General features: G+C 43.9%; 4 protein-coding genes across 11 annotated transcripts; 3 read left to right on the top strand and 1 right to left on the bottom strand.

Annotated features, from left to right (window-relative positions):
- Positions 1-15,845: 15,845 nt before the first annotated feature.
- Positions 15,846-20,149, top strand: LOC120988684. Its single transcript, XM_040416322.1, has 2 exons — positions 15,846-16,762; positions 19,865-20,149. Exons 1-2 carry the CDS (start codon positions 15,895-15,897, stop codon positions 19,867-19,869), a joined length of 873 nt encoding a protein of 290 aa, XP_040272256.1. The 5' UTR covers positions 15,846-15,894; the 3' UTR covers positions 19,870-20,149.
- A 32,673-nt stretch (positions 20,150-52,822) lies between these two features.
- On the top strand, positions 52,823-125,639 carry LOC120988682 (catechol O-methyltransferase-like). Of its 2 annotated transcripts, none has more exons than XM_040416320.1 (5): positions 52,823-53,012; positions 80,046-80,202; positions 106,993-107,186; positions 110,829-110,960; positions 125,352-125,638. In XM_040416320.1, exons 2-5 carry the CDS (start codon positions 80,064-80,066, stop codon positions 125,532-125,534), a joined length of 648 nt encoding a protein of 215 aa, XP_040272254.1. In that variant the 5' UTR covers positions 52,823-53,012; positions 80,046-80,063; the 3' UTR covers positions 125,535-125,638. The 2 variants fall into 2 exon arrangements, with proteins under 2 accessions (XP_040272254.1, XP_040272255.1); XM_040416321.1 differs by lacking the exon at positions 52,823-53,012 and adding an exon at positions 79,696-79,878 and having other exon boundaries at positions 125,352-125,639.
- A 17,617-nt stretch (positions 125,640-143,256) lies between these two features.
- Positions 143,257-179,088, top strand: LOC120988681 (catechol O-methyltransferase-like). 4 transcript variants are annotated; one of them, XM_040416317.1, is made up of 6 exons: positions 143,274-143,298; positions 143,368-143,481; positions 161,016-161,164; positions 170,814-171,007; positions 172,678-172,809; positions 178,645-179,088. In XM_040416317.1, the coding sequence occupies exons 3-6, from the start codon at positions 161,026-161,028 to the stop codon at positions 178,825-178,827; spliced, it is 648 nt and encodes a 215-aa protein (XP_040272251.1). In that variant the 5' UTR covers positions 143,274-143,298; positions 143,368-143,481; positions 161,016-161,025; the 3' UTR covers positions 178,828-179,088. The 4 variants fall into 4 exon arrangements, with proteins under 4 accessions (XP_040272253.1, XP_040272251.1, XP_040272252.1 ...); XM_040416319.1 differs by lacking the exon at positions 143,368-143,481 and having other exon boundaries at positions 143,257-143,298; XM_040416318.1 differs by lacking the exon at positions 143,274-143,298 and having other exon boundaries at positions 143,305-143,477.
- Positions 179,089-212,147: 33,059 nt separating this feature from the next.
- ARVCF (ARVCF delta catenin family member) lies at positions 212,148-569,393 on the bottom strand. Of its 4 annotated transcripts, XM_040416314.1 has the most exons (18): positions 569,379-569,393; positions 544,186-544,250; positions 294,899-295,057; positions 289,950-290,560; positions 284,267-284,766; positions 280,445-280,628; positions 263,615-263,732; positions 262,079-262,250; positions 249,137-249,208; positions 226,339-226,466; positions 223,746-223,896; positions 222,866-223,058; positions 221,437-221,548; positions 219,403-219,493; positions 218,204-218,257; positions 217,177-217,268; positions 212,823-213,770; positions 212,148-212,784 (listed from the first exon to the last, which is right to left on the bottom strand). In XM_040416314.1, the coding sequence occupies exons 3-17, from the start codon at positions 295,028-295,030 to the stop codon at positions 213,765-213,767; spliced, it is 2,616 nt and encodes an 871-aa protein (XP_040272248.1). In that variant the 5' UTR covers positions 295,031-295,057; positions 544,186-544,250; positions 569,379-569,393; the 3' UTR covers positions 212,148-212,784; positions 212,823-213,764. The 4 variants fall into 4 exon arrangements, with proteins under 4 accessions (XP_040272248.1, XP_040272249.1, XP_040272245.1 ...); XM_040416315.1 differs by lacking the exons at positions 544,186-544,250; positions 569,379-569,393 and adding an exon at positions 421,769-421,876; XM_040416311.1 differs by lacking the exons at positions 544,186-544,250; positions 569,379-569,393 and adding an exon at positions 373,589-373,902.
- Between the last annotated feature and the right edge of the window lie 7,323 nt (positions 569,394-576,716).

The following is a 576,716-nucleotide window of genomic DNA, read 5'->3' as shown; positions in this document are numbered from 1 at the left end:
CTTGAAGGTAAATTGTGTACGATGGTTTCGGTTTATGCACCAAATGTCAGACAGATCTCCTTTTTCAACAGATTACATAAGAAAATCTTAAAGGTGGCGAAAGGTGCTATCATAATGGGGGGGGACTTTAACGTCCCAATTGATGTGGGGATAGACTGCCTCACCCATGCTGAGCCCCGCCGGAAGGGCCTAAAAGAAGCTCTAAAAAACACTTCCTTGCATGACATCTGGCGGTACCAGCATGGGGGAGAGAGAGATTATACGCATATTTCTTCCGCACATCACACACAGTCCCGGATCGATTACTTCCTGGTCTCTAGGGATATTTTGCAAGGGGTACTTAGGACGGACATTCTGCTAGCCACTTGGTCGGATCATGCCCCTATAGCAATGGAACTCAATATGGGCTTGCCCTCCCAATCACCCCCAAATTGGAGGCTGAATCAGTACTTGCTCAAAAGTTCTAAGAGATTAGAAGAATTCCGCGCTAGTCTGAAGGAGTTCTTCCTTCTGAATAGCACCCCTGATATTTCGTCATCTACCCTGTGGTTGGCTCACAAGGCCTATATGAGGGGTATATTCTTGCAGGCAGCCTCTCGTTTGAAAAAAGCTAGAGATCGGCAGCTTAATGAGGCGTTATCAGAGCTGGAGTCAGCACACCAACGATACAAGGATAATCCCTCTTCAGATCCCCTTTTGGAATTGCAAAATGTCCGTTTTAAGCTGAGGGCGTATCTCTTATATGATCATGAGCGAGTAATCAGCAGATTTAAGATGTCTCACTATCATATGGGAGATAGGGCAGGTTCCCTGTTAGCTAACAGACTTAAGAAAAGGGCGGCTAACTCCAGAATAGAGAAAATGCATTATAATGGGTCTGTTCTCACGCATCCGCAAGAAATCACTAATGCCATAGCTTCATATTATGTGAAACTTTATAATTTGAAGGAAGATGCTGCAACCCCTCAACCAACAGAAGCGTCCATTGCAGATTTTCTAGGGCACCTAAAACTTCCCACGCTGTCAGATGCACAATTAACTACTCTCAACTTGCCAATTGCGGAAGCAGAGGTACAAGCAGCTCTAAAAACTACCCCTGCGGGGAAAGCACCAGTGCCGGACGGTTTTATTGTGGCATATTACAAAGAGTTTCTGCCCCAGCTCCTCCCCAATTTGTGCTCGATATATAATACTTTTTTCGAAACAGGGGTTATTCCAGCAGAGATGCTTTCGGCCACGGTAATAACCATCCCGAAGCCGGGCAAGACCCCAGATGCGCCTGCCAATTTCCGCCCCATATCCCTGCTTAATGCGGATTTAAAATTATACGCAAAAATATTGCCCACTAGGATTAATCAGTTTTTGCCAGAACTAGTAAACCCAGACCAGGTTGGGTTTGTGCCTGGAAGGCAGTGCAGGGACGGCACTAGACGCCAGTGGCGTAGGGATCGCCATAGCAACCATAGCAGTGGCTATGGGGCCCTACGCCACTAGGGGGCCCGTCCGACCGCATTCAAATTTTTTTTTATTTTTTTATTTTTTATTAACACACACAGACACTACACACAGGCAGCCAGGAGGTGGCGTAACTACCGGGGAAGCAGCTGCTTCGGGGCCCGACAGTTTATTTTCAAGTTAGTTAAATATTGATGTCTTACTGTTCAGGGCCCCTTCACAGCAGCGGTCTTAATGTTCCCTCGCTAATGTGCTCTAATCTTACTGTATATACTAAAGTCTCCTGATGTGTCTGGGATTCGAACCCACAACCTCCAATGTGCGCATTAGAGGAATCCCGGCTACGCCCCTGCTAGACGCATGCTTGATCTTATCCAGATTGCAGGGAAGTCCAGGTCCCCCACAATGTTTATTTCCCTAGATGCTGAAAAAGCATTTGATAGGGTGCATTGGGGGTACCTGGACCGGGTGCTTCAGACCTTTGGTTTCCATGGTAATATTAGGGCTGGTGTAATGGGGCTATATACAACCCCCTCGGCTACTGTTCTTGCCTCAGGTTATATGTCTAGATCTTTTAAGATAACCAATGGGACCAGACAGGGGTGTCCATTGTCGCTGTTGATTTTTGCGCTGATAATGGAACCTCTGGCTGCTAGGATTCGGGCATGTCACAGCATACAGGGAATTACAGCGGGAGATGCTTCTCATGTGATTGGATTATATGCTGATGACGTTGTATTAACAATATCGAACCCTGAAAGCTCCTTAATAGCACTACATCAAATATTGCAGCAATTTTCAAATTGTTCTTATTATAAACTAAATGAGAGCAAAACCAAGGTTTTGGATTTCCACTTACCTGTAGCCACAATGGATAGGTTAAAGCAAATATACCCCTTTCAATAGTCAGATCGGTCCATTCCATATTTAGGGATAGAGTTAGCACGAAGCTCGGCTGAGAAGGTTTCCATTAATTTTAATCGCCTAAGAAAAGACCTACAAGGTGACTATACACTTTATTATTTCAGATGTCTCCCACTGCAAGTTCCTAAAAAATTGATAACCATGCTCCAAAAAGACCTCTTGGCGTTTATTTGGCAGAATAAGCACCCTAGAATCCCGAAGGCTTCCTTGTATCCTTCGGTTAGAGCTGGGGGACTTGGGGTACCAGATTTGTATAAGTATTATTTGGCCTCCTTGGCGGAACAGGCGCTGGAGTGGTGGTCTCCATCCGCTGCCCACAAGTGGCTTGAGATAGAAAGTGCGTTTGTTAAAAAGCATTCACTCCCAGCCATCCTAGCAGCTCATGAATTGGGGAGACTTTGCTATGAGGTTCCTCTCCCTACAATGCGAGCGTCTCTTTTCATATGGTCGTATTTGAGAAATATAAAGAAGTGGTTCACGGTGCCAAAAGACAGCATTCCTCTCATAGCACTTGAATACCATATTTCTGATATGAACCTAAAAGCGTGGGTGGATAAAGGATTGGATAAGCTGGGGGGTCTTTATACAACCTCTGGCCTAAAAGATTTTCAGTCACTGCATGACACCTACTTCATCCCTAATACCCTTTTTTACCAGTTTCTACAGATACGTCACTTGTTAAATAACTCCCCATTAACCCAACCTCACTCTTGTAAGAGTCCTTTGCAGCCCTATGTCGCATCACCCCTGCAATTTAGAGCGAAGATTTCTGATGTATACTTAAACTTATTATTAGACCAAGATAGTGGGAAAAAATCTTTTATGTTAAGATGGGAACAAGAGCTGGGTGCCGTGTTTTCCATGAGCCAGTGGAGGGAAGCAATGTCATGGTCCTTCAGGTGTACTAAATGTCGAAATCATATAGAGCAGGCCAGGAAAATACAACTCAGGTGGTACTTGACCCCAAATAGACTAGCCCACTGTTCACCTGGCTACTCCCCATTATGTTGGAGGAAGTGTGGGTCAGTTGGTACTCCCTTACATATGTGGTGGGAATGCCCTTACACCCGAAAATTCTGGCACGCGATGGAAGCTTTAGTCCGGCAGGTCACGGATTCAACAATCAATTTGACCCCTGCTCTTTCCATTCTGGGAATAGGCTTAGAAGTCATTCCTTTCAAGATGAGATGGGTAACGGCCCATCTGATAAGCGCAGCACGGAATGTAATAGCGCGGAGGTGGAAATTACCTTGTACTCCGTCAACATCGGAAGTGGTTGAGTCCGTTAATCATCACATGCATTGCGAACTAATGTTTGCTTCCTCTTCTTCCGTACGCATACGATGTCCTAATAACTGGATGCTGTGGTTATCTAGTCCCTATGCTGAACCTTTGCCGGAATGTCTTTGGTGACTCGGGTACATTTGGCGGTTCCGGGGCAGGTATGAGGAGGGCGAGTTTTGAGTCAAAGGTGGGGATTTACATATAATGTTACAACACTTACCTCAGCATGGGCAAGATTAATGTGAGATTTGTTGGGACCTTTTTTGTTTTTTTTGTTTTCTGTTATATACTTTATGTATGTTTTCTTTCTGAAAAATGTACTTTGATATGCTTCACACTGTGATACTATGCCGTGATGGGCATGCATTTACTGTATTATGCAAAGTACTCAATAAAAATTATTGAAGATAAACTACAGAATCAGGGCAATAAATATTGAGTTTTGTTTGGCTGTTAACCCTTGCTTTGTTACTCGAAAAAATGGATTAAAATTGATAATTTGTCAAAAAATTTAAATTCTGAAATTTCATCTCTATTTGCCAATAACTCCTGTGGAACACCTAAAGGGTTAACAAAGTTTGTAAAATCAGTTTTGAATACCTTGAGGCGTGTAGTTTTCCAAAATGGGGTCGCTTTTGTGTAGTTTCTACTCGAGGGGTGCATCAGGGGGGCTTCAAATGGGAGTAAACAGTCCAGCAAAATCTGCCTTCCAGAAACCATATGTTGTTCCTTTCCTTCCGCGCCCTGCTGTGTGCCCGTACTGTAGTTTCCAAAATGGGGTCATTTTTGGGTGGTTTCTATTATGTAAGCCTTACAAAGTGACTTCAGACCTGAACTGGTTCTTAAAAGGTGGGTTTTGGAAAATTTCTGAAAAATTTTAAGATTTGCTTTTAAACTTCTAAGCCTTGTAACGTCCCCAAAAAATAAAATGCCATTCCCAAAATGATCCAAACAAAGTAGACATATGGGGAATGTAAATTAATGACTATTTTTGGAGGTATTACTATGTAATGACCTCGACTAAGGGTCTCTCTGTTTACATCCCTATCTGCATCTAGTACTTGCTTTTTACTATATATGTTGGATTACAGGTAGCAGCACCTACCATCAAAATAGGGGCTAGCGCGATTACCCAGCCCTCATCTGATAAGGTCTGTTGTACCATTTTTTGTTTATGACGTCTGTAATACCTATTTGAGACGACGAATGGGATAATGTATATATGGTGATTGTACCATCTACCTAGACACTGCAAAAAGTGTTACTGTATATATCTTGGGATAAACACTTTAATAGGTGTCATTATACTATCTGTATCATTGGAACCGAGACCCCCCGAGGAGCCCCTGAGTGGGCGAAACGCGTTGGGGCATTGCTTTGTACAACAATTATCTATGTTGTGGCAGTATTGTATATATGTTATTTGTTTACACTACACTATCACTGTTAGGGTGTTATAGAGAAAGGAGGGAAGGTACGCGGACAGGGAACCCCACCATCAGGGGCGACCCCTGGGCAAAGGTTAGAAAGAGTGTGTACTAGGGAAAGATTCCCCATACCAACCATCTACCTTCCAATTCACATTGTATCGAAGCTGAATTAAATGCGTAAAGGGTAGTTGTACATAGAAAAGCGAATCACAGGAGCCAACTACCTAAAATATAACTTTTAATGTCACGTTTAAAATATAACACAATCCCTCACCTGGGGACTAATAAACATACAACACTCACAAACAGACACTGGAGGCCAGATGAAAGTGACAGAAAGGGTGGCTAGTATTGATAGTACAACCACATGACAAACCATCCGGGTCTCTGGTGTATCCCTAAGGTGTCCCTGGACTTCTCTCAGCCCAGAGATGCACCCTGATGGTGGGAACACTCCGTCCCCGTGCCTAGTCTGTCTGTCCTTAGAAGGCCCTTGTAGCAAAAAGACCCATATGGATGTCCGGGTCATGCATCAAAAATAGTTTAAACGAGCAGACGTAACGGTTATTCTACAGCGGTCAAGATAAAGATATTTCTCACAGCATGTATCCAAATCATACATCAACATTGGTTGAACAAGAAAATGAAGGATAACGGTTATTCCAAGGCAAGAGCAACGACCAAACAGCGGTCCGTGGATGAAAATCACACCAGGGCTGATTGTCGCGTCAATTGCCGAAAATCAATGTACGCACACTTTATCAAGATGGATGGCAATGCGTTAACATTGGTGGAGAAAGACATGTAGTAACAACGGTTATTCTACAGCAGTCAATTTCAAAATCTCAGAAATGATGGTCACAGTGGTGTAAATTGATAATCAACCATGTCAGAAAATGCTGAATGTGCAATGGAATGATAAAGAAGTATTATACCAATGGGTAAATCTCTACCAAAAATTTATTTGCTACACTCAGTTAAGATCTCATGACATGGAGTATTACACTCCGTACAAAGTCTCAACGCGTTTCCCCTTAAATCAAAAGGTTCATCAGGAGACTATATTAAGAGGTGAAAAGAAAATAAGTTGCTGCTAGAATGAAGCGGCTACATGGCCCTTTTCATAAAAAGATGAAAGAAAAGAACCAAAATAGCTGGAGCACCCCGAGGCAGTGTTCCACTTTAAAAGACCATAACAATGGTACAGGAATGGACAGAGTAATGACGATAGAACTCATGTATATGTTGTACTTATCCCATCCTGAGATCTCTCCATATAGTGGTCCGCAGTCAGGGGTACTCCAGGGGGCAGAAAAATGATGCTCCAAGTTGCAGATTCACACACTGACTATTTATACCCTGCAGGTGAGGGCGGTCCCCCAAAGGTCCAGGACCAATCACATCATCCCCATTACCCCATGTGATACAAACATCCAGGTAAATTAAGCAGAATCAGATGGTACCACTCTGTAGGTGGTGGTGTATTGTAAGTGACCCCAATCATCATACTCAACCCACTACCGGTATCTGGATCATGCTCACCTACTTGCTTCTCTCATAACTGTATATCCCTGATCGCTGCTGGAACGCACGCCAAGATTGCCAATATGGCCGTGCGTTCCACCTCCGGCATCCAATCAGACGCCGCCTGCATCATCAGTATGCAGCCGGCTCCGACTCATGCGTTCCACAACGATTCAAAAAGGGGCATGGTTATGCGTTCCACCATCCGCAACCAATCATACGCCGCCTGCATCATCGATAACCGCAGGTAAAAGCTCATGCGTTCCACAGTGATAGGAAAGGGGCGTGGTTATGCGTTCCACTGTCCGATCATTTCCACCACTGCCCCAAATCGGCGGTATTTTATTCATTCCTTCTAGATGGAACAAGAAGTGGGTACAGGAAGACAAAAACAGCCCACTGTGGGAGGGGGGGGGAACCCAGATGGAAACAATAGGGAAGACATTGGGAGATGGCCAGTAAGCAGGTAGAGGTTGAATTGACAGGTGTAAAAACACCGATGGATATATTGGAGCCAATATTCAACTAAATACGTCAGGTGTGAAACCACATACAATTTGCAAATGAAATATGGTTTATAAAATGTGTATTAATAAATAGATACAATACTTGTAAATGATAGAGGGGCCTTACTGATGTAGAAAGGACCTACTGTACACTCGAAATGACACTTCACGTGTCGATAAGCTTTTAGTCAATTGTCAGATGAGGATGAAGTAGCGGGTCAAACAGAGACAGGAATACCAGGAACCTAAACTCACAAAAAACAAGTAAAGGTTAGCTGTTCATTCAAACCCGCTGGAGATTGCGACTGGAACCGGGAAGATCCACCCAGACTCCGTCTGGAGGATCCTGCGGTCCCAGTCGCCCCTCCTGGGTGAGGGTCTGACCAATTCCAGACCGGAGAAGCGAAGTAATCTCGAATCTCCGTGATGTGCTTCCCACATATGATTCGCAAGAGGGGTGTCTTTTTTGTTTTTTTTATATCATTCAGATGTTCCAGTATGCGTTTACGAAATTCTCTGAAAGTTTTGCCCACATAGTCCTTAGGGCATGCACATTGAGCTAAGTAGACCACCCCCTCGCTACGACAGTTAATAAAGTCGCGAATGTCATATGTTTTGCCCGTCACTGAGCATACGTTCATTTTGGTGTTATTAATATTTTTGCACGCCAGACAGGATCCACAACGGAAGGTACCAAGTGGTTTCCGGTCCAGCCATGTTCCCTTGGGGGCAGGCCCCAGATAGTGACTATGCACCAATCTATCGCGGAGGCATCTGCCTCTCCTGAACGTGATGCTGGGGCGGGAAGGAAGTTTATCCGATACATCAGGGTCCATTAATAGAATGGGCCAGTACTTGGTGATAATATCCCTCACCTCCTGACTCATGGTATCAAACGTCGAGATAATTCTAATGATCTCGTCACTCCCCCCTGACTGTCTTGGTATCAAGAGGGTATTGCGCTCACAAAGAGATGCGTTTTGGAAGGCCGTCCCAAGAATGTGATGGGGGTAGCCCCTAGTGGAAAATCTCTTTTGTAATTTTTTAGACTCATAATAGAAGCTCTCACGGTCAGAACAATTCCTTCTCATCCGCAGATACTGTCCGCGGGGGATACCCTTCTTGAGACTCACTGGATGGTGACTGTCCCAATGTAACAGGCTATTGGTGGCCGTAGATTTCCTGAACGTGGAGGTGACAAGACCGTCCCCGGTTTTGGTGACCCTTACATCAAGGAAAGTCAGCGATTCTGGGCTAAACTCAGATGTAAAAGATAATCCCACATCGTTGACATTCAGGGCCTTGATGAACAGGTCAAATTCATCCGAGCTGCCATTCCAGATGATAAATACATCGTCGATGTACCTGGTCCAGAAGACGATCTTGTCACCCCACCAAGATGGTGTATCAGGAAAGACCACTTGGTCCTCCCACCAGCCCAGGAGGAGATTCGCGTAAGTGGGGGCACAAGGACTGCCCATCGCGGTCCCCCTGAGCTGGTGGAAGAACTGCCCATCAAAGAGAAAAAAATTGTGTGTAAGCACAAACTCAAGAAGGGTTATCACAAAGGAATTGTGTACCCATGGCTAACTGCCCTTGTCCTGAGGTACGCAGATGTAGCCATGAGGCCCTTCTCATGGGGAATCGAACTATAAAGCGACTCCACATCCACACTACCAAGAGACCACGATGGATCGATGCTCAATGCCTCAATTTTACGCAGAAAGTCCATCGTGTCTCTTGTGTAGGATGGAAGGGAAGACACAAAGCTTTTGAGTACACTATCGATGTATATACCACTGTTCTGAATAATAGAGTCAACCCCCGACACAATGGGGCGGCCTTTAAGGGGGGATGTTCCTTTGTGAATTTTCGGTAACCCATAAAACGTGGCAGTCTGGGGTTTCGTTGGAGTAAGAAACGATATTCGGCATCACTGATCACCCGATTTGTTAGACCGTCCTGAAGAATAAGTGACAGATCTCCCAAGAAAGATTCCGTTGGGTCAGAGGGTAATACCCGGTAACAGCTCTTATCATTCAGCAGTTGTTTACACAAAAGTTTATATTGTATGTGTCCCATCACTACCATATTTCCCCGTTTATCCGCCGGTTTGACTATAATTGAGGTATCCTTTTCAAGATTACGCAATGCTTCCATCTCTTCCCCAGACAGGTTATGGAAATGGGGTTTCTTAGGGGGTAATCTATTGATTTCATCAGTGGTCATCTGTAAAAAAAATTCTATATGATCGTAGTTCATGGGAGGGGGCTGTCTCTTACTCTTAGGACAGAGATCAGTGAATGGACCAAAACCCGGTGTACGTGAACCCTCTTCCTGGAGATCACAGAGTGTTCTCAGGTCTGCAAAGTCACTCTCCTGCAAGCCCAACTGTTCACAGGTCCTGCGATCGTTGTTTTTCATGAACTTGTGCCATTTAAGTTTCCTGGCGAATAGATGAAGATCCTTGGTCCAGACAAAAGGGTCAAACCTCGTGGTGGGAACAAAGGAAAGCCCCCGCCGAAGTAACGATTCTTCTACTGCACTAAAGACTCGAGGAGAAAGATTTACAATCTGTAATTGGTCGTGGGTCCCCGGGTGCGTCCGAATTACGGACGATCCCGCAGCTGATACGGGCCACCCTTTCCTAAAAAACCGCCCTGTGTAGCTGGTGCCGGAATAGATGAAGAGGATGAGGAGGAGGGTCCAGATGGTGGGGGATACTCTCCCTCTCTACCTCTCTGACCACTGGTTTTTGGTCATTTTTTATTCTTATTGGAATATCCTCGACCCCTTCCCCTCTGTCCCTGTCTTGTGCTCTATCTCCCCCTATTACTTGGTGCCTCACTGTCCGAGAACTCCTGTTCGGAAGACGAAATGTCAGTTTCAAGTTGATTCTGCGGTTTTTCAAACTGATAAGCTCTATTTTCCCTGAATTCTCTCAGGTCCCTATTGAACTGTCTGTGCTTTCTCTCCTTAATCTGCCCTTGGAATCTCTCCACTGCCGTCTGTAGGGAGGACTCCCGTCGATTAAATTCAGGGTCAGTCTTAAGGGTCACAGCCAGTTCAATAGAGCCCCTGAGTTTCTCTGATGATTTTTCAAAATAGATGCGTTCCTCGGACAGGAGTAAGTTCATAAGTCTTAGTGAGCTACTGGTTAGCTCCTGTTCCCATTGGGACAGGAGACCAGGGGAGCGTATACGTTCGGCGGGGGTGATTCCAATGCGTAATCCCCGCGGTATGATTTTATGTTCAAGATAACTCTCAAGGGACTTGATTTCCCACCAGGATTTCATATTATTTTTGTACTCTTCGTAGAGATCAGTGAAAGTGAGCTTGCAGGTGAGCGAGTTTGAGATGCCTGGAAGTTCCTTGTCTGAAAAGATATCCCTTGCTTCCTTAATGAGGTCCTCAGTGAACAGTGTTCCTGACAAAAAACTAGCCATAAGGACAATTAATCGAAGCTGAATTAAATGCGTAAAGGGTAGTTGTACATAGAAAAGCGAATCACAGGAGCCAACTACCTAAAATATAACTTTTAATGTCACGTTTAAAATATAACACAATCCCTCACCTGGGGACTAATAAACATACAACACTCACAAACAGACACTGGAGGCCAGATGAAAGTGACAGACAGGGTGGCTAGTATTGATAGTACAACCACATGACAAACCATCCGGGTCTCTGGTGTATCCCTAAGGTGTCCCTGGACTTCTCTCAGCCCGGAGATGCACCCTGATGGTGGGAACACTCCGTCCCCGTGCCTAGTCTGTCTGTCCTTAGAAGGCCCTTGTAGCAAAAAGACCCATATGGATGTCCGGGTCATGCATCAAAAATAGTTTAAACGAGCAGACGTAACGGTTATTCTACAGCGGTCAAGATAAAGATATTTCTCACAGCATGTAAGTATCCAAATCATACATCAACATTGGTTGAACAAGAAAATGAAGGATAACGGTTATTCCAAGGCAAGAGCAACGACCAAACAGCGGTCCGTGGATGAAAATCACACCAGGGCTGATTGTCGCGTCAATTGCCGAAAATCAATGTACGCACACTTTATCAAGATGGATGGCAATGCGTTAACATTGGTGGAGAAAGACATGTAGTAACAACGGTTATTCTACAGCAGTCAATTTCAAAATCTCAGAAATGATGGTCACAGTGGTGTAAATTGATAATCAACCATGTCAGAAAATGCTGAATGTGCAATGGAATGATAAAGAAGTATTATACCAATGGGTAAATCTCTACCAAAAATTTATTTGCTACACTCAGTTAAGATCTCATGACATGGAGTATTACACTCCGTACAAAGTCTCAACGCGTTTCCCCTTAAATCAAAAGGTTCATCAGGAGACTATATTAAGAGGTGAAAAGCAAATAAGTTGCTGCTAGAATGAAGCGGCTACATGGCCCTTTTCATAAAAAGATGAAAGAAAAGAACCAAAATAGCTGGAGCACCCCGAGGTTGCGGATGGAGCACCCTGATTGGTTGCGGATGGTGGAACGCATAACCACGCCCCTTTTTGAATCGTTGTGGAACGCATGAGTCGGAGCCGGCTGCATACTGATGATGCAGGCGGCGTCTGATTGGATGCCGGAGGTGGAACGCACGGCCATATTGGCAATCTTGGCGTGCGTTCCAGCAGCGATCAGGGATATACAGTTATGAGAGAAGCAAGTAGGTGAGCATGATCCAGATACCGGTAGTGGGTTGAGTATGATGATTGGGGTCACTTACAATACACCACCACCTACAGAGTGGTACCATCTGATTCTGCTTAATTTACCTGGATGTTTGTATCACATGGGGTAATGGGGATGATGTGATTGGTCCTGGACCTTTGGGGGACCGCCCTCACCTGCAGGGTATAAATAGTCAGTGTGTGAATCTGCAACTTGGAGCATCATTTTTCTGCCCCCTGGAGTACCCCTGACTGCGGACCACTATATGGAGAGATCTCAGGATGGGATAAGTACAACATATACATGAGTTCTATCGTCATTACTCTGTCCATTCCTGTACCATTGTTATGGTCTTTTAAAGTGGAACACCGCCTCGGGGTGCTCCAGCTATTTTGGTTCTTTTCTTTCATCTTTTTATGAAAAGGGCCATGTAGCCGCTTCATTCTAGCAGCAACTTATTTTCTTTTCACCTCTTAATATAGTCTCCTGATGAACCTTTTGATTTAAGGGGAAACGCGTTGAGACTTTGTACGGAGTGTAATACTCCATGTCATGAGATCTTAACTGAGTGTAGCAAATAAATTTTTGGTAGAGATTTACCCATTGGTATAATACTTCTTTATCATTCCATTGCACATTCAGCATTTTCTGACATGGTTGATTATCAATTTACACCACTGTGACCATCATTTCTGAGATTTTGAAATTGACTGCTGTAGAATAACCGTTGTTACTACATGTCTTTCTCCACCAATGTTAACGCATTGCCATCCATCTTGATAAAGTGTGCGTACATTGATTTTCGGCAATTGACGCGACAATCAGCCCTGGTGTGATTTTCATCCACGGACCGCTGTTTGGTCGTTGCTCTTGCCTTGGAATAACCGTTATCCTTCATTTTCTTGTTCAACCAATGTTGATGTATGATTTGGATACTTACATGCTGTGAGAAATATCTTTATCTTGACCGCTGTAAAATAACCGTTACGTCTGCTCGTTTAAACTATTTTTGATGCATGACCCGGACATCCATATGGGTCTTTTTGCTACAAGGGCCTTCTAAGGACAGACAGACTAGGCACGGGGACGGAGTGTTCCCACCATCAGGGTGCATCTCCGGGCTGAGAGAAGTCCAGGGACACCTTAGGGATACACCAGAGACCCGGATGGTTTGTCATGTGGTTGTACTATCAATACTAGCCACCCTGTCTGTCACTTTCATCTGGCCTCCAGTGTCTGTTTGTGAGTGTTGTATGTTTATTAGTCCACAGGTGAGCGATTGTGTTATATTTTAAACGTGACATTAAAAGTTATATTTTAGGTAGTTGGCTCCTGTGATTCAATTCACATTGTACACTGTGTTGTCTGTATGTCATAAATGTGGTGGATGCTATCATACATTAAGAGTAGCCGGTTGGAGGCCTGCACTCTATGTATGACATCAAGCCACCATTAAGGGGCATTTATTTTAAGTATAAATAATAAAAGTAGATTTTAAAAGGGTCTGCAAACTGACTTTAGAGAGAAGTCTGAGAAGTCTGTGAGTGAGTCTGCACTGTGATTTTATTTCAAGACACGGAGGCTCTTATTGCATCATCTTTCTTTACTGAAAGCCACAGCAGCAAAGAAAAACTGAAAACAAATTTACATATTGCCATAGCAACCGTCCCTCCCACCTTAGTCCTGTATATAATGTCCACAAGCCCCTAACACTTCCTCTTTCTTTGCTGCTGCCACAGAGCTAAGTACTAGTGATGGGAAGTTCGGCTCTTTTAGGTGAATCGGTTCATTTGAATCAGCTCATTCAAATGAACCGATTCATGAATCGGATCTTCGGTTCACTTGGTGAGTCAGACTGCTGAGCTGACTCGTAAGTGCTAGCCCCGCCCCTCCCCGCCCACCAACCAATCACCGACCAGAGCTGAGGGGGCGAGGGCAGCACAGCACACTAGCAGCTCTGACTCGAGTCCTCTGAGCCGTCTGTACAGGGAGTCTAAAGGAATCGAATGAGTCACAAGAATCTAAAGATCCGACTCAGTCAGTGACTCATTCGATTCAAGAGCCGAGAGTCACTAGAACAGGTTACATTACACTGAGGCTGTCGGCTCTTGTTGCAGCAGAGATAAGAGAAGGGACAGATGACACAGTTTAGATTACAGGATGAATTACATTAACCCTTTAGAATCAAATTGGCTTCTCAGGAGATATATATGTTAAAGGCATCTCATGTAAACCCACCCTTAGTTATATAGCTACTGAATGAGATGCCTTTAACATATATATCTCCTGAGAAGTCAATTTGATTCTAAAGGGTTAATTTAATTCAACCTATAATCTAAACTCTGTCATCTGTCCCTTCTCTTATCTCTGCTCCTGTCCCTTAACCTTATCACTGCTGCAACAAGAGCCGACAGCCTCAGTGTAATGTAACCTGTTCTAGTGACTCTCGGCTCTTGAATCGAATGACTCAATGAATCGAATGAGTCACTGACTGAGTCGGATCTTTAGATTCTTGTGACTCATTCGATTCCTTTAGACTCCCTGTACAGACGGCTCAGAGGACTCGAGTCAGAGCTGCAGTGTGCTGTGCTGGCCTCGCCCCCTCAGCTCTGGTCGGTGATTGGTTGGTGGGCGGGGAGGGGCGGGGCTGGCAGAAGCAGCTCTTCCACTCTAAGATCATATTACTGACTCCTCCCGAGTCCCTCCCTCAGGCTCCTGCTGCCAGCGTGAGGTGGTGAGCTGAGCGTCTGCATTCATTGTCAGTGTAGAAGAGCCGTTTCAAACGGATCGGATCATTCAAATGAATCGACTCCTCCGGTTCACTGAAATGAATCGATTCAAATGAACGATTCGTTCATGAACCGGACATCACTACTAAGTACCTGTTTTGTCTAGCAGCATATTTCTGATTTATTGTATGGTATATGTATATATATTTTGTTGATCTTATTCGTTTGGGTGCCCACACTTTCTTATTGGGGCACTTAGATTTATTTGTCTACAGGCATTTCAGTATCTTTCCCCTATTTTAGGTGCCGTTATTCTGTCTCCCTTTCCCTCCCTGTGAAGGGGGGAGGGAAATATTTTGCTGTCCTGCCGCAATGGCTGGGATCTGAGGGGGCTTATTGATTGTTCTTTCTGGGACACACACTCTCTTTTCCTCTCTCCCCTTCACTTACCCGGTGGGGGGGGGGAATCCGAGCTCTCTCTCTGCTTTGCCATCCTCTTGCAGCCGCTTGCTAGCTTAGTCCCGTAGTCTTGCGGGCTCTCGGCCGGCCACGAGTTTTCGGCGGCCATTTTGTAGTAGCCTATCTCTTGTTTTTCTATCCATCTGCCTATTACCTTTTCCCTCTGGTTTTTCTTCTTGTTCCGATTTTAGCCACGCCCCCTCCCTGCTTCTCAGTCCGGTTTCTTCCTGCTCTCTCCCTGCTCCTTCTCACTGCTGGGTGACTACCCACTGTGAGTTTTTCTCTCCTTCCCTCAGGTTAGGTGTGTTATCCCCTGGGATTTACTGCCCCTCATTGTATTATAGGCCTGATAGTGAATCATTAACACTGCAATGATGTCTGATCCCTCTGGTCATACCCCTTCACAGAGCTTGGAAGCAGGCAGAGACTCCGTCTCCTCACCTAATCCTGCACCTGGTGGCTCCGCTTTTTCTGCGGATGCTTTCCAGCGTTCTGTCTCTGAGGCCATCATGGCCGCTATGGGCTCCGTTACCACGTCCCTTACCAAATCCATCTCGGATGCCCTCTATGCTCGCCCTACTGTCTTCAGTGACACGGCGCAGCCCGATTTACCTGTACCTCACGCCTCCAGAACAAACTTGATTGGTGAGTCCAATGCCACCCCTGAGAGCGCGACCTCGCGCAAGAGAGCCTCATCCCGCCAGGCAGAACGGGCGAGGAATTGGAAGTGCGCCAGAGCACAAACTGAGTTAGAGATCGACTCTGATGTCGACTCTGAGGAGGAGGTTAGATGTGAGAATATGGATTACCCTGATGGAGATCTGTCTGATTATGCCCCGGCCGATCCTATTTCGGCTCCCATCCCGACGCCTCCTGGCGTTTCATCTGCGGATGTTTTTTCAAGGACCATCTGGTGTCTTAACCGACCCTCTAGGGGATCCCCTTTTTGACCCTGAAAGTCTCCACCACCCCAGATCCGCCGAATGGCTCCCGCTTGATCACGTAGCCCAATACCTGGAGGCACGTGTACGTTGCCCTCTGTCTAAGGAGGCGCGTAACAAGCTGAAGGCCGAGTGCCCTAGACCCATTATTGCAAACAAGGTCTGCGAGACCCCAACTGTGGACCCCAAAATGGTCCAGTTTTTAGCAAAATCTGGGTGGAACCCTAGAAGGGGTTTGGAATCGGCCCTTAAAGCGTGCCAGGACAAGCTCCTGGACGTCTTTGGTCCGTTGACAAAAATTTTTGAGATGGCGGAAATCGCCAGAGAGGCTAATACGCCCATAGATCCGGAAGAACTCCGGGGATGGGCCCAGCGAGCCATATGTATTGCGGGCAATGCCAATAGTTCCCTGTCGATAGAACGGCGTAAAGCTATTCTGTTCAAAATTGAACCAAAACTAGTCAATCTTGCCCTCACTGAGGCCGCAGGTGAAGCACAGGGTCTTTTGTTTGGAGAGCCCTTCATTAAGGACATGGGCAGATTCGTGGGTGCCTTTACTGCTCTGGACAAGGCACAGTCGTCCATGAGGAGAGTGTTCCAGAGCCGTTTTTCCTCAAGGGCCGGCAGTTACAGGGGCCGTTCGGCTGGCCGCTCTTCATTCCACGCCCGTGGTTCGGGTAGAGGCTCCTACGGTCAAAAACCTTTCTCTCAGCGACCCTCCTTCCAGGACTCCAGGCAGTCGCAAAGTTTCTTCCCGTCCCGAGGTGCACCTAGCCGCAGGCCTTTCAGAGGAGGTTCCGGATTCCGTCGTCCCCTTGGTAAGTCTCCCTCATCTTCCTTTTTCTCCAGTTTGTGTAGGGGGCAGACTCCAACTTTTTTCTCATGCCTGGGAGTCGATCACATCAGACGGTTGGGTTCTATCCACAATACGGGGATTCCAGATAGAACTGGTCCAGGTCCCACATCATATCCCGTTTCCCCCTCCTATCCCATCCTCCGGGGCCACGTCTCAGGCCATAGACAAGGAACTAACAGAACTCTTTCACAAGAACGCCATCGAGCAGGTCCCATTCTCTTCAGTGGGCCTGCTCAGCAGTATCTTCCTCGTACGGAAGAAAGGGGGACAGATGCGCCCCATCATAAATCTCAAACCCTTGAACAGATTTGTGCGCTACAGGCACTTCAAGATGGAGGGTATTCACCTCCTCAGGGATCTGCTCCTCAAGGGAGATTGGATGGTGAAATTAGATCTGAAGGACGCCTATCTCACCGTACCGGTCACTGTTCCCTCCAGGGACCTTCTCTGTTTCCGTTGGAAAGGGCAGATATGGCGTTTCTCTTGCCTCCCCTTCGGCCTGTCGTCGGCCCCTTGGTGCTTCACCAAGCTTATGCGTCCGGTAGTCGCTTGGCTCCGCAGTCGCGGAATCAGGTTGATCATCTACCTGGACGATATACTTCTAATGGATCAGGATCCTTCTGTTCTTCTTTCTCAGTTGCAAGTGACGATGGATCTTCTATCTCGATTGGGTTTCCTCATCAACCACGAGAAGTCTTTATTGACTCCCTCCAGAGTTATGGAATTCCTCGGTTTCTCAGTGGATTCCGTCTCGGAGACTCTCAGCCTTCCCCAGTCAAAACTCCGGTCCATCCGCAAAGAACTACGCAAGACGTTGGTTACCCCCCGTATTACACTTTGCCATCTGGCTCGGATCATAGGACTCCTCTCCTCTTCAATTCAGGCGGTGTTTCCGGCCCCCCTCCACTACCGGGCTCTTCAGCGCCTGAAACATGCACACCTTCAATCCGGTGCCTCATACGCGGACACGATCCCGCTGGATTCGGAAACTCGGGACGAGCTGCATTGGTGGATTTCGAATCTTCAGGCTTGGAATGGGAAGGCGATTTGCGGTCCGCGCCCGGACTTCACGATAGACTCAGACGCCAGTCTGCTCGGGTGGGGGGCCCATTGCGACGGAGTCTCCACCGGAGGACGTTGGTCTCAGGAGGAAGCCTCACTCCATATCAACGCCCTGGAGCTGTTAGCCGGATCTTTCGCCATCCGCAGTTTTGCCAAGGACATCGTAAGTGCCTGCATTCGCCTTCGTATGGACAATGTGTCTGCTGTCCGGTATGTCAACTTCATGGGAGGTACCCACTCCAGCATGTTGTCTCATTTGGCCAAGGAGTTCTGGTCTTTCTGTCTCAACCAGGAAATTTCGGTAGTGGCGGAGTATCTGCCTGGTCTGCAGAATGTCCAAGCGGACTGGAACTCTCGTTACCTCAGGGATGGCAGCGATTGGAAGTTAGATGGGCTAGTGTTCTCAGAAATCTCATCCATCTGGGGTCCATTCTATATCGACCTATTTGCCTCTCGGTTGAACGCTCAGCTACCGCGCTTCTTCAGTTGGCGACCGGATCCGGATGCAGAGGCAGTGGACGCATTCCTGCAGGATTGGCGCGGACCTCTCCTCTACGCTTTTCCACCGTTCGCGATGCTTCCCCGGGTCTTGACTCAGGTGCGGTATCAACAAGCGGAGTTGGTGCTGATTGTGCCGTTTTGGACTTCCCAGTCGTGGTTTCCTCACCTGCTGGACCTACTCATCCTACCACCGATTCTTCTTCCAGACTACCCAGATCTTCTCCTAGACTCCGGAGGCGCGCGACATCCACTACTGTTAGAAGGATCTCTCCGCCTGCTGGCATGCAGAATATCGGGCGCCTCAGCCAAAGCGAGGATCTTTCGGATGCAGCTCATAGACTCTTGGAACAGTCGTGGGCTCCGGGCACCAGGAGGGCCTCTAGTGCGGCCTGGGGATCATGGTCTGGTTGGTGCGTGGCACGAGGTGTGGATCCCCTTTCAGCCCCTGTATCACACGTCCTAGAGTTTTTGACATCATTATTTGAGGAAGGTAAGGCGTATCGTACGATAAATCTCTTCCGGTCTGCGATTTCTTCCTTCCACCAGGGATTCGAAGGACGTCCTGCGGGTCAACATCCCCTGGTATGCCGTCTCCTTAAGGGATCTCATATGTCTCGGCCTCCTCGGCCTCGTTTTTCTTCTACCTGGGATGTTTCCTTGGTTTTAGATCTTTTCTCTACTTTGCCATCTAATTCTCAACTTTCCCTTCGCCAGCTCTCGGCCAAACTGGTTACCCTCTTTTGCCTTATCTCTTGCAAGAGAGTCTCAGATGTCAGGGCTTTAGATTTTGACGCCAGGTCTTTTTCGCCAGAGGGAGTCACTTTCAGTATTTCCCGTCGGACCAAGACACATATCCGTTCAGTTTCTTATCCCAGTTTTCCGTCTTTTCCGAACCTTTGCCCGGTCGATTGTCTCCGGCAGTATGAGGCTAGGACCTCCTTGCATAGATCTGCAGAGATCCCTCAGTTGTTTCTCTCATATCGACGTCCGTTTGCCCCGGTTTCTACTCCTACGCTGGCGCGTTGGGTTAAATGGACTATGTCCCTAGCAGGTGTGGATACCTCGGTCTTCACGGCTCATTCTACTAGGAGTGCTGCTTCCACCTCTATGTTGGTGTCTGGGGCTCGTCTAGAGGACATCATGAAGATCGCCGACTGGTCTCGGGCTTCTACTTTTAAGGAATTCTATTTTCGCCCGTCTCTACATGCTTTTTCTTCGGTTATTTTACAGCTTTAAACTTGCAATAAGAGCCTCCGTGTCTTGAAATAAAATTATGGGATTTTACTAGTTTATGACGTAAAGTCATGATTTTATGAAAGACACGGAGGCGAGTATTGCCCTCCCTTTTAGGTATTTTCCCCCCCTTGGGTTATTGTTTATTATGATGTACAGTTTCTTTCGTGATATTCTGTATTATTGTGTTTTTTCTTGCTGATTTGTCGTGCTTGCACGTGTCGTCCAGATGGAGCATTCTCTTTCACATATTTTCTTTTCTTTGTAGGATGAATCCGCTGATGGATTATTCCCGCTCGTTTCTGTTATGTAGCTTCGGCCTGTTCCAGTTCTAAGGTTGCGGGATCAGAGGTCTACCTTTTTTCCAGAGGTTCCGGAAGAAGACTGCTGTTGTCTCTTCTGAGATGTTTCAAGTTCGTATGGTTCCGGTTTCATGCGGTTCAGTTTGGAGTATACAGTGTCCGGTCCGGTTGGAGTGGCATCCGCCAAGAAAGAGGAAGTGTTAGGGGCTTGTGGACATTATATACAGGACTAAGGTGGGAGGGACGGTTGCTATGGCAATATGTAAATTTGTTTTCAGTTTTTCTTTGCTGCTGTGGCTTTCAGTAAAGAAAGATAATGCAATACTCGCCTCCGTGTCTTTCATAAAATCATGACTTTACGTCATAAACTAGTAAAATCCCATAATTGTCTCTTCTCTGTGGGACAGGAGGGGTGGGGGGATATCAGGGAACTCTTCAAGCTGCTGCTGGATGCCGTAGACCAGCAGCTTTATGCTATTTAGTTGTTTTACTGCCTTATTAAGCAGTTTGCCTCCATGACATCTGCCCCCCATATCCTGTCCTATCAGTGGCGTTGCTAGGGCTGGTGTCACCCGGTGCGGTAAAAAATGGTGTCACCCCCCCCCCCCCCTTGAAGCAATAATTTTTTAGCTCAGCAGACCCCCCCCCCCCCCCTAGCAGTCAGAGCCTTGTCTCGGGAGGGGCACTTCCAGATTATTTTCTGTCCGCCGCCACAAAACAATGGTGCTTATAGAACAGACTACACAGTGTAGCGGTATACTGTATATTGTGTGGCACGGTGTATGCTATATGTGTATAACATGAACATATTTCATATGAAAACTTACAATTATTTGGCTTGGCCCTTGGGGATCAACTCTGCTATATCTCTATATATGATAGCTGCCCCAGCACACACAGCTCTGCTACATCTAATACACATGACAGCTGCCCCAGCACACCCAGCTCTGCTACATCTAATACACATGACAGCTGCACCAGCACACTAAGCTCTGCTACATCTATATATCTCTAAGTATTGCTATACAGTAGATAGATATATAGAGATATAGCAGAGCTGAGTGCTGGGGCAGCTGTCATGTGTATAGATGTAGCAGAGCTGGGTGTGTTTGGGCAGCTGTCATGTGTATAGATGTAGCAGGGCTGGGTTTGCTGGGGCAGCTGTCATATATAGAGATATAGCAGAGCTGAGTGTGCTGGGACAGCTGTCATATAGAGATATAGCAGTGATGGGTGTGTTAGGGCAACTGTCATGTGTATAGATGTACACTTAGCCAGCTATAACAGTAGAAGTCTCATATTTTTTCAGTCAGCGGCAATGCAGCTCTTATGGCTGTGTGGGTAAGTGCTTTGCCTCTGATACAGAAGGTCGTGGGTTCGAATCCCCGACACATCTCTCCCTCTCCTGAGGACGGCAATACAAATGACTATGTCTGGGATTCATAAATGCCGTCCCTGCTGGTGTCACCCAGCAGGGCCGGCATTTACCGCGCACCCCCCTTCCAACGCCACTGTGTCCTATCTCATCCTCATTGAGCCCCTTCTGTCTCCTTTCCTCCCCCATGTATCCAGAGCTCCTGTTCCACCCTCCTATCTCCTATTGCTGCCCTGCACAGATCTCCTGCCACTACTTGTATGAATTCCTCTCAGAGCCCCTTCCACCTACTTGCTGTGTGCATCCCTCTTGTCCATCCATGGCTTGGGGCCCCTGTCTCAGACCTCTGCTCTCATTATGGTGGGGTCTAAACCGCATGCACCATAAGGGCCTTCTAACGTCATAGGGTCATGTGATTGTGCCCCCCACCCCATACTTAGCCACCCTTATACCCTCTGCATTGTGCCCTCTTACCATACCCTGTACAGTGCCCCTCATCATTCTATGTACTGTGCCCTCTTATACTCTTTTATCCAGTCACTGCATAGCAGTGTTATCCAGTTACTGTATGGCAGTTTTATCCGATCACTGTATGGAAGTATTCAGTCACTGTATGGTGGTGTTATCCAATAACTGTATCCCCTTCCCTGCCCACGCCGCCTTTTTTAGACCTGGCATGAGTGGGGAAATTTAATAAATGACACCCTAATTGTATTATAATATTATTACTCCAGGGTAGGGCTAATATCTTTATAGTATATAGATTCTAGTATATTATACTGTGATGTGAACCCACTGGGGGAGGGGGGGGGGATTTGTACAAAAATTTGCTGTGGGGCCCAGTCAGTTCTAGCTAGTGAGGGCCTCTTACACAGTATAATGACCTCAGTGCCCCCTCCATACAATATAACCCCAGTGTGGGGGCCACTGGGGGTCATTATTCTGAATGGAGGGCCACTGTGGGGTCATTAAACGTGTGGGAGGCCATTGGGAGCGGGTCATTATACTGTGTGTGGCGCCACTGGGGGTTATTATAGTGTATGGGGGGTCATTATACTGTGTGAAGGGCCACTAGTGGTCAGTTATACTGTATGGGGGCCACTGTGAGTCATTATACGGTGTGGGAGCCACAGGGGTACATGTAAATGAAAAAAATGCCACTAGGGGGCCCAGTGAGATTTATCGCCCAAGGGCCCACATAAACTGACACTGCACATCACCCTGAACACACCATCCCTACCGTGAAACATGGTGGTGGCAGCATTAAGCTGTGAGGAAACTTTTCTTGAGCAGGGACAGGGAACCTGGTCAGAGTTGATGAGAAGATGGATTAAGATAAATACAGAGCAATCCTGGAGGAAAACCTGGTAGAGGCTACACGGGGCCGGTGTTGGGGGGGGGGGGGGGGGCAAACAGGGCAATTGCCCAGGGCCCTCTTTCCAAAAGGGGCCCCCTGCTGTTTGAAAGTTAAATGGGCTGATGGTGGGAGTCTTTTTCCTCCACATGCTCCCTGTGACTGGCACTCTAACATGCTGCAGCAGTCCGCTGCTGTCTACCCCACACAGTCTCCCCGTCTCACCAGACCTTGGTCACTGCACAACATTAACATCCTGCTGCCACACACATCGGATGTTCTGTGTGGGCGGAGCTAACATAGCTCTGCCCCATCCATTGCCTGCACTTGCTCCAGGCTGCAAGGCCCAAACATCAGACTGGGATGACTGGGCCTTCTACTGGCTCTGACCTCAGCTGCTGGACTGCAGAAGATCCTAGGACCCTGTATTATGAAAGCACCTGGTAAGTCCATCAAAGCATGCAGCAGTGTCTGTGGAGGAGGGAGCAGGGCTGCTGGTGGTCACTCTCATTGTAACAGCCCAGCACTGCCCTCAGTTGATGGTCACTGATCTGTGAGCTCCCTGTGTGCTCCCTGTGCCCCCTGCGTGCGCTCCCTCTGTGATCTCCCTGTGCCCCGTGTGCACTCCCTGTGGCCTTTGTGCACGCTCTCTGTGTCCTTTGTGCTTCCAGTGGAAGCTCCCTGTATGAGTTGCTCCCTGTGCCTCCTGTGTCCCCCATGTGTGCTCCCTGTGTCCCCTCTGATCCTGGTGTGTGCCCCCTCTGTGAGCTGTGTGTGAGCTCCTTGACCTCACCAGACACGCCCCAAACCATGCCCACAACGCCCAAATCATGCCCACAACGCCCAATAAGATCCCCAATAAGTGTCATCCCCAGATCCTCCATAACAGTGTCATCCACAGGTCCCCTATAACAGTGTGCATTTGCAGCATTATCTCCATTCACTGCTATGGAATTGCCAGTGATCAGCTATTTTCAGAACACTATTAGCATAATGGAGGATGACTGTGCATGCACATTGTGCTCTCTCTTCACTTCAGGGGCCTGCATGGGACAACCCATTTTTGTCTGCTTATAAACTGCATCATGAAAAATATTAAGTGCCCTGGCCATTCTTCATGTGGGTTCCATGTCCAGAATTCCCTTTGAAAATGGGCTGTACAGGACACCGGGGGTGGGTCCTGGACGGGTGCTATACGGCACCACTGTTTGGACTATGGTCCATTTAAATAGAGGTAGAAGGTTCAGGGGGTCACCCAAAAAGTGGGTGAAAAGTTCCAGGCAAGCGCTAATTCAGAGAGGACTGGCTCACAGTCTTCTCTATCTTAGTAAAGTAGTTTGGGGCCTGGAATTTTGGAGGCTCCAAAGTGTTATTTGGGTGGGATGAAGCCTCCACTCCTAAACCCTGGAAGCCAGCGCACAAGGGGTTAAGATCCCACAGACAACCACCCATTAAAGCAGGAAGTGATGCTGGAGGGAGTGAGTGAGTTGGGAGAGTGCACCTGTGAGGACAAGATGGAAGTCTGCTAGCTGCTCAGAGAGGACTTTTGATCAGTTTGGAAGTGAAGCTGTGTCTGCAGGGAAGGTCTGGAGGACTTCTACTAAAAACGTATGTGTCTTTCTTTTGGTTGTTTTTCTGAAGAAAGACTTTTTTCCTAATTTATGCTGGAAACAAGCAGGACTTTTGTTGTGACGTTTTGGATGCTGAAGAAAAGCTTTATTTTGTTTTGTTTGGTCACCAATAAAGACCCTTTGCTTTACTGACACGGTTTTACGCACTTGTCTCGCGGAGCTTAAAGACCCCCAAAGTTTACAACTGGTGGAGGATGCGGGCAAAGTGCATTTGCAGGCGCAAAAAAACCGTTTAAAACTGACATTTAAAGAGACAGTATACTTATGGCATGTCTTGGGTGAAGTCAGCCCAGGCGTTACAAACAGCAGACAAAGGCATGGAGGAGGTCGTTAAGGCTTTGGCACAAGCCACTGTGACCCAGCAGCAAGCCACTGTGGCCCAGCAGCAAGCGTCAGCAGAGTCAAACCGTCGCCATGAGGAAGCGATGGCTCAGCAGCAGCAGGCCCTGGCACAGGCTATAGCTGCGCAGCAGGAAAATACACGGCTGCTATCCGCCCAGTTTACGGCCCAGCAGGAGTCCACTCAAGCACAGGTGGCTGCCTTGCAGGAGGCCGTACAGCAGCTGGCTCAGGGACAAGCGCAAGCGGTCGTTGCCGTTAGCAACCCAGTATCTGTTAGAGCCAGCCATTTTTTGCAGAAACTAACACCCAGCGATGACGTGGAAGCCTTTCTTACCACCTTTGAAAGGATAGCAGAGAGAGAAGCGTGGCCCCGGGACCAATGGGCCGGCATTATATCGCCTTTTCTCACTGGTGACCCGCAAAAGGCCTATTTTGACCTCCCAGCTGAGCACATCAAAGACTATGAACGTCTAAAAGCTGAAATCCTGGCCCGCCTGGGAGTGACCACAGCTGTCCGGGCTCAGAGGGTGCATCGCTGGCGGTACAAATCGGACCAACCACCCAGGTCCCAGATGCATGAACTAATTCAGTTAGTTAAAAAATGGCTGCAGCCAGAAAAGTTGTCAGGTCCACAAATGGTGGAACGAGTAGTGATGGACCGGTACCTACGGTCCCTACAAGATGACCTACAGCGCTGGGTAAGCCATGGAAACCCTACTAATGCTGACCAGCTGATCGAGCTGGTTGAACGGTATACCGTGGTGGAGGACCTGCTTGGGCCTGCCAAGCGTCGAGAACCCACGCCAAGGACACCCAGACCAGCCACCAACCTGAGGAGAGAAGCCTTGCCAGATGTGGGCGTCCGCAGGTTTACACCATCTGCCCTAGAACCACGGAGGTCGGTTCCTGTACCAAAGATGGGAGACATACAATGTTGGCGATGTCGGTCCTGGGGGCATACCCGGGCACAATGCCCACTGCAGGAGGAGCCTATGGAGTGCGGAACTGGTCGGAGAAGCTCCTTCTATGTGCGAAGTGTGTGTACCACTCATCTTGACCTGGCTGCAGGACGGTTTGAGTGTGAAGTGTGGGTGAACCACCTTCCTGCCAGGGCCCTACTGGACTCCGGTAGCATGGTAACATTAGTACATGCCAGGGTACTTGGGAGGCTTAGACCAGTGACTAAAACTCTTCGGGTGGTATGCATTCATGGGGATACCAAGGAGTACCCCTTGATTCCGGTGACTGTCTCTTATGGCCATGCCTCAGTTACACAGGAGGTCGGGGTGGTAAACAGTTTAATTCATGACATCATAGTGGGGCGGGACTGTCCACTATTTCTGGAACTATGGAACGAGGTGCAAATGGCACCACCAGGGGAACTGGGGGCACTGGGCCTGGAAGGGACAGGGTCCGAGGGGTCCGGAGCTGAAATACACCCCTCTGATATAGAAATACCTACCATTGATAATGAAGTCGCAGGGAATGCTAATGTGGAGGATAATGCCCCTGACCCAGGTCTTAAACCCAGGTTGATCTCTGAGGTGGGGGAGGTCTTCCCATTACAAGTCATGCTGGGGGAGGATGACGAGGAGCTCTCCCCAGTTGAGGAAGATGAAGGGGAAACATCCTCAAGGCCAGTACATCCAGATCTAGACGTGTCCAGAGGTGCATTTGGTACCGCCCAATTACGGGACCCTGCCTTGGTCAATGCTCGAGAGCAGGTTTCTGTTGTTGATGGGGTCCCACAAATGCCAGATGCAGACCAGAGGTTCCCTCACTTTGCGTTGAAGGGGGACTTACTGTATCGAGTGGCTGAGAGCCGAGGGGAAACTATAGAGCAGTTGCTGGTTCCCCAACCGTATAGGCGGATGCTCCTCGATCTAGCCCACAACGATGCACTGGGAGGACACCTGGGGGCGGAGAAAACAGAGGCCAGGATAAACGACCGGTTTTACTGGCCAGGGTTGAAGGCCGAGGTTAAAAGATACTGTGCGTCTTGTCCCATTTGCCAGTTAACCGCCCCAGTGCCACACTATAGAAACCCTCTGGTGCCCTTGCCGATTATCGAAGTCCCGTTTGAACGGATCGCTATGGATCTGGTGGGACCCCTGGTAAAGTCGGCACGGGGCCACCAATACATATTGGTCATCCTAGACTACGCAACTAGGTATCCAGAAGCTGTTCCTTTGAGGAAAGCCTCCTCTAAGGCCATCGCCAGGGAGTTGTTTCAAATGTTCTCACGAACTGGGTTCCCCAAAGAGATCCTGACAGACCAGGGTACCCCTTTTATGTCAAAGGTAATGGCGGACTTGTGCAAATTGTTTCAAATTAAGCAGTTGCGGACGTCTGTCTACCACCCACAGACCGATGGCCTAGTCGAAAGATTCAATAAAACCTTAAAATCCATGTTGAGAAGAGTAGTCCAGAAAGATGGGAAGGATTGGGATATGTTACTCCCTGCCCTGTTATTTGCTATCCGGGAGGTCCCGCAAGCATCCACAGGTTTTTCGCCATTTGAATTAGTGTATGGACGAAGGCCCCGGGGGTTACTCGATCTGGTAAAGGAGACATGGGAAAGTGAGTCCTCACCACACAAAACGGTGGTAGAGCATATCTCTCAAATGCGAGAGAGGGTGGCTAAGGTGATGCCACTGGTGAAGGAGCATATGCAGAAGGCCCAGGATGCCCAAAGAAGAGTGTATAACAGGTCGGCTAAAGTTAGACAGTTCCAAGTAGGAGACCGGGTGGCTGTTCTAATACCCACGGTAGAGAGCAAATTCTTGGCCAAATGGCAGGGCCCATTTGAGGTAGTAGAGAAATTCGGTGAGGTGGACTACAAGGTACACCAGCCAGGGAAAAGAAAACCATACCAGATCTATCACATCAATTTGTTGAAACCCTGGAGAGACAGAGAACAAGTGTCAGCGGTAGTAGGGGTACAGTCAGGGGACCATGCAGGGATCGACTTGGTGCAGGTTGCTTCTACCCTGACTAGACCTCAAACCCAGCAAACAAAAGAGTTTCTACAAAAAAATAGAGATATGTTTTCAGAGTTGCCCGGTCGCACCAACGTCATCGAGCATGACATTGTGACCGAGCCCAATGTAAAAGTCAGGTTAAAGCCTTACCGTATCCCAGAAGCTCATAGGGTGGCAGTGTCCGAAGAGGTTAAAAGAATGTTTGAGCTTGGAGTCATTGAAGAGTCGCAGAGCGAATGGTCAAGTCCAATTGTGTTGGTACCCAAGCCCAACGGCACCCTCCGCTTCTGCAACGACTTCAGAAAGCTTAATGAAGTCTCCAAGTTCGACGCATATCCCATGCCACGAGTAGATGAGCTAATTGAAAGGTTGGGGCCTGCCAGGTACATTACCACGCTAGACCTCACAAAAGGGTACTGGCAGATTCCCCTGACTAAGGAAGCCAGGGAGAAGACAGCCTTCTCTACCCCAGAAGGCCACTTCCAATATAAGAGAATGCCATTTGGTCTACACTCAGCCCCGGCCACGTTCCAAAGGGCCATGGACAAAACTCTGCGTCCACACCAACGGTACGCTTCTGTCTACCTAGATGACATAGTCATCTTCAGCACTGATTGGGAGTCCCACCTTCCCCGGGTTCAGGCAGTCGTAGACTCCTTAAGAAGAGCAGGGTTCACCATCAACCCCGAGAAGTGTGCCATTGGGTTGGAGGAAGTAAAATACCTAGGGTATATTGTGGGTAGAGGGCTGGTAAAGCCCCAAATGAGTAAGGTGGAGGCCATACAGGACTGGCCCCGTCCCCTAACCAAGAAGCAGGTCAGAGCGTTTTTGGGCATAGTTGGCTATTATAGGAGGTTTGTCCCCAACTTTGCCACTGTTGCTGCACCACTGACCGACCTGACCAGAGGCAGAAAGTCAGTGATGATAAAGTGGAACGCCGAGGCCGAGACGGCTTTTCAAATGCTTAAGACAGCTTTGTGCCAAGATCCGGTGCTTGTAGCTCCAGATTTTACAAAAGATTTTGTAGTACAGACAGATGCTTCAAGCGAAGGGTTAGGAGCGGTCCTGTCTCAGGAAATCAATGGGGAGGAGCACCCTGTTGTCTTTCTTAGTAGGAAGCTGACGGCAGCTGAAAGAAACTATGCGGTGGTGGAGCGGGAGTGTCTGGCCATCAAGTGGGCTCTAGACTCCCTGCGATATTTCCTCCTGGGCAGAAAGTTCCGCTTGGTGTCAGACCATGCTCCGCTTACCTGGATGAGACAGAATAAACACACCAATGCCAGGGTAACAAGGTGGTTCCTTTCTCTCCAGGAGTTCAATTTCATGGTAGAGCACAGACCCGGGAGACAGCATCAGAATGCCGATGCCCTCTCCCGAGTCCATTGTATGGTGTCTACTGTTGCCTCCAACACCTCCGCGTTGAGGCAGAGGGGGGGGATATGTACAGGACACCGGGGGTGGGTCCTGGACGGGTGCTATACGGCACCACTGTTTGGACTATGGTCCATTTAAATAGAGGTAGAAGGTTCAGGGGGTCACCCAAAAAGTGGGTGAAAAGTTCCAGGCAAGCGCTAATTCAGAGAGGACTGGCTCACAGTCTTCTCTATCTTAGTAAAGTAGTTTGGGGCCTGGAATTTTGGAGGCTCCAAAGTGTTATTTGGGTGGGATGAAGCCTCCACTCCTAAACCCTGGAAGCCAGCGCACAAGGGGTTAAGATCCCACAGACAACCACCCATTAAAGCAGGAAGTGATGCTGGAGGGAGTGAGTGAGTTGGGAGAGTGCACCTGTGAGGACAAGATGGAAGTCTGCTAGCTGCTCAGAGAGGACTTTTGATCAGTTTGGAAGTGAAGCTGTGTCTGCAGGGAAGGTCTGGAGGACTTCTACTAAAAACGTATGTGTCTTTCTTTTGGTTGTTTTTCTGAAGAAAGACTTTTTTCCTAATTTATGCTGGAAACAAGCAGGACTTTTGTTGTGACGTTTTGGATGCTGAAGAAAAGCTTTATTTTGTTTTGTTTGGTCACCAATAAAGACCCTTTGCTTTACTGACACGGTTTTACGCACTTGTCTCGCGGAGCTTAAAGACCCCCAAAGTTTACAGGGCATTAATGAAAATCCACAGCAAAACTGCATCAAAAGGTGTGTTATAAAATGCATCTGTGTTATAAAATGCATCAGAAAAAAACACATCCAAAAAAAACCTGATGCAGATTCTGCATTAGGGTTTTTTAAGCACAGAAAATACTCTGTGTGAACATACCCAAAGAGGCTGCAGGATCAGCAGCTTACAGTGGAAAGGCTAAAGAGAGATAATGTGGCATTCTGCAACCAGCTGCTGTGGATGCAACCTCTGTCCGTGCCTACAAAGTCCTGTCAGACTTCTGGTCCAATATTTCAGGATTTGGGGTCCCACTTTCAATTTTACCCAGGGCCTAAAAGCGACCCTGAGACTACAAAAGACTTGAGACTGGGGAGGAGGTTCACCTTCCAGCAGGACAATGACCCTAAGGCTAGGTCTATACGACAACATTTGTTGCGCAACATTTTGTCGCACCAATGCGACGTGACAATTTTTATAATGGTAGTCTATGGTGTCGCACTGCGACATGCTGCGACTGCGACACAACAGTTGCAAAAAACTCATTCAAGATGTATTTTTTCGCAGTGCGACACCATAGACTACCATTATATAAATTGTCACGCGACACATGTTGCAGTGTAATTGTGACTTATTGTCGCGCGACACGTCGTCGTGTAGCCCTAGCCAAAATATACAGCCATAGCTACAATGGAATGGTTTAGATCAACGCAAATTCATGTGTTATAATGGCCCAGTCAAAGTCTAGACCTAAATCCCATTGAAAATCTGTGGCAAGACTTGAAAATTGCTGTTCACAGACACTCTCCATCCAATCTGTCTGAGCTTCAGCTATTTTGAAAAAGAAGAATGAGCAAAAATTTCAGCCTCTAGATGTGCAAAGCTGTTAGAGACATGCCCCAAAAGACTTGAAGCTGTAATTGCAGGGAAAGGTGGTTCTACAAAGTATTAACTCAGGGGGGATTACTACAAATGCACGTCACACTTTCTAGATTTTTATTTATTAAACATTTTAAAAAAACAGATATCTTTTTCTTTTCACTTCACACATTCTTGCTACATTGTGTTGGTCTATCACAGTGATGCCCAACCTACGGCCCGCGGGCCATATCCGGCCCACGAAGCGGTGTCATGTGGCCCGTGCAGTACTATTATTAGTTTTGAGGCGCAAGTGCTTTTAATGGTTTCATGGCCAGTCGGGTCGGACCTGGCCAGCGGCTAAGCACTGCCCAGTTAGTTACGTAACCTAAATACCACCCCTGACCCCGCCCCCACCCATCCGGCGCTATTCTTGCTGTGATGATCCAGACCCGTGACCTCAGCGCCGGGTCTCGCGGGATCACGCGGGTTGACATGATGACGCGGGCCCGCGGTGCACACTGGATGACGGGATTGTGCGAGAACAAGACGGCGTGAGCGGAGAAAAGTAGGTAAGTATTTTTTTTCTTTTTGTATGTGTAAAAGTGCATACATCGCTGGCTTTATACTCACAGGGGGGAACCTGGCAGTGCGGCACAGTGGCACGCCGGCATGGCACTGGTAGCAAATCCTTCATAGGGGCCCGGCCCCGGGGGCAAAATCATGAAATATATATGGGCAAAATGAATAAAATGAAAAAAAAAAAATGAAATATATAGTGGGGGCAAAAAATTGAATATATACACAGGGGACAAATGGAATATATATATATATATATATATATATATATATATATATATATATATATATAAAGAGAGGGCAAAAATGGGAATATATACAGAGGGGGCAAAATGGATATATATACACACAGAGGGGGCAAGAAATGAACCCACCCATACAGACCCCCTCTGGACTCTCAGCAAGGCATCAGAGCACGTTGAAGGAGAAAGTGAGGACGAGTCAGATGGGAGCAGGAGGTCTATGAAGGATGTGACTGGCGAGGTGTTGGCCGCCTGGGTTGCTCTTCAGAACGCGCTTAGCAATATTAATGAGGGAGAGAGGAGAGGACTCATAATATTGCACCACAAGGCATTTCTAGAGAGAGTTTCATGCATTCCACTCCTTTGTCTTGCTATGTCCAGAGATGTGTCACCTTCACAGTAGTAATTCTCAGAGATGTGCCCCCTTCACAGTAGTAATGCCCAGATGTGCCCCCTGCACAGGGGTAATGCCCAGATGTGCCCCCTGCACAGGGATGATGCCCAGATGTGCCCCCTGCACATGGATGATGCCCAGATGTGCCCTCTGCACAGGGGTGATGCCCAGATGTGCAACCTGCACAGGGGTGATGCCCAGATGTGCAACCTGCACAGGGGTGATGCCCAGATGTGCAACCTGCACAGGGGTGATGCCCAGATGTGCAACCTGCACAGGGGTGATGCCCAGATGTGCAACCTGCACAGGGGTGATGCCCAGATGTGCAACCTGCACAGGGGTAATGCTCAGATGTGCCCCCTGCACAGGGGTAATGCCCAGATGTGTTATCTTAACAGGGGTAATGCCCAGATGTGCCCCCTTCATGGCGGTAATGCCCAGATGTGCCCCCTTCACAGCAGTAATGCTCACATGTGCCCCCTTCAGAGTAGTATTGCTCACATGTGCCCCCTTCAGAGTAGTATTGCTCACATGTGCCCCCTTCAGAGTAGTATTGCTCACATGTGCCCCCTTCAGAGTAGTATTGCTCACATGTGCCCCCTTCACAGTAGTAATGCTCACATGTGCCACCTTCACAATAGTAATGCTCACATGTGCCCCCTTCACAGTAAAAATGCCCAGATGCGCCCCCTTTACAGTAAAAATGCCCATATGTGCCCCTTCACATAAAAAATGACCAGATATTTGCCCCTTCACCGTAGTAATGCTCACACGTGCCCTCTCACAGTGTTTGCATTTCTTTCCAGCAAAGCTACCTGGTTATGGCCCGCAAAATTTATATCATGTCAAGTGCGGCCGAAAAATGGTTGGGCACCACTGGTCTATCACATAAAATCCCAATAAAATACATTTAGGTTTGTGGGTGTAAAGTGAAAAAATATGGAAAAGTTCAAGGGGTATGAATACTTTTTCGAGGCACTGTATTTAATAATATAATTATAATCCATCATTTTGTTTGCACATATTATGAGTTCCCCTGCAAAGGAACCAAACTAAGTTCACAGTTGGTTAAATAAGTGACTGTTCAGTGTAATATGATTTTCTAAACAACATAAAAGTAGCTATAAATTAAAAATGAAGAAAAGAAGCAAACATGTCTCTACAAACTCAGTGTATAGCATGCACAAATCCTAAAGATGCCTCTCATTGTGCAGTACAGACTGGGTGGTATGAGCTTCTACTACTTGTCTGTACTGTAGAACCTGTCCTGCAGGAAGTTTCAGATTATCATAAAGTATGGGCGTAGCTATAGCCATAGCGGCCTTAGTACTTGCTAAGGGGCCCAGAGGTGGGGGAAGAGGGTCAGTCTCAGTTGCAAGAACATTGTACCTTTTTGTGTGGAATAACAATATGCTGGCTTTTTGCTACAGTATGGATTTTCTGATATTTGGTGCCATTATACAGGTGAAACTCGAAAAATGAGACTATCGTGCAAAAGTCCATTTATTTCAGTAATGCAAATTTAAAGGAATTGCATTAATACAGCTTAAAATTCGAATTTTGTGAAAAGGTTCAATATTCTAGGCTCAAAGTGTCACACTCTAGTCAGCTAATTAATCCATATCCCCTGAGCAAAGGGGACCTCAAAATTGTGACTTTGGGGTTTCATAAGCTGTAAGCCATAATCATCCAAATTATAACAAATAAAGGCTTGAAATATCTCGCTTTGCATGTAACGAGTCTCTCATATGTTAGTTTCACCCTTTTAAGTTGCATCACTGAAATAAATGAACTTTGCACAATATTCAAATTTTTCGAGTTTTACCTGTACATACGTTTAATTATTGATACTTATTCTGCTGTTTGAATTTTCTTAAACTAGGTGGTGGGACTCTCCTCTTTTTTTTTTTTCTATGGGACCCTATGAAGTATAGTTACTCCTCTGCATAAAGACTTGTGGTGTCTTGAATAGTACCATGCATTCAGGAATTTTTCGCATACATCACGACTGACCATCCTGGCCCCAGGAACATTAGAGTTTGTTGGAGAAATTGGAAACTGTACATGAAACACCATAGCTAGGGGGAGTGGGGGTGGGGGATGAAGCAAGCAGTTAGGACTGAGGGGAAGGGGGAGCGTGTTTTTTCAGGAGTAGAAACAGTCCCTTGCAGATGGAGAACTTGAATGAATGAATGAAATGATTTGTACGAATTGATTCACATGTCCCCTTGCCTATCATTAGTTGTGACCTCTGCCCCCTAAGAAGTGAAAATGTGATATCTTCCTCCACTATGGGGCAGATTAAGGCCTCATGCATATACGACCGTTCAGTTTTTTGCAGTCCGCAAACTGCGGATCCGTAAAACACGGATGGTGTCCGTGTGCGTTCCACAATTTGCAGAACGGCACGGACAGCCTTTAATATAACTGCCTATTCTTGTCTTGTCCGTGTCTGCGGGGCGACGGAACGGAGTAACGGATGCGGACAGCACGCGGAGTGCTGTCCGCATCTTTTGCAGCCCCATTGAAGTGAATGGGTCCGCATCCGAGCCGCCAAAACTGCGGCATGCACTGTGTGCATGAGGCCTTACTATTGAAAATATGCCAGTTTTTGTTTTTGCAATTTGTGCCAAAACACTGGTCGACGTGCATTGCAATGCATTCATCTAGTGGGGGGAAGTGGGGTCAGAGAATTTTTTTCTCCCCTTGCCAAAAGGGTAACCTAGATACAGTGGGAAGAGGGGGGCTTTGGCACTCTGATAATTGCTGATAACAGAAAGAACAAGAAAGCTACAGACACAACAGCAGTGACTACCAACCCACCTGCTCTGTATCTGCTACACTGCAAGTACTGAAGGACCTATGATGACTTCACCATCATGTGATCAGTGCAGAGCAGTAGAGGCTGGAGCTCAACAGTGGAGAGTGGAGCTCAGCAGTGGAGGGGAGAAGTCATGTGGAAGGGCCTGTGATGATATCACTGTCCAGTGATCAAAGCAGGAGAGGGCAGAGCTCAGCAGTGGAGAGGAGAAGGGGTGGTGAAGGACCTGTGATCACATCACTGTCATGTGATCAGTGCAGAAGCGGGTTCAGAGAAGTGGGGACGATGGACTTGTGATGACATCATGCGACATTAGGAGCGGAGCTTTGTGTAGAGGAAAAGACAGTGGAGAAGCGATGGATTCAAAGCGAGCCAGAGATATACTGGGAGTTGTAGTTCTCCCCTTTTATACTTCCTTTACTGGAATGTCCTCTGATCTCTCATCTAATAAAGGCCTTGACATGCTGGGAGTTATAGTCCTTTCCTTTTATACCTCCTTCTTGTAATGTCCTTTAATATCACATAATAACAGCCTGGACACACTGGGAGTGTACAGTGCCCAGCAAAAGTATTCACCCCCTTGACTTTTTTTTCGTATTTTGGTACATTATAGCCTTAAGTTCAATGTTTTCTTAATCTGAATTTTATGTGATGGATCAGAGCACAATAGTCTAAGTTGGTGAAGCGAAATAAGAAAAATATATAAATAAAACTATTGTTTAGAAATAGAAAACAGAAAATTGGCATGTGCATATGTATTAACCCCCTTTGTTAGGAAGCCCATAAAAATCTCTGGTGCAACTAATTACCTTCAGAAGTCACATAATTAGTAAAATGATGTCCACCTGTGTGCAATCTAAGTGTCATATGATCTGTCATTACATAAACACACACCTTTTTTTGAAAGGGCCCTGAGGCTGCAACACCTAAGCAAGAGGCATCACTAACCAAACACTGCCATGAAGACCAAGGAACTCTCCAAACAAGTAAGGTACAATTTTGTTGAGAAGTCAGGGTTAGGCCCCATTCACACGTCCGCAATTCCGTTCCGCAATTCCGACCCATTCATTTCTATGGGGCCGCACGATGTGCTTCTCCGTTCCGGAAACGCGGGCCCGCACTTCCGGGTCCGCATTTCTGTTCCCGAAAAAAATAGAACATGTCCTATTCTTGTCCGCAATTGCAGACAAGAATAGGCATATTCTATTAGTGCCGGCGATGTGCGGTCCGCAAAATGCGGAACGCACATTGCCGGTGTCTGTGATCCACGGATCCGCAAAACACACGGACGTGTGAATGGACCCTTCGGTTATAAAAAAATATCCAAATCTTTGATGATCCCCAGGGGCACCATCAAATCTATCATATCCAAATGAAAAGAACATGGCACAACAGCAAACCTCCCAAGAGTCGGCCGCCCACCAAAACTTACAGACCGGGCAAGGAGGGCATTAATCAGAGAGGCAGCACAGAGACCTAAGGTAACCCTGGAGGAGCTGCAGAGTTCGGCAGAGACTGGAGTATCTGTAAATAGGACGACAATAAGCCGTACACTCCATAGAGTTGGGCTTTATGGCAGAGTTGCCAGAAGAAAGTCATGACTTTCAGCTAAAAACCAAATGGCACATTGTGAGTTTGCGAAAAGTGGGAGATTCCCAAAATGTATGGAGGAAGGTCCTCTGGTCTGATGAGACTAAAATTGAACTTTTCGGCCATCAAAGAAAACGCTATGTCTGGCGCAAACCCAACACATCACATCACCCAAAGAACACCATCCTCACAGTGAAACATGGTGGTGGCAGCATCATGCTGTGGGGATGTTTTTCAGCACCCGGGACTGGGAAACTGGTCAGAGTTCAGGGCAAAGATGGATGGTGCTAAATACAGGGATATTCTTGAGCAAAACCTGTACCACTGTGCGTGATTTGAGGCTAGGACGGAAGTTCACCTTCCAGCAGGACAATGACCCCAAACACACTGCTAAAGCAACACGAGTGGTTTAAGGGGAAACATGTAAATGTGTTGGAATGGCCTAGTCAAAGCCCAGATCTCAATCCAATAGAAAATCTGTGATCAGACTTAAAGATTGCTGTTCACAAGCGCAAACCATCCAACTTGAAGGAGCTGGAGCAGTTTTGCAAGGAGGAATGGGCAATAATACCAGTGGTAAGATGTGGCAAGCTCATAGAGACTTATCCAAAGTGACTTGGAGCTATGATTGCCGCAAAAGGTGGCTCTACAAAGTATTGACTTTAGGGGGGTGAATAGTTATGCACATTGACTTTTTGTTATTTTGTCCTACTTGTTTACTTCACAAAAAAACATCTTCAAAGTTGTGGGCATGTCGTGTAAATTAAATGTTGCAAATCCTCAAACAATCCATGTTAATTCAAGGTTGTGAGGCACCAAAATACAAAAAAAGTCAAGCGGGTGAATACTTTTGCAAGGCACTGTAGTTCTCTCCTCTTATAACTCCCACCTGTAATGTCCTCTGATATCACATAATAACAGGCTGGACATATTGGGAGTTGTAGTCCTCTCCACTTATATCTCCTCCCTGTAATGTCCAATAGCAATATCTTGGAGGCAGCGAGGAAAGGAGTTAAATATCGCAAGTAGGCATCAAGTTTGGTGTGTAAAGCAATGATTTAGGCTACATGCACACGACCGTTGTTTTGGTCCGCATCCGAGCCGCAGTTTTTGCTCCTTGGATCCGGACCCATTCACTTTTTTGTTTTGTTTTTTAAACAAAATTTTCTTTTATTTCCATCTTAAATAGAAAAAGCAACACCAATTATAATAAACAGGACAACAGTACAAAGAAAAAAATTATACAAAAAATAAATAACTATCCCATAACCGTATAGCAGAATCGTACAAAAATTATAAATCAGGTTGTAAATTCATACTTAATACACATATTATACCAATAACAACCCCTCTCTCCCCCCCCCCCTCCCCTATTGACTGTCGTCACTACCAGCTCTGGTGAAGCCAGAGCAGATTCACCAGTAACTAAATCGAAAATGTCCTACGTGCCTCTCTCCGCTTTCTTTCCATATCCTCATACACTTTAATTTGTTGATAGTACAGGATCCATTCATTTATCGAGGGTGGAGACACAGAGCTCCAATGTCTGACTAGAATAACCTTTGCCACCATCAAACCCCTCATCCAAATCTGTCTAATCCGAGCCGGGATTTCCATGTCTAAGTTATAATCTCCCAACAGCACCGTCACCTTCCCAGGACTATACATCGAAGAGGACTCCTTCTGTAAAGCTTCAAAAACTTGTTCCCAATACCTTTTTATTTTACTACAGTCCCAGAGTACATGCCCAAAATCTACATTCACGTACCCACATTTTGGACAACAGCAGTCTCGGCCTTTATTACAGGAGAATTTCACTTGGGTTTTTGGTGTGTAATACAGCCGGTGGAGGATCTTAAATTGAATTAATCTATGGGCATTCGAGGATGTTGCCTTCCTTACATTCCTGTAAATACTAGACCATTGTAGTGGAGGGCAATGCAACTCTTGCTCCCACTTAGTCGAACTTTTATATAGAGTCACCTTTGCTAATGCTGTTCGAAATTTACTATATAGGCTAGCTATCTTAACCCTCTCCTCTATCTGGACATAACAATAATCAAAAAATACGTTCTCCCGTGGATACATATAATCTTTATTCCTAGAGGCCTCATAGGCGTGTTTTAAACGTGTATACATAAACACATCTAATAGTGTATTGCTCGTGAAATTATAATCAGAGAGAGATTTAAAGTGTCCACTTACAAAAATATGTGAGATATTAACCACCCCCCTACGTGACCAGTAAACAAAATCTGTAATTTTGAAGAATTCCATCAGATTCCTATTTTCCCACAAAGGGGTAAAAGCAAATGGGTGAGAGACTTTCAAAGTCCTCTTAAGCTTATTCCAAACCCTTTGTAGGGACCAAGGAATCAATAGGGACTTCCTCACCCCCAAATAACCAGATTCCAAACTTATAAAAATATTCTCTATTGGTTTTTCCAAAGCCAGCTGCAAATACTGTGCTAATAAACTATCAGTGAATCTACAACATCGCTGAACCTGTGCACATAAATAATACCCCTGAAAGAAAGGAAGTGATAGCCCACCGTCTAATTCCGACAGCCATAGATATTTTTGTTTTATTCTCACCCTCTTTCTTCCCCATATTAGATCGTTAATAAGAGTCTCTAATCTATAAAAGAAAATATCGTCAATCCATACTGGGGAAGCACACATCGGGTACATCACAATAGGGAGGATGATCATCTTAACCAAAGCTATTCTATCCGTCTGAGCTAGGATCAATTTCTGCCAAGCGTATATTTTAGACTTAACTTTATTCAGGATCGGCACTAAATTGAGCTCATAGTATCTCTTAATAGGGAGACCAATCTTAATCCCCAGATAATCCAGGGTATCATTTGGGGCAAGAACCCCTACTCCACTCCCCTCATCTACAGCTTTGTGGTTTAGCGGGAGGAGCAATGACTTGGCCCAGTTAATCAAATATCCCGAAAGTTTACCAAAGTCTTCCATTACTGCCATCACATAAGGGAGGACCTTCCATCCCCGATCCAAAAACAAAATAACGTCATCGGCATAAAGGCTAATTTTATCGCTCACTCCTGCCACCCCAAAACCATCTATGTTATTATCTAAACGGATCTTACAGGCTAATGGTTCGATAAATAGGGCAAAAGAAGGGGAGAGAGAGGGCACCCCTGTCTCATCCCACGCCTCATCGTAATAGGGGAGGAACAGCTACCGTTGATATTTAGCCGGGCGAGCGGATGTTCATATAACATTTGAGTCATTTCTATAAATGCGGTCCCCAGTCCAAAATGAGACATGGTGGCCCACAGAAAAGGCCACTCCAGTCTACACTACCCCCGGCCGAGAGGTTCAAATAAACACTATAGAGACTCATCTGTATTTGACGGCCCGGAATGAATCCCGTCTGATTATGATGGACCAGAGAGGCGATGACCCCTTTCAAACGATTAGCCAATATTTTAGCAAAGATCTTATAATCTGTATTTAAGAGCTATATGGGTCTATATGATCCCAAATCGCATCTATCTTTATCCTTTTTCAGCACCAAGGTGATCACTGCCTCTCTGATAGATGGGGGCAAAACGGCAGATACACAGGATTCATTCAGGACCCGCAAAAGAATTGGAAGGAGGGATTTAGCATGATACCTGTAAAGTTCAAACGGCAAGCCGTCAGGACCAGGGGACGGGTTCACTTTAATGGGGCCGCAAAAGTTGTGGACAGCACTCCGTGTGCTGTCCGCATCCCTTGCTCCGCAAAAAAATATGACCTGTCCTATTCTTGTCTGTTTTACGGACAAGAATAGGCAGTTATATTAATGGCTGTCCGTGCCGTTCCGCAAATTGCGGAACGTACACAGACGCCATCCGTGTTTTGAGAATCCGCAATTTGCGGATTTGCGGACCACAAAACACACAACGGTCGTTTGTTTGGCTTGCCCCACGTGCTGGCAACCCACGCTACGCCACTGCTGTTAGTGACTTTGGAAAATCATCCAATCACATCTAGGCAATCGCCAAGCACTAGGGGATACACTAGGGGGCATTCTATTGTAATACGGCACGAAAGGGGGCATTGTACTGTAAGGGGGCACTAAAGAACGCATTCTACTATAAGGGGGCATTAAAGAGGACATTCTACTGCATGGGTGTCAAACATGCGGCCCGCAATGAATATATCAAAGATATTCATTGCTCTGGTTACCTGGAGGCGGGCGGAGATAAAATAAAAAAGTCAGAGGCGGTCCAGGAGCGGTTGAAGGATGGCGGAGCAGTTGGAGGCGGTCCAGGAGAGGATGGAGGCTGGCGAAGGCGGTCTAGGAGAGGATGGAGGTGCGCAGAGGTAAACGTCACGTCCTGATGTGACGTCATCAGGCTCCGCCTGAAGTTCTGACATGCTGCGGACGGCGCCATTGCGGCTATAGACGCAGGGTACCAGATTCACAAGGTAAGAAAAGTACCGTATTTTTCGCCCCATGAGACGCACTTTTCCCCCCCCAAAAGTGGGGGGGGGAAATGCCCCTGCGTCTTATGGGGCGAATGCTTCCATTTTACAGCGCAGTTTGCGACGCTGCAGCATCGCAGACTGCTATGTATGAGCCGGGAGAGAGGAGGGGCTGGAGTCCGTAACTAGGGGTGGGGCCCGGTGCAGTCACTGTACTCTTACACCGGGCCCCGCCGCTCACCAAAGTATTTATAAACGTGAATCCTTATCCTGTTATTAAGTTGAACTAACGCTGGCCTCTCCCATGTTCCCCTGTATCCCCATAGCACTTACTTAAGCTTCAATAGCAGGCAGAGCGGACGGCAGCAGTAACGTCACTCACTGACGTCGAGCGCCTGCTCCGCCCACTTTATGAATGAAGCAGGCGGAGCAGACGCGCGACGTCAGTGAGTGACGTTACTGCCTGCTATGGAAGCGTGTTCGTAAGTGCTGTGGGGATACAGGGGAACATGGGAACATGGGAGAGCGCAGCGTTAGTTCAACTTAATAACAGGATAAGGATTTACGTTTATAAATACTTCGGTGAGCAGAGGGCCGGTGTATTGGGGGACACTGTTATGAGGGGGATCTGTGGATGACATATAGCAGTGTCATCCACAGATCCCCCCCATAACAGTTCCATCCACAGATCCCCCCACCTCATAACAATGCCATCCACAGATATCCCACCCCATAGCAGTACCATCCACAGATATCCCACCCCATAACAGTTCCATCCACAGATCCCCCACCTCATAACAATGCCATCCACAGATCCCCCATAACAGCACCATCCACAGATCCCCCACCCCATAACAGTACCATCCACAGATCCCCATAACAGTGCCATCCACAGATCCCCCATAACAGTGCCATCCACAGATCCCCCATAACAGTGCCATCCACAGATCCCCATAACAGTGCCATCCACAGATCCCCCATAACAGCACCATCCACAGATCCCCCATAACAGCGCCATCCACAGATCCCCCATAACAGTGCCATCCACAGATCCCCCATAACAGTGCCATCCACAGATCCCCCATAACAGTGCCATCCACAGGTCCCCCATAACAGTGCCATCCACAGATCCCCCACATGACAGTGCGTCATCCACAGATCCCCCATAATAGTGTCATGCACAGACCACCATTAATTCAAAGCCCACCAAAAGCACAACTTTTGGTTAAAAATATTTTTTTCTTATTTTCCTCCTCAAAAACCTAGGTGCGTCTTATAGTGAAGTTTAATATTTGTATATATATATATATATAGATCTCACTTGTGTTATTGGGCAACGGGATGTTGGGGGTCAGCAGTCATGAAACAACAATGTTGTTCTATGAAAATGTACGATTTTTTTATTTTTTTTTTGATGCGGCCCACATAAACTTAAATTTTGTTTTTTTGGCCCATGTTAGCCTTTGAGTTTGACATGCTTGTTCTACTGTAAGTAATCTACTGTGTGGGAGCACTAAGGGGACATTTTGCACTGTGGGGGCAATAAGGGGTGTAAAAATAGACATTGGGCGGAGTTAGAGGCATGGCATAGCGTTTTAAAAAATTGCCTTTATTTGCTAATATTGTCCCTCATTGGCATTTTTTAAAGTTGGGAGGTATGGTGATGCACCAGAATTATGTGAACAATCCCATAGAAAACTATCGGATCAGTTCTGGCTTTAGTTATCACCAAGGCCAGCTTCACATATATGGGGCGAACAGGCTTTCACCACTCCATGTCTGTTTTAATAGCCACATGCATTTCCCATGTAATAACAATTCTGGAACATCTGTTCTTATGGCTCTGTGTTGTGCAATTCCTTTATTATTTATACTAGAAGTTATGAGTGAATTGCTAGCAGTCTGCAGTAAGGGTACAGAAGGGTGGTAACCAGTTGGGTGTGTACCTGCACAGTCTGATAATGGCAGCACTGATTGGATAGAGTGAGTCTTCACTTCAATGGGGCTGAGCTGCGCCTAGGCCACATGACCGATGAACATGACATCACATGGCCTAGGAAACCCTGGATAAGGCTGTGATGCTACTTCGAGCACTAGTGCCTTTTCAAATAGCTGATCAGTGTGGGTCCCAGGTGTCAGACCCCCAATGATCCAGATGATAGGTCATAAGTAAAAAAAAAGTCTTGGAAACCCCTTTAAGGGCAGGGATACACTTCAGCAGAAAAATCTGCTGCAGTTTTTTGTGCTTTTCCGCAAAAAAAACTAACTGAGCCGCACACAATACATGTGTTTTTTGCTACGGAAAAGCCAGCAAGAGAAATCTGCTGGATAAATTGATATGATGTGGATTTGAAAACCGCACTTTGTTCTACTGTTTTTTTTTTTACATTGTGTGTAGATGAGAATTCAGACATTCTCATTCACTTTGCTGGTACAGTACAACGCTGCGGATTTGCTGCACTAAAATCCACAATGGCAAATTCGCAGCTAATACGCCGTGTGTGACTCCAACCAAAGGGACCACAGCCAATTTACAGCGATAGGAAATCCAGTTCCTTTTGCAGATTTGTTTGCTCTGATCTAGGTCATCTAAAAGATTAGTTCAAAAGATTACTTCCTTCAACGTATGTTCCCCCACTTTCTATGGAGACGAGCTTGCCCTAGAATAGCTTATAATTCCCTAACATTTCTTAAAAGGATTCTGTCATTAAAGTTTCACCTTTTTAACCCTTCCCATAGCTTTCTAGCAGCCTTACAGTTAATAAAAACGTTACCTTTATGAGCAATCCTGGACTTCGGCAAAAAACAACTTAGTAGCATATGCAAATGAGGGCTCGCAAGTGCCCAGGGGCGGCGTTACCCTCGTAGGTGCCCAGCTAGCTCAGCCTTATCGTCGCTTCCCCCCGCCCATTCTTTCCCTCTGCCCGCCCATTCTTTCCCTGTGCCCGCCCATCTACTTACTTCTTGTTTCGCCGAGATCCCGCGCCTGCGCACTCAGTCTGTCGGTCGGCGCATGCGCACTGCGATGCCCATTCCTTGTACGGCATCACAGTATTTAATGCGCATGCGTCAGCTAACGGTGCGAAGCCGGTGCATGCGCATTAATTACTGTGATGCCGTACAAGGAATGGGCATCGCAGTGCACATGCGCCGGCCGACAGACTGAGTGCGCAGGCGCGGGATCTCGGCGAAACAAGAAGTAAGTAGATGGGCGGTCAGAGGGAAAGAATGGGTGGGGGGAAGCGACAATAAGGCTGAGCTAGCTGGGCACCTACGAGGGTAACACCGCCCCCTGGGCACTTGCGAGCCCTTATTTGGATATGCTACTAAGTTGTTTTTTGACGGTTTTATAAGTCCAGGATTGCTCATAAAGGTAACGTTTTTATTAACTGTAAGGCTGTTAGAAAGCTATGGGAAGGGTTAAAAAGGTGAAACTTTGATGACAGACTCCCTTTAAAGGGTCTGGTGGCATGGGTCTCCCCGAATTACAGAAGTACTATGTTGCTATTCATATGCGCAGGTGGCTGGACATTAATTAAACAACTGCCAGCTCCCCTGTGGTCGAATTAGAAAGACTGCTTCTTGATCCCTCATTAAACCAAATGATATGGACAGGGACCCTATTATAATCTCTTAATTCTATTTCTAACCCCGGATGAAATTATTACTCTGCATATGGATTAGAAAAAGGAGCTCTCCTATTTTTGCTCCTTTTCCCTCTCCTTTGATCACAACTAGTTATCTCTCTCTAATCGCCCACCTGTGTCCTGTTGACATATGGATGGTCCCATATCATCGCTCTTGCCAGGGTTGCCAACCATCCTGAAATTTCTGGACAGTCTGTAAAATAGGTGACCTTTTTCCTGTGTCCTTGAAAAAAAAAAAATGGATATGCCTGTAATTTTTTTGGTACTTGACTAGATTATTTTGGTGGAAATTATCATCATTTTACAGCTCACAATATATGCTAGTAATGAGTTTGTGAGATGGGGAAACAGCTCTCATTGTCTGAACATTTAAATGAAGTTAAATGATGTGGACTGACATTCTGCTGTTTGGCCACAAGATGCCGCTGTTTCCAAGACACAGCTAACAGACTGCATATATTTTCATATTCATGAGAGGTGTGATTTTCAGAGCATGAAGAAGAAGAGGATGCAGCCATCTTAAGAAGCAGAGAATGAGAAACTGTGTGAGCAAAGAGTCTGACGGCATCCAGGTGTGAGAGCAACCCTCAGATACCAGAGCTGCAGATGAGTAAAGCTGATCATGTCCAAGACCCTGATCCTGACCAGAGGAAGATTGCGGCCAGGAACGCTGATGAGAGCAGAGGAACAAAGCAACATACACTGTGGTACCATATGCTTGTTGGAGAGATGTTTGTTCTGTTTCAGAGTCACCAGTGGATGCAAAGCAGGACCGGGTCGGTAAGATCGTGCACGCACCTCATCCCAGTGCTAGCGCCTAGCATAGGCATCGCTATAGGGGGCAAGGGGGGACAATTGCCCCCCTAGGTTATTCCTTGCCCACCCGTGTGCCCCCCACTGATTACCCTTTAAAATGCTGCGCGCTGCCGCTAGTACAGTGGCAATCTGTCAGTTTTGTCAAACTGAAAGTACTGCCCATGCTGCCCACCCGCTTCACTATGGGCTTCCCCTGCCCACCTCAGCTGCTGTTGGCTGGGAGGGAGAGGGTAGCACTGCCATTGGCTGCCTGTGTATTTCAGCCTAGCAGGGCCTGCAGAGGCAGAAAATAATTTGGCTTGGGGATTTAACATCAGGAAACATCATTGCGCACCCTCCCCCTGCCACCACGCCTAGAGGAAGTAGGCACGAGGACAGAGCACATCAGAACTGTAGGTACCTTTTCTATCTGCGATGCACCCTTGACCGGCGCCCCCTGCATTACATGCACCCCTGACCAGCGCCCCCTTGCGTTACATGCACCCCTGACCAGGGCACACTGAGTTACACGCACCCCTGACCACCGCATTCTGCATTACAAGCAGAATAAGTAATATTAGTTGCACACACCAACAACACCCACAGAGTTATTTCACAAAAGGGTGAAGACTTTGGTGTTGGAGTTGCTTTCCTCGTTCGTGACTTCGCTGTATCCTGGGGAGCTTACCCTGGTACACGGCTTACAAGTTCTCAATGTTAAATTGAGCTATAGACATGGATTACTTGTAATCTTTATCCTTCATTATGGTTTTCCAAAATGTTGGCTAGCTGTGATTTTGGAATAAGTTGGCCAGAAAAAAAGAAAAAATCTGGTTGGTAAAATAGCCAAGTACCTGCCAAACAGGATCTGATTGACCTCATGAGCTTGTCGGATCTCCCACTTTTGCATTATTATCAGTTCTCTTCGCTTTGTCAACAATATCTGACACTCCATCCTACCTCACGTTCTCTCACATGGTTTGAGAAGGCTATGTTAGATAGCAAACCTCTCCATTAAAGTGGTTTCCAAAAATTATAAAGCTTTAGCTTCCTCTACTGGTTCTGGCTGCTTAACTTTTGTAGCAGCATACAAAAGGGAGTCGGGAAGTGATTTTTCGCCCTCGAAGGTCAATCAGAATCTTTCCAGACTCCAGCCTTACTTTTCTCCCAACATTTAAAGGTGTTCTCCTGGAATTAAGAAAATGAAAATACTTAAATATTAGTTTATTATAAATATATTCCCAAACACCTTTCATTAGTTATAATGGCTCATTTTGGGAGAAATCATTAGGAGAAATAAAATGCCCGCCGTCCTATTAGTACACACAAAACCTGTCCTAATCACACAGCAGGACAAGTTACACCCTGAGGTAAAGAGCTGCCTCATCCTTCTCTCTGCTCTACTTGTCAGGGATTATGATCCTGAATACAGATAAGAACTTCAGCTGAATATCTGTAGGAATGAAGTTCATGAGGCGACATGAAGAACAGACAGGACGGACAGGACAGACTGGTAATGTGGGGCTGTGGTAATGGAGACTGCATACAACTGCTGCTCATTAGCCAGACCCCCATCTCCTCTCTGTACTTCAAGTTTTCTCATGACCAAAGAGATTCAGCTGAAGATCATAATAAACTGTATTCAGGATCATAATTCCTGACAAGCAGAGCAGAAAGGAGGATGAGGCAGCTCTTTACCTCAGTGTTGTGATGTAACTTGTTCTCCTGTGTGATTAGGACAAGTTTTGTGTGTACTAATAGGACAGCGGCCATTTTATTGCCCATGATGATTATTCCCCAGACAAAACAAGCCATTATAACTAATGAAAGGTATTTGGGAATATATTTATAATAAAGTAATATTTAAGTATTTCCATTTTCTTAATTCCTGGAGAACCCCTTTAAGTGCTTTGGGCCTTTGCTCTAGATGAGGGTTAGAGCTGGGGACTATTTATCTTACAAGGTGGAAGTGTGACAGGATTAGGGTCTTTTTAGGAGGTGGAGCAGAGTATGCGCCAGATGTGTGGGTCTGTAACTCGCCTTTCAATGGAGACGGTCCTCTTATGGTTGGATGGTTCAACAATATAAATACTCCCTAGCGACCAATCTTCTCACAGAGGCTAAGCTGCTTATCCAAGTCAAATGGGTTAGTGTAGATCCACCCACTAAACAAAGTGGATGGACAGGGTGGATCAAATTTACAGACTAGAGGAATTCACTGCATGGATAAATCGTTACGAACAAATTTGGCAGCCTTGGGTTTCTTTCATAAGGTCCATGTCTTTTTAGAGGTCTTTGACCAGTGGTACCTTATTCTATTTTTTTCATTCAAGAAATACACTCACCTAAAGAATTATTAGGAACACCTGTTCTATTTCTCATTAATGCAATTATCTAGTCAACCAATCACATGGCAGTTGCTTCAATGCATTTAGGGGTGTGGTCCTGGTCAAGACAATCTCCTGAACTCCAAACTGAATGTCAGAATGGGAAAGAAAGGTGATTTAAGCAATTTTGAGCGTGGCATGGTTGTTGGTGCCAGACGGGCCGGTCTGAGTATTTCACAATCTGCTCAGTTACTGGGATTTTCACGCACAACCATTTCTAGGGTTTACAAAGAATGGTGTGAAAAGAGAAAAACATCCAGTATGCGGCAGTCCTGTGGGCAAAAATGCCTTGTGGATGCTAGAGGTCAGAGGAGAATGGGCCGACTGATTCAAGCTGATAGAAGAGCAACGTTGACTGAAATAACCACTCGTTATAACCGAGGTATGCAGCAAAGCATTTGTGAAGCCACAACACGCACAACCTTGAGGCGGATGGGCTACAACAGCAGAAGACCCCACCGGGTACCACTCATCTCCACTACAAATAGGAAAAAGAGGCTACAATTTGCACAAGCTCACCAAAATTGGACTGTTGAAGACTGGAAAAATGTTGCCTGGTCTGATGAGTCTCGATTTCTGTTGAGACATTCAAATGGTAGAGTCCGAATTTGGCGTAAACAGAATGAGAACATGTATCCATCCTCTGATGGCTACTTCCAGCAGGATAATGCACCATGTCACAAAGCTCGAATCATTTCAAATTGGTTTCTTGAACATGACAATGAGTTCACTGTACTAAAATGGCCCCCACAGTCACCAGATCTCAACCCAATAGAGCATCTTTGGGATGTGGTGGAACGGGAGCTTTGTTCCCTGGATGTGCATCCCTCAAATCTCCATCAACTGCAAGATGCTATCCTATCAATATGGGCCAACATTTCTAAAGAATGCTATCAGCACCTTGTTGAATCAATGCCACGTAGAATTAAGGCAGTTCTGAAGGCAAAAGGGGGTCCAACACCGTATTAGTATGGTGTTCCTAATAATTCTTTAGGTGAGTGTAGTTCATGTAGGAGCTGGATATGAGAAGTGGACAGCATTAAGGTTTCCATGAGTCCAAGTAAGCAGAATCGGGGGATTAGAGGCAGGGGCGGAATGGGAACTTAAAGTGGCCCTGGAAAGAAAACTAAAAGTGGCACCCATGTGATAAGTGGGTCCAAATTGATAGAATACAAGCCAAAACTAGTAGGGGAGGTCAGCATTACCATAGTGCAGCACAAAATACCACCCCAGAATTACCATATACAACAGTGCAGCACTAGGTATTGCCCGTGAAACTGTACCTCTGTGGTGGCCATCAATAGCTGCATGTTCTGTCCTCCTCCATTTGCCTGTAAATAATATATCGAGCCATCAGCAACCATGCTCTGCTGCATTATTCAACTGTATAACTGTCCTAAGGACAGCCATACAAGTGAATTCAGGAGGACATCTGCAGCCGTCGGCTGGGTACATGAGTACTTGATGCTCCCAGTATTAATTACCGCTGAGAGCATTAGATCATTATGTACTTGGCAGTGGCAGAGAGTAGGGCTTGGGCGGCCCGCTGGGCTTCGGCCCCCCAGTAAACTTCCCTCTAGAGTCTATGGCCAATCCGCCCCTGGTTAGAGGTACAGGAACTCCCATAAGTTAATTTAGGAATTTAATAACCTGTGCCCAATATCCCTGAATATAAGGACATTGCCAAATAAGATGTATAAAAGTAGCTGGTTCCAGATTACATTTAGGACATATATCTGGTCTGCATGGACAGTATTTAGCCATACTTGCCATAGTAAAGTAAGCCTGATGTATTATGTATAATTGTGAGACCCTTTCAGAGTACTTAGGGGAAGTTTTCCTCGGGACCAGTAGGATGTCCGTAGAAAAGTCACCTACTACTAAAACTGTTTCTACATTTAGCCAGCGGTGGGTGTGGGCTATCCTCTGACTCCCTTCCACTTCAAACCTTTTTCTTTCTTGGGAATGATTCTCTATACCTCCTTTGGGGACTCTCAGTTGCAGGGGCGTAGCTATAGGGGGTACAGAAGTAGCAGTCGCTACCTGGCCCAAAGACCTTTGTGCCACATAAGAAAACACCGGTATTATAGAAAGTGCATGCTGGTCAAGTTACACCTCTGGCTGGAGTGACTGGGTTAGTCAAGAATTTGGTATGGGGAATGCTGTTTCAATTTTTGTCTCAGGCAGCATGAAGGCTATGTGCTTCCCTGTCCCTGGCCACAAAGCACTGAGGGAAGAGGGGCCCAAGCTGAACTCTTGCACCAGGGCCCATGAGCCTTAAGCTACGCCCCTGCTCATTTTGAATTGTCATCCCACACATTATCATCTCATGATACTCTGATTGACTTGTACAGTTGTGTTCAAAATAATAGCAGTCAGACATCACTAACCTGATCAATCACTGTTTTTGGTAGAATAAAATGATATTTCTACATGGCAAATAATTTACTAGCAAGTGTAGTAGAGTAATAGAAATCCAACAGACCCAACAGTCATGACATGCATGCTGCTGATTCTGTGTAATTGAATCACTAATTGAAAGGGACATGTTCAAAATAATAGCAGTGTGGAATTCAATGAGTGAGGTCATTCATTCTTTGAAAAACAGGTGGCAATTATTGCCCTTATTTAAGGAAGGAAGGCAGCAAATGTTGTACATGCTGGTTACAGTGCATTTCTCTCTGAAATTCTGAGTAAAATAGGTTGTTCCAGACATTGTTCAGAAGAACAGCGTACCTTGATTAAAAAGTTGATTGGAGAGGGGGAAATATATAAAGAAGTACAGAAAATGTGCCATGCTGCGGTATTTTCTCTGGCCAAAAAACGTTCCGTTCCGGAACTGAAGGCATCCTGAACGGATTTCTCTCCATTCAGAATGCATGGGGATAATCCTGATCAGGATTCTCCCGGCATAGAGCCCCGACGACGGAACTCTATGCCGGAAGAAAAGAACGCAAGTGTGAAAGAGCCCTAACTTGCACTTGTCCCGCAGCCCGGCCACCCCCTTTCCCCTCAGTAACATATCGAACGGCACTCACCTGACAGGCTGTGAGCTACGAGACCCTGGTGTATTTAAATCTCATTTAGCACGTCTTTCAGAAAAGTTTCTCCTGGGATTTGAACTCACGACCTTCACACATCAGAGGCAAGGCATTTACCCACACAGCTATGAAAGCTGTATGGCAAGTTAGAAGTCTTGTATAGCTTTCATAGCTGTGTGGGTAAATGCCTTGCCTGTGATGTGTGAAGGTCGTGAGTTCAAATCCCAGGAGAAACTTTTCTGAAAAACATGCTAAATGAAATTTAAATACACCAGGGTCTTGTAGCTCACAGCCTGTCAGCTGCGTGCCGTTCGCTCTGTAAATTTTCTGAAAGACAGGCTTAATAAGAACACGAGCACCAAATCTTCAACACTAGAGGCTGGTGGGAACACAGGAGGAGGCTGCATGCATCGCTGACATGGAGGTAAGTATAAAAGTGTTTTTTTTTTAATACCGGACTGTTACTTTACTTTATTGGCGCCATGATACTGGCACATGGAGGGGGGAGGAGAGAGGCACTTGATACTGGCACATTAGGGGGCAGGGGGAGAGGATGGCACTATGATATTAGCACATGGGGGGGCAAGAAATGGACATGAATCATGAGGGGCAGAAATGTGAAATGATGGGGGGGGCAAGAAATGGACATGAATCAAGAGGGGCAGAAATGTGAAATGATGGGGGGGGCACTAAATGGACATGAATCATGAGGGGCAGAAATGTGAAATGATTGGGGGGGGCAAGAAATGGACATGAATCGTGAGGGGCAGAAATGTGAAATGATGGGGGGGGCACCAAAATGTAGATTCGCTTGTGTTGACAAAAATCCTTGCACCGGCCCTGGGTCCGACACCCAGGACCCACGCCTGGAGAAGGCACTGGCTCTCGCAGTTGCGCTTTCCCTAGGCCATGTGACATCACGTTCATTGGTCACATGACCTAGGCATAGATCAGCCCTATTGAAATGGATGGGGCTGAGCTGCAATACTAATCACAGCTGCTATACAATATACAGCGCGGCACTTGGTGAGCAGGGAGAAGGCCGCGGCGCTCACAGGAGTCCAGTGCCTTCTCAAAACAGCTGATTGGCGGCGGCCTCGGGTGTCAGACCCCCACGATCAGATACTGATGACCTATCCAGAGCATACTGTTATATTTTACTGATATATCATAAATCCTGATACAGGAAAACCTTGGAGTGTGAATGTTAACCTATAATTATTGTCCAGCAGTCTTAATAAGGTCAAGCAGATGACATTGAGTGCAGTGAATAGCCTTCCAGCCTGCCTTGCAGCACTTAGAGTAGTTCTGAGCAGACTGGTAAGTTTACAAACTAACTGAGCTGGATGAACTACTCAACTAATATGCTCCGAGAGCCAATCCTGCCATCAATCAGATGCAGAAGACAGAGCACAGCATCGCCATCTAGAGTAGTTTATAGGTATAGACTCCACATGACTGATTAAGGCCTCATGCACACGAACGTATTTTGTTTCCGTGTCCGTTCCGGTTTTTTTTGCGGATAGGATGCTGACCTATTCATTTCAATGGGTCCGCAAAAAATGTGGACAGCACACCGTGTGCTATCCGCATCCGTATGTCCGTTCCGTAGCCCCGCAAAAAAAATATAACATGTCCTATTCTTGTCCGTTTTAGGCATTGTTACAATGTATCCGCAAAAAAAAAAAAAACTATGGCATACAGATGGCATCCTGTTTTTTTTTTTTTGCGGACCACAAAACACATACAGTCGTTTGCATGTAGCCTATGAGAGCTGGAAAGCAGGACAGCAGCACCTAGCATATTTAGCATGGGGGTACAGAAGCTAGCAGCAAGATTTGACCTTTGACAAAAAACAGATGAGTTGCATGAGCATGGTGGCTGAGTAGTTAGCACTGGTGCCTTGCAGCACTGGAGTCCTAGCTTTGAATCCTACCATGGAGAACATCTGGAGTTTGTATGTTTTCAATGTTTGTGTAAGTTTCCTCCGGTTACCTCCCACACTCCAAAGACATACTGATAGGGAACTTAGATTGTGAGCTCCATTGGTGACAGCATGATGTTAATGTCTGTGAATCGCTGCGGAATATAGTAGCGCTATATAAGTGATTATCATATTCTCAGTCACTCATAGGCTATGTCTAGGCAGTGAAGTTTTTTAATACATTTGTATTTGCTGGCCTGTGTTTCTTTCTACTTTTCTTTTTCTAGCAGTAGGAACTAAAAAACAAGAGGTTGTGTAACAGTGAGTGAGCCTGCTGGAGCTGCTGTATCATTACTGTCTAAGCACCCCTCCCCACCCCCATACGACCCTCCCACTTGCTTTAATTTGCAAAGCCCTTCCCCAAGTTATCCCTCAGTATGGATTGTAAGCTCGTGCAGTAAAGCTTATATGGACTGTAGAATCTTCTATCACGTATACAGGTCACTACCGGCGAGGATACAGTCTGAAGGTAACGAAGCAGGACATCTACAGTACCTTGTCTCTACCTAGTCAGATTACAGTATTGTTCTTCCTGGTCAACAGCTTTGAGGCAGGTATGTATATTGTATTATTATTCACTTATACCACTGTGCTGTTCTTAGATACTTTCACCACAGTAAAGCCTCATTCACACTCAGTTATTTGGTCAGTGATTTCCATCAGTGATTGTGAGCCAAAACCAGGATTGGAGCCTCCACAGACATAAGGTATAAAGGAAAGATCTGCACATGTTCTGTGTTTGAGCCAAAAACCAGGTGCGGCTCTAATCACTGATGGAAATCACTGACTGTGAATGAGGCATAGCATGTTTTATGCAGTGATATAGTTATATGGGTCGCATTGGTTGCAGATGCTACCAGGCTTTGAATTTTAAGGGGGCCCAACACCACATCAGTGCAAAGATGCTGTGCAAGAAGCATAAAATCAGCATTGCCAAGAAAGCCTGCTCACCACTGAGGTCCTTGTACAGTGGATCCGTGCAGGACAGAAGGCCGGCTCACCACTGAGGTCCTTGAACAGTGGATCCGTGCAGGACAGAAGGCCGGCTCACCACTGAGGTCCTTGTGCAGGACAGAAGGCCGGCTCACCACTGAGGTCCTTGTACAGTGGATCCGTGCAGGACAGAAGGCCGGCTCACCACTGAGGTCCTTGTACAGTAGATCCGTGCAGGACAGAAGGCCGGCTCACCACTGAGGTCCTTGTACAGTGGATCCGTGCAGGACAGAAGGCCGGCTCACCACTGAGGTCCTTGTACAGTGGATCCGTGCAGGACAGAAGGCCGGCTTCTGGACCCTGCAGGCTGGTGAGTGCTTGACTTGACCCATCCTCTTTTTTTCACACATCAGTTCTTCGTTGCGTGAAAATCGCAGCATGTTCTATATTCTGCGTTTTTTTCTTTACGCAGCCCTGGCCCCATAGAAGTGAATGGGGCTTCAGTGAAAATGCAATGCATGTGGGTGCAATGCGTTTTTCACTGATGGTTGCTAAGAGATGTTGTTTGTAAACCTTCAGTTTTTTTATCACGCACGTGAAAGACGCATCAAAACGCATTGCACCGGCGCGGAAAAAACTGAACACCTGAACGCAATCTCAGGCAAAACTGACTGAACTTGCTTGCAAAATGGTGCGAGTTTCACTGAACGCATCCGGAGCCAATCCATCACGCTTATGTGAAAGGGGCCTAAGGCTGAGTTCACACGGGTGTTGCGGGAAAAGGTGCGGGTGCGTTGCGGGAACATGCGCAATTTTTCCGCGTGAGTGCAAAACATTGTAATGCGTTTTGCACGCACGTGAGAAAAATCGGCATGTTTAGTACCCAAACCCGAACTTCTTCACAGAAGTTCGGGCTTGGGATCGGTGTTCTGTAGATTGTATTATTTTCCCTTATAACATGGTTATAAGGGAAAATAATAGCATTCTGAATGCATAGTAAAATAGCGCTGGAGGGGTTAAAAAAAATAAAAAATAATTAAACTCACCTTAATCCACTTGCTCGCGCAGCCCGGCATCTCTTCTGTCTTCATCTTAGCTGTGTGATCCATCACATGATCCATGGTGATGGATCATGTGATGACCGGAATGACGTCACCACAGGTCCTTTTCCTGCACACAGCTAAGATGAAGACAGAAGAGATGCTGGCTGCGCGAGCAAGTGGATTAAGGTGAGTTAAATTATTATTATAATTTTTTTAACCCCTCCAGCGCTATTTTACTATGCATTCTATATTCAGAATGCTATTATTTTCCCTTATAACCATGTTATAAGGGAAAATAATAATAATCGGGTCTCCATCCCGATCGTCTCCTAGCAACCGTGCGTGAAAATCGCACCATATCCGCACTTGCTTGCGGATGCTTGCGATTTTCACGCAGCCCCATTCATTTCTATGGGGCCTGCGTTGCGTGGAAAACGCACAATATAGTGCATGCTGCGATTTTCACGTAACGCATAAGTGATGCGTGAAAATCACAGCTCATGTGCACAGCCCCATAGAAATGAATGCGTCCAGATTCAGTGCGGGTGCAATGCGTTCACCTCCCGCATTGCACCCGCACGGAATACTCGCCCGTTGAAACTCAGCCTAAGGCGTTCAGGGTGCGTTCAGTGAAACTCGCACCATTTTGCAAGCAAGCTCAGTCAGTTTTGTCTGCGATTGCGTTCAGTTTTTTCCGCACTGGTGCAATGTGTTTTGATGCGTTTTTCACGTGCGTGATAAAAAACTGAAGGTTTATAAACAACATCTCTTAGTAACCATCAGTGAAAAACGCATTGCATCCGCACTTGCTTGCGAATGCAATGCATTTTTCACTGAAGCCCCATTCACTTCCATGGGGCCAGGACTGCGTGAAAAACGCAGAATATAGAACATGCTGCGTTTTTCACGCAACGCAGAAATGATGCGTGAAATAAAATGCTCATGTACACAGCCCCATTGAAATGAATGGGATAGGATTAAGTGCGGGTGCTATGCGTTCACGCCACGCATTGCACCCTCGTAGAAAACTCGCTCGTGTAAAAGGGGCTTAAGGGTACTTTCACACTAGCGGCAGGACGGATCCGACAGGCTGTTCACCCTGTCGGATCCGTCCTGCCGCTATTTCGCCGTGCCGCTGTACTGCCGCTCCGTCCCCATTGACTATAATAGGGACGGGGGCAGAGCTCCGGCACAGCACGGCAGTGCACGGTGAGAGGCCGCCGGACTAAAAAATTGGACATGCAGTACTTTTAGTCCGACGGCAAAATAGCGGCAGGACGGATCCTACAGGGTGAACAGCCTGTCGGATCCGTCCTGCCGCTAGTGTGAAAGTAGCCTAAGTGTTTATGTACATGTAGTGGTTTTGTGCTGTGGCTGGCAAAAAGTATTAGCAGTTTCACAAAATCTGCAGCATTTTGCAAAGATTTTGTAGTAATAGTAGAAAAAAAAAAAAAAAGTGACGACCATTTGAATATACCCTGAGGCCACTTCAGACGTGGCAGATTTGTTTCAGATTTTCACCCAATCTACTACAAATTACAAATGTAAACTGAGTTTTCAAAACCCAAGGCACATGCTGCAGAAAAAAAACTGCAGGGAATTTAGGGCATGGTGCTAGTTTTCACAGCATTGCTATTAGGCTATCTGCACACGATGGGGCACATTTACTATAGTGTCTACCGTATGCCTATTTTTAGCCATAAAAAAACTTAATTAGACTTACCGGTAATTCTGTTTCCTTGAGTCCACCATGACGGCTTAGGCTACTTTCACACTTGCGTTCAGAGCGGATCTGTCTGGGGTCTGCCCAGACAGATCCGCTCATATAATGCAGACTTGGGATCCGTTCAGAACGGATCCGTCTGCATTATATTGTAGAAAAAATTCTAAGTGTGAAAGTAGCTTCAGACGGATCCGTCCAGACTTTACATTGAAAGTCAATGGGGGACGGATCCGTTAGAAAATTGAGCCATATAGTGTCAAATTCAAACGGATCCGTCCCCATTGACTTACATTGTAAGTCTGGACGGATCCGTTTGCCTCCGCACGGCCAGGCGGACACCCGAACGCTGCAAGCACCGTTCGGGTGTCCGCCTGCTGAGCGGAGCGGATCCGCGTCCTTTCATAATGCATTGGTAGCTGGACGGATGCGTTCGGGGCCGCTTGTGAGACTCTTCAAACGGAGCTCACAAGCGGAACCCCGACGCTAGTGTGAAAGTAGCCTTAACCATGAGATTGACCCCTTGACCTCTGTAGGGGCAGGAACACAGAATTTAAAAGGCCACCACCCACTCTCACCCTCAGTGTTTCCTGTCCTTTGGGGTCACCTCACGGAGAGACCACTGTCGCACATCTAGAGACTCTGGGTTTAATTCTGGGCTCTTTCACTCCCTATAAGAGAGGAGCAACCAGGTATCAGGAGACCATACACCTAAAGCATGTCAAAGTGATACACATTCTCCCCAGAGGGGAACTCACGGTTGGAGTAGCCAAGGGGGGATCTGTAGGATCCATCTGGCCTGCAGGGGCATCAGGAGCTGACATCCTATTCTGGAGAAGGAACACCACTCTGGAGGCAGCGGTGTCTTGTTTGAATCTGCCGCTTTTACAGCCTGGCGTCGCGTCTGACGTCATCAGCACACGCGCGCGCGCGCGCACGTGGGTTCCAAGCTCCACCCCCCCTGCAGGCCGAGAACAGAGTACAGCGCTGCGGCCTCGCACTGAGGTCGGCGTGCAGCATGTCCTGTATTGCGCGGTCAGCTTCACCGAAAAGGGGGAAGGAGGACCCTGCGCACGAGGAGAGATAACGGGCCCCCGATTTAGGCCTCCTGCACACGGACGTTTTTTTTTCCCAATTACTGGCCGTTTTTTGCGTTCCGTATACGGAACCATTCATTTCAATGGTTCCGCAAAAAAAACGGAATGTACTCCGTATGCATTCCGTTTCCGTATTTCCGTTTTTCCGTTCCGTTCTAACATAGAACATGTCCTATTATTTATTGCCCGCAAATCACGTTCCGTGGCTCCATTCAAGTCAATGGGTCCGCAAAAAAAAACGGAACACATACGGAAATGCATCCATATGTCTTCCGTTTCCATTCAGTTTTTTGCTGAACCATCTATTGAAAATGTTATGCCCAGCCCAATTTTATCTATGTAATTACTGTATACTGTATATGCCATACGGAAAAACGGAACAGAAACGGAACAATGGATCCGTGAGAAACGGACCGCAAAACACTGAAAAAGCCATACGGTCGTGTGCAATAGGCCTTAGGCTACTTTCACACTAGTGTTCGGGGCTCCGCTTGTGAGCTCCGTTTGAAGGCTCTCACAAGCGGCCCCGAACGCATCCGTACTGCCCCAATGCATTCTGAGTGGATGCGGATCCGCTCAGAATGCATCAGTCTGGCAGCGTTCAGCCTCCGCTCCGCTCAGCAAGCGGACACCTGAACGCTGCTTGCAGCGTTCGGGTGTCCCCCTGGCCGTGCGGAGGCAAACGGATCCGTCCAGACTTACAATGTAAGTCAATGGGGACGGATCCGTTTGAATTTGACACTATATGGCTCAATTTTCAAACGGATCCGTCCCCCATTGACTTTCAATGTAAAGTCTGGACGGATCCGTCTGAAGCTACTTTCACACTTAGAATTTTTTCTACAATATAATGCAGACGGATCCGTTCTGAACGGATCCCAAGTCTGCATTATATGCAGGGGCGTAACTAGAAGTGACTGGGCCCCACAGCAAATATTTGTAAGGGCCCCCCCAGCGCGCTTCGCACCTCCCTCCTCCTGTGTAAACCCCACTGCTTTGGCACAGTGTAGCGGTATACTGTATATTGTGTGGCACAGTGTAGAGGTATACTGTATATTGTGTGGCACAGTGTAGTGGTATACTGTATATTGTGGGGCACAGTGTATGCTATATGTGTATAACATAAACATATTTCACATGAAAACTTACAATTGCTTGGCCCTTGGGGATCTTGGACGCCACTTCAACACTTGGCCGGGGGCTCGGCGGAGCTGATGTTGTGCTTTATCCTAATGAGAAAGATTTCATAATAAGGATTTGGAGAAGGGGCAGAGGAATAGCAGAGCAGGGAGAGGCTGGTGCTGCTACTAGGGGGTCATACCATGGGGGAGTAATAAAGCCCACTATAATGCCCCCCCCAGTAGTAATAATTCTCCTTATAATGTGACAGTGCAAAAATACCCCCTTGTAATGCCCCCAGTTGAGCTAATGTCCCCATAGTGCCCCCATAATGTCCCAGTATAAAATACCCCTATATAGTGCCCCCAGTAAATGCCTCCATAGTGCTCCTCTCCCCCCTTCCTGCTAGTGCCCCCCATAATGTACCAGTATAAAATGCCCCATATATAGTGCCCCAGTAGATGCCCCTCAGTGTCCGGCCTAGTGTCCCCCATAATGCCCCCCCCATCATGTGCCAGTATCAAGTGCCTCTCTCCCCCCCCCCCCACATGTCCCAGTATCATAGTGCCAACCCCCCCCCACAAAAAAAGTGCCAGTATCAAGTGCCTCTCTCCCCCCCCCCCATGTGCCAGTATCAGGTGCCAACCCCCTCTCCCCCCCAGGTGCCAGTATCAGGTGCCAACCCCTCTCCCCCCCCATGTGCCAGTATCAGGTGCCTCTCTCCCCCCCCCCCATGTGCCAGTATCAGGTGCCAACCCCCCCTCCCCCCCAGGTGCCAGTATCAGGTGCCTCCCCCCCCCAGGTGCCAGTATCAGGTGCCAACCCTCCCTCCCCCCCAGGTGCCAGTATCAGGTGGCAACCCCTCTCCCCCCCCATGTGCCAGTATCAGGTGCCTCTCTCCCCCCCCCCCCCCAGGTGCCATTATCAGGTGCCTCCCCCCATGTGCCAGTATCAGGTGCCTCTCTCCCCCCCATGTGCCAGTATCAGGTGCCAACCCCCCCTCCCCCCCATGTGCCAGTATCAGGTGCCAACCCCCCCTCCCCCCCATGTGCCAGTATCAGGTGCCTCCCTCCCCCCCCAGGTGCCAGTATCAGGTGCCTCTCTCCCCCCCCCATGTGCCAGTATCAGGTGCCAACCCCCCCCCCTCCCAGGTGCCAGTATCAGGTGCCTCCCCCCATGTGCCTCCCCCCCCATGTGCCAGTATCAGGTGCCAACCCCTCTCCCCCCCAGGTGCCAGTATCATGTGCCTCTCTCCCCCCCCATGTGCCAGTATCAGGTGCCTCTCCCCCCCCCCCCCCAGGTGCCAGTATCAGGTGGCAACCCCTCTCCCCCCCCCCCATGTGCCAGTATCAGGTGCCTCTCCCCCGCCCCCCATGTGCCAGTATCAGGTGCCTCCCACCATGTGCAAGTAACAAGTGCCCCCGCTCCCCCCATGGCAGTAACAGTCGGGTATTAAAAAAATTATAATAAACACTTATACTTACCTCCATGTCAGCGATGCCTCTTCCTGTGTCCCGCCCTGTATGTCCATATATGGAGTCAGTGCTTGTATTTCAGAAAAGGTTTCTGCTGGGATTCAAACCCACGACCTTCTGTATCAGAGGCAAAGCATCTAACCACAAGACCATAGCAGCTGCCTTGCTGCTGACTGAAAAATTATGAGACTTCTTCTGTTATAGCTGGCTAAGTGTACATCTATACACATGACAGCTGCTCATATATAGAGATATAGCAGAGCTGAGTGTGCTGGGATAGCTGTCATATAGAGATATAGCAGTGCTGGGTGTGTTGGGGCAGCTGTCATATGTATAGATGTACACTTAGCCAGCTATAACAGTAGAAGTCTCTTTTTTTTTCAATCAGTTGTAATGCAGCCTTTATGGTTGTGAGGGTAAATGCTTTGCCTCTGATACACTCAGACATTGGAGGTTGTGGGTTTGAAATCCCAGACACATCAGAAGACTTTAGGAGAGACAGTAAGATTAGATCACATTAGCGAGGGGGCCTGGTCAGCTGCTGTGAAGGGGCCCTGAACAGTAAGACATCTATATTTAACGAACTTGAAAATAAACTGTCACACACGCTGCCGGGACGCCGGGCCCCCTTGGCAGCCCGGGCCCCGAAGCAGCTGCTTCCCCGGTAGTTATGCCACTGATTATATGAGCGGATCCGCTCTGAACGCTAGTGTGAAAGTAGCCTTACAGGGACGAGATCTACTCCCGTATGTCCTCCTCTGCCCAGCTTTAGAATAAACCCGCAGGAGGGCAGAGGAAAGGGAAAAAACCTTCATACAGGTATTTAAAAATAAAAAATCTTCACCTCCCACAGGAGGTCTCTCCGTGAGGTGCCCCCAAGGGACAGGAAACACTGAGGGTGAGAGTGGGTGGTGGCCTTTTAAACTCTGTGTTCCTGCCCCTAAAGAATTCAAAGGGTCAATTTCATGGTTAAGCCGTCATGGTGGACGAAATGGAAAATGCTGTTTTAGCCTACATGCACATGACCGTATGTGTTTGCGGTCCGCAAATTGTGGATATGCCATCCATTTTTTGGGGGCGGATCCATTGTAACAATGCCTTTCCTTGTCCGCAAAACGGACAAGAATAGGACATGTTCTATTTTTTTTTGTGGGGCTACGGAACGGACATTCTGATGCGGACCCTTTGAAATGAATAGGTCCGCATCCTAGCTGCAAAAAAAACTAAATGGACACGGAAACAAAATACGTTCGTGTGCATGTAGGCTTAGGCTACATGCACACGACCTGTGTGTGTTTTGCGGTCCGCAAATCGCAGATCCGCAAAACATGGATGGCGTCCGTGCGCATTCCGCAATTTGTGGAACGGCACAGACAGCCTTTATTATAACTGCCTATTCTTGTCCGCAAAGCACGGACAAGAATAGGACATGTTATATTTTTTTTGCGGGGCCACGGAGCGGAGCAACGGATGCGGACAGCACACAGAGTGCTGTCCGCATCTTTTGCGGCCCCATTGAAGTGAATGGGTCCGCGTGCCGTTTTTTTGTGGACCGCGGTTCCGCAGAAAACAGAAGCCGCCCACGTGCCTTCCGCAATTTGCGGAACTGAACGGGCGGCCCATTGTAGACATGCCTATTCTTGTCCGCAAAATGGACAAGAATAGGACATGCTATATTTTTTTTGCGGGGCCTCGGAGCGGAGCAACGGATGCGGACAGCACACGGAGTGCTGTCCGCATCTTTTGCGGCCCCATTGAAGTGAATGGGTCCGCACCCGAGCCGCAAAAACTGCGGCTCGGATGTGTACCCGAAAAACGGTCGTGTGCATGAGGCCTTAGTTTCATTGAGGCACATTTATCAAGCTCGCCTGTTTTTGGCATAAAATCAGATAGTTAATTTCAGTACAATACAGAATGTGTTGTACTGAATTAAAACGGGGATCAAACCCTGTAAAGGTGAAGTACCACAGTGGGCCTAATATGAAAAGTAAAAAAAAAAAAGTGACCGTTGAACGCCATAAAAAAAAGAGCAAAAAATGCAATTTTTTGTCACCTTACATCACAAAAAGTGTAATCCAAGCAATCAAAAAGACATATGTACCCCACAATAGTACTAATCAAACCATCATTTATTCCTGCAAAAAATTAGCCCCTACATAAGACAATTGCCGAAACGATAAAAAAATATGACTTTCAGAAAATAGAGACACTAAAACATCATTTTTCTTTCTTCAAAAATGCTTTTATAGTGTAAAACTGAAATAAATAAATAAAAAAAGTTGACACATTAGGTATTGCCACGTCCATAACAACCAGCTCAAAAAATATCACATGACCTAACTCCTCAGTTATGTCTGCAATTGCGTTCAGTTGTTCAGTTTTTTCCACGCGGGTGCAATTTTGTTTTAATGCGTTTTTCACGCGCGTGATAAAAACTGAAGGTTTAAACAACATCTCCTAGCAACCATCAGTGAAAAACGCATCACATCCGCACTTGCAGGTTTTTTTTTCCGTTACGTTTTTGCAGATTCCGTTTGCGTTCCATATGCAGAACCATTTATTTCAATGGTTCTGCAAAAAAATCGAAATGTACTCCATATGAATTCTATTTCCGTATATCCGTTCCGCTGAAGGATAAAACTTGTCCTATTATTGCCCACAAATACCTATCCGTGGCTCCATTCAAGTCAATGCGTCCACAAAAAATACGGAATGCATACGGAACACATCCGTATGCCATCTGTTTTTTGCGGATCCATGCCCACTTTGCCCATGTGTATACTGTTAAAATACGTTACTGTACATTACATTAATGATGACAAATCGCATACGGAAACCATACAGAGATTTTTTGCGGAACTACGGAATGGAAACAGAAACACAAAGGAAAAAAAACGGAGCAACAGATCTGGTAAAAACGGACCGCAAAATACTGAAAAAGCCATATGGTCGTGTGCAAGAGGCCTTAGGGCTCATTCAAACGAACGTGTGCTGCCCGTTGCCGTATTGCGGACCGGATTTGCGGATCCGCAATACACAGGCACTGTTCTGTGGCCATTCCGTATCATGGATGCGGACCCATTCATTTCAATGGGCCCGCAAATCCGGAGATGCGGAACGGAAGAACGTAACGGAACACTACGGAAGCACTACAGAGTGCTTTCTGGGGTTCCGTTCCGTGCTACCGCACCGCAAAAAGATAGAACTTGCTCTATCTTTTTGCAGAACGGAAGGATCGCGGACCCATTCATGGTTATAAGGGAAAATAATAGCATTCTGAATACAGAATGCAAAGTAAAACAGCGCTAGAGGGGTTAAAAAAAAATAATAATAATTTAACTCACCTTAGTCCACTTGATCGCGGCCCGGCATCTACTTCTGTCTCCTTTGTTGAATAGGACCTGTGGTGAGCATTAAATACAGTTACAGGACCTTTGATGACGTCACTGCGGTCATCACATGGTACATCACATGATCCATCACCATGGTAAAAGATCATGTGACGTACCATGTGATGACCGGAGTGACGTCATCAAAGGTCCTGTAACTGTATTTAATGCTCACCACAGGTCCTATTCAACAAAGGAGACACAAGGAGATGCCGGGCTACGCGATCAAGTGGATTAAGGTGAGTTACATTTTTTTTATTTTTTTTAACCCCTCCAGCCCTATTTTACTTTGCATTCTGTAACCAGAATGCTATTATTTTCCCTTATAACCATGTTATAAGGGAAAATAATAATGATCAGGTCTCCATCCCGATCGTCTCCTAGCAACCGTGCGTGAAAATCGCACCGCATCCGCACTTGCTTGCGGATGCTTGCCGATTTTAACGCAGCCCCATTCACTTCTATGGGGCCTGCGTTGCGTGAAAAACGCAGAATGTAGAGCATGCTGCAATTTTCACGCAACGCATAAGTAATGCGTGAAAATCACCGCTCATCTGAACAGCCCCATAGAAATGAATGGGTCGGTATTCAGTGCGGGTGCAATGCGTTCACCTCACGCTTCGCATCCGCGCGGAATACTTGCCCGTGTGAAAGAGGCCTTAGTCTGACCTCCCGTGGTTGTTTTTCAGTTAGACAGGTTCATATTCACTTAAACTGGTCTAATGTATTTGTGGATGAGAATAGTCACACCTTTGTGGAGAAAAGTCTCCAGGAAACTGACTTTTAACCCCTTAATGACCAGACCATTTAGCAAATTTGTGACCATGTTGATTTTTTGCAATTCTGACATGTCACTTTATGTGGTAATAACTTTTGAATGCTTTTACTTATCCAAGCCTTTCTGTGATTGTTTTCTTGTAACACACTGGGGGTCATTTATTAAGACCAACATTTTAGACTCTGGTCTTAACCCCATAAGGACCCATGACGTACATATACGTCATATCTGGCCGTGACTTAAAGACCATGCCAGCGCATTAACCCTTGATGTGCTGCGGTCAGCCTCAAAAGTTGAAGTACCAGAGTGGGACAAAAAATGAAGTTAAAAAAAGATAAAGTTTTACCAAAAAAATGTAAAGTTTCAAGTAAAAAAAAAAAAAGAAAAGTCCTTTTCCTAAAATAAAGAATTTAAAAAAAAAATAGGGAAAAAAGAAAAGTAGACATATTAGGTATCGCCACGTCTGTATCGACTGGCTCTATGAAAATATCACATGACCTAAACCTAACCCCTCAGATGAACACCGTAAAAAGAATAAAATAAAAACGCTGTCAAAAAAGCCATTTTTTGTCACCTTACATCACAAAAAGTGTAATAGCAAGCAATCAAAAAGTCATATGCACCCCAAAATAGTGCCAATCAACCGTTATCTCATCCCATGATACCCTACCTAAAACAATCGCCCAAAAAATTAAAAACTATGGCTCTCAGACACTAAAACATGATTTGTTTTGTTTTACAAATGATATTATTGTGTAAAACTTAAATAAATAAAATAAAGTATACATATTAGGTATTTTCACGTCCGTAACGACCTGTTCTATAAAAGATGAAATAAAAACGCTGTCAAAAAAGCTATTATTTTGACACCTTACATCACAAAAAGTGTAATACCATGCGATTAAAAAGTCATATGCACCCCAAAATCATACCATAGGACAATCACCCAAAAATAAAAAAAACTATGGCTCTCAGAATATGGAGACACTAAAACATGTTTTGTTTTTTTTTAAATGTAAAACTTAAAATGTATACTTTTTTTTATTTTTTTTTTATTTAGGTATCTACGCGTCCATAAGAACCTGCTGTATAAAAATATCATATGACCTAACCCCTCAGGGGAACACCGTAAAAAACATAAAATAAAAACGCTGTCAAAAAAGCCATTTTTTGACACCTTACATCACAAAAAGTGTAATACCAAGCAATCAAAAAGTCATATGCACCCCAAAATCATACCATAGGACAATCGCCCAAAAATAAAAAAAACTATGGCTCTCAGAATATGGAGACACTAAAACATGTTTTTTTTTTTGTTTCAAAAATGCTGTTATTGTGTAAAACTTAAATAAATAAAAAAAAGTATACATTTTAGGTATCTACGCGTCCATAAGAACCTGCTGTATAAAAATATCATATGACCTAACCCCTCAGGGGAACACCGGTAAAAACATTAAATAAAAAGTGTCAAAAATGCTATTTTTTTTGTCACCTTACATCACAAAAAGTGTAATACTGAGCGATCAAAAAGTCATATGCACCCTAAAATAGTACCAATTAAATCATCATCTCATACCGAAAAAAATTAGCCCCTACATAAGACAGTCGCCCACAAAAAAACTATGGCTTTCAGAATATGAAGACACTAAAAAAATTTTTTTTCAAAAATGCTTTATTATGTAAAACTGAAAGAAACAACCAAAAATAGTAGTCATATTTGGTATTGTAGCGTCCATAACAACCTGCTCTATAAAAATACCACATGATCTAACCTGTCAGATGAACATTGTAAATAACAAAAAATAAAAACCGTGCCTAAACAGCTATTGTTTGTTACCTTGCCTCACAAAAAGTGTAATATACAGCAGCAAACCAAAAATCATATGTACCCTAAAATAGTATCAACAAAACTGCCACCGTATCCCGTAGTTTCCAAAATGGGGTAATTCTTTTGGGTTTCTACTCAGGGGTGCATCAGGGGGTCTTCAAATGTGATATGGCAACTTAAAATTATTTCAGTGAAATCTGCCCTCCTTCTGTGCCCTGACGTGTGCCCGTACAGCAGTTTACGACCACATATGGGATGTTTCTCTAAACTACAAAATTAGGGCAATAAATATTGAGTTTTGTTTGTCTGTTAACCCTAGCTTTGTTACTGGAAAAAATGGATTAAAATGAAAAATCTGCCAAAAAAGTGAAATTATGAAATTTCATCTACATTTTCCTTTAATTTTTATGGAACACCTAAAAGGTTACCAAAGTTTGTTATATCAGTTTTGAATACCGCGGCCGTAATAACCTGCTCTATAAAAATATCACATGACCTAACCCCTCAGGTGAATACCATAAAATAAAAACGGTGTAAAAAAAGCAATTTTTTTGTCACCTTACATCACAAAAAGTGTAATAGCAAGCGATCAAAAAGTTCTCATCCCGCAAAAATCATACCCTACCCAAGATAATCACCTAAAAACTGAAAAAACTATGGCTCTCAGACTATGGAGACCCTAAAACATGATTTTTTTTTGGTTCAAAAATGAAATCATTGTGTAAAACTTACATAAAAAAAAAAAAAAGTATACAGATTAGGTATCGCCGCGTCCGTAATAACCTGCTCTATAAAAATATCACATGACCTAACCCCTCAGGTGAATACCATAAAAAAGAAAGAAAAAAAACGGTGTAAAAAAAGCCATTTTTTTGTCACTTTACATCACAAAAAGTGTAATAGCAAGCGATCAAAAAATCATACGCACCCCAAATTAGTGCCAATCAAACCGTCATCTCACCCCGAAAAAAATGAGACCCTACACAAGAAAGTCGCCCAAAAAATAAATAAAACTATGGTTTTCAGATTGTGGAGACACTAAAGAATAATTTTTTTATTTTTTATGCTTTGTTATGTAAAACTGAAACGAACAACCAAAAAAAGTAGTCCTATTTGGTATTGTCACATCCGTGACAACCTGCTCTATAAAAATACCACATGATCTAACCTGTCAGATGAATATTGTAAATAACAAAAAATAAAAACTGTGCCAAAACAGCTATTTCTTGTTACCTTGCCTCACAAAAAGTGTAATATAGAGAAACCAAAAATCATATGTACCCTAAAATAGTACCAACAAAACTGCCACCCTATCCTGTAGTTTCTAAAATGGGGTCACTTTTTTGGAGTTTCTACTCTAGGGGTGCATCAGGGGGGCTTCAAATGGGACATGGTGTCAAAAAAACAGTCCAGCAAAATCTGCCTTCCAAAAACCGTATGGCATTCCTTTCCTTCTGCGCCCTATTGTGTGCCCGTACAGCAGTTTACGACCACATATGGGGTGTTTCTGTAAGCTACAGAATCAGGACCATAAATATTAAGTTTTGTTTGGCTGTTAACCCTTGCTTTGTAACTGGAAAAAATTGATTCAAATGAAAAATCTGCCAAAAATTTGAAATTTTATCTCTCTTTTCCATTAATTCTTGTGGAACACCTAAAGGGTTAACACAGTTTGTAAAATCAGTTTTGAATACCTTGAGGGGTGTAGTTTGTAAAATGGGGTAATTTTGGGTGGTTTCTATTATATAAGCCTCACAAAGTGACTTCAGATCTGATCTTGTCCTGAAAAAGTGGGTTTAGAAATTTTCAGAAAAATTTCAAGATTTGCTTCTAAACTTCTAATCCTTCTAATGTCCCAAAAAAATAAAATGGCATTCACAAAATGATCCAAACATGAAGTAGATATATGGGGAATGTAAAGTCATAACTATTTTTGGAGGTATTACTATCTATTATAAAAGTAGAGAATTGAAATTTGGAAATTATCAAATGTTTCAAAATATTTGGTAAATTTAGAATTTTTTTTATAAATAATTTTTTTTTTACTCAATTTTACCACTGTCATGAAGTACAATACGTGACAAGAAAACAATCTAATAATGGCCTGGATAAATAAAAGCGTTTGAAAGTTATCACCACATAAAGAGACACATGTCAGATTTTCAAAAAATGGCCTGGTCCTTAAGGTGAAAATGAGCCCGATCCTCAAGGGGGTTAAATGGAAAATCTGCCCAAAAAGTCAAATCATGAAATTTCATCTACATTTTCCTTTAATTCTTGTGGAACACCTAAAGGGTTAACCCCTTAGGGACACATGACGTACTGGTACGGCATGTTTCCCGAGTCCTTAAGGACACATGACGTACCGGTACGTCATGTGTTGTTCCGATCACCGCCGCCCGGTGATCGGAACAAGGTGCCTGCTCAAATCATTGAGCAGGCACCTCGGCTAAATGCGTGGGGGGGGGGTCCCGTGACCCCCCCCCCCCCATTTTGGCGATCGCCGCAAACCGCAGGTCAAATCAGACCTGCGGTTTGCGGCTTTTACCTGGTGCAGCGGCGGTGCCATCGGGTCCCCATGGGGCTGTGGGGGGGACCCGATGGCATGGAAGGCAGCGCGATGCCTTCCTGAGGCATCTGCGCTGCCTTCCGATGAAGAGCCCGTGAGATCCAGCCCCCTGGATCTCACAGGCCCCGGAAGCTGTATGAGTAATACACACAGTATTACTCATACAGCCAATGCATTCCAATACAGAAGTATTGAAATGCATTGTAAAGGGGATTAGACCCCCAAAAGTTCAAGTCCCAAAGTGGGACAAAAAATAAAGTGGAAAAAAAAAAATTAAGTTTTCCCCCAAAAAACTTAAAAGTTTCAAGTAAAAATAAACAAAAACGTCATTTTCCCCAAATAAAGTTATTTACATATTAGGTATCGCCGCGTCCGTATCGACCGGCTCTATAAACATATCACATGACCTAACCCCTCAGATGAACACCATAAAAAATAAAAACTGTGCTAAATAAACCATTTTTTTTGTCACCTTACATCACAAAAAGTACAACAGCAAGCGATCAAAAAGGCGTTTACAAACCAAAATAGTACCAATCAAACCGTCATCTCATCCCACAAAAAATGAGACCCTACTTGAGATAATCGCCCAAAAACTGAAAAAACTATGGCTCTCAGAATATGGAGACACTAAAACATGATTTTTCTTGCTTCAAAAATGAAATCATTGTGTAAAACTTACATAAATAAAAAAAATGTATACATATTAGATATTGCCGCGTCCATATCGACTGGCTCTATAAAAATATCACATGACCTAACCCCTCAAATGAACACCGTAAAAAATAAAAAATAAAAACTGTGCTAAATAAACCATTTTTTGTCATCTTACATCACAAAAAGTGTAATAGCAAGCGATCAAAATAGTGCCAATAAAACCGTCATCTCATCCCGCAAAAATGAGACCCTACTTGAGATAATCGCCCAAAAACTGAAAAAACTATGGCTCTCAGAATATGGAGACACTAAAACATGATTTTTCTTGCTTCAAAAATGAAATCATTGTGTAAAACTTACATAAATAAAAAAAATGTATACATATTAGATATTGCCGCGTCCATATCGACTGGCTCTATAAAAATATCACATGACCTAACCCCTCAAATGAACACCGTAAAAAATAAAAAATAAAAACTGTGCTAAATAAACCATTTTTTGTCATCTTACATCCCAAAAAGTGTAATAGCAAGCGATGAAAATAGTGCCAATAAAACCGTCATCTCATCCCGCAAAAATCATACCCTACCTAAGGTAATCGCCCAAAAACTGAAAAAATTATGGCTCTCAGATTATGGAAACACTAAAACATGATTTTTTTTGGCTTCAAAAATGAAATCATTGTGTAAAACTTACATAAATAAAAAAAAAGTATACATATTAGGTGTCGCCGCATCCGTGACAACCTGCTCTATAAAAATATCACATGATCTAACCTGTCAGATGAATGTTGTAAATAACAAAAAATAAAAACGGTGCCAAAACAGCTATTTTTTGTGTAATATAGAGCAACCAAAAATCATATGTACCCTAAACTAGTACCAACAATACTGCCACCCTATCCCGTAGTTTCTAAAATGGGGCCACTTTTTTGGAGTTTCTACTCTAGGGGTGCATCAGGGGGGCTTCAAATGGGACATGGTGTCAAAAAAACAGTCCAGCAAAATCTGCCTTCCAAAAACCGTATGGCATTCCTTTCCTTCTGTGCCCTGCCGTGTGCCCGTTCAGCTGTTTACGACCACATATGGGGTGTTTCTGTAAACTACAGAATCAGGGCCATAAATATTGAGTTTTGTTTGGCTGTTAACCCTTGCTTTGTTACTGGGAAAAATGGGTTAAAATGGAAAATTTGCCAAAAAATTTAAATTATGAAATTTCATCTCCATTTGCCAATAACTCTTGTAGAACACCTAAAGGGTTAATGACGTTTGTAAAATCAGTTTTGAATACCTTGAGGGGTGTAGTTTCTTAGATGGGGTCACTTTTATGGAGTTTCTACTCTAGGGTTGCATCAGGGGGGCTTCAAATGGGACATGGTGTCAAAAAAACCAGTCCAGCAAAACCTGCCTTCCAAAAACAGTATGGCATTCCTTTCCTTCTGTGCCCTGCCGTGTGCCCGTACAGCTGTTTACGACCACATATGGGGTGTTTCTGTAAACCATAAATATTGAGTTTGGTTTGGCTGTTAACCCTTGCTTTGTAACTGGAAAATCTGCCAAAAAAGTTAAATTATGAAATTGTATCTCTATTTTCCATTAATTCTTGTGGAACACCTAAAGGGTTAACAAAGTTTGTAAAATCAGTTTTAAATACCTTGAGGGGTGTAGTTTATAGAATGGGGTCATTTTTGGGTGGTTTCTATTATGTAAGCCTCGCAAAGTGACTTCAGACCTGAACTGGTCCCTAAAAATTGGGTTTTTGAAAATTTCTGAAAAATTTCAAGATTTGCTTCTAAACTTCTAAGCTTTGTAACATCCCCAAAAAATAAAATATCATTTCCAAAATGATCCAAACATGAAGTAGACATATGGGGAATGTAAAGTAATAACTATTTTTGGAGGTATTACTATGTATTATAGAAGTAGAGAAATTGATGTACAATATGTGACGAAAAAACAATCTCGGAATGGCCTGGATAAGTCAAAGTGTTTTAAAGTTATCAGCACTTAAAGTGACACTGGTCAGATTTGCAAAAAATGGCCTGGTCCTTAAGGTGAAATAGGGCTGAGTCCTTAAGGGGTTAAGAAAGTTTGTAAAATAAGTTTTGAATATCTTGAGGGGTGTAGTTTCTTAAATGGGGCCATTTATCAGTGGTTTCTATTATGTAAGCCTCACAAAGTGACTTCAGATCTGAACTGTTACTTAAAAAGTGGGTTTTGGAAATTTTCAGAAAAATGTCAAGATTTGCTTCTAAATTTCTAAACCTTCTAACATCCCAAAAAAAGAAAATGTAATGTACAAAATGATCCAAACATGAAGTAGACATATGGGAAATGTAAAGTGATAACCATATTAGGAGGTATCCCTATCTGTTTTAAAAGCAGAGAAATTGAAATTTAGAAAATTGCGTATTTTTCAAAATTTTGGGTAAATTTAGATTTTTTTTATAAATAAAAATGAAATATTTTGTCTCACATTTACCACTGTCATGAAGTACAATATGTTATGAGAAAATTATCTCAGAATGGCTTGGATAAGTAAATGAATTTTAAAGTTATTACCACATGTCAGATTTGCAAAAAATGGCCTGGTCCTTAAGGTGAAAAATAGCAGGGTCCTGAAGGCTGGCGGTGGATCATTGAAGTTATCTAGAGACGCCAGCCCGTACATAACTTTGGTGCATTCAGTGACACTCTAAATGTAAGCCGGCTTCCTAGCTGTCTTACATTTAGATCATTTTCTACGTCTAAACCAGGCGCAGAAAATGATTAATGAGACGGGCCTGCCGGCCGTCCCCTTCTCCGCCCACTTTTTTAGACCTGGCATGTGCGGGGAAAAGTCGCAGATTGCGGTGCAACGCCTGAAATACGCCTAATATAGGCGTATATCAGGTTATAAATGACCACCATTGTACATGTTAGTGGTAATTTTGAGTCAATATAAACCACCTTTACTTATAAAATACAATCCTAAATTTACAGAAAACTTGGAAAAAATCATAAATTTTTTAAATCTGACTTGTCACTTTTTGTGGTAATAACTTTGGAACACTTTTACTTACAAGCCATTCTGAAATTGTTTTCTCATGAAACATGATAATTTAAAAAATTTGCATTTCTCTGCCTTCAATGCTGTCTGCCTATTACTTTACATTTCCTATTTGTCTACTTTATGTTGGAATAATTGTTTAGGACATTAGAAGGCTTAGACATTAGAAGCAATTCTTCAAATTTTTTAGAAATTTCCAAAACCCACTTTTTTAAAGACCAGTTCAGTTATGAAGTCATTTTGTGGGGCTTACATAGTAGAAACCCCCCCATAAATTACCCCATTTTAGAAATTATACCCCTTAAGTTGTTCAAAACTGATTTTACAAACTTTGTTAACCCTTTTGCTGTTCCATAAGAATGAAAGGAAAATGGAGATGAAGGGGGTCATTTATTAAACTGAAATACGCCTATATTAACCTTTAAAGGTTAGTTGTGCCGCAATCTGCGTCTTTTCCCCGCTCACGCCAGGTCTAAAGAAGTGGACGTGGCACAGACAGGGAAGGGAAGGGGATGGGCTGGTAGGACTGTCTCATTCATCATTTTCTACACCTGGTTTAGGTGTCTAAAATGCCAATCTTAATAAATGATGCCCGAAATTTCAAAATGTAACTTTTTTGGCAAATTTTCAATTTTAATAATTTTTTTTCCTGGATCACAGCAAAGGTTAACAGCCAAACTAAACTCAATATCTATGACCCTGATTCTGCAGTTTACAGAAACACCCCATATGTGGTCGTACTCTGCTGTATGGGCGCACAAGGAAAAGAGTGCCATATGGTTTTTGGAGGGCAGATTTTGCTAGAGCTTAATGACCAATCACAGTGATCGAAGGGCAGGGACCACTCTGACAGACCACTCTGACTGGTCCCCTGTCAGGTGCCCGGACAGCTCAGCATGTACTGTATACTTGCAGTGACACTTTGAATTAATGACGTACTGTGTTGTGACGTACTGTGATGCGGTAACTTAACACCCGATCATAACATACACAGTACGTCATAGGTCATTAAGGGGGTTAATGCAAAAAAAAAGAATGCAATTCACCAGTGAAAACAGGCTAAGAACAGTACACCAGCCCTGAGGAAAAGTTGCAAAAGTTAGAAATCTTCAGAATTAATTTTAAAAAATCAAAATAGTCAAACGAGGACCAAAAGCCTCCAAAACAGCATTTTTTGGACCAGAAACACTTTAGTAAACGTGCCCCATTTACTACTGAAAATGTGCCTGTTTTGGAGGCATTGGCGTCTCGTTCACCTATTTTGATTTTTTTACTACTAATTCAGAGGTTTTCTATCTTTTGTGCCTATTTTCCGACCTATTTATGTAGGGGTGCCTTATTTTGCGTCTGATTTAGGTGTAAAGATAGTGGGGCACATTTATCAAGCTTGCCTGTTTTTTAGGCTTTCAATTTGACAGGCATATTTGCTTTGGTTTTCTTTTGCCGATTATTTATCAAGCACTACATAAATTAGACTAGGTTTACTGGCATTAGTCTGACCTCTGGTGGTTCTTTTTCAGTATGACAGATTCATATTATTTCAGACTGGTCTAATTAGTATGCACATGAAAATGTGGCGCAACTGAGCTAAAATTAAGCACACGACTCCATGAAAGTAGAAAAAATGTGGTGGGACGCACCACTCAAAATGGAGGCAGAAAAGTATGCCAGATCTAGAGTAGAGTAGACTGTTTTTACAACTAAAGCAGGCACAAAATAAGGCGCCCCTACATAAGTAGGTTGGAGAATAGGCGCAAAAGTTGGAAAACTTCAGAATTAGTCTTAAAACTCAGAATAGGCGCAACAGGTGCAAATGCCTCCAAAACAGGCGCAAATCAGTTGGTAAATGAGACTGAAAAAAAATAAGACAGTTGGACACAGGTTTTTTACTCATGAAAACAGGAACAGACACTATAGTAAATGTGCCCCACTGTTTTTACAACTAAATCAGGAGAAAAATAAAGTGCATCTACATAAATAAGTCAGAAAATAGGCGCAAAAGTTAGAAAACTTCTGAATTAGTCTAAAAAATCTAAGGCACAAATGCCTTCAAAATGGTGCATTTGCACTAGTAAATGAGACAAAAAAAATAAGACACTATAGTAAATGTGCCCCAATGTACATTAAGCAATGCAATAAAGAAATTGCCAAAATGCAGTCTACAGATCCATATTGACTGCAATATTGCATACCTGTGAGCGCCTTTCACACTGTGGGGGTCATTTATCAAGGGACTTGCAACTTTTTTTTTTTTTTATCAGATAGTTTTTATAGAATAAACGTAGAACGTCCGTACAAACAGTGGAGCCATAACAGCTCATAACATACACAAAGGAAATAAGATATACATTCAGTGTACAATAACCCCCCAAACCCTCCAACTGGCAGGAGACAAAAACACAATCCATTAAGGGGGTTGTCTCATCATAGAAAATGGGGGCATATCGTTAGAATATGCCCCCATTGTCTTATAGGTGCGGGTCCCACCACGAAGACCCGCACCTATATCATAAACTGAGCCCGCAAAGTGGTGGTTGGAGGACTGCGGTTCGGCAACCATCAAGCGCTCTCCCCATATAAATTAATAGGAGCATACCGCTCATGATCGGCTACTGCTCCCATTCACTTTTATGGGCCTGACGGAAATAGCTGTATTTTCAATGTCCCCATAGAAATGAATGTAGGGCGGCTGCGCATGCACAGTGCGCCCTCCACCACTTCCAGAGCTCCGTTCTCGATATATCGGGGAATTCCCACAACCCACAGAAAGTTAGATAGACTGGGTGGCGCAACAGGCACAAATGCCTCCAAAACAGGCACAAATCAGTTGATAAATGAGACAGAAAAAAAAAAAATGACAGTTGGACATATTTCTTTTTACTAATGATAACAGGCACAGACACTATAGTAAATGTGCCCCACTGTTTTCACAACTGAATTGGGAGCAAAATAAGGTGCACCTACAGTATCTCATAAAAGTAAGTACACCCCTCACATTTTTGTAAATATTTTATTATATTTTTTCAAGGGATAACACTAAAAAATGTAACACTTTGATTCAATGTAAGGTAGTCAGTGTACAGCTTGTATAACAGTGTAAATTTGGTGTGCCCTCAAAATAGCTCAACACACAGCTATTAATGTGTAAACAGCTGTCAACAAAAGTGAGTATACCTCCAAGTGAAAATGGCCAAAATGTGCACAATTAGCAATTTTTCCTCCCCGGTGTCATGTGACTCATTAGTGTTACAAGGTCTCAGGTGTGAATGGGGAGCAGGTGTTTTAAATTTGGTGTTATCGCTCTCACGCTCTCTCATACTGGTCACTGGAAGTTCAACATGGCACCTCATGGCAAAGAACTCTCTGAGGATCTGAAAAAAAGAATAGTTGCTCTACATAAAGATGGCCTAGGCCAGTGGTGGCGAACCTATGGCACGGGTGCCAGAGGCGGCACTCGGAGCCCTCTCTGTGGGCACCCACACCCTGGAAAAAGTCTGAGTGTACCAATATGCCTTAGACCTTTCCTGCCATTCATCAGGCAGCGCACTGAATGTAGACAGGCTATTATAACTACTACATGATAAAGTACATGAAAGATATACTATATTGGACTGTAGGATTCAGGTTAACTTGCCACGTTGGCACTTTGCGATAAATAAGGGGGTTTTGGGGTTGCGGTATGGGCACTCGGTCTCTAAAAGGTTTGCCATCACTGGCCTAGGCTATAAGAAGATTGCCAACACCCTGAACCTGAGCTGCAGCACGGTGGCCAAGATCATACAGCGTTTTAACAAGACAGGTTCCACGCAGAACAGGCCTCGCCATGGTGGACCAAAGAACTTGAGTGCACATGCTCAGCATCATATCCAGAGGTTGTCTTTTCAAAATAGACGTATGAATGCTGCCAGCATTGCTGCAGAGGTTAAAAGGGTGTGTGTGGGGGGGGGGGGTTTGGGGCAGTCTGTCAGTGCTCAGACCATACGCCGCACACTGAATCAAATTGGTCTGCATGGCTGTCGTCCCAGAAGGAAGCTTCTTCTAAAGATGATGCACAAGAAAGCCTGCAAACAGTTTGCTGAAGACAAGCAGACTAAGGACATAGATTATTGTAACCATGTCCTGTGGTCTGTTGAGACCAAGATAAGTTTATTTGTTTCATTTCGTGTCAAGCATGTGTGGTGGCAACCAGGTGTGGAGTACAAAGACAAGTATGTCTTGCCTACAGTCAAGCATGGTGGAGGGAGTGTCATGGTTTGGGGATGCATTAGAGCTGCCAGTTGTGGGGAGCTACAGTTCATTGAGGGAACCATGAATGCCAACATGTACTGTGACATACTGAAGCAGAGCATGATCTCCTCCCTTAAGAAACTGGGCCGCAGGGCAGTATTCCAAAATTATAACGACCCCAAACACACCCCTAAGACCACCACTGCCTTGCTAAAGAAACTGAGGATAGAAGTGCTGGACTGGCCAGGCATGTCTTCAGACCTAAGCCCTATTGAACATCTGTGGGGCATCCTCAAACGGAAGGTGGAGGAGCACAAGGTCTCTAACATCCACCAGCTCAGTGATGTCGTCATGGAGGGGTGGAAGAGGATTCTAGTGGCAACCTGTGAAGCTCTAGTGAACTCCATGCCTAAGAGAGTTAAGGCAGTGCTGGAAAATAATGGTGGCCACACAAAATATTGACACTTTGGGGACAATTAGGCCATTTTCACTTAGGGGTGTTCTCCCTTTTATTGCCAGCTATTTAGACATTAATGGCTGAGTGATAAATGAACTGGGCACTCTCAGGATACAGGGATCACACAGATATTTATTAATATATGAGGCAATAAAAACGACAATAAAAGAGAGAATATGGCCCTCCTGTAGGAAAGCTATGTATAAAACAGCACTTGCTCACTGTAACTGGCACTCTGACTCTAGATGGGTATTATAAACTACACATGGCATATTCCTGCAATAACGACAATAAAAAGGTACATCATAAATTATTCACACAATAAAAAAATCGCACAGTTAAAACGCATACATATCACAGATGCTGAATGTTCACTGGAAAAACTACAAATGCGAGTTGTTCCCCAACTCACTGGCAAAGTTCTGAAGCTCCAAGGTAACAGTTAGAGGCACCGTGACGTGATAGTCCCACAACAAACAGGTATAGCGGCGTCCCACTCTATATTCAGCCAGTAGCGTCCCACTGGGCTAATAGCATTTAAGTCTTGTTAAATCTCCTGTCAGCAAATATTTGATGAAAAAGATAGTCTTACCGGAAAGGTTCTCCTCACCACTTCGCTGCACACCGTCGCTCTGCTGGGTCGTGTTTTTAATTACCTCCAGACTTTTTTGAGCGGTCAAGTTGTTGAAATCCCACGTAGGTAAAAGTTTGGCATGTGCAGCCCGGTCTCTGCTGTAGGCTGTCACGGATTCCTTATACTTGAACCTTATCGTGGTGTTGAGCAGTATGGTGCGAGGTTCCGGCACTATCTGTTGGTCCTCACTCCTTAAAAATTTGGGGTCCTGTTAGAGCTAGACGCGTTTCGGGGCTTAAGATTGCCCCTTCCTCAGTAGCTACTGAGGAAGGGGCAATCTTAAGAATAATTTATGATGTACCTTTTTATTGTCGTTTTATTGCAGGAATATGCCATGTGTAGTTTATAATACCCATCTAGAGTCAGAGTGCCAGTTACAGTGAGCAAGTGCTGTTTTATACATAGCTTTCCTACAGGAGGGCCATATTCTCTCTTTTATTGTCGTTTTTATTGCCTTATATATTAATAAATATCTGTGTGATCCCTGTATCCTGAGAGTGCCCAGTTCATTTATCACAAGTTGCACGTTATTTTAGTGGACTGGGTGAGTCCACTTTACTGAGTGCACCTCTGCTTGGTCCTTGTGTGTTCCTGTGCGCCTCATTTACCTTTTTTATTAATGGCTGTGTTGAGTTATTTTGAGGGCACACCAAATTTACACTGTTATACAAGCTGTACACTGACTGCTTTACATTGCATCAAAGGGTCTTATCTTCAGTGTTGTCCCATAAAAACATATAATAAAATATTTACAAAAATGTGAGAAGTTTACCTACTTTTGTGAGATACTGTACATAAAGAGGCGCAAAAGTTAGAAAACCTCTGAATCAAAATAGGCAAACAAGGCACAAATGTCTCCAAAAAGGCGCATTTTCACTAGTATAGGAGACCAAAAAAATAAGACACTATAGTAAATGTGCCCCAATGTACATTAAGCAATGCAATAAAGAAATTGCCAAAATGCAGTGCAAAGATCCATAATGACTGCAATATTGCATACCTGCGAGCGCCTTTCACAACCTACAACCCACAGAAAGCTAGATAGACTGGGTAAAAGAAGATGCACTCTGATTTGCCAACCATCTTTCCTATAAGGTTTCACATTTAAGGAGACACTTCTTCTTCAAATCCATTTCTCCAGTCTAAGCACAACATTCTTTCTGTTAATTTTATTTATATTCATTAAGACTGGTCTAAGGACTTTTTCAGATGAGCGTGCACTCAGGTTCATTTTCAATAGTCAATGTGACAGGACTCCTGCCCCGACAAATTTTCTAACATTTATGTCCGGAAACAGGTGTAAATTTTGGAGAAAAACTACTCCAGCCAAGGACTGCTATAGATGCGCCTAATTTATGACGAGCGCATGCCACATCATAAATTAGCTGAATCTTACTTCAGCATAGGAGGAACTCTAAGACCGGTAGTAAAAGATGGTCTTGGTAAATAACCCACAGTCAGTGCTTGTAAAACAAAACCAGGAGTGGGTCCAAAACATCGAAGAGACACAAATCTCATTGCACTCCACCTCTGTAGGTTCCACTCCTGGATCCACTCCTGGATCTGATCTGACAAATTGTGATGTTAAATACTTACAGTGTGTTCAAATACTGACAGTATGTTTTAATGGTCTTAAAGGGGTTCTCCGGGAAACTAAACTAAATTAAAAAAGGAAATATTATGTCATAGTAAAAACATTCATAAGTACCTTTATTTATCAAATGAAGCTCGTTTTCCCTAGGGAGTTATCATTGTGGGACCCTAAAATGGCTGCCCTCAAGTCATTGCGTCAGAAACACGTCCTAGAATGCCCAGTACACTCACTAGGACGGGCTGCGTCAACACCAGCAGCTCGAGACACTGTTCAGCCTGAGGTAACAGCTACTTCCTGGTTGAGCTGACTGCTAGTGAGACGTGAAGTTCGTGAACGCGCATATTAGAGCTTGCGCACTGTGCTTGGGCAGTTCCCAGTGAAGAGGAAGGGAGACTGTGTTTGCAATCCGTCTCGGGCCCCTGGCAGGGCTCTGAAGCGGCAATTTTAAAAGGAATCTACTCTTATCACAGTTTGTGCTGTGCCCTGTCAGCCTGACAGGAGTGCGGGAGATTGGCTACATCGTTAGGTGCTGGCTGTGTAAGCTAGTAATTTCTGTTCCCAGTAAAAATACTGTAAATATATTTAAAAAAAGCTAATCCAGGGAACAGTTTTTTTTTCTCCCTTCCTTTTCACTGGGACCTGCCTAAGCACAGAGTGCATGCTCTAATATGCTCGTTCACGTCTCACTAGCAGTCAGCTCAACCAGGAAGTAGCTGTTACCTCAGGCTGAACAGTGTCTCAAGCTGCTGGTGTTGACGCAGCCCGTCCTAGTGAGTGTACTGGGCACTGACTTGATGGCAGCCATTTTAGGGTCCCACAATGATAACACTTTTTTTTTTTTGATAAATAAAGGTACTTATGAATGTTTTTAGTATGACATAATATAATTTTTTTTTATTTAGTTTAGTTTCCCAGAAAACCCCTTTAAGCAAGTAACTAAGATATCTCCTGTGAGTACTTATTAATTTCAGTGGATACAGTATAAGCCTGCTTTAATATAAACTTCACTTGATTTGCAGAATTACAGTAGTCTACCAATGGCTCATTCGAAGGAACAGAGAATTTTGAAGTTTGTACAGGAAAATGCAGTTAATGGTGACCCCCAGAGCGTGGTGGACCACATCGATAAATACTGCAGCCAAAAAGAATGGGCTATGAATGTGGGAGATGAAAAAGGTAATATATCCAAGGGCTCATGCACATGAACGTAAGGGCTCCGCAAATGGCAGGTCCACAGTATACAGGCAGTGGCCATGTGCACTCCATTCTGCGGATGCGGACTAATTGAGTTGAATGGATCCACGATCTGCAAGAAATTTCCTATCTTTGGCCTTATGTTGCGGATTACAGAACTATTCAAGTCAATGGGTCCGCATCTGCAGCAGGGAGTGCACACGGCTGGTGCCTGTGCATTGCGGACCACAGCACGAGCACGGAGCTCTTATGTTTGTGTGCATGAGCCCTAACTCTACCATGCATGTCACTGAGCTTTTGATAGGTTATCAACTGCAGAAATTATGTATGTTCTTACCAGGCGTGCACCTAGCCTTTCTGCTGCAGGAGAAAAAATGCACCTCTGCCAAAAAATTACTCACCTCATCCACTTGATCGCACAGCCGTTATCGTCTTCTTCTTCTTCTTGCAGGACCTGCGAAAGGACCTGTGATGACGTCAGGTACTTTTGCAGGTCCTGCAAAAAGAAAGAAAGAAATGCTTTCAGACACATCCAGATCGGCGGATCCGGCAGGCAGTTCCGACGACGGAACTGCTTGCCGGATGACACTGCCGCAAGTGTGAAAATAGGCTAACCTAATACTTAAAAGACAAGCTTTCAAGAGTTTTCCTTTTTTCCTCGGTATTGCTTCAGACCTTAGAAAGAGAGAAACGCTCTTGAAAACTTTTCTTTATAGTTTAAAGCAGTTTCAGCAAACACCAGAGCTGTGTAAATAATCCCATATGTTAAACATGTCACTAAAGAAGACGCTCACGGGCTTATTTACAAAAGGGTGAAGAGTTTGGAGAGGGGAACAATCTAGGACAACATAACTGAATAGGAAAGTGAGCTGAATTGGATTTTTTTTTTCAAATCCACTATATTGTCCTATATTGTTCACTTCTGACTTCTCCAAACTCTTCACCCTTTTGTGAAATTACCCTGTGGGTGTTGTTGGTGTGTGCAACTAATACTACTTATTCTGCTTGTAACGCAGAATGCGGCGGTCAGGGGTGCATGTAACGCAGGGGGCGCTGGTCAGGGGTGCATCGTAGATAGAAAAGGTACTTACAGTTCTGATGTGCTCTGTCCTCGTGCCTTCTTCCTCTAGGCTTGGTGGCAGGGGGAGGGGCGCGCAACGATGTTTCCTGATGTTAAATCCCCAAGCCGCATTCTTTTCTGCCTCTGCAGGCCCTGCTAGGCTGAAATACACAGGCAGCCAATGGCACATCTCCCTCCCAGCCAATAGCAGCTGAGGTGGGCAGGGGAAGATTCACTTGGCTGCCGACTACCGAGGAGCCCGTAGTGAAGCGGGTGGGCAGCATAGGCAGTACTTTCAGTTTGGCAAAACTGACAGATCGCCGCTGTACTAGCGGCGGCGGCCAGCGTTTTAAAGGGGAATCAGCGGGGGGGACCCAATAACCTGGGGGGGGAATTGCCCCCCCCTTGCCCCCCTGTAGCGATGCCTATGTCTGTCGGTGACGCCCGGATTCAATGACCAGGCTGTGGGCGCTCAGTCTGTAGCGGCTCAGGATCTGTCGGACTATTGGATTGGGGAGTTTCTCCAGATATGAGGCCAGTTTGTACTCCGTCTGCAGGCTCTGGTATACTGTCAGCTTCTGTGATGTTCATATGTCGTTCCTCCAGACGCTGATATACTCCTCTTTTCCCTTGTGTATCGTCCTCTGGATTTCCCCCTTTGCCAGGCTGTATTAGTTGGTGGCTTGGGCAGGCTGGGTTTGGGTGACTTGTTGCAGGGTGCTTTGTTTTTCTGGGGCTTTTTGGTGTAGCAAGGCTTTGTGATGGTAGGAACTGGGACTGCTGCTATGCAGATGGGCTCTGAATGATATCTATCTATCTATCTATCTATCTGTCTATCTATTTTATCTATTGCCTATTTTATCTATCTATCTGTTATCTATCCAGCTATGTGTCTGTCTATCTACCTTCAAATATCTATCTATCTATCTATCTATCTATCTATCTATCTATCTATCTATCTATCTATCTGTCTATTGTGGGGACTCGCTCTGGTAGACAGGATTAGCGGACGCAGTATAGAGGCAACAACAAGTTCTTTGGATCAAACAGTTCAGTGTTTTATTCACTCTTGAGGCAAGTGACAAAACAAGCAGTCATATTCAAACAAAAAGTCACCTTGCCGTGTTGGTGGTAATTCACACCATGCAGCAATTCTGCTTAAAAGAGTCCTTGCTGATAGCAGCACCAACCTGTTTCCACGCCAAACAGGTAGCAAGCCTTTATCCAGACACAATGCTCCTAGATCCCAACACAGAGACATGGCTTATGAGCCCAGCGGCCTATTTAAGGACAGCCAGGTGCTGCTAAAACCCGGACTGACATCAGCCCAGCAGCACATGCTGGGAGGAAAATACATGTTTTCCCAGACCAAACGTCTCATTGTGTCACATACCCCCCTTCCCTTCCTTGTTCAACCCTGAGGGGGTGAACACACGCCAGACAGTGTACCCGGGACAGGGCATCCGTGTTTCCCTGTAACCGGCCTGCCCTGTGTTCCACCGAAAACTTAAAGTTTTGTAGGGAGAGGAACCATCGGGTGATCCGGGCATTTCTGTCCTTGGCCTGGCTCATCCACTTGAGAGGGGAGTGGTCAGTCACCAGGCGGAATTTTCTCCCCAATAAATAATAGCGGAGAGATTCTAGTGCCCACTTGATAGCCAGGTACTCTTTCTCCACTATACTATACCGGGTCTCGACTGGGGTGAGCTTACGGCTGAGGAAGACAACGGGATGCTCCTCCCCGTTGACTTCCTGAGACAATACTTTACTTTACTGAGAGAGTAGTGGATGCATGGAATAGCCTTCCTGCAGAAGTTGTAGCTGCAAATACAGTGAAGGAGTTTAAGCATGCATGGGATAGGCATAAGGCCATCCTTCATATAAGATAGGGCCAGGGGCTATCCATAGTATTCAGTATATTGGGCAGACTAGATGGGCCAAATGGTTCTTATCTGCCGACACATTCTTTGTTTCTATGTAATACAGCACCGAGGCCTACTTCGGAGGCATCGGTCTGTACTATAAACTCCCTTTTGAAGTCGTCACCAAAATCGGGGACCCGCACAGGGCTGACTTAAAATCGGAGAAAGCCTCTTCCGCCCGATCATCCCAGCGAACCATCATTGACTTGTGTCCCTTCAAGGCGCAGCTAGAGTAGCAAAGTGGGGAACAAACCTCATGTAATAGCTCACCGTTCCCAGGAATTACTTTATTTGCCTAGTGGTGACAGGTCGGGGCCAATTCAGGATTGCCTCTTTTTTGTTCACTTGGGGTTTGATGACTCCGCGCCCAATGACATATCCCAGGTACTTAGTTTCTTCTAACCCTATCGCACATTTTTTTGGGTTAGCGGTTAGGCCAGCTTTCCGAAGGGAGTCCACTACAGCCTGCACTTTGGGTAGGTGACTTTCCCAGTGGGTACTGTGGATGACAATATCACAAAGCACAATGTCCATTAGTTGCTGAAAAGTGGCAGGGGCACCATGCAGACCAAAGGGTAAGACCTCAGGCGTGATGAAGGCAGTTTTCTCTTTGGCAGCCTCCGTTAAAGTCACCTGGCAGTACACTTTCGTGAGGTCCAAAACAGAAAAATACCGGGCTTGTCCTAACCTCTCGATGAGCTCATCCATACAAAACCACAATGTCCCATCCGGCTTGGGTATCAATACTATAGGACTGGCCCACTCACTTTTTGACTCCTCAATGACGTCTAGCTGAAAAATTAACTGCACCTCCTCCGATATGGCTTGTCGCCGAGCCTCGGGCACCCAGTATGGTTTTAATCTGACTTTTGCCTGAGGCTCAGTGACAATGTCATGCTGGATTATGGAAGTGCGACCAGGGAGGTCCGGGAACACCTCCGTGTTCCGACTAACGAACTCTCTGGCCTCCTGAGTCTGTTTAGAGGAGAGGCTGTCAGCAATTTTTACTGTGGTAGCCGCCCCTCTTGCATCAGACAGAGGGGGGCCGGTACCTCTTCTCCTAGAAAACCCGGCCGCGGGTTAATTGCCTTAAGGGCTCACTAAACATAACACAATATACACAGAATATATATACAGTGGTCTGAGGTTACAAATACAGATGATAGGGTACAACCAGGGTTAAGCAGAACAAAAGTCAGTTTACCAGGTATAGGAGTCCTTTGGGTGGTTATGAGTTCTTAGCTGTAGTCACATGGGCACTAGTGAGGTCAGCAGTTTGCAGGTCCCTCTAAATACATGTCACGATGTGACCTCCCTTCAGAGAAAAGACACGCCCGCTTGCGGGCACGAGCCTTTTGATATGTAGCCGGCCCCTCTCCTCCTGGCCTCTGGGTGGAGTCCACTCCCCCTCTTCTGGGATGGCAGCAAATTAGCTACAAAACCGATTTTGGCTCATGGCTCCACACCAGAATGTCGCAGGGAGGTGGTTCTGGGACCAAAGGATCCGCCTGGGTTCCAGCTACCTGTAGAGTCCAAGCATGGTACCGTTATGTGGTTTCTGTGGGAAGATATTTATATCTCCCCTGCCTGGCATCCCACTACCAAACTATGACCACGGGCCTGTTCATCGTGGCCACAGGGACACAAGATGTATCTGGTTTATGTCTGTGATGGACGGGCGATTCATAATTCCTTATGAATCGCCGGTTCCATGATGTCTCATAATGTTCTTTGAACTGGGGAATGGCCTAGACCCCCTGCAGGGAAGTTTTCCTGCCGGATCCGTGCTATCTGAATGGAGGTGATAAATTGTAAACAAAGATGGCCTGCTATTGGCTGGGCTTTGAAGCAGGGCCCCCCTGTGGAGTTTACTACCTCTGCTATCTGACAGCAGATGGCTGGTGTGGTAACATGGCTGACATTAAATAATAATCTAAATTCCTCACAGATCGATAGATAGTATTTTATATTTTTGATAGCTAGATACATAGATAGTTAGATACATAGATAGATGGATAGCTAGATAACAAATTAGATAAAATAGATCGATACTAAGAAGCCCCAGAAAAACAAAGCACTCTGCAACAAGTCACCCAAATCCAGCCTGCCCAAGCCATCAACCAATACAGCCTGGCAAAGAGGGAAATCCAGAGGACGATACACAAGAGCAAAGAAGAGTATATTAGCGTCTGGAGGAATGACATACAAACATCACAGAAGCTGACAGTATACCAGAGCCTGAAGAGGGAGTACAAACTAGCCCCATAGTTGGAGAAACTCCCCAATCCAAGAGACCAACAGATCCTGAGCCGGTACAGACTGAGCGCCCACAGCCTGCTCATTGAATCCGGTCGTCACCGAAAGAGGTACATGCCCAGGGAGAGCAGACTGTGCCAGCAGTGCGACCAGGAGGCCGTGGAGGATGAGGCTCATTTCCTGCTTCGGTGCCCTAAATACTCAGCAGTGAGGGAGACTCACTTCAGGAGACTGTCTGATCTCTGCCCAGACTTCACCTCCATGGAGGAGAAAGAGAGACTCTCCATACTGCTTGGGGAAGTGGAGAGCACAGCGGCCATAGCAGCACAATATATTACTGCCTGCAATAGACTGAAGAGAGCCTGATATACCATGGACTCCTTTATCCCCACCCCCAACCCTACCCAATTATTTCCCACTTGCTTTGGCAATGCCAGTTCCCAGTAGAGATGAGCGAAGTTTTTAAAAATTCGATTCAGCAGCTTGGGTATCCACAAGATATTCAATTTGTTACAAAATAATTCTTCATAAATCTCTATAAATCAGGGATACCTAAGCCACTGTGCTTTAGGGTATGGCCACATGGAGGGGCTGTGATGCGGGTGGGTTACTGTCATGCTGTAGTGAAGAACCGCGCGGCCAATTAACCTGCATCTGCCTTTTATTTAATAACGAGGACCGCACTGTATAGTCGGCCTTCATTGTCAATGGCCGTGAGGCACCTTTAAACAGAGGTTGTTGCTGGTATAGGGTTTGGTTGGTTAGGTTGGGGGGACAATATGCATATTATTGCTGTTCTTACCTGTAATCTCCTGCAGGTTATTTGACAGTAAACACTGAATATTAATAATTTATTGCATACCCACTTCTCCAACCCCAGCGCTTTGTTGTCCTACAGGCGGGAGCCCCTCTTCTGCCATCTGCTTTTCCTCCTTTTCCACATCATCTAATATCGATGAGAATATGTCATCAGGAACATCCAGCTCCTCTTCTCTTTCCATCTTGCTGACTTTTCTAGGACATGGAGACTTGAATGATCTGGGAAAAGTAAAGCCAGCAAAAGATGAGTATGGTCATCGTTAAGTCCTGGCTCCCCTAAGAGATGCAGACTGGATGGTATTGGTTGGCACGCTGGCACTGGAATAATAAAGGCTTCCATGTTATTAGTATTGAAATTCATATCTTAGTTTATGGCTGATGTAGGAATAAATAAATGTGACGCACCTGAAGTCTCCCTGCACTCTGCTTACACTGTCTCTGCAGTCTCGCTGAACTCTTTCTTTCCAATATTTTTCTATTAATCGTTTTCAGCAACGCTGTCCCTAGATCATGAGTGCTTGCCATGTCTCTCCCTATGCCCAGCTCACAGGACAAAGGCGAAGACTGCGCGGGATGACGGTTTTATAGGGCTCTGATATTACAGGGAATAGCGATCTGCGGATTCGCTGGCTGCACAGCATTTTGGGTTATCTTGCTTCATGACGCATGCAGCCACCATTTTAGCAAAACCTGATTCGTTACCATGATGCGCAAGAAAATTCAGATTTGCCCCAGACAATAGTCAAAACTAGGAAGTATTTATATCATACTAAATATACTGGCTATATATGATTTTTCTAACCTGTTCACCATGACATGCTTCCCTGGAGGAACTCCTCAGACAGCGTGGGCGGAGTTACTGTAACGTGAAAGTAAAAATCGCAGCATGCATTGCAGCAAGCATGGCCAGAGGAGCAGTCACATGACATCCTGCCCACCTGTGTTCCCATAGAGACAAGAGCCCCTCAGACATCAGACTTCTGTACAGACATAGCAATAAGAAGTATGCCCCAGTCCCATCAGTAAAGAGAGGTCACTACCCATCCCACACAGGAATGTGATGCTAATTATATCATAGATATGTTACTGGGGGGGGGGGGGGTGCCCTGTTCATAAATTTGCTGTGGGGCCGAGTCATTTCTAGTTGCACCACTGGATGAAAGCCATAGAGAGGGAGATTTATCATTTCCCTTGTTTCTGAAAAGTGGTGAAAAAAAGTTGCAAACTATGCGTTTGCGACTTTTTAACTGCTTTTTTTCTCTTTTTTTTAAAGGGGCATGACAATGGCATTGAGGGGGCGTGACCAGTCACCCTAACAAATTTATGTAAATTTTTGCCAGTTTTCTGATTAAAATGAAGCTAGAAATCTGTGACAGTTCTGTTTAGGTGAACGGACTGCCGGAGGAGGAGGCAGATCTGTTGAGTGGGGGGACAGACCTTTGTTGCACAAGAACTCATGAATACATTTGTACAAATCGATATGCTCACATAGAGAGGAGCATCCTGTCTATTAGCACACGACTTACTGCCAGCTGACAGCCTAGAAATCATCTATGAATTTATGACTACCCTTCATCTGGGAAAAAAATGAATGTAGTCAAACATCTCTATTTACAATGTACAGGGGGGTCACACATCACTATATACAGGGGGTCAGACATCTGTATATATAGTATAAAGGGGGTCTCACACCTCTGCATACAGGGGGTCACACATCACTGTATACAGTGTAGAGGGGGTCACCGATCTCTATATGTAATGGTGGGGTCAAACCTCATTATATACAGTGTACAGGGGGTCACACATCTCTATATACAGTGGTGGGGATCACATATCACTGTATAGGAGGGTCATATATCACTATATACAGTGTGCAGGAAGGAGAAGGCACATATTTACAGATGGTGACATTAGTGACTGCTGCTGATATCACTGACCTCAGCCATACTGACAGCTCAGACGGGGTTAAAGCTCCTGAACTGTTGGTCTGGCTGTAATATCATGTTTGTGATAAGAACACAGAGCATAGGGGCCATAAACAGGACATACACTTGGATTGCTCACAGTTTATGGTCCACAGCACCTTCCTGGCTCTTCTACATCCTCACATACAGCAGGATCCTCTCAGTACGGGGGGCGGAGCCTGCAGTAAGTGCTCAGCCATCACAGCTTCTCCTCAGTCTCCCTTTCTTCTACACAAGTTTCTTTATTTCTGCTTTGAAGAATCCTCCTGCTAAGTCCCTCCAGCCCTGCACAGCTCGGAGTGCCAGAAGGCACATCTGATACAAGCAGGGTGCTTCTAGGACCCAGACAGCAGCACAGGCTTTATGCATGGACGAGGTAGCTTCTCCATGGCAGGGATGGACGAGACGGGCTGCTGTGAGAGCAGGACAGGACAGGGTGGGGGTTCCAATAGCAAGGAAAGCAGACAGATCTGCTTAAGAAGATGTATTAGTAAGTGTAATATCTCCCTACTGTCTTTACAGTTGTAATAAGTGCTAACAGAGTGGCCAACTCCTTAAATAATCTGGCAGAGTGCACATTCAGTGCTTTGCTTAATCAGTGAAATTGATGTGCATCTGCACACTTCTCTCTCCCTGTCAGCAATGATCTGTGTGATCAGTGGCAGCAGGAGAGCACATGGGGAGGAACGTCCTACACTGTACTGAAAGGAAATGAAAACTTCAAGTATAGCTTAAGGACATTTGATGATGTCATAAATGGGAGGAGCCAGTGCAGGAAACCTATGAATTAGTGTCCAAAGATAGAAGTTTTTATTAACCCCTTAAGGACCTTTCCCCGTACATGTAACGGCGCTGGTGGACGTGACTTAAGGAACAGCGTCGTACATGTACGGCGGGCTGATTAGGCGGGTGCAGGTACTGCAGCGGCAGGGGTCCGGTAGTCACTGATGCAGCGCCAGCATTGGTTAAAACACTGATGCTGGTGCATTAACCCTTGCACTGCCGCAGTCAGTGCTGACCGCGGCACGTGCGGTATCCTGCCGGGTCCAGGGTGGCTATCGGACCCCCTGCTGCTGTGACGGGGCCCCGATGGCAGGGAAGGCAGCCCTATGCCTTCCTTAGGCATCGTAGCTGCTTTCTGTGACAGCCTGTGAGATCCAGTCCCCTGGATCTCATACGCCGGAAGCTATAAGTGTATTACAGTGTGTAATACACTTACAACCTATGCATTACAGTACAGAAATCCCAGAGTGTGACAAAAATAAAAAGTAAAAAAAAACATTGTTTTCCATAATAAAAAATAAAATAAAGTTTCAAGTAAAAAAAAACGCCCCTTTCCCAAAATAAAACACATAAAATTGTAAAAAAAAAATAAAAAATAGAAACACAGACATATTTGGTATCGCCGTGTCCGTAACGACTGTCTCTATAAAAATATCACATGACCTAACCCCTCAGGTGAACACCATAAAAAAATTAATAAATATAAACTGCTAAAAAAAAAACATTTTTTGCCCCACAAATCAGTACCAATCTAACCGTCACCTCATCGTGCAAAAAATGAGCGCCTACCTAAGACAATCGCCCCCCAAAAAATAAAAAAATAAATATGGCTCTCAGACTATGAAGACACTAAAACATGATTTTTATTTGATTTAAAAATGCTTTTATTGTGTTAAATGTAATATTTTTTTTAAAAAGTAGGCATATTAGGTATCGCCACGTCCGAAACAATCTGCTCTATGAAAAATACCACATGACCTAAACCCTTTAGGTGAACAGCGTAAAAAACATAAAACGGTATCAAAAAAGCCATTTTTGTCACCTTACATCACAAAGTGATCAAAAAGTCATATGTACTCGAAAGTTGTGCCAATCAAACCGTCATCTCATCCCTCAAAAATTATACCCTACCTAAGACAATTTCCCCAAAAAAAAAAAACTATGGCTCTCAGACTTCAGAGACACTAAAACAGGATTTTTTTTTGTTTAAAAAATATTATTGTGTAAAACTTGAATAAATAAAAAAGGATACATATTAGGTATTGCTACGTTCGTAACGACCTGCTCTATAAAATTATTGCATGACCTTTACCCCTCAGATGAACACCGTAAAAAAAAAAAGTGTGTCAAAAATGTTTTTTTTTTGTCACCTTACATCACAAAAAGTGTAATACCAAGCGATCAAAAAGTCATATGCACCCTAAAATAGTACAAATCAAACAGTCATCTCATACCGAAAAAAATTAGCCCCAACATAAGACAGTCACCTCCCCCAAAAAAAATATAATAATATATGGCTTTCAGAATATGGAGAAACTAAAAAAATCATGCTTTATTATGTAAAACTAAAACAAACAGCCAAAAAAAGTCATATTTAGTATTGTCCCGTTCGTAACAACTTGCTCTATAAAAATACCACATGATCTAACCTGTCAGATGAACATTATAAATAACAAAAAATAAAAACGGTGCCAAAACAGCTATTTTTTGTTACCTTGCCTCACAAAAGGTGTAATATAGAGCAACCAAAATTCATATGTACCCTAAAATAGTACCAACAAAACTGCCACCTTATCCCGTAGTTTGCAAAATGGTGTCTTTTTTGGGAGTTTCTACTCTAGGGGTGCATCATTGGGACTTCAAATGTGACATGGCAACTTAAAATTATCCCTGTGAAATTTGCCCTCCAAAAACCATATGGTGTTCCTTTCCTTCTGAGCCCTGCCGTGTGCCCATACAGCAGTTTACGATCACAAATGGGGTGTTTCTGTAAACTACAGAATCAGGCTAATAAATATTGAGTTTTGTTTGGTTGTTAACCCCTTTTTGTTACTGGAAAAAATGGATTAAAATGGAAAATCTGCCAAAAAAGTGAAATTCTGAAATTTCATCTACATTTTCCTTTAATTCTTGTGGAACACCTAAAGGGTTAACAAAGTTTGTAAATTCAGTTTTGAATACCTTGAGGGGTGTATTTTACAAAATGGGGTCACTTTTTTGGCATTTCTACTCTAGGGATGCATCAGGGGGTCTTCAAATGTGACATGGCAACTTAAAATTATCTCAGTGAAATCTGCCCTCCAAAAACCATATGGCGCTACTTTCCTTCTGCGCCCTGCAGTGTGCAAGTACAGCAGTTTACGACCACATATGGGGTGTTTATGTAAACTACATAATTAGGGTAATAAATATAGAGTTTTCTTTGGCTGTTAACCCTTGCTTTGTTACAGAATTTTTTTTATTAAAATGGAAAATCTGCCAAAAAAGAGAGATTCTGAAATTTCATCTACATTTTCCTTTAATTCTTGTGGAACACCTAAAGGGTTAACAAAGTTTGTAAAATTAGTTTTGAATACCGTGAAGGGTGTAGTTTCTAAAATGGGGCGATTTATGGGTCGTTTCTATTATGTAAGACTCACAAAGTGACTTCAGACTTGAACTGGTCCTTAAAAAGTGGGTTTTGGAAATTTTCTGAAAAAATTTCAAGATTTGCTTCTAAACTTCTAAGCCTTCTAAACGTTCCAAAAAAAGAAAATGTCGATTACAAAAATAGTTTAGGAGGTATCACTATCTGTTTTTAAAGCAGAGAAATAAAAATTTAGAAAATTGAGAATTTTTCAAAATTTTGGGTAAATTTGGTATTTTTTATAAATAAAAAAGAAATATTTTGACTCAAATTTGTGACGCTCGTCAGTCAAGCCCGCCCATCTCCTCTAGATTGCCAGCCTCCATCTCATCCATCGGTCGAATTCTCGGGCCTGCGCCGTGTGCGTCTGTGTGCGTCTGTATTCGGCGCAGGGGCAGTGACTGTCTGACCGCTCCCTGCGCAGGACTCTCCACTGCGCCTGCGCCGATTACATCAGAGTGCTCCGAGGAACAGACGACGCCCGGCCGGTCAGACAGTCACTGTGCCTGCGCCGAATACAGACGCTCACGCCGCAGGCGCGAGAATTCGGCCGATGGATGAGATGGAGGCTGGCAATCTAGAGGAGATGGGCGGGCTTGACTGACGGGCGGAATACAGGGTGAGTAGACGGAGCCTCTAGGTGCTGAAAAGACGCCCCCATAGCACCTAGAGGCTCATTTGCATAGCAATAAAAGTTGTTTTTTTAGTGTAACTGCTGCACACAAAGGTCTTAGAATAGCATGGTTAGGTAGAGCAGACACTAGCAGATCGCTAGTGTTTGACAGCTAATTAGGTCCAAATGAGGTGGTAGAAACCCTTTAAGGTGAAAAATGGCAGGGTCCTGAAGAGGTTAAAGAAAAGTGTGTGTATGTTTGTTTATGTGTAGCAGAGCTGCATGGGTGTAGCTGAGCTGTACCTGTGTAGCAGAGCTGTATGTATAACAAAACTAGGTACATTTAATGAGGTGACAACATGCACCACTGCTGGTTGTTACAATGGTCAGCAGATGACACACTAAGGGTAACACCAAATTATTCTTACTAAAACTTTTCTTTCCCCTCAAACACCCTAAAGTTAGTGACTTTGACCCTCCACTTCAGTAAAACACTGGTAAACCATAATCTCTTCAAAGAGGACCTAGAAAATATTTTTTTATAATTTTCCGTTGTCTAAACCTGGGTGCGTCTTATAGTCCAGTGCATCTTATAAAGTGAAAAATATGGTAACATTCATTATAATTATACACTGCCCGTCCCAAAAAAAGTCACCACCAAAAATATTTTGTTGGTCCGCCTTTAGCTTTGATTATGGTATGCATTCGCTGTGGCATTGTTTCGATAAGCTTCTGCAATGTCACAAGATTTATTTCTATCCAGTGTTGCATTCATTTTTCACCAAGATTTTAAATTGATGATGGTGGAGTCTGACTGCTGCACAAAGCCTTCTCCAGCACATCCCAAAGATTCTTAATAGGGTTAAGGTCTGGACACTGAGGTGGCCAATCCATGTGTGAAAATAATGTCTTATGCTCCCTGAACCACTCTTTCACAATTTGAGCCCGATGAATCCTGGCATTGTCATCTTGGAATATGCCCGTGCCATCGGGGAAGAAAAAATCCATTGATGGAATAACCTGGTCATTCGTTATGTTCAGGTAGTCAGCTGACCTTATTCTTGGAGCACATACTGTTGCTGAACCTAGACCTGACTAACTGCAGCAACCCCAGATCATAGCACTGCCCCCACAGGCTTGTACAGTAGGCACTAGGCATGATGAGTGCATCACTTCATCTGCCTCTCTTCTTACCCTGATGCACCCATCACTCTGGAACAGGGTAAATCTGGTCTCATCAGACCACATGACCTTCTTCCATTGCTCCAGAGTCCAATCTTTATGCTCCCTAGCAAATTGAAGCCTTTTTTCTGGTTTGCCTCACTGATTAGTGGTTTTATTATGGCTACACAGCTGTTTTAGTCCCAATCCCTTGAGTTCCCTTCGCATTGTGCGTGTGGAAATGCTCTTACTTTCATTATTAAACATAGCCCTGAGTTCTACAGTTTTTTTTTCCGATTTGATTTCACCAAACATTTAAAGGGGTTCTGCACTTTCATTTAACTGATGATCTATCCTCTAGATAGATCATCAGCTTCTGATCGGCAGGGGGTCCGACACACGGGACCCCCGCCGATCAGCTGTTTGAGAAGGCAGCGGCGCTCCAGTAGCGCTGCAGCCTTCTCACTGTTTACCACCGGGCCACTGACGTCACGACTAGTATCAACTAGCGTGGGCGGGGCTAAGCTCTGTTCACTTGAATGGAGCTTAGCCGCACCCACGCTAGTTGATACTAGTCGTGACGTCAGTGGGCCGGCGGTAAATAGTGAGAAGGCCGCGGCGCCGCTGGAGCGCCGCTGCCTTCTCAAACAGCTGATCGGCGTGGGTCCCGGGTGTCGGACCCCCGCCGTTCAGAAGCTGATGATCATTAAATGAAAGTGCAGAACCCCTTTAAGTGATCGCCGATCACGATCATTCATAATTTTCTTCCTGCCATATTTCTTCCTCGAATACAATGGGTGCTCACAGTCCTTCCAGTTTTTAATAATGCGTTGGACAGTTCTTAACCCAATTTTAGTAGTTTCTGCAATCTCCTTAGATGTTTTTTCTGCTTGATGCATGCCAATGATTTGACCCTTCTCAAACAGACTAACATCTTTTCCACGACCACGAGATGTGTCTTTCGACATGGTTGATTAAGAAATAAGAAGAAGGGCGTGGCTTGTGAGTGCATGGAGTAAGACGCACGGTTCACTGCTCCTGCTAAAATCCTGTTCATTTACAGTGGAAGCGCACTCAAACTGCCTGAAACTACTTTACCTGGAGAGAGGAAGGTGTCCGGTGATTGCGGTGACAAAATCGGAGCCTGAAAATGCCGAGGAAATCGTCCAAACTGGCGAAACAAGACCGCATGGAGAAAGGCCAAGATGGCGCCGGAAGTGGAGAGGGGTCGGCGCTGCAGGAGACGGTGAGCCAGAGCGCGGCTGCTAAACTCAGTAAATATGCCAGACTGGACGGTGGAGTGGGCGATTCGGCCAGTGATAAAGGGACTGATATACCTACCTCCTCTGATCAGGAGGACGGATCCATGGACGGTGATGACCCGGTTTTTTCCGGTCAGCCGGAGCTCAAATCTGCGGTCCCTGCAATAGTTCCAGTAGACCTGCGGGTTGATTCTACAAGGGAGCCCACACTGAAAGATATAATGGTGGCAGTGGCAAGCTGCAACAGTACCCTTAAAGTGCTCGCAGTACAAGTTGGCAGCCTGAGATCAGACGTGTCCATAATCAGGCACGACCTGCACAAGATTTCTGAGCGTACTTCAGATTTGGAAAAGAGGGTGTCCTCACTGGAAGACGTTATTCAACCTCTGCAAATGGCGTCAAAAATGAATGGGAAAGATATAGCTGCCTTATACGCCAAAGCGGATGATTTAGAGAACAGATCGCGGAGAAATAATCTGCGAATTGTTGGAATGCCAGAAAAAACAGAAGGGGCCAATGCTACAGAGTTTGTGGAGAAATGGTTGCACCAGTTATTCCATGAGAAGGGCCTATCTTCCCTGTACGCGGTTGAGCGGGCGCACAGAGTCCCTTCGCGGCCGCTCCCGCCAGGCAGGCCTCCTCGCCCCATACTGGCGAAGATTTTACACTTTAAAGATCGGGACACTATCCTACGCCAGTCAAGGGACAATGATGAGATGGTCATGAATGGGGTCAGAGTGTCCATTTTTCCGGATTATTCCAATGAGGTGCATCGGAGGAGGAGCAGATTTATAGATATAAAGAAAAGGCTCAGAGTGCTACAAGTTCCGTACGCCATGTTGTTCCCGGCTAGATTGCGAGTGGTGGCATTGGGATCCACCAGATTTTTTGAGGACCCTGATGAAGCGACACAGTGGCTGGACGTCCACGAGCGGCAATTGAGAAGTGGGGCCCTGGACACTTGAAGGAAACAGTTTGCAGTTTGTGTTCACTTTATATGCATAGGACTGCACCCTAATGTCACTTTAACGTTATACCTGTTATAAAGTGTATTGAGTGTTGCTACCACATGGTAGATCCTGATGCAGGAGTAGGAAGTTGGGATAAGAAATGTATTTCCCAGTTGTGGAGAGGATTCTCTACCTGAGGGAGAGTGTTGGAATCAGAAATGATTTTTGTTCAGCACTGGGCATGGTGCTTACAGATTGCCCTCAGTTTGAGTTGGATGTTTGTGAGGGGGGGGGGGGGGGGGGGGTTGGGGTTACTGTTCAAAGTAGCCTCATCACTGGGGAGGGGGAGGGATGGGGGGGGAGGGTGACTGGTCAGAGATGGGTGAGGGGCGTGAATTATGAGAGAGTGACATTAGTATGGAGTGTGAGATTCAAACATGCTGTAATCTTTCATCATGACACAGGTGATTAAAGTGTTGAGCTGGAATGTGAGGGGAATGGCTGATGCAAGAAAAAGACAATGTATATTTCAATATTTGGGTCGATTTCAGCCGGCTATCATCTGCTTGCAGGAAACGCATTTGTCCAATGATAACGTGCAGTGGCTGAACAAAAATTGGGTAGGACATGTGGTACATGCAATCCATTCCTCTCACTCCAGGGGTGTTAGTATGATTGTGCATAAAAGTATAAGATATGAACATTTGAAGCAATGTGTGGATGCTGAGGGCAGGTATGTGTGTGTAGTGTGCAAGATTGATGGGATCCAGGTGGTGTTGGTGTCAGTGTATGTGCCTCCACCTTTTGCTTCCCCTTTAATAAGGGATATTATGACCTTTGTGGCGGACTTCCCTGGACTGCAGTGGCTGCTAGTGGGGGACTTCAATTGTACATTGGATGACTCCATAGATAGATGTCGGGTAGAAGGTGCCAGTGGATCACCGGGGAGTGTGGCTCTTAAGAATATTATGAGGGAAACTGGTTTACTTGATGCTTGGAGGCTGCGTAACCCGGATAAGCGGGTGTTTTCATGTAGATCTGCTACGCATCATTCATTATCACGTATAGATCTGGCTTTGGTTAATGATGTTATGCTACCACTGATAAGAGAGGTTATTTATCATCCTCGGTCGTTGTCTGACCATTCCTTGGTGCAGGTTGATTTGTGCCTGGGCGTGCTTAGGCAGGGACCGAGGTTGTGGAAATGTAACCCGCATTGGTTGAATGTACTTGGTGATTTGTCTGAGATTACTTTGGAGGTCAGGGAGTACTTTTCTATTAATGGAGGGACGGCTTCAATTCACGGAGTCTGGGATGCCATGAAAGCGTTTTTGAGAGGGGTACTGATCAAAGAAATAAGCAAGCATAAATCTAAATCCAGAGAGGCAGATGTTAAAGCTCATGTACAAGTAACTGAGGCTGAAAGAGCGTTTGGTAGAATCCCCACCATGGCTAATAGTGAGGCGCTGGAGGTAGCTCAGGAACAGCTGAGGTGTCACCTACTACAGGCTGCGGATAGGAAGCGTAGTTTTTATCGCCAAAGATCTTTTGAGGAAGGAGAGAAAGTTGGGCATTTGCTTTCAGTGGTTTCTCAGGCACAGAGGGGTTCTTCTTGTATACAAGAGCTGATGGATGGTAATGGGAATAGTAGCCGGGATACAAAAGGGATATTAGATATTCTAAAAGGTTTTTATGTCTCTCTCTATGCTTCCAAGGCGTCTAGCTCGGAGGAAGCCCTGTCCGCCTTTCTGGCTGAGGCTCAGTTATCAGTGTTATCAGAGGAGGATAGAGAGAGACTGGAAGAGCCGATCACGCTGGAGGAGTTGGAGGTAGCTCTTGGGGGGATGGCGAATGGTAAGGCGCCGGGGGCAGACGGCATACCAGTGGAGGTGTATAAAAAGTTGCAAGGGGTACTTCTTCCTGAATTACTTAAGGTTCTTGAATATTCTCTGGAGAAGGGTTCGCTACCACATTCTATGCCGGAGGCTATCATAGTAGTTATTCCTAAGCCTGGGAAAGATCCCAAAGTTCCTGATTCCTATAGACCAATTTCGCTATTAACAGCAGATGTGAAGCTCCTGGCGAAAGTGTTGGCAAACAGGCTGTCCAGGGTAATACTGACTATAGTGCACCCGGATCAAACGGGCTTTATGCCTGGGAAATCGACTGCTATAAATATCCGTAGAGTATATGCTAGTCTGAATATTCCAGCAGATAATGGAGGAGATAGGGCCTTACTTGCGTTAGACGCCGCCAAGGCGTTTGACAGTGTTGAATGGAACTACCTATGGGAAACCTTGAGAGTCATGGGCTTTGGTGCGCGATTTATTCAGTGGGTGAAAGTGTTGTATTCAAGTCCAAAGGCACGGATCAGAGCTAATGGGGGGTTGTCAGATAGCTTCTCTTTGGCCAGAGGCACCAGACAGGGGTGCCCATTGTCACCCTTGTTGTTTGCGTTAGCAATTGAACCACTTGCAGCCCTTATCCGCCTGTCACCTCATATTGTGGGGTTTAGATATGGTGAGACGCAAAATAAAGTGGCAATGTATGCTGATGACACTATGCTATTTCTGGGTGACACTGGGGGCTCTCTGGATGCGGCCATGGCTTTAATAGATAAATTTGGTGGCTTCTCTGGGCTTCGGATAAATTGGCAGAAGTCTGCCCTGATGCCGGTGGACGGACAGGCACTCTCTGGTGTGCAGGCAGATAGTTTGATTCCCTGGGTGGGCAAATTTAAATATTTGGGGCTATATATAACACCTAGACTGCTAGATTTTGAAGAGCTTAATTTAACTCCTTTACTAAATACCTTTAGGCTGAAGGCAAGGACATGGAGTAGACTCTTTTTGTCGCTGGTGGGCAGAGTGAATCTCCTAAAAATGGTAATGATGCCTCAGTTGCTATACATATTGAATAATGCCCCTGTATGGATCCCAGTTGAGAGATTTAGGAAAATACATTCGATATTTAGAGATCTTATCTGGAAATATGGTCAAGCTAGGATTAAGCTGGAGACGCTGCAATATCCCAAGTCTGAAGGTGGCTTGGCTGTCCCTAACGCCTGGATATATTTCTTAGCCTCTCAGTGTCAACATTTTAAGGGTTGGATGGAATTTAAGCTACCAGACGTGACGGGGAAAATACTGCAACACTGGTTGGGTAGTAGGGATCTTATGGGTATTCTGGAGGGTGCAGGGATGCATGGGGGGAGAGAGAAAGTAACGCTTATAGAGCTTATGAAAAAAGTGTGGGCAAAGGTGAAATTGATCAGGGGAGTTGGTGGGGTAGGAGAGCTTTCCCCAATATGGAACAATAACTTGATGCCAGAGTTCATTTCTCTATCAGGAGTCCGAAATTTGGAATCCCATGGAGTAATGAGGATAGGTCAATTGATTGAGACTAATGTATTTAAATCATTTCAAGGCCTACAGCAAGAATTCAACATTCCTAAAGTGTGGTTCTATCAATACCTGCAACTGAGACACGCCTACGATGTCACGATAAGGAAGGGTTGAATTATTGCAAAAACAGATGTGGTCCATAAACTGGTTCTCCCAGCTGGAGGAAAGAGAGGTCTGATTTCACAGGTGTATACTCTGCTTTTAGACAAATTCTTGATAGAATTCCCTCTTACAAGGATGAGAAAATGGGAAAAGGATCTGGGGGACATCCCTAAGGAACAGTGGGAAGATATATTGGAGGCAGTCCCGAGAGTGTCTGTAAGTGAACAGGGCAAGCTGTCACAATTGTTTATCATCCACAGAGTCTACAAAACTCCAGTGTTTTTACGAAAAATTGGGGTTAGAACTGATGACAACTGTCCAAAATGTATGGCGGAAGGTGCAGATCTGTTTCATATGCTTTGGGCTTGTCCAGTGCTAAGTAGTTTTTGGGATGAGGTGTTGACTTTGATTAATCGTAACCTGGAATTGAGGGTGCAGAAGGACCCCAAGATATGTGTGCTGGGATATGTGAAGGAGATTGGTGGGGGAGAGGCGGTCAAAGTGGCGGTTGGGAGACTATTGTATGTGGCTAGGAAGTTGATTGCTTTTAGGTGGATCCAGGGGAGTCCGCCAACGGTGGATGAATTTGTGAGAAAGGTGCATGATATGTTGACTTTAGAGAGGGGAGTGTTTGTTAGGAGAGGATGCCCTCAGAAGTTTGAAAAGTTGTGGAATGAATGGTTGTCTCACACTCATGTCGTCATCTAAGAAGGTCTTGAAAATTCATGCTCTGATTGGGGGGGGGGGGTTGGTAGTTGGGAGATGGGGGGTGGCGGATGTTGGGCTTTATAGTCAAATAACTCTGTAACTGTTTTGTCTTTTTATTGGTATATTCATTATGTACAATAACTGTGGAAGATGTATCAAATATGTGGACATATGATAATGTTTTTATACAATTCTGTGTATATGAGAAGTGGAGGGGAGAAAATTACAAAAAATTGTAGACGCAAATGTCTTGTGATATGCCAATTTTATTTGAATAATAAAAACTATTTGATTGAGATTAAGAAATAAGAAGCAACTCATTGCACCAGTTGGGGTTAAATAACTTATTGCCAGCTGAAAGACAATTGCCCATGCAGTAATTATCCAATAGGAGGCTCATAACTATTTGCTTAGTTTAATCCAGGTGGCGACTTTTTTTTTTGGACAGGCAGTGTAGTTAATTCTGGTGATGTCTGTTGATCCAGGGAGTTATTCTAATTGCAAGATTAGAGTTGAGAGGGATTTTTTTCTCCTAAAATTGGGGTTTCTACACTTTTTCCCAACATGTTAGACAAGAGCTGAGATTTAGCAGAAAGGGGTGGAGCATTATGGGGAAAGGGGCTCTAAGATGAGCAATTTTGCGGCAAAATTTAACTACTAGTCTGGTGCACCAATCTGTCTCAAAGTAAGCCAACCAGCAGTTGGTATAGAATCAGAGAAAAGTGTCTATCCCTGCCCCAGATTTATCATCCAGCCTGAACCCCTGTGATAATTTTAGCCTGTCTAAGAGCCCTATTAGACTGCATGATTTTTAGGCCAAATTATCAGGTACAAGCATTCGTAATTGGCCTGTGTAATCTAACAGCCGATAAAAGAGCAAATGCTTGTTTGTCTGCTGATAGGCTTTCTTCATCAGGCTAAAAGATGTCCGATTATCGGAAGCACATCTCAGGTGTGATCAGGGACGTGCTGCTCATAATCAACAGAACTGAATGAGGGAGGAACGACTGCAGTAGTAATCGTTCCTCCTGCATTTAGTTTGCCTTGGCCTGTGTAATCCGGCTTGTGAATGAGAAATCCACTGCCTGAACATTGGGCAGTGTAAGGCTGCGTTCACACGGGCGAGTATTTTGCGCGGTTGCAATGCGGTAGGTGAACGTAGTGCACCCGCACTGAATCCTGACCCATTCATTTCTATGGGGCTGTTCAGATGAGCGGTGATTTTCACGCATCACTTGTGCGTTGCGTGAAAATCGCAGCATGCTCTATATTCTGCGTTTTTCACGCAACGCAGGCCCCATAAAAGTGAATGGGGTTGCGTGAAAATCGCAAGCATCCGCAAGCAAGTGCGGATGCGGTGCGATTTTCACGCATGGTTGCTAGGTGACAGTCTATTCACTATATTATTTTCCCTTATAACATGGTTATAAGGGAAAATAATAGCATTCTGAAAACAGAATGCTTAGTAGGTGATCAATTGAGGGTTAAAAAAAATAAAAAAAATTAACTCACCTTCTCCTCTTGTTCGCGTAGGTCCCGGTCTCTTCTTTACTTCTCAAAAGATGAACTATGGGCTAAAGGACCTTTGGTGACGTCAGATCACATGCTCCAATCACATGGTCCATCACCGCGTTTTTTTAACCCTCAATTGATCACCTACTAAGCATTCTGTTTTCAGAATGCTATTATTTTCCCTTATAACCATGTTATAAGGGAAAATAATAACATCTACACAACACCGAACCCAAACCTGAACTTCTGTGAAGAAGTTCGGGTCTGGGTACCACAGTCGGTTTTTTATCACGCGCGTGCAAAACACATTGCACCCGCGCGATAAAAACTGAACATCGGAACGCAATCGCAGTCAAAACTGACTGCAATTGCATTCCTACTCGCGCGGGTTTGCCGCAACACACCGGGACGCATCCGGAACTAATCCGGACACGCTCGTGTGAACCCAGCCTAATACAGCTAGAAGCTTTTTCCATCTTTGGCATTAGTAAATCTGGGTATATGCATCACAACCAGCCAAAGCCCTGGCAGACACGTGTAGAAAAAAGTTTATTTTATTTTATTTACAACAATGAAGTAGAATAAACTACATGATACATTTCCCTTATGAATATTTGCAGGCATTAGAATCCATGCTGCCATGTAGCAGAATCATAGGTCATTGCAAACTTCCTATAGCATATTAGTAAACTCTATAAGTCCTTTAAAAGATGGGATTTCATGCTTTTACTTTACGGGGACGACAGTATATAGCTAGTACAGCTAAGAGTTTGATAAATATGTCACTAGTGGAGGCTAATTCTAAGGTTTTTCTACAGCAGAGCTTTGGAAAATGAAAGGATTAATCTTATTGGTTTCTATGGGCTACTAAACCAGTTTTCCTTTACACCAGTTTTGAGAAATCTCTCCCTTTACATTAATGATTGAATCAAAAAGTGGACATTTTCAATCAAAACATTGTAAAATGAAGAATGGAATTTCAGTGGATGGGAATAGTAGTGGTATAGTATTAAAAGGATTTAGAATGGGAATCGAAGCATCCGTATCCCAAAATGAAAGTTTTACCCTCTAGTATTGTATGTAACGCCTAGGGATGAGCGAATTGTATATTTTGAAGTTCAGGTGCAGGTTCGTGTTGTGGTATTTACTGAATTGCGTTATGGATTCCGTTACCACGGACAATAACGCAATTTCATGACGGAATGCATAACGGAATGCCTTTTAGAGGCATTCCGTTTTTCATTCCGTCATAATAGAAGTCTATGACCTGCATAATGGATCCGTCCGGTTTAGAGGACTCCAGCATAACAAAAAACGGATGGATCCGTTATGCAGGCATAGACTTCTATTATGACGGAATGAATAACGGAATGCCTCTAAAGGCATCCCGTTAAGCATTCCGTCATGGAATTGCGTTATGGTCCGTATTAACAGAATCCATAACGCAATTTAGTAAATACCACAACACGAACCCGCACACGAACTTCAAAATCTGAAATTCGCTCATCCCTAGTAACGCCTATAAACCAAGGCACTCCATACCAATTTAAAAGCAAGCTATAACTGCTTTAGGCCTCTTGGCAATTTGCGGTCCCCAATGCACGGGCAACGTCTGTGCGGAGGCCAAGACGGATCGAGACCCATTCATCTTGAATGGGTCTGTGATCCGTCCGCACCGCAAAAAAATAGAGCAAGTTCTATTTTTTTTGCGGTGTGGAGGCACGGACAGAAACACCACGGAAGCAATCCGTAGTGCTTCCGTGGGGTTCCGATCCGTGCTTCCGTTCCGCATCTCCGTGATTGCGGACCTATTCAAGTGATGCGGAGTGCACATGGGCCAGTGCCCGTGTATTGCTGACCCACTGTATGCGAGCCGCAATACGGCCATGGGCACACAACGTTCGTGTGCAAGAGGCCTTATTAAATTACACAACAAATGCAATGAAATTAAACAAACTATGATAGGGGAAACTAACATGCAAAGGGTGACATGTCACTAGGATCAATACATCAGAATAAAGTGACAGTGCTGATACAGTGCATAAATTATACCATAGTGGAGCAAAGAGGAATAGTAACCTGTTTCAGTAGGAAGTAGTAAATGGCATACAGACCTTAGTGGCAGTCACTAGCCCAAGTGTTTCGCTGCTGGCTTTTTCTGGACTGTGTTGGGCCGGTGACTGTCCCTATGGTCTGTATGCTATCTACTGTTCACACAAAAAAATTAACCAGTTTACTACTACTGTTTGCTCCACTATGGATTCATTATGTACTGTAGTCTTAGTGATACTGTATGTCTTGGTGCTTAGTAGTTTCCCCTATCATACTTTTTTTGATTTTCATTATATTTGTTGTGTAATTTAATAAAGTTACTACTTTTTGCTAAATTGCCATGGAGTGCCTTTTTTTTTTATATAGCAGCTGTGTATTATGTTTTGGCACATGCATCTTTGATATATGCCAGGGATTGCCAACCTGAGGCTCTCCATTTGTTGCAAAACTACATCTCCCAGCATGCCCAGACTGCCTACAGCTATCAGCCTACAGGGAATGGTGGGAGTTGTAGTTTTACAACAGCTGGAGAGCCGCAGGTTGGCCATGTCTGATATATATGCCCACTGTAGAGGGTAATTCACTAGCATTGTATATACAGTAGGTAATGGTTGATTCTGCAATCATGTGTCTGTGGTACAACATATGAATACATGTTCAGTTTTGGGAATGTCCCCTGAAGCTGGCCAAAACATTAGATAAATGCCCTCAAAAACACCTGTTGTTCCCATTCCATTGGTCATCGGAAAATATTTCTTATTTAGGTATTCATTTAACATCTCGCCTCCAAGACCTTAGACCTGGTAGGGTTTAACTTTGCCTCTCTGCGAGGTGGAACTCCTGGAGGATTACGCTAACTACTCCCAGAATTTTATGTTTTGGATAGCTAGAATAAATGCTGCCAAAATGCTTATATTGCTGAAAATACTCTATAAACTTTGATGTATTCCACTTCTTATCCTCTCCAGGACACTTCACTCTTTACAGGCGGATCTTCTCAAATTTATCTGGGGGGACAAGCCTCCTACGGTGGACTATCACACTCTATCGACGTCTGCATGACGGAGGACTGGGGGTTCCGGATATTCTCCGTTACTATAAGGCTAATCTCATAGATCAGACTAGGGAGTGGTAGTCTCCCTCCTCGAATCATAAATCGCTCAAAGTAGAATCTGCATTTGCAACAAAAAACTCCCTTAAAGGATTACTAGCTGCCCACTCCCTAGCACTTATACCTGGGGGCCCCTCTCACTTGACCATGCGAGCAGCGGTATGGACCTGGCGTCATTATATTAGAGATACAAACCGGTTTTCCCCTAATAGCTCAGAATTTCCTCTAGTTGCCCTTACTTTACTTTATTCCAGACCTTGCTATTGATGCTTGGAAGAGGATGGGTCTGCTACACCTAGATCAGATATTGGATAATTCCAATATTAAAGCTTTCGAAGCTTTGCACCAATCTCACCAGTTACCGAATTCATGTTTTTACCAATACCTGCAGATCAGACACATGCTCAGTAGCATTAAGTTCCCCCACAATCAATCATCCCGGACCACACTGATCAGCAGGTCCTTAAGTAGTCAGAGGATTTCATGGAAATGCCTTTCTACTGCATATTAAGCCCTAGGCCCAAGTTTGGATAGCAAATCTGGTTTTATGGTGAAATGGGAGGAGGAGCTAGGCTGTGAATGAACGATTAGTGAATGGCGAGATGCTTTTTACTGGGCAGTGGCTGGCTCCAATTGCATTGATCACTATGAGCAAAACTGGAAAATCTAACTCTGTTGGTACCTAAACCCTGGCCCACATAGCATATATTGATCCTACATACAGCCCCTACTGTTGGCGGGCTTGTGGAGAGAGGAGTGGAATTGCCCCATTATATTTTCTTTTTGGAAGGAAGTTTTCAAACTTTTGTCTAAGATCGATGGGGTTCCTCTCTCCCGCTCCCTGTCACTGGCTATACTCTCCATTGGGTTTAGAGGTCCTTCTGCATAGTCACCGCAAGGATCTTAACGGCGGCACGGAAACTTATTGCTACCTCTTGGAAACTGCCTGTCACCCCGAGTATCTCGGAATTAACAGCCCTAGTCAATCAATATATGCAGCATGAATGTATATACGCTATTTCACATCGAGCTAAATTTCAAGTATTGCAGAGATGGGATTTATGGTGCACGTCCCCTTATGCGTCTCATATACCGCTGACAGTTTTATAACAACTATATTATACAACTCTTACTTAATTTGAGGATTGAATGGGGGAGAGCTAGATGGGTGGCTCTGACACGATGACTGGTTTTGTCTCTTAGATTTTGTACTGTAAGGGACCATTCACACGTCCGCAATTTCATTCCGCATTTTGCGGACCTATTTATTTCTATGGGCAGCACGATGTGCTGCCCGGACACGGAATTGCGGACCCGCACACCCGCACTTCTGGGTCCGCAATTCCGTTCCAGAAAAAAATAGAACATGTCCTATTCTTGTCCGCAATTGCGGACAAGAACAGGCATATTGTATTAGTGCCGGCAATGTGCGGTCCGCAAAATGCGGAACGCACATTGCCGCTGTCCGTGTTTTGCGGATCCATGGATCCGCAAAACACGTTGCGGACGTGTGAATGGAGCCTTAAGCACATCGCACACCGCTCTTTCTTCATGGATCACTATGTTCTATTTTCTGTTAACAGGTGCTAATTGTTTAATGTAGATATAAATAATGTACAAAGATGTTTTCTCTTCTAGTCACCGTACTGTTCCAATAGCATCTTTATTGAATGATTGTATGTGTTTGTACTGGAAAACCTAATAAAAATCTGAAAGTTAAAAAAAAATAAAAACATTAGATAAATGGTGGTTGAACCAGATTAATTTAACTGGTAACTCATCACTGGCTGCCCGTACATGTTCAGATATTGATCAGCTTTTCTGATGCAGTTTTTGAAACCAAAACCAGGCATGGATCATAAGAGAAAAAAGTATGACAGATTCTACTTTTGCAAATCTACTTCTGCTTTTAGCATCAAAACTACATCACAAAACCTTAACATGGGTGGCCATACAAACAAGGCGGATATGAATTTGTAATTAAAGGGAACCTGTTACGTTTAACACTGTGTCTGAGCTGCAGGCTGTGTGTTATAGAGCAGGAGGAGCTGAGCAGATTGATACTTTGTGGGGAAAAATTCTGGATAACTTGTAATTTATACATTTATATTCCTGCTCATTCTGGGCTTTGAAGTCAAGGAGGCGGTCCTATCAGTGATTGACAGCTTCTCCTTGACTTTAAAGCCCAGAATAGGCAAAGATATAAATGTATAAATGACAGGTTTTACTGAATCTTTTTCCATAAAACTATATATCCATCTGCTCAGCTCCTTCCGCTCTGTAACATGGTGCCTGCAAATTACACTTCATTTTCATGGTGACAGGTTCCCTTTAAAGAGGTTCATACTGCTCCTTAACATTTTATTATTTACGATTTTGAGCTCGTTTTTTCCTTCTTATTTTGCCACAAATAATCTTATAATCTCATGTCAATTGACCCATTACTTATATCAAACATGTATTTCAGGCCTGATTCTGGATAAAGTGTTCAAAGAGACAAATCCAACCACGGTTCTGGAACTTGGCACTTATTGTGGGTATTCTGCCACCCGGATGGCTCGGCTACTGAAGCAGGGCGGTCGTCTGCTTACTGTGGAGATGCAACCAGAGCATGCTGCCATTGCCAAACAGATGATAGAGTTTGCTGGCGTTCAAGATAAGGTTCTTATTATATCATATAATGATCTTTCTGCAGGGAATCTTAAAGGGGTATTCCCATCATAATGATCACTGTTAAATCTGTTAATGACTTGACAGTGATCATTTTTGTAAATATATTTGATTAACAAATTCCCACCGTTTAGGATAAAATTCATCCCCACTTACCTCATTGTTGTCATTCGGTCTCCCCTGGTTACGGCCACCGCTCTTCTCCGGAATCCCGGCGGCCGCACTTGCGCAGAAGAATCCTTCTTTTCTCCCGATCAGGCCGTTTGCTGTCCTGAACGCGCACGCTGCTGCGCATGCGCGATGGTGACTTCTTCCTGGCCAGAATAGTACAGAGCCGCGAACGCGCACGCCGGCTCTGTACTATACTGGCGGCGGCGTGCGCGTTCAGTCCAGAGCGGCTCGGCCGGGAGAAGACTTCAATCAAGATGAAGCCCGCCCCCATCCAGAATCCAGGAAGTGAACGGCGCGCTGGCAGCAGGTAAGTATGAAAAGGTGAAGTGGGATAACCCCTTTAAGGCTGGGTTTACACACGCTATTTGCTCCATGGGGCTAAAACCTAACCCCCTTCCTGTGGCCAATTGAAGCATGATTTTGTGAATATCACCAAGGTAATACCTGCAAATACGTGCACCCATTTGTTGCCACAGGAGGATGGGGCTTCGGCCACATGCAGCAGTAGGAGCATGTAAACCCAGCCTCACAGATCCCATTGAATTATTAAGTTTCTTTTTAGTTTCATTTTTAAAGGGAACCTGTCATGTTTAACATTTGAGCAGCAGGCAGCATATTATAGAGCAGGAGGTGCTGAGCAGACTGATATATACCATATTTTATGCCCCATAAGACGCATTCCCCCCCCCCCCCCAAAAGTGGGGGAAAAATGCCCCTGCGTCTTATGGGGAGAATACTAATAGGCGCTTTTATTATGGAAGCGCTCATTAGTACCGGAGGACCGGGAAGCGGTGAAGGCTTTGTAATCACCGCTTCCTGGTCCTCGGCTGTCGGCTGTGAAGGCTGCGCACAGAGTGGCTGCACTCTGTGATCTCATGCTGTGTGCAAGCCTTCACAGCACAGCCAGAAGACAGAGCGCGCTCGAGGAGTGGAGCGGTTGCGTCCGGAGCAGGAGAGGTAAGTGTTTTTTTTATTTTAAACCATATGAGGCTGATGTGAGGCTACTGGCGGCTGATATGAGGCTACTGGGGGCTGAAATGAGGCTACTGGGGGCTGATGAGAGACATGGGGCTCTTATCTGAGGTCTAATTGGTGGTCATTCACATTGGGGTCTGAGCTGAGGTCTGATTGGGGGTCTGATCTGAGGTCTTATTAACATTGGGGGTCATTCTGTGCTTTACAGTCAAGGCGGCGGCCCTATCAGTGATTTCAGATTTCCCTCTATGACTGTGTATACAGACATAGCTGTCAATGATTGGTAGGACCGCCTCCTTCACTTCAAAGTCCAGAAAGAGCAGGAATTTAAAAAAATAAATTACACATTTTACTGAATCTTTTCCTATAAAACTATATATCAGTCTGCTCAGCTTCTCCTGCTCTATAACATGCTGTCTTTAGCTTATATTGTATTTTCATGGTGACAGGTTCCCTTTAACAGCAAAAAAAAACAAATGCAGCATGCTACATTTTGGACAGTAAAGAGCAGTGTAGTGCTGGAATCACACATGCAGTTTTTGTAGCATTTAAAGGCTATGTACACCTTTTCGTGTCAATTTATTTTTATTATTGTATTGTACTCATTTTGAGCTAAAAATCTATTTTTTTTTTCAATTAGTCCTTATTAAATATATGGAGTCCTTTTTTCAGTACAGAGCTGAAATGCTCTAGTAGCAGCCTCTGGATTTTCTCTTTTCCATCTTCCTCTCCTTATCTCTGCTCTCTGACATTATAAACACTCATTACAGCTCAGTTCTTATCTTACTGAAAAGAATGTGGCTTAAATAAGTGTTTATAACCTCTTAGTAGTTTAGAGGTAAGGTTTATTAGATGACTGACACAAAGTGAAAGTACTAGTCACACTTTTAGAAAAACATTTAACCCTTTGTGACAGAACAGCTCAATATTTTTTTAATAAAGGCCAATTGAAAATAGAAATTTGTAAAATGCAATCATAAACAAAAATTGTCTCCAAAGGTGAACATAGACTTTTAACTGAGAGTGGTTCCAAGAAGGATATATCCTTCCTTCCTGCTGGATACATTATGGCTTTTCCTCAAAAACTACATGTGTGTTTCCTGCCTAAACCTGACAAAAACAGAATAAGGGGCTATTCACATCTTGCTTTTGCTGTACGACATATCCATAGACTATAATTAGGCAAATGTAATTTAAACATGCATACTTTTGACTCTGTTTGTCACTGTTTATGTTTTCTGTACTTTTTTTTTTGCAGGACAGAATAATAGCATACCTCACTTTTGTGTCCTGCAAAAAAAGTATAAAGCATATAGAAACGTATACAAATTTTTACATTGCAGTGAATGTGAGACATATGGAAACGTAAAGCAGTACGTTTCCATACGTTAAACTTATTTGTTTTTATCCAGATACTTCCTATTTCCTTTGATATGCTTCCAATCTTAATTTAAAATAAAGGTTTCACAAAAATGTATCATATATGTTTTTTGTTAAAAAATGGACAAAAACATTGAAACGTATACATAAAAAAAGGATAGATATAGCCACAAAATTGCATACGTTTGTATATGTTGTTGTTTATTACTATATGTCTAGTCCTCTAGCTGAATTAAACTAGACAGGAAGAGAAGGAATAAGAACTTCTACTCTTTCCATTGGACATCTGCCTCCTGCATATGTGCTCTGGTGGTGATACTGACACCACTGCCTATTTGTATGTTTCTAACATTCCAATAACATGCAGCCACTATTTTTTAAAATAATTTATGAGTATAACTAGTTGCAATAGAAAGTGACAATTAGAACTGTGCTAAGAATACCACCAGATTGTAACTGCCTGCTGAATAGAGGAATATACTGTAATTTAAAATAAGCCAATTGACTTACAAAAACCCTGTCGTTTTCTGTCAGAATTACAAGATCTAACATCTAGTTAGGTTATGTTAATGTAATAAATGTATATATTATATACCTGAACCTTTGGATTCCTGCATATCTATTTCTGCAGAAACTAACAAAGTAGGCAGATAGATGGAATATCCATTGTGAGTGCAGTTGTTGTAAATTGGGGGGATTCGCCACACACGGCAGGTCCATAGTGGATGTTGCACTTCCACAGTGGAAAATCTGCATCTTATCTAGCTAAAATCCAGGGGCAAAACCCACACCAAACTGTACGGATTTGGCAGCAGATAATGAATGACTCGACATACTGTAGATTTAAAATCAGCACTGCATAGCAAGTTATGTGCAGCCTTCTTTGTGGAAATGATCAATGCAAAAGAGTTAGACCAGCACCTCCAAACTATTTGCTGGAAACTTACTGTACTGTACTGATAAATTTTTTTTTGTTTGTTTGCTTATTAGGTTGTCATCCTAGACTTAGATGAGTGTGTGGTAGAATTTTATATATTAATTGTGGTAAAAAGCTGTACTGTACATATAAAGCCTCACTGAAAGTAATGAAATATCTTGACTGCCCAGGTAGAGATTCTGGAGGGCTCCACAGAGACAATCATCCCGAGTCTGAAAACAAAGTATGGCGTGGATCAGGTGGACTTCGTATTTATTGACCATTTCAAAAACTTTTATACAGATGACACTAAGTTACTGGAGGTGAGTAGTGATTTGTAGCAATTGAAGAATATTAGCTATTTCATTTACTAGGTATGAGACAGGACAGAAAGCATTCCTAACGACTTTCTACAAAAAATGGGTAAAACTGCAAAATATCTTGAATATAAAAATGGAATCTTTATTGAAATATAAATATCAGGTTAAACTGAAACCCACAATGAAGAAAAGGCGGCATAACAGGGAGAACATCACCCTAATTACACTTTCCATGTGGCAAATACATAAGTGGTAGGCCTCGTTCACATTTCCATTTTTCACTGACGTGCACTGTCCATACATACCCATTCGTTTTAATGTGTCTGTTCACATATCAGTATTTTTTTACTGACACGCCCATGATAGTCTTTGGGTCTGTGAAAAAACACGGACACAACACCAATGGCATCTTCATGGATGAGACACGTACTGATTTTTTCATGGACCTCAAATGGAAACAAAAATAAGAAAGCGGTCTAATGGTACATAAATCCACAAACACCATATGGTAACACTTATGCCTCATGCACACGACCGTTTTTCCGGTCCGCATCCCAGCCGCAGTTTTTGCTGCTCGGGTGCGGACCTATTCACTTTAATGGGGCCGCAAAAGATGCGGACAGCACTCCGTGTGCTGTACGCATCCGTTTTCTCCGTTCCAAGGCCCCGCAAAAAAAATATAGCATGTCTTATTCTTGTCTGTTTTGCGGACAAGAATAGGCATGTCTACAAATGGGCCACCCGTTACGTTCCACAAATTGCGGAAGGCACACGGGCGGCTTCCGTTTTTTGCCGATCCGCAGTTTGCGGACCGCAAAAAATGGCACTGTCGTGTGCATGTAGCCTTATAATAATGATTTCATATAAATTAGCAGATTATGTAAAATGCAGTGATCAATAACAAATACAAACCACTGTCCGTGCGGTATATAATGCATACTGTATAAATAGAGACAGCAGAAGATCACAACTAGAAATGAGCAAATTTCATATTTTGAAATTTGTTCACGCTTCGTTTGTTGGTAAAAGCAGAATTGCGTTATGGATTCCGTTACCATGGACCATAACTTAATTCTATGACGGAATGCATATGAGGGATTCCATTATTCATTCTGTCATAATAGAAGTCTATGGGCTGCAAAACGGATCCGTCATGTTTCCATTATGCAGGGGAGTCCTCTCCTGCATAACGGAAATGGGACGTATCCGTTATGCAGGCCATAGACTTCTATTATGACAGAAAGAATAACGGTATGCCTCTAATGGCATTCCGTTATGCATTCCATCATAGAATTAAGTTATGGTCCGTGGTAACGGAATCCATAACGCAATTCTGCTTTTACCACCAAACGAAGCGTGAACAAATTTCATAAAATGAAATTCGCTTATCTCTAATCACAACATACCCTTCAGAGTATTGGGAGGGGGGACTCCCCTTGGTATTTTCTGATCTTCTACAGCAGCGGTGGGGAACCATTTTGCTGCCAAGGGCCATTTGGATATTTGTAACATCATTCGGGGGCCATACAAAATTCTCAATAAAAATTTTTTACTGCTGTATTTGGTCAAACATATAATTGACTTAGGGATAAGTTACAGAAATTGCACTTCAATTAAAATAATCTAGAGGGCTGTATTTTTGCAGCACAAAATAGCGCCTGCACTATATATATACAGTATATTACATACAATACAGGCGCCATATTGACCACACATAGCAGTCTAATTTTTAAGTTCAGAATGTTACTTATTTGACATTAATGGCAGGAAGCTAAACCCAGGGGGTCCAGAGAGGGGTTCACCCAGCTTTCACTCTCCCTGCCTCTTTCTTCGCAACTGTCCCTGCCTTTGTCCCTTTCTCAGCAAAATATCTGCCCCCACCTCCATCAGCCTGAAATCAGCCTCCTATCAGACCCCCCAGGCCTACATCAGCCTCAGATCAGACTCCCATCAGACCTCTAAGCCTCAGATTAGACCCCAATCAGACCCTTCCTAGCTTCAGATCAGACTCCCATCAGACCCCCAGCCTCAGACCAGATCCGGATCAGATGCCCAGCCTCAGATCAGCCCCCATCAGACCCCCCAGGGTCAGATCAGCCCCTATAAGACCCCCAGCTTCAGATCAGACCTTCATAATACCCTCCCTAGCCTCAGATCAGCCCCCATCAGACCCTCCCCAGCCTCAGATCAGCCCCCATCAGCCCCCCTAGTCTCAGATCAGACCCCTATCAAACCCCAGCCTCAGATCAGACACCCCCAGCCTCAGATCAGACCCTCCCAAGCCTCAGATCAGACCCCCATCAGACCCTCCCCACCCTCCTTTAGCCTCAGATCAGCCCCAATCAGACATCAGATCAGATACTGTATTTAAGATAAACAAATAAACTTACCTCTCCAGCTCCGTACGGCGCTGCCTCTTGGCAGATTCACTTACCCTCCCTGTTCTTCTTCCTGCCGCACTATATTGTCACCTCACACCGCACAGCGTCAGGTCATAGTGCACGTCTACGTGCACTGCGTCCTGACGCTGGATGTGTCAGGACACAGTGTGGGGCTGAAAGAAGACCAGGGAAGGTGAGGACAGCCAGTGCAGTGCTGTTCTCACCTTCCTGTGCCTCCCGTATGCTAATGACCGCTTCCATAATGGAAGGGGTCATAAGCATTTTCACATTATGTTCTGGCAGGGGGCCGGGGGCCACATGAAATGATACCGTGGGCCGCATACGGCCCTCGGGCCGGAGGTTCCCCACCCCTGTTCTACAGTCTCCATATATATGCACTTTACTTATAAGTACAGTGGTTTGTTGCACTAAACACTTTTAACACAACCTAGTAAAGTTCAGAGCAAACTACGGCCCGGCGGACCTTTTTATCCGGCCAACAGAGCTGTCTGGAGGCAGCAGGAGTGGAGATGAGCGCTTCCATTGTGGATGCGATCATCTCCATATTCATCTATATCGCCGTCCTCAGGACAGCGATACAGATGAATGGTGCGGAGGAGCAGGGGAGAGGCGTCTTCCTTGCCCGTTCCTCTGATAGGCTACAGGCCTAGTGCCTGTAGCCTATCAGAGGCCGGTGCAGGCAGCGCGATGGCGTAATCTCACCGCCGGAGCCGTACAGAGCGGGACACAGGCCGGAAGAGGCCTGCATTGCATCACTGACAGCAGCATAAGGTAAGTATATGTGTTTATTGTTTTTATTATTTATAGTATACTGTGGCAAGGGGCCCCATATACTGGCACAATATGGATTGGTACTATGGAGAAGAGGGGAAGCACTATGGGGGCCACTATGGAGAAGAGGGGAAGCACTATGGGGACCCTGTATACTGCCAAAATATGGGGGGCACTATGGCTAAGAGGGGGAAGCACTATGGGGGCCACTATGGAGAAGAGGGGAAGCACTATTGGGGCCCTATATACTGGCACAATATGGGGGGGCACTATAGAGAAGAGGGGAAGAACTATGGGGGCCCTATATACTGGCACATTATGGGGGCACTATGGGGACCCTATATATTGGCACATTATGGGGCACTATGGGGGCCCTATATACTGGCACGGTATCTATTCTGCGAATTGCAACAACAAAGCTAACTCCAGACTTTGATGCCTTAGCAAAAAAGGGAGACCAAAAACACTGTTCCCACATTTTTCCATCAACGTGACTATATAAAGGCTTGTTTTTTTGGTGTGACAAGTTTTATTTTTAATGGCACCCTAATAGGGTCTAATCTAATTTTGGGTTGACAGTGTTAAATAAACAATTTTTTTTAGATGTTTTTCTGTTTTCACTGCATGATAAAAATGACATGTTAACTCTTCTGTGGGTCTGTACAATATGAAATTTATACAGTCTTCACTACTTTAAAAAAAACACTAAAAACCTATTTTAAAAAATACGTAGCAGTGTGTCACCATATTCCGACACTGATAATTATTTTATTCTGACACAAGAGAATGCCAAGAGTGTGCAAAGCAGTAATCAAAGCAAAAGGTGGCTACTTTGAAGAACCTAGAATATGACATATTTTCAGTTGTTTCACACTTTTTTGTTATGTATATAATTCCACATGTGTTAATTCATAGTTTTGATGCCTTCAGTGTGAATATACAATTTTCATAGTCATGAAAATAAAGAAAACTCTTTAAATGAGAAGGTGTGTCCAAACTTTTGGTCTGTACTGTGTGTATATATATATATATATATATATATATATATATATATATATATATATATATATATATATATATACACTGCTCAAAAAAATAAAGGGAACACAAAAATAACACATCCTAGATCTGAATTAATTAAATATTCTTCTGAAATACTTTGTTCTTTATATAGTTGAATGTGCTGACAACAAAATCACACAAAAATTTAAAATGGAAATCAAATTTTTCAACCCATGGAGGTCTAGATTTGGAGTCACACTCAAAATTAAAGTGGAAAAACACACTACAGGCTTATCCAACTTTGATGTAATGTCCTTAAAACAAGTCAAAATGAGGCTCAGTAGTGTGTGTCGCCTCCACTTGCCTGTATGACCTCCCTACAACGCCTGTGCATGCTCCTGATGAGGTGGCGGACGGTCTCCTGAGGGATCTCCTCCCAGACCTGGACTAAAGCATCTGCCAACTCCTGGACAGTCTGTGGTGCAACGAGACGTTGGTGGATAGAGCGAGACATGATGTCCCAGATGTGCTCAATTGGATTCAGGTCTGGGGAACAGGCGGGCCAGTCCATAGCATCAATGCCTTCGTCTTGCAGGAACTGCTGACACACTTCAACCACATGAGGTCTAGCATTGTCTTGCATTAGGAGGAACCCAGGGCCAACCGCACCAGCATATGGTCTTACAAGGGGTCTGAGGATCTCATCTCGGTACCTAATGGCAGTCAGGCTACCTCTGGCGAGCACATTGAGGGCTGTGCGGCCCTCCAAAGAAATGCCACCCCACACCATTACTGACCCAATGCCAAACCGGTCATGCTGGAGGATGTTGCAGGCAGCAGAACGTTTTCCACGGCGTCTCCAGACTCTGTCACGTCTGTCACATGTGCTCAGTGTGAACCTGCTTTCATCTGTGAAGAGCACAGGGCGCCAGAGGTGAATTTGCCAATCTTGGTGTTCTCTGGCAAATGCCAAACATCCTGCACGGTGTTGGTCTGTAAGCACAACCCCCACCTGTGGACGTCGGGCCCTCATATCACCCTCATGGAGTCTGTTTCTGACCGTTTGAGCAGACACATGCACATTTGTGGCCTGCTGGAGGTCATTTTGCAGGGCTCTGGCAGTGTTCCTCCTGTTCCTCCTTGCACAAAGGCGAAGGTAGCGGTCCTGCTGCTGGGTTGTTGCCCTCCTACGGCCTCCTCCACGTCTCCTGATGTACTGGCCTGTCTCCTGGTAGCGCCTCCATGCTCTGGACACTACGCTGACAGACACAGCAAACCTTCTTGCCACAGCTCGCATTGATGTGCCATCCTGGATAAGCTGCACTACCTGAGCCACTTGTGTGGGTTGTAGACTCCGTCTCATGCTACCACTAGAGTGAAAGCACCGCCAGCATTCAAAAGTGACCAAAACATCAGCCAGGAAGCATAGGAACTGAGAAGTGGTCTGTGATCACCACCTGCAGAACCACTTCTTTATTGGGGGTGTCTTGCTAATTGCCTATATTTCCACCTGTTGTCTATCCCATTTTCACAACAGCATGTGAAATTGATTGTCACTCAGTGTTGCTTCCTAAGTGGACAGTTTGATTTCACAGAGGTGTGATTGACTTGGAGTTACATTGTGTTGTTTAAGTGTTCCCTTTATTTTTTTGAGCAGTGTATATATATATATATATATATATATATATATATATATATATATATATATATATATACACTTACCTAAAGAATTATTAGGAACACCATACTAATACGGTGTTGGACCCCCTTTTGCCTTCAGAACTGCCTTAATTCTACGTGGCATTGATTCAACAAGGTGCTGATAGCATTCTTTAGAAATGTTGGCCCATATTGATAGGATAGCATCTTGCAGTTGTTGGAGATTTGAGGGATGCACATCCATGGCACGAAGCTCCCGTTCCACCACATCCCAAAGATGCTCTATTGGGTTGAGATCTGGTGACTGTGGGGGCCATTTTAGTACAGTGAACTCATTGTCATGTTCAAGAAACCAATTTAAAAGGATTCGAGCTTTGTGACATGGTGCATTATCCTGCTGGAAGTAGCCATCAGAGGATGGGTACATGGTGGTCATGAAGGGATGGACATGGTTAGAAACAATGCTCAGGTAGCCCGTGGCATTTAAACGATGCCCAATTGGCACTAAGGGGCCTAAAGTGTGCCCAGAAAACATCCCCCACACCATTACACCACCACCACCAGCCTGCACAGTGGTAACAAGGCATGATGGATACATGTTCTCATTCTGTTTACGCCAAATTCGGACTCTACCATTTGAATGTCTCAACAGAAATCGAGACTCCTCAGACCAGGCAACATTTTTCCAGTCTTCAACAGTCCAATTTTGGTGAGCTTGTGCAAATTGTAGCCTCTTTTTCCTATTTGTAGTGGAGATGAGTGGTACCCGGTGGGGTCTTCTGCTGTTGTAGCCCATCCGCCTCATGGTTGTGCGTGTTGTGGCTTCACAAATGCTTTGCTGCATACCTCGGTTGTAACAGTGGTTATTTCAGTCAACGTTGCTCTACTATCAGCTTGAATCAGTCGGCCCATTCTCCTCTGACCTCTAGCATCAACAAGGCATTTTCGCCCACAGGACTGCCGCATACTGTATGTTTTTCCCTTTTCACACCATTCTTTGTAAACCCTAGAAATGGTTGTGCGTGAAAATCCTGTCACTCTAGGATTCTTCTTCACCTCATTGAGCAGTCTGCGCTGTGCTCTTGCAGTCATCTTTACAGGACGGCCACTCCTAGGGAGAGTAGCAGCAGTGCTGTACTTTCTCCATTTATAGACAATTTGTCTTACCGTGGACTGATGAACAGCAAGGCTTTTGAAGATACTTTTATAACCCTTTCCAGCTTTATGCAAGTCAACAATTCTTAATCGTAGGTCTTCTGAGAGCTCTTCTGTGCGAGGCATCATTCACATCAGGCAATGCTTCTTGTGAAAAGCAAACCCAGAACTGGTGTGTGTTTTTTATAGGGCAGGGCAGCTGTAACCAACACCTCCAATCTCATCTCATAGTAGAGCCGGACTGGGGGGCGGGAGCCTTTAGGGGAGGCGACCATGATGGGGGGGGGGGTTAGTGAGACCCCCCCCTTTCCTTCTCCCTGGGGTAGGGATTGGGGGGTTTGAGTTAGTGGGGGTGGCCAAGGGGTTAAAAGGAGTGAGCAGCAGCCGGTCAGGGGCCATTTTGTGGAAAAAGCGGGACGAGCGCCAGGTCCTGTCAGAGTGGCTGCAGGAGCAGGTGCAGCAGCTGTTGCGAGGGGAGGCAGAGGTTCCAGCTTTGCCTCTGCCTGTGGCATCCCAGCCCTGACATGGCGTCCCCTCAGGCTCAGCGCCGGAAACGGAGCCCCACCAGGGACCCTTCACGCCGGGGAACAGCTGACACTGATCCTCCCTGCACCCCCGGGCGTGGAAGGAATCCGAGGATGCGGCGGAGCCCACCTGCAGGCCGGGCCAGGTCTGCCCGGCGGTTGACCCGACGTTTGGATTCCGGACCGAGGTCGGCGGCCCCAGACCACGGATCGGTGGCTGGGGGCCCTCTGCAGGAGAAGGTTGGAGGTCTGAACGGGGCTGCTGTGGGTGAGGGGTCCGCTTCCAGCAGGCCTCCGGCGGGAACAGGCAGAGAGGAGGATGGTGGCTCCGCCTCCTCTGAAGACGGACAGATGCGCTCTGCAAGCTATGTCCCTGGCTCCAGCGGGGCCAGGGGACACCAGGCTGAAGAGGATTCCAGGAGGCCGGGACGTCAGGATTCATGATCTGCGGCTGGTGGGGTCACAGCACCCACACAGCCAGGTGAGGCACCCTGGGGTTCTTTAGTGCAGTTGGGGGTTGACTTAGCTGGCAGGGATGGGGGGTCCCAGTCAGACTTAGGTAGGGGATCCCAATTGGATTTGGGTAGGGGTTTGGGTCAGTTGCTGGGTGGCTTGGCGGGTTTGGTTGCGGGGTTAGGTAGGGGGGGGCTGTCCCCGTTACCTGCTTGGGGTGTTGGGGGGGCCTCGGCGGAGTGGGGGCTGCGGGGGCAGGTGCTTCAGAAGCGCGGGCGAGTTCGGTCTCGGTGAAAATGCAGGCGGGGGGGGCGGGGAGGAAGAGGTGGCAAGGTTGGATAACAGGGCTAAGAGTGAGGTGTATGTCTGTTTTGAGGGACCGTTGGGCGCCCATTTAAAACAGGAGTTGAGGTAAAAAATATGGAAAGGTGAGTATGTGGATATTTTTTCCCTGCTTCCCTTGGAAAAATTTAATCTGGATAGGGCGAAGCGGGATGAGGGCAAGAAGGAGGAGGAGGAGAGGCGGAGACACAGGCTGATTCCGCGGACGTTTGCCAATTGGTTGCAGGCGTTTGTGATTCAGTGTTATCGGGGAAAAAGAGCCGGAGTGCTGCTCCGCGCTTTTTTGTTATTTGGATGCGATAGGGGAGGCGTATAGGGTGTATGGGGGGTTTGCGTGGCTGCGGTACGACGAGCAGTTCAGGCAGCGGAAGGCAGTGCGTCCGGGGATCAAATGGGACCACAAAGATATTGCCTTGTGGTTGAAGGTGACAGCGCCAGCTAGGGCTGGGCAGTCCTTTCGGGGGGAATCTAGTGGTGGGGGGCAGTCCGGATTTGCGGTGGCATCCGCAAAGGGGCAGTGCTTCCTTTTTAACTAAGGGAGTTGCAAGTTTGGGGCAAAGTGCAAGTTTAAGCACGAATGCTCTACTTGTGGCGGGTCACACGGGGCCTCGCGTTGTTTCCGGGGAGGTAAGCAGAGAGGAGTGGATGGTTTTGGAAAAGGGTGAGACGCCAGTGCGGCTGGAAAGGATGCGACCTTACCTCGATAGGTACCCAGATAGGCATGCGGCAGCTTTGCTGGAAGCGGGTTTGCGTCAGGTTTTCGGATACCGTTTGTTCAGTCGGGCGCTCGTTTAGTTAAAAAGAATTTGCGTTCGGCGTTGGAGCACCCGGGGTGGTTACGGATAAGCTGGGGAAGGAGGTTAAGTTAGAAAGGATGGCCGGCCCCTTTTCGGTGCCGCCTCTTGCTGACCTGCGTCTGTCTCCGCTGGGGGTGGTCCCGAAGAAGGAGCCCAATAAATTCCGGCTGATTCACCACCTGTCCTTCCCTAGGGGAACGTCGGTTAACGATGGCATAGACCCGGCTTTGTGTTCCGTGGTTTATACGTCGTTTGACGCGGCAGTGGCATGGGTGAAGCGGCTTGGGAAAGGGGCGCTTATGGCCAAGACGAATATTGAAGCAGCGTTCCGTCTGTTGCCGGTGCATCCGGATTGTTTGCATTTGTTGGGGTGTTTTTGGATGGGGGGGTTTTTTGTGGACCGTTGTTTGCCAATGGGTTGCTCCCTGTCTTGTGCGTATTTCGAGGCCTTTAGTTCTTTCTTAGAATGGGCGGTTAGGGATGCGTCGGGTTGTGACTCCATCATCCATTACCTGGATGACTTCCTTTGCGTGAGCCCAGCGGGTTCGAGGGTTTGTTCAGTTTTGCTAAATACGCTGTGCGGGGTGTTTGGGTGGTTTGGAGTTCCGTTGGCAGGGGAGAAGACGGTTGGGCCTACGACTGAATTAAGTTTTTTGGGGATCGTGATTGATTCAGAGTGGATGGAGTGTAGGCTGCCATCTGATAAATTGGAGGATTTGAGGAAGGAGGTGGCTAGGGCGGGGTGGTTGGAGAAGATAAAGCTTAGGAAACTTCAGTCGCTCCTTGGTAAGCTGAACTTCGCTTGCAGGATCATGCCTATGGGCAGGATCTTTTGTAGGCGATTGGCTGGGGCAACGTCCGGGGTGCGGGCCCCGCATCATTTCATTAGGTTGATCCGGGAGTTGAAGGCGGATCTAGCGGTTTGGGGTTCGTTTTTAGATAAGTATAATGGGAGGTCTTTGTTTATGGGGGAGGTTGTTGATGCGGTAGATTTTGAGTTCTTTTCGGATGCGGCTGGGGGTTGCGGGTTCGGCGTGTACTGTGGGGGGCAATGGTGCGCAGGAGTGTGGCCGGATAGGTGGGTGCAGAGGGGATGGGTACGGAACCTGGCCCTATTGGAACTTTTCCCGATTGTGGTGGCGGTAATGTTGTGGGGCGAGTGTTTCCGGGACAAGAAAGTCCGGTTTCATTGTGACAACTTGGGGGTAGTTCAGGCGATTAACGGTTTGTCGGCCTCATCGCCATTAGTGGTTCAGTTGTTACAGAGGTTGGTGTTGGAGTGCCTGGTACTTAATGCTTGGGTGGTAGCTGTGCATGTGCCTGGGGTTGACAACTGTATTGCTGATGCTCACTCTCGTTCACGGTGGGACCGTTTTTCGTCAGCTAGCTCCTGGCACAGCGGAGGTGGGGGTGGAGTGTCCAGCCTTGCTGTGGAACATTCTGGAGTAGCAGTGGCGAGTCTGATTCGTTCATCTTTGACACCTGGTACGTGGGAGCGGTATTCAAAGGCCTGGGAGTGTTGGGAGCAGTGGAAGGGGAGTCTGGGGGTGGGCGATGAGGATTTGGAGATACCATTGTTGTTGTTCATTGGGCATTGCAGGGACGAGGGTTGGTCCGTTTCTAGGATGAATAGTTGTTTGGCAGGGTTGGTTTTTGGTTTTAGGCTCAGGAATTTTAGGGACGTGACTAAATCGTTTTTGGTGGCGCGGGCCATGAAGGGTTGGCGGCGGGAGAAGGCAGGGGTAGACTCCCGTCGGCCTGTGTCCTTTACGTTGCTGGTTAGGGTGGGGGAGCAGTTGGGGAAGGTGTGCAGGTCAGTGGAGGAAGTGAAGTTATTCAGGTTGGCTTTTTCATTGGCGTTCTTTGGGGCGTTGCGGCTTGGGGAATTGGTTAGCCCGACAGTAAATAAAAGAGGGGGGTTGTTTAGAGATGACGATGTGTGGCCGGATAGGGTTGAATTTGTGATCAGGCGATCTAAGACTGATATGGAAGGAAAAGGGCGGCGGGTGGTTTTGTTTGCAATTCCGGGTTGTTTGATGTGTGATGTGTGTGTTTGATGTGTGTTTGTTGTGTGCGGGATTTCATGGGGGACAGGGTGGGCGAGGGGTTCAGCCCGTTGTTGGTTCATGCTGATGGTTCTTTTCTTTCTCGAAATTCAGTTTGCGGCAGTTTTTAAGAGGTGTTTGGCGGGGTTGGGTGTGGGGGAGTTAGGTTTTTCCAGCCACTCGTTTAGAATTGGGGCGGCGACGGAGGCAGCTAGATGGGGGTTAGGCGAGGACATCATAAAGAGGATCGGTAAGTGGTAATCGATACGTTTTAGGTCATATGTAAGGCCAGAGGGTGTGATTGGGTGAGGGTTAAGTGGAATTGGTGGTGTGTAGTGGTGGCGTGGTTGCTTCTTGTTTTCTTGTGTTTTTCTTTGTCATTGCAGGTTCGGTCCCAGCGTTGGTTTGGCTGTTGGGTCATTCGTATGTGTGGTGGGGAGCTGCCAGGGCTGCGGTTAGGCCAGACGGTTTACAGCTCGGGTTAACTCGTGACGTGGCGGTGGTAAGGTGGATTGGCAGAAGGGGGATGATGTGGAGTGGGGTTCTTCCGGAGTTCAATAGATTTGTTAGGCAAGACAGGGAACCTGATGTTTTGGTGCTACATGTAGGAGGGAATGATTTGGGGGCTCGGCCCTTTAGGGAGTTGGTGAGAGATGTTAAATCCGATTTGTTAAGGTTATGGGCGTTGTATCCGGGAATGATCACGGTATGGTCAGATATTGTGCCGCGGTCAGTTTGGCGGGGAGCTCGGTCAGTGGAGAGTTTGAACAGAGCCCGGGTGAAGGTTAATAGGGCTATTGGGAGGTTTATGGTGAGGAATGGGGGATTAGCGGTGCGGCATAGGGATCTGGAAGGGGGTGTTGGGGGATTTTGGCGTAGTGACGGGGTGCACCTAAACGCCCTGGGTTTGGATATGTGGAGCTTGGCGATACAGGAGGGCATGGAGATTGCGGTACAGGTGTGGAGGGACGCACGGGCTTGAGGGAAGTCAAGCCTGTGCATTGGTGGCGGTGGGAGGTCCTTGGAGTCGGTGTGTTTTGAGGGTAATGAGGATGGGAGGGCCCTACAGGTGGGGCTGGACTCCCAGGATTGTTGGGTGGATGTGGTGGAACTGTCAGGGTGAGCCATCAGGGGTGCCTCCGAGCTAGTGGTCAACGGCTGGGGGTAAGTTGGCTCACCTCGGCACGGTTTTGGGTTTAGGGCTTCAAGGACCCCCCCCCCTCGGAAAAAGGGACATGTGTTTTTGGTTGGCATTTATGAGGTTACAGTGTTATAATATTTGATATAATACTTTATGTATGTTTGTAATAAATAGGCTGCTGTGGCCAAAATTAATCCAATAAAGCAGTGTCAGTGTCTTTATTGGGGTAGAGAGGGTTGAGGGAGGCAGATGGTTAGAGGTGGGTTGGAGGTATGTCTATAGGGGTCGAGTGGTATTAACCAGTACCTCTGTCATGATTGGACTCCAGTTGGCTGACACCTCACTCCAATTAGCTTTTGGAGATGTCATTAGTCTAGGGATTCACATACTTTCTCCACCAACACTGTGAATGTTTACATGGTGTGTTCAATAAAAACATGGTAACATTTAATTCTTTGTGTGTTATTAGTTTAAGCAGACTGTGATTGCCTATTGTTGTGACTTAGATGAAGATCAGATCACATTTTATGAGCAATTTGTGCAGAAATCCATATCATTCCAAAGGGTTCACATACTTTTTCTTGCAACTGTATATACCACTATATACCACACCACAACAAATGCGACCTTTTGATCATTTTTTTTATTTATTTTTTTCAGAGACAAGATGACTAAAAATAGCAATTTTGACACATATATATAATTCCAAATGTATCATCAAAATGACCTATTGTTTAAATCATGTTTTTATGTTTTACATATTTTAAAAAAATTTGTAATGATGTTATTTTTAATTTTTCATGTCAATATCTATATTGAAACAAATTCCTGCAGTTTTAGCACTGGCCACTAAGTCTAATAATAGGCACCACTTCTTGGTCTATACAGATCACTTTACTGCACTTATATACCACTCTAATCCTGGCTGTAATGATATCACCTCTATATATAGATAAGTCAGGATTCACCATTTACAATAGGTGATTGTCAGAGTTTATTTATTCTTTCCTTGTACAATGACCTCTGCACAGGGCACAGAGCATGCCCAAAAAACTCTCCCATATAAGTCAATGTGGTCCCCTCCTGTCCATTGTGTCTATGGCCAATTTTTTTAATGCTGTATAAATGATGAAGAAAGAAAATACTGATTTTGCAAGTAGATAAACTCAAAGCTGTGCAGGGAAAACGGCTCATCATTTTTAATAAAGACCATTTTTAAAAATGATTTTTAGTTCAAAATGAGTACAATGCTATCATAAAAAAGCCACCAAAGGTATATATATATAATGGGGGCATATCGCTAGGATATTCCCCCATTGTCTGATAGGTGTGGGTCCCGCACCTACAAGGAGAACGGAGCCGGGGAGAGTTGTGGCGGGAGGACCCTGGGTTTCCCGGGGTCCGTCCACCACCAGGCGCAGCTCCCCGCCTCTCCCATTGAAGTGAATGGGAGCGCACCGCGCATGCGCTGCCACCGCTCCCATTCATTTCTTTGGGGCCGACGGAAAGAGCTCGGCTCTTTTCGGCTGCTCCATAGAAATGAATGGAGGGTGGCTGCACATGTGCAGTGCGCCCTCCTCAACTTTCTCTGCTCCGTTCTCCTTGTAGGTGCGGGTCACAGAGGTCAGACCCGCACCTATCAGACAATGGGGGAACATCCTAGCAATATGCCCCTATTGTTTAAGATGGGATAACCCCTTTTAAAGGGGTTGTCTCAGGATAGGTAGTCAATATCAGATTGGTGAGAGTCCAACTCCCGGCACCCCAACGATCATATGTTTGAAGGGGCCATGGAGCTTGCGCATGCATCCCCATTAAGGTTTAACACTACAATGTAGATGGAATGCAAACATTGAAGAGGATGCAACACTTGCACAAGAGCTGCTGCCTCTTCAAACAGCTGATAGGTGAGTCGGACCCCTGCTGATATGATATTGATGACCTTTCCGGAGCATAAGTTATTAATATCTGTAGTCCATATTACCCTTTTAATATATCTTGGCATTCAACCTGTTACTTGTCATGACTCTGGACTTTACTGCAATTGATAATTTTGCAGTATTTATGAGTATTTAATTGTGGTTTATTCTTCATATGCTACAGGAATGTGGCTTACTCAAGAAGGGATCTGTGTTACTAGCAGACAACGTGGTGTATCCTGGGGTTCCAGAATTCCTTAAATATGTGAGGACAAGTGGACACTATGACTGTACTAACTACCCATCTCATGTGCAGTACTCAGGGGAGTTGGATGCCTTGGAAAAGGCAGTTTTTAAGGGCCATTAATACAGAACCAGAAGATACTCTGTAACCATATTGTAAAAAAAGATAAAAGGAGGAAAAAAGAAATTGTGAAAATAAAAAAAATTAAAAATGTACTATTAGATTTTCACTGACACTTTTGTATTGTTAAATAAACAATGTAAATCACTGGACTACTGTTATTATCTTCTTGTTGTGCCTTTTAGTAAGCAAATCAAAAGGTATGTTGGTTTGGCTGTTGGGTCATTCGTATGTGTGGTGGGGAGCTGCCAGGGCTGCGGTTAGGCCAGACGGTTTACAGCTCGGGTTGACTTGTGACGTGGCGGTGGTAAGGTGGATTGGCAGAAGGGGGATGATGTGGAGTGGGGTTCTTCCGGAGTTCAATAGATTTGTTAGGCAAGACAGGGCACCTGATGTTTTGGTGCTACATGTAGGAGGGAATTATTTGGGGGCTCGGCCCTTTAGGGAGTTGGTGAGAGATGTTAAATCCGATTTGTTAAGGTTATGGGCGTTGTATCCGGGAATGATCACGGTATGTTCAGATATTGTGCCGCGGTCGGTTTGGCGGGGAGCTCGGTCAGTGGAGAGTTTGAACAGAGCCCGGGTGAAGGTTAATAGGGCTATTGGGAGGGAGAAGATACTCTGTAACCATATTGTAAAAAAAGATAAAAGGAGGAAAAAAGAAATTGTGAAAATCAAAAAAATTAAAAATGTACTATTAGATTTTCACTGACACTTTTGTATTGTTAAATAAACAATGTAAATCACTGAGAAAAAATGTGGGGGATTGAGTCAGCACAACCTGTATGTAGGTGCACATCACTATGACGAAATACATATACAAATGTGATAGCACTCTATATCCAGCACTCTGCCCTGCCTCCATGCTGGATGACTTTGTGTGTTGGACAGATCTAAATTCCTCTCAGTAAATGAGGGGAATAGAGAAATAGGAGAGAAAAGGGGCGCACAATAGGGTAGTATGTATATACAGATAAAATGATAATATCATAGGAATTGTGAAGGCTCACCTTTTTTGGTTGTGCAAAATTTAGGCACAACTCTATTGAAGGCTTTAGAGTGATGAGACTTATCTTCCGGAACTGCAGCCGCAGATTGTGAGTTCTTTTTGATGGGATGTCCAGTCCCACAAAAGGAAAAATGGCAATAAGAGAGAAATTCTGCTTCGGCGCAAGTCCACAAATGGAAACAGTCTCACAAGTATGATAGTTCTTCTTTAATGGAAACAACGCGTTTCGGGGAGTGAAACTTCCCCTTCATCAGGTTTCATAGTATTACAATAAACAGACAAATATTTATAGGTGCAGAATAACAAAAAACAACAAAAAAAACGCCAAAAACGAGCACCTGGGGCTCGCCCCCTAGGGGCGGAGCTACATACAGGTGTCACTTCAGACATCATGTAAACTCAATCTAATCAAATCTCAGTTTCGCTGGATGAGGCATTGGTGTACATTTTGGCCAAAGCGTAATAAGCCACTCACCACGTCAAGGTCGCCTCTATTGAGTGGTCCCTAACACTAGTTCCTACCTGTTCATGGGCCATGACAGCCACACAAAATCCAGGGAATGCAGGTCAGCATACACGCCAAGCACACTCTGCTTTTAACCCCGTCCGGTGCCATTACAGCTTTCATCGGATCCAGGGATGCAAGTGCCAACATGCATACTGAGCCCACCATATACTTCTCCTGGAGCCAAATGGCTACTGGTAGGTTCTATATAAGCAGACTCAGTTTTATACTGACTTTAAAACCAGCCTCCAGGACAGATTGACTGGTCAGGTGTGCATGACTCCAAGGAGATCGCCACGCCTCCAATATATACTACAAAGAAAAAATGTGGGGGATTGAGTCAGCACAACCTGTATGTAGGTGCAAATCCAGGGATTTTGTGTGGCTGTCATGGCCCATGAACAGGTAGGAACTAGTGTTAGGGACCACTCAATAGAGGCGACCTTGACGTGGTGAGTGGCTTATTACGCTTTGGCCAAAATGTACACCAATGCCTCATCCAGAATGGAGGCAGGGCAGAGTGCTAGATATAGAGTGCTATCACATTTGTATTTTCCGAATGTAAATCACTGGACTACTGTTATTATCTTCTTGTTGTGCCTTTTAGTAAGCAAATCAAAAGGTCCATCACCGATATTACTACTGGGTCATATTACCTAGAAAAAAACTGGATAATGCTGCCTACAATAAATAAATCCTACCAAAAATACTGGAGCCAAAGAATCATAAGACTTAACCCCTTAAGGACAATGCAAATGTTTTACTTTATAAAAGTTATACTTTATACAGTACTTTACATCAACATAGCTGGATGAGGGCTTTTTTTTACAGGATGAGTTGTCATTTTTAACAGAGCCATCGAAAAGGTTTAAATAATGTATTTAGAATTTATACATTTTACCCACTTACATAGCACTGACATATTCCCCTGTCCCTAAATGGAGCTCCCAATCTAAGTTCGCTATCATTCTGTCTTTGGAGTGTGAGAGAAAACTGGAGGAAACCCATGCAAACATAGGGAGAACATACAAACTCAATGCAGATGTTGCCTTTGGTTGAATTTGAATCTAGGACCCCAGTGTGCTAATCACTGAGCCATTAAGCTGTAGAAAAGTACTTGTGGGGTAGAAATGACACCTTCCCCCCACAACACACACAATTTGTATTTTATAATTTTTTTCAATGGGTCCGTTAAAAACTCGGAAAATGCACCGTTGTTCATCCGCGGCCGTGATCCGTGTTTCCTGTCTGTCAAAAAAATATGACCTGTCCTATTTTTTTGACGGACAACGGTTCACGGACCCATTCAAGTCAATGGGTCAGTGAAAAAACACGGATGCACACAAGATTGGCATCCGCAACCGTGGTCTGTGGCCATAGGCCTGCATAAAAGCTTTTTCAGAGCTGAGTTTTCACTTTGTGAAAACTCAGATCCGACAGTATATTCTAACACAGAGGCGTTCCCATAGTGATGGGGACACTTCAAGTTATAATATACTACGAACTGTGTACATGACTGACCCCTGCTGCCTGGCAGCACCCGATCTCTTACAGGGGGCTGTGATCCGCACAATTAACCCCTCAGGTGCCTCACCTGAGGGGTTAATTGTGCGTACCATAGCCCCCTGTAAGAGATCAGGTGCTGCCAGGCAGGAGGGGGCACACCCCCCTCCCTCCCCAGTTTTAAATTCATTGGTGGCCAGTGTGTCCTCCCTCCCCTGTATTACATTCATTGGTGGCCAGTGCGGCCCCCCTCCCTCCCCTGTATTACTGTACATTCATTGGTGGCCAGTGCGGCCCCCCCTCCCTCCCCTGTATTACTGTACATTCATTGGTGGCCAGTGGGCCCCCCTCCCTCCCCTGTATTACTGTACATTCATTGGTGGCCAGTGGGCCCCCCTCCCTCCCCTGTATTACTGTTCATTCATTGGTGGCCAGTGCGGCCCCCCTCCCTCCCCCTCCTAATTAAAATCCCCCCCCCATCATTGGTGGCAGCGGAGAGTTCCGATCGGAGTCCCAGTTTAATCGCTGGGGCTCCGATCGGTAACCATGGCAACCAGGACGCTACTGCAGTCCTGGTTGCCATGGTTACTTTGCAAGTTTTAGAAGCATTATACTTACCTGCGCTATCTGTGTCCGGCCGGGCGCTCCTCCTACTGGTAAGTGACAGGTCTGTGCTATAAGCAATGAACCGCACAGACCTTTCACTTACCAGCAGGAGGAGCGCCCGGCCGGTCACAGACATCGCAGCTCGCAGGTAAGTATAATGCTTCTAAAACTTGCTAAGTAACCATGGCAACGGGGACTGCAGTAACGTCCTGGTTGCCATGGTTACCAATCGGAGTCCCAGCGATTAAACTGGGACTCCTATAGGAACTCTCCGCTGCCACCAATGATGGGGGGGGGATTTTAATTAGGAGGGGGAGCCCACTGGCAACCAATGAATGTACAGTAATACAGGGGAGGGAGGGGGGGCCCACTGGCCACCAATGAATGTACAGTAATACAGGGGAGGGAGGGGGGGCCCACTGGCCACCAATGAATGTAATACAGGGGAGGAAGGGGGGGGCAATTAACCCCTCAGGTGAGGCACCTGAGGGGTTAATTGTGCGGATCACAGCCCCCTGTAAGGGATCGGGTGCTGCCAGGCAGCAGGGGGCAGTCATGTACACAGTTCGTAGTATATTCTAGCTTGAAGCGTCCCCATCACTATGGGAACGCCTCTGTGTTAGAATATACTGTCGGATATGAGTTTTCACGATCTAACTCAAATCCGATGGTATATTCTAACATAGAGGCGTTCCCATGGTGATGGGGACGCTTTAAGTTAAAATATACCATCGGATTGGAGAAAACTCCGATCCGATGGTATAATGGGGACTCCTGACTTTACATTGAAAGTCAATGGGGGACGGATCCGTTTGCAATTGCACCATATTGTGTCAACGTCAAACGGATCCGTCCCCATTGACTTGCATTGTAAGTCAGGACAAATCCGTTTGGCTCCGCACGGCCAGGCGGACACCAAAATGACTTTTTTTTTCATGTCCGTGGATCCTTCAAAAATCAAGGAAGACCTACGGACGAAAAAACGGTCAGGGATCACGGAACAACGGAAATCCGTTATGCGGACCGCAAAAAAAAAACGTCCGTGTGCATGAGGCTTAACTCGTGAGCCCGCCCCATATTGATAACTCGTCAGTTGAATAAACATAAATCTTTACTTTTAATTTATTTATTGTTTATTTATTTTATGCACTTATATAGCGCTGTTATATTCCTCAGCGCTTTACAGACGTTACAAAAAGGTTAAAACCATGAACAAAAAGGTATACAAGTTATCGTCCAAAGTATTACTCTCCCTACAGATAAATCAGAGGGATGTTAAAAGCATAAATAGCATAAAATGTGGGTCTGCATTGACAAACGGTGGGCACATGGCCGGTGCCCATGCACTGCGGACCGTATTTGCGATCCACAGCAAGGGCATGAGCCGCACACGTTCATGTGCATGAGCCCTTACTATCTTTTTTTTTTACACAGATATTAGTACAGTCAGGTCCATAAATATTGGGACATTGACACAATTCTAACATTTTTTTACATCACCACAATGGATTTGAAATGAAACAAAATAGATGTGCTTTAACTGCAGACTGCCAGCTTCAATTTGAGGGTATTTACATCCAAATCAGGTGAACGGTGTAGGAATAACAACAGTTTGCATATGTGCCTCCCACTTGTTAAGGAACCAAAAGTAATGGGACAATTAGCTTCTCAGCTGTTCCATGGCCAGGTGTGTGTTATTCCCTCATTATCCTAATTACGATGAGCAGATAAAAGGTCCAGAGTTCATTTCAAGTGTGCTATTTGCATTTGGAATCTGTTGCTGTCAACTCTCAAGATGAGATTCGAAGAGCTGTCACCATCAGTGAAGCAAGCCATCATTGGGCTGAAAAAACAAAACAAACCCATCAGAGAGATGGCAAAAACATTAGGCGTGGCCAAAACAACTGTTTGGAACATTCTTAAAAAGAAGCAACGCACAGGTGAGCTCAGCAACACCAAAAGACCCGGAAGACCACGGAAAACAACTGTGGTGGATGACCGAAGAATTCTTTCCCTGGTGAAGAAAACACCCTTCACAACAGTTGGCCAGATCAAAAACACTCTCCAGGAGGTAGGTGTATGTGTGTCAAAGTCAACAATCAAGAGAAGACTTCACCAGAGTGAATACAGAGGGTTCACCACAAGTTGTAAACCATTGGTGAGCCTCAAAAACAGGAAGGCCAGATTAGAGTTTGCTAAACGACATCTATGGACAGATAAGACCAAGATCAACTTGTACCAGAGTGATGAGAAGAGTATGGAGCAGGAAAGGAACTGCTCATGGTCCTAAGCATGCCACCTCATCAGTGAAGCATGGTGTTGGTAGTGTCATGGCGTGGGCATATATGGCTCCCAATGGAACTGGTTCTTTTGTTTTTATTGATGATGTGACTGCTGACAAAAGCAGCAGGATGAATTCTTGAGTGTTTCGGGCAATATTATCTGCTCGTATTCAGCCAAATGCTTCCGAACACATTGGACGGCACTTCACAGTGCAGATGGACAATGACCCAAAGCATACTGCAAAAGCAACCAAAGAGGGAAAGAAGTGGAATGTTATGCAATGGCCAAGTCAATCCTCTGACCTGAATCCGATTGAGCATGCATTTCACTTGCTGAAGACAAAACTGAAGGGAAAATGCCCCAAGAACAAGCAGGAACTGAAGACAGTTGCAGTAGAGGCCTGGCAGAGCATAACCAGAGTCTGGTGATGTCTATGCGTTCCAGACTTCAGGCTGTAATTGACTGCAAAGGATTTGCAACCAAGTATTAAAAAGTGAAAAGTTTGATTTATGATTATTATTCTGTCCCATTACTTTTGGTTCCTTAACAATTGGGAGGCACATATGCAAACTGTTGTAATTCCTACACCGTTCACCTGATTTGGATGTAAAGCTGACAGTCTGCAGTTAAAGCACATCTTGTTTGTTTCATTTCAAATTCAAAATTCATTGTGGTGGTGTACAGTCGTGGCCAAAAGTTTTGAGAATGACACAAATATTAGTTTTCACAAAGTTTGCTGCTAAACTGATTTTAGATCTTTGTTTCAGTTGTTTCTGTGATGTAGTAAAATATAATTACACGCACTTCATACATTTCAAAGGCTTTTATCGACAATTACATGACATTTATGCAAAGAGTCAGTATTTGCAGTGTTGGCCCTTCTTTTTCAGGACCTCTGCAACTCGACTGGGCATGCTCTCAATCAACTTCTGGGCCAATTCCTGACTGATAGCAACCCATTCTTTCATAATCACTTCTTGGAGTTTGTCAGAATTAGTGGGTTTTTGTTTGTCCACCCGCCTCTTGAGGATTGACCACAAGTTCTCAATGGGATTAAGATCTGGGGAGTTTCCAGGCCATGGACCCAAAATGTTAACGTTTTGGTCCCCGAGCCACTTAGTTATCACTTTTGCCTTATGGCACGGAGCTCCATCGTGCTGGAAAATGCATTGTTCTTCACCAAACTTGTTGGATTGTTGGAAGAAGTTGCTGTTGGAGGGTGTTTTGGTACCATTCTTTATTCATGGCTGTGTTTTTGGGCAAAATTGTGAGTGAGCCCACTCCCTTGGATGAGAAGCAACCCCACACATGAATGGTCTCAGGATGCTTTACTGTTGGCATGACACAGGACTGATGGTAGCGCTCACCTTTTCTTCTCCGGACAAGGTTTTTTCCAGATGCCCCAAACAATCGGAAAGAGGCTTCATCGGAGAATATGATTTTGCCCCAGTCCTCAGCAGTCTATTCACCATACTTTCTGCAGAAGATCAATCTATCCCTGATGTTTTCTTTGGAGAGAAGTGGCTTCTTTGCTGCCCTTCTTGACACCAGGCCATCTTCCAAAAGTCTTCGCCTCACTGTGCGTGCAGATGAGCTCACCCCTGCCTGCTGCCATTCCTGAGCAAGCTCTGCACTGGTGGCACTCGATCCTGCAGCTGAATCCTCTTTAGGAGACGATCCTGGCGCTTGCTGGACTTTCTTGGACGCCCTGAAGCCTTCTTAACAAGAATTGAACCTCTTTCCTTGAAGTTCTTGATGATCCTATAAATTGTTGATTGAGGTGCAATCTTAGTAGCCACAATATCCTTGCCTGTGAAGCCATTTTTATGCACGGCAATGATGACTGCACGCGTTTCTTTGCAGGTCACCATGGTTAACAATGGAAGAACAATGATTTCAAGCATCACCCTCCATTTAACATGTCAAGTCTGCCATTTTAACCCAATCAGCCTGACATAATGATCTCCAGCCTTGTGCTCGTCAACATTCTCACCTGAGTTAACAAGACAATTACTGAAATGATCTCAGCAGGTCCTTTAATGACAGCAATGAAATGCAGTGGAAAGTTTTTTTTGGGATTAAGTTAATTTTCATGGCAAAGAAGGACTATGCAATTCATCTGATCGCTCTTCATAACATTCTGGAGTATATGCAAATTGCTATTATAAAAACTTAAGCAGCAACTTTTCCAATTTCCAATATTTATGTAATTCTCAAAACTTTTGGCCACGACTGTATACACTTACCTAAAGAATTATTAGGAACACCTGTTCTATTTCTCATTAATGCAATTATCTAGTTAACCAATCACATGGCAGTTGCTTCAATGCATTTAGGGGTGCGGTCCTGGTCAAGACAATCTCCTGAACTCCAAACTGAATGTCAGAATGGGAAAGAAAGGTGATTTAAGCAATTTTGAGCGTGGCATGGTTGTTGGTGCCAGATGGGCCGGTCTGAGTATTTCACAATCTGCTCAGTTACTGGGATTTTCACGCACAACCATTTCTAGGGTTTACAAAGAATGGTGTGAAAAGGGAAAAACAACCAGTATGCGGCAGTCCTGTGGGCAAAAATGCCTTGTGGATGCTAGAGGTCAGAGGAGAATGGGCCGGCTGATTCAAGCTGATAGAAGAGCAACGTTGACTGAAATAACCACTCGTTACAACCGAGGTATGCAGCAAAGCATTTGTGAAGCCACAACATGCACAACCTTGAGGCGGATGGGCTACAACAGCAGAAGACCCCACCGGGTACCACTCATCTCCACTACAAATAGGAAAAAGAGGCTACAATTTGCACGAGCTCACCAAAATTGGACTGTTAAAGACTGGAAAAATGTTGCCTGGTCTGATGAGTCTCGATTTCTGTTGAGACATTCAAATGGTAGAGTCCGAATTTGGCGTAAACAGAATGAGAACATGTATCCATCCTCTGATGGCTACTTCCAGCAGGATAATGCACCATGTCACAAAGCTTGAATCATTTCAAATTGGTTTCTTGAACATGACAATGAGTTCACTGTACTAAAATGGCCCCCACAGTCACAGATCTCAACCCAATAGAGCATCTTTGGGATGTGGTGGAACGGGAGCTTCGTGCCCTGGATGTGCATCCCTCAAATCTCCATCAACTGCAAGATGCTATCCTATCAATATGGGCCAACATTTCTAAAGAATGCTATCAGCACCTTGTTGAATCAATGCCACGTAGAATTAAGGCAGTTCTGAAGGCAAAAGGGGGTCCAACACCGTATTAGTATGGTGTTCCTAATAATTCTTTAGGTGAGTGTGTGTATATATATATATATATATATATATTTATATATATATATACACACACTGCTCAAAAAAATAAAGGGAACACTTGAACAACACAATGTAACTCCAAGTCAATCACACTTCTGTGAAATCAAACTGTCCACTTAGGAAGCAACACTGAGTGACAATCAATTTCACATGCTGTTGTGCAAATGGGATAGACAACAGGTGGAAATTATAGGCAATTAGCAAGACACCCCCAATAAAGGAGTGGTTCTGCAGGTGGTGACCACAGACCACTTCTCAGTTCCTATGCTTCCTGGCTGATGTTTTGGTCACTTTTGAATGCTGACGGTGCTTTCACTCTAGTGGTAGCATGAGACGGAGTCTACAACCCACACAAGTGGCTCAGGTAGTGCAGCTTATCCAGGATGGCACATCAATGCGAGCTGTGGCAAGAAGGTTTGCTGTGTCTGTCAGCGTAGTGTCCAGAGCATGGAGGCGCTACCAGGAGACAGGCCAATACATCAGGAGACGTGGAGGAGGCCGTAGGAGGGCAACAACCCAGCAGCAGGACCGCTACCTCCGCCTTTGTGCAAGGAGGAACAGGAGGAGCACTGCCAGAGCCCTGCAAAATGACCTCCAGCAGGCCACAAATGTGCATGTGTCTGCTCAAACGGTCAGAAACAGACTCCATGAGGGCCCGACGTCCACAGGTGGGGGTTGTGCTTACAGCCCAACACCGTGCAGGACGTTTTGGCATTTGCCAGAGAACACCAAGATTGGCAAATTCGCCACTGGCGCCCTGTGCTCTTCACAGATGAAAGCAGGTTAACACTGAGCACATGTGACAGACGTGACAGAGTCTGGAGACGCCGTGGAGAACGTTCTGCTGCCTGCAACATCCTCCAGCATGACCGGTTTGGCATTGGGTCAGTAATGGTGTGGGGTGGCATTTCTTTGGAGTGCCGCACAGCCCTCCATGTGCCCGCCAGAGGTAGCCTGACTGCCATTAGGTACCGAGATGAGATCCTCAGACCCCTTGTGAGACCATATGCTGGTGCGGTTGGCCCTGGGTTCCTCCTAATGCAAGACAATGCTAGACCTCATGTGGCTGAAGTGTGTCAGCAGTTCCTGCAAGACGAAGGCATTGATGCTATGGACTGGCCCGCCCGTTCCCCAGACCTGAATCCATTTGAGAACATCTGGGACATCATGTCTCGCTCTATCCACCAACGTCACGTTGCACCACAGACTGTCCAGGAGTTGGCAGATGCTTTTGTCCAGGTCTGGGAGGAGATCCCTCAGGAGACCGTCCGCCACCTCATCAGGAGCATGGACAGGCGTTGTAGGGAGGTCATACAGGCACGTGGAGGCCACACACACTACTGAGCCTCATTTTGACATTAGAATATCCAGCGTTGAAACAAAAACCCCTTAAAAATACAAATACTTTATTGGTATGCGTTAAAAGGATCCCATAAGGGTCCACTAGATAATTACTAGTAGGTGTACACACAAGAAAAAATTGACCAATAGCCACATCCAGAAAGGAAAATATACCTGGGTTATGGGAAGTTATATCCCTAAATCTACCCCTATCCTATAAACCTCAGCCCAGGGAGGGCTCCTGATGGTGGAGGCCCCCTGTCCGTGTACCTATACTGCTACCCCTAACTGTACCCTAAAGGGGTGTCGCAGAGATGGCAGACAGTTCAAACCAGGTATGAGATATGGATATTGAAATACCAGCTATAAAGGTAGACTGGATGGGAAAAGAAACAAAAAAGAGACACAGAACATAGTACAGACAGACACAAAAATACACTTAGTCAGGGATGACGATATAGTCATACACCTCTGTCACCTCGACGCGTTTCACCCACGTAGATACTGTGGGATCATCAGGAGGTGTAGTTATATAGTGAGTCTATACAATATTTAGTTAGTGACTCAATGAATACCGGTACAAAACCGGGTCACACAGGAACAGTGCTCCAAGATATATGCCGGCTGAAATGTCAGTTCGCAAGCACGCACACTGGAGATCAACGCTCTACACATAGATAGATAAATCAATAATGGGGATATATTTGAGAATACTTATGCCTGATTCAGACTCCATCCAGTACAGGCAATATCATCCACGTCCTATATCAGGCAAAAGACAATCATAAACCGCAATCAGTGTCGATATCCAGACATCTAGATGTATATACAATTACTAATGATTGCAAACTTACGGTTCTGTGGATGGGGTGGACCCAGTTAGTCAGTTCTCTGTCAGTCCCCTGTCATGATTACTCAACAGAACCCAAACTGTGAATAAGATATATCATCAGCTATAGGCAATGATACAGCCTCTGATCAGAGAAGAAGGATGCTATACTCACATGTTGGAGTCTCCCCCTATGTTCTATATCCCCCTGGTAGGCGATTCACATACAAGTGTGCAAGCTGTGTTTAAAAAGACCGCCGCATTCTGCCGCTGATGAGATGATTGCCTTCCACCTAGATCCAATATCCTGCCGTTGGAACGCATATGCGTTCCAACAACCGGAAGTCCCGCGTCCTTAAGGCAGAGCTAAGTGCTGAGAACGGGCCCTCCGACAAAGGGGGAAATCTGGTGATCCTGGACCAATCCATGTATGTACAGATGTGCATGGATCTGCTCAAAGATAGGGGGGGATATGGCACATTAGCATCCAACCCTACCATCTGTTTTATGGCCGACCTTAAAAGTATATTGGATGAGGGCATCTGCAAAAAAGTTATATCACCTGCGGAATATGACTTCCTCCTCCCGTCGTTTCCATGCACTGCCACATTCTATGGGCTTCCCAAGGTCCACAAGGGCACTAAACCACTAAAGGGCAGACCGATTATTTCAGGGGTCGACTCACTCAGTCAAAACAGTGGCATTTATATCGATCGTGTCCTGAGTCAGTTCGTCGTGTCCCTACCCGCGTATATTAGGGACACGATGGACTTTCTCAATAAAATTGACTCCATCAATCTGGACCCGGGATGTCTCCTTGCGAGCATTGACGTGGAGTCCCTTTACAGTTCCATACCGCATGATAAAGGGCTCCATGCTGTTGAATATTTTTTGGCAACCAGGGGGACATTCTGTAGGGAACACAGTGCCTTCGTACTCAGGGGGACGGCAATGGGGAGCCCTTGTGCCCCCTCTTATGCCAACCTCTTTCTGGGCTGGTGGGAGGACACCCATATCTTTCCAGACCAGAACACGTGGTGGACAGACAAAATCGTTGTCTGGACACGGTACATCAACGACGTGTTTCTGGTCTGGAGAGGTGGGTCGGTTGAGTTCGGCAGGTTCATCACTGAGATTAATGTAAATAATGTGGGCCTTCGGTTTACATCCGAGATTGATCCAAAAACAATTGCCTTTTTGGATGTGCGTGTTACGATTGAGGGTGACAGGCTCACTGCCAACATGTTCAGGAAGACGACCGCCACCAATTCTCTCCTGCACTGGGATAGCCACCACCCGGCTCCCCTCAAACGAGGGATACCAAGGGGGCAATATCTCAGTGCACGGAGGAATTGCTCAGATAACCATGCATTCTTTGACGAAGCTAGGAAATTACAATCAAGGTTCAAAGAGAGAGGTTATCCGCAGACATCCCTTAACCTGGCCTTTAAGCATGCAGTGGCACAGGATCGTACTACATTACTGGTCCCGAAACCGAGAGACACGGACAGAGTGCAATCACCTCGCATTGTCTCTACGTATGATTCGGCCAATCGGGAGGTGATGAGGATACTGAATAGGTACTGGCCCATTTTGCGGATGGACCAGGACCTATCGGGTATTCTAATGGAAAAACCAAGTGTCTGTTACAGACGGGGCAAAAGCCTCAAAGACCGTTTGGTCCATAGCCATCACACTTCCCCCATTAGGGAGGGCACTTGGTTGGACCGTAAACCCCGAGGCATGTTTAAATGCGGATCCTGTAAAGCATGCAAATATGTCTCTACGGCTAAAACTATAACATGCACAGCCACCGGCCAGGTTTTTGATATCAGGGACTTCTGCAGCTGCCGTAGTAAAGGGGCTTTATACATCTGCCAATGTCCTTGCCCTAAAGACTATATAGGGAAGACGATAAGGGAGCTACGCAGAAGAATCTGTGAGCATGCCAATGATGTCATCAATAAAAAAGTTACTCCAGTAGCCTCTCACATAAATGATGTGCATGGGGGGGACCCTCTTTGTCTAAAATTCTCCATCTTGGAGCTCGTACCACCGTCACCCAGAGGTGGGAACTGGGACAATAAAATCCTGCAGAAGGAATGCGTGTGGATACACCGATTTCGATCCCAAGCACCCATTGGTATCAATGAAAGGCTGACATTCAGTTGCTTTTTATGAAATTTTTATGAAATGCTACTTTGTCCGTGATATCCCTATTCCGTCTCTATAAGCCCAGTCTTCAGTGACCTTGGGAATGTACTGAAGATTAGACCACATGCGTAAAGCATGGAATATAATGTTTTATCAAATTGGACTCTAGTGATTGATCATCTGATCACTGTCCTGAGGTAACCATGTATCTTGGCTACTCTCTTCTAGGATGTATACATCAAAATTATTTGTGAAATATGCCGGCATGTATGTTTTGATAATACCCGCATTATGAGAACATCGTATTTATATGCATTCTGCTGCGGTTACTGTAAGGCACTGTATAAATCTGATGCATAGCAATTGCTCCACTCTGCCCTCCTCTATATGGCAGTAATGATGTGGATGGCTGTAATGGAGGAGAACACTATATGGAGTGTACCGCACCTTGATTGATCTGAGGGAGGCTGGATGTCGCTCTTTGGGGCGCGTTTGCGTTCCAATATCGGGAAGGGCGGCGCTGGCTTACCTCATAGGACCCTGCCCCTGGGAAGTCGCTCCTTGGAACGCATTTGCGTTCCAGCACCTGGAAGGGGCGGGAATGACCTAACCATTCAGCCCTGCCCCTGGGAAGTCGCTTCCTGGAACGCATTTGTGTGCGTGCTTGCGAACTGACATTTCAGCCGGCATATATCTTGGAGCACTGTTCCTGTGTGACCCGGTTTTGTACCGGTATTCATTGAGTCACTAACTAAATATTGTATAGACTCACTATATAACTACACCTCCTGATGATCCCACAGTATCTACGTGGGTGAAACGCGTCGAGGTGACAGAGGTGTATGACTATATCGTCATCCCTGACTAAGTTTATTTTTGTGTCTGTCTGTACTATGTTCTGTGTCTCTTTTTTGTTTCTTTTCCCATCCAGTCTACCTTTATAGCTGGTATTTCAATATCCATATCTCATACCTGGTTTGAACTGTCTGCCATCTCTGCGACACCCCTTTAGGGTACAGTTAGGGGTAGCAGTGTAGGTACGCGGACAGGGGGCCTCCACCATCAGGAGCCCTCCCTGGGCTGAGGTTTATAGGATAGGGGTAGATTTAGGGATATAACTTCCCATACCCCAGGTATATTTTCCTTTCTGGATGTGGCTATTGGTCAATTTTTTCTTGTGTGTACACCTACTAGTAATTATCTAGTGGACCCTTATGGGATCCTTTTAACGCATACCAATAAAGTATTTGTATTTTTAAGGGGTTTTTGTTTCAACGCTGGATATTCTGCTGTATACCTACCCCCATTACATCAATGTCTATTGATTTTGCTGGATTTAAATTTTTAAGGACATTACATCAAAGTTGGATCAGCCTGTAGTGTGTTTTTCCACTTTAATTTTGAGTGTGACTCCAAATCCAGACCTCCATGGGATGAAATTTTTTTTTATTTTTGTGTGATTTTGTTGTCAGCACATTCAACTATGTAAAGAACAAAGTATTTCAGAAGAATATTTAATTTATTCAGATCTAGGATGTGTTATTTTTGTGTTCCCTTTTTTTTTTTGAGCAGTGTATATAGTTAACATGTTCGTACATACCTGAATGAGCCGAAGATAACATAGCACATCAGGATCAAGCACAGTCCGTCCCCCAAGACGGCGTACAGCTAGGAGTGTTGAATACACCCAGGACTTGGACATCGAAACCAGCCACAGCAAGTATAACACAAATAAACGGTGTATTAACTATGGCGCCTTAATACATTAGACTACAGTATACAGCATAGTATATTATTTATAGCACAGTATATTATATATAGTACAGTATACAGCACAGTATATTATACATAGCACAGAATATATGTAGTACAGCATATTATACAAAGCACAGTATAATATATATAGTACATTATATTATACATAGCACGGTATACTGTTCATAGTGCAGTATATTGTTCACAGTACCGTATATTATACATACCGCAACATATTGCACAGTTCATAGTCCAGTACATTCCCCAATGTGAGGTATGCATATACAACTGTGCTCCTAATACCCGTGTAAATGAACATTCACTGTATAAATAAACTTGAGGCCCCATTTTACCCTATAGTCTTCTTAGCATGCATTCACATCACCGTTTAGCTTTCTGTTCTTCTGATCCGTCAGAAGAAGAGAGAGAGAGAGAGAAAAAACAGGATCCTGTAAAAAATAAAAATGATCCTGTTGCATCAGTTAGGGCGTTCCGTATATAGGCCGTTTTTTTAGTTCCATATACGGTCCATATACGGAACCATTCATTTCAATAGTTCCCCCCAAAAAATAGAATGTACTACGTATGCATTCCGTTTCCGTATTTCTGTTCCGTTCAAAGATAGAACATGTCATATAATTGCCCGCAAATCTCGTTCCGTGGCTCCATTCAAGTCAATGGGTCTGCAAAAAAAATTATGTCTTCCGTTTCCGTTCCATCTATTGAAAATTTTATGTCCAGCCCAATTTTTTCTATGTAATTACTGTATACTGTATATGCCATATGGAAAAACGGAACGAAAAAAACGGAAAGGAACCGGAAACACTATTGAAGCAAAAAATGAAAAACCGGATCCGTTAAAAACGGCCCGCAAAACACTGAAAAAGCCATACGGTTGTGTGAATGAGCCCTTATGCTTAGGATTGCATAGTATTTATATTTATTTTTTTACAGGATCCAGTAAAAAAACTGATCCTGTTGCATCAGTTGTCATCCATTTGAGCCATTTCCGTCCGAGATCCATTTTTTTAGAGCGAAACAAAAGTACTGCATGCTGTTTTTTCCCCGTCTAAAAAACGGAGCTCAGACGGAAATGGCTCAAGCGAATGACAACTGATGCAACAGGATCCGTTTTTTTAGGGTACTTTCACACTTGCGTTAAACTTTTACGGTATTGAGTTCCGTCCTAGGGGCTCAATAACAAACTGATCAGTTTTATCCTAATGCATTCTGAATGGAGAGCAATCCGTTCAGTATGCATCGGGATGTCTTCAGTTCAGTCACTGTACGGTTTTTGGACTGCAGTATTTTCTCCGCCAAAAATTCCAGAACACTTGCTGGCATTATTTTCCATTGAAATGCATTCCGGCCCCAAGTGTTATGGAAAACGGATCCAGTTTTGCGGTCTGCGCATGCGCAGACCTTTAAAAATGTGAAAAAGATAAATACCGGATTCGTTTTTCCAGATGACAACCGGAGACGGATCCGGTATTGCAATGCATTTGTGAGACGGATCCGCATCCGTCTACAAATGGTATCCGTTTGCATACAGATTGCTGGAATCCAACAACGCAAGTGTGAAAGATCAGAAGAACGGAAAGCTAAACGGTGACGTGAATGCACACTAAGAAGACTATAGGGTAAAATGGGGCCTCAAGTTTATTTATACAGTGAATGTTCATTTACACGGCTATTAGGAGCACAGTTGTATATGCATATTTCACATTGGGGAATGTACTGGACTATGAACTGTGCAATATATTGCGGTATGTATAATATACGGTACTGTGAACAATATACTGCACTATGAACATTATACCGTGCTATGTATAAAAGCACAAACGTGTTTTGCGTTCCGTATACGGGCCGTTTTTTGCGTTCCGCATTCGGTCCCTTAGGGCTTGTTCACACGAATGTGTTTTGCGTTCCGTATACGGGATGGTTTTTTTTGCGTTCCGTATACGGAACCATTAATTTCAGTGGTTTCGCAAAAAAACTGAATGTACTCCCTATGCATTCCGTTTCCGTATTTCCGTTTTTACGTTCTGTTCAAAGATAGAACATGTCCTATTATTGCCCGCAAATCACGTTCCATGGCTCCATTCAAGGCAATGGGTCCGCAAAAAAAACAGAACACATACGGAATGTACTCCGTACGTCTTCCGTATCCGTTCCGTTTTTGCGAAACCATCTATTGAAAATTTTATGCCCAGCCCAATTTTTTCTATGTAATTACTGTATACTGTATATGCCATACGGAAAAATGGAACGGAACCCGAAACACTACTGAAAAAAACCCGGGACAACGGATCTGGGAAAAACAGCCCGCAGAACACTGAAAAAGACATACGGTCGTGTGAACAAGCCCTTACTGGGATAATCCTCCACCCACTCTGCTTAGTCATGCTTACACCAGGCCCAGGACTACTTGGTAAATCACATGACTGCACTTCCTGGAGCTGCAGGGCTCGTTCACTGTCAGTATGGATTGTAAGCTCGTGCAGTAAAGCTTATATGGACTGTAGAATCTTCTATCACGTATACAGGTCACTACCGGCGAGGATACAGTCTGAAGGTAACGAAGCAGGACATCTACAGTACCTTGTCTCTACCTAGTCAGATTACAGTATTGTTCTTCCTGGTCAACAGCTTTGAGGCAGGTATGTATATTGTATTATTATTCACTTATACCACTGTGCTGTTCTTAGATACTTTCACCACAGTAAAGCCTCATTCACACTCAGTTATTTGGTCAGTGATTTCCAGCAGTGCTTGTGAGCCAAAACCAGGATTGGCGCCTCCACAGACATAAGGTATAAAGGAAAGATCTGCACATGTTCTGTGTTTGAGCCAAAAACCAGGTGCGGCTCTAATCACTGATGGAAATCACTGACTGTGAATGAGGCATAGCATGTTTTATGCAGTGATATAGTTATATGGGTCGCATTGGTTGCAGATGCTACCAGGCTTTGAATTTTAAGGGGGCCCAACACCACATCAGTGCAAAGATGCTGTGCAAGAAGCATAAAATCAGCATTGCCAAGAAAGCCTGCTCACCACTGAGGTCCTTGTACAGTGGATCCGTGCAGGACAGAAGGCCGGCTCACCACTGAGGTCCTTGTACAGTGGATCCGTGCAGGACAGAAGGAACGCCTCTGTGTTAGAATATACTGTCGGATATGAGTTTTCACGAAGTGAAAACTCATCTCTGAAAAAGCTTTTATGCAGAAAGTAACCTACGGCCACGGATCACGGACGCGGATGCCAATCTTGTGTGCATCCGTGTTCTTTCACGGACCCATTGACTTGAATGTGAACCGTTGTCCGTCAAAAAAATAGGACAGGTCCTATTTTTTTGACGGACAGGAAACACGGATCACGGATGCGGCTGCAAAACGGTGCATTTTTCGAAAACGGCCACGGATGCACACAACGGTCGTGTGCATGAGGCCTTAAACAAGTTGTATTTTTTATGTTTTGCAGGGCGGAGGGCTGTAGTGCTTCTGTGGGGTTCCAGCCTCTGTTCGTCACCGCACCTTCGCCTAAGTGAATGTGCATCAGATCACAGATGCGGAACCAAACGGCCAGTGCCCGCATATTGCGGACCGCAATACGGGCACCGGCCAACAACGGTCGTGTGCATGAGCCCTTAGGGGGAGATTTATCAAAAAGGTCCAAAGGAAACCTGGCTTAGTAAGGCTCCATTCACACATTCACAATTTTGCGGAACGGGTGCGGACCCATTCATTTTCTATGGGGACGGAATGGATGCGGACAGCACACAGTGTGCTGTCCGCATCCGCATTTGCGGAGCGCGGCCCCGATCTTCGGGTCCGCAGCTCCGCAAAAGATAGAACATGTCCTATTCTTGTCCGCAGCTTGCGGACAAGAATAGGCATTTCTATAGGGGTGCCGGGCGGGTGTGTTGCGGATCCGCAACACACCACGGACGTGTGAATGGAGCCTTACAGTTAGGCCTCTTGCACAGGAAGGTATTTGCTTTCCGTGTCCGTTCCGTTTTTTTTTGCGGACCGTATGTGAAACCATTCACTTCAATGGGTCCGCAAAAAAAAATGAAGTTACTCCGTGTACATTCTGTTTCCGTATGTCCGTATTTCCGTTCCGCCAAAAAATAGAACATGTCCTATTATTGTCCGCATTACGGACAAGGATAGTACTGTTCTATTAGGGACAAGCTGTTCCGTTCCGCAAAATACGGAATGCACATGGATCCGCTTTTTTGTGGACCGCAAAATACATAAGGTCGTGTGCAAGAGGCCTTAGTAGAATGTGGCACTTGTGTCCTGTTAATTGAGTGCTCCAGTTGTGGGATCCCAGAAGACAGTGAATAAAATAAACACTTTTTCAAACACTAGTTGCCATGGGAGGAAAAAAAGAGAATAGTGATTTGAGGAAGGTGAATTCCCTTTTTTCTTCCCATGGCAACTAGTGTTTGAAAAAGTGTTTATTTTATTCACTGTCTTCTGGGACCCCACAACTGGGGTCACATGTACACGTCACATGTACACGATAAAGTTGCCTTGCATATGAAAACCAAATAAAAATCCGCACAATACGGCCTTATGCACACGACCGTTGTTCTGGTCCGCATCCGAACCGCAGTTTTTGCGGCTCGGGTGCGGAACCATTCACTTCAACGGGGCCGCAAAAGATGTGGACAGCACTTCGTGTGCTGTCCGCATCTGTTGCTCCGTTACGTAGCCCCGCAAAAAAAATCTAACATGTCCTATTCTTGTCCGTTTTGCGGACAAGAATAGGCATTTCTACGATGGGCCGCCTGTTCCGTTCTGCAAATTGCGGAAAGCACACGGGCGGCTTCAGTGTTTTGCGGATCCGCAATTTGCGGACGGCAAAAAAACGGAACGGCCATGTGCATAAGGCCTACTATAAACAAATCTCAAGGAGTGCCTAAGTTTATTTTATTCACTGTTAGTTGCCTACAGCTCGCTGCATCACGGATGCGGACCCATTCACAATGGGCCCGCAATCCAGAAGGAGCCATGCAGAACGGAGGCACAGGGTTTTTCTCTGTGCCTCCGAACCGCAAAAAAAATAGAACATGGAATCCGCACGGATGTTGCCCATGCATTGGACCAAGGCACAGAACGGCTGAGCAACGGCATGAGGCACCACGTGTGCAGGCATGGGTATGGCCATGTGTAGTGATCTTCCTATGATCCGCAGTGGCAAAACCCTCAACAAATTGCGCAGATTTTAGTGCAGTATTCACAGTATTTTTCACCCTTTGCACTACAAAGGTGAAATTTATGGCAGATATTGGCAAATCTAAACTGACACACTGCAGATTTAAATCCACACTGTAAGTTATGTACAGATTTCAGCTCCTCTCAAGGAAAAAGACACATCTGTTTCTGTTTGCATTCAAAGTTTCATAGAAAAATGCATGCATGTAAATGAATACATCACAATAAACCTAAAAGTCCGTAATATCCTGCAGCTGTAATGGACTTGGTTGGCAAAGTCCAATTGTAACATGGAGCCGTCATGACATGTCTGGATAGAGGTGACGAGGGACCTCTTGGTGCACTTGCCATTTATCGTGCTGGCTGATACAAAATTAGGGTTGCAGCTTTCCCAACAAAAAATACCGGCCAAGTTAAGCCAGTGGTTGTGGGGCGTGGCTTAACACGGGGTGTTAAAGGGAACCTGTCACCGGGATTTTGGGTATAGAGCTGAGGACATGGGTTGCTAGATGGCCGCTAGAACATACGCAATACCCAGTCCCCAAAGCTCTGTGTGCTTTTATTGTGTAAAAAAACTGATTTGATACATATGCAAATGAACCAGAGATGAGTCCTGTCACTGAGATGAGTCCTGTACGTGAGATGAGTCAGGGACAGGACTAATCTCAGGTTAATTTGCATATGTATCAAATCGGTTTTTTTTACACAATAAAAGCACACAGAGCTATGGGGACTGGGTATTGCAGATGTGCTAGCGGCCATCTAGTAACCCATGTCCTCAGCTCTATACACAAAATCCAGGTGACAGGTTCCCTTTAACCACCTCAGCCCCCCTAGCTTAAACCCCCTTAATGACCAGGCCACTTTTTACACTTCTGCACTACACTACTTTCACCGTTTATTGCTCGGTCATGCAACTTACCACCCAAATGAATTTTACCTCCTTTTCTTCTCACTAATAGAGCTTTCATTTGGTGGTATTTCATTGCTGCTGACATTTTTACTTTTTTTGTTATTAATCAAAATTTAACGAAATCTTTGCAAAAAAATGAAATTTTTCACTTTCAGTTGTAATTTATTTTTTTTTAAAACGACATCCATATATAAATTTTTCTCTAAATTTATTGTTCTACATGTCTTTGATAAAAAAAAATGTTTGGGTAAAAAAAAAAATGGTTTGGGTAAAAGTTATAGCGTTTACAAACTATGGTACAAAAATGTAAATTTCCGCTTTTTGAAGCAGCTCTGACTTTCTGAGCACCTGTCATGTTTCCTGACGTTCTACAATGCCCAGACAGTACAAACACCCCACAAATGACCCCATTTCGGAAAGTAGACACGCTAAGGTATTCGCTGATGGGCATAGTGAGTTCATAGAACTTTTTATTTTTTGTCACAAGTTAGCGGAAAATGATGATTTTTTATTTTATTTTTCCTTACAAAGTCTCATATTCCACTAACTTGTGACAAAAAATAAAAACTTCCATGAACTCACTATGCCCATCACGAAATACCTTGGGGTGTCTTCTTTCCAAAATGGGGTCACTTGTGGGGTATTTATACTGCCCTGGCATTTTAGGGGCCCTAATGCATGAGAAGTAGTTTGAAAAAATGCCCTGTGAAATCCGAAAGGTGCTCTTTGGAATGTGGGCCTCTTTGCCCACCTAGGCTGCAAAAAAGTGTCACACATCTGGTATCGCCGTACTCAGAAGAAGTAGGGCAATGTGTTTTGGGGTGTCTTTTTACATATACCCATGATGGGTGAGAGAAATATCTCGGCAAAAGACAACTTTTCCCATTTTTTTTTTATACAAAGTTCGCATTTGACCAAGATATTTATCTCACCCAGCATGGGTATATGTAAAATGACACCCCAAAACACATTGCCCAACTTCTCCTGAGTACGGCGATACCAGATGTGTGACACTTTTTTGCAGCCTAGATGCGCAAAGGGGCCCAAATTCCTTTTATGAGGGCATTTTTAGACATTTGGATCCCAGACTTCTTCTCACGCTTTAGGGCCCCTAAAATGCCAGGGCAGTATAAATACCCCACATGTGACCCCATTTTGGAAAGAAGACACCCCAAGGTATTCAATGAGGGGCATAGCGAGTTCATAGGAAAAAATTTTTTTGCTACAAGTTAGCGGAAATAGTTTTTTATTTGTTTTTTTTTCTCACAAAGTCTCCCTTTCCGCTAACTTGGGACAAAAATTTCAATCTTTCATGGACTCAATATGCCCCTCAGCGAATACCTTGGGGTGTCTACTTTCCGAAATGGGGTCACATGTGGGGTATTTATACTGCCCTGGGGCCCTAAAGCGTGAGAAGAAGTCTGGAATATAAATGTCTAAAACATTTTACGCATTTGGATTCCGTGAGGGGTATGGTGAGTTCATGTGAGATTTTATTTTTTGACACAAGTTAGTGGAATATGAGAATTTGTAATAAAAAAAACAAACAAAAAAAAACAAAACAATTTCCGCTAACTTGGGCCAAAAAAATGTCTGAATGGAGCCTTACAGGGGGGTGATCAATGACAGGGGGTTGATCAGGGAGTGTATATGGGGTTATCACCCCCCTGTCATTGATCACCCCCCTGTAAGGCTCCATTCAGACGTCCGTATGTGTTTTGCGGATCCGCGGTGTCCGTGTTTTGCAGATCCACGGATCCGCAAAACACATACGGACGTCTGAATGGAGCCTTACAGGGGGGTGATCAATGACAGGGGGGTGATCAATGACAGGGTGGTGATCATGGAGTCTATATGGGGTGATCACCCCCCTGTCATTGATCACCCCCCTGTAAGGCTCCATTCAGACATCCGTATGTTTTTTACAGATCCACGGATACATGGATCGGAACCGCAAAACACATACGGACGTCTGAATGGAGCCTGACAGGGGGGTGATCAATGACAGGGGGGTGATCAGGGAGTGTATATGGGGTTATCACCTCCCTGTCATTGATCACCCCCCTGTAAGGCTCCATTCAGACGTCCGTATGTGTTTTGCGGATTCGATCCATGTATCCGTGGATCTGTAAAAAACATATGGACGTCTGAATGGAGCCTTACAGGGGGGTGATCAATGACAGGGGGGTGATCAGGGAGTCTATATGGGGTGATTACCCCCCTGTAAGGCTCCATTCAGACGTCCGTATGTGTTTTGCGGATCCGATCCATGTATCCGTGGATCTGTAAAAAACATACGGACGTCTGAATGGAGCCTTACAGGGGGGTGATCAATGACGGGGGGTGATCAGGGAGTCTATATGGGGTGATCACCCCCCTGTAAGGCTCCATTCAGATGTCCGTATGTGTTTTGCGGATCCGATCCATGTATCCGTGGATCCGTAAAAAACATACGGACGTCTGAATGGAGCCTTACAGGGGGGTGATCAATGACGGGGGGTGATCAGGGAGTCTATATGGGGTGATCACCCCCGTCATTGATCACCCCCCTGTAAGGCTCCATTCAGATGTCCGTATGTGTTTTGCGGATCCGATCCATGTATCCGTGGATCCGTAAAAAACATACGGACGTCTGAATGGAGCCTTACAAGGGGGTGATCAATGACAGGGGTGTGATCAGGGAGTCTATATGGGGTGATCAGGGGTTAATAAGGGGTTAAATAAGTGACAGGAGGGGGGTGTAGTGTAGTGGTGTTTGGTGCTACTTATTACTGAGCTGCCTGTGTCCTCTGGTGGTCAATCCAAGCAAAAGGGACCACCAGAGGACCAGGTAGCAGGTATATTAGACGCTGTTATCAAAACAGCGTCTAATCTAACTGTTAGGGATTAAAAAAATCGCATCTCCAGCCTGCCAGCGAACGATCGCCGCTGGCAGGCTGCAGATTCACTCGCTTACCTTCCGATCCTCTGAACGCGCGCGTTCACAGGTAATCTCGTGTCTCGAGAGATGACGCAAGGATGCGTCCAGGAGGAATGAATCGACCGCCTCCAGGACGCATCCGTGCGTTAGGCGGTCGGGAGGTGGTTTTAAAGGGCTTCTGTCACTCCACTAAAGTCCTTTTTTTTTTTTTTTTTTTTTGGCTACTTTTAATCCCTATACTGCGATATATCAATACATAATGTTATTAATCATTTTGGTTCAGTAGTTAATTCAAAAAACATACTTTTATAATATGCAAATTACCTGTCTACCAGCAAGTAGGACGGCTACTTGCTGGTAGCAGCAGCATCCTCCTTTCATAATGACGCCCCCTCCTCATGTTGATTGATAGGGCCAACGAATGCGCTCATCCTCTGACTGGCCCTGTCTGCGTTTTAAATCTTCAGTCGGCGCAGGCGCACTGAGAGGAGGATGCTCGCCCGGCCGCTCCTTCCTCAATGCGCCTGCGCCGATGATGTCACATCTACACCTGGCTCAGGTGCATTGAGGATGGAGCGGCCGAGCGAGCGTCCTCCTCTCAGTGCGCCTGCGCCGACTGAAGACAGGTACGGCGCAGGCGCCAGATTTTGAATGCAGACAGGGCCAGCCAGAGAACGAGCGCATTCGCTGGCCCTGTCAATCAACATGCAGAGGGGGCGTCATTATGAAAGGAGGATGCGGCGGCTACCAGCAAGTAGCAGTTTTTTTTATTAACTACTGAACCAAAATGATTAATAACATTGTGTATTGATATATTGCAGTATAGGGATTATAAGTAGCCAAAAAAAAAAAAAGGACTTTAGTGGAGTGACAGAAGCCCTTTAAGGACCACATTAGGTGGGCGTGTTGAATATTTGCATAGAGGCGTGGTTATGCCATGTAACCACGCCCAACACATTGGAGCTGCTATCAGGGGAGGGGAACCTGAGTGGTCGTGTAGAGCAGGAGGAGAGGAGCTGGGCACCCGAATTTGTGCTCTGGAACTATAAGAGCAGCAGGTCTGATGCATGGAGTCTGATCCACCCTGATGAACTGGACTGTGACCCTGAGAACCCCTCTGCTGGACAGAGCATGGTCTATATCACTTCCAGATCTGGAGATCAGGTTGCAATGACGTTGAAGGAAGATGAGCTGCGGCCAGTGGCGTAACTACCTGGAAAGCAGGGGAAGCAGCTTCGGGGCCCGGGCTGCCAAGGGGGCTCGGCGCCCCGGCAGCGTGTGTGACAGTTTATTTTCAAGTTAGTTAAATATCGATTCTTGTCTTAATGTTCAGGGCCCCTTCACAGCAGCAGCGGCTGACCAGGCCCCCTCGATGCGATGCAGCCTCTTCCTGTGTCCCGCCCTGTATGTCCATATATGGAGTCAGTGCTTGTATTTCAATGTGATCTAATCTTACTGTCTCCTGATGTGTCTGGGATTCCAACCCACAACCTCCAATGTATCAGTGTATCAGAGGCAGAGCATTTACCCACACAGCCATAAAGGCTGCATTGCAACTGATTGAAAAAATATGAGACTTCTACTGTTATAGCTGGCTAAGTGTACATCTATACACATGACAGCTGCCCCAACACACCCAGCACTGCTATATCTCTATATGACAGCTGTCCCAGCACACTCAGCTCTGCTATATCTCTATATATGAGCAGCTGTCATGTGTATAGATGTACACTTAGCCAGCTATAACAGTAGATGTCTCATATTTTTTCAATCAGCAGCAAGGCAGCTCTTATGGTCTTGTGGTTAAGTGCTTTGCCTCTGATACAGCTGCCCCAACACACCCAGCACTGCTATATCTCTATATGACAGCTGTCCCAGCACACTCAGCTCTGCTAAATCTCTATATATGAGCAGCTGTCATGTGTATAGATGTACACTTAGCCAGCTATAACAGTAGAAGTCTCATATTTTTTCAATCAGCAGCAAGGCAGCTCTTATGGTCTTGTGGTTAAGTGCTTTGCCTCTGATACCGAAGGTCGTGGGTTCGAATCCCAGCAGAAACTTTTCTGAAATATGAAATACAAGCACTGACTCCATATATGGACATACAGGGCGGGACACAGGAAGAGGCTGCATTGCATCGCTGACATGGAGGTAAGTAGAAGTGTTTTTTTTTTTGTTTTTTTTTAATACCCGACTGTTACTGCCATGGGGGGAGCGGGAGGCACTTTATACTGGCACATGGGGGGAGGGGGGGGGGTTGGCACCTGATACTGGCACATGGGGGGGAGGAAGAGAGGCACTTGATACTGGCACTTTTTTTGTGGGGGGGGAGATGGCACTATGATACTGGGACATGGGGGGAGGAGAGAGGCACTTGATACTGGCATGTGGGGGGGGGGGTTGGCACTTGATACTGGCACATGGGTGGGTTTGGCACTATGATACTGGCACATGGGGGGGAGAGAGGCACTTGATACTGGCACTTTTTTTGGGGGGGGGGGGGAGATGGCACTATGATACTGGGACATGGGGGAAGAGAGAGGCACTTGATACTGGCACATGGGGGGTTTGGCACTATGATACTGGCACATGGGGGTGGGAAGGAGAGAGGCACTTGATACTGCCACATTGGGGGGGAGATGGCACTATGATACTGGGACATGGGGGGGGTTTGGCACTTGATACTGGCATGTGGGGGGGGTTTGGCACTTGATACTGGCACATGGGGGGGGGGGGTTGGCACTATGATACTGGCACATGGGGGGTGGGAAGGAGAGAGGCACTTGATACTGGCACATTGGGGGGGGAGATGGCACTATGATACTGGGACATGTGGGGGGGAGGAGAGAGGCACTTGATACTGGCACATGATGGGGGGGGCATCTATGGGGACACTTACTGGCACATTATTGGGGGGCATTATGGGGGACACTAGGCCGGCAGCCTATCAGAGGCCGGACACTGAGGGGCATCTACTGGGGCACTATATATGGGGCATTTTATACTGGTACATTATGGGGGGCACTAGCAGGAAGGGGGAGAGGAGCACTATAGGGGAATTTACTGGGGGCACTATATAGGGGTATTTTATACTGGGACATTATGGGGGCACTATGGGGACATTAGCTCAACTGGGGGCATTACAAGGGGGTATTTTTGCACTGTCACATTATAAGGAGAATTATTACTACTGGGGGGGGGGGGGGGGGGGGCATTATAGTGGGCTTTATTACTCCCCCATGGTATGACCCCCTAGTAGCAGCACCAGCCTCTCCCTGCTCTGCTATCCCTCTGCCCCTTCTCCGAATCCTTATTATGAAATCTTTCCCATTAGGATAAAGCACAACATCAGCTCTGCCGAGCCCACGGCCAAGTGTTGAAGTGGCGTCCGAGATCCCCAAGGGACAAGTAACTGTAAGTTTTCATATGAAATATGTTTATGTTATACACATATAGCCTACACTGTGCCACACAATATACAGTATACCGCTACACTGTGCCAAAGGAGTGGGGTTTACACAGGAGGAGGGAGGTGCGAAGCACGCTGGAGGGGCCCTTACAAATATTTGCTGTGGGGCCCTTACAAATATTTGCTGTGGGGTCCAGTCACTTCTAGTTACGCCCCTGGCTGCGGCTTTCCCTGCACTTCAGCGACGATAGAATTGTTAGGGGGCCATTGGAGGAGGGGGAGGGGCATTATACTGTGTGAGTGCCCCTAACACAGTATAATGACCCCCAGTGCCCCCCTTTCCGTATAATGATCCCAATGGCCCTCCATACAGTATGATGACCCCCAGTGTCCTCCCATTCAATATAATGACCCCAGTAGCACCCCATACAGTATAATCGCCCCCTCACAGACTATAATGACCCGCAGTACACCCTTTTCTGTATAATGACCCACATACAGTATATTGTCCCCCAGTGCCCCCTCCATACAGTATTACCCCACTGCAGTTTCATTGCTGAGTAATTTGTGCAAAATACCACAAGGGGGGCCTACTGTGTCTTTATCGCCCAAGGGCCCACATAAACCTGGAGCCAGCCCTGCCCCCACTAATAATAATGCCCCAATCAGCGCCCCTATAATTAATACTGTCCACATTAGTGCCCCTAGTAATATTAATGCCCCACCAAAAGTTCTCCCCAGAATTAATGCCCCCAGTAAGAGTAATGGCCCCATTAGTGCCCCCCAAGAAGAATAATACCCCCTATTTGTGCCCCCCAGGAAGAATAATGCACCCCAGGAAGAATAATGCCCCCAGGAAGAATAATACCACCATTTGTCCCCCAGGAAGAATAATGCCCTCCATTTGTGTCCCACAGGAAGAATAATGCCCCCCATTAGTGCCCCCAGGAAGAAGAATGCCAGCCATTAGTGCCCCCAGGAAGAAGAAGGCCAGCCATTAGTGCCCCCAGGAAGAAGAAGGCCAGCCACTAGTGCCCCCAGTTTGCTTCTGCAAAAAAGAAAAGAAAGCACTAACCTCCTCCATTTGCTCTCCCTGCTGAATGGAAGCTCAGGACAGGACCTGCGCTCCAGCGTGATGACATCCAGTCGGCAGAGAGAGCAAATGGAGGAGGTGAGTGTTGTTTTTTTATTTTTATTTTTTATTAACGCGGGCGGCGCGTGTAAACGCTGCACTAATGTTCTATTTTTTGCGGAACGGAAGTGCGGATACGGGCAGCAAACACTGTGTGCTGTCAACATCTTTCGCGGCCCCATTGAAAATGAATGGCTCCTGATCCATTCCGCAACGTTGCAGAATGGATCCGGACCCATTTTGCGGACGTGTGAATGGACCCTAAGGCCTCTTGCACTTTTTTTTTCCATTCCGTATACGGAACCATTCATTTCAATGGATGCCTTCCGTTTCCATATTTCCGTTCCGTTCAAAGATAGAACATGTCCTATTATTGTCCGCATAACGGACAAGGATAGTACTGTTCTATCAGGGGCCAGCTGTTCCGTTCCGCAAAAAATGAAATGCACACGGACGTCATCCGTATTTTTTGCGGATCTGTTATTTGCGGACCGTAAAATACCGAAAAAGCCATACGGTTGTGTGCAAGAGGCCTACGGCTGGTTTCACACGGGCGTTGCGGGAAAATGTGCGGGTGCGTTGCGGGAACACCCGCGATTTTTCCGCGCGAGTGCAAAACATTGTAATGCGTTTTGCACTCGCGTGAGAAAAATCACGCATGTTTGGTACCCAAACCCGAACTTCTTCACAGAAGTTCGGGCTTGGGATTGGTGTTCTGTAGATTGTATTATTTCCCCTTATAACATGGTTATAAGGTAAAATAATAGCATTCTGAATACAGAATGCATAGTAAAATAGCGCTGGAGGGGTTAAAAAAATAAATAAATAATAATTTAACTCACCTTAATCCACTTGATCGCAGCCCGGCATCTCCTTCTGTCTCCTTTCTTCAGGACCTGGGTAAAGGACCTGTGGTGACGTCACTCCGGTCATCACATGATCCATCACATGATCCATCACCATGGTAAAAGATCATGTGACGTACCATGTGATGACCGGAGTGACGTCATCAAATGTCCTGTAACTGTACTTAATGCTCACCACAGGTCCTATTCAACAAAGGAGACAGAAGGAGATGTCGGCATCGCGATCAAGTGGATTAAGGTGAGTTAAATTTATTTTTATTTTTTTAACCCCTCCAGCGCTGTTTTACTATGTATTCTGTATTATTAACCATGTTATAAGGGAAAATAATAATGATCGGGTCTCCATCCCGATCGTCTCCTAGCAACCGTGCGTGAAAATCGCACCGCATCTGCACTTGCTTGCGATTTTCACGCAACCCCATTCACTTCTATGGGGCCTGCGTTGCGTGAAAAACGCAGAATATAGAGCATGCTGCGATTTTCACGCAACGCATAAGTGATGCGTGAAAATCACCGCTCATGTGAACAGCCCCATAGAAATGAATGGGTCTGTATTCAGTGCGGGTGCAATGCGTTTACCTCACGCATCGCATCCGCGCGGAATACTCGCCCGTGTGAAAGGGGCCTAAGAGTCAAAATGCTGGAGACTGTAGGGGAGATATATCAAACCCATAGGAGCTTTCAAAGGAGCTGTGAAAAATGAAAGGTAGAATCTGATTGGTTGCTATGGGCAACTTACCCAGTTCTACTTTACACCAGTTTTGATAAATCTGCCCCTTGAGCTGGTGGTAATCCTACTGACATTCACGCACATGTTTCCGCATAAAAACAACAGCTCTTGCACTCGAGTATATGCTCACCAAGTCTGCTATGCATCTAAACATGGTGTAGGTGGTGACCCATGGAGCTGTGCATACTGCCATATTTTCATACAGCAGTAATAATATGCAGATTTAGCATGAAAAAGAAAAACTACAGCATGCTGTATTGGAAGGCATGTATTGCGCTGTATTTTTTGTATTCTGAAAATAAGGCCTCATGCACACGGCCGTTGTGCGGCCATTCCGTGCATGGGGGACCACAATTTGCGGTCCCCAATGCACGGGCAACATCTGTGCGGCCCCCGGGACAGATCGAGACCCATTCAGCTTGAACATGTTCTATTTTTTTGCGGTGCGGAGGCCCGGACAAAAACGTCACGGAATAGGTCCGCATCCGTGATGTGGGGTGCCCATGTATTACGGACCCGCCATATGTGGGCCGTGTGCATGAGTCCTAAGGCACAATGTACAGTAACCAAAATGCAGTGCACAATCAACACAGATTGACTGCCATAGCCCTTTCACACAGTCATTGGGGGAGATTATCATACTCGTGTAGAGAAAAACTGGCTAAAGCCTTATGCACACAACTGTGCCGCGTGCATTCTGCAATTTGTGGCCTGTATGAGGAACCATTCACTTTAATGAGGCTGCAAAACAAACCCATAAATGACTGTGTGCATTCCGTTTCCAAATGGCTGTTCCGCAAAAAAAAAATAGAACATGTCCTATTATTGTCTGCATTATGGACAAGGATATGACTGTTCTATTAGGAGCCGGTTGTTCCACTCCACAAAATGCAAGCGGTCGGTATCTGTGTTTTGCGGATCTGCAATTTACGGACTGCAAAACATCCAATGGTCGTATGCATGAGCCCTTATGGTGAGCCAAAACCAGTAGTGAAGCCTACTCAGAGATAAGGTATAATGTTTTTTGCACCTGGTTTTGGCTTACAATAACTAATCGAAATAACTGATCAGATTAGGCTACTTTCACACTAGCGTTCAGAGCGGATCCGTCTGGGGTCTGCCCAGATGGATCCGCTCATATAATGCAGACTTGGGATCCGTTCAGAACGGATCCGTCTGCATTATATTGTAGAAAAAATTATAAGTGTGAAAGTAGCTTCAGACGGATCCGTCCAGACTTTACATTGAAAGTCAATGGGGGACTGATCCGTTTGAAAATTGAGCCATATAGTGTCTTACATTGTAAGTCTGGACGGATCCGTTTGTCTCCGCACGGCCAGGTGGACGTTCGGGTGAAAGTAGCCTAACTGAAGTGTGAACTCAGCCTGTGAAATTAGATTTTACCTTTCATTTTCCAAAGAAGCCCTGAATGATGAAAGGTGTAAACTGATTGGTTGCTATGGGCAACAAAGCCAGTTCTACTTTACACTAGTTTGGACAAATCTACCACTGTATTTGTAAGATAAAACCAGGAGCCGGTCCAAAACACTGAAGAGCCAGAAATCTTTCCCTTAGGCCTCTTTCACACGGGCCTCACGGGAAAATGTGCGATTTTTCTGCGCGAGTGCAAAACAATTTAATGCGTTTTGCACGCGCGTTAGAAAAATCGGCATGTTAAGCACCCAAACCGGGACTTCTTTACAGAAGTTCAGGTTTGGGTTAGGTGTTGTGTAGATTGTATTATTTTCCCTTATAACATGGTTATAAGGGAAAATAATAGCATTCTTAAAACAGAATGCATAGTAAAATAGGGCTGGAGGGGTTAATAATATTAATTTTTTAACTCGCCTTAATCCACTTGTTTGCGCAGCCTGGCTTCTCTTCTGCCTTCATCTGTGAGGAAAAGGACCTGTGGTGACGTCACTGCGCTCATCACATGGTCCATCACATGATCCAGCACCATGGTGATGGATCATGTGATGAGCGCAGTAACGTCACCACAGGTCCTTTTCCTCACAGATGAAGGCAGAAGAGATGCTGGCTGCGCAAACAAGTGGATTAAGGTGAGTTAAATTACAAACCGGATTCCAAAAAAGTTGGGACACTATACAAATCGTGAATAAAAACTGAATGCAATGATGTGGAGGTGCCAACTTCTAATATTTTATTCAGAATAGAACTAAAGTTTAAACTAAGAAAATGTACCATTTTAAGGGAAAAATATGTTGAATCAGAATTTCATGGTGTCAACAAATCCCAGAAAAGTTGGGACAAGGCCATTTTCACCACTGTGTGGCATCTCCCCTTCTTCTTACAACACTCAACAGACGTCTGGGGACCGAGGAGACCAGTTTCTCAAGTTTAGAAATAGGAATGCTCTCCCATTCTTGTCTAATACAGGCCTCTAACTGTTCAATCGTCTTGGGCCTTCTTTGTTGCACCTTCCTCTTTATGATGCGCCAAATGTTCTCTATAGGTGAAAGATCTGGACTGCAGACTGGCCATTTCAGTACCCGGATCCTTCTCCTACGCAGCCATGATGTTGTGATTGATGCAGAATGTGGTCTGGCATTATCTTGTTGAAAAATGCAGGGTCTTCCCTGAAAGAGATGACGTCTGGATGGGAGCATATGTTGTTCTAGAACCTGAATATATTTTTCTGCATTGATGGTGCCTTTCCAGACATGCAAGCTGCCCATGCCACATGCACTCATGCAACCCCATACCATCAGAGATGCAGGCTTCTGAACTGAGCGTTGATAACAACTTGGGTTGTCCTTGTCCTCTTTGGTCCGGATGACATGGCGTCCCAGATTTCCAAAAAGAACTTCGAATCGTGACTCGTCTGACCACAGAACAGTCTTCCATTTTGCCACACTGCATTTTAAATGATCCCTGGCCCAGTGAAAACGCCTGAGCTTGTGGATCTTGCTTAGAAATGGCTTCTTCTTTGCACTGTAGAGTTTCAGCTGGCAACGGCGGATGGCACGGTGGATTGTGTTCACTAACAATGGTTTCTGGAAGTATTCCTGAGCCCATTCTGTGATTTCCTTTACAGTAGCATTCCTGTTTGTGGTGCAGTGTCGTTTGAGGGCCCGGAGATCACGGGCATCCAGTATGGTTTTACGGCCTTGACCCTTACGCACAGAGATTGTTCCAGATTCTCTGAATCTTCGGATGATGTTATGCACAGTTGATGCTGATAGATGCAAAGTCTTTGCAATTTTTCGCTGGGTAACAGCTTTCTGATATTGCTCCACTATCTTTCTGCGCAACATTGTGGGAATTGGTGATCCTCTACCCATCTTGGCTTCTGAGAGACACTGCCACTCTGAGAAGCTCTTTTTATACCCAATCATGTTGCCAATTGACCTAATTAGTGTTAATTGGTCTTCCAGCTCTTCGTTATGCTCAAATTAACTTTTTCCAGCCTCTTATTGCTACTTGTCCCAACTTTTTGGGGATTTGTTGACACCGTGAAAATTGGAATCAACGTATTTTTCCTTTAAAATGATACATTTACTCGGATTAAACGTTTGATCTGTCATCTACGTTCTATTACAAATAAAATATTGACATTTGCCATCTCCACATCATTGCATTCAGTTTTTATTCACAATTTGTTTAGTGTCCCAACTTTTTTGGAATCCGGTTTGTATTATTTTTTTAACCCCTCCAGCCCTATTGTGCTATGCATTCTGTATTAAGAATGCTATTACTTTCCCTTATAATCATGTTATAAGGTAAAATAATAATGATTGGGTCCCCATCCCGATCGTCTCCTAGCAACCGTGCGTGAAAATTGCACCGCATCCGCACTTGCTTGCGATTTTCACGCAGCCCCATTCACTTCCATGGGGCCTGCGTTGGGTGAAAAATGCACAAAATAGAGCTTGATGCGATTTTCATGCAACGCACAAGTGATGCGTGAAAATCACCGCTCGTGTGTACAGCCCTATAGAAATGAATGGGCCCGGATTCAGTGCGGGTGTAATGCGTTCACCTCACGCATTGCACCCACGCAGAAAACTCTCCTGTGTGAAAGCGGCCTAAGGCCTCATGCATACGACCGTATGTATTTTTTTCATCTCTGTAGGCTTCACTCCTGGATTTGGCTTACAAATACTGCTGTAAAATACAGACATTGTGAAAATGGCCTTAAAGGGATTCTGTCACCAGGTTTCACCCCTGTCAGCTAAACATATGCTGATGTTCAGGGCCTCATCAGGATTCCTAATGTGGGCTTCTAAATGTGATCCGTAGCCTTATTTTGCTAAAAAACTGGTTTTACTAACCTGTCATTCAAAGAAATAAGGTGCCCAAGGGGATGTCAAGGGATGCAAGGTGCCCGCCGCACCCACCACCGCCTTTCCAGACTTCTGCACCGCCTCCTAATCCTCTGTGCCGCCTCTCGCTCTCCCTCACTCCCCCCTCCTCCTGCTGTAAGATATCGCGCGTGCGCACAGGGTTCTGAGATCCTGGCGCCAGAGTGCAGGTCATACCTGGGTTCAGCGAAGTGCCGGCGCACGCGCACTTCGCTTTAAGAAGCCAGATGGAGAAGTCTGCACGGGCGCATCAGGAAGAGCCCTGTGCGCACGCGCGAGATCTTACAGCAGAAGGAGGGAGGAGGGAGAGCGGCACAGAGGATTAGGAGGCGGTGCAGAAGTCTGGAAAGGCGGCGCTTGGCACGAACGGCGGTGGGTGCGGCGGGCACCTTGCATCCCTTGACATCCCCTTGGGCACCTTATTTCTTTGAGTGACAGGTTAGTAAAACCTGTTTTTTAGCAAAATAAGGCTACGGATCACATTTAGAAGCCCACATTAGGAATCCTGATGAGGCCCTGAACATCAGCATATGTTTAGCTGACAGGGGTGAAACCTGGTGACAGAATCCCTTTAAGCAAGTAACTAAGCTATCTCCTGTGAGTACTTATTAATTTTAGTGGATACAGTACAGTATAAGACTGCTTCAATATAAACTTTACTTGATTTGCAGAATTGTACCAATGGCTCAGTCAAAGGAACAGAGGATTTTGGAGTTTGTAAAGGAAAATGCAGCTAAAGGTGACCCCCAGAGCGTGGTGGACCACATCGATAAATACTGCAGCCAAAAAGAATGGGCTATGAATGTGGGAGATGAAAAAGGTAATATATCTAACTCGAATATGCGTGTCATCAACCTATATAAGTTTACATGTACGATATTCTAAAGGTGATTTTCTGTTTTTCATTCCCTGTCTTCCTGGAGCATAACTTTTTTGTTTTTCCGTTCACATAGCTGTATTTGGGAGGGGATGCTTTTTGCAGCACAAGTTGTACTTTCTAATGGCACCATTTAATATTGCATACAATGTAATGGAAAGCTGGAAAAAATATTTAGGGTGGAATTGGAAAAAATGCTATTCCACCATAGCTTTATGGGTTTCGTTCTTATGGCATTCCCTATGTGGTAAAACAGAGTTCAAGAGGGGCCTGGATGTTTTTCTTGAATATAATTTTCAATATAATACACAAGTTGTAGTAACTACAATTTTGGAGAGGGCTGTTCATCCAGGGAGTTATTCTGATTGCAAGATTGGAGCTGATAAGGAATTTGTTCCTGAAAATGCGTTTTTCTACACTTTTGCTCAACAAGAGGTGGGATTTAATGGAGAAGGGTGTAGCTTCGTGGGAGAGGGGCACTAGGAGTCACCATTTTGCACTACTATTCTGGTGCAAAAATCTGTCTCAAAGTAAGCCAACCAATAGTAGGTATAGGGGCACATTTACTACGGGACTTGCGACTATTTTAGGCGTAAAATAGTTGCAACTCTACTTTTCTAACCGGCCGTGCAACAGTATTTATTTGCATGGCTAGCTTTACGCTGTGTTCACCAGTTGGGTGTGTTGGGGCCGTGCCAGGGCCAGGACTCCAGCCTCAGCAAATTTACTAACATTTAGGCCTCATGCACACGACCGTTGTTGTGTTCCGTTCCGCAAAATGGGGTTCCGTTGTTCCGTGATCCGTTTCCGTGTGTCTTCATTTATATTTGGAGGATCACCAGACATGAAGGAAAGTAAAAAAAAAGTCTAAGTCAAGTTTGCCATGCAAATGATAGGAAAAAAAACGGACGCGGATGAGAATCTTGTGTGCCTCTGCGTTTTTTCACGGTCCCATTGACTTGAATGGGTCCGCGAACCGTTTTCCGTGAAATAAATAGGACAGGTTATATTTTTTTGACGGACTGGATACACGGATCACAGACGCGAATGACAAACGGTGCATTAGCCGAGTTTTCAACGGACCTATTGAAAGTCAATGGGTCCACAGAAAATCACGAAAAACTGAACAACGGACATGGAACACAACAACGGTCGTGTGCATGAGGCCTTACTCCTGGAAAGAGGTGTAAATGTTAGCAGAAAACTAAATGTTAGCGAAATACTTTTTACGCCATGTGCACAGGACTGCCACATGGACTGCCTCGTCATAAATTAGAAAAGTGTCTATCCCTGCACCAGATGTTTCATCCAGCCCAAGCACCTGTGATAAACCTGGTGCAAGTCTAGACAGCCTGTCTAAGAGCCCTATTAGGTCACACGATTTTCAGGCTCGTTCCTGAATAGGCCTGTACAACTGAGCAGTTGATCAGCTGATAAATGAGTAAGAACATCTCCTGAGTATCCTGTGTAATCAGGGATGTGCGCTAATAATTAACAGCACTGAATGAGGAAAGAACTGCAGCGGGAGTGATCATTCCTCCAACATTTAGTTTGCATCGGCCTGTATAATCATCCACTGGCGCTCGCACTGCCCAAACATTGGGCAGTGTAATACAACTATAAGCTTTTTCCATCTTTAGGGCTCATACACACGGCCATTGTTCAGCCGTGCCCATATTGCGGCCTGCAATCCGGAAGGAGTGCTTCCGTGGGGGTTTCTCTCCATGCCTCCGCACAGCAAAAAAACAGAACATGTTCTATTTTTTTGCGGTGCAGACAAATCACGGAACCATTCAAGTTGAATGGTTCTGGATCAGTCACGGCAGCCGCACGAATGTTGCAAATTGCGGCTCCAATGCACGGAAAGGCCAAACAACGGCCGTGTGAATAGGCCCTTAGGATTAGTAAATCTGGGTCTATATCTGTGTGATACAAGCCTAAGCCCTGCTTCATTATGGTGACAGATAAAAGTTTTTTTTTTTTTTGTGTATAGCACTAGTGTGCAACTAGCCTAAAAGTTTGATAAATAATTAGCTAGTGGAGGCCAATTATAAGGTTTTTCTACGACTGTATTTAGTACCTGCTAGATTGTCCAAACCAAAATGTTTCCATCAGCCTCTCTGCTATGTTTTAGAAATTGTGGGAATGTGGGGTCCCCCTCCATATTTTGTGGGAAGGGTCGTATTTTCTGTTGGAGGATTTATACATTGTATTCAATTACATTAATTAATATACAGTCCTGATCAAAAGTTTAAGACCACTTGAAAAATGGCAAAAAAATCATATTTAGCATGACTGGACCTTAGCAAGGTTCCAAGTAGAGCTTCAACATGCCACAAGAAGAAATGGGAGTGTACAAAACTTTTTTTGAGCATTCAATTTAATTAAAACAACGAATAAACTAAAACAGGCTGTTTTTCAGCTGTTTAAAAGTTTAGGACCACACCTCCAAAAAAAAACTATACCCCCCCCCAAAACAGAAATCCAACTTTCAAAACATGAACTCAGTAATGAGTAGCTCCGTCGTTATTGTTTATCACTCCAAAAATTCATTTCGGCATGCTTGATGCAAGCGTTTCCATGAGGTGAGTGGGAACATTTCTCCAAGTGGTGAAGATGGCCGCACGAAGGCCATCTACTATCTGGAACTGTTGTCCATTTTTGTAAAAAGGTTATCAATTGGATTTAGATCAGGGGAACACGCAGGATGGGCCAAAAGAGTGATGTTATTCTCCTGGAAGAAGTCCCTTGTCCTGCGGGCATTGTGTACTGTAGCGTTGTCCTGTTGAAAAACCCAGTCGTTACCACACAGACGAGGGCCCTCAGTCATGAGGAATGCTCTCTGCAACATCTGGACATAGCCAGCGGCTGTTTGACGCCCCTGCACTTCCTGAAGCTCCATTGTTCCACTGAAGGAAAAAGCACCCCAGACCATTATGGCGCCCCCTCCACTGTGCCGCGTAGAAAACATCTCAGGTGGGATCTGCTCGTCATGCCAGTAACGTTGGAAAGCATCAGGACCATCAAGGTTACATTTTTTCTCACCAGAGAATAAAACTTTCTTCCACCTTTGAATGTCCCATGTTTGGTGCTCTCTTGCAAAGTCCAAACGAGCAGTTCTGTGGCGTTCAAGGAGACGAGGTCTTTGAAGACGATTTTTGTTTTTGAAGCCCTTCAGTCTCAGATGCCGTGTGATGGTTATGGGGCTGCAGTCAGCACCAGTAAGGGCCTTAATTTGGGTCGAGGATTGTCCAGTGTCTTGACATACAGCCAATTGGAACCTCCGGCTCAGTGCTGATGAAATTTTTTGGAGTCTTCCACTTGACATTTTTGTTCCATAACCCTCAGGATCATTTTAGAAATTCCAAATGACTGTCTTACTGCGTCCCACCTCAGCAGCGATGGCGCGCTGTGAGAGACCCTGTTATGCAGTTCAACAACCCGACCACGTTCGAAAAGGGAGAGTTTTTTTGCCTTTGCCATCACAACGTGTGACTACCTGACAGAAAATGACAATGAATCCACATCTTTGCACAGATTTGGCCTTTTAAAGGCATGTGGTCCTAAAATTTGGATCAGCTGAAAAACAGCCTGTTAAGTTTAATTGTTATTTTCAATTAATTGAATGCTCAAAAAATGTTTTGTCTCGCTCTCATTTCTTCTTGTTGCATGTTGAAGCTCTACTTGGAACCTTGTTAAGATCCAACAATGTAAAATGTGATTTTTTGCCATTTTTCAAGTGGTCTTAAACTTTTGATCAGGACTGTACATCTGTGTCCTGGCTCACAGGCTGTGATAAATGAGACTGTTCAGTGTGTATCCAGCACCTAGTCCTCTAGATCTGGTTAAATATCAACTAAACTGGATTATAGTTAATAACAGACTGCATGGTATGGTATTCGATAATGAAGATCTGTTTAGTAAATTATGGCAACCTTGGCTGGATTATTCCGGGTCAGTCTTATAACATGATAGTACTGGGTCTTTCTCCCTTTCTGTTCTCCTTCCCCTTTTCCTTTTTGTTATTGGAGTCTTATTGTACATAATAAATATGATTCCTTGAATACTTTGGGGGACATTTATTAAGACCACACCAATCTTAAGTCCCTCTGTGGGGCCAGAGGAAGTGCTAAAGTTATGTACATAACATAAGTTTGGTGCGTCGTTCAGGAGGCCATGCGACAGACTTAACTCTACATCAGCCCCCTTGCTGGCGTAGATTTAAGCCATTTTCCACCCAAAAAACCAGCATGGAAAATAATAAATGAGCTGGGTCTGCCTTCAACTCTGCCCTTGCCACGCCCCCTTTTATCTCCACTTTAGAAAAGTGGCGTAAGCAAGAAAAAGTAGCAAATTTTACTTGACCAATGGCATGTTACAAAATTTGCGACCTATTTAGACCACAAAGTGGTGTAAATACTTTTGTAAATGTGCCCCTTTATGTTCATTATTTATTCATGTATTCTTTCTTTGGAAAAACTGGTAATTTTCAAAATGCAATCAAATCAAAACGTAGTAAAATGAATTGGATTTGAATCCAGGGATAGAGATGAGCATAGTAGTGATACAGAAAGAAAAAGTTTAGCATGGGAATCTAAGCATCCGTATCTCTACATGAAAGGTTTCCTCTCTAGCATTGTATACTACGCTAAACCAAGCCACTCCTCACCAATTTAATAAAAAGCCATAACAGCTTTATTGAATTACACAAGAAATGCAATAAAAAATCTGGCAAAGTATGATGGGGGAAACTAACATGCAAAGGGTGACATGTCTCTAGTAGTGTTGAGCGAACTTCTGTTTTAAGTTCGGCTTCTAAAGTTCGCCTTCCAGTTAGCGAAGAATCCCGATATGGATTCCGAATTCCGTTGTGGTCCGTGGTAGCAGAATCAATAATGGCCGATTATTGATTCCGCTACCACGGACCACAACGGAATTCGGAATCCATATCGGGATTCTCCGCTAACCGGAAGCCGAACTTTAGACGCCGAACTTAAAACAGAAGTTCGCTCAACACTAGTCACTAGGATCAATACATCAGAATAAAGTGACAGTGCTGATACAGTGCATAAATTATACCATAGTGGAGCAAAGAGGAATAGTAACCTGTTTCAGTAGGAAGTAGTAAATGGCATACAGACTATAGTGGCAGTCACTAGCCCAAGTGTTTCGCTGCTGGCTTTTTCTAGACTGTGTTGGGCCGGTGACTTTCCCTATGGTCTGTATGACCCTATTTACTGTTCACACTATGTACCGTACCGTATTAGCACTGGTACTTTGTTATATATTGATCCTAGCGATATGTCACCCTGTGCATAATAGTCGTTTGCCCTATCATACTTTCTTCGATTTTAACCCCTGAGTGACCACACATACGCCTTTTTACGGCGGTCACTAAGGGGCCTTAGGCTGGGCCGCCACCTTTTCATACAAGAGCCGCACTCCTGCTCTTACAGCCCGGATCAGCAGGAGTGCCAATCAGGCTGTTTAATCCCTTACATGCTGTGGGTCTATTAATCACTTACATGTCCCTTGTGGGACTATTAAGTGGTTATTAAATGAAAAACAATACAATAAAAATAAATAAATGCTTTTTTTCCATTGAAAAATAAAATCCCCCCCCCACATGTTTGATATTGCTGCGTCCATAATGACCTGCAATACACAAATATCATGTAAATTATCCCCTATGGTGAACACCGTAAAAAAAACAAAAAAAACTGCCAGAATTGATCATTTATTCTTAGTCGCCACTGAAAAAAACTTAACAAAAACTATCAAAAAGTGTTATTTACCTCAAAATGATACCAATGAAAACTACAAGTCGTCGCAAAAAAAAAAAAAATCCCCTCACACGACTCTATAGAAAGAAAAATAAAAAAGTTTTGGGATGCAGCGATGCAAAAAAGTTAAAAAAATAAACTATATGTATTTAATATCGCTATAATCATACTGATCCAAAGAATAAAGATATTATGTATGCCGAAAAATTAACGCCGCACAACGAGCTGCCTTACGCCCACTACTGGACCTCCTCAGGGACCGTGGAATTCCTTATCGTTGGGGTTACCCATTCGCCCTTTTTGCAGGTCCCAAAGGACAGGTTGCTGTTCTCCCTTAACCCTTTGGACTTGCCACACTTCCTACAACAACTAGACCTGCCACCGAGCTGGGCCCCTGACCACCCGTCATTCCTCCTGCTCCAACGATGCGGAGACAACCTCACCTCCACCAGATCGCCAGCACGGAAACAATTGGACCGACCGTTTCAACTCCTCGTGGACGATGATAACGGCGATCAGCTGGTCCCCGAAGAGGATCACCATCCAACTCTGTCACCTGAGGGACTGCCTGATGTTCCTCACTGGGACTGATGTATTGTAGCCGTAGTAGCTTTTCCTTTTTCTTCGCCTTGCACCTATCTGGTTCTCTTGCTCTCTCTCAGCAACTGGAGATATTGGCTCGTTAGTTTACTTTGACAGGGAATGTAGCGGGATCGCTTTTCTCTGGCTGTTTGGACCCTGGTGACTGTCTTCATTGACCTTTTGGTCACTGTAGTTACCTAACCCCTCTTCTCTATCCTTCTTTTTTAGTTATCTGTTTGTCCTTCCCCTCCCTCTGTTCCTTGTTTTTTCCCTTTTCACAGACATGACGTCACTCAAGATAGCGTCCTTCAATGCAAAGGGCCTCAAAACCCCTGAAAAGAGAACCCAAGTACTCCACCATTTCCATTGCCAGAAGGTATACATTCAAGAAACGCATTTCAAGGAGGGAGGAGCTCCTGACATTCGTCATCGGCACTACACCACCTGGCACCTTGCAAATAATCTGGTGAATAAGACGAAGGGAGTCGCCATAGCGATCCATAAATCTCTGCCTCACCAGGTGCTGGGTTGTACTGTCGATCCCAGGGCCAGATACCTAATTCTGTCACTTTTGATTGGTGGACATGAATTTACGTTTCTTAATGCTTACGCTCCCAATCAAAATCAGGCCTCCTTTATTTTGAACCTAGTTCATACAGCACTGCCCCTCATTCGCAGAACAGTTGTACTTTGCGGCGACTTTAATTTAACCCTGGACCCTACACTTGACAATTCAACTGGACGTGCTTCCCTCCCCTACTCGACCATTGGTTGGACACCACATAAATAGGCAACATTTTGTGGCCCGACCACTCCCCGGTATTTTGCTCTTTAAATCTCCCTTTCCTTACAAAACGTGAGCGGACTTGGCGCTTGAATGAATCTCTCCTTCTTGACCCAGTGTGCGCTGCCGATCTGACTACTACTGTAACAAACTTCTTCTCTGACCATAGCGCAGACCCCACTCATCTCCTAATACAATGGGAAGCCTTGAAATGGCTTTCATTAAACATGGCTCCCGTCTCAAGAAGGAGAGAGCACATTCCCTCAAACTTGCGTTACAAAAGGTCGCCTCTTTGGAGCTTGCCCACAAACGAGCACTCTCTTTCACGACTCTGTGATCTCCACAATGCTCTTCTAGATGCTAAACGCCTCCTGGAGACGTTTTACAAGCGTATGATTCAAATATGTCATAGTAAATTTTATGAATATGGAAACAAGAGTGGGCATTTGCTGATGAGGGCTCTCAGAGGAAAACTGTCTGCCTCCCACATTCCCGCTATCAAGAATTCTGCGGATCGCTTGGAACACACCAGCTCAGACATCCCCTCCTCCTTCCACTCTTTCTACTCTAAACTATACAATCTACCCCCCCACCCTCCCCGGTGCAACTTGACCGTGCGCCTGAATCTCTTCTTCAGCCTCCCAAACTATCTGAGTTGGAGTCTGCAAGCTTAGAAGCGCCGTTCGCGGAAGCCAACCTTCAAGCGATCCTCAAGTCCCTACCAGGGGGCAAGAGACCAGGTCCTGACAGGTTCACGGCCAGTCCTTCTCATCTTCCCTCTTCCCCTTCTTGCTCTAGGTCTTCAACGAGGTGTCTCCTGGGCTTCCCTTTCCGGCACAGACCACTGGGGCTCATATTGCAGTTATCCGCAAAACTGGCAAGGATCCGCACCTATGTGCCAGTTATCATCCTATCTCTCTTTTAAATGTAGATCTAAAAATATTTGCCAAACTACTGGCTAATAGACTGAATGCCTTTCCACCCTCTATCATCCTTCCTGACCAGGTGGGGTTCGTGCCGGGGCGGGAGGCTCTGGATAACACTGTCAAAACATTGGATATCATCCACCATGCAAAATCAAACAATACTCCTCTCATGATCCTGTACTTAGACACTGAGAAGGCGTTTGACCGCATTTCCTGGCACTCTATTCACACTGCCCTTTCTCGTTTGGGTATAGGTCAGGGATTCTTGTTGAAAGTTTTCAGTCTGTACCAACAACCCTCAGCTTGAGTTAAAATCAATGGCACTCTCTCTCCTCTCTTTTCCATCCGCAATGGGACGAGACAAGGCTGCCCATTGTCCCCCCTGCTCTACGTCCTGGTTATGGAGCATCTTATGTCCTCCATACATGCCAACCCGGACATCTCTGGAGTTAAAATTGGAGATAATGAATACAAATGTGCAGCTTCATATAACTAATCCCCACATTTCCTTACCATCTTTACTCCGTGGGATTTCCCACTTCGGTGCCTGGATCAACTTTAAGATTAACATGGCCAAGTCTGAGGCTATAAATGTCTCCCTACCTAATACCTTGGTCTCTTTGTTTAAAACATCTTTCCCTTTTGCCTGGCCATCAAATGGGATAACGTACCTAGATATAAAAATTGCTGCTGGCCTATCGCGACTCTATAGCTTAAACTGTACCCCTGTTCTCCAGCAGTTCCGGAGGGACTTGGAGTAGACGGGATTTCTCCTGGTTTGGCAGAATTCGCATACTGAAGATGAACTTGCTGCCAAAATTACGCTATCTCCTGCAGACCATGTTGTGTGGTTTACTACTTTTTGAGCATTATGTGTTATACGTGCTTTTTCATATTGCAACTTTATTATAAGCATGTAGCAGCCACGTAACAGTGGGGAGAGAGGGAGAGACTCCCTCCTCCACTGTGCTAGTGAAGAGAACATGGCACAAGCTGAGAGCGGCGCGTGCCATGTTTTCCAACTGATACTAGGCTGCGCAGTGTAGTATCGGTAAATAGTAAGACCCGGTATCGTATCGATACTTTGATACATAGTTGATTCTGCAATCATGTTTCTGTGGCACAACATGTGAATACATATGTCCCCTAAAGCTGGCCAAAACATTAGATTTCTAATTCAGCAGTGTTTTATCCATAAAACTTGGTAACTCATCACTGGCTGCCTGTACACGTTCAAGTATTGATCAGATTTCTGACGCAGTTTTTGAAGCCTAAACTAGGTGTGGATCATAAGCGAAAAAAGTATGACAGATTCGACTACTGGTTTTATTAAAACTGCATCAGAAAAATTGAACATGTATGGGAGGCCATACAAACAAGGCTGATATGAAATTGTAATTAAGGTTCATATCTGCTCTTTCACCTGTTTTATTGCTTAGGATTTTGAGCTACTTTTTTTCCTCGTCATGTTGCCACAAATCTTTTTTAATCTGATGTTTAATGATCTTTTATTTCAGGCCTGATTCTGGATAAAGTGTTCAAAGAGACAAATCCAACCACGGTTCTGGAACTTGGCACATATTGTGGGTATTCTGCCATCCGGATGGCTTGCTTACTGAAGCAAGGAGGTCGTCTGCTTACTGTGGAGTCTAAACCAGAGCATGCTGCCATTGCCAAACAGATGATAGAATTTGCTGGCGTTCAAGATAAGGTTCTTATTATGTCATATGATGGCTAAAACCGAACCCACTGGCTGCATGATTTTGTGGTTATAACCAAGGTATCAACTTCAAATTAATGCACCCATTGGATACTAGAGGAGGATGGTGTTTTGGCCACATGTAGCAGCAGGAGCATGTAAACCTAGATCCCATTGAAGTATGAAGTTTCTGTTAAATGGTCACTAACATTTCATACAATGTTGCATAAATTAATAGTACAAGTGATGACAAGAAACTGTAATGTTTTATCAGTGTGAAATGTCTAGTTCTCCTGTTGATCAGCTGTGTTCCAGTTCTGACCCCCCCCCCATCCATTTTCCTGCCAATTTGCATCTGTTTTTAACAGCCATTAAAAAACAGATGAATTGATATTTTTTTTAACATACCATACCCTCATAGTATACATAATGCCCCTTATAGTGCTCCCTGGACATGATGCGGTCTCCATAGTGCCCCCTGACGATGATTAATGGTCTCATTTATGCTCCCCAATAGGAATAATGCCCCCTCTTAGTGCTCCACCGTAGGAACAATGCTCCCCTTGTAGTGATCCCCATTCTGTTTGTCCGGCAAAAAAATACTCCCCTCATTTACTTGAACACGCGGGGACACTCGTGCTTCACTGGAGAAAGCAGGACCTGACCCCAGTAGGGTCCGTTTGGCCGTGAAAATAGCCAGAAATAGGACATGTCCTATTTTTGATGGCCGCAATTCACTGGACATGTCCTATTTCTGGCTATTTTCACGGTTTAAAAAAAATAAACACAAAACTGCCATGTAACTACCCCTATAGACTTTAAGTGTTTCTAAAATCAGCCGTGACGTGGGCGTCATGTGAATGTAGCCTAAACCTAACAAACAGGATAACACAACCTGCAGCATAGTCCTCTAACTGAATTCAAGTAGGCGTAAGGAGAAGGCATGCATACATACCAACTCCTACTCATTCCATTGGACATCTGCCTCCTGCATGTATGCTCCGATACTGACACCACTGCCCATTTGTATGTTTCTAGCATGCCAACAACATACAGCCATCATTTTTTAAATATTTTATGTTTCTAACTAGTTACATCAGAAGGTGACAATTAGAACTGTGCTAAGAATACAGTTTGTAACTGCCTGACGAACAGTGCCATAAAATTAACCAAGTCAATTTAGAAAAACCCAGTCGTTTTCGGTCATCTAGTTAGGTTATGTTCATGTAATAAATTTATATATTATGCAGTTCCCCCAGAATCTGGATTCCTGCATAAACAAAGTAGGCAGATAGAAGTATTATCCATTGTGAGTGTAGTTGTTCTATACTAAGGGGAATACCACACATGGCAGGTACATAGTGGATGTTCTCCATTGTATCTAGCCCAAAATCCACAGTGGAAAATCCCACACCAAATTGTGCAGATTTGGATGCAAATTATGAATGAATTAGCATGCTTTAGATTAAAAATCTGCATTGTATATCAAGTTATTTTCAGACTTCTTTGTGGAAGCTTTCTGTAGCACACAGATGAGATGAGATTTTTTTTAAATTTTTTGTTAGGTTGTCATCCTAGACTTAGATGAGTGTGTGGTAGAATTTTATATATTAATTGTAGTAAAAAGCTGTACTGTACATATAAAGCCTCACTGAAAGTAATAAAATATCTTGACTGCCCAGGTAGAGATTCTGGAGGGCTCCACAGAGACAATCATCCCGAGTCTAAAAACAAATTATGGCGTGGATCAGGTGGACTTCGTATTCATTGACCATTTCAAAAACTTTTATACAAGTGACACTAAGTTACTGGAGGTGAGTAGTGATTTGTAGCAATTGAAGATGATTAGCTACAGTGCCTTGCAAAAGTATTCACCCTCCCCTTGACTTTTTTTTTTGTATTTTGTTACATTACAGCCTTAAGTTCAATGTTTTGTTAATCTGAATTTTATGTGATGGATCAGAACACAATAGTCTAAGTTGGTGAAGTGAAATGAGAAAAATATATAAATAAAACTATTGTTTAGAAATAGAAAACAGAAAATTTTCATGTGCCTATCTATTCACCCACTTAGTTAGGAAGCCCATAAAAAGCTCTGGTGCAACCAATTACTTTCAGACGTCACATAATTAGGGTAATAATGTCCACCTGTGTGCAATCTAAGTGTCATATGATCTGTCATTACATTTACATATACACACACTTTTTTGAAAGGCCCTAAAGGCTGCAACACCTAAGCAAGAGGCATCACTAACGAAACACTGCCATGAAGACCAAGGAACTCTCCAAACGAGTAAGGGACAATGTTGTTGAAAAGTATAAGTCAGGGTTAGGTTATAAAAAAAAAAATCCAAATCTTTGATGATCCCCAGGAGCACCATCAAATCTATCATAACCAAATGGAAAGAACATGGCACAAAAGCAAACCTGCCAAGAGACATCTGCCCACCAAAACTCACGAACCGGACAAGGAGGGCATCAGAGAGGCAGCACAGAGACCTAAGGTAACCCTGGAGGAGCTGCAGAGTTTCACAGCAGAGACTGGAGGATCTGTACATAGGACAACAATAAGCTGTACACTCCATAGAATTGGGCTTTATGGCAGAGTGGCCAGAAGAAAGCCATTACTTTCAGCAAAAAACAAAAAGGCATGTGGGAGACTCCCAAAATGTATGGAGGAAGATGCTCTGGTCTGATAAGACTAAAATTTAACTTTTCGGCCAAAGAAACCCTATGTCTGGCGCAAACCCAACACATCGCATCACCCAAAAAACACCATCCCCACAGTGAAACATGGTGGTGGCAGCATCATGCTGTGGGAATGTTTTTCAGCAGCCGGGACTGGAAATGAGGCAAAGATGGATTGTGCTAAATACAGGGATATTGAGCATATTGAGCAAAACCTGTACCACTCTGTTCGTGATTTGAGGCTAGGATGGAGGTTCACCTTCCAGCAGGACAATGACCCCAAACACACTGCTAAAGCAACACTTGAGTGGTTTAAGGGGAAACATGTAAATGTGTTGGAATGGCCTAGTCAAAGCCCAGATCTCAATCCAATAGAAAATCTGTGGTTAGACTTAAAGATTGCTGTTCACAAGCGCAAACCATCCAACTTGAAGGAGCTGGAGCAGTTTTACAAATAGGAATGGGCAAAAATCCCAGTGGTAAGAAGTGGCAAGCTCATAGAGACTTATCCAAAGTGACTTGGAGCTGTGATTGCTGCACAAGGTGGCTCTACAAAGTATTGACTTTAGGGGGGGGGGGGGGGGGTGAATAGTTATGCACATTGACCTTTTCTGTTATTTTGTCCTATTTGTTGTTTGCTTCACAATAAAAAAAACAAAACCAAAAACTAAAACTAACATCTTCAAAGTTGTGGGCATGTTCTGTAAATTAAATGATGCAAATCCTCAAACAATCCATGTTAATTCCAGGTTGTGAGGCACCAAAATACGAAAAAAGTGAAGGGGGGTGAATACTTTTGCAAGAATGTATTTCATTTACTAGGTATGAGACAGGACAGAAAGCATTCCTAACGACTTTCTACAGAAAATGGGTAAAGCTACTTTCACATCTGTGGCAGGGTGTTCCGGAGAATGCCGGAAATTGGCTGGACAAAATCTGTTGCATGCAGCATTTTTTTGTGGCCTGCAAATTCTCTGCATATTTGCTGGGTAGCAGCCGGATCCCATTATAATCAATGGGTCCAGTGGGCAGGCAGCAGGATTCAGCAATGCTGGATCTGAAGAACTCCAGCAGGCTCTTCTATACCAGAATAGCATGCCTGAGATGATAGCTGCAGATGTGAAACTAGCCTAAAACAGCAAAATCTCTCAAATATAAAGATGGAATCTATATTGACATAAATATTGCACAATGGGAAAAAAGGCAGCATAACAGGGAGGACATCACTCTAATTACACTCTCTATATGGCAAATACAAAAATGTAATGGTACACAAATCTACACGGTAACAATTAAAATATTAATGATTTTGCAAAAATTATTATTGGACCATGTGTAAAATGCAGTGACCAATAAAATACAGTATAGATAATGGCCAAGTTAAAGTGCTTATTTCAACAAACCACTGTATGTACGCTATGTATAAATGGAGACAGCAGAAGATCACAACATACCCTTTGTCATCTCCCACTAGGCTGGTGCCATCCCAGTGGGGAGGGGAGTGGACTCTGATGGCTTTGTTGTCATCTTCTACAGGCTCTCTCTCTCTTTTTTTATACCATTTTGGAACACGTGACCTTTTGATACATTTTTATTCAAATGTTTGGGGGAAAGTTTTTCGGTCAAAATGATAACTCTTCAACAGTTTTTCTTTTGTTTTAGAAGCACAAATATCAATTACTGAATGAAGGTTGTCAGTTAAAAAATCTCCTACTTTCGGCAATATGTTATCCCCGAGTTTGTTGGTCAGTAATAAAACAAAAAGACATTGTTGAGCACCACAGGTTTTTTCAAATGTGGGAGTAGACTGTGTCTGTGTTGCGGTTTTGCACACAAAAAAAAACAATAAACACATTTATAGATGAGCGCATAGACTTTAAAGGTACCACTTGGAACCGAACCAGAGTTCGAGAAATGTTTTTTTACAGTAGAAATTAATTTATAAAGTTATTGTGCGAAGTCTCGCGGTCATTGGAGTCAATACATTCTAATACTATACGGAGCGCTCGCTCTGTACAGTATTCTAACGAAGCATTATGTGAATATTGCTCATCCCTAATCACATTTTAACCTCTTGCCGCAACTGTAACGCCCCCAGGCTACGCTAACGCCGATTGGCGTCATCTCGCGTGAGCCGAGATTTCCTGTGAACGCGCGCACACAGGCGCGCGCGCTCACAGGAACGGAAGGTAAGAGAGTGGATCTCCAGCCTGCCAGCGGCGATCGTTCGCTGGCAGGCTGGAGATGTGTTTTTTTTAACCCCTAACAGGTATATTAGACGCTGTTTTGATAACAGCGTCTAATATACCTGCTACCTGGTCCTCTGGTGGTCCCCTTTGTTTGGATCGACCACCAGAGGACACAGGTAGCTCAGTAATATGTTGCACCAAGCACCACTACACTACACCACCCCCCTGTCACTTATTAACCCCTTATTCACCCTTGATCACCCCTGATCACCCCATATAGACTCCCTGATCACCCCCCTGTCATTGATTACCCCCCTGTAAAGCTCCATTCAGATGTCCGCATGATTTTTACGGATCCACTGATAGATGGATCGGATCCGCAAACCGCATACGGACGTCTGAATGGAGCCTTACAGGGGCATGATCAATGACTGTGGTGATCACCCCATATAGACTCCCTGATCACCCCCCTGTCATTGATCACCCCCCTGTAAAGCTCCGTTCAGATGTCCGCATTATTTTTACGGATCCACTGATAGATGGATCGGATCCGCAAAACGCATACGGACGTCTGAATGGAGCCTTACAGGGGCGTGATCAATGACTGTGGTGATCACCCCATATAGACTCCCTGATTACCCCCCTGTCATTGATTACCCCCCTGTATTCAGGAGAAGTTTGGGAATGTGTTTTGGGGTGTCATTTTACATATACCCATGCTGGGTGAGAGAAATATCTTGGCAAAAGACAACTTTTCCCATTTTTTTATACAAAGTTGGCATTTGACCAAGATATTTCTCTCACCCAGCATGGGTATATGTAAAATGACACCCCAAAACACATTCCCCAACTTCTCCTGAGTACGGCGATACCACATGTGTGGCACTTTTTTGCAGCCTAGGTGGGCAAAGGGGCCCACATTCCAAAGAGCACCTTTCGGATTTCACCGGTCATTTTTTACACATTTTGATTTCAAACTACTTACCACACATTTGGGCCCCTAGAATGCCAGGGCAGTATAACTACCCCACAAGTGACCCCATTTTGGAAAGAAGACACCCCAAGGTATTCGCTGATGGGCATAGTGAGTTCATAGAAGTTTTTATTTTTTGTCACAAGTTAGTGGAATATGAGACTTTGTAAGAAAAATAAAATAAAAAAAAATCATCATTTTCCACTAACTTGTGACAAAAAATAAAAAGTTCTATGAACTCACTATGCCCATCAGCGAATACCTTAGGGTGTCTACTTTCCGAAATGGGGTCATTTGTGGGGTGTTTCTACAGTCTGGGCATTGCAGAACCTCAGGAAACATGACAGGTGCTCAGAAAGTCAGAGCTGCTTCAAAAAGCGGAAATTCACATTTTTGTACCATAGTTTGTAAACGCTATAACATTTACCCAAACCATTTTTTTTTTACCCAAACATTTTTATTTTATCAAAGACATGTAGAACAATAAATTTAGCGAAAAATTTATATATGGATGTCGTTTTTTTTGCTAAATTTTGGAACTGAAAGTGAAAAATGTCATTTTTTTGCAAAAAAATCGTTAAATTTCGATTAATAACAAAAAAAGTAAAAATGTCAGCAGCAATGAAATACCACCAAATGAAAGCTCTATTAGTGAGAAGAAAAGGAGGTAAAATTCATTTGGGTGGTAACTTGCATGACCGAGCAATAAACCGCTAAAGTTGTGGAGTGCCGATTTGTAAAAAAGGGCCTGGTCTTTAGGGGGGTATAAACCTGTGGTCCTTAAGTGGTTAAAAATAAAACAGGCAAACAATATGAAATTAATCACTTTATTAATTGCAACACTTCCCACATTGTGTATATGATTCAGTGCATACAATATAGTTTGGTATATCTGGGATGTACTACACGTCAATTAGAAGAAATAATATGTGAGCACATCTGTGACTCTAGCAACACTCTGGCACAATCCCCCAGGGGCATCAACATTTTTTTGCCAAAACCATTCAGGGAATCTATGTTCAGATATTATTGAAAAAGTCAATCATCCTGTGAGAGAGGGTGATTGGAGAAAACTCCTTTGAAATAGGGAGATCTTTTGTATTTTTATGTTAAATAGAGCATATCCAAATGGGTTAAGTAAACCCATAAATAAAAGCGGGTGATGCTAGGGCGGCTCGTCTCCCCCCCCCCCCCCCCCCTCCTTCCCGACACTGGATGTTTTTGTCCGCGCACAGGGAGAAGCTGCAGCGGCGGTGCAGGTAGGCAGGTAAGTATATTCATTGTGAGGGGCCCAGCAGATGGGGCAACTTTTTATAGCTTTGGATAAGCCCTTTAAGGCTAGGCCAACATGACAATCTTATATCATACCCAAATTGCGGTAATTGTATGTTTACTTCACCTTTCAAGGGGTTGTCTGGGACAGATATTTATGACCTATCCTCATCAATATCAGATGGTTGGGGGTCTGACTCCTGGCACTCCCACTGTTCAGCTGTTTGAAGGGGCTAAGGAGATCATCCCCAACAATGTTTAGCACTACAATGTAGAGGACATAGTAAAAAATTGAAGAGGCTGCACAAGAGCTACAACCCCTTCAAATGGTTGATAGGCAGGGGTCCAGTGAGTTGGACCACTTCTAATATGATATTGATAACTTATCCTGAGAATAGGTCATTAATATCTGTCGTTCGGACTACTTTAGACATTATATGACCTGGCATGACTTTGGACTTTACAACACTTGAGTATTTTGCAGTATTTACACATTTGAATTGAGGTTTATTCTTCATATGCTACAGGAACGTGACTTACTCAAGAAGGGATCTGTGTTACTAGCAGACAACGTTATGTATCCTGGAGCTCCAGACTTCCTTGAATACGTCAGGACAAGTGGACGCTATGACTGTACTAACTACCCATCTCATGTAGAGTACTCAGACAAGTTGGATGCCATGGAAAAGGCAGTTTTTAAGGGCAAGTAATGCTGAACCACAAGATTGTAGATTGTAAGCCTTTGTGGGCATGGTCCTCTCCCCCTCTGTACCAATCTGTTAATAGTTTCTTGTTTACTGTATTTTTATATTATGTATGTCAAATTTATAATAAAAATCTAACCTGTACAAAAATATATAGGGGGGGGGGGGGGGGGTCGAAATTCAAAAAATGAAAAATGTACTATTCGATTTTCACTGACATTTGTATTGCTAAATAAACAGTGCATATCACTGCACCACTGATACCAACCACTCGTTGTGCCTTAGTACGCCAGTCATCACCAATACTACTACTGGGTATATAAAAGAACAAAATTAAATAATACTGCCTCCAATATATAAATCCTGCAATAATACTGGAGCCAAAGATCATAATAAAACCTAACCCCTTAAAGGCAACACGTCAGCGGCAAAACCTATCCCAAACCGCCAGCAGTACCTTCAAGTAGCCGGCAGTGAGTTTCTAATTATGATTTTCCTACTGCATTCTGATGAGGCAGAAGTATGAAAAACATTTTATCCTCCGTCTGCGCTATTTTCCAGTCAGACTTGAAGTCAAGGCGGCAGCGGCCTCCTTGCTTCAAGTCAAGGTAACCACGCCCCCTTCCCTGCCCCTTCACTGTGACTGACAGCGCTTATGCCCGACAGCCAGCTAGCTTTGCCGAACAGCCGGCTGTCAGTCACAGGAGAAGAGGCAGGGAAGGGGGCGTGGTTATCTTGACTTGAAGCAAGGAGGCCGCTGCCCCCTTGACTTCAAGTCTGACTGGAAAATAGCGCGGACGGAGGATAAAAGAACGTTTTTCATACTTCATTAGAAACTCACTGCCGGCTACTTGAAGGTACTGCTGGCGGTTTGGGATGGGTTTTGCCGCTGACAGGTTACCTTTAAGGAAATAGCAAATGTATTACTTTATTTTTCCATAAACCTAACCGGATAAGGCCTTTTTTTTTTTTTTTTTAAACCATCACTTGCTGTACCCAATAGGGCTCACAATTCGAGATGAGCGAATTTCATATTTTGAAATTCATTCACACTTCGTTTACTGGTAAAAGCAGAATTGCTTTATGGATTCCATTACCACGGACCAGAACGCAACTCTATAACGGAATGCATAACGCAATGCCTTTAGAGGCATTCTGTTATTCATTCCGTCATAATAGGAGTCTATGGGCTGCAAAACTGATCCGTTTCTGTTATGCAGGGGAGTCCTCTCATGCATAACGGAAACGGGACAGAACCGTTTTGCAGCCCATAGACTTCTATTATGATGGAATGAATAACGGAATGCCTCTAAAGGCATTGCGTTATGCATTCTGTCATAGAATTGCGTTATGGTCCGTGGTAATGGAATCCATTACGCAATTAACCTTTTACCAGTAAACGAAGCGTGAACGAATTTCATAACCTACTCACAATCTAAGGTCCCTATCAGTATCTCTTTGGATTGTGGGAGGAAACCACATGCAAACACAGGAAGAACATACAGCTTGCAGTATAACGGGCTGAACTGGATGGACACATATCTTTTCAGCCATACAAACTATGTTACTATACCAGAAAAGTAGAGATTAAGAAATCACACCCACACGTTGCAAAAATAAAACTCCACCTGTACATTCACCTGCAGTGCATAAGTTAAAAAGGACCTGTCCTCACATAATGCAGTGCAATTTGCAGGCAGCATATTACAGAGCAGAAGAGGCTGAGCAGATTGATCTGCACTGTATGGAGAAAAGTATTGGGTTACTTACATATGCCACCTACAGAAGCTTTTATGACATCCCATTCTAAATCCATAGACATTAATATGGAGTTGCTGGCACACTATAGGAAAAACCAACAGGCTCTCTAGTGGCCAGGACCATGGGAGCATGCATAGGCAAGTTTGCACAGAAGCTCCCATCCCAGCCACTTCTTAGACCAGAAGTGGTCACAATCCCTGGGAACGATCAGTGTATAATGTGATGGAAAAAATTAATTAAAGCCAGCAAAGGAGACAATATGGACAATCATAATACATTAGTAGGTGCCTTGTATTAACTTTCTCTACGTGATAAATGCCTTTTGCTGAAGTGAGAGTGTATAGTGGTATGGGGGGGGGGGGGGAGTAAAAAAAAAATTTAATTTATACATTTAAAGTGTACCTAAACATTTAACTAAACTTTATAAAATCCTATTCTAAATGTACTAAAAATCATTTTTGTGTTTTTACTTTTCCATGGAAAATAGGCGCCTGAAGGTCAGGTGCTATTACATTTTAGAATCCATACTCCCCTACAGCACTGTGTATGGGAGTATGGATTCCCCTGTTGCTGTACAGGCCAGAGCATTGCTGCTCTGCTAAAGCCAATCAGCAGAGCCAGTGAAGGGCAGCAGCTCACAAAAGACATTGCTCTCCTGCTTGTGCCTGCTCTGCTAAATCCTGACATAGCCCATTTATGCCAAGCTTTAGCAGAGAGATGCTGGTACAGGCAGGAGCAGTTATGCTCCAGCCTGTACAGTGCTCAATGTGGCCACATAGGAATCCAGAATCCCATTCACAGAGCTGGAGTACAGATTCTAAAGCGAGCTTCAGGTTCAAAACATTTAGAATAGGATTTAATAATCACTAAGTTTCAACTGTTTTCAGGTTCAGCTGTAGATGGGGGCCATCTTATCACCATGACAGAGTATACACACTTAGGGTCCATTCACACGTCCGTTGTTTCTTTCCTGATCTGTTCCGTTTTTTGCGGAACAGATCTGGACCCATTTATTTTCAATGGGTCCTGAAAAAAATCGGTCAGCTCAATGTCTGATTTTTTTTCAGGACCCATTGAAAATGAATAGGTCCAGATCTGTTCCGCAAAAAACGGAACAGATCAGGAAAGAAACAATGGACGTGTGAATGGACCCTTATCAGTGATTGTTCGCACTCCTCCTCCATGTATACAGTAGCTATCAGTGACTGCCAGCTATCGCTATATTCACAGTGTGATCACTCACTAGTAACACCACCCCCATGTACAGCTATTAGTGACTGACCGCTATCTATCTATGTATACACACTTACACAGAGATTGCCATCAACCAATGGTAATACCTCCTTTGTGTACAGCTATCAGTGAGTGACGCCCATCTCGGTATACACAGGGAATGCCATCAATCACTGATTACACCTCCCCTCCTGTGTACAGCTGAGCTCAGAAAGGGCAGAGATATAAATCTAAAAATTACAAGTTTTCCTATCTTTTCCGACTAAACTATATATCAATCTGCTCAGCTCCTTCTGCTCTACAACATGCTGACTGCGGAGGGCACTGCATTTTTTAGTGACCGGTTCTTTATATCCACAGCATATAAATTCATGCAGTGGGTTTCCACAGCAGATTTCACCCTCGGCATTGTTTAGGGTGAAATATGTATCTGCACCAAAATCCAAATGTAACATATGCAGTTTAGAGGTTGCTATGGAAAATCCACCATGTGTGACGGTTCACAGGGTGGTTTTCTGCTTAGTGTTTATTGACTTTCATCAGTAAACAGCACTGAGGCCCACTAGTTCCTCATCCAGCATAGATGCTGGCCCATGCAAGACGAAGATTCCTGTGCCTGGTGGTGTGGTCAGGTACCCTTGCAGATTGTCCAGCACGCAGACCATGGTGACGTAAACGGTTTCAAATAGTCTGACGTGACACTTGGATGTCTCTCGCCTCTCTTAAATGTGCCTGGAGTTGTGTGGCATTCAGCATCCAGTTCCGCCGGGTATCGTTCATTAGTGTGGGATGTAGCCAAAAGGACTATTCTAGTCTCTGTTGCATCATGCTGATGAAACACTGACACTCTAAGCTCAGTGGCCACTTCAGTCTGAGAACATCCTGCTTGAAGCCTTGCAATGGTGAGGTACTGTTAATCAATTGTTAGGTGTCATCTTGGTCTCATGATGTCAAAATGTGAACAGCATGATGAGGAGGACTGTTTAAATACCAATTATAATTGAACCATAAAATGTATTGGGCGATTCATGGATAAAACACGTGTTGTGAATTGTGCCATTAAGCTCCTTGTTGGAGAACAGCAAGTTGTGCAAAAAGTCCTGAAACACTGAACAGTTGGACAAGTGCATTCAAAAGTTTAGAGAAGGTCACATTAAGTTCACCTGTAAAGGTTAGAGTGAATTTTAGGTTCATCCTGAAATTTCACCCACAAGCCAAATATCCCTAACTTTTTGTGAGTAGTGTATGTTCATGTGTGCAGATCTGTCTTGTCATCTAGGGCCTTTGAAGTTGCCTTCTAGCCAGTCACACATCAGCCACCACATAAGACAGGGGTGGTATCATAAGAGAGTCATGAATCTAATTAGCTATACTCAGATCCTCAAGAGGACAACTGAGGATTGAGAGAGGGGGGGGGGTCCAAAGAGGTTGATAGGGTATGAAAAAACAGGGCTGTGTGTTATTTCCTGGGGCTCACTGAAGTAATGATTTGTCCTGGATTTCTACCTGCCCTGGCACCTATGCCATCTAAGTGCGTGTTGCGTACATTGGTGACACCTTCGTTACACCGAGCTGTAAATTTGCATATAATAAAAATAAGGATTTCTATAGAATGCAGCCAACAATCTGGATGGGCAAAACCACATTTTACTGAAAGGACCAGCGCACACCTAAAAATTTATTTAGATTAATATCAAGGTATGTGGTGGCAGATTCGCTTTAAAGAGTTCTCCCAGTTAAAATACTGTATAAATTAGTAAAGGGCAGAGAAGGGGTTAAAATAAGACAAGCTATACTGACTGGTTCAAACCTCCTCCATTCCAGTGCTGACACTCCGATCCTCCCTGCCACCATGCGGTCATCCACTTGACTGCAGCAAGGACATGCTTATATACCTGCATGTAACTGCTGCAGAAAGTCATTGGCCTCAGCAGTATGCAGTACAAGTTACTACTGCAGTCATGTAAACAAAGCATAGCTGGTAGAATAGGAGTGTCTGTGCTGGAGAAAGCATACCTGGTTTTATTATTTCAACTACTTCCCTGTTATTTAACAATTTTTATTTTAAATATAGAAAAGCTCATGTCACCAGATTTATAGCAGTAAAACTGACCTGAAACATGTGCACTGCCTGGCCCTGTCAAAGTGCAGAGAGCACAGCAGTTAGAGAGAAGAGCCTCTAGGAGTAAGGGTACTTTCACACTAGCGTTATTTTTTTCCGGTATAGAGTTCCATCCTAGGGGCTCAATACCGGAAAAGAACTGATCAGTTTTATCCTAATGCATTCTGAATGGAGAGCATTCCGTTCAGTATGCATCAGGATATCTTCTTTCAGTCCATCTTACGGTATTTGGCTGGAGAAAATACCGCAGCATGCTGCAGCATTTTCTTCGGCCAAAATTCCGGAACACTTGCCGGAACCGGAATAATTTCCAGTGAAATGTATTAATGCCGATTCCGGTACCTAGTGTTCTGGTATGCACATGCGCAGATCTTTAAAAATGCGGAAAAAAACTAAATACCGGATCAGTTTTTCCGGATGACACCGGAGAGACGGATCCAAAATTTAAATGCATTTGTCAGACGGATCGGCATCCGGATCCATCTACAAATGATATCCGTTTGCATACAGATTTCCAGATCCGGCAGACCGTTCCGGCAATGGAACTGCCTGCCAGATCCTCACAACGCAAGTGTGAAAGCACCCTAAGGGCTCAGGCACACGAACAAATTTTCTTTCCGTGTATGTTCAGTTTTTAGTGCGGACCGTATGCAGAACCATTCATTTCAATGGGTCTGCAAAAAAAAAAAAAAAAAGTTACTCCGCGTGCATTCAGTTTCCGTATGTCTGTTCTGAAAAGAGATAGAACAGGTCCTATTATTGTCCGCATTACAGACAAGGATAGGACTGTTCTATTAGGGGTCAGCTGTTCCAATCCACAAAATGCACATGGACGTCATCCATATTTTTTGTGGATCCGTTTTTGCGGACCGCAAAACACATACGGTCGTGTGCATGAGCCCTAACAGCAACACCAGTGTTGCTCATTTGCATATATTAAAACTTAAAAATGTAATGTCACAATGTATAACTGATCATTTTAAAGTTTTCTTATTGGCACTGATGTGGATTGGACCAACACAGATAGCTTCTGCTGACCAGTGCACATGTCTCAGGTCAGCCTGGTTTACTGCTATATATCTGGTGACAGAAACACTTAGGCCCCTTTCACACGGGCGAGTATTCTGCGCGGATGCGATGCGTGAGTTGAACGCTTTGCACCCGCACTGAATCATGACCCATTAATTTCTATGGGGCTGTGCACACGAGCGGTGATTTTTACGCATCACTTGTGCGTTGGGTGAAAATCGTAGCATGCTCCTCTTTGTGCGTTTTTTCACGTGTTATAAAGGGAAAATAATACACTGCTCAAAAAAATAAAGGGAACACTTAAACAACACAATGTAACTCCAAGTCAATCACACTTCTGTGAAATCAAACTGTCCACTTAGGAAGCAACACTGAGTGACAATCAATTTCACATGCTGTTGTGCAAATGGGATAGACAACAGGTGGAAATTATAGGCAATTAGCAAGACACCCCCAATAAAGGAGTGGTTCTGCAGGTGGTGACCACAGACCACTTCTCAGTTCCTATGCTTCCTGGCTGATGTTTTGGTCACTTTTGAATGCTGGCGTTGCTTTCACTCTAGTGGTAGCATGAGACGGAGTCTACAACCGACACAAGTGGCTCAGGTAGTGCAGCTTATCCAGGATGGCACATCAATGCGAGCTGTGGCAAGAAGGTTTGCCGTGTCTGTCAGCGTAGTGTCCAGAGCATGGAGGCGCTACCAGGAGACAGGCCAGTACATCAGGAGACATGGAGGAGGCCGTAGGAGGGCAACAACCCAGCAGCAGGACCGCTACCTCCGCCTTTGTGCAAGGAGGAGCACTGCCAGAGCCCTGCAAAATGACCTCCAGCAGGCCACAAATGTGTATGTGTCTGCTCAAACAGTCATAAACAGACTCCATGAGGGTGATATGAGGGCCTGACGTCCACAGGTGGGGGGTTGGGCTTACAGCCCAACACCGTGCAGGACGTTTGGCATTTGCCAGAGAACACCAAGATTGGCAAATTCGCCACTGGCGCCCTGTGCTCTTCACAGATGAAAGCAGGTTCACATTGAGCACATGTGACAGACGTGACAGAGTCTGGAGACGCCGTGGAGAACGTTCTGCTGCCTGCAACATCCTCCAGCATGACCGGTTTGGCATTGGGTCAGTAATGGTGTGGGGTGGCATTTCTTTGGAGGGCCACACAGCCCTCCATGTGCTCGCCAGAGGTAGCCTGACTGCCATTAGGTACCGAGATGAGCTCCTCAGACCCCTTGTGAGACCATATGCTGGTGAGGTTGGCCCTGGGTTCCTCCTAATGCAAGACAATGCTAGACCTCATGTGGCTGGAGTGTGTCAGCAGTTCCTGCAAGACGAAGGCATTGATGCTATGGACTGGCCCACCCGTTCCCCAGACCTGAATCCAATTGAGCACATCTGGGACATCATGTCTCGCTCTATCCACCAACGTCACGTTGCACCACAGACTGTCCAGGAGTTGGCAAATGCTTTAGTCCAGGTCTGGGAGGAGATCCCTCAGGAGACCGTCCGCCACCTCATCAGGAGCATGCACAGGCGTTGTAGGGAGGTCATACAGGCAGGTGGAGGCCACACACACTACTGAGCCTCATTTTGACTTGTTTTAAGGACATTACATCAAAGTTGGATCAGCCTGTAGTGTGTTTTTCCACTTTAATTGTGAGTGTGACTCCAAATCCAGACCTCCATGGGTTGAAAAATTTGATTTCCACTTTTCATTTTTGTGTGATTTTGTTGTCAGCACATTCAACTATGTAAAGAACAAAGTATTTCAGAAGAATATTTAATTAATTCAGATCTAGGATGTGTTATTTTTGTGTTCCCTTTATTTTTTTTGAGCAGTGTACAATCTACAGAACACCGATCCCAAGCCCGAACTTCTGTGAAGAAGTTCGGGTACCAAACATGCGCAATGTTTTGCACTCACGCGGAAAAATCGTGCATGTTCCCGCAATGCACCCGCACCTTTTCCCGCAACGCCCGTGTGAAAGAGGCCTTACACTTCAAGGCAAGTCCCTTTCCGATACAGAGAATAGTCCATTATGAATTTACCATACAAGTAGTACATTTACAGGTGCACACTTATCACTTTAGGCACAGTGAAGACTTTTCTCGAGGTCTTACTTGTCATTGTGGATTTGCCATTCTGCCAATAAGGCCTCATGCACACAACCGTTGTGTGCATCCGTGGCCGTTGTGTCGTTTTCCGTTTTTTTTCGCTGACCCATTGACTTTCAATGGGTCCGTGGAAAAATCGGAAAATGCACCGTTTTGCAGCCAAGACCGTGATCCGTGTATCCTGTCCGTCCAAAAAATAAGACCTGTCCTATTTTTTTGACGGACAACGGTTCACGGACCCATTCAAGTCAATGGGTCCGTGAAAGAACACGGATGCACACAAGATTGGCATCCGTGGCTGTAGGTTACTTTAATACAGACGGATCCGACAGTATATTCGTGAAAACTCAGATCCGACAGTATATTCTAACACAGAGGCATTCCCATGGTGATGGGGACGCTTCAGGTTAGAATATACTAAAAGAACTGTGTACATGACTGCCCCCTGCTGCCTATTTGTATTTTTATTGTTAAATGTGTTTCCCAATCTTGCAGAGATTTCATCGCTATCAGAATGAAGTAACCAAAGTGCTATTTTAAAGCGGCCCTGTCACCAGGACCAACCCTATTAAACCAGACATACTGGCTGGTAGGGCTCATCATGCTGAATACAATCATACCTTTCTTTTGTCTGTATGTTAAACAGCTACAGAGAAATGTGCGTTTTATTCATATGCAAATTAGCAATTCGAGCATCAGAGGCGGGGTCTGAATATTCTGAGCACTGCTCTGCAACCCCCCCCCCCCTTGACTGACAAGGCTAGACATCAGGCTGAGGGCAATACACACTCTGTACCAGGCATCCTCAAACTGCGGCCCTCCAGCTGTTGTAAAACTACAACTCCCACAATGCCCTGCTGTAGGCTGTTCGGGCATGCTGGGAGTTGTAGTTTTGCAACAGCTGGAGGGCCGCAGTTTGAAGATGCCTGCTCTGTACTATAGCTTCACCACACTGAGATCTGCTCAGAAAGCTGATCTACATATCGCTGCTGTATTCACAGGCAGAATGTATGATAATGAAGACACCTGTGCTGTGAGTTTATAAGCATAGAAAACCATGCATCTCTATGTGGTAATGCTATAGTGATCTGCCTTGAATATACATCCCTGGTTCAAGTCCCAGGAAATTATTTTTTTCCCCCCATTTCTTTTCTTTTTTATTTAAAACCATATTAAAAGGCTATACTATAATAAATATGTAATCATACAATAATAAGGCCTTACTATATTGAGAATAGTTTTTTCTAAAACCTGTTACTTCTTTTTTCATAGACACAATACATGATTATGAAGAAACCAGTAATGTTTATTAGCTTTCTAAAAAAACATTATTCTCAATATAATAAGGACAGACTTTTCTTATAGGATAAATGTGTGAAAAAAAAAAGGAAACAAAAAATAAAAAATAAACAAAATAAAATAATTCTAAAGTCTCTACTAAGGCTACTTTCACACTAGTGGCAGGGGACTCCGGTAGGCTGTTCCGGCGGGTGAACAGCCTGTCTGATCCGTCCTGCCACTAGTTCACGTGTGCCCCCGGACTACGAGTTTTAGTCAGCATGATTAGCCCTACCAGCCAGTATACCTGGTTTAATAGGGTTGATTCTGGTGACAGAGCCGCTTAAAATTTTTTCTTTATTTAGAAACTATAAAAATTAAATGGGGGCAAATTAACAAATGGTCTAAAAACAACCCCTCTTTGTTGGCCATAGCAACTTATCACAGCACAGCCTAAATCTTTCATAAGCAAAATATAAAATCTAAGTGATTGCTGTAGGCAAGAAAGGCCATTTCTTTAAAAGGGGCTCCTCAGGGACTTTGCCTGCGAGACACCAGCATTGCCTTGTTATATCGCAACTAGTGAAAGTGAATGGGGTCATATTGAGATCTGCAAGTTGCAGCAGCCATGACACAACAATCTCTTGAAATCCAGCAGAGATTGATTTCAATTTTTCAGAAGATAGTTAGAAGATTACAACTATTAAAACACCTTCAGATGCAATTTATTTTACTCTGTTTCGGCTAAAAATCATATTTTCATTTGGCCTTTATTAAAAATATTGAGCAGTTCTGTCACAAAGGGTTAACTTTTCACATTGTGTCAAGTCATCTAATAAACCTTATCTCTAAACCACTAAGAGGTCATAAACACTTATTAGCCACATAAGAACTGAGCTACCATGACTGTTTATAATGTCAACAAAAAAATGTGGTAGGACAGCACCACTTACTTGAAAGCAATTCACTACTGGCGGTGGTGCTCGTGGCATCAGGTCCCGGCCTCAGGGACCCCCCCAAAAACGTAGACAGACTTTAGAAAGGTCACAGCACTCTCGAACTTCAATCCAAAAATCTGTGTTTTATTACACCAAAAAATTCAGCAACATACAAGTCTTTCTCAAGCTACAAAAGGTTTACAAGTGAATCCCACAACATATATAGGGGTATACATCAATACAAATTAATCAGGGGGTTGTACTCCAGAAAGGTCAAACCCTCCCCCTGTAGATTCACCCAATCCTGAAATGCAATGGCTATATACAATTACTACAACAATAAAACAGCTGTGTATTACCATTAAAACAAAGCATACCATGTGTGCAAGTAGAGATCTCATCCTGCATTGAACCTGTGTTGAGCGGCGTCTTCCGCATGTCCCTGCGGATGCGCGAGTTGTCTGGACGAGAAACCCGTAGGTCACGTGTCCGGCTTTGCGGTCACATGATCGGGAGTTCAGGAACCAGCACGGCGCCCTCAACCACATGACGCGTCATGTGATTGGGCGTCCGGCTAGTCTCCTGGCAACCACAGGTCCTGCATCCACAATACTATGCTATGCACGGACCTGTTAAACTAGCAGTGAGCTCCAAGCTTGAAACTTAACCAAATATACAGAGGCCACTCCCCACAGGCACAATGCAGGTCTAGAATATATGTACACACAGCCATAAATGTTTACCAATGACCAGCGACGCAGGAACCCGTCCATTGCAGAAATCCATATAGAATATAATATTGCTTAAACCAATGGTTATGTCCCCAGCTGGATTATGGCCTGGCTAAAAAGCTGTAGCACACCGCTGATGATTACAGAGATCCCTTTCTACACTGTAGGAGCTGCACCACATACACAGATGGAGAAATTCCAGAGGGATTTCAACAGTTATAAACCGAACAATGGCAATTGGGGTAGGCTGAATCCTATATCCACAGACAGTGGGCATCCCGCCGCACAATCCCCAAAGGTTTCCACCAACGGGATGTGCCGAGGGAACACCCCTTAGAATATACTGGGACTGGGAATACTAGGGCCACAGCCATCGCCAGCCCCGGTCAAAAGGAGGCGACAGATGCCAGCCCTTGCCTGGTCTGAGCCCAACTACAGTAGTAGAGGACCCCTACACTGCTTATCCCCATCTTGTCCTATAAGTGACTGGGAAAAAGGATCAGTCATACTCTGTATGGATAACCCCCCATGTCAACACCCCTCAGTCTAGATCCGTATGGGTTGTGCAGCTCCTCAGGGAGATAGGGTCATAAATTGGCCAAAACTGCCCACTTCTGAAAAAACTCAAACCTAGAGCATATATCCAGCACAGGGAATCAAAACCCAACATACAATTAGTATGGATAAATGATCTCGCTGGCCGGCTCCCGAGTCGCTGATGTTGAAGGCTGTATTTGATTCTCCACTTGAATATCACATGGTAGCCGGATCTATAAGTGATAAAAAGAAGAAAATAAATGACTATCACGATATTTCATCGGGTACTACAACTTAATCTATATAAAAACACCCCAATACCCCACCCCATGCGGCGATTTAGAAAAGGGAGCCCACCTTGAACTCCCGATTGAGACCCTTTGGTTCAATAGTGTCCAATTCGAAGATCCATCTGAGTGCTAATCGTTTCAGTAGTCGTTCCCGGTCACCCCCTCTCTGTAGTGGGGGAATAGTCAATGACCCTGAACCTCAACTGCGCAACCTTATGCCTGCACCTATAGAAGTGCTCTGGAACTGGGAGTTCACCCTCCACGTCCCCCGACTGACTCTGCATCTTTGTAAACAGTTTCCGGATGGAATACCTGTGCTGGTTGATCCTCAACTTGCAGGCCTGCGTGGTCTCACCCACGTAGAAGAGACCACACGGGCACTGCAGTGTATAGATTATGTAGTTGGAGGAACATGTGTAGAAGCCCCCAATCTCATACTTCCTTCCAGTATGGGGATGAAAAAAAAGTTTCGCCCTTCGGCAGGTTGTTACAATTGAGGCAGGGATAACAGCCCTTCTTGGAGATGCGTGACTTGTCAGGCCTCTGTAAGAAGGAGTGTACTAATTTGTCCCCCAAGTTTTTGGACCTCCTATAGGACATAAGCGGTGGTGCCTGGAATTCCACAATGTCTGGAAAAGATTGTGTTAGAATCTGCCAATTGCATCTAAGCGTGCCCGCTATCTGTTTACTCATGACTGAGTGGGTAGAGACAAACGGTAACCTCCTACTGTCAGACTTTGTGCTGGCCGTGGTCAGCAACTGTGCTCATGTCTGTTGAAGATGTCTCTTGACCAACTTCCTTGGATATTGCCTGGCTACAAATTTGGAACTCATCACCTGCAGTCTATTGTCCACAACACCTTCATCTGAGATAATGCGTCTTGCCCTAAGAAGCTGGCTATATGGAAGGGAAGTCAGCATATTCTTGGGGTGGGCACTGTCAAAACACAACATATTGTTTCGGTCTGTTGGTTTTACAAAAAGGTCTGTTTGCAGACCCATCTCCGTCACATATCAGTGTGTCCAAGAATTGTAGAGAGTGTGTCGAGTTCACTCTGGTGAACTTCAGTTGCGTATGTATACTGTTAAAGTCATGAAATTCCTGCAGGCCTGTCTCTGTCCCTGTGAGGAAGATGTCGTCTATATACCTCATCCACCCCCCCACATGTTGGTAGAGGGTGGATGGGTATATAAACGACTCCTCCACATATGCCATGTATATGTTGGCATACGTCGGGGCCATGTTTGACCCCCATGGCGGTCCCGCGATTTTTTATGTAAAACCTGTCTTCAAAGCAGAAGTAATTGCATGTCAACAGAATTTCTAACAGGGAACTGACAAACTCTCATAGTTCAGTAGGGTAATCAGTACGTCTCAAGGCCCAGTGAATGGCCTCCAAACCCCTTTCATGCTCAATACACATATATAGGCTGGCTTGGAGCTCACTGCTAGTTTAACAGGTCCGTGCATAGCATAGTATTGTGGATGCAGGACACTAGCCGGACGCCCAATCACATGACGCGTCATGTGGTTGAGGGCGCCGTGCTGGTTCCTGAACTCACGATCATGTGACCGCAGAGCCGGACACGTGACCTACGGGATTCTCGTCCGGACAACTCGCGCATGCGCAGGGACATGCGGAAGACGCCGCTCAACAAAGGTTCAATGCAGGATGAGATCTCTACTTGCACACATGGTATGCTTTGTTTTAATGGTAATACACAGCTGTTTTATTGTTGTAGTAATTGAATATTGCCATTGCATTTCAGGATTGGGTGAATCTACAGAGGGAGGGTTTGACCTTTCTGGAGTACAACCCCCTGATTAATTTGTATTGATGTATACCCCTATATATGTTGTGGGATTCACTTGTAAACCTTATGTAGCTTGAGAAAGACTTGTATGTCGAAATGTTGCTGAATTTTTTTTGGTGTAATAAAACACAGATTTTTGGATTGAAGTTCGAGAGTGCCCTGACCTTTCTAAAGTCTTTCTATGTTTATAATGTCAGAGAGTAGAGATAAGGAATCGGTCAGCTCCGCACCTGATTGAAAAGAGAAAATCCAGAGGCTGCTACTAGAGCATCTCAGCTATGTACAGAGAAAAGGGCTCTGTATTTTAAAGACCAACTGAAAAAATGATTTTTAGCTGAAAATGAGTACAATAATAAAATTGCCCCCACAGGTGTACATAGCCTTTAAAGCTAATGGCTTTTCATGAATGAAAAGTTTTTTTTTTTTTTAAATCGATATTTATGGCTGGCTTAGGCTACGTTCACACTTGTTCCCATTTCAGATTTAACTAATGACTAACACACACTATGCAAAAATTGGGTATAGTTGAAAAACCATTGACCTAAAATGGTTGTCTACATGCCCAAGCACAAATCCCAAAAATCATGTAGACCAATAAAAAAAAAAAAAAAGCTAAATTTTTATTGATCAATTACTATAAAAACACATGAAACACAGTTGTGTGTTTTATAGCAATAGATCAATAAATATTTTGTGCATGTGTATTTACTAGAGATGAGCGAATATCATATTTTGAAACTCATTCACACTTAGTTTACTGGTAAAAAGGTGAATTGCGTTATGGATTCCGTTACCACGGACCATAATGCAATTCAATGACTGAATGCATAACGGAATGCTTTTAGAGGCATTCCGCTATTCATTCAGTCATAATAGAAGTCTATGGGCTGCAAACAGATCAGTTTAGTTTCAGTTAGGCCTCCTGCACACCACTGTATGGTTTTGCAGTCAGTTTTAAACGGATCAGTTTTTTTTTTTTTGTTTCAGTAGTGTTTCCGTTTGGGATCTGTTTTTTTGCGGATCGGAAACGGAAGCATACAATAAAGTACATAAAAAAAATTAGGCTGGGAATAAGTTTCAATAGATTGTTCCGCAAAAATGGAACAGATACGGATGCATTCTGTTAGTTTTTTTGCGGAACCATTGACTTGAATGGAGCCACTGAACGTGATTTGCAGGCAATAATAGGACATATTCTATCTTTGAACGGAAATATGGACACTCAATGCACACAGAGTACCTTCTGTTTTCGCGGATCTATTGAAATGAATGGTTCCGTATACGGTTCGTATACAGAACGCAAAAACCGGAACGTAAACGGGAAAAAAAAACAAAAAAAACGTTTGTGTGCAGGAGGCCTTATGCAGGGAAGTCCTCTCCTGCTTAACGGAAACAGGACGGATCCGTTTTGCAGCCATAGACTTCTATTATGACAGAATGAATAACGGACTGCCTCTAAAGGCATTAGGTTATGCATTCCGTCATAGAATTGCATTATGGTCCGTGGTAATGGAATCCATAACGCAATTCACCTTTTACCACCAAAGTGTGAACGAATTTCAAAATATGAAATTCGCTCATCTCTAGTATTTACTATTGGTCTACATGATTTATTTTTGTATTTATACTATATAGTGGGAAAAGTCTGCCTTTGACTATTTAATACATTAATTGAACACTTCATAAAAAAAAAATATTAAAAGGGGTATTCCCATCATAATGATCACTGTTAATGATTTGACAGTGATCATTTTTGTAAATATATTTTATTAACCCATTCCCACCGTTTAGGAGAAAATTAATCCCCACTTACCTCATTGTTGTCATTCGGTCTCCCCTGGTCGCGCTTGCGCAGAAGACTCCTCCTTTTCTCCCGGGCGGGCCGCTAGCTGTCGTGAACGCGCACGCCGCCACGCATGCGCGATGGTGACTTCTTCCTGGCCAGAATAGTACAGAGCCGCGAACGCGCACGCCGGCTCTGTACTATACTGGCCAGGAATAAGTCACCATGGCCCGTGCGCGTTCAGTCCAGCGCGCGGCCCGGCCGGGAGAAGACTTCAATCAAGATTAAGCCCGCCCCCAGCCAGAATCCAGGAAGTGAACGGCGCGCTGGCAGCAGGCAAGTATGAAAATGCAAAGTGGGATAACCCCTTTACATCAGACTACAGTATAAAAATACTGTATAGCTCATAGCTAAACTTTGCTGTGTAGACCAGGACAAGGTACAGTATACAGGAGAAAGATTTAAAGGGATTGTGACAAAATACTGTATTCTACATTTTTCAAAACAGCACCTGGATCTGAATATTTTTGTAATTGCATGCGATTAAAAAAAATTCTATAGCCACTGAGCTATTCAATAAAACGTATCTGTATAGCACCACCTGTTTTTATTTATTTTTTGTCTATCTCATTGAGTGTTGCTCAGTTTAAATCTTCAACTGCCACCAGCAATGCATTCTGTTAGAAGCTGTGGCAGTTAGGCCTCTTTCACACGAGCAAGTTTTCCACACGGGCGCAATGCGTGACGTGAACGCATTGCACCCGCACTGAATCCAGACCCATTTATTTCTATGGGGCTGTGCACAGGAGCGGTGATTTTCATGCATCACTGCGTTGCGTGAAAATCACAGCATGTTCTATATTCTGCGTTTTTCACGCAACGCAGGCCCTATAGAAGTGAATGGGGCTGCGTGAAAATCGCAAGCATCCGCAAGCAAGTGCGGATGCGGTGCGATTTTCACGCATGGTTGCTAGGAGACGATCGGATGGGGACTCAAATCATTGCTATTATTTTCCCTTATAACATGGTTATAAGGGAAAATAATAGCATTCTTAATACAGAATGCATAGTACAATAGAGCTGGAGGGGTTAAAAAAAATTAAAAAATAATATAACTCACCTTAATCCACTTGATCGCGCAGCCCGGCTTCTCTTCTGTCTTCTTCTTTGCTGTGCACAGGAAAAGGACCTTGGATGACGTCACTGCGCTCATCACATGGTCTGTCACATGACCCATCGCCATGTTAAAATATGTGATGGACCATGTGATGAGCGCAGTGACGTCATCAAAAGGTCCTATTCCTCAAAGAAGAAGACAGAAGAGATGCCGGGCTGCGCGATCAAGTGGATTAAGGGGAGTTAAATTATTATGTTTTTTTAACCCCTCCAGCCCTATTGTACTATGCATTCTGTATTAAGAATGCTATTTCCCCTTATAACCATGTTATAAGGGAAAATAATACAATCTACACAACACCTAACCAAAACCCGAACTTCTGTGAAGAAGTCCGGGTTCAGGTCTGGGTACCAAACATGACGATTTTTCTCATGCGTGTGCAAAACGCATTAAAATGTTTTGCACCCGCGCGGAAAAACCCCACAAACATGGAACGCAATCGCAGTGAAAACTGACTTGTTTTAGTGTCAAAATCACACAATTTTCCCTGAACGCATCTGGCCCCAATCCGCAACGCCCGTGTGAAAGAGGCCTTACAGGGAGAGAGCTGCAGCAGAAAGGACATGCCCCCTGAGCAGTCAGGCTGAAGATAATGTAGCAGAGCAATTGTAACAGTCAGTCAATGTGGAGATCTCTGGACCCATGTTTGGCACAGGGCTGGTGCTAGGTATCGTCATACACCATAAGATGCCCAATTTTAATTTTTGTACATAAATCATGGCATAAATCTTTTAACAAATTCTATTTATTCTGTTGTAATATCCTTAATCACTCCCTGGTCTGGGGTTGGCTTATGTACTCCCATCACTTCCAGGAGGGTGGCAATGTATACTTCTTTATCAATCACTTCATTTTATCTACCAGAAAGCACACACCTAGACTACGGGTGCACAACCTGTGGCCCATGATGCCATTCTGTGTGACTCCCGACGACCTGTACCCAAAAATGATAGTGTGTGGAGGGGCGGAGTCTAGCAGCCGAGCCAGATGCACGCTGCAGGCCTAACTAGAGGAGGCAAATTTCAGCTTTCTTCTAAGCAGCTTTGGGCAAACTCACTAAAGAGAAAGGTAAAGAAACCCCTGGCGGCAGGTGAACCTGACTCAGAAGGAGATGGAGACAGCGAGCAAGAGGATACAGCCGCAGCAGACGACCTACCTATCTCTAGAGAATTTATGAAAGGGCTGCTTAATGCAGCTTTAGAACCAATACGGCAAGACCTGAAAGAAATAAAAGCAGGACATGCGGCAACTGGGATCCCGGGTCAAAGCTGCTCAAACCGCCACAACTGAATTCAGTGAGCAAATATCACACAACTTAGATAATGCCCAAGCCCCTATCAATTATCTCTTATTCCCTAATTAAGGACCAAGATAATAGAAGTAGACGCAATAATATAAGACTTAAAGCGGTCCCTGAATCTGTTGGCCCTGACGTGCTACACACCAGAATTACGCAGTTCTTTGAACGCCTTGTTTCAACTGAAACACCATAGTTATTTCAAGATGAAAAGAAAGACGGTCCAGCTTCACTGAAAAAACCTGAGGCTTTATTTAATCCCGTGCAGATAAAAACTTTGGGATTTGTTGTGTGCCTAAGGTTCAGGGCGAGGTCCGGGCTCCTGGCTTCCTGTGGACGAGCGCGACACTCTCCAGTGTTGTACCATAGTTATTTAGTATGGACATAGTGCCTAGAGACCTCTGACCACTGCCTAAACCTCAAGAGCCCCCCAGGGACGTGATATGCCGCCTGTCAAGCTTTTTTTCCTTCACCTCTCCCTTAGCTTTCCCTCCCCACAGCCCAGAAGGCTGCATCTCAAACATAGGTACAGGTCTGGAATTATGGCTAAAGACTATTATGTTTTTAGAAATGGCTAACCTGCAGGTATGTATCATTAATATCAGAGGACTAAATGCCCGAACAAAAACGAGCCAGGTCTGCCACTTATTACATAAAAAGAAAGTGGATGTGGCTTTGATACAGGAGTCTCACTTCCGCGTCAATCATATTCCAAAGATGTCCCACCAATGGTTTAATAATCCTTCACCCCGTACAGCAGCAAAAGGAGTCAGTATAGAGACTTTCATAGAAAGATGCACTTTGTAAATCATGCGACGATGGTTGACGAGGATGGTAGATATATCTTTGTCAAGGGTACTATAGGCCCTCATATGTTTACCTTTGCAAATGTTTAGGAAATGTTTTTACCCAACACTGCACAAGTGCCATGGCTCAATCAGGCCATTGCTAAATTTGGCTACTTCACCGAAGGGACAATTATGCTAGGAGGGGATTTTAATGTGGCTCTAGTCCCAGGTCTAGATTGTTTGACTGAGTCTTCTGCCATGTTTTTATCGTCCCTGCACAAAGTTAAAAATGCTCTCATCTCAAGGATTAGTGGACACGCGGCGGGCAATGCACGCAAATTAAAAAGATTACACTTATTTTTCAGTAGCTCACCATTCCTACCAAAGACTGGATTACATTTTCTTTCCAATACACTCTCTCCAACACTATCTCCTCGCATCTCGGAAGCATACTTCTATCTGATCACGCACCTGTTTTTTTCCACCATTGTAATTCCTGCAATGCAGAAATCAGAGTTTAGATGGCGTCTAAATGAAACTCTGATAAGCGGATCACATACTACTAAAATAGCTGGTCAACTGGAGGAATACTTCCGATTAAATGAATCCCCTGACATCTCAGACTCAGCGTTATGGGATGCTCACAAATCTGTTACGAGAGGCCACCTTATCGCTTTAGGGGGCACATGTCAAAAAGCAAAGAAGCAAAAATTCTGGATCGCTCATTGCAGATTTCATCCTTAGACTCACAACACAAAATTCTTAACAAACGATGTCCTGACATGTCTGGACACCCTGAGAGCGGAATTAAAAAATGTTAAATACTCCAACCACTAAGCTATTTTTAACTACCCAATATAAATATTATGCCCAAATAAAGAGGAAAGTATCCTCCTTTATCTCCCTTATTAAATCTCCTAGCTCACAGGAATACCGTAAAACAAACCTAATAGTGAAACAGCTTTGTGAATACTATAGTAAATTATATAATTTACAGAAACCACTGTCACCTTTGCAACAAGACAACAAAACCCAGCAAATTCAAAATTGGCTTAATACACTAAATCTCCCCTCTTTGAAACCTGAACAAGCTCAAAAACTAGAACACCAATTTTCCCTTCTAGAATTGCAAACAGCCCTAAAAGAGACACCCAAAAATAAAAGCCCTGGTCCAGATGGTTTGCCTAAACATTAACATAACTCATTTAAAACTATACTATTACCGTGTTTGTTAGCAGTCTGCAATGCAGTGCTAAAAGGTTAGACTCTCTCTAAAGATATGCTCTCAGCTCAAATCTCCATTATCCCCAAACCATATAAGGACCACTCCTTATGCTCAAATTACCGTCCAATCTCTCTCCTTAACACAGGACGAGAATGCTCGTCCTAAATCGCCGGCACTTAGCGCTAGAGGACGAGCGTGCTCGTCCTGCAGTCGTTCCCCCGCGTGCGGTGCATAACGCGGATGTCGGTAGATTAACCCCTCATATGCCGCGGTCAGCGCATATGGGAGATTTGCGCTCCCTCACCTCATCCACATCGGTCCCCGCGCTGCTGTGGCGGGGACTCGATGGTTGCCATGGCAGCCCCAAGCCAAGCATGTATGGAGGCTGGGGCTGCCATGGCTGGGTCTCCTAGGCAACTGTTAGCGTCTTACAGTGTAAGACACTAACAGTTCAAAACAGCACAATACAGATGTATCGTGCTGCATTGAAACAGGGATCAGACCCTGTAATGTTGAAGTCCCATATTGGGACAAATAATAAAGTGAAAAAAAAAAAAGTTTATAAAATTTAAGTTTTTTTAAAAAAAATTCAAAAGTTAAAAAAAAAGAAAAAAACACATCCTTTTTCAAACAAAGTAAAAAAGAATTATAAAAAATAGGGAAAAGACAGACATATTAGGTATGGCTCAGAATATGGAGACACTAAAACATGATTTTTTTTGCTTCAAAAATGAAATCATATGTTTTACATAAATAAATAAAAAAGTATACATATTAGGTATCGCCGCATCCGTGACAACCTGCTCTATAAAAATACCACATGATCTAACCTGTCAGATGAATGTTGTAAATAACAAAAAAAAAAAAAAACTGTGCCAAAACAGCTATTTGTTGTTACCTTGCCTCACAAAAAGTGTAATCTAGCAACCAAAAATCATATGTACCCTAAACTAGTACCAACAAAACTTCCACCCTATCCCGTAGTTTCTAAAATGGGGTCAGTTTTTTGGAGTTTCTACTCTAGGGGTGCATTGGGGGGCTTTAAATGGGACATGGTGTCAAAAAAACCAGTCTAGCAAAAATCTGCCTTCCAAAATACCCTATGGCATTCCTTTCCTTCTGCGCCCTGCCGTGTGCCCGTACAGCAGTTTATGACCACATATGGGGTGTTTCTGTAAACTACAGAATCAGGGACATAAATAATGAGTTTTGTTTGGCTGTTAACCCTTGCTTTGTAACTGGAAAAAAAATATTAAAATGGAAAATCTACCAAAAAAGTGAAATTTTGAAATTGTATCTCTATTTTTCATTAATTCTTGTAGAACACCTAAAGGGTTAACGACATTTGTAAAATCAGTTTTGAATACCTTGAGGGGTGTAGTTTCTAGAATGGGGTAATTTTGGGGTTGTTTCTATTATGCAAGCTTCACAAAGTGACTTCAGATCTGAACTGGTCCTTAAAAAGTTTGTTTTTGAAAATTTTTGAGAAATTTCAAGATTTACTTCTAAACCTTGTAACGTCCCCCAAAAATAAAATGTCATTCCCAAAATGATCCTAACATGAAGTTGACATATGGGAAATGTAAAGTAATAACTATTTTTGTAGGTATTAATATGTATTATAGAAGTAGAGAAATTGAAACTTTGAAATTTGCTAATTTTTCAAAATTTTTGGAAAATTTGGTATTTTTTTATAAAATGAAAACGAATTTTTTGGACTCCATTTTACCAGTGTCATGAAATACAATGTGACGAAAAAATCTCAGAATGGCCTGGATAAGTCAAAGCGTTTTAAAGTTATCACCACATAAAGTGACACTGGTCATATTTGCAAAAAAATGGCCTGGTCCTGAAGGTGAAAATGAGCCCGGTTCTTAAGGTGTTAAAGGGGGTATTCCCATCTCAATGATCATAGTTTAATAAATATGTCCCATTGAGCTTTTTTGTAAATATATCTTATTAAAAATTTTCCAGCGTTCCCCCTAAAATTTGTTGCCTTCTGCCTCATTGTATATGTTTGGTATCCCATGGATACGGCCACCTCTTGGCCGACACATCCATGGGCCGTGCTTGCGCAGAAGAAGTAGCTCCATCCAGTGCCCGGCCTCTTCAGATTATCGCAAACGAGCACAACTCCGGGTGGCCGCATATGCGCCGATGTTTTTTCCTTTGTCCACGTCTAAAACAGAGCCACGCAGGAGCGGCTCAATTTTAGGTGCGGCGCAAAAGTATATAGATCTGCGCATGCGCGGCCGCCCGAAGACTTCTGAAACTACAGAGGAGCATGAGGACGTGCCGGAAAAGGATCGGAGGAAAGTTCAAGAGAGGTAAGTATTATTTTTAAAATACTATATGCACCACCAACGATATAATAATATATGATAATAAAGGGAATCAACAGGAATTGAGGAACTCCATTATGGCATCTAGGCACATAGGGGGAATACAAATATGGAGTGGATGGAACAAAGGGGCCACATTTATGGAATTGAGTGACGATTCCCCAGCAGGGGGAGGGGCCTCACAGACACTGCAGGCTGCTGATGACTCATACAATCCACATGAATCAGCATGCAAGGACTGAGCTCTGAGTGATGTCATAAGGAGGCATGGTCGGCCTTCACTCAAACTGCCTAAGCCCGCCCAGCCTTAGCAGCAGGAAACCAAGAAGTTAACAGCAGAGCTGGCTGCAGGTAAGGGTGAAATAGCAAAATGGGAATACCCCTTTAATAATGATTCTAAGTTGTATGCTAAAATGCTGGCAAACAGATTGAAACTCTTTCTGTCAGACCTCATATCGCCAGAACAAGGGGGTTCATCCCCGGAAGGGAGGGGAAAAACTATTCGCAAGATTGGTCCAACTTGTACAAATAGCCAAAAGCTCAGCCTTGCCCTTAGCCTCATTAAGCACAGATGCTGAAAAGGCATTTAACAAAGTAGATTGGTTATTTGTCACAGGTACTGTCAAAATTTGGCATTCCTGCTCCTTTTATTGATGGAGTAATGGCCATGTACAGGAACTCAACGGCACAGGTCTTGGTAAACGGTACTCTCTCTCCCCCATTCGATATATCTAAACGGGATGCGCCATGGTTGCCCACCGTCCCCATTGCCATTTGTCCTTGTCATAGAACCTCTTATGCAGGCTTTTAGACTTTAAAGATTAAAGGAGTCCCAGTAGGTACCCATATACATCAACTAGCAGCATTCGCTGACCACATTTTATTATTTGTCACAAATCCGGAACAAGCTTTACCTGCGATTAGGTCGCTCCTCTAGGTCTTTGGCGGCCTAATTTCTCAGTAAATCTCTGCAAGTCAATAGTTCTTAATGTCTCCATAGCTCCGCGACTGCAAGATAGCCTACAACAAATAACTCCATTCCAATAGACTACACAGTCGATAGTGTTTCTGGGAATAAAAACCACCTCAGATTTCTCATCTTTATTTACAGTTAACTTTCAGGGCCTGCAAAAGACTCTGGAGGACATGCTAGGGTCCTGGGAAATACCCTTTGTTTCCTGGTTCGGACAAAAGACTCTTCTTAAAACGATTTTGTTCCCCAAGGTGCTGTATTTACAAGCTCTACCAATCCCTATCCCACGAGCGTTCTTTAAACGTTTACAAAGTGTCTTCTTGTCCTTCTTATGGGGGGGGGGGGGGGGGGGGGGGGGGAAAGCAGACCCAGGCTACCTCATAAGTATTTAATTCAACAACCTAAAGGGGAGGCTTGGGAATCCAGAATCTATATAATTTACCATAAGGCAATTATCAGCTCTAGATTCCTGGATTGGCTTCAGTCCCTGGCGGGACAAATTGACATAACTATGGAAAATGATATGTCAAATATCCCATTGCGCTCTTATTCCTAGACCGCTCTTTAGTTTGTATAATGCTACAAACCAATAATGCATTAACCCATTATGCGATAAAAATCTAGATGGAATCTAAGTTTCTAAAAAACTTAGCACCTCATTATGCAAATAATAGATGTACTTTGTGCTTCATCATCAAACTTTTGGGCAACGCTGACAACGAAATTATTGAATATCCCCCTTCTGTCCCTTTGCCCAGAAGACATCCCCTCATTAGAGCTTAAGAGAAAACGCATTCGTAAAGTCCCTCTCCACCTTTCAACTAGGTCACATTTTAAAATTTGTTAAAAGGCAACTAGTAATGCTTCCCAAAACCACAGGGTTATCAGTTTTTGAGACACTAGCTTTACAAATTAGAGACACCCCCAGCCCCCAAAAAAATATATTAAAAAAATTATATCCAAATTATATAATGCTCTAGTCTAGGGATGCTCAACCTGCGGCCCTCCAGCTGTTGTAGAACTACAACTCCCACCATGCCCTTCTGTAGGAGGATAGCTGTAGGCTGTCAGGGAATGATGGGAGTTATAGTTTTGCAACAGCTGGAGGGCCGCAGGTTGAGCATGCCTGCTCTAGTCTGTCTCATGGTCCCCAAAAAATACCCATTTATTTGCTCTTGGGAAAAGGAATTAAGTATACAGTTCACACAACAGGAATTAAATGTATTATCAAACTTCACCAGGGTGTCCAGCTGCAGGAAAACAGCTACAAAATTACTGACTCAATGGTATTACACGCCGTTGTGTCTCTATCAAATATTTCCTCATGTTAGTCCCATTTGCTGGAGATGCAATAGTGCAATTGGCACCTATTGTCATATTTGGGGCACCTGTCCTAAAATCACAGTATATTGGACCGAAATATGTGCTACGTTGTTCAATCTTTGTAAAAAGACAATCCCAATATCTCCAAAAAGGTGTTTATTTGGTTTATTTAACCGTTTCAAAGGTCCAAAACACACTCAAATACTATGTCACATATTACTAGCTACAGCTAGATTACCAATAGCTACTTCATGAAAGCAGGCAAATCCTCCCTCAATTAAACATTGGACAAATAAGGGAGACCAGCTCTACCGACTAGAACAGTTGACGCACTAGGAGAAACGTACTCCACAAAAATTTTAGGTAATTTGGCAGTCATTGCAGGAATTCCGTGTTTTTTTTTTTTAAAAAAACAACCTAATTCAACAGCTTCAAGTACAAAGCATTTTACCTTCTAGTCCTGTCATATATCCATTTGGTCTATAGAGGACACAAAACCCATTAGTTGATGGAACTGAGATGCAGCTCTCATCCCCCCCCCCTTTGTTACCCTTACTCCCCTACACAACCATATTTATGTTACTTTTCAATGTGCTTCAAGATTGTATTATGTATACTACGCCAAAGATTGCTTTATACGAATAATTGTAACTTCACTGTCGCTATATGATTCCTTATACTAATGCGAATATCCTTCTGTTAATGCAGTCTTAATTTGTTGTACATGATGTTAAATGTTCATAGAATGTAATACATTAAAATCCAATAAAACCTTTTTTTAAAATAAAAACTAAAATTATTGTGTGTGGCTGCTTCGTGTAGTTTCCCGGTCAGAGAGTATACTGTGTAGCCATCACTAGTCTTTTATATATCAGGAAGCTACTAAGATATCTTGCCCCCCCCCATTTAGCCCAGCATATGAATGTTGCATCCGATTTTTTTTTTTTTGTATAACCATTGATTTCAGAGTCCATGGAGCACATTTTGCAGCCAATCACGACATATCTTACCTTTTGCAGAACGGATATATGGAAGCTGAAAGCACACAGTTCATTAGTTTTCTGCATCCGTATACGTTTCTCAAGAAGATGAAACAGGTCTGCAAAATGGAGACCATGGACCGAGTGCAGTCAATAGGTCCGCAAACAACCGCCCCCCCCAAAAAAAATATGGTAGCCAACCTAGGCATGTGTCTCAGTTGTAGTTTATGGAAACTATGAAATGCAAGGCTATTACCACAACACCAAGGTACCACTTGGAACCAAACCAGTTTGGGAAAGGGTTTTTTACAGTATAAGGCCTCATGCACACGACAGTTTTTTTTTTTGGCGATCCGCAAAAACGGGTTCCGTTTTTCCGTGACCGTTTTTTCCATCCGTGGGTCTTCCTTGATTTTTGGAGGATCCACGGACATGAAAAAAAATGTCGTTTTGGTGTCCGCCTGGCTGTGCGGAGCCAAACGGATCCGTCCTGAATTACAATGCAAGTCAATGGGGACGGATCCGTTTGACGTTGACACAATATGGTGCAATTTCAAACGGATCCGTCCCCCATTGACTTTCAATGTAAAGTCAGGAGTTAATATACCATGGGATCGGAGTTTTCTAAGTGACAGGTCTGTGCGGCGCATTGCTTAATGACCTGTCACTTACCAGTAGGAGGAGCTCCCGGCCGGACGCAGACATCGCAGCTCAGTATAATGCTTCTACAAATTGCTAAGTAACCATGGCAACCGGGACTGCAGTAGCATCCTGGTTGCCATGGTTACCGATCGGAGCCCCAGCGATTAAACTGGGACTCCGATCGGTACTCTCCGCTGCCACCAATGATAGGGGGGGAGATTTTAATTAGGAGGGGGAGGGAGGGGAGAGGGCCCACTGGCCACCAACGAGTTAACTACAGGGGAGGGAGGGAGGGGCCCACTGGCCACCGAGTTAACTACAGGGGAGGGAGGGGGGCCGGCCGCACTGGCCACCAACGAGTTAACTACAGGGGAGGGGGGGGGGGCGGCCGCACTGGCCACCAATGTGTTAACTACAGGGGGGGGGGGGCTGCCTGGCAGCACCTGCCAGGCAGCAGGGGGCAGTCATGTACACAGTTCTTTTAGTATATTCTAACCTGAAGCGTCCCCACCACCATGGGAAGGCCTCTGTGTTCGAATATACTGTCGGTTCTGAGTTTTCACAAAGTGAAAACTCAGCTCTGAAAAAGCTTTTATGCAGACGGATCTTCGGATCCGTCTGTATAAAAGTAACCTACGGCCACGGATCACGGATGCCAATCTTGTGTGCATCCGTGTTCTTTCACGGACCCATTGACTTGAATGGGTCCGTGAACCGTTGTCCGTCCAAAAAATAGGACAGGTCATATTTTTTTGACGGACAGGAAACACGGATAACGGTCTCTGCTGCAAAACGGTGCATTTTCCGATTTTTCCACAGACCCATTGAAAGTCAATGGGTCCGCGAAAAAAAACAGAAAACGGCACAACGGCCACGGATGCACACAACGGTCGTGTGCATGAGGCCTAAATCTATTTCTGGAGTTATTATGCAAAGTCTCGCTAGACTTCACAAAGTAATAACTTCAGCTCATGGAAGCCAATACATTCCAATACTGTACAGAGCGCTCGCTCCGTACAGTATTGAAACAAAGTTTTATGCAAATCAAGGTCGGATGTTTCATCTGAAGTTGATTCGCTCATCCCTACCTATGATCTTCAGTAGAAAGAGCTCCCCTGTGCAGTGCTGGGGGAGAAGGGTACCCCCATTCTCTTGTTAATTGCGAGTCCGGAAGTGGAACCTGCACCTATCAGGTATTTAGGTCATAAATGTCTCATATGGCAATACTCCTTTAACCCCTTCCCGACCGCGCCGTACACGTATGGTGCTGCAGGACAAAACTTGCCGTCCAGCACCATACAGGTGCAGAAAATGCACCCGATCAGCAGCAGGGGTTCAGCTGTTCACACCAGCATCGGTGAATACACCAGGGCCAGCACATTAACCCCCTTCTATGCTGCAATCAGCATTGACCGCGATATGTACAGGGTTTGTGGAGGAAAGGGGCTCCGTCATTGAGCCAGATGCCTTCCACGGAAGCCTGCAAGACCCAGCACCCCCCCCATGTATTGTAATGCATTGTAGAGGGGATCAGACACAAAAGGCCAAATGACAACAAGTTCATCAGTCACGTGGCCTAGGCACAGCCACTATACAGTGTACAGCGATGTGCTTGGTAAGCACAGAAGGCCGTGGCGCTCACAGGAGTCGGCGCCTTCTCAAACAGCTGCTCGGCAGTGGTCGGACCCCAACCAGTTATATAGTTTTATGAGGATAGGTCATCAGTATATATGAATCTGCTCAGCTCCTTTTGCTCTATAACACGCAGATTGCACTGCATTTTGAAAGTTCTCTAACAGGACTTGACAACATACAGGTGAAACTCGAAAAAATTAGATCGTGCAAAGTTAATTTATTTCAGTAATGCAACTTAAAAGGTGTAACTAACATATGAGAGCCTCATTACATGCAAAGTGAGATATTTCAAGCCTTTATTTGGTATAATTTGGATGATTGGGGTTTCATAAGCTGTAAGCCATAAAGTCACAATCTCAGGAACCCTTTGCTCAGTGGGTATGGACTAATTAGCTGACTAGAGTGTGACACTTTGGGCCTAGAATATTGAACCTTTTCACAAAACTCCAATTTTAAGCTGCATTAATGCAATTGCTTTTAATTTGCATTACGGAAATAAATGGATATTCAAATTTTTCACCTGTATAACATTAGCAACTAGTGTAATAAAACAGTATTTTCAGCAATATATTTGTAGAGGTAGTGTCTTGGCTTCATAGCATCAATTCCACTGATAAATGACAGTCCTCAGAGCCTTCTTGCTGGTGCAGTCCAATGAAAATAGGACAGGGTCACATGCAACGTTTGGTCCAGGCATGGTTTATTGAAAACAGGTCAAGCTTGTCATCTTTTTTCACACCTGGCACTTAACAGGCATCAAATCTATCCAGATTAGTAAAACACCAGCATAGAATATACAATGTTATCTTAACTCTTTCTTTGATTCTGATTAATCATCACTTTGGGAGAAAATAAAATCAAAGCAATCACTTTAAAATCAGTCTTTTCCTCTTGAGAATTATTGAATTACAGTCTAAACACAGTTCAAACATTAAAGGGGTTGTCTGAGTGTTTAATACTTATGACATACCCCAGACATAGGTCATCAGTATGAAATCAGTTGGGAGGAAGAAGGGGGGGGGGTCTGACATTTGACACCCCCCACTGATCAGCTGTTTGAAGGGTCCTGAGCTCCCCAGCGAGTGCCGCAGCCTCCTCACAGCATCATCCAATGGATAGTGTCTGTGCTTGGTATCGCAGCTCAGCCATGTCTAGGCTACGTGACATCACTGACCTTGTCAGAAGCTGTGGCGCTCACAGAGCACCACGGACTCTTCACTAGCTGATCGGCCAGGGTGCTGGAAGTGGGACACCTATTGAGCAGATACTGATGAATACTTAACCAGTATTAAACACTCAGACAACTCCTTCAACATAACAGAAAATGCCAAAGAATAAAGGGAAGGTAGAAACCTTCTGCAGATTTTTTTTTTTTCCACTTTGCTTATATCTATCATGAAAGTTGGTTTAAGGCACATGATAGTTACAAACATTGTTGCTTTTAAAATATTTCTCAGTTGATTCTTCTTTAATAAAATTTAGCTGCCAAAGTTTGGTAACAGAGCAAAGTCTGGGATTTTTTCCAGCTTCTGGCTGTAATAAAAAAACAAAAAAACACAAAAAACCAAGGGGTTTACACTGCCATTAGCAAACATAATAAAGCAACATTTCCCTAATGTATATAGGCTTGGTCTCCAAGAAAATCTCTGACCCACATAATACAATGATCGTGACCAAGGTCTTGGAATAATGTATTACCAGTTATATAGCATACATTTTTTTTTTTGTTTTTAAAGGGGTATTCCAGTTTCAGCAAGAAACCAGACAACACTCGGAAATGATTGGCTGCAGTATTATTGACTTAACATCAACACTGCTGCCAGATAAATGAAGCCTGAAGTGGAGAACCAGAGCAACGGCGCTGGATCTAGAAGGTGAATATTGATGCATGTTTTATTTTATTTTAGTCCATTTCCCAGTGCTGTTTGGAGAAGAGCATGTTGGAGGGGTTGTCCAATTCCAACAAGAAACCAATCACTGATTACAATCCTGACCTCAATGTGAGGATAACTTTTTTTAATCCATGTAGCTCAGTGAAACAATTGTCGCAAAAAGTCAGGGCACTATGATGGTCTCTAACCAGAACTACTTTCATAACCGGCAAATACATGTCTAATGAGATGCACTAAATGACATACTGCCAAGGAATACCGCAGCCACACAAGCTATCAAAAAAGGCTGAGTATAAAGGATGAAAAATGTATAAAACATCTGCATTTTATATATTCCTTACCTGATGCGTTATTTTTAAAACATAGAGAAAAAAAAAAAAGTTTGGAAAATGATGTGCTGAGCCACTTAGAAACAAGCCACCTCTGAGGCCAGTCCCTGTCTTCAGTGGCACACATTAGCCCGTGGAGGAGGGGACTAGAAGTCCAAGACAGCCCAGGAGCCACAGTGCAGTGGAAAGCAGGTACAGTACTCTAAGCAGTCCCGCAGGGTGGATTATGGAGAGTTAAGACAGCCCCTTCAAGACCACTTTCACACAGCTTTATTTTGGTCAGTCATTTGCACTATTCATATTTTGGGTTACAAAACACTTAGAAAAATACTGCAGTGTGAAAGTGAACTTTGGCTCACAACTGCATGTGCAATTCCAATCTAACAGCATATAAAGTCGTATTTTTATTCCGGCAGCCTTTCGGCGTGCGCTGCTGCCGGAACTCCACCCCTCCTCCATTATAGTCAATTGGGCCGGAGCGGGGTAGTCCGGGGGCATGCGTTCACTCGCGGCAGGATGGATCCAACAGGCTGATCACCCGCTGAAACAGCCTGCAGGAGGTCCGTGCCACTAGTGTAAAAGTAAATTTCAACACTAAAGACCTTCTGTTTTTTTTTTGACTTGTTACTGCTATATTTTAATCAGTGTTCACTTGTAGAAATCAATTGTCTAAACGTCAATATGCATTGAAGCAAAATTATTCTTGTAATATTCCACTATAAAAAGGTAACAGTAACCACACACTTTCTAAAACCAGTCACAATATATCCAACTTTTTTGTGATATTAATTATGAAGGCTTCTGCAGCCAAGAGATCGTTACACACTTTTTGTAGCCTCGTGCAAATGTAAACTTAAATTGGGCTGCTCTGTCTGCATGGCAAAATTGGAGCGAATCATTTAAAAAGGGGTGTTCCTGCTGTGATAAGTTATCCCCTAGCCACAGCATATATGCACTGCGGCTCCATTCCACTCTATGGGAGTTCTAGATACAGCACAGTGCTGTACTCCTGACTCTGGAGCTCTGTAGAGATGAATAGAGTGGCAGTGCGCATGCCCAACCTGCTGCTTTGTTCATTTCGTTCTGGTTATTAGTGGAGGTCCCAGTGGTAGGACCCCCCATCGATCTAAAATAGTCATCTCCTATCCTGTGGATACTCCTTAAAATGCAAAATATTGCAACATTTTTGCACAAATAAGCACAAAAAGAGAACCCTATTTTGCAGCCAGCCTTTTGAAGCCAAAGTTTAGAGTGCAGGGCTTGGGGAGTTTTACCTCCCTGAGCCCCTTATTTTTGGCAAAAAAAAGAAGTTGTAAACCTCATGTTTGCACCTTTTTAAATGCCACTAGCAACAAACTTTGTTGCAAGTGGCATTTGTGCGCCGCCCCTGCCACTTTCCAAAAAAGGGGTGTGGTGAGGGAGGCTCAGCAGGTTCACCACATTTATTTTTATTTGCACAAATGAAGACCAACATCTAAAGCCGCTCTGAGCTCCTGTAGATTTCATTCTGGCACACAGACTCTGAGGATGCACCTATTTTAGGAGGCCTGCGCCTCAAAGACTGGTGTAAAACACCAGACACTAATACATTTACCCCCTTGTTTTTTCCAATATCCATATGTGTATTATCTTTCCAAAGGATTCTTGCAATACACAAGCAGATTTCTGCTGAGGTAACATGTTCTAATTGAACTATGCCCTTTTTTGTATGGCAGTTCTAAGAACATTGAGAATGGCACTAGTGACAACCTCAGTCCCAGCAATATGGCATTATACTCTGAGTAGACATTAAAGGAGTTGTCACACTTCAGCAAGTGCCATTTATCGTGTAGAGAAAGTTAATACAAGGCACTTACTAATGTATTGTGATTGTTCACATTGTCTCCTTTGATGACTTGAGTCATTTTTCCGTCACATTATACACTGGCTCATTTCCATGGTTACGACCTCCCTGAAATCCATCAGTGGTGGTTGTGCTTGTATATTATAGCAAAAACCACTGGCCTCTGGTGGCCAGGACCGTAGGGGCACGCATAGGCTACTACTTTTTCCTATAGTGTGCAAGCACAGCCACCGCTGATAGATTGAAGGGTGTTCGTAACAATGGAAATGAGCAGTATATAATGTAATTGAAAAATGAATCCAGCCAGCAAAGGAGGCAATATGGACAATCACAGTACATTAGTAAGTCTCTTGTATTAACTTTCTCTCCATAATAAATGCTATTTGCTGACGTGAGACAACCCTTTTAAGAATCCAGGCTACTATTGCAATGCGGCACGTGGATATCAGTAGAAAAATGTACACCAGTATGTTCCAACAAAATTGTTCAATTTAAAACAAACTCTTCAATGTGAACAAATTATGGCCAGTCCCTTTTTTAAAATTCAAATACTTTCTTATGGAGGATAGATCATGTGGCACTACAGACATACTCTGATCTATACATGGTCATGAAATCAGCATTATTCCAGTTGGCCAAGTGTCCAAGGGCAGCTTGTAAGATGACCACTTTCAGAACAGGTCAGAGATTTTTCAAGGTTATAGCCAAATGCAGATGATCTGTTGCTGCTAGGGTCCACGGGCTGAGATTATTCACATGTTTATCGTTGCGTTGACAGCACCTTAAGCAACAAGTACGTGATAAAAACTAAACTCCAAGGCAAAAGGCAGTGCAAATTCTACTGTTCACAGGAACAACATTAAGGATATTAACAGTGAACAAAAAAAAAATGAGTCCTCTTACACAGGTGTTAAAATGCGGATTTCACTCTTCAGATATACAGTTACAGTTTTGTCAGATATAGTTTCAAAGTCCTCTTGAAAGTATATTATATATCCTAAGAGAATAAACAAGGCTACAAAAATGTAATGTGCTGCCATAATCAGTTTCTACAGAATCAAATGTTTAGTTTATAGTAGGATACATGTGTGTCCGGACAGCAAACCATATAGAAGGGAGATACCTGCAGCCTTGTATAGAGGGCAACCATCCTATAATAGGTGGTGGGTTGAGCCGTGATTCGATATTCAATGGGGGTACACAAAAAATAAAATAAAAAATTGGTATATTTTTTTTTTCTTCTTCTTTCTCCATATAACCCCAAGATTGGAGGTGAATTAAATCTATTTAAGGATTACAAGGGTGCAGGTTGACCCCATACAACTCACTAACAGATGGCAACCAGTAAGATGATCTTGACTGCTTTGATTTTGTTTTTTTAACATCCAAGAAAACATCTACGCACATTAAGTTTAGTACAGCATGAAATATTACATTAATGTAAAAAATAAAACAAGTCCCACCCCTGCAAATACAAGAAAAAGAATGCACACCTCACCCTCGGTAACAGATCTGTTTGAGCACCTACTGAAAGTACATTAAAATTCCAACAGTAAACGTAATTCCTTATTTTTAATAAAAAGGATCAGAATTGCAGCAATATGTTCATGGTAAAAGGTCTTAAAACAGTTAAGATGACTGCAAGATGAGAAAGGGTAAAGAACTTCCAGACAGTTCAGAGATGGTTGGTCGGTTCTTGAAATCTTGTTGCAAAGTGATTGAAGAGAGAAAGCACAAGATAAAAGGCAGAATTATTATACAGCAGAATGTTCTGCACACAGATTGCAGGAGAGAGAAACATACTGTAGCTGCAGGCGCTAGAAAACCAGCCATAAAAGAGTGTGCGTGTGTGATGTGATATATATAGATATATCTATATCTATATATATACACATACACACACACACACACACACACACACACACACACTATATCACATGTTGTCAAATGTACAACCTACAGGACCCTTTGTAAAATCATGTATGAGCTCAAACTGCATTCCAGTTAATGACATGCACGTTTTGGAGGAAGAGTCCAGCTAAGGTATAGTATTTGGCAGAAAAATGCCAGTCTTTAATACATTCCATAGTCAGAATGCAGAGATGACCTGGGGAAGGAGCTCTATTACTGGCAAGTAAATCCTTACATCACATTCAGATACTTTCTAAAAAGGACAAAACCATCAGGGTCTACAGCACAGACGTATCTAACAAATGTTTTTTTTCCACTTTCTCATTCCATGCAGCAACATATTTCTTACTCCACAATCCTTTTGATATTTCCATCACTTTGTAGCAAGAAAATAAAATTATATCTGTACCTCAAGCCACAAAACGTTCATAGTTCACGCTGAGGCAGCTAACAGAAAACCAAAGAAAAGGAAAAGTGCTCAATTTAAAGTCAATGCCTTAAAGTCTTGTGTTTTTTTTCTTTTCTTTTTTTTTTCGTGCAGGAAATTTGCCCAATAAAAACAATTCCCTTCTTTCCATCTTCTAGTCCTACAGGCTGCACCATCCCAACTCTCCGTTAGAAAGGTAATTCTTCTTCAAATGGTGCAAGGTGCAGGAAGCCTCAAAAGGGAATGTTACTTTATGAATATATACTATACATATGTACTAAAAAAGATTCAGTTCTGAAGTAAAATTAAGCAACAGCGGTTTTTGGCGATGATCACAAGTTTGGTTCTGAATTACAGCAGATGGCAGTTTTCATTCAGTCTCTTACCAAAATGGTTCTTCATTGAAAACATTATGGCAGTGGTGGGCAATGATACCTCCAATGTGTATTAAAAATGAGTGATTCTTGGTTTGGAAAAAATTAACATAAAAAAATGTCTTCTCAAAAAGAATCACCACAAGATTATCCCTGTAACAGAAGAAAAGAGTACATTAGTGAGTGAAGAGTCATTAGGAGAACAGTTATGTCAACTGTAAACTGTTAGTTCTGGCAGCAACCAGCAGCATATAATTCTGACTTTATAGGATGAATGCATTTTGTCTAGATAAAAGGATTACAAAGTGGTAAAGAAAGTACTCTTAACTGCAGCGGTCTGCTGCCAAAGTCTTACAAATTCTTGGGTGGCTACTCAGTTGTCACATCATAGCTCAGGCTTTAGCTGTGGCCTAGCAGATGATAGTAGGCCTCAAGAATGGAGACTTATAGGGGTTGTGCCAAGTTAACTTATCCTCTATCTAGAGGACTCATTCTCTGAGTCTGCAGGAGATGGCCAAGCACTGATTCTCTGTGGGACTACTGGAAATCGAGTAAAGTTGAGCAGTAGTGGTAATATGCAGCCTGCCAACATAATTGCTCAGGGGTTTGGGACCCCTGTACTTGGGATTAGTGCAAGGACCCAGCAATCACTGTAAAATTTATAAGTTGGCACAACCCTTTTCAGTCCACATTAAAGACCTTGAAGTTTTATCTTTAGAGATGGCGCTTGCTCAGGAGTGGTGAGGGAGACATAGCTGCCAGGTGTGTGCTGTTTCACAGTGTCGAAGCACGGGGGAGTCAGTCCAGACTTGGGAGCATGTTTTTCACCTCGATCCAGTGGTCACATTAAGTCCTTTAACTTATTGTTCTGTTATCAAGGTATAAAAGTTTCAGTTTTCAGCATCCTCAAGCAGCTTTGGTCAATTTGGTAGGTCATCTGTTACAATTCCTTCAATTAAGGAAAACTTTTTTGGGGAGGGAGGGGATAACAATTTGAACTTGATATGTGTAGAATCATGCTCATCACACATTACAGTATTTGCCATCACACCAAACTAAGCAGGATAAATAAAAAGTGAGAGCAGAAATCAGACACCTCAAAGCTTTCAGAAACCAACAGAATTTCTTTTGGTCGTGCATTAAAGTAGAAACTAATCTTCTTTAGACTTGGGCTACTATCCCACTAGCGTTTTTGCTGGATCCAGCAGGGTGCAGCAACAATGCTTCCATTACTGATAATACAACCATCTGTATCAGTTATGAACGGATCCAATTGTATTATCTTTAACATAGCCAAGACGGATCAGTCGAAAGTCAATGAGTGATGGATCAGTTTTCTGTTGTGTCAGAGAAAACAGATCCGTCCCCATTTAATTGCATTGTGGGTCATGACTGATCTTGCTCCGCATACTGCATCACAGGACGGAAATGCCGCAGTTTGCTCTCCGGTATGAGAATGGAACGGAACACATTTTGGAGCATTCCGTTCCGTTTTGTCCCCACTGACAATGAATGGGGACAAAACGGAAGTGTTTATTTTCCGTTATTTAGACCCCATGACGGATCTCAATACCAGAAAATATTAACGCTAGTGTGAAAGTAGCCTTAGTAAGTTTGTAAAGAAATGATACCTTGAGTAGTGAAAAGTTACACAACCAAGATCCCACAAAGACATTAGAAAGACCTACCATGCATGCAAAGTTAGACCCAGGAGTCAACAGGCTGCGGTTTAGTGTCGCGTGCATCCACCAGACTGACAGTAGGCCTGTTACTCCGGGTAATGTGTTTCTTATTTGAGTCATTCTGCAGCAGCAGTAAAGGAATAGAGAGAGCAAAACAGATATTAATGCAAGGAGAGGTGCATCACCAGCCAAGGCTTGGAAGGAAAGGAGTTAATTACGTGACAGGATAAAGGAGCGGCAAAAAGTTAGCAAAAGAGCAAAATACAATATTCTAACTGAAAACCCGGAATTGTTAGATATCACATCAAGAGGATCATACAAAACAGAAAGATGCAGCATCACATGTCTGCATATTTACTGTACATAATTTGGGACTTATTTTTATACAAGAGCTGGGAGCTAAAATGGAGATAACGCACAATAAGGGTAGGCAATGATCAGGAATGAAAGCTCATAGGAATATTTGCTACTGATCATTGCCCATTTTTTTTTAGCTACATTGGCATTCAGCAATGATTGAGGCTTTATGGGGTTACAATCTTTGAGATTCATTGTCTGTTGATAGTACATCCCTGTTTACACCGGGAGATCCGCTACCAATGAACAAGGATTTTTAGGTGGAGCATGAAAGATGTACTCACCCAACAAAAGGTGCACTTGCTTATGCAGGAAATCAGCAGCACTTTTACATGGTGCAATTATCAGGAATGAAAGTTCGTTTGAATGCTTGCCCCAAAAAGTGCGCTGTGCCACGAAAAATATTCTACATTTTTCAAACTAGCACCTGGATCTGAATACTTTTGTAATTGCATTAAATATTTTTTTTTTTTTTTAGAATAGCCACTGAATTATTCCATATAATGTATCTGTATAGCGCCACCTGATGTTTATTTGCATATTTCTTGTCCCCCTCACTGAGGTGGTTGCATGCGCGCAGTTTAAGTCTTGTTAGAAGCTGTGGCAGTTACAGGGAAAAAAGCTATAGAAGAATGGACATGCTCCCTGTAAAAGGACATGCTCCCTGAGCTAATAGCCTGGAATAAATCTAGCAGAACAATTGAAGCAATGAATGGGGAGATCTCTGGATCCATGTGAGGTACAGGGCTGGTTCTAGCCTTGTTAGTAAGATTGACATGTACTATATGATGTCCGATTTTCATTTTTCATATCCACTATGGCATGGCTTCTTTCAGCTTTCTAACATGAAAGGTCAACAACACTCACGTATAATCTTGTACCATACACACCTCGACTGACTGCCATATAATGAATCTGGCCATAAAGTGTGATATTTTTACCAGGTATTATGCCCTAGCAGTATATGGCCAGTTGCCGAGTGCTACTAAAAACATTGGTGAAAAGTGTTGAATGTTGTCCAAAAATATTATTCAATTTTGGTTTGGTCTTTATTACTATACCTACTGCATTTCAGTCTGTATGCAGCTGGACAGTGAACATTAAAATTGCAAATTACACAGTATAAGGTCCAAAAAAAGATTTTTTCAAACATTGTGCTATACCATCATCATTTACTGTATGTTTAGCACATTTATAATATAGTAGTGACACCTAGTGGATGCCATGAAACTTACATGGCTTTCCATTTTAGATATGGGCTACATCCTGAAAGTAAAGGTAGAACTACAAAGAAAAAATATGTACAAACGCAACACAAAAAAATTGGAAATCTGTGTTAGTGAAAAGGATAAGGTCAAAAAATGTGATTGTTCCGAGAAAGACAAGTTAAAACGCAGTGACCTATTTTGACAAGAATACCAGATTTCCAAATGAATAGAATTTTACAGTGGTAAGTGATACCCTGTTATTTCTGCACAGCTTAACCCCACGCAAGCAATGGCAGCGCTGATAAACTGTACCTTTAAGGGCTCTTTTTCTGACAGATCTCCCATGTTTTCATTGGATCTGAATTTGCGCTCCTTGTCTCTGTGATCAATAGTGGAATATCCATCTAAGGATGAAAGTAAAGAAAGCTTAGATTCACGAAACTCATAAAATTGTGGAAATATGAACCATGGACAATTATTAACATGACAACCACAGGTCTACAGTAGTGTTAAACCGTCCCTAGAATGACTTACGCAATTTGATTCCTATTCAGTCCTATTAACCATATGTATTCACAGAAGGCACAGCAGCACTAATCTTACAGAGCCCTTTTTGCACCCATGACCTTCACCATCACAAATACAAAAGGCTTGGGACGCACAGGACACAAGGCTCGAGTGGCACAAGGCACCTTTAGCTTAGGGATGAGGCTATATCTAAGGGCACTTTTCAAGGCAATCTGGAGCATAGAAATAAAGTGAAACCTATAGAAAATAAATGACCAGGAACGGTTCACATCTACGTCCTGGACTCAGTTCATGAGCTGCCATTGAATTACATGCTGCATGCTGAGCTGTTTATGCCATCAAGACGGAAATGAATGCTGATGTACCTTGAACATCAGAGTGAAAGTGTCACAGGTATGACAGAAGTAATAGCAGTGGTATATTACATAATAGCCATTAATAAGAGCTGGCCATTACAGTTAGGCAAAAGCCTTTCGTTTGGATTACGGATATCACCACAGTTGTCACCAAATCTATCTCAATCTGTGACCCCCTACTAGAGACATTCTTCTAAATGCTTAGAAATGCTTTGTAACCAAATTTGCAATGTAGGTCCAGGGTTCTTTAAAATGAGCACTAATGTGCCGTAAAGCGATTGATTAACCTGCACGGCAATCCACGGAGGCTGAGAGGCTCCATACTAAGGAGCCTGCCGTATGCACGGACTCTAACAAAAAGCCAACACAAGAACAAGTAGAATTCTATATAAAGCGATGATGGGGAATTCTTCTGTGCACGGTTTCTTCACTGGTCTTTTCCATTGTTCGCTTACCAGGGCCAAGCTCCCCCATGGGGATCATGTCACGGCTTCCAGACTTCTTGTTTCCTGTAACACATGAGAAGACTATTTAAATCAACCATTACAGAATTGCAAAGATGTTTCCGCTTACAAAAAGGTGCAGACAACAAGGCATACAAGGAATATGGCATATCCATTATTACTGTAAATGTGTCTGTGCTGCCCAAGTCTTGATTAAAGGCAGAGTGACATATGGCAATGTAAAACGTACAGCAATAAGCCACAGGATCAATACTGGAAAAAGGTAATGCTACTAGTGTGCTTGCAGTAGAAGGACGATACTGCAGCACGTCTACACAGGTCACATTTTATGTAACAGTGTGTAGTCTGAGCTCAATGCTGCGACTCCAGTATAAGATCTAGTACAGAGAAGTGAAAAACTACAGATTTTTAAGGGTGTTAAATAAATAAATATATATAAGACAATATCAGAAAAGAAAAAACCCAAAAACTAAAATTGTGCAGTTTTTTTTGCACTGATCCCTAGGTCCAACAACGTAGAGACTTGTATTCTGTACAGGTATATTTTCACCACAGACAGGATTAGGATGACCAATAACAAACATTTAGAATAAAAACTTGATTTAAACAATAGGTAATTTTCTTTAAAGGAAACCTGTCACCAGGATTTTGTGCATAGAGCTGGGGACATGGGCTGCTAGCACATCTGCAATACCCAGCCCCCATAGCTCTGTGTGCTTTTATTGTGTTAAAAAACAGTTTTGATCCATATGCAAATGAACCTGATGTGTGTCCTGTGTCTGGAGATGCGCTCCAGCTCTGTGACGTCAGCCAGCAAGGAGGAGATTCGGAGGACGCGGGCGGTGCTGGGCTCCTTTCCGCTGGACTCCTCTCCGGACACAGGACACAAAATCCTGGTGACAGGTTCCCTTTAAGGAAATGTGAGACGATGGAGGACCTGTGCTGGGATCCCAACCAGGTTTCAAAACAAGGGCTCTCATTGCTCTTCTGAGCCCTACAGCTCTTTGGCTCATCGTTTAGAAATTCCTGTTTCTCCGAGCTATGCAGTCAGACTCGTCAATGATTTCAATAGAGCTCTGCTACACTCAAGACCCCTGCGGCTTTTTTTCAATACTGTGCAATTGCCAAGTCCCATAAAAACATTAAATCTGTGGCTCAGCTGTACATATTTGTTCTACCATTTCTCTCACCTTGATTTTTATCCACCAGAGGAAGTGTGCTGTCATCAAATCCAGACTTTCCATTATTCTTGGATCCTTTTGGCAGCGTTGCTGTGGCAGACTGAAAGATATACAAGAGAAGGAGTGATTAAAATACATTTAAAAATAAACTTTATTAAATGACGTACAGGCAAGTGGTACAACATATTAATGATATTAAAGATGAAAGAAAATAGATATGCTGATCTATTGTTTGCTTGGCCCACATATCTTTCTGGAATCTTCCATTAAGGCCACTTTCAGAGAGAGAAAAAGAGACGCTTCAGATCATAGTTTCGAAGTCAATTTGTTAAAAAATTTCAGGTGCTAATGCAGTTTCCTTATAGGCTCAGGGCAGCCAAACTTTGTCTCGTCCAAAAGTCGTGCAAGGCTTCGGTAAATTACTACCGTATTCCCATCCGTGTATATAAAAACATTTTAAAACAGGAATCCAAAGTGGGTTTTGGTACAGAGGTACCAGCCAGGACCAAAGCCCACTTCAGATTCCTATTTTAATATTTTTTATACGCAGATAGGCCTTTTTACCCATGACAGTAATAAGGGATGTGGGTGCAGACAGCCTATGGCACATTTTATATAGCCACCAAGCCAGCTCATGACCCATTACTTCCTTCATGAGCTCCATGCTACCAAGCCAATGTCGGAAGTGGTCATAAGTATGTGTATGTATGTATGTATGTAAGTAATACAGCAGCGCATCATGTAAAACACTGACAGGTCCCATAAACATACAAGGTAGAATAGCAATTCTGTGTTCCCTCCTCCATAGAATCACACTGGCACTGGTTTCTGCTGGGCGGGCAGAGGCCATTTACACAAGAACTTTTAAACTCTGGTACAAGCACTGGTGAGCAGGACAGGAAGCAGCAGCTCTGTAATCTACTTGTTCTGTCTGGAATGTTGTCTTTGGCTGGGAGGAGCCAACTACAAGTCCTGCTTCATACGCTCATAATAAGCCACCAGTTCAGGGCTGCTGGCAGGTTTCACTACACTTTAGAGTAGACTGGCATGTAATGGAGCCACTAATTATAGGCTTAATGTGCCACAGGCTAAACTCATCTGCAGACCCCCAGCAGCCCAGTACTTGTGGCTAAAGCCTCTTTCACACTTGCGTTGTCCGGATCTGTCGTGCACTCCACTTGCCGGAGGTGCCCGCCGGATCCGGAAAAACGCAAGTGTACTGAAAGCATTTGAAGACTGAACCGTCTTCCAAATGCTTTCAGTGTTACTATGGCACCCAGGACGCTATTAAAGTCCTGGTTGCCATAGTAGGAGCGGGGAGCGGGGGAGCGGTATACTTACAGTCCGTGCGGCTCCCCGGGCGCTCCAGAATGACGTCAGAGCGCCCCATGCGCATGGATGACGTGATCCATGCGCTTGGGGCGCCCTGACGTCACTCTGGAGCGCCCGGGGAGCCGCACGGACGGTAAGTACACTGCTCCCCCGCTCCCCACTACACTTACCATGGCTGCCAGGACTTTAGCGTCCCGGCAGCCATGGTAACCATTCAGAAAAAGCTAAATGTCGGCTCCGGCAATGCGCCGAAACGACGTTTAGCTTAAGGCCGGATCCGGATCAATGCCTTCCAATGGGCATTAATTCCGGATCCGGCCTTGCGGCAAGTGTTCCGGATTTTTGGCCGGAGCAAAAAGCGCAGCATGCTGCGGTATTTTCTCCGGCCAAAAAACGTTCCGTTCCGGAACTGAAGACATCCTGATGCATCCTGAACGGATTTCTCTCCATTCAGAATGCATTAGGATAATCCTGATCAGGATTCTTCCAGCATAGAGCCCCGACGACGGAACTCTATGCCGGAAGACAATAACGCAGGTGTGAAAGAGCCCTAAGTTGAAGCATTAAAAGAAGCTGCCCAACAATGAAGAAAAATGTGCTGGCCAGATGTTCTGGCCAATATGCTTGTAATCCAGAGCCCAGGCCTAGCAACACCCCTGAAAGATGGTGGTGATATTTAGAAATCCACCCACCATAATAAGAAGTCTTTACCTGGAAGTTTGCTTTGTTCCACCCTTCTTTTTGAAGAGCATTACGAAGTTCCTTGTAGCTCCAAATCATCTGTAGGACATGGGAGGCAGCTTTCACCTCTCTTGGAGACTGACTAAATAAAGTGTCAGAAGATTCCAGGCATCATTATCATCATCAAAATGCACAGATTGATACACCATCACATGCACAAATTTCATTTTCTCATCTGTTCGGAATGCAAACTTCTTTCTGAGTATCCAACAGCAAGTTGGTATTTGTCTGCTATGTTACAGATACAGTGGATCTGAAGTCTGGTCACCGTCTCCGTAAAAGCCTTAAGTTCACATTGACTGAAACAGTGTGTAGAAACGTGCTCACAGGAGCGGTGAGTGTAAAGGCTGCAGTAATCAACTCTGTCTGTGAGGGTATATTAGATATAGATTATACAGAGAGATTAGATAAAATAGATGTATATAATTTATATATCTATTGTATGATGTGCTGTTTAGCACGTGACCGCAGAGGCCATTGACATGCAGATGCCGACATAAGACCTCCCCATTTCCAGTCCAGTGGGGATTTAAAGAGGACCTTTCGTGGTTTTGGATTAATTGCGATAAATACCTTTACTTGGGGGGTACCCGCCGCTGATGCTGCTATCCTGCCTGATTTTTTAAAATACCACTCCTGTGCCCCGCTGTGACCCCCCCCCCCCCGTAGTTTTCACGCTCAGTATGTCAATACTGAGCATCGGTACAGGGAGGAGGAGACTAGAGGGTTTCTCAATGGGAGTCTCCTTCTTCCTGGCTGTGACGCTCTCCACTGTGATTGGAGGAGTAGACGTCCATTGAGAAACCCCAACATCTCCTCCCTGTACCGATGCTCAGTATTAGCATACTGAGCGTGAAAACTACAAGGAGGGGGGAGACAGTTGGGCGCAGGAGTGATATTTAAAAAAAAATAAAAAAAATAAAAATCAGGCAGGTTGGCAGCATCAGCATGGAATAAGCCGCAAGTATTTATTGCAATTAATACAAAACCATGAAAGGTCATCTTTAAACAGCAAAGAGCGAGTTAGAGAGAGTTAATCCTGAAATGGTTTCACTGTACAGGAAAATGGTGTTCTGGCTACAGATTAAGGCTACATGAACATGACCGTATGTTTTGCGGTCCACAAATTGCAGATCCATTGCAACAATGCCTAAAACTAACAAGAATAGGACAGGTTATATTTTTTTGCGGCGCTACGGAACGGACATTCAGATGCGGGTAGCACACTGTGCTGTCCGCATTTTTTGCGGACCCATTGAAATGAATGGGTCCACATCCTATCCGCAAATTAAAAAATAAAACGGAACAGACATGGAAACAAAATACATTCGTGTGCATGAGGCCTAAGTCTATTGCTAGGCTGCACACCCTCGATAATGTTACTATACTTTTAAATTACCTTGATTTGTTTATAGTGATAAGTTTTTCAATTCCTTGTGTTTGGACGAGAGAACGGGCATTTTCAGAGCTATCGGTGACTATTTCATGGATAGTGTTCAGCACTGCAACCACGGTGTCCTCTTCCAGATTCTTAGCAGGACGCTGTTGTCCTCCAGGCAAGTTTCGGACCAGCTGGCCCATGGCATAATTACCTGATGCACAAATAAATCAAAGCCACTTGATTGACGTCACAAGGTCATAAAATGATCAGATACGTCAAGACACTATGACAATATCTCATACAATGCACTAATAGTCATTATTTATGCACTTTACATCCCTGAAGCCCCGCTTTTCAATATCTAAATATTTGCTAGCTATAAAAATATGGCTATTCCCTTTTCCAAACTATTCTCTTCAATATTATTTCAGTACTAGCTTCCCTACCACTTTTTGAAAACCTGGCAACTACCTTTTCATCTGTTGGGAATGTAATGCACAAATATGAAAATAATATTCTGTACATTGTGCTAAAGCTGAAATCTGCCTCTTTTTAATTCAGCCACATTATGGAGAAAAATCTAAACTCTGCAGAAAGTGGAGAAATATGCTAAAGTAAACAGAATTACATAATATGTGGAAAATACATCTTCCTGTAGCTCGTGGCATTTTTATAAAGGAAAATGTATTCTCCATATATTAGAAGCATATTTAGCACAGCTCATAATGCATAATCACTTTCATGCCGAGGACACTGGCATTTTAATAGATCTGCTCCACTGAAGCTCAGAAATCCTTCAGGTACAATTTGGTTAGTTTGAGCTACAATTGTGCCATGTGTGGACAAAACAATTGTAATAAATTTGACAGACAATACTACCAACTGGAACAGCACTTACCAATCAAATCTTTGTTGCGCCGGTCCATGGAAAGATTCCGCAGAGCAATGGCAACAGCCCTGACTACTTTGTCAGAGTCTGACTGAAGCAACTCAACAAGCACCGGTAGGCCTCTCTCTTTCCGGACTGTAGCACGGATATAGGTAGACCACTAAAATGCAGATTAAGATAGTCAAGATCAGGAGAATCTCGAGGAAAACTGTAAAACTGAGCATGGTACACTGTATATGGAACCATTACTTTACACTGTAGAATGGCAACCCAAGAAACTGCATTCGTATATACCTAACTCTACAGACTATAATGTTTTCACTTATCTTCTCAGTGATGGCTATACACATCTACAATAAATGACAAAGAAAAATAGACCTAAAAGTGAAAACAGACCTCAGGATAGGTCATCAATACCATCGCTGATCAGCTATTTGTAGAGGCTAAAGCTCTCCGGTGAGCACTGAAGCCTCCTGACCGCATACCAAACCGCTGCAATATTCTTGCAGTCAAAGTTATAAAAAAACGGCCAATAGGACTGCTAATGGAGCAGCAGGCATTTCTTCATGGCAAGAACATCTACAGATAGGTGGCATCAATATTCAGCCCCTAAATCTGGCTTGCAAACCGGTTAATGTTCACTATATGGCATCTTTCTTCACAGAGAACAGCTGCATACTTAGCTGAAGGTCTCACTTTCATTGAAAAGTAAAGAATGGTCCAGAGGAACCTTCGGTGGACCAAAGTCTGACATTAATGAACCCCTTATACAGTAGGGTCCCTAAAGTCTAGCATATTGTGTACACAAAAGTGACCGGCAATATTTTACCAAGAGAACACCAATGCATCCTAATGTCTACTTCATTGAATTTAAAAGATCTATAACTATCATAGGAGTTCCAGATGGATTACAAATGGTCAGAGAAGTTGGGACACCATTAAACAACTTGCTAAAAAGGAGATCTATGACGAGCGCCTCCCTCACAACTAACTAGCTGTTACATAGACGAGGACCCCATCCTTTTCATGCACAGGGACCCTTCGCAGTCTATGTCCTATTAAACCTTACTTACAATAAGTCCTACATGTGCAGTGGTAATAGAAGTAACTGGACATGCCCACGTCCTGTATACACAGAAAGTAGGAATAGCTTCCTTTGGTGGGCCCTTTCAGAAAAAGTTCCTTCAATGATGTTTGCCTTGACAAATACAAGCTTAAAGGGCTTCTGTCACCCCACACATTTTTCATTTTTGGGCTTGTTAAAATCCTTATTGAACGACTATTCCCTATATAGGGCTCTTACCTTGGTCTGTGACTTCGTTTCATTAAAAATCTATCTTTTAAAATATGCAAATGACTTCACTACCAGCAAGTAGGGCGTCTACTTGCTGGTAGCCGGCGCAAAAAACCGCCCCCTCCTCCTGTTGATTGACAGGGCCAGCGAGCGCTCTCCTCCTCCGGCTGGCCCTGTCAGCATTTCAAATCCCGCGCCTGTCTTCTCTCAGAGCGCCTGCGCCGAATGAAGGACGCTCACCTCCTCAGCACTCCCTCAGTGCGCCTGCGCCGATGACGTCTTCTTTCGGTGAAGTCATCGGCACAGGCGCACTGAGGGAGTGCTGAGGAGGCGAGATTCCTTCTCTCAGAGTGCCTGCGCCGAATGAAGACAGGCGCTGGATTTGAAATACTGACAGGGCCAGCCGGAGGAGGAGAGCGCTCGCTGGCCCTGTCAATCAACAGGAGGAGAGGGCGGTTTTTTAAAAGGAGGATGCGGCGGCTACCAGCAAGTAGACGCCCTACTTGCTGGTAGTGAAGTAATTGGCATATTTTAAAAGATAGATTTTTAATGAAACAAAGCCACAGATCAAGGTAAGAGCCCTATATAGGGAACAGTCGTTCAATAAGGATTTTAACAAGCCCAAAAATGAAAAATGTGTTTTGGGGGTGACAGAAGCCCTTTAATCTGCAGTTTGTTTAAACCGATTATCTATCCTCTGCATAGATCAGCATCTGACCGGCGGGGGTCCGACACCCGAGACCACCGCCGATCAGCTGTTTGAGAAAGCAGTGGCTCTCCAGCAGCGCCATGGCCTTCTCACTATTTACCGCTGGCCCAGTGACGTCATGACTAGTATCAATGGCCTGGGCGAGGCTACGCTCTGTTCACTTGAACGGAGCTTAGCCCTGCCCAGGCCAGTTGATACTAGTCGTGACGTCACTGGGCCAGCGGTAAACAGTGAGAAGGCTGCGACGCTGCTGGAGCGCCGCTGCCTTCTCAAACCGCTGATCAGCGGGGGTCCCGGGGGTCAGACCCCCGCCGGTAAGATGCCGATGATCTATCCAGAGGATAGATAATCAGTTTAAACAAACTGCAGAACCCCTTTAAAAAGCAAGTGGGTTCATAATGGAAGAGACTAGGTGCCAGCATCATTCTGCAGCTGAGGTTCTTGCATATATCACAACTAACATAATACGATAATAAAAGTTTAAAAGTTATAACAGAGTATTGGAAGAGAGAACATGCATAAAGCACTCAAGACAGCTGATCATCTATGGAGGCCACTACTGGTTGCCCCTGATTTAGATGGGTTAAGTGACCACTTACAGTCCAGTTGCCAGCGCTCAGATTCTGCAATGCTCCCGCTGCTGCCTCCAAGGTGTTGTAGTTTTGGCTTTCAGTCAGTATAGATAAGTAAAGACGTACAACTTCCGGCTGGTACAAAAGTTCAAACCCTTTAAAATGAAAGAAAAATGTTACTATTATTCAACATTATAACATTTTCAGTATTCTGTTAGACAAAGTCAGCAATAACTTTCCCCAAGCTGTGGGGTAGCATTACAGCTGCTAAGAGCCACAGATGCCTGTATAGATTTTAATGGACACTGCACTTAATGGGGTACAGAAAGCACATGCAGCCATCAAATTAACATTACAAAACCTCCTTGTATTAGGTCCAGATGCAATATATCACTTGGAGACTATCAGATGTTCTGGATGAAGGATTCGCATTATCCTCCAACCTAAACGGAGAATCAGGGGGTTCAGGGAGGCTGAAATGACTAGTGGTCAACACACTATGTGCAAACTTAAAGGGGTTGTCAGTTTTTTTTTTGTTCTTTGTATGTTTCTAACTAGGCAAATGAAAGAACTTTACAATTCGCTCACTTTATCTCCAGTGGCTGCTTTCTCAGATTTCACTGAGGGTCACATGACCTGTGATGTCAGCCTCTCCCCCTGCTCTGATGATGTTTCGTGCATGTGTGATAGTTACAACTAAGAATGCTATAGTTCGAAACACGTCAATTGTGCGGTGGTGTAAGGTGGTGTCCAATTTGTTACCGAAAATAAAGACGAAGCAACAAAACTATTTACAAGTGCTGGAACTTTCTTTACATTGTTTAGTGCACAAGCCTGAGAGAGCAGGTATGTGCCTGTACATGAGATGGACACTCCCCCTGCTGCTTATTGGTATCTACCTGGATTCTTAAGGAAAAACATTCAGCCATGAGTCTGTGCAGCTGAAGGGGTTAAGGCTTTACTGAGTAGCTGCAGGCAGTGAGGAGACAAATGCTGGGCACAGAAGCTGACAGAGGAGTTCTGCAGAGCACTGCACAAGAACAGGTAGGGGGAAGATCCTGTGTGTATTAGCAGTGTCATTGTACAGCTGGGACTTGTAGTTCTACACATACAACATACTGCAGAGTCTCCCAGCAGGCAGACATGTCACTCAGGGCAGCACTTATATTCACTCCCTTTGCAGAGCAGGCGGATGGGCAGGGATTGTTATTGCAGGTAAACAAAGTGCCAGAAGAGAACCAGGGAAATTAGGAAATCTATATTTTTTGCCTAAAACTTGCTTATCTTGGTTATATATTACTGCCCATATTTACAATGCTATATATTTTTTTTCATAACTCGGACAACCCCTTTGGCCTTTAGGCTACTTTCACACTTGCGTTCAGAGCGGGTCCGTCTGGTATCTGCACAGACTGATCCGCTCCTATAATGCAAACGCTTAGATCCGTTCAGAACGGATCCGTTTGCATTACCATGAAAAAAAAAAAAAAAAAAAAAAAATTTTTTTTTTTTGTTCATGATAATGCAAACGGATCCGTTTTGACTTTACATTGAAAGTCAATGGGGGACGGATCCGTTTGAAAATTGAGCCATACTGTGTCAACTTCAAACGGATCCGTCCCCATTGACTTACATTGTAAGTCTAGACGGATCCGTTTGCCTCCGCACGGCCAGGCGGACACCCGAATGCTGCAAGCAGCGTTCAGGTGTCCGTCTGCTGAGCGGAGCGGAGGACAAACGCTGCCAGACTGATGCATTCTGAGCGGATCCGCGTCTACTCAGAATGCATTAGGGCTGGACGGATCTGTTCGGGGCTGCTTGTGAGAGCCTTCAAACGGAGCTCACAAGAGGAGCCCCGAACGCTAGTGTGAAAGTAGCTAACTGCTGCAATGTGTCTTTCTGTAAATGCTTTGTGAAGACCAATTCTATTTTACAATAACTAGAACGTAAGGCTGAACTCCATAAGGACAAAAAGCTTAGTTTTTTCACAATATTCAATAACGACTTGGCTTTTTCACCACCACATTACCCTATGTAGAATTCAGATACAAGAACATACAGCACAGTGGCCACATGAGGGCAGTAGAAGCGCTGCTAGAAACCTGCTCAAGGTCACAGCCAAGGAAACCAATGCACTCAGCCACTTTGAGATTCCAGTGTTACCACTGTTATCACATAAAGCACCGTAAATATGCCACTGCCTTACTGCTAATATTAAAATACGAACACTGAACTCTCCACAACACAATCTATTACTGAGGAGGCTCACAGGCAGGAAAAACCCACACACAACTCATTTTAGTCAAAGGACAAAGGTTTGCTAGAGCCAAACCAACTACAACCGGTCACTAATGGGAGCCATTTATCTAAGCCAGAAGACAAGCTCTTGGATTTGGCCTTTTTGCTTTAACAAATCACGAACAACCACCATAATACACAAACTGATTAAAAATACAGATGGATGGATTTATCAAGTTTCCCAATATTTATATAGCACCCGCATATTCTGCAGTGCTGTATATAAATCGCAGTTATACCAGTCAGCCCCTCTTCACACCGTCGGGGAAGTGTTGCTGTCTAACTTACTTCTAAATAATGAGGACGATTCCATAAAGTCTATTGAACCAGGATGGCGGTTGAGGGACTTTTAGGGTTTTCTCTCTATTGGTTTTTATTCAACATTTTTCTTTGATAAAGAATGATATGACAGTATGATGTGCACTAAAGTTTGTGAAACATAAGCAGTAGAAGCAGTACATTAGATATCATAGTTGTGGACTATAGCAAGATGTACATGGCAATCCCATCCGAAGAAACCTGTGTATGGGACTCAACACCGATACAGTAGTGTCCCATACAAGTCTGTCGGCGATCTAATACAGCTCCGATGGAACTGTAGATTAGGTGAAATACAAACCACTAGGGGGAAGTGAGAAACGCCTAAAGTCCCCCTTCAAGGGTGCCCATAGACGTTACATGAAAGTAGATCAAACCCATGATTTCAAAATCAGACTAGGTGACTTTTTGCATATAACTGCAGTTGTGACTTTTCCCTAACAGCAGATGTCAGGGGTAAGAAGGATCATGCATGTTAAAAAGGTTCTCAGATTTTTTTTAACTGATCGTGGGGGTTTGTCACCATGGACCCCCACCCATCAGCTCTTTGAGGAGGCGCCGGCTTTCTCACAGCTTTGACTAGCCCTGTGACAATCACATTCATCAGTCACAAAACCCAGGCGCAGCTCAGCCCCATAGAAATGAATGAGGCTGAGCTGCAATACCAAGCACTGCCACTATACTATGTACAGTGCTGTGCATGTTGAGCAGAGAAAAGACAGCGAGGCTAGTGTGGGCGCTGGTGTCTTCTCAAACAGCTGAATTGCAGGTATCCCTGATGGTCGCACCCCCACCGATAAGTTATTGATGAACTTTCCTCTGGATAGTTTTATTATACAAAACAGTGTCAGGCAGCTGCTGCCAAGGCCAATAAGATAATGGGTTGCATCAAAAGGGGCATAGATGCCCGTGATGAGAACATAGTCCTACTACTTTACAAATTATTAGTCAGACCACACATGGAGTACTGTGTACAGTTCTGGGCTCCAGTGAACAAGGCAGACAGAGCTGGAGAGGGTCCAGAGGAGGGCAACTAAAGTAATAACTGGAATGGGGCAACTACAGTACCCTGAAAGATTATCAAAATTAGGGTTATTCACGTTAGAAAAAAGACGACTGAGGGGAGATCTAATTACTATGTATAAATATATCAGGGGTCAGTACAGAGATCTATCCCATCATCTATTTATCCTCAGGACTGTGACTGACGAGGGGACATCCTCTGCGTCTGGAGGAAAGAAGGTTTGTACACAAACATAGAAAAGGATTCTTTACGGTAAGAGCAGTGAGACTATGGAACTCTCTGCCTGAGGAGGTGGTGATGGTGAGTACAATAAAGGAATTCAGGAGGGGCCTGGATGTATTTCTGGAGCGTAATATTACAGGCTACAGCTACTAGACCGGGGTCGTTGATCGAGGGAGTTATTCTGATTGCCTGATTGGAGTCGGGAAGGAATTTTTTATTCCCCTAAAGTGAGGAAAATTGGCTTCTACCTCAGTTTTTTTTTTGCCTTCCTCTGGATCAACTTGCAGGATGACAGGCCGAACTGGATGGACAAATGTCTTTTTTCAGCCTTATGTACTATGTTACACTCACAAGTATCTTGACGAAGCTTAATTGCGAAACCCGGGTCAGGCAGCGTGGAGAACTTTTATCTTGTATCTTTGTGATATGCTTGTTGCAAGTGGATACTTGTGAGTATAATAAACCATTTTATTTAAGTGGACGAGGAAGTGCTTCACTGTTTTGCAAACCCCTTGGTATCCTACAGATTATGTGGATTGAGGGAGCGAGTTCTTGTGAATTCAAGCCCTTTTCTTCCATGTCTGGGTTACCAGAAATGAGCCCTGTGGTGTAAAGATTCAGCAGCACGGTCCTATACAAGCTTTACTGAGAATTAGGCTGCATTCACACGTTCGTGGTGTGTTGCGGACCCATAGAAACACACCAGCCCGGCACCCCCATAGAAATGCCTATTCTTGTCCGCAAGATGCGGACAAGAATAGGACATGCTCTATCTTTTTGTGGAGCTGCAGACCCAAAGATCAGGGCCGTGCTGTCCACATCCATTCCGTCCCCATAGAGAATGAATGGGCACGCACCCGCTCCGCAAAATTGCGGACCCATTTTGCGGACGTGTGAATGGAGCCTTACCTGGTGACTTTGACCCACGTCACTTTTTGGGATCAGCAGCACTAAGATTCCAGGCAACGTATCAGACTTTTACTTTGTGATTTTTATAATCAATGCTAGTGGGGTGACCAATTCTAGGTACCATGTAGTGGCTTTGACGTGCAGCCTTAGTTTGTTTTCTGTATCTGAAGCAGGGAAAAAATTTACTTGGGCCCCCTGGATCCCGCCTTCCCACACCATAGCATGCAATCACGCCCTCCACCACAACACAAAAAAAAAATCCACACACCTGGTAGAGTACAGTGAATGACTGAATACTTCCAGTTCTGAAGACTCCAGCGGCTCAGGATCAATGCTCTGGGCAGCTGGGCTCAGGCTGGAAGTGGACACGGCAGGAAGGAAGGAGACCGGGGCTCGGCTCACCCTAGCATTGCAGTGCACCCCAGCACCCCACAGTATGCAGTATAGCACCCAATAGTATAACAGCACCCCACAGTATATAGTAGAGCAGTATAGCACACCGCAGTATACAGCACCTCACAGTATACAGTAGAGCAGTACAGCATCCCACAGTATACAGCACCCCACAATATACAGTAGCAGTATAGCACCCCACAGTATACAGCATCCCAAAATATACAGCACCCCAAAGTATATAGTAGAGCAGTATAGCACCCCACAGTATACAGCAGCTTACAGTATATTAGCATAACAGCCCCTGCCTTTTCCTGATGTAAAAAAGCTCCACAGTAAGGGCAAACTTCTCCTGCAGCAACACTCCTGGTAGAAAGGTCCTTTGATTACCTCATAGCCATGTGACCAGTAATATTGCTAGGTTACTGGTCACATGGTGATGATGTCATCTAAGGTCCTTTCTCCTAAGAGAATCACAGCTCTCACAGTTCGCTGCCTGGAGTGCCAGCAGGCAGGCATGGCAGCACCATCCTGTGTAGCTGACAGCCTGACACCCAGGGCAGTGGCCGGGAGAGCTCAAGAGGCAGCTGCCTTGGGCCCCCACCAGGAGCAACTGGGCCCGGGGCAGCTGCCCTTTTGCCCCTTGTTAAAGACGGCCCTGATATGAAGCTATAAAGTGGCATAGCTATAAATCACATATTCTACAATACACAAAGTTGCCCCAGGAAGGGAAAGGTGACCAAGTTTAATAGTTGTCTGTAAGACCACATGTACACAGCAGTGAACAGCATCTTGGCATGCTGCGTTTCTGTAGCAAATTTGCCGGTAACGCTTCTTCCTTTGTGCTAACGTTTCTGGATCTCTAGGGTAGACCACAAGCAATGATAATGACGTTTAACATTTATGCCATAACCCTGAATAATATACATACATTTTGACAACCCCTAGATATACTGTATTTTTCGCCCTATAAGACGCACCTAGGTTTTTGAGGAGGAAAATAAGAAAAATATTAATTTTAAACCAAAAGGTGGGCCTGTGGGTGGCACTGTTATGGGGGCATCTGTGAGTGGCACTGTTATGGGGGCATCTGTGGGTGGCACCGTCATGGGGGCATCTGTGGGTGGCACCGTCATGGGGGCATCTGTGGGTGGCAGATAAATAGCATCTTATGCCATTTGACATCCACAGACACCCCCCTCATAACCGTGTCAGCCACTGTGAATGACCCCCAATACAGGGGGTGGGGGCTGGCATCTACACTAGTTTTTAAATGGCAGCGGGGGCCCAGTGCAGTCATTGTGTTCCATTGCACCGGGCCCCGCTCAATGTACTAATGCCATCTACTGTAACTGCAGGCAGGCAATGGTTAACTATAGATATGTTCGATCCAGCACTGAGCAGCCTGTACTTACAATCATAGCAGGCTGGAGGCTGAAATCAGGGCGGGAGGGAACTGGCAGCGTAACTTCCTACGTCACGTGCCTGCACTGCTTGCTTCATTCATAAAGTGGGCGGAACAGGCACGTGACGTAGGAAGTTACACTGCCAGCCTCCTATGATCGTAAGTACAGGCAGCTAAGTGTTGTATCGAACATATCTATAGTTAACTATTGCCTGCCTGCAGTTACAGTAGATAGCATTAGTACAGTGAGCAGGGCCCAGTGCAATAGAATACAGTGACTGCACCGGGCCCCGCTGTCATTACAAAACTAAAGGCTGGCCCAAAGCTGATACACACAGCGGCCGCGCTGTGCAGCTTGCGGTCGGCGGTGTATCAGTGTAAAAATGGCAGCCTTCACCCCATAAGACGCACTGCATTTTCCTCCCACTTTGGGGGGGGTGGGGGGGAGCTGGGAAGAGTGCGTCTTATAGGGCGAAAAATACGGTAAGTGAACTTCAGTTTGCACAAAGTAATAAAATCAAGGAGTGAGTTTGGAAAGAATATATATAAGAATATACAAGAAGCGTACAAGTTCTAGGTAAGAAGATTGCTTATCTACTTAACCACAATCATGTGGAGGGGGGGGGGGGGCAGAATACATGCAAAGAGAACATATAAATGACATTTATGGAAGAATGACATGGAGACTGTAGAATGGATACAGTGTAATCACTGCACGATACAAACCTATCTCCCCTTGCAATATGTATGTCTTGTACAGGGCTGTGAAGGAGTAAGTGTTGGAGGTAGAAAGGTTTCATTTCCAACTCCAGCTTAAAAATATTAAAATTGTATAATTGATTAAATGCAGAACACCTTCCATATTTATTTTCTTAGGAATTTAGGAACGTTTAGAAATTTTAAGTTATGTTCCATTATGCCAAGACCCCAATTTATCAAAATCGGTTCTCATTACATCAAATAGGACATCATACAGTGGGGGAAATAATTATTTGACCCCTCACTGATTTTGTAAGTTTGTCCAATGACAAAGAAATGAAAAGTCTCAGAACAGTATCATTTCAATGGTAGGTTTATTGTAACAGTGGCAGATAGCACATCAAAAGGAAAATCGAAAAAATAACTTTAAATAAAAGATAGCAACTGATTTGCATTTCATTGAGTGAAATAAGTATTTGAACCCTCTAACAAAAAAAGACTTAATACTTGGTGGAAAAACCCTTGTTTGCAAGCACAGAGGTCAAACGTTTCTTGTAATTGATGACCAAGTTTGCGCACATTTTAGGAGGAATGTTGGTCCACTCCTCTTTGCAGATCATCTCTAAATCCCTAAGGTTTCGAGGCTGTCTCTGTGCAACTCTGAGCTTGAGCTCCCTCCATAGGTTTTCGATTGGATTAAGGTCCGGAGACTGACTAGGCCACTCCATGACCTTAATGTGCTTCTTCTTGAGCCACTCCTTTGTTGCCTTTGCTGTATGTTTTGGGTCATTGTCGTGCTGGAACACCCATCCACGACCCATTTTCAGTTTCCTGGCAGAGGGAAGGAGGTTGTCGCTCAGGATTTCGCGATACATGGCTCCGTCCATTTTCCCGTTTATGCGAATAAGTTGTCCTGTGCCCTTAGCAGAAAAACACCCCCAAAGCAAAATGTTTCCACCCCCATGCTTGACGGTGGGGACGGTGTTTTGGGGGTCATAGGCAGCATTTTTCTTCCTCCAAACACAGCGAGTTCAGTTAATGCCAAAGAGCTCTATTTTGGTCTCATCAGACCACAGCACCTTCTCCCAGTCACTCTCTGAATCATTATGGTGTTCATTGGCAAACTTCAGACGGGCCTGCACATGTGCCTTCCTGAGCAGGGGGACCTTGCGAGCCCTGCAGGATTTTAATCCATTGCGGTGTAATGTGTTTCCAATGGTTTTCTTGGTGACTGTGGTCCCTGCTAATTTGAGGTCATTAACTAACTCCTCCCGTGTAGTTCTAGGATGCTTTTTCACCTTTCTCAGAACCATTGACACCCCACGAGGTGAGATCTTGCGTGGAGCCCCAGAGCGAGGTCGATTGATGGTCATTTTGTGCTCCTTCCATTTTCGAACAATCGCACCAACAGTTGTCACCTTCTCTCCCAGCTTCTTGCTAATGGTTTTGTAGCCCATTCCAGCCTTGTGCAGGTCTACAATTTTGTCTCTGACATCCTTGGACAGCTCTTTGGTCTTTCCCATGTTGGAGAGTTTGGAGTCTGCTTGATTGATTGATTCTGTGGACAGGTGTCTTTTATACAGGTGACTAGTTAAGACAGGTGTCCTTAATGAGGGTGACTAATTGAGTAGAAGTGTCTAACCACTCTGTGGGAGCCAGAACTCTTAATGGTTGGTAGGGGTTCAAATACTTATTTCACTCAATGAAATGCAAATCAGTTGCTATCTTTTATTTAAAGTTTTTTTTTCGATTTTCCTTTTGATGTGCTATCTGCCACTGTTACAATAAACCTACCATTGAAATGATACTGTTCTGAGACTTTTCATTTCTTTGTCATTGGACAAACTTACAAAATCAGTGAGGGGTCAAATAATTATTTCCCCCACTGTATATTAGGCAAAACTTCAGTTTCCTGGCTATTGGCCCCAATGTTGAACATGTTTTTTTTAAAGAAATACACTGGGCAGATTTACTAATACTGTCCAATAGTAAGACAGTGCAAAGACTTCTTGAATGCACAGTGTGTCGCATATTTACAATTTAGAAAAGTTTTTTGTCCAATAAAAATACATTTTATGCTTCAAGTATTGATACATGATGCTGACAACAGTCTGATGTCGCCATCAGGGGACACTTTGAAAGGTTGTATTTGTGAGATGCTATTCAATCTCCTCCAACTTACCCTTTAAAGAAATATAAAAAATTATATGTATATTTTATTTAAAAAAATGTAAACTTTTTTTTTTTTTTTTTAAAGGCAAAATTATGCCCCGTCAGTATAATCAACCCCATTAAACCAGACAGACTAGCTGGTAGGGTTGATCATGCTGATTAAAATGATATATATTTCTTTACTCTGTACCCATCAGCGTGGGCGACACAAGTTGACTTCTCTGTATGCAAATTAGCATTTTTAGCACTGAGGGGTGTGCTGTAGCACTTCGAGCACAGCTACAGCAATGTCCCTATGCTTGCCTAACTCCCCCCCAAACACAGTTGATTGACAGGGCAAGACATCACTGTGGCTGACCAATTTGGCACCTGCTCTATAGATCTACTGCTGCTTGCCAAACAGTGCAGCTCCATAGTGTGCAGGCGCCAATGGAGTCATTGAACCAGGAAGAGGAGGTGGTGCAGCAGATGTATACTGCAGGTGCCGAGTTGAACAGCCATGGCAAAATGAGATGTCTTGCTCTGTCAATCAACTGTTTGAGAGAGTGTTCTGAGCACCAGGGCATTGCTGTGGCTGTGCTCAAAACGCTACGGCCGGCCACTCGATGCTCCAAATGCTAATTTGCATACAGATAAGAGTCCACTTGTCTCACCAACGCTTACAGGTACAGAGGTACAGAGTAAAGAAATATATTGTTTTAATCAGCATGGTCAACCCTACTAGGCAGTATGCCTGGTTTAATAGGGTTGATTATGCTAACAGGGCCACTTAAATATATAAATGTAATTTTAGTATAAAAAGCTAAAAACAACCTTGCTCCACACAATCAACCGGGGAGGTGCATGTATTTTTAGGACTGCTCTTCCCATTACAGCTGTGTCTGAAGGTAGCTCATTGCTATTGTTTGTGTACACAGTCATGGCCCCATTCCCAAGCTCCACATATTTGGGCATAGAGCCACCAAAACAATAGTTTTTACTCAGGCCTCAGTACATGAAACCTCTAGAAGTAGAAGGGTTAATGTTCTGCCTGTTGAGTCTGTTACCAAGGCTATAAATTAACAGAACTCTTTCTGTTCTCTGCCTGCCACTTACAAGCTGACAAAAATCTGCCACGGGTCTTACATGACATGCAAAATCTGAACCCTACTTGATGCAAGTCTCTACATGGCTATATGTATCTACATATTTTATGCACATATGCATGCATTTATAATTCTCACATTTCACATAGAAGACTGTAAAGAAGTGCCACATGCAGCCTTCTAAACCCAACCAAGTACTTTCCAATCAAGGACTATGTAACAACTGGGCGAGGACCTTAAATAAAAGAATCATGGAGGCATCACAAAGACTGCAATCTTATTTAAGTAATATGCACTTATTATATCATCACTTCATACATAACCATTTAAAATGTATCTAAATATTCTGTCTACGTACACTTCATGAGATTTAGGCAAAAGATGCGGTTCTGCGGCCCCGTGTATGTATTAGGGTTGTTTCGATACCATAAAAAAGTATTGAGATACTCAATACCACGCGAAAAAAATAAAACCAAAAAAGCCACGTGCATTCTGCATTTTATGGAACGTCCGGCCAAAATTATAGAACAGTCCGATCCTATTTTTTTTTGGGGGGGGGGGGGGGGGGGGGGGGGGGAAGGTGAAAAATAAATAAATAGCAGCGAATCGCACAGTTTTTATTTCTATTTTTTTTTTTTCTGTTACGGCGTTCACCGCATAGGACCTTTTTTTTAAATATTTTAATAGTTTGGACTTTTCAGACGTGGCGATATGTGATATCATTTATTTATTGTATATGAAATATTGGGAAAGGGGGTAATTTATACTTAATATTTTGAATTTGTTTTACTTTTTATTTAATAACTATTTCTCCCCTTAGGGGCTAGAACCTGGGATCTTTTCATCCCTTGTCCTATTCACCCTAAAATAACTCTCCCTGCTGCCCTGTGCTCTGTGTACACAGCAGCAGGGAGCCAGCTGACTATGGCAACCAGGGCTTTAGTAGCGTCCTGGCTGCCATGGTAACCGATCGGAGCCCCAGGATTACACTGCTGGGGCTCTGATTGGAACTGCCACTGCCACCAAGGATTTTAATACTGAAAGGGGAGGGGGGCACTGCGCCACCAATGATAATATAACTAACATTTAATACCAGCGCATATACAGAATCAGTCAGGAAGAGATTCCATATGGCTTGGTATGAAGATTTATTGCACAGTAGGGTCCAAAGACTTCGGTGGGTGTATGCTCTGTAAAATCTGGCAGCTTGAGCCCCACAGCTGCAGCTTAACCAGTAAATCAGTCATATATCCAAGTTTTTCACCTTTAAAATCTAAAACTTGCTCCCCATGTGGTATACAGAGAACTTTGTTTGCACTAATAGATGCACATCATCCACTAACACACGAGTCACACAAGATATGCCTCCATCACTCAGGATTAGCGCTGGCGCAGCATACCGAAGAGACTTCCATTTCTGTAGCCGAGCGTTGAGGCACAGGCATGATGTAAAGAATAGTGACAATGTGTTTTGTGAAAAGCAGCACGAGGGCATCATTAACATGGTTAGCACAAACCAGGGGCATCCTTACAAGCGCAGGAGTGCTGCTAGCGGCAGTCAGCAGGGGCCATGCGGCATATAGTTGCCATAGTTACCACATGACTAAACCGTACATTAGTACCATATACTGGAACTATCTACACATAACTCACCAAATAAAGCGAGAAGCTGTAGCTCTGGGAATAGTTGCGCGCCTTCATTTGGCTCATTCTAATGACAAAGTTATAGAAATAATCTTACTCTCAGCACGTAGGGCTTACATTCCCTCGTTTCACTTTCCGTAAAAAAATAGCTTCTTGTTTAGTCGAGCCAGAGTCTGGATATATGTCTAAGATCGGCCAGACATCTCTGGATGGCGTTAACTATAATAAACTTTGCAGCCACAATGTAAAATATGTAAGAATGTCTGAGCTGGGGGCAGTGTGGGGTTAGATTATCATCCCCTGCGATCGCTCCAGAAATCTATACTGCATTCTCTTCTCAGGCTGCGTAATTGCTGCAGTGCAGCAAGGGTGAGCTCCAGATATTATACCCCAAGAAGTTACATTCATCGAATACTCGGAACATGCTGAATTATAACCAGGCTCTGAAAACAGAAGCCATTAAAAATATTCTCATTGAAATAACAAGAACAGGACATCGGGGCAGCCGAGATCCAGGTACACAGCTGCATGCCTCAAACTGGATTTTTCAAGTGCCGACTTCAAAGGCAAGAATTCAGTGCTTAAAGATGCACGGGCTGACTACTTTGGTTCCCCTAGCTGGTGGTTAAACCATGCTAATGCCAGCTTGATTTAACATCTGTGGAGCATTGCATTTTAACTGTCTGACCAGGTTGTAAGTTACAGCCGACAACACGCATTCTGATTTTACAGCCACACCCAAAAGAACAATAGATTCCAGATTAAAACCTGCATGTCTTCCCTTACAAATTAAGTCTTCACGGGTCTGAAGGGTGCAACTGCAACCGGGGGAAGGGAGCACATGAGGACGAAGGGAACTGCTGCCTAAACAGAAGGCAAACGAAGTATAACTCCATATACAAATGGTCACATCTTGCTTGGGCCTTTGTTCCATTAATACAGAATTTTTCTTAAAGAGAACCTGTTGCGTCTTCACGGACCTATAACTGGCTGCTTACCTTTACAGCCATCTATACACTGGCTCCAACATTTTATTCCTTCAAGAACCCTTGCCCATCTCCCTCCCCCCATGGTTGCTACTGCCTAGTGTCAATGGCTAGAGGACACAGGCAACCTGACAATTCACTAGAACTGGTCACAGACACCAAGAGCACTGATGGAAAGTCTAGAAGGAAAATAAAATAAGCATGTCATTACAGCTGCCTCTCCACTGGTTCACATGTTCACCCAGCTGATACACTGTGAATTTGCCATTGGAGATTTTTGCGCAGCAAATCTGAAGCACTGGACAATCCAAAGCGTAAATTGACCAATGGCTGGTTAGAGCAATTTGAAGTCTGCAGTATGTCAATTTATGCTGCGGATTTCACTCTGTTGCTTTCACTTTCTCCATTGCAAAGTCATTACTGTGACAAAATCGGATTGTAATTTATGTGGTTTTTGCCATGACAAAAACTGCAGTGGACATTTTCCACCGAATTTTCAGTCACGTATGGCTACAGCCTTAAGGTATGCAGCCAGTTTTAGTTAAGTGAGGGCGAGGCCAAAGAAATATAATATCTACCTAAAATGTAATTAGCACATGAGACATTTCCGCAACAGTCAAAGTTTAACCATGTCATTTTACTTACAAAAATGTTGGCCTTTTTGTGGTGATAATTTTATTTTTCTGTACAGGAAGTGCCACCATAGTGGTAGCCATGGTTGAATTAGAGTTCCATCCGTATAAAAGTGAGAAGCTGACAAAATAGCAATGGTTTTAAAGATATGAATTCAAAAGTGACAACTCGCATGGCTGTACTTCCGATTGTCACTTTTGCAAAAATGTCAGTGACCAAACATCAGTACATGCCTTATTTTCGATTTTAGGTGGAAATTCCCTTTAAAGTGGTGGAGTCCAAGTCTGTTCCTTTTCAATGGCTGGTTAGAGCAATAGTGACTATCTAGTGTATCTGCATGGTTCTATTATACATGGCTGTGCCTATCCCTAGCTCCTCCATTGCTTGTTCTATAAAGTATACATTACATGCAGTCATTAGTAGGTTATTGAAGATTCAGTGTAACTAATATATATTGTACATATAGATGTGTCAGTGATGGATATAAAGCTGAAGACCTAGGACTTGCCAATGGTGAAGGTTACCCAGGATAAATTGGGAGCTTTGCTGTTCAGTATGCTGCTCACCTAGGTGGTCTTGCTGACACAGGCACAATGCTGGAGGAACACGTAGAAACAATGAGGAAACAGCTACGGACAACTCTAGATCTGGTTGTTGAAAAGCACCGCCATGGGATCATAGCAGTAAAGAGATTGGAGGATGGCGCTTGCTGGCAGAGTAACTCGTCAGGCTGGCAAGATGCATTTTCAAAGATTTATTAATTAACCATTTGGCAAGGAGTTTCATCAGACCACATACGTTAACAACAATGTATCTGTGGCCTGACAAAGCCACCATTCCAGTGATGCACTTTTTAGGTTGTTCTGACATGTCTGTTATTGAGTGACTTAACAGAATGCATATGCAATATTTCTGTTTGCACAAAAGTTGATGTACAAAAGGAATAGGGAATGCGTGATCTCACACCCATTTATAGAGGGCCCACCAGAGATTTTTTTTTTTTTTTACACATTGCTTAGGCTACTTTCACACTTGCATTTTTGCCTGAACCGGCAGGGTTCAGCAAAAACGCTTCCATTACTGATAATACAACAATCTACATCAGTTATGATCGGATCCGGTTGTACTATCTTTAACATAGCCAAGACAGATCAGTCATGAACACCATTGAAAGTCAATGGGGAACGGATCCGTTTTCTATTGTGTCAGAAAACGGATCCGTCTTGCTCCGCATCCCATGACTGAAAGTAAACCGCAGCTTGCTGTAGTTTGCTCTCCAGTATGGGAACGCAACAGAACAGAACGCATTTTGGAGCACTCCATTCTGTTCCGTTCCATTTTGTCCCCATTGACAATGAATGGGGACAAAACGTTTTTCTCCGGTATTAAGACCCTCTGCCGGATCTCAATACCGAAAAATGTAAACACAAGTGTTAAAGTAGCCATAGAGACCACCCCAAGAATCCTTGTGCATGGCTACAGACATCCTACACCTATACGCAATATCTTTAAACCACTGTGCTCCATGAGACCAAGAATTGCATTTTAACTAGTCGCATATATGGTCTAAAATATCCAAACATAACAAAAAGATCCTTAGGTTCATCCTCTACAAAAAGTAGTGGCCACCAATTAATTACAAGTTAGGGTACTTTCTCACCCTAGCGTTATTTTTCTCCGGCATTGAGTTCCGTCCTAGGGGCTCAATACTGGAAAAGAACTGATCAGTTTTATCCTAATGCATTCTGAATGGAGAGCAATCCTTTCAGGATGCATCAGGGTGTCTTCAGTTAAGTCACTGTACAGTTTTTGGACGGAGAAAATAATAGCATGCTGTGGTATTTTCTCCATCCAAAATTCCAGAACACTTGACGGAATATCGGATCAGGCATTATTTTCCATTGAAATGCATTAATGCCGGATCCGGCCCCAAGTGTTCCAGATCAGTTTTTCCAGATGACAACCGGAGAGACGGATCCGGTATTGCAATGCATTTGTGAGACGGATCCGCATCAATCTACAAATGGTATCAGTTTGCATACAGATTGCCGGATCCAGCAGGCAGTTCCGGTGACGGAACTGCCTGCCGGAATCCAACAACGCAAGTGTGAAAGTACCCTTATATGGAGAGTGCTGCAATCATCTCTCCCATTAAGCACAGCCAGAAAGCGTATGAGGGTATGTTAATATAACCATAAATCTCAAGCAACTGACAAACAGATAAGGAAGTATACTAATACATCTTTCATGAGCATGTGAGTTTGCAATAGCTGGAATGTAAAAGCCAGTTTAGAAAAGTAAGGCTCATTGGGGAAATCTCAACTTGGGTAACCACTCATCTAACGTTCAACCTGTCTGAGAGCATTTCAGCACAGTAGACCATATTGCTGTGAATTATGAATGACTTACAGCAAGGTGAACTTTATACTCTCGACAAGCAGTGTTTAATGTTTCTGATGGGAATTAACCATCGTAATGTAATGTTGGTCTGCTCAGATCCACAGCGACACTACAGGAGTAATCTTATACCCAAAAGGAGGAAATGAACAGATTCAGCCCATATAGAAACATTATGATGGTTTATCTATAATACATGAGTAATTTATGCCAAGATTATATGCTGTAAATTATATATGGTATAGTGTAATCTGCTTTAAAGGGTAGCAAGCAATGTTCTCTGATACAGACCATCTATTATGCCTATAATCTCCGAGGAGTACCGCATGGATTTCTACAGAAGGAAAGTCTCCCGATACTTCCATGAGACATTATGCTCACATATTTAGGACAATTTGAGTAATAGATCTGAGGAATACAACCATAATTCTGTCACTTGTATGGGCATTTAGGTTGAGAAGTCAAGAACCGCACATTTTTCACATGTCCACCGACTGATTGCAAGCTCTTCAGTAGAACATGTGGTGCATTTGAGCAGGAAGTGATTGCTTCTTCTGGTCTTAGAATCTTCTCTTCTACTCCTTCCTTTGAGGGAGAGAGATTGTGCTACAACATAACACTTTAAAACTCAGCAGAAGTGGAAAGGTAATATAGTTGTATACTTCACAATTTTATGAAATGCATTAAGGAGCTAGCGGATATGAACTTTTATTTTAAAAAGATCTATGATAAATATGCAGATACACTGTTTCATCTATAATTACCAGATTTTTATAGAATACCTCAACCAGTTGAGTCACAATGCTATGCCAGCTGACTACTGATGGCTTGTAAATGTCATGTAGTGGAGCTTGGACTTGAAGAATCTAATGCCTTAATTGTGATGATCTGTTATTTTCAAGTCTGAGTGCCAGCCAGAAGGAACGATTGCTACAGGCTGGAAGGAAATTGGATTGCTATAGTCCAGGGATCAGCAACCTTCGGCACTCCAGCTGTTGTGAAACTACAACTCCCAGCATGCCGCTTTCACTTCTATGGGAGTTCAGAGAACAGCCAAGCAAGTGTGCATGATGGGAGATGTAGTTTCACAACACCTGGAGTGCCGAAGGTTGCTGATCCCTGCTATAGTCCATAGTGCCAAATTCCCAAGTAATGTTGAACCAACCGTTTCACTACAAAGCACTAAGAAATAAGGCAGGAATGAGCATAGATGATTGCAACTTAAACTGTCTACTATTGGTTGGACTAAACAATTAGGATATTGGATGGCAAAATGGATCTGTAATGAGGTTCCCATAGGGAACGGTGTAGAAGTCATAGCTGCATGTAGCTAAACCACACACACCACAGTGGCTAACAGTGTAAGTGAATGGTCCTGGATCAGTCACCCATTCACTTACAATAATTTTAATGCCAGATCCGGTTTATTCGGTTTTAACTTTATACAACCGCATTCTAACAGAATGGATTAATCCTGGTGCATTAAATCAAAAGGAACTGTTTTGCGATCCCCAGCTGGATCTCAAAACCGGAATACAAAACCACAAATGTGAAAGTAGCCTAAGACACTGGTAAGAAGGAAATACCCACCTCTGGAACGGCCAGGTATATGGTTCAGGGTATAAAATTCTGCGTTTGGCCTCTCTTTACCTCATGTTTAGATGAAAGCGCTTTAACAGAAGCTTGTGAGCGACACTATTGGAAAAAAACCTGAACAAAAACCAGACTCCTTATCCTCGTGAATCCATAAACAACTTTCAAGGATGTGCAATTAATCTTTTTCAAAAAGCTACCAGTTACATGTGGACTGGCCACCCAGATCATTTCAAAGAAATCACGAAAATAATATTCAAAACCAGTACTAAGACTAGCCTTACATTGAGTTACATTTTTATTTCTCATTAGGCAACCAATCCATAATATATCATTTTATTATTAACATTATTAGTTCAGGACTGGTAAACTGGCATTGTTCATTGAAGAGGACATGTCACCACACCTGGACTGTTTGAGAGTACAAGTATTTACTAAAAGTAAAAGTCTGGCCCATGTTTTCTCATAACTTAGTGTTGTGCCGATCCTCTTTTACGCCTTCTGTTTATTTATGACCAAATTGACAACTGGGAGTCACCGTTCCCCTTGACCCTACACACTCTGCCTCAGGCAGTCAATACTGATAGGACAGTGTCAGCTTAGAAGGACTGGTAACACCCAATATTAATTCATTATGATTAACTGACTATTAAAGAACAGGGTCAAAAACTGCTGCAAGCCTTCAGCTGCTCAGTTGAAGAATCCACACTCAGGTCACATATGGAATTCTGTTTTTACGAAGCAAAGGAAAAATAAGCAATTTCTAGATGGTCATTAAGCTTTAAGGAGTGCTGGATAATTACGTAAGGGGTTCTAGGTCTGAGGTTTGAAGAGACTTCAATCTCCTTAAAAGCCCATCCTGCAGATTCCTAGCACGAGAGAATGAATTGAAACAGTTGGTTCTTGGCCGTTCTCTATCCCTGCAGCCACCTCCCTGTGATTGAAAGATTATTTTTAGAAGGAAATTCTTGTGGTTAAAACCATTCAGCAAGGAATGAGCAATAACACTAAGACCTCTCCATAACTCTCAGACGTCTAAATCCATGGCTTCTCCTGTTCCATAAATATATTTGGGAACAGGAAGAACTGGACACAAATCCTCACTTTAAGCTTCGTTCTAATGACAGGGCTGTTTTAAGAAATCAGTGATATAGCATTTTACACAGATTAACAAACAATAAATCTTTTACTCCCATAAAGTAATTTTGTCTCGAGGCTAAATATTTCCTGCAATCTGGTTGATTGAGGGGGGACACAAGACAGAAATAACACATTCTGTTTTATATCATATTTTGTCAGTTTTCTTGTAGCCAAAAAAAAGAAGTGGTTCAGTATCAGTCTTTTCTTTTGGCTCGGCTCATTAGAATAGACACCTCAACTGAAGTTCTCAAAGGATAGACCTGTGAAATATTAGTATAACTGTCTTCATCTTTGGTCTGTTACAGATTACTTGTGTAGGAAGTTCAGCCTCTCTTTAAAAAGATTTTTCAGCACACTACTGTGCCCCTGGAGGTCATAATATGTACCACAAGTGCTGCAGTCATTTTCAAGAAGGGGGGCATTTTTTTTTTATCAATCAAGGAATCAATGGTGGACAGAAAGCTCCTCCTGAGTCGTCAAACAGAGGCTCTGCAGCGGCATATTAAAAGGGATAATTACCCTTTTACTATACAATACTAATTACCGGTTTACAAGGCCTGATGAAGCAGGCAATTTCAGGAAGTGTTCATTCCTGACAACTGTCTGCTCGTCAATGGATGAGGAAGCTGAATTTACATGCTGTGATCCTCTCCACTGTATGGGGATGAGCAATCGGGAGTGACATCCTCATTCCCAGTTGATTGTCTGCTCATTAGAGTCTCTTCTGTATTTTAATGCTATGTATGAGGTGTGGGAGCCCTTAGATTTCGTCAAAATAGCAGAGAAGAGACTGCAGGAAGACCAATGGCGTGATAAATGATCACACCATTGGTCTTCCTGCAGCCTCTTCTTCACTGATGTTTGAGTCCCCATGCACCATAATGACAGCAGCACACACTAAAGCTCATCATAGATTATATGGTTCTCCAATTATGGATCGTCACAGAAGAGATTTAGACAGGTGTCCAGAGCCTTCCAAGGGGGCCGATGGCCACCAACAGTGCCTAGATGGTAATCCACCATAGTAAAATTTGCCTCTACCACGTATATATCTGGGTATTGTAGCCTTAGCAATGCTGGTTTATGATTGGACAGAAGCTGGCCACTGGCTGATAAACCTTTACATCCCAACAGTCCCAGCAATTTGACATCAAAATTAAATTGTGGCAGTACCCTTTTTCCAAAGCGCACAGAACATTGATAGAAAAGAAGTTTCATGAAGTAACAATCTTATTGCTTATCAATCAATCTTGATTATTAACCCCAATCACAAGGGAACATTGATATCACTGGATAAGAGAATCGATACCACATGCATTCTTTTATTTTTCGCTTTCCATTATTCTGGTGTAAATTGAAGAGAACCTGTTGCCTTGACATGCAGTACAATCTGAAGACAGCACGTTTCAGAGCAGTAAAAGCTGAGCAGATCAATGGATAATTTTATGGGGCAATTTGATGTTGCCGAGCCTGCAGAGTCATTTTTTTTAGCAACGTGTGTAATTGTTAAGTTGGCCACTCCTAAAGCTTCTGCAATCTGATCAGTTTCTCTCCCCCCCCCCCCCAGTGAAATGAGGGCCACTAACTTGCACTGACACCTCTTGATATTGAGAGGTACTATGTAGAGTTAATACAAGCAAACTCAGCCCGTGAAAAAAAAAAAACTCAGAGCTTTAAAATCTCAAATCGGTCATGAAATGAGGAAAAGGGCCACACTGGTCCACGAACCCTTGCAGTCAACTGTTCAATGATCTTTGGGCATGTGGAAACAGATTATGTAAGGGCTTACCCACATGGGCTAATACACAGGTCAGTAATTAGAAAAACAGTTCTATCACTGCATTTACATGTAATGGTCCTCAAATCATTACGGTTATCATTTATCCCCATGGTCTGATGGATTGTGTATGTGCTGCCAACAAATTATCATTTTCTGGCCGCATAAATGATCGTATCGCCTTATACACATATATTGGTTTCTTGATCCTTTCCTTTGACACTTTTTTTTAAAGATCTTTGGACTTTTGACTTCTTTGGAGTTCCAGTAATCTATAAACAGATGTCTTAATAGTGTAGTTTCTATAAGTCATGGTCTGCAGGCAAGCTGTTGTCAGCCTCAGAAGCAATCAATACTAAGATTCTGAGGTCAGCTAGCACTTACTGTCTGCAAGGAGCTTGTTCGATTGCCTTGGGTGCACAGTGCACTAAACAGAGCTACATATCAAAGAAGTGAGGTACAAGCAAGACATGCTGTGAATGCACTGAACAGTTGCATGCAGATCTGTAGGCCTAGTACAAAACAGCAGCTCCAGAGACAAGGGCCATCTATCTGCACCCAAGAGTTTATCACAGTTTAAAGGGACACTGACCGGGCCAAAAAGCATATTAAGGTATATATATGACCGTACAGGTCTTATAAAGTGTATAAGAATCATGTAAGTATCCCCCCTGTCCACCTTATAACTACAGTAATGTGAAGTTTTATAACCTGCCGGAATCGGGTTCAATCTGCCCAAGGGGCGGTGTTTCACCTCAGCTTGCGCCCAGCCAGCCTGGCCACAACTGCCGTTTGAAGCGCCGCCCAGCTCAGCAATATTCACTTCGCTGGGCGGCTACTAGTGTCCCCGGCTATCTTCAGCGCATGCGCCCGGCACCCTCACTGGCCGGGATCGCATCGCGCCTGCGCACAGTCTCATTCTCAGAGGCTGCCTCTGAGAATGAGACTGTGCGCAGGCGCGATACGATCCCGGCCAGTGAGGGTGCCGGGCGCATGCGCTGAAGATAGCCGGGGACACTAGTAGCCGCCCAGCGAAGTGAATATTGCTGAGCTGGGCGGCGCTTCAAACGGCAGTTGTGGCCAGGCTGGCTGGGCGCAAGCTGAGGTGAAACACCGCCCCTTGGGCAGATTGAACCCGATTCCGGCAGGTTATAAAACTTCACATTACTGTAGTTATAAGGTGGACAGGGGGGATACTTACATGATTCTTATACACTTTATAAGACCTGTACGGTCATATATATACCTTAATATGCTTTTTGGCACAGTCAGTGTCCCTTTAAAGCAGGTCACACATTAGATAAATGCACCATTGGGGTGGGGGCTCACCTGCTCCCCATTATCCTGTTTCTGGTGCCAGCCAGTCAGCTACTACAGCCAATAAGCAGCCTCAATGGTGTTGTGTCCCCAAGTAGCACATGACCCAGCAGTGATGTTTTGCTTGGGGATACAAGTCCACCGAGACCAGTCATTGCCTGTAGCGCTGCATATGACCCAGTCTGTCCTCAAGTTTTCCAATGGGGAGCAGAAAAACAGTGAGCCAGCACAGAACAGTGGGGAGCACTACGGCTGGAAAAAAATTAATAAATAATGGCTTTTGCCAAAAGACCAGTTACATTTTGGCTTGTTACCACTATAATATATTAAAAAAAAAAACTTCACATTCCAAGGCATAAAAGTGTCTCTCTAGCCTTGCATTGGCACAATAACAATCAGTAGACACAAACTTCACAAAAGACAAAGTAGCATTAAACTTCATGAGTTGTCTTGCACGCAGTCTCAGGAGTGCCACTTTGTACACAACAAAAAACATTTAAATCTTCAAACAAACAAACTGGAGTAATTACTCTCTGATCAGCTATGCAATCAAGAAACATAAAACAGAGCAGGACCTTCTACTTAAGACCATCCCTAAATGTTCTCCAGAAAACCTATGATAATCTGCTCACTACAGTGGACATTCAAATCATGGTTTACCATACGTGCAAGCAATGCACATTGCTGGCATATCACCCCATCAACTGGTGAACCATCTATTCTATTTGTACTAGGAAGCCCAACAAACAGCATTCATCTAACTTTAGGCACACTATAATCGTGGGTTAAAAGTAATATGAACTAATACTGAACCTTTTGCAGACTCAGAACGTTTTGGCAAGTCAAGAGTGTCAAAGTTCTTTTCCATGTCCCCATTCTTTTTTCCTGCAAGTAAGAAGCTGTAGGTTATTTTTTGGCCAAGCAGAGCAACCCCAAAAGGGATATACTGAGAAAAACAAACTACATTTCAATTTACTCAATATGAATAGTTAGCTTCCAACTTCTTTATTGGCCAACATAATGCATGCATTAAAGGTGTTCTCCAGGAACCTACCCTAGAATGTGAGCAGGACTGATTGCTTCCACTTGCAGAGCTGCCTGGGGGGGCAACAATAGGTGGTAATGATGCGGTCCAGCCTATGATATGCCATCATGGCTGAGCTGCCTGACAGGAAAACTCACAAATATGTAGTATAGGCCAATGCCAGTCAACAGTGCAGTGGGGACCAGTCCTCTCACCCACCTAAGTAGCTGCGTAAGTGGATGCAACCACTCATGCTCACATTCTAGGAGAGGTTTCTAGTGGCCCTTTTAATTCACTCTCAGAGAAGCCTTAAAATTTCTGAACTTAATCACCTACAGTACAGCAGAGATTTACGATGTCCTGTGCAGACACAAACATGAGAAAGAAATAGAAGGTAGCAAGGACATATGTACATCGAGTCCTAGCCAACTAAGACAAATATATAAAAAAATACATTATATAGAATATATTTTTAACAGAATCACACTGTATAACCAATATTTCAAAATGTTATGAAAAAAACAAAATACATTAAAATCCCTCCTTCTGTAGCTGTACAGAGTTGAGTCACTATTATGCCCACTTCCCAGCAGCAGCACGCAGAGCTCATGAAGAGTCACACGTCATGAACTGGCTTGGTAAGTACCTAAGGTCTGCCATAGGCTGTCTGCAGACATATCCCTTGTCGCCATCATGGGTAAAAGGGATGATTTATCAGAGTTACAAAAGGATGATTATTGGCTTTCAGGCCAAGGGTGGCAGTATTTCTGAAACTGCGAACAGTCATCTAAGGCTACTTTCAACACTGTGGTTGAAGCGCTCACTTGCCATATATATGATGGAAAGTTCCTGCTGCATACAAACATGCCCAAGGGCGCACATTCACCAGTGGACTGTATTTCATACAGAGGCATTCAAAACAAAAATTTATACCACGATGAGTGATGGATGTCAATGTACACTTATACAGTGGTATCAGTTGTCGGTATAAGTGGGAATTTCTCCCAACATATACTTCCAATGACCATTGCACAATGCTATGGGTAGACGCTAGCCTGTTTATTACATCCTTCTATATACAGGGATGAGAAACATGCTGCTGGAAGGTTAAATACAGTTTTCTGGCGTTTATCCCAGCTTGTTGTTTTTTTTGCACTTTTTGGCACAAAAACCTCCAGCTCCAAATGATAGCTGAAGGTCTATGGGAATTGTGAAACACAGGACACTGCTTTTTTGCTAGTGGCATTTTGTATTAAGTTTGAGTTTTTTGTGTTGGTCTTCAAAGAAATATTAACCCACAAGAATTTAAAGTGGTTAAAAGAAGCTTCTGAACATTTACAGAGGGCTTTCTCCGAACATACAAACCATGCCATTCACCATTAATGTCCTGCGGTATAAAACAAGCATGAAAGAATACATTTATGTCATGATGAGGGACACTGTTGTCATATGGACACAGATTAGTACAAACAAGATAGACATACAAGAATGGATTTCAAGAATTGTGAAACTTTCTTGAAGAACCATATTACCCATTACTTGATGGTAACTGCTTGGATACTTTCACTTCTTTTTTATGACAGAAGAATGAACGAGATTTGTTTGTAATGTATTTCAATATTTCCAGCTTAAAGGGGTTGTCTCACTTCAGCAAATGACATAGAAACATAGAATGTGTCGGCAGATAAGAACCATTTGGCCCATCTAGTCTGCCCAATATATCTGAATCCTATGAATAGTCCCTGGCCCTATCTTATATGAAGGATGGCCTTATGCCTATCCCATGCATGCTTAAACCCCTTCACTGTATTTGCAGCTACCACTTCTGCAGGAAGGCTATTCCATGCATCCACTACTCTCTCAGTAAAGTAATACTTCCTTATATTACTTTTAAACCTTTGCCCCTCTAATTTAAAACTGTGTCCTCTTGTGGTAGTTTTTCTTCTTTTAAATATGCTCTCCTCCTTTACCGAGTTGATTCCCTTTATGTATTTAAAAGTTTCTATCATATCCCCTCTGTCTCTTCTTTCTTCCAAGCTATACATATTAAGGTCCTTTAACCTTTCCTGGTAAGTTTTATCCTGCAATCCATGTACTAGTTTAGTAGCTCTTCTCTGAACTCTCTCTAGAGTATCTATATCCTTCTGGAGATATGGCCTCCAGTACTGCGCACAATACTCCAAGTGAGGTCTCACCAGTGTTCTGTACAGCGGCATAAGCACTTCACTCTTTCTACTGCTTATACCTCTCCCTATACATCCAAGCATTCTGCTGGCATTTCGTGCTGCTCTATTACATTGTCTTCCCACCTTTAAGTCTTCTGAAATAATTACTCCTAAATCCCTTTCCTCAGATACTGAGGTCAGGACTGTGTCAAATATTCTATATTCTGCCCTTGGGTTTTTACGCCCCAGGTGCATTACCCTGTTTCCCCGAAAATAAGACATCCCCCGAAAATAAGACCTACCTCTAGTTTTGCCTATCGCTGTAATATAAGGCATCCCCCCGAAAATAAGGCCTCCCCGATAATAAAGCATCCCCCGAAAATAAGGCCTCCCCGATTATAAAGCAAGCCACACCAGAATGTAAGGAGCTCACTGATTGGCCGCAGCCGCCGCCAGGACAAGCTGTCGCCTTCTTCCGCCCGCTGCTCGCTCTGCCCTGATAAAGTCTCACAACTTGGCTGGCACGGACACACAGGGGACGGGGTGACAGGTAGGGGGGGGGGGAATATCTGATGGAAGGTGGGGGATGTCTGGTGAAGATGGGGGGGGGGGGGGGGAGAGACTAAAAACGGTAATTAAAATTACACAGGGCGATATCAAAATGACACAGGGTGATCAGGGTGGGGAGGGGGATCATTTAAAATGACACAGGGGGATCAGAGGGGGGAATCAAAATGACACAGGAGGATCAGAAGGGGGTACTAAAATGCTATAGTAATCCCACCCCTCTGATTCTCCTGTACCATTTAGATTCCCCCTTCTGATCCCCCTGTGTCATTTTAAGTGATCCCCCTCCCCACCCTGATACCCCTGTGTCATTTTGATTCCCTTCTCTGATCACCCTGTGCCATTTTAAGTGATCCCCCTCCCCACCCTGATTTCCTTTTTTTTTTGTTAAACAATAAATGTGTACCGTATTTTTCTTCATGGAAAAATAAGACATCCCGTGAAAATAAGACCTAGCGCATCTTTTGGAGCAAAAATTAATATAAGACACTGTCTTATTTTTGGGGAAACAGGGTATCTTGCACTTATCCACATTAAATTTCAGTTGCCAGAGTTCTGACCATTCTTCTAGTTTTCCTAAATCCTTTTCCATTTGGCGTTTCCCTCCAGGAACATCAACCCTGTTACATATCTTTGTGTCATCAGCAAAAATACAAACCTTACCATCGAGGCCTTTTGCAATATCACTTATGAAGATATTAAACAAAATTGGTCCCAGTACAGATCCCTTTGGAACCCCACTGGTAACATGACCTTGTTTTGAATGTTCTCCATTGACTACAACCCTCTGTTGTCTGTCACTCAGCCACTGCCTAATCCACTCAACAATATGGGAGTCCATGCTCAATGACTGCAGTTTATTGATAAGTCTTTTATGTGGGACAGTGTCAAAAGCCTTACTAAAATCTAGATATGCGATGTCTACTGCACCTCCACCGTCTATTATTTTAGTCACCCAGTCAAAAAAATCTATAAGATTTGTTTGACATGATCTCCCTGAAGTAAACCCATGTTGTTTTTCATCTTGCAATCCATGGGATTTTAGATGTTCCACAATCCTATCCTTTAATAGGGTTTCCATTAATTTGCCTACTATTGATGTCAGACTCACTGGTCTATAGTTGCTCGATTCCTCCCTACTACCTTTCTTGTGAATGGGCACGACATTTGCCAATTTCCAATCTTCCAGGACGACTCCTGTTACTAATGATTGGTTAAATAAATCTGTTAGCAGTTTTGCCAGCTCACCACTAAGCTCTTTTAATAATTTTGGGTGTATCTCATCAGGCCCCTGTGACTTATTTGTCTTCACCTTAGACAGCAAACTTAAAACATCTTCCTCTGTAAAGATACATGCATCAAATGATTTAATAGTCATCCTTTCTAGTGGAGGTCCTTCTCCTTTTTCTTTTGTAAAAACTGAACAGAAGTATTCATTAAGGCAGTCGGCTAGCCCTTTATTCTCTTCTACATACCTTCCGTCCTTTGTTTTTAATTTAATTATTCCTTGTTTTAATTTCCTTTTTTCATTTATATATCTGAAGAATGTCTTATCCCCTTTTTTCATAGACTGAGCTAGTTTTTCTTCTGCCTGCGCTTTAGAAGTTCTTATAACTTGCTTGGCCTCTCTCTGCCTAATCTTGGAGATTTCCTTATCTTCATTGCTCTGGTTTTTTTTTATAATTACAAAATGCTAGCTTTTTATTTTTAATGATTTGGGCCACTTCTGCTGAGTACCACAGTGGTCTCTTCCTTTTTTTGCTTTTACTGACAAGTCTAATGCAATTTTCTGTTGCCTTCAATAATGCACCTTTTAAGTAGTCCCATTTCTCCTGGACTCCATGTAATCCGTTCCAGTCTGATAAGGACTCATTTATGACTAATTTCATTTTTGAAAAGTCTGTTTTTCTAAAATCTAAAACTTTTGTTTTTGTGTGGTGGGACTCTTTCACAGTTCTTATATTAAACCACACTGACTGGTGATCACTAGATCCCAAGGTTTCGCCTACAATGACATCATATACCGAATCCCCATTTGTGAATACCAAATCCAAAATGGCCTCCCTCCGGGTTGGCTCCTCAACCACTTGTTGTAGAGATAACCCCAGTAGACAGTTAACACAAGACCATTACTAATGTATTGTGATTGTCCATATTGCATCCTTTGCTGGCTTGATTCATTTTTCCATCACATTATACACTGCTCGTTTCCAGGGTTACGACCACCCTGCAAACCAGGGGTGGTCCTGCTTACACACCATAGAAAAAAAGTGGTGGGTGGGACCGTGGGAGCACACAGACACACACACACAGCAGCTCCCATCCCAGTCACCTCGTATCTGCGCTGCATCGGTGGCTGTAACTCCTGGATACAAGCAGTGTATAATGCGATGGAGAACTGAATCAAGCCAGCAAAGGAGGCAATCTAGAAAAATCACAATACATTAGTGTCGTGTTAAAGTTTTTTTTTTTTTTCTGAGAGTTTATTTTTACTAATGACCCATCTTCTGGATAGATGATCAGTATATTATCACTGGGGGTCTGACAACAAGGAGCCCTGCCGATCAGCTGTTTGAAAAGGCACTGGCAGTAGTGCCGCACCCTTCTCCAGCTTTGCCTACAGGGATCAGCAACCTTAGGCACTCCAGTTGTTCCGAAACTACAATTCCCAGCATGCTCCATTCATCTCTGAGGAGCAGTGCAAGAATGCAGGCTGGGAGTTTTAGTTTAACAGCTGGAGTGCCAGAGGTTGCCTACGCCATGTGACTACACGTTCATCGGTCACATGGCCTTCTCAAACAGCTGATAGATGGGGTTCCCGAATGTTAGACCCCCACCTATCACATACTGATGACCTATCCTCAGAAAAAAAAAAAAAACACACACACACCACTTCGGAGAACCCCTTTAACTTTGTCTACATGATAAATGTTAGTTTCTGAAGACAACCCAGGCCAGGTTCCTGCATCACAATCTCACCTGGCGCTGTCAATCAAGGACAAGAGGTTGGCAAGGGCCGGTAGGAGCAAGGGAGCACACAGAGGCTTGGGTCTGTCCTTGGTGCACTTAACTGCACATTTGTACATGGAAAAGTACTTTTTCTCCAGCATGAAGCAATAGATTGCTAAGTGAAAGGTATGACTACATTCAGCTGAGCTAGCGCAACAAAGCACCATTTCCTGCTGACAGACACTTTAAAACTGGGTTATTAGTCACACTATGCATTAATCTCAGAAATACCAGTATAGTTGCATGCATTTTCATTCCAACGATTCAAGTGAAAAAAGCTGCAAGGCATGCTGGAACTTTCCAATGAGAATGTGAAAGTGTTGAAATCTAATATGCCCAACACATCCACCCTACTTCTAGGAGGGCCTCAATACAAGTTATATGACTGGTCAAATATACTATATATGGGTAGCCATCTATATACACACACCAATTATTTTTTTTTTAAACTGCACAAATTTTGTGATGGATCGCAGAAATACATAATCTCAGTGTGAACAGAAGCTTACAGCTAAACAGATAACATGGATCATTAAAAGAGGTTCTGTAGCTTTTTCTTACTGATGATATATCCTCTGGATACATCATCTGATTGGCGGGGATCCAACAACCAGGACCCCCGGCGATCAGCTGGGTGCGGCTAAACCACGTTCACTTCACTGCGCCGCTGCCTTCTCAAACAGCTGATCAGCGAGGGTCCCGGGAGTCTATAGATCAGATGCTGATGATCTATAGACTGGTAAGAAGATGCTACAGATCCCCTTTAAAGCAAGAAATGGTAAAATCTATAGACTGGTAAGAAGATGCTACAGAACCCCTTTAAAGCAAGAAATGGTAAAAAAATAAAATAAAATCCTAACAGATTGTAGCACGTGATGTAGTGTAAGGGCCTTTTACACAACACGTTAGCAGTGTATGTTTATCAGATGAGCACGACAAATAGGTTTATGGGTCCATACAACAGGCAGAGGACAAAAGAGTGTAATTTTGGACTGTCAGGCAGGTATCCATCAGTGATAAAGTGAGTTTTTAAAAGGTAAGGAATAGTGCAGCAGACTGTGCTATTGGATTCAGAAGTGTCAGAAAAAAAACAAAAAAAAACACAACAACTTGATATATCAGTGACATTTAAAAAGGTTTTGCTTAGTCAGACTCAGAGTACCGAGACCCCTACTAATTGCTAAAAAGAGGAGAACGAAGAACTCGCACATCTTCAGTAGCAAAGAGAGACGCATGCCACTCCATAATAACCAGTGTGAAACTGAGATTTTGGAGAAAGATTGCAAATGCAGCATGAAGACAGACCAAAACATGAGGAAAAAATAAAATAAAAACAATAGGAATAAATGACAAAAATGAACGCATTGCACCCACACTGAATCCAGACCCATTCACTTCTATGGGGCTGTGCGCATGAGCAGTGATTTTCACGCATCACTTATGTGTTGCGTGAAAATCGCAGCATGCTCTATTTTGTGCGTTTTTCACGTAACGCAGGCTCTATAGAAATGAATAGGGCTGCGTGAAAATCCCAAGCATCCTCAACCAAGTGCGGATGCGGTGCGATTTTCACGCATGGTTGCTAAGATGAGTCTATTCACTATTATTTTCCCTTATAACATGGTTATAAGGGAAAATAGCATTCTTTAATACAGAAAGCTTAGTAGGTCAATTGAGGGTTAAATAAAAACTCACCACCTCCTCTTGATCGTGTAGTTGACGATCTCTTCTTTAATCATGAGCTGCCGGCTAAAGGACGTGGTGACGTCACATCACATGGTCCAATCATATGGTCCATAACCGTGGTGATTGGACCATGTGATGAGCTCAGTGACGTTACCACAGGTCCTTTGACAGGTCCTGACGAAAGAACAGGAGACCGGCAGCTACGCGATCAATTGGAGGTGGCGAGTTAATTTATTTTTTAACCCTCAATTGACCTTGTACTAAGCATTCTGTATTAAAGAATGCTATTATTTTCCCTTCTAACCATGTTATAAAAGGGAAAATAATTACATCTACACAACCTTGAAGCAAAACCTGAACTTCAGTGAAGAAGTTTGGGTCTGGGTACCACATTCAGTTTTTTATCACGCGCATGCAAAACGCATTACACCCGCGCGACAAAAACTGAACTACGGAATGCAATCAAAACTGACTGCAATTGCTACCTACTCACACGGGTTTGCCGCAATGCAACCGGGACGCATCCTGAGCCAAAACGTGAACCCAGCCTAAAGCTCTCCAAACACAATAACGGTCGGCTGAATTATGGGCTGAGCATGCATGTGTTGTGAATGGGAGAGGGGAGAAACCACTGTCGGACATCTCTGGGACCAGCTAAGGCTAGGTTTACCACTCCATTTTGCAGATCTGGTATCCTGCCAGAACAGACTACCGGATTTATAAAACAGATGTGGACAAAGCCTCATCTCCAAGGATAAATGGATCAGGCATACTGAAATACAACATGACTGATCCTTCTCTCCCCAGACATCTGTTGTGATGGAAGAGTCTGTAGGCCCTCCACAGACATTAAATGGTCAACATTCATCTAAGGTGTATGGCCAGCTAACAGAGGAAGATTAGATAGCTTTGGTGGACTGGTTTAATACCTATTGGGCTGTCATAAGCGGGCTACACATATGAGAATGCAGCAGACTGCCATCTCTCCTAATTCTCCCATAAATATGCATGCGTGGCCAAGCATGCATATGTAGTGAAAGAGGAGAAAGCGAATGCCAGGCACCTCTCTGGCAGCGGCTAATCTCGTGAGGACAAAGCATGTCTGATTCTTCTCTTCCCCCAACATCAGCTGTCAGAGGATAGTCAGGAAGCCCCATACACAATCAGCAGTTTTAGCCAACATAGATCTAATGTGTATGGCTCACACTGCCTAAGGACTAAAGGAGGAGTGGTTACATTTTAGTGGTGGTCTCAATCAATGATTTGGCAATATGGAGTTATGGACATCATGTGGTGGTGTATGGCCCACTTAATTGATGGGGGTTAAGGGCTCTTTACACAGGATTAGAAACCACCAGATAAATCGCCAACAAGCATTGTAGCTGCCAACACTCATTCGTCAGGTAATTGGATTGTTTGTGCAGGCACCCAAAATCGCCTTGTGCCGGCAGCAGATCGCGCTGTATACCGACACTGCTGCCAGCAAACAAGTTTGTATGGGTAAGAGCAGTGTCATTAGCAGCCGCTCCTCTATACTGTGGAGGAGATCACTTCATGTAAATGCACCGTCTCCTTCACTGACAAGCAGGTGACTGCCGGGAAGGAACGCTTCCTTCCTGACAAAATCCTGCTAAATTAGGACCTTCAGAGATGTCAGACCTGTGGTGTTCAGGGGATCACTGAGGTTGATCTTGTAAAGAAAAATAGAGTAGTCTTCATGAAACAATCATAGTTGAGTAATGCAGAATACTATGAAGTCTACTGTTATAATCACCAACACTGAAATAAAGTGGAGTTGAGTAACCCAGCAGAATATAATCAGAGGCAGGAAAAAGGAGGGGGTTTAAGGCAGAAGAAGCTACAGACTCACCTTGGTTAAACCACTCCTCTAATAAGCAGGAAAGCAAGAGAAGAAAGGTGAATTACAGGGGGAAGAGAGAAAGCAGGCAGATCTAACTAACAATAAGGCAGAACATGGTGGCTACACTACAGAATAAGAAACTATTGCTGTACAGGTGCACCAAGGCTTCCTTCCACTACAATTCACACAAGCATCTAAAGGGCCAGTTCTCCCTTCAAGATGGCAACCCCGAAACTAGAACTGATCCCAGTAGAAGTTACAAGGAAAGCCTTCATGAAGGAAGCCTTGAGAGGCCTTCCATTCTTCACTTCTACTGTGACGTGCTTATATAAAAGATAGCCATCACTGACAGAGCCAATACAAGGTCCGCGACCAGTAAGAGCCACATGCAATTTTCAGACAATAGCGATAGTAGGGGCTGAGCACTCACCACTTGGACCATAGAAGACGCTTCAAAGGAACAAGGGTAGTTTAATGGTTAAAAAAGGGCACAATTTGTGCAACAAACACCCAACTAGGCAATACATAAAATACAATAGAAAATATTATGGCAAGTACATCATAATCAAAAATTGTGCAGTCACAGGTTCACTGAGGAATAGACCCCGAAATGCGTCTGGTTCAAGGATACCCGCATATCAGCTGACGGACTCATACCCTCCAGTATAATTCTGTCTTTATGGACATTCACCTATCCCTCATGCAGAGTCCACAACAACAGATACCAGGTATGCAGGATATTATTTGCAGAATAAGGGCTCATTCAGACGGCCGTATGCTGTCCGCAAAAATACTGAATGCTATCCGTTTTTTTGCGGATCCGCAAAAAAAAATGAAACGTGTCCTATACTTGTCCGTGAAAATCAGGACATGGCCCCATTGAAGTCTATGGGTCCGCAAAAATACTGAATGCTATCCGGTTTTTTGCAGATCCGTTTTTTTGCGGATCCGCAAAAAAACGGATAGCATTCAGTATTTTTGCGGACAGCATACGGCCGTCTGAATGAGCCCTAACTCTTATAACGGTTCTACCATCTTTTACTGGTGTAAACATCTGATCCTTTTTATACATTTCACATAGTTTAGACAAAGTACCGCATGAAGATTGCAGCTTACAATTTTTTCCGCAAATATATCTCTATCATGAGATCATATGCACACACAGGAAAACCATCTCCTAATTTTTATTCTGCTTCTACATGAAGTACTTGGCATAACATTTTCTATTGTATTTTATGTATTGCCTAGTTGTTGGGTATTTCTTGCACACATTGTGCCTTTTTTAACCATTAAACTACCTAGTTCCTTTGAAGCGTCTTCTATGGTCCAAGTGGTGAGCCACTTAGGCTTTGCAGCACCGGGCTTCTCAATTATTGTCAGGGTGAGCCACCATACTCAATCATTTTCAGACAATAGTTTTTGAGCAGTGCTGCCAGATGTCCTTAGTTGAACTAAAGTAGCACTCCCCGAAAAATAAAGTACTGGTATATTTAATCATTTGTTTTACAAACATGACTATGGATTTATTGATGTATTTTCAGGCTCCATTACTAATGGCAGTTAGACTCACTGGGTCCCATAGCGTTTGCTGTATGGACAGGAAATCTGTTTGTTTATTCTTACAAGGAATGAATAGAGACCAATTCCCTGTTCGGAGAGTCTCATCTGGGGTTACACGATCTAACTGCCCTAAGTAAGAGAGGCTAAAAACACATGAAGCAAATCATGCAAGCATACCAGCACATATACAAACTGTCTGCAGGGGATGGGGAGAATATTTTTCCTGGAGTGCCTCTTTAACAAACTTTGATTTCTGATTTAATCAGTGATTTTGAGTCAAAACCAGGTGCTGATCTTTCCATTATACCTTATGTCTGTGGAGCTTCACTACAGGTTTTGGCTCAAATAACTGATGGAAATAATGTATCAATTAGCTGAAATAAGAACTGGACCTTAGTCAGCCTGCCAACATCCTATATATGACTCTGTATTATAGCTACAGTATAAAAAAAAAGGTACATAAGTAGCTGGGTGGATGGAAGCGTCAGGGACCTCATATCTCCATTAGACACTCACTACCAACTATCCAGCTTGTCTATGTCTACATTAAAGACCTGCATTTAGTAGGCAAGGATACCTGGGAATTATTTCATGAGAAGAGGTCACAAGATTTTCACCGACACTTATGGAGGTCACATATTGATGGCTACACAACATGGCCGAGGCCCTCACAGAAGTTGTCAGATCATTGCGATCGAAGACTATGGATTTCTGATAATACGTTGATGGATTCTTATTAGCAACAAGTCTCATTTACTGAAAAGCATGAGCCAGGAAGTGCTGGCTACGCTGATCCTAAGACTATTATGAGCAGGCTTTAGTCATAAGGACGGGCGAGGGACAGGAGGTACATACAGGAGTCATAGCGTGATTGTGACAGAAGATGGCAGGGAATGTAGCTGGAATCTTGCCTCTGTAAACACATCCAGCGCAAGTTTGAGCAGGCCAGACTTTGCCCAGGTATCAGTGATATGTCATGACGTGGCGGCAGACAATAGTGTTATTTACCTTACCAGTTAATAGGCCATCATCATCTGCATAAACATCTATGACTAACGTCTTCGCTGCTGAAAACCTTTCAAATACAATGTAACCAGGCAAGTCTAAACAACCCATAGAAAAAGTATGACCCTGAGCTCAATATCAAGAAACTGGGAAGAGGCCAACTATGAAGCATGTTGGTGCATAACAGCTGATCATGAAAGCATGTCTGGCAAGGTGGAAGATGATACACATTGTTTAGGCTGGGTGAAACCAAGACTGATGTCGTAATTAATCAGAGTCATTGGGCGTTGCAATGATGTGAGGGTTTAAAAAAATTTAAATCGAACACTGTTGGATTTATGGTTGCAGATCATAAGCCACTTTGCCATCATAGACCCCAATGCTAGTCACCTACTAACTTTTCAAACAAAATGTTTTGATCGTGTGACACGTTGCTATGCAGAGCCAGATCTTGGCTGCCCTTAGTTGGACAGCCGGTACATACTGATGACCTACCCTCAAGATGGCTCGTACAAGCTCTGCTTCCTCTTTGAGATTACACTGCGCGTCGTATCACAGGCGCTGCAGTGCAACTAAATGTGCTCCTCCCATTCAAATGAATGGAACAAGCACTTTAGATTAGATAGCGCTGCCGAGATGTTAGAGATGACACGCAATGTAATCTTGAAGAGGAAGTAGCACTTGCACAAGCGCTGCTTCTTCTGCAAACAGATGATCTGCGGGGGTGTCAGGAGTCAGTCTTCCACCAATCAGACATTGATTACCTATCCTAAGGATAGGTAATCAATATGTACACGCTCCACAACCCCTTTAATTGGTTAGATTAATTTTCATAAACAGCAGCAAGGATGAGGAGCAAACTGTCACAGCTTAGTTACCTTTAGCTTTTTTGCCTCCAAAGCAGCCAGCATCATCTTTCTTTTTCTTTTGCTGTCCACCAATCCCGCTTTGGAGATTGCTGTCTAAATCATGAAATCTGTCTGCTCCTGGCACCTCCTTGTGGACGTGGTATGACAGATTGCGCATGATGCACACACAATTTTCAACAGACTGGTAGAAGAAAAAAAAAAAAAGAAAAATCACATTCGTACGAAGAACTGGAACAACTGTGTAAATTAATGAGCTAAATGCATCAAAATTCTGGCGGTAGTTGCCCTTAAAGGAGTTACTTAAATGGCTTCTTACTTTAGCAAATGGCATTTATCTTGTACAGAAGGTTAATACAAGGCACTTTAATGTATTGTTATGTCCATAATGCCTCCTATTATGGCTTGATCCGTTTTTCCATCACATTATACACTGCTCGCATACACCCTGCAATCCAGAAGCAGTGGCCGTGCTTGCACAATATAGGGAAAAGCACCAGCCTATGTGTGCTCCCGGCAACCAGAAAAGCTGTTGATTTTTCTTAGGCTAGGGCTACACGACAACATGTGTCGTGCGCCAATTTTTATAATGATAGTTATGGCAGGGATCAGCAACCTTCGGCACTGCAGCTGTTGTAAAACAAACTCCCAGCTTGCTCCTTCCACTTGTGTGGGAGTTTAGAGAAAAGCCAAGCAAGTGTGCATGATGGGAGATGTAGTTTCCCAACACCTGAAGTGCCAGAGGTTGCTGACCCCTGGTCTATGGTGTCGCAGTGAGACATGCTGCGACTGCGACACGACAGTTGCAAAAAATCCATCCAAAGACACCATAGACTATTATAAAAATTGGCGCGCTACACATAGTCGTGTAGCCCTAGCCTTAAAGTCTGCAAGCATGACCACCACGTAACCCCTGGAAATGAGCAGTGTATATTGTGATGGGAAAAAAATTAAGAAAACAAACAATGAAGCCAGCAAAGGAAGCAATATGGATAATCACAATACATTAGTAAGGGTCTTGTATTAACTTCCTGTACGTGATAAATGCCAGTTGCTGAAGTGAGACAACCCCTTTAACTTCTGGCAAAATATGCCAACTTTTCTATCGAACCCCTTTCCTATACAAACTTAAAGGATCTGAAGATGACAACCTTCTAGTAAATTTAACCCATTAAGAAACAGAACATCTAACTTCTGTGAACATAAAAAAAAAAAGTTGAAAGTAGATAATTTTAGCATGCTAAGCCACAAAGTGCATTATAGATACATATTAAACATGGCAGCTGTAGCATGGCAAAGAAAAGTGTTGGGACAATCTGCCCGTTTTAGTTGTCCTGGTAACTGGCATTTGAAAGGAGACTCCGTTAAGGAAATTGGACTCATACGGTAAGCAACACATAACCCAGCGAGTTACAGCAAAGTCGCTTGTTCATACAAACACAATTAACAGGCATCAGTTATAGATTCTGAGCTAATGGGCACTGTGGACATAATCACATGCACTGCACAGACAGGACCTTTATGCAGTTTTAAACTACACTGTCTCACCTTGTTGTCTGTGTCCTTTTTACTGACTGCAGACTGGAGGGCATGGAGCAGGGCATCCACCAGTCCATCACACTCACGCAGCCTTCTGCGGGCTTCAGCTCCATCTGAACTGACATTCCTATAAATAAAAAAAAGGCAAACATTATGGATTCTTCAGCTTCTCGCTTAACATGTTGCCACTTCATGAATTCTGAAAATTACAAAGTCTTAACAAGGACCTGTCACAAGATTATATTTTTTTTTCCCAAAAAATCAATACCTTATGCCGTAGTCTAATTTGAGCAGATGCCATTGCACTATTTTTTTTTTATGAACCCTTCAGTTGTGCCAAAGATGCCAGTTACTAGCATCGGCACAGGGAGGAGGAGACCTCGACTCGTCTCCTCTCTGGCTAGGACACTGTTCCATCGCTGCAGACTGCTTCACAGCCAGGGAGAAGACAGGCTCTACTCATGAGATTTGGTTAAAAATCTGGCACTACGGCGCAATGGAGTGGCCAGATGTTTATTAACTTTTTTTTTTAAGTGGATTACAGTGTATACATGATAGACATAGTAGAAAACTACAAAGAAATTAAGGTAAATAATATCACAGCACAACAAGAAGCTCCTCTGTATTCACTGAGAAGTGTGTATGAGATACAGGTTGCCCAATATCAAAAACTAACTTATGGCAAACAAAGAGCTGCTCTTAATGCCAAATCCCTTGCGACTCGTCCTACTGATAGATGAATACACAAACTCTATATACACACACACACACACACACACACACACTACTGGTACTACTAATGGTCGTCTGTAACTAGGTTACATATCCCTTCCTAGAAACACTGCATTATTCATACGTGCAAAAAGTTCAACATACACAACAGATTCCCAACCAGTCTACAGATAATAATGAACCAGGGACGTGGCCACTGACTTCTGCTCCTGAACCCTCTCTGGTTTATTACAAGGTCTTGTATGGAGGTAAAGCCTTCGACCTTCAGTGTGGTCAACACCGGCTACACTCAATCCTCCAATGGCACACATTCATTAACTCATGGCCACCTCCAGGGGGCTGAAGCAGAAAATTCTAACACATTTCTCCGAAATGCCAAGTTATTCAGATTGCAGCCGAGATAAGGTCTGAATGTAATTCATTGTGAAAGCTCTAATTCCCAGTCACTTTCTTTGAGACACAAACTCTGCATTAAATCGAGATTAATAGGGAAGGTTGAGCATTGACTCATGCCCACACAGAGCAGTCTCTGATTCTGGAGACCAAGCATATATAAAAGATAAATGGCAAAACAGCCGCACAAACTAACGGGCACGTCAGAGGGCGGTGTCGTAAAGTCAGTAAGAGATCCTGCTGCATCAATCTAGCAAAATCACAAAGGATTGGTGTTACATACTAAACATAATGTATATGTTGTATTGCTTCAATGTACGATTCTGGTTCATCTGATCTACAAGCATTATCTTCTGAGAAAGTCTTGTGACTTTCTTGCCCCAGAAAACTAGCATGGAGCCCTTTACTCCAGGGTTTGATCAATCTGGTGCATCCTTATGTCTTACATTGTGAAACATTTGATACATTTGGTGCCATTATTGCAATACAGACTACAGCTTTTATCATAGAATACTAATGGTATAACGATTTCAGTCTTTCTAAATAAAACTTAGCCTAATAGGATGGTAAAAATAAAATAAATCTTTAATATAAACACTTGTTAAAAATTGGCTAATCCCTCAAAGTGTATAGAGATAGGCAGATGGTCAGAGAAGATCCTTCTGGCCCCCAATAGAATGACTACAGACTCCCTACACAATGGTTATGGATGTACACAGTGGTCTATACGTCAGTCACAATCATATCTCACTCCGTTGGTGGTGGCAATAACCTGCGCTGAGTTTATTCACCATTATGCCACCACTGAAGTTACATTCATCAGGAGTCCCTATCAAGCAAACGTAAGGAAAATGTTCCTCCGGTGTCTGTTTCTGCCCACCACAATGGTCGCCTGGGGGACTCCTTGCTACTGCTATACCAGAAGCTACCCAACTATACCCAGCCCTCACTCAACGCATTTCTGGCTGCCCTGTGTCGGGCACCTCTTCAGGGGCAATGGGCAAAGGGGTGCAGAGTAACAGGTACGCTGACCACTACTAAGACATAGCGGAGGACGCAACACGTGTGTTGTGCAGCCGTATCGGCGCTGGTATAGAAACATAGAATGTGTCGGCAGATAAGAACCATTTGGCCCATCTAGTCTGCCCAATATATCTGAATACTATGGATAGCCCCTGGCCCTATCTTATATGAAGGATAGCCATATGCCTATCCCATGCACGCTTAAACCCCTTCACTGTATTTGCAGCTACCACTTCTGCAGGAAGGCTATTCCATGCATCCACTACTCTCTCAGTAAAGTAATACTTCCTTATATTACTTTTAAACCTTTGCTCCTCTAATTTAAAACTGTGTCCTCTTGTGGTAGTTTTTCTTCTTTTAAATATGCTCTCCTCCTTTACCGAGTTGATTCCCTTTATGTATTTAAAAGTTTATCATATCCCCTCTGTCTCTTTCTTCCAAGCTATACATGTTAAGGTCCTTTAACCTTTCCTGGTAAGTTTTATCCTGCAATCCATGTACTAGATTAGTAGCTCTTCTCTGAACTCTAGAGAGAGTATCTATATCCTTCTGGAGATATGGCCTCCAGTACTGCGCACAATACTCCAAGTGAGGTCTCACCAGTGTTCTGTACAGCGGCATAAGCACTTCACTCTTTCTACTGCTTATACCTCTCCCTATACATCCAAGCATTCTGCTGGCATTTCGTGCTGCTCTATTACATTGTCTTCCCACCTTTAAGTCTTCTGAAATAATTACTCCTAAATCCCTTTCCTCAGATACTGAGGTCAGGACTGTGTCAAATATTCTATATTCTGCCCTTGGGTTTTTACGCCCCAGGTGCATTATCTTGCACTTATCCACATTAAATTTCAGTTGCCAGAGTTCTGACCATTCTTCTAGTTTTCCTAAATCCTTTTCCTTTTGGCGTTTCCCTCCAGGAACATCAACCCTGTTACATATCTTTGGGTCATCAGCAAAAAGACACACCTTCCCATTGAGGCCTTTTGCAATATCATTTATGAAGATATTAAACAAAATCGGTCCCAGTACAGATCCCTGTGGAACCCCACTGGTAACATGACCTTGTTTTGAATGTTCTCCATTGACTACAACCCTCTGTTGTCTGTCACTCAGCCACTGCCTAATCCACTCAACAATATGGGAGTCCATGCTCAATGACTGCAGTTTATTGATAAGTCTTCTATGTGGGACAGTGTCAAAAGCCTTACTAAAATCTAGATATGCGATGTCTACTGCACCTCCACCGTCTATTATTTTAGTCACCCAGTCAAAAAAATCTATAAGATTTGTTTGACATGATCTCCCTGAAGTAAACCCATGTTGTTTTTCATCTTGCAATCCATGGGATTTTAGATGTTCCACAATCCTATCCTTTAATAGGGTTTCCATTAATTTGCCTACTATTGATGTCAGACTCACTGGTCTATAGTTGCTCGATTCCTCCCTACTACCTTTCTTGTGAATGGGCACGACATTTGCCAATTTCCAATCTTCCAGGACGACTCCTGTTACTAATGATTGGTTAAATAAATCTGTTAGCGGTTTTGCCAGCTCACCACTAAGCTCTTTTAATAATTTTGGGTGTATTTCATCAGGCCCCTGTGACTTATTTGTCTTCACCTTAGACAGCAAACATAGAACATCTTCCTCTGTAAAGATACATGCAAATGATTTATTAATCATCCTTTCTAGTGGAGGTCCTTCTCCTTTTTCTTTTGTAAAAACTGAACAGAAGTATTCATTAAGGCAGTCGGCTAGCCCTTTATTCTCTTCTACATACCTTCCGTCCTTTGTTTTTAATTTAGTTATTCCTGGTTTTAATTTCCTTTTTTCATTTATATATCTGAAGAATGTCTTATCCCCTTTTTTCATAGACTGAGCTAGTTTTTCTTCTGCCTGCGCTTTAGAAGTTCTTATAACTTGCTTGGCCCCTCTCTGCCTAATCTTGTAGATTTCCTTATCTTCATTGCTCTGGGTTTTTTTATAATTCCAAAATGCTAGCTTTTTATTTTTAATGATTTGGGCCACTTCTGCTGAGTACCACAGTGGTCTCTTCCTTTTTTTGCTTTTACTGACAAGTCTAATGCAATTTTCTGTTGCCTTCAATAATGCACCTTTTAAGTAGTCCCATTTCTCCTGGACTCCATGTAATCCGTTCCAGTCTGATAAGGACTAATTTATGACTAATTTCATTTTTGAAAAGTCTGTTTTTCTAAAATCTAAAACTTTTGTTTTTGTGTGGTGGGACTCTTTCACAGTTCTTATATTAAACCACACTGACTGGTGATCACTAGATCCCAAGGTTTCGCCTACAATGACATCATATACAGAATCCCCATTTGTGAATACCAAATCCAAAATGGCCTCCCTCCGGGTTGGCTCCTCAACCACTTGTTGTAGAGATAACCCCAGTAGGGAATTTAGAATATCTGTACTCCTGGTAGAACTTGCTATTTTGGTTTTCCAGTTTATATCTGGAAGATTGAAATCTCCCATAATGATAACTTCTCCTTTCATTGTCATTTTAGCTATTTCTTCAACTAGTAGATCATCTAGTTCTTGAACTTGACCAGGTGGTCTATATATCACACCTACACGAGTTACTGCATGGTTAGCAAACTGCAACATAACCCAAACTGACTATGTTGGCCTCACCAACTTGTATTAGGTTAGATTTAATGCTATCTTTCACATACAGGGCCACTCCTCCTCCTTTCTTGCCTTCTGTCTCTTCTGTATAAAGAGTACCCTGGTATGGTTATGTCCCAGTCATTTCTTTCATTAAACCATGTCTCCGTAACAGCCACTAAATCTACATTCTCAGATGCCATTATTGACCCAAGTTCATTGATTTTTTTACCTAAACTGCGAGCATTTGTAGACAGGACTCTGAGCTTATCATTTCTTAACCTCTGTGCTTCTGACCTGTTCTGGCATTGTTTCGGGGGGCAATTGGACTCTTATTTTCACTCTTTTGCCCCCCCTTCCTAGTTTAAATACTCTTCCGCAAATTCTTGGAGTTGTTCACTAAGTACATTTGTTCCTTTGAGAGAAAGATGCAAACCATCTTTTTTGTACAGTTCCTTTCTATTCCAAGTAGAGCTATCATGAGAAACAAAGCCAAATCCTTGCTCTTGACACCATTTACCAAGCCATATGTTGAACTCCTTTATGCGCCTCTGCCTATCATTCTGAACATTATGCACAGGCAGAACTTCAGAAAATGAAATGGTGGATGCAAAATCCTGTACGTCATTACCAAGTGTGATAAAATATTTTTTCACCTCTGACACTTCATTGCAAGCCAGGTCATTTGTCCCTAGATGGGACATAATATTAATAATACGTCTTCTATCTCTTCTAGCAGTAGCCCCAGGGAGACATCTCACAAAACCATTTTCTTTAAGCTCCACACTTCTTATGATTGAATCACCCAGCAACAGCTGCTTCCTTTGAGACTTCACTTTATCTTTTTTGTTGCATACATTAGACATAGGAGTATGGCATATGGTATGGCAGTATGTGGCCACCAGTTCTTGCTTGTTATAAAGGAATGAGTCGGGTCTCAGACACCCAATGACAGGAGAGATGCGTGTTTGAGCAAGGCGATGTCCCAAATTCCTCTGCTCATAGACATTACAAGTACACGGGGGGGGCGGGGGTTGGGGTGGAACGGACCCTTATGCGGCTCAGTATTTCGCATCAGGGAACCACATGTAGATATTAGGGTACACTGGGAACAAAGGTAAAGCTAAGCAATATTTGGCATCATTGTCTGATTCACAGTCATCATTGGATATCATGTGGTACATCAGAAAATAATAATCATAGATACCCATTAGGATTATACCACCAGTGATTGTGATACTTCCTAAAAGTAGGACTATTATTGACAAGTTATTACAACCCCTATTAGAGGTATATCGAGACCAGTGCAAAGATTAGAAGAAATATATGCATCTGGCCCACTTGGAGATGGAGGATTTAGGAGTGATACCTAGGGGTCTAAATGAAACACGTATAACTTCTACGTTCATTGGGACCCTTTGGTTTCTCTGTCCTTAGCTGGAAAAGCCACTCCAATTCCTTCCTCAGGAGTCTGTTATCAAGGTCACCTCCTCTTGGTGATAGAACACATTTGTCAATCCCTTGAAAACTGATCACTCTGGAATCTCCTGCGTGTGCATTGACAGCGTGTCTAGCCAGGGGAGTGTCTTATTGCGGATGTCCCCCAAATGTTCTCCGACACATTGTCTTAACTCCCGGGTAGTTTGACCCACATACTGTAGGCCACAAGAGCATGTGATGAGATAAAGTACTCCTGTGGCCCTACAGTTAATGAAGGTCCTGATCTCAAATTTTTCAGAGGTGACAGTACTGGTGAACTGAGTGAATTGCATTTAATGCATCCACTACATCTATAGTTCACCTTGACATCTGCAGAAAGCCATGTGCGAGTCTGGACAGGTTTAGTGAAACTGTGGACCAGCCGGTCCCTCAAGTTCCGTCCCCTCCGAAAAGTAATGGACGGGGAATCAACCACCAAGTCACCAACATCCTGGTCTGTTTTAAGGATAACCCAATGTCTATTGAGTATTGTCCTCACTTCATGATGGCCTGTATCAAACGTACCAATAATTCTGATGATCTCATCCTCATTGTCCTTAATTGTGGGGATCAGTTTTTTCCTATCACAGCACAGAGCGTGGTGGTACGCATTTTTCAAGATGATATCCTGGTACCCTCTGGATCTAAATTTTTGTCTCAGATAGTCAGATGCAATTTTAAAGTCAAGTGTATCAGAACAATTGCGTCTTGCTCTCAGGTACTGCCCTTTAGATATGACTTTCCGTAATGTCCACGAGAGCCAGCTTTCCCATTGCAGGAGGTTGTTAGCTGCTGAGGGTTTTCTGAAGATCTTTGTTATCAGCCGTCCTTCTCTTCCCCTTGCGATAGTCATATCAAGGAAGGACATGGAGTCATGATCAACTGTGGAGGTGAAAAATAGCCCCATGTCATTCGTATTGAGCCGTTTTACAAAAGAGTATTACCCTTCCACAATATGAGAATGTCATCAATGTATCACAGCCATAGCTGGATACATGATTACCACTCCTCAAGATGATCCCCAAACACCATTTTCTCCCATCAGCCCAGATAGAGGTTGGTAAAAGTCGGGGCACATGGGCTCCCCATTGCCACCCCTCTGAGCTGGCGGTAGGTATTATCATTAAAGAGTACATTATTGTGTTTAAGACAACATCAAGTAAAGTGAGAACAAACTCATTATGCATGGTGCAATGTGTCTCTCTTTAATTTAAAAAGTGGCGAATAGTTTCCAATCCCTTCATGTGTGGGATAGAACTATATAGGGCTTCCACATCCAGGCTGGCCAAAAGAAGGTCCTCTTCACAAACAACGTTGTTTAAGTTGTTAAGGACATCTATTGTGTCACGTGCGTAGGATGGAAGAGAAGTGACAAACGGACGCAGGATGTTATCAACGTACATGCTAATGATCTGCGTCAAACTTCCAATCCCTGACACAATGGGTCTACCCTTAAGAGGACTACTTCCTTTAGGTGTTTTGGGTAGACTATAAAAACAGGCCATGACGGGATGTGGTGGAAGCCAACTCTTTACGATATTGTTAGAGAGGATTTTCTCACAAAATCTCGTAGCACTGTTCGTCTAATAAAATATTCTCACACATGACTATATATTCCTGTCTGTCAAGGATAACTACAGTCGTGGCCAAAAGTTGAGAATTACATAAATATTGGAAATTGGAAAAGTTGCTGCTTAAGTTTTTATAATAGCAATTTGCATATACTCCAGAATGTGATGAAGAGTGATCAGATGAATTGCATAGTCCTTCTTTGCCATGAAAATGTACTTAATCTCAAAAAAACCTTTCCACTGCATTTCATTGCTGTCATTAAAAAAAACCTGCTGAGATCATTTAAGTAATCGTTTTGTTAACTCAGGTGAGAATGTTGACGAGCACAAGGCTGGAGATCATTATGTCAGGCTGATTGGGTTAGAATGGTAGACTTGACATGTTAAAAGGAGGGGGATGCTTGAAATCATTGTTCTTCCATTGTTAACCATGGTGACCTGCAAAGAAACACGTGCAGCCATCATTGCGTTGCATAAAAATGGCTTCACAGGCAAGGATATTGTGGCTACTAAGATTGCACCTCAATCAACAATTTATAGGATCATCAAGAACTTCAAAGGAAGAGGTTCAATTCTTCTTAAGGAGGCTTCAGGGCGTCCAAGAAAGTCCAGCAAGCGCCAGGATAGTCTCCTAAAGAGGATTCAGCTGCGGGATCGGAGTGCCACCAGTGCAGAGCTTGCTCGGGAATGGCAGCAGGCAGGTGTGAGCGCATCTGCACGCACACGTCGCACAGTGAGGCGAAGAGTTTTGGAAGATGGCCTGGTGTCAAGAAGGGCAGCAAAGAAGCCACTTCTCTCCAAAAATAACATCAGGGACAGATTGATCTTCTGCAGAAAGTATGGTGAATGGACTGCTGAGGACTGGGGCAAAGTCATATTCTCCGATGAAGCCTCTTTCCGATTGTTTGGGGCATCTGGAAAAAGGCTTGTCCGGAGAAGAAAAAGGTGAGCGCTACCATCAGTCCTGTGTCATGCCAACAGTAAAGCATCCTGAGACCATTCATGTGTGGGGTTGTTTCTCATCCAAGGGAATGGGCTCACTCACAATTTTGCCCAAAAACACAGCCATGAATAAAGAATGGTACCAAAACCCCCTCCAACAGCAACTTCTTCCAACAATCCAACAACAGTTTGGTGAAGAACAATGCCTTTTCCAGCACAATGGAGCACCGTGCCATAAGGCAAAAGTGATAACTAAGTGGCTCGGGGACCAAAACGTTGACATTTTGGGTCCATGGCCTGGAAACTTCCCAGATCTTAATCCCATTGAGAACTTGTGGTCAATCCTCAAGAGGCGGGTGGACAAACAAAAACCCACTAATTCTGACAAACTCCAAGTAGTGATTATGAAAGAATGGGTTGCTATCAGTCAGGAATTGGCCCAGAAGTTGATTGAGAGCATGCCCAGTCGAATTGCAGAGGTCCTGAAAAAGAAGGGCCAACACTGCAAATACTGACTCTTTGCATAAATGTCATGTAATTGTCGATAAAAGCCTTTGAAACGTATGACGTGCGTGTAATTATATTTCACGACATCACAGAAACAACTGAAACAAAGATTTAAAAGCAGTTTAGCAGCAAACTTTGTGAAAACTAATATTTGTCATTCTCAAAACTTTTGGCCACGACTGTATATTCCCTCCTTTGTCGGATGGTTTTATGACCATTTGTTCGTCCCTTTCCAATGAACGAAGTTTCTCCGAGTTAGAATGGTAATGCAGACTCCAGCAAAAGGGACTAAATTCCTCATGATAAATCTCCCCCTTTGAGTCTTTACTTTAAGAAGGGAAATGAACAGATTAAACCTAAGGTCATACTGAAGCAAAACCGGAGGTAGACCTTATATTTAAGGTCAGACGGCCATTGTCTCACTTGCTGGCTTTATTAATTTTACCATTGCATTATACACTGCTCATATCCAGGGGTTACAGCAGCCGCTGCCGTGCTTATAAGATGTGGCCGGGATGGCAGCTGTGTGCGCTCCCATTCTCTGCCCCACCAGACAGGCTGACACTTTCCTGTAGTCTGCAAGCATGACCACTGCTGATTGATTGCAGAGTGGTCATAACCCCTGTATATGAGCAGTGCATAATGGTGATGGAAAAATGAATGCAGCCAGCAAAGAAGGCAATATGAAGAATCACAGTACATTAGTAAGTGCCTTGTATTAACTTTCTCTACATGATAAATGCCATTTGCTGAAGTGACAACCCCTTTAACAACCACATCTCAGCAGGCAGTAGTGACATATCTGGTTGTTAGCAGTATTCACCCTTCTCATTAATTCCTGCTCTTATCACAGGTAAAATATGCAAGTCCATTAATAAGGCTGTAGATGAAACCTTAGAAAAGATTCAGCGTTGTCTTCTGTTCTAATAAAACATTTTCATGTAAGGGTAAAGATGAAGCTAGTTAGTAAGCTCAGCTGCTTCTTCCGACAGATTTACTGCCAGCGGGCAGCATTAGACGACCGGTGCCTGCTGAGAGTCTACCTATTGGCTTTCATGATGAAATGACGCAGTCTCTAATACTAGTGTAATTATATGCAATGTCCCCCCTCATGCTGCACCCTGTAATCACGATGAGCTTGTGGCTTACAGACATGAAGAGAAAAGGCACGGTACTGTCTGTAGGATTATTTATTCTTTGAATATTGGTGGTTGTCATGATGCTCGCCACTGATTGCTTGTAGAACAAGTTTGGGCACAATTACCCAGCGTAGAAGACTGGATAAAGTGTGGATTGTGAATGAAACAGGTATCATTTCATAAAAGCACTTTTACATACACAGATATGCTGGGGGGCAGGTCTGAAAGCCTATAATACAAGTTAACTGCCATTAATTTGAAGGCCTATGACATAGGCAGATGCAAAGTGCACACTTCTACATTATGCCAGTAGCCCATCCTTTTTAACACTCACACAACAGATTTAATCTGCAATTAGCCAATATCTGCATATCTGATATCAGCTGACTGACTCACCAGAGGATCCTCCGGGGGACCCACGCACTCAATAATGGACCCCCTAATAAAACGAGACACTTATTGCCTTATGGACCAGGCTAATTTTCACCTTAAGGACCAGGCCACTTTTTGCAAATCTGACCAGTGTCACTTTATGTGTGAATAACTTTAAAACGCTTTTACTTATCCAGGCCATTCTGTACTTCATGACACTAGTAAAAAAAAAAAAGGGAGTAAAAAAAAAAAGCATTTTTATTTATAAAAAAAATATAAAAATTTCCAAGTCTCAATTTATCTTCTATAATACATAGTAATACCTCCAAAAATAGTTATTACTTTACAGTCCCCATATGTCTACTTCATGTTTGGATCATTTTGGGAATTCCATTTTGGTTTTTGGGAATGTTACAAGGCTTAGAAGTTTAGAAGCAAATCTTGAAATATTTCAGAAATTTTCAAAAACCCACTTTTTAAAAAAAGGACCAGTTCAGGTCTGAAATCACTTCGTGAGGCTTACATAATAGAAACCACCCAAAAATGACCGAATTCTAGAAACTACACCCCTCAAGGTATTCAAAACTGATTTTACAAACGTCGTTAACCCTTTAGGTGTTCCACAAGAGTTAATGGCAAATGGAGATAAAACGTCAGAATTTGGATTTTTGGGCAAATTTTCCATTTTAATCAATTTTTTCCAGTAACAAAGCAAGGGTTAACAGCCAAATAAAACTCAATATTTATTGCCCTGATTCTGTAGTTTGCAGAAACACCCCATATGTGGTCGTAAACTACTGTACGGGCACAAGGGGGGGGGGGGGCGTAGAGGGAAAGGAGCGCCGTGTGGTTTTTGGAAGGCAGATTTTGCTGGACTGGTTTATTTACACCATGTCCCAATTGAAGCCCCCTGATGCACCCCTAGAATAGAAACTCCATAAAAGTGACCCCATTTTCGAAACTATGGGATAAGGTGGCAGTTTTGTTGGGGCTATTTTTAGGGTACATATGATTGTTGGTTGCTCTATATTACATTTTTATAAGGCAAGGTTAACAAAAATAGAAATTCTGAAATTTCTTCTCCATTTGTTGAGGAACACCTAAAGGGTTAATAAAGTTTTTAAAATTTGTTTTGAATACCTTGAGGGATGTAATTTCTTAAATGGGGTCCCCTTTATGGAGTTTCTACTCTAGGGGTGCATCAGAGGTTCTTCAAATGGGACATTGTGCAAAAAAAAACAAAAAAAAAAAAAACCTGCCTTCCAGAAACCATCTGGCAATCCTTTCCTTCTGCGCCCTGCTGTTTGGTCCTACAGCAGTTTACAACCACATATGGGGAGTTACTGTAAACTGCAGAATCAGGGTAATAAATAATAAGTTTTGTTTGGCTGTAAACCCATGCTTTGTTAAAATGGAAAATTTGCCCAAAAAAATAGCTGTTTTGGCACAGTTTTTATTAAAAAAAAAATTTGACAGTGTTCATCTGAGGGGTTAGGTCATGGGGTATTTTTATAGGGCAGTTTCTTACGGACACAGACACCTAGTATGTCAACTTTTTTTAAAATTTTAGTTTTACAAAATAATAATTTAGAATTTTTTATTTTTTTTAAAGGTTTTTAGTGTTTTTTTTCGATTGTCAGTGGCTAAATGGAATTAAAATTGGGAAAGGGGATTATAAATTCAGTACTCCATGGAAGTGTGGTACTCCCTGAAGCAACCAGCAATGCAGAGGCCCGGAGGATCGGGGCACGTGTCACACTGAGTGGTGGTGTCCTTCCGTATCCCCCTCCTGTGACACACCAGTATGGGGGACCACACCTGGAAAGTGTTGGCCAGGGACGATCCGGGTGCATCCAGTTGCCGAGGTACTTCGGCCTGCTCTTTCCCAGTCAGAAAAGATCAGGGCCTTGAGGACTGCCTCATAGAACTGGAGGAATTTCCCTGTGTTGCCAGCACTCCGGACCAGCACAAAAGAGTTGTACAAGGCAACCTGTACCAAGTAGACCAACTTTTTTGTACCATGCCCGGGTTTTGCGCATGGCGTTATATAGCTTGAGGACTTGATCAGAGAGATCAACTCCTCCCATATACCGATTGTAGTCGACGATGCAATCGGGCTTGAGAACCATTACCGCGGTACCTCGCACAGGGACAGGGGTGATGACGTTACCGTGAATTGTGGACAGTACAAGGACATCCCTCTTGTCCTTATATCTGACCAGCAACAGGTTTCCACTGGTAAGGGCACGGGTGGCGCCCCTGGGGATAGGTACCTGGAGGGGGTGGGTAGGGAGGCAGCATCGATTTTTCCGCACGGTCCCACAAGCGGACGTGGATCTGGCGGAGAGGGACTGGAACAAGGGGATACTAGTATAAAAAGTTATCCACGTACAGGTGGTAACCCTTATCTAGCAGTGGGTGCATAAGGTCCCACACAAGTTTCCCACGAACACCCAGAGTGGGGGGACATTCTAGGGGTTCAATATGGGAATCTCACTCCTTGTACACACAAAACTTTTAAGTGTACCCTGAGGTACTCTCACAAAGTTTGTACAGCTTCACGCCATACATCGCCACCTTAGAGGGAACATACTGGCGGAAAATGAGTCTCCCCTTGAAAGCATTGAGAGACTCATCAACTGCGACCTCCCTTCCAGGTACATAAGCCTCCAAAAATTTGGCCCCAAAGTGATTGATGACCGGCCTGATTTTGTACAGGCGGTCATAGGCATGATCACCTTGAAGGGGGACATGCTGCATTATCGGCATAATGCAGGCATTTCCGAATGGCCTCAAAACGGGAACGTGTCATGTCCGTACTGTAAAATGGGGTCTGGTAGAGGATGTCCCCACTCCAGTAATGCCTGACACTAGGTTTTTTGACTAGGCCCATGTGCAGCACGAGGCCCCAAAACGTCCTCATCTCGGCTGCACTGACCAGAGTCCAGCCACCGGCCCTAGCCAAAAAGGAGCCCAGGTGTTGAGCAATGAACTGTTGGGTGTACAAGTTCGTTTGCTCCACCATCAGATTCACAAAGTGGTCACTGAAAAAAAAGACTAAAATAGTCAGTCATTCATTCATTGAAGCCCACGGTGGAAATCTGGATTCCTGGTTGGCCAACAAAATTAGGAATCAGGCTCAAAATCCTCTGGGGTACACCATGCAAGTTCACCGATAGGGGGCTCAGGTGGGCCGGAAAACTAGTACAAGCCCCAGAGCTGCTCATACTAGTGTGGACCACAGGGTCCCTGGCATGGTGGTCCTCTTGCTCCACCTGGCGGAGTCTCCACAGCCTTCGGTGCTCATCATCATAGCTAGATGAGGACACTGATTACAAGAGGAAAGTGGGGTCATACTCGTCCTCACTGGGGCTCTCGGAGTCGGAGGCAAGCTGGGCGTATGCCTCCTCAGCCGAGAACATCTGGAGGGCCATAGGGGAGTGTGTGTGTGCGCGCAGAAAACTTTATTTAGTGTGCGTGTGTGGGGGGCAGGGGGTCAAGCTGCTGCACCCATGGGGGGTTTAGGGTCACACAGCTGTGCTGTGGACCCCAGACACCTGATCAGGGTGATGCAACAGTTAGAAACCCCCCCCCAAAACTTTCCCTGAATATCCCCCTGCCCAACCTTTCCCTATGTACACTTTAGTGCCAGGTGGCACTGTGGACGGTCAGAAAGGGGGGTTGCTGGGCACAGACCCAACGCTGCTCCTCCCTCCACGGGATCCGGACACAGAAAGGGAGAGGAGGCAGAGCCGCAGGAAGTTTAAACCTCCCGCCCGCCCTGCAGCCAATCAGAAGCGTTCCTGAGAGGTGATGGGATCCTCCCCCCCGCATTGTCCCAGGGTGCCTGCTGATTGATTTCAGCAGGCACCCAGTTCCGATCACCGCACAGACGTACCAGTACGTCATGTGTCCTTAAGTACCAGGGCATCATGACGTACTGGTACGTCATGTGTCCCCAACAGGTCAAAGGGGTTGTCTCACTTCAGTAAGTGGCATTTATCATTTAGAGAATGTTAATTCAAGCCACTTACTAATATATTATACATATTGCCTCCTTTGCCGGCTGGATTAATTTTTCCATCACATTATACTCTGCTAGTTTCCACGGTTACAGGACCCCCCTGCAATCCAGCAGTGGTGGTCGTGTTTGCGCAATATAGGAAAAAGCACTAGCCTATGTGCCCTCCCATGGTCCCAGCCACCAGAGTACAAACCATAGAAACGCAGAAGACAAGGGGGAGAAAGACCACACAGTCCATCTATTGTCCTCATCTACCGAAATGAGTGTAACCTGTTAAATGCAAGGTCTGCATGTACCAAATAATGTACTTCTACTTGGCTGATAAGCCCACGAGGATGTCAAGTGTCTGAAATTACATAGGAAAGGACACAAGGATTGCCAAGGAGTATTATCACACAAAGTCTGAGGCACTCAGGCAACGCTCCTAAAGATACAAAATTCTCAGCAGAGAAGTCAGCAATCATCATCATCATCATCATGGCAGAAATAAATTAGAAGGATCAAAAGGCTCCACAGTTTACCAGTGAAAGAGGGTAAATGAAAGGATTAACATGAAAGACTCACCAACGTGCCCGACAGTATCCCAGTTATGGGCAGGCTTCGGCCTATGTCGATTTCAATTAGTTTCAATTGTTATACTGTCAGTCTTAGACTTGAAGGAGCACAAGACACACGGGGGATGGGTGTGGGATGGGGGTGGGGTGAGGAACTGCTCTGAATTTCTTGAGGCCAGGTTCACATGTGTATTAGGTCTCATTCACACGCCTAAGTGAATATTTTAGTTCTCAAAAAGCAGATCTGCAAAATATGGATATCTTACATGTGCATCCTGTTTTTCTCACTTGCAATACGGAATAGGACAAGTTCTAGAGTTTGTGGAATGGCCACATGGATCTGCAAAAAAAATACAGGCGTACATAGCCCATAGAAGTGAATGGGCCAGTGTGCCATCCACAGCAAATCTAGCTCACCACGTGACCACAGGATAGGGATAAAATCATAATTGAGGGACGCACAAATACTAGGACAGGTTACTGCTCACACAAGTCTTGAGGAAAGGTTAAGTGAAGCAGTGGATGTCTGCTCCATTCAAACTCTAAGGGCTCTTTCACACGAGCAGATGCTGTGCGGGTAATCCGCTACGTGAAAGAGCCCAAGTCGCGCTCCGGACAGCAGAGAGACGGAGCTTAAACATGATTGATAATGTTCCGTGTCTCTGATCTTTTTACTACAAAAATCACTGACAACTTTATCTCACCGTGATTGTGTAGTAAAAAGATCAAAGAGAGGCATGGAGCTGGGCTTGGCTCTTTCATGCAGTGGATTACCCTCACAGCATCCGCTCGTGTGAAAGAGCCCTAAGGATGATGGAAAACAGTGTTAAAAGGGGGTTTATCTCTCCAGCAAATGGCATTTATCCTGTACATAAAGTTAATACAAGGCACTTACTAATTTTTTATTATCCATATTGTTCCTTTGCTGGCTAGATTAATTTTTCCATCACACTACACTGCTCGCTTCCATGGTTACGACCACCCGGCAATCCAGCACTGGTGGCCGTGCTTGCACAATTTAGGAAAAAAAGAGCTCTCTGGTAGCTGGGATAGCATGAGTGAGCATAGTCCAGGTCTTTTTCCTATAGTGTGCAAACATGACCACCAGTGCTGAATTGCAGAGTGGTCGTAACCATGGAAACAAGCAGCATATAATGTGAAGGAAAAATGAATCCAGCTAACAAAGGAAGCAATATGGACAACCACAATACATTAGTAAGTGTCTTGTATTAACTTTCTCTACATGATAAATCCCATTTGCTGAAGTGAGACAACCCCTTTAATTGAACTAAGACTGTTTTCCCCACAAAAATTAATAAAGACAACTTCACACACACAACCCTCTGTGCGCTAACAAAGCAAGGAAAGCAGACAATAACTTTGCCAATGTTTGGGTGAAAGTGCAATTTCTTTTTTACATTTAGCATTTTATATCTAGTAAGGACAAACAATTTACAAGACAACAACAATACCTTAAGCAGCCAGAGGTGTTCTTAAAGACAGTTGTCCACTCTGCATCTCGAGGCTTGGAGTCCTCATTTGGCTCATTCTCCCAGCCAGAGTGAGGTATGATCACCTCATTAGTAAGAGTCTGGAGACCGTGGTTGATGATCACCATCTTTAAGGGTTCATATGAGGACAGGTTCCACAGGGTACCTTAGGAAAGAACAACAAATGCTGCTAAGACGCATAGTCAGAGTAAATTATTTACAGTACGACAATCCTAACCAAGAGTAAGGAGGCATGAGGCACTTCAGTCACTGAAGTTAAATCCTTGTGTACGTCACCAGCAACACAATGGATTGGATAGAATATGTTCTCACTATCCAAAAGATTCAAGCTACAGAAGGCTAACAAAAAGGTAACATACATTCTAAAAGACACAAACACGTCCACATGGATTCTCTATCCCTGCACAGTATGAATGCAAAAATCCACCATTATATACACCAAGTATTGACTACACTATTCATCTTCTTAAAGGCCCTATCTTATCTGCAATTAACATGCAACCTTGCTAGTCTACATACTAAAAGGGAGCTGTAAAAGGACATCTGCTGCCCGTCCGGTGATACCAGTAGTCAATACTGCAGCCGCACATGTTACCATTTATCATAATTTGAGGTCATAAATGCTTGCTTGCAGTCTTAAGATTTACAAACCTTTCGAAAACAGGATAGAGGCCTTCACTACCCTGCTAGCATTGTACAGGATTAGGAAATGAATACAAATCATAGACTAAAGTATAGACTAAAATCTGTCTCCATTTGTTATTAAGCTGTCCAGATACAATACAAGCTGTTCTGCAGCTACATCCCTGATACAGAGCAGATTTACTGTATACCTGTTTATTCTGAATTTAATTCTGTACACGTCTGATGTTCAGCAAGCACATATTGTTCTGAGAGTTTGGTCAAAGTAAATAGGCGATATTTACTCCCTGCTTCCTCACGCTACTAAAATTGGTTGACATTCTAAAGGAGTTGTCCGGCATTAGAAAAATGTGACTAGATCCTTCCAAAACACTGCCACACCTGTCTGCAGGTTGTAGACTGAATTGCATCTCAACCTCATGTCAATGGAGCAGAGCTGCAATACCAGATATACCCCATGGACAGGTTGTGGTGGGGTACCTGAAGAAAGAAGCTGTGTTCTTCTAATCCTATACAACCCTTTAAAATACAAGTATAGTAACAATATTGGAGGTTTGTAGGCACACAGTCATCCAATTATCAAATCCCTAATGATTGCCATCAGTTTGTAGTTTATTACGACGATTCAGCAGTTAGGGAGTGGCACCAAAGCAGCACAGCTCCGTAGCGCTGCTCCCACTGAAGTGAATGGGAGCAGCACAGCAGTTACAAGCTCTGTCCACTGCAAAGTGCCCAAAGCTCTACAGTTCTGGTGCTCACTTCTGACAGCACAGCTACTCCAAAACACCCGATAAGCAAAGGTGCAGGTTGCCAGGCCCCCACTGATCATATATTGATGGCCAGTCCTGAAAATGGGCCATCTATATTAGAACCCTGGTATACCCCTTTAAGGCCTACACACTCAATGCTTTTATCATATATGTTGGGCACTTTCTTTAATAGACTGCTATAAAGGCTGCAGAGGGCTGTAGGTCGAATCAGTGGTATAGGGTACCCAAAGACAAGATTTTACCTAACTACTGAGATGATCAAAGTCTTAAAGGGGTTGTCCAGTACATAAATATATAACGTACGTCTCGTGTTTTGTATTCCCAGCAATGAATATCTATAAAGGAGGGAATGGGTGCTTCACAATAACATAGTAAAGAATGCCACAATGTTTAGAAGAGGGAAAGGCAGAGCATTGCGTGTTTTCTTAAGTGTCTGGGAGGGATGCTTGCCATTTTTCACAAAGACTCCTGGGCCCTCCCATAGAAATTACAGACTGGTGTTTTCACTTTAGCATATAAAAGGCAAACCAAGGCTGTCAAACGCTTGCCAGATATCCAAAAGTGTCAGGGGACGGCCTCGCAACGACCACAGCTGCCAAAGAATGATATGGCCAGTCACACTTTAACCACGTTTGGTTAGGAGGCTAAAACCATAAAAAGAAGCTAACTGCTCATCTTGCTGAAACCATTTTCAGGGAATAGAAGTGAAGAACTGTACCCACTGCAAACAACTCCAAATAAAATGTGAAGTAGAACCAGTTCTTTTTACTTTATAACATTTAACTATTCAGCCCTTCCACTGGTATTCTTTAAAATAGAAGGAACACAACAGTAGCTGGCACCCATTCCCATTTATATATAAAAAAAAAAAAAAAAAACCTACACAAACAACCCAGGAAAAAGGTGTGCTGTAAATTAGCAGTGTGAAGAAGAAACCTTTAGTATACATGTTGACATGTGCAGGTTATGGGATCCAAGCTTCCTTAGATAAACTTTAAATCACGCACCATTTTCCCACTGTGATGGTGGTTGCTTCTAGCGGCACCATGACTTCGGAGCATACCCAGGGGTCTAATGAACACTGCCATAGTAGCTCTGCACAGCCCCTCAAGATGTACAGAGCTGTAATAAGTAGCCCATGCGTCACTGTAAAGATTGTGTGGATCTGGGCAAGGAAAGTCCACAGCAGAATTCCGTAGCAGCAAGTACAAACCTCATTCGCATGTCGTAGAAAATTGCAGCATGGAAACTGACTGGTGGTTTTATAAGGCTCAGCATGTCATGTTTCTCTGCATATTTAACCCCTTTCCACATATCAGGGGTGATATCCACAATGAAATCTACAGAAAAAGGTCCACTAATGGATCTGTGGTGGATTTTTCCACCACATGTGGACCCAGCCCAAGAACCTGGTGATCACCTGTCTACACAATAGATATCTCAAGAACCTCCTAATGGAAGATACATTTACTGGCTCAGTCTTTAAAAGATGGCACCAGTATCATGGAAACTGCACTTTCAGTGATTGTTTCACCAGGTATTTATGTAGTAAGGAAGAAGCAAAAATATCTGGTTATGAAATGAGAATATTGAATGAGAATCTTCTATTAAAAGTAAGACTGTGTAAAGGCACCAAGCAATTATTGGGAACAAACCAGTCTCGATAGCTAGCTGATAGCTACATTTACATGCAGCAATTTCTTCTGCTGTATGGGGATGAGCGATCACTACTGCAATCGCTCATCCCTATACAGATTGTCTTGTGTAAACAGCCATTTGCTGTCCAGAAACAATCTACTCCTCAGAAACCATTTTGGGTACAGTCTCAGTAATATTCATGTAAAGATAACAAGGTGGCACTTTTACACATTATTGGGAAGGAGCGTGTTAACTGCCCTGATCACCAGCATGTCAGGACTGACGAGGGGACATCTTTCCTCCAGACGCAGAGGAAGGTTTGTACACAAACATAAAAGAGGATTCTTTACGGCAAGAGCAGTGAGACTATGGAACGCTCTGCCTGAGGAGGTGGTGATGGGGAGTACAATAAAGGAATTCAAGAGGGGCCTGGATGTGTTTCTGGAGCGTAATAATATTACAGGCTATAGCTACTAGAGAGGGGTCGTTGATCCAGGGAGTTATTCTGATTGCCTGATCGGAGTCAGGAAGGAATTTTTTATTCCCCTAAAGTGGGGAGAATTGGCTTCTACCTCACAGGGTTTTTTTTTTGCCTTCCTCTGGATCAACTTGCAGGGTGACAGGCCGAACTGGATGGACAAATGTCTTTTTTCAGCCTTATATACTATGTTACTAAAGGGGTCTTAAGGAGTTCACAGTGAAAGGAGTTGCACTATGATACAATCACACATACCTGTTATCAGCTCTCTCACTTCCATGTCATTTGTCTTCCTCAGAAGTCGTATTAAAGCAGGAATTCCATCACAGTTCTTAATTGACACTTTGTTTTCATTATCTTTTCCATACGAAATGTTACGGAGGGCTCCGCAGGCTTTTCTGTGGACTTCAGGCTTTGGATGGTCTAATAAACCCACCAGAATGGGAATGCCTTTGAGATGTCTTACCTCTTTCTTTATTTTATCATTTTCATAGCACAAGTGCTGCAAATAGGCAGCTGCGTTGGACTTGACTGGGTCAATTGGATGATTGAGCATCGCAATGACCTCAGGAAGGTCAGGATCTCGCCATCGTGGATCTTTCCGGATGCTGTCGATGGAAGGTGAACGCTTTCCCAGTCGGTCTATACTGGCAAGACTTCCTCTCTCAGGCTGAGCCAGAGGAGCTGCATAACCACCATGAAGGTAGGGGATTCTCTCCTCAATCAGTTCAGATTCCAGAGGGTCATCATAAGCCCTGAGGAATTAAAGAGACATACATCTAAATGAATCCATATGTGGTACAGAGAATATCATGCTAACATTTTTATGGAACCAGTTTAATACACAATATAGAACCAAAATGTCAGCTAGACACATGTTTGTAAGGAAGTAAAATATTTCAGAACTACATTAGATAATGCAACACAACTCTGAAAACCCCTTTAATTCACTACTGGTACTGGCTTCCTAAAAGGCATCAGGAGACCTGAATCTGCAGCTGTACCCTTACTCTCCTTACATAGGGGACAGGGTCTGGAGTAATGACGCATGTAAATAAGAATCCAGCCAATGGCTAAGGTGTATTGCTGCCTTTAAGACAGGCCACCAATATCAGACTGGTGAGGGTCTGACTTGCCCCACCAATCAGCTGATGGAAGCCATGGCACTGGAATGCGCTGCCTCCCCTTCATGTTTACCAGGCTTCGCTCAAACATTTTATGGTAGTATATGCTATTGCCACTCAGCCCCATTCACTTTTATGAGAGGGAGTAGCAGTGAGTTATATATAAAAACATGTGAACATACCCCCAACACTTATATCACCATTAGTCTCCCTCAATAGTTTAGGTCCGCATCCAATTCGCATTTTTTGCGCATTGGATGCAGACCCATTCATTTCAATGAGTCTGTGAAAAACGCAGACCGCACATCATTAACTGTCTACATCCATATGTCAATTGGGCAGAAAATGCTCCAAGAAAAAAAAAAAAAAAAATTTAATTAAAAGTAATCAAAAAAGATATCATGCCGGAATTTATTTTGTTTTTTTTTAATTTCATCCCACACAGAATTTTCTCCCTGTTTTCCAGCACAAGATATGGCAAAATGAAATGGTACCATCAAGTCCCTGCAACAAATAAGCCCTCATACAGCTAAGTGAAAGGAAAAGTAAAAAAAAAAAAAGTTAGGGCTCTTGGAAGGAGGGAACGGAAAAATAAGCGTAAAAAATGAAATTAGTTCTTTCAGAGCTAGTAGCCATGTGGGTGGTTTTACTCAGTGATTGACAGCCATGTATACATGATTGGGAAGGCTATCCATCAGCAATAAGGTGGCCTACTTGGCTACTGAGCTCAGAAGATTCTAAGAGATTTAAAGTTATATTGAACCTTTTCCATAAAACTACTTATCAGTCTGCTCTATAATGTGGCTCGTAGATTGCACTGCATATTCATGGTGACAGGTTCTCGAAGTTTTATTTACAGGAAACCCCATAATCCCTTTAATTGTTCTGTTTAGATTAGCTACTTGAACAAACTATCTGGATGAACTGCCTATTAACAGTGAACCTGTGCAGGATACATAGCCCTAATTGGCCTTGAAACCTGGGCCAGATTACAGCAAATGCCCAACGTGCACCTGCGAATTTGTTTTCTCCACATTGGCATTAGAATTTCTCACTGTAGTAAGAGATGATAAATCCTGCCCACAGTGTGAAGCCAAACACTCCTCCTCTAGGACAAAGGGCTAGGCAAAACCAATCCCTTGGACGAGATATAAACAGACTTTTCACCATATGCTAAAACTATTATATCATAGGAAACTTTTTGTACTTTCCTGATTACTTGAACAATGAGGGAACGGCCGCATAGGGTGGAACATCCGCAGCAAATTTTCTGCATTTCTACAGCTAGAGTCACAAAAAAATTTGTTGCAAGATCCACATATGCTGCAGATTTCACCCTATACACTGCAAACCCACTGTGGAAACTCGCAGCAAAAACTCACATGCTGCAGATTTAAAATCCACACTGCAGGCCAATTTGCATCATGGTTATTTTTAACAGCACGTGTAATGAGACTTCTTAAGAACCCGTCCACAGTGCTGGTATCGTAGAAAACCTCAAAACTGCAGATCAGTCCAAAGTGGATGCACCCCACGAGTACAATGACATGGAGACGTAATCTGCAATGGAAAACATCGGTTGCAGATTTACCCCTTCAACCCCGGAGGATTTTTCATTGTTGCCTTTTAAATTTTTTCACTCCCTGCTTTTCTGTTCCCATAGCTGTATGAAAGCTTGTTTTTTGCAAGACAAATTGTACTTTCTAATAGCACCATTTTAAGATTGCATAGCATGTAATGGGAAGCAAAAACTCAATTGTTTTTTTTATGGTGTGCCCTATGTGGTAAAACTTACCAGAGCCCTTCATTCCTGGGTAGGTACTATTACAGAAATAACACATTCATATAGTTCAGTTTCATTGATCCCATTCTGGGAGGTGTATGACTGATCATTTTTTGGGGGTGGATGTGAAGTAACCAAAAACCACAAGTCATTTTGATTTTTTTTTGTCATGGTGGGCGATTCTAGGGAGGCTCGTTCCCGTTGCAGTCTGCTATTGGCTAATGTACGTGAGACTCCCTTTAAAAGGGGTATTTCTTTAACCTAAACTGACCATTATAGAACACCATGATCTGCATTATAGTCCCCATATTGGAATGCAACTTACCATATAGCTGTCCGTCGCTTATTTAAAAAAAAAAAAAAAAAAACACTTATTCAATATGTTAATTAGCTCTGAAGGTGCCCAGGGGCTGCCCGCCCTAGATTCTTCAGAAATCCAGCGTCAGCGCCGTTCAGAAGATTCGCCGCGCCTGCGCACTTCATTCCCCATTATGGGCAGAGGCACAAGAGCGTTTAATGCGCATGTGCCAGAATGGTGCTGGATTTCTGAAGAACCTAGGGCGAGCCAGAGGGGTGAAAGGGGAGGGGTTTCATATGAAAAGCGACGAGGGGCCTGGGCACCGGCCGCTTGAACGCCACCCCTGGGCACCTTTTTTTGCGAAAATAAGCGACGGACAGCTATATGGTAAGTTGCATTCCAATATGGGAACTATAATGCAGATCATGGTGTTAGTTTTCTATAATGGTCAGTTTAGGTGAAAGACTCCCTTTAATAAAAACAATGACTGAACTGCTACTTTTGTTCATTCCACTTCACACACACACACACACACACACACACACACACACACACACACACCTTAAGGCACCTGCAGCAGGCTGCTCCAGCACAGAACAGCCTGCCAGAATCCTCTGGATCCAGCACCACTGGATACAGATTGAATTCCTGCCAGCCCCATTAAGTATAACTGGGCGCGGCATAGATCTGGCCGCATTCCAGCAAAAATGCTGAGAATTGGCCGAACACAAACCACTGCAGTTTGCGTCTGCCCGATTCCCTGCACTGTCTGCCAGATTAGGCAGTTGGATCTACATGCAGTAGGTCTGAAAATAGCCTAAAAGGGTTTGTTACAAAACAAACATTTCCCCTATTGACAGATACGGAGACAAGCATGATAAACAAGGTCCAGAGTCCCCCAAATGAATGAAGCCAAGGTTAAGAATGCACACTGCTGGGGCACTAGTAGATCCCAGCTCAGATCTGTGGATAGGGAATAAGTTTATCACTTAATACAAACCCGATCATGCCCAAAAAGGCCCTGTCATTTAGCATCCATCAGCATGATCAACAAGCTATACTATGTGGTAAGGTTGATTAGGCCGATTAAATCGATATGTTATGTGTGTACGTAGAACCATTGCTGAAATATTTGCATTTGTAGTGATACACAAAGGAGCTGGACCGAGTACCAAGAAGCTGGCCAGAGCCCTTGGAGCACCATTTTTGTAACACCCCTCTGCTCTGGGCACTCCCCACGTTGACACAGCTAGACCAAAGCCATTGTCTCCACTTCTAGTTGTAGTCTTCGATGCAAGCACAGCATGGATCTCCATGGTTCAGGAAGCAGCAGCAGACCCACTGTGCAAATGCCAAGTCGCTGAGCAGGTGCAAGAATACAGGGCTAGATGAGATTTCTCATTAGCCCTGCCCAAAAATAAGGGGTGTTACAGAAGTGGTGCTCCAAAGGCTCCAGCCAACCCCTTTGTGCTCAAACCAGCTGGTGTAGATTAGTAAAAACAGATCTCAGCAACGGTCCAAAGTACAGACATAAAAAAAGGGTATGGTTTTAATCAGCATGATCAACCCTACCACACAGTATGCCTGGTTTAATGGGGCTTATTCTGCAGAAATCTTTTTTTAATGATCTATTTACTGAACTCTGAGGTTTTTTTTATGTTTATTACTTTTGCTAAAACAGAAGGATTCTCACTTTCCAAGACCCACAACTTTTACACTTTTCTGTTAACCATTATATATGAAGCAGCAGAAGGCTACTTTCACACTAGCATTTTTTTGCGGATCAGTCATGGATCTGCAAAAACGCTTTCGTTACAATAATACAACCTCATGCATCCGTCATGAACACCACTGAAAGTCAATGGCGGACAGATCAGTTTTCTGTTGTATCAGAAAACAGATCCGTCCCCCATTGACTTACATCAGTCTTGCTCCGCTTGCAGCGTTATTCGGTCTGCGATGGGGACACAACCAAACGGAATGGAATGCATTTTGGTGCATTCCGTTTCGTTCAGTTTTGTAACCAATGATAATGAATGGGGACAAAACTGAAGAGTTTTCTTCCGCTACTGAGATTCTATGATGGATCTCAATAGCGTAATTAAAAACACTAGTGCGAAAGTAGCCCAAGTATGTCTGTGCACAGGTGATGTATGCAACAGGCTAAGGAGCAGACCCTGCAGTAGCCAGGAATGGACATAATACAATGCTGGTAAAAATCATCAATCTCAAAATTATTGCAGTGCATGGGGCAAGCAATTGCACGTCATGTGCACAAAGTTCTCTTAGGGGACAAGATTTTAGTTTTATTTAATTAATAACTTCCCAATGCTAAGATATCTGATTTTTGGTCACCTCACGGCTTAAACAATCAAAAAAGGTATGTACAATACCTCATAACAATAAAAACCTTTATATAAAAAATTAAAATAAAAAAAACACCCTCTAGAGAGACAAGTATATTTCTAACATACTCAAGGAGACCTCAGTGAACCTGTTGGCAGCTTAATATGAAAAATCTTGCTGACAGAATCCATTGAAAATGTACTTGACTGATCGTGTAATAGATCTGTAGTCTCATTATTATTGCACAGAGCTATTTGAACTTTAACAACTTTAAAAAGCTGCCCTTTAAAATTAGTACCAGTAACTTTGTGGTATTTTTCTTAAAATAAAAAATTTATTTAATCAACAACAAAACTTAAGATATCATTTTGTTGTGGGTTTGATTACCTTGTTTTGTGGGGCCGGCTTGTGAGGGGCATGCCAGGAAGGACTCTTCTATTCATTGTTGAGTAATCTGGATCTAACTCATAGCCTTCATCATCCGCTCCAAGACTACGATTATCATCCTCTAGACCATATGGCTCAGGCTGGAAACGCTCTGGCTGGGATCGGTTTAAGTCCACACTACTTCCAATTGGCACTTGGGGCTGCGCAATAGGAACATAGTTCTCCCTACGAGTTGGGAGGGTATAACTGCCATCTTCAGGACGATAACTATTTCCCGGAGTGTAAGCGTATCGTGGGCGGTAATTGATTCCACGGGACAGGCTTCCATAGTTGTCTGGCATTTCTCCGTAGCCTTCATGTGCCATGAAGGGGCGGTACGGGGTCTCGTGATGATCACCATAAGAATCACTGTAACTGTTGTTGTAGGACCTAGTCAAAGTTGAATTTGCCTGTGGGTTTATAAAACGTTCCCCATTTTTCATGTATCTTCTGTCAATAGAATCTGTGTAACCAGCGATTGGAGAGGAAGCATCAATTACAGGCATCCCATCTGGACCAAGTGGCACTTGGCGCACGGTTCTAGTGGTGACTGTTTTTACCATCTTTGTAACCTGAAGAGAAATACATTCAGCTAAAAAGCAAAATAAAACCTCAACAAGACTGCTCATTTTCTGAAAGAATACTTACATAATTAGTATGGGTGAAAAGAAGATATAAATATCCATCAAGTGCAAACATGGGGAAAAGAAAGGTGGGATTAGGTAACAGAAAAAAAAACAAAAAAAAACAAATAAGAAATCCTTGTCAAGAACAGCCAATACAAAGAAGGCTAAAGACCCTTTTAAAGGAACATGGAGATAACATAACAAATCTCTCACTCTGATCCCCTCATTAAGGGCTCATGCACACGAACGTATTTTCTCCAGTGTCAGTTACATTATTATTTTTTTGCGGACCATATGCATTCCGTATATATACGTCCCACAAAAAGATAGACCATGTCCTATTGTCCGCATCACGGAAAAGGATAGTACTGTTCTATTAGGGGCCAACTGTTCCGTCCCACAAAATATGGAATGCACGTGGACGACGGCCGAATTTTTGTGGATCAGTGTTTTGCAGACTGCAAAATACATACGGTTGTGTGCATGAGGCCTCAGACTGAGTGGAGAACAAATTAAAATGGACTGGGCGGCATGTAGTAATATGCACTATGAGGTGTATAGCTTTTCCAAACCATACCAGATGATGTATAGTGCTTCCAGCTGCCAAAACTGAATATCAGCTAATAATCACCATGTCTACATTCAGAAATAGGGCTGTCTATGTGAAACCTTTAGGTCTCTTTCACACAGGCACTATGGATTGTGTCAGGATCTGTTCAGGTAAAAACGCATGGTCAACAGAAGTTAAGTTATTTTCTGCAGCTGCATTCAGGGTGTGCATTTTTTCCACCCATATTGCATGCTTTTTCATGTGCATGAAGGACAAGCTACATCTTCTAGCAACCATGAGTGAAAATTGTATTCCATCCGGATACCATCGAATAGTCACACAAGCATCATTCACTTCTAAAAGGACCAGAGCTGCATGAAAACCGCACAATACACAATGTCCTGAACGCAAAAATGATGCGTGAAAAACATGAAAGTGTCAGGATTCAGTCCAAGTGCTATGAGTTCATAACACACATCACATCCAGAAGGAAAGCTCAATTGTGTGGAATAGGCCTTACAGTTTGGGACCATTAGCTTTCGAAGAAAAAAAAAATATTGAACCTTATGGGTGATCTGTCAGAATCCATGAACAATTAAATTTAAAAAAAAGTTGTGAAACTTTTGAAACTCGTATCAGACAGACATTTTTGTAGTTCAACTTCTTAAATAATCAAATGGTTAGCGCATACAGCTTATCAAAAAATGTCAGCCTTATTTCTGAAAACCAATTTTCTTTATTGCCATCAGTAAAATAATTACAAAAATCAAATGCCGTTCCTCTGTCAGTGTTATCCAGTACATTCCAGAACTCTAAGGCCTCTTTCACACGGGCGTTGCGGGAAAATGTGCGGGTGCGTTACAGGAACACCCGCGATTTTTCCGCGCGAGTGGAAAACATTGTAATGCGTTTTGCACTCGCGTGAGAAAAATCGCACGTGTTTGGTGCCCAAACTTCTTCGCAGAAGTTCAGGCTTGGGATCGGTGTTCTGTAGATTATATTATTTTCCCTTATAACATGGTTATAAAAGGGAAAATAATAGCATTCTGAATACAGAATGCATAGTAAAACATCGCTGGAGGGGTTAAAAAAAATAATAATTTTACTCACCTTAGTCCACTTGATCGCGTAGCCGGCATCTCCTTCTGTCTTCATCTGATCTCTGTGCAGCAACAGGACCTGTGGTGATGTCATTCCGGTCATCACATGATCCATCACCATGGTAAAAGATCATGTGATGACCGGAGTGACTTCACCACAGGTCCTATTGCTGCAGAGAGATCAGATGAAGACAGAAGGAGATGCCGGGCTACGCGATCAAGTGGACTAAGGAGAGTTCAATTATTTTTTATTAACCCCTCCAGCGATGTTTTACTATGCATTCTGTATTCAGAATAACCATGTTATAAGGGAAAATAATAATGACCGGGTCCCCATCCCGATAGTCTCCTAGCAACCGTGCACAAAAAATCGCACTGCATCCGCACTTGCTTGCGATTTTCACGCAACCCCATTCATTTCTATGGGGCCTGCGTTACGTGAAAAACGCACAAAGAGGAGCATGCTGCGATTTTCACGCAACACACAAGTGATGCGTGAAAATCACCGCTCATGTGAACAGCCCCATAGAAATGAATGGGTCGGTATTCAGTGCGGGTGCAATGTGTTCACCTCCCGCATCTGCGCGGAATACTCGCCCGTGTGAAAGGGGCCTAAGGGTTACACAGCATCATAAATCAAAATAATGCTCCGTGACCCCAGCAGCGCTGGAAGTTCAGGACGGGAGCTGCGCAGCGAGTCCAGAGCGTGATAGCCTAAGGCACAGTTCACAAGACAAAAATCAGTGGCCGAAAAGTCTGTAGCAGATCACTAGCTCAAAAAGGGTTGTTTTTGGTGGCAAATTTGTAATTTGGTGGAAGTTTTAGAGGAATTTACAAGAGTATTAGGTTGAGGTTTCTTTGTTTGCCCACCGACTTATATGAAATCCACAATCAAATCTGTTTCCAAGAATTAACTCGTCACTTTGAGCGTTTTTCAAATTAGCTACTCAAAAAACTGCGTGCAAAAGGTGGAATTTGAAACTAATAGCAATGAAAAAATTATTGGCGAGTTTTGGTTGTGGATTTAGCAGCTGAAAACACCTATTTTTCATTGCTGAATCAGTGGCAGATTTTTCCCAAGTGAACATACCCCCGATACCAACAAAATACAAAGGAGATAAGCAAGGAGAACAACAAAAGCACATACAAGGATAGATGGTCAAAAAGAATAGGCTTCACATGGCCAATAAATGAGGTGATGAGAGTAATACATAGATGCAAACTGCTGGAGATAAACATGAAAGGGTTTCCATTAGGTGGTTATCTTAAAGACATGTCTTAGTAACTACTTGCATCCCGCATGCAATAACTGGGGTATCTATTCTTATAACTATAGTCTGCCATACCTTTATTATTCCTTCTAGAAGTTATAAATGAATTGCTAGCACTGCTGAAGGTTCAGATGGATTTTACCAGTTGGCTGTGCATTCCTGCAAAGTGACACAGCACTGATCGGTAGTGTTGAGAAAATCAAACTGTTAAACTTCAGGGAAAATTTGATTTGCCGTGAAGCTGAATTACCTCGTTCTTATGAATTGATTTCCCCTGTAATGGGGTTTAAAAAAACAAAACCATACTCCCCTCATACATTTAATCGCAAAGAGCTCACCGCCACCATCTTAACGGAAGATCGCACGTGAAAACTCGCACACAGTAATGTATAACGTCACCACACAGGCCGACGTGACAATGCCCTCACGCTCCACGTGAGATCTCCAATCAAGATGTCGCCGGGGAATTCTTCACGATCAAATGAATGAGGTAATCATAGACCTTAATATTAAAGGTCAGCTGCTGCAATCAACGCGACTTCTGAGTGGTACAACGGGGAGAGGCGCAATCGCCGATCCCAGTCATTGCACCCACCACTCACATAGCGAATAGGTAATTGATCACAAAGCGAATTTTTTTGCAAATTTCAGCGAAGCAGCCGAAACAAATTTAAGAACTTCGCTCATCTCTACGGATTGGATAATGTTAGACTGTGCAGGGAGACAGCCCAACTGGTAACCGTCATCTGGACCTTAACTGCAAAATGCTGGCAATTCAGAATTTAAGGAATAATAAATGAAGGGCAAGTCTGAGTCATAAGAATAGATGCGCCATAAATGTTATTATAGAGTCACACAAAGTACATTCCAATTCATACCAACAATGCTTTTAGCTAAACAGGCAAGAATACTTCACATGTGAAAAAAAAAGCAAAGCCGTTTCAAGGGAATTTTTCAGAACCATGTATTCTCAGGTCTTATTAGATGTGCTTGCACCTTTATACCATCTAAGCCATCTTCAAGGTCACCTTCACTGGATCATGCAAAATGTTTGATTCCCAGCACTGATTCCACGTGAGGATACAAAAGGAAAGGCAAAACTCCCCTTTGTGTTCAGAATGCATAAGAGGACTTTTCTAGCTCTATCTGCAGATTTAAAATTACTAGTTTGAAGACAACACTGTAAGAGGCTGCTGAGAGAAGCTTCATATCACACAAGAGCAGGAGAAAATTTTAAGAACCCAAATACTCCAGTAAATAATAGTCTACACAGGAGATGGACAAAGAAGGGAAAAATTTAGGCTTGAAGTTTAATATTTATATATTAGGTGTATCGTAGCTAGATTGAATGACATGGCTATACCTTGGTTTCGGTCCTTCTAGTGGTTCCATCGTCTGATGTGACAATGGACACATGGGAGGTGGGAGTTCCAGGATCCTCTTCTACAGTAACTGTCTCTTCCATCATCTCTGGAGGTTCTTGCATCATGGTCATTGAGGTCTGGTTACTGGGACTTTGCTCCTGCAGGCAGAAAATTTTAGGGTTACAAAAAGCAATGTTTTCTGGTCTTATTAAAGACAATGAATAAGAAAAAAATAAAGTTTGGCAGCCAATCAAGCAGTGAATAAATATCCAATAAGCAGAGCACTTCACAGACTCCGTTAATCTGCATTTACTTGTTTTCTGTTCAGAAGGATATTACATTTTTAATACTGTATGAGAGAGATGAAAACTCAAAAGGCAACTAAGTTTCCATGACCAAGTGTCGCCATCATGTTACTTTTTTACATGAGTTTTCCTGCCTACAGGTCTTTTGTTGTATGCAGACAGGCAGTGCGTGAGCTCTTCAGTCACTGGTGGGATAAACAATAACTCCTGATATAGTAACAGCCAAGTCATTGCTACTGAACGTGACAAAATACTGTCCCTAAGGGTCCCTGGGAAACTATTTCTAGTGATGTGCGCGCTGGAATGTGAAACGCTGCATGTTAATCAGAGATAATAAGTTAAGTAAGAACATGGGAACGCTGCGTCTTGTTTACTGCAATTCAAGACCTCAGATCTGGTCTGCTCCAAATGAGCACAGGTTTAAATGAAGCGAGAGCGGCTTTGGTCGCCTCCAAACGCTACAAAGCTAATTAGATTCCCAGCATTCGCCTTCATATTTGAAAACTTTATTTTTTTGTTTAGTTTTGCTGGAGAATTCTGAAAGATTTAGCACAAACCCTGTGTTTCTAACTTTTTAAATGCCACTACCACAAAATTGTTGCAAGGGACATTTCTAATAAGCTGCATTTGCTACTTAACCGAAAAGGTGGACAGGGCAAGAAGCCGTAACATCTTCATTCATGCCAGATAATCAAACAGAAATCGATAGCTAGGAGGCACGCATAGCCTGCTGGAGGATGCCCCAAAACTGTGCCAAGGTTTGTGCCCTGGCATAAATTAGGTGCTTCCTCCACCTGTGCAGAGGTCATATGGACAGTATCTGTATATTGCAGGCAGCAAAATACATAGTTATGTGAATATACCCTGAAGGGGTTCTGCAGCCACCAGTCCCAGAACGTGAATCGGACAGATTGTGTCCCGCTGTAGTGGTGCATGACAGGAGGGAAATGTTGCTTTGCTACCACTGTACTCTGGAGTCCCGCTGCATACATAGGTCTTTGCTAATGTCACAGTTCTCAGCCTGTAGGCAGAGTACACGCACACATCACTAATTCCTGCCCATATGTCCTATTAGAACACAAGGCTGTCATGGAAGGGGTTGAATCAGAGTGACTCAGAATTTTTGAATTATAAAGATCAACAATTTATAATGGCCGGAATATAATGCCCAAGGTCAGTGGTGGCGAACCTATGGCACAGGTGCTAGAGGCAGCACTCAGAGCCTTCTCTGTGGGCACCCACACCCAGAAAAAAAGTCTATGGTATACCAATATGCCTTAGCATTGGCAACAGCGAAGGGCAACACATTGAATGTTAGCAGGCTATTATAGCTAAATCATCAAGTACATGGAAGATATACTATATTGGCATTCAGGTTAAATTGCCATGTTGGCCCTTTGGGATAAATGAGTTGCAGTTTGGGCACTGTCTGTAAAAGGTTCCCCATCACAGTCTTGGGCGATAGCAACTGACTGGCAGGGGTTACAAAGTCGAGCCAGTGGCAGTCCCATTCCTTGACATATTGGCTTCTATTTAAAATGGAGTCTTCTTGAGACAACCTCTTATTGTTCAGTCTTGCTAAATGGCATTTAACACTATGCAACTTCTTCCTCAAAGGCCACAACTAGAGATGAGCGAATCAGGTTATGAAATTCGTTCACACTTCGTTTAGTGGAAAAAGCAGAATTGTGTTATGGATTCAGTTACCACCGACCATAACGCAATTCTATGATGGACTGCATAACTGCATGCCTTTAGAGGCGTTCTGTTATTCATTCTGTCATAATAGAAGTCTATGGGCTGCAAAACGGAAACATGACGGATCTGTTTTGCAGCCCATAGACTTCTATTATGACGGAATTAACAGAATGACTCTAAAGGCATTCCGTTATAGGATTGCGTTATGGTCGGTGGTAACAAGTTTTTTTTTTTATATAAAACGCTTTGAGGAAAATATATTGCCATCCAAAAGGTTATTCCATCATGAAATAAAGATTCGTTTTTTAATTATGTTGAATAAGGCTGTATATGTTAAATAAATTCCATTAATCCATTCACAATGTCATGCTCTTCCAGAGGTTTTTGTAAGATTATTGGGAAGTTTCTCTGCCTACAAGATATCACAGATGCTTGGTTTACTTTTGCAGCAGTTCTCAAAACTAAATTTGACTCAGCAGAGATCACATGCCTCTTCTTCACAGTAAAAATGTTATAACATGAACAGAGTTGAGAAAAATACCTTAATCCTAACTTCTACAAACCTACGAATGCAGAATCAACCTAATATGAAAAGTTGTTATTCTAAAAATCTTCATCTACTTGCATATTATAAGTTATACCAGCAAGAATTAGTCTTTATGTAGAAAACTATGATTTAAATCAAATCCATCCTGTCCATAACGCAATTCTGCTTTTACCACCAAACGAAGCATGAACGAATTTTATAATCTAGAATTCGGTCATCTCTAGCCACAACAATACAGGAACATAGGATGTACATTAGACATGCTTCAGACATTCAGCTGTAAATGTAAAATGTAGAAGGATGTGGAATTTGTCACCTCCCAAAATACATGAATACAAATGAATAACAGTCATGAGATGAAGCATGGTTACCACCCCATACAAAACAGCAGTCGGCTACATTTTTTAGGACCAGTTTGACGTATTCTGGACCAGTCAAACAAAATTCTAACTGGAATTTACTTGTCACTGGGTTAGGGTCCACAAATCTAGCTAGGTATATTTCACAATCAATATATACAGAATAACACGTGGGTGGCTGACCAAGTAGTAAAGACTGCTTCTAGTTAGACTATGCGATAAGCATTTATTGCCAAGATCCAAATGAACATGCTCACATCGAAGTGTGATGATCACTCCTGCACGCCTCCTGATTCTAACATTCATGTATTTAAAATCTGTCCCACTCCATATTCAACAGCCACTTGTTCAGGCACGGCAGGGAGGATTCTGAGAATAAGCTGAGGGTACCGATAAGCACCAATACATTCCCACCCTAGAGATCAGGAGATAAAATGCTTCTTGCGTTGGAAAAGAAAGGTCTAAATAGGTCTACTTCATCTTTGCCCCAATGAATTCTATTTCTGCAGCTTCCCACCTGCATGGTGGTACAACGTGATGCGATAACCTGACAGTGAAAGCACTGATGGGCACATTATTAGGCCACACAGAAGCATACCATTAATCAGCATACATTTGCTATTTAAAGGTTTGATTACGGATGCAGACACATTTACAAGGTGCCTGAAGTCTTAATTAAGGCAGACAGTGAAGTTCCACATTCCTCTGTCTATGCAGGTCTAAGGTCTTTGCAATAAAAAGGCAAGAAAGCATAAAAGACACTGATAATTCAGGTTTATTTCCATAGTTCTAAGTCTTTCACCCATTTTACACTCCAATTCTCTATACATAGGGGGGAGATTTACTAAGCCTGTTGATGGCATAAGCTTAGACAGGCTGCCTAGACCTGCACCATGAATCAGGTTGGAAGATCTGAGTGCTTAAAAAAAAAAAACTCTAAACCTAGATGCAACACTTTTTGGCGCAATTTATTCCAAAATTTAGGTGGGCTTACATTAGTGAATGTGGGCCATAGTCTGTGTCTACACAGCAGACCCAGGTATGTCCACAAGGAAAACTGCCTTAAATAGCCTAGGACAGATATCCTGGAGAAGATCAGGGTGAGCATGCAGGCCCTATAAGAGGCAAAGGAAGCACATGCCCTACTGACACAAACAGGTCGACCTTACTTATACGATATAGGAGTTGATTCTGGTCAAAAGTATGTAAAAAGAACATCTTTTTGGATAAAGTTTGGCCACTAAGACCTATTGATCTGATGGCAGATATATTATTACATTTGCATGAAGATGTCCTGATTGGGCACCACTGTTGTGGTGTGAACTGTATCTTAACCATGTTGCAACCCGCAGTAACACTATCTTCCCGCACACTTCAGATTCATCAGACTGGAGGGGACCACACAAAAAACCGATTTCATTTGACAAGTTGCCAAAACTTTACATAGAAATGCATTTGTTTAATTGGCCAGTGGTTGGTCACGTATGAAAGAAGAAGTGCTCAGGCCTGAACAAGAGGATAATGTGATTATTATATGTTTGCGGCTGAAGTGGGTCGATCAGCAGGACGGGAGAGTTTCCTCACGCTTCTAGCGGAAAGCAATTTGTATAGAGAAATTTAACAAGGACTCATCTGCTCACTTCTAGTGCCTACATACTTCTCCTTCCTCCCTCCAATGCAGCAGGACATTTTCTCTAGACATCCTTAATACCAGCATTTCGTTTGCAAACATTGACCCATAACTTTCAAATGAAAGTCTTCTCTGCACAAAGGAATCATCCTGTCAATGCATCATTCTTGGCCCCTTTAACAGCAAAGCTGAAGAACATCTACAAAGAAGAAAAGTAGCACGAGGTTAAAGTCTATTTTTGGAGAGGGAGGTTCAGCTGCAAACATTACAGAAAATTATGCATTTTCCCCAAAGCACTCTTCAGCTAGTTATTTTGAAATGTGCCATATACGGTAGATGGACAGATTTAGAGCCATCTAAACGACTATTCTAAAACCATTGGAGACCGGAATAAGTTCCTTTAATATAATCATGTTAAGCTGCTTTTTGCACAAATACAATGGTATACATCATTCAAGAAATTACGCGCAAGGATTCTAACTTAATTTCCGCCAATAAACTGAGGTACATGGTTTTGACCATATTTATTGTTTTTTTGCCTCGTCCAAGTAGCAGCTGTCCTTAATATTTTTCTCAACTTTTACGATCCACTCCTGATTAGGTTTTCAAAAATCTAAAAACTTGGAGGCCATACTTTATAGGTACAACCAACAGTGCAGCTGGCAGCATGCTGCCAAGTCATGCCCAGTCTACAGCCACATGATTTTTTGATGAAATCATGCAGCCATTATCTGCCACTGAGGGGAATGGCTCAGCTGCACCACTGGGTCGCACCGAAAAGGGACACTAAAATGTACCATGCAGCATCAGCCTCTGGTCTAGAGTAACATCAGCATTTTGGTTGTCAAGAAGGAAGCGTTTACTGACGAGCAGACTATTGTCAGTAAGGAAGGAGACCGCAGCATTTACACGCAGCGATCTCCTCCACAGTACGGAAAGGAACGATCACTAATGCCACTACTCATACAGAATCAGACGGCACGATCTGCCGCCGGCAAACAATTTTTTTTAGCCTGCTTAAAAATTGCCATTTCTCGATGAACAAGCTTGTTCATCGGGTAAAAATTAGCAGCACTTTTACACAGGCAGATCATAGATACCGAGTGTTCCTACGAACACTTGTTAGTGATGATCTGCCCGACTATCTCCAAGTCTAATACAGCCCTTAGTTTACACTGTGTAAATCTTAAGGCCCTTTTACATGGTCAGATTATCAGGATGATTACTGGAAAACCTGCAAGAATGAGGTGACAAATTTCCACCACTGTCCTTATAGTTCGGTCTTACACAGAATAAGACCATAAAAAAATGCAAGCGATGTGAACTTCTATATTTTATTGCCGATTCTCAATAAAACCATGATCAACACAAAACCCATGAGTCGTCTATTGCATTACGATGGACAAGGTGTGCTACTGTATGACTATAAAGTGCCATATGACAGAGGTATAAGGTAAGGTATATACACATCAGAAGTATGCACCCAACAAAATACAGAAGATTTCCCAATAGGGTCTAAATGTCCCTTTACAGGACAAGGCAATTCGGGGAATTGCAGGAACTAACCATGTGCCCAAATAACTCACCAGCGGAGGGGATAGCTTTATTCACGTGGTTTTCATGCCTGCACCTTGAGGGGAATAAAAAGTACTTTAAGCTGCAAGGCACACTGGTGCAGATTTAATAATACCGTCTTATGGTGACTGTGCAAACTGAGCTGAAAGTCTTAAACTGCACCACATTTATTACAACAGCTAAAAGAAATTGATGCACAATAGTACAAACTACACCTTTCGCACAAAGCCACCCCCTCTAGTCAAACAGATTGTAAATGCTCTACGTAGTTCACTGCACCTTATGAGCTATAACCCTCAAGGATCCCAATAAAACCTCCTCACGAATATGCTTATCACTAGCCGGCATTACTGGATTATGTCCAAACACTACAAAGCAGTAAACTGAGGCCCGAGCCCATGTAGCTGTTCTGGACCACTCAATGCTGGGAGCACACAGGAAACAATTCTCCACGGAGGGAGAACGCGACCACTGTGCCTGTAATAACTGCGGAAAAGTACAAGTGTTTATAGCTTTTCTATTCCAGTTGGACTGCTGCGATGGGAAGAGATGACGAATTCAGTAACGAGCACAGGCGGCTGCAATGCTTCGTATATAGTCCAGCTTTACTCACATTTACGAATCTCATAAAAAACACGGGACTTTACTCAAAGCAATAAGCTGCTCATCCGGCTGTACTTATGTCTTAGCAAAGTGCATCTTAACATACAGAAGGTGAACAAACTGGATATCCTTATGCGACAGTAAAAAAAAGGCAAACAAAGTCTAACATATTCATACTCCTTTTAATACAAGGCCCTGAAAGTCGAACATAAGGTAGAATTGCCCAGTAGTGCAGAATTGAGGCAGTGAAAGAAATAGTCCAAATAGTCAATGCAATGGGAACAAGTGTGGAAGGTGACAGGCTACCCAGATTTTAAAGCCCTCCGACAGAAACTGGCCACAAGTCAACGATAAATCTGATGAGCCATAAAAATCTGATATCCAGACAAATTACAGGAACATAAAAATTTACCTCACGATGACCTAGAAAATGTACATGAAGACAAAGTAACCTGCCAAAATATGAGCGTGAGGTCACCGACTGGTTCAGAAGGATCTACTAATCACAACCCTAAGGCTAGGGCTACACAGCGACATGTGTGGCTGAAAAGTCATGATGATAGTCAATGGTATCACACTGCAACAGTCACAAAAAAGGTAGCGGTCCTGCTGCTGGGTTGTTGCCCTCCTACGGCCTCCTCCACGTCTCCTGATGTACTGGCATGTCTCCTGGTAGCGCCTCCATGCTCTGGACACTACGCTGACAGACACAGCAAACCTTCTTGCCACAGCTCGCATTGATGTGCCATCCTGGATAAGCTGCACTACCTGAGCCACTTGTGGGGGTTGTAGACTCCGTCTCATGCTACCACTAGAGTGAAAGCACCGCCAGCATTCAAAAATTGACCAAACCATCAGCCAGGAAGCATAGGAACTGAGAAGTGGTCTGTGGTCACCACCTGCAGAATCACTCCTTTATTGGGGGTGTCTTGCTAATTGCCTATAATTTCCACCTGTTGTCTATCCCATTTGCACAACAGCATGTGAAATTGATTGTCACTCAGTGTTGCTTCCTAAGTGGACAGTTTGATTTCACAGAAGGTGATTGACTTGGAGTTACATTGTGTTTAAGTGTTCCCTTTATTTTTTTGAGCAATAAATATATATATATATATATATATATATATATATATATATATATATATATATATATATATATAAAAAAAAAAAAATAATACATCAAAAAGAAAAGCTTTGAATTTTCACACTGAATTGCGTTTTCCAACACCTGGTCACCAGCTCATCTCCTGACCATAGATACACCTACAAGGCTTTCGTTCACACAAGACTTTGCCTTGCATTACTACCCAGTGTACACTTTTTGGAAAAGTACTAGAAAAAGAATCCGACAAGTCAAATGGGCTCTACAACACAACATGCATGATATAAATGTTTTTAATTTGAATTCAGACTTTATAAGAGAACAGAAAAGTCTATTTGTTTTTCTATACAAAGCAAATTGTCACTAGTTTATAAAGTCTGTATTCCTGCTCACCCCTTTTATGATGTGGTCCCATAATGACAGATACAATATTTCAAAGTAAAGTTGGCTTTAAACATTAGGCTAATGTCAGACAAAAACTTTCCACTCTCCGAGGACTCCCCTGCATAACTGAAACGGGAAAGATCCATTTTGCAGCACATAGACTTCTATTATGACTGAATAAGGGAATGCCTCTTAAAGACATTCTGTCATAGAATTGCGCTATGGTCCGTGGTAACGGTATCCATATCGCAATTCACCTTTTACCAGTAAACAAAGCGCGAACGAATTTCATAACCTCAAATTTGCTCATCTCTAAACAGGACCAACCCACTTCCTAATGACTAGGGGGGGGGGGGGACGTAAGAGCAGAGCTAACCTTCTAGAACAGCCAAATATTATAGCGAGAAAGAAAAGTCGAAGGTAAATGCATATAAAATGGTAATGAGCTGTATGGGAGCTACAATTCTTACATTCCTATAGACTCAATACTGCACAATTTCTTTTAAATTATCAAACTTTCAGCCCCATTGTATGTGAAATTAAAGAAAATTTACTTTCATCACTCAGGATTAGCGCTATATTTGTTGCCGATCACACCAAATGCAGAATGAGAAAAATCTAAATCAAACAGTCTGCAGCATTTCATGTTTTAATTGTTCCAGACCTTTACATTTTTATTTTTGGTTGTGTAGCCTTCAGCCTTAGCTGTACGTGCAGAGGCATTAAGTCAGTGTAGGCTACAAAAAGAAAAAGGTCATGAAAATCTGGTAATACCAGACTAAGAAAGTGATGGAGGACAAATGACCTTCCAAGGGATGTCACTATGGACAGTCTTGACAAAAAAGCAGCTATGCTTGTCTAACACACATCTCACTTCATCTATAATTTCCTATATAAACTGTGGTGAAATTGGTCATCAGTATCTTATCAGTAGGAGGCTGGCACCTAGGCCATGTAACCGATGAACATGTCACTGGTCTAGAGAAAGCTACGAGAAGGCCACGGCGCTTAAAGGAGAGCCGCTGCCCTCTCAAACAGCAATTCTTGCAGTTGACATTGGCCCATATTCAATTAACTCAGTTGAACAAAATCTAAATCAGGTTTTTCTTTTAACACAAGTGAATTTCCAAAAACAGAGTGGAAAGTGAGGGTACACACCAAGCTACCAGGGCAGACACCTAGCTGAAAAACCAACCATTTTTCAACAGTTACTGTAATGTCACAGTAGGTCCACACTACAATGTCTGTCTACAGAGGGAAAAAGGGGGGAAGGCAAGAGCTGCCAACCATAGTGGCATCTTCCTTCTTTGCTGTGCCTCAGGAGAGCAGAGATGTGTAGATGGACTCCCTGAAGAAATCTGTGGTGTCATAATAAAATGTTAAAGAATCTTACAGAATCACTTCCTAATTTTAGATCAGTTACTAGAACTCAACCCTCCCTTGTTTAGTCACCCTTAATCAGTTCTTGGAATGTGCAACACAAAACCCATGTTTTGTGTTTTTTTCAAGCAGACCACGAGCCTGAGAATATTGTCCAGCTATGAGTTACTTATTCTTCAGACCGTCAAAACAGGGAAGCTGGAAGACTTTGAAAGGACTACTATTTATGCAGAAATTCCAGGGGAAAAAGTCTAAGAAATTCACTTTCAAGAGGAACTGATGATTGTACACTGAAGATGGAGCCTATTCAATGATCTTGATAGAAGTGTGAAAGACATCCAAATCAACTCACTCCTTTCCATAAGTGTCATACTATTGTCATTAGCTGTGAAATCGGGGAGTTTAGACTTTAATGTGTGTGGCCAGATTTGGTATAAGCATTGTTTTCCAACTTATATTACCGTACATTTTTGGCATTAGTTTGCAAGAACCAGAAATGCCCTTTCCCTTTGTTTTTGGAGAGGAAAGTTTAATTGAAAGAAATATTGGCATATCCACAGCCCACACAATCATTCCATAGAGGCTGAATGATAGAACAGTGATGGCGAACCTATGGCATGGGTGCCAGAGGCGGCACTCAGAGCCCTCTCTGTGGGCACCCGCACTGTGAAAAAAGTCTATGGTGTACCAATATGCATTAGACTTTTCCTGCCATTCATCAGCGCAGGGCGTACTATGAACAGCACAGGCAGGGCACTGAATGTAGGCAGGCTTTAATAGCTAAATGATAAAGTACATGGAATATATACTATATTGAACTATAGTATTCAGGTTAAATTGCCGTGTTGGCACTTTACGATAAACAAGTGGGTTTGGGGTTGCAGTTTGGGCACTCGGCCTCTAAAAGGTTCGACATCACTGATATAGACCATCTCTACCAAACATCTATGTACACGGCCTGGAAATCTACTACATTTTCAAATTCTTGACATTGTTATGGACCATTAAGACAAAATGGATACTTTCTTGTTGAGGACTATGTTTAGCTAAGATGGCGGCCAGGGATTCAGCCAACGCCTATAAACTATAAATCTATATAAAAATTGGTTTTATCATGTGCTTCTTTGTGGTTTCCGTTCAGCTCAAGCAAGCAGTTTCAAAGAAAGAAGAAGTAACAATTTCACCCACCAGCAAGGGGGGAGAGGGGGGAACTTCTTGTCATCAATGTTACAGAAAAGTTAAGAGTTTATAGCCAATAGAGAAGATACACGCCACCTTACACTCCCACTCTTTCCTGTTCTAACCTATGTACTGTCTGCTGTTCCGCAAATAAACCAGAGATCCTGTTATAACCCCTAGCTGTGTGTTGTCTCAGTTTGATCTCTCTGTGCACGTACATTAATCAGATTTGGAGCAGTACATCAACCGAACTGGCAGTTTGACCAGAACCAGAACATGTACATCTCTTAGGGTACAATTAACTGCTCCATCTATTTAAGTTACGCTACTTTTACACTGGCGTTTTGGCTTTCCGTTTGGGAGATCCATTCAGGGATCTCATAGGCGGTCCATAACTGATAGTTTTGCTTTAATACATTCTGAATGGAAAAGGATCTGCTCAGAATGCATCAGTTTGCCTCTGATTTTGGTGTCCGTCTTACGAAACTGAGCCAGCGGCCTCCTTGCTTCAAGTCAAGATAACCACGCCCCCTTCCCTGCCCCTTCACTGTGACTGACAACACTTATGCAGAGTTTGGCAAAGCCAGCCGAACTCCATGCTGTCAGTCACAGTGAAGAGGCAGGGAAGGGGGCGTAGTCATCTTGACTTGAAGCAAGGAGGCCGCTGCCCCCTTAACTTCAAGCCTGACTGGAGAAGCGCGCATGGGATAAAGGAACGTTTTCTGAGCTTTAGCTGCATCGGCCTTCAGGAAGAAAATTATCGTCGGAAACACGCTGGCTACTGTCAGGTACTGCTGGCAGCTTAGGATGGTTTTTAGAGGAGACAGGTTCCCTTTAAATATTCTATACAGAGCCATGTGTCTCCATGGTAACGTCACGCTCAACTACCAAATGTACATTACCAAAGTAGAGGGAAAAAATACAATGAAATATGTCTGGAAGGTAAAATTATTCAGGGTAACCTGCTGGACACCACGGAGAGGTACTGTGTCAAGGAACTTAGAAATGGGTCCAAATAAAAAAAAAAAAAATCCTAGCAAAAGTTGCTTCGTTTTCATTTTAGAGGCATTAGGACAATAGCAAATGGAGGTGAAGATGATCTATCCAGTTACACAAAAACTTTTGAAGGCAATATTTTAAAGAAACCGATAACTTAAGGGGTTGTCCCACCTCAACATTCATGGCACAAATGTCAGATAGTTGCAGGACCCAGCTTCTAACTCCAGAACGGGGCCTGAAGTGAAGGAGAGCACATCATGCGTTGCAGTTCCTCCTGAGTACTTCTGAATACACAGATATTAGTTTAGCACTGGCAGCACTGACTGGACAGTTTAGGGAAACATCCAGTCATCCACTCATGAATCTTTAGGAGAAATAAAGCAGAGTTTTAAATAAAGATCCTCCAGCATTGTGATGCCATGATCCATACCCATACAGTTATTTACTAAAACAGACGTGTCAGATACGGTGCTCTGTTTCTTCTCAGCACCAATGGGCGATCATAGCTAAAGCTTCAAGAGTCAGGATTCCACTGGACAGCATAAAATTCTTCTGTAGAAGACCTATATTAAGGGTCAATGAAGCTTGTACAGGGTAAATCCACATTACGTCAGTAATATACACAGCAGAGTGGGGCTTTTACCCTGCAAAAGTACTACTAAAAGTAACACGACACAGGTAAAAACTCACACGGATGCTATTCTGAATATAAAGCATAAATAAACCAGCTGAAGTTTTTTCTAGTAATTGCTGGTTGCACTCTACTCGCGGGGCTAAACATGCTGTTATTATGATCAATGGATTTGTGTTCGAAGTGTTTAACCTCAGGGACCAAGAATGCAGCATCCCCGTCCACAGCTTGTTAGACATCGCCACGTCTAAGGTAAGTCTAAAACAATGGACATTAATGGGACAGATGTAAAAGCTCATTACCTGAAAAAAAGGAGACTAATAAATGGCATTGACCTTTTCTGATGCATAACTTTTCAGGCAGGCGGACCAGAACAATCTCGGTAGACAGTACTGATCCTATACCCTTTCCTCTGGACAAAAACATTCATCAAAACTATGGTAAAGGAAAAACTGGCCGCAGCAACCAGATTCCACCTTTTATTTTTCAGAGAACCTTTGATAAGTGAAAGGAGGAATCTGGTTGCTAGGGGGCAACTAAGCTAGTTCTGATTAATCTCCCACAAAGTTTTAATAAGAGACAGCACTTACATGAGCTCTTTGAATAAATAAATAAAAAAATTATATATAGATAGGAAACCGGACAGCACTCCAGGTAAAAATAAGTGGTTTTATTCACCCATGTGGTATAGGCAACGTTTCAGCTCATACAAAGAGCCAGGCTTGAAAAAGGCTCTTTGTATGAGCTGAATCGTTGCCTATACCACATGGGTGAATAAAACCACTTATTTTTACCTGGAGTGCTGTCCGTTTCCCATCTACTTTATTGGGTAAGCAGCTATACCCTTGGACCTAGCACCCGCCATCTTTTTTCTTGTCCAGTGCCGCCATAGTGTGTGTGTGAGTGTGTATATGTATGTGTAATATATATATATATATATATATATATATATATATATATATATATACACATACATACATACATACATACACACACACACACTCACCTAAAGAATTATTAGGAACACCTGTTCTATTTCTCATTATTGCAATTATCTAGTCAACCAATCACATGGCAGTTGCTTCAATGCATTTAGGGGGGTGGTCCTGGTCAAGACAATCTCCTGAACTCCAAACTGAATGTCAGAATGGGAAAGAAAGGTGATTTAAGCAATTTTGAGCGTGGCATGGTTGTTGGTGCCAGACGGGCCGGTCTGAGTATTTCACAATCTGCTCAGTTACTGGGATTTTCACGCACAACCATTTCTAGGGTTTACAAAGAATGGTGTGAAAAGGGAAAAACATCCAGTATGCGGCAGTCCTGTTGGCAAAAATGCCTTGTGGATGCTAGAGGTCAGAGGAGAATGGGCCGACTGATTCAAGCTGATAGAAGAGCAACGTTGACTGAAATAACCATTCGTTACAACCGAGGTATGCAGCAAAAGCATTTGTGAAGTCACAACACGCACAACGTTGAGGCGGATGGGCTACAACAGCAGAAGACCCCGCCGGGTACCACTCATCTCCACTACAAATAGGAAAAAGAGGCTACAATTTGCACGAGCTCACCAAAATTGGACTGTTGAAGACTGGAAAAATGTTGCCTGGTCTGATGAGTCTCGATTTCTGTTGAGACATTCAAATGGTAGAGTCCGAATTTGGCGTAAACAGAATGAGAACATGTATCCATCCTCTGATGGCTACTTCCAGCAGGATAATGCACCATGTCACAAAGCTCGAATCATTTCAAATTGGTTTCTTGAACATGACAATGAGTTCACAGTCACCAGATCTCAACCCAATAGAGCATCTTTGGGATGTGGTGGAACGGGAGCTTCGTGCCCTGGATGTGCATCCCTCAAATCTCCATCAACTGCAAGATGCTATCCTATCAATATGGGCCAACATTTCTAAAGAATGCTATCAGCACCTTGTTGAATCAATGCCACATAGAATTAAGGCAGTTCTGAAGGCAAAAGGGAGTCCAACACCGTATTAGTACGGTGTTCCTAATAATTCTTTAGGTGAAAATATATATATATATATATATATATATATATATATATATATACACACACATATATACACACATATATACACACACACACACATATACACATACACACAGCTTTTGTTTCACACCGTATTATGAGAGATAGATATCCATCTTTATTACAAATCACCAATGCTCATACACCCAGGACTTCTCCTAGGATGAGTCTCTGGTCTTCAAAACGCTGAATAAAACAGGGGCAGAAAGGAAATATGGCCCTTAGAGTACGTCAACATTCAGATAATAAACTACTGTATCTTCAGTATGATAATTGATCAGGAAAAGGCCCAGGGGAGCTGCTCACATTCTCCAGACTTTCCTGTCTAACCACTAAGAAATACATGAATATTTAAAGGGAATCCGTCAGTTACCTACCTATAAAACTGTTGCATAAATGCTGGTTCTCTTTTGTTCCCAAGATTATACTTTTTCTAAATATGAAAATTAGACCTTTGGTGCAATGCAGGCATCACCATTGCTCTTGTTATACCCAATCTCCACTCCTTCCTGTGTCCAGCCTCTCTCACTGCTTTGATTGACAGGGCCAGGAAGTGGCAAAGCAGCCAGGGCAGGGCTGGCTGCAGAAAGGAGCAGAGCTTAGGTGCAACAAGAGCAAAAGTGACGCCCTCGTTGCACCAAAGATCTTAATATTAGATTTAGAATAAGTATAACTTGGGAACAGAACCTGGATGAACCACAGCCATGTGTCTATGCAATCAGCTGGATATGGAGGTCGCTGGCGACAGGTTCCTTTTAAGCAGCTATTGATTTTTCGGAGGCCCTTGATTAGTAATAACAGAACATTACATAGATTAATTCTATGCCATGAATGGCTTTATGTTATTGTGGCAAGGAGTTGTGATTACTACAGTTTCCACAGTAATTATCATCTGTCATGCAAGAAAATCTGTGCCTGAAAGTAATGAAAGGATCCATTGTCTGATTCCACAGCAGAAAAGGAATGACATATTCAAAAGGCAAATATATGTCTACAATCTTTATCAGTGGCGGATCCAGAGCCTGGTCTCAGGAAGGGCACTTCCAGATTGTTTTGTTGCGGCGGACAGAAAATAACATGGTGCTTATAGAACAGACTTTTCCCTATCGTAAAGCTCTAACCTTATTTAAAAACAGTCACATTTGTCTTTCTAAATTACGGATTTTAAAAATTACAAACAAATAGGTGACATTTAACCACAACTATTATTTAACAGTTTGAGACATTTGGGGCATCTGAGGGGATGACACTTACCAGTCCCCCCGTCACACAGTATTTATAACCCCCTTCAGCAGTCCCAAGGAGTTAATAAATACTGTGAATGGGGGACTGCTGAAAGGGGTTAATAACTACTGTTAATACCTGGCAGCACAGACCAGTGAGTAGTACCCAATTTCCCTCCTACCCTAGTTATTACAGTCATAAACCATCAATTCCAGGCAGTAGATCGTGCTGTCTAAACAGTGATCTGCTCTACAAAATTTTAATGTTTTTTTTTTTTTTTTTACTGTTGTAACAGAAAAGGACACCAAAAAGGCTGTGATAAATTAATCTAGGTTAAACACACTACGGCAGCTTTGAATTAAATCTGTTCTTGTGAAAACTGAATTGTCCTTTTATGACACCCGTCATGCGCAGGATTGTTAATGCACCCATTTTTTTTAGTTCCTATGGGGATGCTACACCTGTCAACTGTATGTACATTGTAGCACGCCTGTGTAAGTTACTCCACAGAAAAAAAGGAATGCCCAAGTCAGTCATGAAGGCTTGGTCCGAAAAGCATCAGACACATTAGTTCAGCACTGCCGATACAGGCCAAGGCTAGTTTCACATCTGCAGCTGTCTTCTATGCCGGAACAGCCTGCCAGAGTTCTCCAGATCTGGCATTGCTAGATACTGTCTGCCAGACCCCATTGACTAATGAGGTCCAGCCCCTACCCAGCAAATATGTTGGGAATTGGTCAGACAAAAACAGCTACACCGCAACGGTTTTTGTCTAGTTGATTACGGACATTCTATGCTGGAACAGCCTGTTAGAGAGCACAGCTGCAGATCCGTTTTGTTCCATATCCCAGGACGGAAAGCAAAGCGCAGCATGCAGTGGTTTGCTCTCCGGTATGAGAACGAAATGTATTTTGGAGCACTGTGTTCTGTTAAAGGATAACTGTCACACTTAGACCCCAATTTCAATTTTCATATATGTGGTTACAAATAACATGATATTCCAGAATCAGTTACTATTAGACTGACTTACCTCATATTTAATAAGATTCAGCCCTTAGCAACCAGTCTGCATAAAACTGCAATTTCACTATTCAGTTAAGATGGCCGCCAATGCCCTCACCCTGAGGATAATCCCGCCTGCCCTCACTAGCCAGTAACAATAGCTCCCCAAAAGTGTCAGTAGTCAGAGCCCTTCCCCCTAATGGGTTAATCTCCTGCAACACAAAGGGGTCCTCTTAACACATGTTGCTCTCATTTATACACTGAGCAGACGGCAGATCTCCCTTCCCAGCTCTGCGCCAACTCTGCATTGTCCCAGTCTGCTGAGTGAGGGAGCGTCTGCCAAGCGCAGGGACAGGGAGAAGTACACACAGCCCAGGCAATGTTAGCTGCTGGGGAGGACCTGGCTTTAATCATTTACTTACAGTCCCTGGCTGTCAGTAATCTGACCTTGCACGCTGCGTCTTCCTTCCTCCTTCAACAGAGGATGACCATGCCTAGCAACCCTATTTTAAGCACAGGTAAAAGTAGGCAGTACAGGGAACAAAACTGTGGAATTAAGGGGTAATTGAATACACAGTGAAAAGTTGAAATAGGGCCACCAAGGAGATATCACCACAATCCAATACTCCAAAAAAAATATATATGACAGTTATACTTTAAGTTTTGTCCCCATTGACAGTGAATAGGGACAAAACAAGCGTTTTTATCAGGTATTGGGACCCTATGACGAATCTCAATACCGGAAAATATTAACACTAGTGTGAAAGTAGCCCAAGCCATCAATACCTGATAAGCTGTCCAGGAGTAGCTACAGTGCCGGAACTACACCACTCCGTCCTTTGTACAGGGCTGACTATTATGGTGCTGTTCTTAATGAAGTGAAGTGAATAGGAACAGTGCAGCAACCAGCTTCACTCACTACACAACAGACATAGTTGCCGACTGTCCCGAATTTGCACGGACAGTTCCCGATTTTCAGAGCAGTCTCAGCAAATTAAGGCTGTCCCTGGCAGAGATGAGGCACTCCCTGGGGTGGGGTTTTGGAAGCCCCAATTTTAACCAACCTAAAAAAAATTAAGTATGAATAGATGGAGCAGTGTACTTCTGAGGGTTTGTTCACATATTGTCAAATCACAGAAATTGTCAAAAATATCAGGGAGAAAATGCAGGACTTAAAGCCAATCCAAAAAAATATATTAATAAAGTCAGTAGGACATTAGGTTCAGTTGATGGCACTTGAGATTTTTCTGATCTTCTCCCATGACGAAGCAGAACAGAAAGTCGCTCTGATGTAAACAAGCCCTGATGTCAGAGCTACTCCTGAACAACTCCTTGTTGGGGTACAGGGTAAAACATTGCTAGCCTTTCCTGAAGATAGACCATCAGTATAAAATTAGTGGACAACCACTTTAAAGGAGTTATTCAAGACTATTAAAAATCTCAGACAACCCCCTACCATGTCTTAAAATTCTGAGGTGCCCGTCTGGTACTGCTGGAATCTATATTAGGTATGGTTACACAAGTATGAACATGTATTGACCTCAGATTTGGTTTCCTGCCAAGCCTGGTTAGACAGAGAAGTAACAAGGGTATAAAGAACAATAGAAGCAATTACCAAGGCCTTCACTACATGGCTTTTATTTCCAAACCTTAATAGGTGCATTAGTCGCAAATTACACTGTAAAATCAGTAGGGGATACCCGATTTGGCAGCTTTTAAAATAAGTCATATAGTATTCAACTTTTAGGGATCAAAAAGGTCAGGCTACAAGAGAACCAGCCATGTCTAAATGATTATTTTAGTAGAACTTACAGGAAACGCTGATTTGTGGCAAATTTATGCAATATTATTGCACAGGGCTGGATGGAGATTACAAAGCAGCCCTGGCACAAATATCTCACCAGCCCACATATGACACTTGTGCACAATAAATGCTGTGCCCAATTTTGATTAAGTTGCCTAATTGGATCATGCCCCAAATGTAAACCAACAAGAAAATAAAAATGCAAGACAAATGGTTAGGGACATACATTACCCTCTCCAACAGCAACATGTACCACAACAAAGCTCAAAATTGTCCTCATGACATCCGATACCACTGGGCCGCACATAATATCTCCCAAACAGCAAATACCTACCTGCACCATTGTCCCTTAGCCACTCCGCATCCACTGGCAGCAGCATTGTCCTCAGCTAACCCCTTCCTAAAAGTAGCAATATTCCTGTTTTTTTTACTCCCTGCAATGACCATTTCCCTTTACATAGCTGTATAAGGGCTTGTTTTTTTGTTGGACAATATGTCCTTTCTAATTAAACTAATTACTATGGCATACAATGTAGAAGAATGCTGGAAATAAATTCTAAGTGGGATGAAACTGGTTTAAAAAAAAAATATATATATATATATATATATATATATATATATATATATATATATATATATATAAAATTCGGCCAAAGCGTTTGTTTTTTTATAGCATTACTTATATGGTTAAAATGGCACTCTTAATTCTGCAGGCAAGTACAAATACAACTACAGAGTTTTTTCTTTCAATGCTTAAAACCACTGGGACTGCCACCGATCATGTGGAGCCTCACCCCTAAGGCTGGGTTCACACTTGAGCGTTTTACAGCGCGTTCAAACGCGCTGTAAAACGCTCAACACATGAAAACCAATGCTTTCCTATGGCCCTGGTTCTCACTTGAGCGTTTTACAGCGCGTTTGAACGCGCTGAAAAACGCCCTACGCTCAAACAAGTTCTTGAGCTTCTTTGGGGCGTTTTGACGCGCGTTTGTGGCCATAGGACACTGCAGTCAATCACACAAACGCGCGTCAAACACGCGTTTACTATTGCAAAAAACGTGCATAAAAACGTGCGACAAAAACGCGTGCATACGTGCAGCTGCTTCATTTCTCTGGGTGTTCCCTGTGGTAGTACCCCCACCAGTCGAAGGGATCATGCACATGAATGTGTGTGGTTCGCAATGCACGGGCACTGCCTGAAAATCCACAAGATTTAGGCCACACCACACAAAAAATAAAATAAAAAATGAAATAGAACATGTTCTATTTTTTTGGCGGTGCCAAATCACAGACCAAAATCCCACAGAATTGCTCTGTAGTGCTTCCACTCTGAGCCTCTGCTCAAAAGCCCAACTTTAAGATGGCTCAAGGGGTTTGAAAGCCATTTTTGTACCATTTAATATCTTAACTTACTAATATGGTCGGGCGTTGTTAAGGTTAATTTGGATAAGTATATCAGAGTTTTTCTAAGGCTCAGTTCACATAATGTTTATGACCCCCGTTTTTCATATATGCCAGAAAGCATGTGTTAGGGTACTTTCACACTAGCGTTTTTCTTTTCCGGCATAGAGTTCTGTCACAGGGGCTCTATACCGGAAAATACCTGATCAGGCATGTCCCCATGCATTCTGAATGGAGAGTAATCCGTTCAGGATGTCTTCAGTTCAGTCATTTTGACTGATCAGGGAAAAGAGAAAACCGTAGCATGCTACGATTTTATCTCCGGCGAAAAAAACAGAAGACTTGCCTGAATGCTGAATTCGGCATTTTTACCCATAGGAATGTATTAGTGCCGAAATACCGGATCAGTCTTTCCGGCCTGCGCAAAAAAAAAAAAGAATACAAGACGTCTGTCCGCATGACAAGCGGAGAGACGGATCCGTTCTTGCAATGCATTTGTGAGACGGATCCACATCCGGATCCGTCTCACAAATGCTTTCAGTCACATCCAAATTGGCGGATCCGGGGGGCAGTTCCGACGATGGAACTGCCCACCGGATCACACTGCCGCAAGTTGAAAGTAGCCTTAGAGATTTTTCCTATACAGAGACTTGTAACTATATAAATTTTTCATTTCAGTAGGACACTATTTGTGACAACTTGAACAGATACCATTGTAGCAGTTATTCCATACCGGTTTTTATGCAGTACACTGGTATATTAAAGCCATTCAGAGGCCTCTTTCATACCGTGACCGGCTGATGGAACCCTATGGACACGTTTAGCATGTACTTCATGTAGGCCAAGAATGGTTTTTGTAATATAGTGTATGGAATTTCTCAACTTCCTGTTTTTTTCCCCATTTTCTCCTGAAGATCCTGAAATATTCAAATAAGTAAACGTGTAAAATTCACATTACAAAATAATCCAAGAGTTTACTGCTGCAACCCCTATTGCACTTAGAGCAGAACGCGCTGAAACAGTTACTTATGGTGAACAGCATTTCCCCGCTTTGAGACTGAAAGTCAGTCAAGTGGTTTATGGCACACAAAAAACTCCTTGAGAAACAACCAGATGTGATCGGAATTGGAGATTACTGATAAGTGTATTTTATAATAAGTACTAATTGTGCCAGGCTCCATCTGGGGAATATTTCCGTACACAAGGCACACGATGGAGCAGTCCCTAATATACTGTTTTAGGCTAGGGCTACACGACGACATGTCATGCACAACTTTGCCAGAGTCTATAGCATCGCACTGAGACATGCCGGCACTGCGACACGACAGTCGCAAAGAACTCAACCCAGAAGGATTTTTGCGTTGCAGCACCATAGGCCATCATTACAATGATTGCACAACATAGATGCAACTTGGATGGCGCAACGTAGTTGTACCCTTTTTATTGAAGCCCTAGCCTTAAGGGACATCCATGTCCTCAACATAAAACACTGCAATTTAAAAATAATTTTCTTTGTCCAGGCCTTTAATTCAGCAAGAAAGGCAGAATAAGTTATTAACAGAATATTTATTTTAATAGCCACGACTTAAAAATTCTTCCAAGCTTTCAGAAAGCATATGTGAAATATTTGCAGCAAATAAAAGGAGAACATCTGGAGTGAACTTTGCTGATCATTCTGTTACTGCAACAAGGGACAGATAGCATGCAATATTGTTAGGCTCTTAAAGTCAGCCAATTGCTCATTAGGAGATATCTCCAGGCTACTGCATTTTCAATGCCAGTTATCTAATGATATATGTAGGGAGTAGCAATAACTTATTATTTAATCACACATTTTTCAATGAAAATTAATACCCACTGAATGCAAGAAGACTTATCAAAGTAAATCGGTGCATTGTTAAAAATGAAAAAAAAAAATTAATTCTAGCATCTTAAAACTGAGCAGTAGTGAGCTGCATACTCCATTACGCCTAAGGCTACTTTCACACTAGCGTTCGGGGCTCCGCTTGTGAGCTCCGTTTGAAGGGTCTCACAAGCAGCCCCGAACACATCCGTCCAGGCCTAATGCATTCTGAGTGGACGCGGATCCGCTCAGAATGCATCAGTCTGGCAGCGTTTGTCCTCCGCTCCGCTCAGCAGACGGACACCTGAACGCTGCTTGCAGCGTTCGGGTGTCCGCCTGGCCGTGCGGAGGCAAACGGATCCGTCCAGACTTACAATGTAAGTCAATGGGGACGGATCCGTTTGAAAATTGAGCCATATTGTGTCATCTTCAAACGGATCCGTCCCCATTGACTTTCAATGTAAAGTCTGAACGGATCCGTCTGAACTACTTTCGCACTTAGAATTTTTTCTAAGCTATAATGCAGACGGATCCGTTCTGAACGGATCCAAACGTCTTCATTATAGGAGCGGATCCGTCTGTGCAGACACCAGACGGATCCGCTCTGAACGCTAGTGTGAAAGTAGCCTAACCCGAGTTCTAACACCGTAAAGGCAATGCTCATGCGTTGCAGTCATAGTGCAGTTATATATTTTTTTACAATTTTTACATCAGTGTGCTTTGTAAGTGTAGAACAGACAGCACACAGACTGAACAGAGAAGTTACAGTCAGCCAAATCACATACTCTACTTCCTTCACACACCATGCAGAGAAAGTGCAGCATGTACTACTTTGATCTGCTCGGATTTTCCCGCTACACTCCCCCAATCAATGGTGGCGCCATCCATGTGCAGTCTGGTTGTCATAGGTGGTTGCTAGCAAACACTGGACGGGCAGCATTCTGGACGTTTAGAACAGATGCCATCCTTATTCCCAGACAGCCCCTTTAAGTCCATGACTTAAGGCATGGCCTACTGGCAACTTAGACATGTTGCAAACGATACTCAATACCAGTTTTGTGGTTAAAACCTCTAACTGCAGAATCAGGCAACTGTTCATGAATGGGCCCCTGCTCCGCTGACACAGGCTGCAGGCTGTTCTGCCAGGGTCCAAACCAGATCTGTTCACTTCTTTCACATGAACAGGGAAAGTAGTAAATGCAGCTGAACTGAAAAAGCTGACACTTACAGTCAGTAGGTAGTGGCATCAGTGGTGCGGAGACAGGTAACTTAGTCTAATGATCTTCCTGAACATCTGTCAATACGTTAAGTGACTCCAAGGTATAAGCAGAACTTGCGTAATTATTGTTGTATGGTGTATAATTATCACTCCATCAAGTTCTTGCAGAGAAATGTAGTAATGTGTTCGCAGGGTTTATTATAACATTTTTCTTATTGCCCATATCAAAAGCTACTTCTCATGTCAATCAATGAGTAATTCCATGTAATATTTTCATCATGACTAAAAGAGGCACACAATCAGACCCAGAATATTTATTGTATTTGCCCACAAACTGCAAAGTCACATACAATGAGAACCCTAGTCACGTATTTCACAGAGAAGAAGTCTTCAAGCAGACACACCTAGATACTTATAGTTGAGAGAAGTGGGTGTGACTGGCATTACACCATCGCCTGAAGGAAAAGTAAGAACTACAGCTTTTTTTTTTTTTATAAATATAATAGTTCAAATGCATGCTGAAAAAAAAACATATTTGCTGCTGAATCCACAGCAGAAATCTACAGCTCCCTCCCTATGTACTACGGTAGTCTGCACTGCTGCTGAATCCACACAGCCCCATTACTTGGCAGCCACTGAGTTCTTCAATAAAGATGTATCTGTACAGCGCCACCTGCTTTTTCTTATTTCTTTGTCCGGCTCACTAAGAAGGCCGCACATGCTCCGTTTCATCCTTCCACTGCCTCCTGAGCTGTGATGGGGAGAACATGGACACCTCCTGAGCTCCAGCAGAAAAGACACTCCCCTTAAGCCGTCAGCTTGATATAAATCTAGCAGAACAATGAATGTTGAGATCCATGTGAGGTACAGGGCTGGTTCTAGGTTTGTTAGAAAAATACTGTCATGTACTATATGGATGTCAGATTTAATTTTTTTTTACATCAGTCATGGCATATCCTCTAATCAAAGTATTAAATACATTGTCTGAAGAGCGAAGCCTTGGGATGGGAGAGTTTAATTTGAGAGAAGGACTAAGGATTGTGTTAAAGCTGGTCTTAAGCAGACCTCCAAGTTCTCCCCTGGTGCTCCAAATCAAGTTACCCCCAAGGGGCCAATATCCACGCGTGGCTGAGAGACTAGATGCTGACACAGCTGGTCAAGGTAATCTCTACGTTTATTACAATGAAAAAAATAACTGTTATTCACCTTCAGAGAGGCGGTTCTTCCTGAGGCACATGCCATCATTTCATTGGCTTAAGAAGGAAAAGGAGCCAAGATAACACTTAGCTTCTATGCAGTATGCACTAGCTCTCGAATGTAAACATCTATGGGTCCGCACCATGTTGTAATGGTGTTCTTCCTAACCAATACTACATACGTCATGTGTGACACTTCAATAAGGTGCTTTTCTATAGGCAGTGAATAATGTGTATATGTATCATCCAGCTAAGTGATTGGCTTAGGCATTCTTCCACAGTGCATACATCTTCCTTGAAGCATCTGTACAAAGACAAACACTGCCCACAGCACAGCTCTCTGCCACACATCTCATACTGTGGGGGCAATTGTTGCATGTAAATGCAGCCGTCTCCTCCACTTAACGGGAAGCTTGGGAAGTCCTTCCCGACAATCTGCTGCTCCATCGTCCCGTGTAAAAGGGACCTTTCACTAGAATAAAACATCTAAACTAACTATACAGACATGTAGAGAGGCGCCCAGGGATCTCCCTGCACTTCCTGTTATCCCTGGGCGCCGCTCCGTTCTCCCGGTATAGCCTCCGGTATCTTCATAGTTAGGTTCCCCTGGGTGGAGCCTGCCGGCGTCTCATTCTCCCATGCTGTAGCGCTGGCCAATCGCAGCGCTCAGATCATAGCCTGAGAGGCTTTTTTTTCTCTCAGGCTATGAGCTGAGCGCTGTGATTGGCCAGTGCTACAGCATGGGAGAATGAGACGCCGTCAGGTTCCCCTGGGTGGAGCCTAACATATGAAGATACTGGAGGCTATAACGGGAGAACGGAGCGGCGCCCGGGGATAACAGTAAGTGCAGGGGGATCCCTGGGCGCCACTCTACATGTCTGTATAGTTAGTTTAGATGTTTTATTCTGGTGAAAGGTCCTCTTTAACCACCTCAGCCCCCAGTGCTTAAACACCCTGAAAGACCAGGCCACTTTTTACACTTCTGACCTACACTACTTTCACCATTTATTGCTCGGTCATGCAACTTACCACCCAAATGAATTTTACCTCCTTTTCTTCTCACTAATAGAGCTTTCATTTGGTGGTATTTCATTGCTGCTGACATTTTTACTTTTTTTGTTATTAATCGAAATTTAACGATTTTTTTGCAAAAAAATGACATTTTTCACTTTCAGTTGTAAAATTTTGCAAAAAAAATGACATCCATATATAAATTTTGCTCTAAATTTATTGTTCTACATGTCTTTGATAAAAAAAAAATGTTTGGGTAAAAAAAAAATGGTTTGGGTAAAAGTTATAGCGTTTACAAACTATGGTACAAAAATGTGAATTTCCGCTTTTTGAAGCAGCTCTGACTTTCTGAGCACCTGTCATGTTTCCTGAGGTTCTACAATGCCCAGACAGTACAAACACCCCACAAATGACCCCATTTCGGAAAGTACACACCCTAAGGTATTCGCTGATGGGCATAGTGAGTTCATAGAACTTTTTATTTTTTGTCACAAGTTAGCGGAAAATGATGATTTTATTTTTTTTTTTTTCTTACAAAGTCTCATATTCCACTAACTTGTGACAAAAAATAAAAACTTCCATGAACTCACTATGCCCATCACGAAATACCTTGGGGTCTCTTCTTTCCAAAATGGGGTCACTTGTGGGGTAGTTATACTGCCCTGGCATTCTAGGGGCCCAAATGTGTGGTAAGGAGTTTGAAATCAAATTCTGTAAAAACTGACGAGTGAAATCCGAAAGGTGCTCTTTGGAATGTGGGCCCCTTTGCCCACCTAGGCTGCAAAAAAGTGTCACACATCTGGTATCTCCGTATTCAGTAGAAGTTGGGGAATGTGTTTTGGGGTGTCATTTTACATATACCCATGCTGGGTGAGATAAATATCTTGGTCAAATGCCAACTTTGTATAAAAAAATGGGAAAAGTTGTCTTTTGCCAAGATATTTCTCTCACCCAGCATGGGTATATGTAAAAAGACACCCCAAAACACATTCCCCAACTTCTCCTGAATACGGAGATACCAGATGTGTGACACTTTTTTGCAGCCTAGGTGGGCAAAGGGGCCCATATTCCAAAGAGCACCTTTCGGATTTCACTCGTCATTTTTTACAGAATTTGATTTCAAACTCCTTACCACACATTTGGGCCCCTAAAATACCAGGGCATTATACCTACCCCACAAGTGACCCCATTTTGGAAAGAATAGACCCCAAGGTATTCGCTGATGGGCATAGTGAGTTCATGGAAGTTTTTATTTTTTGTCACAAGTTAGTGGAATATGAGACTTTGTATGAAAAAAAAAAAAAAAAAAATCATCATTTTCCACTAACTTGTGACAAAAAATATAAAATTCTACGAACTCCCCATGCCCCTCACGGAATACCTTGGGGTGTCTTCTTTCCAAAATGGGGTCACTTGTGGGGTAGTTATACTGCCCTGGCATTTTCCAGGGGCCCTAATGTGTGGCAAGTAGGTAAATGACCAGTGAAATCCGAAAGGTGCTCTTTGGAATATGGGCCCCTTTGCCCACCTAGGCTGCAAAAAAGTGTCACACATCTGGTATCTCCGTACTCGGGAGAAGTTGGGGAATGTGTTTTGGGGTGTCTTTTTATATATACCCATGCTGGGTGAGAGAAATATCTTGGCAAAAGACAACTTTTCCCATTTTTTTATACAAAGTTGGCATTTGACCAAGATATTTATCTCACCCAGCATGGGTATATGTAAAATGACACCCCAAAACACATTCCCCAACTTCTCCTGAGTACGGCGATACCAGATGTGTGACACTTTTTTGCAGCCTAGATGCGCAAAGGGGCCCAAATTCCTTTTAGGAGGGCATTTTTAGACATTTGGATACCAGACTTCTTCTCACGCTTTGGGGCCCCTAGAATGCCAGGGCAGTATAAATACCCCACATGTGACCCCATTTTGGAAAGAAGACACCCCAAGGTATTCAATGAGGGGCATGGCGAGTTCATAGAAATTTTTTTTTTTTGGCACAAGTTAGCGGAAATTGATATTTTTTATTTTTTTCTCACAAAGTCTCCCGTTCCGCTAACTTGGGACAAAAATTTCAATCTTTCATGGACTCAATATGCCCCTCACGGAATACCTGGGGGTGTCTTCTTTCCGAAATGGGGTCACATGTGGGGTATTTATACTGCCCTGGCATTCTAGGGGCCCTAAAGCGTGAGAAGAAGTCTGGAATATAAATGTCTAAAAAATTTTACGCATTTGGATTCCGTGAGGGGTATGGTGAGTTCATGTGAGATTTTATTTTTTGTCACAAGTTAGTGGAATATGAGACTTTGTAAGAAAAAAAAATAATAATTCCGCTAACTTGGGCCAAAAAAATGACAGGGGGGGTGATCAATGACAGGGGGGTGATCAATGACAGGGGGGTGATCAATGACAGGGGGGGTGATCAATGACAGGGGGGGGTGATCAATGACAGGGGGGGTGATCAATGACAGGGGGGGTGATCAATGACAGGGGGGGTGATCAATGACAGGGGGGGTGATCAATGACAGGGGGGGGTGATCAATGACAGGGGGGGTGATCAATGACAGGGGGGGTGATCAATGACAGGGGGGGTGATCAATGACAGGGGGGGTGATCAATGACAGGGGGGGTGATCAATGACAGGGGGGTGATCAGGGAGTCTATATGGGGTGATCACCACAGTCATTGATCATGCCCCTGTAAGGCTTCATTCAGACGTCCGGATGCGTTTTGCGGATCCGATCCATCTATCAGTGGATCCGTAAAAATCATGCGGACGTCTGAATGGAGCTTTACAGGGGGGTAATCAATGACAGGGGGGTGATCAGGGAGTCTATATGGGGTGATAACCACAGTCATTGATCATGCCCCTGTAAGGCTTCATTCAGACGTCCGGATCCATCTATCAGTGGATCCGTAAAAATCATGCGGACATCTGAATGGAGCTTTACAGGGGGTTGATCAATGACAGGGGGGTAATCAATGACAGGGGGGTGATCAGGGAGTCTATATGGGGTGATCAGGGGTGATTAGGGGTGATCAGGGGCTAATAAGGGGTTAATAAGTGACCGGGGGGGGGTGTAGTGTAGTGTAGTGGTGCTTGGTGGGACTTTACTGAGCTACCTGTGTCCTCTGGTGGTCGATCCAAACAAATGGGACCACCAGAGGACCAGGTAGCAGGTATATTAGATGCTGTTATCAAAACAGCGTCTAATATACCTGTTAGGGGTTAAAAAAAACACATCTCCAGCCTGCCAGCGAACGATCGCCGCTGGCAGGCTGGAGATCAACTCTCTTACCTTCCGTTCCTGTGAGCGCGCGCGCCTGTGTGCGCGCGTTCACAGGAAATCTCGCGTCTCGCGAGAGGACGCGCCGGCGCGTCCAGGAGGAATGAATCAACCACCTCCAGGACGCGTCTGTGCGTACAGCGGTCCGGAGGTGGTTAAAGCCAATGTTAGACAGGCAGATTTTCTGCCAGTGTAATACTGCCACGGATTACCCGATGAATGAGCAAATGCTCATTCATCGGGCAATCCAAATCTTTTGAAATGTTTAAAAATCATTGTTTGCAGGCGGCAAATCGTGGTTTCCAATTATGATCTGCTGCCGGCAAACAGTGATTCAGTATAGGGAAGAGTGATGGCATAACGATCGCTTCTCCCTATACTGAGGAGGAGATTGCTGTGTGTAATAGCAACTTTTCTTTCAGTATTTTTTTTGTTTCCTGGAGAAGCTCTTTAAAAAAACAATGCAGCTTTCAAATATTCTTTTTGTACCGTTAAGGCTACTTTCACACCAGCGTTTTGGTGTCCGCCTGCGAGATCCGTTTCTCACAAGTGGCCACAAACGGATCAGTTTAGCCCCCATGCATTCTGAATGGATAAGGATCTGTTCAGAATGCATCAGTTTGGCTCTGTTCTGCCTCCATTCCGCTCTGGAGGCGGACACCAAAACGCTGCTTGCAGCGTTTGTGTTCGCCTGGCCGTGCGAAGCCAAACGGATCAGTCCTGACTTACAATGCAAGTCAATGGGGACAGATCCGTTTGACGTTGACACAATATGGTGCAATTGCAAACGGATCCGTCCCCCATTGACTTTCAATGTAAAGTCAGGACGGATCCGTCTGACTAACAATTAGACTTAGATTTTTTTTTTACATAGAATGCAGACGGATCCGTTCTGAACGGATACCATTGTTTGTATTTATAAGTGCGGATCAGTCTGTGCAGATAACAGACGGATCCGCACCTAATGCAGGTGTGAAAGTAGCCTAAGGGCTCTTTCACACTTGCGTTGTCCGGATCAGTCGTGCACTCCATTTGCCGGAGGTGCCCGCCGGATCCGTAACACCGGAAGTGAACTGAAAGCATTTGAAGACTGATCCGTCTTCAAAATGCGTTCAGTGTAACTAAGGCACCCAGGACGCTATTAAAGTCCTGGCTGCCATAGTAGTAGTGGGGAGCAGTATACGTACCGTCCGTGCGGCTCCCAGGGCGCTCCAGAATGACGTCAGAGCGCCCCATGCGCATGGATGACATGATCCATGCGACACGTCATCCATGAGCGTGGGGCGCCCTGACGTCACTCTGAAGCGCCCCGGGAGCCGCACGGACGGTAAGTATACTGCTCCCCACTACACTTTACCATGGCAACCAGGACTTTAGCGTCCTGGCAGGCATGGTAACCATTCAGAAAAAGCTAAACATCGGATCCGGTAATGCGCCGAAACAACGTTTAGCTTAAGGCCGGATCCGCATTAATGCCTTTCAATGGGCATTAATTCCGGATCCGGCCTTGCGGCAAGTGTTCAGGATTTTTGACCGGAGCAAAAAGCGCAGCATTCTGCTGTATTTTCCCCAGCCAAAAAACGTTCCGTTCCGGAACTGAAGACATCCTGAACGGATTTATCTCCATTCAGAATGCATAGGGATAATCCTGATCAGGATTCTTCCGGCATAGAGCCCCGACGACGGAACTCTATGCCGAAACACAACAACGCAAGTGTGAAAGAGCCCTAAGACTACTAGTTTATTGTAAATTTAGCTAGCTTGTTACTTTGTAGCATGTTGTCTAACATACATTTCCTTCATAATTAATTTTTTTGTCACAATCTAACTTCGAATGAAACTTAGAAACAAGGTTATCAACCTGATGATTAGCTCTCCCGCAGTTCGGTTTTTCCCTATGCCTTTTTGTCTTCTAGCCAGCTAAGGCTACTTTCACACTAGTGTTTTTTACAGATCCGTCATGGATCTGCAAAAACGCTTCTGTTACAATAATACAACCGCATGCATCAGTCATGAACGGATCTGGTTGCATTATGTCTTATATAGCCAAGATGGATCAGTCATGTACTCCATTGAAAGTCAATGGGGGACGGATCAGTTTTCTATTGTGTCAGAGAAAACGGATCCGTCTTGCTCCGCACCACATCACGGACAGAAAAATGCTGCTTACAGCGTTATTCTGTCCACGATGGGGGCACAACCAAACGGAACGGAATGCATTTTGGTGCATTCCATTTCGTTCAGTTTTGTCCCCCTTGACATTGAATAGGGACAAAACTGAAGTGTTTTTATCTGCTATTGAGATTCTATGACGGATCTTAATAGCGGAATTGAAAACTCTAGTGTGAAAGTAGCCAGACACTACTATGTAATTATATGTTCTGAGCACACTGCACAGCTGGATTGTTGGAGCGGTACAATCCCATTTCATCACTTAACATTAATGTTATGCAGAGATGGTGACCTTGCCCATGGAAACAAACCATCACCTACAAGCAGAGCTGAGAAGTCCTTTAGCGACAGAAGCTTTTTGTAATAAAAGCTTTCAAAACCCCAGAAATCAATTCACCTAAAGGAGGTCCAGACAGCGATGGTCAAGACTAAAGGAAGACGCATTAAACCCTGGAATGCAAGGCTTTAAACCTTGACAGCGATCTGAAAATATTATCAGCATTTCTCTTCAAGAGTAAAGAGGAATGTAAGGACAACAGGAATAAGAAAGTCATTTGACGGACTGATCCTTTAGTGAAGTTAATCCTTTGGCTGTCAGTGGGGCTCACCGCACATTGAACATGATGAGCCGTAGCCAGCTCCATGGCAGAGCTACAATGAAGTGGTTGATGAAAAGTTCAATCTCATCTGCAGGACTGAACGATCTTATAGAACATAGGAGAAAAACGCAATGCATACTTTGGGGAGAAGAAAAATATAAAATATATAAATTATATATTTTTATTTTTTGCCTTGCTGTATGTAGCACATTGAGAATCAGCCAATCACCATACTCTCGCAGTCACATTTTACTGTACGTAGACAAAAAAAAATTCAATGCAACTGCAAGCAAAACAAAAAGAAAAAATAAATAAAATGTCTGTTACAAATTTAGGGAGTACCAGGAAGCCGAAGCATGCAGATCTTCGGACACCGATTTCAAATCACAGCAATTTGCATGTGAAGCACAGAAATAAAGCAATTACTCCAGGTAACTATGGACAGGCCATGGACTTTAGCGGGGCTGCTTACTAGGCTTTACAAGACCGACAACCTTGTGTCGAGCATGACCAAACCAACAAGGCTACAAAACCTAATAGCCATTCTCACAGATGCAAGTTAGAAATGTGAACATTGACCTAAAGAGACAACTCTTCAGCATCAATACTGTACTTGGATCCTGGGACCTCTCCAGCCACAATCCAACCAGATGACTAAGGTAATCAACTTTATAGGACCCATCCACTCCCCAGCCATGTCTTTCAGTAAATGCTTACATTCGCCCTGGTCTGTTGTCTCACATTGGTGCATATCTGGAATGGTATAGTTCTTAGGGGATTTGGAGGGCTGAGGTAAAGGAACACAGAGGTACAGATGCTATAAGAAGCTATTAGTGTAATAGATTGATGTAATATTTAAATAAGATATCAGGCGACTGATGATTTCCTTTTTAGGATATGTGGCCCCATGGAGAGGGGGACGGAGGAGTATTGGGATTTTATACTGATCAATGTATGACAATGTACAATTGTGATATCATCTTTATTCTGTACTTGTACATTTGTCATATCTGTTGTATACTTTCATTTTTATTCTCATACGAAAAACAAATAAGATCTAATAAAAATTAAAAAGAGAAGAGCTTACATTCGCCGTGGAATAAGCCTGGTGCATGCTAGAACTGTGCTGTGCCTCAGTTATTCCTCCTGCACATGGACATTAGGGGTCTGACTCTCTGCACAATCACCAGTTTGGTGGAGGGGCTGTGGCCTCTTACTGGTTTACAATGCTCTGCACACCTGCATGCCATACATGTAGTAACGACTGTACTGGCTTAGTCCCATTCAATTGAAACCCACTAAGGGTCAGTGACCACAGTATTGCTGCATGCACAAACCCTTTACAATGACAACTCTGATCCCTTATTACAGAACCGTATGTTATCCGTTTAAGACCATACTTTCCTCTATATAGAAGGCTTTGAGGAGAGAATAATTCTGTAAGACATGTAATGCAACATTTCAACTTTTCTCCCCAAAAGATCAGCAAGAGGCACAGTAATACGTTCTCATCAGGATTCCTTGTATTAAAAGAGGCAGTTGAAATAAAAATGGTACCTAAAAATGGGTGGTTTTACATCAAATGGCATTTACCATGTAGAGAAAGTTAACACAAGACACTTAATGTATTATGATTGTCCATATTGTCTCCTTTCCTGTCTTGACTCATTTTTCTATCACATTATACACTGCAAGTTTCCATGGTTATGAGATGACCACCCTGCATTCCATCAGTGGTCGCCGTGCTTGTGCAATATGGGGGGGGGGGAGAGAGCACTGGCCTCTTCAGTTGCTGGGACCGTGGAGGTGTGCATAGTCCAGTACTAATTCTCTATAGTGTGCAAGCACAGCCACCGCTGCTGGATTGTAGGGTAATCATGGAAATGAGAAGTGTATAATGTGGTCGAAAAAATAATCCAGCCAGCAAAAGAAGCAATATGGACAATTACAATACTCTAGTAAGTGCCTTGTAGTAACTTTCTCTACATTAAAAATTCAATTTGCTGAAGTAAGACAACCCCTTTAACACTGCTAAAACAGGCTTTTGTAAATGTCCAGTCCACACACACACACCAAAAATTGTGTGAACATCCATAGTATAGTCATATGCTCAAAGCAAAGAATACTGTTCCTATGTGAGGGCTTGTACATTCTGTTACCGCAGATTGGAGGGGTCTATAAAGTCAGGGCGAATGCATACAGACCTTCTTGCAATGAACGCCAGTGAATAAGGAAATACGACAAGTTCAGATAAGAGGTAGTTGTATCTACATTACAGCACCTCTGCTGCAGTGGGAATTTTACCATAGGAACCAACGGCAGTAAACCCATGTTCTATTTGGTGACACATGAGCGTTTCTAGCTTTTGTACATACATGGCTGTCATGTAAAGGTTTATTAGGACAGAATCCTGCCGTCAGTCTGCTGAAGTGTGTGCAAGTGACAGAATCCAGCAGCACAGTGACACAAGAGGTTTCCAGAAGCGCAGAGGTCTCTAATAATGCAGCAGTGCAGAGCATAGCACATTCTCTACAGGATCGCTGACATAAGCTCTATTCTACGCCGGGTCTCATTTCCCACTTGCCTGGCTTCTCTGCACTCATATTCCCAAACATATTAAAATGCAATTTCTACATTCTGCCTGTTTCTATCAGATACTAGAAAAATCACCACTCTTTAATCAAGCCAAAAACAATGGTACGCCACAAAAACTTGCAACAACTCTCTACTTTTAGTGCCCTGTAATGAGGCGAGGTCCTCGCTCCACAGGGTATCCTGAGCAGAATTCTGATGTGCTGTAGAAGTGCGGGGACAGTCTTTGTGATAATTGAACTTCCTTTTACTACATCTTCAGGCCATTCCTGAAATATTTATACTTCCAGTCTGTCAGTTTTACATTTTTAGAATAATTCCAATGCCTTTGGGCTGTAACAGTAAAATATACAATGTGGTGTGACAAGGAAAGAAGAGTACCTTACTTACATTTACCTTATAGTAGGGATGACATATGGCAGCTGATGTAAGAGCTATGATAAATGGGATGCTGCTAGGGCAGACAAAAAAAAATAAAAATACCATGCCAACAGCAGCCACCATAGGATTTGATGTTTTTGTAAAAGAGGTCTTAATTTTGAAAGAACCTTGATACAATAAAAGACAGTGCCATGCTGAAAGTCACTCATCTTTGGAGCGCTCTACAGACATTACACGTTCACACATTGCTTGTCTGTGTCTGAGTCATTTGGCTTTTTTGAATAAGAAAAAAAAAAAAAATAGCTAAATATATTTTACTATTATAAGAAAATCTGAAAAATCCATATGCAATTGTATCTTCAGTGACTGTGTCGACATTGTACAGAAGTACGGTTAAAAGGGTTGTCGGCGTTCAGAGCAGAACCCAGACATATCCCCTTACTCATGCGGGCAGCCCCTCCGAGTGCAGCATCAGAGCATTTCATACAGCGCAGGGCAAGGGCTGTTTTGTTTCGATTTTTACACTGCTAGGCGGAGGCTTCTGCCTAGCAGTGAGCCCAGTGACATCACTGGCACTAATAGGCAGGCTTTAGCGCTGCCCTAGCGCATTTTACAGGCTAGGGCAGTGCTAAAGCCTGCCTATTAGTGCCGGGAAGCCTCCACCTAGCATTCCCATGGTGAGACCCAGTACGCCTCCGGATCTGCTGATCAGATTCACCGCTAGCCAAGGGAGAGTATCGCAGCACAAAATGCTCCAATACTTAACTCAGAGGGGCTGCCTGGGTGAATTTTACGCAACGGTCATCAAATCCAGCAACTGGAAGGACCTTAGATTGGCACTGCAATCATCACCCTTAGGCCTTCCTCACATTTCCATTTCAAATCTGTGGAAAATCTTAACATGGTTCATCCGTGAAGGAACCATGTGTCAGTTTCCTCCCTCCATGTGCGATTCATATTCAGACACTGCCAAGCTGAAAATTAACTTCTATCAGTGGTCAGCGAAAAACAGACCAAGCACAGATGCCATTTGTGATGGGTCAGTGATTTTTCAGGGATTCATACTATAATAGTAGTGTTTGGTCTGCATCAGACAAAAGTAGTGCACAAAAACAAAACAAAAAAATAAAATTATATATATATATATATATATATATATATATATATATATATATATATATATATATATATATATATACACACACATATATACACACACACTTGTGTGAACAAACAATAAAACCAGCGGGTTTTTGTGCTTTCTGTAGAAAACACAGACCGCACATGTGAGAAATAGAAACGTGAACAAGGCCTTACCCAGTCAGGCAAAGTATGACTATTTTTGCCAATCATGGGGTGCAATAATTTGTATATATATATTTTTTTTTAACTATATTAAACAATAAAGACACGTGGAATCAGTTGTGCTTGTGCCACCTAGACGGGGACAATAACTGCCATCAGAGGATGAACTTGCGGGAAGTCCATTTTGTGCCCGCTTTGCGCACACACTCTCGCTGGATGATTCAAGCTTTGAAAAACAAGGATTTATTTATTGTTACAGATGAAAAAAAACAGAGAATGGGAAAGCAATGAATGGCGAGCGGACTCTGGAGACGCGCCAGCTCCACACGCTGTGAAAATTCTGCTATTTGCCCGACGTGTTTAGAGAAAAATCCTCTGAACAATACTTGGGTTTCTCGTCACTTACAGTTGTGTCAGGACATGAGAGAAATAACACAGGCTATATCTATTAGTCAGATAACAGAAGGTGGAGGTTTGGCTGGTGTCTGGAATATTCAGATCTGTAGATAATATTCCTTACACTGCTCAACTCAGCCATCTACCAACATGGTGTACAAAAAGGTAAAACTTTAGATGCCCCATTTCAGTTTTATATTTGTCTAATGTCTAAGGCTACTTTCACACTAGCAATTTTGCTGGATCCGGCAGGGTTCAGCAAAAACTTTTCCATTACTGATAATACAACCATCTGCATCAGTTATGAACGGATCCGGTTGGATTATCTTTAACATAGCCAAGATGGATCAGTTATGAACTCTATTAAAAGTCAATGGAGGACGGATCAGTTTTCTATTGTCAGAAAACTGATCTGTCCCAATTGACCTTCATTGTGGGTCATGGCGGATCCATCTTGCTCCGCATCCCATGTACAAGTACAAGAAGGAAACGCATTTTGGAGCGTTCTGTTCAGTTACATTTTGTTACCATTGACAATGAATGGGGACAAAACAGAAGCGTTTTTTTCCTGTATTGAGACCCTATGACTGATCTCAATACCGGAAAATATTAACATTAGTGTGAAAGTAGCCCAATAGTGGTTTTTGGTGCAGATATGATGCAGTTTTGCCGCATATCTCATCCTTACATTGAAAAGGGTGAAATCCGCAGCTAAAACCACAAACATAAATGACATGCTATTAATTTAGAAATCCGCGCGGCAGGTATAGTTCCGCAGTGAAAAAAATATCTGCAAAGTTCAAATGAGATTAGTGTAATCTCATACTTAATACGCTGCAGTTTTTCCAGATGTAAATCTGCAGATCCTCAACGTGTGCAGGTGGCCTAAAAGACGCGTCATGACCAAATGCTGCAAACAGTTTTTCAGTTGAAATTCTAAACTGGTGTGGGTTTTACCACGGCTTTCACCCTTCACATAAAGCCACTATATAAATTGACATGCTGCGGATTGTAAATCAGTACTGCAAATTAATTTCTGGGTGGTTTTATTAAAACCTAGCCTAAAAGCTACAATATAAGATTGGTGGGCATCCAAGCCTCAGTATCCCTGCAGATCAGCCATTTCAAGGGGCCATAGTGAAACTACTGGTAGCAGCTGTTCCGGGTGCTGCAGGTACGTCACATTCAAGGGCCTAGTACCCAGATTGGTCGCTAGTAAGTGCCTAGTACTTCTTAGTATGGAGCAATAAAACCAATGAAGAGGCCACAGCCTACTAAAAACAGATGATCAATGGAGGGGTGCAGGGAGTCACACACCCACCGACCAAATATTGATGGGCTAAGTATAGGCCATCAAATCTGCAGTCTCTGAAGACCCCTTTAAGATATAAAAAAAAAACACACATTGTGAAGTAGACAAATCACTGCTGCTTCCAGCTCTGCTAAATTTATATGTTCAGCTGTATTGAGGGAGCATTTATATCAACTTTTTTTTAGTGCTTTCTAATTATCCCAGCTATTGTTAAATAGATTAAGCTCTATTGAGGCTTTTCAGGAGGCTTGGAGAAAAATCACAATTTCAAGCTCCATATGGGGAAAGTTTATTTCAAGAATGAAATGGGCAAAACAAAATTATGCAAAAGGTTGATGATTGTTTTATGTAACTTGCAAATCCAAGCCTCCAGCTAGATGAGGGAATAAATGTGTTTAATAAGCTCCATTAACTAACAAACAAGAAGGCTGCAGGGTGAAGCCTTTATAAGGGGTTATTAAAGTAGGGATTGTTTAAGCTCTAATCTACATATAAAATGCAGAAACCCTAGTAGATCAAGGCAAGCTGTACCTTCAACTGAACATTAAAACATGACTGTTCCTCAATCCTTACGAGCGCTCAGTCACAGTTCTGGCCATCTGACAACCACTGTAAGCCCTAAGGTTAGTCCTGTAAGGAAAGCCTTCACCCTCATGTATTCCTGAAAGTCAATGACAATGAAAGAAAGAAAGAAACCCACCTCTCTTACGGAGGAGACCTGCTTGGCAGAATATTAGGGCTGAGGTGAAGAAGCACAGAGGACTTTCTCCACTATTTTTAACAAATACTGTGACAGAGCTTCCAGCACAAATGTGAACGTAACCCAAGTATTATAATTTGGTGTTCTAATTTTGGAAGATTTTGCATAAAGGTCGCCAAATAAATAACTTTTTCTTGCAATGGGTTTGACCAGACAGTTTTACAGAGGTCAATTTTTCCTCCATAAAGTAAATTGAATGCTGAGAGTTCCTAGGCTGGAATTCACAGTAATCTGCATGTGAACCTGGGCAGCATGTGCACATTTCCCTGGAAGACAAATAAAAGGGTCAGCTACCTTTAGAGAGTTTTTGCAAAACCTCCATCCTTGCCACAAATGCAAAAAGGTAAGGATACTTATCTTCTCTCCATCACTAGGACCCTGATCCTTCACTCAGGTCCCCTACTATCATCAGCTGCTGCATCCTATGACTGGCCACAGCAGTGAATTGCTCCATAAGGTAAATTAACCACATGATGCAAGGGGACAGTCAAAAAGAAAATGATACATTGTTTTCAAGTTAAAAAAATAAAAAAACTTGTGGCATGCATTTGTATTCAGCCCCCTGTACTCTAATACCCCTAAATAAAATCCAGTGTGACTAATTGACTTCAGAAGTCATCTAATTAGTAAATAGCGTCCACCTGTGTAATTTATTCTCAGTACAACTACAGCTGTAGCTGGCCTGAAGGCCTCAGGTTTGAGAAAATCAGAAAATTAGTGATCAAAGCATCATGAAAACCAAGGAACACATCTAACAGGTCAGGGATAAAGTTGTGGAAAAGGGTAAAAGCAGGGTTAGGTTAGAAAAAAATAAAATTAATTAAAATATTTTCTATATTATATATATTACACACACACACACACACAACTCCATCATCCGAAAATGAAAGTATGGCACAATTGTAAACCTACCAAGACATGGCTATCCACCTAAACTAACATCCAAAGCAAGGGGAGCACCAATTACAGGAGCAGCCGAGGCCCATGGTCACTCTGGAGGAGCTGCAGAGAACTACAGCTCTGGTAGGATAATATGTCCACAGTACAACTATTAGTTATGCACTCTAGAAATCTGACCTTTATGGAAGAGTGGCAAGAAGAAAGCAGTTGTTTGAAAGCAAGCCATAAGTAGTCCCAATTGCAGTTTGCCACAAGCTATGTAGGGGACACAGCAAACATGTGGAAGAAGGTGCTCTGGTCTGATGAGACGAAAGTTGAACTTTTAGGCCTAAATCCAAAACGTTATGTGTAGCAGAAAACCAAAACTGCACATCATTCTGATCACACCATCCCCATCGCGAAATATGGTGATGGCAGCATCATACTGTGGGAATGCTTTTCTTCAGCAGAGAAAAGGATGCTGGTCAGAGTTGGAGGGAAGATGGATGGAGCTGAATACAGGGCAATCCTGGAGAAAAACCTGGTAGAGGCTGCAAATACTTGAGACTGGGGCAGAGAATAATCTACCAGCAGGATAACAACCCTAAACATACAGCCAGAGCTACAATGGAATGGTTTAGATAAAAAGCATATTAATGTGTTAGAATGGCCCAAAGTCTGGACCTTAATCCCATTGAGAATCTGTGGCAAGACAGGAAAATTGCTGTTCATTGACACTCTCCATACAATCTGAGCTTGAGCTATTTGCAAAGCAAAGGCAAAAAAAAAAAAAGCCTCTAGATTCGCAAAGCTGGTAGAGACCTTACAGCGAAATGTGGTCCTACAAAGTATTGACTTGGGGGGGGCTGAATACAAATGCACACCACACTTAGATAGGAAGGGCAAAAGTGCAGAGGAATGCTACTCCCAAGATAAAATAGGTGCACATTCACACTTGAAGGTGCCACTCCCTTGTATATCATGCAGGATGTTTTTATCTTAGTTTTTTCTGTGGAGTTTTTTTGTCTGTGTAGCATTTGCTTGAGGGAGTGGCACCTTCAAGTGTGAATGCGCACCTATTTTATCTTGGGAGTAGCATTCCTCTGCACTTTTGCCCTTCCTATCCAATAGAGCGCCTTGATTAGGTGGTACATATGGGTGTGCTGGCTCCTCCTCCCATTGGTTGTTTGATGTACATAGAGGCGACTAGGAGCAGCACACCATCTGTGCGGAGTCTGCGCTCCTGAACATAGAAGAACCAAGGCTTAGGTAGGTTTAGCGTAGGACCCGCCTGACCTGAGACCACCTTGGCATTGGTAGGCGGGCTTAGATGTGTTTCTGATCAAAATATATTGACTAAGTGTCTCAGATATTATTATATCAGAGTGTCCATGTATAATGTTTACATCTACTTTACCAAGTGCATTATTAGGCTACTTTCACACTTGCGGCAGAGAGATCCGGCAAGCAGTTCCATCGCCGGAACTGCCTGCCGGAATAGGCAAAATGTATGCAAACTGATGGCATTAGTAAGACTGATCAGTCGAAATGCTGGATCCGTCTTTCCGGTGTCATCCGGCAAAACTGATCCGGAATTTATTTTTCTCACCTTTTTTTCGATCTGCGCATGCGCAGACCGGAAGGACAGATCCGGCATTCTGAATGCCGGATCTGGCACAAATACATTCCTATGCATTCAGGCATATCTTCAGTTTCTTTCGCCGGAGATAAAACCGTAGCATGCTACGGTTTTATCTTTTGCCTGATCAGTCAAAACGACTGAACTGAAGACATCCTGAACGGATTACTCTCCATTCAGAATGCATGGGGATATGCCTGATCAGTTCTTTTCCGGTATATGACGGAACTCTATGCCGGAAAAGAAAAACGCTAGTGTGAAAGTACCCTAATCATACTAATAAAGGACTTTACACTTTTCAGCAGTTCTCCAATATATACTTAAACATAAAAATACAAATAGACATTACATAAATGAAATACTTTCAAAATGTTTGTGAACCTCCTGAAAAAGGGACACAGCCTTCTGTGACCCCGCTGCTTTTAACATATGGTTTACACATGTTTAAAATCTTGAAAGGTATTCCAGCTATGTCCTTGCCTTAAAGAGGACCATTCATCAGTTTTGACATAGGACAATTATGGTATTACATTGTAGGGCGGCCCCCACTGATGCCATGGGTGTATTTTTATTTTTCTTCAAATTTCGTCAGATTTGCAAAAAAATGGCCTGGTCCTTGAGAAAAATGGCAGGGTCCTGACCGTGCCCCTTTCACACGGGCGAGATTTCCGTGAGGGTGCAATGCGTGAGGTGAATTCATTGCACCCGCACTGAATCCCGACCCATTCATTTCTATGGGGCTGTGCACATGAGCGGTGATTTTCACGCATCACTTGAGCGTTGAGTGAAAATCGCAGCATGCTCTATTTTGTGTGATTTTTCACGCAACGCAGTCCCCATAGAAGTGAATGGTGCTGCGTGAAAATGGCAAGCAAGTGCGGATGCGGTGCGATTTTCACGCACGGTTGCTAGGAGATGATCGGGATGGGGATCCGATCATTATTTTCCCTTATAACATGGTTATAAAGGAAAATAGATTTCTTAATACAGAATGCATAGTACAATAGGGCTGGAGGGGTTAAAGAATAAATAAAAATTAATTCAACTCCCCTTAATCCACTTGTTTGCACAGCCCGGCTTCTCTTCTATCTTCATCTTTGCTGTGCACAGGAAAAGGACCTGTGGTGACGTCACATGGACCATGTGATGAGCGCAGTGACGTCACCACAGGTCCTATTCCTACTGCACAGAAAAGATGGAGAAGCCAGGCTGCGCAAACAAGTGGATTAACCACTTCCCGCAACTGTAACGCCGAAAGGCGTCATTGCGGCGGCTCCCCCAGGCTACGCTAACGCCAATAGGCGTCATCTCGCGTGAGCCGAGATTTCCTGTGAACGCGCGCACACAGGCGCGCGCGCTCACAGGAACGGAAGGTAAGAGAGTTGATCTCCAGCCTGCCAGCGGCGATCGTTCGCTGGCAGGCTGGAGATGTGTTTTTTTTAACCCCTAACAGGTATATTAGACGCTGTTTTGATAACAGCGTCTAATATACCTGCTACCTGGTCCTCTGGTGGTCCCCTTTGTTTGGATCGACCACCAGAGGACACAGGTAGCTCAGTAAAGTAGCACCAAGCACCACTACACTACACTACACCCCCCCCCCCCGTCACTTATTAACCCCTTATTAGCCCCTGATCACCCCTGATCACCCCATATAGACTCCCTGATCACCCCCTGTCATTGATTACCCCCCTGTCATTGATCACCCCCCTGTAAAGCTCCATTCAGACGTCCGCATGATTTTTACGGATCCACTGATAGATGGATCGGATCCGCAAAACGCATCCGGACGTCTGAATGAAGCCTTACAGGGGCGTGATCAATGACTGTGGTGATCACCCCATATAGACTCCCTGATCACCCCCCTGTAAAGCTCCATTCAGATGTCCGCATGATTTTTACGGATGCACTGATAGATGGATCGGATCCGCAAAACGCATCCGGACGTCTGAATGAAGCCTTACAGGGGCATGATCAATGATTGTGGTGATCACCCCATATAGACTCCCTGATCACCCCCCTGTCATTGATTACACCCCTGTCATTGATCACCCCCCTGTAAAGCTCCATTCAGATGTCCGCATGATTTTTACGGATGCACTGATAGATGGATCGGATCCGCAAAACGCATACAGACGTCTGAATGAAGCCTTACAGGGGCATGATCAATGACTGTGGTGATCACCCCCCTGTCATTGATTACCCCCCTGTAAAGCTCCATTCAGATGTCCGCATGATTTTTACGGATGCACTGATAGATGGATCGGATCCGCAAAACGCATCCGGACGTCTGAATGAAGCCTTACAGGGGCGTGATCAATGACTGTGGTTATCACCCCATATAGACTCCCTGATCACCCCCCTGTCATTGATTACACCCCTGTCATTGATCACCCCCCTGTAAAGCTCCATTCAGATGTCCGCATGATTTTTACGGATCCACTGATAGATGGATCGGATCCGCAAAACGCATCCGGACGTCTGAATGAAGCCTTACAGGGGCATGATCAATGACTGTGGTGATCACCCCATATAGACTCCCTGATCACCCCCCTGTCATTGATTACCCCCCTGTCATTGATTACCCCCCTGTAAAGCTCCATTCAGATGTCCGCATGATTTTTACGGATCCACTGATAGATGGATCGGATCCGCAAAACGCATCCGGACGTCTGAATGAAGCCTTACAGGGGCATGATCAATGACTGTGGTGATCACCCCATATAGACTCCCTGATCACCCCCCTGTCATTGATTACCCCCCTGTCATTGATTACCCCCCTGTAAAGCTCCATTCAGATGTCCGCATGATTTTTACGGATCCACTGATAGATGGATCGGATCCGCAAAACGCATCCGGACGTCTGAATGAAGCCTTACAGGGGCGTGATCAATGACTGTGGTGATCACCCCATATAGACTCCCTGATCACCCCCCTGTCATTGATTACCCCCCTGTAAAGCTCCATTCAGATGTCCGCATGATTTTTACGGATGCACTGATAGATGGATCGGATCCGCAAAACGCATACGGACGTCTGAATGAAGCCTTACACGGGCGTGATCAATGACTGTGGTTATCACCCCATATTGACTCCCTGATCACCCCCCTGTCATTGATCACCCCCCTGTCATTGATCACCCCCCCTGTCATTGATCACCCCCCTGTCATTGATCACCCCCCCTGTCATTGATCACCCCCCCTGTCATTGATCACCCCCCCTGTCATTGATCACCCCCCCTGTCATTGATCACCCCCCCTGTCATTGATCACCCCCCCTGTCATTGATCACCCCCCCTGTCATTGATCCCCCCCCTGTCATTGATTACCCCCCCTGTCATTGATCACCCCCCCTGTCATTGATCACCCCCCTGTCATTGATCACCCCTCTGTAAGGCTCCATTCAGACATTTTTTTGGCCCAAGTTAGCGGAATTATTATTTTTTTTTTCTTACAAAGTCTCATATTCCACTAACTTGTGTCAAAAAATGAAATCTCACATGAACTCACCATACCCCTCACGGAAACCAAATGCGTAAAATTTTTTAGACATTTATATTCCAGACTTCTTCTCACGCTTTAGGGCCCCTAGAATGCCAGGGCAGTATAAATACCCCACATGTGACCCCATTTCGGAAAGAAGACACCCCCAGGTATTCCGTGAGGGGCATATTGAGTCCATGAAAGATTGAAATTTTTGTCCCAAGTTAGCGGAAAGGGAGACTTTGTGAGAAAAAAATTAAAAATATCAATTTCCGCTAACTTGTGCCAAAAAAAAAAAATTTCTATGAACTCGCCATGCCCCTCATTGAATACCTTGGGGTGTCTTCTTTCCAAAATGGGGTCACATGTGGGGTATTTATACTGCCCTGGCATTCTAGGGGCCCCAAAGCGTGAGAAGAAGTCTGGTATCCAAATGTCTAAAAATGCCCTCCTAAAAGGAATTTGGGCACCTTTGCGCATCTAGGCTGCAATAAAGTGTCACACATCTGGTATCGCCGTACTCAGGAGAAGTTGGGGAATGTGTTTTGGGGTGTCATTTTACATATACCCATGCTGGGTGAGAGAAATATCTTGGTCAAATGCCAACTTTGTATAAAAAAATGGGAAAAGTTGTCTTTTGCCAAGATATTTCTCTCACCCAGCAAGGGTATATGTAAAATGACACCCCAAAACACATTCCCCAACTTCTCCTGAATACGGCGATACCACATGTGTGACACTTTTTTGCAGCCTAGGTGGGCAAAGGGGCCCATATTCCAAAGAGCACCTTTCGGATTTCACTCGTCATTTTTTACAGAATTTGATTTCAAACTCCTTACCACACATTTGGGCCCCTAGAATGCCAGGGCAGTATAACTACCCCACAAGTGACCCCATTTTGGAAAGAAGACACCCCAAGGTATTCCGTGAGGGGCATGGAAAGTTCCTAGAATTTTTTATTTTTTGTCACAAGTTAGTGGAAAATGATGATTTTTTTTTTTTTTTTTTTTTTCATACAAAGTCTCATATTCCACTAACTTGTGACAAAAAATAAAAACTTCCATGAACTCACTATGCCCATCAGCGAATACCTTGGGGTCTCTTCTTTCCAAAATGGGGTCACTTGTGGGGTAGTTATACTGCCCTGGCATTCTAGGGGCCCGAATGTGTGGTAAGGAGTTTGAAATCAAATTCTGTAAAAAATGACCTGTGAAATCCGAAAGGTGCTCTTTGGAATATGGGCCCCTTTGCCCACCTAGGCTGCAAAAAAGTGTCACACATCTGGTATCCCCGTACTCAGGAGAAGGTGGGGAATGTGTTTTGGGGTGTCATTTTACATATACCCCTGCTGGGTGAGAGAAATATCTTGGCAAAAGACAACTTTTCCCATTTTTTTATACAAAGTTGGCATTTGACCAAGATATTTATCTCACCCAGCATGGGTATATGTAAAAAGACACCCCAAAACACATTCCTCAACTTCTCCTGAATACAGAGATACCAGATGTGTGACACTTTTTTGCAGCCTAGGTGGGCAAAGGGGCCCATATTCCAAAGAGCACCTTTCGGATTTCACAGGTCATTTTTTACAGAATTTGATTTCAAACTCCTTACCACACATTCGGGCCCCTAGAATGCCAGGGCAGTATAACTACCCCACAAGTGACCCCATTTTGGAAAGAAGAGACCCCAAGGTATTCGCTGATGGGCATAGTGAGTTCATGGAAGTTTTTATTTTTTGTCACAAGTTAGTGGAATATGAGACTTTGTATGAAAAAAAAAAAAAAAAAAAAAATCATCATTTTCCACTAACTTGTGACAAAAAATAAAAAATTCTAGGAACTTTCCATGCCCCTCACGGAATACCTTGGGGTGTCTTCTTTCCAAAATGGGGTCACTTGTGGGGTAGTTATACTGCCCTGGCATTCTAGGGGCCCAAATGTGTGGTAAGGAGTTTGAAATCAAATTCTGTAAAAAATGACGAGTGAAATCCGAAAGGTGCTCTTTGGAATATGGGCCCCTTTGCCCACCTAGGCTGCAAAAAAGTGTCACACATCTGGTATCTCCGTACTCAGGAGAAGGTGGGGAATGTGTTTTGGGGTGTCATTTTACATATACCCATGCTGGGTGAGAGAAATATCTTGGCAAAAGACAACTTTTCCCATTTTTTTATACAAAGTTGGCATTTGACCAAGATATTTATCTCACCCAGCATGGGTATATGTAAAATGACACCCCAAAACACATTCCTCAACTTCTCCTGAGTACGTAGATACCAGATGTGTGACACTTTTTTGCAGCCTAGGTGGGCAAAGGGGCCCATATTCCAAAGAGCACCTTTCGGATTTCACTGGTCATTTTTTACAGAATTTGATTTCAAACTCCTTACCACACATTTGGGCCCCTAGAATGCCAGGGCAGTATAACTACCCCACAAGTGACCCCATTTTGGAAAGAAGAGACCCCAAGGTATTTCGTGATGGGCATAATGAGTTCATGGAAGTTTTTATTTTTTGTCACAACTTAGTGGAATATGAGACTTTGTAGGAAAAAAAATAAAATAAAAAAAAATCATCATTTTCCGCTAACTTGTGACAAAAAATAAAAAGTTCTATGAACTCACTATGCCCATCAGCGAATACCTTAGGGTGTGTACTTTCCGAAATGGGGTCATTTGTGGGGTGTTTGTACTGTCTGGGCATTGTAGAACCTCAGGAAACATGACAGGTGCTCAGAAAGTCAGAGCTGCTTCAAAAAGCGGAAATTCACATTTTTGTACCATAGTTTGTAAACGCTATAACTTTTACCCAAACCATTTTTTTTTTACCCAAACATTTTTTTTTTATCAAAGACATGTAGAACTATAAATTTAGAGCAAAATTTCTATATGGATCTCGTTTTTTTTTGCAAAATTTTACAACTGAAAGTGAAAAATGTCATTTTTTTGCAAAAAAATCGTTAAATTTCGATTAATAACAAAAAAAGTAAAAATGTCAGCAGCAATGAAATACCACCAAATGAAAGCTCTATTAGTGAGAAGAAAAGGAGGTAAAATTCATTTGGGTGGTAAGTTGCATGACCGAGCAATAAACGGTGAAAGTAGTGTAGTGCCGATTTGTAAAAAAGGGCCTGGTCTTTAGGGGGGTATAAACCTGTGGTCCTTAAGTGGTTAAGGAGAGTTAAATTTATTTTTTATTATTTTTTTTTAACCTTTCCAGCGTTATTGTACTATGCATTCTGTATTAAGAATGTATTATTTTCCCTTATAACATGGTTATAAGGGAAAATAATAGCAATCTACACAACACCTAACCCAAACCCGAACTTCTGTTCAGGGGTTTGGGTACCAAATATGCAGATTTTTCTCACGCGCGTGCAAAACGCATTAAAATGTTTTGCACTCACGCATGTTGCCGCAGCGCACCCTCATCTTTTCCCGCAACGCCCGTGTGAAACCAGCCTTAGTCTTTCAGGATTTTGGGCGATACGAACTTAGCCAACACACTTTAATTCTGTAAGGAAACAGCATTAAAAACAGTTTTTGAACGAATCGACTTCAGATCCATGATCCAAAGCTTTATTCGCACAAGCCTAATGGATCAGAGTAGTGTACAATGTTATGGAAAAAGGAATTAAGCCAGCAAAGGAGGCAATATGGACAATCACAATACATTAGTGTTTTGTATTAAGGGATTGTGCAGATAGAGATTATACATTATAAAAAAAACTGTTTCTCTTGAATGGAGCAATTACTTTTACACTACTCCGCTGCCGCAACGGGGACAACGCGCACTGCAATGAACAAGAGTGAACAGAGAGGAGCTTGGGTGCCACAGGAGCAACGGTGATGCCATCATTGCACTAAAGGCCCAATTTGCATATTAAGAAAAAAGTATCACAACTCAGTAAGTGAGCCTCAGATCAACAAAAGGAAAACAGCATTTTAATCAGGAGAACCACAGCTATGAGTCTATGCAGATACAAATGGTTCTCAATGTGTAATGTACTCAGCGTTCCTCCTGGAGTGCAATTATTTACTCTCCTGCTCTGTGCTCATTAACAGCGCAAAAGCTTTATGGCGCGATAAAGACTCGTGTAACCATTTCAGATATGCTAGGCAAAACTTACACTTGCAGAAGACTCAAGAAGGGAAACAAGTTAACTCTTCCTTCTTTCTCAGATTCAGAACAAAAAGGGGGTGGTGAATAACGAGTGCATCAGGAAGCATTTTGCATGGGACCTAAGGCCGGATATACACCTTAGATATCTTAGACATTTATGGGTCCTTTTATATGATTTCTGCTCCTTAAAGGGGTTGGCCAATTTATGGTTAATTTAGAAATGTGGTAGAATCCACATTAGGGTGGGTTCACACTAACGTCATGGAGTTAGTTATGGCTTTCCGTTATAACCGGGTTATAACGGAACATAATGGAATCCATAAGACGGAAGGACGGATCAGTTTTGCTGCCCATAGACTTGCATTATGACGGAATGCAAAACGTACGCCTTTAAAAAGGCATTCCATTTGCGCTTTTATTATAGATTTTTTTATTATCCACAAAAAATGCTGAAAGTGGTGCCTGTTCACAACGGATTAGGTTGGCTGATACTGCATGCAGCTCTTCAGCAACTCTTCAGGAACTGACTGGCACAGGTCCATAAACTGTGAGCAAGGGGTTATGGCCATCCCCAAACCCCCAGACTTATCCACATGCCATTTTTATCTGTATATACACCGGCCTAGTAGTAATTTGACTAGAATGCTGGTTCAAAAACATTTCTAAAATTAACCATAAACTGGTCAACCTTTTAAACAACTGGTGATCGGCAATACAGAACGTGAATAGGCAAATGTTAAAGGGGTTATCCGCATTTTATTTATTTTTACGTTTTTAATTGTCCCCATCACACTTGCATTCTTAAAGGGATTCCGTCATGAGATTTGAGCCCTATAAGCTAAACATATGGCCAGGTCCATACTAACAACATGAATCCTAAACTGCCCTTATTAAACCTACTTGTGGCTCTATTAGCCCAAAAAACTGGTTTTTATAAGCTGTCACTCACCTACCTAAGGTGCCCAAGGGGTTTTACGTTAACCCAGGGTGCCCGCCCACACCCCTCGCTGTCTGGTGCCCAGCGCCGCCTTCCTCACCTCAGCCCCGCCTCCGCAATCCTCCCGTCCCTCTGCTAGATCCGGCGCCTGCACACTAGGCTCAGCCTGATGCGCCGCGGACTCCTGGCAGCGGCTTCGTTGAGCGAAGTGCGCATGCGCCGCGAGGGGTGCGTGCGGGCACCCTGGGTTAACGTAAAACCCCTTGGGCACATTAGGTAGGTGAGTGACAGCTTATAAAAACCAGTTTTTTGGGCTAATAGAGCCACAAGCAGGTTTAATAACGGCAGTTTAGGATTCATGTTATTAGTACGGACCTGGCCATATGTTTAGCTTATAGGGCTGAAATCTCATGACAGAATCCCTTTAAATTCCGGCAGGCAGTTCCGTTGCCAGAACTGCCTGCCGGATCCGGAAATCCGTATGCAAATGGGTAGCATTTGTTTCTGGATGTGGATCCGGCTGACAAATGCATTGAAACACCGGATCAGTCTCTCCGATGTCATCCGGAAAAACGGATCCGGCATTTATTTTTTTCTCATTTTTAAAAGGTCTGTGCATGTGCAGATCGGGAAACCTGATCCGGTTTTCCAGAACACTTCGTACCGGATCCGGCATTGATAATTTTCAATGGAAATTAATGCCGGATCTGGCATTCCGGCAAGTGTTCAGGAACTTTGGCCTGCGAAAATACCACAGCATGCTGCGGTATTTTCTCCAGCCAAATATCATAAGAGGGACTGAACTGAAGACATCCTGATGCATACTGAACGGATTGCTTTCCATTCAGAATGCATTAGGATAAAACTGAAGTGTTTTTTTCTGGTATTGAGCCCCTAGGATGGAACTCCATACCGGAAAACTTTAACGCAAGTGTGAAAGTATCCTCACTTTACAGTGAGAATGTTGAAAATATTCCTACTGGGGCAGCGCTGCGTTCCCCGATGTAATTATGTTGCAAGTACGGCCTGGATCACATGTCGTCCATTTGGCACATGATCCTAGCCCAGTTACAACACACATACACGTAGGTTGCACCTGCACAGTCAGGCAAAAATCTGACAGACACTGACTGTTCACAGCGCCCCAGGTGTTGTAACTGGGCTAGGATCATGTGAATGTACTGTACATGATCCAGGAAGTGCTTGCAACCGGTCATTTCAGGGGGGCTTCATGGGGGTACGGGGTTCTTGTTCTGATGCACGGTGGGGGTCCCAGTGGTAGGAGCCCCACCAAATGGTTATCCCCTATCCTGTGGATATCCAGGCAGCTGTCTTGTCATCCAGACACTAATACTCCAGACCTAGAGCTGTAGTCTAATATCTCATAAGACCACAGTTCGTCATTAATTTTGCAGCCGTTGTATCAGGGCTCCAGATGGCGACTAGACCCGCCGCTGCAGGGGCACCGGAGATGATAGTTCTCTGCCCCCGGCGCCGATGTTCTTCTCAGCAGCGCAGTGGAGGAGTCTCTCCCTCCATCCCCTGTGCTGCCGCAGCCAATAAGAAGAGACGGGAGGAGGGGAGGGGCTGTGGCCACTGCGCCACCAAGGAAGATTACTGACCTGTTAATACAAATACAGAAGGCGGGTGCCGGAATCAAATAGCCGGCACCCGACCTCTATGACAGGGAGCTGCGATCTGCTGCAGTTAACCCCTCAGGTACCACACCTGAGGGGTTAACTGCAGCAGATCGCAGCTCCCTGTCATAGATGTCGGGTGCCGGCTATTTGATTCCGGCACCCGCCTCCTGTATTTGTATTAACAGGTCAGTTAACTTCATTGGTGGTGCAGTGCGCCCATTCCCCCAACAACCCAGTAGAATAAACATTGGTGGCCAATGAGTGTTAAAAAAATAAAATAAAAATGAACTCACCTCCTCCAATTGATCGCGTAGCTGCCGGTCTCCTGTTCTTTCTTCAGGACCTGTGGTGACGTCACTGAGCTCATCACATGGTCCATTACCATGGTGATGAGCACAGTGATGTCACCACAGGTCCTTTGACAGGTCCTGAAGAAAGAACCGGAGACCAGCAGCTACACGATCAATTGGAGGAGAGTTTTTTTAACCCTCAATTGACCTTCTACTAATCATCCTGTATTAAAGAATGCTATTATTTTCCCTTATAACCATGTTATAAGGGAAAATAACACAGTAAATAGACTTTCATCCTAGCAACCAATGCGTGAAAATCACACCGCATCCGCACTTGCTTGCGGATGATTGCGATTTTCACGTAACCCCATTAACTTCTATGGGGCCTGTGTTGCGTGAAAAACGCACAACATAGAGCATGTCGGAACTGCCTGCCGGATCTGCTGATCTGGATGTGACTTAAAGCATTTGTGAGACGCATACGGATGCAGATCCATCTCACAAATGCATTGCAAGAACGAATCCATCTCTCCGCTTGTCATGCGGACAGACAGATCCGTCTTGTATCTTTTTACACAAGACGGATCTGGCATTCTGGTATTTTGAATGCCGGATCTGGCACCAATACATTCCTATGGGGAAAAATAGCATTCAGGCAAGTCTTCAGTTTTTTTTGCCGGAGATAAAACCGTAACATGCTACAGTTTTCTCTTTTGCCTGATCAGTCAAAATGACTGAACTGAAAACATCCTGAACGGATTGCTCTCCATTCAGAATGCATGGGGACATGCATCAGTTCTTTTCCAGTATAGAGCCCCTGTGACGGAACTCCATGCCGGAAAAGAAAAACGCTAGTGTGAAAGTACCCTAAAATATTAAGTTTAAATCCCCCCTTTCCAAATTTTACATATAAAATATATAAAACAATAACCATATTACATAGCGCTGCGTCCGAAAAGTCCAAACTATTAAATTAAAAAAAATCTCCTATGCGGTGAGCGCCATAACAGAAATAAAAAAATAAAAGCCATGCGATTCGCCATTTTTAAGTCATCTTGTCACCCTAAAAAAAAAAAAAAAAAAAAAAAAAAATAGGATAGGACTGTTCTATTATGGGCCGAACGTTTCATAAAATGCGAATTGCACGCAACTTTTTTTGGAGTTTTTTTTTTGCGTGGTATCGAGTATCGCAATACTTTATGGTGAAGAAAGCAAATCAAAATTTTGGTATCGAAACAACCCTACACCGATATGATGGGCATAGCGTTGTCACAATACAAAAATTTTGATTCGATTTAGATTTGGCGACTAAAAAAATTGGGCTCCTAAATTTTTCAGTTCAGGAGCCAATGGCTACTAGGTATTTTTTTTTAGTCTGGAGCACTGTATGTATAGTACGGGGGGGATGATTTATACAGGGATATGTAGAATAATCTTTCACAACAGGAAAATAGCCAGAAGTGTAATTTCTCAGACTTATTAACAAATGACATGTCTAGATTTTGTACAGTGTGGAGCAATTTTCTCCTTATTTAAGCAGATAAAATCTAGTTTTATTTTTTCCCGGCCTTTGTCTCCTTCCATATTCTCTGTTGGAGCTGCTGGTAACCATGGAGATGACAGTGCGAGAATGTCTAAAAAGGTTTTCAGACTAAAGTGCTACTGAACAGAGGAGTCTGCCTGTGAGGACACAGTTCACAGAGTCCGTGCCTAGGTGACCTGGCCATTTTCAGCACTATCTGAAATGGTGGGCGAGGTAACAGCCGGCGTGGCAGCATGTCAAATGTATGGAGACGCTTCCCAACGCAGCAGAGCCGCATCCCGGGAAAAGTACTGCTCATGTAAACACAAATCAAAAGGAGGCCAAACAGGGGCTGGGCTCCTGCATAATGGAGGCACACACAAAAGGAGCAACACGCGAGAAGAAAGGAAGCTATTGTCTCGGAATACTGTGGACTGATCAAGGAAGAGTTCTCACAAGAACAACTAATTGCTAAGAGCTGGGAAAATCTGGCCGAGCATGCAGTAGGCTAAACTCTTCAACTCATCTTCTGGCTTTATGTATGAACAACATGAAACATGTTTGCAAATCTTAGTCCATTCTGCTCTTAATATGAGAAGGCTCACCCAAAATCCTTAGTAATAATTCAGTCCTGCAAGCACGCCCTACTGAAAAGCTGCATATTACGAGGGACTCTATTAAAGTGCAAAAAATAAAATAAAATAAAATATGCACGACAAAATAGCTGGAAGTATGGGGTCTTTACATTAACCAATCTATAGGATAAAAGCCAAAAAGATGGGGTGCAGTGGAGAGCCCAGCACATTTACTATACGCCATACAGCTCTCTAGCATGACGGCAAGTCAGTGAAATAGACGCATGGTTTAAAGAGGAGCTGAAGGTTGTTGTACCTGCTGGCTCTCAATTATACATTAAAGTTTAGAAAACTACCTTGGGGTCTTCAGGAGGACAAAGTAGACACACTCACCCTTACTATAAGAAAGCAAATGGGAAGAAGTTTTTAGTGGACAGCATTCCATACATAAATGAGAAAGCAACTTCACAAAATTCCTTTACGTAGAGATGATCAGCCTCATAGATGTCGCCAACAAGGCCAACCCTCCCCCAATGTGTCACTCGGCCATAAAGAGCTTTCAAGCTGAACTATTCATGTAGAGACAATGCCATACACAAACGCTTCGAGGGAATGGCAAATAGGTCTGCCCAGGACTCATGATTTTTGGTCCTGTTAATGGCTGAGGGAGTAATTGTCCCCTCTACCAACCGTCCACTAATTCTGAACAACGCTCAATCAACATAAAGCACGTTCCTTTAGCGCTGACTTAAGAAATAGCTCATGCACCATACTGATTTCTGGAAAAACTATTTCCTCTGGATGTGTTGGGTCAGAACATGGAGATAACACTGCTGGGTTACCCGAATAAATGTCCAAATGTAGATGGCAGACCACAGTTACACAAGGTCAATCATCCAACACTGGCAAGATGCCTCCATAAGTCAAGCAGACACCTGAAAGCAGGAGTCAGAAAGTGTGATATGTTTGCAGTGCAGTTAACAGAAGCAGAACCTGAGCTTTAGCTACAGACAAAAGGCAAGCTGTAGAAATCATATGATCGCCCACAGGAATGCTGGTCATGCATCACGGGCACTACTCAGACAAAGCATTAAACAAGTCAACCAGGCAGGGCAGCAGAGTTTTACAGCACAAACACCGACCCTTTAGAAATACTGGCTTGCACTATCAAAACTCATATAGTTATACTATTCTGTGCCGGAAAAATGCCAGTAAAAGCACATTATGCAATGTTTGCAAATGGATCTCTCTCGTCTGGAATGTCAACCTGTCAGTCGCTTCCCACTACATCACTTACAGCTTTCAGCGGCAGCAGTAAAGAGATTGCCCTATGAAGAGAAGTTTCTGGGATGGCACCGAAATACACACATACAGTATTAAAATACACACTGGAATAAATCTATTGATACAGTTTATATCAAGGATAACGGCACGTTAGCAGATTAGACCAGTATAAAATTATATTATATACACACACACTACTGAGACACCACCATTCATAAATGGTTTTTTTTTTTTATATTCTCTTTATTGAACTGAGAATTTTCCATATATTTCACATATTATAAGCATATATCGACATACAAAGATGGCATTTTGTAACATATCAGCTTATAACAAAACCACAAGATATCCTTTATGGTTCTCAATTCACAATTTTCCAATCCCCCCCCCCCCCCCCCCCCATACCCCTCTTTCCCAACTACACCCAACCCCGTGAACACTCGTCTGAGACTATGGTGATCTTTTCTTCTGTTATTACAGGATATATCCTATCTTAAGCTTAGGTCTCTCCTATATCTTTCTATGTTGCCAATTTCCCCAATATATTCGCCAATTGCGCCTCCAGGTACCACTTAGTCAACTTGAAGGGGACCATCAGTTCCTGGATTTCACAATTGGACAATTGCTTCTCGATAAATTCCCTCCACTTCTTGATGTATTTTTCAATCAATCCTTCATTGTCTTGTTCTACCTCCAATCTTTCCAGATATAGTACATTCTTCATAGTCCCAATTACCTCTTCCCATGATGGTACTTCTGCTTGCAGCCAGTGTCGTAAAAGATTTTTTTACTGACAATATATGTATTCCTCTTTTCGCCACTATTGCCCCTAATTCCTCTTCCTGATTTTTAGGTATATAGGGTCACCTAAAGAGCCTGACTGGGCTTTGCAGTAGCTCTTGATTTGTTGGAAAGGGAGCTAGTGTGCGTCAGCTAGATCATATTTTCCTTTCAGCTGTTCCCATGACATCAATTGTTGACCGTTGGTTCCCAGCAAATCCCTAAGCTTAGTAATGCCTTTATTCTTCCATTCCCGAAACAAAACATTCTCCCTACCTTGCGGGAAGGCAGGTAGCGTCCATAACGGCATCATGGGCGATATATAGAAAGGGAGCCCATATATCTTACTAACCGACTTCCACGCCATTACGGTGTCTTTTAGCAGAATGGATTGTCTGGTTGGTATAGGAATCTCTCGTAATTTTGTATGCACTAAAGCCTCCAGGTTCCACAAGCCGGCTAGTTCCTGCTCTATCTTAATTGCCGAATGATGCCCCGTCCCCCAAATCCAATCCCTAACATGGCGAAATAGGGCTACCAGGTTATAATGGCGAATATTTGGCAGTTGTAGCCACCCTTCACCTTTTCAGCATAGTCAACTTCGCATATGCGATGCGGGGCCTTTTAGCTTTCCACAAAAAACAGTTCAACGCCCTCTGCATCCATGTAGTGTCTGTGTGTTTTAATAGTAAAGGAATCGTTTGTAGCGGGTAAAGCAATTTCGGAAAGCTTACCATTTTTATTAGGTGTGCCCTACCGCACAGGGACAATGGCAAGTCCTGCCATTTTTCCAATACCCTCTCTATATAGTGTATATACCGATTTTGGGGTGTGCCCTATTTTGATACCCAGATAAATTAGGTAATCTTTTTGGATTTCAACCCTAGACTGGATTTGACTTTCCTGATAGGTCCTCTTTCCCAAGAGAAACAATTGGCTTTTGTCTACGTTCATTTGGTAACCGTTACTTTCCCATATGCGATCAGTGTCTCCAGCACCTGATCTAAATGAAGCTCTGGAGACCCTAGGTATATCAGGATGTCGTCCGCGAAACAAGTGACTTTGAATTCCTTTTTACCCACTCTTATTCCCTTAAAAGGCATCCGAGTTCACCAACAATCGCGCTAGGGGTTCCACTGCCAGGTTAAAAAGTAAGGGAGACAAAGGGCAACCTTGTCGCATGCCTTTGCTGAGTACAATGTTTTTCGATAAAAAGCCCGGTACATTCATAAGGGTTTATGAAAAGGAGGGTATACAAGATGGTCAGTCCCATTAGGAAATTATCACCCTGTCCCCCCAGTATAACAAGATCAGCAGGCAGACAATCTCCATTTTAATTATTCACAGGATTGTACTTGGGCAATTAAAGATTACATGAAACGGACACCACTCTGTTTACAGCCAGCAAAAAGCTCTGCATGCAAGAACTGCAGAGTCAGCCGACTGCCAGACTGGTAATAAGAGGAGCCCGGGAGCAGGTCCATTTGAACTGGCAGAAAGTCACATACCAACTGCACAATCTGCCATTAAAGAGAGCAATTGCAATTCTAAACCCAGGCTGTAACATATTTAACATGTCAGTTAAAAGAGGTAAACGAGTCGGATTATACAGTATATTGTACACAAACTCCTGGGGGATTATTAGCCCCCACTTGACATTGTATGGTGGGATGTCCCTTTGTTCTCCATCAGTCATTACCCCCTCCCCATTTTTAAAGCCGATACACATTGTTTATACTTAGTTTAGCGTTGGAAAAAACCTCATCTTAAGATTATAAAACATAAAAGAGAAGACACAATGTAACTGTGGTAGAGACCAGTAAACATTGCCTTCCCGTTTCCTCCGTGGTCCGTTACATCCAGACCAGGCTCAGGTTTGCCTGATGTTCTTGGCCTCAGTATTACTTTTTTGAAAACCAGCAATATTTTATGTAGTGATAGATCCAGTAGCATAAGATCCTCCAAATTTCTATAATAACCACTTCACCAACAATTTGAAGAATGTCCAAGAGCACAAGACTATTCATGCTGGGCCAAGTTTAGAAGTGTCCTAGGAGATCTTAAAAAGGCATTGCTCTATTCTCCCTCATGCATGGGCTGAAACTGGCATTGTAGGAGAGGTAGTATCTGTCCTGGTTATGGCTTATACCTGCACCAGAAAACCTCAATGTGGAAACCCAGCCTTAGGGCTCATGCACACAAGCAATTTTAAACTAGAGCAGCTACAGTCAGTGAAAAACTGATGTTATCCTTAAAATGTGTCAATGTTCTCTGCAAATCTGAAGTTCAATGTATTAATAGAAGCGATCAAAAGATTGCCCGTTTACATTCCCTCGTGGGATAAGTAAATGGTTAAAAAAAAAAAAGTTTAAGTTACTAAGAGTTAAATAAAAATGAAACGCCTTTTTTCCCTCACATTGAAAATGAAAACTGGAAAAATATAAGTTTCCCACATATTTGGTATCGCCATGTTCGTTAAGACGTGCACTACACAATTTATTCCGTACTGTGAGCAGCAGTAATAAAAATTAAATGATTTAACCGGTACGTCATGAGTTTAAAACGAGATTCCGGAACTGCGGGGGTTAATCGGAACAGGATGCCAGCTGAAATCATTCAGCCGGCATCCTGTCACAACGCCGGGAGGGGTCATATGACCCCCCCCCCCCGTATCGCAGCAAACCGCTGGTCAATTCAGATCTGCGCTTTCTGCAGATTCTGATCCCCGCGGATCAAACTTTAAAATGCCCCAAATAAAGTTTTTTTTCACCCCCCTGCACCCCTGAATGATTTTATGCCGGCGGGTGGTGGGGGGGAGGGGGGGCGGTGCGGGAGGCATCGCGATCCCCCGCCCGCCTCCTCTGGTATACCACTGGACGCCAATGAATATTCAAGAGTGTCAGCACATTGCTGATACTCTAGTATAAACGGCTGACATCTGTGCTGTGATGTCAGCCGTTTAACCCTTTCCATACCGCGGTCCGTACGGACCACTGTATGGAAAAGGTTAACAGTAAGAGGGGGCTCCCTCCCTCTCCCATCGGGGGGCTGCTGTGCCTTTGCAGCCCCCCGACAGAATGGGGTCACAGAGGGAGGGAGCCCCCCTCCTTACCCTTCCCCGTCTGCTCAGTTGTGGCCACAACTGAGCAGACGGGGGAGGTTCCCATGGCAACAGGACGCCTTCTCAGGCATCCTGCTGTCCATGGTGCTGAACAGATCTGTGCTAAAGGCATAAATCTGTTCAGACAAAGTGTAAGTAAAATACAGTACAATACACTATATAGGGTACTGTACTTTATTATACAGACATCAGAACCACTGGATCTTCAAGAACCAAGTGGGTCTGGGTCAAAAAAAAAAAAAAAGTAAAAAGTGAAAAAAGTAAAGATAAGTGTTTTTTTATCACGGAATAAAAATAAAAACTGAGGAAATTGAAATTTTGCCCACCTTACTTCCTAAAAAAAGTAATAAAAGTGATCAAAAAAGTCGCATGTACGCCAAAATAGTACCAATCAAACCGTCACCTTATCCCGCAAAAATCATACCCTACCCAAGATAATCACCCAAAAACTGAAAAAAAAAAAAAGTATACATATTAGGCATCTCCGCGTCCGTATTGACCGGCTCTATAAAAATATCACGTGACCTAACCCCTCAGGTGAACACCGTAAAAAATAAAAATGGTGTAAAAAAGCCATTTTTTGCCATCTTAAGTGACAAAAAGTAATATCAAGCGATAAAAAAAAAGTCATATGCACCCCAAAATAGTGCCAGTCATCTCATCCCACAAAAAATGAGACCCTACCTAAGATAATCGCCCAAAAACTGAAAAAACTATGGCTCTCAGACTATGGAGACACTAAAACATGATTTTTTTTGTTTGAAAAATTAAATCATTGTGTAAAAAGGGAAGCTTTCTTGTTAACTTGCCACATAAAAATTGTAATAGAGCAACCAAAAATCATATGTCCCCTAAACTAGTACCAACAAAACTTCCACCCTATCCCATCGTTTCTAGAATGGGGTCATTTTTGGGTGGTTTCTATTATGTAAGCCTCACAAAGTGACTTCAGACCTGAACTAGTCCCTAAAAATTGGGTTTTTGAAAATTTCAAGATTTGCTTCTAAACGTCTAAGGCTACTTTCACACTAGCGTTCGGAGCAGATCCGTCTGATGTTTCATCAGACGGATCCGCTCCGATAATGCAGACGTTTGCATCCGTTCAGAACGGATCCGTCTGCATTATTACTTAGAAAATTTTCTAAGTCTGAAAGTAGCCTGAGCGGATCCGTTCAGACTTTACATTGAAAGTCAATGGGGAACGGATCCGCTTGAAGATTGAGCCATATGGTGTCATCTTCAAGCGGATCCGTCCCCATTGACTTACATTGTAAGTGTGGACGGATCGGCTCGCCTCCGCACGGCCAGGCGGACACCCGAACGCTGCAAGCAGCGTTCAGGTGTCCGCTCACTGAGCGGAGCGGAGGCTGAGCGCTGGCAGGCGGATGCATTCTCAGTGGATCCGCCTCCACTGAGAATGCATTAGGGCCAGACAGATGCGTTCGGGGCCGCTCGTGAGCCCCTTCAAACGGAGCGCACGAGCGGACACCCGAACGCTAGTGTGAAAGTAGCCTAAGCCTTGTAACATCCCCAAAAAATAAAATATGATTTCCAAAATGATCCAAACAAAGTGTAGTAGTGAAGTAGACATATAGGGAATGTAAAGTAATAACTATTTTTGGAGGTATTACTATGCATTATAAAAAGTAGAGAAATTGAAACTTGGAAATTTGCAATTTTTTACAAATGTTTGGTAAATTTGGTATTTTTTTTATAAATAAAAAAGAATTTTTTTGACTCCATTTTACCAGTGTCATGAAGTACAATATGTGACTAACAAAACAATCTCAGAATGGCCTGGATAAGTCAAAGCATTTTAAAGTTATCAGCACTAAGTGACACTGGTCAGATTTGCAAAAAATGGCCAAGTCCTTAAGGTGAAATAGGGCCGAGTCCTTAAGGGGTTAAACCATTATCAAAAATTATTGTGCAAAAGTAGTAAAACATAAAAATATATGCATTTGATATCAGTGTAATTGTGCTGACCCAGAGAGTAGTTATTTATGCCAGCAAAACATACAAAAAATTGAAAAGATTTATAACGCAAAAACTCAGCGGCAGTATAGTTATTTTTCCCATCCCCCCAGAATGTAGTTAGGTTGATCGGCAAGTTGTGCACCCCAAAATGGTGCCATTAAAAACTAAAAAAACTTGTTCCGCCAGAAACAAGCCCTCATATGGCTACACCGATGGAAAAATAAAGTTCTTGGAATACAACTTTGTCACTAAGGCCCAAAACAGGCTGGTCACTAAGGGGTTAATAAAGGGCTATTCCAGCTTTTGAGGGAAATATTACCACAAAGAACAGTCATTGGCTGCAGCAGCTCACACGCCCCCAGACATATTTGTATAGACCTGGGACAGGAACAATCACTGAGAAAAGCCTCTGTGCTGGAACATTGGCAAGTGGATCCCACTATTCAGGTACAATGCAGTGCTGACCAAAGTTGTTTTAGGCCTCTTTCACACAGGCGAGTTTTCCGCACGGGTGCAATGCGTGAGGTGAACACATTGCACCCGCACTGAATCCGGACCCATTAATTTCTATGGGGCTGTGCACATGAGCAGTGATTTTCACGCATCACTTGTGCGTTGCGTGAAAATCGAAGCATGCTCTATATTGTGCGTTTTTTCACGCAACGCAGGCCCCATAGAAGTGAATGGAGCTGCGTGAAAATAGCAAGCATCCGCAAGCAAGTGCGGATGTGGTACGATTTTCACGCATGGTTGCTAGGTGACCCGCTCATTATTTTCCCTTATAACATGGTTATAAGGGTAAAGAGCATTCTTATACAGAATGCTTAGTAAAATGGGAATGGAGGGTTTAAGAAAATAAAAAATAATTTAACTCACCTCATCCACTTGTTTGCGCAGCGCGGCTTCTCTTCGGTCTGTCTTTGATGACCTGGGAGGAAAAGGACCTTTGGTGATGTCACTGCGCTCGTCACATGGTCCATCACATATACATCAGATGGATCATGTGATGGACCATGTGATGAGCGCAGTGTCATCACCGAAGGTAGTTTTCCTCCCAGGTCATCAAAGAAGAAGACAGAAGAGAAGCCAGGCAGAGCGAAGTGTATAAGGCGAGTTAAATTATTTTTAACCCCTCAATTCCTATTTTACTAAGCATTCTGTATTAAGAATGCTATTATTTTCCCTTATACCATGTTATAAGGGAAAATAATAGAATCTACACAACACTGAACCCAAACCCGAACTTCTGTGAAGTCCAGGTTCAGGTCTGGGTACCAAACATGACGATTTTTCTCACGCGCGTGCAAAACGCATTAACCTTCTCAGGACCGCCGTACGCAGGATTGCAACACAGGCGCGCGCGTTCACAGGAACGGAAGGTAAGAGAGTGGATCTCCAGCCTGCCAGCGGCGATCGTTCGCTGGCAGGCTGGAGATGTGATTTTTTTAACAGGTATATTAGACGCTGTTTTGATTTTTTTTTTTCTCACAAAGTCTCATATTCCACTAACTTGTGACAAAAAATAAAAACTTCCATGAACTCACTATGCCCATCAGCGAATACCTTGGGGTGTCTTCTTTCCAAAATGGGGTCACTTGTGGGGTAGTTATACTGCCCTGGCATTCTAGGGGCCCAAATGTGTGGTAATGAGTTTGAAATCAAATTCTGTAAAAAATGACCAGTGAAATCCCAAAGGTGCTCTTTGGAATGTGGGCCCCTTTGCCCACCTAGGCTGCATATACCCATGCTGGGTGAGAGAAATATCTTGGCAAAAGACAACTTTTCCCATTTTTTTATACAAAGTTGGCATTTGACCAAGATATTTCTCTCACCCAGCATGGGTATATGTAAAATGACACCCCAAAACACATTCCCCAACTTCTCCTGAATACGGAGATACCAGATGTGTGACACTTTTTTGCAGCCTAGGTGGGCAAAGGGGCCCACATTCCAAAGAGCACCTTTCGGATTTCACCGGCCATTTATTACAGAATTTGATTTCAAACTCCTTATCATTTTCCGCTAACTTGTGACAAAAAATAAAAAGTTCTATGAACTCACTATGCCCATCAGCGAATACCTTAGGGTGTCTACTTTCCGAAATGGGGTCATTTGTGGGGTGTTTGTACTGTCTGGCCATTGTAGAACCTCAGGAAACATGACAGGTGCTCAGAAAGTCAGAGCTGCTTCAAAAAGCGGAAATTCAAATTTTTGTACCATAGTTTGTAAACGCTATAACTTTTACCCAAACTATTTTTTTTTTACCCAAACATTTTTTTTTTATCAAAGACATGTAGAACAATAAATTTAGAGCAAAATTTATATATGGATCTCGTTTTTTTGCAAAATTTTACAACTGAAAGTGAAAAGTGTCATTTTTTTGCAAAAAAATCGTAAAATTTCGATTAATAACAAAAAAGTAAAAATGTCAGCAGCAATGAAATACCACCAAATGAAAGCTCTATTAGTGAGAAGAAAAGGAGGTAAAATTCATTTGGGTGGTAAGTTGCATGACCGAGCAATAAACCGTGAAAGTAGTGTAGGTCAGAAGTGTAAAAAGTGGCCTGGTCTTTCAGGGTGTTTAAGCACTGGGGGCTGAGGTGGTTAAAACGCTCGGCACTCTCGCGGAAAAATTGTGCATTTTCACGCGACGCACCCTATCAGGCCCTCACACGCGACGCCCGTGTGAAAGAGGCCTTAAAATGAAATATCTTTTATCCTCTACCTGTCGGCAATACTACATGCTAGGGGATAAATCTACCTATGAAATAGTTCATCTCCACAATATGCAGTTTATTTTTACGCAAACAAAAGGAAAAACCATCAGAGAGGAGAGAAGCCTATAAAGACACTTGTAGACTTTTTTGTAGTACCACGCATGCCAGGGCCCCTATGGAGAAGCATTATATATGGAACGTATACAGAAGGAGATGACTCCACGTATCAATAGTCACATAAAAGATCAGAAAAGCAGAAGGAAGAGATTAAAGCGGTTAGGATACCACAACCCTACCGCGCTATACACTGCATTATTAGAAATCAAAGTGAAAGCTGCAATAAGCTTAACAATTTGATGTCGTTTCCCTCCTAAATTTCCAATGTCTTACCAAGTTGACGTATTAACACTTTGTACACTGAACTGTTCCTCTCCCACGCATAATGCTGTTAATACAAACTCAAGGAATGTGCATGACGTCATTTACACCCTGAAAGGAACTCTGGACTAAGAACAAAGTACCCTTTTCTATGATCACAAATGGGCCAAATTCCACTGACTGTTTGTTCAGGGACTTACCTAAACTGCCAGTGCACATGGGACTCAAATTATCGCTAAAGACCATAGACACAAGCAGATGCCAAAAGAGGAGCTACATGGGATACAAGGTGGAAGCAGGGGCTGGCCCCAGAAACTGTGGTTTAGAAGGCTGCACAGGACACTCTGCCCATCGGTTTAACTCTTTATGAAGGTCTTTCCAAAGTCTATTTAAAGTACACCTGCTCTACACAAAAATACACAGAGCTTGACCCTCCTGGGAAGATATGGCTCGCTTACAACCAGACACTGCGGACCTGATAATTTCTTGTTTTATGGCCAAACATTCCAGATATTCTGCTGCACAAAGCCACATCTCACCTGTCATCACCAAATGTGCAGAGACTGAAGCAGGAATATCTGCTTCACTTCAAAGTCCACTTGTGACCTTGGGCAATTTAGAATATATCTCCCCAGACATTACACACTGGACTGGAGCCAAACTTCCCTGGGAAACAGTCACAAAAACCTGCATCTACAAAGACAGCCACTTTAAAATGGCATTTATCATGTACAGAAAGTTAATACAAGGCACTTACTAATGTATTGCGATTCTCCATATTGCCTCCTTTTCTGGTTTGATTCATTTTTCCATGACAATATAAAATCGCTTGTTTCCATGGTTACGACCACCCTGCAATTCAGCAGTGGTGGCCGTGGTAAACATGCACAACAGCTCTCATCCCGGTCATAACCCCTGGATATAAACAGTGTATAATGTGATGGGGGGGGGGGGGGGGAAAAAAAAAAAAATATATAATAACGAATAAAGCTAGCAAATGAGGCAACATAGACAATCAAAATACATTAGTCAGTGCCTTGTATTAACTCTCTATTAAATGCCATTTGCTGAAATGAGACAACTCCTTTAACCACACAAGGAATAAAACAGGAAATTATCCTTTTTCTGCTGGCGGGTTCAGGGGTACAACCACATGGCGCTGTCCTGTTGTGGTTGCAGCACAACCACAATGCAGTTGAATACCACACAGCCATAAACACCGCAGTTGGCTCGTCAAGTATTGAAGACCACACTGCATTGTTAATGGCAGTGTGGTATTGAAGGTGTCATGCGGCTATTAACAATGCATACCAACTAAGTTTAACAAGAGAAAGCTGTGGCCCATATAGCCTGTGCCACGGAGATCTCCACTACCATTCTTACGCTGCAGAACAGAAGACTTAGATGAAGATCCAGAAATCTAATAATGGAGCATTTCTGTAGAGGACCATGCTATGCCGGCAGATGGAATTGTCACATCTCATACTACCGTCATCATGTTTTATGTCAAATATTCAAGCTATGGGAGATAAAGGGTGCTGCAATCACATATCCAACAGGCTGTATGATAGGATATGATAAGATAGTCATCAATGGCCTAAAGTCTTCTGTGTGTGCATTGTACCCAGAAGCATGACAACAATTAAAGCAATGCAAGGAGGTCATTCCTGCCACCCTGGCCTGAAGGAAAGAAACTTCACCTTCTAGATGGCCAACAAGGAACCTTACAACAATACAGGACACAACACATTATGTTAATCAAGGGTTACATTAGCAGGCACAGACCTGTTTACCTGGCTATTAGGAATGCGCCCCAGGCCTGTACTTTCATCATAGAAGATCCCATAAAAAAAAAAAAAAAAGTGGACCTGTCACCACAAAATGCACCATGAAAGCACAATGTTGTAGAGCTGGAGAAGCCAAGCAGATTAATATATAGTTTTGATGGAAAAGATTCAGTAAAACCTGTAATTTGTACATTTGCTTTTTTGCAGCCCGGTGAACAGCTATCGGTACAGGGAGGAGTTATTATCAGTGATTGATAGCAGGGTGTACAAATGTGCATACAGAGATAGCCATCAGTCACTGATATCAACTCTTGTACAAATAGCCAGAGGCCTACTAAGGGGTTGGGGGGTTGGGGGGTTGGGGGGGGACGCGGTCCGCCCCAGGTGCCGGCTCTCGGAAGCAACTCAGATGGAAGTCTCAATACAGATGGAAGTGCTCATTGCTGGAGCGCAGGGAGCTGGGTCCTGTCACTCACGTGCTCCTCCCCTCCCTCAGGCCAGTGGAGCACAGAATAGTGAAGCAGGAAGACTTCTCCTGGCTCCACCATTCAGCCTGCAGGCACAGATCGCGATGCGGGCCTGTGGGCGGAGGATGCAGCCTGGAAATCTGCATAAGCTCTGCCCCCACACCATGCTGCAGAGCGATCTGTGCCTGCAGAGAAGAGAGGTATGTGAGCTTCAGGAGTGGGACAAGGTGAGTAGTTACTGCGTTTTTTTTTTTTTTAATAGATTGCTTTATTACCATGGAGAGGGCACAGAGGGCATTACTAATGTCAAGGGAGCACAATGAGCATTTCTACTATGGAGGGGGCACAGAGCCAGAGGGCATTACTACAATGAAGGTGCACAGTGGGCATTATTACTGTGAAGGGGGCACAATGGGGATTTCTACTATGGAGGGGGCACAGAGGGCATTACTATTAAGAGGGCACACTTTAGGCATAGCTATTGCGAGAGGGCACACATCTGTACAAAACTACAGTGAAGGTTGTACAATGAGGGCAATACTACTGTGAGGGGGTACAATTTTTTTAAGTATTTGGGGGGGGGGGGGCAAAGAAAGGATCCGCCCCAGGTGCCAAACACCCTAGGCACGCCACTGCCAATAGATGTTCACAGGCAGTGAAAAGAAAATCTATAAAAAGAAAGTTTTTTTTTTTTTTACTGGATCTTTTCCCACAAATCTATATTTTCATCTGCTCAGCTTCTCATCTATAACATGGTGCTTTCAGATTACATAACATTTTGTGATGAGAGGTCCTGTAATAGGGGATTTGACTAGGACAACAGGGGACGTGTCACACGAAATTTCATACAATCTATTTCAATGGTATTGCAACGCAACATGATGCTACTGCAATGCAACAGTCAAAAAAAAATTATATATATATATATTTATTTAGTTTAATATATTCTATATAATCCAACTAATGGATTTTTTGTGACGTCGCATTTCAACACCATTGAAATACATTGCATTCAATGTCGTGTGACACTTGTCCCTGTGTAGCCCTTACCTTAATCTATGTACTTCCAGCCATGAAGAGTGACTTTATGACAGCAGTGAAATGAAGCCGACAAGTTTTAATATGGACTGCTTAAAGTGAATCTTACCTCTGGCAAGCCCTAGCACATGAATAGGTGAAACTCAAAAAATTAGACTATCATTCAAAAGTTCATTTATTTCAGTAACGCAAATTAAAATTAGAATTTTGTGAAAAGGTTCAATATTCTCGGCTCAAAGTGTCCCACTCTAGTCAGCTAATTAGTCCATACCCCCTGAGCAAAGGGGACCTGAGATTGTGACTTTAGGGTTTCATAAGCTGTAAGCCATAATCATCCAAATTATAACAAATAAAGGCTTGAAATATCTCACTTTGCATGTAATGAGTCTCTCATATGTTAGTTTCACCTTTTAAGTTGCATTACTGAAATAAATGAACTTTGCACGATATTCAAATTTTTCGAGTTTCACCTGCATAGAACATCTGCCACCGAGTCCAGATCAGTTATGTGTCCATACACAAAATCACTACCAGCCCTGGAATGAGAGGTCTCCCGAGCATGTGCACATAATGGAGAGGAATCCAGGAGATCTCCTCTCCAGGGTGGTGGGGTTGAGTATTGACATGCACATCACTGATCTGGAGTCAGCGGCAGATGATCTGTACATGTATTACTGCACCTAACAGGGCTTGTCAGAGGAGAGACACCCTTTAAATATTTATATATAGTGGATAGTTAACCTTGCTTACTCTCACTAGATGTACTTTAAGAGTTCTATACAACGTAATCAATTTTTTTTAAACAAAAATTACGGAAGACTTTCCAAGTGAAGGTTGCACTATCTGGTTTGACCTTTTGATGAAACACAGATGATAATGAGGACAATTGCACTGAAGGCCACCTTGCTCTCCCAGACCAAGTGCATAGATGCCATTTTGCTCCTAAAGAGATTGATAGGAGCGGTCAACAGTACTGTCACGCCACAATGAGTGAAAGAAGGACACCCAACTGGTGACTACTCCCTTGAGGTCTGTTAAATAAAGATTCCTTCATTTTTTCCCCCAATATCTTCATGGACAAGTAACCGCTCATAACATCACTATGTAGAGGTGTGGAGATATATGAATCTGCAGTCTGAGCCCATCTAACCGTACTTTCTATAGTAAAACCCTTACCCACACATCAAACAGGTAACATGACAGTCTATGGAAGGCCAAAATATAACGCCTGCCAATGGGCAAATAAAGCTTTTCATCTCAAGTATTTTTGCTAAAATTCTGTGATGTCAAAGTCAAGCCATCGCCAAGCAATGTAGGTTGACTGCATGATCTACATATTAGGAACTGCCTGATGGTTGACATCATTTTCATAATAAAATGACATTACTTATGAGAGCTTCAGTTTCTTTCATCTACATATGAACTCAGTTTACTTTACTTCTTTGTCCCATGTCCTGTAGAGCAAACAGAGATTTTGGCTGCATTAGGACTCCGGAAGGGGTCATTACTCACATTCCTCTAGCTGAGGACATTGTTGTTACACAAACAAATTAAGGCTACTTTCACAGTAGTTTCCGTTCAGGGCTCTCACAAGCGGTCCAAAACGGATCACTTTTGCCCTAATGCATTCTGAATGGAAAAGGATCCGCTCAGAATACATCAGTTTGCCTCCGTTCAGTCTCCATTCCGCTCTGGAGGTGGACACCAAAACTCTGCCGCCATCCACCTGATGAAGCGGATCCGTCCTGGCACACAATGCAAGTCAATGGGGACGGATCAGTTTATACAACCGGATCAGTTCATGACGGATGCGTGCAGTTGTATTTTTGTAACAGAATCATTTTTTGTAGATCCATGACGGATCCGCAAAAAACACTAGTGTGAGAGTATATACAAACGGAAAATGCAAATGCGATCGCACACTACATCCAGCACTCTGCCCTGCCTCCACGCTGGACGAGACACCGGTGCACACCCCGGCCAAAGCGTAACAAGCCACTCACCGCGTCAAGGTCGCCTCATCTGAGTGGCCCCCAACACCCGTCCCCACCTGTCCATGGGCCACGACAGCCACACAAAGTCCAGGGAATGCAGGTCAGCATGCAAGCCAAGCACACTCTGCTTTTAACCCCGTCCGGTGCCATTACAGCTTTCATCGGATCCAGGGATGCAAGTTTGTATGTGTTTCGCCGTGGAAATGTGCACCTACATGCGGGTTGTGCCGACTCAACCCCCCACATTTTTTCTTTGTAGTTTATATTGGAGGCGTGGCGATCTCCTTTGAGTCATGCACACCTGACCAGTCAATCTGTCCTGGAGGCTGGTTTTAAAGTCAGTATAAAACTGAGTCTGCTTAAATAGAACCTACCAGTAGCCATTTGGCTACTGGAGAAGTATATGGTGGGCTCAGCATGCATGTTGGTACTTGCATCCCTGGATCCGATGAAAGCTGTAATGGCACCGGACGGGGTTAAAAGCAGAGTGTGCTTGGCTTGCATGCTGACCTGCATTCCCTGGACTTTGTGTGGCTGTCGTGGCCCATGGACAGGTGGGGACGGGTGTTGGGGGCCACTCAGATGAGGCGACCTTGACGCGGTGAGTGGCTTGTTACGCTTTGGCCGGGGTGTGCACCGGTGTCTCGTCCAGCGTGGAGGCAGGGCAGAGTGCTGGATGTAGTGTGCGATCGCATTTGCATTTTCCGTTTGTATATGTGTTTCGCCGTGGTGATGTGCACCTACATGCGGGTTGTGCTGACTCAACCCCCCACATTTTTTCTCACTAGTGTGAAAGTAGCCTAACCTCTTATTTGCCTGCTTCACAGGCAGTATGCCAAGAAAAGTTGGGACCTGGATAGCAGATATGGTTAAAAGGGGACCCTTCCTATTCTGGGTTTCTGACTCCCACTTAGTTTTGGCTCAAAATAACTTATCAAATACTGAAGTGTGAACTTAGCCTAAGGCCTCATGCACACAGCAGTGTTCCGCGGCCGAGAGCGGTCCGTGGTAACCCGGCCAGGATTCCTGCTGACAGCAGCAGCGCACGGCGTCATTGGTTGCTATGACGCCGTGCACTTCATGCCGCCACTTCTGTACAGTGATACACTGGTATAGATCATATCACTGTACAGCAGCAGCGGCATGAAGCGCACGGCGTCATAGCAACCAATGACGACGTGCGCTCCTGCTGTCAGCAGGAATCCTGGCCGGGTTACCACGAACCGCTCTCGGCCGTGGAACACGGCCGTGTGCATGAGGCCTTACACAGCCCAATATTCAGACTGATTGTAAGAAACAAACGTTCCTACAAACGCTTGTTCCCCATAACCTGCTCGTCTAGAGGTGCTACAGACCACCCAATGAACAAGCGAAACACTTGTTCATCGGGTGAAGTGATTGGCGGTGCGGACACCTCAATCATTGTTCCAGGGCAGCAGAGTGCGGTCTAAACCGCACTCTGCTGCCCAGGAGCAGCAATCCCTCGTCCTCATACTGTGAAGGAGATCGCTGCACGTAAATGCAGGGCTTCACCTCCACTTATCAGTTTCCTTCCCAACAGTCGGATGCTTGTTAAGTGCCGTATTCCAGTAGGTAAAAAAGTTATCCCCCATGCACAAGATAATTATCAGACCCCCACCGATCACGAGAATGGGAACCCCATACCCACACTGCTCACCTGAAATGACGGGAGCAGGAGGTCGCACATGCGCATGGCCACTCCATTACTTTCTATTGAAGTTCCGAAGACAGAGGAGGAGCACTCTGCCATCTTCAGAACTTACATAGAAAATACCTACAGTAATACTGCACTAGTGTAACGCAAGATGCTGTAATTGGGTCATTTCTCCACTTACCTCTGGTTAAACAATTATACCCAGAAAACCATGTACCTGCTTCTTGTAAACATCAGAAAATGCATAATTCATTAAGGTGTGATAAAAATGCTTATGGTACAGTCTTTAAAACCACAATAAAATATATGACAAGGGAAGAGAAGTGTTACAATGTGCATCCTAGTGTCCGAATAGAAAACTGAGTTGTCTTTAGTGACAGAACTACTACCCTCATTGGTAATACTTATACTGGTTTGGTTACATTGACTTGACTACATACAAGTCTATCAATACACCACTGTCAAAAAAAACAGCTTTGACACTACAGCTAAAGCTTCGGTTTCCTAGCCTCCGTAAGGCCTCTTGCACACGGATGTGTGCGGTCTGCAATACGGCAACGGGACGCACACTTTCGTGTGCAAGAGGACTAAAGCAGTTGGACAGGTGAACATTTGAAGACTGGGTCCAAACATGGTGGAGTTGTGAAGACTTACGGTCCACATTCCCACAGCAATATACACCGGCACAAACTGCAGCCCCTTATGGGGCTCATCTGCACATAACTCAAGCTATGCTGTGCTCTCAATTTAATGAGGTTGTCTCACTTCAGCAAGTGGCAATCATGTAGAGAAAAATTTAATACAAGGCACTTACTAATGTATTGTGATTGTCCATATTGCTTCCTTTGCTGGCAGCATTCATTTTTCATCACATTATACACTGCTTGTATCCAGGGGTTGTAACCACCCTGTAACCCAGCAGTGGTGGTTGTGCTTGCACACTATAGGAAAAAGTGCCTGCCCCCGATTGCCAGGACCATGGGGACGTGTATAGGCCAGTGCTTTTTCCTATAGTGCGTACACACACGACCTCCGCTACTATAGGATAAGGTGTATAAGGTGATTGGAAAAAATAAATGAATCAACGGTGGTAATATGGACAATCACAATACATAAGTACCTTGAATTAACTCTCTCTACATGATAAATGTCACTTGCTGAAGTGACACGACCCCTTTGAGAGTGACTGCATGCAGGATTTTTCCTGCTCTGTTTTTGAGGGAACCCGCATGTGATATTTTACATAGGTACGGCCTGACTCACTTACACAGCGATACTGATCTCATACAAGCCCTAAATTTGGTGACAAAAAAATAATAATAATAATGAAGGGAATGTTATACTAACGGCCCTTTTATACTGCCGACTGGCACCCTTATAAATGGCAATGAGCATTCATGTAAACTGTTTGTTCCCAACAGTTGCCATAATCCTTGGACCATGTGAAAAAAAAAAAAAAAAAAAAAGTGAATAGTTGTGCCCAAGGTCATACAAACCATGTCAGAGAAGAATCATGAGGTTTAGAGAGCCGCTAAGGTGTACACAACTCTGCCGGGCACTGGGCCAATAACAGGGTCCCCGTGTGAGGACAGGCATGCCCACTACAGAAACCACAGGAAACTTAGCAATAAGACATAGCACACCAGAGGACCTCTTCTAGTGTGTGACATTCTCAAACAATATAGGACTGAAGCTTTTAATTGCCCATGCTTCAGAGAGCAGGATGCCTGACATAAGTAACCAGCCCCACATTATGGAGAGACTGTGCCCTAGAAGCAATCTGCAAGGACATGGAATCAAACAAGCTCCACATGCCATTGGAGATACAGCCGGGCCAAATGAAGGAATATGGATTCCACAATAGCGTTTCACACAAATAACTAAGTCCAATTCTGTAGTCCTGTACATGTTTTAGCCTTCATTCACATGTGTCGGGCAGTCCATTACTCTGTTCTGCGTCAAGAACAGAAATACAGAATGTAGCCACAGACAGATCTGTATCATGAAGGACACTAACAGTGCCCGACCTGCTCCTTATTCTCTGCATTAAGCCTAGGGCACCACAAACACCTGGTCAGCCAGATTAAAGCCGAGTCAGCTATAAAAGATAAAAGAGGTCACCAATCATCTAGACGCAGAAATGCCATTCTTCTTATTACATACCAGCATACGATAGTATAATGACGGATCCTAGGGCTGGGCAATTTTGGTTTCTTGGTGGGGAGGGGTGATTATAAAAAAAAAAAAAAAAAAAAAAAAAAAAAAAGGCTTCCCATTGTTTTTTTCACTTTTAAATATTTGACTTTCACGGTGAAGCCCTAGTTTACATTACAGTAAGAGCAGAAGATTATGAAGTGCAGACTACTAGACCACCAGCGGCACACAAACTGGGGTACGAGTCTAAATACGTAAGGACCACTGAGTGATATGTTAACACTGGGGAGGAGGCCAAATGTCAAAGCTGCTACCATAATGCATTATTCACACGTCAGTGTTTTGGTCAGTGATTGTGAGCCAAAACCACCAGGATTGGAGGCTCCACAGACAAAGGTATAAGGGAAAGATCTGCACCTGATTTTGGCTCAAAATCACTGACCGAACACAGACGTGTGAATGAGGCTTAAAAAGGGGTTCTCCAGGAATTAAGAAAATGAAAATACTTAAATATTACTTTACTATAAATATATTCTCAAATACCTTTCATTATTTATAATGGCTCGTTTTGTCTGGGGAGCATTCATCAGGGGAAACAAAATGGCCGCTGTCCCATTAATTCACACAAAACCTGTCCTGATCACACATGAGGACAAGTTACTTTACAGCACTGAGGTAAAGAGTTTCCTCCTCTTCTCTACTTGTCAGGGATGATGATCCCGAATACAGATAAGAACTTTAGAATTTAGTTCATAAGGAGACCTGAAGTACAGAGAGGACAGACTGCGGCAATTGAGACTGCATACAAGGACTGCTGCTCATTATCCACACGTCCCCCTTATCTTCTCCATTCCCACAGAGATTCACCTGTATTCAGGATTAGGATTCCTGACAAGCAGAGTACAGAGGAGGATGAGACAGCACTACGGCTCATTGTGGTGAAGTAACTTGTCCTCCTGTGTGATTAGGACAGGTTTTGTGTGTACTGATAGGACGGGGGCCATTTTGTTTCCCCTGATGATTGCTCCCTAGACAAAACAGTCTAAGTAATGAAAGGTATTTGTGAACATAAAATTATAAAATAAAGTATTTAATTTTTTTTTTTTTTAATTCCTGAAGAACCCCTTTAAGACTTTGTTTTCACCTGTGTCAAAGTGCTGGATCTGTCACACAATGGGATCCATAGAGGTAGTCACTATTTTGCAGGATTCTATATATAATTTACCCCATTAGATGGAAAGTAAAAATCGGGGGCAAAGATCTAATGCAGATCTGAGCAGAGAATAATGCCCCTCAGAAAAGGTGGCAAAGAGATGACAGTATGGCCATAGAGACTAGGATCCAATACAATGACATTTCAAAGACAGCCATGGTACACAGACACAGATGAGACTCTGGCGACAGATACTAATCAGCAAGTAAAAGGCAGAACGTGAACAAGACACTAGAAGTTAAGACGCATCCTTCATCTTTCTAGATAAAGTGCAGGATGTGAGGGGAAGTCACCAGGGATGTACACTACATTTAAGACAATCAATAATTTTCATCTGGAAACCAAGAATGAAATATCATCTGGGTGCATTGTGCTACCATCAATGAGATGTCGTTCTTTTCTTTGTCTATACAAGTAAACCTGGCTGTCATGACGCCCAGCCATGGCTCATTCACCCGACACACCCTGCTTATTCAAAAAACACACACCCACCTGCTCGAGTTATCAGAACATACAGGAAAGTGCAGTGTAATGAGATCATGTATTCTGCAGAAGCCGAGGGGACACGCTGAAATCTACTACTAGATGTATGGAAGAATTTCAATTAACACTTCGGTGTGAAATGCGTTACGTGCCCTACAGTAGACAAACACTCCCCCATGGCCTCTCTTTATAGCCGCCATCAATTCACACGTGGTGCACTAATCGCTCGCTGCTGCGAGTTACAGAGGTGATAGGGAACATTACAGAACAATTACCAGTAATAAGCGAGCATCAATAACGTGGGGAGGAGATTCTGCCGGCCAAACTGGCCACGTTAGAGGTAATTCCAGTAATCTACAGATCAGTGGGGGGTCCTACCACAGAGATCCACACTAATCATGAGAATGGGGGCCACCACTAAAATGTAAGGGCTGGCATGTCAAGAAAGCATACTGCCACTCCATTCATATCTATAGGACTGCTGGAGATAGCCGAGTACAAGGGCTATTTCCAACAAGTCCCATGGAGTTGAATGGAGTGGTGGTGTGCATGCTCGACCTCCACGAATTCATGTAAATGACTGTACTGCGATTTCAATGGGGCTGCAAAAGATGTGTACAGCACGCAGCATACTGTACGAATCCTTATGTCCGTTCCGCTGTCCTGCCCAAAAACACTATCAGTTTTCCAGACAAGAGCAGGCATTCGTAACATACTGCGAGACCTGTGGAAGGAAAAATGCCGGATGCAAACAGCCGGTATCAGTGTTTTGTGGACCGCAAAATAGTTTATGGTCGTGTGCAGGAGGCCTAATCGGTATCCCTAGAGATTAGTGAATTTCATATTTTGAAATTAGTTCACACTTCGTTTGGTGGTAAAAGCAGAATTGCGTTATGGATTCCGTTACCACGGACCATAACGCAATTCTATGATGGAATGCCTTTAGAGGCATTCCGTCATAATAGAAGTCTACGGGTTGCAAAGCGGATCCGTCCCGTTTCAGTTATGCTGGAGAGTGAAGACACTAAACTTTATGGCAGGGGTCAGCAACCTCGGACACGTCAGCTGCTGTGAAGCTACAACTCCAGGCTTGCTCGCTTGTCTGCTCTTGTAGATCCCATAGAAGTGAAAACAGGATTCTAGGAGTAGTACTTTCAGAACAGGAGTGGTGGAGGCTGCCGATCTATGCTTTATGGGACAATTGTACGTTTTTTAACTTCCAACAAGAAAATACACATTTTCACAATATTTTCTTGGCCAACTACACCAAACAAAATGTCATACACCAGATTTATTACATTTTAGACACAAATTTGTCACAAAAAGCTGGTCAAAATGAAGTCAACCAAGAGCTGGGTTAAGTTAGAGAAAAGTCTCGCACATCTACCATGATGTGCCATCTATCACAGGGTGTGCACCCGCGTGGCTGCTATGGCGCTGCTTAGATTTATAACACATTATTAAATCTGCCCCATCATGTTTATGGGTTCAGCACGTTTATAACCGAATGTTACCAGGCAGGGTTAAGAAAGGTAGAGGCGTGTGGGTTTTTCCTGCACAAGCCTCTGTTCCCTCTTCCACCACCTAAAGCTACTTTCACACTGGCGTTTTCAATTCTGTTTGTGAGATCTGTTTCAGGGATCTCACAAACGGTTCAAAACGGATCAGTTCAGCCCCAATGCATTCTGAATGGATAAGGATCCGTTCAAAATGCATCAGTTTGGTTCCGTTCTGCCTCCATTCCGCTCTGGAGGCGGACACCAAAACACTGCTTGCAGCCAAACGGATCCGTCCTGACTTACAATGCAAGTCAATGGGAGCGTATCCATTTTCACTGACACAATATGGTGCAATTGAAAACGGATCCGTCCCCCATTGAATTTCAATGTAAAGTCAGGACAGATCAGTTTTGACTTTGTTCTTCAGAACGGATCCATTTGCATTATGAACAGATACAATCGTTTGCGTTATAGGTGCGGATCCGTCTGTGCAGATACCAGACGGATCCGCACCTAACGCAGGTGTGAAAGTAGCCTAAGATGAGCCGTGTCATGTCACGTCGTGTGGATCTTCTGCACATTAACCTGGGCTAATGTGGAGGTACCCTAAGGCCCTTTTTACACGAGCGAGTTTTCAGCACAGGTGCAATACGTGATATGAACGCATAGCACCCGCACTGAATCCTGACCCATTTATTTCAATGGGTCTGTGTACATGGGCGTTTTGTCAGTTCTGCATTGTGTGAGAATCGCGGCATGTTCTATATTCTGCGTTTTTCACGCAGCCTGTCCCCATAGAAGTGAATGGGGCTTTAGTGAAAACGCATTGCATCCGTAAGCAGGTACGGATGCAATGCGTTTTTCACCGATGGTTGCTTGGAGATGCCATTTGTAAACCTTCAGTTTTTTTTACCACGCACGTGAAAAACGCATTGCACCCGCGCGGAAAAAACTGAACGCAATCAAAACTGACTGAACTCGCAAAATGGTGCGAGTTTTACTGAACGCATCCGTCATAAGCCTAACTTCAGAAAGTGAGGCCTCCTGCACTCCACAATAGGCCTGGTTCTATCATTTGCAGCCAAGTCCCACAAAAGCAGCAATTCCTTTTTTTTTTGCCGACTCCTAGAAAGGTATGGGTCCATGTGAAACCCGCAAAAACTGCGGACAGGACATGGGCCAAAAATGCGGTCATGTGCATGAGACCTTCGTGTTTGGTCAGCGATTGTGACTAAAAGCCAGGCGTGACTCCTACACAGAGGTAAGTTACAGAGGAAAGTTTTGCTCTTTGTTTTCGGCCCAGCTTCAGCTCACAATTAGCGTTGAGTAGTGTTGAGCGAACTTGTGTTTTAAGTTCGGCGTCTAAAGTTCGGGATGCGAACTTAAAAAAACACAGGTTTGCTCAACACTACTCACAATCACAGACTGTGTGAACACACCCTTACGTGTATGGCCACCGCAAACAGCTCCTGTCATGGTTAATATTTTGCTAAAGTGAATAGATATCATCTTGACTACCATATCTGTTGCCCTGTAGTAAAGGGTCAATACTAAATATACTACAAAGTAATTAACGCCTCCCAGTGCTCACTACACACCCTGCAATTTGTCACTGCTACTCCGCCATGAAGCAGAGAGGACTGTGTCTGTTGGGACGGTTCATGATGAAAGGCCCTTAGTTTTCTAATGCCACTAAGTGCAACATGAAAAAGCTAAAAGCTGGATATTCCTATGCGCACCGCGGTCTGGACCGACACTGAAGCAGATGAGAACTGGCGAGGATGTATTCAAGTCATACCAGAGACCTGGATTCTCAGAGTCCATCTGCATATCATAATGCAAGACATTTGCTGCTGGTATAACGCATATTTTTCAACACATTGGGCATTATTTTGGGCAAAATTCAAACATTCTGGGCACCAGGTAGGACAGCGGGATAGGGGGACTTACGATCCAGCGAGACCATGCTCGGAGGCAATGCGCTGCTTTAGTGGCCAGAGAATAAAGTGTCACAGACATGAACAGATCAGACCGGTTGCAAAATTCGAGGGATTGGTCCTGATATTACAGCAAGTGTCTCATTGACAACACAATGGACAGTCACGTACCGCTAATCTACCGCCGCTGGACGATCCCGAGGCATCAGACTACTTACTTTATAGGGCTGTTTCGACGTGTACATAAAAGATGCCGTCACTGTATAAAAATCTTACCGCCCCATCAGGTTCTACGAAGCCATTTCCAATACTAATGAGTTAGGTAGTAAAAGTGAAATGCAATCTCATGGATGCAAATATTGATTGGTGAAACAACATGGCATAATCTCTTCTGCTTTCAAGATATTAAATTACAAAGCGGATGTGGCGACGGGACGCAGCCTTATACCAGGAGATGCATCTACATATCGGCTTTCTGGCAATGAGGGGGGGGGGGGATTCTGAGCTGACAAGTTCTTTAAATATTACTATGCAGGGCCAATGGGAGATACCCCTTCAGAAGTTTAATAGACTGCTGTGCCCAGATGCAGGGTGGCACACACCACACAATGCAGCAAGCACAATGTCATGCAGGGAATGAATCTGCCCCCCTTCTAATGCCAGTGTGCCCTTGCAGCAGGGTATAACCGGCCTACCCAGGCATGCTACATACTGGTGACATGAAGGAAAATGCCTCTCTGCCAGATTCCAGTCTTGAGCCAGAATGCAATGATATCAATCAGATGTAGCAGAGCTGGATTGATGCAGGGAGTAAAAGCAACATATAATGGCCATCTAGCCAGTGGTGCCCAATACAAACTCCACTCTGCTATTCCTGGAGGAGACGAGCTGCAGCAAGGTATGAGAAGCCTTCCAGTCCACACAACTCCATGGGAAATAACGCACCGTCCGACCAGGTGCATGGCTGCCTACAATGCCTCCCCTTCTAACAGCCCCCACAGAAGGAGGAATGTAAAGTATGCACAGCGTGCTGCCCTGCAGTCAGGGGGTCCACCCCCACCCATACACATGGGGGGGGGGAATAGTCAAACTTGTCACCGTCTGGAAGTTGTGTGTGAACTTCTCCCCACACCCGGAGGCAGACTGACCTGTTGGAGTTCTGCAGGCATCTATGCAGCTCTGGGGTGCAGCCTCCGTGCACGGCCACAGGTCACTACAGACGGTGCTTTATTCCACCTCAGTGATAAAACGCCGCGGTGCCGCGCCTCCTCCGCATGAACACACGGCCCCGCCGCTGGAATATCCCCCCAAATCCGAAGCGTCCGGGTAACACAGACGAGCACGGAGGAGCCTTTGTAGGCGCTCACATTCCCCTTCTCCTGTGTCTGCCAGACTGCCGCCCCACCGCCAGCAGAGCCAGGCCCCCTCCTCTGAGGGTGGGAGAAGATAGACGGTCACAGCTGGGAGCTGGAGTAAAGTGCTCAGGCCACACCCAGCAGCAGAGCCGTGCGGTAACGTGGTGTGCGGACACGGGGGCCCCGCATAGTTTATTAGAGAGCGGCTGCGGGGGCCACTGCCTAGTTTATTAGAGACTGGAAGCAGCAATGGCCCCTCACATTAGGGCTCATGCTCCCAGACCTACTTTCTGTCCGCATTCTTGGCGGGTCGGAGGCAGACCCATTGCCTTCATTAGGGCCACAAACAAATGCAGACCGCACACCATTTGCTGCCCGCAAAAAAATAGAACATGTCCTATTATTGTCCATATTATGGACAAGGAGGATAGGACTGTCCTATTTTGGGCAGAATGTACATGGCCGGTATCCATGTTTGGCGAATCCACAATTTTTGGACTGTAAAATAATCAGGGCCTTAGGGATCATGCACACAACTGTACCCATTCTGCGATCCGCAAAATACGCATGTCATCTGTGTGCACTGTCTTACCAGCTCCTTTGATAAAAGGAATAATGACACCCAGTTGTCAATTCATGCATATATTTTGAGGAGGAATAACAGAGGAACAGCACAAAGTTAAAGGGGTTGTCTCATCATGGACAATAGGGGCATATCGCTAGGATATGCCCCCATTGTCTTATAGGACCCGCACCTATATCGAGAACGGAGCCCCACAAGCGAAGGAGGGCGCATGCGCTGCCTCGGCTTTTTCCGCCGGCCCCATAGAAATGAATGGGAGCAGGGCCGCGCATGCGTGGTACACTCCCATTCACTTCTATGGAGAGCCGGCTTGGTGGCGGCCAGACCGGAGTCCGTGTGGGGCTCCGCTCTTGATATAGGTGCGGGTCCCAGCGGTGACAATGGGGGCATATTGTCTATGAGACAACCCCCAGAATTGTTTTCTTATGGGAAATACAAGTTCAGTATTTACTACAATAGACAGTTCAGGATAGTGGCAAGTTCTCTGTAAAGAGAAAAACAGAGAAATATACCAGGGTTTCATGTAAATGTCTCCGGGGTCCAATCTTAAGGTGCCCATAACCCCTCAATAAATGTCTGCCGACACCTACCTCTCCCAACTCCGCCATACAAGCATGTAAGTGTTTTCAGCAGGCAGAGAGGAGAAAACCTCTGTGAGACACTGCTGGAGGCAACTTACCTCCCTGGAGAACCACAGGATTGGGTGCTGAAATCTGATCATTTATCGGGGGAGGAGGGGGAGGGGCGTAGAATTGGGATTCTCCAGATTTACTAATCCTGTAGATGGCATAAGCGTAGACAGGCTGTCTAGACCAGATTTATCACAGGAGCTCAGGCTGGAGGATAAATCTGGTGCAGGTATGGACACTTTTCTCTGACTTAGGCCTCATGCACACGACCGTATTTTGCGGAACGGAACAGCTGGCCCCTAATAGAACAGTACTATCCTTGTCCATAATGCGGACAATAATAAGACACGTTCTATTTTTTTTGCAAAATGGAAATATGGACATACGAAAACGGAATGCACACGGAGTAACTTCCATTTTTTTTGCAGACCCATTGAAATGAATGGTTCTGTATACGGTGCATGAGCCCGTATTTCCGTTCCGGAAAAAAATAGAACATGTTCTATTATTGTCCACATTACGGACAAGGACAGAATTGTTCTATTAGTTGTTCCGTTCCGCAAAATACAGAATGCACACAGACATCATTCGTATTTTTTGTGGACCGCAAAATATATACAGTCGTGTGCATGAGGCCTTAGGCTACATTGACACAGCCGTCTCCATTTTGCGGTCCACAAACCGTGGACACCGGCCATGTGCATCCCGCACTTTCCACAGGCCTTATTGTCAAAACACCTATTCTTGTCCGCATAATGGACAAGAATAAGGCATGTTCTATCATTTGCAGCACGGGCACATGGATGCGGATGCCACACTGATGACATCGATGTGCTGTCGGCAGTTTTTGCAGCCCCATAGAACGGACGTGGACCGAAAATATGGCTGTGTGAATGAGGCCTTACTTTCAGGTTTTTACTACAGAATTGTGGATCAATTTTGGCCCAAAATGTCATATCTTAGTTCCCACCCTTTCCACTAAGCCACCACTTTTTAGACCGCTTTTTGGTGCAGACACATTAGTAAATCTGGACCACTGTATGTTCAGCGGTCTGGTTCCGCTGCAAATGGTTTCATTAATATGGGCACCTTAAGGGGTATTCGCATTTCAGATATTGATGGCATATCACTAGGATATGCTATCAATGTCAAATAGGTGAGGGTCCTACCTCTGGGACCCACTCTTATCTCCAGAACGGGCCCACCGAAGTAAAGGAGATTGCTTGGCTATTTCCCGCAGTCCCATAGCGGTGAATGGAGAGGTAGCCGTGTAAGCGTGGTGAACACTCTATTTATCGCTATGGAGTTCGGAAAATAGTTGAGCGTGCTGTCTCAGCTGTTTTAGGAACTCCCAAAGCAGTGAATGGAGAGCACACCGCACATGTGCACTACACTTCAGGGGGCGAACTATCATGCTGGAAACCGTCATTATCCCCATCAGGTTGCATTTTAGTCAATGGGGTTTGGTGGTGCGCTGCCTATACTAGATATGATGAACTTTGGCAGGCTTTTCCTCTGCCGGAACAGCCTGTCAAATAACTTAGCGGATATGTGAAAGTAGCCCATGTGCATAGATTTCATGCTTTGTGCTAGAAATTTTTTGATTCACCTCACTATAGGGGCTGCCATCTTGTCTGAGCGATTGTTAACAGCATGTAGATAGATGCTTTACAGCCCCCATCATGGGCTATAGACACAATAGTCTAGTGAAGGGAACTCTATGGGAGAGCAAATTAGCTCTTTCCAATCAGAAAAGAAAGCTGTGCCTCTGATGCCACCAGTTGGAAGGTAGCTATCCTATAAGTCAATGTTTGACCTTTTCAACAGGCCTTGAGACATAACTTTATAGCCAAGGATTGTAGACAAGTCAGTACATCATTTGAAGACGCCTTTTCGAGTAATTACCTCTAATCATTGCTTAGCTGCATGAGAGGCCTTTGTCAGGGATCCAGGGTGGTACTATTTCTCCTTGTGGAAAGTGCCTAGTAGGTGTAAAGGAGTCTTATAGGCCAGGCAATGGTCCTCTAAGAAAAAGTATGCAAATTACCATTTTTTACAAAATAAAAGAAGGCTGAGCCTCTGGTGCCACTAGTTGGAAGGTACTATCCTAGAAGTCAATATTCAAGGTCTATTCAAAAAGTCAAACAATGACTTAGACAACAAAAACTACAAGTAGCAGCACACTGCTTTATGCACAAAGACACATACAAACATTGAAAACCTGAATAAATATAAACTGCATTACCGCTATACTTACTATATGAAAATTAGAAGCTCTTTGCACATATTTTTGATCAAGAATATCTTGAGCCCTTCTACCTCTTTTGCATTGACTTAAAGAGGACCTTTCATCTGGCAAAACATTGTGAACTAAGTGTCATGATCTGTATGTACAGCGGCGCCCAGGGATCTCACTGCACTTACTATTATCCCTGGGCACCGCTCCGTTCTCCTGCTATGCCCTCCTGTATGTTCGGTCACTTGGTTATAGTAGGAGGAGACTGCCCTGGTTCTCCTGGGTGTCTTCTCCCAGGCTGCAGCGCTGGCCAATCGCAGCGCAGAGCTCACAGCCTGGGAGAAAAAAACCTCTCAGGCTGTGAGCTCTGCGCTGCGATTGGCCAGCACTACAGCCAGAGAGAAGAAGACGCCCAGAAGAACAAGGGCAGTCTCCTCCTACTATAACCAAGTCCCCTAAGTCCCTGACTACTATAACCCAGTGACCGAACATACCGGAGGACATAGCGGGAGAACGGAGCGGCGCCCAGGGATAATAGTAAGTGCAGTGAGATCCCCGGGCGCCGCTGTACAGATCATGACAGTTCACAATGTTTTGCCAGATGAAAGGTCCTCTTTAAAGGAAAGCTACCTTTCAACTGATGGCACCAAAGGCTCAGTTTTATTTTCCTTATGGAAAGAGAGCTAATTTGAACAACTTTTCCCAATGATGCACCGCATGGCCTGTGAGACTCCTTATTAGTGTTGATCGAGCACCAAAGTGCTCGGCTGCTCGAGTAGAACACTTTGGGATGCTCTACAGAGCACAATGGGAGAACCCGAGCATTAAACCAGGCACCCCCTGCTCTGAAGAGGGGAGGATGTCTGGTTTACAGAAAAAGGTCAGAAATTGATGTAAACACCACTGAAATGGTTCGGGAACAGCATGGAGAGGATGTGGGATGCATCTTGGACTCCCAGGTCGCTGCTGGGAACGATGTTGTCCGAGTAATACGCCACTTTTACAGACTGACAATAATACGCACCAAACCAAAGATAAAAATCGATTTTAGAGGAAACATTGTTAGGAAACATTCTTTCCTGTATATTTACTGTATATAAAGTGCAAGTGCTGCCAAAAATTACAAGGAAGAGGCACTCTGATTCACCCTATATATCACATAAAGGAGGGCCTCATTCACATTGTGGTACAATATTTCAGGTAGTGGGACTCCTACACTCATAAAACCTATGCACTAAGTGAAAGGGCTTCCAAAAATTACAAGGAACCGGCACTCCAATACACCCTTTATAAGACATAAAGGAGGGCATCATACACACTCTTGAAAAATTATGATTGATGGCCTGCTGGTGACCCTCAAAAACATTAGGGGCGAGGGCCTGCTGGTGACCCTTTAAAACATTAGGGCCGAGGGCTTGCTGCTGATCTGACCATCTAAAAGATTAGGGGTGAGGGTCTGTTGCTGAGCTGACCCTCTAAAACATTAGGGGCGAGGGCCTGCTGGTGACCCTCTAAAACATTAGGGGTGAGGGTCAGCTGCTGAGCTGAACCTATAAAACATTAGGGGCGAGGGCATGCTGCTGATCTGACCCTCTAAAACATTAGGGGCGAAGGCCTGCTGCTGGTCTGACCCTCAAAAACATTAGGGGCGAAGGCCTGCTGCTGGTCTGACCCTCAAAAACATTAGTGGCGAGGGCCTGCTGCTGAGCTGACCCTCTAAAACATTAGGAGCGAGGGCAGCCTAATAAGCAGGGCCGGCGCCACCCATAAGCAAAGTACGCCACCGCGTAGAGCGCACTCTTGCTGGGGGCGCCGGCGCCGCTCTGGCCAGGCTTAGCATTAGGACCTTTTTATCCAGCCCGCAGCGCCGCCTCCTAGCTAATTTATTCACTTCACTTGCCGCTGAGGGAAATGCAGAGAAGCGGCGTAATCTCGCACAGGCGCACTGGATACAGTAGCCTGCGCCCGGGCCGTGCGGACTACTGGCAAAAGCATCGTCGAGCGAAGTGCGCATGCGCCGTCTTCCAGCACATCTCGGTCTGCCAGTAGTCCGCACGGCCCGGGCGCAGACTACTGTATCCAGTGCGCCTGTGCGAGATTACGGCGCTTCTCTGCATTTACCTCAGCGACAATAGAAGTGAATAAATTAGCTAGGAGGCGGTGCTGGGTGGGGAGGGGATCTGTGGATGACACTTATGGGGATCTGTGGATGACACTTAGGGGGATCTGTGGATGACACTTAGGGGGATCTGTGGATGACACTTAGGGGGATCTGTGGATGACACTTAGGGGGATCTGTGGATGACACTTAGGGGGATCTGTGGATGACACTTAGGGGGATCTGTGGATGACACTTAGGGGGATCTGTGGATGTGACACTTAGGGGGATCTGTGGATGACACTTAGGGGGATCTGTGGATGACACTTAGGGGGATCTGTGGATGTGACACTTAGGGGGATCTGTGGATGTGACACTTGTGGAGATCTGTGGGTGACACATGTGGGGATCTGTGGATGTGACACTTATGGGGATCTGTGGATGTGACACTTATGGGGATCTGTGGATGTGACACTTATGGGGATCTGTGGATGTGACACTTATGGGGATCTGTGGATGACACTTAGGGGGATCTGTGGATGACACTTAGGGGGATCTGTGGATGACACTTAGGGGGATCTGTGGATGACACTTAGGGGGATCTGTGGATGTGACACTTATGGGGATCTGTGGATGTGACACTTGTGGAGATCTGTGGGTGACACATGTGGGGATCTGTGGATGTGACACTTATGGGGATCTGTGGATGTGACACTTATGGGGATCTGTGGATGTGACACTTATGGGGATCTGTGGATGTGACACTTATGGGGATCTGTGGATGTGACACTTGTGGAGATCTGTGGGTGACACTTATGGGGATCTGTGGATGTGACACTTATGGGGATCTGTGGATGTGACACTTATGGGGATCTGTGGATGTGACACTTGTGGAGATCTGTGGGTGACATGGTATGTAGCTGGAGGTAGAAAACGTGGCCTTACCACAATGAAGGGTACAGTCTGTATAAATAGGTGGGCGACAAAAAAGGGGCGGGTCAAAGGGCGTGGTCAATAGGCGGAGTTGAGGGGGGGCGGCAAAATTAGCTTTTGCCTAGGGTGGCAAAAATCCTTGCACCAGTCCTGCTAATAAGCATGTTGATATGATGGAGGAGGAGTACGAATAAAGGAAGATTGAACCATATACTCTTTTTTTTGTGGTGGAAAGGGTGCATGGGAATAGAGTGTATTCAATACACCATAAGAGCCACATTTAAAGTGCCTTTATGTTCAGCTGCTTTCCTCTGGTGGAGTAGGGAAATCTGGGGCAATCCAGGCCTTGTTCATTGTGATAAGTCAACCTGTCAGCATTTTCAATTGACAGGCGGATGCGCTTATCAGTTATTATGCCCCCAGCAGCACTAAATACACGCTCTGACAAAACGCTGGCGGCAGGGCGGGCCAGCACCTCCAAGGCGTAGAGCGCCAGTTCATGCCACGTGTCCAGCTTGGACACCCAGTAGTTGTAAGGCACAGAGGGATCATTGAGGACGCTGACACTGTCTGCTACGTAATCCTTCATATTCTTCCAAAACTTTTCCCTCCTTGTGACACTAGGCCGCGCATCAGGGTGAGGGTGCTGGCGGGTTGTCATGAAACTGTCCCAGGCCTTGGAGAGTGTTCCCCTGCCTCTGTTAGAACTGCTGTGTGTTCCCCTCGTCTCCCCTCCTCGGTTGCCCAAGGAACTACTCTGTCGCCAGCGTTGTCAGCTGGAAATATTTGGAGCAATTTTTCCACAAGAACCTTCTCGTATTGCACCATTTTGCTAGTCCTCTCCACCACAGGAATGAGAGATGAGAAGTTCTCTTTGTAGCAGGGTCAAGAAGGGTGAACAACCAGTAATCGGTGTTGTCCAAAATGAGTATAACGCGAGGGTCACGGGAAAGGCAGCATAACATAAAGTCAGCCATGTGTGCCAGAGTCCCAACAGACAAGACTTTGCTGTCCTCAACAGGAGGATGACTCTCAATCTCCTCTTCCTCCTCTTCGGCCCATCCACGCTGAACAGATAGAATAAACCTGCTATGGGTACTACCCTCTGTAGAGGAGACAACCGTCTCCTGCTCCTCCTCCTCATCATCATCATCCAATTCGCGCTGAGAAGACGAACTGTGGGTGGTCTGGCTATCACCCTGTGTACTGTCTTCCCCCATTTCCACCTCTTCCACATGCAAAGCATCCGCCTTCATTGTGAGCAGTGAGTGTTTCAGTAGACACAGAAGTTGGATGGTTATACTGATAATAGCGGCATCGCCACTTACTATCTGTGTTGATTCCTCAAAGTTGCGTAAACTTCACAGAGGTCAGACATCCATGCCCACTCGTCGCTTGTGAAGAGCGGAAACTGACTGGAAAGGCGACGACCATGTTGCAGCTGGTATTTCACTACTGCCCTCTGCTGCTCACAAAGCCTGGCCAACATGTGGAATGTGGAGTTCCAGCGCGTGCTCACGTCGCACAACAGTTGGTGAGCTGGCAATTGCAAGCGCTGCTGCAGCGTTGCCAGACCGGCGGCAGCTGTAGATGACTTTCGGAAATGGGCACACACGTGGCGCACCTTCACCAGTAGCTCAGGCAAATTGGGGTAGGAACCACTAAGTTGAACACGTGGGCTAGGCATGGTATGTGTCACGGCCTATGGTGTACGCTGTGACACTGTTGCCACACTTGCGGTTGCTTGCGGCAACGTGTTGCTGTGAGAGCATGCTGTGGCAGTGTCTCTGCCTTCTGGGTGATTGCCGTGACATCGTTGCCACGCAAGCTGTTGCCGGTGGTTACGTGTTTGGTATGCTTGTGTGTGCACTTCTTCTTTAAGTTGTAGCATCCCTCTGTTTGGTGCTGTAAGGGTTAACGGTGTGCTGTAATGGGTGTGGTCACTTGGCTTATATTTTCTGTGGATTCCTGGCTGGAGTCAGTTGTACTTCAGCTATGGTTGGTGCTGGAGCTCTGCTCCAGTCCAGGGTGTTCCATCTGTCCAGTGAGGGCCACCCTTGTGGTCATCAATGTCATCCTGGTGTCTCCTTCCTGTCCCTATTTGTATGGAGTGGGTTATGTGCAGGGTGTTTGTATGTCTAGTTTGGTGTTACATGTCTGGTGGTGTTTGGTGTCCAGCATGTTTACTAGACATTCCCCTGTCTCATGTTTATTGCAGCTATGGGTGTCCTGGGTTCCTGTGTGGTTTGTGGTGTGTGCTGTGTCCTTTAATGTTGGTGTGGACTGCAGCACTAGCGCACGGGTTCCAGTCAGTGTGTCTGTGGCAGGTAAGTGTGTTATTGGTTTCGCTTACCTGCCATCTCCATATGCTGTATGTGTTCCTCTCTCCTTGCAGCCTGGCCTCAGATAGAGACTCCTGTTCCTCCATGACTGGGATGAACAGGTCGTCTCTTCCCTGCTCCTTGGTGAGGGATTACCAGGGCGACTTAGGATCTTTAGGAATCCTGAGTATGAGTCGTCCTACCATCGGGGTCCGCTCATATGGTGAGGAGTCAGGGAGAGGATTAGGGACGCGTTAGGAGGTGACCTGCTCCCTTATTACTCCTTTTGGCCAGGCTGATTCCCTTTTACCCTTTGACACCGCATGGTGACAGTATGTGTGTGAGCTTGCCGAGCTCCAAAGCCGCCACCAAGTTATGGACATTATCAGACAAAACCATGCCTGGTTGTATGTTGAGTGCGGAGAGTCTGGTCCCTTATACCCTGCCACAGCTCTGCGGCGGTGTGCTGCAAGATGAGAATTAAGAGTCGGAAGTGGATGAGAAGGAGGGGGGGGGGTTGCAGCCACTAATGTAGGTGGTCTCGGAAATCCTGATGGAAGTAGGGTCCGCAATCCTTGGCGTCGGTAGCACCTGTGCCATCCCAGGGTACGATTTGCTCCCGGCCTCCACAACGTTCACCCAGTGTGCCATCAGGGAAATGTAGCGTCCCTGGCCAAAAGCACTTGTCCATGTGTCAGTCGTTAAGTGGACCTGCCCAATAACTGCGTTGGTCAGGGCACGGGTGATGTTACGGGACACATGCTGGTGTAAGGAGGGGATGGTACACCGGGAAAAATAGTGGCAGCTGGGGACTGAGTAACGAGGGACGGCCGATGCCATTAGGCTGCGGAAAGCTTCAGTGTCCACAAGCCTAAATGCCAACATTCCCAGGGACAGCAATTTGGAAAGGTGCGCATTTAGTGCTATGTCCTGTGGGTGGGTGGCTGGGTATTTGTGCTTTCGTTCAAAGGCCTGGGGTATGGACATCTGTACGCTGCGCTGGCACACAGAAGTGGATGTGCTAGCTTATGGTGCTTTCGAAGGTCCAGGTGCAGGGCGGGAGGCATCCGGGCCTGCGTCTAGGACAGGGGATTGGCCAGCACGTAACACAGGGGAAGAGGACGCAGTGGTGTGACCCGCAGACACTGATTGTGGACCCAGGCGTTCGGCACACCTAATAGGGTGCTTTGATGACATGTGGCAGATCATGCTGGTGGTGGTGAGGTTGCTAGTGTTCACGCCCCTGCTCATTTTGGTAAGGCACAGGTTGCAAACGATAATTCTTTTATCATCCGCACTTTCCTCAAAAAAACACCAGACTGCGGAGCACCTACCCCTTGGCAAGGGAGATTGCCGCAAGGGGGTGCTCCGGGGAACAGTTAAGGACCTGTTTGGTGTGGCCCGCCTTCTCCCTTTTGCCACCCCACTGCCTCTTCCAGCCTGTTGCGATGCTGCGGATCCCTCCACTCTGTACTGCTGTCCTCGCTCAGCTTGCCACCTGCCCAGGTTGGATCAGTGATTTAATCGTCCACCACCTCCTCTTCCACTTACTCACTCTGGTCATCCTCCTGACTTGTTGACCTAACAACAACCTCACTTATTGACAACTGTGTCTCATCCTCATCATCAACCTCTTGAGACAGTAATTGCCGTTGACTTATTGGCAACTGTGTCTTATCATCATCCACTTTGTGAAACACTAATTGCCGTTCCCCACCGTCATCATCTTCTGACTGTGGATGCTCAAGAGTTTGGGAATCAGTGAACAAGATCTCCTCATGTCCCTCTTCAAGCGGGCTTGGTGAGAGGCCCAAATCAAGGAATGGCGCTGAAAAGAGCTCCTCGGAATATCTGAGTGTGGGATCACTTGTTTACCAAGACTCTCCATAGTGGGAGGAAGGAGGATCAGGGTGAGAATTCTGTTGACCAGACTCTTGGATACTGAGACTGGACTTTGTGGAAGACAGGGTGGTGCTTAACCGACTGGAAGCATTATCTGCTGCAATCCAACCGACTACCTGGTCACACTTTGAGAGTGGTGTTCTGCGCCGCCCTGCAAACTGGGACATGAAGCTAGGTATCGTGGATGAGTGTGTTTCTTGTGCTCTGGCAGCAGGCACAGTTTCACCGCGCCCAGGGCCACGGTCTCTGCGTGCACCACCAGCAGCACGGCCACTTCCCCCTCCCTTACTGCTCGCCTTCTGCATATTAAATGATATATATGCTTGCAAGCATGTCACACGTACAGTAGCGCAGGTTTTGTAAGTGTATGTGCAAATAAATTAGACTGAATGTCACAGATATTTAGGATGCGCAAACAGTATACAGGAGATGTAGCACAGGTAATGTTGCTGTCACCAGAGGCCAAACAATTGCGCTGAATGTCACAGATATTTAGGATGCGCTGATGTAGCAGAGGTTGTGTCACTGTTAGCAGCGGCCAAACAATTGCACGCAATTTAGTGCAGGTTGCGCTAATAATATATATTGCAGCCAGATAAAACAATAGTCCTTAAAAGGACTTTTGGGTCTCTAACACCTTTCAACACTAAACAATTCCTGTTCCTACACTATCTGACTGAGCTGAACCACGTGTCATCGGGTGCTATATAGCACCCGAAGACGCGTTTCGGCCAGCCAATCACTGTAATGCCAGTAACTAACATGGCTATGGCATTACAGTGAGGGCCAGTACTTCCCTGCATGTTTATTGGCTGCATAGCAGCCAACAAACGTGCGAGGAGGAGACTCGAGCATCGTGCTCGAGCACACATGATGTTCGGACGAACACCGCGATGTGCCTAGCATCGCGATGCCAGAGTGAAAATGGTGTTCGGTCGAGCGTGCTCGCCCAACACTACTCCTTATGCCTATCATACATAGTCCACAAGGAGAAACTGCATCCGTAGACATTTTATGGGACTTATGGGATACTTTACAGGAAGAGAGAAAATAAGTTTTGACATCACCTATTGTGAATGGTGGATCCTGTGGTATTTATACAAAGGTGTTACCTGTCATTGTAATCCTGTCTGGAATGATAATGTGATGACTGTTGAAAAGTGAAGTCTATAGAAAAGGAAGTCTCATCGTATTTATTCGGCCTATTAGCCAGTGCAAAAACTGCAGGATTTTAGGATTTTTTTTTCATATTGATAGTGAGATGGAAAATTTCAAAAGATCACCAAACATTCTAGAAAAATAAGTTGAACATAAAAATGTCATTTAAATAATAGGTCATTCACACATTCCCTTTAACTACAGAAATGTGTGGTAAAAGAAGGCATGCTAAATAGTTTTATAAGCAGTGATATTGGAATGGGAGCTGCTCTGGTATGTTGTGGTTTACATATGATGTGTTATTTCATCTCACCAGAGGAAACTCTGCCTCTTCATACTGCAACAGGAACCTTGTTCGTCAAAGGAATTATTTGTAGAAAGTTCAGAATAACTGCCTGCATCCATGATCACTACTTTACTTTATCTCGCATATCTACAGTTCTGAAAACATCCAGACATTTCTTTTCACATACAAAGGGGTAAATTACTGCCATACTTTTATATGCTCTCTTCTTTACAGTTAGCTCTCCTTGAAGGGAGCAACTTTACAGCATAAAAAATAAATAGCATGAATTCCTAGTAATGGCCAAAGTCTGTGATTCTGGATCACCACTGATTTCCTTAATAAAAAGGGCTCTGTTTAGTGCTTACACGCCTTTGGTATTGCTTAGAGCTTTCTGCTACTGGAACTCAAATAGCCAGTCCAATAAATTACAGTTTACTATGAATCCTGTGTCAGATATTTTGGAACAGAAACTTAAAGCGGTTGTCCGTGTTTTTTGTAAGTGGCTTATTTGAGTCAGACTAGGATTCCTTTGGTCCACCAGAGAAAACTATTCTCAGGGCCCAAACACCATATCATCAATAAGAAAATAAAGAAATAGACCTTAGTGGCAATTCAATGTCTCCAAAGGCAGCTCCAAATTTTCTTTTTTCTGTGGACCTTTAGGGCCCAGTATCGTATCAGAGCCAGGGCCCTCTGGAGGATCCTCTGGGTGGCCAGACCGATGCTGTGGCCTATCCTCAGTCAGTGGGAGCAGCACTGATGTAGCAAGGTCCTGCCGCTACAATGTTGATGGTGGTCTGCAGCTCCAGCGCTGATTTCTGTCAACTGTTTGTAGGGTGTTGGACCCCCACTGATCAGCTAGTGATGGCCTATCCTGAAGATAGGCGATCACTTAAAAAAAACTGGACAGTCCCTTTAATGGATGGTTGATGCCAAAGAAGGTTGAGTGTTTTCATTCTGGAAATCAGTGGAGGTCTGAGATAATAGATTTCACCATTACGGTCTTCTCACATCTAACTATGACATACAGGAAGATCATTTTGACTGGGTTTCTTCTCCAACTATTCGCCTCTTAAACCATATTTAAAGGGTTTTTTCTCACCACAAATACTTTCTAAATTGTAGCCTGCCAACCGATCAGATGATTGCTAGGGGTCCAGATTTATATATATATCTCTATAATGACTACTGCCAGGGAAATGCGGTAATACATGATGACCGGAGGTATAACGTGTAACTGGGGGCCACATAGAAAAACCCCATCAAGGGCCCCAACAAGACCAGCTTCAGCAATAAGTTCAGAAAATAATTATTTTGGTCTCTGTAATCCCCATATGCATTAAATGGTCATCCTTTCTCACTGAAATCGCTAGTTAGGCCAACATGCATGTAGTGTATATGGGCACCTATACAAGGAAACCATATCTCCGTTAGGACATTCCAGTATGTTGAATGCAGGAGGGGGGTTTCCAACAGAAACAGAAAGCCAGCATTCTTGCCAGAAACCAAGCTGAACCCATTAAAATGAATATGGATCCGGTGGTTATAGCCATGCCAGATATGGACCTAGCCTTAAGGTCCTTTTACATGTACAGACTTCTTCCGGGTAACGAGTGGAAATTGTCGATATAGCATCTTGATTGGAAGTAATTTAAAGGGAATGGTATAAACATGCTATCCTACTCCCTGTTCCTTTCCGGCTGTTCAGCCATGACAGCATATTGCACAGAGAATGGCATTATTACCAATGGAGCGATCATACATGAGATATGCAGTCGGCTGAGCAGTCTGAGCACATCTCAGCAGAGTGAAGGGATGAATGCAGTGCTGGCGCGCAGTGTAATGATGCTCCACACCTCTGACCACCCCCCCATCCCAAACAGCTGTACAAATGGAGGCAACCCGTCCTAGTCAAGTGTTTATACCATTCCCGGGGGAACTCCTTTTAAGGATCTTCTTACAGGCAGATAATTGCTAGAACATACGGCCGCATGATCTATCAGATCGTTCATGTGGCCATGCACATTCCCTGTTTAGACGGGGAGATATGCTGCCTGAAAGCGAAATTTTATGCTGCCATAACAGATCTGATCACCTGACAAATGCTTGTGTGTCAGCTGACTAGCAGGCCTTTTACGCAGGCCAATGATCGTCAACGAATGCATTCTTCAGCCCATGTAAAAGACCCTTAAAAAGCAGCTCGATATTTTTAAAGGGCTTTTCCACGAAAGTGTTTTATGACATTGACAGTACATGTAATAAAGCACTTTGGTGAGAACACCCTTTTAACTGGAGAAAAGGACAACCCAGGGACCTATATTCACCGGGACCTCTTTCCTTTTTTCTCCTCTTAGAACATTTATATTAAGCATTCTTTTGGTGCTACTTTATAACACAATCCATCCCTGCAGAGGTCTGCAGCTATGGTTACATGCTGCCTCATCTGGACACTTCACAACATAATTTGCTCGTCATAATATTGGTTAGTTTATTACTGGCGACATAACAGTTCACAACCCACCTTCAGTCTAAATACCATTCTCCTGTCACTGCCCGAAGATGCTCCCATTATTTCAGTTTGGCCTCCATTTTGCATACAGACTATTGTTACTTGAGGCATAATGGAATGTCACGATGATAGATAGCCGCCTTTCTGTGGCCAAACATTCTGAAAGCCGAGACTGGAGCACAACTCCTTCCAATGGATATAATATAGTGCTGTATATTGACTGTATTGTGGCTAATGGAGGTACTTTGTACAGTCAACTATAATAGCAGCTTTTGCAGGAGCAATGCTTTCTTTTAGATTTATATCACTCATTTACATTAACAACATTTTGCAAAATAGACTTTAGTGCAGATTTTTGCTAGTAAATTTTTTCATAGGCTGATATTTGAAATAATGGATTATGTGTTTTTAGCACAAAAATAAACAGTCACGGTATATCAATCACTATCAAACCACTAATATCAATAAGTCAAAATGCAGTAAGAACATGGATATTTTGTTGTTTTTTTCAAGATGCCTATAGGTTTAAACGGAATCTGTCACCACATACCTCAGTAGTAAAACTACAGGGTGGGCCATTTATATGGATACACCTTAATAAAATGGGAATGGTTGGTGATATTAACTTCCTGTTTGTGGCACATTAGTATATGTGAGGGGGGAAACTTTTCAAGATGGGTGGTGACCATGGCGGCCATTTTGAAGTCAGCCATTTTGAATCCAACTTTTGTTTTTTCAATAGGGAGAGGGTCATGTGACACATCAAACTTATTGGGAATTTCACAAGAAAAACAATGGTGTGCTTGGTTTTAACGTAACTTTATTCTTTCATGAGTTATTTACAAGTTTCTGACCACTTACAAAATGTGTTCAATGTGCTGTCCATTGTGTTGGATTGTCAATGCAACCCTCTTCTCCCACTTTTCACACACTGATAGCAACACCGCAGGAGAAATGCTAGCACAGGCTTCCAGTATCCGTAGTTTCAGGTGCTGCACATCTCGTATCATCTGAAGGCAATTGTCTATGCTGTGAAGATACGAGATGTGCAGCACCTGAAACTACGGATACTGGAAGCCTGTGCTAGCATTTCTCCTGCGGTGTTGCTATCAGTGTGTGAAGAGTGGGAGAAGAGGGTTGCATTGACAATCCAACACAATGGGCAGCACATTGAACACATTTTATAAGTGGTCAGAAACTTGTAAATAACTCATGAAAGAATAAAGTTACGTTAAAACCAAGCACACCTTTGTTTTTCTTGTGAAATTCCCAATAAGTTTGATGTGTCACATGACCTTCTTCCTATTGAAAAAACAAAAGTTGGATTCAAAATGGCCGACTTCAAAATGGCCGCCATGGTCACCACCCATCTTGAAAAGTTTCCCCCCTCACATATACTAATGTGCCACAAACAGGAAGTTAATATCACCAACCATACCCATTTTATTAGGGTGTATCCATATAAATGGCCCACCCTGTAGATTCATTATGGTCTCCTTATTCAAACGTTTTTTGTCCCGATGCAGATCAGTGCCTCCATTACAGAGAAATCATACCTTGTGTGAAATGCAAATTAGCAGTTTGGTGCAACAAGAGTGTCACCGTTGCACCTCATCACACTAAAAGTTCTGCTTGGTATCTTAGATAGCCCTGCCTCCCCAGATGCGAGTGACAGGGCCAGGTAGGTGATGAAATCTCACCTAGCCGTATGTTCTTGCCACGTGCGTTGGCACTTCAGGAATCAGAGTGCAATGGGCGCCTCCACCTGGGGCCCTCTATGTAATGCGACCCAGGTATAGGAATGCTAAGTGGTATAGTGCGGCCTAAAATGTCTGTTTACGTGTGTCACAGTGCTCCTACCTGGATACGGCTGGACTCCAGGCTTTGGCTCCGAAGCAATAAATAGGGGGAATAATTGGGGTATTTAAAAGAAAGATTGAGTCCAGACCTTGTATGTAGTTGAACAGCAGCTTTACTTTGGTAAATGTTCATCAGAAACAATCTTCAAGCTTTGTCTTAGTCCCAGCAGGCTTTAGCATTAAACTGGCAGGCAAACTCAACTCTGCTACATCTGTTTTTCCCTGGCTCTGCTGTACTGACAGGCTGACTGTATAACTCAGATTCTTCTGTCTGCTGCACCTTTTCTCTGTATGGTCTGTCTCTAGATTAGGCCAGGGAACTATGCTCCTGGCTTCTGGGGCTTTAAGCTTTGGCCTCCATGGCCAGCAGAGCTTAGGGTGCTCTGGCTGGCGTGGGCACGTCCAGCAGAGACGTGGCCCTCCACACCTTCCCCTAGCTGGGGGTAAGCTAGACTAACTTTCACTGGTCCCCACCCTTCCTGCAGGAAGTGGGACTCGCCCACTCCTCCACAGAGGGGATGTTAGAATGGAACGGAAGGTTCCATTCTACCTAACTGCAGCGCTGCCCTGTTTGCTGCCAACCACCTGCTGGTGAACCAGGCACATTACATGGGAACATAACAGTTACAAACATTAGAAATGCACAGTGTATAGGACCTGAACAAAATACATAAGATGAAGCTTTGTTAGCCCATTAGAGATAGTAGCAGGGTGCAGAAGTGGTAATGCCACTCTGGGGCGTTACAATTGCACACGCCGTACAGACCTGATGCTTGCCTGGGCAGAAGTAGTCTATACTGCACATGAGCCAAAGTGCACACGTGAGAACACAGGGCGATATTACATCGCCAGCCTGGCCTTGTCACTCACAGCTGGGGGGAGGGGGCCATCCATATTATGGTGGGTTTCTCTGAGGCGCTAATCTGGATGCGGACAAAAATGTTTGAATAAGAAGACTATAATGAATCTACCAGCAACCCGCCTGCAAGCCCGTCTCATTTATCATTTTTGTGTAGAAAGTGTTCTAAATCTATGCCAGCATGGAAGCTGGCGAAGATTTGGATCGGCGGTGGATGCATCAGAGTTATGTAGAGGCCAGCGCCTCTCCATAACTTTGGAGGATCCACCGCCAGCACATCTAAAACGCCAGTCTTAATAAATTACCCCCTAAGTTTTCATATATGTAAATGAGCCTCTAGGAGCAATGGGGGCATTGACATTACACCTAGAGGATCTGCTCTCTCTCCAACTGCCGCGCCCTCTTCACTTTGATTGACAGGGCCAGGCAGTGTAAATGTGATCACACCTGACTTCTCCTAAAGGCAATCAAATTGGAGAGGGTGCGGCAGTTGCACCATTCTTTTTCATTTTTCTCAGCAATGCGGGAACATATGAACATGAGACCAACACAGATGCCTTCAGCTGCCAAGTGCACATGTAATAGGTACAAACCTGCTGACAGATGCCCTGTAAGATATCAGGAACTTGTTACATGTTCCCATTCTCCACTTACACTAGCCAGGAAGGCACCCTATCAGTGCCCATTATTTGTCATTCACAACAGAAGGATGTCTTTGTGACAGAGAATGCTATAGCTGAGACAAAATATAGGAACGTACAGCATTTCTGTGAAAATGTTGTTTCCTGTAATCAAGGAAGGGTGTCGCATGAGGACAAGCACACACCTTGCCTTATGGACAGTGGACCCCTGAGAAGAGCCAACATGAAGAAACTGCAGCTTTATTAGGTCTTCATAAGTTCTATCATGCTTCTACTTTAGAGGCACAATTACAGATCACAGAGGAGCAATTCACTGTCCTTCTGCATTACTATCCATTTTACTACTACCGTAGCAGTATACGGGGCTATGTAACAGCAGTAAGGACATATTGAAGGCCCTTTCTATGTTCACGTATTGTGGCTATTTTATTATAGTACTGTTGTTCTCATGCTAGTCATGCTAGGTGCAGTTGCTTACTCAGAGTTGCACAAAATAAACAGCCTGGAGGGGAAAGGCCATCAGGTTTTTTACATTCCTGAGAACGTATCATGGCATGCTTCCTGCCTTGAATGTACAGTAGTGAGGTGGACCATGGACCCAGGGCTGCATTACATACCACTCAGGAATTCGACAGCTTACCTTATAAGGATACAGGGGAAGGAGCTGATAACAAAAGCACAGGGCTAGAATCCTGACAAAGAGGCTCACATTACCCAATCACAACTAGTAGGACCTGTTATGCATGACAAAGAGGTTACACCACAGTTATTACAGGTTTTGGAGAAAGCCAGCTATCCTCAACGGGAGGCTATCACCCATTTTCAGGTGTTTCTCTTTACCAGTTGTGATACACAGTTAGGCCGTACATACGGCGGGTCCACAATACACGGGACACCGGCCGTGTGCATTCCACATCACGGATGCGGACCCATTCACTTGTCCTATCTTTTTGTGGAACAGATGGATCGCGGACCCCATTCAAGTGAATGGGATAGCGATCCGCATGCGGCTGGACCACAGTCGGTGCCCGTGCATTGCGCAACGCAATTTGCGGTCCGCAGCACACGTTTGTGTGCAAGAGGCATTAAAGAGACACATCCATCCAAAAGGGATATGTTTTTTAAACTCATATTCATAGAAAACTATCTTTTATAACTTTTGGCTATTTTTATTTTTATTTTTTCATTTTTGCAGTACTATGCCAATCAAATACAGGATATTATGCTTCAGTAGGAATCAGCATGAAGACCTCTTATATAGATAAGTAATCTATTGTCAGATTACTGCTGCTGTGAGGGGAATATGTTATCTGCAGGGTAATCCTTATTATTACAGCAGGTGTAGAACTGGGATAACAGTATGATAGCTATACTGTTCTCCTGATGGTCCTAGATAAAAATGTTCACAGAAAAACATTGCTTTCATTAGTGTAAGGAATGATGTTCTAACTGAGTAACATGCCCCTCAGCTCGCAGTGATGCACTGACTAAAAAAGTTAAGTGAGACGTCCTGCCATGTTATAAGTCCAAAGAGGAAGTTTAAGGGCATCTGTCAGCAGATTTGTACCTATGAAACTGGCTGACCTGTTACATGTGCGCTTGGCAACTGAAGGCATCTGTGTTAGTCCCATGTTCACATGTACCCACATTTCAGAGAAAAATGTACTTTTAATATATGCAAGTGAGCCTCTAGGAGCAACAGGGGAGTTACTGTTAGGCCCCTTGCAGACGAGCGTGTCCGGATAAGGTCCGGATGCGTCCCGGTGCATTGCGGCAAACCTGCGAGAGTAGGAACGCAATTGCAGTCAGTTTTGACAGCGATTGCGTTCCGATGTTCAGTTTTTATCGCGCAGGTGCAATGTGTTTTGCAGGCGCGTGATAAATAACTGACTGTGGTACCCAGACCCGAACTTCGTCACAGAAGTTCAGGTTTAGTTGTAGTGTAGATTGTATTATTTCCCCTTATAACATGGTTATAAGGAAAAATAATAGCATTCTGAATACAGAATGCATAGTACAATAGGGCTGGAGGGGTTAAAAAAATAATAATAATAATTTAACTCACCTTAATCCACTTGTTCGCGCAGCCAGCATCTCTTCTGTCTTGTTCTGTGAGGAATAGGACCTTTGATTACGTCACTACCCTCATCACATGGTCCGTCACATGATCCATCACTATGGTGATGGATCATGTGACGGACCATGTGATGAACGCAGTGACGTCATCAAAGGTCCTATTGCTCACAGATGAAGACAGAAGAGATGCCGATTGCACGAACAAGTGGATTAAGGTGAGTTAAATTATTATATATTTTTTTTAACCCCTCCAGCCCTATTGTACTATGCATTCTGTATTCAGAATGCTATTATTTTTCCTTATAACCATGTTATAAGGGGAAAATCGCACCGCATCCGCACTTGCTTGCGGATGCTTGCAATTTTCACGCAACCCCATTCATTTCTATGGGGCCTGCGTTACGTGAAAAACGCACAAAGAGGAGCATGCTGCAATTTTAACGCAACGCACAAGTGATGCGTGAAAATCACCGCTCATGTGCACAGCCCCATAGAAATGAATGGGTCCGGATTCAGTGCGGGTGCAATGCGTTCACCTCACGCATTGCACCCGCGCGGGAAAACTCGCCCGTGTGAAAGGGGCCTTAAACACAGAGGCTCAGCTCTCCCTGCAACTGCTACGCCCTCTGCACTGTGATTGACAGGACCAGGTGTGAATACATCAAACGATTTTTTAAAAACCGTCACATGTCCATTTAATGGTAGTTGGAGTTATTCACAAAGCCATGAATAACGGCCATCAAAAAATAGGACATGTCCTATTTTGTTCGTTTTCACGGACCGACAGTCCCCATAAGGGGACTGTTTTTAAAGACCATTTCTCTGTGAAACAAAACAGCTATTAAAAACCGACCATTTTGCCAGTTTTAACTGCCATTACAATAAAACACAAAAACTGCAGTTTACAAAAGAATGATACGGACCCTTAAGGGTACATTCATACAAAAGTGAAAAAATATAGCGGTTAAAAATGGATACACCGCCAGTTTTTCATGGCCATTTTTCAGCCATTAGTGCATCCATTTTCTGTCTGTCTATCCATTTTTAATGACCGAATTCAATCCGATTTTAATGGCCATTAAAAAAAGATGAATTGAACATTTTTTTTTTTTAAATCCCAACTCCTGCAGTGCCCTCAGTATACATAATGCCACCATAGCGCTCCTTGACACTAAATGCACTCCCATAGTGCCCCCAATATAATTTATGCGCCCCTAGTGCCCCCAGTATTATTAATTCTCTATTAGTTCACCCCAGTATTACTAATGCCCCTTTTAGTGGCCCTCAGTATTATTAATGCTCCATTAGTACCCCCAGTATTATTAATGCCCCCATCAGTGGTGCCTAGTATAAAGAATGCCCACCTTTGGCTCCCATTCTGCGTGTGTAAAAAAAAAAAAAAAAAAAAAAAACCTCATCCCTTTGCATGCATGGAGACATTTGCTCTTTACTGGGGGCATCAGGACCTGACACTCCCAGCGTGGTGATGTCATCACGCTGGGAGCGTAAGTCCTGCTGCCCTGAAAGGCCTTTTTTTTTTTCTAGTGTTCCCATTTTTAAACAGTCATTAAAAACAAATAGTACATGTGATATTTTTGCTGACCACTATTCACTGGCTGTTAAAAAAAAAGCCCATGTCATGTGAATGTAACCAGTTTACAGATGCATCGGAGGCTCCATTCAGGCCTCTTGCACACGGCCGTTGTGGGTCCGTTCCGTGCATTGGGGACGTCACAAAGTTCTATCTTTTTGCGGTGCGGAGGCACTGACAGAAACACCACGGAAGCACTCCGTAGTGCTTCCGTGGGGTTCTGATCCGTGCTTCTGTTTCGCATCTCTGTGATTGCGGACCCATTCAAGTGATCAGGGATGCAGAGTGCACACGGACCGGTTCGTCTGCAGAGGCCTAGGGGCCCCTAATGCTAGATAAAAATTGTCTCTAACAGAAACCTGATGAACCCCATAATAATCAATGGCCATCGGTTTTAGTTATGTGCTGCATCTGCATTTCCATTATTTTCGTTGTTCCTCTCCTATAATGTAGAACAACTGAAATCTATAGCGCTAATCCGACAGCAGTCTTAGCTCTCTGAAGTAACTGTGCTCACATTCATGTTCTGTCTGCGGTTCATGCATCCTGAGCAGTCTTCAAAGCCACTGGCAACAGGCTGCCTCTGAGAATGAGACTGTGTGCAGGCGCGATGCGATCCCGGCCAGTGAGGGTGCAGGGCGCATGCGCTGAAGATGGCCGGGGACACTAGTAGCCGCCCAGCGAAGTGAATATTGATGAGCTGGGCGGCGCTTCAAACGGCAGTTGTGGCGAGGCTGGCTGGGCGCAAGCTGAGGTGAAACACCGCCCCTTGGGCAGATTGAACCCGATTCAGGCAGGTTATAAAACTTCAGATTACTGTAGTTATAAGGTGGACAGGGGGGATACTTAGATGATTCTAATACACTTTATAAGACCTGTAAGGTCATATATATACCTTATTTATGCTTTTTGGCCCTGTCAGTGTCCCTTTAAGGCCTCTTGCACACGACCGTATGGCTTTTTCAGTATTTTGCTGGCTTTTTCAGTATTTTGCGGTCCGCTAAAAACGGATCCGCAAAAAATACGGATGATGTCTGTGTGCATTCTGTTTTATGTGGAACGTAACAGCTGACCCCTGATAGAACAGAACAGTACTATCGTTGTCAGTTATGCGGACAATAATAGGACATGTTCTATCTTTGAACGGAAGGGAAAAATGGAAATACGGAAAAGGAAGGCATATGGAGTACCTTCCGTTTTTTTTACGGATCCATTGAAATAAATGGTTCCGTATATGCATAAAGTAAACGGGAAAAAAATGTTTGTGTGCAAGAGGGTGTTGCTAAAGTGCTAATTTATCTCCCCATTACTCCAAAGGAAGGGCTGCAGAGACATAATGAAGCATATTTATGATTTTTTTTCCCTGTCTAGCATTTTTTCATTCTACTTGGTCTTACGGCTAATTTAGGGTGCATTCCTACATAGTGCGCAGAGCAGCACCAGCTGTAAAAACAGACCTGTCAAAGAATGGATGAAGTCTTCAAATACCGTCCATATGCTCCCGAGTTCCCCTGAAACACTGCCCCTAGAGGCCATAATTAAAAATGCTATCCTTTGAACATAACTTTTCTCAAGCTAGGGAATAGCCATAATTTATTCTGCAAGAAATATGCAGATAATGTGGTTTATATAATGATACAGCGTAACGTTCATTTAAATAATTCCTTTTCTTATGATGCTTAATGGGGAAGTCCTAACAATAAAATAAATTTTGACCTATATATGCACACCAGTCTCAGCTTTAATGGAAGCCATCTCAGAGCACTTTGTGTCATATTATACAATTATTATACCTTTTGTTATAGCAGTTTTAGCGGGGACTGATGCTATGAATGAGTTAATCACCTAGTAAAGTCCAGAATATCTTTTTGCTAGCACAACTGTACAAAAAAACTACATTTCATTGAGTGGTTGGTATCAGGTAAGACCTGGAAGAGACAGTGAGCAGAAATGCTAGAGGTACAATTTCATGGTCCATTGCACAGATGGAGAAGATCTTGTTATCAGAGGTCATATATAGCAATTACTATGGTATGTCCCCCACCCTGCCTCTATGATGATCAGAACAGCAGGTAACATGTTGGGGCGGGGAGCGTGCTCTGCCGAAGCTAAGAAAAGCATTTACTTGCAGACAAAGACAAAAGACAAGACCTAACAGGCCTGGCACTGAGAAACTCTTTCTCTACAGGGACGTGAAGATTTAATTTAGTTTTCCAAAAAGTATCATAATTACTCCATTGTCTCGGAAAAGCCACATGTCACTCCAGCAGTGACAATTAAAACTCAAATCACTTTCAGATGATTAGGTATTTCAATCTATCTTGAGATGCGCACGCATAGACTTTAAGGGAGACCTGTCATCTGGCAAGTGTTGATGGTTCTAGCTTTATATGTACGATAATGATGCAGGTAGTACTAAACTGCTGTCACACCCACAGCTCATTCACAGAAGAGCATCGTCAGGGTATCTGGTAATATCTGTGAATGGATCTTAGGCCCCTTTCACACGAGCGAGTGCAATGCGTGACGTGAACGCATAGCCCCCACACTGAATCCTGACCCATTAATTTCAATGGGTCTGTGTACATGAGCGTTTTTTTTCACGCATCAGTTCTGCGTTCCTTTAAAAACACAGCATGTTCTATATTCTGCGTTTTTCACGCAGCCCTGGCCCCACAGAAGTAAATGGGGCTTCAGTGAAAAACGCATTGTATCCGGAAGCAAGTGCGGGTGCAATGCGTTTTTCACTGATGGTTGTTAAGAGATGTTGTTTGTAAACCTTCATTTTATCACGCGCATGAAAAACGCATCAAAACGCATTGCAGAACGCGCGGAAAAAACTGAACGCAATAGCAGACAAAACTGACTGAACTTGCTTGCAAAATGGTGCGAGTTTCACTGAATGTAACCTGAACGCAAACCAATGAGTTCTGGTCTAACTGATGCTGTTAGGCTAGGATAGAATAAATTGCGTCATTTTCGAACCATTGGTAAGTTTGTTGGTTGTAGTTTGATGTTTTTTATGTGTAGCCAATATTAAAGGGGTTTTCCGGGATTTTAACATTGATGACCTATACTCAGGAGGATAGGTCATCAATATCAGATCGGCGGTAGTCTGGAAGGACACAAGCATTGGGGACCAAGTATTCTCTGTGTGAGGGGCCCATGCTTTGTGGGGGAGGGAGGGTTATGGGTTTGGACCTCAGGATAGGCCATCAATATCAGATTGGCGGGGGTCTGGAAGGACACAGGCATTGGGGATCAAGTAAGTATTCTCTGTGTGAGGGGCCTAGGCTTTGTGGGGGAGGGGGGTTATGGGTTTGGACCTCAGTATAGGTCATCAATATCAGATTGGCGGGGGTCTGGAAGGACACAGGCATTGGGGATCAAGTAAGTATTCTCTGTGTGAGGGGCCCATGCTTTGTGGGGGAGGGAGGGTTATGGGTTTGGACCTCAGGATAGGCCATCAATATCAGATTGGCGGGGGTCTGGAAGGACACAGGCATTGGGGATCAAGTAAGTATTCTCTGTGTGAGGGGCCTAGGCTTTGTGGGGGAGGGGGGTTATGGGTTTGGACCTCAGTATAGGTCATCAATATCAGATTGGCGGGGGTCTGGAAGGACACAGGCATTGGGGATCAAGTAAGTATTCTCTGTGTGAGGGGCCTAGGCTTTGTGGGGGAGGGGGGTTATGGGTTTGGACCTCAGGATAGGTCATCAATATCAGATTGGCGGGGGTCTGGAAGGACACAGGCATTGGGGATCAAGTAAGTATTCTCTGTGTGAGGGGCCTAGGCTTTGTGGGGGAGGGGGGTTATGGGTTTGGCCCTCAGGATAGGTTATCAATATCAGATTGGCGGGGGTCTGGAAGGACATAGGCATTGGGGACCAAGTAAGTATTCTCTGTGTGAGGGGCCCAGGCTTTGTGGGGGAGGAAGGGTTATGGGTTTGACCCTCAGGATAGGTCATCAATATCAGAGGTTGTGCAGCCATATAAAACTACATAGACATAATTAGGTTTCCCTAAAGTATTTCCAGTTTGGGCTCTAACTCCCCTTTATGACCCCCAGTCAAGAGTACATACATCTCCTAATCATGTGACTTCCTCCACTTGTAGCCATACTATCTTAGGGCTCATGCACACGACCGTATGTATTTTGTGGCCTGCATAAAATGGATCTACAAAAACTACGGATGACGTCCGTTTGCATTCCGTATTTTGCGGAACGGAACAGCTGTCCCTTCATAGAACAGTACTATCCTTGTCCGTATAATAATAGGACATGTTCTATTTTTTTGCGGAACGGAAATGCGGACATATGGAAACGGAATGCACACGCAGTAACTTTTTTGAAGACTCACTGAAGTGAATGGTGTCATATACGGCCCGCAAAAAAAAACGGAATGGGCACGGAAAGAAAATACGTTCGTGTGCATGAGCCCTTTGATGGAGTGTGCCTATCCTTTGAGGTCGGCTAAGCACCTATTAAATTGAGAGCATGCGACATCCTATAAGCCCCGCCCACTTACATGGATCATTTAATTCATAGAAGCCCCGCCCCCTAGCTGGATCATATAATCGCTAGCAGCCTCGCCCCTTACATGGATTGTATCATCACTTGGAGCGAGTTCCTGCTAGTTTCAGCAGAGCAGGCACACTGAGGTCACTGAGCACTGCTGTTAATGTGTCTCTGTCAGCACTTGAGAAATGCTGATAGTAGTGTAGCAGTGCTCAGTGACCTCTGTGCGCCTGCACTGCTGAAACTAGCAGGCACTCGCTCCGGGTAACAAACCATCACAGGGGCAGGGCTTATGGCAATTATATATACCATCTAAGGGGCCAGGGCTTCTAGTGATGACATGATCCATCCATGGGGCAGGGCTTCTAAGATCTTGCAAGCTACTGACTGTGCACTGCACCGAATATGTGAGAGCAAGAATCTCTGTCACTGATGGTGGGAGGAGGGCATAACATGCACAGAAGTCCATGTTACCACTCCCTATGGTTTTGCAGGGAGGAGGATGATCTATATACAGTATATTTCCCCCCTCCCTGCAGCCTGTCAACATGCTTGCTGAAGGAGAAGACTGCTTTAATTTGCTCTACCTCAGGCAGTATAGCAGTTAGAGCTAAAGCTGACAATCTAAGCTTTAAAACAGGATTATGGTGCTAGCCACAGTGCAGCCAGAAATAGAACCTTTTGAAGCCAGGTCAGGAATGAGATTTGTGGGTATTACTTGCAGATGAAACTATACAGCCTGAGGCTAAGTTCACACGAACGTGTGTGATCCGTGGCCGTATTGCGGCCCGCAAATCGCGGGCCGCAATACACGGCCACAGTTCCGTGTGAATTCCGCATCACGGATGCGGACCCATTCACTTCAATGGGTCCGCAAATCCGGAATCGCGGAACGGCCGCATGGGACGGGACCCCTCGGAAGCACTACGGAGTGCCTCCGTGGGGTTACGTCCCGTACTTCCGTTCCGCAAAAAGATAGAACAAGTCCTATCTTTTAGCGGAACGGCCGGATCGCGGACCCATTAAAGTGAATGGGTCCGCGATCCGATGCGGCTGACCTACGGCCGGCGATCGTGCATTGCGGCCCGCTATTTGCGGGCCGCAGCACAGGCACGGGTCACACACGTTCTTGTGAACTCGGCCTGAGACAGACCATCTTAAAGGGCATCTGTCAGCAGATTTGTACCTATGAAACTGGCTGGCTTGTTACATCTGTGTTGGTCCCATGTTTATATGTGCCCCCATTATATATGTAAATAAGCTTCTAGAAGCATCGGGAGCGTTGCCATTACATCTAGAGGATCAGCTCTCTCTGCAACTGCTGTGCCCTCTCCACATTAATTGACAGGGCCAGGCAGTGTAAACATGATCACACCTGCCTGGCCCTGTCAATCAAAGTGCAGAGGGTGCGGTGGTTGCAGAAAGAGCTGAGCCTCTAGGAGTAATGGCAATGGTCCTATAGGCTTATTTGCATATATTAAAACTTTTTTTTTCCAGCAATGCGGGAACATATGAACATGGGACCAACACAGATGCCTTCAGCTGCCAAGCGCACATGTAACAGGCCAGCCAGTTTTATGAGTGCAAATCTGCTGACAGACGCCCTTTCAAGCAGTCCGCCCCTTCAGCCAGCTGCGGTCTCCGCTACCAAAGGGGAAACTACTGCCTGACCTGAACCCCCTGGCAGCCGCTGTAGCTGCTGCGGTGCTAGTTCCGTCGCTGCACAAATGATAACCAAGTCAGAAAGAAATAGAAGGCAGCATCAATATATTTTCTGCCCATACTATAGGACAAAGGCATACAATACGTGCGGAATGAGCCTTTCTACTGGATTTGCTTTCAATTAGCTGGAAAAAAAAAAAGAAATTGGCCGCTCTGTAAATAAATTCTGCTGCGCTACACACTTCTATTGTTTTCTATGATCAATGATTAAGAAAACTAAAAAGTGCACAGACAGTGTGGATGTGAATGATATTCAGGAAGAGAAAGAAAACATTACATTTGCTGTTATCTACAGCAGGGAATAGGGAGAATGCATGCTGTGTTTTGAACAAAATCCAAAGAAGTGACAAAGATTCAGTGTATTTTTTTGAAAAGGTATTTTTCACCTTAAGTACTAAAAAAAAGGAGCTTCCCTGTGAATGCAGATAAAAAAATAAGAGATAGTGGATACGTGACAGCTAGATAAAGCTGTGCTCCCAGAAGTTAAAAAAGTGAAAAATGAAATAATAGAAATAATAATGAATGATGGCCAGGAGTGCGTTACAAAGGAATCGTTCACGCTATTTCTAATTCTATGATGCACACTATCAGCTACAAATTGAAAACAAGATTTGCTCCGATAACTAAAGTCTGGGCTAGAATCATTCACGAGCCCTGTTCTGCATGCAAAGTTCTCGATGCGCTATAAACCCATCTGTATGTCACCTTCAGGAGTAGTGTTTTGACGGTCACAGCTTAGGAGAGGGAGGATTTGTGCATGTGTAGTGAGGATCACTAAACCTTTATGTTGGCAATCCAAGAGCCTCATGCTAACCTGCGCCTAGCGCGGTAAATTCTCTTGGCACAAAAGTCATTCTGAGCTGTGGCCATCATAAAAGTGGCATTATTTCATTAGACTACGGCACGAGTATGCAGACCTGTCTAGTTTACAAGCCTTGCCTGTTCCCTGCCAGTTCTGCACTATGCCAAACGCTTAAACCAAAGTCTGATATAAGACAGGCTTGCTACATTATGGGGATCATTTACGCCACTTCAGTTGCAAAGGGGATTTGTGACCGAATCTACGACTTTTTCCCGTTCACGCCACTTTTCTGGACTGGCGGGAGAATGGGGTGTGGCGTGGGTGGAGAAGGGGTCTTAATAAATGACCCCATATGTCTTTTTCTTGAGTCAGCACCCTGATTTCTCCAATGCTATGGGGATACTTCAATATCAAGTGAATGAGAGCAGTCACCCATGCATAGCCATCACACAGTGGACGGTGCTGTGCTTCTGGTTCCATTCTCTGTGTTTGTTCCTGCGGCTGCTGCAAACTACTGATCCCCACCCATCTGATATTGATGACCTATTCTGATACATAAAAGCCTGAAAATCCTTTAAAGGGGTTGTGCCACAAGAATTCTACATTTTTCAACCCAGCACCTGGATCTGAATACTTTTGTAATTGCATGTAATTAAAAATTTTGTATAGCCGCTGAGTCATTCAATAAAATGTACCTGTATAGCGCCACCTGCTGTTTCTTATTTTTCTCTCATTTGTTGCCCTCCTCACTGAGGGGGTTGCATGCAGTCAGTTGAAATTTTTAACTGTAACTAGATATATCTTATGTTAGAAGCTGTGGCAGTTAGGCTGGGTTCACACGGGCGTTGCGGGAAAATGCACGATTTTGCCTCGTGAGTGCAAAGCGTTTTAATGCGTTTTGCACGCGCGTGAGAAAAATCGGCATGTTTGGTACCCAGACCCGAACCCGGACTTCTTCACAGAAGTTCGGGTTTGGGATCGGTGTTGTGTAGATTTTATTATTTTCCCTTATAACATGGTTATAAGAGAAAATAATAGCATTCTTAGTACAGAATACTAAGTAAATTAGGGATGGAGGGGTTAATGTGATGAGTACAGTGACGTCACCAAAGGTCCTTTTCCTCCCAGGTCCTCAAAAAAGAAGAAAGAAGACAAGCCGGGCAGCGCGAACAAGTGGATGAGGTGAGTTAAATATTTTATTTTTATTTTTTTACCCCTCCATCCCTAATACTCTGTATTAAGAATGCTATTATTTTCCCTTATAACCCCTTTAAGCAATTTTCCATGCCAAAAACCAGCCCGTCCACTTCCCCACCCACACCACACACCCCTTTTCTCACGAGCGACAACATTTGTGACTTTAATCCTCATCTATTGTGGCGTATAGCTGTTAATAAATGTTCCCCTATGTCAGGGATGGCCAACCTGCGGCTCTCCAGCTGTTGTAAAACTACAACTCCCAGCATGCACAGACTGCCTACAGATATCAGCCTACAGCAGAGCATGGTGGGAGTTGTAGTTTTACAACAGCTGGAGAGCCGAAGGTTGGCCATCCCTGCCTTATGTCTTTTACTTGTGTCAGCAGCCTGATTGCTCCAATGATATGGAGATACTTCAGCATCAAGTGACTGAGAGCTAAACTGCAGTAACCCAGCATAGCCATTACACAGTGGATGGCGCTGTGCTTCTGGCTCCATTCTCCATTCAGTTTTTTTGCAGCTGCTGCAGACCACTGATTCCCACCCATCTGATAGGCAGGTCAGTGATATCTAACACCCTGAAAACTCCTTTAATGGTTGCCTGGTTACACAGCATTTATCTTTCAACATAATACAACAATAAATATAAAAAAAGATGCTTTAGATAAAAATAATACATATGTTCTAGCTGGATAAACTGCTCATATGTTACAAGGCCATAAAAAGAAGATTTCTGTTGATTTCATAATAAGCACACGTAAATATTTCTGATGTACCTTTTTCTATCTCTTTGATTAGTGCGTTAAAATGTGCTTCCAGTGACCAAGTGATCACTTGGGATATGTACCTTATGGTTCATGCACACGGCCGTTGTGTGTCAGTTCCGTCCATTGGGGATCGGCGGCGGCCGGGGCGGATCAAGACCATTTAACTTGAATGGGTCCGTGATCCGTCTGCACAGCAAAAAAATATTGTTCTATTTTTTTGCGGTGCGGAGGCACGGAGAGAAACACCACGGAAGCACTCCATAGTGCTTCCGTGGGGTTCCATGCCCCCATTCCGCACCGCAACTCCGAATTGCGGACCGAGTTAAGTGAATGGGCCACGGCCGGGCAATGGCGTGTGCATGAGTTATTGTTAATGGCCTTACTGGGTAAAGTTTCTAATCAAGAATTAGAAAACAAGTTTTCCATACTGTTTATTAGCATCATTCACTTACAGGCTGCATACTCCATTTCTATAAGGGGCAATAGGAAGAGTCTTAGATCACTGAAGAACAGAGATAAAATAACTTGAATGCCAGGCCCAAACAGGGAATTACAAGTTTAGCTTGTAGAACGAACATGTAAATTAATAAAGTCATGTTTAACGGCAGCATCACACTAAAGCCTCATGCAGACGTCAGTGTCTCACGGACATGTGCTGTACATGTTCTCCACGGACAGCACACATCCCTATTCATTTTAATGTGTGTATTCACACATCAGTGTTTCAGCACGGTCCGTGGGTCCGTTTTTTTTACCAAGGATGCATGCTCAATTTTGTTCGTGTTCACGGATCCATCACGCCCATTATAGTCTATGGGTCCGTGTTGCATCCGTGTTTCACGGATCATTAACAAGAGATTCTTTGAAAATTATTTTTCAGCTGTTGAGTGTTAGTAAAACACGGATGCAACGCGGACAGCAAAAAACGGACCCACGGACCCAACACGGATCTGTCACGGGAGAAAACACGGATTGAACACGGTCCGTGTTACCACTGATCCAAAACTGACACAGACGTCTGCATGAGGCATAACTAAGGCTACTTTCATAACGGATGCAGACGGTTGTGTTATCGTGACGGAAGCATTTTTGCTGATCCATGACCGTTAAAAACAAAAACAAAACAAATGATAATCACCCTTGGTTCAGGCCCTTTGGATTGGTCATCAACATAAGAAAACCGGACAACCCCTTAAACCACTTCAGCCCCCCTAGCTTAAACCCCCTTAATGACCAGACCACTTTTTACAATTCTGCACTACACTACTTTCACGGTTTATTGCTCGGTCATACAACTTACCACCCAAATTAATTTTACCTCCTTTTCTTCTCACTAATAGAGCTTTCATTTGGTGGTATTTCATTGCTGCTGACATTTTTACTTTTTTTGATATTAATCGAAATTTACCAAAATTTTTGCAAAAGAATAACATTTTTCACTTTCGGTTGTAACATTTTTCAAATAAAACTACATTTCTATATAATTTTTTCTCTAAATTTATTGTTCTACATGTCTTTGATAAAAAAAAATGCAATAAGTGTATATTTATTGGTTTGGGTAAAAGTTCTAGGGTTTACAAACTATGGTACAAAAATGTGAATTTCCGCATTTTGAAGCAGCTCTGACTTTCTGAGCACCTGTCATGTTTCCTGAGGTTCTACAATGCCCAGACAGTAGTAACACCCCACAAATGACCCCATTTCGGAAAGTAGACACCCTGAGGTATTCGCTGATGGGCATAGTGAGTTCATAGAAGTTTTTATTTTTTGTCACAAGTTAGCGGAAAATGCTGATTTTTTTTTTTTTTTTTTCTTACAAAGTCTCATATTCCACTAACTTGTGACAAAAAATAAAAACTTCCATGAACTCACTATGCCCATCACGAAATACCTTGGGGTGTCTTCTTTCCAAAATGGGGTCACTTGTGGGGTGTTTGTACTGCCCTGGCATTTTAGGGGACCTAAAGCGTGAGAATTAATTTGGAATCCAAATGCGTAAAAAATGCCCTGTGAAATCCTAAAGGTGCTCTTTAGAATTTGGGCCCCTTTGGGCATCTAGGCTGCAAAAAAGAGTCACACATGTGATATCGCCGTATTCAGAAGAAGTTGGGCAATGTGTTTTGGGGTGTCTTTTTACATATACCCATGCTGGGTGAGAGAAATATCTCTCTAAGGCTGCGTTCACACGGGCGAGATTTCCGCGCGGGTGCAATGCGGTAGGTGAACGCATTGCACCCGCACTGAATCTGGACCCATTCATTTCTATGGGGCTGTTCAGATGAGCGATGATTTTCACGCATCACTTATGCGTTGCGTGAAAATCGCAGCATGCTCTATATTCTGCGTTTTTCACGCAACGCAGGCCCCATAGAAGTGAATGGGGTTGCGTGAAAATCGCAAGCATCCGCAAGCAAGTGCGGATGCGGTGCGATTTTCACGCATGGTTGCTAGGTGACAGTCTATAAACTGTATTACTTTCCCTTATAACATGGTTATAAGGGAAAATAATAGCATTCTGAATACAGAATGCATAGTACAATAGGGCTGGAGGGGTTTAAAAAAATAAACTCATTAACTCACCTTCTCCTCTTGATCTCGAAGTTCCCGGTCTCTTCTTTACTTGAGTTGTGGGCTAAAGGACCTTTGAGTTGAGTTTACTGATGAGTTGTGGGCTAAAGGACCTTTGGTGACGTCAGATCTCATGCTCCAATCACATGGTACATCACCACGGTGATGGACCATGTGATTGGAGCATGAGATCTGACGTCACCAAAGGTCCTTTAGCCCACAACTCATCAGTAAACTCAACTCAAAGGTCCTTTAGCCCACAACTCAAGTAAAGAAGAGACCGGGAACTTCGAGATCAAGAGGAGAAGGTGAGTTAATGAGTTTATTTTTTTAAACCCCTCCAGCCCTATTGTACTATGCATTCTGTATTCAGAATGCTATTATTTTCCCTTATAACCATGTTATAAGGGAAAGTAATACAATCTACACTACAACTAACCCAAACCTGAACTTCTGTGAAGAAGTTCGGGTCTGGGTACCACAGTCGGTTTTTTATCACGCGCGTGCAAAAAACATTGCACCCGCGCGATAAAAACTGATCATCGTAACGCAATTGCAGTCAAAACTGACTGCAATTGCATTCCTACTCGCGCGGTTTTGCCGCAACACACCGGGACGCATCCGGACCTAATCCGGACACGCTCGTGTGAACCCAGCCTAAAAGTCAACTTTTCCCATTTTTTTATACAAAGTTGTCATTTGAGAGAGATATTTCTCTCACCCAGCATGGGTATATGTAAAAATACACCCCAAAACACATTGCCCTACTTCTTCTGAGTACGGCGATACCACATGTGTGACACTTTTTTGCAGTCTAGGTGCGCAAAGGGGCCCAAATTCCTTTTAGGAGGGCATTTTTAGACATTTGGATTTCAGACTTCTTCTCACGCCCCTAAAATGCCGGGGCAGTATAAATACCCCACAAGTGACCCCATTTTGTAAATAAGACACCCCAAGGTATTCCGTGAGGGGCATGGCGAGTTCATCGAATTTTTTTTTTTTGCCACAAGTTAGCGGAAATTGATTATTTTTATTTTTTTTCTCTCAAAGTCTCCCTTTCCGCTAACTTGTGACAAAAAGTTCAATCTTTCATGGACTCAATATGCCCCTCAGCAAATACCTTGGGGTGTCTTCTTTCCGAAATGGGGTCACATGTGGGGTGTTTGTACTGCCCTGGCATTTTAGGGGCCCTAAAGCGTGAGAAGAAGTCTGGAATATAAATGTCTAAAATATTTTACGCATTTGGATTCCGTGAGGGGTATGGTGAGTTCATGTGAGATTTTTTTTTTTGTCACAAGTTAGTGGAATATGAGACTTTGTAAGAAAAAACAAAAAAACAAAAAAAAAATCTATTTCCGCTAACTTGTGGCAAAAAAAAAAAATCTTCTATGAACTCGCCATGCCCCTCAAAAGTGATCTTTTTATAGCGCCGCATCGATTTTTACGGTGTTTTTGCAGTGATCAGAAAAAAAAATATTTCTGTCACTGCGGTGGGGCGGACTGAACGCAAATGTGCACACAAGATCAGGCCTGATCGGGCGAACACTGCGTTTTTTGTAGAGCCTATAGAACATGTCCTTTTCTTGTCCGCAATTGCGGACAAGAAAAGGCATTTTCTATATAGTGCTGGTAATGTGCGGATCCGCAAAATGCGGAAAGCACATTGCCGGTGTCCGTGTTTTGCGGATCCGCGGTGTCCGTGTTTTGTGGATCCGTGGATCAGCAAAACACATCCGTGGATCAGCAAAACACATATGGAGCCTTACAGGGGGGTTATCAATGACAGGGGGGTGATCAGGGAGTCTATATGGGGTGATCAGGGGTTAATAAGGGGTTAATAAGTGACAGGGCGGGGGGGTGTAGTGTAGTGGTGTTTGGTGCTACTTTACAGAGCTGCCTGTGTCCTCTGGTGGTCGATCCAAGCAAAAGGGACCACCAGAGGACCAGGTAGCAGGTATATTAGACGCTGTTATCAAAACAGAGTCTAATATACCTTTTTAGGGTTAAAAAAAATCGCATCTACAGCCTGCCAATGAATGATCGCCGCTGGCAGGCTGCAGATCCACTCGTTTAAACCGGTTCCTGTGAACGCGCACTCCTGTGTGCGTGCGTTCACAGGAAATCTCGCCTCTCGCGAGATGACACGCCGGCGCGTCCAGGAGGAATAACAGGGCCGCCGCGAGGACGCAATCCTGCGTACGGCGGTCCTGGGGTGGTTAATAAGTGAGACAAATATTGACGGCTATGTCCCTTTAAAGCAATTTTGTCAGCTAGGTTTAGCATATAGAGCTGAGGACGTGTGCTGCTAGATCGCCACTAGCACGTCCACAATATACATTTCCCATAGCTGTAAGTTCTTTTATTCAGCCACAGGTAGGGGCAAGAGGGGGGCAGCCAAAGGGCCATGGGCAATAAGCGCTTTCATGGTGATTAGGTTAAGAAATTGGCATGGGGGGGGGGGCGCCGTTTCAGTTTTCACCTCAGGCAGCAGAAAGGCTAGGTGCGCCCCTGGCCGGAGGTTAGTCATCACTGAATAGGGCAATGATGCTATGAATTTACAGGCCCATCCAGGACTGACAGCAGGAGTCTGAGTGGTCTCTAGAGCTAACACTTTGCTAATCAGCTGCAGACCTCCAGGTACATTTTTGGGACAAACGATACTGCTTTGTTGTGCTTTTTAATTCAAAGTGTACTGCAATGTGATAAGCCCATTGTAACTGAATCCTAATGTGGGGAGTGCTGCGTGACAAGACACGAAGCCATCGATAGAATATGACCAGTTTTATACAAAAGGCTCATAGAGGAGGATCATACGATGTGTTTGACATTGCTAAACTTGTTTAGAGCAGAAAACCTCCCTTTCTAATCCATAAATTGCACCGAGTAAACCCTCAACAAATCTCTGCAAGCGAAATATCCATGAAAGACTAGAATAGAGCTCTGAGTATAATTTGTATCATTTGTTTCTGTTTCCTGTTCTTGTATCGATTTAGTTTTCATGTCTCATAATATCAGAGGTAAAATCTGTCTGTGCTGACAAGCTGAGACCCAGGGGTGTAGATAAGAGGACGGGTATTTCCAGGGAGTATTGCCATGACAGGCTCTACTTTTCTGAGGTTTGCTTCATACAATGCCAGCTGGCTCCAGGACATTACCCAAGCGATGTTTAAAGGGGTTTTCCCACAAAGAACATTTATCATCTATCTACTGAACAGGAGACATATCTTAGATCCCTGGGGGCACTCTCACTTGGCTGTTTCAGTAATTCCCATAGAGTTGTATGAATCAGCAGTATATATGCCAGTCCCCCGCTGCATACAAATATCTCCTTCCAGTGGTGTAACTAGAAATTACTGGGCACCATAGGAAATTTTTGAATGGGCCCCTCCCCCCAGAAACTTCTTTGCACCCCCCTACTCCCATGCAACCCCCACTCCTGTGACTAGTCAAGATAGCTCTCTTAGACCAGGCCCGGGAGCTGCTCCATCTGTTTCTTACAAGTATATACCTTATATTGTGTCATTGCATAATACTGTTGAGGGGCCCCTGAGAATAACATATTTTAGTCCTCCTCCTGGGTGGGCCCCAAAGCAGTTGCTTCCCCTGCTACCCCTATAGCTGCGCCCCTGTCTCCTTCTCATTAGTGTGGAGGAATAGGCACACCACATGGGTATAATTATAACAGTGAAATGAGAATATACAGGTTGGTGGGCACTCTGTTATCTGGTGTTGCATTGAGTAGTCAGATGCGGATTTGTAAAAAATATAGATATATTTTTATTACCAAGAAGAAAGAAAAAATTAGATACAAAATAAGAAAAAAAGAAAAATTCTGATAGAAAATAAAACAAAAAAACCTTTTAAAAGGAAAAGTAGATCCCCATATATCATAGTGAGCTGTGCATCAGCCTTATACAGTGGTGATTCTCAGCCTCACAGTCAGTAATACTGTAAGGGGGGTAAATCTACATATATTCAATAAAACCTTAATAATCGGCAAGAGGATATAAAAAAGACAGTTCTTATAATGACATATAAATGCCGTTAGTAGACATAGAATAGAGCACTCTATTTGATTTTCCTCCAGCTTCAATATGGTAACAATAAGGGTACTTTCACACTAGCGTTTAAGTTTTCCGGAATTGAGTTCTGTCATAGGGGCCTTCAGTTTTGTCCTCATTCATTGTCAATGGGGAAAAAACTGAACTGAACACAATTGCATTCCGTTCCATTTAGTTGCGTTCCCAGACCGGAGAGCAAACCGCAGCATGTTGTATTTTGCTTTCCGTCCTGGGAAACTGAAAATGCAAGTCAATGGGGACGGATCCGTTTTCTCTGCCACAATCTGCCACAATAGAAAACGGATCCGTCCTCCATTGACTTTCAAAGAAGTTAATGACGGATCCATCTTGGCAATGTTAAAGGTCACTTTGTTTAAACTGATGATCTATCCTCTGGATAGATCATCAGCATTTGATCGGCGGGGGTCCAACACCCGGGACCCCCGCCGATCAGATGTTTGAGAAGGCAGCGGCGCTCCAGCAGCGCCGCGGCCTTCTCACTGTTTACCGCAGGCCCAGTGACGTCACGACTAGTATCAACTGGCCTGGGCGCGGCTAAGCTCCGTTCCCTTGAATGGAGCTTAGTCTCGCCAGGCCAGTTGACACAAGTCGTGACGTCACTCGGCCAGCGGTAAACGGTGAGAAGGCCGCGGCGCTGCTGGAGCGCCGCTGCCTTCCCAAACAGCTGATCGGCGGGGGTCCCGGATGTCGGACCCCCGCCGATCAGATGCTGATGATCTATCCAGAGGATAGATCATCAGTTTAAACAAAGTGACCTTTAACATTGCCAAGATGGATCCGTCATTAACTTCTTTGAAAGTCAATGGAGGACGGATCCGGGAGGTATGGTGGAACAGCTATCAAAGCTGCATGACCCCCGTTAGGCAGCCTGATCATTACTCATTGGCTCGATTGATTACCTGAATGCTCTGCACAAATGTCTTCCAGGATGCATTAAACTATCACAGATGCAGTAATGTTATATTGTCAGTTTTTTGCTATTTGCACTATTACAGGTGCAGAGCCTTAGAAACACCACTCAAGAATATACCAAGCATATACACTACTCACAAAAAGTTAAGGATATTTGGCTTGTGGGTGAAATTTCAGGATGACGCTCAAATTCACTCCAACCTTTACAGGTGAACCTAATGTGACCTTCTCTAAGCTATTGAATGCACATGTCCAACGGTTCAATGTTTCAGTACTTTTTGCACAACTTGCTGTTCTCGAAGGCCTCTTTCACACGGGCGAGATTTACGCGCGGATGCAATGCGTGACGTGAACGCATTGCACCCGCACTGAATCCGGACCCATTAATTTTTTATGGGGCTGTTCACATGAGCGGTGATTTTCACGCATCACTTGTGCGTTGCGTGAAAATCGCAGCATGCTCTACTTTGTGCTTTTTTCACGCAACGCAGGCCCCATAGAAATGAATGGGACTGCGTGAAAATCGCAAGCATTCGCAAGCAAGTGCGGATGCGGTGCAATTTTCACGCATGGTTGCTAGGAGATGATCGGGATGGGGACCTGATCATTATATTATTTTCCCTTATAACATGGTTATAAGGTTAAATAATAGCATTCTTAATACAGAATGCTTAGTAAAATAGGGCTGGAGGGGTTAAAAAAATAAAAAAAATAATTAAACTCACCTTAATCTACTTGTTCGTGCAGCCCGGCTTCTCTTCTGTCTTCTTCTTTGCTGTGCAGGAGGAAAATGACCTGTGGTGACGTCACTGCGCTCATCACATGGTCCGTCACATGATCCATCACCATGGTGATGGATCATGTGATGGACCATGAGATGAGTTCAGTGACGTCACCACAGGTCCTTTACCCAGGTCCTGAAGAAAGAAGAGAAGCCGGGCTGCGCGAACAAGTGGATTAAGGTGAGTTAAATTATTTTTTATGTTTTTTTTAACCCCTCCAGCCCTATTTTACTAAGCATTCTGTATTAGGAATGCTATTATTTTCCCTTATAACTATGTTATGTGCAGACCGGAAAACTGGATCCGGTAATTTCCAGAACACTTGGTACTGGATCCGGCATTAATACATCTCTATGGAAATTAATGCCGGATCCGGCAAGTGCGGTATTGTTCAGGGATTTTATCTGGAAAAAATACCGCAGCATGTGGCAGTATTTTGTCCAGTCAAATACCGTACAAGGGACGGAACGGAAGTCACACTGCTGGCCGCTTCATTGTGAACAATGCCCTGCTGAACCGGATGATGAATGCCACACAACTCCAGGCACATTTAAGGGAGGTGAGAGCCACCCAAGTGTCACATCAGACCATTGGAAACCGTTTACATCAGCATGGTCTGCGTGCTAGACGACCTGCAAGGGTACCTGACCACACCACCAGGCACAGACGTCATTGTCTTGCATGAGCCAGTTAGCATCTACGCTGGACGAGGGACCAGTGGGCCTTAGTGTTGTTCACTGATGAAAGTTGATTCACGCTGAGCTGAAATTATGGCCGCCAACGATGTTAGGGATGTCAAGGAGAGTGCTATGCATTAGCCACTGTTGTAACCAGATGAGCATTTGGTGGTGGTGGTGTTACAGTGTGGGCAGGTGTGTCTAGTCAATACAGAACTGCCCTACACCTTGTGAATGGTACAGTGACAAGCCCATACTACTTAAATAATAAAATTAATCCAGTAATTGTGCCTCTGCATGAACAACTCAGGCCTAATTTCAACATTACGTAACGGCTCCTGGAGAATGGGGTACCTCAAATGGAGTGATCAGCACTTTATCCAGACCTGAATGCCATGTAGAGGCTCATAACTCTGTACCCCGGAACGTCAAAGACCTTAGGGCCACCCTTCAAGAAAATAAGTCGACTTGTGAACAGCATGAGACGTCATTGTCAAGCTGTAATTGATGCTCAAGGCCACATAACAAGTTATTGAGACATTGACATTTTTGTGGGGGTATACCCACCACTGTTGGCTTTTGTTTCAATAAATTGTTTGAGATGAGGAAATCACAATTGCATGCTCCTACTTAAATGCCCTACTTTCATGATATAATAGTACTGTAGCGTGAACTTTTTAAGTTTTCCATAAATTTCAACAGCCAAATAAATAGCCCTAACTTTTTATCAGTAGTGTATGTAGCCACAGGTTGTGCGTGGTATTGCACCCACGCTCCATTCACCTCAGTGTAGCAGAGCTGCAATACCAGACACAATCCATCGACAGGTCTGCCATGATTTTCTAACGATATACAATACATCCTGTTTACCTGATTTTTACATATTTCATACAAAGTCCTATTATTCAGGACATGCACTAATCTCGTCATCCACTAATCAGAATTTTACTCAATATAAGTACATAAATTAAATCTTACTAGAAATAAGTGTGAATCTACAATTTTATGATCTGTATATTAACCCTAACCCTCTCAAATGATATATTCAAAAGCAGAGCCTCTATAAAGTGCAACACGCGAGTCGCAGAAAATATGGACCTGATGGATTTTGTGTCACAGGTCGCATGAGGCTTTTACTCCATTGATTTTAATGCAAGTTGTGTGTGACATGTGACTCGTCTGCGACATCAAATCAAAAAAAAATTGTCGCATGACTTTTATGCAACTTGCTTTCGCAAGTCTTAGGCAATAAACTGACTGAACAGGCAACAATCTGTATGGGGAAACGCTGTAATTCAGCTCCTGGGTTTTCCAGGACATTATAAAACAACATATCACAACCACAAAGGTCAGTGGATGAAATATGCGCTTCATCAGTTTTCTGCTGCCCTTGGGCCAGAAAGGTGCGTGAAATAGACATGATAACAGGTGGCCTCACAGCCTAATTTCTGCGATCTTGCTTGAAGTAAGCGACTGCTAACTACTGATAACCAAGCTTGCAAATATTCCCCAGTAAAGAAATCAGTAGTGGTCCAAAGTGTAAAATGGAAGCATCCATACAAGCTCATCATCAGCCCAATCATCCCCAAAATGCCCAGAACAGTTCGTTTGGACAGTTGCCATATCACACTGCCAAGACCAGAGACATCTGCACAGTGACATCTATTCTGAGCTCACTGCGTGAACAATGAACTTATCAATATGATAACCTGATATAATTACTGGGACTGTTAAAGTGCTCCGCACAATGGGCTCTTAATGCTTTGCTGTTGATTAAAATCTAATCAAGGGGCACAGGTTGTCAATCTTCCAAACAATGCTACTGTGCAATTTATATTCATTGTTATTCGCTAGCTTGTTACGATACTGCAAAATAAAATGGGGATATTAATTGCTGATGTCAGAGGATATTTCATTAAAGGCAATGAGAGCTTGTCACAAGCCAGTGAGGCAGATAGAATGATGTTATTCTGACTAGCATCAATTCAAAAAGCAGAGGATGAAGAAGATATAAAATGACATGAAAATGTCTGAATACAATGGGAAAGACTTCAAGAAGCAGTGCAATCTGCAGGCGGCATGTGATAGAGCAGAAGGAGCTGAGCAGACTGATTTATGGATTTGTGGCAAAAGAATCAACAAAAATTGTAATTTATACATTTATATCTCAGCTTTTTCTGAAGATAAGATAGTTCCCACGTACAACTTGACAGCTTTGCATGTTTACACACTTACACAAAGAATGCTATCAATCACTGATAACACCTCCCCATATACAGCTATCGGTGACTGACAGCTATCTCTGTATGCACACTTACACAGAGAATGCCATCAATCACTGATAACACCTCCCCATATACAGCTATCGGTGACTGACAGCTATCTATGTATACACACTAACACAGAGAATGCTATCAATCACTGATAACACTTTCCCCATGTACAGCTATCAGTGACTGACAGCTACAGTATCTCTGTATATACACTTACACAGAGGATGCTATTAATCACTGATAACACCTCCCCGTGTACAGCTTTCAGTGACTAACAACTATCTATGTATACACACTTACACAGAGGATGCTATTAATCACTGATAATACCTCCCCGTGTACAGTTCTCAGTGACTAACAACTATCTATGTATACACACTTTCACAGAGAATGATATCAATCACTGATAACACCTAAACTATGTACAGCTATCAGTAACTGACAGCTATCTATGTATACACACTTACACAGAGAATGCTATCAATCACTGATAATACCTCCCCTGTGTACAACTATCAGTGACTGACAGCTTTTTATGCAGGGCCTCGTCAGGATGGCACGTGCCCAGGGTACAGAAGGCTGAGGGCGTGATCCCGCAATATACCCCTATGACCAGCTTTAACCTCGCCTTACTGTGTCCTTTATACATTGTAGATTGTAAGCCCTCAAGGGCAGGGTCCTCTCTCCTTCTGTACGAGTCTGTAACTTGTCTTGTTCATGCTTATTGCAGTTGTTTGTATTATGTATTTATACTCCTTTTCATATGTACAGCATTATGGAATGAATAGCGCTTCAAGAAATAAAAATAATGTGCATATTACTACTGTGTGGTAGCACTAGGGGAAAAGCAATGTCCTAGATTACCCTGTTAAAGCATGGGGATCGCTAGGTCTTACAGGGCCATCACAGCACCCACTGCTAGGGATTTAACAGGGACAGTTACCATCCCTTCTTTATGTGATAATTCTTTTTGCTCTATCACCACAGGGACCTTTCCCTGGATCCAGCAGACATTACGCTGGCTTGGCTATTTCTATAAGCCCAATAGAGGTGAATGGAACGGTGGCTGCAACTGCTCAGTGCCCTTCCCATTGATTTTAATGGGACCTCCGAAAATAGCCAATTGCTCCGCTCACTTATTTTTGGCAGTCCCATAGAAATCAATGGAGGGCAGCTGCACGTGTGCGATGCACCTTCCAGCACTTTGCAGGCTCCGTTCTAAGCACAGATGCAGGTCCCAATCAGACATTGGAGGCATATCCTAGCAATATGCCCTCAATGTCCAAGATGGGAATACACTTTTAATAAATGTACACATGTTGTAGCATTTATTTTGTTATACTGCTCCTGCTTTTGTTGATTTTATAAATTTCTTGCAGCCAAAAGGATAAATATGACTAGTCCAGCAAGCCGGGCCAAAATCAGAAAATCACAATCCTAGTAACATAGTAGATAAGGCCGAAAAAAAACATTTGTCCATCCAGTTCGGCCTGTTATCCTGCAAGTTGATCCAGAGGAAGGCAAATAAAAAACAGTGAGGTAGAAGACAATTTTCTCCACTTTAGGGAAATAAAAAATTCCTTCCCGACTCCAATCAGGCAATCAGAATAACTCCCTGGATCAACGACCCCGGTCTAGTAGCTATAGCCTGTAATATTATTACGCTCCAGAAATACATCCAGGCAATCAGGTAATAAAACAAAACTACAGGGAGTGCAGAATTATTAGGCAAGTTGTATTTTTGAGGATTAATTTTATTATTGAACAACAACCATGTTGTCAATGAACCCAAAAAACTCATTAATATCAAAGCTGAATATTTTTGGAAGTAGTTTTTAGTTTGTTTTTAGTTTTAGCTATTTTAGGGGGATATCTGTGTGTGCAGGTGACTATTACTGTGCATAATTATTAGGCAACTTAACAAAAAACAAATATATACCCATTTCAATTATTTATTTTTACCAGTGAAACCAATATAACATCTCAACATTCACAAATATACATTTCTGACATTCAAAAACAAAACAAAAACAAATCAGTGACCAATATAGCCACCTTTCTTTGCAAGGACACTCAAAAGCCTGCCATCCATGGATTCTGTCAGTGTTTTGATCTGTTCACCATCAACATTGCGTGCAGCAGCAACCACAGCCTCCCAGACACTGTTCAGAGAGGTGTACTGTTTTCCCTCCTTGTAAATCTCACATTTGATGATGGACCACAGGTTCTCAATGGGGTTCAGATCAGGTGAACAAGGAGGCCATGTCATTAGATTTTCTTCTTTTATACCCTTTCTTGCCAGCCACGCTGTGGAGTACTTGGACGCGTGTAATGGAGCATTGTCCTGCATGAAAATCATGTTTTTCTTGAAGGATGCAGACTTCTTCCTGTACCACTGCTTGAAGAAGGTGTCTTCCAGAAACTGGCAGTAGTACTGGGAGTTGAGCTTGACTCCATCCTCAACCCGAAAAGGCCCCACAAGCTCATCTTTGATGATACCAGCCCAAACCAGTACTCCACCTCCACCTTGCTGGCGTCTGAGTCGGACTGGAGCTCTCTGCCCTTTACCAATCCAGCCACGGGCCCATCCATCTGGCCCATCAAGACTCACTCTCATTTCATCAGTCCATAAAACCTTAGAAAAATCAGTCTTGAGATAGTTCTTGGCCCAGTCTTGACGTTTCAGCTTGTGTGTCTTGTTCAGTGGTGGTCGTCTTTCAGCCTTTCTTACCTTGGCCATGTCTCTGAGTATTGCACACCTTGTGCTTTTGGGCACTCCAGTGATGTTGCAGCTCTGAAATATGGCCAAACTGGTGGCAAGTGGCATCTTGGCAGCTGCACGCTTGACTTTTCTCAGTTCATGGGCAGTTATTTTGCGCTTTGGTTTTTCCACACGCTTCTTGCGACCCTGTTGACTATTTTGAATGAAACGCTTGATTGTTCGATGAACACGCTTCAGAAGCTTTGCAATTTTAAGAGTGCTGCATCCCTCTGCAAGATATCTCACTATTTTTGACTTTTCTGAGCCTGTCAAGTCCTTCTTTTGACCCATTTTGCCAAAGGAAAGGAAGTTGCCTAATAATTATGCACACCTAATATAGGGTGTTGATGTCATTAGACCACACCCCTTCTCATTACAGAGATGCACATCACCTAATATGCTTAATTGGTAGTAGGCTTTCGAGCCTATACAGCTTGGAGTAAGACAACATGCATAAAGAGGATGATGTGGTCAAAATACTTATTTGCCTAATAATTCTGCACGCAGTGTAGAAAGTCATTTTTTGAGTATATGTAGAAAATTTCTGATTGTGTCTCTTTCATGCAGCAAAAGCCTACACATAGCTACACACAAAATGATTTTGATGGCCATAATCATTCTGAAGATAGCTTTGTTGGTTTAGTAGTGACCACAGTGACTACTATTTGGGGAAGAGGTGCAGTTAATATCAAAGAATAAAGATCTATGCTATAAGAGAAAAAAAGTGAAAGTCCAACCCAAAATGAGCATATTTAATGAGTAATCAAATATCTTTCTTTTAGACACCCTTGCCTTATACAGCATTCCATGCAAGACATCAGTCACGCTTTACTTTGGCAAGAAGGTATGGTAGTGTCCCTCTCAATAGAAAGCAAAGTCAAGACCACAGCAGGCCTCACTCTGGAAAAGGGCCCAGGCATCTCATTGCGGCTTTACTTTGGCAATACTTTCTTATACTTTTATAAAAGAACATTGTGTGGCTTTGAATAGGCTGGCAGAAGATTTTTTTTTCCATGAACCCATTGACAGGAGAGCCAGAAAAAGTAGACCTTAACCCACTCTCAGGTGAATGTGGAAGCTAGAATGTGTATTCCAGGAATTTTGATAATACATTTATATGTATCAAGCTCACAAATAGCACAGCGATGTTAGGCATAAGAAACATTTTCTCTATTATGTCCTAGCCAATGTAGTGCATACTGTGTAATATTAAAGTCATTTTGGTTTCCCTCTATCTAATCTTTCCTAATCTTATTTATAATTTCCATCAAAATGCATACTAATTAGCCTCTCCCACAAATCCTATACTATGATCTGATAACGGCATACTAGGACAACACAAATACACAGCATGGCAGCTAACCCTTCACAGTTTCTCTTCAAGATGTACCTGTTACATACAAACATCAACCAAGGCAACCAAAAAATCCCGGATATCCACCTTTCAGGGGTAATAGCAATTGAAAATGTATTTTCCCAAATGCCAGAAGTCTAGCTAGCAAAATGGGGGAGCTGGAAGCTATGGTACTAGAAGAACACATAGATGTAGTTGGTGTGGCTGAGACAGGTTGGACTCTTCGCATGAGTGGGAAAGTGGCAATTGTGGGTGCGGATGGTAAGGATATTGAAACCTTATGGGTGGAATTTCAAAGGGACATAAACACTGAAAAAATAATACTTGGTGTAATCTATAGACCCCCTAACATCACAGAGGAGATAGAAGCTCAACTGTATAACCAAATAGAGCGGGCTGCACAGGCTGGTACAGCGGTCATAATGGGAGATTTTAACTTCCCAGACATTGACTGAGGGGAGAACATTCCTCAACTTGCTGCAGGACCACTTTATGGGCCAGTTTGTGGAAGCTCCCACTAGGGGCGATGCTCTGCTGGATCTGGTAATTTCTAATGGTGCAGAGCTTGTTGGATATGTTACTGTTCGAGAAACAATAGGTATTAGTGACCACAATATAATTATATACCCACTAAACTATAAAAAGCAAACTCTTTCAGGCAGAGCAAAAACACTGAATTTTAAAAAGGCTAATTTCCCAGGGCAGCATTTCAGGGCATAGACTGGGAGCAGCTACTGTCACATAATAATACTGACGATAAATGGGAGAGCTTTAAATCTACTAGGGCTGCAGTAAATGATTATTTTAGAAATTGAGTATTCTATTGATTATTTTTTAATTGATTAATAGAGTACTCTAAAAAGAAAAAATTCATTAATAGACTGTTTTACTTTATAAAAACTCATCAGGCCCCCTGCCATCAGTCCCCAACACCCTTTGTTCCCCCAGTGCCATCAGCTCAAATATCCCCCAGTGCCTTTAGTATACCGATACATTCACAAGACCAAAACAGGTCCGCAAACAGGGATACCGGCTGTGTCCGTTCTGCATTTTGCGGAACGCACACGGTCAGCCCTATGATAGAAATGCCTATTCTTGTCCGCAATTGAGAACAAGAATAGGACATGCTCTATATTTTTGGAGGGGCCGTGTAACAGAACTATGGATATGTACAGCACACGGTGTGCTGTCCGCATCTTTTGCGGCCCCATTAAAATAAATGGGTCCGCACCTGTTCCGCAATTAGTGGACCCAAAAATCCGGTGGTGTGAATGTACCCTAGTACTGTGCGATCCTGTGAGAGGAGGGGAGGTCAGCATGGGGCCTGTCACGGACACACGCTCACTAGTGGCTGTCTAGCCTTATATGCTGCCAACAGAGATTCGGATTGAGGTGCAGGGTTACTAGATTCTGCAGCCCTCAGGTAGGGCACATCTAGCTGGTACACCATAATACTGGGCACCTCTACAACTACTGACCAGAAACAATAGGGCACTAAGGACAGTGCTATCTATGCCAGTGCCGAATTTTAATTAGCATGGAAAACGCTGAGTGAAGAGTACCACATGCAAGGCTGTACTTGTCATACACACAGATCGCCATATTGCTTGCCATCTCCAGAAGACCAGCTTAGCAGCCTGTGACTTGCAAACAGAGAGCATAGGTCCAGACACCATGGCTCTCAGCCTGAGCACCGGTCTCCTCCACAGGATGGTGCCATCTTCCTTCCCTACACATAAATGCCAGCAGTGGCCCCGCTGGTACATTACAACCAGACCTAACCAGCCATGAACGGCAACATCCCGTTCACATTGTCATACAGGAAGGCGCTAGTCACCTGGTGGCATTTCTTCTTGAGCTGAGACGCGTCTTACCAGACTCCGCACTCTTCTGGCTGCGTCAGGGCACGTTTTCTGCTCTTGATCTCGGTCAGCAAAGGAGGAGGAACACTGAACTGGTGTCACTGGCCGCCTGATAGACTGGCTCTGAGATCCAGTTTCCAATTTCCCGCTCCGGGTCCTTGCTGTGAGCCTGAGGTGTCCTGCACACTGCCTGCACTGTGCGGACTACAGCCTAGGTGTCCGTATAACTGCCTGCTCTCCGGTACTGAACATTGTAGTTGAAGGCTAAAGGGAGACCCTGCCATGATTGGAGTACACAAGCAGTCAAAGGACATTGCAGGTGACCACGGGTGACCATGGAGCGGTGAGTAATAGCAAGCGGTTCACTCCTGCTCCATGGTCACATGACACAAACGAATCCTTGATGCAAAAAATTTGCATCGAGGATTTTTTTGTGTCGAATTACTCGATTCAATTCAGTAATCGTTTCAGCCCAAAAATCTATAATGAGTAATTGCACTAAAAAATTTAATCCTTTAGGTAACAAGTATAAATGGCTAAAATTAAAAACCCCATGGCTTACAGCTACTGTAAAAATGGCAATAAATGACAAAATAAATCTGAGGGGGTCAGATGTAGCCTTTGAAGTTTACAAAGGGCTTAATAAAATCTGTAAGAAGGAGATAAAATTTGCAAAAATACAAAATGAATAGCAGGTGGCAAAAGAGAGCAAAACAAATCCTCAAAAAATCTTTAAATATATAAATGTTAAAAAACCAAGGTCTGAACAGGTAGGTCCCCTAAATAATGGTAATGGGTCACTGAAGATAAGGAAAAGGCAGAGTTACTAAATGGGTTTTTAGCTCTGAATTGTCAAGGTCTTACCTTATCCTCACGGTGGCGCCATTTTGGACATGTGCAGACTGCAGTCTCTTATAACCTCTGAGTGCATCATCACTTGCCTGCTGACTGGGCGTCGCACAGTGATGATGTGGCAACACCTGACTATATCAGTCTGCTCAGGCTTCAGGTTCATTGCCCTTCCGTTTGTTCTCCAAGGTGCATCTCTGCCATTCTGAGCTCCGTGTGTGTTCCTGTGTATGATCCAGCCTGGCTGACGTTTACTCTGGCTCTCGACCCCGCATTGGCAGACTTTGGATCTGACCCTGGCTTGGACGACTATCCGCTTTGGATCTGACTCCGGCTTGGACGACTACCTGCATTGGACCGGCTTCTTTCTAACCTCGCTGTCCCTGATGAATGTTTATTTATGTTCCTTTAAATAAACGACTTTATTTTACCTGCGTTGCATGTGGTTTCCTGGCTCCCGTGACATTACGCAAGGGACATGAAATGAATCCTGCCGATGCAGGTACTCCCACGCTCCCTATGCTGGTCTCCAGGCTCGATTAACAAGATCACCTTTTGGGTCAGTTTGCTCAGGCGTTGCAGACGTTGCTTGAACGTAACGCACACCTTTCTCCTGGTGCTGCTGGGCTGGTAGTTCCTCCTGCGGCTGCTCCCATTGCCACTCCCTCTCCTGCAGTTGCAGCTGAGGTCCCTGTTTCCAGAGGGATGACTGGTTCAGCCCCCTTGCCGAGCCATATGGGGGTGAACCGAGTCAGTGTTGTGGCTTCCTAAACCAAGTGGGCATATATTTTGAGATGGTCCCTCAGGCGTTTCCTTCTGACCGGTCCAAAGTGGGCTTCCAGATTTCGTTGCTCTCGGCCTGGGGGAATCCCTTATGGGAGAACGATAAACCTGTGATACGCGATTACCCGAGTTTTGTTGCCTCCTTTCGTAGGATATTCGATGTACCTGCTCATTTTGCCTCTGCTGCAAAGCAGCTCCTGTCCATTCAACAGGGCATACGAACCGTAGCTGAATATGCCATTGAATTCCGTACCCTGGCTGCAGAGGTGGGTTGGAATAATGAGGCACTGGTGGATGCCTTCACGCATGGTCTTTCTGATGCATTGAAGGACGAGGTTGCGGCTAAGGATCTCCCTGATGAGCTGGAGGCTCTCGTTTCCTTCCTCATTTTAATCGATACCAGGCTCAGGGAGATGCCTTCGTTTAAGGAGCGCCTGCGGAGGCCTCCTACCAGATTGGCTCTTATGTTTACTTTCCCACCCATTCCTCCCTCACCTTCCACGTCTTCTGGGGATGGTGCGTCTGGCAGTGAACCTATGCAGCTGGGATTCACGCGCCTTTCTGAGGCTGAGCAGGCCTTTAGGAGGAGTGAGGGCCGGTGCCTGTATTGGGGTCTCAGTGGGCATTTCCTGAAGTCATGCACGACTTGTCCGGCAAACGCTCGCACCTGTCCTGTCAAGGGCAGATCTTGGGTGGAATTTCCTAGTTCCCGGCTTCCCGTAAAGATAAACCGCTGATCACAGTTGTCCTCTCCTGGACAGAGGGCACAGTGGTTACTTAAGCATTGGTGGACTCCGGTGCTGGCGGTTATTTTATTGACAGTACATTTGTTGCTGCAAATTCCATACCCCTGCAGCCTCGTGTTACTCCACTGGCCATTGAGGCCATTGATGGGAGACCTCTGCGACCAGCGCAGGTTACCCACAAGACTGTTCCAGTCAATATGGCAATTGGAGCTGTTCACAGGGAATCTGCCTGTTTTCAGGTTATTTTGTCCCCGCACTACTCCCCTTCGTGGTTTTGGGGTTCCCTTAACTTCAGCGGCACAATCCGACCTTTGATTGGCAGTTGGCCGAGATCCTCTCTTGGTCTCCACAGTGTGGCGCTGTTTGCATAAATGGGCCTGTTAAGGTACTCTGTACCTCCTCGGATTCTGTGTTGCCTCCTGAATATCTTGAGTATCTGGATGTATTTGAAAAGATGCACACTAGTGCCCTTCATCATCATCGTCACTACGATTGTGCTGTAGATGACACCCTCGTGGAAGGGTTTATCATCTTTTCCGTTGCGGAGAATAAGGCGATGGAGAAGTATGTTGCGGACGCAAGTCCACTTCTCCAGTGGGTGCTGGCTTTTTCTTCGTAAAGAAAAAGGAAGGCGAGTTGAGACCTTGCATTGGCTATAGGGGTATCAATCGCATCACTGTCAAGAATGCATACCCAATTTCGTTGATTACCAAATTGTTGACCTAAGGGCAGCATATAACCTCATAAGGATCAAGGAGGGTGACGAGTGGAAGACCGCGTTTAACAACAGAAACGGTCATTATGAATATCTGGTCATGCCTTTGGGCTTGAGCAATGCGCCCGCTGTCTTCCAGGAGTTCATTAATAATGTTTTTTATGATATGTTGCAGCAATGTGTGGTGGTCTATTTGGATGACATCTTGGTTTATTCGGACTCCATTGAATCACACTACCTGGATGTCAGACGGGTGCTTCAACGGTTACGTAGGAATGGGCTTTTCTGTAAGCTTGAGAAATGTTAATTTCACCTGTCTCAGGTTGCTTTCTTGGGCTATATCATTTCTGCTGAAGGGTTCTCCATGGACCCTCAGAAGGTTTCTGCAGTTCTGCAATGGCCTCGCCCGATTGGTCTCTGTTCCATTCAGTGTTTCCTTGAGTTTGCCAACTATTATCGGAAATTTGTCAAGAACTTTTCCGCATGGGCCAAACCCATCTCAGATCTGACTAAGAAAGGCAGCGATCCCCACAATTGGATGCCTGCTGCTTCCCAGGCTTTTGAGGGCCTCAAGTCTGCTTTCGCTTCGGCTCCGATTCTGTCTCATCCCAATACTGGTTTGCCCTTTGTTCTAGAGGTGGATGCGTCTGAGACAGGAGTAGGCGCCCTCAGCCCGCAGCTTTGGACACCTGATGGACCATTGCTTCCTTGTGGGTTCTACTCTAAGAAGCTGTCTCCAGCAGAATGCAATTACGAGATTGGAGACAGAGAGCTCTTGGCTATCATCCTGGCTCTCAAAGAGTAGAGATACTTGCTCGAAGGTTCTGTGGTTCCGGTTCTCATTCTTACCGACCATAAGAATCTGACATATCTCTCGAAGGTCAAGAGGCTTACATCCCGTCAGGCTAGATGGACCTTATTCTTGTCTTGTTTTAACTATGTGACCTCCAATTTGCCCGGCTCCAAGAATGTTAAGGCTGATGCCTTATCTCGCCAGTATTTTGAGTTGTCCAGGGAGGACTCTGTGCCGACACCAGTCATACCTTCCAATCATAACTTGACCTCTCCTTTTGGGGAACGGATCTTGGCTGCTCAGTCCAATGCACCCACGGTGAGACCTGCTGGCAAATGTTTTGTGCCTGAGGGGTTGCGCATCAAGCTGCTGTGCATGTACCACAATTCAAGGACTGCCAGTCATCCTGTTAAGAACCAGATGTCCTGGGCTGTTTCCTGTCAGTTCTGGTGGCAGTCTCTCCGCACTGATGTTGCCGCGTATGTGGCTGTGTGTTCTGTCTGTGCATCCCATTCCCAATGGGAAGCGTCCCTGGTCTCACCTGGCCATGAACTTTACTGTGGAACTTCCTGCATCCCGAGGTTACACGGTTATCCTCATGGTTGTCGATTGGTTCTCCAAGATGTGCCACTGTGTTCCATTTAAGAAGCTGGCCTCGGTGTTTGCCAGGGAGGTCTTCCGTTTACACGGGTTGCCTAAGGAGATTGTCTCAGACCCCGAGAGCCAGTTTGTCTCTAGGTTCTGGTGTGCCTTTTGTTCTCAGTTGGGTGTTCACCTCTCCTTCTCCTCAGCCTACCATCCGCAGTCTAATGGTGCCGCTGAGTGTTACAACCAAGCCCTGGAGCAATTTCTCTGCTGCTATATCTCTGACCATCATGACAATTGGGTTGATCTGCTGCCCTGGGCTGAGTTTGCCAGGAACTCTGCCATTAACTCATCCTCCCGAATGTCTCTGTTTATGGCGAATTTTGGTTTCCAGCCCTCTGTGTCGTTCTTGCCACAGGACATTTCAGCTGTGGAGGATCATCTTCATGCCCTCCGTTCCTCTTGGGTGCAGATTCAAGAGTTGTTATGGGTTTCTGCTCAGCGTCAGAAGCTCCAGGCTGACCGGAGGTGTATGCCTGCTTCTCTGTACCGAGTTGGAGAGAAGGTGTGGTTATCGACTCGTAATCTCAATGTTCCTGCTCCGAAACTGGACCCCCATTTTGTTGGACCTTTTCGCATCCTCCGTAAGGTGAACCCGGTTGCCTATGCCCTTGACCTTCCTCCTGGAATGCGTATCTCCAACGTCTTCCACATGTCGCTTTTGAAGCCACTGGTTTGCAATCGCTATACCACCTAACTTCCTCGCCCTTATCCCATTTCTGTGGGAAATCATGAGGAGTATGAGATTAGCAGCTTCCTGGATTCTCGTCTGCTCCGAGGTCGAGTCCAACTCCTGGTTCACTGGAGAGGTTATGGTCCTGAGGAGCGCTCTTGAATTTCCTCGGCTGATGTTCTCCGCCCGCCCTTCTCCCTGCTTTCCATGCTTGCTTTCCGCAGAAACCGTTTTTTGATCAGCGGAGGAGGGGCAATTGAGGGGAGGGTACTGTCAAGGTCCTACCTTATCCTCACGGTGGCGCCATTTTGGACATGTGCAGACTGCAGTCTCTTATAACCTCTGAGTGCATCATCACTTGCCTGCTGCCTGGGCGTCGCACAGTGATGATGTGGCAACACCTGACTATATCAGTCTTCTCAGGCTTTAGGTTCATTACCTTTGTGTTTGTTCTCCAAGGTGCATCTCTGGCAGTCTGAGCTACTTGTGTGTTCCTGTGTATGATCCGGCCTGACTGACGTTTCCTCTGGCTCTCAACCCCGCATTGGTCGACGTATACGCTTTGGATCTGACCCTGGCTTGGATGACTACCCGCTTTGGACCTGATTCCAGCTTGGACGACTACCTGCATTGGACTTGACCGGCTTCTTCCTAACCTCGCTGTCCCCGAAGAATGTTTATTTATGTTCCTTTAAATAAACAACTTTATTTTACTTGTGTTGCATGTGGTCTGGTTTCCTGGCTCCCGTGACATGTACAGTACAGACCAAAAGTTTGGACACACCTTCTCATTCAAAGAGTTTTCTTTATTTTTATGACTATGAAGGCATCAAAACTATGAATTAACACATGTGGAATTATATACATAACAAACAAGTGTGAAAAAACTGAAAATATGTCATATTCTAGGTTCTTCAAAGTAGCCACCTTTTGCTTGGATTACTGCTTTGCACACTCTTGGCATTCTCTTGATGAGCTTCAAGAGGTAGTCCCCTGAAATGGTCTTCCAACAGTCTTGAAGGAGTTCCCAGAGATGCTTAGCACTTGGCCCTTTTGCCTTCACTTTGCGGTCCAGCTCACCCCATACCATCTCGATTGGGTTCAGTTCCGGTGACTGTGGAGGCCAGGTCATCTGGCGCAGCACCCCATCACTCTCCTTCATGGTCAAATAGCCCTTACTTTCAAAGTTTTCCCAATTTTTCGGCTGACAGACTGACCTTCATTTCTTAAAGTAATGATGGCCACTCGTTTTTCTTTACTTAGCTGCTTTTTTCTTGCCATAATACAAATTTTCTAACAGTCTATTTAGTAGGACTATCAGCTGTGTATCCACCTGACTTCTCCTCAACGCAACTGATGGTCCCAACACCATTTATAAGGCAAGAAATCCCACTTATTAAACCTGACAGGGCACACCTGTGAAGTGAAAACCATTTCAGGGGACTACCTCTTGAAGCTCATCAAGAGAATGCCAAGAGTGAGCAAAGCAGTAATCCAAGCAAAAGGTGGTTACTTTGAAGAACCTAGAATATTACATATTTTCTGTTGTTTCACACTTGTTTGTTATGTATATAATTCCACATGTGTTAATTCATAGTTTTGATGCCTTCAGTGTGAATCTACAATTTTCATAGTCATGAAAATAAAGAAAACTCTTTGAATGAGAAGGTGTGTCCAAACTTTTGGTCTGTACTGTATATACAAAAGAAGAGAAAGGAGCTGATATCTATGGTGCTGGGGCTGTTAGTACATCCAGTTATATACTCAATTGGCTAACTGTAGATATGGTCCAATCTAAGTTAACCCCTTAGGGACGCATGATGTACCGGTACGGCATGTTTCCCGAGTCCTTAAGGACCTATGACGTACCGGTACGTCATGAGTTTAAAATAAGATTGCGGTGCCCCGGGGGTTAATCCGAACGGGATGCCGGCTGAAATCATTCAGCCGGCATCCTGTCACAACGCCTGTATCGTATCGGCGATCGCAGCAAACCGCAGGTCAATTCAGACCTGCGGTTTGCTCCGCCTTTAGCCGATTCTGATCCCCGCGGTCTCTGACCGCGGGGATCAAACTTTAAAATGCCCGAAATTAAGTTTTATTAACCCCCCCTGCACCCCTGAATGATATTATGTGGGCGGGTGGTGCAGGGGGGGTGTCGCAGGCGGTGCGGGAGGCGGGCGGTGCGGCAGGCGGGATCGCGATCCCCCGCCCGCCTCCCCTTGAATAATCGTTGGTGGACAGTGGTTATACCAGGGTGTCAGCACATTGCTGACACCCTGGTATAAACGGCTGACATCGGTGATGCGATGTCAGCCGTTTAACCCTTTCCATACAGCGTTCCGTACGGACCTCTGTATGGAAAAGGTTAACAGCCCAGGGAGCACCCTCCCTCTCCCATCAGGGGGCTGCTGTGCCTTTGCAGCCCCCCGATGGGAGAGGGAGAGAGCCCCCAGACAGCCCCGTCCTTACCCTTCCCCGTCTGCGCAGTTGTGGCTACAACTGAGCAGACTGGGAAGGTTCCCATGGCAACAGGACGCCTTCTCAGGCATCCTGCTGTCCATGGTGCTGAACAGATCTATGCTAAAGGCATAGATCTGTTCAGACAAAGTGTAAGTAAAATACAGTACAGTACCCTATATAGTGTACTGTACTGTATTATACAGACATCAGACCCACTGGATCTTCAAGAACCAAGTGGGTCTGGGTCAAATTTCTTTCAAAAAAAGTTAAGATAAAAAAAACACATTTATCACTGAATAAAAAAAAATACACTACACATATTAGGAATCGCCGCGTCCGTAACGACCTGATCTATAAAACGGTCATGTTACTTTCCCCGCACGGTGAACGCCATAAAAATTTAAAAATAAAAACTATGAGAAAATTGAAATTTTGCCCACCTTACTTCCCAAAAAAGGTAATAAAAGTGATCAAAAAAGTCGCATGTACGCCAAAATAGTACCAATCAAACCGTCATCTCATCCCGCAAAAATCATACCCTACCCAAGATAATCGCCCAAAAACTGAAAAAACTATGGCTCTTAGACTATGGAAACACTAAAACATGATTTTTTTGTTTCAAAAATAAAATCATTGTGTAAAACTTAAATAAATAAATAAAAAGTATACATATTAGGTATCGACGCATCCGTATCAACCGGCTCTATAAAAATATCACATGACCTAACCCCTCAGGTGACCACCGTAAAAAATAAAAATAAAAACGGTGTAAAAAAAGCCATTTTTTGTCATCTTACGTCACAAAAAGTGTAATAGCAAGCGATCAAAAAGTCATATGCACCACAAAATAGTCATCTCATCCCGCAAAAAATGAGACCCTACTTAAGATAATCGCCCAAAAACTGAAAAAACTATGGCTCTTAGACTATGGAGACACTAAAACATTTCTTTTGTTTTAAAAATGAAATCATTGTGTAAAACTTACATAAATAAAAAAAATTGTATACATATTAGGTATCGCCACATCCGTGACAACCTGCTCTATAAAATTACCACATGATCTAACCTGTCAGATGAATGTTGTAAATAGCAAAAAAAAAGTGCCAAAAAATCTATTTCTTGTTACCTTGCCGCACAAAAAAGTGTAATATAGAGCAACCAAAAATCATATATACCCTAAACTAGTACCAACAAAACTGCCACCCTATCCCGTAGTTTCTAAAATGGGGTCACTTTTTTGGAGTTTCTACTCTAGGGGTGCATCAGGGGGCCTTCAAATGGGACATGGTGTAAAAAAAAACAGTCCAGCAAAATCTGCCTTCCAAAAACCGTATGGCATTCCTTTCCTTCTGCGCCCTGCCGTGTGCCCGTACAGCGGTTTACGACCACATATGGGGTGTTTCTGTAAACTACAGAATCAGGGCCATAAATAATGAGTTTTGTTTGGCTGTTAACCCTTGCTTTGTAACTGGAAAAAAAATATTAAAATGGAAAATCTGCCAGAAAAGTGAAATTTTGAAATTGTATCTCCATTAAATCTTGTGCAACACCTAAAGGGTTAACAAAGTTTGTAAAATCAGTTTTGAATACCTTGAGGGGTGTAGTTTCTTAGATGGGGTCACTTTTATGGAGTTTCTACTCTAGGGGTGCATCAGGGGGGCTTCAAATGGGACATGGTGTCAAAAAAACAGTCCAGCAAAATCTGGCTTCCAAAAACCATACGGCGCACCTTTCCCTCTACACCTTACTGTGTGCTCGTACAGTAGTTTACGGCCACATATGGGGTGTTTCTGTAAACAGCAGAGTCAGGGCAATAAAGATACAGTCTTGTTAGGCTGTTAACCCTTGCTTTGTTAGTGGAAAAAATGGGTTAAAATGGAAAATTAGGCAGAAAAATGAAATTCGCAAATTTAATCCCCATTTGCCAATAACTCTTGTGCAACACCTAAAGGGTTAACAAAGTTTGTAAAATCAGTTTTGAATACCTTGAGGGGAGGGGTGTAGTTTATAGAATGGGGTCATTTTTGGGCGGTTTCTATTATGTAAGCATTGCAAAGTGACTTCAGACCTGTAGTGGTCCCTAAAAATTGGGTTTTTGTAAATTTCTGAAAAATTTCAAGATTTGCTTCTAAACTTCTAAGCCTTGTAACATCCCCAAAAAATAAAATATCATTCCCAAAATGCTACAAACATGAAGTAGACATATGGGGAATGTAAAGTCATCACAATTTTTGGGGGTATTACTATGTATTGTAGAGAAACTGAAACTTTGAAATTTGCAAATTTTTCAAGATTTTTGGTAAATATGGTATTTTTTTATGCAAAGAAATTTACTTTTTTGACCCAATTTTAGCAGTGTCATGAAGTACAATATGTGACGAAAAAACTATCTCAGAACGGCCTGGATAAGTCAAAGCGTTTTAAAGTTATCAGCACTTAAAGTGACACTGGTCAGATTTGCAAAAAATGGCCAAGTCCTTAAGGTGAAATAGGGCTGAGTCCTTAAGGGGTTAAATAAGGTAAATGAACAAGGCTCCGAGTCCAGATGGATTACACCCAAGAGTTCTTAAAGAGCTCAGTTCAGTCATTGCTGTGCCTCTGTTTATAAATTTTAAAAGATTCTCTAGGTACTGGTACAATGCCAAGTGATTGGCACAAGGCAAATGTGGTGCCCATATTAAAAAAAGGATCTAGGTCCTCCACAGGTAATTATAGACCAGTTAGTTTAACTTCTGTTGTGGGAAAAAATGTTTGAAGGACTCTTAAGGGACTATATACAGGAGTATGTGACTGTAAATAATATTATAAGTGATAACCAACATGGGTTTACCAAGGACAGAAGTTGTCAGACTAACCTGATTTGTTTTTATGAGGAGGTGAGTAGTACTAAGCCTGGACAGAGGGGCGGCTGTGGATGTAGTGTATCTGGATTTTGCAAAGACTTTTGATACTGTCCCTCATAGACATTTAATAGGTAAAGTAAGGTCTATAGGCTTGGAAAGTATAGTTTGTAATTGGATTGAAAACTGGCTGAAGGACCATGTCCAGAGAGATGTGGTCAATGATTCCTATTCAAAATGGTCCCAGGTTATGTGGTGTACCCCAAGGTTCATTGCTAGGTCCTCTATCATTTAATTTATTTATTAATGATATCGAGGACAGGATTAATAGCACCATTTTTATTTTTGCAGATTACACTAAGCTGTGTAGTACTGTGCAGTCTATGGAAGATGCCAATAAAATACAAGCTGACTTGAACACTGAGTGATTGGGCATCCACTTGGCAAATGAGGTTCATTGTGGATAAATGTAAAGTTCTGCATCTTGGTAGTAATAATCTCTGTGCTTCATATGTCCTAGGTGATGTAACACTGGGAGAGTCACTTATACAGAAGGATTTGGGTGTCCTTGTAGATTGTAAATTAAATAACAGCATACAATGTCAATCAGCTACTTCTAAGGCTACCAGGATATTGTCATGCATTAAACTAGGCATGGACTCGCGGGGCAGGGATGTATACTACCACTTTACAAAGCGTTGGTGTGGCCTCATCTGGAATATGCAGTTCAGTTCTGGGCACCAGTCAATAGAAAGGACGCACTACAGCTGGAAAAAGTACAGAGGAGAGCGACTAAACTGATAAGGGGCATTGAGGGTATTAGTTATTAAGAAAGATTAAAAGAATTGAATGTATTTAGTCTTGAGAAGAGACATCTAAGGGGGGACATGATTAACCTATACAAATATATAAATGGGCCATACAAAAAATACGGTGAAAAACTGTTCCATGTCAAATGCCCTCAAAAGACAAGGGGGCACTGCCCAAAAAAATTTCAGTCTCCAGAAGCGTCGAAAGCTACTTTACTGTAAGAACTGTGAATCTGTGGAAAAGACTTCCTCAGGACGTGGTCACAGCAGGAACAGTGGACAGTTTTAAAAAGGGTTTAGATAAATTCTTAAAATTAAATTAAATTACATTAATGCTTCTGGAAATATGTAGAAATCTGAGTCTCACTTCCTTCTGGGATTCGCGTCCCCACCTATCCCTTGGTTGAACTTGATGGACTTATGTCTTTTTTCAACCGTATTAACTATGTAACTATGATTGTCCTTTCCTTTTTTTTTATATTTTGTGTTTTTTTAAGAAGTATTTGCCCCTTCCAGATATCTTCTATAGTTGTACACTGAATGGTTTCTGATATAACATGTGGGAGCACATACATACATACATTATTACATTTTAACTGCATTTATATAAAAGAGTTCTTCAGGTTCAAAAGTAATTTTTTGTGACAAGAATACCACAAACACTACATATATATGCCCAGTATACTTGTTTTTCATGTCAGCACCTCCCTTTCCTTTTTCTCAGCTTCACTGTGTCCTGGCAAGATGTTTACATGCAGACCTTCCTGTTTTCATTAGCTTACTGTCGAGTTTTCTAACTAAATCTAGCGTGCTTTGCTCCATAATGTTTCAAAGGTATCAAGGAGAGGGGCCATGACTACTGCAGGGGGAACTTTGTGGCAGGTGGAGCACGCCTTCAGGAAAATTACAAAGGAATTCCTCTAAGAAGTTCTGAATTAATAACTAGCAGTTTGAAATAAAGGTCCAGATGGGTGTTGCCAGTTGGGGGTGTGTACCTGCACAGTTTGACATTATTCAGTTAGGGCTGCCAGTGTCAGACTGTGCAGGGACACCCCCTTCCAACTGGTACCATCCATTTGGACCTTCATTGCAATCATTAGCAATGTATTTATAACTTCTTGCAGGAATAAGAAGGGAATGGCACATCATAGAGTTAGGGCTCATACACACGAACGTGTGCCGCCCCGGCTCGTATTGCGGCCTGCAAACAGCTGGTCCGCAATATACGGGCCCTGGCCGTGTGCATGAGCTATTGAAAAAATAGATACTCCAGAATTGTTATTACATGGGGGATGCAAGTAGTTACTAAAACAGACATGTCAGGAGAGGTGACAGCTCCTCTTTAAAGTTAAATGTATCCTAAGATCCCTAAGACAGCACAATACATTAACTGTCTATACAGGGTACTATGCTCTATATCACAACAACAGCTCTGACCACTATAAAGATATATCAGTAAAAAAACTGACCTGTTACTTTCATTCTTCGGTACAATTACAGTGATACCACATTTATATAGTTTATTCTTGTGTTTTAATACTTAAAAAATAAAAACTATGCAAAAAATTTCTTTTTTTCTTTGCATTGGCATATTCTAACCCTCATGCATTTTTTATAATTGGGTCTATGCAGATGTGTGAGGACCAGTGCTCCAGACTAAAAAAAATACTTAGTAGCCATTGGCTCCTCAACTGAAAAATTTAGGAGCCAAATTAAATTTTTAGTCGCCAAATCGAAACCGAATAAAAATTTGGGTATCGTGACAACGCTACGCCGATCAGATCATTGTAGGGTTGTTTCGATACCAAAATTTTGATTCGCTTTCGTCACCATAAAAAAGTATTGCGATACTCAATACCACGCAAAAAAAAAAAAAAAGCCACGTGCATTTCGCATTTTATGAAACGTTCGGCCTATAATAGAACAGTCCTATCCTATTTTTTGGGGTGACAAGGTGACAAAAAAATGGCAAATCGCATGGTTTTTATTTATTTATTTCTGTTACGGCGCTCACCGCATGAGAGATATTTTTTACTAATTTAATAGTTTGGGCTTTTCGGACGCAGCGTTATGTAATATGTTTATTTATTTGTTATTTATATATTTTATATGTAAAATTGGGAAAGGGGGGATTTAAACTTAATATTTTAGGGTACTTTCACACTAGCGTTTTTCATTTCCGGCATAGAGTTCCGTCACAGGGGCTCAGTGACGTCACCACAGGTCCTTTGACAGGTCCTGAAGAAAGAACAGGAGACCGGCAGCTACGCGATTAATTGGAGGAGGTGAGTTAATTTATTTTTTATTTTTTAACCCTCATTGGCACTGCGCCACCAATGTTTATTATACTGGGGTGTTGAAGGGAGGCGCACTGCACCACCAATGTTTATTATACTGGGGTGTTGGGGGGGAGGAGCACTGCGCCACCAATGTTTATTATACTGGGGTGTTGGGGGAACGCACTGCGCCACCAATGTTTATTACACTGGGGTGTTGGGGGGGGCACTGCGCCACCAATGTTTATTATACTGGGGTGTTGGGGGGGTGCACTGCGCCACCAATGTATATTATACTGGGGTGTTGGGGGGGCCCACTGCGCCACCAATGTTTATTATACTAAGGTGTTGGGGGGGCGCACTGCGCCACCAATGTTTATTATACTGGGGTGTTGGGGGTGCGCACTGCGCCACCAATGAAGATAACTAACCTGTTAATACAAATACAGGAGGCGGGTGCCGGAATCAAATAGCCGGCACCCGACCTCTATGACAGGGAGCTGCGATCAGCTGCAATTAACCCCTCAGGTACCGCACCTGAAGGGTTAACTGCCGCTAATCGCAGATCCCTGTCATAGAGGTCGGGTGCCGGCTATTTGATTCCGGCACCCGCCTCCTGTATTTGTATTAACAGGTCAGTTATCTTCATTGGTGGCGCAGTGGCCACAGCACCTCCCCTCTTCCTCCGGCCTCCCTCCTTATTGGCGGCGGCAGCAGCAGCACAGGGGGGAGGGAGAGACTCCTTCTCCACTGCGCTGCTGAGAAGAACATCGGCGGCAGGGCAGAGAACTATCATCTCCTGTGCCCGCCGCTGTATTCAACTGCAGAGCTGCGGCGGCGGGTCTAGTCGCAAATGGCGACACGACTAAAAAGTCTTGTCGCCATTTGGAAATTCTTAGTCGCATTGGCGACCATTTTGGTCTCCATCTGGAGCTCTGAGGACCCATTTTCTTATGAGGCAATCTGTAGTTTTTACTGATACCATTCCTGGGTGTGTATGAGTTTTTGATAATTTTTTATTCAATTTTTTCATAGGTGGAGCGACGAGAAAACAGCAAATCAGCCATTTTGTGTTTTTTTTATGTTACGTTGTTCACTGTACAGGATGAATATTTTTTTACTTTAATAGTATGTGTGTTTTGGGACGTGCCAATGTAATTATCTTTTTTTCGTTGTTTATTTTTATTTTTAATATGAGAATTTTTTATATATACCATATTTATCGTCCTATAAGACGCACTTTTCCCCCCCAAAAGTGGCAGTGCAGCTTATGGGGCGAATGCTGCCATTTACCACTGATACATTGCCGGCCACGATCTATCAGTTGGGAGGGAGGAGGGGCTGGGGGCCGGCAACTGATATTGGAATGGCAGCGGAACCGGTGCAGTCACTGTATTCCATTACACCAGGCCCCGCTCACTGTAGTATTCATATCTAACGTGTAGGCATGGGCGCTTTGTTAAATTCACCATTTAATACAAATACTCCTCACTGTTGATGTGCCCGAAGGAGGAACGGTGAACTAGCGGTCATACCCCACTGATCTAGCATTTATAACCTATTCTCTTTACAGGTGATACATTTTAGCAAATATTTTGGCTCAGACAGCAAATCTAGATGATTTATCCCTTGTGGGTTTTGTGAGTGGTAGTTCTTATTTCGGAGCAGGCACAGCCACTGCTTGAACGGCATAATGTTCATATAATATTTTTTCATGGGATGATCTTTTCACAGGAAAAAATAATAATAACCAGAACACAGCCATTAAATATGTAATATTTCTACTGCAGTGAGAAAAACAATGGTACATTTGCATACGGATTTCCGGATCCGGCAGGCAGTTCCGGCAACGGAACTGCCTGCCAGATTCTAACAACACTAGTGTGAAAGTATGCCGGACTGTACTTAAAGTGTCAAAACACCAACAATGCCAACAGGAGGACGATATGTACCCTCTACTGATGAATTTATATACAATTATCTATTAGCTACTAATTATCTCGCTTGAAATTTGTCATCTCTGCTATATGTTTTAAAACTTTACTTTTATTTGTAATTTGAAAAAGAAGAAAAATTTTAAAAGCCCAGCCTGCTTTTGCAAGCTTCCATCTACAATTACATTGTACCAATAGTCAGTCTACTAATTCTTTTTTTTTTTTTTTACTGTTACTGACAGCTATAGTCAGCTATTAAAAGAGAGACCAGTTGATCACACACTGGAGGTTTTTGGGCAGCAAACATGGTTTTACTTTCTGAATACCCTTTGGCGAAACTCGGAAACCGCATAGCTTGATGTGCCATGCTGTTTCCGTAACTCCCATGCACACTGCTGTTTCCCGGCTGGTGGTAAGGACTGTTTCTCATCTTGCCTTAGTAACAGCAAAATGATACAACCCTTTTAACTCTTTAGTGCAGAACGCCGTGCATGTACGGCGGGGAAAACTGTGCCAGAACGCAAAACGCCGTACATGCACGTCGTTCATTTAAATGCTCCCCTGCCGAGATCGCGCACCTGAAGCGCAAATTACATGACTGTGTCGGGGACCGAACAACTCCGCCTTGACGGCCAGGGACCAATTAGCATTGGTCCCGGCCGCAGATCACACACAACACATTATTTCTCACCCACGAGTGATCGCGCACCTGTGCGCGCACACATCTCCTCCTCTTCTGGCATCCGGCTCTCACTAAAATGAGAGGATCAGAGATGAGAAATAGCTTTCTGTACATAATTCATTGTGATTGGTCCGTTCCTGACTGTGGACCAATCACAATGAGTTATGTACAGAACGCTATCTCTCACCTTTGATCCTCTCATTTCAGTTGGGGAGGAAGGACGGCACCTTCATCTCCCTGTAACTCACACTGCCTCTGGGTAGCAAGGACGGCACCTTCAGCTCCCGGGAACTTGCTCGGCCGCTGGGGTATCTCCCTCCTGTCTACCGCTGCCATGGCCTGCAGGTACTCTCTGATCCTCCACCTCACGATCTGTACGAGGTTTTCCGCGGGGTTGGGTCCAAAGAGAGACAGCACCCCATTAACTTCTCTATCAAACTCCTCCTGAGTGTAGCAGGGCTCCATGCTTGCTCTGCTGATTTTGGTTCCTTTGTAGATAGGGGCGCTGTACGGGTACTAGCGTTGCCCTCAATTTGTAATCCAGGAACTGGATAGCTGGTAGCTGTCCTTCTGGGCCGTGAGAATGATCCCGTCGCTTGCCACCAATTGTAACGGACCGTTCAGCACACAACTCCGTTCAGACGATATTCCCCTTTCCAATGCACAGGCAGCTACTGCAAGCACCAGTCTGCCGAACTGCAAACTACACGAACACTGGAAACCGTGGAACAGGAAAAGCATACAATCGGCTTACACTCCTGGCAATCAGCATACAATCCAATTCCCCCAATAACGAAACGACACTTCGTTTTGAGGTCAAGCAGAACTCTTTAATGGGTTATTTTTCAGCCTTTTATGCAGGTCTCCTAGCAAGGGACACTCCCCCTGGGGCCCTTGTAAAAGACTGTGACAGTTTATATTTTAGCCAATCACATGCATTTACAGTATTGAAACCTTCCCAGCAATTGTACACAAAATCCCCTTCCCTCTGTCTGTAACGCAATCCACAAAATACAATGAGCATTGTCTGAGATGCAATCAACAAAACACAATTACCAAACGTAATGGGCTAACTTAATCAATCACTCACAGACAGAAAACACACATTTTTCCCCCAAACACAGAAAACACCTCAAAACCCCACATATCCCCATAATGTATACATCCTTGGATAGCTCTGATCTGGGTGAACAACATATCCAAAAATCACCCAGATCCGAGCAGGGGTTCCCGAATTCCATGGAAGTCACATTTGGCCGGCCGCAAGCATGGCTTTCCTGCCCAAAACAGTTCCACAGATTTAAGCTGTGCGGCCGGTATGTCTTCTCCTTCAAAGTTAGTATGGGCTATAAACCTGGGGCAGGAGGCGGGCAAACAGCCCCCTCCAAAACACTGTGGTGAAGTGGCTTTCGCCACAAAGTCCATAGCCAGGTGAGACCAGGCACGCTTCCCATTGGGAATGGGATGCAGTAGACCCAAGGGTAGGCGGCGGGAAGATTTGTTCTGCGCACAGACAGAACACGCAGCCACATACGCGGCAACATCAGTGTGGAAAGACGGCCACCAGAACTGATGGAAAACAGCCCAGGACATCTGGTTCTTACCAGGATGACCGGCAGTCCTTGAATTGTGGTACATGCGCAGCAGCTTGATGCGCAACCCCTCAGGCACAAAACATTTGCCAGCAGGTCTCACAGTTGGTGAATTGGACTGAGCAGCCAAGATCCGTTACCCAAGAAGAGAGGTCAAGTTGGTGCGGATAGCAGCCAGAATATGATCGGAAGGTATTACTGGCGTCGGCACAGAGTCCTCCCTGGACAACTCAGAATACTGGCGAGAAAAGGCATCAGCCTTAACATTCCTGGAGCCGGGCAAATAGGAGACCACATAGTTAAAACGAGACAAGAATAAGGTCCATCTAGCCTGATGGGTTGTAAGCCTCTTGGCCTCTGAGAGATACGTCAGATTCTTATGGTCGGTAAGAATGAGAACCGGAACCGCAGAACCTTCGAGCACGTATCTCCACTCTTTGAGAGCCAGGATGATAGCCAAGAGCTCTGTCTCCAATCTCGTAATTGCATTCTGCTGGAGACAGCTTCTTAGAGTAGAACCCACAAGGAAGCAAGGATCCATCAGGTGTCCGACACTGTGACAGGAGGGCGCCTACTCCTGTCTCAGACGCATAAACCTCTAGGACAAAGGGCAAACCAGGATTGGGATGAGATAGAATCGGAGCCGAAGCGACAACAGACTTGAGGCCCTCAAAAGCCTGGGAAGCAGCAGGCATCCCATTGTGGGGATCACTGTCCTTCTTAGTCAGATCTGAGATGGGTTTGGCCCATGCGGAAAAGTTCCTGACAAATATCCTTTAATAGTTGGCAAACTCAAGGAAACGCTGAATGGAACGGAGACCACTGGGGCGAGGCCATTGCAGAACTACTGAAACCTTTTGAGGGTCCATGGAGAACCCTGCAGCAGAAATGATATAGCCCAAGAAAGCAACCTGAGACAGGTGAAATTCACATTTCTCAAGCTTACAGAAAAGCCCATTCCTACGTAACCGTTGAAGCACCCATCTGACATCCAGGTGGTGAGATTCAATGGAGTCCGAATAAACCAAGATGTCATCCAAATAGACCACCACACATTGCTGCAACATATCACGAAATACATCATTAATGAACTCCTGGAAAAGCACGTCCGCAACGTACTCCTCCATCGCCTTATTCTCTGCAACGGAAAGAGGATAAACCCTGCCACGAGGGGAATGGCATTGGGTTCCAGATCTACAGCACAATCGTAGGGACGATGAGGAGGAAGGGCACCAGCGCGCATCTTGTCAAATACATCCAGATACTCAAGATATTCAGGAGGCAACACAGAATCCGAGGAGGTACAAATTACCTTAAGGCCTATTTATGCAAACAGCGCCAGACTGTGGAGACCAAGAGAGGATCTCTGCCAATCAAAGGTCAGATTGTGCCGCTGAAGCCAAGGGAACCCAAAAACTACGGAATAGTGTGGGGACGAAATAACCTGAAAAAAGGCAGATTCTCTGTAAAAGCCCCTATCGCCATATCGACGGGAACAGTCTCGTGGGTAACCTGCGCCGGTCGCAGAGGTCTCCCATCAATGGCCTCGATGGCCAGTGGAGTAACACGAGGCTGCAGGGTATGGAATTTGCAGCAACAGTGCTGTCAATAAAATAACCCCCAGCACCGGAGTCCACCAATGCTTGAGTAACCGCTGTGCCCCCTGTCCAGGAAAGGACAACTGTGATCAGCGGTTTATCTTTACAGGAAGCCGGGGACGAGGAAATTCCACCCAAGATCTGCCCCTGACAGGACCTTAGGTGCGAGCGTTTCCCGGACGGGTCGGGCATGACTTCAGGAAATGCCCACTGAGAACGCAATACAGACATCGGCTCTCCCTCCTCCTAAAGGCCCGCTCAGCCTCAGAAAGGCGAGTGAACCCCAGCTGCATAGGTTCACTGCCAGACGCACCATCCCCAGGAGGCGTTAGAGGTGAGGGAGGAATGGGTGGGAAAGAAAACGTAGGAGCCAATCTGGTAGGAGGCCTCCGCAGGCGCTCCTTTAAACGAAGAGCAACGAAATCAGGAAGCCCACTTTAGACCGATCAGAAGGAAACGCCTGAGGGACCATCTCAAAATATATGCTCACTTGATTTAGGAAGCCACGACACTGACTCGGTTCACCCCCATATCGCTGCGGCAGGGGGGCTGAACCAGTCATCCCTCTGGAAACAGGGACCTCAGCTGCAACTGCAGGACCAGGATTGGTAATGGGAGCAGCAGCAGGAGGAACCACCGGCCCTGCAGCACCAGGAGGAAGGTGTGCGGTGCGTGCAAGCAACGTCGGCAATGCCTGAGCAAACTGACCCAAAAAGTGATGTTGTTGATCAAGCCTGGAGACCAGCATAGGGAGCGTGGGAGTACCTGCATCGGCAGGATTCATGGCCCTTGCATAATGTCACGGGAGCCAGGAAACCAGACCACATGCAACGCAGGTAAAATAAAGTCGTTTATTTAAAGGAACATAAATAAACATTCATCAGGGACAGCGAGGTTAGGAAGAAGCCGGTCAAGTGCAATGCAGGTAGTCGTCCAAGCCGGAATCGGGTCCAAAGCGGGTAGTCGTCCAAGCCGGGGTCAGGTCCAAAGCGGGTAGTTGTCCAAGCCGGGGTCAGATCCAAAGCGGGGTCGAGAGCCAGAGGAAATGTCAGCCAGGCCGGATCATACACAGGAACACACAAGGAGCTCAGACTGCCAGAGATGCACCTTGGAGAACAAACGCAAGGGCAATGAACCTGAAGCCACAACATGACTGTGCGATGCCCAGGCAGCAGGCAAGTGATGATGCATTCAGAGGTTATAAGAGACTGCAGTCTGCATATGTCCAAAATGGCACCACCATGAGGACAAGGTAAGACCTTGACACCACAGGACATGGCTCCAGTAATCCATGTCCTTATTCTGCTTGTCTTCAGCAAACTGTTTGCAGGCTTTCTTGTGCATCATCTTTAGAAGACCAGAAGCAGTGTGTGGTGTATGCTCTGAGCACTGACAGGCTGACCCCCCACCCCTTTAACCTCTGCAGCAATGTTGGTAGCATTCATATGTCTATTTTGTCAAATCTTTATTTTATTTTTTCATCACATTACAGCAAATAATATGACATTGTTTAGCGACAACAATTAACAATAAACTGCTCCATCATCTATATTGGTCACATATAAGCAAAAATCAGTGCTAGTTATGAGAATATTCGGTATGACATATAATCACACGGCTAACATAAATCTACCCCAATCAATGAATGTTCGACTGATGCATACAGAACAAATTGGCCATCTTAACCCTTTCATGACCAAGGGTCATTGATGCCCCAATGTCCAGGTCAAAATTTTCAAATCTGACATGCGTCACTTTATGTGGTAATAGCTTTGGAACACTTTTACTTATCCATGCCATTCTGAGATTGTTTTCTCGTAACACATTGTACTTCATGACAGTCATATATTTGAGTCAATATATTTCACCTTTATTTATGAAAAAATCCCAAATTTACCAAAAATTTGGAAAAATTCACAATTTTCCAAATTTCAATTTCTCTGCTTCTAAAACAGAAAGTCATACCTAATAAAATATTTATTACTTAACATTCCCCATATGTCTACTTTATGTTGGCATCATTTTGGAAATGTCATTTTATTATTTTAGGACGTTAGAAGGCTTAGAAGTTTAGAAGCAATTCTTACAATTTTTAAGAAAATTTCCAAAACCCACCTTTTAAGGACCAGTTCAGGTCTGAAGTCACTTTATGGGGCTTACATAGTGGAAACCCCCATAAATGACCCCATTGTAGAAACTACACCCCTCAAATTACTCAAAACTGATTTTAAAAACTTTGTTAACCCTTTAGGCGTTCCACAAGAATTAAAGGAAAATGGAGATGAAATTTCAAAATTTCACATTTTTGGCAGATTTTCCATTTTTATAATTTTTTTTTCTTTAACACATTGAGAGTTAACAGCCAAACAAAACTCATAATTTATTACCCTGATTCCGCGGTTTACAGAAACACCCCACATGTGGTCGTAAACTGCTGTACGGGCACACGGCAGGGCGCAGAAGGAAAGGAATGCCATACGGTTTTTGGAAGGCAGATTTTGCTGGATTGGTTTTCTGAACGCCATATGTTTTTTATTTTTGTGCCGATCGTCTTGTGCAGGGGCTCGTTTTTTGCAGAAAGTGTTGAGGTTTTTATTGGTACCATTTTTGGGTACATAGGATTTTTTGATCATTCATTATTACACTTTATGGGGCAAGGTGACCCAAAAATTGGCTGTTTTGGAACAGTTTTCATTTATTTATTTTTACAGTGTTCATCTGAAAAGTTAGGTCATGTGATAGTTTTATAGAGAAGATCGTTACGGACGTGGCAATACCTAATATGTATATTTTTTCTTATTTATTTAAGTTTTACACAATAATAGCATTTTTGAAACCCAAAAAATGATGTTTTAGTGTCTCTATAGTCTGAGAGCCATAGCTTTTTTTATTTTTTGGGCGATTGTCTTAAATAGGTTATCATTTTTTGCGGGACGAGGTGACGGTTTGATTGGTACTATTTTGGGGGTCATAAGCCTTTTTGATCGCTTGCTGTTGCACTTTTTGTGATGTAAGGTGACAAAAATATCTTTTTTGGCACTGTTTTTTTTATTTTATTTTTATGGTGTTTATCTGACGGGGTCTATCATGTGATATATTTATAGAGATGGTTGTTACGGACGCGGCGACACCTAATATGTGTATTTTATTTTATTTTTTCATTTTTTTTATAGGAAAAGGCAATTTCTTTTTTCTAATTTACATTTTTATTTATTTATTTATTTTTACTTTTATTATTTTCACTATTTTTTTTATCAGTTCCCTCTTGGATCTTGAAGATCCAGTGGGGCTGATAGTTGTACTATACTTTGCAATGCTCTTGCATTCCAAAGTATAGTACTTCCAGATTGCCTGTAGGTGGCAGCACTGGACGCCTTTGCCATGGCAACCGGACGCTTTTGCAAAGCGTCCGGTTGCCATGGCAACCATCGGGTGCTGCAATCACAGCGCTGCAGCCCCGATGGTGGAGAGAGGGAGCTCCCTCCCTCTGTTAACCCCATGGATGCCGCAACCGCGGCATCTATAGGGGTTACAGGAGAGTGTCAGCATAGAGCTGACACTCTCTGCTGATGGCGGCGGCTCAGTAATTGAGCCGCCGCCATCGCACACAGCAGGGGGATCGGGGGGGGGGGGGCAGCGCTGGAAAGGGGGGGGGGGTCGGGAGGCTGCCCACAATATCGAGGATATCGAGGGAGGCTGGGGCAGGAGGGGCGGCTTGAAAATTAATGCAGGGGGCGGGGAGGGAGCGGACCGCATGCCATCCGAGCAGGAGAGGGGCACAGATCAGCAGAGCACAGATGGGGGGGGCACAGATCGGCATTAAGGGCTTGGAGGGGCACAGATCGGGGGGCATGAGTTACACTATCTGCTTTCAGGCTTTGATCTGCAGAGCGCAGATCAGAGCCTGAAACCGGCACTTTAACACTGCCGCGATCCGATTGGTTAGTCTGCACAGACCAACCAATCGGATCGATTGCCGGCAAGGGGCCACTCTGATTGGCCCCTTGCCGGCATTACTAGACTGTATGCTGTCCGTGACAGCAGCAGGGCAGGGGCAGAAGCTTAAATCCAAGCGCTTTGCAGCGCTTGGATTAAAGAGCTGCCAGAACGTTTATTTACGTGGTAGCTGCACGGGGCATGTGCAGCTATCACGTATATATACAGATTGCAGACGTGAAGGGGTTAAACACCCTTGATATTACATTTATATCTTCCAATTATTGATACTTAAGGCTTAAACCCAGTCAAACTTGACTTCAGTACCTTATGATAATCCTGTCATTCAGTATCAATTATTACTTTTTGTTTTTACACCACTCAAACCATTTGCCCCATATCAACAGAAAGTTATCGTGCGACAGTGATTCCCAGCTTGTCAATTCCTCTAGTTGACAAATTTCCTGAACCTTTTGGATCCATTCCCCTTTACTAGGAATATCTTTAGATAACCAATATTTTGGTATAAGTAGCTTAGCAGCTGCTATCAATTGTGCTATGAGGGAATGTTTTGCTAATTTATAATTGCTATCAGACAAATTGAAAAGTGCAACCTGTGGCGTAATGGGTGAACTTATAGAACATATGCCCTGGACTTCTTTAGAAATCATATCCCAATATTTTACAATCGTCGGGCACAACCACCATATGTGAAACATGGTACCTCTAGATTCCCCGCACCTCCAGCAGTCTGCTGAATAAGAAGGTATAATGGTATGCAGTTTGTCAGGGGTTCTGTACCACCTCGTGATTAATTTGAAGGAATTCTCCTGGATTTTTATACACCTTGAGTAGCCATGTGAGTGAGCCAATATCATATGTCTATTTTGAAAAGACAACCTCTGGATATGATGCTGAGCATGTGCACTCAGATTCTTTGGTCGACCATGGCGACGCCTGCTCTGAGTGGAACCTGTCTTGTTAAACCGCTGTATAATCTTGGCCACCGTGCTGCAGCTCAGGTTCAGGGTGTTGGCAATCTTCTTATAGCCTAGGCCATCTTTATGTAGAGAAACAATTCTTTTTTTCAGATCCTCAGAGAGTTCTTTGCCATGAGGTGCCATGTTGAACTTAAGAGTGTAAGAGCGATAACACCAAATCTAAGATACCTGCTCCCCATTCACACCTGAGACCTTGTAACACTAACTAGTTACATGACACCAGTGAGGGAAAATGGCTAATTGGGCACAATTTAGCCAATTTCACTTAGGGATGTACTCACTTTTATTGCCAGGTTTAGATATTAAAGAGGACCTTTCATGGGTCCAGACATTATAAACTAAGTATCAGGATACGTAGGGCATAGTGCAGGGATCTAACTGCACTTACTATTTTCGTTCGCCTGCTGTGGCCCATGTTGTATTCTAGCGCCTATGTTAATTTTAGCATCGGAGATATGAGGAGGAGACTGAGTCTTTCTCCGTGGGCGTCTCCTTCTCCCTCGCTGTAGCGCTGTCCAATCACAGCGGAGAGCGTCACAGCCAGGAAGAAGGTGTTTTTTTTTTCTCCCTGAATGTGCCGCTCTCTGCTGCGATTGGACAGCGCTACAGCCAGGGAGAAGGAGACGCCCACGGAGAAAGACTCAGTCTCCTCCTCATACAACGGGGGCCAAAGCGGGCGAACGGAGTGGCGCCCAGAAAAATAGTAAGTGCAGTTAGATCCCTGCACTATGCCCTACGTATCCTGATACTTAGCTTATAATGTTTAGACCCATGAAAGGTCCTTTTTAATGGCTGTGTTGAGTTATTTTTTGAGGGCACACCAAATTTACACTGTTATACAAGCTGTACACTGACTACTTTACATTGTATCAAAGTGCCATATCTTCAGTGTTGTCCCATGAAAATATCTAAAAAAATATATATAATAAAATATATAATAAAATATTAACAAAAATGTGAGGGGTGTACTCACTTTTGTGAGATACTGTATGTCCTCCAGCAACCTGTCCCAGAATATCAATAGGATGGTTTGCCACCACTTGCAGAGCTACTTAGGAGGGGAGAGAAGAGACGGATACTCGCAAACACTGCACACCATTGATTGTCTTCACTTTACATTGCAGAGACTTGCTGCTCCATTACTATATATTGTAGAGCAGGACCTCTGCTCCACAATTGACAGTAATGATGCAATCCTGTTTGTGATATGCCATCATGTCTGAGCAGCGTGACAGGATTGGAGAGGATGGATGCGATCCTGCTTACACAGGATCATGCATGATGTATTATGTCAGGCTAAGTAGCCTGACAGCAAATCTCAGCAATGTAAAGTGAGGGCAGATGCCAGCGTGCAATGTGTAGTGAGCACCAGCCCTCTAAGTAGCTCTGCAAGTCAACATTTAAAGTTGTTATGCAATCATGCAAAACCAATAGCCATGCTAGAGAGCTTATGTCACTCCCTACCCTTTCACAGTGTCATAAGCACACAATGAGCATGTCCAGGGCCGTCTTTAATATTGATTGGACCCTGGGCAAAAATTTACTTGGGCCCCCTGGATCCCGCCTTCCCACACCTTAGCAGGCAATCACGCCCTCCACCACAACACACACACAAAAAATCCACACATCTGGTAGAGTACAGTGAATTACTGTAAATACTTCCAGTTCTGAAGACTCCAGCGGCTCAGGATCAGTGCTCTGGGCAGCTGGGCTCAAGCTGGAAGTGGGCACCGCTCTGCAGGAAGGAGACCAGGGCTCGGCTCACCCTAGTGTTCCAGAGCACCCCAGCACCCCACAGTATGCAGTATAGCACCCTATAGTATACAGCAACCCACAGTATGCAGTATAGCACCCTATAGTATACAGCACCACACAGTATCCAGTATAGCACCCCACACTATACAGTACCCCACAGTATATATTAGAGAAGTATAGCAGCCCACAGTATACAGCACCCCACAGTATACAACACCTCACAGTATACAGTAGAGCAGTATAGCACCTCACCGTATACAGCACCCCAAACTATACACGATACAGCACCCCACACTATACAGCCCCCCACACTATACAGTACAGCAGTATAGCACTCCACAATATACAGCACCGACAGAATACAGTATACAGCCCCCTACGTATACAGTACAGCAGTATAGCACTCCACAATATACAACACCCACAGTATACAGCCCCCCACAGTATACAGTACAGCAGTATAGTACTCCACAATATACAGCACCCACAGTATACAGTATACAGCCCCCCACACTATACAGTACAGCAGTATTGCACTCCACAATATACAGCACCCACAGTATACAGCCCCCCACAGTATACAGCACCCCACACTATACAGTACAGCAGTATATAACACTCCACAATATACAGCACCCACAGTATACAGTATACAGCCCCCCACAGTATACAGCACCCCACACTATACAGTACAGCAGTATAACACTCCACAATATACAGCACCCACAGTATACAGTATACAGCCCACCACAGTATATGGTACAGCACTCCACAATATACAGCACCCACAGTATACAGTATACAGCCCCCCACAGTATACAGCCCCCCACACTATACAGTACAGCAGTATAACACTCCACAATATACAGCACCCACAGTATACAGCCCCCCACAGTATACAGTACAGCACTCCACAATATACAGCACCCACAGTATACAGCCCCCCACAGTATACAGTACAGCAGTATAGCACTCCACAATATACAGCACCCACAGTATACAGTATACAGCCGCCCACAGTATACAGTACAGCACTCCACAATATACAGCACCCACAGTATACAGTATACAGCCCCCCACAGTATACAGTACAGCAGTATAGCACTCCACAATATACAGCACCCACACCATACAGTACAGCAGTATAGCACTCCACAATATACAGTCCCCCACAGTATACAGCCCCCCACACTATACAGCCCCGCACAGTATACAGCCCCCCACAGTATACAGGCCCCCACACTATACAGCACCCCACTATACAGTAGTTTACAGTATATTAGCATAACAACCCCTGTCACCTTTTTCTGATGTAATCTTCACAAAAAAAGCTCCACAGTTAAGGCAAACTTCTACAGCAACATTCCTGGTAGGACCTTGATGACCTCATAGCCATGTGACCAGTAATATTGCTAGGTTACTGGTCACATGGTGATGATGTCATCTAAGGTCCTAGAGAATCACAGCTCTCACAGTACGCTGCCTGGACTGGAGTGCGGCAGGCATGGCATGGCAGCACCCCCTGTGTAGCTGACAGCCTGACACCTGGGGCAGTGGCTAGCAGGGCTCAAGAGGCAGCTGCCTTGGGCCCCCCAGGAGCAACTGGGCCCGGGGCAGCTGCCCCTTTTTCCCCTTGTTAAAGACGGCCCTGAGCATGTCGCTGCACAGTGGCAGAGACACATATACTAAAGAGAAACCTTTCTCAGGCCGGCTGTATATTCTAGATTAAGTCCCCCCCCCCCCCACCAGCTGTAAGAAATACTGACCCCAGGCAGGAGGATGGCTTCAACACGGTGACCATTTATCGCCATGTTAAAAGTTATTCCGACAATCATATCCTAAATGGTATTAATATCTGTTTTAAAGGGGAGTCTGTCACCACAATTTGCCCTTATACACTGCTTACATAGCACTGTAGCATAGCTATACATGAGTCAAATGGTACATTTTGTTTTGATGTTTACCAGATGCAAAAAAGCTGTTGTATACAACTTGTATTCATATGTAAATGAGGGCTTGCAAGACCCCGGGGGGGGGGGGGGGGGTCGGGCTGTAAATGCCCAGGCCTCCCTGCCTTCTTCTCACATAACCCCTCCCCAGCCTGTTGTTTGGCCCACCCTGTAAGCCTCTTGCATCATCCAGTGTATTGGCCGAGATCCCACCGGCGCATGCGCACTGTGATAACCATTGTGGGCAGCAGTGCTCCATGTAGTGCGCATGCGCCGGTGGGATATTTGGCCAGTACACTGGATGACGCAAGAGGCTTATAGGGTGGGCCAATCTACAGGCTGGGGAGGGGTTATGTGAGAAGAAGGTAGAGTGGCCTTGGCACTTGCAATCCCTCATTTACATATGAATAAAACTGTGTTTTTGCCTCTGCTGAACATCAAAACAAAAGGAGACAGGTGCCATTTGACTCATGTATAGTTATGCTACAGGGCTATGTAAGCAATGTTTAAAGGGGTTCTGCACTTTGTTTAAAGTGCAGGACCCCCGCCAATCAGCTGTTTGAGAAGGCAGTGGCGCTGATCAGGATCTGATCGGCGGGGGTCCAACACCCGGGACCCCTGCCGATCAGCTGTTTGAGAAGGCAGCAGCGCTCCAGCAGCGCCGCGGCCTTCTCACTGTTTACCGCTGGCCCAGTGACGTCCCGACTAGTATCAATGGCCTGGGCGCGGCTAAGCTCTGTTCACTTGAATGGAGCTTAGCCCCGCCCAGGCAAGTTGATACTAGTCGTGACGTCACTGGGCCAGCGGTAAATAGTGATAAGGCCGTGGCGCTGCTGGAGCGCCGCTGCCTTCTCAAAAAGCTGATCGGCGGGGGTCCCGGGTGTTGGACCCCCGCCGATCAGATGCTGATGATCTTTCCAGAGGATAGATCATTAGTCTAAACAAAGTGCAGAACCCCTTTAAGGGCAAATTGTGGTGACAGACTCCCTTTAAAGTAATCTGTAGTGTTTCCAGCAAAAAATAAATATAAAAAAAATCTTTTGTTTCCATGTGTCTCTACTGGGGCTGCTGCTTATCTCCTCCCCCTCTGGCAGCTGACAGAAACAATATTTTTTACCTTACAATCCAGTTTTACAATCCTAACATACTAAGAAGAAGCTACAGTTGTGTTCAAAATTATTCAACCCCCAATGCTGTTAAGGGTTTTAGGGAATTGAGTGTACATTTGTAATTGTGTTCAGAATGAAATCTTACAAGGACTTTTTAAAGAACCAAATGCAACTAAAATGACATCAATTGTTTTTGTAATACAGTATTAAATGTTTTTTTTTTGTGATTTCTTCATAGAAACATAGAATGTGTCGGCAGATAAGAACCATTTGGCCCATCTAGTCTGCCCAATATACTGAATACTATGGATAGCCCCCGGCCCTATCTTATATGAAGGATGGCCTTATGCCTATCCCATGCATGCTTAAACCCCTTCACTGTATTTGCAGCTACCACTTCTGCAGGAAGGCTATTCCATGCATCCACTACTCTCTCAGTAAAGTAATACTTCCTTATATTACTTTTAAACCTTTGCCCCTCTAATTTAAAACTGTGTCCTCTTGTGGTAGTTTTTCTTCTTTTAAATATGCTCTCTTCCTTTACCGAGTTGATTCCCTTTATGTATTTAAAAGTTTCTATCATATCCCCTCTGTCTCTTCTTTCTTCCAAGCTATACATATTAAGGTCCTTTAACCTTTCCTGGTAAGTTTTATCCTGCAATCCATGTACTAGTTTAGTAGCTCTTCTCTGAACTCTCTCTAGAGTATCTATATCCTTCTGGAGATATGGCCTCCAGTACTGCGCACAATACTCCAAGTGAGGTCTCACCAGTGTTCTGTACAGCGGCATAAGCACTTCACTCTTTCTACTGCTTATACCTCTCCCTATACATCCAAGCATTCTGCTGCTATTTCGTGCTGCCCTATTACATTGTCTTCCCACCTTTAAGTCTTCTGAAATAATTACTCCTAAATCCCTTTCCTCAGATACTGAGGTCAGGACTGTGTCAAATATTCTATATTCTGCCCTTGGGTTTTTACGCCCCAGGTGCATTATCTTGCACTTATCCACATTAAATTTCAGTTGCCAGAGTTCTGACCATTCTTCTAGTTTTCCTAAATCCTTTTCCATTTGGCGTTTCCCTCCAGGAACATCAACCCTGTTACCTATCTTTGTGTCATCAGCAAAAAGACAAACCTTACCAGCGAGGCCTTTTGCAATATCACTTATGAAGATATTAAACAAAATCGGTCCCAGTACAGATCCCTGTGGAACCCCACTGGTAACATGACCTTGTTTTGAATGTTCTCCATTGACTACCACCCTCTGTTGTCTGTCACTCAGCCACTGCCTAATCCACTCAACAATATGGGAGTCCATGCTCAATGACTGCAGTTTATTGATAAGTCTTCTATGTGGGACAGTGTCAAAAGCCTTACTAAAATCTAGATATGCGATGTCTACTGCACCTCCACCGTCTATTATTTTATTCACCCAGTCAAAAAAATCTATAAGATTTGTTTGACATGATCTCCCTGAAGTAAACCCATGTTGTTTTTCATCTTGCAATCCATGGGATTTTAGATGTTCCACAATCCTATCCTTTAATAGGGTTTCCATTAATTTGCCTACTATTGATGTCAGACTCACTGGTCTATAGTTGCTCGATTCCTCCCTACTACCTTTCTTGTGAATGGGCACGACATTAGCCAATTTCCAATCTTCCGGGACGACTCCTGTTACTAATGATTGGTTAAATAAATCTGTTAACGGTTTTGCCAGCTCACCACTAAGCTCTTTTAATAATTTTGGGTGTATCTCATCAGGCCCCTGTGACTTATTTGTCTTCACCTTAGACAGCAAACTTAGAACATCTTCCTCTGTAAAGATACATGCATCAAACGATTTATTAGTCATTCTTTCTAGTGGAGGTCCTTCTCCTTTTTCTTTTGTAAAAACTGAACAGAAGTATTCATTAAGGCAGTCGGCTAGCCCTTTATTCTCTTCAACATACCTTCCGTCCTTTGTTTTTAATTTAGTTATTCCTTGTTTTAATTTCCTTTTTTCATTTATATATCTGAAGAATGTCTTATCCCCTTTTTTCATAGACTGAGCTAGTTTTTCTTCTGCCTGCGCTTTAGAAGTTCTTATAACTTGCTTGGCCTCTCTCTGCCTAATCTTGTAGATTTCCTTATCTTCATTGCTCTGGGTTTTTTTATAATTACAAAATGCTAGCTTTTTATTTTTAATGATTTGGGCCACTTCTGCTGAGTACCACAGTGGTCTCCTCCTTTTTTTGCTTTTACTGACAAGTCTAATGCAATTTTCTGTTGCCTTCAATAATGCACCTTTTAAGTAGTCCCATTTCTCCTGGACTCCATATAATCCGTTCCAGTCTGATAAGGACTCATTTATGACTAATTTCATTTTTGAAAAGTCTGTTTTTCTAAAATCTAAAACTTTTGTTTTTGTGTGGTGGGACTCTTTCACAGTTCTTATATTAAACCACACTGACTGGTGATCACTAGATCCCAAGGTTTCGCCTACAATGACATCATATACCGAATCCCCGTTTGTGAATACCAAATCCAAAATGGCCTCCCTCCGGGTTGGCTCCTCAACCACTTGTTGTAGAGATAACCCCAGTAGGGAATTTAGAATATCTGTACTCCTGGTAAAACTTGCTATTTTGGTTTTCCAGTTTATATCTGGAAGATTGAAATCTCCCATAATGATAACTTCTCCTTTCATTGTCATTTTAGCTATTTCTTCAACTAGTAGATCATCTAGTTCTTTAACTTGACCAGGTGGTCTATATATCACACCTACACGAGTTACTGCATGGTTAGCAAACTGCAACGTAACCCAAACTGACTCTATGTTGGCCTCACCAACTTGTATTAGGTTAGATTTAATGCTATCTTTCACATACAGGGCCACTCCTCCTCCTTTCTTGCCTTCTCTGTCTCTTCTGTATAAAGAGTACCCTGGTATGGTTATGTCCCAGTCATTTCTTTCATTAAACCATGTCTCCGTAACAGCCACTAAATCTACATTCTCAGATGCCATTATTGACCCAAGTTCATTGATTTTTTTACCTAAACTGCGAGCATTTGTAGACAGGACTCTGAGCTTATCATTTCTTAACCTCTGTGCTTCTGACCTGTGCTGGCATTGTTTCGGGGGGCAATTGGACTCTTTTATTTTCACTCTTTTGCCCCCCCTTCCTAGTTTAAATACTCTTCTGCAAATTCTTGGAGTTGTTCACTAAGTACATTTGTTCCTTTGAGAGAAAGATGCAAACCATCTTTTTTGTACAGTTCCTTTCTATTCCAAGTAGAGCTATCATGAGAAACAAAGCCAAATCCTTGCTCTTGACACCATTTACCAAGCCATATGTTGAACTCCTTTATGCGCCTCTGCCTATCATTGTGAACATTATGCACAGGCAGAACTTCAGAAAATGAAATGCTGGATGCAAAATCCTGTACGTCATTACCAAGTGTGATAAAAGTTTTTTTCACCTCTGACACTTCATTGCAAGCCAGGTCATTTGTCCCTAGATGGACAAGAACATCCACGTCCCCTTCCTGCTTTGCTTGCTTAACAATATTAATAATACGTCTTCTATCTCTTCTAGCAGTAGCCCCAGGGAGACATCTCACAAAACCATTTTCTTTAAGCTCCACACTTCTTATGATTGAATCACCCAGCAACAGCTGCTTCCTTTGAGACTTCACTTTATTGACACAATTGACACAATTATTCAACCCCTTAAAGACTACCACTCTTAAGAACAGAGGTTCATTCAAGTGTTTTCGATCAGTTATTGAAAACATCTGTGGATGTCAAGGAGCAGCAATCAAGCATAATAAGCACCAATTAGGCAGATTTAAAAGGACTGTGATACTCAGCTCCTTCTAGACATTTACTGGTGTGTTTACAAACATGGTGAAGTCAAGAGAATGGTCCAGGAAGACAAGAGAAGAGGTGATTTCTCTTCATAAGAAGATTGCAAAGATGTTAAACATACCAAGAGACACCATAGGAAGCATCATTCGCAAATTCAAGGCAAAGGGCAATGTTGAAACGCTACCTGGTCGTGGCAGAAAGAAGATGCTGACTTCGACTGCTGTGCGCTACCTGAAGCGCAAAGTGGAGAAATGTCCCCGTGTGACTGCTGAGGAACTGAAAAAAGATTTGTCAGATGTGGGTACTGAAGTTTCAGCTCAGACAATAAGGCGCACACTGCGTAATGAAGGCCTCCATGCCAGAACTCCCAGGCGCACCCCCTTGCTGTCTCCAAAGAATAAGAAGAGTCGACTGCAGTATGCCAAAAGTCATGTGGACAAGCCACAAAAGTGTTCTGTGGACTGATGAAACAAAATTAGAACTGTTTGGGCCCATGGATCAATGATCCCAGGCATACCTCCAAGTCCACCAGAGCATGGTTGCAGATTAAAGGCTGGAACATTTTGAAGTGGCCATCGCAGTCACCAGACTTAAATCCGATTGAGAACCTCTGGTGGGACTTAAAGAAAGCAGTTGCAGCGCGCAAGCCTAAGAATGTGACTGAACTGGAGGCTTTTTCCCATGAAGAATGGGCGAAGATACCCGTAGATCGCTGCAAGACACTTGTGTCCAAGCTATGCTTCACATTTAAAAGCTGTTATAACTGGAAAAGGATGTTGTACTAAGTACTAAGATTGAATGTCACTTGGGGGTTGAATAAAACTGATAATGATGTAAGCACAGAAAATACATTTGTGGTTATTTCATTATAAATGTTATGTTATATTTGTCTGACTTACAAGTGCCTCTTTGATTTAATTGTAAACAAGATGACTGAAATGATCAAAATCAATGTTAAACTGGCCAAAACACTCAATTTCAGTGGGGGTTGAATAATTTTGAACACAACTGTATATTCTCGGCTATACTGCCATGTTACTGCAGAGGCTCTGGCCCTTCCCAGAAGAGTAGAAAGCTATTTCTTTTGGCTACTCTGCAGTGAACAGAGGATCAGTATGCAGAGAACTGGCTGTGGGAAGAGTGACTGAGCATGTGTGTCCACCAGCACTCAGCTCAGTAGATGGTTTTAAATTAGATTAAGTACATTTTGTGGAGCTTGACTGAAACACAATATTCTTCTTTGCAGTAGTCATCACATAAATGTCTAGCTCTTTTTTTTATAGCTGTCATTGTTTCTGCTTTTACTACCTCTTGGTAGGACATTTTAACTACTCTAACTGTAAAGAATCTATACTGATATGTGAATTGTGTTTTCTCAAAGTAAAGAATTCTCATTGTCCATCAAACAGTTTAGGATGAATAAATCATGTGCCAGTACAGGCAGATTTCTGCCTCCTTTGTGGTTCAGGGCTTAAGAAGGTGCTATGTTTTACTGACAGCACAGAGCTGATAGATGGCTACTGAAAATAAGAAAATAATTAATATGGCTCTTGGATTGGTCTGATTTCTAAAGGCTACAGTACCTTGACTATTCGGTGTCGATCAATTCTGAGACATAAGAGCGGCAAATGGAGGGAACACCATACACATATAAATGAGATAAATGAAGAGCTGCGATTTTTAAAGCATTGTAAAAAAAAAAAAAATTGTAGTAACTAATGCAACAACATAATCACCGGGGGAGGAGTGATAACACAATATAAAGGGCAGGTTTTACCTGCAGAACTAGCTGTTGCCAGGCAGTGGTTAGCGGTTGCCCATTGCCAATGTTGCACATGCTCATTCTTTCAGAGGGCACATTGGCACGCTCAAGTTGAAGGGAGACATTGCGACGTTCTTCTTCTAAAGCTCGGGTCAGCCTCTCAAAGCGGGCTTCTTGCTCTTTCACAGAGGCCAGGATACTGGCAGCAGACCTTATGTCATAGTCATCCATAGCTGTTTGTGAAAGAAGTCTCTCTGGTAACTGCTAAAGAAGGTTTAAGGAAAAGGTGGAAAATTAGAAAACTGTCATCACACGTCTGCTGTTCAAAGAACAGGAACACGTACACATATCACCCACAGAGGTCACTGAACATCATGCAATGGGATGATTCACTGTACAAGAGCACATATTAGTGCATTGCGGTGAGATTTTCAGGCTTCTTTCAACTAATTTAGCTGTTTTACGCCTTTCTGCCTCGATGGAACAACATGCATTTTCTATCTAACCTCTTTTAACATAAATGTCTTTTCTCTAACATTATTACAGAAATTCAGAGGCAGCAATCTTTATAAAATACTTAAAAACACAATTGCCACTGGCTTGCATTAACAAACGGCTGCTACTTTAAGGAGTAAAACAATCTCTTGGGAAAATACGAAGCCCTTAAGGAGAAAATAAGCTTCTATTTGACATTAAATTTTCATGCATATTCCAAAATCATTTTCACTGTGCAAATAATAATGTAAAGTTAAAGAACATAAAGATAATAGTTTTTTGGAAGCTGAATCTACTCTTTGAAGATCTCATCAATTTGACAGCACTAAGGTAGGCTTTTAATCTTTGCAATGAATCAGAAATGCCTGAGATCTTGGGATCCTCAAACTGGGGAACATTTGGAGTAGATATTTGTATGCCATGGGGATTAATGATTCTGAATAGCATGTCTGGATCAGCACAGGAAAGCAAAGAATATGTATATTTTTAATGGGTAATGCTGAATGTTTCCTCAGAAATTCCAGCATACAAGATAATATCGGGTATTTGCATGACTGGTATTTGGAGAGTATGACGAGCCTGCATACACATGCACCAGTCACAATAGTGAATGGCGCCTATATGAACAAACAAGGCACAGTGAAGACCTTTTGCCCGAGAACAAGTTGTGCTGAATTTGTTGGATTTTCCATCCATACTGTAGCTAAACAGTGGAAATATCAGGCAACATTTTGCAATAAAAAGACTACTGTGATGTATACCAAGATATAAGCATGACGGTGGGGATGAAGTATGCAGAAAGAATGTGTGTTCTTCTGACCTGCATATCAGAAAATAGGTAATCTACAACCTTTATGTAAATTGCAGAATAAGTCCGATTTTTTTTTTTATCATTATATAAAATAGATCATTTTGTGGTTGAGCTACACAAAATAATCAGCAATGCCTGAAATTTTGAGGGTTAGATATCCTTTCCATTCACAACTACAAAAGTTCGATGAAAGATGTGACCATTTCTCATAGGGAAGTATAACTATAACATTTTCCATGACACTATGTTAATTAGTAAAGGTAATTAGTGCAGCTTCCATGAAATTAAACTTCTAATTTTAAGTAACCAAACATGTCTGCTATACTCAAAGGCCATAGCTACTGTATAAGTGAAGGACACCATTTAAATAGTATTTTCTATCAATATAAACTGTCCGCCTCTCCATTCACCTCTGCAGAACAGCAGTGTACAGCACTTGGCTATCTTCAGCATTCCCATAGAAGTAAATGTGGTAGTCATGTATGTGCAGTAATGTTACATTTACACATGTTGTTTATGAGAAAACACTTAAAGGGGGTTTCCATGAGTTTTTAAGTTTCTGGCCACTAAACCATGTTTCTCTGTGAAGTGATGTAAGTGAACTCTTTAGCCAGAAAAAAAGTACAGAAAGCACTTCTCAATTCATAAAGCAGGGAACACTAAATATATTTTTAGAAGAGCAAAGCAAAAAAAATAAAAATGCAATGAAAAAAAGCAAAGCAAAGAAAGCATGCAGAGGAAAGAAAAAGGCAATACACACCTAGCCGAATATTAGGATCGTTTAGAGACGCTCAGACATCACCCGCTAGGACTAGTAAGGTCTATAGAAAGAACAGCAGCAGCCTGAAGCAGAATCAGCTACAACAGAAAAAAGGAAGGAAAGGAGAGGTTAGTCAGAAAAATTACCGCCTGCTTTTCTGATGTCTTAATAATCACTGCTAAATCCTGAAATTCTAACTGGCCCTGCCGCACAGCTTAGAAATCGGTTACTTAGAATTTATTTTCACACAATGGTCAGTTGTGGATGCATTACCCGGTTTTAATAAAGCACAGGTAGAATGTAACCAATTGTGCTTAATATACACTGCTCAAAAAAATAAAGGGAACACACAAATAACACATCCTAGATCTGAATTAATTAAATATTCTTCTGAAATACTTTGTTCTTTACATAGTTGAATGTGCTGACAACAAAATCACACAAAAAAAAATATGGAAATCAAATTTTTTAACCCATGGAGGTCTGGATTTGGAGTCACCCTCAAAATTAAAGTGGAAAAACACACTACAGGCTGATCCAACTTTGATGTAATGTCCTTAAAACAAGTCAAAATGAGGCTCAGTAGTGTGTGTGGCCTCCACATGCCTGTATGACCTCCCTACAACGCCTGTGCATGCTCCTGATGAGGTGGCGGACGGTCTCCTGAGGGATCTCCTCCCAGACCTGGACTAAAGCATCTGCCAACTCCTGGACAGTCTGTGGTGCAACGTGACGTTGGTGGATAGAGCGAGACGTGATGTCCCAGATGTGCTCAATTGGATTCAGGTCTGGGGAACGGGCGGGCCAGTCCATAGCATCAATGCCTTCGTCTTGCAGGAACTGCTGACACACTCCAGCCACATGAGGTCTAGCATTGTCTTGCATTAGGAGGAACCCAGGGCCAACCGCACCAGCATATGGTCTCACAAGGGGTCTGAGGATCTCATCTCGGTACCTAATGGCAGTCAGGCTACCTCTGGCGAGCACATGGAGGGCTGTGCGGCCCTCCAAAGAAATGCCACCCCACACCATTACTGACCCAATGCCAAACCTTTCATGCTGGAGGATGTTGCAGGCAGCAGAACGTTCTCCACGGCATCTCCAGACTATGTCACGTCTGTCACATGTGCTCAGTGTGAACCTGCTTTCATCTGTGAAGAGCGAAGGGCGCCAGTGGCAAATTTGCCAATCTTGGTGTTTTCTGGCAAATGCCAAACGTCCTGCACGGTGTTGGGCTGTAAGCACAACCCCCACCTGTGGACGTCGGGCCCTCATATCACCCTCATGGAGTCTGTTTCCGACCGTTCGAGCAGACACATGCACATTTGTGGCCTGCTGGAGGTCATTTTGCAGGGCTCTGGCAGTGCTCCTCCTGTTCCTCCTTGCACAAAGGCGGAGGTAGCGGTCCTGCTGCTGGGTTGTTGCCCTCCTACGGCCTCCTCCACGTCTCCTGATGTACTGGCCTGTCTCCTGGTAGTGCCTCCATGCTCTGGACATTACGCTGACAGACACAGCAAACCTTCTTGCCACAGCTCGCATTGATGTGCCATCCTGGATAAGCTGCACTATCTGAGCCACTTGTGTGGGTTGTAGACTCCGTCTCATGCTACCACTAGAGTGAAAGCACCGGCAGCATTCAAAAGTGACTAAAACATCAGGAAGCATAGGAACTGAGAAGTGATCAGGTCACCACCTGCAGAACCACTCCTTTATTGGGGGTGTCTTGCTAATTGCCTATAATTTCCACCTGTTGTCTATCCCATTTGCACAACAGCATGTGAAATTGATTGTCACTCAGTGTTGCTTCCTAAGTGGACAGTTTGATTTCACAGAAGTGTGATTGACTTGGAGTTACATTGTGTTGTTTAAGTGTTCCCTTTATTTTTTTGAGCAGTGTAGTTCCATTATCATCATTAATAAAGTCTTAAAGGGAATCTGTCAGCTCGAAAAAAACACCCTCCAAACTAGAGTAAGCGGTGTATGTGGTATGTCATTTTTATCTTCATACTCTTTTTTTCCTCTTCTTTATCTTCATACACTTTGGCACTGTGGTCCCACAAGCCGGCAGTTCAATGCATTGGCTCTTGAGTCCTCTCCATTATGTGCATAAGCTTTCGAGTTCTCTTACCTGGTTAGCAGGACCACAAAGTCAGAATGCAATTCTGTATAAAGATAAAAATTACATAATTGGACTCAGCACCACTTACACCAGGGATGTCCATCATGCGGCCCTCCAGCTGTTGCAAAAGTACAACTCCCAGCATGCCCAGACAGCCTACAGCTATCAGCCTACAGCAGGGCATGTTGGGAGTTGTAGTTTTACAACAGCTGGAGGGCCGCAGGTTGAGCATCCCTGACTTACACTATACACTGCATACTCTAGTTTTGGGGTGTTCCAGAGCTGACAGATTCCCTTTAAAAATCAAGCAATAGTTAAGTTCGTAGAACATTATCTACTTCTGAGCTGCAATCTTTGTGCTGTACTGGAAACTACCAATATTTTGTAAGTTTATGACTTTGTGTTGAGATACTGTAGTTAGACTATTCCGATTGAAGAGTCTTTACAGTGTGAATGGGAGCAATGGATACTCTGAATCGTTGTTCTTCACATATCAGTGGCCAAGAATTTGAGATATATGTTCCTAACAAGAACCTCTCTACATATTTGCCCTGTCTTTCAACAAAGACCATGATTGTCTAAAGTATGCCATTAATAGCCAGCCAAAGCCATGGGCAAAAATGAAGCAGGGAAACGTGTTGGCATAGCAGAGATGAAACAACAAGCTGGCATCAAATGCCAGGAAAAGAACGCAGTGCCCAAAGTGTTCTGAGATTAATGTCTTCCCCTACAGATGGAATGTAACACTAAGCCTCTTGTAATGTTGCAAATGCTTATTTTGTGACATGAAACCATTTTTGCAAATAAATATAATGATCAGATGTTGGTATTCCTTAACCCAATTAAGGCTTGATCCTATATTCTCTCTCTGCTCCAAACAGCAGCACTGAAGTCAATATAAACTGTGCATGCTAATGCATCTTCATTCTTCAAGTCATTGAATTATTCACAAGAGCTGCCATGTTGTCTAATACAAACAGCAGAGTAGATGTCTAACTATTTGGTGGCCTGTGATACATCAAGGAGTTGCCTGGCTAATAATATGGGTCATACAACTATAAAGGCAAAGAGTCACCAAACAGTGACAAATGGCCTGATAGAATATAAAATCTGATTAAAAATACTAAGAGATTAGAACATTTGTTGTATTAACGATTTATTTTGGACTTGTATCCCTAACGCTCTTTATCCCCAAAGGTAAATCTTATATTCTTCTTATGACTCCAATAATCCGATCCAAGATCCAATAATAATATGTGAATACGGCACCAACAGGGGTGCACCACCAATGAGGCCAGGTGAGGTGATCGCATCAGGCAGCAGCAGGTGGGTTAAGGAATTGGCAATGGGAAGGGCGCGCCGTTTCAGTTTTCGTCTCAGGCAGCAGAAAGGTTATGTGCACCCCTGGGCACCAATCATGTCTCATTAATGCCGGATTAAAGGTGAATGAATTGCTAGCAGCTTGTAATGAAGGTCCAGATGGGTGCTATCAGTTGGCGGAGGGTGATTCTGCACAGTCTGAGACTAGCAGCACTAATTGGATACTCTCAGATTGTGCAGGGACACACCCCTACCTGGTAACAATCATCTGGACCTTTACTGCAAACTGCTAGTAATTCTTTCATAACTTTAAGCAGGATAATAAAGGAATGGCACAATATAGAGTTGTTAAGAACAGATGCCCCAGAATTGTTATTACATGGGGAATGCAAGTAGTTACTAAAACAAATGTCAGGAGAGGTGACAGGCCCGCTTTAACATGTATTGCTATACAATGGCCCACATGTAACAAAAATGACATCATTTTAGCTAGTGTCTGAGGCTACACAGCGATCTTGGGCACAACAGGTGTTGAGTTATCAAGCACTGCACCCATAGAAATGAATAGGGTCACAGCATTAGCTACGGGACTCGCACATTTGCTGCGACCACGACCCAAGAAATGCTAAAAAAAAACAAAAAACTGCTGGATTGTTTTTTTTCGATCACTGCAAACGTGTTAGTTGTGCTGCAACCCCAATAATTTCTATCTCTGCGGTGCTACAATGTAATCCTTGGTCACGAGACTTCTATAGTCCTAGCTTTAAGGTGGATTTTCATTGGTTGATGCCAGTTTGATAGCATGCTACCTCCACTTTTCACTCCGGACGTGTATGGCACTAATGTCGCTAAATTCTGCACAATAGAATGAGCCAAAAAGCAAATACACTGGAAAATTTGGTGATTTCTTATATTATTCCCATTGTTTTAGCAGGAAGGACCTAAAACAACAATGTGGAACATAGCGGCAAACACAGTCATGCCTGTAAAGCAGACATAACTTTCCGTGAGATGAGGACATGGATTCATATGGTGGTCACCAAACATTTATTTAGATGCCCCTTCATCAGCATTTGTAGCACTGGGAAACACGACTTCCACAATAATTACTATAGGGCTCAGCCTTTGCATTTTCTTTTATGTAGACAGCTATGAAACCTTTCTCAACTGCCTTACGATGAGTAAGGTTTCTTTTCTCAGAATTGACACAGAGGCTATAGAACTGTAGACAGGAGATCAGGCTGAAGCAGGTCACAAACACCTCCTTGGGAAATGGCTGACTTTCTTCAAATGGCACATAGGAAATGTCATTACAGAAAAGTATTTGCTCAGAACTTGTTTGTGAGCACTTTGCTTCATGAATTCCTCATATAACTCCACATCTGCAGAAATAACTTTTTTTTAACTCAAATACTGCTGCAGGCAGCCTAGACAACTTTCCAAACACAGCTATATAATAATAGGGAACAGGATACTACATAAGAAAATAGTAATTAGGACTATTAAAAACAGTTCTGCAGTACTGTTTATACATAGGCCATAACAATGGACAACTAATTACCTCCATAATTGGTAATTTTCTATTGTGCATTTTAGACTGCAAGGTAATTAACAGTGTCCCTTAGAATCAACTGAATAGGGTGAGTAGTTGTAATTGCACTGCACCGCCGCTACAATCTAGACGGCATACATGGAAGCACGTACGAGTGGTGCAACCCCTGTCCTGCCGATGGATCCACATCAGGCATATGGTACAACTTCAAAAACTCATTGACATCAGCATCTCCATGAATGGTTACTTTATTAACTCACTCCAACATGTACAAATAATAAATTTACAATGTTTTGGCTACATCTTAGCCTTTTTCAAGCATCACAATATGATAAAAAGTTCTCACATACTGTCTATATAAAAAAAAGTGGTATTCCCAAACAGGGCTGGCATCAACACCTGGCAAACCCGGGCAAGTTCCGGGGCCCACTTCTCCTAGGGGGCCCACTCAGGTCTATGCGGAAGATCGCTGTATGGGGAATCCCCTAGTGTTACTGAACAGTCAGGACTCTAGTTTCTGGCTTAGGAGTCCCTGCTCTGACTCCATATATGGCTATGTCCATATATGGAGTCAGTGCTATGAACATGAAGGGGTATCCTCAAGCATTATCAGTATGCTTGGGTATTTAAGTCTAATTTAGCCTCTATTTCTGAAATGTTTCCACCGGGATTTGAACTCACAACCTTCTACATTAATTATAAAAAAAAAAAATGGCTGCACACCATTATACATACAAACAATAGAGCTAAGAAATGTGGATCATTCTAAATAAAAGTGGTTTACAAATTTTTTGGGGTCTTCCACTTGACTTTTTTGTTTCATAACCCTCAGGATCATTTAAGAAATTCCAAATGACTGTCTTACTGCGTCCCACCTCAGCAGCGATGGGTGGGACGCAGTAAGACAGTCATTTGGAATTTCAACAACCCGACCACGTTCAAAAAGGGAGAGGTTTTTTTGCCTTTTCCATCACAACGTGTGACTACCTGACAGAGAATGACAATGAATCCACATCTTTGCACAGATTTGGCCTTTTAAAGGCATGTGGTCCTAAACAGTTTATTCATTGTTTTCATGAAATTGAATGCTCAAAAAATGTTTTGTCTCACTCCCATTTCTTCTTGTTGCATGTTGAAGCTCTACTTGGAACCTTGCTAAGATCCAGCCATGCTAAATATGATTTTTTGCCATTTTTCAAGTGGTCTTAAACTTTTGATCAGGACTGTATGTTCAATCCCCTGGAAACTCATGCAGTTGGTCGCATCGGGGTGGTATGTCGCAACATGCTGAGCAATCGGCTTCATTGACAATATCGCATAAGTGTTCACCAATACGGCGTCTAAACTCGCGTTTTGTTTTGCCGACATATTGTAGCCCGCAAACGCACGTTGCTACATATACGACCCCCGTCGTTCTGCAATAGATGAAAGACCGGATGTCATACACCCTTTTCGTGCTTGTACTTGTCACCGTTCTCCCCTTCTTCATGGCTTTGCATGCCACACAACCACAACTAGTCCACCGCCCCCCTAATATCCAGTTAGTTCACTGCTCCCTTTACTGCACATAGGCTTAAAGGGGTCCGGGACCAAATGTTTTTAAAAAAAAACACGTTTACTAACAGGCCTCCATACATTTTCAGCTATTTTTGCCACTTCTATGTGGCTCCAACGGTCCCCCACTCATTGTTTATATATCTGTTTATCTTTACCTGACTTCCGGCTGCACTGCCCTGTGGGTCCTGGGGCAGCGCAGCATCAGGTGGTTACAGCTATCTCTCTGCTTCGCTGTAACTCCGCCCCCTCATCAATATTCACCTCCATTCATTCTGAAGCTCACCGGACTGGAGGGGCAGGGCTGAGCGGGTTAAGGGGCGGGGCTTAGTGGGATGTCAGCCAGCCGCTGTAACTCCGCCCCCTCATCAATATTCACCTCAATTCATTCTGAAGCTCACTGGACTGGAGGGGCGGGGCTGAGCGGGTTGTCAAGGGTCGGGGCTGAGCTGGTTGTTAAGGGGCGGGGCTTAGAGGGATGTCGGCCAGACGCTGTAACTCCGCCCCTCATCAATATTCACCTCGATTCATTTGCTGCCAGTGACGTCACCGGGCTCCCTGAGCAGCGGAAGAGGAAGCTTTGCTTGCCTGCAAGGGATCCGGTACATCAATGAGGAGAAGAAAACAGTAACTTCCGGCCATGAATTTCAAAGATGAAAACGGGGCTGCAGAAATCTGTGACAAAGGTACTACCTGCTTGTATGTAATGTGTATGCCACACTTATACTATTAGAGCAATGTCTCTAATCCCGGACAACCCCTTTAAGTGCAGGGGTGAGTGTCACATAACAAACTCATACCCGGAAACTACACCACCTAGGACGTCCTGTGCACATTTTGTATTTACATGTTTGTTTAGTGGACAAATCCCTTTTATATTATGTATTAATAAATGTTATATTTTAGCGACAACATTTGGATACTACAACAGGGTGCTTTCCCTGATCTCCGCTGGGAGAAGGAGCGACTGAGCAGGAACCCTCGCTTCCGTTTTTTAACACTCTCAGATGCCGTGGTGACATTTGACAAATGCCACAAGGGGTCCCACTGAGATTTATCGCCCAAGGGCCCAAAAGAACCTGCAGCGGCCCTGCTCCAAAACATAATACACCAATGACAGATCAATACTTAAATAACAATGGATAACATCAATGTGTTCACCGATCGATAATCTTAAACTGTGATCAACAGAATGATTACATTCCACAGTTGAGATCAGGGTGGATGGGCCACAGGTCACCTCCTGCACATGTCTTCAGCATCTCCAAAACTCAACCACACGTGCTCCTGGCTCCATGGTAACAGTTCAGACAATCCCCACTGCCTCAAATAGTTCCACCCCTCCTAATTGGCTTCATCTCTGTCATTTTGGTACATAAGTATCATCCAAAGGGGTGCAATAGTTATAATGGATACAGTGATGTTCAGGTCTATGAATTATTAAAGAAGGATCCACAATTTGACCTCATGAGGGAGATTGATGATATAGTGGGTGGAGCGTTGAGTGAGAACATTATTGATAAAGAGCTGGCTGAGTTTTTAAAAGTTATCAATCCAAATAACCCATGTACTATATATATACTCCCAAAAATTCATAAAAGTTTTTTTGCCCCATCACTATTTTTGTGATCAGGTGCTCTGTAAATTTGCAGTAGAAATGCCCTTGTATATTAGGGACGCTGGAGATTTTCTAAACAAATTTGCCATTTGATGTGGTACTGTATTCTTACTCTCCCTGTACTGCGGCATTATGGTATTTATTACCCCTGTACTTTGACTTTGCTGTGATTATTTTCCCAGTGTGTGATATAATTGTTATCCATTATTCCTGCACAGTGCATTTTAAGGGGCATATATGGAGTGAAATGGTTGCAATCACCATAAATATAAGAGATTTTGCATTGTCATTTGTGGGGTCAGGAACATCCATCATATCCCGGGGTACTAGCAAGGCAGGTGTGTTCTATTATGTTGCAGGCACATTTCTTCTCTCGTAATCCCTGCAATACCTACTGGCTACATCATAATCTCATTAGGTAATACTGCATCCTATGTCTTTATCTAGCCCTAAGAATATTTACTATTTGATATACACTCACCTAAAGAATTATTAGGAACACCTGTTCTATTTCTCATTAATGCAATTATCTAGTCAACCAATCACATGGAAGTTGCTTTAATGCATTTAGGGGTGTGGTCCTGGTCAAGACAATCTCCTGAACTCCAAACTGAATGTCAGAATGGGAAAGAAAGGTGATTTAAGCAATTTTGAGCGCGGCATGGTTGTTGGTGCCAGACGGGCCGGTCTGAGTATTTCACAATCTGCTCAGTTACTGGGATTTTCACGCACAACCATTTCTAGGGTTTACAAAGAATGGTGTGAAAAGGGAAAAACACCCAGTATGCGGCAGTCCTGTGGGCAAAAATGCCTTGTGGATACTAGAGGTCAGAGGAGAATGGGCCGACTGATTCAAGCTGATAGAAGAGCAACGTTGACTGAAATAACCACTCGTTACAACCGAGGTATGCAGCAAAGTATTTGTGAAGCCACAACACGCACAACCTTGAGGCGGTACCACTCATCTCCACTACAAATAGGAAAAAGAGGCTACAATTTGCACGAGCTCACCAAAATTGGACTGTTGAAGACTGGAAAAATGTTGCCTGGTCTGATGAGTCTCGATTTCTGTTGAGACATTTAAATGGTAGAGTTCGAATTTGGTGTAAACAGAATGAGAACATGTATCCATCCTCTGATGGCTACTTCCAGCAGGATAATGCACCATGTCACAAAGCTTGAATCATTTCAAATTGGTTTCTTGAACATGACAATGAGTTCACTGTACTAAAATGGCCCCCACAGTCACCAGATCTCAACCCAATAGAGCATCTTTGGGATGTGGTGGAACGGGAGCTTCGTGCCCTGGATGTGCATCCCTCAAATATCAACTGCAAGATGCTATCCTATCAATATGGGCCAACATTTCTAAAGAATGCTATCAGCACCTTGTTGAATCAATGCCACGTAGAATTAAGGCATTTCTGAAGGCAAAAGGGGGTCCAACACCGTATTAGTATGGTGTTCCTAATAATTCTTTAGGTGAGTGTATGTCATGCATTTAATACATTCTCTACATGTCACAATTGTATGGTGATTCCTTCAAGGAGTGCAATTGGACAGTGTGACCCTTCCACCAAAAAATGTGGTGCATCTTCACCTAAAGTTCAGTGCGACGTTTACGTACTGTAACCATGACCATTCATGTAACATATCACAGGTTACCTAGCAATACAAAGTAGTCATTTTAAATTATATTTTAAGCTCTGTTCTCTTTATATTATATCCTTATAATCAAATCTGAAATAAGGTTTCAGCAACTGTTGGAATTTTTTATTTTTTTTAGAAATCTATTAATTGAGAAGATGCAATATGAGAAAACTTCAAGTGTTGTATGCTCTAAATAACTAAAACCTGCCCAATTTGAAGTTAAAGGGAATCTCACCGATATAACTAGTAGCAATGCCCCACAGAAGCTTGCAACCGCATTCCAAACATACCTGTGTGCACTTTGTGCCTTTATTCTTTGTCAAGGAAAACCCCTTTTAGGCCTTATTCACACGTCAGTGTTTTGGTCAGTGACTTCCATCAGTTATTGTGAGCCAAAACTAGGCTTGGAGACTGCACAGAGATAAGATATAAGGGAAAGATCTGCTCCCGTTCTGTGTTTAGAGCCACACCTGGTTTTGGCTCACAATCACTTATGGAAATCACTGACCAAAACACTGATGTGTGAATAAGGCCTTATGCTGCTGAAAAAAGGATCCCTAGTGCCCATCTGGGCGGGGTATGCTGTTCCCTGTGCCCAAAGCAAACCAGACTGAAGAGGGTAGGGATGTAATCTGGGATTAGTAGCAGCTAGAGATTTGGTCTGCTACCAGTACATCAGAAGAAATAGCTGTTGGAAATTGGGTTGGCAGCGAATGCAGCTGAAAGTGAGAATAAAAAAAGGTTTCACAGCTTTCACTCCTGACTTGATTTCTAACAGCTATATCTTCCGATATAGTGGATCTAATGACATGTTTCAAGCAAGACCAGGCCGATATCTCTAGCTGCCAATCCCAAGATATGAGCAGCTAAAGCAGCGCTCCCCTCTTCGGCCTGCTTTGCTTTAGGCACTTGGAACAACAAAGCCTTCCCAGCTGGGCACTTGGAGACATTTTTCAGGAGAATAAAAGTGCTTTTCCTGGACACAGAATAAAGACACAAACTACACAGGTATATTTGGAATGCATTTGCAATCTTCTCTCGGGTAAAGCTGCTAGTTATATTGGTGAAAATGAGGTGATAGATTCCATTTAAATGAAAAAAAAACATTATGGACACAATTGATGCAAACAAAGGTGTACTATTAAAAGGCGTTTATCTGGGTTCTACACCCCCCGATCTGCACTCATTCACCATGAATGAGTGGGGCATCTGAGCTTTTCACATTCCAATGCTGCCCCTTGCCCTGCACTGAATCGAGTAGGGCAAGGGAATTTTCTTGAGATCTGGTGACGTATCGGGCTCTCCATGGGTGAGCTAGGCAGAGGCTTCCTCCCGGCAGTGAGCCTGGTGATGTCACTGGCACTAATGAGCACTGTTTTGCGCTGCCCTAGCCTATTTTACAGGTTAGGGCAGCACTATAGACCGCCCATCAGAGCTGGTGACATCACCGAGATCACTGCTAGGCGGTAGCCTCTGCCCTAGCAGTGTAAAAATGTAAATAAACAGCCCTTGCCCTGTGCAATGCAGAGCAGGCCAAGGGGGAACATTGGAAAGTAATAAGCTCCAATGTTCTACACATTCATGGTGAATGAGTGCAGATCAGGTTGTGTCCGGTTTCAAACCCCTTTAAACTAGAGATGCATTTATATCTGCAAAGTACAAATTCAGTCCAACTGACATATAATGCTCGGAAAATGAGTAATTGTCTGATAACCTACTATGTGAGTGTCACAGCGGGGAGTGGGGGAAACCCCCCACCGTGCGGTGTCAGAGGGTAAAGGGGATCAGCCTGGCCAAAAGCAGTAATAAGGGAGCAGGTCACCTCCTACCGCATCCCTAATCCTCTCCCTGACTCCTCACTGTATGAGCGGACCCTGATGGTAGGACGACTGATACTCCGGATACCTAAAGACCCTAAGTCGCCCTGGTAATCCCTCACCAGGGAAGAGACGACCTGTTTATCCCAGTAATGGAGGAACAGGAGTCTCTATCTGAGGCCAGGCTGCAAGGAGAGGGGAACACATACAACTATAAGGAGATGGCAGGTAAGTGATACCAGTAACACACCTACCTGCCACAGACACACTGACTGGAACCCGTGCGCTAGTGCTGCTGTCCACACAAACATAAGGACACAGCACACACCACAAACCACACAGGGACCCAGGACAGCATAGCTGCAATAACATGATACAGGGGAATGTCTAGTAAACATGCTGGACACCAAACACCACCAGACATGAAACAAACTAAACATACTAAAACCCACTCCATACACAAAGGGACAGGAAGGGAAGGAGACACCGTGATACCATAGATGACCACAAGGGTGGCCCTCACTGGACAGCTACAAGCATCCAGCAGAGACTAAATAGCCCAAGCAGCCACACCCACACACACATAAACCCAGTATTCACAAGACACTAGAAAGGGAGTTAACCTTTCCAACACCAGACAAGGGAAGGAAGCCACTTAAAGGGGAAGTGCACACACAAGCATAGGAAAGCTATACGTAGCCGCAGGCAACAACATGCGTGGCAACCATGTCACAGCAATCACCCAGAAGGCCGAGACACTGCCACCGCATGCACACACAGCAACACGTTGCCGCGGGCAACTGCAAGTGTGGCAACAGTGTCACAGCGCAAACCAAAGGCCGTGACAGTGAGCTATTCAAGTGTTGGAAAGTCATTCTGATTTTACAATTTCTCTTTGTTCATACACCAATCAGTATTGTAACCATCAGTCAAACAATGAAGTATATTGTATAGTTAAGAAAGTACTTCAGGGCCTTGAAGCTGGGGTAACATATGGGGAAGTATAATAAGAGACATTTACAAGGAAATATCAATGACAAATATTTAACAACTGAAAATTACCCCAACAGCAAAATAAAGGGTTGGCAGCTATTCTTGGCACTAAATTACTTCACTCTTAAATGACAGTAAATGCATTCAAGGTGATCCTTCAAGAGCAAATACGTGGTCGGATATGTTAAGTATTTTTGATAAAAGGTGCATGGTTTGTAGTAGCAGGATGTGAGCTCAGGATCGCCTGGTGAGAAGATGATTAGGATGTTTCAGAGGTGCAATCAGCATTATAAGACCCCTTTTATTCCTGTATAGGAGATATAGTATTCTGTTTGCCAGTACATTGTATTGTCATTCTCTAGGTCTAGGACACCTGAGATTTTTCAGAGCTGTAGCTAAGCATTACTTCACCTGGGCAAAGATTCAGTGTGTTGTCCAGTCTCCAAAATACATACCTAGAACAAATCTAGGTTTGTCCCAAATGTACTATAACATAATGTTGCATACATGTATAGTACCACTATTCCACCCACATTCATGATACATAAATACTTATATGAGGAGATTTATCATCTCCCTGTACTTGATTTCATGCATAAAAAAGTCACAAACCTCACAGGTGCTTTTGGCGATGATAAGTCAGTGGAAAACGAGCTAGTGGAGTGCATGAATGCAGTCCGGCTGCAAGTAATCAGTTTCTTATGGTCCGGGGGTTACTGCAGGGTCTACTGCAGAACCAAATTGTGATGCTGTGGCTGCCCTTTCAGATAGAGCAGCTCTTCTTGTATGGCAGTTTTGGCGTTCATCTCTCTGTTTGGACCGTCCAGAACCCTCTCTACATGTGTGAGTGCACTCCTCTTACCACCAATGCACTACAGAAACTTATCGTCTTACCCACTCTGAGATTTGATGCATGGACCATCCAGCTTCTTGACCTTTTCAAAATCTGTTAATTACACAAACGGTGCATGCCTTTGTCTAGCAGAGATAGTCTTGTAAGAGAGAAGAAGAAAAGAAGTGCTGCCAGACAAAAAACAAGAGTGGTGCCAAATAAAGAAAAGTCTGTGGACCTCTGTATGTAAGGATCTTGGAACTTTGCCATATTGTAAAGTAGGCCTTTTATCTTAACTCCTTGCCACCTTCCCCAAAGTGTCACGGCTGAGGATGGGGAAAACCCTCAGCCGTGCGATAGCAGAAGATGTAAGTGTCTGCTCGGCCAGGACGACAGAATTAGGGAGCAGGTCACCTCCTATCGCGTCCCTAATCTGACCCTGACTCCTAACCATATGAGCCAACCCTGATGGTGGGAGGGCTCATACACCGGAACCTAATAATTCCTGCTAGCCCTCAGGATTGCCCTGGAACAAGGAGCAGGGTAAGACGACCTGTTCCTCCTAGGCACGGAGGAACAGGAGTCTCACTGGCCAAGCTGCAAGGAAAAGGGGTACCAAAAACAGACCTATGGATATGGCAGGTGAACTGCACTAGTTCCACCTACCTGCCACAGCCTTGCTGACTGGATCCCTGTGCTGACACGCTGATGTCCACGCCATACTTAAATGGACACAGCCAACACATATACACACACACAGGAACCCAGATCCATAGCTGCATTAAATAACAAAAGGAATACAACATCAACTTAACGTATAAACATCTATGACCACAAGGGTGGCCCTCACTGGCAGATGGTATAAGGCAGTGGTCCTCAACCTTTTTTGCACCAAGGACTGGTTTCATGCAAGACAATTTTCCCAGGGACCGGGTGGGAGTTCTGGGGCGGGGCTTAGGCGGTGGGCGGGGCTGACTGATTCACGCGCATAACAAAACACAAGGTGCATATTAAAATATATAACACTATATAATGACTATATAAACTGACTATGGTCTCTGCTGCACTGGTCTCTGCTGCACTGTACCGTATTTTTTGCCCTATAAGATGCACCTAGTTTTAGAGGAGAACAATAAGAAAAAAAAAATTCTCATTACACCTCAGGTCAGACCAGCAATCAGACCCCCAATGTTAATCAGACCTCAGATCAGACCCCCAATGGCTCAGATCAACCCCCAAACCTTTAGCCATCTATCAGCCCCCAATGTCAGCCATAAACCCCCCCCAATGTCAGCCATAAGCCCCCCCCCAATGTCAGCCATAAGCCCCCCATTAGCCCCTCATGTCAGCCATAAGCCCCCCATTAGCCCCTCATGTCAGCCATAAGCCCCCCATTAGCCCCTCATGTCAGCCATAAGCCCCCCATTAGCCCCTCATGTCAGCCATAAGCCCCCCATTAGCCCCTGTCAGCCATAAGCCCCCATTAGCCCGTCAGCCATAAGCCCCCCATGTCAGCCATAAGCCCCCCATGTCAGCCATAAGCCCCCCATTAGCCCCTCATGTCAGCCATAAGCCCCCCATTAGCCCCTCATGTCAGCCATGATTAGCCCCCCATTAGCCCCTCATGTCAGCCATAAGCCCCCCTTTAGCCCCTCATGTAAGCCATAAGCCCCCCATTAGCCCCTCATGTCAGCCATAAGCCCCCCATTAGCCCCTCATGTCAGCCATGATTAGCCCCCCATTAGCCCCTCATGTCAGCCATGATTAGCCCCTCATGTCAGCCGTTAGCCCCTCATGTCAGCCATAAGCCCCCCATTAGCCCCTTTATGTCAGCCCCATGACCCTCATGTCAGCCCCATGTCCCCCAGGTCAGCCATCAGCCCCCAGTGCAAATAAAATAAAATAAAAAAAAACACTTACCTCTCCTGCTCCTGGTCACCATCGCAATCCTCTTCATTCTGCTGTCGGCTGGCTGTGTATAGCGGCGCACAGCGTGAGGTCAGCCATGCACAGCCGATAGCCGAGCCGAGGACCAGGAAGCGGTGAGTACAGATCCTTCACCGCTCCCTGGTCCTTCTGTACTAATGAAGCGCTTCCATAATGGAAGCGCTTCATTAGTACAGAGTTAAAGACTGCCCTGATCGCCGCGGCTCGGCTAACAATCCTCCACGGCCCAGTCCACGGATCCGTCTGCATTATAGCTTCGAAAAAATTCTTAGTGTGAAAGTAGCCTGAACGGATCTGTCCAGACTTTACATTGAAAGTCAATGGGTGACGGATCCGCTTGAAGATTGAGCCATATTGTGTCAACTTCAAACGGATCCGTCCCCATTGACTTACATTGTAAGTCTGGACGGATCCGCTCGCCTCCGCACGGCCAGGCGGACACCCGAATGCTGCAAGCAGCGTTCAGGTGTCCGCTTGCTGAACGCTGCCAGACTGATGCATTCTGAGCGGATCCGCGTCCACTCAGAATGCATTAGGGCAGTACGGATGCGTTCGGTGCCGCTTGTGAGCCCCTTCAAACGGAGCTCACAAGCGGAGCCCCGAACGCTAGTGTGAAAGTAGCCTGAGCGGATCCGTTCAGACTTTACATTGAAAGTCAATGGGGGACGGATCCGTTTGAAGATTGAGCCATATGGTGTCATCTTCAAGCGGATCCGTCCCCATTGACTTACATTGTAAGTCTGGACGGATCCGCTTGCCTCCGCACGGCCAGGCGGACACCCGAACGCTGCCAGACTGATGCATTCTGAGCGGATCCGCATCCACTCAGAATGCATTAGGGCCAGATGGATGCGTTCGGGGCCGCTTGTGAGCCCCTTCAAACGGAGCTCACAAGCGGAGCCCCGAACGCTAGTGTGAAAGTAGCCTAATATGTCAACTTTATTGATGTTTGTGTGTTTGGTGCAACTAGTCTGACGCTGTGGTCAAGATGCTGGTAAACATCTGGGTCATGGCTTCATTAGGATCAACGGGGTGATTAGACTTGAGCAAGTACTCATATTCTCACTCCATTTCTTGAAATAAAGACACCTACCCCCCATATGTGACAATTAGGGATGAGCGTACAAGGTTCGGGTTCAGGTTATCTAAGAATTCCGTTATGTATCCCGCTACCACAGACTATAACTTATGGTCCGTGGTAGCAGAATCCATAACGGAATTCTTAGATAACCCGAACCTTGTATGCCGAACTTGAAAATACAAGTTTGCAAATCCCCAGTGACAATCAGAGAGCAAGTATGTTCTGTGATTGATGGGGGAATTTATTAGGCTGAATTCTGTACTGGAGGCTCAGCAGATTCTGTCAAAAATATGGGATAAAATAGCGCAGCATGCTTCATCATGAGCACTAATACGGAGTCCGACCCTCTTTGCTGCTCTAACAGCAAAAACTCTTCTGCAAAGCTTCTGCCTATGATTCCTTGGGCACAACTTTAGAAATGATTCTGAAGACCTAGCCTTCATCTATTCAAAACATGTGAACATCTACTCTTAATCTTTGTTGTTCAATACATGCACATACTAGATGTATCATCAGTAAGGTCTAATATGTTATTTGTAGTAATTTGTGAATCACCTCATAAACAATAGAGCCCTGTCTCACGTTATTGGTTCAAAGTTAGCTCCAAATGAGGTTGTATTTGCCTGCCCTTTGGGGTCTTCTTTGATTAGGGGCCCATTACCGCGTTAAAGCGTGGTCCCACCAGTAGATCCTCTGGTAGTCCAGTCTGACCCTGCACACATATCCACAATATAACTTCTCACAACCTCATCCTTTTTATAACCTGCTTGGAAAACCTATAAGCTCATTTAGCTTTGAATATCAATAATGCACTGGTGAGACTTACAGGGAACCTGTCACCATTAAAATGCAGTGTCAGTGACGTAACTAGAAATGACTGGACCCCACACCAAATTTTTTAATGGGCCCCACCCCCCAAACAACTTCTTCGCAACCCCCTCCTCCCGTGAAACCTCCACTCCTGTGGCTAGTCACGATCTCTGTCTCAGAGGCCTGGCAGCCGCTCCATCCATTTCCTACCGTGTCTCTGTATGTAATGTCATTTTATAATACTGTTGACAGGGCCCTGACAATACAATCTCTTAGCCCTCCTCCTGGGTGGGCCCCTTCTGAGTTCGGGCCCCAAAGCAAACGCTTCCCCTGCTTCCCCTATAGCTGCGTTCCTGTGCAGTGTAGTCTGCCAGCAGCATGTTATAGAGCAGGAAGAGCTGAGCAGCTTCATGCATAGTTTTGTGGGGAACGATTCAGTATAACCTGTATTCCATTTGTTTAGATTCCTGATTATTCTGGGCTTTGAAGTCAAGAAGGCGGTCCTATCAGTGATTGACAGCCTTCCCTCTACGACTGTGTATACACAGATAGCTGTCAATCACTGATAGGACCGCCTCCTTGTCTTCAAAGCCCAGAATGAGCAAGAGTTTAAATGAATGAAATACTAGTTATGCCTCATTCACATGTCAGTGTTTGGTCAGTGATTTCCATCAGTGATTATGAGCCAAAACCAGGTGCGGCTCTAAACACAGAAGAGGGGCAGATCTTTCCTTTATACCTTATGTCTGTGGAGGCTCCAATCCTGGTTTTGGCTCTCAATCACTGATGGAAATCACTGATGGAAATCACTGACCAATCACGGACGTGTGAATACGTCTGTATACCGAATCTTTTCCTACAAATCTATAAATCTGCCCAGTTCCTTCTGCTCTATATCATGCTGCCTGCAACCATTGTCTGTAACAATTATATGCAGTATCAGTATGATGTAATATTCAGTCATTATGTTGTGGTAATATGTAAATTTGTCTCTTATATAGTGTTGTTGTTGGTAATGTTTGTTTTGGTATAGTGTTTTTTTCATTCAGTATCAGTATGGTGGTAATATTCAGATCATATGTGGTCATGTTGTAGCGGTATTATTTGGACTTATATATATAGTGTTGTTAGAGTGCTTAGAGGGTAACCGTTGACTAACTTAAATTGTTCCTCCAGTGATGTCAGAAGAGGCTTCTGGTGATGTACAGTTGCCACTGTAACTGCACTGCCTGGTACATTTACACTTTTGGTTGAAAATCATGACATCTTGTGTTTACACATGAGCTAGCTCCTTCCACCACCAACTCAAAATCCCTATTCGTCCTTCAAAACACATGAGACAACCAAGATATTCAGAATGCCACCACTTATCATAACACTCTTCCCTGTGGCCTACATATGAACAAACTGATTCCTCTGCAGCTCTCTTATCAAGCATTAGTCTCATTCCTCAAATGCCAACACTCTGTCAGTCCCTCCACTGGTCGCCCATAACACAGCCTATTAAAATCCCAACCGCAATATTTAAACCCCTGTCCAATGGCGTAACTAGAACTGACTGGACCCCAGAGCAAATTTTGAACTGCCTCTCCTTCCTTCAGTCCCCTTAATGCAGACCTCAGACCGGAACAAAAAAAACTGTCCGCCTCTCTTTTCCTGCGGGTGTCTCCACACGCACTATTCTACACTACACTGTATCAGGTCATAGTGCACTCCTACGCACACTACTTCCCATCCTGAAGCTGTGCATGGACAGGACTTAGTGCTGAGCAGGAGCCCAGAGAAGAAGACAAGGGAGCAGGGAGTAATAGTGCTAGGACTAGTAGCACCATACTCACTGCTCCCTGGGCCCCTCCTCCCAGACCCCTTACCGAGTTTGGGCCCCATAGCAGCCGCTTCCCCCGTTTCCATGGTAGCTACGCCCTTGCCCCTGTTCAATTCTACTTCTTTTCTCCCTTTATTTACTGATCACAAGGTACCAATCCATATGCAACCATTTCTCTGCTAAATATCTTTTCTGTCTGTCCTCTTCCTTGACTTATGCTATTTACCACTCTCCAACCATTTAAATAAACTTACCTTATGGAATAGGTGTTCAACTTCAGACAGGCATAGCTGCTTACTTACTTACCAACTTCCTGTATCTACACCATAATTCTTATAGATTGTACGCTTGTATGGATAGGGTTTTCTCTCCAGACATACACTGTATATTTATATTCCCGCATTAAAACGGCATACTATATTGTTTTATCTACAGTACAGACCAAAAGTTTGGACACACCTTCTCATTCAAAGAGTTTTCTTTATTTTCATGACTATGAAAATTGTAGATTCACACTGAAGGCATCAAAACTATGAATTAACACATATGGAATTATATACATAACAAACAAGTGTGAAACAACTGAAAATATGTCATATTCTAGGTTCTTCAAAGTAGCCACCTTTTGCTTTGATTACTGCTTTGCACACTCTTGGCATTCTCTTGATGAGCTTCAAGAGGTAGTCTCCTGAAATGGTTTTAACTTCACAGGTGTGCCCTGTCAGGTTTAATAAGTGGGATTTCTTGCCTTATAAATGAGGTTGGGACCATCAGTTGCGTTGAGGAGAAGTCAGGTGGATACACAGCTGATAGTCCTACTGAATAGACTGTTAGAATTTGTATTATGGCAAGAAAAAAGCAGCTAAGTAAAGAAAAACGAGTGGCCATCATTACTTTAAGAAATGAAGGTCAGTCAGTCAGCCGAAAAATTGGAAAAACTTTGAAAGTAAGGGCTATTTGACCATGAAGGAGAGTGATGGGGTGCTGCGCCAGATGACCTGGCCTCCACAGTCACCGGACCTGAACCCAATCGAGATGGTTTGGGGTGAGCTGGACCGCAGAGTGAAGGCAAAAGGGCCAACAAGTGCTAAGCATCTCTGGGAACTCCTTCAAGACTGTTGGAAGACCATTTCAGGGGCCTTCCTCTTGAAGCTCATCAAGAGAATAACAAGAGTGTGCAAAGCAGTAATCAAATCAAAAGGTGACTACTTTGAAGAACCTAGAATATGACATATTTTCAGTTGTTTCCCTATTGTTTGTTATGTATATAATTCCACATGTGTTAATTCATAGTTTTGATGCCTTCATAGTCCTGAAAATAAAGAAAACTCTTTGAATGAGAAGGTGTGTCCAAACTTTTGGTCTGTACTGTATATGATAATGTATTACATGAAAATGTTTTTTACTATGTAAAGTAATTTCTATATATCTATCTATATGAGATGAGCAGTCTCATCAGCAGGACTTTATCACCTGTGGGGGCTGTCCATGCAGAGGAAGAAGAGCCCACCTGTCACTGCGGGGCGCCAAAGGCGCACTCGGTCTCTCATCAGCCGCAGACCTGCTGCTTAGCTTCGGGAGCGAGGATCTGTGTTTGGCCTCGTTCCCAGGGCGGCTTTGCTAGCTGGGAGGCTCCCTGCTCCTAGGTCTGCCTTGAGCGCCGAGCTGATCACTCGGTGCTCGACTTGTCTGTCTGTCGGTCATGTGACGCTGGCCACGTCACATGACCCTCAGACCCCACTATAAATACAGGCTGCCTGCTGGCCACAGGTTGCCTGTTAATTCTAGGTTCCTGGCTATTTGTTGGACTACTGAATACTCACCTGATCCTGTTCCCTGATGATCCTTTGCCTGCTCCTCCTGTACTGCGCATCACTTCTGGTATTGTGACCTCGGCTCCCATCTGACTACTCTTTGCGGACTCCTCTGGTACTTCTCTACTCTCCTGGTATTTGACCTCGACTTCTCCTGACCATTCTTTGCTTAACCCTTTGTACTGCGTAGCTCTCTTGGTTCTGACCCGGTCCATTCACGTTCCGTATTTTGTCTTGTCTTATCTTCCCTGCACATATTCTAAGTAAGGGACTGTCGTCCAGTTGTCCCCTGTCATCAGGATTCGTGAGGCAAGTAGGCAGGGCCAGGGGTGAGGGTGGAGCGCAGTGGTCACTATCCTTCCCCCTGTGTGTGTGTGGATGTGACCGTTACAGATTAACAGGCCCAATAACCACTGTATCATGAATCCTCTTGTGACCCTGACTGACCATGTCTCTAACCTGACACAGATGGTCCAGGAGCTAGGAGAGAAACTCCGTTCTTTTGAGTTAGGGCAAGGTTCCTCCACTCCTCAGCCCTCCAGTCCACATTTTGAGCCCCAAATCAAGCTCCTAGAACCCTTTTCTGGAGACCGGAAGAGGTTTCTCTCCTTTAAGGAGAGTTGCAAACTCTACTTTCGTTTGCGCCCCGTGTCCTCTGGTCCCGAGAGCCAATGCGTGGGTATTATCATTTCTCTACTACAGGGTGATCCCCAGGACTGGGCATTTTCGTTACCTCCTGGGGCCAGTTGTCTAACTTCTGTGGAGGTTTTTTTTCAGGCCCTGGGTACCCTCTATGACGAACCAGACAGGGCCCTGGTAGCCGAGACGGCTCTTAGGGCACTGGTTCAGGGCCATCTCCCTGCAGAGGAGTATTGCACCCAATTCAGACGGTGGTGTGTCCCCTCAGGATGGAATGAACCAGCCCTGAAGAGTCAGTTTAGGTCTGTTCTGTCTGTTAATTTAAAAGATCTATTAGTCAGTTATCAAATTCCAGAGACCTTAGAGGAGATGATGACCCTAGTTGTCCGACTTGACCGACGAGTTAGAGAGAGACGACAAGAACGACAGTTCTGTTCTCAGATGGTGGTCCAGCCAGAGGCCTTTTCCAGGGACAACACTGAGGTCTACACCAAGAAACCCATGCAGGTTGGCATGACCCGGGGTAATCTTCGTCGCAGACGCGGAGAGTGCTTCTACTGTGGAGATCCTGGCCATTGGATCAACAAATGTCCTAAGAGGGTCCTCTCTGACAAGTCTCCTAAGGCAAGACAACCTAAAGACCAGGTACACCCTGATTTTTCTAAATGTAAGCTTTTGGTACCCATAACAATTTCTCTGGGGGTTAATAAGCAGCCGGGTAAGGCCTTTATTGATTCCGGTTCAGCGGCCAGCATTATTGACTTTGAATATGCTAGTAATTGGGTATTCCAATATTTGCTTTACCTACACCTATCCATGTCATGGCTATTGATGCTACTCCCCTGATTGGTGGTATGGTGAGGTCATGTACCTCTTAAATTTCTCTAACCGTGGGTGTGTGCCACTCTGAGAGATGTTCTTTTTTTAGTCCTGGAGAACCTACCGGTTGAGGTGGTACTAGGGTTGCCTTGGCTCCGTTTACATAACCCCACAATAGATTGGTCCAAAGGAGAGTTGGTGAAATGGGGACCTAAGTGTGACTCATGCTTGTCCGTGGTCCAGGCTGGGGTTTCAGTAAGGTCTAATACATTACCCTCAGTTATTAAGGAATATTCTGATGTATTCTCATCCCCTACTCCAGAGGTTCTACCCCCCCATAGACCTTATGATTGCGCCATAGAGCTAATAGAGGGTGCCAAATTTCCTAAAGGGCGAATTTATAATTTTTCTAAGCCCGAACGCAAGGCTATTGAAGATTATATTAAGGATAGCCTTGCTAAAGGGCATATTAGACCATCAGTCTCTCCTATGGGAGCAGGGTTTTTCTTTGTTAAGAAGAAGGATAGTGGTCTTAGGCCTTGTATTGATTACCGCAGATTAAATAAAATCACTGTCCAAAATAGATACTCTCTGCCATTGATTCCGGATTTATTTAACCAGGTTCTGGGGGCAACCTGGTTTTCCAAGATTGAACTGAAAGGGGCATACAATCCAATCCGAATCAAGGAGGGAGACGAATGGAAGACAGCGTTCAATACTCCGATATGCCTTTTGAATTTCAGCAATGCCCCAGCTGTGTTCCAAAACTTAATGAACGATATTCTTAGGGAGTTCATAGGTAAATTTATTATCTATCTTGACGACATTTTGATATTCTTTCCTGATTTCGAATCTCATGTGTCTCATGTCAAACAAGTATTAGAGGTGTTGAGGGAGAACCAGCTATCCGCTAAGCAAGAGAAATGTGTCTTTGGTGTACAGGAGATACTGTTTCTAGGGCATGTTCTGACTCCTCACGCCTTTAAGATGGATCCTGGTAAGGTTTTGGCAATTATGGAATGGGTAAGACATTCATCCTTAACCCCTTAAGAACTCAGCCCTATTTCACCTTAAGGACCAGGCCATTTATTGCAAATCTGACCAGTGTCACTTTAAGTGCTGATAACTTTAAAACGCTTTGACTCACCCATGCCGTTCTCACATATTGTACTTCATGACATTGCATAAAAAATACTATATTTACCAAACATTTTGAAAAATTAGCAAATTTCAAAGTTTCAGTTTCTCTACTTCTGTAATACATAGTAATACCCCCAAAAATTGTGATGACTTTACATTCCCCATATGTCTACTTCATGTTTGTAGCATTTTGGGAATGATATTTTATTTTTTGGGGATGTTACAAGGCTTAGAAGTTTAGAAGCAAATCTTGAAATCTTTCAGAAATTTACAAAAACCCAATTTTTAGGGACCACCACAGGTCTGAAGTCTCTTTGCGAGGCTTACATAATAGAAACCGCCCAAAAATGACCCCATTCTATAAACTACACCCCTCAAGGTATTCAAAACTGATTTTACAAACTTTGTTGACCCTTTAGGTGTTGCACAAGATTTAATGGAAAATAGAGATACAATTTCAAAATTTCACTTTTTTGGCAGATTTTACATTTTAATATTTTTTTTCCAGTTACAAAGCAAGGGTTAACAGCCAAACAAAACTCATTATTTATGGCCCTGATTCTGTAGTTTACAGAAACACCCCATATATGGTCGTAAACTGCTGTACGGGCACACGGCAGGGCGCAGAAGGAAAGGAATGCCATACGGTTTTTGGAAGGCAGATTTTTCTGTACTGGTTTTTTTGACACCATGTCCCATTTGAAGCCCCCCTGATGCACCCCTAGAGTAGAAACTCCATAAAAGTGACCCCATCTAAGAAACTACACCCCTCAAGGTATTCAAAACTGATTTTACAAACTTAGGTATTCAAAACTGATTTTACAAACTTTGTTAACCCTTTAGGTGTTGCAAAAGATTTAATGGAAAATAGAGATACAATTTCAAAATTTCACTTTTTTGGCAGATTTTTCATTTTAATATTTTTTTTCCAGTTACAAAGCAAGGGTTAACAGCCAAACAAAACTCATTATTTATGGCCCTGATTCTGTAGTTTACAGAAACACCCCATATGTGGTCGTAAACTGCTGTACGGGCACACGGCAGGGCGCAGAAGGAAAGGAATGCCATACGGTTTTTGGAAGGCAGATTTTGCTTGACTGTTTTTTTTTACACCATGTCCCATTTGAAGCCCCCCTGATGCACCCCTAGAGTAGAAACTCCAAAAAAGTGACTCCATTTTAGAAACTACGGGATAGGGTGGCAGTTTTGTTGGTTCTAGTTTAGGGTACATATGATTTTTGGTTGCTCTATATTACACTTTTTTGTGCGGCAAGGTAACAAGAAATAGATTTTTTGGCACGTTTTATTTTTTTGTTATTTACAACATTCATCTGACAGGTTAGATCATGTGGTAATTTTATAGAGCAGGTTGTCACGGACGCGGCGATACCTAATATGTATACAATTTTTTTTATTTATGTAAGTTTTACACAATGATTTCATTTTTAAAACAAAAAAAATGCTTTAGTGTCTCCATAGTCTAAGAGCCATCGTTTTTTCAGTTTTTGGGCGATTATCTTAAGTAGGGTCTCATTTTTTGCGGGATGAGATGACGGTTTGATTGGAACTATTTTGAGGGGCATATGAATTTTTGATCGCTTGCTATTACACTTTTTGTGACGTAAGATGACAAAAAAATTGCTTTTTTTACACCGTTTTTATTTTTATTTTTTCACGGTGGTCACCTGAGGGGTTAGGTCATGTGATATTTTTATAGAGCCGGTCGATACGGACGTGGCGATACCTAATATGTTTACTATTTTTTATTTATTTAAGTTTTACACAATGATTTCATTTTTGAAACAAAAAAAATCATGTTTTAGTGTTTCCACTAAGAGCCATAGTTTTTTCAGTTTTTGGACGATTATCTTGGGTAGGGTATGATTTTTGCGGGATGAGATGACGGTTTGATTGGTACTATTTTGGCGTACATGTGACTTTTTTGATCACTTTTATAACCTTTTTTGGGAAGTAAGGTGGGCAAAATTTAAATTTCCTAATAGTTTTTATTTTTTAATTTTTATGGCGTTCACCGTGCGGGGAAAGTAACATGACCGTTTTATAGATCAGGTCGTTACGGACGCGGCGATACCAAACATATTGTAGGGAATTTTATTTTTTTCATTTTTAATCAGTGATAAATTTGTTTTTTTATTTTTACTTTTTTTTATTTTTTTTTTATCCAGACCCACTTAGTTCTTGAAGATCCAGTGGGTCTGATGTCTGTATAATACAGTACAGTACACTATATAGTGTTTTGTACTGTATTTTACTTACACTTTGTCTGAACAGATCTCTGCCTTTAGCACAGATCTGTTCAGCACCATGGACAGCAGGATGCCTGAGAAGGCGTCCTGTTGCCATGGGAACCTTCCCCGTCTGCTCAGTAGTGGTCAGAACTTCGCAGACGGGGAAGGGTAAGGAGGGGAGCTGTCTGGGGGCTCTCTCCCTCTCCATCGGGGGGCTGCAAAGGCACAGCAGCCCCCCGATGGGAGAGGGAGGGAGCTCCCTCTTACTGTTAACTTTTTCCATACAGCGGTCCGTACGGACCGCGGTATGGAAAGGGTTAAACGGCTGACATATGAAGATGTCAGCCGTTTATACCAGGGTGTCAGCAATGGTATACCCACTGAACACCAACGAATTTTCAAGAGGAGGCGGGCGGGGGATCGCGATCCCGCCTGCCGCACCGCCCGCCTCCCGCACCGCCCCCACCACCCACAATTTCCCCCCGTGCACCACCCGCAAAAAATCATGCAGGGGTGCAGGGGGGTGCAAAATCTTTATTTTAGGGACACTAAAGTTTCTGATCAGAAACGCGGGGATCAGAAACTGCAGAAAGCGCAGCAAACCGCAGGTCTGAATTGATACGGGGGGGGGGGGGTCACATGCCCCCCCCTGGCGTTGTGACAGGATGCCGGCTGAATGATTTCAGCCGGCATCCCGTTTTGATTAACCCCCGCGGCGCCGGAATAGCGATTTAAAGTTAGGACGTACCGGTACGCCCTGAGTCCTTAAGGACTCGGGAAATAGGGCGTACCAGTACGCCCTGCGTCCTTAAGGGGTTAAAGGCCTTACAACGGTTTTTGGGTTTCGCTAATTACTATCGTAAATTTATCCTGAATTTTTCTGTAATTGCTAAACCATTGACCGACCTTACTAAGAAAGGGGCGGATTTGGAGAATTGGTCTACCAAGGCCATTTCTTTATTTGAAACATAAAAAAAAGGCATTTAGTAGCACTCCCATTCTGATCCAGCCTGATCAGGAGAGACCCTTTATGGTGGAGGTGGATGCGTCCGAGGACAGTGCAGGAGCAGTCCTTTCACAAGGTCCTGCTAGCCTCACTAACCTGAGACCGAGTGCCTTCTTCTCCAGGAAATTCTCTCCCACGGAGAGAAACTACAACATAGGGAATAGGGAGCTGCTGGCTATTAAATGGGCATTTGAGGAGTGGAGGCATTTTTTGGAGGGGGCAAGGCATCGGGTAACTGTTGTCACTGACCATAAAAACCTAATGTTTCTCGAGTCTGCTAAGAGGTTGAATCCCCGGCAAGCCCGATGGGCTCTGTTTTTTACCCGTTTTGATTTCTCCATTACGTTCAGGCCGGGAAGTAAAAATGTGAAGGCAGACGCTTTATCTCGGAGCTTCCATGCTTTTCAACCCACTGAGGCATCGGCTGAATCCATCCTACCAGTAAACATCTTCTTAGCGGTTCTAACCCAGGATATCTCGGCTCGCATTAAGGCTGAACAAAATCTGTCACCGGCATCCACCCCAACAGATAGGTTGTTTGTTCCCGTACAATTTCGTCTCCAGCTGTTGGGGGAGTGTCACGATTCTGCCTTTTGTGGACATACGGGTTTTGAGGGCACTAAGGATCTGGTTTCTAGATCTTATTGGTGGCCCTTTACTGATCCCCTTCACAATGCATTACAATACTTCTGTATTGTTATGTATTGGCTGTAAGTGTCTTACACACTGTAATACACTTACAGCTTCCTGCCTGTGAGATCCAGTGGGCTGGATCTCACAGGCTGTCACGGAAGGCAGCCACGATGCCTAAGGAAGGCATCGGGCTGCCTTCCCTGCCATCAGGTCCCCATCACAGCAGTGCGGGGATCCGATGGCCACCCTGCACCTGGCAGGATACCACATGTGCCGCATCAGTGTTTTCACCGATGCCGGCGCATACAGCAGGGGTCCAGCTATCAGTGACTGTCGGACCCCTGCTGCTGATTGGGCGGGCGCCTCTCCGATCAGAGTGCCGTACATGTACGATGCCTGGATTTCGGACCTACTTTCGGACCCACTTTCGGACCTACGGGTTAATGCAGTTTGGAAAAATTACAACCATAATTGTTAGCAATAGAATGTATTGAACAGTAAATTGTCTGTGTATAACACAGCTTAAAGGTGTGCCATGTATGTAAGCTATCCCCTATTTAAAGGAGTTTCCAGGTCCAAAACTGAACCCCTATCCCCATGTTCAACCAGGCAGTCCCTCTGACATGAGCATCAGAGCATTTCATTCATTCATTGAGGGAACCATGAATTCCATCATGTACTGTGACATAGTAAAGCAGAGCATGATCCCTCCCTTCAGAAACTGGGCCGCCAGGCAGTATTCCAACATGATAACCATCCCAAACACACCTCCAAGACCACCACTGCCTTGCTAAAGAAACTGAGGGTAGAGGTGCTGGACTGGCCAAGCATGTCTCCAGACCTAAACCCTATTGGTGGCCACACAAAATATTGACTCTTGGAGCACAATTTGGCAATTTTCACTTAGGGGTGTACTCACTTTTGTCGCTAGTGGCTTAGACATTAATGGCTGTGTGTTATTTTGAGGGCACACCAAATTTACACTATTATACAAGCTGCATATTGACTACTTTACATTGTATCAAAGTGTCATATCTTCAGTGTTTTCCCATGAAAAGATATAATATTTACAACAATTTGAGGGGTGTACTCACTTTTGTGAGATACTGTGTGTCTATATATATATATATATATTTATATATATATACACACACACAACATTATTTTCTTTTACAGATTTTCGTTCGGCAAAGCTCTAAACACAAACAGCTCCTGAAGGCGCAATACGCCTTCTTTCCAATTTACTCCTTTCTGAGGGGAAAGGACAAATAGACATCATTAATATTTCCTATTAAACATTCTGGTTTCATGGCCTATATAAAGCAATGCATCAAGACATATGAGCTCATGAGGATGTAAGATTTGGAATAAAACCAGCTTCATAGGAGATTATCTGTTACTGGGAACAAGGTGTAGAAACTGAATATGACTTGGCCCATGCCTACAAAAGCAATATTTCTTACAAAATTGTGAAAATCAAGCAATCTAATAAAGTTTAAGGAGGAAAGATGTTTCTTGTATCCACTAGATGCTGAGACCACTAAGATATCCAGCCATGTTAAATGTGATGTAATATTGGCACACAGCAAGCCTGCAAAGAAAGGATCAACAAATCTGTCTGGTAGGAAGTGTGCCAACTCTTGGCAGCACATATCAGTAGTGTTTAGTCTTGGCATTAACCTCCTGTGTCTGCTTCCTACAACTCTTACTGTTTCCCTTTTCTCCTTAAAAATCTCTCTTTCCACCTGCCACAGGGTCCATGGCACTGAAGACATTGCATCTTTCTCTTGATTTTAGTATGCCGTTTTCTATCCATGGCACTGTGCATTAAAACGTCTAAGTGCCCTCCCGGTTGTAAAGTGCCAGCCTAAGTCAGTGTCATCTGAGATTTTATTTCAGTTCTGGCTCTTTGAGTCTCTATCGGATGATGGATTAGATTACCACCTAACAACAAAATGAAAATTTCATGATGACATTGCTTTACTTTGACTATAATGCTCTTTTAAAAGCTCAACTCCATTTTAGAAACATCTGCTGGCACTTTCCCTACATTCTAAATATTTCCTCCTTCAACTGCTTATTAATATTATATCTGTGAAAACATAGCACAGTACTGGAATAGATCCTCAAACCCCATAAAAAGGAAACCCTAAAGTTATCTATTACGTTTTCAATTTCATGACTGACAAAATAGTGTGTAAGTAATGCGGATGGGATTAGATTCTGCAGAGTCCACCTGACTGACTTTCATGTAGTCCTGTCACGGCCTATGGTGTACACTGTGACACTGTTGCCACACTTGCGGTTGCCCGCGGCCACGTGTTGCTGTGAGAGCATGCGGTGGCAGTGTTTTGGCCTTCTGGGTGATTGCCGTGACATGGTTGCCACGCATGCTGTTGACGGTGGTTACGTGGTTTGGTATGCTTGTGTGTGCACTTCCCCTTTAAGTGGCTTCCTTCCACTGTCTGGTGTTGGAAGGGTTAACTCCCTTCCTAGTGTTTTGTGAACACTGGGTTTGTGGGTGTGTGTGTGTGGCTGCTTGGGCTATTTAGCCTCTGCTGGATGCCTGAAGCTGGGGGTTTCTCCAGCATTGGTGTATGCTGTTGGTGCTCTGTTCCTGGCTTTTACCATCTGTCCAGTGAGGGCCACCCTTGTGGTCATCAATGTTATCCCGGTGTCTCCTTGCCTTCCTGTCCCTATTTGTATGGAGTGGGTTAAGTTCAGGGTGTTTGTATGTCTAGTTTGGTGTTACATGTCTGGTGGTGTTTGGTGTCATGTTTGCTAGACATTCCCCTGTCTAATGTTTATTGCAGCTATGGGTGTCCTGGGTCCCTGTGTGGTTTGTGGTGTGTGCTGTGTCCTTTAACCCCTTAAGGACACAGCCCTATTTCACCTTAGGGACCAGGCCATTTTTTGCAAATCTGACCAGTGTCACTTTAAGTGCTGATAACTTTAAAACGCTTTGACTTACCCAGGCCGTTCTGAGACTGTTTTTTCGTCACATATTGTACTTCATGACACTGCTCAAATTGGGTCAAAAAAGTTTATTTTTTTGCATAAAAAAATAAAATTTTTACCAAAAATTTTGAAAAATTAGCAAATTTCAAAGTTTCAGTTTCTCTACTTCTGTAATACATAGTAATACCCCCAAAAATTGTGATGACTTTACATTCCCCATATGTCTACTTCATGTTTGTAGCATTTTGGGAATGATATTTTATTTTTTGGGGATGTTACAAGGCTTAGAAGTTTAGAAGCAAATTTAGAAATTTTTCAGAAATCTTCAAAATCCCACTTTTTATGGACCAGTTCAGGTTTGAAGTCATATTGTGAGGCTTAGATAATAGAAACCTCCCAAAAATGACCCCATTCTAGAAACTACACCCCTCAATGTATTCAAAACAGTTTTTTCAAACTTTATTAACCCTTTAGGTCTTCCACAAGAGTTAATGGCAGATTGAGAAACAATTTCGAAATTTCTATTTTTTGGAAAATTTTCCAATATAATAAATTTTTTCCAGGAGTAAAACAAGGGTTAACTGCCAAACAACACTCAAAATGGGTTGCCCTGATTCTGTAGTTTGCAGAAACACCCCATATGTGGTCGTAAACTACTGTTTGGCCGAACGGGAGCACATAGAAGGAGGGAAACACCATATGGGTTTTGGAAGGCAGATTTTGCAGGACTGGTTTTGTTTATACCATGTCCAATTTTAGCCCCCTGTTGTACCCCTAGAATAGAAATTTAAAAAAAGTGACTCCATCTAAGAAAGTACACCCCTCAAGGTATTCAAAACTGGGTTTACAAACTTTGTTAACCCTTTAGGTGTTCCACAAGAGTTAATGGCAGATGGAGAAACAATTTTGAAATTTCTATTTTTTGGAAAATTTTCCAATATAATCAATTTTTTCCAGGAGTAAAACAAGGGTTAACTGCCAAACAACACTCAAAATGGGTTGCCCTGATTCTGTAGTTTGCAGAAACACCCCATATGTGGTTGTAAACTACTGTTTGACCGAACGGGAGCACATAGAAGGAGGGGAACGCCATATGGGTTTTGGAAGGCAGATTTTACAGGACTGGTTTTGTTTATACCATGTCCCATTTGAAGCCCCCTGTTGCACCCCTAGAATAGAAATTTCAAAAAAGTGACTCCATCTAAGAAAGAACACCCCTCAAGGTATTCAAAACTGGGTTTACAAACTTTGTTAACCCTTTAGGTGTTCCACAAGAGTTAATGGCAGATGGAGAAACAATTTAGAAATTTATATTTTTTGGAAAATTTTCCATTTTAACCCTTACTTTTTTTACTGGAAAAAATGGGTTAACAGCCAAACAAAACGGGTTGCCCTGATTCTGTAGTTTGCAGAAACACCCCATATGTGGTCGTAAACTACTATTTGGCTAAATCGGCAGGACATAGAAGAAGGGGAACGTCATATGGTTTTTGGAAGGCAGATTTTGCTGGACTGGTTTATTTACACCATGTACCCTTTCAAGCCCCCTGATGCACCCCTAGAGTAGAAACTTCATAAAAGTGACCCCATCTAGGAAACTACAGGATAAGGTGGTTGTTGTTTTGGGACTATTTTAGGGGTAAATTTGATTTTTGGTTGCTCTATATTACTCTTTTTGAGGCAATGTAACAAAAAACGCGGCCACGTGTTGCTGTGAGAGCATGCGGTGGCAGTGTTTTGGCCTTCTGGGTGATTGCCGTGACATGGTTGCCACGCATGCTGTTGCCGGTGGTTACGTGGTTTGGTATGCTTGTGTGTGCACTTCCCCTTTAAGTGGCTTCCTTCCACTGTCTGGTGTTGGAAGGGTTAACTCCCTTCCTAGTGTTTTGTGAACACTGGGTTTGTGGGTGTGTGTGTGTGGCTGCTTGGGCTATTTAGCCTCTGCTGGATGCCTGAAGCTGGGGGTTTCTCCAGCATTGGTGTATGCTGTTGGTGCTCTGTTCCTGGCTTTTACCATCTGTCCAGTGAGGGCCACCCTTGTGGTCATCAATGTTATCCCGGTGTCTCCTTCCCTTCCTGTCCCTATTTGTATGGAGTGGGTTAAGTTCAGGGTGTTTGTATGTCTAGTTTGGTGTTACATGTCTGGTGGTGTTTGGTGTCATGTTTGCTAGACATTCCCCTGTCTAATGTTTATTGCAGCTATGGGTGTCCTGGGTCCCTGTGTGGTTTGTGGTGTGTGCTGTGTCCTTTAACCCCTTAAGGACACAGCCCTATTTCACCTTAGGGACCAGGCCATTTTTTGCAAATCTGACCAGTGTCACTTTAAGTGCTGATAACTTTAAAACGCTTTGACTTACCCAGGCCGTTCTGAGACTGTTTTTTCGTCACATATTGTACTTCATGACACTGCTCAAATTGGGTCAAAAAAGTTTATTTTTTTGCATAAAAAAATAAAATTTTTATCAAAAATTTTGAAAAATTAGCAAATTTCAAAGTTTCAGTTTCTCTACTTCTGTAATACATAGTAATACCCCCAAAAATTGTGATGACTTTACATTCCCCATATGTCTACTTCATGTTTGTAGCATTTTTGGAATGATATTTTATTTTTTGGGGATGTTACAAGGCTTAGAAGTTTAGAAGCAAATTTAGAAATTTTTCAGAAATCTTCAAAATCCCACTTTTTATGGACCAGTTCAGGTTTGAAGTCATATTGTGAGGCTTAGATAATAGAAACCTCCCAAAAATGACCCCATTCTAGAAACTACACCCCTCTATGTATTCAAAACAGTTTTTTCAAACTTTATTAACCCTTTAGGTCTTCCACAAGAGTTAATGGCAGATTGAGAAACAATTTCGAAATTTCTATTTTTTGGAAAATTTTCCAATATAATAAATTTTTTCCAGGAGTAAAACAAGGGTTAACTGCCAAACAACACTCAAAATGGGTTGCCCTGATTCTGTAGTTTGCAGAAACACCCCATATGTGGTCGTAAACTACTGTTTGGCCGAACGGGAGCACATAGAAGGAGGGGAACACCATATGGGTTTTGGAAGGCAGATTTTGCAGGACTGGTTTTGTTTATACCATGTCCAATTTTAGCCCCCTGTTGTACCCCTAGAATAGAAATTTAAAAAAAGTGACTCCATCTAAGAAAGTACACCCCTCGAGGTATTCAAAACTGGGTTTACAAACTTTGTTAACCCTTTAGGTGTTCCACAAGAGTTAATGGCAGATGGAGAAACAATTTTGAAATTTCTATTTTTTGGAAAATTTTCCAATATAATCAATTTTTTCCAGGAGTAAAACAAGGGTTAACTGCCAAACAACACTCAAAATGGGTTGCCCTGATTCTGTAGTTTGCAGAAACACCCCATATGTGGTCGTAAACTACTGTTTGGCCGAACGGGAGCACATAGAAGGAGGGGAACGCCATATGGGTTTTGGAAGGCAGATTTTGCAGGACTGGTTTTGTTTATACCATGTCCCATTTGAAGCCCCCTGTTGCACCCCTAGAATAGAAATTTCAAAAAAGTGACTCCATCTAAGAAAGAACACCCCTCAAGGTATTCAAAACTGGGTTTACAAACTTTGTTAACCCTTTAGGTGTTCCACAAGAGTTAATGGCAGATGGAGAAACAATTTAGAAATTTCTATTTTTTGGAAAATTTTCCATTTTAACCCTTACTTTTTTTACTGGAAAAAATGGGTTAACAGCCAAACAAAACGGGTTGCCCTGATTCTGTAGTTTGCAGAAACACCCCATATGTGGTCGTAAACTACTATTTAGAAGTGAAGGGCGAGCACTCAACAGTTGGACCACGATAATATGATTAAAAGTTTATTAAATCACAATAATACAACGCGTATGTAATGACTAAAATCTACAAAACTAAATAAAATCTGTAGACATAAAATCCTAAATGACACAAATGAAGGTAGATAGTAATAGAAGTCCCTTAGTATCAATTGTAACTGATAGACAATAAGAGCCGCAGATGGCTACACTAGATTTCCAGTGCGCACGCTGAAATAACTGGTAGTAGCAAATCCTAGCGTACTGTTACTATATTGTCAAATCCAATGCGTATAAATGTATCAATTGTGTTAAAGACCAGGGGTCCAATGCGCAAACAGAAGCTACTAGGAGTAGCTAGTTCCTGTGCACTGCTGTTGTGCTTCCAAGTCCAATGCGCCTAGCAATGAGGTAGAAAGTTCTTGCGTACTAGTACTAGTAGTTAGCAGACAATACGGCACGTCGATAGAGGCAATTGTTATACGAACCGAGGGGAAGGTAGGAAGACTTCGGTCGAAACCTTTATGTGACGAACTAACCATTTGCTAAGCGTGTATATCCACGATACAAAATTCCATTGAGGACATGGGTTGTTACGCAAGCAGGAATTTGTCTGCTAACTACTAGTACTAGTACGCAAGAACTTTCTACCTCATTGCTAGGCGCATTGGACTTGGAAGCACAACAGCAGTGCACAGGAACTAGCTACTCCTAGTAGCTTCTGTTTGCGCATTGGACCCCTGGTCTTTAACACAATTGATACATTTATACGCATTGGATTTGACAATATAGTAACAGTACGCTAGGATTTGCTACTACCAGTTATTTCAGCGTGCGCACTGGAAATCTAGTGTAGCCATCTGCGGCTCTTATTGTCTATCAGTTACAATTGATACTAAGGGACTTCTATTACTATCTACCTTCATTTGTGTCATTTAGGATTTTATGTCTACAGATTTTATTTAGTTTTGTAGATTTTAGTCATTACATACGCGTTGTATTATTGTGATTTAATAAACTTTTAATCATATTATCGTGGTCCAACTGTTGAGTGCTCGCCCTTCACTTCTAAATTACTTTACCAATTACTATTAGAGGTTGGGTGTTCCTCTTATCGGGTTAGCAGCACCTATTCCAGAACCCTGCCTGAAGTGAGCCACCATTTTCTGCAGTTTGTAAACTACTATTTGGCTAAATCGGCAGGACATAGAAGAAGGGGAACGTCATATGGTTTTTGGAAGGCAGATTTTGCTGGACTGGTTTATTTACACCATGTACCCTTTCAAGCCCCCTGATGCACCCCTAGAGTAGAAACTTCATAAAAGTGACCCCATCTAGGAAACTACAGGATAAGGTGGTTGTTGTTTTGGGACTATTTTAGGGGTAAATTTGATTTTTGGTTGCTCTATATTACTCTTTTTGAGGCAATGTAACAAAAAAATTTAATTCTAAAATTGTTTCTACATTCGCTATTTAGTTTTGTGGAACACCTAAAGGGTTAACATAGTTTGTAAAGTAACTTTTGAATACCTTGAGGGGTGTAGATTCTTAGATAGGGTCACTTTTTTGGAGTTTCTAGTCTAGGCTACATCAGGGGGGGCTTCTAATGGGACATGGTGTCAAAAAAAAAACTGTCCATCAAAATCTGCCTTCCAGAAACCGAGTTCCCTTCGTTCTATGCCCTGCCGTGCGGCTATATAGCCATTTACGACCACATATGGGGTGTTTCTGCAAATTACAGAATCGGGGCAATAAATATTTAGTTTTGTTTGGCTGTTAACCCTTGCTTTATTACCGGCAAAATGGATTCAAATTGAAATTTTGCCCAAAAATTGGTGTTTTGGCACCATTTTTATTTTATATTTTTAACACCGTTCATCTGAGGCGTTTGGTCAAAAGTCGTTATTTTAGACGACTTTTACGCACGCGACGATGCCCAATATGTATGGCTCTCAGACTTTGGAGACACTAAGCAGGCATCCTAAAACTGCGGCCCTCCAGATGTTGTAAAACTACAATTCCCACCATGCCCTGCTGATGGCTGTAGGTTGTCTGGGCATGCTGGGAGTTATAGTTTTACAACATCTGGAGGGCCACAGTTTAAGGATGCCTGCACTAAAACTAATATTTTTGGGGGAAAGAAAAATTGTTTCCGTGTCTCCAAAGTCTGAGAGACATAGTTTTTTATGTTCTCTAGTGGACTGTTGGGGATTATAAAAATTTAGTACTCCATGGAAGTGTGGTACTCCCTGAAGCAATCAATAACGCAGAGGCCCGGATGATCGGGGCACGTGTCACACTGAGTGGTGGTGTCCTTCCGTATCCCCCTCTTGTGACACACTCTGCACTTTTTTTGGGTTCGTCCCTTCTTTCTAGTATGGGGGACCACACCTGGAAAGTGTTGGCCAGGGACGATCCGGGCGCCTCCAGTTCCCGAGGTACTCCGGCCTGCTCTTTCCCGGTCCGAAAAGATCAGGTCCTTGAGGACTGCCTCATAGAACTGGAGGAATGTCCCTGTGCTGCCAGTGCTTCGGGATAGTACAAAAGAGTTGTACATGGCAACCTGCACCAAGTAGACCGCAACTTTTTTGTACCATGCCCGGGTTTTGCGCATGGCGTTATATGGCTTGAGGACTTGATCAGAGAGATCAACTCCTCCCATATACCGATTGTAGTCGACGATACAATCGGGCTTGAGGACCGTTGCTGCGGTACCTCGCACAGGGACTGGGGTGGTGCTGCTACCGTGGATTGTGGACAGCATAAGGACATCCCTCTTGTCCTTATACCTGACCAGCAACAGGTTTCCACAGGCAAGTGGCAGGGGGGGGTCTGGGGTCTGATAGATGGATCAAATAAAGTTTTGAATAAAAGTACTTTTTCTTTTTTTTTTCCTAACTAACTTTTCCCTTCTTTCCCTGCCTAACGGTGCCTCTCCCTCACTGACCCTAACCTACCTGGGTGGCGATGGGTGCAAGAGGGTGATGGATAGCGATTAGGGGGGACTCAGGAGCTGGTGCTGGACGATGCTGCCGCGTGCTCGTGCAGAACAGGAAGAGGAGGGGAGCAGAGGAGCGCAGGAAGTTTGAATCTCGCGCCTCTCTCCCCTGCACCAATCAGCACACTGGACAGCAGTGTTCAGCACCAGGGCCAGCACCGCCTCTCCAAATCTTCGGACTGTGATTGGTGGTGTGTAATCACGCCACCGATCGCAGTCTTTTTCCGGTTCATCGGGTCACAGGACACCCGAATGTACCGGAAACGCAGAAAACCGCAGGTCTGAATTGACCTGTGGTTTTCTGCGATCGCCGATACAGGGGGGTCATATGACCCCCCCCCCCCCCCCCCCCGCGTTATTACGGGATGCCGTTCCGATTAACCCCCGCGGAGCCGGAATCCCGATTATAAGTCAGGACGTACCGGTACGTCCTGTGTCCTTAAGGACTCGGGAAATAGGGCGTACCGGTACGTCCTGTGTCCTTAAGGGGTTAATGTTGGTGTGGACAGCAGCACTAGTGCACGGGTTCCAGTCAGTGTGTCTGTGGCAGGTAAGTGTGTTATTGGTTTCGCTTACCTGCCATCTCCATATGCTGTATGTGTTCCCCTCTCCTTGGAGCCTGGCCTCAGATAGAGACTCCTGTTCCTCCATTACTGGGATGAACAGGTCGTCTCTTCCCTGCTCCTTGGTGAGGGATTACCAGGGCGACTTAGGGTCTTTAGGAATCCTGAGTATAAGTTGTCCTACCATCGGGGTCCGCTCATACAGTGAGGAGTCAGGGAGAGGATTAGGGACGCGGTAGGAGGTGACCTGCTCCCTTATTACTCCTTTTGGCCAGGCTGATCCCCTTTTACCCTTTGACACAGCATGGTGGGGGGTTTCCCCCACTCCCCATCGTGACAGTATGACCTTGCTTGGAGCCTTCGGAAGAGGGCCCAGCATGTGTCGCCTGCCATTTTCTGGCGCACATGCTTATCCTCCGGAGGGAGGGTGAAAGGTGAGACGCTGTTAACAGTGCGGTTCCCTGTGACAGTTGGTTGCAGTAGGTGTGAACCGTCCCTTGTGTTTGCGTTTCTCCTCGTCCATTTCTCAGTGGTTCAGGTGCTTGTGTTATGTGCTGGATGCATTCCTTTGGTGTACTGGCTGAGTGCTGGTTGGGGATGCATGCTGGCAGCGACCTGGTGTGAACTCTGTTTGAGGTGGACGCAGTGTTCAGTGCAGTTTCTCTGGGCTGTTTGGTGGCTGGTGCCCTGGTTCCTGTTTGTTGCTCCAGGGGCTGGCGGCAGTCTTAGAGAGACATCCTTGCTCTGACACTGTATCTTCTTACTTCCCCTTGTCCATGTCTCAGTGGTTTTGTCACTTGTGTTGTGTGCTGGCTGCATTCCTGTGGTGTACTGGCTGTGTGCCAAGAAAAATCCAGCTTCCAAGATGCAAAAGGTGGAATCTTTATTGTGCATTTAAAATCCAATGCAAGACATCACAGGTTACAGTAGCGCGTTTCAGACCGCAAGTAAATCAGGGTCCTTTATCATGACAAAAATCTTGTGTACAAAACTCAGTTTAAAAAGGCTAGTCCACACCTGGCACCCCAATCATTGAGTCACATGTCCTGATTAAACTGACTCAGAACATGTGTCAACCATGAAGGGAGGGGAGGGAGGAAAAGACACACTTGAAATACACATGAAATATATAGAAAAACATAATGGCAATGTTTAAAATTGGCAATGTGTAAAAAACATCAATGGCAGGCAAACATGAAATTAATACTGTAATATGAGATCATGTCTCTTGTTCAGACCTTCAGGATATCGCGTGGCTAGTAAAAACATCCAATAAGCCTCTCTATTAAGCAGCTTTCTCCTCAGGTCGCCACCTCTGGCTGGAATAAAGACCCTTTCTATACCTTGAGAGATCAGATGGGTCACTTCACCACCATGTATAACTGCAAAATGTTCACTAACTGGCTGTGTGCTGGTTGGGAATGCTTGCTCGCAGCAACCTTGTGTGAACTGGGTCTGAGGTGGACTCAGTGTTCAGTGCGGTCTCTCTGAGCTGTATGGTGGCTGGCTGCCTGGTTTCTAGGTGGTTCTGGGGGCTGGCAGCAGTCTTTTAGAAACTTGCTTGCACTGACGCTGATTCTGTCATTAGTGACCAATAAACAGTAAGGATGCCCCCTCACAGTAAGAATCTCTCCTTAGTGCCCCCCTTCCATCAAGTATAATTGTTTAGTGCCCCCACACAGTAATGTCCTTTTAGTGCCCCCTAAATAGTAGTGTTGTCTCATTAGTTCCCCATCACACTAGTCATGCCCACCTAGTGTCTTCCCACTTATTAAAGATGCCTTATGAGTGCTCGTAGACTAATGATGCCCCCTTAGTACCCCCTCCCAGTAAAGTGCACTTTCACAGTAGTGATTGCCCTTAAGTGACCCCTATACAGCAAAGATAACCCTTTCAGTAGAGATGCCCCCTTGGTACACCCCACACAGAAAAGATACCCTCTTTTTGCTCCCAAAATAAAGCACAGATTCCCACTTCTGACACATATTGTCCCTAGTGATACCCCCTTAGTGCCCTCGAACGCAGTGTAATGCCCCCTTAGTGCCTCCAGAATAAATATTCATCCACCCCTTTTCCATGACAAACAGACTATCCAGTGCAAGTCTGCCCCAGTCTATATTGTCTACAGCTCAATACAGCAGGTGCAATGACATCAATACACTGTACACGACGGTAAGGGTCACAGATTAGTGATCTGCAGCTGAAATAAAGGTATGTGGAAGGCAGCTAAACAATATCAAGAAAGACATTCAAAAAGACTTGTAAACTTGCAAATTAGGCTAAAACATCCACTTTCGTCTCCATCTATTATTCTCTTATTAATATCACATTCTGTACCACCAGACATATTACATTGTGCTTTGGTACTTCAACACATTTAAACCAGATAGCATTTCAACTATTTATGAATTGGGAGGTTAAATTATGCCACGTTTCCTACTAGTGAAGACCTGTTTCAGGATACATAGAAGATCGAGGATTAGGCACAAAATGTTTAACCCCTTAAGGACCGGGCTCATTTTCACCTTAAGGACCAGGCCATTTTTTGGAAATCTGACCAATGTCACTTTAAGTGCTAATAACTTTAAAACGCTTTGACTTATCCAGGCCATTCTGAGATTGTTTTTTCGTCACATATTGTACTTCATGACACTGGTAAAATGAAGTAAAAAAAAATCTTTTTTTTGCACAAAAGAATACCTAATTTACCAAAAATTTGGAAAAATTTGCAAATTTCAAAGTTTCAGTTTCTCTACTTCTGTGATACATAGTAATACCCCAACAAATTGTGATGACTTTACATTCCCCATATGTCTACTTCATGCTTGAATTATTTTGGGAATGATATTTTATTTTTTGGGGATGTTATAAGGCTTAGAAGTTTAGAAGCAAATCTTGAAATTTTTCCGAAATTTACAAAAACTCAATTTTTAGGGACCAGTTCAGGTCTGAAGTCACTTTGCGAGGCTTACATAATAGAAACCACCCAAAAATGACCCCATCTAAGAAACTACACCCCTCAAGGTATTCAAAACTGATTTTGCATACATTGTTAACCCTTTAGGTGTTGCACAAGAGTTATTGGCAAATGGGAAGGAAATTTGAGAATTTCATTTCTTTTGTCTAATTTTTCATTTTAACCCATTTTTTCCACTAACAAAGCAAGGGTTAACAGCCAAACAAGACTGTATCTTTATTGCCCTGACTCTGTCGTTTACAGAAACACCCAATATATGGCCGTAAACTACTGTACTGGCACACAGTAGGGTGTAGAGGGAAAGGTGCGCCGTTTGGTTTTTGGAGGGCTAATTTTGCTGGACTGTTTTTTTGACACCATGTCCCATTTGAAGCCCCCCTGATGCACCCCTGGAGTAGAAACTCCATAAAAGTGACCCCATCTAAGAAACTACACCCCTCAAGGTATTCAAAACTGATTTTACAAACTTTGTTAACCCTTTAGGTGTTGCACAAGATTTAATGGAAAATAGAGACACAATTTCAAAATTTCACATTTTTGGCAGATTTTCCATTTTAATTTTTTTTTTCCAGTTACAAAGCAAGGGTTAACAGCCAAACAAAACTCATTATTTATGGCCCTGATTCTGTAGTTTACAGAAACACCCCATATGTGGTTGTAAACCGCTGTACGGGCACACGGCAGGGCGCAGAAGGAAAGGAATGCCATACGGTTTTTGGAAGGCAGGTTTTGCTGGACTGTCCCATTTGAAGCCCCCCTGATGCACCCCTAGAGTAGAAACTCCAAAAAAGTGACCCCATCTAAGAAACTACGGGATAGGTTGGCAGTTTTGTTGGTACTAGTTTAGGGTACATATGATTTTTGGTTGCTCTATATTACACTTTTTGTGCGGCAAGGTAACAAGAAATAGCTTTTTTGGCACGTTTTTTTTTTTTGTTATTTACAACATTAATCTGACAGGTTAGATCATGTGGTAATTTTATAGAGCAGGTTGTCACGGACGCGGCGATACCTAATATGTATACAATTTTTTTTATTTATGTAAGTTTTATTCAATAACTTCATTTTTAAAACCAAAAAAATGTTTTAGTGTCTCCATAGTCTAAGAGCCATAGTTTTTTCAGTTTTTGGGCGATTATCTTGAGTAGGGTCTCATTTTTTGCGGGATGAGATGACGGTTTGATTGGCACTATTTTGGGGTGCATATGACTTTTTGATCGCTTGCTATTACACTTTTTGTGACGTAAGATGGCAAAAAATAGCTTTTTTTACACCGTTTTTTTTTTTTTTTTTTTTACGGTGGTCATCTGAGGGGTTAGGTCATGTGATATTTTTATAGAGCCGGTCGATACGGAGGCGGCGATACCTAATATGTATACTTTATTTTTATTTATGTAAGTTTTACACAATGATTTCATTTTTGAAACAAAAAAAAATCATGTTTTAGTGTTTCCATAGTCTAAGAGCCATAGTTTTTTCAGTTTTTGGGCGATTATCTTGAGTAGGGTCTCATTTTTTGCGGGATGAGATGACGGTTTGATTGGTACTATTTTGGCATACATGAGACTTTTTTGATCACTTTTATTACCTTTTTTGGGAAGTAAGGTGGGCAAAATTTCAATTTTCTCATAGTTTTTATTTTTTTATTTTTATGGCGTTCACCATGCGGGGAAAGTAACATGACCGTTTTATAGATCAGGTCGTTACGGACGCGACTATACCTAATATGTGTAGTTTATTTTTTATTTTTATTTTTTTATTCAGTGATAAATGTTTTTTTTTTATCTTTACTTTTTTCACTTTTTTTTACATTTTTTTGACCCAGACCCACTTGGTTCTTGAAGATCCAGTGGGTCTGATGTCTGTATAATACAGTACAGAACCCTATATAGGGCTCTGCACTGTATTTTACTTACACTGAACAGATCTATGCTTTTAGCATAGATCTGTTCAGAACCATGGACAGCAGGACGCCTGAGCAGGCGTCCTGTTGCCATGGGAACCTTCCCCGTCTGCCACAACTTCGCAGACAGGGAAGGGTAAGCACAGGGCTGAGGGGGGCTGTCGGGGGGCTCTCTCCCTCTCCATCGGGGGGCTGCAAAGGCACAGCAGCCCCCCGATAGAGAGGGAGGGAGCTCCCTGACCGATGACAGTTAACTTTTTCCATACAGCGGTCCGTACGGACCGCGGTATGGAAAGGGTTAAACGGCTGACATCTGCACAGATGCAATGTGCTGGCACCCTGGTATACCCACTAGAAGCCAACGATCATTCAAGGGGAGGCGGGCGGGGGATCGCGATCCCGCCTGCCGCACCGCCCGCCTCCCGCAACGCCCCCACCGCCTGTGACACCCCCCCCCCCCCGCACCACCCGCCGGCATCAAATCGTGCAGGGGTGCAGGAGGGGGGTGAAAAATATTGATTTTTGGCACTCTAAAGTTTCTGATCCCCGCGGTCCCTGATCAGAAACTGCAAAAAGCGCAGCAAACCGCAGGTCTGAATTGACCTGCGGTTTGCTGCGATCGCCGACACGGGGGGGTCACATGACCCCCCCTGGCGTTGTGACAGGATGCCGGCTGAATGATTTCAGCCGGCATCCTGTTCAGATTAACCCCTGGGGCGCCGGAATGCCTATTTAAAGTTAGGATGTACTGGTACGTCCTGGGTCCTTAAGGACTCGGGAAATAGGGCGCACCGGTACGTCCTATGTCCTTAAGGGGTTAAAATCTCTCTTCTGGAAAGAGTTTTTTTTTTTTTTTTTTAAAGTCCACAATATTTTTTGGGGTTTTCTACTCTGATTAATAAGATGATCGCTACAATTATATATAGGAGAAAAGGAAAGGCTCAAAGCCAGACTGTCCCCATATCTATTCTCTACGAGCATTATAATCTGCTCAATAATTATGTTTGCTCCTCATGGGTGTGTCTACAGACAATGGTATTTATGCAGATGCCAAAATATCATCTGAAACCACGAAAAGGATGGAACGTATGTAGATAGACATTTGGAATGATTCTGGGAAAAGTAGGGCTTAAAATGTCCAGTGAAAATAGTTATTAAGTTCCATCTGAAACACAAAATAAGATTCAGCACCATGTACAGATCATGCTGAGCTGTTAAAGGCAGTTTTCAGATATTTTTGGATCCACTAGCCCCTGAACTTGGGCCATGGTAACCAGATTCTACTTTTCTAATTCAAATTTTTTGCAAGCCCTTTGGAAAATAAAAGCAACAATCTGACCGGCTGCCTTGAACAACTATTCTACTTTTCCTTTGCACTAATTTTAACCCTTCCCCCTCAATTACTTCTAGGGGAAAGTGTTGTGGGCATGCTTTATGATATTTCAGAGGGTGATGCAACAGTAGAAATAGTGGCATTAAAATTATGGGGGACATTTATTAACTCAGATAGACCATAATAGTGACGTATTAAAGGCTACGTACACCTTTGGAGGCAATTTTTGTTTATTATCGCATTTTACTCATTTTTGGCTAAAAATCATATTTTAAATTGGCCTTTATTAAAAATATTGAGCCGTTCTGTCACAAAGTGTTAACTGTTTTTACAACTGTGTGACTGGTACTTTCACTTTGTGCTATAAGAACTGAGCTATAATGAGTGTTTATAATGTCAGAAAGCAGAGATAAGGAGTCTGTCAGCTCTCCAACTGATGGAAAATAGAGAAAATCCAGAGGCTGCTACTAGAGCATCTCAGCTATGTACATAAAAAAGGGCTCTATATTTTTTTTTAATAAAGACCAATTGAAAAAATTATTTTTAGCCCAAAATGAGTACAGTACAATAATAAAAAAAATCCCCCAAAGGTTATGTAGCCTTTAAAGGGGTATTCCGGTAAAGTAACTTAATTTTTTAAAAACTGCATTAAGGCCTCTTGCACACGACCAAATGGCTTTTTCAGTATTTTGTGGTCTGCAAAAAACGGATCCGCAAAAAATATGGATGGCGCCCGTGTGCATTCTGTTTTTTGCGGAACGGAACAGCTGGCCCCTGATAGAACAGTACTATCCTTGTCCGCTATGCGGACAATAATAGGACATGTTCTATCTTTAAACGGAATGGAAAAATGGAAGGCATACGGAGTACCTTCCGGTTTTTTTGCGGATCCATTGAAATGAATGGTTCAGTATACGGAACGCAAAAAAAGGAATGGAAATGGAAAAAAAACGTTTGTGTGCAAGAGGCCTAAGGCTGCAAGCTGTGACCCAACCAGAACCCATATCTATACATATAACCAGAGTTTCAATTTACCTTGCAAACCATTTGTCTAGCTCCTGTGTGAGCCTCCAACACACTGAGAGTATAATGGCGCCTGATCTTTCCTCACAAAACTATAATCCCCACATACCTAGCTTTTCTGCTGTGAGTGTTGATGTTTATTGATTGGATGCCTGATATACAGTCCAGTCACGCCCCCTCTACTCAGTGATCACCAGCACACTAACACGCCCTTTGTTTCACAAGACATTTAGCTAGAGAATTGATAGCAGCACACTGAGCATGCTCGACCTAAGAAAGGCTCAGAACTACAGGTCGATGCCATGGTAATTTATGAGGAAACACAGTGGGTAGCAGAGGAAGAAAACTACTTTTATATCTACCGAACGGTAAATATGTGAAATTTACATTATATTAGGTAATTATTGATGATGAATTAGTCTAAAACATAAGGTATATTTATGGTAACCGGAGTACACCTCCTTTAAATTTGCAGATTTTGTTGCACACCATTTTTACAGCAAAATCTGAAATTTTTCTCCACTCACACCACTTTTCCAGAGAAGCGAGAAAAGGGGCCATGGCATGGGGAGGGAAGCGGGCGGGCTCATTTGTCATTTTCCACGCTGGTTTTTGGTGTGAAAAATGGCTTAAATCGATGCAAGCAAGGGAACTCGCATAGAGTGAAGGGCTGCTCCTCCACATAATTTTGGTGCTTCCTCAGGCAGCGCAGAGGGACTTAAAGGGGTTGTCCGGGTTCAGAGCTGAACCTGGACATACCTCCATTTTCACCTAGGCAACCCCCCTGACTTGAGCATCAGAGCAGTTCCTGCTCCGATGCTCTCCTTTGCCCTGCGCGATTAGACATTTTTTGGAGATCCGATGACGTACTGGGCTCTCCATGGGGCTTCCAGGAAGCCCGGTGAGGTCACAGGCACTGATGGGCGGGATTTAGCGCTGCTCTAGCCAGTAAAAGGGCTAGGGCAGCGCTAAAGCCCGCCCATCAGGGCCGGTGACGTCACCGAACACACTGCCGGGCGTAAGCTTCCGCCCAGCAGTGTGTTATGATAAACAAAAGAGCCCGTGCCCTGCGTGATTTAGCACAGGGCAAGGGAGCGCATCGGAGCATGAGATGCTCCGATGCTAGCCTCATGGATGCTGCCGGGATGAAAATAAGAGTATGTCCGGGTTCAGCTCTGACCCGGACAACCCCTTTAAGACTGGTGCAAAAAATGGCAGTCTTACTAAATGTCCCCCTATGTCTTTTAAAATAACCTTGTAGCTTCATGCTGGGGTTGGTCATAATCATGAAACCTCATTTGAAGATATATTACTCTGCAGATTTTCAGAGTAGATTGGAGGTCTACGCAATTATGATATTTATGCATGCTTCATTCAATTAATATGCATTAAAAAGCCATGATTTAGAGGACTATAACAGTACAATCTAAGTTTTGCTTTACACCATTTCAGTTTGGATCCAAAGGGACAGTCATCAACAGTTTTAAGATAATTAGGAATATATACAGAATGTGTTTTGACAGCAGAAAAATACATTCCTATAATTATCCTGAGTGACATACTTCTTGGCTGGGAACGTGAGAGATTAAAATGTGTAGATACAAACAGCTAATCTGCCTTTATATATTTATTTAAAATCCTTTGGGTAGCATACTTTCATCTGGCAGATGCTGTATGATTGTACAAAGTCAATCTTTCCGGCTTTAAATCACCTTTCACAGTAATTAGTGATAGCTACTGTAAGTGCAAAAATAAATGTGCCGGCAGTATGAAACATACAGAAAGAGACCATCTCTTCATTTGATGGACTTGTCTCCTAATGAAAGCACAAGCCAAATAGCAGCATTACAACTATTATTATCTATTCAATTATATATCTATGTTGGACAGCCTTTATTTTATATGTCACTGATGGTGAAGAAGGCTTGAGGTTTAGGGTCCTGAAGCTTTAGAGTACTTACACATCTGATCTGTGACAAAACCGCATCAAATCCACAATTAGAAATTGTGGTTTTGGGTGTACAAATGCACAGAAATCCAAACAGAAATTTGTGCGGCTCTTCTGGGCGTGCACCCGCACCCATGTGCAAGTACCCTTAGGGTAGGTTTGCTATGCACCTACTTGTATGCAGTGATGGCCAGTTCGCAGTGTTCGCCCACGAACACATGCGGGCTGCCATCTTAACTCACAAGTCCGGCGAGGCACAGGTAAGTCCTTACCTGTGCCAGTGCGCGAGCCGGTCTGAAACAAATGCGGTCACCGGGAGCAGGCAGTTCCGAGAACAGCCGCCGGGGGCCTTCATCGGGCTGTTCTCGGAACTGCCTGCTCTCGGTGACCGCATTTGTTTCAGACCGAATCCCGCCACAGGCACAGGTAAGGGCTTACCTGTGCCTCGCCGGACTTGTGAGTTAAAATGGCAGCCCGCATGTATTCGCGGGCGAACCCGGCGAACTGGCCATCACTGCTTGCATGCATCCACACTCCTCTTACCTATCTGTATTTGTAAAATTCCCAGCTTACATACAATGGTATTCACGCTGTCTATGGGTACCATACAATACACAAGCAAACAGATCAAATTACATTACATTTGATGGGTTTTTCAGCCTTGGCCACATTTTCAAAAAAAGTAAAGCCTAGCCTGCTGTACCTGTTGGAAAAAAAGCATACGCACCTGATCCCTGCCACTGTGTTCCCACTCCCTGGCTCTCTTCTGTCTTTAAGCTCATGTAATCTTTTGGCATGGAAAAACTCAAATGCTCCACTGCAGCCAATGATTTGACTCAGTGGTGGTGTGTCCCCAAGTGACACGTCACTGCTGGCTCACATGCCGCTTGAGGACACATCACAGCTGAGGCCAGTAATTGGCTGCAGTGGCACATGTGACCACTTCCATGCAGAAATTTACAGGACAGGAAAACTGCATAAAACAGCTAGGCACCCAAGAAACCGGAATGGAGCGGAGTGGGGCAGGTTAGCTACTTAAAGGAAATTTGTCACCAGAAATTTTATCTACCAGTTAAAACCAGATAGTAGCACATATCCATTTTTTCTATTATGTTTTTATTTTCATGATTATGGAGGCTGCCATCTTGCCTGAGCTGTTCTTAACAGCATTTAGAAAGCAGTAAGAAAGTTGCTTTACGACAGCCCCATAGGCCATAGACACAATGGACAGGAAGGGACCTCTTTGACTTCTATAGGAGAGTTTTCTAGGCATGCTCTGTGACCTGCGCAGAGGTCATTGTACAAGGGAAGAAGAGATAAGCTTTGATAATCAGCTATTGTGAATGGTGGATCCTGACTTATCTATACACAGTTATCATTACAGGCAGAATTAGTCTACTTTCACACTGGCGTTTTGGTTTCTGTTTGTGAGATCCGTTCAGGGCTCTCACTAGCGGTCCAAAACAGATCAGTTTTGCCCTAATGCATTCTGAATGGAAAAGGATCCGCTCAGAATGCATCAGTTTGCCTCAGTTCAGCCTCTATTCCGCTTTGGAGGCGGATACCAAAACACTGCCTGCAGCGTTTTGGTGTCCGTCTGACGAAACTGAGCCAAACGGATCCGTTTTGACACACAATGTAATGCATGACGGATCCGCACCAAAACTGCAGGATTTTACCTTTTTCTTATTTATTTTTTTATGTATGGAATACAACATAAAAAATTCTTTAAAAATATGTTAAACATAAAAAGGTTATTTAAGCAGCAGGTCATTTTCCCTTTAACAGCTATTCCTCCCAACCCCCCCTTATACATCCACAATGGGCCAAGCATGCAAGTGCTTCAATGGGAAAAGGTGAATAAGCCACTGCCAGACTCTTCCTTTGGTAGATAACTTTTCCCAAACTTATTCTACTCAAAAGCAAAGGTGGCCATACATATAAGACTTAACTTTGTCTGAAACCGGACTGGATGACCATCCAATGTGTATGAAATGTTCCGCTGGGGTTCATTCTGCATTTGTCCAGGGAAAAAATGATCAAACATGCAGCATTTCAGCATGCCCAAACCTTTGTTTTCAAGTGAGATAAGCTGCTGCCAGTGATCCCTGGCAGTGACTTATGACCCTTTTCCCATTTTGCATCTGATCTTTCCCCCATCATCTAGAGCAGGGATGCTAAACCTGCGGCCCTCCAGCTGTTAAAAACTACAACTCCCAGTATGCCTGGACATCTTACAGCTACTAGGGCATGCTGGGAGTTGTAGCTTTGCAACAGCTGGAGGGCCGCAGGTGGAGCATCCCTGATCTAGAGTCAACTGTGTCATTGTAAACGACGGTACTTCAATAATGCTAATCTTCAGGTGGAAGTGCCCTGTCTACACAGATTTTACTACACATTACAGATTGTTTTTAGCTTGGTCATGATTAATGGAATGATGTCTTAAATACTGGATATGAATTAAGTGATTTCATTTTTAATATAAAAACAAGTTTACTCATGCTCATGGTATTGTATAAACCAGTACTGTATTAGGAATTGTAGCATTGAAATGCATTCTACATTTTCAGTTCTAAAGGCAACGACTGAACATCCTTCTCCAAAAACAATAAAACCATATTATATCCAAGCAGTGCATTAAGAAAATACCCGTAGTTTGTTAATGGGAAAATCTATGATGGAGCGGTTCTTCTTCCATAGAAGGGCTCGAGTTCACGTGACCTTTTATTTTCATTTCAAAACTTACATTTTAAGACTTCATGCACAAAATTATATTATAAACTGAGTGGCCATGACACCTAACACAACCAAGAATCGCTGTGTAGAAATGCAGCCACTGAACTGAATGGGGTCCCAGCACGGCTCACAAGTTGCCACGACCAAAATCCCAGTGTCACAAAAAAATCCTACACTGCAGATAATTTTTTTTTATCATGGGGTCGTGGTCGCAGCAACTTGAAAATCACGCTGCAACCCCATTCAGTTCAATGGCTGCAGTGTTACAGAGCAATCCTTGGCCATGTGATAATGTTGTGGCCAAAATTGCCCTGTAGCCCCAGCCTTAGGGGAGAATATCTTCAAAAACGTGCACTGTATGGAGCACCAACATAGTGTGACACACATAACACATGCGGCTTCATAATACAGAACTGCTGAGAAACCACTTCAGGGACCCAAACTTAGCTCCAGACTGGGAACCTCAAAGTGAGCGCTCGATCAGCTTTTTTCAGAACTCGGAATCTAAAGGAGAGCATGCTACGAAGGTGCAGTGTGCTCTCCTTCACTTCCAGTGTCCTGTTTTACAGATAGATGCGGGTCACACCTATTTGACTTTGATGTCATATCCTAGCAATATGCCATGATGACACAACCTTCCTTTCCTTAATGGTCCATTCACACGTCCGTGGTGTGTTGCGGACCCGCAACACACCCGGCCGGCACCCCCTATAGAAATGTTCTATCCTTTGCGGAGCTGCGGACCGTAAGATCGGGATCGCGCTCCGCAAATGCGGACAGCACACTGTGTGCTGTCCGCATCCATTCCGTTCCCTTAGAGAATGAATGGGTCCGCACTAGTTCCGCAAAATTGTGGAACGGATGCGGACCCATTTGCGGACATGTGAATGGAGCCTTAAGGAAAGTATAAGAAAAGAACATTTCCCCCAGTTTAAAAAATGCAATAAAAGTTGATGAACCCACAGTTAGGATTCAGCAGCAACGACAAGATTGATTTCAAATGGAACCAAAGATGATCAGATAGGGTTGATGACTTTATCAGATAGTACTGTGACTGCAGGTGAGAGATAGGAGCAACGCTGGAGTGTGGGAGAGTAACCCAGTACATTTGTGTTGATCGAGCACCAAAGTGCTCGTGTGCTCTGGCCGAACACATCGGTATGCTCATATGCTCTACCGAGCACCCGAGCACAATGGAAGTGAATGAGAGAACCCCAGGCACCCCCTGCTCAGAAGAGAAGAGAATGTCTAGTTCACAAAATAAGGTTTGAAATTGATGGAAACCCCATAAAAATAGTTTAGTAACCGCATTAAGAGGATGACTGGATGCGTCTTGGACTCCCATTATGTACGACATACAATAGACAACCACACAAAGGCTATATGCCAAGGTATGTGCAAGACATCAATCTATCCATGAGACAGATGACAGGCTTAGTCAGCATACCTTACAATGGCAGCCTTGTGCACTATGAGATATTCCAAAACAGCCCTCATCTGACTGAGAGCCAGTAAGCCTCAAAGTTACTTCAGATCTGTTGGATGGCTTGGGTGGACCTGCGCAGCTACCGTGTTTCCCCGAAAATAAGACATATCAATAAAATAAGCCATAGCAGGGTTGTGGCTTATATGCTCAATATAAGACATACCCCGAAAATGAGCCATAGTGATGGGCGTGGTTATGTACAGTCACAGAGCGGTAAAGAAGACGAGGGCAGCCCTTCTCATTTGCCGCATTGTGACAGCCGCTGTAGGTGCTGTCTTGTGAGAGCTACTGTAGGTGCTGTCTCATCTGCCCCACATACAGTCAGGTCCATAAATATTGGGACATGGACACACTTCTCACATTTTTGTCTCTGTACACCACCACAATGGATTTGAAATGAAACAAACAAGATGTGCTTTACCTGCAGACTGTCAGCTTTAATTTGAGGGTATTTACATTCAAATCAGGTGAACGGTGTAGGAACTACAACAGTTTGCATATGTGCCTCCCACTTGTTAAGGAACCAAAAGTAATGGGACAATTGGCTTCTCAGCTGGTCCATGGCCAGGTGTGTGTTATTCCCTCATTATCCCAATTACAATGAGCAGATAGAAGGTCCAGAGTTCATTTCAAGTGTGCTATTTGTATTTGGAATCTGTTGCTGTCAACTCTCAGAGAGATAGCAAAAACATTAGGCCTGGCCAAAACAACTGTTTGGAACATTCTTAAAAAGAAGGAACGCACCGGTGAGCTCAGCAACAACAAAAGACCCGGAAGACCACGGAAAACAACTGTGGTGGATGAGCGAAGAATTCTTTCCCTGGTGAAGAAAACACCCTTCACAACAGTTGGCCAGATCAAGAACACTCTCCAGGAGGTAGGTGTATGTGTGTCAAAGTCAACAATCAAGAGAAGACTTCACCAGAGTGAATACAGAGGGTTCACAACAAGATGGAAACCATTGGTGAGCCTCAAAAACAGGAAGGCCAGATTAGAGTTTGCCAAACAACATCTAAAAAAGCCTCCACAGTTCTGGAACATCCTATGGACAGATGAGACCAAGATCAACTTGTACCAGAGTGATGGGAAGAGAAGAGTATGGAGAAGGAAAGGAACTGCTCATGATCCTAAGCATACCACCTCATCAGTGAAGCATGGTGGTGGTAGTGTCATGGCGTGGGCATGTATAGCTGCCAATGGAACTGCTTCTCTTGTATTTATTGATGATGTGACTGCTGACAAAAGCAGCAGGATGAATTCTGAAGTTTTTCGGGCAATATTATCTGCTCATATTCAGCCAAATGCTTCAGAACTTATTGGACGGCGCTTCACAGTGCAGATGGACAATGACCCAAAGCATACTGCAAAAGCAACCAAAGAGTTTTTTAAGGGAAAGAAGTGGAATGTTATGCAATGGCCAAGTCAATCTCCTGACCTAAATCCGATTGAGCATGCATTTCACTTGCTGAAGACAAAACTGAAGGGAAAATGCCCCAAGAACAAGCAGGAACTGAAGACAGTTGCAGTAGAGGCCTGGCAGAGCATCACCAGGGATAAAACCCAGGGTCTGGTGATGTCTATTCGTTCTAGACTTCAGGCTGTAAATGACTGCAAAGGATTTGCAACCAAGTATTAAAAAGTGAAAGTTTGATTTATGATTATTATTATGTCCCATTACGTTTGGTCCCTTAACAAGTGGGAAGCACATAATTCCTGCACTGTTCACCTGATTTGGATGTAAATACCCTCAAATGAAAGCTGACAGTCTGCAGGTAAAGCACATCTTGTTCGTTTCATTTGAAATCCATTGTGGTGCTGTATAGAGCCAAAAATGTTAGAATTGTGTCCATGTCCCAATATTTACGGGCCTGACTGTATGTAGGTGACGGGAGAGTTGCGAAGCCCTATCAACACGATCGGCTCCCCCTGTCAGGTCCCGGTCGTTCTGTGCACAGCAAACTGAGGGAGAAAGTGAAAGTAAAAGTCTCCTCAGCATCAGTCTGCAGATTGGACCCAGTTCTCATTGGATCCCCAATAAATAAGCCATAAGACATCCCCTGAAAATAAGCCATAGTGTGGTTTTTTTTTGAAAAATAAATATAAGACAGTGTCTTATTTTTGGGGAAACACAGTAGATCATGACTCATGAACAGCGCCATTGTCATGGCCTATGGTGTACGCTGTGACACTGTTGCCACACTTGCGGTTGCCCGCGGCAACGTGTTGCTGTGTTAGCATGCGGTGGCAGTGTCTCGGCCTTCTGGGTGATTGCCGTGACATGGTTACCACGCATGTTGTTGCCGGTGGTTATGTGTTTGGTATGCTTGTGTGTGCCCTTCCCCTTTAAGTTGTAGCCTCCCTCTGTCTGGTGCTGTAAGGGTTAACTCCCTGACTGGGTGTGGTCACTTGGCTTATTTCTTCTGTGGTTTCCTGGCTGAAGGCAGTTGTACTTCAGCTGTTGTTGGTGCTGGAGCTCTGCTCCAGTCCAGGGTGTTCCATCTGTCCAGTGAGGGCCACCCTTGTGGTCATCAATGTTACCCCGGTGTCTCCTTCCCTTCCTGTCTTTATTTGTATGGAGTGGGTTATGTTCAGGGTGTTTGTATGTCTAGTTTGGTGTTACATGTCTGGTGGTGTTTGGTGTCCAGCATGTTTACTAGATATTCCCCTGTCTCATATTATTGCAGCTATGGGTGTCCTGGGTTCCTGTGTGGTTTGTGGTGTGTGCTGTGTCCTTTAATGTTGGTGTGGACTGCAGCACTAGTGCACGGGTTCCAGTCAGTGTGTCTGTGGCAGGTAAGTGTGTTATTGGTTTCGCTTACCTGCCATCTCCATATTCTCTATGTGTTCCCCTCTCCTTGCAGCCTGGCCTCAGATTAGAGACTCCTGTTCCTCCATGACTGGGATGAACAGGTCGTCTCTTCCCTGCTCCTTGGTGAGGGATTACCAGGGCGACTTAGGGCCTCTAGGAGTCCTGAGTATGAGTCGTCCTACCATCGGGGTCCGCTCATACGGTGAGGAGTCAGGGAGAGGATTAGGAAATCTGTAGGAGGTGACCTGCTCCCTTATTACTACTCCTTTTGGCCAGACTGATTCCCTTTTACCCTTTGACACCGCACGGTGGGGGGTTTCCCCCACTCTCCACCGTGACAGTCATCTATTGTTTTCAGTCTTATGACAAGAGTAATCGTCTTGTCATAAGACTATGACACCAAAAGATGGCGCTGTTCATGAGATGTGTAGATCGCAAATTTTCCATGCAAATGGTTTTTCAAAAAACTCATTGAAAAAAGTGGCCTAAACGGATGAAAATGCTCCAAACCCAGATACTGTAGCGTGTCTATAACCGGGGGAGCAATTCCTCCGCATGCGGTCCGCAGACAACGGCAATCCCCAGCAAAAAATGCGTACAATGGAGGATGCCGGGGCGGACCGCATGCACCACAAGAACATCTTACACAAAATGATACATTGTGCAGATGAAAAAATATACATACAAAAATCACTGAAAAAAATGCACCAAAATGATACGCAACTGACAATACTAGCTAATTCCTCAGGCCGATGTTAAAAGCTGAGAACTTTGACAATATCTTCCAGTCAGGAACATATCGGAGCCCCTCATGCACCACGTCACGGTGTCTCAGCAAGCATGGGGTCCTACCACTCAACTGCCCGTGGTGTCTGAACAGGGTCTGAATCAGTGCTAGAAACCAGCTCACAGCCAGACTCTCACATGCCTCCATAGTGGTATCACCAATGCACTGTGAGGTAGGATAAAGCTGTACCCACAACAGACCATGTGACACAGAAGCTACCAGGTGCAAAAGAACGTTACCAACAATATCAAGTAGCACATTCCCTACACATAAAGACAAAAAACTCACTGAAAAAAGTTGCCTAAACGGATGAAAATGCTCCAAACCCAGACAATGTAGTGTGTCTATAACCGGGGGAGCAATTCCTCCGCATGCGGTCCGCAGACAACGGCAATCCCCAGCAAACAATTGTGCTGAGACACCGTGACATGGTGCATGAGCGGCTCCGATATGTTCCTGACTAGAAGATATTGCCAAAGTTCTCAGCTTTTAACATCAGCCTGAGGAATTAGTTAGAATTTTCAGTTGCGTGTCATTTTGGTGCATTTTTTGCAGTGATTTTTCAAATTGTTTTTCAGTTGAAAAACAAGGCAGATTCTGCTCATTTGCATGTCTTACCCTTATGCCCATGTTTATGCAAATGAGTTTTTACATGACAAAACTGTATAGAAAGGTTATTGAATATTATGTTAGGACAATCAGAAAACTTTTTGTCTCCCTAATGATATTGATCTAGGTGTGCAGGTCCACCCAAGCCATCCAACAGATCTGAAGTAACATTGAGGCTTACTGGTTCTCAGTCACATGAGAGCTGGTTTGGAATGTCTCATAGTGCACAAGGCTGCCATTGTAAGGTATGCTGACTAAGCCTGTCATGTGTCTCATGGATAGATTGATGGCTTGCATATACCTGGCTTTTGGCATATAGCCTTTGAGTGGTTGTCTATTGTATGTCGTAGATAATAGGAGTCCAAGACGCATCCAGTCATCCTCTTAATGCTGTTTCCAAAGCATTTTGATGGGGTTTCCATCAATTTCTAACTTTTTTTTGGTGAACCAGACACCCTCTCTTCTTCAGAGCAGGGGGTGCCTGGTTTAATGCTCGGGATTCTTATTGACTTTCATTGTATTAAATTGTACTGGAGCACCCCCAATATTCAGCTGAGCACTCGGATGTGCCAAGCATAGCGATGCTCGAGCCGAACAGCAGTTCGGCAGAGCATGCTCACTCAACACTACAGTACATCACTAGCAGAGTGCAAGAAGCAGTCCACAATAAGGCCCCTTTCACACGAGCGAGTTTTCCACGTGGGTGCAATGCGTGACCCATTCATTTCATTTCAATGAGTCTGTGTACATGAGCGTTTTTTTTCACACATCAGTTCTGTGTTGCAGGAAAAACGCAGCATGTTCTATATTCTGCGTTTTTCACGCAGCACTGGCACCACAGAAGTGAATGGGGCTTCAGTGAAAAACGCATTGCATCCGGAAGCAGGTGCAGAAGCAGGTCCGCATCAGTGATGTGGAATGGCCACAGAACGGCACCAGTGTATTGCGGATCCGCAAATGCGGTCCGCAATACAGCAACGGGGAGCACACGTTCGTGTGTAGGAGGCCTTAGGCTGTGTCCTCATGTGCGGCAAGCTGATGCGACTGCCTGATCCGGGATAAATGCTGGCTGATCGCTGGACCAAAAACCGTTGCATGCAATGGTTTTTGTCTGTCCAAAACCCAGCATTTATGCTGGAAAGCGGTCGGATCACTGCCAGACCTCATTACAGTAATTGGGTATCCGGCAGTGAACTATAGAATCTGGCAATGCTGGATCCGGTAAAATCAGAGAGCAGCCTGCCAGAGATGTGAACAAAGCCTTATCCAAGCATACAGTTTAGTGCCATGTGTATAGCGGTTTCTATGGACCACATGTATGATATAATGTCCTTTTGTCATTCATCTGACAGTCTTACATCAGAATATTTAATTTTCACTTTCATTACAATGTATACTGATGTAATAAAAGTGAATACAATATAAATACTTAGGGTGGGGGGAGTACCTGACTTGTATAGCCCAAATTGTGATGTAAATGTAAAAACTGTTGTCTGCTACATGCAACACAATAATACATGTTAAATTAGATACCTAACATAGAGGAGATCATTTGGGCTTGGTGTTCCAGTGGCGCCACCTATCAGTTTGGTTCCACACCCTGCAGTAGGTGAAGCATACACAAAGCATAAAATCTCAGTTTCAGCGTGTCCTCCTAATTCATGGGTTCACTTTAGGGTGCACCTTCATTACTCATGGCTATGTGATAACAGCTTTCTTCCATATTACTGCCTGGAATAGAATCAAGCGGTATTGCTTCCAGGTTTTAGGTATCAGTCAGTCCTATCCCATGGCAAATTCTGCTTATCTTTACCTAGAAGGAGGGTGAGAACAATCAGTAGCTATGTCCTTATAGTAGAAGACGCCCCACCCATGCTAACTGGTGGCAGGTAAACAGCAATAGTCATTTATTTCAACATGACTCTTCTATTTCAGTTCCTTTCGCTTTCTGCAATCAACAGACCATGGTTCCAAGTAACATTTAGCGCTCTTTCACACAAGCAGATGCCGTGCGGGTAATCCGCTGCGTGAAAGACAGCCAAGCCCCGCTCCGGACAGCAGAGACGCGGAGCATTAACATGATTGATAATGCTTTGTGCCTCTCTGTGACCTTTTTACTACAAAATCACAGTGACCACTTTATCTCATTGTGATTTTGTAGTAAAAAGATTACAGAGAGGCATGGAGCATTATCAATCATGTTAATGCTCCGTGTCTCTGCTGTCCGGAACGGGGCTTGGCTGTCTTTCACGCAGCGGATTCCACGCATGGCATCCGCTCGTGTAAAAGAGCCCTTAGGACTCGCTTTTTTTGCAGACCAGATGCGGACCCATTCATTTCAAAAGATGAAGACAGCACACCTTTGTGCTTTCTACATCTGTAAGGCCCCTTTCACACGGGCGTGAGGTGAACGCATTGCACCCGCACTGATTTCAGACCCATTCATTTCTATGGGGCTGTGCACATGAGCGGTGATTTTCACGCATCACTTGTGCGTTGCGTGAAAATCGCAGCATGCTCCTCTTTGTGCGTTTTTCACGTAACACTGAATACAGAATGCATAGTACAATAGGGCTGGAGGGGTTAAAAAAAATAAAAAAATATTTTAACTCACCTTAATCCATTTGTTCGCGCAGCCGGCATTCTTTCAGTCTTCTTCCTTTAGGACCTGGGTAAAGGACCTTTGATGACGTCACTACGCTCATCACATGGTCATTCACATGATCCATCACCATGATGCAAGAAAGGCTACAAAAATTGCCATAAAAAACGCATTTGGTTTGTAAAAAGATGTGTGATTTCTATGGCGTTTTTTAATTAATAAAAAATACCAGAGCAAAATTATGTGCTAGGATTTTATTTATTTTTTACAAAAATACATAATTTCTTTGTCTACTTTTCAGAGCATAAAGGGATGTTATAGGTGTTACATGCTGTGCAATAGGAAGTTGCAGAAATTACATTTTCCCCCAGACTTCTCTATTTAAAAAAAAAAATCTGAAAAAAGGGTTGTGTGACTAAAAAAGCCACCCTAAAAACATTTGTAAAAACACATAAATTTCATGGAATTTACAAGATAACAAAAGACCCATAAAAAGACACAGGCTGAGATTTACTAAACCTATAAATGTCGTAAACTTAAAAGCTATGTGCACATTCCCCAGATTTATCACAGGGGCTCCGGCTGGATGATAAATGTGGTGCAGGGATACATACTTTTCTCCGGCCCTATACCATCTATTGGTTGGCTTACTTTTAGGCCCCCTGCACACGAACGTGTGCTTCCCGTTGCCATATTGCAGACCGCATTTGCGGATCCGCAATACACAGGAGCCGTTCCGTGGGCATTCCGCATCACGGATGCGGACCCATTTACTTGAATGGGTCCGAAAATCCGGAGATGCGGAATGTTACGGAACAGAACCCTACGAAAGCATTACGGAGTGCTTCCGTGGGGTTTCGTCCCGTACTTCCTTTCCGCAAAAAGATAGAACATGTCCTATCTTTTTGTGGAACGGCCGGATCGCGGACCCATTCAAGTGAATGGGTCAGCGATCCGCTGTGGCTGTCCCACGGACTGTGTTCGTGCATTGGGGCCCGCATTTTGCGGGCCGCAGCACGACCATGGGGCACACACGTTTGTGTGCAGGGGGGCTTAGGCAGATTTTTATGCCGTAATTGTATTGCAATTGTTTTGTCGCAAAAACTCCGCCCCTTTCAGATATGTATCACATTTTTTTGGGGAAGTCAGAATAAAATATAGAAGCCCTAATTGTGCCACTTTTTAGAAATTAGTAAATCTGGACCAGTGTGTGGCAGCATTGTAAGAATGTCCAATCTGCTTGTCAATTATGCTGATTTAGATCTAATTGGAGGAAAATAAAGTAAAAAAAAAAAAACTTGAATGAATGAACGCGAAAATGATGAAAAAATATCCAGTAATGCTACAGGATGTATAAAACATGATCAAACACTCCTTGTAGCCAAAACTCCCAATGGGTCACATTTTGAATGGGCATCCACTGTTAAATTCTACTAGTTATAAATTCACTGAAGGGTTAATCCAGCTTCAGCAAATAAATGTTATAATAATAGTAATAATGAACAGTTATACAATTTGCTTCCTGTAATTCATTGTGGTTTTCAGGATCTCTGCTGCCTGTCACTTCAATCCTTCAGTGTTTAATTCCATCTTTCGGGGCATGGAGATGGCATACATTACACGGCCTGCTATAAGACAGATCTGAAAACGGTGCTTTATTTCTAGTCTGGATATGTCTCACATGACCAGAATAGTTTCTTTTTACAATGAAAGTTCCAATGGAATGATTGCAAGCAACATCTTGAAAACCTAGAGAAAATTATATCTATATCAGAAAATTGTCTAACTTTTCATTATGCAAATAATATACCCCCGTCCCCCCAGCAAGCGCTGTTAATGGAAATCTGTCAAGACCATGCAAATTTGATGACAGCAGTAAGTTGGAGCTGCGGAGAGCGGACAAATATACCTTTTGTGAAGCTTTTCTCATCAGCAGTAGTGTGAATATGAACTTTTATTCAGCCAGATTCTGTTCCTGCAGGTGCCTAGGGTGGAGTTTACTCTGAAGTGCTATCTGCATTGCGCTGCTTCACAGCCCCTCCATTCTGCTGAATGACAACCGGAGTCCCCTGCTGGTTGGATGCTACAGCTGTCAGCAGGGGCGGATTTGCCATGGACCCTACAGGGAAATTTACTGCTGGGCAGGTGCTTAGGAGGGCCACCCAAGCGAGCGAGTCGGGTACATAATGATCTGATTCTCTCCCATGCACCTGTTCAGCAGCCACAGGTGCCCTCCTCAATTCAACTGTATGGACATCCTCAGGACGTGATACAGATCAATACTGTAGTAAAGGTGGTAATATTTTGTGCTGCACTGTGGTATTTGGTTCAGCTGGGGTGGTATATTGCTCTTCACTATGGTATTGCTGGCCCTGCATACTTCTTTTGTCCCTGCCTACATATGGTGCCTTGCCTTCTGTCAATTTGGACCCGCCTGCAACATGGGGCCACTTTTAAATTTTTTTCAGGGCCACTTTTAGTTTCCAGTCCGCCCTGGCTCTCAGTGTAGACAGATGAAGCCCCACCCTAGGCACTTGTAAGGGCAGAATCTGGATATTAAAACTTTATATTCACACTACTTTCGATGAGAAAAGTTCCACAAAAGGAATGTTTATATTACTCTAGGCTGCGCTGGATGCTGGGCACTGCAGGAAGCCGGAAAAAACTGGATCCAGGAAACACTCTGCTGTGAGACGGGCAAAAACACTGCACCGGAGGAATTCGAAGTAGCAATTTAATAAAAACGCATAAAAAAATTACATAATTACAATAACATTTTTATGTCATTTTTTAAATGTAATTTATGTGTTTTAATTAAATTGATACTTACTCCAAAGTCCTCTGATGCATCGCTCTGTCTTTTTTCTGCCTCCTGGCAAAGTTTTTCCTGAATCCAATTTACTAGCCGTACAGGATCTGTGATGATGATAATGTCATCACAGGTCCTGGCAGATGCTCCTATCTAACCTGGGAGCTACACCGTGATCTGCGCAGTTCCATTACTAGTGTCACGAGGGTGTCGAGGACCACGCCTGACTCCGTTATACCCGGGGTCAGGAAGTCGCAGCGGTTGGCTGCACGCTCTATTTAAGATAGGGCTGTTTTCCTTATGGTAGCTTTCTGGGTTTGCTTAGCAAACCCTTTTGGCTCACTCAGGGATCCGTAGCTCCTTCTCCTCAGCTGTTCCTTGTCCAGCACTCCCAGACCTCCTTATATTTCTCTCTCACACTTCTCTGGTTGCCAGAGATAGAGCTTCCTGCCTGGACATCTATTCTGACCTTCTGGAGCTGTGTTGCTGCGTTCGCTGGTAGTTGGTCCAGTACGCTACCCTCCAGATCCCTGTTGGACCTTTTTGGTTTATTGTGGTCGCCCACCTGGGTGTATGTGTTTGTATGTTTTGTCTGTCCTCTCCCTGGTGTTTCCCTCTTAGTGATAGTGGTGTAGACTAGCGATCCCACCGGCCTGTTCACTATCCAGGGCTCATATTAGGGAAAGCCAGGGTTTAGGCACGCGATCGCCGCACGGGTGAGGAACCCGTCTAGGGACGTCAGGTGCCAGCCGCAAGGTGAGTTAGGGGTCACCACCTTTCCCTCTCCCTTGGGCAGGGCTTTCCCTGTTTTCCTCCCTGTGCGTGTCGTCGGTCATTACATTATCTCTGGCCATTATTTTGTGTAGGTAAAAAAAAAAAAAATATTTTTTTACCTACTTAGAATCCAGTATGGATCAAATTGCTGCTCTGTCCAAACAATTTCATGGCCTGTCTTTGGAGGTGGTAGGATTGAAGGCGTCGGTCCTCCAGCAACAGCAGCAATTACAACTGACTGCAAGCCCAGCGGTTGCTACTGGTAACCAGGTTGTTGCGGAACCCAAGGTCCCTCTCCCTGACAGATTTTCTGGGGGAAGGGACAAGTTTTTGACATTCCGTGAGGCCTGTAAGTTATATTTTAAACTGCGCCCTTACTCCTCTGGTAATGAAGATCAGCGGGTGGGGGTTGTTATTTCCCTGCTGCAGGGGGATCCGCAGTCCTGGGCGTTCTCTTTACCTACTGATTCCCAGGCTCTTCGGTCAGTGGATGAGTTTTTTGGGGCCTTGGGTCTCATATATGATGACCCTGACCGAGTCGCCCTGGCTGAATCAAGATTACGGAGACTCTTACAAGGAGAGCGGCCGGTAGAGGAGTATTGCTCTGAATTCCGTAGGTGGGCTACGGATACCCAATGGAACGACCCGGCTCTCAGGAGTCAGTTCTGCTCTGGGTTATCCGAAAGGGTTAAGGATGCGCTTGCATTATATGAGACCCCCTTTTCCCTTGATGCGGTTATGTCCCTTTCTATCCGAATAGATAGACGCCTTAGGGTCAGGTTGAAAAAACCGGAGCAATTGGTAACCCCTCCCAAGCAGCAGTTAGTCTGTACGGACTTAGACGAGCCTATGCAGCTAGGAGGAACTACTCGTCAGGTCCGTCCTCCTGAGGCTCGCCGTAGGCGTGGGGTTTGTTTTTTTTGTGGGGAGAGGGGTCATTTCATTAATGTCTGTCCTTCTTTCCTCAGAAACAAAAGACCGTCGGAAAAACTACTAACCCCAGGCTGTGTGGAGGATGTCAGCCGGGGGGGTATACGTTTCCTCCATACGTACATCGCAATTTGTGTTGCCAGCGGTTATTATTTTTGGTGATAAGACGGAGACTATTTCTTTCTTTCTAGACAGTGGAGCAGGGGTAAATTTGATAGATGCCCATTTTGCCCGCACTTTGGGTTTGTCTCTCTGTACTTTACAGAGACCCATTCCCATATTCGCTATTGATTCTGCTCCTCTGTCTCAGAGAAACCTCACGCACATGGTTCATAATTTACACCTTCGGGTAGGGGACCACCATAACGAGATGCTTTCAGGTTATGTTCTGGAGGGGCTTCCCACTCCGGTAGTGCTGGGTCTTCCCTGGTTGGTAGCGCACAATCCAGTGGTGGATTGGCAGGCCAGGGAGATATTGGAGTGGAGTGAGCAGTGCAGAGAAAATTGCTTAAATAGCAATTGCTTAGTCGCCTCCATAACTACCCTACCTACATTTATTTCGGACTTTGAGGACGTTTTTTTTCTGAAAAGGGTTGTCAGAAGTTACCACCTCACCGTCCTTATGATTGCCCGGTTAACCTTATTCCCGGCGCAAAATTACCCAAGACCAGGTTATATAATCTTTCGGGTCCAGAGAGACAAGCCATGAAAGATTATATCTCCGAGAGCTTGGCTAAGGGACACATCAGACCCTCTTCTTCACCCGTGGCTGCAGGGTTTTTCTTCGTTAAAAAGAAAGATGGGGGCCTGCGTCCTTGCTTAGATTTTCGCGAATTAAATCAGATAACCATCCGAGACCCATACCCTCTTCCTCTCATTCCTGACCTGTTTAATCAGATTGCGGGTGCTAGGTGGTTCTCCAAACTTGATCTTAGGGGGGCCTACAATCTGATTCGTATTAAGGAGGGGGATGAGTGGAAGACAGCGTTTAACACCCCTGAGGGGCATTATGAAAATCTAGTTATGCCTTTCGGTCTGACCAATGCTCCTGCCGTCTTTCAACATTTCGTTAATGACATTTTTAGTCATCTAATCGGCAGGTTTGTGGTAATATACCTAGATGATATTTTAATTTATTCGTCCGATCTGAAAACACATGAGGTGCATGTCAGACAAGTACTGCAGGTCCTACGGACGAATGAATTATATGCTAAAATTGAAAAATGTGTCTTCGCCGTTCAGGAGATACAATTCCTGGGTTATTTTTTATCTGCGTCAGGTTTCCGTATGGATCCTAGGAAGGTCCAGGCAATTTTAGATTGGGATCTTCCTGAGAACCTCAAAGCACTACAACGGTTCTTGGGCTTCGCGAATTTCTATAGGAAATTCATTAAAAATTATTCACTTATTGTAAAACCGCTTACTGACATGACTAGGAAGGGGACTGATTTTTCTAAATGGTCTGACGCCGCTAAAGTTGCTTTTTCCTCTCTAAAAGAGAGGTTTACCTCAGCACCTGTACTGGTCCAACCTGATGTCTCTCAGCCTTTTATTGTTGAAGTCGATGCGTCAGAGGTGGGAGTGGGGGCGGTGCTGTCTCGGGGTCCGTCTCCTGGCAAATGGCGTCCTTGTGCTTTCTTTTCTAAAAAAATATCTGCAGCAGAAAAGAACTACGATATTGGCAATAGGGAACTATTAGCTATTAAACTTGCGTTTGAGGAGTGGCGTCATTTCTTAGAGGGGGCAGTCCACCCCGTCACTGTAATTACGGACCACAAAAATCTTCTGTACCTCGAATCAGCTAAGCGTCTCACCCCTAGACAGGCTAGGTGGTCGCTATTTTTTACCAGGTTTAACTTTGTGATTACCTATCGTCCTGGGGCAAAGAACACCAAGGCTGATGCACTATCTCGTTGTTTCCCTGGAGGGGGTAATGTGAGTGATCCGGTACCCATTCTTCAAAGAGGAGTGGTTGTTTCTGCGGTACACTCTGTTTTGGAGGGGAAGGTGTTAGAGGCCCAGGGGGACGCCCCGGTCTCTTGCCCCTCAGAGAAATTGTTTGTACCGTTGAACTTACGTTTCGAATTATTAAAGGAACATCATAATTCGGCACTTGCTGGGCACCCGGGTAGTAAAGCAACCTTGGAACTATTGTCTCGTCGTTTTTGGTGGCCAAGGTTGCGTCAGGATGTATTGGATTTTGTGTCTTCTTGTTCTACCTGTGCGCGCGCAAAAGTTTCACATACACGTCCTGCAGGGTCTCTATTACCACTCGTCATTCCCAATAGACCGTGGACACATCTGTCAATGGATTTTATCACTGACTTACCTTTGTCTGCGGGTAAAACAGTTATTTTGGTAGTAGTGCACAGGTTTAGCAAAATGGTACACTTCATTGCGTTACCCGCACTACCTAATGCTAAGACTCTTGCTCAGGTATTCGTCAGTGAAATCGTTAAGCTTCACGGGGTCCCCTCCGATGTTGTTTCGGATCGGGGTACCCAGTTTATTTCTAAATTTTGGAAAGCTTTTTGTTCTCGTTTGGGGGTACACTTGTCCTTTTCCTCTGCTTTCCATCCTCAGTCGAATGGACAGACTGAGCGTACCAACCAAAACCTTGAGACATATCTAAGATGTTTTGTGTCTGAAAACCAAGAGTTGTGGTCATCATATTTACCGTTAGCTGAGTTTGCCATAAATAATCGTCGTCAGGAATCCACTGGCAAGTCACCATTTCTTGGTGCATATGGTTTTCATCCCCAATTCTGTACTTTCAAAGAGGGGGGGTCTTCTGGGGTTCCCGAAGAGGAACGGTTTTCGTCATCTCTTTCATCGGTATGGCAGAAGGTGCAAGCTAACTTGAAAAATATGGGAGGTAAATACAAATGCATGGCTGATAAGAGACGGTCGCCAGGTCCGGACCTAGGAGTGAATGACTATGTGTGGTTGTCTACTAGGAATATTAAATTGAAGGTTCCCTCTTGGAAACTGGGTCCTAGGTTTATTGGCCCTTACAAAATTGTAGCCATCATCAACCCCGTGGCTTTTCGCCTGGAGTTACCTCAGACTTTTAAAATTCATAATGTTTTTCATAAGTCGTTACTCAAAAAATATGTTCCACCTCTAGAACCATCACCGCTGCCACCCCCTCCTGTGATCGTGGATGGTAACCTAGAATTTCAGATATCCAAAATTGTTAATTCTCGTCGGGTCCGCCGCTCTCTTCAATATCTGGTGCATTGGAGAGGTTACGGTCCCGAGGAAAGAATGTGGGTTCCTGCGTCTGAGGTAAACGCCGACAGGTTAGTTCGGGTTTTTCATGCCTCTCATCCTGGGAGACCTGGTCCTGAGTGTCCGGAGGCCCCTCGTAGAGAGGGGGGTACTGTCACGAGGGTGTCGAGGACCACGCCTGACTCCGTTATACCCGGGGTCAGGAAGTCGCAGCGGTTGGCTGCACGCTCTATTTAAGATAGGGCTGTTTTCCTTATGGTAGCTTTCTGGGTTTGCTTAGCAAACCCTTTTGGCTCACTCAGGGATCCGTAGCTCCTTCTCCTCAGCTGTTCCTTGTCCAGCACTCCCAGACCTCCTTATATTTCTCTCTCTCACACTTCTCTGGTTGCCAGAGATAGAGCTTCCTGCCTGGACATCTATTCTGACCTTCTGGAGCTGTGTTGCTGCGTTCGCTGGTAGTTGGTCCAGTACGCTACCCTCCAGATCCCTGTTGGACCTTTTTGGTTTATTGTGGTCGCCCACCTGGGTGTATGTGTTTGTATGTTTTGTCTGTCCTCTCCCTGGTGTTTCCCTCTTAGTGATAGTGGTGTGGACTAGCGATCCCACCGGCCTGTTCACTATCCAGGGCTCATATTAGGGAAAGCCAGGGTTTAGGCACGCGATCGCCGCACGGGTGAGGAACCCGTCTAGGGACGTCAGGGCAGTCAGGTGCCAGCCGCAAGGTGAGTTAGGGGTCACCACCTTTCCCTCTCCCTTGGGCAGGGCTTTCCCTGTTTTCCTCCCTGTGCGTGTCGTCGGTCATTACAACTAGATGTACAGGACCTGTGAAGCTGAAGATGATGTCATCACAGGTAATGACAAATGCTCCTATATTACCTGGGAACTACACTATTCTTTGGGCAGTTCTTTTGGTAGATGTACAGTAGATGACATCATCACAGGTCCTTTAGCTTTCTCCACTGATGATAGGTATACTATACTGGCACTGGACAGTAATGAGTGTAATTAGGGGGCGGGCATATAAGTGATTGACAGCATTTTTTGGGTAACTATGTATACATAGATAGTTGTCAGTCTCTGATGGCTGTACACATGGGATGTGTTATCAGTGATTTATAGCATTCTCTGTGTAAGTGTGTATACACAGATACCTGTCAGTAACTGATAGTTGTACACTGGGAGGGGATATCAGTGATAGACAGAATTTTTTGTGTAACTGTTTATACACAGCTGTCAGTCTCTGATAGATGTACACAGGGGAGGTGTTATCAGTGATTGATAGCATTCTCTGTGTAAGTGTTGTGGGGTTTTGCTCTGGTAGATAGGGTAAGTGGGCGCAGTACAGAGGCAAAATACAAGTTCTTAACTCAAAACGTCAGTGTTTATTCACACTTGAGGCAATTGCCCAAAACAGCACGTAACTTTTCAGTCTTGGGGGTGAACACATGCCATACAGTATAATCGGGACAGGGCATCTACGTTTCCCTGCAACCGGCCTGCCCTGTGTTCTACGGAGAACATAAAGTTTTGTAAGGACAGGAACCACCTGGTGACTCGGGCATTTCTCTCTTTGGCCTGGCTCATCCACTTGAGAGGGGAGTGGTCAGTCACCAGGCGGAATGTTCTCCCCAACAAATAAAAGCGGAGAGATTCTAGTGCCCACTTGATAGCCAGGCACTCTCTCTCTCCACTATACTGTACCTGGTCTCGGCTAGGGTGAGCTTGCAGCTTAGGAAGACAACTGGATGCTCCTCCCCGTTGACTTCCTGGGACAGTACAGCACAGAGGCCTACTTAGGAAGCGTCTGTCTGTACTATGAATTCCCACTTAAAGTCTGGCGCCACCAAAACCGGGGACCCACACAGGGCCGACTTCAAAGCGGAGAAAGCCTCTTCCGCCTGGTCATTCCAGCGAACCATTACTAACTTGCGTCCCTTCAAGAGCCCTGTCAAGGGCGCGGCTAGAGTAGCAAAGTGGGGAACAAACCTCATGTAATAGCCCACCATTCCCAGGAATTACTTTATATGCCTAGTGTTGACAGGTCGGGGCCAATTCTGTATCGCCTCTATTTTGTTCACTTGGGGTTTGATGACTACGCGCCCAATGACATACCGCAGGTACTTAGTCTCTTCTAACCCTATCGCACATTTTTTTGGGTTAGTGGTTAGGCCAGCTTTCCGAAGGGAGTCTACTACAGCCTGCACTTTGGGTAGGTGACTTTCACAGTCGGTACTGTGGATGACAATATCGTCCAGGTAAGCTGAAGCGTACCGACGATGTGGACAAAGCACAATGTCCATTAGTAGCTGAAAAGTGGCGGGGGCGCCATGCAGACCAAAGGGTAAGAGCTTATATTGATACAACCCCTCAGGCATGATGAAGGCAGTTTTCTCTTTGGCAGCCTCCGTTAAGGGCACCTGCCAGTACCCTTTTCGTGAGGTCCAAAACTTGTCCTAACCTCTCGATGAGCTCTTCCACCCGGGGCATGGGATATGCATTGAATTTGGAAACCTCGTTAAGTTTTCGAAAGTCGTTACAAAACCGCAACGTCCCGTCCGGCTTGGGTATCAATACTATAGGACTGGCCCACTCACTTTTTGACTCCTCAATGACGTCTAGCTGCAACATTAGCTGCACCTCCTCCGATATGGCTTGTCGCCGAGCCTCGGGTACCCGGTATGTTTTTTTTTTTTTCTCATTTAGGTTTTATTGAGATTTTCCAATATAACACAGTAAAGCCGTTACAGAGTCATGTGACATGAACATTTCAAGTATGGTGTTTATATAACTGTAAAGGGTATAAATAACCCGGTATCAAACAATATGAACCATGAAACAATATGGGGTTAAATGCCCAAGTGGACATAAAACTTACTAGAGGAGACATACAAATAAGACATTAGACAAAGGGGCAGGGGGGAGGGAAGGGGGAAATGGGAAAAAGGTTGCAGTTTCCCTTGAAGAGATTAGACATGTGCATCCTGAAATTACTTCGAGGAACAAAAGGCTTCCCAGGGGCTCCACGTTTTCACATATCGTGAGATGTCTGCAGGCGTAATACTGATGAGGCCCTCCAGTCTCTGATACAGGGTGTTTTCATCAAACCATTCCTCGGGTGAGGGAGCAGAGGTGGATTTCCAATGCCTGGGAATCACCGCTTTCGCCGCTTGTACCATATATTTTAGGAGGGATTTCTTATATGCTGGGACATTCAGGACACAGTCGAACAGCAGTAGGGCCTCTGGAGAATTTTGACTTCCTTGATTGTTTTGTGGACAAAGTTCCAGAAAGGGCGTAGGCCGCTACAATTCCACCACACATGGATCATCGTGCCCTCCTCCATGAGACACCTCCAGCAACGATCCGACACTGTCGGGAACCATTTGTGGAGTAACACTGGTACTCTATACCATCTAGACATCATTTTGTAGCTCGTTTCTTGAGCTTTGGCAGAAATTGTTGATTTGTGCGATAGGAGGAAGAATTTGTTCCATTGGGCTGGGGTATAGTGATTACCCAGATCCCGCTCCCAGGCCTGACAATATGGAGGAAGGCATGAGGATCGTAGGTGTATCAGCAGCCTGTACACAGAAGATATGGGATGTGGGACCGCTGAGGGAGAAACACACATCTGCTCAAACTCAGTGAGTTTTCGGGCTAGGGTGTGAGTCTTGCTTAAAGAGAGGTAGAAATGCTGAAGCTGCAGATACTCAAAGGAGTTACGAGCTAATGGGGTTTCTAATATTTGGGACAGAGGTTTCAGTGTGGGGCCGGAGAGGACATGCCAGAACCTGATCGGGCGGGCTCTCGTGCCCTGAAGAAAGGGTCGGGATGAGTGTCCTGGAGGGAATCTGGGGTGGTCAGTTACCGGTACCAGAGGGCCTTTGGGGTCAATCAATGAAGTGGGTCGACCTATGGATGCTATGATTGCAAGGGTGTGATAGGCTGAGAAGGACAGTTTTGATAATGTATGGCGTGCAGAGCCCACCAACCATGGGAGGGCTATTACGGAACATGGTGAGGTGTCCCGCGCGATTTGCACCCATGATTTGGATGTGTCAGCGCGCGTCATGTCCATCAATCGGGCATAGGCTGTAGAGTGGTAGTATAGTCGACAGTCTGGGAGACCCACCCCTCCAGTTTCCTTGGTGCGAGTCATTATCTTCCATTTTAATCGCGGCCGGCCGGGCGCCCACACAAATTGCGTGAAACATCTGCGAAGTTGGGACCAGAATGTGAACGGGATGCGAAGGGGGATGGTTTGTAAAAGGTACAGTAGTTTTGGCAAAAGGGTCATCTTTAATATACTGATCCTACCAAACCAGGAGAAATCTCGTTTGTGCCACCCATCTAGGTCTTTTTGGAACTGTTGGAGAAGAGGTATGAAGTTCAATTTGTGGAGCCGTGAGAGATCCGCAGTTGGTGGCCAGGCAAAGGGAAAAGAGGCCTTAAGGGAGGGGGTCAGGCTGTTTAGCAAAGAGACATTAAGGGCCTCTGATTTGGACATGTTAATTTTGAAATTGGACCAGGCACCAAAGAGAGATATCTCCCGAAGCAAAGATGGCAAAGAAATGCGTGGATTGGTTATGTAGAGAAGGAGATCATCGGCAAACGCCGCACATTTATATTCTTGTGATCCAATCTTTATTCCCAAGATATCTAAATTGGCACGAATGGAGGCCAGAAGGTGCTCCATGACCAGGACATACAGCAAGGGGGATAGTGGGCACCCTTGCCGTGTCCCATTATGGATTGGAAAGGGGGGTGGGAAAGGGCTCCATTTACTTTAACTCTAGCTGTGGGGTCTTGGTATAATGTCAGGACCTTTGACAGGAATATCGGGCCCAGGCCTATGTGTAAAAGAACCTCCTGGATGGCATGCCAAGATATCCGGTCAAAGGCCTTTTCTGCATCCAAGGAAAGTATCATGAGGGGGGTCTTCTTTGATTTAGCATAGTGGATGATATCTAGGGTTTTGGGAGTGTTATCCCAGGCCTCCCTCCCCGGCAAAAACACAACCTGGCCGTTGCAGATCAATGAAGGTAGGTAATCGTTCAATCTATTTGCCATTAATTTGATTGATTAAGATCTACATTCAAAAGAGAGATAGGGCGGTAGCTGGCACATAGGTGCGGGTCCTTTCCCGATTTCGGGATAACAGTGATATGAGCCTCGGTGGCCTGCGCCGGGAAGGGGAGCCCAGGAGACACCCCATTGAAGACCTGGAGCAGAATAGGGGAAAGGTTGGAAGTGAAAGCCTTGTAGAATTTAGCTGTAAACCCATCGGGGCCAGGACTTTTACCACCCGGGAGAGATTTAAGTACTATTTGGAGTTCAGTGTCTGTGAATGGGGTCTCCAGAGTGGAAGAGTCAAGTGTAGATAATTTGGGAAGTAGGAGGGGAGGATCGGTGGGGTTACCTACTTTTTGTAAAGATGTTTGGGGTAGGTCGTAGAGCTTCGAGTAAAAGGAGTGAAAGGTGGCCGCAATGTCCGTGGTGGTGTGTACCATATGGTCTTGAGAGTTTTTGATAGCGGGAATGTGGGAGGATGCCAGTCTTCCCCTTAGAGCCCTTGCCAACATACGCCCACTTTTGTTTCCATATTCATAGAATTTACTCCTGCATATTTGTATCATACGTTTATAGGATGCCTCCAAGAGGCGTTTAGCTTCCATGCGCGCATTCTGGAGGTCATGGAGAGTTTGAAGGGTAAGTGCTCGTTTGTGGGCAAGTTCCAGGGAGGTAACTTTTTGCAGAGCAAGTTTAAGGGAGTGGGCTTTCTCCTTCTTGAGACGGGAGACATGTTTAATGACAACACCTCGAAGAACACATTTCGAGGCCTCCCACTGGACCGGGAGCGGGGTAGTATCCTTTTTGTGATCCGACAAGAAGTTTGTTATACTGCTTGTAAGGTCAGCAGCACATCCCGTGTCAAGAAGGAGATTTTCATTCAGCCGCCACGTCCATTCCTGTCTGGTAAGAAAGGGCAGATTCAGGGAGCAGCATATGGAGGCGTGGTCTGACCACAGAATATTCCCTATTTGTGTGGAATCAAGCCAGGATAAGGCCGGTTGCTGAACAAGGATGTGGTCAATACGGCTATAGGAGTCATGGGGGGCAGAATAGAAGGTGTAATCTTTGTCAGCTGGGTGTTGGAGATGCCAGGGGTCTCGTAGCTGAAGCAATGCCCGCTTGACCCTCTTAATAGTGGAAAATGTGAGGGATGCGCGCCCAGTTGAATTGTCAAGTGTAGGGTCAAGAGTCAGGTTAAGGTCACCACATAGTATGATAGTCCCCCAGATCAACGGTGTGATTTTGTCAATTAGGTCTATGATAAAGGGTGCTTGATTTTGGTTGGGAGCGTACACGTTAGGAAGGTTAGTTCTTGTCCCCCAATAAGTAGTGCAAGGACCAGGTATCTTGCATCCGGATCGACAGTACATCCCAGCACTTGGTGAGGTAAGGACTTGTGGATCGCTATGGCGACTCCTTTTGTCTTGTTCACCGAATTGTTTGCAATGTGCCAGGTTGTGTAGTGCCGATGTCGTATACTCGGGGCGCTACCCTCCCTCAAGTGTGTTTCCTGAAAGCAAACAACATATACCTTTTGGCGATGAAAGTGGTGGAGTACCTGGGCCCTTTTTTTGGGAGTATTGAGACCTTTCGCGTTGAATGATGCGATCTTCACTGTCGCCATTACTGTGGGGAGAGGAAAAAACACAAGGGGGGAGACGACCGACAAAAACAAAAAGAAAGGGGACGATTAAGAGTAAGAGTAAAAAAGGAAAAGAGAAAAAACAGAGAAAGAGCGATAAGGTGGTTTGAATGACCAAAAGGTCTAAAGAGGCTATCTCTCGGGGCTATGTCACCCCCAGGGAGAGTCTCCGATTATTTTGGGGAAAAGTGGCAGCCAGACAATAGCCGACCTACCACAGCTTCCGGCAGGTATAGATAAGAAATTAAGATCACAAGCTGTTTGAGAGCAAGAAAACAGATATAGAGGATAGGCAGGTATCCGAGGATCAACATGGAGAGATTAGTGTGTAGAGGCCTTAGTAGTCCCAGGCAGGTATCACAGGAAGCTCCTCAGGTGATGAGGTGGGGTGGGGATCTGCGCCTCAGGCTGCTTGGTCTTTTCTGACGTCGTCCTCTTGAGGTCGGCGCAGAGGATCTAGAAGCGCCGTCAGCAGGTGATGGACGAGGTCGTCCCGACGACGCAGGAACAGGTGGAAGGAGAGACGGCCAGGGCCCCAAGTCCACTGGTGGCAAGTCCAGCTGTTGTAGAAAGTGGGGAAGATCTGTAGGGTCCCGGAGGGTGGCAACTTGTTCCTTGGGACCCGCAAGTAGAGCAAAAGGGAAACCCCAACGGTAAGGAATGCCGCGCTCTTTAAGGAGGTTTAAGAGCGGACGCAGGGCAGCACGCTGGGTCAGGATGTGACGGGAAAGGTCCTGTAGTAGAATAAAAGGGGCACCTTCATAGGACAGAGAGGATATCTGTCGAGTTTTGAGCAGGATCTGTTCCTTGATAGCGTAGAAGTGGACTCTGCATATGACGTCCCTTGGCTTCAAGGGGTCAGGGTTGGGGGGCCTCGGAGCCCTGTGAGCCCTGTCAATTTCGATGCAGGAGCTTGGCGGACATCCCAGGAGATCATTGAAGATTTTCACAATTGTGGGTAGAATAACCGCCTGTGTTATTGACTCAGGGAGGCACCTAATCCGAATATTATTGCGACGGCTTCTATTTTCAACATCATCTAGGTGGTATTGTAATGTGCGCAGTTGTGCGTCATGAGACTGTACTTTGTCTTTCAAGGTTTGAACATTTGCAGACAAGGATGCATGGTCCTGTTTAACGGAGTCCACCTTTGTATCAATCAGGGCCATCTCCGAGCGTACTTGAGTAAATTCTCTTTTACATTCTTGTAAGAAGTTAGCGGCAAAGCTGGACAGGTCCACCTTGGAAGGCAGCGAACATATCAGGTTGCGTAAGTCCGCCATAGTGGGTGGCCGAGAGTCCTCATCAAACAGAGGAGCAGGGGATGGGGGCCTCTGAAAGGGTTGTGGAGATCCCTGGGGGGCTGTAGCTGCAGAGACGGCTGGGGTCTGTGTGCCCAGTGAAGATGTGCCAACTTGGCATGGATGGAATCCGTCCCATGAGGAGCCCGTGGACCAGTGCGGGGATGCCGCCAGGGATGGCGCAGGAGAGTGGGGCGGGAAGCAGAGGGGCCCCTGCGACAGGTGTGGGGGAGAGGCCGTGTCCCGTAATGAATTCGGGGTCTCCCGGTCATCACCCCTGAGGTGCCCCAGGCAAGAAGGCTCACCTTGCAGCAGGGAATGTCCCACGTGGCTGTCTGGAGCGCAAAACCAGGGGGGTCTAGTGGGAGATCCTGTCCCTGGGTGGAATGATGCTGCGGATGGGCTGAGAGCTTCATGTCCCCGGGTAGTGGGGTGAGAGGACGGCTGAGGAGACCTCTGTGGCAGAGGGAGGTCTCCTGTACTGACCTGCAACGCTGGAGAACGCGGGGACAGCGCAACGGCTGTCAGGGATCCCCTCTGAGCTAGAGATGGAGGCTCAGAGCGCGGTCCAGGGCCGTCCGTCTCCAGGCTGTGGGGCTGCTGGCCTTGATTGGGAGCTATGCGCAGGGTCGGTGCCGATGCAGACCGGGATCTGCGCAGCCATATCCCTTTATTCAAACCTGTACAGAAGGTAGTTGTATATAGCAGCAATATATATTGACAGCATAGATGAAATCACCGCCCCAATACGGAGCAGTGTATGTCTTCCAATATGTAATTATAATGTTCAGTTCTGAGACATCAATGTTAGATGGTAATAATAATCGTAACTAATATCGCATACAATGTTCCCAGCTTAGTTAATTATCATCGATGTGCTGGCAATAGAGGGTTAGGCATAAGATCGCTAACTGATGTATTGTAATTAAACTTCCCAATGCATATGTGGCCTGGTTAAGAAGTTAGAGGTAATTGAGTTGCCGTACGACTTGCGCACAATTACTTAGGTGTTCAACTATCACTCAGGCTTATTCTATTCTCCTTGTGGTCCAGGTGGTGAGTGCTCAGCCTTTACAATATATTCTGTACAGGTTTCCCTATCTTTCCATGGTTTTAGTAAAGTCACATGGTAAACCTGCTCCGGCTTTCCCCGCTCTGGCTGGTGTACCTTGCAATTTACATCTCCAATTTTCTCGAGTACCTCGTAGGGCCCCTGCCACCTAGCCAGGAACTTAATGTCTATGGTCCGCACCAGAACCTGAGCCTGCTGATTATAGACCCGACTCTGGGCTCGCTGAGCTGCCTCCATATGCTCCCTAACAAGAGGCAACACTGTCTCTATCCGATCTTGCATCTGTGTAACGTACTCAATGACACTTTTATGTTGAGTGGGTTGTTGTTCCCTTTGGCCACGTCCAAGAGACTGCGAAGGTGTCTGCCATATAGCAGTTCGAAGGGCGAGAACCCAGTAGAGGCCTGGGGTACCTTTCGCACTGCAAACATGAAATAGGGCAGAAGGAGGTCCCAGTCCTTCCCATCTTTAGACACTACCTTTTTCAACATATTTTTTAATGTTTGGTTAAACCGTTCTACCAGACCTTCCGTTTGCGGATGGTAAACGGACGTCCGTAGTTTTATATGCAGCAACTTACAGAGTTCCCTCATCACCTTGGACATAAAAGGGGTCCCTTGGTCGGTCAGAACCTCTTTAGGTAATCCTACTTGGGAAACATCTCCAATGATTCCTTAGCTATAAGTTTGGCCGAGGTATGTCGCAGTGGCACTGCCTTCGGGTACCGAGTGGCGTAGTCTAGAATGACTAAGATGTGTTGATGCCCTCTGGAGAACTTTCGTACCGGTCCGATGAGGTCCATAGCTATTCGGTCAAATGGTACTTCGAATATCGGGACAGGTACTAGGGGACTACGGAAATGTGGCTGGGGGCTAGTTATCTGGCAGGTCGGGCAAGACTTACAAAACTCTTCCACTTCTTTGAATATGCTGGGCCAGTACAACCACTGTAGAATATGATCCTGAGTTTTCTGCAGCCCCAGGTGACCCCAAAGAACGTGTTGGTGGGCTAGATCTAACACAAGCTTGGGATAAGCCTTGGGGACCACCAACGGTTCAATAGGCTAACCCCGTAGTTGGTTTACCCAATACAACATATTCTGATAAAACACAAAACGGGGAAACACTGACTCTGTCCCAGGTTCTTGTAGTTCACCATCTACTATTAACACATTTTCCCATGCGCGGGATAGGGTTGGGTCCCGACATTCGGCGGTACCAAAAATATCCCCGAAGACATTGAGGTCTGCCAATTCAGGACCCGGCGGCAAGTCCTCCACATCTCCCACCATCACACTAAGTGGGGTTGTCTCCTCATTCGGTCTCAGGTTCCCAGGGTTCTGGTCTAGCCCCTGAGCCGGGCCACTCTGCTAGGGTTACCCCTGTCTCATGGATATCAGTCACTCTCATAGCAGGCAACAGTGCCGGGAAGTCTCTCCCTTTTATAAGTTCGTAGTGTAAATTTGGGGCAACTGCCACTTTGTGAGTTCATCTGCCAGCCCCTGTGGTTAGAGACACCAGGGCGGTGGGATAGTCTATTAAGTCTCCATGGATGCACATAACCCCGACTTTCCGGCCAATATACTCTGCTGACCGTACCAGGGGAGCCCTTACTAGGGACACCAGACTCCCTGAGTCCAGCAGAGCCTCCGCTGGAGTGTCTCCTACCTCCACCTGACACAGGTGGTTTAGAGTTTTTGGGGTACCTGCGGCACACAGCTTCCTGGCATATAGCGACTGATGGTAGCCATGGTTAGTATACATGGGTTCCACCTGATGGGGACAGTCAGCTCTTACATGGCCCGGCTCCTGACACCGCCAGCAGACTATCGGAGCCAGGTCCTTAGAGGGTACACCCCGGGTGGGTTTGCTTGGTACAAGTCGCCGGGTCTGGGATGAAGATTTACGAGATTTGACTGCCCCCCTCCCAAGAGTACCCCCTGTAACAGTCTTAGTTGCCTCGTAGAGCTCCACCAGGTCCACCATTTCTAGGGCATTGCCAGGAGACACCTGGCCCATCCAGGGCTGGAGAGGCGGTGGTAGAGCCCTCCAGAACATATCAGCCAAGAGTCTATCCAGCATAGCAGTGGGACTCAGCACATCAGGCTGTAGCCACTTTTGCAAGAGGTGGAGTAAGTCATTATACTGGTCAGCTTAAACCCCCACTGATGTACCCGCTGGGCCTGGACCAACACATTCACCCCCAGTCTTGCCAAAATCTCACCCTTTACTTTTTGGTAGTCGGCCGCTTGATCGTCTGGTAAGTCGAAATACACCCGCTGGTAATCGGATGCCAGGAATGGAGCGACGACCTCAGCCACTTTCTCGTACATCGCCAGGTAGGTTTCGATGTCATCTGCGGGGGTCATCTTAGGAATTGCAGCCCGGACTGCTTTCCGGGCATCGTGAACGCTCTGGGTTTCTCCTGCTGTCTGTAAAGCCATCACGTGTTGTAGCAGCAAATGGTTAGTCTTCTGCTGCTGCTTATTAGCCTCCATGAGGGTTTCACAACAGCCTCCATTTTGTCGTGGGGCACTGGTTGTAATACAGCTGGTTTAATGTCTGACATACAACCGTGCCTGACAAATGCAGAAACCAAAAATATCGGCGTTCACGCCAGCTTCACTGCTCACTGTTCGGCCTGGAACATGGGGAGTAGTCACCCACCCAGCACTTCGACTACTCCCAGTAATCTATACAGCCATACTAAGTATTAAGGTGTCAAATAGCAACTGCTGCTGACACATAAAAACCGGCTCTTACTCCACCAAGGCCAAGAACCTCGGTGATCCACGATGATTCCTTGTACTTTATTACAGTGTGTATACACAGATAGCTGTCAGTCACTGATAGCTGTACACGGGGGAGGTGTTATCAGTGAATGATAGCATTCTCTATGTAAGTGTGTATACATAGATAGCTGTCAGTCACTGATAGTTGTACACAGGGGAGGTGTTATCAGTGATTGATAGCATTCTCTGTGCAAGTGTGTATATAGTCGTGGCCAAAAGTTTTGAGAATTACATAAATATTGGAAATTGGAAAAGTTGCTGCTTAAGTTTTTATAATAGCAATTTGCATATACTCCAGAATGTTATGAAGAGTGATCAGATGAATTGCATAGTCCTTCTTTGCCATGAAAATTAACTTAATCCCAAAAAAAAACATTCCACTGCATTTCATTGCTGTCATTAAAGGACCTACTGAGATCATTCAGTAATCGTCTTGTTAACTCAGGTGAGAATGTTGATGAGCACAAGGCTGGAGATCATTATGTCAGGCTGATTGGGTTAAAATGGCAGACTTGACATGTTAAAAGGAGGGTGATGCTTGAAATCATTATTCTTCCATTGTTAACCATGGTGACCTGCAAAGAAACGCGTGCAGCCATCATTGCGTTGCATAAAAATGGCTTCACAGGCAAGGATATTGTGGCTACTAAGATTGCACCTCAATCAACAATTTATAGGATCCTCAAGAACTTCAAGGAAAGAGGTTCAATTCTTGTTAAGAAGGCTTCAGGGCGTCCAAGAAAGTCCAGCAAGCGCCAGGATCGTCTCCTAAAGAGGATTCAGCTGCGGGATCGGAGTGCCACCAGTGCAGAGCTTGCTCAGGAATGGCAGCAGGCAGGTGTGAGCGCATCTGCACGCACAGTGAGGCGAAGACTTTTGGAAGACGGCCTGGTGTCAAGAAGGGCAGCAAAAAAGCCACTTTTCTAAAAAAATAAAATAAATCAGGGACAGATTGATCTTCTGCAGAAAGTTTGGTTAATGAACTTCTGAGGACTGGGGCAAAGTCATATTCTCCGATGAAGCCTCTTTCCGATTGTTTGGGGCATCTGGAAAAAGGCTTGTCCGGAGAAGAAAAGGTGAGCGCTACCATCAGTCCTGTGTCATGCCAACAGTAAAGCATCCTGAGACTATTCATGTGTGGGGTTGCTTCTCATCCAAGGGAGTGGGCTCACTCACAATTTTGCCCAAAAAAACAGCCATGAATAAAGAATGGTACCAAAACACCCTCCAACAGCAACTTCTTCCAACAATCCAACAACAGCTTGGTGAAGAACAATGCATTTTCCAGCACGATGGAGCACCGTGCCATAAGGCAAAAGTGATAACTAAGTGGCTCGGGGATCAGAACGTTGACATTTTGGGTCCATGGCCTGGAAACTCCCCAGATCTTAATCCCATTGAGAACTTGTGGTCAATCCTCAAGAGGCGGGTGGACAAACAAAAACCCACTAATTCTGACAAACTCCAAGAAGTGATTAGGAAAGAATGGGTTGCTATCAGTCAGGAATTGGCCCAGAAGTTGATTGAGAGCATGCCAAGTCGAATTGCAGAGGTCCTGAAAAAGAAGGGCCAACACTGCAAATACTGACTCTTTGCATAAATGTCATGTAATTGTCGATAAAAGCCTTTGAAACGTATGAAGTGCGTGTAATTATATTTCACTACATCACAGAAACAACTGAAACAAAGATCTAAAAGAAGTTTAGCAGCAAACTTTGTGAAAACTAATATTTGTGTCATTCTCAAAACTTTTGGCCACGACTGTACACTGGGAGGTGATATCAGTGATTGACAGCATTCTCTGTGTAAATGTGTATACATACAGTACAGACCAAAAGTTTGGACACACCTTCTCATTCAAAGAGTTTTCTTTATTTTCATGACTATGAAGGCATCAAAACTATGAATTAACACATGTGGAATTATATACATAACAAACAAGTGTGAAAGAACTGAAAATATGTCATATTCTAGGTTCTTCAAAGTAGCCACCTTTTGCTTTGATTACTGCTTTGCACACTCTTGGCATTCTCTTGATGAGCTTCAAGAGGTAGTCCCCTGAAATGGTCTTCCAACAGTCTTGAAGGAGTTCCCAGAGATGCTTAGCACTTGTTGGCCCTTTTGCCTTCACTCTGCGGTCCAGCTCACCCCAAACCATCTCAATTGGGTTCAGGTCCGGTGACTATGGAGGCCAGGTCATCTGGCGCAGCACCCCATCACTCTCCTTCATGGTCAAATAGCCCTTACTTTCAAAGTTTTCCAAATTTTTCGGCTGACTGACTGACCTTCATTTCTTAAAGTAATGATGGCCACTCGTTTTTCTTTACTTAGCTGCTTTTTTCTTGCCATAATACAAATTCTAACAGTCTATTCAGTGGGACTATCAGCTGTGTATCCATCTGACTTCTCCTCAACGCCACTGATGGTCCCATCCCCATTTATAAGGCAAGAAATCCCACTTATTAAACCTGACAGGGCACACCTGTGAAGTGAAAACCATTTCAGGGGACTACCTCTTGAAGCTCATCAAGAGAATGCCAAGAGTGTGCAAAGCAGTAATCAAAGCAAAAGGTGGCTACTTTGAAGAACCTAGAATATGACATATTTTCAGTTGTTTCACACTTGTTTGTTATGTATATAATTCCACATGTGTTAATTCATAGTTTTGATGCCTTCAGTGTGAATCTATAATTTTCATAGTCATGAAAATAAAGAAAATTCTTTGAATGAGAAGGTGTGTCCAAACTTTTGGTCTGTACTGTAGATAGCTGTTAATCACTGATAGTTGTACAAGGAGGAGGATGGCGTTCTCTGTGTAAGTGTTTATACAGAGATCGCTGTCAGTCATTTATAACTCTACACAAGGGCTGTCCTAAGTTTGGAAGACACAGATATATTAATGTATAAATTACACGTTTTGCTGAATCTTTTCCCACTATATATCAATCTGCTCAGCTCCTTATGCTGCCTGCAGATTGCATTTAATTTTGTGGTGACAGGTCCTCTATAATAGGGCTTAGAGGAGGTGACACATTCACTTTAAATAATCAGACAGATGAAAAAACATGTACTGTGTGTGTAAAAATGTACATAGCCAACTCCTAGAAAACACCTATATTATAGAATATTCAGAAAATGAATTATTATTTTACTCTCCTTATACGTTCGTATTCTACTGGATTTCAAAATACTTGATTTTCATGATTTTGGCAATTCAAGAACAATATAAGAGTGCTATTACACATATGCATTTGTGGCTGTGGTTAGCGTATGTGACTTACTGCTTGTTGCCGGGTGCACCTGGACTTGCCATTGTTTCAGGTTGCAAGTATTATGTACAGCTCAGGAACTAGCAGTAAACCATAAGTACCACCCGCTACTGCCAAGGGCCACGTAATAGCCCCTATTTTGACATAGCACAATGATGATGAAAAACTCAATGAAAAGCTCTATAAAAACCAGCAATAACAGAACAACGCAGACCCAGGGGTTGTGCCACATGTGCTATGACACTATAACCATCAAGATCTTACAGTATGTATAGCAATAAAGACATACTGTACAAGTTTACTGGCTTAAATATAGTTTTAAGACAAATACTTTCCAAGTCTTTATACTTTGCTCTTTATGTTTGCATCATCGCCCATTTGGGTACATGTTCACTGTATTAATATTCATTGTCGGTATCCTTGCTCTCTCACCTTCCCAATGAGTGAGGATCAGCATTCCAGTCAGAGGTGGGGGTTAAAACAGCATCAGCAGAAAAAACACCCTGAGCTCTAATTGTTCTAGGATTCCATGGGGCCAAATACAGTCCTTAATGCAGCATCGTACTTGAGTAAGGAGAGGGTAAAAGCATTGACATTTGCCTTGACGTTACATGCATATAGATAGAGCAAACAAAGAGCTCTAGTGAACTCAGAATAGATGGGGTTAGAGCACAGGCTGGATACATTGTAAGTCTTATAATAGTGTTCACTGTATCCAAGTCTAACCATACAATAGCCACACTCATATATATAGCAGGAGAGGATGTGTATTCATTAGGTGGACTGTTACACAGTTAATTGAGGTCCTATATATCTGAGTAAAGAATGCTTCAAGAACAGAACACAAGACGTGCTCTAACTTCCTAAAACAAGACACAAGAGATTGGGATCTGTAACACATCCCCAGCTACTGAAATTGGAATCATCACTTTTCTAACTAATGAGAAGTTTCTATGTTCATGTCACAACTAACAAGTACTGCTTTAAATTAACTCCTTCAAGGGGTTGTCCAGTTTTTTTTAAAAAACCTCCACCCACCCAAGCAGTACCTGTGCTTTGGGACACTGAGGCCAGTCGCTGGCTGCAATGGCCCTCATGACCCCGTCTGTGCAGAAGTTGACAGACAGGGTTCAAAATTTCAGTGTAGGCTGCCTGGGAGACACAGAACCAGAATAGAGTGGTTGTGGACAGGTAAGACTAGACTTCTTTTTACAGGTACCACTGGGTGGTGTTGGTGATTTTAGCTAGATGCAAGTACCGTATATAGATGATAAATAATGTATTTGGTCTTTTGTATATCTTCTATCTAAAGTTTTTTTAATGTATGAATCGTATTGTGACTGCTCGTGCGGCAAATGTGACAATTGGAATACTTTTAAGATTTTAATAAACAAAAAAGAACAAAGCTTTTTTTAAAATAATATATGAAAAGCAAAAACCTGATTTCAATATATGTAATTTCGAACAAATATAAAGCCTTTGTACAGATGCAAAAAATTTTGAGAAATCACAACCAAAATGCAGTTGTATGAAAAATGGGGACCTGGAAAATTTTAGGGGGAGTTAAGCAACTTAACCTGCCTTCTCCATTACAATATAAACAATGTATATCATAGAGGAAGAAAAAAAAGCTAATTACTGTACTTAAATACTGTACATATAAAACACTGGAAAATCCCACTATCCTGGCCAGACCAACAATCCCTAATTACATGATATCAATGTAACATATTTACATTCAAGCTACATTTAGCAAAAAAGTACAAAAAATCGGAGCCTGTCTGTCATTAAAAAAAATGCTAAGAAAACACTCAGCTTTCCGGAGTGCACAATGTTATGAAGTTAAAAACTAAGGACAACTCTGAAACAGAAAATATGATTTTTCATGTTAATGGTTATCCTGAGTAATACCTTTCATTTTCAGACTTCCTGATATTCTGTTTCCAACCTGCTACAAGTTCACACTTTTGTGGATGTGTCCCTCCGAGTAACATATGCTGGATCTGTGTGTCTAGGATGCTACTGTCTTCCGCCTGCAAACTGCCTTGTGTGTTCCGCTCTATTTACAGCTGTTCTCCTTGGATTCTCTCTCCCCTCTACAAACACATCTGCTGTGCATAACCTCCTGCCATCTCTAACCCTGTGAGAAGGGACGGGGAGAGCACAGAGAGCCGACAGGAGCAGTACCAGTTCTCTGACAGAATTACGTCAGATCCAGATAAATTACAGCAATAAGGTGAAGGACATACACACACCCTGCAGAAGTAAATGGTAGGAAATTTTCAATAAAAACTATTTAGAGAGTTGCTTGACCCATTTTTCCTTTTTCTTTCTATTAGAGCTCATAGAGCTTGTTTTTTGGGGGGGACCAGTTGTACTTTAATGGCACCAATGAATTTACCATATCACGTACTGATAAATACGTTTACTTTTTAATAGTTCACACACATTTGGACACAGCAATACCACTTCTGTTTATTTTTTATTGCTTATTTTTATATGTAAAATTGTGAAGGAGGGGTGATTTGAATCTTAGATTCTACTGTTTTTTTGGTAAATACTTGTTTAAAAACATTTTTATAGTCTCTCTGGGGGACTTGAACATGCAGTTCGATCACTTATACCATTTTTGTTCACTTTGAGTGATGTGTCTAGCGTTTCTTTTTTAACTGACAGGTAGCCTGTCATTTCAACTCCCTATCATCTCATGGGAGTCAGACTGACTTTGTGTCATCCTGATCTCTTTAATAGAAGAGTGCTGTGCATCACAATCAGCTGTTTTGGGCAGCTACCGCTCAGGAACCTATACAGTATACGGAGCTAGAGGCAGGCAGCTCTGTACACTGTGTACTGAGGCTCACCTCCCATTCAAGACAATAGGAGCTGAGTTTCAGAATGCTGGCGCTGGAAACTACACACTGTATGAATCTGCCAGTCACTGGCGGCAGCCCGAAACAGCTGACCAGTAGGGTTCCGGATGTTGGACCCTTACTGATCTATATCAGAACCCCTTTAAACACTTATGTAGATCCATAGTCCGAGCACTGGCACAGTCAGGAACCATAAGCTACTAGTAGATGTGATGGCAATTTCTGTACAGCGCTGCAAAATATGTTGGTGCAATATAAACAATAAGGCTTGCCATCTACAGTGGCCATGATGCGGCAGAGTTAACAGAAGTATTACCTTTAGGCCTCATGCACACAACTGTGTCCATATTTCGGTTTGCAAACAACGGATCTGCAAAATATGGATACCCTCCATGTGCATATTTTATTTTTTATTATTCCCATCAATGGAAAGGGCTATTCTCATTCATAAAATTGACCAGAATAGTATATGTTCTATGAGTTCTATAATTTTCTTTTAATTGGTGTAATGGAAAATCGGATCTGCAAACAACACTAATGTGTGCTTAGCCCCACTGACATGAATGAGTTAGTTTGCACTCACAAAAAATGCAGATAGTACACAGATAATATATACAGTCATGGGCATGAGCCCTTAAATTCATCGGCCATTGGCTGCTGAATCACGACAATTCAGTAGAAACTAAGCCTAAGAATTTAATTAATTAATTAAACTCTTTCATTGCTCAGTTACATACTTAACAAAAATGTGTGTCTATTGTGATGTGTTTACTGCATATTAAGATGGATTATTTATGATAATTTGTCATTCAGCATACTTACTGCATTAAAGTCTATTGGTGCATTGGCTAAAGGCTAGCAGTTCATCTTTTTAATGGGTATCAAACACCTGGCTAGGGTACTTTCACACTTGCGTTGTGAGGATCCGGCAGGCAGTTCCGTCGCCGGAACTGCCTGCCGGGTCCGGAAATCCGTATGCAGCGATCTATCTGACAAATGCATTGAAATTCCGGATCCGTCTCTCTGGTGTCATCCAGAAAAACGGATCCAGTATTTATTTATTTTTGCATTTTTAAAGGTCTGCGCATGCGCATTAATTCAATGGGATCCGGCATTACGGCAAGTGTTCTGTAATTTTGGCCGGAGAAAATACAGCATACCGTAAAGGGACTGAACTGAAGACATCCTGGTCCATACTGAACGGATTGCTTTCCATTCAGAATGCATTAGGATAAAACTGAAGCATTTCTTTCCGGTATTGAGCCCCTGTGACGGAATTCAATACCGGAAAAGAATAACGCTAGTGTGAAAGTACACTTATTGCCATTATTAACTCAGACCAAGGCCTCACTCCCTATAAAAATGGCTTTAAATTATTTAGCCAAAGCTACGAATCAATAAAGAGACACCGGGAATACTTTTCTATCAGGGTGCATTGCGTACAATGTCAGAAAAATCCTCTTAGTAAAATATGCCATGACAGAATGTCCTGGCCCAGATTAAGTCAATTCACTGACAGAACAGATGAACGAGGCCGTGGAGACATCAAAATAAAACGGTTATCCAAAATGCATGCAATGGGATGTCTAGTGCAAGCTTTCAACTAACCATCTATCTAGTAACTTTCTTGACAATGTTCTACAAATGCCAAAAGTATCAAGCCTAAAGTTTTAGCACTTTTTACTTTAACAAGACACTCCTTTGAAGACACAAGGGACACCATGACCTGCTCTTCCAATGAGTTTTTCAGAGATATAAAATGGAAATGGAGGCCATATTGCAGAATGTGCTCAAAGCAAAATTAAAAAGATAACACTGTGATCTCAACAAACAGGAGCATGGAGACATTTTCTCACATACTGTAACTATTATCTAGAGTAGATTGACATACCTATTATTTTTCTATTTTCTTTGTCTCTGATGATTTAAATCTTCATTTCCTGGCTACAGTTGTATCTATAAGACAAGAAAACATAATAAAATCTGCAAAATGTAAAGTATGTAAACATGTAATTTTTAAATACTATGTCATTTGTCCACAAAACCAACTCTTAAACCAGATTTATCCCTCTATCTTCTGTGTATATTGGCTTCTTCCTTGAGAGGTTTACCATCTAGAAGACAATTTTTCAATGTAATTTTCAATGATCTCAAAGAAACTTTGCTGTATTACAAATATGTGGTTATCCTGTAAACTTGACCTTCTGACATGTTTGCTTTTACAGATGAAGAACAATTAATTTAGGTTTCATCAATTAATTTAGGTTTACTGCAATCCATTGTAATGCAGTGGATGTGGACCCACTGTGCCTAAATGGATATGGCTTTGGGCTACTCCTGAGGGCATTGTCAAGGTGGACCCCTAGTTTTCACCCTGTATGTGGATAGGGGCTTCGCTGTAGGGGCCACAAAGCCTCAACTACTAGGAGTAGTCTCCTTTCAGAGTCTGCAGACCCAAGCGTGGCACCAAGGGGATGGGCAAAAGTGTAGTCAGTGCACAAGCTGAGGTCATGAAAGGCAGAGGCAATAGGTTAAGTCAAGTGGCACAAGGTTAATATGGTGATCAGGCAAAGCTCAGGACAAATAACACAGGGTCTTATTGCCCCTTGTGGGGATTGATTGTAATATGCTTTGATCTTAATGGATATCTTTTATGGTTATCCAATATAATAAAAACACAGATGATAAAAAAAAAATAACACAGGGTCAATCTGGTAAACAGGCAGAGGTCAGAACAATACAATGCTGCATCTTTCCAGAACTAGACAAGTTAGGAACCTATAGCTCTGGCGCCCTCCCAGGGAATGCTGATATTGGCTGGGGACAGAATAACCTGTACTAACCCTTTAAGGGTCAGGAAGAACGCATCGACCCTAATGGAGAAAGCACCAGAGCGTCTGCACCCTAAGGGAGCAAGCACAAGCATGTGGGGAAGGCCACAAGCAGCATAAAATGTGGAGGAGAAGGAAGGGTGAGTACTCCAGAAACCATGCCAGCTGGGAGAGAGGAGATGCCGGCGGACATGGACTGCTGACATCACATCAAAATTATTTTCTCATATGTAGTAGATACATATGAAATCACATTCCCACATTTATATCTCTGCTATTTCTGTCTGTCACTGATAGCTGTACACGGGGGAGCTGTTATCAGTGATTAATAGAATTTTCTGTGTAAGTGTGTATACAGAGATATCTGTCAGTCACTGATAGCTGTACATAAGGGAGGTGTAATCAGTGATTGATAGCATTCTCTGTGTAAGTATGTATACAGATAGCTGTCAGTCACTGATAGTTGTACATGGGGAAAGTGTTATGAGGGATTGTTAGCATTCTCCGTGTAAGTGTGTATACATAAATAGCTGTCAGTCACTGATAGCTATATACAGGAAAGTTGTTATTAGTGATTAATAGCATTCTCTGTGTAAGTGTGTATACATAGATAGCTGTCATTTACTGATAGCTGTACACAGGGGGGTGCTATCAGTGATTGATAGTAATCTCTGTGTAAGTGTGCATACAGAGATAGCTGTCAGTCACTGATAGTTGTACACAGGGAAGGTGTTATCAGTAAATGATAGTATTCTCTGTGTAAGTGTGTATAGATAGATAGCTGTCAGTCACTGATAGCTTTACATAGGGGAGATGATATCAATGATTGATAGCATTCACTGTGTAAGTGTGTATACAGAGATAGCTGTACACAGGGGAGGTGTTATCAGTGATTGATAGCCTTCTCTGTGTAAGTATTAATACATAGATAGCTGTCAGTCAATGATAACACAGAGGAGGTGTTATCAGTGATTTATAGCATTCTCTGTGTAAGTTTGTATACATAGATAGCTGTCAGTTACTAATAGCTGTACACAGTGGAGGTGATATTAAAGGGAGTCTGTCATCAGCATTTCACTTTTTTAACTCTTCCCATAGCTCCCTAGCATGCTTACATTTAATAAAAACGTTACCTCTGGCATCAATCCTGGACTTATAGAACCATCAAAAACGATCTTTATAACTTATGCAAATGAGGGCTCGCAAGTGCCCAGGGGGGGCGTTACACTCGTAGGTGCCCTGCTTGCTCAGCCTTTTCATTGCGTCCCCCCGCCCCTTCCTACCCTCCGCCCACCCATCCTTTACCTCTGACCGCCTTTCTACTAACTTGTTATTCGCCGAGATCCCGCGTCTGCACACTCAGTCCGTCAGCCGGCGCATGCGCACTGCGAGGCCCATTCCTTGTACGGCATCACAGTAACTATTGTGCATGCGCCGGCTAATGGCGCGAAGCCGGCGCATGCGCATTAATTACTGTGATGCCATACAAGGAATGGGCATCGCAGTGCGCATGCGCCGGCCGACGGACTGAGTGCGCAGGCGCGGGATCTCGGCGGAATAACAAGTTAGTAGAAAGGCGGTCAGAGGGAAAGGATAGGCGGGTGGAGGGTAGGAAGGGGCGGGGGGACGCAATGAAAAGGCTGAGCAAGCAGGGCACCTACGAGCCCTCATTTGCATAAGTTATAAAGATCGTTTTTGATGGTTCTATAAGTCCAGGATTGATGCCAGAGGTAACGTTTTTATTAAATGTAAGCATGCTAGGGAGCTATGGGAAGGGTTAAAAAAGTGAAATGCTGATGACAGACTCCCTTTAATGATTGATAGCATTCTCTGTGTAAGTGTTGTAAGGGATCGTCTCTTTTCAGGGGGTCACACTCACTCACGATTATAATGTCCAAACTCTTGCTTTATTTCAGACACTTTAGCAAAGCACAGGTTAAGAAATCGCAGCTTCAACTTATCACGTGTGACATCCACACAAAATAACAAACCCTTGTCCAGCTAGGCTCTAACTAAACACATAAGCGTATCCCTGACTCACCTGTTTCTGTTCACACATGGAACACAAATGCGGCTTTCCTCAGTCATTCAGTCCAGCAACCTCCAGGCTGTGACACTTCAATACCTTTTGGGGGATTGTGACCCAGTAGTTCTCCCGACTCTGGCCTCGTGATCCTTGTTTCACAGGCGTCACCGCGTCCCCCAAAGTTCAGGCTATCGCCTAGCCTCGTGGCCCCTCAGCCCACCCAGCTGAGACCACTCACACAGAGCATCACTAGGACCCTGCTTCACAAGACACTCCAGAATGAGACACACCCAAGATCCAGTAGCAGGATTAAATAGGATCCCTGGACATGAGCATGCCCTAAACCCCGGACTGGAGCATGGGAAACAGGCACCCACCCAACACATTGCCTGTTCCTGGTAAAAGGCCGCCCTGAAATAGCTGAACCAGTTACACTATCTATATGGTGTCCCCCAACTACTTTAGTGGACACCTGGACTAGGGCTTTAACTCCACCAAGGCCGGGCCCCTTGGTGACACGCTCCTGGTGCAAACAACACCTCAATGTTCACATTGCCACAGTGTGTATACAGAGATAACTTTTAGTCCCTGATAGATGTAAATTACATGGACCCCAATGTAAATGACCCCCATCAGACCTCTGATAAGAGCCCCATGCCTCTCATCAGCCCCCATATCAGCCATTATGCCTCTCAGCCCCCATTATGCCAGCATTTTTTTAATTCAGAGCTATAGCCACTCCCCTGCCCACCTGCTGCTAATTCATATGGAAAAAAACTGTCAATCAGCAGCAGGTAGGCGGGGAGAGTCAGGAGCTCATGAATATTCAGGACTCATCATTATCAGCTGGAGCTTTTCAATACAAGATGTAAGCAGATTGACTGGGTCAATTGAAGAAAGTGACCCTGCATTTTGCTAAGAGAATCAGTCACTTATTTATGTTGGCCTTAGTTAGGACACCATAAAACTGGTGACAGGTTCCCTTTAAACCTTAAATGTATGACACACTAGGGGAGATTTACTAACTGCACTAGAATTCTGGATTAACTTGAGCTAAAAACTGGCAGACATGCTTTGCATCATATTTATTATGTGCTGAAGAAACTTTTTGCTCCTTGCTTCACAAGGGGGCATAACTTCATAGGAAGGGGCGTGGTTCCATTGGAAAGTGCTATGCTTCTGTAAAAAAGGGGCATGGACTGTAACGTGACAAAAAGAACCAACTCTCACGAAAATTTAGATGCAGAATTTTGCTAACAAGTGAGCCATCCAATGGTGGTGTAAAGTTAGACACATGAATCTAAAGATGCACCAAATGTATCATCGAATTTCAGGCATTGTGATAAATCTGGTGCATCTTTAAACTGTCTAGTCTAAGTGTACACTATTGGACAAGATTAGTCAATCTGTTCCACTTTTCTTAAAGTAGAAATTAAAACAAAGAAATTAAATAGGCAATTTGACAGACTTGTAAATGTTCCCAGGCAGCCTGATTGAATTCAGTGTTTTACATTACCTAGAACATGTCAATCATAAATCTGAGCCTCACTGAAACAATAAGAGCTCAGCAACGTATCTTTTGCATCTAATAATGTAAACTGGAGGCTTCACCGAGACTTGTGAAATATTACACAGATCATTTGCCTTAAATGACAATATCCAGGAATTCCTTAAAATCATAGACAGTGTTGCTTGGCTGGATTGTAAAGTCATACAACCAGGATCATTGACTGTCTGTCTTTACTTACAGCTCTACACCAGGGTCAAGGGGTACAGAAACACATGAACAGACATAAGAGATTACTAGTGTTGGACGAGCATGCTCGGCCAAACACAAATTTTACTCGAGCATCATCGGCACATCACGGAGTTCGGCCGAATACTCGAGTATACTCGCGATGCTCGAGTATCCTCCCCGGACGTTTTTTGGCTGTTACACAGCCAATAAACGTGCAGATAAGTACTGCCATTCACTGTAATTCCGTAGCCATGGCTACTGGCATTACAGTGATTGGCTGGCCGGAACGCATCATCGGGTGCTATATAGCACCCGATGACACGTGTTCAGCTGAGTCTTAGGGAGAGCTGGGGAGCAGAAGGGAGAGATAGTGTAGGGAGTGAAATAGGAATATTTTAGCTCTTATACTTGTTATAGACCCAAAAGTCCTTTTAAGGACTATTGTTGCGTGTGGCAGCAATATATATTTTTAGCGCAACCTGCGCTAAATAGCTTGCAATTGTTTGGCCGCTGCAGACAGCAACATTAGCTGCGCTACATCTTCTGTCTAACGTGTGCGCAGCCTAAAAATATCTGTGACATCCAGTGTACTTTTTCCGTAGACGGTGTCCGCTGCGGACAGTTACATTACCTGCGCTACATCTCCTGTATAACATTTGCGTATCCGAAATATCAGTGACATTCAGTCAAATTTTTTTGCTGCTGGTGGCAGCGACATTACCTGCACTACATCTCCTGTATAACGTTTGCCTATCCTAAATATCAGTTACATTCATTCAGTGTAATTTTTTATTAGGCGGTGGTGACAGCGACATTACTTGCGCTATACCTCCTGTATAACGTTTGTGCATTCTAAATATCAGTTACATTCATTCAGTGTAATTTTTTATTAGGCGGTGGTGACAGCCACATTACTTGCGCTATACCTCCTGTATAACGTTTGCCAATCCTAAATATCAGTGACATTCATTCAGTGTAATTTTTTATTAGGCGATGGTGACAGCGACATTACTTGCGCTATACCTCCTGTTTAACATGTGCACATCCTAAATATCAGTGACATTCATTCAGTGTAATTTTTTATTAGGCGGTGGTGACAATGACATTACTTGCGCTATACCTCCTGTATAATGTTTGTGCATCCTAAATATCAGTGACATTCATTCAGTGTAATTTTTTACTAGGCAGAGGTGACAGCAACATTACTTGCGCTATACCTCCTGTTTAACGTGTGCGCATCCTAAATATCACTGACATTCATTCAGTATAATTTTTTATTAGGCGGTGGTGACAGCGACATTACTTGCGCTATACATCCAGTTTAACGTGTGTGCATCCTAAAAATATCTGACATTCTGTGTACTTTATTTGCGCATACACTTACAAAACCTGCGCTACTGCACGTGTGACATACTTGCAAGCATATATACCATTTAATATGCGCAAGGCGAGCAGTAAGGGACGGGGAAGTGGCTGTGCAGCTGATGGTGCACGCAGAAACTGTGCCTGCTGCCAGAGCACAAGAAACACACTCATCCATGATACCTAGCTTCATGTCCCAGTTTGCAGGGCGGCGTAGGACACCACTCCCGAAGTCAGACCAGGTGGTCTGTTGGATTGCAGCAGAAAATGCTTCCACTCGGTTAAGCACCACCCTGTCTTCCACAAAGTCCAGTCTCAGTAGCCAAGAGTGGTCAACACAATCCTCATGCTGATACTCCTTCCACCCACCATGGAGAGTCTTGGCAAACAAGTAATCCCACACTCGGATATTCCGAGGAGCTGTTTTTATCGCCATTTCTTAATTTGGGCTTCTCGCCAAGCACGTGTCACGGACGTTCCTGTGGCAGGTACCAGATCATCGGAGAGACTGGCAACTCGTGGGTTAAATTTACAACTTCATTGTGGATCTTATTGTGTCTGTGTTTTGGTGAATGCCACACCCCTTGCTTTAGGTGTTGCTTGTTGGTAAACTACCTTTCCCATAAGTAGCAGCTTCTAACTCTTGGAGGAGTGGTTTATAGATTTTCTTCCTGCCTTCTAACTAGCTGGTCGGATGTACTCTGTGGTGCTTCTGGAATTGCCAGTTTTCTACTTTCAGATAAGTCTTGTCTGTTCTTATTGTTTTGTGTTTGTTATATTCGCTGTTGTTTGTGTCTGGGCCTGAGACAGAGACTTCCATTCGTCCATCTGGGGAGGAATGGGTTGTCTCTGGTCCTAACCTCATTCCAGGTCCTTTTAGGGATATAAGGGCCTAGGTATACAGCATATGAATATTCCTACCTTCTAGGTCTATTCATATTGATAGGTAGTTAGGGCCCGGATTAGGGTTGTTTAGAAGGTGACCTGTTTCTTCCCTAGTTTCCAGGCCCAGTTACTGTTCCCCTTCCCTCCTGTGTTTAGTGTGGAGTTTTCTCCCACACTGATCATGACAGCTCGCTCGAAGAGGCACATGAGGAGATCTTGTGCCCTGATTCCCAAACTCTGGAGCATCCACAGTCAGAAGAAGATGACGGTGGGGAACGGCAATTAGTGTTTCATGAGGTGGATGATGATGATGAGACACAGTTGCCAATAAGTCAACCCCAATTAGTGTCTCAAGAGGTTCATGATGAGGATGAGTCACAATTGTCAATAACTGAGGTTGTTGTTAGGTCAACAAGTCAGGAGGATGACCAGAGTGAGGAAGTGGAAGAGGAGGTGCTGGACGATGAAGTCACTGACCCAACCAAGGAAGGTGGAAAGCCGAGCGAGGACAGCAGTACAGAGGGGGAGGGATCTGCAGCACCGCAACAGGCTAGAAGAGGCAGTGGGGTGGCAAAAGGGAGAAGGCGGGCCACACCAAACAGGCCCGCAACCAGCACCCCCTTGCGGCAATCTCCCTTGCCAAGGGGTAGGTGTTCCGCAATCTGCAGCTTTTTTGAGGAAAGTGCGGATGATAAAAGAATTGTCATTTGCAACCTGTGCCGTACCAAAATGAACAGGGGAGTGAACACTAGCAACCTCACCACAACCAGCATGATCCGCCACATGGCATCAAAGCACCCTAATAGGTGGGCCGAACGCCTGGGTCCACAACCAGTGTCTGCGGGCCAGCACGTAACCTGTGTTATGTGCTGGCCAATCCCCTGACCAAGACGCAGGCCCGGATGCCTCCCGCCATGCACCTGGACCTTCGCAAGCACCATCAGCTAGCACATCCACTTCTGTGTCCCACCGCAGCGTACAGATGTCTATACCCCAGGCCTTTGAACGAAAGTGCAAATACCCAGCCACCCACCCACAGACCATAGCACTAAATGTGCACCTTTCCAAATTGCTGGCCCTGGAAATGTTGCCATTTAGGCTTGTGGACACTGAGGCTTTCCGCAGCCTGATGGCAGCGACTGTCCCTCGGTACACTGTCCTCAGCCGCCAATATTTTTCACGGTGAGCAGTCCCAGCCTTACACCAGCATGTGTCCCGTAACATCACCCGTGCTTTGACCAACGCAGTTATTGAGAAGGTCCACTTAACGACTGACACATGGACAAGTGTTTTGGCCAGGGACGCTACATTTCCCTGACGGAACACTGGGTGAACGTTGTGGAGGCCGGGAGCGAGTCGTACCCTGGGATGGCACAGGTGCTACTGACGCCAAGGATTGCTGGCCCTATTTCCATCAGGGTTCCCACCACCACCTAGGTTAGTGGCTGAAACCCCCGCTTCTCCTCTTCCGCCTCATCCTCTACTTCCACCTCTGAATTATCATCTTTCAGCACCAGTCAGACATCAGTCAGTAGCTGGAAGCAGTGTAGCACTACAGTGGGGAAGCAGCAACAGGCCGTGCTTAAACTGATCTGCTTAGGTGACAAACAGCACACCGCCGCAGAGCTGTGGCAGGGGATAAGGGACCAGACTGAACTGTGGCTCTCGCCACTCAATTTAAAACCAGGCATGGTTGTGTCTGAAACTGTCCGTAACTTGGTGGTGGCTTTGGAAATCGGCAAGCTCACACACACACCATGCATAGCCCACGTGTTCAACCTAGTGGTTCAGCGGTTTCTCAAAACCTACCCCAATTTGCCTCATCTACTGGTGAAGGTGCGCCACGTGTGTGCCCATTTCTGCAAGTCATCGACAGCTTCCACTGGTCTGGCAACGCTGCAATTGCCAGCTCACTGACTGTTGTGCGATGTGAGCACACGCTGGAACTCCATGTTCCGCATGTTGGCCAGGCCTTGTGAGCAGCATAGAGCAGTAGTGGAATACCAGGTGCAACATGGTGGTCGCCTTTCCAGTCAGCTTTGGCTCTTCACAAGCGACGAGTGGGCATTGATGTCTGACCTCTGTGGGTTTTACGCAACTTTGGGGAATCAACACAGATGGTGAGAGGCGATAACGCTATTATCAGCGTAACCATCCCACTTCTGTGTCTACTCAAACGCTCGCTGCTCACAATTAAGGCGGACGCTTTGCATGTGGAAGAGGTGGAAATGGGGGAAGACAGTACACAGGGTGATAGCCAGACCACCCTCAGTTCGTCTTCTCACCGCAAATTGGATGATGAGGAGGAGGAGCAGGAGACGGTTGCCTCCGCTAGAGAGGGTAGTACCCATGGAAGTATTATTCAATCTGTTCAGCGTGGATGGGTAGAAGAGGAGGAAGAGGATGAGGAGATTGAGAGTCATCTTCCTGATGACGACAGCAAAGTCTTGTCTGTTGGTACTCTGGCACACATGGCTGACTTTGTTAGGCTGCCTTTCCCGTGACCCTCGCATTGTACGCATTTTGGCCAACACCGATTACTGGTTGTTCACCCTTCTCGACCCCCACTACAGAGATAAGTTCCTTGTGGAAAAATTGCTCCAAAAATTTCCAGATGACGCTGGCAGCAGAGTACGTAGTTCCTTGGCCAACCGAGGAGGGGAGACGAGGGGAACACACAGCAGTTCCAACAGAGGCAGGGCAACACTCTCCAAGACCTGGGACAGTTTTATGACAGCCCGCCAGCACCCTCAACCTGATGTGCGGCTTAGTGTCACAAGGAGGGAAAATTTTGGGAAGATGGTGAAGGAGTATGTAGCAGTCTGTGTCAGCGTCCTCAGTGATCCCTCTGTGCCTTAAAACTATTGGGTGTCCAAGCTGGACACGTGGCATGAACTGGCGCTCTACGCCTTGGAGGTGCTGGCCTGCCCCGCCGTCAGTGTTTTGTCAGAGCGTGTATTTAGTGCAGCTGGGGGCATAATGACTGATAAGCGCATCCACCTGTCAACTGAAAATGCTGACCGGTTGACTCTTATAAAAATGAACAAGGCATGGATTGCGCCTGACTTCTCTACTCCACCAGAGGAAAGTGGCTGAACATAAAGGCACTCTAAATGTGGATTTTATGGTGTATGGAATACACTGTATTCCCATGCACCCCTTCCACCACTAAAAAGGGTATATGGTTCGATCTCCCTTTTCTCGTCCTCCTCCTCCATCATATCAACATGCTTATTAGACTGCCCTCACTTCTAAGGTTTTAGAGGGTCAGCTCAGCAGCAGGCCCTCACCCATAATGTTTTAGAGGGTCACCAGCAGGCCCTCGCCCATAATGTTTTTAAGGGTCACCAGCAGGCCCTCGCCCATAATGTTTCTGAGGAGTCACCAGCAGGCCCTCAACAATAATGTTTTTGAGGGTCACCTGCAGGCCCTCACCCATAATGTTTTTGTGGATCACCAGCAGGCCCTCGCCCATAATGTTTTAGAGGGTCACCAGCAGGCCCTTGTTCTTAATGTTATAGAGGGTCAGCTCAGCCGCAGACCCTCACCCCTAATTTTTTAGATGGTCAGATCAGCAGTAGGCACTCGCCCCTAATGTTTTAGAGGGTCAGCTCCGCAGCAGGCCCTCACCCCTAATGTTTTAGATGGTCACATCAGCAGCAGACACTCGCCCCTAATGTTTTAGAGGGTCAGATCAGCAGCAGGCCCTCGCCCCTAATGTTTTAGATGGTCAGATCAGCAGCAGGCACTCGCCCCTAATGTTTTAGAGGGTCAGCTCAGCAGCAGGCCCTTGCCCCTAATGTTTTAGAAGGTCAGATCAGCAGCAGGCTCTCGCCCCTAATGTTTTAGATGGTCAGCTCAGCAGCAGGCACTCGCCTCTATTGTTTTAGAACATGGGTGTCAAACATGCGGCCCGCGGGCCGCATGCGGCCCGCAATGAATATCTTTGCGGCCCGGCAGTCTAGTATCTCTGAACATGAGCGCTGCTATCGGCGTGCTCATGTTCTCTCAGCAGCACGGGGAGAAGGAAGCTGTCCTCCCTCCCCCCTGTGCTGCTGCCGCTGCCACCAATGAGAAGAGAGGGGGGGAGGAGGGGCGGGCGCACTGCGCCACCAATGAGGAGAGAGGGGCGGAGGAGGGGCGGGCGCACTGAGCCACCAATGATAGGACTATTCCCATTTCCCACACAGAGCGGCGCCCAGCGATGTCTCAGCACTCACCATTAGTCCTGGGCGCCGCTCCGTTCGCCCGCAGTGCTCCATTACTGTCTCCTCTCCTGCTCCACATGCTGCTGATTACTATCGGAGCGATGAGAGGAGACATCAGCTTCACTAGTGGGCGTTCCTTCTCCCTGCGCTGCGATTGGACAGCGCTACAGCCAGGAAGAAGGAACGCCCACTAGTGAAGCTGATGTCTCCTCCCATCGCTCCGATAGTAATCAGCAGCATGTGGAGCAGGAGAGGAGACAGTAATGGAGCACTGCAGGCGAACGGAGCGGCGAACAGAACTAATGGTGAGTGCTGAGACATCGCTGGGCGCCGCTCTGTGTGGCCTGATAGTAAGAGTCAGTCTTTAACACAATACAGGAGGCGGGTGCCGGCAGCAGAATCGCATTGCCGGCACCCTGCTGCTGACAGGGAGCTGCGATCAGAGGCAGTTAACCCCTTAGGTGCCGCACCTGAGGGGTTAACTGCTGATCTGCCAGTACCAGCCTCCTGTATAAAGGGGAAATTTATCATTGGTGGTGCAGTGTGCCCCCCTCAACCCCCCCATCCCATTAAAATCATTGGTGGCACAGTGCGCCAGCCCCTCTCAACCCCCCCAGTATTAAAATCATTGGTGGCAGTGGCCACAGGGACCTCTCCCCTCCCCCTCATTGGTGGTGCAGTGGCAGCTTCTGATCGGAGCCCCAGCTGTGTAAGCCTGGGGCTCCGATCAGTTACCATGGCAGCCAGGACCTACAGAAGCCCTGGTTGCCATGGTAACATCCCTGATGCTGTGTGCACAAGGCACAGAGCAGCAGGGACAGTGTGAAGTCCTATTCACCCTAATAGAGCTGAATAGGACAAGGGATGAAAGATCCCAGGTTCTCGCCCCTAAGGCTACTTTCACACTTGCGTTTAGAGCGGATCCGTCTGAGACGGATCCGCTCATATAATGCAGACGGTGGATCCGTTCAGAACGGATCCGTCTGCATTATATTGTAAAAAATTTTTTATTTTTTTGATGCGGCCCACATAAACTTACATTTTTTTTTTTTTGGCCCATGTTAGCCTTTGAGTTTGACATGCTTGTTTTAGAAGGTCAGATCAGCAGCAGGCACTCGCCCCTAATGTTTTAGAGGGTCATCTAGCAGCAGACCCTCACCCCTAATGTTTTAGATGGTCACATCAACAGCAGGCCCTCGCCCCTAATGTTTTCAGATGGTCAGATCAGCAGCAAGCACTCACCCCTAATGTTTTAGATGGTCAGATCAGCAGGCCCTTGCTCCAATAGTTTTTGAGGGTCACCAGGAGGCCATCAATCATAATTTTTCAAGGGTGTGTATGATGTCCTCCTTTATGTGTAATAAAGGGTGTATTGGAGTGCCGGTTCCTTGTAATTTTTGACAGCCCTTTCACTTAGTGCATAGGCTTTATGAGTGCAGGAGTCCCACTACCTGAACAATTGTAACACAATGTGAATGAGGCCTTCCTTTATGTGATATACAGGTTGTATCGGAGTGCCTCTTCCTTGTAATTTTTGGCAGCACTTGCACTTTATTTATACAGTAAATATACAGGAAAGAATGTTTCCTAACAATTTTTCCTCTAAAATCGATGTTATCTTCAGTTTTGTGCGTATTATTGTCAGTCTGTAAAATTGGCGTACTACTCGGACAACATCGTTCCCAGCAGCAACCTGGGAGTCCAAGATGCATCCAGACATCCTCCCCATGCTGTTCCTGAACCATTTAAGTGGTGTTTCCATCAATTCCTCACCTTTTCATGTGAACCAGACACCCTCCCCTCTTCAGAGCAGGGGGTGCCTGGTTTAATGCTCGGGTTCCCCCATTGACTTCCATTGTGCTCGGGTGCTCGGTAGAGCACCCGAGCATCCCGAGGTGTTCTACTCGAGCACCTGAGCACTTTGGTGCTAGACCAACACTAGAGATTACATTTGACATTTAAGACTTTGTCACCAAATTTTTTTCTGCTTGTTAATACCAGATAGTGACACACATCCTTTTTTCTAATCTCTTTTATTTTCTGATTACATTCCCAAAAACTCTTGAAAAATATGCTTATTGACCACCAATACATCTTTACACATGGTCAAAAAGGGGCTCACCTTTATACAGTGGTCTAGTCTATGCACTGCACGGATAAGCGGGCTCCTGCTTTAACTACCCAGATCGGCAAAATGGCCAGTACAGGCTATTTAACCCCTTAGATGCTACTCTCAATAGCGACTGTGCGATCTAAACTGTTTCAGAGGGAGTGGGCTCCCACTGTCAGACATCAGCACTGCCACAAATTAGATCTCAGAGTGCCGATGTCTTCACATGGCAGCCAGGACCTAATGAAAACCCCCAGCTCTGCCCTCAGAGGTGCAGCCTGATAAAGTGCTTGTCAGTTTCCTACTGACAGTATAATCAGAGGTGTAGCTAGGCTTTCCAGCACCCGGGGCAAGGATTCAGCATAGTGCCACCCACCCGATTACATTAAATTTTTTGGCAGATTTTCCATTTTAATCTATATTTTCCAGTTACAGAGCAAGGGTTAACAGCCAAACAAAACTCAATATTTATGGCACTGATTCTGTAGTTTACAGAAACACCCCATATGTGGTCGTAAATTGCTGTACGGGCACACGGCATTGTGCAGAAAGAAAGGAACGCCATATGGTTTTTGGAAAGATTTCATTGGGATAATTTTAAGCTGCCATGTCCCATTTGAAGCCCCCCTGATGCACCCCTACAGTAGAAACTCCATAAAAGTGACCCCATTTTAGAAACTAAACCCCTCAAGGTATACAAAACTGATTTTACAAACTTTGTTTACCCTTTATGTGTTCCACAAGAATTAATGGAATATGGAGATGAAATTTTAGAATTTCACTTTTTTTGCAGATTTTCCATTTTAATCCATTTTTTCCAGTTAAAAAGCAAGGGTTAACAGCCAAACAAAACTCAATATTTATGGCCCTGATTCTGTAGTTTACAGAAACACCCCATATGTGGTCGTAAACTTCTGTATGGGCACACGGCACTGCGCAGAAGGAAAGGAACACCATATGGTTTTTAAAAAGCAGATTTCACAGGGAAAATTTTAAGCTGCCATGTCACATTTGAAGACCCCCTGATGCACCCCTAGAGTAGAAACTCCAAAAAAGTGACCCAATTTTGGACAGGTGGCAGTTTTGTTGGTACGATTTTAGGGTACATATGATTTTTGGATGCTCTATATTACACTTTTTGTGAGGCAAGGTAACAAAAAATAGCTGTTTTTGCACCGTTTTTATTTTTTGCTATTTACAACGTTCATCTGACAGGTTAGATCATGTGGTGTTTTTATAGAGCAGGTTGTTACGGACGCGACAATACCAAATATGACAACTTTTTTTGTTTGTTTGTTTCAGTTTTACTTAATAAAGCATTTTTGAAAAAAAAATATTCTTTTGTGTCTCCACATTCTGAAAGCCGTATTTTTTTTATTTTTTGGGCGACTGTCTTGTGTAGGGGCTCATTTTTTTCAGGATGAGATGACGGTTTGATTGGTAATATTTCAGGGTGCATATGACTTTTTGATCGCTATTACACTTTTTGTGATGTAAGGTGACAAAAAATGTTTTTTTTGACACTGTTTTTATTTTATTTTTTATGGTGTTCACCTGAGGGATTAGATCATGTTTTTATAGAGCAGGTTCTTACGGACATGGCGATACCTAATATGTCTACTTTTTTTATTTATGTAAGTTTTAGACTGATATTTTTGAAACAAAAAAAAAACATGTTTTAGTGTCTCCATAGTCTGAGAGCCATAGTTTTTTTATTTTTTGGGCGATTGTCTTAGGTAGGGGCTAATTTTTTGCGGGATGAGGTGACGGTTAGATTGGTACTATTTTAGGTGGCATATGCCTTTTTGATGGCTTGGTGTTGCACTTTTAGTGCTGTAAGGGGACAAAAATTTTTTTTTTTTTTAGCACATTTTCTTTTTTTTCTTTACGGTGTTCACCTGTTTTAGTGTCACCATATTCTGAGAGCCATAGTTTTTTTTGGGGGGGCGATTGTCTTAGGTAGGATATAATGTTTGATTGGCACTATTTTTGGGTGCATATACTTTTTGATCGCTTGCTATTAAACTTTTTGTGATATATGGTCACAAAAAATTGCTATTTTGACACCATTTTTATTTTTTTATTTTTTACGGTGTTCACCTGAGTGGTTAGATTATGTGGTATTTTTATAGAGCAGGTTGTTACAGACGCAGCAATACCTAATATGTATACTTTTTTTTTAATTAACTTACTAATTTGGGGGACATACGCCTTTTTGATTGCTTGGTGTAGCACTTTTAGTGATATAAGGTGACAAAAAAAGATTTTTTTAGCACAGTTTTTATTAAATTTTTTGACATGTTTATCTGAGGGGTTAGGTCATGTGATATTTTTATATAGCCGATCGATACGGATGCGGCGATACCTAATATGTCTACTTAGATTTTTTTCCCCTATTTTTTTTAACTTTATTTTGGGAAAAGGACGCCTTTTTTTTTACTTGAAACTTTTAATTTTGTATTGTAAAGCATTGGCTGTAAGGGGGCTGGATCTCACAAGCTTTCCCGGAAGGCAGCCACGATGCCTAAGTAAGGCATCGGGCTGCCTTCCATGCCATCGGGTCCTTGTCACAGCAGCGAGGGGACCGCGTGGACAGCGCACGTGCAGCGGTCAGCGCGGACCGAGGCAAATCAAGGGTTAATGCGCCGGTATCGGTGACTGCCGTACCCCTGCCGCGGATCAGGCAGGCGCAGCTCCTTAAGTCACGGACATCTGCGCCATACAAGTATGGCGCGGGTCCTCTACGGGTTAAAGGCAGGTGTAATATATCGCCATGTGCATCATGTTCTAGTGCACCGACATTCAGAGTTAATCCGTTATTTTAATGATACAGTTAGTGTGCCTCAGTATTAAAGGCGGGTGTAATATGTTGCCAAGTGCATCTCGTTCTAGCGCACCGACAGAGTTATGCCTCATGCACACGACAGTATTTTTTCACGGTCCGCAAAACGGGGTTCCGTTGGTCCGTGATCCGTGACCGTTTTTCTCGTCGTGGGTCTTCCTTGATTTTTGGAGGACCCACGGACATGAAAAAAATGTCGTTTTGGTGTCCGCCTGGCCGTGCGGAGCCAAACGGATCCGTCCTGACTTACAATGCAAGTCAATGGGGACGGATAGGTTTGACGTTGACACAATATGGTGCAATTGCAAACGGATCCGTCCCCCATTGACTTTCAATGTAAAGTCAGGAGTTAATATACCATAGGATCGGAGTTTCCTCCAATCCGATGGTATATTTTAACTTGAAGCGTCCCCATCACCATGGGAACGCCTCTATGTTAGAATATATCATCAGATTTGAGTTAGATCGTGAAACTCAGATCCGACAGTATATTCTAACACAGAGGCGTTCCCATAGTGATGGGGACGCTTCAAGTTAGAATATCCTACGAACTGTGTACATGACTGCCCCCTGCTGCCTGGCAGCACCCAATCTTTTACAGGGGGCTGTGATCCGCACAATTAACCGCTCAGGTGCTGCACCTAAAGGGTTAATTGTGCGTATCATAGCCCCCTGTAAGAGATCAGGTGCTGCCAGGCAGGAGGGGGCAGACCCCCTCTCTCCCCAATTTTATATTCATTGGTGGCCAGTGCGGCCTCCCCTCTCCCCCCATCTCAGTTAAAATCACGTTCCGAATCCCCCATCATTGGTGGCCAGTGCGGCCTCACATCTCCCCCCCCTTGTTAAAATCACGTTCCGAATCCCCCATCATTGGTGGCCAGTGCGGCCTCACATCTCCCCTCCCCCCCCCCCTAGTTAAAATCACGTTCCCCCATCATTGGTGGCAGTGGAGAGTTCCGATCGGAGTCCCAGTTTAATCGATGGGGCTCCGATCGGTAACCATGGCAACCAGGACGCTACTGCAGTCCTGGTTGCCATGGTTACTTAGCAATTTTTAGAAGCATTATACTTACCTGCGAGCTGCGATGCCTGTGACCGGCCGGGTGCTCCTCCTACTGGTAAGTGACAGGTCTGTGCGGCGCATTGCTTATAGCACAGACCTGTCACTTACCAGTAGGAGGAGTGCCCGGCCGGTCACAGACATCGCAGCTCGCAGGTAAGTATAATGCTTCTAAAAATTGCTAAGTAACTATGGCAACCAGGACTGCAGTAGCGTCCTGGTTGCCATGGTTACCGATCGGAGCCCCAGCGATTAAACTGGGACTCCGATCGGAACTCTCCACTGCCACCAATGATGGGGGAACGTGATTTTAACTAGAAGGGGGGGGGGGAGAGGTGAGGCCGCACTGGCAACCAATGATGAGGGATTCGGAACATGATTTTAACTGGGGGGGGGGGAAGAGGGGAGGCCGCACTGGCCACCAATGAATATAATATTGGGGAGGGAGGGGGTCTGCCTGGCAGCACCTGATCTCTTACAGGGGGCTATGATACGCACAATTAACCCTTTAGGTGCGGCACCTGAGGGGTTAATTGTGCGGATCACAGCCCCCTGTAAAAGATCGGGTAGGAGGCAGTCATGTACACAGTTCTCAGTATATTCTAACTTGAAGCGTCCCCATCACTATGGGAACGCCTCTGTGTTAGAATATACTGTCGGATATGAGTTTTCACGAAGTGAAAACTCATATCTGAAAAAGCTTGCGATCCGTCTGTGTGAAAGTAGCCTATGGACAAGGATGACGGACGCGGATGCCAATCTTGTGTGCATCCGTGTTTTTTCACGGACCCATTGACTTGAATGGGTCCGTGAACCGTTGTCCGTCAAAAAAATAGGACAGGTCATATTTTTTTGACGGACAGGAAACACGGATCACGGCCGCAGATGAACAACTGTGCATTTTCCGAGTTTTCAATGGACCCATTGAAACTCAATAGGTTCGCAGAAAATCACGGAAAACGGAACAACGGCCACGGATGCACACAACGGTCGTGTGCATGAGGCCTTAATCCGTTATTTTGATGTAGCCGGCACAAGTAGCAGCAGAAGAGGCGGGGGGGGGGGGGGGGTAGCAGCCACAGCAACAGGCCAGAGTTACAGACAGACAGGAATCAATGGGTTCCTCTGAAACCACACTTGGCCTGGTCCAGGAACTGCCTCTATGCCCTCACCTGTCCTGAACCTGCCTCTTGCTTTTGCTGCTTCTTCTGCTAGCCAAGTAATGATAGTCGCTGGTTCAGCTCTACTTTGGAGAAACAATGAGCTTTATGAGGACAGTCAGCAGTTACAGGCCAGCCCAGACTTGGAGGAGAAGTCCGCTGTGGACTCCTTTAGGCATGCAACGACCGATGATGACAGTCGGTGAGAGCACATGTTGCGAGAGGTAAGGGACGAACGCAAGAGACAGGTGAGGGTGACACAAGTGACGTTTCTAGATGATTATGTAGTCGATCGCACGTGGGAGTCGGGTGAAGTGGGGGCATCATCATCATCAGGGGGTGAGGGTGGCAGTGTGCCCGTGAGACAGCAGCGTGGTAGACTGCCTGTGAGCCAGCAGGGTGGAACCAGTGGGAGACCGGGAGCCAAACTCGGGAGGGGTACACTGTCTGCTACTCGGGAGACTAACTGTGAAGTATACACTATCAGTGCATGGGTTCATAAAAGCAATGGCAGACAGGCATCACGCAGTGGTGTGTGGGCAGAAGGTGAGGTGCAGCCAGGGTGCTAATGTTGGCACAACGGCCCTGAGTCCACACATTCTCATTTAGTGTTACAGCTTGAGATGCAACAACTGCTGCATCTCCCAACGGCTCGCACCCACTCTCAAGTAGTCAGGGCTCGTCAACATCAGCAGAACGAAGCTGTTGTTCCTTCCCATCAACTTCAATGTTGTCTATTGCTCCTGATGCTCCTCCTCATCACTTATTTCAACAACAATAGATGACCGAGGCTATTGCAAAAAGTCAAAAGTATGCATGCACTCATCCAACGGCGCAGAAGCTGAACGTGCGCCTGGCCAAGTTGCTGGTACTAAAGTCCCTCTCTTTTCATGTACTTGACTCGGCACATTTCAGAGAACTGATGGATTGTGCTCAGCCAAGGTGGAGAGTCCCAAGCCATCAGTACTTTTCCAAAAAAGCTGTACCAGCCCTGCTGAGATCTATTAGAATGAATGGCATTACACTGTGCTCCCTGCTTCGCTGTGCCTCGTGCACAGTGCTGCATGGAGCTTACCATTGCGGGGGCTCCAAACGAAAGGCAGAGGGAGCCGCATCACTCTGCCTTACCTCACAGATGCCGCAATCAGCTTTGATCATGGCATCTGAGGGGTTAAATGACTGGGTTTGGTGGGATCACCGTTCCCCTTCATTGTATCATACTGCCAGCACCCGCCAGGTATGGAATGGGCTCACTACAGCAGCCCGTTCCATACATTCCCTCAGCCACCGTGATATACAGGTATATTTGATATATAGCAAATCGTTACTAATTAATTCAGAAATAATCAAATTTCTTGGCAAACTTTGGCAAATAGGTAATTTTCTGATCACACTGTTGTAATAGGCATAAACTCTCAAATATTTAAATATCCTATAAATCAGAGATACAACTATATATAATGCATGCACAACTTTAACAAGAGTTTTTAAGAGTTTAAAGACTTTTTTGTAGTTTTAAAAAAAAAGATACAGTACCAGCAAAAAGGTAAATCTGTTATAATGATGTGATTACCATTATGTTCTGTGGGATGTGGCTCTCAGTGCAACAGTTGAGGACCATGAACTGTTTTGTTGCAATTTTTGTTTTTAAAGCAACAAAAGGCTGTTGATGTTATTGGCCAATAGGAAATTATAAAATGCCCTACAAACATTTAAAAGGTTTTTCAGAGATTTTGATACTGATGACGTATCCCCAGGATAGGTCATCAGTATCTGATCAGTGGGGTCTGACACCCCCTAGCTGTTTGAGAAGGCACCGGCCCTCAGGATCTTCTCCCTACTTACCAAGCACATCACCGTACATTGTATAGTGGCTGTACCTTGGTATCGCAGCTCAGCCCCATTCACTTCTATGGGGATGAACTGTTCCTAGGCCACAGGTCCGATGAACGTGTAAAGTGAGATCACGACATCTAAAGAGTGAAAAACCCGAAAGCTCGTGCTTCCGGGCTTCTTACTGGCATCCTCTGCGGCCAGTGAGGATGCCGGTAATTGATTTTAATACACTCAGCCTCGCTGAAGAGGCTGAGGGATTTTAAGCTGCAATTCTTATTTTGGCCAACATAAGAAATGAGTAATCCTGAGCAATAACTGGATTTTAAAAATCCATGATTCAGAATTTAAAAAAAGAATTTGGATTTTGTACACTCAAATATGAGCTTCAAAATCATTACAAAAAAAAAAAATATATAACAAAAATTATAAATATAAAGTTTAAATCACCCCCCTTTCCATATAATAAAAAAATAAATACATAAATAACAAAATATACATATCACTGGTATTACCATGACCAAAAACACCCGTCCTATTAAAATCTAAAAATATTTATCCAATACGGAAAATGGCGTAACAAAAAAAAGGTCAAAACGGCCAATTTGCTATTTTTTCATTGCTTCTGTTACCCAAAAAAATTTAATGAAATGTGATCAAGAAGTCACATACACTCCAAAATGGTATCAATAAAAACTACAGATTGTCTCCCAAAAAATGAGCCTACACACAGCTCAGTAGATATAACTATAAAAAAAAGTTAATGGAGGTCAGTATATGGTGCTGTAAAAAAATAATTTATTTCCAAAGTTTACATTTATTTTTACACTATTTAGACATAAAAAAAAAAAATATACATATGGGGTATCGTTGCAATTGTACTGACCCATAGAATGAAGGGAGTGGGTCAGTTTTGCCGCAAACAGAATGCCGTGGGAACAAAAGCAGTAAAATGGTGGAGCAATTCCACCCTATTTGGAATTTTTGTACCACTTCCCACTACATTGTATGCCAAAATGAATGGTGGCATTAGAAAGTACAACTTGCCCCGCAAAAAAAAGGACCTCATACAGCTACGTGAATGGAAATATAATAAAGTTATGGCTCAGGGAAGATAGGAAAGAAAAATGAAAAAAGACTCCGGTATCCGAAGGGTTAAGTTTCAAATCTATACTAAGGCCTTATGCAGGCTAAAACTGTCCCTCAGTGTGCCACTGATTTCACACAGAGAAAGGCAGAATTTATATGTATAGAGAAAATAATGAGCATCAGCTGGAGGGAACCAGTCACTATGAAAATTCAGTGCATGTTATAGAGCTGGGCAAACTCATATATAGATTTGTGGGAAGAAATTCAATATAACCTGTAATTTATTCTGTAACGCAGCGGTGTGGACCCACTGTGTCACAGATAAGATTAGCCTTAGGGCTAAGGATCCTAAGGATATTATCTTAGTACTCCTAATATTTTTATCCTTTAACCCCTCTACATGGATCTGGAATTCTGGGGAACCACCAGGCCGCAACCTCTTGAAGTAGTCTCTGGTAGTCTCCAGTCTGTGTTCAATGACAGCTGACCAAGGCAAGTCTAGAGACACCAGTAAGGCTACTTTCACACTAGCGTTTTCAATTCTGCTATTGAGATCCGTCATAGGCTCTCAATAGCGGAAGAAAATGCTACAGTTTTGTCCCCATTCATTGTCAATGGGGACAAAACTGAACTGAACGAAATGGAATGCACCAGAATGTATGTTGTTCCGTTTGGTTGCGTCCCCTTCGCGGACAGAAAAACACTGCAAGCAGCGTTCTTCTGTCCGCGATGTGGTGCGGAGGAAGACGGATCCATCCTAACACACAATGTAAGTCAATGGGGATGGATCCGTTTTCTCGGACACAATAGAAAACAGAACAGTCCCCCATTGACTTTTTATTTTTTTATTTTTTTATTTCATTGACTTGAATGTATCGGTGTTCAGTCTGAGTGCTTTCTGTTCTATTGTTGTAAAATTATTTTTATCGTTTTTTTTTATCCTGGACAATACGCTAAGTCATAGAAGTTGGTACATCATACATTGTAACATTCAAGTGCTTAGCGTTGCTATTAGGTATTAGTACAGTAAGGTATCAGAGTGCATTGACAGAATACAATTACAGAAATCTGTACATAGCTATATAACATTACAATATTGCAGTACAATAACATGAACCAGTTATGAACAATGTCGGGAGAAGTCTAGGAATAAGAGGGGGGGAAGGGTATGGAAAAGGTTGTTCGCAGGAGTGAGCGGACCAAAGGCAAGTTTTGATTGAATGTAAAGTACTGCCACAGGTACGGCACTACATGAGTCAATTCACTTTGAGAAAGAGACAATGTAAAAAGGTGATTTAATTAGAATAGGGCGATTCGCTTAATATTTTACTGGTATTCGAAGGGGAGATCTATTTTACACCAAAAAGCATACAAAGTGCTGGGAGCCATCTACTTTTTCTAATCTCTGCCATTTTAGTTGTTGGAAAAGTTCCTGTAATTTTTCCAGGGTCCCCAAATATTTTCAAATCTATGAGTAGTACGGGAGTCCCAGTGTGCTATTTGTTCAAGGCGGTATAATTGATCACACTTCTGTATCCAATGTGGCTTTGTGGGTGGATCTATAGATTTCCAATTCACCGCAATTAATAACCTAGCTGCCGCTAACAGAATATTGCAAAGGGTGCGGGCGTGCCTTGAGCACTGAATATCACTGTATATCCCAAAAAGGCACAATTTCGGGGATGGCGTAATAGTAGTCATACTGAGGTCAGAAATGGTTTTACATAAAAGTTGCCAGTAAGGCTTTATCTTATCACAGGACCACCAAATGTGACCATGAGTGCCTACTTCACCACGACACCTCCAGCACTCTGTAGTGCAATCTGGGAACATGCTGCTGAGACGATACGGTGTGTAGTACCATTGTGTTAATATCTTATAACTATTTTCCTGCAGTTTGGCACCCCCATTGACTTTTAATAGTGTTCATGACAGATCCGTCATGGCTATAGAAAACATAATACAACCGGATCCGTTCATGACGGATGCAGGAGGTTGTATTATTGTAACGGAAGCGTTTTTGCAGATCCATGACGGATCTGCAAAAAACTCTAGTGTGAAAGTAGCCTAAGTTACACTAAGGGGACAGACAAGAGCGAGGTTAATAGACAAGCCGAGGTCACGGCAGGCAGAGTTTGTTAAATTCAGGAAATATGTAATAGGTCAGGACAGGCAGCATAGGGTCAATATGATGAACAGGTAGATGCCAGGATGGACAGAACAGGATGAACAAGGCAAATAGGCAGAGGTCAGGCATATGAGTTCAGCAGACAAAAAAAACTTTGAAGGAACTAGAAAAGCTAAGAATCTTTTTGCTCAGGCTCTTTCCCAGGGGAAGGTGTCTTAAATATCCAAAGGAATGCAGCCATTGGCTGGGGACAGATCAAGCCCGGACTTAACTTTTAAAGTACCGTAGTAGTCAGGTTTCTTAAGTTATCCGCTATCCACAGGATACAGAATAACTATTACATCGGTGGGGTTCCTACCCCTGGGAGCCCCATGAGAACAAGAAAGTGGAATCTGTACCCCTCAGGACCCCCAAAATGAACAGAGCAGCTATTTGGGCATGCGTTCAGCCGCTCCTTTTATTTCTATGGGAGTTCCGGAGATAGCCAAGTACAGCACTCCACTATCTCCAGAAATCCCATAGAAATGAATGCCCGACCGGCCACTCTGTTCATTCTGGTGTGTCCTGAGGGGTACAGGGTTCCCATTCTCATGACTGGTGTAGGTACCAACAATCTAATAATTATGCCCTATTCTGTGGATAGGGGCTAACTTAACTTAACATAACCGGAATACCCTTTTAAGTACCAGGGAGAGCACTTGCCCAAAGGGAGCAGAGCAGGCACTAGCAGGCAGGAGGCAGAGATGGCGAGAAGAGGCCTACAGTGTGAGACCAGACAACACAGACCCCAGTGGTTATGCCCACCGATAGGGAGAGATGCTCGCAGGCATGGACAGCTTGGTACACAAAGGGGCAGGAGGGGTGAGTATTTTGTAAGCCGGGCTGTCCTCGGCACTTTCTATGCTTAGGAGTCACATGGGCAGCCCGACTTACTGATTTACAGCTGTCTTTGTATGTTTAGTCATAGTCTGTACGCTCAATCAGTAAGTAGGAGGACCCAAATGTCTCCCAAGCACAGAAAGAGCAGAGGTCTAAATAAATAAATTACAAGTTATACTTAAGCTTTTCCCATAAAACTATACATCAATCTGTTCAGCATCTTCTACTCTATAACATGCTGCCTGCAGATTGCACTGCGTTTTCATGGTGACGTTCCCTTTAAGGTAGTGCTCCCAGAGTTTTGCCTAATAAGGGATTATACCATCAAAATTATTTGTTGTATTACATATTAAGAGCCTATATATGAATATTCTATTTAATTTTGTTTACAAAAATTGATGGATTTTTTTTTTTAAATCACTCCAACCAACCTTGATTGACTCACTTGGTCAGACCATTCATCGAGGTCAGAAAGGAAGGAGGAATGGGTGACTCAGTTTGATCATCACATATTACACAATGCACTTCTGTGGGTATCTTTATCTAGGCCTGTCAAGAGCTCAACAGAGCCGTCATATTGTTATTCCCATTCTACAATCTACTGTTTAACTAACAAATAATATCTTTCCTTCACTGCAGAAGTAAACTAAGCAATTGGTTTACTTAACTATACATGCGTTTTATCTTTCTGAGCTGACTGCTATAGAAAGACAATATTTTTCTATTTAATTTTTAATGGAATAGTCCTGCTGAAATAGAAAAACAGCCAAAATTATTAAACAGCTTTTTGTGAATATGGCTAAAAAAAAATAATCACTTTCTCACAGAAGTGTCCGTTTAATAATTTAGCTCATTTGCTAAAGCAGCATTTTAGTGTAAATGTATATTTCCATGATGCGCACACACAAAAGATGGAAGCGAAACACTGATTACCTGTGTATCTTGTATATCTGCACTAGGGCGACAAGGCTGATCCCCCTCTGTCTCTATTGCAGTTATTTCAATGCAGTATACAGTACAATAAATTGTTTATGATCATAATCTTGAGTCTTATGATTGTAAATGGTCACAACACTTTAGTTAACTGTGACCATGCATCTTGAAAGAGGAACTCACTGGACATAACATATATCTGAAATTCAGGAATGGACTTTTGAAAGTATATGTAAAGTGCTAAAGATAAAACTTTTCTCAAGAATGAAGAACATGCTGCATGGCTGATTCTAAGTCATGTGGTTTCCATGAAATCCTTTACTGAGGACAATGTGATTTTAAGTGTTATACAAAAACATTTATCACCCAAACAAGAACTTCCAGCCCAGAAACTCCAAACTGGTCTTGACATAAGTGATTGTCTAGAGAGCCAATTAAATTAAATTGACTTAAGGCCATTAAATTGCGAGAATGGGCCTCTAAACAAGATCACTATAATATGAAGTGATTAAAAATCATTTGCCAGCACAGCCAATTGGAGACAATTAAAAAAAATGTACCATTATTAAAAGATTAATCTCTTAAAGATAAAAGCGAGATAGGAGGCAGCGCCTCATGTGTGGTATTGTCTAATAGTAGGTGCAAGAGATAAATAAAAAACTCTTACCAGAAGATGTTGTGAAGAGTCACAACACCTATATGGAGCATGTGCTGATTTTCCCGATCAGCGTGCGGGGTGCCTGCGCTGCTGCCTAGGTTCCAGCCCCGTGCCTTGGAAGCATTCGTCGGGGAGAAGTGAGTTGCAGAAGAAGAAAGAAGATGAACCTTTGGATGGCGCTGTCAGCAGGAGTCAGAAGCAGGTAGGTATTGATAACACAATACTTTTTTTATTTTCAGTCAACGCGTTTCAGGGGCGGAGAGCCCCCTTCATCAGGACAATATACAATATAAAATAGCATTCACATGTGGCGGTTATTTAAACTGAAAAAAGGCGCGTGAGGCCAAACAGAGGTGGAGCAAGGGGAGGGGGGGGCGGGGAGTAGGTGTGTATGTAAAACTATAGCGAGTTGTCGACGGGCACTCCGCTGTTTACTGATCCTTTAAACATATATATGGAATGAACCCGATGTGTTTTTGGAACGAGAAAATAGAGTGGTTATATATTAGGTTGCTCTGGGATATAGCAATGCTGTAATGGTTAAAGATTGGGCCGTATTTAGATTGCTTGAGGACGGATCGGTATAGTGTTAATGATTTTTATTATAATTTTTGGGGGAGAGAAGACTGGGCATGAAATGGTATAAAACATGGTGGTTGTATTGGTAGTAAAATATATATATATATATATATATATACATATATATACATGATAGGAAACCTACAACCCAAAAATATACATATATATATATATACATATACACACAAAAACATACACATAAAATTATACATATTAGTATATAGAAAATGCAACAACATATATATATATAGAAAGAGGATAAAATTATATATGAAAAGGAGATAAAAAGGAGATAAAATTATATATATGATAGTATACATCTTATGTCAAAATAAATGGATAAAATGTAATAAATGGTACAGGGGGTGGTGTAAAGCATGGTGGTTAATATTGATTGGAGATAAAAACATATAAAAATGTGTATCTTAATAAATTAATAGAATTATATTATATATTACTATATATATGTGTATGTGTACAACCACATACACAAAAATTTGTACACATATATACATCAGCACATACACAAAATTGTCCCATGATTTTTATGAATATATACTGCTGTATATAAAAATACATATATTGGTAGATAGAGGAGGAGGGGGGGGAGGAAGTTGTTGGCTGATTTAAAAAAAAAAAAAAAAAAAAAAAAAAAAAAGGTTAGTGGGTAGAGGATTTTGTTGTAGTTGGATGGGGGAAAGTAATATCAGGAGATTAACCTGATTGTAATCCGAGGGAAAAAGGGAATTGGCTACTGATACAATGTTGTGGTTATTTCATAGGGCTGTATCGATTGTCCAACATGGACACAGTTTCACCTATGTAGCTAGCAGGGATTTTCTAGGCAGTAATGAAGGACTGCAGATGTTTGTTACATAAAGATAGAATTGGGGATGTGAACCTGAGGCCACCCTTAACCACGGTTGATTACAACATTCAGAGAGAAGTATAAATATAGTAACCTAAAGTATTGTAAAGTGTTCAGTTATATGGGCCCCTCGTGTAGGAGAATCTTTTGATATTTAAGGTGGACTACCAGGCGACGAGAGGATGTCCTTTGAAAAAGTTTATACTAAAGGATGGTCTCATTTATTTCATTCAGCCCTTGGGGCGCAAGCGTATCTAATTGGTACATCCAATAGACTTCTCGTCGCTGTAATGTACTGAACCGATTGTATGGGTTTTCTGGAATGTAATCTATTGGTGTGATCTTGATAGGATGTTTTTCTTTATCTGATGTGGAGGCACAATGTCTGGAGAGGCTATGTTTTTGGTAATGTTTTCGGATGTTGTGCCTATGTTGATTTAGCCTGCAATGTAACTCCTGGGTGGTGCGGCCTATGTATTGAAGCCCACAGCTACACTCAATTAAATAAATTACATAGCTAGACTGGCATGTCAGATGGTGCTTTATCATAAAGGTCGTCCCATTCTTATTGGACGAAAAATGTGTACATTTATTAGTTATGGTTTTGCAGCATAGGCACCGACTCTTTCCACATTTGTAGCTGCCTAGTTTTTTGGGTGGTAACTGTGGTCCAGCCGAACTGGCTTTCTTATGTTGTTTCGGCTTGCTAGGGGCAAGTAGGTTCTTAACCGTCGGGGCTCTCCTGTAGATCATTCTAGGCTTAGGGGGCAGGTGTTTCGCAAGGTATGGATCCTGTAGTAGGATATGCCAGTATTTTGAAAAAATTGTGCGTATATTATTGTTTGATGTATTGAACTGTGTGACAAAATTTATACTCATTTCTGTGTGTGTCCCTTTTCTGTTTGTGGGCTGTAGACAGTCTGGTCCCTCTGCGCTAGTACCTTTTTTAGGGCATGTCAAAACCACCCCACCTCCTGTCAGTCTGGCCCAGTCTTCTCCACACCACCCACACTACCAAAAAGCTGCTCACCAGATCACACAATACTTCAGACCAATCCCTGGAAAAAGAAAATTAGAACACGAGGCTGTAGGGGAGGTATCCAAAAAAGGAAAATCGTCCAGGCATTAGAAAAAACAAAACACGCCACCACCTCCACCATAAAAATCTTTAATCTTTCTTCCCATGTATTGACTGCAATAGAAACTAAAGTCCTTGAGAAGGGACTATCTTTCTGCCCTTTCAATACCGTCAATCCCTTTGAGTTGTTCTTAGACATACAAAAATTTAGGCGGAATCTTACAATCAAAAGGCATTTTGAGGTTGAACATATTAAATTTCCCCCCAAAGAAAAAATAGACCAACCAATAGAGACGGATTTATCCTCATTTATACACCAAGATGTTAGACCAAAGTCCAATTTCTTTCCCCTTCAAAGTCAGGGACACCACATCCCCACTTTTTTTGATCTTATATCTTCCGATATCAAAAAAATGACCACCATACCAATCATGCCAAATAGAAAAGATAACCTTAGTAAACAGGAAAAAAATGCCTTGAAAGAACTCAGTGAAAATGAAAATATAATTATCCGCCCCGCAGATAAAGGGGGTGGGATAGTTATCCAAGATTTTGCGGACTATGAGAAGGAGGCACATAATATTCTTAATGACACAGTCTACTACGAAAAAGTGTCAGAAAATCCCTTTCCAGGTATAAATAAAGATCTCATAAAAATAATAAAGGACGCCCATGATAGAAATTATATAAATAAAAAAGAAAAAAACTTCCTAATGCCAAGAGCCCCCTGCACCCCCTATTTTTATCACCTTCCCAAGATACACAAAAATACAACACATCCGCCTGGCAGACCAATTGTGTCAAACACAAAATGCGCCACAAGTAATCTGTCACACTATCTAGATCTTTTCCTGCAATCATATGTGCGCACATTACCCAGTTACCTTCACGATTCTAGTCAGTTAATTCGGGAATTAAAAGACATCACCTGGAAAGAATCATACGCACTATTCACCATGGACGTTACAGCCCTCTACTCCAATATTCAACATAACCTGGGCATACAGTGTATAAAAACTGTTTTAGAGGGAGATCCCACCCTGAAACCACCCCAAGTAACCTTTCTTATAGACAGTCTTCGCTTCATTTTGGAAAACAACTTTTTTATCTATAATAGCGTAACATACCACCAACGCAGAGGTACCGCTATGGGGACGAAAGTAGCGCCATCTTTCGCAAATCTTTTTATGGGGGAATTTGAAAGGCTACACATCCAAAACATTACACCCCGGATCCAACAACTCATATACTACAAAAGATACATTGATGATATCTTTATCATATGGGACGGTGACGAAAATACTGCTTTACAGTTCTGTAATAATATAAGTAATACAGATTGGGGAATTAAATTCACCCCGAAATACAGTAAAAGTGAGATAGAATTTTTAGATATCATCATCTCTACCAAAAATAATCAACTGGCCACCCAAACATACTTCAAATCCATTGACACAAATAGCTATATTAATTTTTCAAGCTTTCATAACAAAAAATGGTTGGAAAACATTCCATACAGCCAATACAAACGAATCCGGCGGAACTGTACCCTTGATAGTGTTTTTAAAAATCAGGCAAAAATCCTTAAAAAACGTTTTATCGAGAAAGGCTACCCAAGGAAACTTATAAAAAATGCCTACAGTAGAACCATCACTGACACACAAGCAACCTGTCTACAGCCCACAAACAGAAAAGGGACACACACAGAAATGAGTATAAATTTTGTCACACAGTTCAATACATCAAACAATAATATACGCACAATTTTTTCAAAATACTGGCATATCCTACTACAGGATCCATACCTTGCGAAACACCTGCCCCCTAAGCCTAGAATGATCTACAGGAGAGCCCCGACGGTTAAGAACCTACTTGCCCCTAGCAAGCCGAAACAACATAAGAAAGCCAGTTCGGCTGGACCACAGTTACCACCCAAAAAACTAGGCAGCTACAAATGTGGAAAGAGTCGGTTCCTATGCTGCAAAACCATAACTAATAAATGTACACATTTTTCGTCCAATAAGAATGGGACGACCTTTATGATAAAGCACCATCTGACATGCCAGTCTAGCTATGTAATTTATTTAATTGAGTGTAGCTGTGGGCTTCAATACATAGGCCGCACCACCCAGGAGTTACATTGCAGGCTAAATCAACATAGGCACAACATCCGAAAACATTACCAAAAACATAGCCTCTCCAGACATTGTGCCTCCACATCAGATAAAGAAAAACATCCTATCAAGATCACACCAATAGATTACATTCCAGAAAACCCATACAATCGGTTCAGTACATTACAGCGACGAGAAGTCTATTGGATGTACCAATTAGATACGCTTGCGCCCCAAGGGCTGAATGAAATAAATGAGACCATCCTTTAGTATAAACTTTTTCAAAGGACATCCTCTCGTCGCCTGGTAGTCCACCTTAAATATCAAAAGATTCTCCTACACGAGGGGCCCATATAACTGAACACTTTACAATACTTTAGGTTACTATATTTATACTTCTCTCTGAATGTTGTAATCAACCGTGTTTAAGGGTGGCCTCAGGTTCACATCCCCAATTCTATCTTTATGTAACAAACATCTGCAGTCCTTCATTACTGCCTAGAAAATCCCTGCTAGCTACATAGGTGAAACTGTGTCCATGTTGGACAATCGATACAGCCCTATGAAATAACCACAACATTGTATCAGTAGCCAATTCCCTTTTTCCCTCGGATTACAATCAGGTTAATCTCCTGATATTACTTTCCCCCATCCAACTACAACAAAATCCTCTACCCACTAACCTTTTTTTTTTTTTTTTTTTTTTAAATCAGCCAACAACTTCCTCCCCCCCCTCCTCCTCTATCTACCAATATATGTATTTTTATATACAGCAGTATATATTCATAAAAATCATGGGACAATTTTGTGTATGTGCTGATGTATATATGTGTACAAATTTTTGTGTATGTGGTTGTACACATACACATATATATAGTAATATATAATATAATTCTATTAATTTATTAAGATACACATTTTTATATGTTTTTATCTCCAATCAATATTAACCACCATGCTTTACACCACCCCCTGTACCATTTATTACATTTTATCCATTTATTTTGACATAAGATGTATACTATCATATATATAATTTTATCTCCTTTTTATCTCCTTTTCATATATAATTTTATCCTCTTTCTATATATATATATGTTGTTGCATTTTCTATATACTAATATGTATAATTTTATGTGTATGTTTTTGTGTGTATATGTATATATATATATATGTATATTTTTGGGTTGTAGGTTTCCTATCATGTATATATATGTATATATATATATATATATATATATATATATATATATATATATATATATTTTACTACCAATACAACCACCATGTTTTATACCATTTCATGCCCAGTCTTCTCTCCCCCAAAAATTATAATAAAAATCATTAACACTATACCGATCCGTCCTCAAGCAATCTAAATACGGCCCAATCTTTAACCATTACAGCATTGCTATATCCCAGAGCAACCTAATATATAACCACTCTATTTTCTCGTTCCAAAAACACATCGGGTTCATTCCATATATATGTTTAAAGGATCAGTAAACAGCGGAGTGCCCGTCGACAACTCGCTATAGTTTTACATACACACCTACTCCCCGCCCCCCCCCCCCCTTGCTCCACCTCTGTTTGGCCTCACGCGCCTTTTTTCAGTTTAAATAACCGCCACATGTGAATGCTATTTTATATTGTATATTGTCCTGATGAAGGGGGCTCTCCGCCCCTGAAACGCGTTGACTGAAAATAAAAAAAGTATTGTGTTATCAATACCTACCTGCTTCTGACTCCTGCTGACAGCGCCATCCAAAGGTTCATCTTCTTTCTTCTTCTGCTAATCTCTTAAAGAGTTATTCCTATCTGATAAGATGATGGCACAGTACTAGGATCCTGAGAATGAAGGGACCACAGCCCTGCGTCTCCTTTTGAGCTTTCCCTGCAGAGTCGCTTTCATGGCCACCAGCTGTGCAGGGCTCCATTCACATGAATGGAGCTGTACTGCAGTACCTCTGTACAGCAGGTAACCAGAGTGCCACTGTGCGGAGAAAAACAGTGTAAGGGTTGCAGGATATATAGGGATCCC

The sequence above is a fragment of the Bufo bufo genome, chromosome 2 (genome assembly GCF_905171765.1).
Source record: "Bufo bufo chromosome 2, aBufBuf1.1, whole genome shotgun sequence".
Taxonomy (NCBI): Eukaryota; Metazoa; Chordata; class Amphibia; order Anura; family Bufonidae; genus Bufo; species Bufo bufo.
The sequence above is the reverse complement of the archived record's forward strand: the minus strand, read 5'-3'. Positions and strand labels throughout refer to the sequence as shown.

Excerpts from the sequence above, each read along its gene's own strand:
- LOC120988681 (XM_040416319.1), top strand. The coding sequence starts at position 161,026 with ATGGCTCAGTCAAAGGAACAGAGGATTTTGGAGTTTGTAAAGGAAAAT. Across the intron at positions 171,008-172,677 it reads TTGCTGGCGTTCAAGATAAG|GTAGAGATTCTGGAGGGCTC; the intron begins GTTCTTATTATG and ends TTGACTGCCCAG. Across the intron at positions 172,810-178,644 it reads GTGACACTAAGTTACTGGAG|GAACGTGACTTACTCAAGAA; the intron begins GTGAGTAGTGAT and ends CATATGCTACAG.
- LOC120988684 (XM_040416322.1), top strand. The coding sequence starts at position 15,895 with ATGTTTTTTCAAGGACCATCTGGTGTCTTAACCGACCCTCTAGGGGAT.
- ARVCF (XM_040416311.1), bottom strand. The coding sequence starts at position 373,609 with ATGCCTGCAGAACTCCAACAG. Across the intron at positions 290,561-294,898 it reads CTAGAAGGACCGAAACCAAG|GTTACAAAGATGGTAAAAAC; the intron begins GTATAGCCATGT and ends ATTTCTCTTCAG. Across the intron at positions 223,059-223,745 it reads GCGCAACAAAGATTTGATTG|GTAATTATGCCATGGGCCAG; the intron begins GTAAGTGCTGTT and ends TTTGTGCATCAG.
- LOC120988682 (XM_040416321.1), top strand. The coding sequence starts at position 80,064 with ATGGCTCATTCGAAGGAACAGAGAATTTTGAAGTTTGTACAGGAAAAT. Across the intron at positions 107,187-110,828 it reads TTGCTGGCGTTCAAGATAAG|GTAGAGATTCTGGAGGGCTC; the intron begins GTTCTTATTATA and ends TTGACTGCCCAG. Across the intron at positions 110,961-125,351 it reads ATGACACTAAGTTACTGGAG|GAATGTGGCTTACTCAAGAA; the intron begins GTGAGTAGTGAT and ends CATATGCTACAG.